We start from the raw sequence: 569174 nt of genomic DNA on the forward strand, positions 1-569174 counted from the left end.
CACGTGTACGCACAAGGATTTGTTCTGTTATTTGAAGTGTTCTAAATGAGCGTTAGTAATGACTACATATTTTTGTATGTTACGATACTCAATGTGTCAGATTATGCGTTTTTGACTTCTAAATTCTTGTCGTGACGTGGACAAGAAACATGCCAGACTACACGTTGCTTCCTGACCAATCGCCATGTGTGTGATGTCATAGAGAAGGTGGATCTAGTGACTGACTACCGATGCGGCGTGTTAGCTTAATGCTAATTCTAACACTCACCGGGTTGCGTCATTCGCGTCACAGGCCATGTGTAGGTTGTCGTCCACTATTTGGCACAAACATTTTCTTTTACAGCCTTTCGTCGCTCTCAGAAATGTGAAAGCAATGCCAAAAGTGCCATCCTCAAAACCAGTTCAAACACAATAAATGCTTTTATACATACCAAAATGACAGACCTTTCATTAGCCAGCTGTACATATGCATATCTGTGTTGTTATTCAAAAGAAACCTTGCAACTCAAACTATGACGTGACTTTTCTTATGGTACATTTACACAGGAACAATGTACTAAAAACTAAATTTTTCCTTTGTGTTTTTGAAAAGTTGAGCACAGGCGACAATGTTGTTAAAATGATCCCCCTTCATACGGACCCAGGAAAATGACAAAAAAAAATGTATTATGCATTCCAGGCCAGTAGTTGGCAATGTCACTTTGTAAAGAAACACGTGCCTGTAGACTGAACAAGTAATATGTATGCGCATACCGTCACCGTTTTCACAAATTCATGTTTTTGTAGTTTACACTGAGACAATAATGGTATTGTTTTCAGAAACTTGCACTTTGAAACCTGTTTTCAAAAGTTTGCGTTTTCAGGCCCCCAAAATCTTAATCCGTAATCTCCACGATTGGTCATCTTTTGTCTGGGACAGCCCAAAACTGGTACAATGTGTACCAGGCATAAATCAACAAAAAATCATGTTCACAACCATTTTACTTCTGTAATTTGACGCATTTCCAAGTTAAACTTGATTGTATCGCTATTGAATTGATTGTACTCTAAAAAAGTCAGGTCAGGTGGTTTGAGTCAGGTGGTTTGAGAAGAGAGATTGTGACATAAGTCAAAAATCAAAGTCATTTCAGAGGCGGAGCACATTATTCAATTGCTTTCTTTTTGGAATGACGAGCACAGATAAATCACTCACAATAATGTGCATTCATAAAGTAAATAGGGTCATTTTTTGATTTCCCATTGAGTGTAAGCAGTGTCTGAATTTAATTAAAACTAAAGAGTCTGTTTTGTATTCAAGAAATGAATATATTTAGTATATGTGCATATTACATCATAACCAATATTTGGCTAGTACGTTCAAAGCACACAGTGGATTTTGCAGGGAGAGCGCAGCCTTGTCTGAGTTAATTAAAGACTTTTCTGTTGTTTATAGGATAGCAAAAAGCTTGGTCGCTTCTTAAGTGGTCAAAAAGAGATAAACAGTGTCATGATTAAAAACATGCGTTCCTGGTCTGCCTTTACCAGCAGAAAGAGCACTTTTTTTAATCGCACTTAATGGACGATTTAAATCCCTGAATCAATACATCACTGATTCGGCAAGCAAAGTGGACCAGATAAAAGCTTTTGGACATAAAGTGCATGTGAGTGGAAACATACTCGATTTATTCCTAGCAGCTTTAGTGCTTGATTTTGTGCAGTCATATTAGACTTTGCTTGCTCAGGTCGACTGGCTGAATTGCATGGACTGATAAGGCATAGCTTAAATAATGACTTCCTTCCTCAAGAGTTTGCTTGTGTTCTGTCCAGCGGCTCAATTGGTTTGTTTGGTTCTGCAGCAAGAGCTTTCTTTTTAACTGTGGGAACAAAACAGGGTTACGCTTTATTTCAATGGTCCACTTTAGACATTCTTCTAACTATAAGTAACTTTGTAACTACATATCAACTAACTCTCATTAGAGTATTAGTAGACTGTATAGACTGTTAGAAGGGTTAGGTTTTAGGGTTTGGATTTGTAGAATAAGTTTACATGTAGTTGCAAAGTATCTTAGAGTTAGTAGAATGTCTAAAGAGGACCATCAAAATAACCCTAAACTGTTCAAATTAGTGTAAGATTTGTCTTTTACTTAATTCTGAAGGCATGAAATAACACTAAACTGTTTTTTTTTTTTGTTTTTTTTTAGATAAACATTAAAGATTAATTTAATGAGTGAGTCATCAGCTTGATTTACACTTTGAGGGTGATTCCTGTGTTTCGTCAAAAATAATCTGTTCACAAGCTATTTGTTTGAATTGGACTACACTATTTGCTCTGTATGTTAATAGTAATGAACAAGTAATTCTGCTTAATTTTTTCTTCTTTTAAATCTTGATTCCTATATCTTTACATACTGCCTTAATTGTTTGAGGGTTTAAATTTGTGAATAAAATGTGTGGTCATGACTGAATTTGAAAGCCTTTTAGTAATAGGCAAGCATGCAATGTATCTACAAAACGAGCATGTGATGGGTTTCAGTGTTTGTGTGGATTGAAATAGAAGTGCCAGCAGATAACGGTTTGGAGAGGGTGATTTCTTTGGAGCAAAGCCCAAATTTTATGAGTCTGTTTACAACCTCTATGTCAAGACCAAATTTCCTGGTTGTGTCTAAGCTTACCCATCCATCTGAAGCAAACCAGCCTCGTAAAATACGTCACAAACAAGTCATAGACCATGTAATATGTCCTGCTTTTAGATAAATTTACACCTGTTTAAAGAGAAGGAAAAAATTGGATTTTGTGGCTTTTAGTTCATGTCTTTTAGCTTTGAGTCCGCTCACAAGGGTTTTGTTTATCTACTACTGTTGGCACTTTTAAGGAATTATACCATATTAGTGGAGAGGTGGGATAAAACATACCATAATGAAGGATAACTACATTAGTGCCACGATAGCCAAGGTCGAGATCAAGGTCAAGCACCTCTTTCAACCCATTACTGAGTCCAATTTGTCTCTGTCCTTTTTCCATTGACCACTGATATCATTAGTGCTGAGCTCAGGCGGTCAGATGAGTCTTCTTAACTGAGAGGAATGACATTGGGATAATTGAGAGAAATCACAACGGCCCATATTTGTTCATGTGATTATCTAAAAATACCAAGACAATCTTCTGTTTTAGGGTGTTATTCCAGTTTTTAGCATTGTCATTTAGCTATGTTTCCATCCACCTATTTTTATGCACATTTTGGTATATCGCATTAAAAAAAAACTGGATGGAAATGCCAAGATGCGAATAAACATGCGCATAAACTACGATGGAAACATATTTACTCAATAAATCCATCGATGCGCAACAAAAACACAACATGTGACACTGCCTCAACAGAGGATGTGATTGGAGAACTGGACTAACCAGCAGACCAATTTCATTGCACATCATCTCAAATGTTGGTTTGATTATTCTGAAATGCCTGAAATAAAAATTATTTGGTTTAATTCTCTTCCATAAGTGTCTCACATGATTGCATTCCCAAACACCAGCATCCGAACGCAAGAGAACATGACAGAGTTTATTGCGTTTCGTCTGCATGCTCTGAGAAGCAAGTCATTAATAATGTAGGAAAAACTTCCATTTGTATTAAAGATATTTTGCTCCAATTTCACAGGAAGTGCACACCCTAATATAACTGTGTTTTCGAGGATCGGTACACACATGACGAAGCATTTCAAACACAAGACTTCCGCATGTGATCTTAAAGATAAGCCATAAGCAATCCATATTCATATAACCCATCATAACCCACTTTCCAATGTGAGCAGTCATGGAAACCAACAGTGCACAAACAGTAAAAGCTGTAAAAAGGTTTGTGTATTAGCTTGATTCTGGGTCAGTGGATCATCTCTTTCTGATGGACGTGCTCAAGTTATCTTCACTGGCAACGTGGCTAAGTGTAATTACTTGGACTGTGTATTAAATTAATCCTATAGCACTAAGAACATCTAAGAGCATGTTCATTTGATCCATCAGCAAAGGAGGGCCCAGTAGGGGGAAACAAATCCCTGTTTCCATAGTTATTGTGGCTGTTTTCCTTTACACCTATAAGCAATTCAGCAGCATGATGATAAGAGACATATGTAGAACCTCACATCTATTTTATTCTTACATTATTTAGCAAGAACACATTAAATTGATCAAAATTGACATTTATGTTACAAAAAAAATATTTCAAATAAATGCTGTTCTTTTGTACTTTCTATTAAATCAAAGAAACCGTAAAAAAGTATCATGGTTTAAATAAATATATATTTTTGTTATAAAAAAAATAAATGTTTAGCACCAAATCAGCATGTTAGAATGATTTCTGAAGGATCATGTGACACTGAAGACTGGAGAATGATGCTGAAAATTCAGCTTTGATCACAGGAATAAATTACATTTAAAAAAATATCAAAACAAAAAACTGTTATATTAAATTGCAATATTAAATTGCAGTTTTACCATATTGATTTAAATGCAGCCTTATAAAGAGTGAGCATATAAAGAGACTTCCTTCAAGATCATTAAAATCCTCCTGACCACACACTTTTGAACGTGATGTACAGTCTATTAATATGTATGGTGGTCATCATTAGCAAAGTATTTCAAACAAAAAAACTCATTTTGTGGATAAAATAACATTAGAGGATAATGCACAAAAACTGGTATTAAAAAAAAGAGTCATTAAGACATTTACTTCATTTTTTTTATTATTATTTTTTTACTGTTTATTTAAAATCTGCAAAGTCATCTGTTACAGATGTTTCCGCACCGTCACTGAATTTCTTGCATCCACAATGGTCTTCTTTTATTGACTATTTGACCTCTTACAATTTTATATTATTATCATTTTAAAAAGCAGTTACTTTGCAATGTTTTTTGTCTTTTTTTCATAGAATGGGTAACTATGGACAACAGTATTTGTTTTTCCCCACTAAACCACACACCCATTTTATGATATGTTCCCGACTGTATCTATACTGTGTTTATAGGCCAATATTGTGAGTGTGTGTGTGAGAGAGAGAGAGAGAGAGAGAGAAACATACCTGTTTATGCTGTTTTCAAAGCAATAAAGGTGTGCTGTAGATGAAACTTCACATTCCACAACTTGAAAGGAATCTTTTGGTCTGCTCCCTAAAAAGATTGCAGTGGAGATATGCTGCTTTTTCAGTGTTATTGTTCTGTGTAGTCTGCAGTATATATATATATATATATATTGCTAAGAACCAACCTGCATTTTTTACATAAATCTGAAGTTATAACACAATTAGATGGAGGTGTACCACAGAAAATGTACAGTACCTTTTGTTTTTTAATGGTTTCATTCTTTTGCACCTTCCATGGCCTTTTATGTCCCCGATAAAAGGCGTCTTGGGAGGCAAAGAGCAAAGTCCTGTGAACTAAACTACTGCACACACTGATGGAAGAATATAGAAAGGTGATATATATTGTATTACTGAAGGATTAGTCATACGAGATATTAATTTGCTGTAATTATTCTATTATATTCTAAAAGAACAGGTTATGTAACTTGCTCATATTTCAGAGGGCCCTGGAATCATTATCTGACCACAATACCTAATATGAGCTTTGCCCTTCACCGTCAAACGTCAGGTGGTTATTGTTGGCTCTTTGGAGTCAGTATGTTGGTCCTGCAGGCAATTTCTTTGCACCACGCGAGAAAATGAAGCTTGGAAAATCCTTTCATTTCTACTTGTGACATGTTTGGGAAGGCTAGGCTGGCAGGATTGAAGTTGTTGTCATTGATCTTTGTGTACATTCTTTTGCCAGACTTTTCCAAGAGATGGTAATTCTACAACAGTGGAGAATGACAGGCCTCGTCATGTTTTGTTTTGTGTTAGGGTCTTGAGCAGACAGAGCTTGCATTTTTCCATCCCGTTCACTGGAATCCTACATCACCTTGGAATGGGGCTGTTATGTATTTGGGCATCTGCCTTGATAGACTTGGGCTTCTTTCCTCTCAAGTGTTCCAACACATGGACATGATGTCCCATAATGCACTGCTCCAATACTCTTCACTCTTCCCCTTAATTTGGAATCGGGATAATCCGATAATGTGCCCTGAGAGAACAATAGGACTTAAAAACAGTCTATCCCTTGGGTAGACTGGCTACAAGAGAGGCATTGTGCTTCAATGCCAAACTTAGGTAGCGCTAAGCTGATGTTTGAGTAACGTTTTACGTCGCTCTCATGACTTCCTGTCTGAGATGTTTTCTTGAACAATAAAAGCAATAAAACCATTTAAAATTATTTCCACCATGCTTTTAATGTGCTTTTAGAACAATATTGCACAACAATCTTATAATTATGTATAATTGTTATGAAATTGTGTATAAGGACAAGATATTGAACTAAATTATAGTTTGCTTTAAAATAAATATATATATATAAAACAAAATATAAAATTAAACTGGTCAACTGAGCCATCCAGCATTAATATATTTCCTAATCCTAAAATATTCCCAGTCGTCAAAGGCAGTCCTGCTTTACCTTATCCTTCAAGTTTACGAACATTTATTTTAACCCTACAACAAAACAATACAATGCATAATTCAAAATATGGGTAAAAATCAATATGGAAAATTCCTTCATGTTAACACAGCATATTGTGCACAATTTTACTGGCTTTTCTTAGAGGATTCTTTAAAATAAATAAAGAATATATCACACACACGCACACCTCATGTAACTAATCAAGGGCTTCATTAGTTGCACCAGGTGTGCTTGAGCTAGAACACAAGAAATATCTGAACTGGCTAGGTTTGTTGAGTGTCACGTTTGACTGCATGTTAGAAATATGGCTAAGTCAAAAGAATGGTCCAAAAAGTTAAGAGAAGATATCATTGCCCTTCACAAACAAGGAACAGGATACAAAAAGATAGTGAAGGCACTAAATGTTCCTAGAGATAGGCTACTTTTGGAAGCACAGTTCGCAAGTTTAAAGTTAAAGGAACAGCGGTTACACTACCTGGACGGGACAGAAAAAGGAAGCTATCAACGGAATATTCGAAAATATAATATAACGAAAATATTCAGACAGTTGATGGACCCCATTGACTTCCATAGAGTATTTTTTTTTTTCCTACTATGGAATTCAATGGGGTCCATCAACTGTTTGGTTACCAACATTCTTCAAAATATCTTCTTTTGTGTTCAGCAGAAGAAAGAAATTCATGCAGTTTTTAAACAACTTGAGGGTGAGTAAATGATGACAGAATTTTCATTTTTAAGCATGGTGGTGATGCTCTGGGGCTGCTTTGTATCCTCTGGCACTGGAAACCTGCAGCGTGTGGAAGGCAAGATGGAAATCCTATGAGAAAACAGCATGCCGTCAGTGAGGAAGCTGAAGTTTGGGAGTCATTGGACCTTCCAACAGGACCATGATCCCAAGCATTCCTCAAATTCCACAAAGGCTTGGTTGCAGAAGAAGTCCTGGAAGATTACACAGTGGCCATCACAGTCACCATAGAAAATCTCAGGTGGGATTTGAAGAAGGCAGTTTCAGCACGCAAACCCAAGAATATTACTGAAGTGGAGTGGATATTACCATTGCTCATAAGGAATGGGCTTAGATTCGTCATAAACACTACCAGAAGCTGGTGTCTGGTTATACATCTCGTTTGCAACAGGTCATAACAGCAAAAGGGTGTTGTACTAAAGTACCAAAGATGCTTGCCATGAAGGGGTTGAACAATTTTGACACTGCAGAAGTCATTAAAAGTAGCATTTTCAGTTGAACATGAAAACACTTGAAACATTTGTTGTGCCGAGCTATTTGAATATATATATATATTTTTTTTTTTATTTGTTCATTGCAAACAGCTGTAAGTCTGTAAATTTTACCAATAAACCTGATTAGCAATGGGGGTTGAATCATTTCGATTACAACTATATATATATATATACTATATATACTTTAAGCATAATTCTTGTAAGACTTGTACACAGACCTCATCGTCTTACACAAATCCAACACACTTCAGCTTTCTTCTTAGCTGTAATCTAAGAAGGAACAAGGAAAGCGGGAAATGGTTCGGAGATACCCGGCCGATGCCCATCGTCAGAACTCCTGGGGGCCAAAGGACCACAAAAAGGCCTCTGTGGAAGAGAGATCCGGGGTCTGGCCAGTGCTGCTTTCATGTCTGGCTTTCCTAGGTCACTTAAATCTGCAGGTGCTGAGAGCGACCGCTCTGACTGCCCAACATTCCCAGGGTGCCATTTGATACAGATGTGAATTAAAACATCCTGTAACTGATGACTGAATTACACTGAACTCATTTCACAGCTTAGCAGTCAACATATATTTTATATTCCCATTGGATTCATGTAATATCAGTGACCACTGTTCTGACTATGAAAATAAACAATAAAAGAAATACGTTTCCCATTGTGCAAACATACTGTACTACATACTTAACCCTATTAACACTTATCGTATCGTATCACTGTATCGTATTTGATATGTGAATTAAGGTCTTTAAATTATAAACATGATCAAAACTGGTTGTATGCAGTCTGCTACATGACTGTCATCTGACTGAAAGTTCATACTTTTTAAGTTAAAAAGGCCTTTATAATTATAATTTTATAATGTATAATTTTAAAAATGTCCACCTTCTAGTTGTGGTACATGTCTCTTTTTGCTGTGAAATCCTTGACGATTGTTATAAAATAAGAGTAAGAATAACTTTTATATTGTTAGTAATATTTCAAGATGAACACTTACTGGATTTAAGCAGTTTAGGTTTACTAGAGTATCCATATATAATTATTAGAAAACCATGTTGAAATGTGAGTAACAAATATGATCCATCAGGCTTTTGAGGAACTTTTATTTGTTTATTTAATGAGCTCTCAATCATCATTGTATTGCATTGCATTATACTGTATGCCCCCCACAATTAAAACTACAGAGCTTTGACCATAAGGCTAAGCATTTAAATATCTTAATAAGACATTATTTGGAGATATAGAGTCAAAGCTAATACTTATATGCATTTTAAGTATGTAGTCTGTTATAAAGTTTGCATTCCCATAAATGAGCCATAAAAGCCTGATGTATAAAAACAAACAACAGTTTGGCCACATAATTTGATTCAAACCGTACCATTTTGGATGAATGGATGGATGGATGGATGGATGGATGGATGGATGGATGCGAAACTTGTTTGACGTATCACCAAATGCAGTGAGTCACAAGGAAAACAGACTGAGAGAAGCCATTTACAAAATGTTACAAAATTATCAAAAGCTGTGTGAACAGTTTTATAGTTTATGGGCAAACACACTCAATCACATAATCTCAGTTTAATTTGTTTCTAAGATATCTGGAGGAGGAAGTACTTCACATCTTGGGGAAAATCCCAGCATGTTTCCTCATCAGTTAATGTTATTTTATAAGAAACTATATATATATCTTCGATGAAAATTATTGGACTGAACGACTATCCTAGTATTCAGACTCTGAATGAGCAATGCACAATAAATGAGGATAAAAGGATTTTAAGTGACCCATCTAATGTACTCAACCCCGCTTATGAACTCTTATCATCTGGAAGAAGGTACAGAACTCTCCGTTATAAACAGAACAGGTTTAAAAACTCTTTTGTACCGGTATTAATTAGACTGTTGAACATGAATTAGTGAAGTCTATTTCTATGTGTATGAATATTTTATGTAATTTTTTAATGTATGAGGTTTTGGCAAAATGCCGGCTGTGGAGTCAATTACAAATTTCCCTATCACGGACAATAAAGTAAATTTCATATACATACATACATATTTGCATATGTGCAATATTGTTTTACTGCAGGACCGCCCCCTTAGGTCTTCACTTTTTTCCCTGAGGAGACGGAAGAAAAATGCTTTTAGGCAGTATCAGAGAAAAACAGATTCAGGCATTGGCCAGTCAAAGGTCAAGCTCAAGTTACGAGTGGACATTAAAACACAATTGCGTTTGGTGTTAAGAAAGCTGACATTTAAAGTCCAGGGGATTTTCAGCAATAACCATCATCCCTTTAATCCCAATGCAAAAGCCAGGGGCGGCAATGATGTGAGGAATTTGACTTAAAGCCGACATTTGGCAGCCCGTTCAAAGAGTCGGTTATAGCGAGGGCCTCATGCTCTATGGATATACAACTGTCCTTTCAAGAAGACATCGGGAATGTGCTTAAGCCGCAAAGCAAATGCTATTCAGACGGAGACAATGTGGCTTCTGTGGTCTCTTCTTTTAATTAACACTGGATAATAATTGGGTTAAGTCAAAGGTGTTTTTAGTGTAAACTGTCATTCAGGATTCTGCGTTATAATGGACAAATCCAGTTTTCAGGATATTGTGGATCGCTTTCCCTTCACAAAACAAATGTCAGCTCTAAATTAGATTTATAAGGAGAGTCATAACTATAAGAGTGCAATACAAATTCTAAAGACTGTATATCCATCAATACCACAAAGTACCTCCATAAAAACCGCCTCTAAATCTCTGAATGACGTGAACCTTGCTAGATTATATGGGAAGCTCTCATTATTTATATTGTCACCATTTGTATTATATTGTGTTAAAATGTCGAGTCACTTGTAAGAGTCAGTGGTTCTTTCTGAAAGTCACTTTAAATTTAAATATGGTCAAAGGCTGCCCTCTGTTGGTCAAAGAGTAAAATATGCTACCAATATACTATTGTTTATTGTTATATAAGTGAAGTTCCTAAATGTAATTTCGGGAGGAGTGAACCCATTTGATCTTTCCAATAACTTCCGGATAATTTAAGCAGCCGTGGTAGAAAAGTACCACAACAACAGAAAGTACGACCACAGGTACAACAACTCCAGAAAGTACCACAACAGATACAGGAAATAAACATGTGATTGATTGTTGTCCTCACAAATCAATTACTTAAGCAATGTTAAAATCAGATACTCTAAGACTTTTACTGAAGTGGTATTGGAATTGGTGACTTGTAACTTGTACATGAGTCGTTTTCGCTGTAAGGTATCTGTACTATTTACTCAAGCATGGTTTTCAGGGACTCTTTTCACCTCTGTACAATATTCACATTGGTTCTTGTTTTACACTTGTGTCGTAGGTCAACCAGTGCATATACAGAGCATTTGTACACTGCATACAGTAAACATGCTGCGTTCTGTAGACAGTAAGGATGGTTATCAAAGATTCTTTTGTGAATATATGCTACCTTCACGCAATCAGAATGATCATAAATACCAGTATCCTAGTTAAAAATTGGACATGAATGCCCTCTCAAGTTGTACTGACCACTGGGAAACAGAGATCATTTTGATTCCCGAGATGGATGGGTCATAAACTTCAACCAGCGATCAGTTAAACTTTAACTGATCGCTGCTGTCACTGTGACTGCTATTCTGTATTAGTTTTCTCCACAACAGCTACATCACCATGTCTTGTTGTTAAAGTAGTGCATATTATTTACATATATGAATAATCATTTGAAGTAGGCGTTGTGTGTTTTATACACAGTGAAATAGTCTGTATTTGACTGAAAATCCATCAGCAAGCTGGTCAATGTTTATATGGTTGTCAATGACTGGGCCGCTAAATATCATTTTGGCTTTAATAAGATCTTCCAAATAAATAGGCAAGAATAAACCAATAGTCACTGTGAGTCGCTTCATCTTACCCACAATTCTCTGACTGACAGCGGCAAAGCAAACCATCAGTCACAGCGGTGTGTTGTTGTTTTAAGTTTGACACTAGAGGGTGCTGTGACTTTTTTTTTCTTTTCCAACAAAATTGATTTGTGTGGAATACTATGTAGTTTGGGATATTTGCTGGATTTAGGAAAGTCTCTTTAAGTTTAACGCTTCCCAGACAGCAACATAGTGTCGGCCCAGATCCGGCCCACATCTGGTGCGTGTGGAAATTTCACAGTTAAATACAAAGAAACAGCAAGTAACGCATTGAATTACACATTAAATTTTGAAGTAGAAAGACTGAAATAGCATTTTCTAGTTAAATGTACTCCAACAATATTTGTTTTATTTATAATTATTTTAGATTTATTTATTTTTTTATATATTTTTTTATTTTTTTGCAGTGTACTTCAATTCTCTAATTATTTGATCATTTTGTTCTTATAGGATGAGGGAAGAGTTTGAACCAGAAAAAGAAATAAAACAAGCATTTGTGACAACATGCCAGAGTCGTGGCTACAAGGTGTTGTAAGAAAGTTACAGAAACAAGAATTTACTTTCTAGTTGGTTATTATTGTCAGACAGACTGGACAATATTGCAGTAGGAAATTCCACAGCTAATATACACACGTTCTTTCATAGAGAGTTACAGGTGGCTGGAGACAGCACCACACTTCAGTGCATTTAGATTTATAAACCTGAGTGTGTGACACTGATGAATGCAACTGTGCACTTTACAAATTCTCTGGGCCTCGTCTACTCAAAACAATATACATCATAGACTACAAGAATACAGGCTACAACAGACTGCAGGTGTCAGTAAAAACACGTTTGTGATGTGTAAAATCACTGCTGTGAACTACAGGGCACAAGGATCATGAAGCCCATGTGCAAAAATCGATCCGATCCGACCTAAACATAACCCTCACAGTGCAAAACACTAGATTTGTGATTCGACAGATTTACATGGGTTTCCCATATTAGTGAGGACATTATTGAATAGCGAGGACATATTGGACCTCATAAGTAACAAACACAGTGGTATTCCTATCATTATGTGACATAGATGTAATGATTGTTATACTGTAAAAACTGTGTATTCTGTCCCCTACCCCTAAACCTACCCATCACAGAAAACTTTCTACATTTTTACAATTTTAATAAAACTTAAATTGCTTTGTTTTTACAGCAGTTTTACAAATAAGGACGTCCCCAAAGGGAGGTTTTTGAAGATTTTTTCAGGGTTTGCTTACATCTGGGTACAAACTTGTCCCCAAAACATGGTTAAGTAAGTACACACACACGCGCGCACACACACACGTGACGTTATGATTTTTCTACTGTACAAACTGAATCTATCCCCTAACCACCACAGAAACTTTCTGCATTTTTACAGTTTCATAAAAAGATAAAAAGGACTACAGACACATCCAGAGGAAAGAAAAATCAAATCTCTTAAACATCTCAAATGTTTCTCCTAGACAAAAATGAGGTTACTTTAACATTAAATGGAGACTTTTGCTTGAGTCTCCTGCTTTTCACACTTGTCTCCTGGGACAAAAACTTGAACACTCTCACAACGGTCTCCTTTAAAGGTTCAGAAGAGATCTCATCAACATCACACTCTGTGCTCAGATTTTTCTCCTTAGCTTCCCTAGTGAAAAAAATAGTATACTTAAGCACAATTTATTCGTATGTATAACTAAATGTATTTTTGGCATATATAAATTATACTTAAATACTTAAAATCTGTTAAATTCGAACAATTCATTTTGTACTAAATGCATTTTAGTTGTCCAAAAGCTGTGCTGAAGTTCAACTGAAGTTGTATTTAATATACTTGTTTGTGCTAAAGTGGAACTATTCCAAATATACTTAAGTACACTTTAAATAGCTACTCTTGTATTTAAGTTTTGAAATGTCGAAATTTACTCAGCAAAAACTTCAAATGTATTTTGGTGACATTACAATTGCAATTCAATTACACTGTAAGAGTGTTGAACATACATTAATATTATACTGATAACAACAGAGGTTATACTATCCTTTACTTTAAGTGAATTTAAAACACATTCCAATGGAATTCCAAGTAAACTTGAAGTGTACTATGGCATCATTGCGTGCTTCAAATACAATAAAGTAATCTTTAAAAAAAGAATGGCAGAGCTTAAGAATTTGCCATTACTGACACCACCAGTATACCAGTAACTCACTTATCTAGACAACATCAGTGAAACAATGGAAACAGATATATGCACATTGAATGTATAGGAAACCCAACGGACTGTATTATAACCTGGGTCTCTGCCAAATGCACTCGTCTTATCAGTTGTGCCACCATGCAGACATGCATCACGCAAAACTGCGGTTACTTTGTGCTCTTTCCATTCTTTTACAATTACTGCTATAAGCGAACAGATTTTTCTGTGAAAATAAACGCGAAACTGTATAGAACATGAAAGTGCGTTAAACAAGCTGTTGAAGAAATAAAGCCAGCATACACAACATTAAATATAATCTGCAGAAGGTTTTTCCCTTTTACCTGACATGATCTTCAATAACGCTGCAGGAAGGAATTGCATTAACCAGCATAACATTAGTTTTATTCTTGTGCACTAAAACACAGACAGTTCTGTTGTTTGGTGGAAGAATGTGAGCTGAACTGTGAACAGAACTGCTTGAGTTTCAGTGTGTGTGGATGGAATAAAACCATCCGTAACATTTCTCTGCCGATTGTGTCTGCGCGCTTCAACTCTCCATGTTCTGCAGAACTGCTTCTAATGTAAAATGCAATGAAATGATTGGGGATTTGACTGTCTCTCATTACGCTGCGGATTTAAATGTGACGCATGAATTTCAATTATTTTCATACATTTTACGTTGTTACTTTTCATGCGGTTAACATTTCTGAACTTATTTGACATTTTAACTTTTTGTGTAATTTTTTATGGTCAGGATAATTGTTAAAATGTGTTTAATAATTCATGATATTTTGACAGCCACATTTCAAAGTGCAACGGGCCATTAAAGTACCATTAATGGGAAAAGTGTACCGAAGGTGCACTGGAGTATATTAGGAATTCACTGAAGTAATACAACTTCTGATCTTTCTCCATTCTTTCTCTGTTCTTTCACCATTTCAAACTGACTACATGTTGTTTTCTTTTTTAGTCATAATTACATATCTTTACTTTTGTAACTACTTTCTATATGTAGGCTATGCAAAGCTGCTTTGCAAACCACTCAGTGAAAAGTGCTATAGAAATACATTTGAATTGAAATAAACAATACCTGATATTCAAAGTGAGGTTAAATTTTTGAAAAGGTAAAGGTCATAATTATAAAGCTTACTTCATGATTATGAATTATTATTTTTTTGTAACTCAAAACACATTTCCTGTAAACTTTTATGTATACTACTCAACAAGTAACTCAAATACAGTTCTGTTGTACATTTAATCATAACAGGTCAACAGAGGATTAAACAAAAATAAATTACTTAAATATTTAACAAATTAAATCGTTTTATTTGCAAATTGCTCATTGTTATATTTGCACTGCAAAAGTTGTGTTTAGAAATTCTGCCCTTACAGCACCTGTTAGCAGAAACAAACTAGATGTTTCAGTTCGTGCCTCACATTGTGTTTGGTTCCCTAGTGAAAAAAACTGTACCAAAATATATTTAAAATACATTTATGTTATACTAAGTATACTACAAGTTCATTAACATATTTACTGACATTGAGATGATTAAACATTGTTTGGAGTATTTCTTTATTGAACAATGCATTTTTCTTAATATTGAGCCTAAAATTCCGTGCCTCCAAGTCTCAGTCGGCCGCGTTTAAGCAGTTCATGCCCAGGAGGGTTAGGGAATCCTCCGTTCCCTCCCCTTAATATTGAGCCTAAAATGTTTAATATCACTATTGCTAAGGATAAGATCTCTGCCTGATATTAATCTTAGTCTTTAAACGCAATATATTTAAAGTGTACCTGCGTTAGTTACACTTTAGCACAATCAAATATACTTAAGTATATCTTTAGTTAGACACCAGCACTATTTCTGGATAACTAAAGTACATACAAATTTAGTTGTTCCAAATTAGCAGACTTTACCCAGTATACCAAAAGTACAATTGCAGGGTATTTATATTAAGTACATAAATATTAAAATGTATTTGCAGTATATTAAGCATAAAAGTATTTCAAATACATTTTAGTATATTTATTTTTCACTAGGGGTTGTTGAGATCTCCTGAATATTTAGAGAAAAATGTGAGACTATCTCTAGCTAAGGAGAAACATCTGAGCAGTGTGTGTGATGTTGTTGTGTAAACAACAATAATAATAAAAGAACAGCATCCTCTGCAAGACAATAAAGAGATCTCATATGGTTCTCAAAGCAGTTTCTCATTTTGGACACCTTTTTCTCAGAGCTTTCTCGTGTCTCAGTTGTGCCTTCTTTTATTTCTCCTTAGGAATTTTAGGAGAAACATCTGAGACACTGTTGATAATAAGATGAGAGATATTTGAGAATCACAACTAAATCTCATGAGCTTAATTGCTTTTTTAATTATATATTTTGGTGAGCAAACGTTTTAACCGATAAATTTATGTTGGCCTGCTCTTTATTTCTCTCGTAATATAATATTCCAGTCAGCCCTAAAGATTACGCTGTATTTGAATGCTGTCCCATCTTGGTTAAAATACTTCATAAAAATATGAACATGTCTTCAGCTCTCTCTACATTCACTGGATTTTGCTTATTCTATAGTCAGATCTGTTTCTCTTTACCCCATTTAGAACAATAATCAATGTGTTTGGGGTTTGTTTAAAAGCGATATCATCTCCAGCACTACTAATATATTGTATTATATTATTATTACTATTGTTTTAGAATGACTGTGGTGGTCTGATGTAGAATTTAATGTAAAAACTAACATAGATGAGTCACATATTTTGGTTCTGTCTTGGATTTGGACCTGTTATCATTACTTCTTGGTCTTCCGTGTAAATTAATCTCCAATAAACATGCTAGATGATTTTTTTTACTTGTTAGGAAAAATATTTTGATGTCTTGTATTAGGGATAAATCACCCTCTCTAAATCTAAACTGGCATAAACTTTTAAGATTATTCCTTTGGAGCTCCTGATTCACTATTTATATTTATTTTAAATCACATTTGGACCCCATTTCTTATTGTTGATATATGTATTTATTTTGTGTTGTCATACTTGATGCTGTTATTATTTTCCCCCTTTACTGTGTGTTGGGCTATGTTTGATTGTTATTATGTTTAATATATTTATATACCGGATATGGGGACAAAACGTTCCCAGAACAAAAAGTTCCAAATTGTCTAACTGAAACTATAGTGAGTTTGTGCAATCAAAATGGCTGTTTTCAGTATCTCAGTATCTATCTACAGTTTCATTTTTTTTCTTGGGAGGTGCATGTCTTGGTTGACACACCGCACTGTAGCACATTTTGCAGATTTCTACTCATTTCCAGTGAAACTTCACTGAAGCAGCCCACATAAATACCTTTCATTTTGAAGTGAGAAAACTAACATGTCAAAGAAAAAAATCTGGAAAAACAAGAAAACCTATGGATTAACTTCATAACTTATCATCTATCTTTAACTTTATATATTGTTTATCTATATATTATCTATATTTTAACTTTTTCAGATTTTATTTATTTTGGTATTACTAATGATAAACTGTCAAAATGCTTAGTCCTAACCACAAAAGAATCATCCAAAATCTCAAAAAAGCTGGGGGGGGGGTTTCTTCAAATAATTAAAAACGTCTCTGGTTACTTGCGTAACCTATGTTCTCTGAATAGGGAACGAGACGCTGCGGATAGCGCAGTGGGATATTCTCTGAATGTGCCGATTGTCTGAAGCCCTATAGAATCACGCCAATTCATTGGCTGATGGCGCTCGCGCAATCTGGCTCCGCCCCGATGCTCTTACGTCGCATCATCATGAATGCGCGCGCGCCATCTTCTCCTCAGATTTCTCTGCCGAAAAGAAAAACTGTCAGCAGCGCCAGGAGCTTGGCAGTTGACGCAGCGTCTCGTTCCCTATTCAGAGAACATAGGTTACGCAAGTAACCAGAGTCGTTCTCTTTCATAGGTTCACTCAACGCTGCGGATAGCGCAGTGGGAACGGAATACCAAACTCGCCAAGCAATGAGCGCTGCCATGACTGGAACCAATAAAACAATAACCATGAAAGGTTCAAACAGAAAGAACCTGGGAACCCGGAGTCATGTCAAGATCCAAATTGTAGAATCTTACAAAAGTGTGCGGAGAGGACCAGCCTGCCGCAACACAAATGTCCTTCAAAAGTGCTCCTCTAAAAAGAGCTTGAGAGGATGCCACACTTCTGGTGGAATGTGCTCTAATGCTAAGAGGTGACGGCAAACCACGCACCTCGTAAGCCATTGAGATAGCTTCCGTGACCCAGTGAGAAATCCTCTGCTTTGATGCAGCAAGCCCGCGGCGGCCAGCACCAAAGCAAACCAGAAGCTGGTTAGATTTTCTCCAACCGCCTGTGCGGTCTACATATAACTTCAAAGAACGCACTGGGCAGAGCAAGTTAAGCTTCCTATCTTCCTCAGAAGAAAAAGGAGGAGGGTGGAAAGCGTTAAGGTTAACAACCTGAGAGCGGAAAGCTGTGTAGAGAACCTTGGGAACATACCCTGGCCTCGGCCTCAAGGAAACCTTGACCAGGCCGGGAGCGAAGTCCAAGCATGACTCACTAATAGAGAGAGCTTGTAAGTCCCCTATACGCTTTAAAGAAGATAAAGCCAACAAAAGAGAAACCTTAAGAGTCAGAATCCGTTCCGGAGCTGACTCCAAGGGCTTGAAGGGGGCCTCCGTCAAACCCTCTAGGACGACAGATAGGTCCCACGAGGGAACTCTAGGGGAGCGAACCGGTTTCAGGCGCCTAACCCCACGCATGAAGGCCGAAACTAACCTCAGTTTACCCAGGGGAATCTCGTCCGATTCTCTATGTGCCGCAATAGCTGCAACGTAAACTCTGAGAGTGGTGGCAGCCGCTCCAGAGGTAAACTTCTCCTGCAGGAATTCCAGCACTGAGCCAACAGGACAGTTAACTGGGTTCCTATTATGTGCTAAGCACCATGTCTCGAAAACCTTCCATTTGGAGGAATATAGCCTCCTTGTAGAAGGGGCTCTAGCACTTGCAATGGTCTCCTGAACGTCAGTTGGGAGATCAAAACCTAATGCCGACGGCATCTGATCGGCCAAACGTACAGTTTCCACATGTCTGGGCGAGGATGCCATATCCTGCCCTGAAGTTGGGAAAGCAGGTCCTCTCTGACTGGAATCCTCCAGGGGAAGGATTCCAGCCGAGGAATTAGCTCCGAAAACCATGGCTGAGACGGCAAGAACGGGCTGCCAGAAGGAGGCGGACTCCGCTCTCCCTCACTCTGGCCAGAACTGCCTGGATCAGTTTGATGGGCGGGAAGGCATAGAGTTTCTGCATTGGCCAAGAGTGGGCAAATGCATCTATCCCCAACAGAGCTGGAGGACTCAGGGAAAACCAAAGCGGGCATTCGGACAACTCCTGTGAAGCAAAGAGGTCTACTTCCGCTTTTCCGAACACCTCCCAAATCAGGGCCACTGTCTGGCGGTTCAACATCCATTCCCCCGATCTGAGTTTCTGTCTCGACAGGAAATCTGCTGCGAGGTTCAAAATCCCTGGAACATGAACTGCTCTCAGAGATAGGAACCTGTTCTGAGACCACAGGAGAAGGTGACGCGCCTGCCTGTCCAGGGTGTGCGACCGAGAACCCCCCTGTCGGTTTACATGGGACACTACTGCCATGTTGTCCGTTCTGACAATGACATGGTGCCCTTCTAGAAAAGGGAGAAAGTGATGTAAAGCCAGGAAGATAGCTCTCAGCTCCAAGCGGTTTATGTGCCAAGAGAGGATCTCGCCAGTCCAGACCCCACACGCTGGTCTGCCCTCGAAAACCGCTCCCCAGCCGGTCAGAGAGGCATCCGTCGTAATCATCTGGCGACGGAATACCGCACCCATGCTGACCCCTTTCCGAAGAAAGGCGAAGGGCTGGCCCCGTGGGCCGAACCCCTGAGAGCTTCATCCACCACAGGAAAGGTCTCATGTAGAGCAGACCCAGGGGTAGCACAGGGGAGGCTACGGCCATAAGGCCCAGTAGCCTGCGGCAAGTGCCCACAGAAACACGATGGCCTAGCGTGAAGCAGGCCAAACATGTCGTCAAACTGGAAATCCGTGCAGGAGCCAAGCGGGCCTGCATAAGAATGGAATCCATGTGCACCCCCAAGAAAACTGTGCGCTGAGCTGGAGTAAGAACACTCTTCTCCGAGTTCAACCTCAAACCGAGAGACTGAATATGACGCAGGACAATGTCCCTGTGGCGGGTAACTAACTCCTTGGACTGGGCTAGAATGAGCCAATCGTCCAGGTAATTGAGAATACGGATGCCCTGGAGCCGCAATGGGGCCAGAGCTGCATCCAAACATTTCGTGAACGTTCTCGGTGCCAGAGCGAGGGGGGGTGTTGCGGCAGAACTGAAGTGTGTAGCCGAACCGAACTGTGCGAAGAATCCAAGGCGATACCCCCGGTAAGCGCTCCCATTCTTGAAAGAAATGTGAAAGAGGAAGAGGGGTGTTGCAATGTAGACGACATACCTGAGTGAGGGTGTCGTGTTGATGACCGTGGGGCTGAGTGGTTGGCCGTGTAGGAGAGCACCTGGCGTCCTGACACGTGATGGGAGGCATCAATGCTGGGGTCGGGGTGACCGGACCTGTCTGCTCCAGAGGAAAACGAAAAGTGTCTCTGAGGATGCGACCGGTAGTTATAAAGTGTGTCTGGGGTGAGGGGAGAGAGCAAAAGGCGTCTCCTTCCTCCCGTGCCGGACTGAGCAGAGACGGTAAAATAGGGCCTGCACTTCGAAACACTCGGGGTGGCGAAGGTGACAGGGTAAGGGAAGGAGAGCTGGCCTGTCAAGCCGCCATGTAGGATTTCCTGATAAGAGAGGAAGAAGTCCTACATGCTTTAGAGGGAAGGAGGGGACGTGACTTCCAAGACGGCGCAGACGACGGAGCAAGATGGCTGGCCAAAGTATCCTCAACCGCTGGGATGGCGGAATAGCCCTGTTCCACAGAACCTACTAGGTTGGTGAAATCAGCAGCTGCCGCATTAGTGAGACGTGCAGAGAAAGGCTGCTTCCAGGATCTGGAAATCTCGTGATGCAGATCGCTGAAAAATGGCAGCTTTCTCCGTTGTGGCCTAGAATTAGGGCCACTGAGTAATCTCTCGTCGAGTTTCGACAACTGTGACTCGCGGGGCTCGTCAGGCCAGTCGTTGGCGAGCTTCTCCGTAGCGCGCGAAAGCACGTCCATGAGCTCTGTGTAGGCCGCAGTAGGCCGTGCTTCCTGGCCGGTAGGCGGGATAACGTTGTCGGCAAAAGCAGGCCCGAAATCCTCGGAGTCGGGCTCTACATCCGAACCCCAGGTCGCGGATCCTCGAGAGGCCTCGGGAGCGCGACGGGGGGAGACGAATGATTCCCTCTCAAAAACCGCGAGCCGTGAGCGGAGGGTTTTGAGAAGTAAGAGCTTCGGGACGGAGCCAGATTGCGCGAGCGCCATCAGCCAATGAATTGGCGTGATTCTATAGGGCTTCAGATAATCGACACATTTCAATTATGTTAGTCCAGTAGGCAACACACAATTGCAAAGTATCTTTTTCATCCACAGGCCAGGTCATGTTTGTAAACAAGAAGTGGTTCTCTAACAGTTTACCTGGATAAATAAAGGTTAAAACAACAAGAAAACTACACAAAATGTTTCATCGATATAAATGTTTAAAGTCTGTGACGTATTTCCAAGTGAAACGGAATATTGAATAGAGGGCGGGGTTTTACTTTTGCACTCCTCCTCTCCATCTCTCGCTCATAGCAGAGTAACGGTTTGAGGAGAGTGGTTAAGCGTTTTCAACCCAAGCCGTCAAACTGACGTCATCAGAGAAGGAATGCCATTCCAGAACGTAAGTAGCTTTTCAGAGTTTGATTAAAGATTACCACGAAAAACAATTTTTTCCTCTGTATTAACTTGCACGGATTAATTGTTCAATATGCGCCAACAAAGTAAATAGGGTCAATTTTGATTTCATGACGACTTTAACTACATACAATAATGCTAATTACTATAAAACTTTTCATTTGCATCACTTGTGGTTCAGTTTAATACATTTGTCAATTTTTTATCCATCAAACAAGTTGTGCAGTTGTGCGTTTCTAATGTAATTGAAACTGTAATTATAATTCTGAGGAAATTCTAAATGGAATGTAGTCAAATCCATCTTAATGCAGTAAGTAAATGGATAGACCCAACACTTCGTGGTCACAAAATCATGGTCACTATTCAACTGTTGTGGTATAGTGTAGTTAGTCTGACGCACTGTGAAGTTTAAAACAATAACCCGAAGCAGAGTTTTAAATTGAATAAATATTGTTTCAGCCCGAAGAACTGTGGTTAAGTAAGCTTTTTTTCGTAACAAAACAACAACAAAAAAACAGTGTGTAGTGTGGTTTAGTGCGAGTTACTGTGACAGTTACTATAAGAAACCTTGAGACCCATCATGGGATTTATAACGGCACAGACTCGAACAAGTGACTGCTTCTTCTAGAAGGACTTATGGTTCAAATGAAAAAAGAATGGACAATGGCAAAAAGAGACAAGGGGAGATCAAACCATTTCAGAGACTACAGACAGCAGACTTTCCACCTAGATGGAAAACAAGTGGGCAAAGGACACTCACACACCAAGAAGTGCACACAGACACAGACTCACTGCACATGACACGAGACACAGACAAATATATACACACTTGAATGCAGAAAATATGTACTGATTGCACATATGTGGATAAAAGATGCACACACTGAGAAAATGAAAAACACATGCACATTATATTGTATTATATTGATTGTAGATTTTTTTGAGTTATCAAAACTAAACAATATGCTAATATCATTGATGCAAAGGAAAGCCACATTGTGAAAGCCCAACAAGGCCTTGAAGAAAAAGACAAGATTATGCCAAAACAAATGCTTGATGGAGATTTAGATATTGCCTATTCTGGTTTAAGTTGGGATATACACTTTAAAACAGCTGTATGTGTATTCTGTATCTTCCTAATAATTTGCCAAATGCATTATCTATGTTTAAATGTCAAATTGCAGATACCTCCATGATCTCTTGAATGTCTCTCTTCCAAACTCAAGAAATATTTCATATACTTTCAAATTTTAAGAAAGACTCTATGATAATTCTGCCTGATTGGATGGAGCTGTAACCAGTGTGCAGGAGGTGTCGACCCAATGACGGGTAAGATTTCCGAGTGGCCAGAAGAGGACAGCCTAAGGCTTCACCGCCACTGGTCACCTGCCCAATAGGGAAGGGAGGTGTAATCTGTGAAAAGGGAGTGAATGCGATGCTTCTTTTGGGCCAAGAGCATCAAAGGGGGGACTGTAAGAAATTGTAGTCTGCCTCAACTCAGATTCCACTCCAAACTATATTTTATAATAAGCTCATTCCCAAAATGGCATAATTATCCCAGAGAAGAAGAAAGTCAGTAATATTTTTTTATGTACCATTAGGGTTGATTATTTCCTGAGCAAATGGTCATTAATTGTAGGATTGAATGGGTGTGGGACACAGAGAACCTTCTCAGAAAATGGGAGTGTCTCAACTTCATTAACATATAGACCACAGCTGTTACAACAGAAGCAACTTCATTTACATTACGAGTGGTAAACTGTAACATGATGAAAGGTTTGAGATTTGGATGTACTGAGTTCATTTTGAAATAAAATTCACTTTTAATTTCTGATTATCTTATGCTTGCAAAGTCATTGACTGTTTCCTCTCAAATGATTTACAAATGATTATTGTTTAATATGCTCATGTGTATATAAATAGCTTTGGGGATAGGGTTAAGGGATATATATATAGATATATATAACAAGGTAGAGACTACAGTATGAATTAATTAACAAACAGTTTGCACATGATTTGTAAGTACTTTATTACTGTATACTTATTATTATTATTAAAGTGCTACCCTCTATTCCATAAACAATGATTGTTATACTGTACAAACTGTATATTCTATCCCCTACCCCTAAACCTAACCATCACAGGAAGCCTTCTGCATAGAAAACTGCAAAATCACAGAAAACCTCAGTTAGTATGATTTATAAGATGTTTTTCCTCATCGGGACAAAAAATACAAACAAACAAAAAATAAACGTGTACTTAGCTATCTAAATGTACATTGCATAGAATTCGGTTGTCTTTATATACAGATAGTTATATATTTTATAACTTACTCTTAACCCACATCCCAGACAGCAACATAGTGTCGGCCCAGATCCGGCTCACATCTGGTACACTGGGATCCCACACGGCCCAGATGAGGGCCGGATCTGGGCCGACACTATGTTGCTGTCTGGGAAGCCATCACAGAAAACTTTCTGCATTTTTACAATTCTAAAAAAAACTTTAATTACTTTCTTCTTCTGTTTTTACTGGTTTTTACAAACAAGGACGTCCCCAAAAGAAAGTTTTTGGAGATTTTGTCAGGTTTTGCTCAATTCTGGGTACAAATTTGTCCCCAATATATGGTTAAGTAGGTACACACACACAGTAACATAACTGAAAATGAACTAGTTCCTTTTTTTGTGAAATTAGTGCCAAGCGTGAAAAAAGGCAACACTTTATACATATTTACAAATCATTTGCAAACTATTAGTTTAAAGTCAATTAATAGTTTATAAACTTTAGTTAATACATTAATAGACTAATAGTGAGTTTTTCCATTCATTGCCAATGCAATTAAAGTGTTATTATTTAATTATCTCATATGTAAAGTGTTAGGAAATGCTTTGTTAACAACTTATTGACTGTAAAAAGTTCTCAATGAAAATTGGGAAATGTCATTAATTAAGTGCTTTAAACCTAACAATTATTGGACAATAATTGCATCAGTATTGAGAGTTCATTACAATGTTTACGAATACATTAAGCCTATCCCAAAGTTAGACATAATAACCACTTAAAAAAATAAATAAAATAATAATAATAATAATTTAAAAAAATATATATATATATAATATATATATATATATATATATATATATATTGCAAACAAATACTTTGTAGACCACATTGGTAAAATACATCAGTTAGGATTAGGGGATAGAATATACAGTTTGTGTACAGTATAAAAAATTATTTCTATATGTGTGGCATAACATAAAGTTACATGTGTGTGTTGCTCAAGTGATCTTTGTCTTGCCTGCATGTTCGCACACCTCTGACTCCCACATTTGCATTCCATTTCCACATAATCTGTTGAGAAATCAACAAAGAAAGATAAGAATTAAGAACAAAGAAACACTAACATGGAATTACGTTTCTGAAGAAAATGTATAGGTTTTCAAATGAGTGATTCTTTCATCACTGCATGTGACACTGGTATTTTTTATTTTTTTTGGAACATGCATGTTGCTGTTACTGATTTTGTTAAAGATTAAAAGACAGGACTTGTCTTGTCTTTTAATCTACAGAAAATAAGTATATGAGACACAGATGTTTCAAAAGAAAATCTACTGGAGTAGAGCAAAAAAAAAAAAAGTATATTTATTGTCACTGAATCAAAGCCATTTAGTTCTCTCCTTATTTATGTTGATGCATTTTGTAAGATTTGTTTTTCTTTTGCAGTTTTTTTTTTCACCTTGGTAGTAATTCTTTTGTTACATTAAAACAACTCTACAGAAAATGAAAACACTAGTTTCAAATGTTTAAAGATATTACCATTTGACTGAGTACTATAGACAAAATCAAGTGTTAATTTGGTTATTTTGAAAATATTATATCTGGACTTCCTTTAAATTAATTGTTTGATTTTCATATTATAAAGAGCAGCTGAATAAAAGGTCAAATTTATGTTTTTAATTCACTTTGCACTTTTTGCACTATGCAAACCAGAAAAAAAAAAAGTTTTGATAGACTTCTGTAGTCTGTGCTGAATTCAGTGTGCTGAATGGCAGGCCAGCCTCCTTCTTGCTCTTTTTGGAATTGAATCTATAAACACAAACTACACCAAACAGGTGTTTTATCTGGATTAATAAGTATATTTTATATAAAATTAAAAAATTGTATTTTCTGTATTTTCATTTCAGTCCATTTACCATTTACTTTAACAAAAAATACTGTGCCAAAAAATTGACTTTAGACCAGGTTTTTGTTGGTCAATGGCCCAGTCAGTTCCTCAAAATAGCATCGCACCACCAATGCGCCTGAACACACCTTGTTTTCAGCCCAGCATACCCATGGGCGAACAAATGCACTTGTTATTTAAACAACGTGGCGCAGGACGTGAAAATGATAACTGCGTCGGGCTGAAACTAGCACAAAAACCACATGTCTGGGGCCGTATTGCGCCGGGTGTGTGATAGGGCCCATCGTCTCCAGCACTAATATATTGGATTATTCTATTACTGGTTTTTAGAACGACTGTGATTGTCTGATGTGGAATTAAATGTGGAAATAAATATTTAATTAAATATTTATAAATATTTAATTAAAAAAGTCATTTATTTTAACTCATTTAAAAAATATTACTATTGCAATTACTTTCTTCTAAACAGATTTCATTGTGAAATTGATATATTTTGTACAGTTTGTGGTTTACATGTTGAAACTTATTTAGTTTTTGGTCTGATTAAGGATTACATCATGCCCAGCTTTCAACTGTTGAAAAATGGAAATGCTTTATTTGTTCTTTCGTCTTATAAGGAATATTATTTAATTAATCTGCTACTTTTATTACCTAAATGTAGGATACACAAAAGGAAAGTATGGGGGAAATAAGTTCAGCTGTAAACATTAGATTCTATTGAGTTATGTGGTTAATTAGTTAAAGCATAAAAAAAAAACATTATCTAACTTTACATAAAAGCTTATCAAACAATAATTATTCAATCATTGTAACTGTAATTAACAAAATAATTATTGTTCAGTAATTAACAAAAAAAATATTAAATACAATGAATTATTAAGTTACAATGATTGAAGAACTCACTAATATGATTATTTGTAAGTATACTTGTTTAATGTGTTACCCTCTATTCCATAGACAAAATGACTGTTATACTGTACAAACTGTATTTTTATGCCCTACCCCTAAACCCTGTGTGTTCTGTAAATAACTCCTGTAATTGTGTAAATATTGTAAATGTTGTGTTATCGCTTTGCTGACTTGATATATGATATGTGTAACACACCTTTGTGGTACCCCTTATGTATTTACATTCTTGCTCATCTATCATGACTGCTTACAGTGGTAGAGACATTTTTTTTTTTTTTTTTTTTAATTTCTAGGCTATGCTTTAAGCACTGCATGCCTTCTCTTAGCCACTTAATATATTTTTAATGTATTTTTTGCATTACAAATGTTAATATAAATATATTTCTAATGTATTTTTGTATTGCAAATGTTGGTATATATTTTTTTATCTGTTTTCTTGATGTAATTGCATTTTTCACTTGATTGGTCATGTGATTAATCATGGATGTATGTGATCATGTGATCATGCATGGCTGTATTTAAGGAGGTGTGTCTCCCCACTTGTTCTTTTATGTCTGATGAAGGGCTTGGGCCCGAAACGTTACACGTGGTGAGCAATCATTAAAATTGCTAAGGAGCATTCTCTGGTGTGCGGACTCATTGTTTACCTTTACCCCTAAACTTACCCATCACATGAAACCTTCTGCATTTTCAAAAAATGAAAAAAATAAAATAAAATATATTTGATTTATAAGCTGTTTTCCTAATGGGGACCAAAAGAAAAGTCCCCACAAGGTTAAAAATGCCTTGTATTATTATCCCAGCAGGGACATTTGGTCCTCACAATGTAGGGATTAGCAGGCACGCACACACATAGGCTACACACACACATTTACAATCTTGGATGCATTATATTTTGACATAATCTGTCAAGTGCATAATAAATCACCAAAGAAACAAGATAAGATTTTGACGAAAAAACTGACTGAAACAAGCGATTCATTCGTCATGAATTTGTGTGGGACAAGAGTTTATCTTAGTTTCATCTGACACTTTCATGTGACACCATTCATGTCTTGATCTTTTCCGTTTCATGAGAAAGTCACTGTCAAAACGTACCTTTAATGTCAGTGAACTGAATATGATACAGTCTTAATTCTGACTGGAAATCTCACAAACACAATTTATTTTCTAGTATTTTTGACTGAAAAGGGAGATTTGAGGTCGGTCTGTAATGAACTAATTTTCTAGGGTAAAGTTGTGTTGTTTTAATGAGAGGCTTAACAGTTAGCTTGAACGTTTTTGGGACATATGAATTAATAATATTAAGGAGTGAATTTATGACTTTTGGAAGCATCTTTTTCAGTAGCTTAGTCAGTAGTCTATAGGCTCTAACAAACATGTTGATTTTGATGATTTAACAAACTTTGACAATTCTTCCTCACCTATAGAAAAGAATAAAAACAATGAAGAATACTGTAGATGGTTGCATTGTTATCATTTTCTCTGATATTATAAATTTTGCAAGTAAAAAAAAAAATCATAAAGGCTTATTTAAGACATTACCAAATTTTTGCATATTTTGAAAATATTTCATCTGGACAGGATTTTTTCTTTAAAGTAACTGAGTTATAAAAAAAATCCCAAAGTGTAAAATAACTATAAAACTTGTGATTTTGTGGAATCAAATTGTGGCTGTTTGTATTTCCCCTTTCTGACAAAACTTTACTGAAGCAACTCGCGCAAATGACATTCAATAAATAATAATAATTCAAATAAAAAAATAAATAAATAAAAAACCTGTGGATGAGCTTCATATTTCCAATTTGATTACTTGTATGTAACTGTTACTTTAACAAGTGTCCCACCTCAAAAGTTTAAAACCAGATCAATTTAATTCCAATTCAAAACTCGGTTTCAGATGATTCACAAAGTCACCAACTGCCATCAATTAAAGTGAATATGAAAAGTATTGCAAAATATGAAGTACACACTCCCACCGGCACAAACTCTCCGCCCATGAGTCTCAAATGAAAGGGATAAACTGCCTATATAAAGACAGAGGCTGTCTGACTAAAACCACCAGAGATCAACAGGACAGGCACACAGGAACACCTGATACTCAACACAGGTATGATGGCATATGATCCAATCATCTACATACATAATCTAAATCACTAAACACTTAAAGCAACTGTATTTGATTATGTAGATAATTGGGTAAAATAGAAGCATTTTTGCGCAGTATTTTTAACATCATGACGCGTGATTGACATTCAGCACTTCATCAATAGAAAGCAACATTTAGTTTAAAACCTGAACTCCTGTTATATTGTCCTAAACTTTATAACATATCACCTACTTGTGTTCTTTTCTGTGTTTCTTAAAACGCATCATATGAGCCATTAAAAAATGCATGTTAGCCAATTAAAAGCATTAGAACAATGTTAATTTAGTTTTAAATTGTTAGTATTATTATTATTATTGATTCCAATAGACTTTGCTTTGAAAAGACTCAAGAAATGTCTGGAAAAAAATGGATTCTCCTTGTCGCCGGCTCAAAGGACTGGGCAAATTACAAACACCAGGTTTGTGTTTATTTTTTCAGCATTTTTAAGACATATTGCATATAAATTCCCCAAGGTGTGATGTGCCTCAGTTTATAAATGATGACAGTAACTGAAATCATCTTTATCATTTGCGTTTCAGGCCAATGTGTGCCTTCATTATCAGATACTTAAGAATCATCCTAATGAGCCGATTCCTGATGAGCAGATTGTGGTGATGATGTATGATGACATCGCTCGCAATCCAATGTGAGTAATTTTGTCAAAGCTTTTGAGTAGTGTTTCATAGTTGATCTCAATCTTCTGTGCTAAACAAACTGCTAATTAGTAGTGCGGGAACAACATTTCTGGGGTTTGTTAAAAGCAAAACAGGGTTGTCACAGAGGGACGACTGGAAGACAATGATTTTCTGCATTCGCCACAATAGCAAAAGGGGGAAAAGATAAAAAAATGCATGATACCATAGTATCTGCATGACTTTCCAAAAGAGGAAGAAAATAGAGAGATTGATTACGGAAGACAAGATTGAAAGATGTCAAATCAACTGTCATTTCCTCAGACGTGCATTACAAACACCCTCATAACAGCATTTATAGCAAACTCTGCAAGATTTAATAATTCTAGAAACACGTCATCACAGAAAACTGTGGATAAGATTGTCGGAGCTGATTGTATTTAACACTTTCCTTCTTCACTGCCTGCAGAAACCCATGTAATGGAGAAATTGTCAGTGTAGTTGATGATTCAAACGTGTACTCAGGAGTTCTGAAAGACTACACTGGAGAGGTAATATTTGTTTTGTTTTGACATGGTAACACGTTTAGTTTTATTTTGATGTTTTTATCCCATATCAGTGCACAATTATAATTTTCAACAATAATGATTAATTATGACAATTATGATCTTAAAGGATGTGACCCCAGAGAACTTCCTGGCTGCTCTTAGAGGGGATACGAGCACAGGCAAAAAAGTCATAGAAAGGTTTGTTTGTCTGTAAAGAAGAAACTTTCAATGATATCAATATGTCATGTTCTTAATCATTAATATTATTAATACCTTCACTTCTGTGCAGTTAATTAAGGGCCAATCACTGAATGTGAGGAAGCAGCACAGGTGCTTAGAGATGTAGCTTTGAATCTGAAATCACATAGGCCTACTTCCACATCTCTCTCTCTCTATTCATTATACGACCTTAAATGGTAAATGGACTGCATTTATATAGCGCTTTCACAGACCTATGGCCACCAAAGCGCTTTACATAGCCTCACATTCACCTATTCACTCACTCATTCATACACCGATGGCAGTGTCAGCCATGCAAGGCGCCATCCAGCTCGTCGGGAGCAGCTGGGGTTAGGTGTCTTGCTCATGGACACCTCGACACTTGGTCAGGTGGAACCGGGGATTGAACCACCAACCTTCCGGTTTGTAGACAACCTACAAGCTGTAAAGCCACTGCCGCCATAAGTCATACTAACTTAAGTCATAGGGCTGGAGCCTTTCCCAGTTTCCTAGGCCAGAGTCAGGGAAAAGCACCCTGGACAGATGGCCAGTACTAAAGAGGCAATTATCACCAGGGATGCTCTGTACAATGAAATAACTGTAACAGATCTGCCGCTTCAGTGATTGGCCCTGTAATTGCTGCTTGCAGCTAATGTGAATTTGCACTAAAATGAAGTACCATTATTATTTTCATTTAATGCAGTGGACCCAATGACAACATATACGTCTACATGTGTGGTGTGGAACAAGAACAGTTCCCATTTCAGTTTCCTGAGACAACAGTAAGTATAAAAAGATTCAAGAGATTATCAGAATGGACATGATCTAGGCTATACGGTATATTTATAATGATGAGCCAAGATTTTATGATATAAAAATGCCAATTCTCTACCTCTAGAAAAACAATAAATGTTAAGGAATCTTTTATCTTAACATGAAAAAATATAATAATAATACTAATCTGTATAGTTAAAAGCAAAAACTATCGCATTTAAGTGTATCTATAGGATACACAATTGACAAAACGTACAACAATTGTATTACATTTTTTCAATGTATTATTATTTTTTATTTATTTGCTTTTAATGGTTGTTTATAAGTGATCATCTCAAAAATGACTTTATTTACGCAGAAGGAATGGTAGTTTCAGGGAATAAAACGATTAATTCAAGATTTTGCATGTAAATACACGGATAAGGACATAGGAACTGTTGTGTTTAATCTGAAAACCTGCTGACTTCTAGACCATTAATTCAGTATGTTTTATGACAGCTTCAACCAGAATATCTCATTGAAACGCTCCAGTACATGTATGATAACAGCAAATTTTCAAAGGTATGTATTCAGTAATGTTCACATGATTTGTATGTATTATAAACATAATTTTATTATAGTATATATATATATATATATATATATATACATACAATGCAGTTCAAATGTTTTTGATTGGTAAGATGTTTAATGTTTTTTAACACCAAGGGTGCATTTATTTGATTAATAAATTATAAAATTGATTAAAATAAAATAAAAACAGTAATATCGTGAAATATTATTACAATTAAAAAAAAACTGTTTTCTATGTGAATATATAGTAACGTGTAATTTATTCCTGTGAAATCAAAATTTATTCTATTCATCAAAGAATCCTAAAAAAAAAAAAATACACAACTGTTTTCAATATTGATAATAATAATGAATGTTTTCTGAGCATCAAATCCACATATTAGAATGATTTCTGAAGGATCATGTGACACTGAAGACTGGAACAATGATGCTGATAATTCAGCTTTGATCACAGGAATAAATTACATCTTAAAATATATTAAAATAGAAAACAGTTATTTTACATTATCATATCAATTTATTCAAACGTTACAATATCTTACCCTACCCTACTCACAAGTTAGTGCAAGCTTTTAAAAGGGGCAACAACAACCTGTAGTGATATAAAACTGCTTAAGTAAAGGAATGAGTCGGCTGTATTTTTAAATATCTCACTATTTCCTCATGTATATGTGCTGCAGATGGTGATATTCATGGACAGCAGTTACTCTGGAAGGATGTTCGAAGGACTTCCCACGAATATAAACGGTAAGATGCTATATGAAAACCACAACTAATGGTCCTGCCTTATTTGTAACCAGAGTCACACTAGTTTTTATTTGAAAGTTGAGTGTATAACCATAATCCATTTTCTGTCACCCAGTTTTTGCATTGACTTCATGTCACAAATATGTCGAAACCACTCCCACTGATTACAATGTACCAAGGAACGTCTTCCTCTCTAATAAATTCTCATGTACTTGGTTGAAAATGGTCCTTAACACGGTATGTGTTTTCTGTCACTTTAAACTGCAAATTGCATTATGCAAGTTAGCATTCTGGTCTCATTACAGCCACAAAGTAAACATGACAAATGTGTGTATTTGTTTTTATATTCAAAGGTTGACTTTACTAAAACAACATTCCATGACCTGATAGAGAAAGCACAACCTACATACCGGCTTAAACCAAATTGTGACCCTGCAAATCCTGATGAAACCCCCCCCTGCCCCTGCGCTTTTGGAGACAGGGTATTACAAATTCTAAAACTTTATACAATAAGAACTTAAGTTATTATTTTCATTATTTGAATATAACAGGATATGAACATGTAACATACTGTATATATTCACAAGATCCATGAATGTTGTACTTTTTTCTAAATTGTTTTTGTTCATTTTTTTTCTGTAGGAAATCACTAACTGTTGCCTCAGTGAATTTCTGCAACAATGAACTCCCTACAAGCTGTTCAAGCCATGTTCAAGAAAACATCCTGCTGAGGCTCAAGCAAATGACCAGAGTAATTCAGAGTATTCTGATGACCTTTTGTACTAGTTTCTTGTTTCAGACTTATAGCTTTATGATTAAGATTAAATTGATTGCAAAGTAGCATACACTATCATTTAAAGGTTTCTGGTTTGGGGTTTATTTTTTTTCTTCATCTTGTGTTCTTCTTTTTTTCTTATATTCTTATGTTCACCAAGGCTGCGTTTGTTTGATCAAAATTAGAGCCTAAAAAGTAATATTGTGAAATATTGTACCAAAAAAATAAAAAAAAATAAAACTGGGAATAAGGTTAAAAATCCAGTGATTGTGTGTGTTATTTTATGTATGTGAATGGTTTTGACAGCTTCTTTAATTCTACATTGTGTTACGGTGCAAACGGCTGAAAGAATGGTTCGTCAAAAGGATGAAGACTTCACCTTCTAATTTGCTTATTTAAGCTTCACTCCTTACAAACAGATGCAGAAAAAATAATGCATGAAAATCACACAAAGTGCACAAATGTAAATATAATTTATTGGCCTGTACAAATTTCAGACCTGAACTTCACTGAACACATTTGGGATGGTTATATGCATGGATTTGAAATGTGTGGTGTTTAAAAGCTCACTTTTGCACAAGTGACTTTAAATATGCTATTTATTGATACATAATGTCTTGCCAACAGTGATTGTGTTGCTGAAATTACCTGTTCACCATTAGAACAAATATATAACCTGATTGCAGCAGAATTCATCATTGTAGTAAACCTGCTTGGTAGCTCATACATTGCGCTGCATTTACACCATGTCGTAATTGCGGTAATTTCGAGATGATGACATGTAACATTCTACTCTAAAATCTTCAAGTCCTCGAATTGGGAATTATGTATTTCTGTGGCAACACTATTAATGCCTAATGGCGCTTTTCCACTGCATGGTACAGCTCGGTATGGCTCAGTTTTGGGGGGGTTTCCATTTGTGTACAGTACCTAGTGCCTGGTACCACCCGGTTGAGGTTAAAGTGAGCCGCACTGACATTCAGATGTGACGTAAACACTGCAGATTAGGGGTAGGCGATACTGCAAAATTCAGTAAATATTCAGCAAATAGAGGGCCAGTATCGATACCGATACCAATACTTTTTAATTTTAAAAGCATGCACTTGAACTTGCATGCACTTTCCTGTGCTAGAGCAGTGTGTCATGATTTATGAATGCATCATTAATATGCTAAATCTGAATACGTTTTCATGACCACTAAATATTTTGTGATTTGTGCTCTCAACTCGCCATTAGTCAGTAACTTTTACCAAACTACCTTAATTATAGTAAATGCACTATTGTACACTAGCCTACTGTTCAAAAGTTTGGGGTCTGTAAGATTTTTAATTCTCTAATTAATAATAATATTATTACAATTTAACATAGGCTATCTGTTTTCTATGTCATAGTAAACTGTAATTTATTCCTGTGATCAAAGCTGAATTTTCAGCATCATTACTCCAGTCTTCATGATCCTTCATGATGAGAATTCATTTTAATATGCTGATTTGGTGCTTAAGAAACATTACTTATTATTATCAATGTTGAAAACAGTTTATATTTTTGTGGAAACCATGATACATTTTACGCAGAATTATTTGATGAACAAAGTTGAAAGAACAGCATTTATATGAAATAGATTTTTTTAACACTGTAAAATCCTGTCACTTTTGATCAATTTAATGCATCGATCCTTGTTGAATAAAAATATTAATATCATTTAAAAAATCTTACTGACATCAACATTTTGACCGTTATGTACACTTTTAGTTTGTTTATTGCAAAATAACTCCCAATTGTTTCTCTGTCATCTAAGCAAGGCTTCGTTTCCCAAACGCACTGTGGGTCTGTGAGCTCAGCGAAGCACCAACATCGAACGCTCTCTGTGATTGACTGGTTTCGACGTGTATCCAGATGAATAGGAGAAACAGTTATATCCTACACAATTATTCGCTAACATTCGCTTATTTTTCCACTTAGAAGTTTATTTTACACACTGAATTGCATGCTAAATTAATCAAAAATACTGGTAAAAAACACACACACATTTGGATCGATATTTTTATGTGAGGGTCGATCCTTTTCAATACCACGTCAGTATCGAAAGTATCAATATTTCAGTATCGATCCGCCTATGGCAAGCCATTTTAGCTTAAATTGTACCCAGCGTTACTTGTCGTAATTTCATTTTTACTAGTAAGAATTCAATTAGAGAGCTCTACAATTCAATTCTTACTAGTAGCAATTACAGTTAGAGAGCTCTCTTATTCAATTATTGCTACTAAGAATGCAATTGCAGAGATATTTAATTCAATTCTTACTAGTAAGAATTACAATTAGAGAGCTCTATAATTCAGTTGTTACTAGTAAGAATGTAATTGAGGAGCTCTTTAATTCAATTACAGAGCTCTGCAATTATACATACCTTTAATTTGTTTTTTTACTAGTAAAAATTCAATTAGAGAGCTCTGTAATTGTAATTGCTACTAGTAATAATTGAATTAGAGAGCTCTCTAATTGTAATTCTTACTAGTAACAATTCAATTGTCGAGCTCCCTAATTAAAAATGAATGGAAGTCAATGGAGACATACAGTATGACTAGTAAAAATTCATTTGTAGAGCTCTCTAATTGGAATTGTTACTAGTAAGAATTGAATTGTAGAGCTCTCTAATTGAATTCTTACTAGTAAAAATGCAATTACGACGAGTAACGCTGGGTACAATTTAAGCTAAAACGGCTTGCCATATCCGCCCACCCTATACTGCAGATCACCGCAGAGAGAAGAGTCACTACCAGCGATATTGGATTTGCGTCATTTGTATTTGGCGCAACTACAACGATCAGTCTATAATCCCACCCACTTTGAAGCGGTAGGCTACTACTAAACTGCAGTGGAAAAGAAAACCCAGAGCCGTTAAATATGAATATGTTTTTCAACGGCTATGAGCAAACCAAACTAAAACAAAGCAAGCAGAGCCTTACCATACAGTGGAAACGTGACTTAAATTAATCTGCGGGTGTTACAGCGGTCATGTGGTAGGCTACAAGAGCTCTTGGAAAATGTTCAGCTTACTAAATGTAATTTCAAGCTCTATGGACATGACATCTTGTAATTACTGTAATTAGCCTATAACATGGCGTGAAATAATTGCATTTTTGATACAGAACACTCGCGTAAGAGTCGTGTAAAACATGAGTCATAATAAAATTATCTCATATTTGCTTTTGGTAACACTATCGATTACATTTACGGTATAGTTATTGCAAACGTGATAGAGCATAACCTTTTTAGCGCCACTCAGCGAATATTTAATTTCCAAATGGTATGATGTACAACAACCAAGATAATACACCATTGCCTGATTCACGTTCACCTCCTTAAGTTCAAGGCAAGGCAAGGCAAGTTTATTTATATAGCACATTTCATACACTGTGGCATTCAAAGTGCTTTTCACAGAAAGCAATTAAAAAGCAAGGAAAATTAAAACAGTTATAAAAGGAATTAAAAGAGATAAATGATACAATTATAAAATGAAATGAAAGAGTAAAAAAGATGATACATAAATAAATGTCTCATATGGCGAAACACCAGCGTATCATATTTTTCACAACTCCCAGTTTTACTCTGAGATTTCACTGTGTCTGTGGTGTTCTCTTGGCACACCTAAGAAATCTATTGGATTTTTCACTAAAATCGGACAGGAGGAGCTGTAGGACTGACTTACGGGGTAACCTCAGGTTCACTGCCCCATCAGTCCGCACCCCAAAGATTTGTTCAGAAGCTCCAGGAATGGAATCGATCCAGTCCGCACCCCACAGAACCTTGAGTGTATTTACTCGTCAAACTCACTACTCCAACACAGACCCACGTCATCAGTATGGTTTCATCTCTCTTACCCAATTCTCAGTGCCATTTGACTTCAGTTTAGAATCAAAAGGAGGATGCAAAAATAAAATACAGTATAATCAGTCGTACGTGAGTGCCACTGTATCATTCAGTAAATACACCTGTAGCTAAGCAGATGTGTTTTGAGTCTGGACTTGAATGTGACTAATAGGAGCACATCTGACCTCTTCTGGAAGCTGGTTCCAGCTGCGGCTGGCATAGTAGCTAAAAGGACTTAACTTGCTTTAAGTGAACCCTTGGTATTTCTAGCTGATATGATCCTAATGATCTGAGTGATCTTTTGGGTTTATATTCAGTAAGCATATCTGCAATGTATTGAGGTGATCAGTAGTATAGTCTGCTATTATACTATTGCTGCAAAATTATCAAAAATGTTGAAATAATAAAGTCACCATTTTGCGTGTTGTCAGCCTACACTTCACATAGGTCTAAGCTTGGGCTTCATTTAACAAACTATGATAGTTTCATCAAATGGTAAACGGTGTATCAATATAGACTAAATACAAGTGACTTGAATACTATACCATTAATGCTATTTTTGGTGCTGGTTTTGTGTTGTGCTCTGTAGTCAATTAACATCCATTAGTTCAGCGACGCAGATTCAGATCGCTTCATAAATGTAAATAATTTGTCTGGCCATGTAATTTTGTCCATGTAATTAAAAAAATTCAATTAGACCGCCTCTAAATCTCTGATTGATGTGAACCTTGCTATTTGGGAAGCTCTGTATATTGACACCATTTTTATTATATTGTTTTAAAATGTCGTCTCACGAGTCAGTGATTCTTTCTGAAAGTCACTTTAAATTTAATTATGGTCAAAGGCTGCCCTCTGTTGGTCAAAGAGTAAAATATGGTACCAATATACTATTATCGTTATAAATAGTGAAGTTCCTAAACGTAATTTCGGGTGGAGTGAACCCATCTGATCTTTCAATTAAAGGTAGGGTAGGTAGGAATTTTATAAAAAACTTTTTTCCAAATTTGTTTAAACTTTCTATATATATCAATACATAATTAAAATGTAAGTACTCTGAAAAAAAAGAGTATAAAAATCGAGTGACTCTAGACCGTTTAATCTGCATTAAACACAGCTCATTATTTCCATTCGGGACGAAACAAAGGATTGGCTTAGGCGACTGTCAATCTCTCTCGCAACCATGGCAACCACCCTTTTGCTAAGGATCTGTCCACGTGCGCGGCTGCGCGCACCCGTTTGATTTGAGGAATTCAAGAGGAACGGAATGCAAAACTCGACGCAGGTCCTCATGTCCAAGAAGTGCTCCTTGCCCTGCACTTCGACCACCCCGTCCTCGGCCTCTACTTCCTCGGATCCTAGTTGCACGGCCGCTTGCACGACCTCCTCTGCTTCGCCCTCGACCCCGGACCTGTCCTCGAGCTGACGATGCGGTACTTGTCTCCGGAGTGTAATGTTAGTCCTCATCAGAGTCAACAATGCTTTCATCATGGAAACTCTTACATGCAGAACACCATATATGTTATGAATCTTACACGAAATTCACCTTCGTCACAGTGTAACTGATGGTAATGGAAAAACGTGTATCAATGCAACCTGTTTTAGCTTTGCCTTATAGATATAACTAGCTCGTTAGCGAATAAAAAAAAAAATATTTTAAACTTTACCAATATCAATATGCTAGTTTGATAGTGAGTACTAAAATACATATTATTTGTTTATATTCATAATGATAAAGTTAGATTTTTTTTATTACATGTGATTCTGACATGATGTCACTACATGCACTGTGCTCCTTCCTCTCTGCTCGTCTCAGGTAAATAATGCTTCTTCCAGCTCAGCGGTCGGAGTCGCGCGTTCATGTGTTTTGGGGGCGTGGCTTTGGAAGGAGCCCAGAATGGAGGGGGTGGAGTGAATGGAAATAATGAGCTGTCTTTAAAACAGTCGTGAGAGGTCTACAGACACTCGATTTTTATACTTTCTTTTACTTACATTTTAATTATGTATTGATATATAAATAAAGTTTAAACAAATTTGGAAAAGAAGTTTTTTAGACAATTCCTACCTACCCTACCTTTAACTGCCGGAGAATAAGCAGCCGTGGTAGAAAAGTACCACAACAACAGAAAGTACGACCTGCAGGTACAACAACTCCAGAAAAACAGGAAATAAGCATGTGATTGACTGTCCTCACAAATCAATTACTTAAGTAATGTTAAAATCAGATACTCTAAGGCTACTCAAGTGATATTGGAATTTGTGACTTGTAACTTGTAAAGGAGTCGTTTTCACTGTAAGGTATCTGTACTTTTTACTTAAGTATGGTTTTCAGGGACTCTTTTCACCTCTGTACAATATTCACATTGGTTCTAGTTTTACACTTGTGTCATAGGTCAACCACTGCATATAGCCTACAGAGCATTTGTACGCTGCACAGTAAACATGCTGTGTTCTGTAGAATGGTTATCAAAGATTCTTTTGTGAATATGCTACCTTCAGGTTAGGGCTGGACGATAAACGATAATCATTTTTCTCGATAAAACGATATCAAGAGGTCGATAAATGTTCGTTAATGTTTATGCGCCAAAAGCGGAAACTCATTTGAACCGCGCGCCACACGGACCGTTTATCCGCTCGGCTCAAAGTCCAAACGGCAGCGCAGCGCGAGCGAGCGCGAGCTATGAGCAATAGGGTCTGGCTGCAGACTTACGGGGCTAGTGGAGCTCCACTAGAGCAGATGCGTTTACTCTGATCGGTCTCGGTCACGAAATCCAGTGAGAAGCGCTTGAATTCAGCGAGGAACACAAATGTCTCAGTGATTTAAACCAGTTTAATGGCAGATGAAACAGCGCTGACAAACAGGAGAAACACTGTGCGCAACGATACAGTCAGAAGGCTTTTCCGTCTACAAATTCCCATCATTTAACTTACCGTGGATTTACTGTAACGTTAGCCTAATGAAATGTGGGATATACATATTGAATTGTATTATATTATTAATGTAGACAATGTATTAAAGGACTAATGGAATATAATTACAGTATTTAACAATGTATTTAGGCTACTGTTTTTCATACAAATACCATAGAAACCATAAAGTTACATTTTGCCATGATAGTGAGGAGCTACAGGCTATGCCTGGTTTCATCTGTGGTTGTCATGATCTAAATGCATGATACTGGATGACCAACGGTAAAATTTAATAAAACTCAAACAGTCAGAAAGAATATTACATTTTACCAAAAAAAAAAGAGCACATGAAGAAACTAAGAAATTGTCCAATAAATATATTTATTTTGTTAAGGAAAAATGACAAATGTTTGAATGTTCTACCTCAGATTTGTGAAATGTTCACCTGTTTGGCAAGTGTTTGTCATGATATGTTCTGACAATAAAGAGTAGTTAAAAACCACAGTTTACGGTCTGGTTTCTACAACTTTCACTATAAAGCCATCACCACTGCAGCAAAAATCTGCCTTTAAACTTGAAAGAAACAAAGATTTGACTTTTATCGTGATAATTATCGATATTGACTGATATACAAAAAATTATCGTGATATTTTTTTTTGGCCATATCGCCCAGCCCTACTTCAGGTGCAATCAGAATGATCATAAATAAATGTATCCTAGTTAAAAGTTGGAGATGAATGCCCTCTCAAGTTGTATTGACCACTGGGAAACAAGATATCATTTTGATTCCTGAGATGGATGGGTCATAAACTTACTGTGTGTTGTTGTTTTAAGTTTGACACTAGAGGGTGCTGTGACTATTTTTTTTATTTTCCAACAAAATTGATTTGTGTGGAATACTATGTAGTTTGGGATATTTGCTGTATTTAGGACAGTCTCATAACATTAGCTGCCACTTTATAGTCAGTATTTCAGTAAATTCTCAACCTTTATTAGAAAAGTAAAGATTCAGAAAATAACTGTGACTCATTTTTCAATCCATCAGTTGAGAATCATTATGAGAACGAATTTCAATTCATTTCAGAGTTTCTACAAAAAAACATTGTGTAGTGGTGTCATCTGTACACATTCTGTTTTGTGGGTCAGATCTGGGCCAACACTATGTTGCTGTCTTGGTTGTTTTTGTTGTTGTTGTTGTTTTTTTGTTTAAGAAATCTTTTATTTTTTACTCAGTATACACTGGGGAAAAAAACTTGGTGTAAATAATTTTGTCTTAGAATTTGCTGTTAAATTTCACAATTAATTACAAAGAAACAGCAAGTAATGCATTGAATTACACATTACATTTTGAAGCAAGACTGAAATAGCATTTTTTAGTCAAATGTACTCCAACAATATTTGTTTTTATTTATTTATTTATTTAATTTATTTTTTGCAGTGTACATCAATTCTCTAATTATTTGATCATTTTGTTATTATAGGATGAGGGAAGAGTTTGAACCAGAAAAAGAAATAAAACAAGCATTTGTGACAACATGCCACCGTCGTGGCTACAAGGTGTTGTAAGAAAGTTACTGAAACAAGAATTTACTTTCTAGTTGGTTATTATTGTCAGACAGACTGGACAATATTGCTGTAGGAATTTACACAGCTAATATACACACATTCTCCCATAGAGAGTCACAGGTGGCTGGAGACAGCTGTCACAGTCACCAACTCTGTGTAACCTGTCAGCACTACACTTCCCAGCATCCCTCCTGGTCCCACCTGCACTCAGTCAGCCATCACCACACCTGCTGCAGATCATCACCAATCACCTGAGTACTGACTCGCTGCACCTGCACTCCCTCAGCACAGCCTTTATATTCCCCGTTCTCCCTTCACTCGGGGTCTGGTCTTGTCGATGTTATTATGACAACAAACAGACTCCTTACCCAAACACTCACCTGAGATCGTCATCGTATCCATCAAGATCCAGTACCCCTGTCTTTGCTCGTCTTCATGACCTGCACGGAAACCCACTTCAGTCACCATTCAGCTAAGTCACCATCTGCATCTTTCTGTCACCATCCACTCTCCATTGCCTGGTTCCCGCTACTGCTTCACCACTCTGCATCAATACTGTTTTACACTTACCACCTGTCCGTCCCATTCTGTGTGTGACAAGAGCAGCACACCTCAGTGCATTTAGATTTATAAACCTGAGTGTGTGACACTGAATGCAACTGCATTGCTCTACTTTACAAAGTCTCTGGGCCTCTTCTACTCAAAACCATATACATCATAGACTACAAGAATACAGGCTACAACAGACTGCAGGTGTCAGTAAAACCACGTTTGTGATGTGTAAAATCTCTGCTTTGAACTAGGCACAAGGATCATTAAGCCCACGTGTAAAAATAAAAAAAAATAGCAGCAATAAAGAAAACATCTCGGTTGCGTATGGAAGTGGATGCATGCACTAGTTGCTTTTCGCTGAGGAGCCAAGAGTAACTCTGAGTCAGCGGTGGTCCAGCTATAGAGGCTTAGAGACTACATCTCCGTTCACTCCTTCAGGGAACGAGGGTTGCATACGCAAACGAGACGTTCCTTTTCAGTCGTTCACGTTCGATGTAGTCGATGTCGACTGAATGGGATCTACTATGGAAAGCACCACTAGAGCTGCCACCTTCCAGTGCCTGGACGAAAGCCTCCTGACACCCCGCAATTTTAAGGCGGAGAAGGACAAGGCTTAGGCCAGGGATGTCAACTGCTGTTCCACAGGACCACTGGGAAGCATACCCTATAAAGGAAGGAAGGGACGCTGCGGAAACCACATCCTGCCCGAAGGGAGGTAACGTGGAGAATACACATATGGACTGGGCGGATGGCCGGGTGGTACAACATATGGAATGTCACTGGGATGACTCGACCCTAAACAGAGCAACCGACAGTGACACGGGCTTGCTGCATGGAGCCGTACCGTGGAAGAATGCACATATGGGATCGCTGTAGGGATCAGAACATATGGACCCAGCCTAACACAGGTTCCACCAGTGCATACGAGTGATAGGCCTGGCTTCGGACATTCCGGCATGTCCGTTGCTGAAGGGTATGGAGGAACTCGACTGGGTTCGGCTAATAAGGGGAACTCTACTGGAGCAAGAATTGCGCACGTATGCAGTCCTTAGGAGGGGAATGCCGCAGCAAGCTGACACTTCAAACCGTGCTTACAGTGAAACTGGCTTCATGTGAAGGGAGCCCACGGAAAGCAGTGGTTCGACACATAGGCTAGTTCTCTAGTGAACATGTATAGGTGTCACCCAGCTTAATTATTTAACTTTAGTTATTAAACTTTATTTAATATCTGTTCAGCGAGGCACTCTGTGTCAACATCTAGGAGGGAGCAATACTCTCACTTAGGAGGAGCTCACTGCCCAGGTGGGCATGTTTTCACCAAGATGAAGGCAACCACATGTAGTGGGCCAACCTCTGCTTGGAAACAGCCTTCTCTTCTGCTGGTTTCCATAACAAGAGCTGGTCTAAGGTCTAGGCTTTGCTTTCTGTATCACATATAACTGCACTGGAGCGGACGGACAGAGAAAAGCCAGGGCTGGGTCTGCCTCCTCTAGGGCAGTGCTTGCAGGCTCACCACCTGGTCCCAGCTTAAGGGAGAGGTAGGAACCTTGGGCACATATCCAGGCCGGGGTCTCAGGAGTCATGAGAGTTAGCCGGCCAGAATTCCAGGCACGATTTGTTGACCGAAAATGCGGGCAAGTCCCTACCCACTAGATAGAGACCAAACAAGCAGGAGAACTGTTTCTTTAAAAACAGAATTTTTAACTCATTGCCTGTAGGGCTCAAGGGAGTGCAGTCTCTGCAGTGCAGTAGTATCAGAGATAAGTCCCAAGAGGGTAAAGAGGTTCCCACGGATTTGTATCTACTGCATCATGATGTGCGTCAATAAAGAGGCCACAACATTTTGAGGTGGAGGAGACAGCCCTCACTCCAACCGTTAGCAGGAGGGAAGCACTGAAGTGATCGAACACCTTCGGGATCTCCTCACAAACAGCTGGCCAGCTGGGGACGGGGTCTCCACTCTGTCTGGACCAGAGGCTGTCATGAGGCTTGTCAGTGGCACGATTGAGCAGGTCAGCAGTAATAAGTGGAATGAAGCGACCTTAGAAGCTTCTGACTCCAAGAGGAGGTGGCGGGCGAGTTGCAACTTGCGAGGGTAGCGTAGCTCGACGGTCGCAATGTTGTCTTTTCAGACCAGTACATGCTCGCTGAGCAGCGGTGTCTCGAAGCGAGGAAACTGTAAGCAACTCGAGGCAATAGATGCCAATGCAGTTGGAAGGTGCCCAGACCTCTGTTACTGCATGCCCTTTATACGTGGCCCCTCAGCCGGTATTAGTGGACACTCGTTCTAGGAGCCATTGGCCCGGAGAAATGAAAGGTCTGTTTACGGGCTGAGGGTTTGGCGATAGGCCAGGTGTTTATCACACAGAGCGTGTCGCTCTGCCACGGCCACCTCAGGACTCGGTCATGAAGCAAGTGCTGAAGCGGTCTTAATATGGAGGAAGCCGTGTGGCTTCATCTGCCATATGCCCCAGGAAAGTTTCAGTGGGACCCTTTCTCACTTCTTGAATAGCACTGAGCTGACACATCTCTATCTGAGAGATGCGCTGGACATATTCTTTGAATATGTGGGTACCGCTGGGAGCAAACGGCGGAACAGACACACACACATATATAACAAAAAACTTCAACCGGCCCTGAATGGATCGGTGACCATCTCCTAGACCAATCCTCCATCCTTGGGCGGTCCGCTCGGGTCAGCGTTTCCACTGTCGCTTGCCACCTGGCTTGGCAGCGCCTGAAGCGGACGGAGTGCCCCTTCTGCGGCCAGCGCCTCGCTGAGACCTGGGTTGAGGCTGCTGAGGTGGTCCAGCAGGAGTGGAGGCGGCTGCAGACGGGAGCCCTAGGCGATGAGCAGGCGGAGGATCTGCGGCCGACGACCAGGTGGAGGCAGCAGCAGGCCGCCGGGGCAGGATGTGCCGGATGGCCTCCGTATGCTTCTGGGCGGCAGAGAACTGCTTGGCAAAGTTCTCTACCGCATCACCGGATAACGAGTCCAGGAATCGAACCTTGTCTGCTTTTCTCATATCAGCCGGGTTGAGCCAGAGATGGCGCTCCTGGACCACAAAGGTGGACATCGCCAGACTGATCACGCAAGTTGCAACCTTCGTACCCCGGAGGGCAAGGTTGGTTGCAGTGCGAAGCTCACCCATTAGCTCACAGTCTGGACTACCCTCGTGCATGTTCATGAGTGCTTGGGCCTGATGGACCTGAACCAGCGCCATGGCATGCAGTAAGGAAGCGGCTTGCCCACAGGCTTTGTAAGCCTTTCCATCAGAACGAACGAAAACTTACAGGCCTTAGAGGGGAGACGAGGATCCCCCTGCCATGAGGTAGCGGTCGCTGGACACAGCTGCATCGCAACGGACTGCTCCACTGGAGGGATCACCTCGTAACCCTTTGCCAGGGTAGGGTTAGTGAGGGGGGAGGAGCTACTCAGGCGGTTTCTGGTAGAGAAAGGTGCCGGTCCATGCCTTCGTCAACTCCTCATGCACTTCAGGAAAGAATGGCACCGGAGCGGCGGGCTGAGAACCAGACCCGGGACACAGTGGTTCGTTCGACTCGAGCCCTACTGCCTCGCCGGCCTTTTTCAGCATAGCTGCCATCTCTGGATCCGGCTCGGCTATGCTGGTCTCCCAGAGGGAGGCAGTGCAGCCGAGTCGTCGTCTCCAGAGCCCAGCTCACTCTCCGATGCTGCGACAGACATCCTGTCCTCTGAAGGGGCCCTGAAACAAACAGCTGGTCGGTCCACCACGGAGGGACCAGCTCGCTCATCGGGGGGCTCCACCGGCTGCGGCGTGAAAGAGGAAGGAGGGATCCACAGGGCTTTGCCGGGCGGATTACCCCTCACCGTAATCTTCAGGTCACCCAGCCCAGATGGCACTCCAGGCTTCTTCTGGGAAGGTAGCCCAGAAGGAACGCTAGAGCGGGGCCTGGGGATGTGGACTGCACCTTCGCGAACGAAGGCGAGTCTCGACCTCAACCCCGAGATGGTCATGTTCCCGCAATGAGAGCTTGTGTCATCCAAAAAAGCTGCTTCAGCGTGCTGTAAGCCCAGATACATGGATGGAATGGCATCTTGAGAAAGACGCAAACGCACCCGTGTTGCTCTTTCAGAAAATGGAACCTGTCACCAGTGTCGGAGAACACAGGGAATGACCGCGACAACACTTATTTCAGCGAACTGAAAAAAGTGAAGCACTCACTTTTCCGCCCTCAACCAACCGTCAACACAAAAAAAGAGAAATTTGTTTGCTGTTAAAACAGCAGTTGAGAGCTCAAAGCTCGCGACCACCGCTGCACTGCGTTGTAAAAATCAACAGCAACTGGGAGAGTCTTTTCAGAAGAACACCGACACACTCGCTCGTTGTATACAACAATACTCTTCAGAGACATCAATGACGAACGGCTCCGAAGCAAAAAGAAACTAGTGCGTGCATCCCCTTCCATATTTATACCTGCGCTGCGGGGGCGGAGTGTATGATGCGAATCACGCACCCCAATTCCATTGGCTCGTTCAATAGTACTCGAAGAAGACAGGCTCCCTAGCGTGATCCCATTCAGTCGAATACGTCAAACGTGAATGACTGAAAGGGAACCAAGATTCAAACATTTAATGTCTTAATTTTGTTAATTTTGTTTTAAGGTTAATTTGTTTTAGCTTTCAAGCCTACGGGAGGAATTAAAGGTGGAGATATGCGACTGAACATAAACACATACAAACATTTGTTTCACTACCTTAATGAGGACATCCCATACTATTCCCAGATTAATGAAATTTTCTATCATCTAACCTGATCCCCTACCCCTAAACATAACCCTCAGAGAAACTTGTGCAAAACACTAGATTTGTGATTCAACAGATTTATATGGGTTTCCCATATTAGTGAGGACATTATTGAATAGCGAGAACATATTGGACATCATAAGTAACCTACACGCACACAGTGGTATTCCTATCATTATGTGACATTCCATAGATGTAATGATTTGTAATACTGTACAAACTGTTTATTCCATCTCTTTACACTAACCCTACCCATCACAGAAAACTTGCATTCTTACAATTTTAATAAAACTTCAATTGCTTTGTTTTAAAAGGAGGTTTTGGGAAATTTTGTCAAGTTTTGCTTACTTCTGGGTACAAATTTGTCCCCAAAACATGGTTAAGTAGGTACACACACACACACACACACACACGTGCATGCACACATATGTTGGGCTTCCATGTTTTGTGGGGACATTCCATAGACATAATGATTTTTATACTGTACAAACTGAATCCCCTAACCACCCCAGAAACTGCATTTTTACATTTTTTTAAAAGATCCTTGTGTGATTTAAGCTGTTTTCCTCATAGGGATCAAACAAATGTCCCCACAAGATCAAAAAATTACTGGTATTGCCACTGAGGGTATTTGGTCCCCATAATGTAGGGAAAACCAGGACTATACACACACCCAGAGGAAAGAAAAAATTAATCTCTTAAACATCTCAAATGTTTCTCCAAGACAAAAATTAGGTTACTTTAACATCAAATTGAGACTTTTGCTTGCATCTCCTGCTTTTCACACAAATTCACCTACGCTTTTCATAAATAATACTTAAAGTCTGTTAAATTGGAACAACTAATTTTGTACTAAATGCATTTTAGTTGTCCAAAAGCAGTTCTGAAGTTCAACTAAAGTTGTATTTAATATACTTGTTTGTGCTAAAGTGGAACTATTCCAAGTATACTTAAGTACACTTTAAATAACTACTCTTGTATTTAAGTTTTGAAATGCAGAATTTACTCAGCATAAACTTCAAATGTATTTTGGTGACATTACAATTGCAATTCAATTACACTGTAAGAGTGTTGAACATACATTAATATTATACTGATAACAACTGAGGTTATACACTGTAAAAATAAAAGGTGCCTGGAGGAACCTTTTGGGGTTCTTCAATTTGCCACACCAGCAGAACCGTCTGTAGATCCTCTAGGCACCCTTTAAAAGGGGGTGGTTCTCTGAGGAACCACGCAGGTTTCCTGAGGAACTCTTATATTAGACACTGTGTGGAACCGTTTTGGGTGCCTCCAGGAACCACATTTTTTATTTTATTTTATTATTAATTTCATGTTGTTACTATGGTTATCATTAACGTCTATTATAATAAACAAACTGAACCGAATACAAAATAAGAATTATTACATATTTTAGATCCATTTTAATACATACACTTCCATGCACTTGGGAAAAAAGCTAGTAATAGATTAATATCATTGAATATCAATGAATGCACTAGTATGGTTCAAATCATACTTATCTGACCGTTATAAGTTTGTAGCAGTAAATGAAGAGATGTCATATTGATCACAAGTTTAGTATGGAGTACCACAAGGCTCAGGACTAGGACCATTGCTGTTCACCCTGTACATGCTACCCTTGGGAGATATCATTAAGCATGGAATTAGTTTTCACTGTTATGCTGATGATACTCCATTGATGTTTCTACGTGCCCCAACGAAATGCACCAATTCACAAAATTAACAGAATGCATAGCTGATATAAAAATCAGAATATAAACATATAAAATATAAAAATTTCTTACTAATTAATTCTGAAAAAAAAACTGTTTTTCTAATTATTGGGCAAAAAACCTCTGCACGTATTAACCCAGAATACTGTCAAACAATTGATGGCTGCTCTGTCAAGTCTTCGTCGTCGGTTATGAACCTGGGTGTGCTCTTTGATACCAACCTTTCATTTGAAAGCCACATTTCTAGTATCTGTTAAAAAGTCTTCAAAATATATCTAAATTACGACATAATATGAACTAACTGTTCCGCATTTTTCATTGAAAGCATATTATTGCTTTCAATGAAAAATGCGGAACAGTTAGTTCATACGTTCATGACCTCAAGGCTAGATTATTGTAATGCTTGATGGTTGCACTGCACACTTAGGGTGCTTTCACACCTGCCTCATTTAGTTCGGTTGAATCGCACTAGAGTTCGTTTTCCCCATTGGTGCGGTTCGTTTTGGCAGGTGTGAATGCGGCAATCGCACTCGGGTGCGCACCAAAAGCGGACCAAACAAGCGTACCGAGACCTCCTGGAAGAGGTGGTCTCGGTACGCTTTGAAACGAACTCTGGAGCGGTTCGTTTGTGGTGAGAACGTGATCCGACCTCGAACAGAACCAACTGCCAAAGAACTGTGCATTTTGGACTAAACCAGTTGCCGTAGTCAGCTGCGCTGTGCATTATGGGATGAGGAGAAATGTTTGTTACTTTAAGCATGGCAGGAGGATTTTTTCATTTTAGAGGAGGAGGCGTGTTCCGGCGCAAACTTCCCTGGTGCTATTTTGTAGGTTTAGAAAACAATTCCGCCACTTGCGCATGCATATGTTATTCATATATGCTATTTTAGGGGCGCATGCTTGGCCATAATCAATGTAGCGTGTGCACAACGCGCATGCACTTTGCTTATCTCATCTACACACAGACGCAGTTCTCATTTTTAGAAAATCATACATTATTACAAGGAAAAATATTTACACACGAGGGAAATCATTGTTGTGTCCATGAAGATGTGAAAAAATAGGCATAAATCTAGCTTACACATTTACCCAAATTATCATACGCCCGTTTAACCGAAGCTAATTTGGGTGTGTTTCTCCATCCCCATACAATGTCACTTCTCTGTGTTTTACGGCCCTGACGAGAACGTCGAGCTCCTCGGCTGTGAACTGCTCCTGGCGTGCGCCTGGCAAATTGCCCTCTCTTCCCGTTTTTCCAGTCTTACAGCTTCATATTTTTCTTGGGAGGTGCATGTGTTGGTTGACTCACTGTACTGTGGCAAATTTTATGGATTTCTAATCATTTCTAATGAAACTTCACTGATGCAGCCCACATAAATACCTTTCATTTTGAAATGAGAAAACTAACATCAAAGAAAACGTGATGGTTCTTGAATGTCTCTCTTCCAAACCCAAGAAATATTTCATATAGTTTCAAATTTTAAGAGACTCTATGATAATTCTGCCTAATTGGATGGAGCTGTAACCAGTGTGCAGGAGGTGTCGACCCAATGACGGGTAAGATTCCCGAGTGGTCAGAAGAGGACAGCCTAAGGCTTCACCGCCACTGGTCACCTGCCCAATAGGGAAGGGAGGTGTAATCTGTGAAAAGGGAGTGAATTCGATGCTTCTTTTGGGCCAAGAGCATCAAGGGGGGGCTGTAAGAAATTGTAGTCTGCCTCGACTCAGATTCCACTCCAATTTTTACAATAAGCTCACGCCCAAAATGGCATAATTATCCTAGAGAAGAAAAAAGTCAATTATACTTTTTTATGTACCATTTGGGTTGATCACATCTGTGATCAAACCCATAAATGACATATTACTTAACAATTAATTAATAGTCATGTGCCTCAACAAGTAAAGTCATAACATAATGATACATTTGCAAATCATTAGTTAATGGTTAATTAAAGCAGATAACTGGAAGTTGAAATACTTTGACCAACTGTGGTAATTAACGCATTAATTTACACTTTTAGTTAATAAAATAAGTTATTAAGGAATTAATATTATGACACATTTAATTAATAACAATTCATATATTACTTAATCTATTAATCATTTAGAATCTTTACTAGTTACTGATGCAGTAATCATTAATTAATGGTTTAGTTCTTCATGAGTCATACATTAACACATGATTATCTGTGCATTAGTTAAGCATGAATTAATGAAGATTATTAGTGCACCCGTATTGTAAAGTGTTACCTCACATCCTGAGCAAATGGTCATGTGGGAAATTGTGTAACTGAAACTGGTGAGTTTGTGCAATCAAAACGGCTGTTTTCAGTATCTCATTATCTATCTACAGTTTAATTTTTTTCTTGGGAGGTACATATGTTGGTTGACTCACTGTACTGTACTTATGGATTTCTAATCATTTCTAATGAAACTTCACTGAAGCAGCCCAGTACACACAATTGCAAAGTATCTTTTTCATTACACAAAATGAGTGTTTCATCGATATAAGTGTTTAACTATATACAATAATGCTTATTACTATCAAACTTTTTATTTGCATCTCTTGTGGTTCAGTTTAATACATTTGTCAATTTTTAATCAAGCTAATCTTAATGATTAATTAATTAATAATTTGGAACATCTATACATTTCCACAGATATAGATTCGATAGAACTGCTTTGCAATTTCTGAAACTGAAAAAAGAATTCTTAAAGTCATTTGAGAATTTATCACTAAAAACTCTAGTTTTACTATAATTTACACAAGTGATTAACTTTTTAACCCTCTGGGGCCTAAGGTGTTTTTGGGGTCCTTGAGATGTTTTGACATGCCCTGACATTTGTGCTTTATTCGGTTGCTTATAAACATATTAATGGCTAAGGTTTCATTACACTATTTAGCACAAACAAGGCTACCATAATATGTGAGCAATGTGTATGTACATGTTTGTATTTTTGAGAGAATAATGTTTATGCATGGTTATTGAAAAAACAAAAACAAAAATTATGTTCCTGAAATAAGGCCACAAAACACATATTAAAAATGTGTCCACAAGACTTTTGACTAATGGATGTTGTCGCCTAGACTTTTTGCCTTAAAATGATCTGAAAATCATCCTGCCAAATCATTCACATAAAACAATACATTGATTTAAATTTTGTAAGACACTTTTTGTTTCGAAAGGCAATATGTGGGGGCGTGAATGATCATGAATAATGCTGTGATTCACACCTGAGAAGACAATGACCTGCATAATGAGGCTTTCATTCAGGTGTGTATATTCTATAGAATTGGTTCAAAGTTAGAGTTGGAAACATCTTGAAAAAAATGTCTTTTCCACAAATTTTGTGTGCATGCAAATTTTATAATATCCAAGGTATTTTTTCATTAATACTTTTTCTCCAAAAGGTTTAAATATGGAGTTTGACTTGAAAATCTTTTTGTGAATATCTTTTTTTCTTTTCTCTTTCTTTCAATATCATGTTGGTTCATGATCATGTATAAAGTGGTTATCTGTGTGTGATTAAGTCGTTACTGCATGGAATGATTGAGTAATTAGTTCATTAATGAGGTCAGGTGTGATGGTTCACACTAGCCGCGTTTCCATTACCCTTCAAATTGCGCAAATTGAAATTGCGAATTGAAAATACGCCCAATGGAAACACGTAAACTCCCATTTATCGCAAAAAAGTTTTTACGCTCGCATGAGGTGGTTTTTCAGGCAATTCGAAAAAGGAATAGAATGCAATGGAAACAGTTTTCGCGCATTTACAGTCACCTGACTTAGAAGGTGCGGTGTGTTTGGACAGAATACGAGACAGAGTTCTTTATTAAATTCATAAAAGACAAAAGAATGACAGAAATACTGGATTCTAAACCTCAAAGAAATGTCACAATCAAGACCTCGGAGCAGAAAAGAGACCCAGAAACACCTCATATGTGCCGCTCATTTCGCAATAGTTTTTTATCAATATTTAGAAAAAATCGCAAAAGTTTTGCGCAAATCTGTAATGGAAACACTCCTACTGATATAAATTGTATCTGTCTATGATTGTTGTTTGCCTGACGAAGACCCTTTGGGTCGAAAAGTTGCTTTTTTTAATAAATCTTTGGGAGCAGAAGTAGCAGTGTGCCGCTTTTTGTTTATTTTGAGTTTGATGATTTATTTTGATCGAGCACCTGCCAAAAAGTGTCTGAATGTGCACACTATCTCTTTATTATAATAAAATCCAAGGTAAACATTGTGCAGTTAATTCTCAAACTGTAGTTGTAAAACTACAAACTGTAAAACTTTTCAGAAAGTTTTGGAATATGTATCCTCTCCCCAAATTTGTCACTAATAAAACACACACACACACAAAAAAAAAACATTTAATGAAAAGGCTTATATTGACCGATTTAGATTTTGTTTTGTTTAGATTTACCTTGTAAATATATTTTTTGCTATTTTATTAAAAATATTACAATTACAACAACAATTACAATTTTAACAATATTTCAAGTGTAATCTTTCTTTGTAAAAAGTATACATTTTATCATACGTATTTCAAAGTTAAGGATTCATTAGTTTGAATATTGGAACAAACAATATAATAACAGCTAAGTTGATAATTCAATATACCTACTTTATTTTTGACAAAACATCCCATACTATATATTTAACATGAGCAGAAATTGGCGAACAAAAGCTTATTTGAAGTGGCAGTAGTATTTTTTACAGTAAAAACTTTATAATCTATCCAAAATTAATCAACGAAATCTTGTCTAAACATTCATATTTCGTCTATAACATATAGTTTTTATGATATATTAGCATATAAATGTTAATTTGCAGTTTAATACGCTGCTTATAGAAAGACATTTTATTTCAACATATTTCAGACGATTTTTACTCATCTCAGTATAGCTATATAGTTTGGTAAAAGCTAAACTAGTAGATGTGTTCATGTAAAAATAACATGTTTACTAATGTAAGTGCAAGTGTGAATGAACGGCACAGATGTGCATTTTTTTCCGGTTACTAACATAGATGAGTCACATAGTTGGTTCTGTCTTGGATTTGGACCTGCTATCGTTACTTCTTAGCCTGGCAAGCCAGACCTACATCAAGATGTTAGGTCTGGCAACTCACCATAGACACGGCTCAATCCGAGGGTTGGGATAAATGGCTGTCTTTCAAATTCCCTCTGCACACAATAGGACAGCGCTTCAACCAACCAGAGCGTTTTCCCAACAGCGGAGCTAACATTAGTTGATAGATTCAACTTTTGCCATATCTGGCTGGCAAAACTACGAACACATCTTCCTTTTTTAAGAATGACTTCAGTGCCGTTCTTTGTTCTTTTCTCAAAGAAAAGCTTATTAACTCCAAGTCCTCCAGAGTAGTGGCCAAAGCTGATTCGAAAGACCGCTGTTCGTCATCAGCCAGTCTTTGTTTTCAAGTAGCAGGGAATTCACACAGAACCGTCACAACTCTGTCGTCATTATGTTAAGCCCACCCCGCCTACTCTATACACTATATGATTGGCCTGACCAGAGTTTGGTTTTTCCAGCACGAAAGTCAACGGAGAGTTGCTAGACTACCCTGGAAGCAAAATAAATTTTGCTGCCGCTAGGGTGCATCTAGATTTCTAGGCTAGTTACTTCTAGGTCTTCCGTGTAAATTAATCTCCAATAAACATGCTAGATGATTTTTTTACTTGTTAGGAAAAATATTTTGATGTCTTGTATTAGGGATAAATCACCCTCTCTAAAAGGCTGGCATACATTTTTAAGATTATTCCTTTGGAGCTCCTGATTCATACCTTATTTATTTTAAATCACATTTGGACCCTATTTCTTATTGTTGATATATGTATTTATTTTGTGTTGTCATACTTGATGCTGTTATTGATGCTGTCAGTAACCAGACAGTTTCTGGTCTCATTGACTTCCATAGTAGGAAAAAAATATACTATGGAAGTCAATGAGACCAGAAACTGTCTGGTTACTGATATTCTTCTAAATATCTTCCTTTCTGTTCAGCAGAAGAAAGAAATTCATAAAGGATTGAAACAACATGAGGGTGAGTATATGATGACAGAATTTTCATTTTAAAGTGGAGTATCCCTTTAAAATAGCATCTGAACGCACCACTGAAAACGCGCCACTGACTTAGACTTAGACTAGGTTTTTCCTGGTCTGTGGCAGAATTATTTTCTGGAACTGCAAAATAGCACCAGGGAACGTTTACGCCAGAACACGCCGCCTCTTTTCGCTGAACCGCCCCCGGGAGCGCAACTTCATTCCCTAATTTACCGACGTGCATCTGTGGAGGGAAAAGTCCGCTGTGCATCGGGTGCAAAATAGGAATGATACATGCGTCGGTGTACAAAGTCAATTGCGCTGGGTGCAAGATAGGGCCCCATAAGTCTGAGTGGACATCCATGAGATGCGGAGTCCCTCAAGGCTCAATTCTTGCGCCACTCCTGTTCAACCTGTATATGCTCCCACTGAGCCAAATAATAAGAAAGAACCAAAATAGCTTACCACAGCTATGCAGACGACACACAGCTCTACTTAGCCCTATCGCCTAACGACTACAGCCCCATTGACTCCCTGTGCCAATGCATTGATGAAGTCAACAGTTGGATGTGACAAAATTTTCTTCAGTTAAACAAAGACAAAACTGAAGTCATTGCGTTTGGAAACAAACATGACATTCTCAAGGTGAATGAATACCTTGACTCTCGGCGTCAAACAACTAAAAATCAAGTCAGCAATCTTGGTGTGACACTAGAGTCAGACCTTAGTTTCAGTAGTCATGTCAAAGCAATAACTACATCAGCATACTATCATCTGAAAAATATTGCAAGAATTAAAGGTGCTGTAAGCGATCTCGGTTGGCGTAACCTCTTGTTGATGTTTGAATTATTATCAAACAAAACGGAGGCTAGCTAGACCCTCCCTCCTCCTCATCCGCGCACTAACCCACCGAACCCCACCCCCACATCATTCTTGTCGGTTATTGGCTGGAACAGTTTGTTATGTTTCGTGCTGTGGGTCGCTCTGTTTGTTGCTCAGTTTGTTTTTGCTGTAGTTTGTGGAGCCTGTGGTGTCTGCAGATACCGTGTTTTTTTACAGTGTGTTCAGGGGACAGGCAGCTAGCGGATAGTGAGGAGATGTTTGCGGTATGTGAAAAAAAATGTTTTGCCCTAAAAAACGCGTGAGATCGCTTACAGCACCTTTAAATACTTTGTTTCCAGTCAAGACTTAAGAGAAACTTGTAGGGTGGATTTGCTTTGGGTGCACTTACCTAACGCTAAAAGATGTTTCATGCCTCTAACAAGTTCTTTCGATCTTCTTTCTGATCTGAATGGTGTGTGGAAAACACTTGAGTTTTGCCAGACTTGTCCCAGCATCTTGAACGCAACTGAATGCTTTTTCAAGTGTCTCCATACTTTAAAAAAACGCAGAAAACTACTTTTAAACAAAATATTTACGTACATATTTACAGTGGGTCTATTCGCACGGGATTAGTATTACCTGAGGTAATTTTTCCGGACCTTTTCCCTGAAAGTAAAAGTCGCCGTAATCTTTACTGATTGTCCACAATGATTACTGAGATGGCACATTCGGACGGGACTAAAATCACAGAGAAGTTCTGGTAATTATTATTTTACCCCACCTCTCCATGTTACCTGTCCGAATAGGGTTATACTTGCATTTGGATCTACAACTCTCATTGTGACACTTACATTGCATTTAAAGTACACATTTACATTCTTATCAGTTCTTGCTTTCCCTGGGAAACAAATCCATGACCTTGGCATTGCAAGTGCCAACACTCTACTGTTTGAGCTACAGGAAAGCTGTGACAGTTACTATTCAAAGCCCTGAGACCCACCATGGGATTGATGTAACTGATGGAGTGGCACAGACTCGAACAACACCAGTGACTGCTTCTTCTAGAAGGACTAATGGTTCAAATGAAAAAAAGAACAGACAATGGCAAAAAGAAACAAGGGGAGATCAAACCATTTCAGAGACTACAGACAGCAGTCTTTCCACCAAGACAGAAAACAAGTGGGTAAAGGACACTCACACACCAAGAAGTGCACACAGACACAGACTCACTGCACATGACACGAGACAGAGACAAATAAATACACACTTTAATGCAGAAAATATGTACTGATTGCACACACTGAGAAAATGGACACAATAAAAAACACTGCGTTGCATTGGGTGGAGAGAGTATTTCACTGTTGTTTTAATTAATATTTTGTAAAATGTATACATATTTGCATAATTACCATTACATTTAACTATATTTTGTTTGTTTTCTAACATATTGTTTTGAATATATTGTTGAATGCTTTGAATGATGATGATATTTTAATGTTTGTTAACAATAGACTAATCTCTGATTGAAACACCATGGTTGCATCATCTTGAATATATCTTATATTCATGCATTAGGCCTGTGCAGGACCAGTAATATTTGCAAAATGCCCCTTAAACTTATAATGGTGGCACACTCTGGCCTACATTATCTGTTGCAAATCAGCTGTTCCAAGAGATAGTTTACAAAATAAACTGCTGGCACAGACTACTTGCAAGGTAAGAGAATAGTTATCCAATTTCCATCTGTGGATGGACTGAGGAATAGTTATATAATTTATAAATATATATTAGTATTTAGAAATATTTAATAATTATAGTTGTCTCTTCCTATTGATTGTAAAACCTGCACCTCTTCTGTGGCAAATGTTAATACCATAATGATCCCTTACTTCATGAAGTCAAGCAGCAGAAGTTAACAGCAGAATATATATATCATAATGCTGTCAATATGAATTACAAACAAATACTTAGTAGATCACATTAATAAAATACATCAGTTAGGATTAGGGGATAGAATATACAGTTTGTACAGTGTAAAAAAAAACATTATTTCTATATGTGTGGCATGCATATAGCATACAGTTACGTGTGTTGCTCAAGTGATCTTTGTCTTGCCTGCATGTTCGCACACCTCTGACTCCCACATTGCATTCCATTTCCACATAATCTGTTGAACAAAGAAAAAGAACAAAAAATATGTTGAAATTACATTTCAGAAGAAAATGTGATATCTGAAGAAAGTAATTAATTCGTCACTGCTGCATGTGACACTGGTATTTTCTTTTGAAACATGTTGTTGCCATTACTGATTTTTTTCTTCATTACTGAAGATTAAACGACAGGAATTGTCTTGTCTAATCTTTTAATCTTTAGAAAATCAGTATATGAAACAGATGTTTCAAAAGAAAATACTGGAGTACAGCAAAAAAAAAAGTTTTTCATTTTGTAAGATTTGTTTTTCTTTTGCAAAAAGAAAAGTTTTTTTTCACCCTGGTAGTAATTATTTTGTTACATTAAAAAAACTGATATTATCATTTTTAGACAAAATCTTTTGGTTATTTTGAAAATATTCTATCTGGACTTCTTTTAAATGAATTGCTTGATTTTTATATTATAAAGAGCAGTTGAATAAAGGTAAAATTTATTAAAATTAATGAAAATAGAAGCAAATGAAATGTATTTTTTCCTCTCTCTGAAAAACAGACGCTTCTTTCTTGGAATTTAATCGATTACATTTTTTATTTTTTATTATTATGTGTTTTTTGTCTTATTGTTTTTATACTCCTTTTTTGTTGTTAGAATTAAATACCTGTAATATTTTGTCATGCATGCCAATTATCAGACTCTCTTGGAGCTCCACCTGTGACAGAGTTGTATTTCATTAATCATATTCATATTTCATTAACTATTTATAAATATTTAATTCATAAATATTTAATTAAAAAAACAAATTTTGTTTAAACTCATTTAAAAATATTACTATTGCAATTACTATCTTCTAAACAGATTTCATTGTGAAATTGATATATTTTGTACATTTTGTGGTTTACATGTTGAAACGTATTTTGTTTTTGGTCTGATTTCGCGCAAATGACATTTAATAAATAATAATAATAATTCAATCATTTAAAAAAAAAGAGAAAACCTGTGGAAGAGCTTCATATTTCCAATTTGATTACTTGTATGTAACTGTTACTGTAACAAGTGTCCCACCTCAAAAGTTTAAAACCAAATCAATTTAATTCCAATTCAAAACTTGGTTTCAGATGATTCACAAAGTCACCAACTGCCATCAATTAAAGTGAATAAGAAAAGTATTGCAAAATATGAAATACACACTCCCACCGGCACAAACTCTCCGCCCATGAGTCTCAAATGAAAGGGATAAACTGCCTATATAAAGACAGAGGCTATCTGACTAAAACCACCAGAGATCAACAGGACAGGCACACAGGAACACCTGATACTCAACACAGGTATGATGGCATATGATCCAATCATCTACATACATAATCTAAATCACTAAACACTTAAAGCAACTGTATTTAATTATGTAGATAATTGGGTAAAATAGAAACATTTTTGAGCAGTATTTTTAACATCATGACGAGTGATTGACATTCAGCACTTCATCAATAGAAAGCAACATTTAGTTTAAAACCTGAACTCCTGTTATATTGTCCTAAACTTTATAACATATCATTACTTGTGTTCTTTTCTGTGTTTCTTAAAACGCATAATAAATGTATGAGCCATTAAAAAATTTTAGCCAATTAAAAGCATTAGAACAATGTTCATTTAGTTTTAAATTGCTATTACAATTATTATTTTAGATTCCAATAGACTTTGTTTGGAAAAGGCTTTTGAAATGTCTGGAAAAAAATGGATTCTCCTTGTCGCCGGCTCAAAGGACTGGGCAAATTACAGACACCAGGTTTGTGTTTATTTTGTTTGTTTTTTTGTTTGTTTTTTTAAGACACATTGCTCATAAATTCCCCAAGGTGTGATGTGCCTCAGTTTATAAATGATGACAGTAACTGAAATCATCTTTATCATTTGCGTTTCAGGCCAATGTGTGCGGTTTATATCAGATCATTAAGAAACATGGAATTCCTGATGAGCAGATTGTGGTGATGATGTATGATGACATCGCTAAAAATTCAAAGTGAGTAATTTGCCAAAGCTTTTGAGTATCATGTGTTTAGTTGATCTCAATCACCTGTGCTAAACTTACTGCTAATTAGTAGAGCGGGAACAGTGTAACCGAGCCGCATTTCTGGGGTTTTCAAAAGCAAAACAGGGTTGTCACAGAGGGACGACTGGAATACATTACATTATTTTCTGAATTCGCCACAATAGCAAAAGGGGAAAAAGATCAAAAATGCATGATTAACATACTGACTTTCCAAAAGAGGAAGAAAATAGAGAGATTGATTACGGAAGACAAGATTGAAAGATGTCAAATCGACCGTCATTTCCTCAGACGTTCATTACAAACACCCTCATAACAGCATTTATAGCAAACTCTGCAAGATTTAATAATTCTAGAAACACGTCATCACAGAAAACTGTGGATAAGATTGTTGGAGCTGATTGTATTTAACACTTTCCTTCTTCACTGCCTGCAGAAACCCATGTAGCGACCCTAATGGAGAAATTGTCAGTGTAGTTGATGATTCAAACGTGTACTTAAATGTTCCAAAGGACTACAATGGAGAGGTAATATTTGTTTTGTTTTGACATGGTAACACGTTTAGTTTTATTTAGTATTTAGTTAGTTTTTATTCTATATCTGTGCACAATTATAACTTTCAACAATAATGATTAATTATGACAATTATGATCTTATAGGATGTGACCCCAGAGAACTTCCTGGCTGCTCTTCGAGGGGATAAGATTTACACAAACAAAAAAGTAATAGAAAGGTTTGTTTGTCAGTAAATAAGAAATCTTTCAACCTTTCAATGATATCAATGTCATGTAATGTTTTATTATTAATATATCATCACTTTTGAGCAGTTAATTAAGGGCCAATCACTGAATGTGAGGAAGCAGCACAGGTGCTTAGAGATGTAGCTTTGAATCTGAAATCACATACTTCCCGATATATATATGTATGTGTGTGTGTGTGTGTGTGTGTGTGTGTGTGTGTGTGTGTGTGTGTGTGTGTGTGTGTGTGTGTGTGTGTGTTCCTTATACGACCTTAAGTCATAGGGCTGGAGCCTTTCCCAGTTTCCTAGGCCAGAGTCAGGGGAATGCACCCTGGACAGATGGCCAGTACTAAAGAGGCAAAAAGCAGTATGTGACAAAAGAAGTATGTCCAAATTTCACAGAACTCATAAAGGAGTTGGCAAAAAGTACTCAGATTACCTATTTCTTCCGGCGAGATTCTAGCTTCGTCCGGAATTGCATACTTGAATAGGTACTTATTTTGAATAAGTAATTATTTCACGACCACTAAAAAAGTCATTCATACTATATAGAACCTACTTTTTTAGCAGTTGAAAAGTATTCATTTATTCAAAAGTACCTACCTAAGTAGGAGAGTATGCGATTTCGGACGCAGCCAATATTTTCGTCGAAATACACATTTTTCTATGAATTAGGTGACCGCACCACCTACTGGTCAAAAAGCAATTGTTTCACGTTATAAATATTTCTACATGTGGATTTTGGAAACAACTTTGCCTACAATTATCACCAGGGATGCTCTGTACAATGAAATAACTGTAACAGATCTGCCGCTTCAGTGATTGGCCCTGTAATTGCTGCTTGCTGCTAATGTGAATTTGCAGCTAAAATGAAGTATACATTATTATTTTCATTTAATGCAGTGGACCCAATGACAACATATACGTCTACATGTCCGGTCTGGGAAAAGAAGACGAAACATTTCAAGAAGGCCCGTTTCAGTTTCTTGAGAAAACAGTAAGTATAAAAAGATTCAAGAGATTATCAGAATAGACATGATATATGGTACATTTATAATGATGAGCCAAAATATTATGATATAAAAATGCCAATTCTCTACTCTCAAGAGTGTGAAGCTCACAGCTCTCAAATAATTCACTTTTAAACCAAGCAGTTTTCTGTCTACAAACTTGAATATGAGCAAAATCTATGGGGAACATTTTCACCCTCATGCAAAACTCCCAATCGCACGGATTCCTAATGGAAAGACATTCTGCCAACCCAAAAATTTGCAGTAAAACAATAAATGGGCAGGAAAAAAGATATTAATAATACTAATCTATAGCAGAAACCGAAAATTTGCATCACTCATTTATAAGTGTAACTATGGATATACGTACGATATACAAAACATACAAAAATTTTGTTTTATTTTTTACATTTATTATTATTTATTTATTTGCTTTTAATGGTTACAAGCGATCATCTTAAAAATGACTATTTACCCAGTGGGAATTTACCATGTAACTACAGGGAATAAAACTAACAATTCAAGATTTTGCATGACTATTAATTCAGTATGTTTTATGACAGCTTTCTCCTGATGCCCTCAATGAAACGCTCCAGAGCATGCATGCTGAAAACAAATTTTCAAAGGTATGTATTCAGTAATGTTCACATGATTTTTACGTATTATAGTATTATCCTTCAGAAATCATTCTAATATGATTTAATGCTCAAGAAACATTTTGCATCATCAATGTTGAAAATAGTTTTTTACATTTTTATTTCAGGATTCTTTGATAAATAGAAAATTTAAAAGAACAGCATTTCTCTGAAATAGAAAGCTTTTGTAACATTAAACACTACCGGAGGAATAAAAGAAAGGAATAAAAGAAAGCAATACTTTTATTCATTAAGGATGAATTAAATTGATCAAAAGTTACAGTAAAGACATTTATAATGTTACAAAAAATTCTATTTAAGATAAATGCTGTTATTTTGAACTTTCTATTCATTAAAGAAACCTAAAAAGAAATAAAAAAATTGTACACAACGGTTTTCAACATTGATAATGATGAAAAATGAATGTTTTTTGTGCATCATTCTATTTCTAGCAGGTCCATCTTACCCTACAGTCACATTAGTAGGCCTACTCCTTTCACAACTGATACTGCAAGCTTTTGAAAGGGGCAACAACAACTGTAGTGATATAAAACTGCTTAAGTAAAGAGAATGAGTGGGCTGTAAATATCTTACTATTTCCTCATGTATATGTGCTGCAGATGGTGATATTCATGGAGTGTAGTTACTCTGCAAGGATGTTCAAAGATCTTCCCGATGATATAAACGGTAAGATGCTATATGAAAACCACAACTAATGGTCCTGCCTTATTCACACTGGTTTTTATTTCAAAAGTTGTTTGTCCATAATCTACAGTATTTTCCCCCAAAAATGTGAACTGATCTGTTCTGAATCTGTCACCCAGTCTGGGCGTTGGCTTCATGTCATAAAGATGTCCCACTCTGTCCCTCTGATTTCAATGATAAGATGGACATCTTCCTCTCTGATAAATTCTCAAGTGCTTGGTTGAAGGACCTTAGCAAGGTAAGTGTTTTCTGCCAGTTAACTTTAAACTGCAAATTGTATTTGTAGGTTAACATTCTGATCTCATTACAGCCACAAAGTAAACATGACAAATGTGTGTATTTGTCTTTATATATTCACAGGCTGACTTTACTACAACAACATTCAAACACATAACAGAGACTAGACAATCTAAATATCTTGAAGAAAATCCTGTTGGACCCTGCCCCTGCCCCTGCCAGTTTGGGAACACGGTATTAACAATTCCAAAACTTTAACCAATAAGAACTTAAGTTATAATTTTCATTATTTAAATATAACAGGATATGATCACATATATATTCACAATATCCATGAATGTTGTATTTTTTTCTAAATTGGTTTCTGTTCATTTTTCTTTCTTTCTGTAGGATTACATTAACTGTTGCCTCAGTGAATTTCTGCAACAATGAACTCCCTACAAGCTGTTCAAGCCTTGTTCAAGAAAACATCCTGCTGAGGCTCAAGCAAATGACCAGAGTAATTCAGAGTATTCTGATGACCTTTTGTACTAGTTTCTTGTTTCAGACTTATAGCTTTATGATTAAGATTAAATTGATTGCAAAGTAGCATACACTATCATTTAAAGGTTTCTGGTTTGGGGTTTATTTATTTATTCATATTATGTTCTTCTTTCTTATATTCTTATGTTCACCAAGGCTGCATTTGTTTGATCAAAAATAGCGCCTAAAAAGTAATATTGTGAAATATTGTACCAAAAAAAAAACAATAAAATTGGGAATAAGGTTAAAAATCCAGTGATTGTGTGTGTTATTTTATGTATGTGAATGGTTTTGACAGCTTCTTTAATTCTACATTGTGTTACGGTGCAAACGGCTGAAAGAATGGTTCGTCAAAAGGATGAAGACTTCACCTTCTAATTTGCTTATTTAAGTTTCACTCCTTACAAACAGATGCAGAAAAATCAGGCATGAAAATCACACAAAGTGCACATGTAGATATAATTTATTGGACTGGCCTGTACAAATTTCAAACCTGAACTTCACTGAACACATTTGGGATGGTTATATGCATGGATTTGAAATGTGTGGTGTTTAAAAGCTCACTTTTGCACGAGTGACTTTAAATATGCTGTTCATTGATAAATAATGTCTTACTGACTTGTGTTGCTGAAATTACCTGTTCACCATTAGAACAAATATAAAACCTGATTACATCAGAATTCATCATCATCATCATCTGTGTCTTTTACACCTGTTATAAACTACAAAGCAACACTGATTTTGTCATAAATATATCAAAACAGATATAAACTGTATGACATACATTAATTATCTCAAATATTATCCTTTAGAAGAGATACAGTAGTCAAAAGTTTGATTGAATTTGTTTCTCATAATCCTCAAGACCTTTTGGCCTTAAGGCTTATGCTTAAATCCTTGAAATTCGTTAGACAAATGTAATTTAAGAGCAGAGGCAGATGCAATCATATCCAGACAGGCGAATTAGAAGAAGTTTAAATATAGGCTAAGAAAGCTTTGATTTTACTTTTCTAAAATGTGGGGAAAATAGCAATAATACTGTATGTCTGTATTGTAAGTTGCCTTAATCAAAAATGTTCATTAACTGGAAAGTTGAGTGATAATATTTCAAAATGATCATTTTGACAGACAATAAGTATTGCATTTACCTGCTTTAGAAACATTCCAGTAAACACTGCTATGAGAAGAGAAAAGAGGGGGGCAATTACATTTTAAAGCATCCATGTGAAAACAAACCTGGAAAGGAGACGTGATGATTTGGGTAGAAAATTATTATTGCATTGCAGTGATTATTTATGGGATATATATCGTAAATTAAATCGGAAGAGCAGAGCACAAATGTGCAGTAGGTTATTTCTACTGTTACACAATGAAAAAAATTATTCGTTGAATTTAATAAAAAATTTATCGTAAGTGGTTGCACACAATTGATTTTAGCTACATTTAAACAAATGCATTAAGTTGAACTTAATTTTAGTTCAACTTCATGAATTTGTTTAAATGTAGCTAAAATCAATTGTGTGCAACCACTTACGATAAATTTTTTTATTAAATTCAACAAATCATTTAGAATACAAAGGAAAAAGGGAAAAGAATCAGGAGGAAAAGAACTGAAACGAGCTCTTGCCATAGATATTTTGTCACATTAAATACCAAGTGTTAACGTTATTTTCCTGACATCTGAAAATAGAACATGAGGGAAATTTTACAGCTCATTGAGTTAAACTGACTGATAAGGATTATTCATAGCACAACCTTATGATTTGAAATGTTTTGTTTGTTTGTTTATCAGTCTTTTTGAGCGGAACTTCCCCAAGCCGGAAGTGCCTCCCATAATCTCGTTGGGAAAAAGGTGGACAGTTAAACCAGTTTTGTGGTTTTGAACCACAGCTCTAGATGGTGCTGAACTCAATCTATCCACCAGATGATGCTGTACACTCATCAAAATCAGTTCCTTCAATCAAAAACTGCCTTTGAGTAAATGTGTATTGAAGATGTTTCAGATGCTTTGGGTATAAAGTCTATTAAATAACCAACCACTGTTAGAAACTAAATACACATATTTTCACTAATGAGATCAATGCACTTTAAAGTAAAAATCTCTAGCATAAAAAGGTTTGAAGATAATATCATCGCTTGCATCACAGATGTGATATTAAAATCAGAAAATGGGGGTTAATTCTGTAACTTGTATGACCTCCAGTCAACAACCATCTACACACGCAATACACATCCACATACAATACAAGGAAGTGCAACCCACTACAAACAGACATACAGTGTAGTATCTTGTAAACAAATAATTGAAGCATACTGTGTGCACACTGCAAACATGTGATTTAAAGACAACGGTATAGGATATATTGTTTCTACACTCGTGGATATTTTGTATGATGGGTTTTTTATAGTAATTACTTAGTTTTGTGTTTGTCAAACGGGTTTATCCTACTGCAAAAAGCCATGGTAAAGTCATTTGGCTGTCGTGAAGTGCTTGGCCTTTACCCTACAAGCTCTTAATGCTTGTCACTGAGGCATTTGGCATGTATAAAATTTTTGGGTAAACATTTTTCTCATTTTATAGCTCCTGGGCGTATATTTACTACAGAGGTCCACTAAAAAAAGCTACTGTGAAGAAAAATAGGCTTTATGAGATGAGATCATCAACCTTTGTGCTCCTCGCGTTTCTGAGGCCAAACACACACGGTAACTCTGTGTTGTTCAACATGACAGGTGACATCTTGATCGTTTCACACTTTCTAGGTTATTTGTACTAGATAGAAGCCATTTTTATAATGAAATATAAATATTACTTTATATTTTATATCATTTTATATTGACTGGTGTTACTCTAGCATTCAGCTATTAAAAACTCCTAACTCTAAATATTAAACTTTGAATGCAGCAACATATATGAATGATACCTCAATTTGTGCAGCTTAGTGAGAAGAGATGTGCTATTACTGTTTTAAATTATCTTACATTTTTGTGAGAACTGTAATTTTGCACATTTTGCTTGCATGGAGGATGGAATATAGAGCCAGAATGTACAGACTTGGAAATGTCTCTTTTAACTTAGACCGCAACTAAAACATGTTTCATAAATTTGAAAAAATCTATTTCCACCATATCATCCATCTAAATCAACAAATTCTGAGATATATATTTGTCTTCAGGTGAATTCTTACAGTTTAATTTGGCATTATAAGGTCATGAAGCTGAAAGGTGCTTCTCTGATAATTTAATGCTGATATTTCAACAAATATCCACTTTTCACTATTTTGCTATGCAATATAATATTTTTTATCTTTAAAATTGTTTAAAAATGATTTTCTTTAATACATGTCAACTATTTCTAACTACTTTCAAATAAATACTGTTTTTGTGAAATTTCTATTTATCAAAGAATCATTAAAAAAATGTGTCAGTTTCCACAAAAATATGAAAGTAAGCATGAAATGGAAGTTGCAATAGTGTTTTCATCCCTATTGTTACGTGTATCCAAGTGAAATGGCTTCTCAAACAGGAATAAAAAGGTAGGACGGGACTTGATTTTGTCCATCAGGAATCGACTGGATGGTTGTGGTTTGCAATTGGTCGATCTCGTGTGAGTGACAGGTTGTCCCGCCCTCGTGCCAGTAAACACATCATCTGAATTCGGAAAGGTATGGAAAATTAATAACGCATTCTACCTTAAAGTAAAATGATTATGCTTGCTATGGTAGTCGGTTACATTACAGTACATCAGATTTCACTTCTCACGTGAAGCCAGTAAGTAGAGATGACTGTCGGTGTGCAGTCTTTGGTGTGCAACAGATCCTGATTGTCATTGACAAATATCTTATCTTGTAAAGTGTGTGGTCAGTACCACCACTCCCTACACAAAGTATGCGTGATCGTGAGCTGGAAAGGGAAAGTAAAAAGCGAGCGTGCATTCAAAAGTGATTTTAATACCCACGCATATTGATATCTTCTCCCTGATACCCGCAAATTATATACAATATAATTACCCAACTGTATAACTGCAAGAGTACGCTATTCAATTTTTGTTATTCACTATTCAAAAACTCATGTTTTTTTTTCCATCACCATGTCCCTTTAGGGGCTCCATAGAATGCATCATTTAATTTTTTAATCATAGTATTCTAAATTGTGAGTATAATATAAGTTTGCCACAGACGAGCACCATTTGATTTAAAAATATCTATTAACAAATAACCTTTCAAAAGAATAGTTTCACTTCCTAACCATCATGTCGTTCCAAACTATATTCTTTTGTGTTTCACAGCAGACAGAAATGAAAACAATATTTAAATTTTTGGGTGAACTATCCCTTTAAGAGCTTTACACGTTCTCACATGGCCAAAAATATACTTCCAACAATCATGCAAGTTTGGAAACCGTTTGTTATGTGGCCATAACTCTTTCTGTCCAGGTGTCTGGACAACTCTGGCATCAGATGAGCGATATCTTCCATCCATAACTGTTTCACTTTTGACCACTCAGGAAAACAGCCACAGAATGTCCAAGTGTCCATTTCCTGTCCCTCATCCCACAATGCGTATTTAATTACGTAACACAGGCCTTTCTTTTTATGTGTTTTTCCTAGGTCTGTATGTGTTTGTGTGTTTCTGCTCTTGTGACGCTGCGTATCTCAGGGATGAGGCCATCCGAGGGGAACCTTTGGAAAATGACACAGAGGCTGATAGATGTGTTTGCTGTGGCACCAGGCAAAGCAAGCCTGACTGCCGCCCGCCTGCTTTTTCTCAGCAAACTGAATGTTGTTCTCATGCATTACTGCTGTTAGAGTACAGTAGAGACCTTGTAGACTATGTACATTAAGTAAAGAATATTTGGATGTATCTAAAGTATCTCAAGCATTTAAAATGTTGTCATCTTTTTCTCAGCCTAATGTTGTTTTGTTAAATTTAATCTGAAAGGTTTGAAGTCACTTAAAGCAATTGCCATTTTGCATGTCACAGAACAAGTAAACAATAATCTAATTTTTCATAACATACAGCATCAGAAGACTTGAAATATAGTGCACGGCTACTTTTGTCCCTTTTGGAAGTATACACTACAGTTCAAACATTTGAGGTCGGTAAGATTTTTTTTTTTTTTTTAAGAAATTATTACTTTTATTCAGAAAGGATGCATTAAATTAATCAAATGTGACAGTAAAGACATTTATAATGTTGCAAAAGAGTTCAATTTAAAATAAACTTGTTCTTTTCATCAGAGAATCCTGGGGAAAAAATGTATTTGTACTAAAATATACAGTTTCCACAAAAATCAGTTTTCAACATTGATAATAATAATAATTATTATAGTTTATAATAAAAGTTTATAAGTATAGTTAATAATTGAAGACTTCAGATGCAAAAGCCTCTAAGTGCCATCTGAAATTTTCTTCTAAAATTAGCATTTTTATCAAGCTTGTATATTTAGGTTCAGTAATTTCACTTTAATGACAATTAATAGGTCATTTTCATTGCCATTAAAGTGAAATAACTGAACATAAACATACAAGCTTGATAAAAATAATCATTCTAGAAGAAAATATCAGATGGCACTTAGAGGCTTTTGCATCTGAAGTCTTCAATTAGTTTCTTGAGCAGCAAATCATCATATTAGAATTATTTCTGCAGGATCATGTGACACTGAAGACTGGGGTAATTATGCTGAAAATTCAGCTTTGATCACAGGAATAAATTACATTTATTCCTTTATTTTAAAGTGTAATAATATTTCACAATATTAGTGTTTTTACTGTATTTTTGATCAAACAAATACAGCCTTAGTGAGCATAAGAGACATCTTTCTAAAACTTTTGAACAGTAGTGTAAATCACCATCTACTTTCATTGTAAATTATAAAAGACCAGCTCATACATTTTTTCTAACATCTCATTTTGTGTTTCACAGAAGAAAAAAGAAATTACAGGGTTGGAATGAATAAGGATGAGTAAATGACAAATATTTCCTTTTTGTGTGAACTAATCCATTAATTTAATTTTATAAACACTTAAATGTTAGAGTATATTCTACTGCATAGTAGAAGTACAAATGTTGTGCAACACTCTTTTTAGTTTATAGTTCCACAAACTACCCCTTCAATGTAATTAAACTATTTTTATGATAGAAATATACAATTAGATATCAGCATTGCATGTTTCCATGCCTCCCACATCCATCTCATAAATCGAGTGTAAACTGTTGCTTCCTGAGTTGAAATACCTCTCTTGTGATGCTTCATGGCCGAAGTCAGAATGAGGTCACTGTCTCTTTAAGAAGCATCCTGCTGACTGCTGTGAACACAACTCAGATCTCCGTCCGCAAATGCTGGTGAGAGGAGAGGAACACAGAAGAGTTCACATGTGAGAGAACCTCACAGGATCACTGATTCACACATGGCTGGAACATCTTATGCGAGTCTAATGTATGAAGATTAACATTATTTGTAAGGTGAGTATTTGACAGACATGTTTCTTTTAGTTGCACTGCCTCATTTCAAGTGCACTGGGAAACAAAAGTCTGATTTCTCTACTTGTATTGTTTTGTTTTGTTTTTTCAAAAGAAAATTTAGCATTAAAAATGACTAGGGATGCACGATATATCGGTCACCATATCGGTACCGGCTGATATATGTTCTTTTTTAATGTTATCGTTGTCAGCCGATAAGAAAATGTGGCTGATATATTAAAGTTGATAAATAATAAATGATTTCCCTCAGCTAAGACACTACAGATGCGCACTGTTCGCCATGATGGTTTTGAATTGCTTGAAATATGATTGGGATCACTTCAAAAAAGAAAATACTGTGAAGTGCAACATGTGCAGCGCAAGTCTGTCATAAGCTACATAAAATTATAATGAGAACATTATAATTGTGTGCTTGGGACATGGCTTTTAATGGTGAAACGTTTGTTTTTTGTAACCAGGTTCTCAAAAATTACATAAAAATTTGGAATTATATGTATAGGGCAATATTGGCTTTTTAAATATAAAGTGAATCATTATCTTCAAGGGAAAAGTAAAATTAAAGACCAAATTCAACAGAAAGCAACACTGAACTTCAGTGCATTTACACCTTGAATGAGAAGGAAAGTTTGCTTGGTGCAAGTGATGGACATTTGATAGCGGTCATGCCATCATTGTTTAATACAAATGGAAACATGAACCTATATGAATATTTAAACATTAGCCGAATGCAATTGTGCAGCACTGGCTTTTATGACCTACAAAAAGGTTAACATGTTCTCTCTAATACTTTGGGGTCATGCAGCTTTGGTTGTGGTTTTTATCTGTCTTTACTGCGTCAACTCCAGCATTAGAAGTAGAGTCATTTTGAGTGATAACTGTGCATCATGAGAAAGACACATCCGATTTACTAGATGTTTTGACAAATACTAAAAAAGATACTGAATTCAAACTGATCAGATGTTAAAGGCATGAAAATTCTTTATTGACCCATATATAGTTCCTAACCCATATGCTGTTTTTTAGCAGAATCTTTCAGCAATGTCACAGCTTCACTGGCGGGAAAGATCTATCAGTGACTAATACATGTATGCACATATACACACACTCATACATTGGAAGAGTTGTGGGAAAATGTATTTTTGTGTTCTACAGCAGTGTTGTTATTGTTAACTACTGTAAAACATTTACGTTAATTGGAACAAATTAAACGTTAACATAAGTAATAAAGAACATTAAAACCCTACACTGTATTAAAATTACTAAAGCTAAAACAAAAATTACTAAAAACTAAATTGAAATATAGTGATGGGGACGAGACCGCCTATGCCGAGTCCGAGTCAAGACCGAGTCTTTGAAGGGTCGAGACCGAGTCCGTTGGTTTTCAAATACAGTCGAGTCCGAGTCAAGACCGAGTCTTTGAGGAAGCAAGTCCGAGTCGAGACCGAGTCTTTAGGAGTCGAGACCAAGACCATAAAAACATGTCAGTTTTCATATTCATGATTTAATATCACCCAGTTAATAACCAACAGTTAGGCCTACAGACTAAGCTAGATTGGGAATTGTTTAGAGGAGCAGTCTTAACGTCTTAATATGGACTATGCTTTTACTATCATTAAAAAAATCCCTACCACATGCATCATCTTCTGCCTATTTTTCTAAACTGCTTCAACAGTGATGCTCTGTCATCAACATGTTAAGCCCACCCTGACTTTTTTAATCATAGTTAGGACATGCAGAGCAAATTAAAATTTTCTAGTGGTATGTATTCTAGTGGACTAGTGATGGGGACGAGACCGCCTACGGCGAGTCCGAGTCAAGACCGAGTCTTTGAAGGGTCGAGTCCGAGTCAAGACCGAGTCTTTGAAGGAACAAGTCCGAGACGAGTCCGAGAAAGCAGAAATCGGTCTCGAGACCGAGACTCGAGTACTACATCACTATTGAAATATAAAAATAAATGTAAAAAATGACAAAAACAACACAATTACTAAAACTTTAAAATGAAAATATAAAAATAAAGACTAATTCAGACTATTGATTTAAAAATGGTACAGGAATGACTTTAAAAAAAAAACACTGTTCCACAGAAATAAATAAAAATTTGAAATGAAATGGAGGCGAGTTAATCATGAGAGTTTTCATTTTTTGTGTGACCTATTCCTTTAATTCATTTCAGGAGGGTCAGATGTTAACTCTCATTCTGTCTTGTATAAAAGGGAAGTAAAACAAAGATGAATGGTTACGTCTCCAAGCAATTGAACAGATATAATAGGCAAGACCTGTTTACTATATTTTGCTTATGTTTTCAGGACTCTCACAGTGGATGGAGAAGGTTTAGTCTGGTTTAGTCCAGTGGGGAACAGCTCTCCATCATGAGTCCAGACGACTCGAAAGAGAAACTGATCTTCTATCTGACAGTTCCACTCTCCTCAATCATCATCTTCTCCAACCTCTTCATTATCATAGGCATCACCTGCAACCGGCAGCTGCACAACACCCCAAACTACTTCTTCTTGAGTCTTCTGGTGGCCGACTTGTGCACGGGCATCACCCTGCCTTTCATTCCCCGCATGGCATTCGACCGGCATCTGGACTTCAAGCACTGTTTGGTGATGTACATCTTCCCCAACTTTCTGTTCTTGTCGTTCCTCTTCAATCTGGTGATGGTGCATTACGAGCGATACCTGTGTATCGTCAGCCCGCTCCACCACAGCCAGTTCTGGGTTCACCGCTGCTTCCCATTGGCCTTATTAACAGTTTGGCTCCCGCCGTTGCTATACGCATCCCTCCCTGCTTTTGGCTGGAATAATTGGGTGGAACCCAATGCCAACAAGAGCTCCAACCCAAACGAGACGTTACTGAGATCAAACACAGTTGGTAACACTTCCAAAGAGGATGAGGTTTGCTCCTACAAACAGGTTTTTCCCAAGGCCTTCATTTACCTGGAAGTGTGCGGACTGGTTCTGCCGGCCATGCTGTCCATCGCGGGCATGATGGGACGGGTGTTGTGGATCGCACACAAGCAGCTGCAGAACATCTGCAAGCTCCACCGGGCCGTGGACCGTCTTCAGCAGCAGCATCCGACGGACCACGAGCAGCAGCTTAACCTGCGTTACGCCAAATGCGTGGCCGCCGTGTCCCTCACGTTCTTGGTCTGCTGGGTGCCGTATATAATCTACCAACTCATGTCCGTGACGGCTCTGCAGAGCGGCTTGAGCTTGTCAAGCTCCTCTCTGTACATCATCATGTCCTGTACGGGAATCGGGAGCATGGCCGTCATCCCGCTGATACTGGGACTGGCCAACAAGCAGTACACTGAGCCCATCCGCATGGTGATGCGTAAACTGAGAAACCGCTGGAGAGGAGGACAGAACAACAGAGATATTGCGCTTTGACGAGTGGACAGTGAGTCATAGGATGTTTCAATTGAATGTGTAAATGAATGTTCTGTCATGCATTAAATGCTTTATATAAACTACTGTTTAAAAGTTTGGGGTCGGTAAGATCTCTTATGCCTGGTTCAGATTACACAATTTTAGCCCGATTTTGGCACGATCCATTTGACGTAGGGTGTCGTGGGGATTCGTAAACGACAACGGGCGTCGGGACGCAAGATTTGATCATTTCATCTCGTATAGTGTGTCATAGTGGGCGACAACCGATGCTTCACGACATCACCATAAAAAGACTAGCATGTTTTTGTTTTGTTTTTGGTCCTCCACGACGGGTTGCGCCAAGAGTGAGTGTGTGTGTGCGCGAGTGAGCGAGCGTGCGTGCGTGCGTGTGTGTGAGATGGCACGCGATGACTGGTCGGAAAGCAGCGTGTAGTCTGACATGTTTCTTGTCCACGACAAGGAGTCAAAATCACGTAATCTGACACAGTGACTATCGTAATAGACAAAAAAAATCGTGTAATCTGAACCAGGCATTATGCTCATAAAGGCATATTATAACTTTTTAACTGTATTGTAAAAGAACAAAACACTCTATTAGTTAGTAATCACATCTATTTATCCCAGGCTCAACAATAAGTTTGTCATGTTGACCTGGGAGTTTTGTGTTGACACTGAAAATCTTACATTTCATCTTGTACATTTATTTTTATGCCTTGTAAATGTAAATGTTCAGTTTTCTGTGATGTGTTCTACGTTGTTGTTAAAAACTGTGCTGATTTGTCACCAAGATAACAAAAGATACTTGTCATACTGATGGAAACATCAGTAAAAATATGTTGAAAACTACAAACCAGTTAATAATGTTTTAAGCTGTAAAAATGTGTTTATGAGTTTACGGAATGATATTATAGCTGTATATTTAAGCACAATCTTAATTTTGTAAAAAAAAATAAAAAATAAAAAACATGGAGGGATTTTTAAAAGAAAAAAAACATTAAAGGGTTAATTTCCCCAAAATGAAAATGCTGTCATTACTCACCCTCATGTTGTTCCAAACCCATAAGACTTTCGTTCATCTTCAGAACACAAATGAAGGTATTTTTAATGAAAACTGAGAGTTTTCTGTCCCTCCATTGACAGCTACGCAACTACCACTTTCAAACCCCAGAAAGGTATTAAAGACATCATGAAAGTAATCCATGTGACTCCAGTGGTTTAACCTCAATTTTAAGAAGCGAAGCCAGTGCTTTGTTTGAGCAAAAAAACATAATTTACCACTTAACTTACAAAATATTATTCTCCAACACACATTCATGAGAGCAGAGCACCATAATGCATGCATTTTGTGTTGACGTGAGAGTAGACATTGTTGTGTGTTGTCTATCTATCTATCTATCCATCTATCTCTATCATTACAAATTGAGGACATTGAGGACAGTCAGCTAAAACATATTTGTTTGCCATACATTCATAATCTAAACATTTCCCACTGAGATAAAGCATTTACTATTAAGACATACATTTGACGTCATAAAGTGAATAAATGAACAAATATGAGAACTTTAAATTGACTAATGGTTTAAGATGTGATCATAGATGTGGTCAGCTATTTTTGTGACTGAGATAAGAGTGTTTTTCAGAGGCCCTTTACTCATACACTCATTCCCAGAAACTGTCCTTCCGCTGCCAAATGCACTAACATTGAATTCATCACGGTGGGAAATTGTTAAATGATACACTGAGTCTAGAGAAACTCTTTTGAATATTGTGTGTTTGCATACTGTCTGTATGACCCACAAGACAAAAGGCTAAAAATCACAAAGTAACCGTAAACAAGAGATATAAAGACAAATCGAGCTGTCCTGATGGTTTGTGTTGCAGGGTAAAATGTGAAATATGTCCAGTCCCTAGAGAACATTTCAGTAACTTCACAACAAACACTGGCCAAGACTCTCTAACGTTGATCATTACTCACATGTACATTTATATAAAGAAGAAAATATTTGCTTAATGCTTTTAAGTCTGACTCTTTGTTGCCCATAGTTTTGAAGAAGCTAAGGAAGGTCAATTGCGTACAGAGTAAAAAACCACAAACACACCCTCTTCCCTCCACCCACACACACACACACACACATTTATCACTTGCACTTTCGATACCCAACACTTTCTTCCTTTTTTACTACTCATAGAGCGATCAGCTTTCAGAAGACAAATCATTACTATTGCTCATACTTACATTTAGGGACTGGAACCCCTGATCTTAACTATTACATTTCAGTATATATATAGGCCTGATTTCACAGACAGGGCTTAGATTAAGCCAGGATTAGGCCGTCTAAGTAGCTTTTAAATACGTGCCTTAGAAAAAAACACATTACTGGCGTGCATCTTGAGACAAAACAATGGCAGTGACATATTTTAAGATATAAATAAGTCTTTGATGTCCCCAGAATGTGAATGTGAAGTTTTAGCTCAAAATACCACAGATATTTTTATATAGCATCTTAAAGGGATAGTTCACTTTAAAATGAAAATTCTGTCATCATATACTCACCCTCAAGTTGTTTCAAACCTGTATGAATTTATTTCTTCTGCTGAACACAAAGGAAGATATTTTGAAGAATGTCAGTAACCAAACAGTTAACTGGTCCCATTGACTTCCATAGTAGGAAAAAAAATACTATGGAAGTCAATGGGACCAGTTAACTGTTTGGTTACTGACATTCTTCAAAATATCTCCCTTTGCTTTGAACTTTGAGCGTTGTAACTTTGCATTTGTTGTTTATGCTCAAACTGCAACATTACACACTAACTAAAGTAAAAAAAAAAGTGAAATCATAATCAACCACCCCTTTATTAACATAATGGTTTATAAACCAAGTACAATGTGAAACCCAATATGATTACATTTTTATGAAAGAACGAAATATCGCAGTGTCCAGACTCAAATTTAAAATAAATCAAAATAATAATACAAACCATTCAAATAAATACATAAAAATTGAGTATACAGTCTATTAAAGCTTTGACCTTTCAGTCTCTGAGGTTTTAATGAGCCTCTTCTTGGCTAAGAATAAGGGACGACAGTCACTCCTATTGTGCGTGGATGTTTGCATAAGCTATGGTATGTTTATGAATATGAACGGCACATGTGATATGATATTGTAGAAGAGCATTTTATTAACACCACCCCAGTGTTTTTAATCCAGTGTCTGATGGACATTCTGATTTATTAAATGCCTTATGGTGCAAACGTCAGAATGCATGAGCTTGAAACTATTTCGTCATGTATGTTTTTCATTTTTCATTTAAAAGCATTTTAAAGAGCTATAATTAACAGTATTGGACCTTGCCAGCGCTTATTTCAAAGTTATTTAAATATATTGTGACAGACCTGAATGTTTTTTTTGCAATGGTATTATAAAGAATTTATCTATATTTATTATATTTATCTCCTCATTTCCCCTTTACACTCATGGTCTTTGGGATCACACACTTACAGAGCGATTGTAAACATTTTTTTTTTACATATTTTAATACAAAAGATACTTTTATGTACAAAACTATACATTTATGCTGTGATTTGGGGGATATGTGATCCTTTTTTTACCTATTTACCACAAAATTGCTCAACTACACCAGCAGCTTGCATTTAATATTTGCTTGATTAATTATTTCTGGAAAAATGGTCTGGGAAAATGGTTTCTAGGTCTTACAGGCAGAATTCTGCCATCTGCTGGTGGGTGTGTGTGTGTGTGTGTGTGTGTGTGTGTGTGTGTGTGTGTGTGTGTGTGTGTGTGTGTGTGTGTGTGTGTGTGTGTGTGTGTGTGTGTGTGTGTGTTCATGTTTTTCTATCCCGATGGGGACTTCAACCTGAATGCACACAGACTCATGGGGACTCGTGTCACAGTGGGGACCTAAATAGAGGTCCCCATGGGTAAACAAGCTTATAAATCATACAGAATGAGTTTTTTTGGAAATGTAAAAATGCAGAAAGTTTTCTGTGATGGGTAGGTTTAGGGGTAGGGTTAGTGTAAGGAGATAGAATATACAGTTTGTACAGTATAAAAACCATTAAGTCTATGGAGAGTCCCCACAAAGATAGTGAACCAGACATGTGTGGCGTGTGTGTGTGTGTGTGTGTGTGTGTGAGTGTGAGTGTGAGTGTGAGGTCTCACCCCTTCATATCTACATTTGTGGCTTATTTTGTTTGCTAAACTCTACAAATGCTGCCTGTGGCAGTCACACCTCATGTGTGTGTGAACATATTTGTTTCACATTGCATTTGTGCTCTAATACCAGGCCTTTCGTTTCTGTTTGAAAGGTTTCAGAATTATGCTGCATTTACAGATTTTATTAAAACAATGAACTAAAAAAAAAATCGTAATTTTTCGCCTTTCCCATTCCTTTTCAATGTGGGCCCCGGACCCCAGAAGACCACGAGTGTGATTGTTTTTTTTTTGGTTTTTTTACATACCTTCAGAACAATCAAATGAAGCCCGGTTTTTTGAGTGTTTTTAGATAGATAATGTAACAAAAGTCACAAAATCCCATGCCACTGAGATGAAGAGAACTATTTTTATTTTATTTTTTAATGAGGGAAACATCAAATGGAGTCCGCCAATATTATATATATATATATATATATATATATATATATATATATATATATATATATATATATACAACAATATATATTTGTTGTAAATATAATTTTTTTTTATTATTATATTTGTATTTAAAATGACTTAAATTGTTTTGCATTGCAAACCATTCCCAATGTGACATATTAAAGGATTAGTTCACTTTAAAAAAAAAAATTTGCTGATAATTTACTCACCCCGATGTCATCCAAGATATCCATGTCTTTCTTTCTTCAGTCGAAAAGAAATTAAGGTTTTTGAGGAAAACATTCCAGGATTTTTCTCCACAGAATGGACTTCAATGGCAACCAACTATTCCAATGTTCAAAGAAGATTCAAATGTCAGTATCAATGCAGCTTCAAAGTCTCTAGACAATCCCAGTCGAGAAATAAGGGTCTTATCTAGCGAAACGATCAGTAATTTTCAAAAAAAAAAAATATATATATTATATAACCACAAATGCCCGTCTTGTACCATCTCTGAGATGCACCACGTATTACGTCATCATGTGGAAAGAACGTTTTTTTAAAAATTAAAAATAATAATAATCAATTAAAACAAAGATGTCGGACGATTTTGAAGTTGGAGGAGAAAATGAGATGGAATTTTTCGCCCTTCCCTACCTTTTTGAATCGGAGAACACAGACAAATAACTTAGATAGATGACGTGACATGTGACCTTTCCAACGTGATGACGCAATGCGTCGCACATCTCAGAGATGGTACACGACAAGCATTTGTGGTTAAAAACAATTTTTTTTTTTTTTTTTAAAGAAAATTACAGATTGTTTCGCTAGATAAGACCCTTATTTCTCGGCTGGGATCGTGTAGAGACTTTGAAGCTGCATTGAGACTGACATTTGAACCTTCAAACCGTTGGTTGCCATTGAAGTCCATTATATGGTGAAAAATCCTGGAATGTTTTCCTCAAAAACCTTAATTTCTTTTCGACTGAAGAAAGAAAGACATGGACATCTTGGATGACATCGGGGGTGAGTAAATTATCAGCATAACATTTTTTGAAAGTGAACTAATCCTTTAAGCATAAGAAATGTTTTAAAAATATTGTAATATGAATATTTAAAAAAGCATAAATAAAAGGCAGTGCAAAAAATATAACAAAACAAAAATCATAATACTGATGAATAAATATTTTACTGTTTAAAATTTGCTCTTTTTTCCCCATTACAGTAATGCATCATGGTAATAAAAATTGGCGAGATTTTCTTATGGCGGTGATGACCAGAAAACTTAAAGTGTTTCATAAGATTCCCCCATTTAACGGTTTCCTCTCATCTGTTGAGAACTGTATATTATATTCACTTGTATCATAAAATCCATCTGCATGATGGAAATGCATCCCCCAAAAAAGCAGGTGCATCCTATCTAGCCAGCTTAATTCAGGCCATTTATTGTGCTATGACCCTTCATCTGAAAACCACATCCAATAAGATCCAATATTGTAAAGGTGCTTTCATCAATGACAGCAGAAGGGTAGCCACAAACCAGAATTTAAGATTAGATTATTTTACTCATCAGTGAAGGATGAGTGTATTGTGACTCAAAAGGTAACTAGATCCAAATCAGATACACTTGACCAAAAGCAATACTCATCTTTTTTTATTCCTGTTTGTTCTGCTCTCCATCATCTTTATTGCAAGCGGCAGCAACCTCATTCTGGGCCGCCAGTTTCAGGATGTCATCTGTCTCTGTGCTTCTCTGGGTCTCCATGTTCAGAACATTCCGGCTTGGGATTGAAGCTCAGCAGATCTTCTGCTTAAAGAAAGAAATAGTTCACTCATTTGCTCACACTTATTGTCAGATCTTTTAAAGAACATTAAAAATTATTGATTTTTTGCTCAGCCTGTCATTATACACATTATAGTACATGAGGAATCAACAGGTGGAAAAGTTGTAAGATGTGATTTATCTCCCTGAGAAACATTACATGTCGACTGGCCTGAGCATCTGGGATCCTTTGAGTCGGAATGATTTACGCTAGACTAATACAGATGTATACAACCAAATGCCTACAGCTGTTAGATCTACACCTCTGAGATAAGCTGAGCACAAACAGACAGTGATCTGTATTAAAACAGACTCTTTCCTAAATGATAATCATGCATTTTCCTAGAAACTGAGCCTGTATTTTGAGGAGAGCATGCATTAGTATCTCTCTGTGTACACAGACATGATAGATGCATTTCTGTTTGATTCAAACAGTAGCTTATGGGAGTTTAGAAGTCTGATCCATTCCTGAATGTCCTGTTTAAGTCATTTATGTTCTTATCAGAAGTCCATAACCTTTCATAATTCAGTTCAGCAGTGGATCCTGATGTTCATGGGTCGCTCCATGTTGTTTGTCAGTTCATAACAGACTAATCTTTGTCGCTCTTTGTGAGACTAAAGCTCTACAATGTTTAGTCTCCAGTCTCCAGTGCTTTGTTTACTCCTGATTTTTCCGCACCTGTGACAAACGATTTGTGACCTATGGCATTTATGGCATGCAAACAATGGGTTATCACACACTCAGTAGTCATATTACATACCATGAAACTACTTCTCTTTCCATAAAATATATTTAGTTATACTTACAAATTAAATTATAATCATGGGAAGCTATAGAACTGTGTCAGAAAGCTGTGAAGAACTGTGAAACTGTGTGAGATTGCAACTGATAGGGATCTCTGAGGTCAGATAACACTAAAGCATTGCACAAAATATGTTTTTCTGCTGACATAAATAAGTTACTGGAAAGACAAAAAGAACACTGTTTAATCGCATGAAATGATCAAAGTTGTTACCAGAAATATACATGCATATCATAAAAGAAAGATGAGAAATTTGCCATTCCAGAGGCAAATATATGATTTTTGAGAGAAAACTTCTATTAATATTCCAGACTTTTAATAAATGAGCACTGCTAAAAAAAAATCCCAGGTCTTACATTATCAATCAGTCATTTAAAAATAAGTAGGCCTACTGCACTGAAAAAACGATAAAAAAATAATAATAATTTCACCGAATCGGTTCAAAAAACTATTCAGTGATTATTTTACGTCACGTCGTAATTAAGAAATCAAAATTGTTGCAGCCATGATTTAACTCATAAAACAAAGTAATTTATTTTAATTTTCATTTACAATAAACAGTAGCCTACTAACATTCATTTACATCACTCGGCTGAAAAGGCTGAGTATTTTAATAAAAGCTCTCCGCATGCGTGTTGACATTTTATTTGAGAAACATTTTGTTATTCAACTATTAAAAAGTACTATCAAAACTTACTTTTCAACAGTTCTCTGTATAATGAGTAGATTTGACTCGAGAACCGCTTTTACCGATTCAGTAAGCTACGATTCACGCATCGTTCAGACCGCTTTAGAGAACCAGTTCAAACAATGTATTGTATGAATGTAACGTTACCGTATTCCTGTATGATCCCTGAACAGAACTACAATCCAATCCTTCATGAATATCATTCCTGAAGAACGTTTCTTGTGTATAACAGAAATCAAGCGTTCTCTGCTGCCCTCATGTGGCCATATGTGGAACCCGCACACTTCAAGAGATAAAATAAAGAATTGGGAACATAATTCTAAAGATTAGGCTATTAGAAATATAAAATGCACTTTTAATTATTTGAAAGCACAAAAGAATGTGGGCTACATAAATATACATTCAAACACGAGTTAGACATATAATTAAGGTATTTGAACTGAATGGTTGAAGGATGAGAGGATTTTTCATAAATGGCAAATTGGGGGCAAGTTGTAAATTTTAAAAATTCATCAAATTTATTAAAAATATTAGTTGGCCGGAACAATAGTTATTATTATTGTTTTTTGTTTCATCATTTTTTCTACACTCTAAAAAAATATTTTCAACTTTTTTATACACAATATCACAACTTTTTTCTTTTGTCAAATCAACTTAGAAAATTAAGGTGGTTCAGATAACATAATATTTTGAGCTTCTGTTGATTAAACCAATCTCATTCTTTGTATTAACTTAATTTACATTTTTAGTTTCAATGAACTGAATTTTAAGGCAACCAGGTTACTTTTTTAAGTAAAGCCAACAATAATTTGCAGTGTATACTTGCATTAAGCTGCTTCATAGTAAGTTCTTAATGTGACAACTTACCCCATAAGCTACTGGGCCTTGTTTTCACAAAAGGTCAGTGTGTGTTCAATTAACTCTTAATTTTTTTTCCTGGGCTATAACGGTGTAGGCCTACATATTTCAGGTTTTTGTAGACAATCATGTAATACACAAAAAATTGTCAAAAACAATTAATGTGTTTATAGTTACATTTTATATTTTTGCTATGTAGCCTAATAACTTTTTCTGTTTCATAATTGTTTTACTGATTATATTTTGATGAAAAGCCTTTAGGCTGTTTGGTGTGACAACTTACCCCATAAGCTATTGCTAATTGGGCATGTTGTCACAAAAGGTAAAGCAAAATCTAATTCTTAGAATGAAATATTACTTTTACTTATAAATATTTTTATGATTTTGAATTTCCACCTCAAAGTGATAGTTCACCCAAAAATGTAGTCACAGAATTCTTTTTTCTTTACTACAACAGTAAATAAGTTTTTAGCTGAAACCCGGGTCCTTGGTGATTCATATAGGCATGTCAAAGGCTCCCTCACTTTGAGTGAGTAAAAAAAAAAAAAAAAAAAAAACATAGGCTATGCAGGCAAAACAAAATGAATACCCGTGACTCCTGATGATACACTGCCTTATTATTAAGCGAAACGATCGGTCTGTGCAAGACACTGACCACTATTTACAACATTATTACCTGTAATCAACAGAGAGGGCAAACGGTCCTTAGCGCGTTCACAGCACTCTGGAGCGCGAGCGAGCTTCCTGACGCATGCGCGTGTGCAAACTCACCTGCTGTGACCAGCTGCGTTTGTTTACATGTTTGTATTGTTCATCAAAGTGGAACTTACATGTGAATGGATGGATTTGCTCCTGGCTAAAAAAAAAAAAAAAAAAAAAAAATCAAGTTTACGTTCACTTGCGTGATCTCAATCGGGAAGATTGACTTTTTACAGATTCCCAAAGAGCTCCTGAGCATACGTCATAATGCGACAGGAAGCTCGCGCAGCTTTCTGAAGATCGGGACGGGAGGAGGAGCTTGTTCCAAAAGGTAGGCTAAACAGATGAACTCGCGTAGACATTCCTCCTCCTAACCTTCTACATTCATCTTTCTATGTATTTTTCCATTTCATTTCATGCACAGCATGCCAAGCCTTTACCTATATTTTTCCATATGATTCTATGATCAAGCGAACTCACAAGTGAACTATTCTTTATATGCAATAGCAGATTAACTTGCTTGCAGGTTACTCATGCATTTGCGAGATTACTTACATACAAATTGTAGCCCGTTACTGATTTCAAATTACATGACGAAATTGTAATTTGTAATTGCAAATGCAATTACATTACAAATGTTATAATCTGACATTTTTGATCACTTTTAGACTAGGGTCAAACTGGGGTTCGTGAAGAAACTGCAGGGGATTCATAAGTTGATAAATCTAATAAGTAATCAAAAAAAAGTTTAAAATATTTTTTTTAAGTAAAAACAAATCCAAATAAAATACAAAAAGATGTGACCAATTTCCCCTTCCAATTTTTTATTTTTTTTTACTTATATACGGTAATGTATGAAGTCAATAGGCTTTTTAGAAGATAGAAAAGATCAATAGTGCCCAGGAGTAAAACAAAAAGACATGAACTTTCTTTTATTCCACATGCTCTTAAATTGTTTTGTAAATAACGTACAGGTTTTATTGTATGAAGCCTGTATTTCAGGTTTTTCTGTGTATCTGTTTTACTCCACCTGTTTGTTTTCTTTCTTCTTCTTTTTTTTTTATTTGTTTTAAATTAGGTACAAAGTTGTCTTGAGTATGTGTTATGTGTGATACATTTCAGGATTTTGTTCTTCAATATCCTGCCTTCTCAAACTCTAAATAAAACTAACTAACTAAGTTACTAAATTTAACTAAATTAAATTAATTAACTAAGAAAATCAATATGAACAATTTACTGCCATTGTGTTAATAACATGTCATGTAATCATGTAATCTATAAAAAAAAAAGTGAATGTAGTCTGAGCAGTATAAAATGTAATATAATTACAATATACTCCATTTTTCCATCTGTTCATGTAATACATAATCAGTTACTACCCAGCACTGTGCAAAAAAAATTCTCTACTAGTTTGTTTGCTTATCGTCTTTAGGATTTTGCAAACAAATGAGAGAGGTGCAGCAGTAGACAGACCAATCACTGTAGAGAGCTGAGTCTATATATAGCTGCTCCCAAACCCCCCTCACACTACTACCCGCTGCAGGTAAAACAACGGACCGTGTCTCGCTAACACATTCAAAGGCACCTCTAATCCGCACCATGTCGTTCAAGGGCCCTTCCAGGAGTTTCTCCAGCTCAAGCCTGTCTGGCATGGGCTCAAGGGGCAGTTTGTTTGGGGCTTTTTCCCCATCTGCTATAGGGAATCTGGCAAACACACTGCGTCCGCATGTGCAGATCAACAGCAACAGTTTGCCCCCTCTAGATGATAAAGAGACCATGAAGGGTCTGAATGACCGTCTGGGGGATTACCTGTCGAAAGTGCGACTGCTGGAGGAGTCCAACAGTAAGCTGGAGGAGCAAATCAAAGAGGCTCTGATGAGAAAAGGAGCGGAGACCGGCAGAGACTGGAGCCCATATGAGAAGATCATTGCTGATCTGAGAAACCAGGTGAGCAAATAAAAGGGTTTGTTAGGCATCCATGCATGCTTTTTCATCGTAATGTACACAGACGATGTTTGGACACACCCGACTATTTTCCTCATTTTAGAATGATAGTAAAGTCATCAAAAATATGAAATGGCACAGTGGAAGTATGGAGTGACCAAACAAATGTTCATATATTTGAGCTTCTGCAAAAGCTCTCCACCCTTTAGATTCCAGCTCTGCTCACTTTCTCAACTCATCCATTAAAAATCACATTTGAAATTAAAATGTCATTTCAAGCATATGTCTAAACATTTGGATGGTTTAAGCTTGTAAGAACAACTTGCTAACACTATATGCTGCAACGAACTTTAAACTTTTAATGAGAATGTATGCATTCTTAGTTAGTAATCCTTATTTAACTAAGTAAAGAGTCACATTTTTCATTAGTGACCTCGCCAAAAGCAGCAAAAGATAACTTGTCAATTGGAAGAAGTATTAATAAGAAAATTTAAAAGAAAATTGGATGCATTAAAAAGGGCCACAAAAACAAATACTACATGAACTGCTTTCACGGAAGAGATACATTAAACATAAAAATATTACAAAAATAAAATGCATATACTTATTACTACAGGAGCTTTTTTTATATACATGTATATATTTTTATGAGATGTAACGATTTAAAAGAAGAAAATACTGAGCTACTATATATAAAAGTGTATTTGTTTTATATTTAATTATTTAATTAGTTTATTTTATTATAGTTTATTTTCCTCAGCATAAAGTCTAATGACAATTGTAGATTTTTAGGGGGATTTTTTTCTGTATTGAGATAGTCAATGCGAGACAATGATATCATTGTGTTTGTAGATCCAGGAAATGAATTTGGACAATGCCAGACTGTTTCTACAGATAGACAATGCAAGACTGGCTGCTGACGATTTCAAAGTCAAGTGAGATATTTATTTATTCTCTTATAATAGAACAATTTAAGAAATGTATTAAGTTTTAACTATTAAAAAAATAAAAGCTGTCAGTATCCTGTAAGTGTGACATACGCCCTGTAGTCTCTCATGTAAATGAACCGTCCCGTCCGGGCAGGTTTGAGTCAGAGCAGGGCATGCGGCAGGGGGTGGAGCAGGATCTTGCTCGTCTCCGCAAGATGCTGGACGACACTTACATGGGCCGCATGCAGCTGGAGAGCCAGATCGAGTCTATGAGAGAAGAGCTGGCGTTCCTAAAGAAGAGTCATGAGGAGGTATACGCCTTAAACACACTAATCAACACTGATTAAACACCTACAGATGTACTACTCATGGTTGTTTGATCTGTGATTAATGAGACTCCAACAGCCTTCTAGTCAGCAATAAGTAGTAGTTAACAGATATTTAACATTAATGTTCAATAAACTTAAAATATATTATTTTATATGTATAATCAATTAAATTGTAGACCTATCATCATTAGGATGTTATTCATAATGATTCATTATATAATGAGTCCTGTAGGCCTACTTTTGTCTGATTTCTGACTTCAAAGGTTGATTCAGAAACTTATTTATTTATTTGATTTAAAGGGGTTGTATGTAGAATTCAGAAACCCTTGTTATTAGCGACACCGGTGGCCATTAAGTGAACTGCAGCCAGCAGCTTAATTGCTTGTGCGTGCACATGTAACGCACGAGAGACTGAACGTGATTCAATGCACTGATATACTCACTGTGAATTTCGTTTTCGTTTTTTGCTTAGAAGTAAGAACTTGGAAATACCTTTGCAGCTATATACTGTTAACAAACATCCCGACGCCGTCCACGCTGCTGAGAGAGACGATAAATAGATGAATATGTTAATGTAGTGTTGCGCGCTTACCTCAATAAAATAAACACGGAGCAAAAATGACAGCAGTGAGAAATCAGCAGTTAAGAAAGCATCTGATCATAGCGATGTGAATATGTTTGACTTTATACAACAAACTCTGCAATTCATCCGTATAATGCCAACAGATGAGGTAATAAAAATGACACGTTGATAGTTTGATTATTAAGTATATTTTTGAGACTAGATATCTGGATATGTGAGACTATTTTAATTAGTTAGAATTAATCCCTTTTCTTTGCATGACACATTGACATTACAGGACAGAATAGCTCTTTCGGCATTTCCCTGATCATAAGCATTTGTTTCATGTGCAAATCGGTGAAGGCCTCGTTTTTTTTTTTTTACAAGCTGTTCACACTTAAGCAATAAAAAAAGTGATTAATACATGGAAATTCCTCTTGGCTATAAAAAAGTGATTAATACATGGAAATTCCTCATATAGCCCCTTTAACTTAATATTTAAGCCTATTTATGTATTTAGAAATGCCTATGGGGAAATATATATATATATTCCCAAACTAAGACATGCTAAAAAAAAGTTGGCAGTCACGATAAAATCAATAGGTGTGTTCGTCTTAAAGCGGCGCTGCGCAGACCAATAGGTGTATGACATTAAAGTACCACAAGAGATCGAAAGCTTACAGAGCCGTCTGCTCTCTAATCGTTCTCGCCACTTTGATGCCGTACACCGATCGGTCTGCACAGCGCTGTTTCAAGTCGCACACACCTATTATTTAAGCTTACTGTCAACAGATCTTCCCACCTGGTTTTCAGTGCTTTAGGGCAATCGTTAAACAAACTCATTTATCTAGTAGCCACACTTTTTCCAGATCCTGTTATTATAAACCGTATAACTAAAGTCATTTATCATTTTATTTCACAGGATGTTGCCAACCTGAAGGGCCAGATCAGCGACTGTCAAGTCAATGTGCAAATGGAGAATAAAAACAGTCCAGACCTCAATGACACCATTAGTAACATCCGCAAGCAGTACGAACGAGCTGTGCAGAAGAGCCGCGAGGAAACTGAAGCCTGGTATCAAAACAAAGTCAGTTGTATTGTGCATTCTTCTGTTGTCTCACTCTGTTTTTCCAAATTGTTGGCACTTTCTATCAATACACTATGCTTTGGTGTCCCATTACAAGGCACTTTTTATGATGTGGGTACTATTAGATCTATTAGCTAAACTGTTATTTTTAAATTAAAATGATCCTAGCATGAATATCAGATTATTTTCAACACATAAAATGTCTGTATCTCCCATTAATTTGCAGATTTTGGCCTGTTTGCAATCTCATTCATCTCTAAGAAAACATTTGCTCTCAGTCAAACTAGCACTTGGGATCATATTACCCTTTCTGACCTACTTTTATTTAACATGTTTTAATCCATCCAATGATTTATTTATTATCTAAGGATTTATGATTTTAATTGTTTATCTAATTATTTATTTATGCTACAAAATAAACTAAGGGTAGTATACTATGAATAAGGGTGCTAATTTATATTTAGAAATTCAGCAAAAATGGAAAATCTCATATAAAATATATTTAAAACAGTTCTACCTTCAAAGAAATGAAGCTTAAGCACATCCTTGTTGTGACCCTATGGGAAAGTGCCTATTATTTAGGCGAGCTTTGTGCATAATTATAAGGCGGACCTATATTATCATGTGTCCTGAATATCTTGTTCCTCTCTATCCAGTTTGACAACATCACAGCTGAGGTGACTCAGAACACAGAAGCCCTGCAGACAGCAAAGACTGAGCTGAATGAGCTGCGCAGGCAGAGACAATCTCTAGAAATTGACCTGCAGGCTCTGCACAATATGGTACAGTACACAAATTACACTAATTATCTGCTTGACAAATCATTCTGCTTTCTACACAGTCAGCGCTCTCACCTGGCAGACATGTGCATCCTTCAAACAATTATGAAATGTCCCATGCTTGTCTTCATGCATGCATGTCATCTGAACTTACACATTATCTTTGTGCACCCATGTGTTTTCTAAACCATGAGAAAATAGAAGCTCACAAACAAAGTGGTTTGTCGAGATTTTTTGGACCTAAAGCAGTCATGCACAAAAAAATGTTCACAGAACTCTGATGCACATACTTTTTATTAATATTATTTCCCACATTTTAGAATAATAGCAAAGATGTCTATAAATAACACAAATGGAAACATAAAGGATTAATTTAAAGCCATTTAAAAGGTTATTATAAAAAAAAAGGTTATAAGGGAAAATAATTTCCGTCAAGTGTGTCCAAACTTTTCTTCTTTTGCTTGCATATTTGATCGCTTGAAATGTTATTGCAAAAAAAAATATTCCGATGCCTGTCTCTGTGCATGCATGTCATCTGATTTTACACATTATTCCTGTGCACCCAACTGTTTTTTAAACCATGGGAAAACCTTGGTTTGCCAAGATTTGTTTTTGTTTTTGAACTTGGCTGAAACACAATCCTTCACAAAAATGATTGCATAACTTAGTAAAAACTTTGACGCACACACTTATTCTTTATAATTGCTTTATTATTATTTCCCACGTTCATTTTTAACTCAATGCATTGCAGATATGATATTCCATTTCATGTAAATAGATAAATACTGTTTAATTTTCCATATTTTAGAATAATAGTAATCTATAAAAAAAGTAATAATAAAAACAATACAGTTAATAAAAATATAACTTATTAAAAATATATATTTTTATTTTTGTCCATAAAACTAATTGCAAGCATTTAAGCAGAGGCCTTTATTTCAAAAGGTTATTAAGATCATGTGTCCAAACTTTTCTTACTCTGCTTGGTGCGTTGCAGATTCGTTCTCTCGAAGATTCGCTGCATGAAACTGAAGCACGTTACGGTCAGGAGGTCAATGGCCACAACTCTCAAATCCTGCAGCTGGAGAGTGAGCTGGGACAGGTGCGTGCACAGGTGGAGCGGCACACGGCCGAGTACGAGGCGCTGCTCAACATTAAGTCCAAACTCGAGGCAGAGATCGCCAGCTATCATCGTCTTTTGGAGGGTGTTGTTGACGACAATAAGGGGGACAAAGACAGGTAAGATGGAAAGTTTGTGAACAATGAGATTCAAAAAATATTCCAGCTCAATGCTAGACTCATCCATTATACTTAATCGCCACAAGTCCCTAATGAGCTGAATCATTTGTTTTTCTTTTTTAAAACTACAAAAGCTGTCACTGGGTTTATACCCTTTCAAATGGTACCTTTGTACCTTGTTTATCCCTAAAGGGTGCATATTAGTACCTAAAGTGTGCATTTTTGCACCTAAATGGTACATATTAGTACCTTTCGAAAAAATACACTTCCCATTTGTACCATTTTTTTTTTTTTTTTTTTGAGAGTGTGAAGCTTGAAGCCCTTATAAAGAATCAATACTACAATCTTAAAAATAAAGGTTCTTAATTGGCATTTATGGTTCCATGTGGAACCTTTAACATTCATAGAATCTTTACATTGCACAAATGGTTCTTTATAGTGGAATTAAAAAGTTCTCCACACACAAAGAGGAATAAAAGCATTCTTTGTGGAACTCAAAATGATTTTTCAATGAAAAAAAAACAACCTTTTGGAACCTTTATTTTTAAGAATGTACCAGTTAGGAAAGCATGGGCAATATTTCAAATATTCGCGATATTTTCAAGATGATTTTACTAGCGATATAAAAGTATTGTTATAATTTGATAAAATTACATAGACATTTAGTGCATGTTCATGTTGACTTTAAACATTGTAATAATGGCATTAGAGTTGGTTGGTTCGATTCATTTTCGTGCATCAGTCCGTTTTAACAATCTTTCTATTAAAAAGAAATTATTAAAGGAATAGTTGACCCAAAAATGAAAATTGTCTCATAATTTACTCACCCTCAAGCCATCCTAGATTTATATGACTTTCTTCTTTCAGCTAAACACAGAGTTATATTAAATAACTATATAATAACTATAAATCCTGGCTCTTCCCAGCTTTGTAATGGCATTGAATAGAGCCTAAGTTTTTGAAGCTCCAAAATCGCATCATATTTGTAAGAAAAATATCCATATTTAAAACTTTATTAACTATAATCACTGGCTTCCAGCAACGGCCATACTCGCGTTCATGAGAATCGAGTTCCGGCGGAAGGATGACCTCTGACCTGATGCATGACGTAGGCATTTTTTCTCTTTTCTTTCATTTTTCTTTGAAACTTCTCGTTTTAGACTTCTAATTCTTGACCGGCATTATCTTTTGCTCTATCCTTTAATACTTTTATACTATTTAATATAACTCCGATTGTGTCCGACTGAAAGAAGAAAGGCATATACACTATAGGATGGCTTGAGAGGGGGAGTCAATTATGGGATAATTTTCATTTTTGGGTGAACTATTCTTTAAAAGGTATGTGTATATATATATATTAGATTAATCGATTAATCGCATCCAAAATAAAAGTTTGTGTTTACATAATATATGTGTGTGTACTGTGTATAATTATTTTGTATATATAAATACACACACATGCATGTATATATTTAAGAAATATTTGCATACATATACTGTATGTATTTATATATAATTTATATTATATATAAATATAATTTTTTTATATATAAATTACACATTTTTCTTAAATATATACAAGCATGTGTGTGTATTTATATATACAAATTTAATTATACACAGTACACACACATATATTATGTAAACACAAACTTTTATTTTGGATGCGATTAATCGCGATTAATCTTTTGACAGCCCTAATATATATATAGGATTTTGAAAAGCATTTGGTCACAAATTGCAATGTGCACATCACACAATATTGCTGTGTCCATACAGCATTTTCCCTGGTGAGCTGCCCATGCAAATCTAGCATATCTTTCCATGGTGAAGTCACGCTAACAAACACAAGGCACAGACTCTTTCCCTACAGACTGAAACATGTCCCAGCAAGCATTTGTCTTTTAAAACAGACATCACTTAAACACCATAGACAATGAGGGGGTCACATCCCCCCCCGGTATGCAGAAAAATGGTCGCCCAATGTGGGTTTTTCAGTGAACGATCCTTAACATCGATCCACCCCAGTCTTGAATAATTAGTTGCATCTTTTCCCCACAAGTACCTACATTTGTGCCACTCTCTCATGTTTTCTCTTCCCTCCCACAGAGAGGAATTTTCTTTAGAGCAGGCGTTGTATGCAGGTGAGTACGTGACGTGTAGATTTTAGGCATCGTCGTTAAGTTTGAGTTAACAAACGCTTGCCTAACCCACCCACATCAAGCTTGTCTTCATACTAATCATTACTCACTGCTCTACGGTCTCACACAGACGAGTAAACAGTGCTGCCCGAGCCCTCGCTTGCCAAATATACATGCATCAGTCACACTGTTTTTGTTTCTCACTGCTATCCTCATGCAAATATGTTTGAAGATAATCATCTTTACAATTTGTTAAAGAATCAAATGGGTCATTCTATAAAACAAGTACCATTTGTGTCCTTCATATATTTATATATGCCTTTTTTAGCCACCCGTTTTGAGCTCTAGTACCACCGAATCGATTAATCGCATCTTACATAAAAGTTAAAAGTTGGTGTGTAAAGCTAAAATGTTTATATAATATATGTCTGTATATACACATATATTATATAAACACTTTTATGTTAGATGCGATTAATCGTGATATAATATATATATATATACTGTTCAAAAGTTTGATCACCAAGATGTTTTTGAAAGAAGTCTCTTATGCTCACCAAGGCTTTTATTTGCTCAAAAATACAGTACAAACATATACATTAACAAAATATATGTTTTTGTGATGAACTTTTTTTCTCAGGATTCTTAAAAAAAAAAAAAAACATTGTTCAAAAGAACAGCATTTATTTGAAATTGTATTAATTTCTTGATGACCACAAACGTTTGAACAGAAATGTATAAAGAAATTAGTATTTAGGTCATAAAATTGTGAAAAAGTAGATATTTGTAGAAGTATCAGCATTAAAATCTCAAAGCACATTTTAGCTTTATGAACTTATAAGTTGCAATTTTGTGGTTGCAATTTTGCAATGCAATGTATTTTCTTTTAAACATTATTTTTCTGATATATATATTTTTTAATTTACAAAAACTCACTTGCAAAATTACCTTATCAAACTGCAATAGGCACGTGATTCATAGAATGACCCAAATAATATTGACTAGCCAATTACAAAAGTTGCTTTCTCGACTAATATATGCAGCACCAGGGCTTGACATTAACTTTTTTGCTCACCAGCCACTGTGGCTAGTGGTTTTCCAAAGTTACTAGCCACAATTTTGACATCGATACCATGGGGAAAAACCACCATATAGATATTTTTAATATCATCTCATAATTTGTTAGCAGGTACATTTGGCTGCTGTCACTTTAAGACCTGACACACGGACCCATTATACTGTTACACATGGTTTTCTTTCTCAACTGTTTACCTAATTTAAAACATAACCAGAGAATATCTAATAAGGTACGGTAACACCAACAATATTTATCATTCGGAGCAAATTAATCGAGTGAGTAAAGTGTGTGTATAACTCGTTGTCGGAGAGATGAGAGAGTGAGAAAGCGGAGCTGGAATCCTGTATCTGTTCTGCAGAAAATGAGTATTGGAAGGGTTTTTGTATTTTTGACAACAGTGCATTGCACTTAGTTTATTATTTCAGATGCCTTTTTAAAAGATTACAATTTGGCGGGTTGGTGGGTGTTAATGTCAAGCCCTGTGCAGCAGTTAAACATTAATGATTTGTTTGCTTCTAATGTTTTTAGAGAAAAATAACTACTTTTTTTTTTTTTTGCAAGCTACATAAATGTAATGAATTACTAAAGACTGACTCTAACCTCCAGCCTACGTTCTGTCTCCAGCTCCTCCTCTTCCGTCTTGCGTAGGTCTTAAGAAAGCCATCATCATCACCCAAGAAATAGTGGACGAAGAGGTGGTCTCTCAGAGTGAACTTGAGCAGAATCATACTAACCACAACAGCCAGGACGTGTTTGGGGAGGAAGAGGAGTTAGCAGAACTACAGGAGTTAGTGGAGGAAGAACTGCAGAAGTCAGTAGATGAAGAGGTGTTGGTGGAGGAAGAGAAGAAACCTGATGAACATGAGGAGGAAGATTCTCTAAATGTGGTGGAGGAGAACGAGTGACTTTCTGCTGCTGCGTCCTACATTTCTCTTCCTAATCTAACAGCCTGAGGGGTTCTTCATCTCTCTTTATTTCCTTCTTCCTGCTCAGTTTATTATTGTGAAGACCATGACTCTCTTATCATTCTACTGTGCCACATTAAAACAAGTATGGGCCTCATTTTCTGGTCAGTGTTGTTATTTTATAATGTACAGTACATTTAGGTTCGAAAGTTAGGGTTTGTGTGTGTGTGTGTATATATATATATGAGAAATTAATACTTCAGCAAGGCAGCTTAAATTGATCAGAAGTGACAGTGAAAACATTTATAATTTTATAAAAGATTTCAGTAACACTTGAAGCCTGTATAATGCAATATTTTCAATGCATTAATTATGCCTTGTAATGCACCTTATTATTAATTATATGGTCTCATGTATAATTGTAACCACAGTTACAATACTTGCCTATTTATTGCATGGAAATGCATTAAAACACACGACAAACAATCAATTTCAGATGTAACAAGCAATCTGAAAATATTATAATGCATTTTAACTTTGGTTACAATTATTTATGAAAAGATATGAATTATAACATACATAATGAATACCTTATAATGCATTTATTTTGATCTCCTGGAAAAATAAATCACTGTTTTCAACATTGATGATAAAAAGAAATGTCTCTTGAGCATTAAATCAGCATATTAGAATGATTTCTGAAGGATCATGTGACACTGAAGACTGGAATAATGATGCTGAAAAACATCACAGGAATAAATTTCATTTCAAAATATATTCAAATAGAAAACAGTTGTTTTGAATTGTAATAATATTTAACAATATTACTGATTTTACTGTATTTTTGAGCATAGAGACTCTAAAGCATAAAAAACCCAAACTTTTAAATGATTTCACCCCAAAGAACAGACAAAGAATCTCTTGTATAGAAGACTGGTTTATTCATGACCATTTCATGATGTCCAATATTGATGCATTTGGCGAAACGAAGTAAAGAGGAAAAGGAAAATACTGCAATGACTATGTCAATAAAACACTGTCAGTCAACAGCGCTACACAGTGAAACATAAGAGTGTATCAAAAAATCTGTTTATCCAACATACAAATAACATTTATCCTATAAATGCAAAGCGAGGAATTTATTTGTCTCCCTGTTGCAAATTCCACGTGGAGGATCGACATCACTGGCCAGAGGTGTATAATGGAGTCCACGGATGCTGGTCTCGTGATTGCACATCATGTCCTTAACGAGAGAAGGTCTTGCCCCTGAACAGATCATGTGTGGGTTAGATTCATGTTCCCAGGTCAAAACGGGAATAAATGTGATATCACTCTAGCCTGAGGCAAATCATAATTTTATACTCAATGGGTCTGATTTACTAAACAAGTCAAATTTGCGCAAGTGTGCAATCCCATAAAAGCACCGATGGGAGTGGAAAGTTCTGCGTGTGATCTACTGACAAAATAAACAACAAATTAAATAACACAGAAGCAGCCGGATCATTTCCATAATGACCAATGCAATCTACCAAGAGCAGCGCAAATTAGCGTCTGGTTTAAGACACTTTTTTGGGGTGGTAAATAATGGCACAAATACGTGCGTGATTCATTTAAATACTCTCCTCCCATAAATGTTGCATCTGAAAGGGAAACTCCTACAAATGCATATGCAATAAGGTCAGCTGCAAAAATAACCCTTTCCACGGCTTTTCAGCGCTAATTTAATCTTTAGTAAATCCCGACAGTGGTTTTTTAACTCCTAACCTTGCGCTGGTGCAAGATGCTAGTAAATCTGGCCCAATATTGGAAACATTTACTACAGACACATAATACAAAAGAAATGTAGAAGTGCATACACATTTTAAACAAAATAGGCATCCTAATATAAAAATTACACTTTATTTCGAGACATTCTACTAACTACAAGTAACTTTGCAACCACGTCAACTACCAGTCAAAAGAGTATTAGTAAACTGATTGCTTAATATCTGCTAACACTTTATTTTGATGCTTCCCAAAAGACATTCTACTGACCATAAGTAACTTTGTAGAAACTAATGCTCTAATGAGAGTTGGTTGACATGTAGTTGCAAAGTTAAAAGAATTTGTAACATTTGGCCAAGTTTCAGTTTAAACAAGCTCAAACAAACACCAGTGTGTTTAAAAAGTACACACTAATCTGCTCTGATTAGATCAACCTCTAAGAGTCAGCAAATGGTGCAACACCTCTGTGTAATTAATAAAGACGAAGAGTCAGAGCCAGTTAAACACACACTATCACAAATTAATCTTTTGCAAGTATGTGCCTCTGGTATTGGATAAAACCCAGAGATAAGCACCAACATCAGCACAAATGGAAAAAAGCCCATGAGAAAGATATTTATTTGATGTGCGGTTTTTCATGTGAAGTGTGAGAAATTGTGAAAACAGCACTTACGAAATAGTTTTCATCTCTTTCTTCTCAGCGTCTGGGCGAGCTCGGTTGAGTACCTTGAGGAACTCTGAGGTCTTGGCCCTCATACGAGTGTGGATGTAGGCCTAACACAGGAGAAAACACACCGATTATTCATTAACTTCATGGCATTTTTCTTCACACTGGCAAAAGCCCCCAGCATATTTGTTTCATCTGACCAAACAAAGGGCTGAATGGTTGAATGGCAAGTATGCAAACTAAGAAGCCCATTACAAAGCTTTTTACAAACTCAAGGGCGTTGCTCAAACCCTCATAAACACAAAGGCCGTGTTTACACCTTGTATTAAGATGCGTTTCGGTCGATCGGATCACAAGTGGACGACTCTAAATACAGGTGTAAATGGGGTCTAAAACATTTAGAGCTTGTCCACTTTCAACCACTTCCAGAGGTAGTCGAAAACGCTTTCGACCGGATTACTTTCGTAGTGTAAAAAAGACAAAAAAGACAGTCTACTCTCCGCCTACTGGCCTAATGCGTGAACATTATGGGAAGAGCGCTAGCCAGACGGGATTTAAACTTTGTCGGCTGGAGACCCAAGTTTGGTTTGAAGATGAAAAATGTACCAAGCACAATGTTCTCTCACCATTCCTGATTTCTAACACACACTCACAGTGTTCGGCTGGTCTTGCGGCTGTCAGAGCAGAAACGAAAACTGATGCTCTCCGTATGTTTTTTTGCTCATATGTAAATTGGGCAAGATTATTCCGTCCATTAGATCGAAAGATCTGAAAAAACCCATATATTTACCCACCCATCAACCCTCCCCTCAAAGAAATCAGGACAAAGTGGACAAAAGAGACGGATTAAAACACCAGGTGCAAACAGGAATGTGTCTCTCTTGTCTACTTGTGATCCGATCAACCAAAACGCATCTCAATACTAGGTGTAAACAGGGCCAATAAGTCGCTGTTGGGTCGACTGAGGCGTTTCTGAGGAGGGTCTCACCTTGGAGCACTTTATGTGGTAGTGCAGATAGTCCCGGAAGGTGTGGATGAGGTTGATGGTGTTGTCTCTGGTACTTGCGTTGGTGTGTCGGGGGAACAGCACTGGTTGAAAATCATTTCAAATAATTTTAGGATTTATATTTAAAATAGAATATGACATTTAGTGTAAATGTGATATTTGGGTAACAAATACATACTATGAATAAAAATACTGCAAAAAAAAGTTACACTTTATTTTAAGGTGAGTAAGTACTGAGTAATATTAATTAACTACATGTACTTACTATAGAGTTACGGTTAGGGTTAGTTACTTGTAATTATGCATAATTCACTGTTATTACTATAGTAAGTACATGTAGTAACGTGTAACTACATCAACTTAAAATAAAGTGTTACCAATATAAAATACATATTTATTATTTAAAAAAATATACAAGTATTTTATTTATGTATTACTGCAAAAAAAAAAAAAAAAATGATCAAAATCCTTAAAACAAGATACATTTACTTAAGCAACATTTTCATAGGTTGTGTCTTTATCACGAGAGTATTTTTGCCTTACCGCACTGACAGATTCTTTCACTTCTTCTTAACTTGTTTATACTTAAAATAAATAAAAAAATCTGCCAGATCAGTAAGACAAAATACACTCACATTAGACACTGTGAAAACAAGTCTGAAAATCTTTAGTGTTGCTTAAGTAAATTGATCCTGTTTAAAGAATTGTTAGACATTTCAACTGGAAAAAGGGGAGAAAACCCAATTAAATACTTAAGAGGTCATTTAAAATCAATGAAACTTGAAAACAGATGTGTAATCCTAAAGGTATAACGTCAATCTGAGTAACTAAAAGTAATTTTCCCAGAATACAATAATCTGTAATATGAGGTTTGCATAGGTTAACACTAAAAGTACAGTAGTTTCAGTTACTGCTGCAAGCTACCAGAGTAAAATGGACAAACAAGAAACTAAATAAATAAGCACTTAGTAAACATTGCATGTCTCCAAATACTTCCTTGGCTGCATGAAAAACTGAAGTAGAGTAGCGCTGGTAAACGTTGTTGGCTTTGATAAAAGGGTGGGGTGTTTTTTTTAATCATTAAGAGGTTTGTGTAACCGCCATGAAGAGAAGCTGGGCGTTTGCTCTCTTGAACCAAATGCAAATACACAGTGCACCTGCCGCAGGTAAGCAGAAGCGATTTGTTCTGGCCACGTATTAACATGCAAGTCATCACCAAGTAAACCTGACAAGAGTCTATATTTAACTTTGTTCCAACTAGCAGATGTGGTTGATAACAGTGTTTAACCAGGGTCCAAAATGAACACTGTCTTAGCGCCATTTGTGAGTAAAAATAACCATTCTCGACACTAAATTCATGTTTGTGTGTACGTGACCTCGTGGTACAAACCAAAAGTGATGTAGCCGATGTTGTCTCCCACAGTGGCGTCAGTGTCCTTCAGCTCGAGAGGAGGCTCTCTGTGACTGAACAGCACCTGAGGAGCCGTGTGACTGGCCCTCCTGCCCTCCTTAAACTCCTGAACACAGAGAAGTCACACACAAACAGTCATCGGTCTGTCAAAACACCACTGTAACAAACACAGCAGCCGTCCTGGTGGGGGTTTCCACATCATTATTGTGGTGATTTTGTGAAAACAGTCAAATTACATTAGAAGTGCCTTTCATTTGTAAAGTATTTAATTCATGGATTATCCCAAACATAGACATTATTACATTGTCATTCATTGTATAAAAGTGGCCAAAAGCGATGTCCGGAGGGGATATTTGTTTTTTTATGACTCTACAAGTTCGATTAAATCAAATTATGAGGAAAATACTTTATATTTTGGGATTATTTAAAATATGAGGGAAGAACAAAACACTAAACTTGGTTATGGTACTTATCTGAAAATTATTTGGCAAAAAAGACAAACTACATCTACAGGTTTTATTTTACTATGCAAAAAAAGCATAGAAAAACAAAAAGCACACAGAAAAAAAAAAGCATACATAATACATAACAACAACCAATTATTAATATTTTGTTGGTTATCTCTTGTTTTTGCATGCGTTAATAATTTCTTTGTATGACAGCCTGGCCAGAAATTATGTCTACACAATTTCATTGCGTTATCACAAATATAACAATTGACTTCAAGCACAACTATGCAATACGACGATTACAAAATCTTTAATAATATTTGAATCAAGGGTGAAGATGTCAATTTCCCTAAGGCCAGACATCACTTTTGCCCACTATTGTACTTTCCAGCAAAAATAAATTACATCATACGATATATACAAAATGGAAAACAATTATTTTAAATTGTAATGATATTTTTAAAAATTAGTTTTTACTGTATTTTTGATCCAACAAATGCAGGCTTACTATGCATAAGAGAATTCTTTAAAAAAAAAAAGTTTAAAAAAATCTGACTCCCAAATATGAAAGTGTATACACTGAAGAAAATCATTTTCTTGGTACTTAACTCTTATGCTAGGTACACACCAAAAGATAATCGGGCTGATTTTGGGCCGATTTCCGCCCTTCCGACAATCCTAGCTATGTCCCGATTATCTTGATGGTTCAACATATTATCTTATCAGATTTTCCCTTGGTGTGAGGTGTGTTAAGAGTGTCCGAACCTGCTCGGAAGAACGTCGGAGCCGCCCCGATCGCGAATCGTAAATATTCAACATGTTTAATATTTACGATCAGAAATCCTGATGTGTGGGGGGAACTCCGAGGACAAACGCGCGCACGTTCTGGAGATTATCACGTGAAACAAAACAATATCCAATCAGAAAGCGAGATGATGGAAGACACGGTCATTCTCACACACACACACACACTTGCAGGAAGCTGGGTTCAGTGAGGTTCTATAGAGGCATTAAATAACTTTTTCTAAAGAGACAATAAATCCAATAAAGAATAAATAAAGACAATAAAGAATGAATATATTTCTGTATAAAAGATTATATATAATGGTGGGTACAATGGTTTTTTTCACTTGAATTTTCTGTGAAAATCATTCCAAACACTATCATCGCAATTTCTTCCGCCATGCTTATTCTGAAGTCTTGCGAGATTTCCTGTGTTCACAGTCGAGACTCTGGTTGAAAATCTGTTTGTGTGTGGTGTGCTGTCTTTGTCACATCATGGCACACACACTATAGGAGCAAAACGCTTAAATCTAGGATTTTTTGTCCTCATGTTTGTGGTCTATCACATTTTGAAAATCTTATAAGATGTAAAAAATCTTTTGGTGTGTACCCAGCATTACTTTCCAGTTAAAATATCCAAAAACCCTTAAAACAAGATAACCCACGCTGCATAAAATATTAAAACTTCACTTGTTTTTAACTGCTGGTTCACTAAGACAAAACACTTGTTTTAAAGACACAGTCTATGAAAACAAGTCTGAATCTTATGCAGTGTTGCTTCTAAATTGATCTTGATCCTTTTTAGACATCAGCAAATATAATACATTTTTATAGGTGTATTATGTAGCCCCAAAACATATTTGGGCACTTCTGGACACTTAAAAAGCTCACTGCATTACATGTAAACTTCATTTTGTGAAATGTTTTGATTGAAATGAGTGCTTTTTATATAAAGCAAATATTTTTGATTGTGGCTTATTTGTCAAAATTCTTTTTGGGATGACTGTACATATGTTACAGTGCTATACAATGACTTAAAATGTTGAGTCATGAGTTTTGAAGTCAGAATAAATGATAGCATTTCATTCTGTAAATAAATACAGGAATGACAGCGTTGGTTGATGACGTCCTTTAGTGGTTTAAATAGGAAACCGTGACACAAAATGACTGGATTGCAAAACACCCAGAGGACATGCGTTTCAACACTGTAAGCATACAAAAATGATTGAATGGCGAGTCAAAACAGAAATGGTCGAGATTGAACCTGAGAACCAACTATTCCAAAGAAATGAGACAAAATGAGCGAACCTGCATGAACACTTTCCCGATGATGACATCGTCGTCATCCTTGAACACTGTGCTGAACACAACAGTTACTCGGTCTTTCTTAGCCTCAATATACCTGGAAAACACAAACACAGGTGAGATGTGAGCTGGATTATGAACTGTGTGCTAGGGGTGTCATATATACATATACCTATATGTTTATCTGAAGTAATTAATATGGTGAAAAGATCTACAGAAACTGTAAAATTCTAGCCCCTTATGGCCTAAAAATTGCAAAATGATAATATGTCTTGTCAATTAAATGCAAAATAATAAAATTTTATTCAATTAATCAGACAAATAAAGACTCGATTTGTTGTTGTCAATCATTTGTCAGTTGCAGGACTAATGAAGAAAGATCAAGTATCTTACATAGACTCGTCATCCCTGTAATGGACAACAGCCCTCTTCTCTCCCTCACGACCCTCCTCCTGGAAATTAAAGTACTTCTCGAAGACAGAAGCAAAGCAGTTCCTCTTGAGAATGCCCGCCTGGTGGATCACCTCCTCTTTGTTAGGCGGAAGTGCCTCCAGGTCAAAGAGCAGTGAAATATTGTACCCTTCGGAGAGGAACAGCAACAAACAGTCAAACCAAAATCTCTACTGTAATTCTTACAGTAATAAATTCTTAACGTTTAGCTTACCATCTTCTGGTGCCACGAGGAAATTGCCATAAACGCGCTTCAGCAACTGAAACAAAACAAATACAAAAAAAAAAAAAGTATTCAAAAATTAAAATCTCAAGTCAATGTCTAATTTAAAAAAGGACAAAAACACTGAATTATTCTATAAGAATAATAACAACTGCAACAAAGTTTTTTTTAAAGTGAACATCATGATTTTAGATTAAATTTTGTATGAATGTACAAGTGAAAGTGTATATCTTAGGCCCTACAACTGCTGGTTACTATTTTCCACTTTTTGGCTAAACCCTCTGGTGCGGCCTGGTCATTTTTGACCGAAAAATGTTACGTTTTTTTTTTTTTTTACTTCATCAGAATGGTACGAAACTTGGTAAAGGTTTTAGTACATGCTGTGTAAACTAAAAAAACATGGACATGATTCAAAAAAGGTTAAATGGTCACACTTGTATTGTTGTATTGTATTATTTTGTGGGAAGATGAATTTCATCTAGTGGAAATGTTTGGTACTGCACCAATACAAATTCTTTCTGAAAGCTATTTTTTTGAGATATCAACCATAAATTTGGAACACAGCTTGTTTAGATTTATGGATTTGATTTTCCAACAGTTTTAGAGTAAAATGTATTTTGGAATATTTCATATAAAAATTTAAAATGTTATTTTTGTGCATTTTTCATAACAATAAATGTAACATGTTATAATTTTTTTCAAGTTCCCTTTTTTACACTTTTTTTCACTTCAGCAATAATCTGCCAAGTGTCATCTTTAAATTAAAAAGAGACCAAACTTAAGTCTGTGCTCCAAAGCATTACAGAAATATGAAATAATTAATTTTAAGGTCCATGCTCAAAAAGTGAATAAATTGGATTATAACTACTGCATAAATATAATGTAGTACCATACAATTCCCTAAAAATACAAAATATTAACTAAAAAACATAATCGAACTAAAACATAGTACAATAATTTAATTGAAATAATTGTTTATTTTATTTTAAATCTGTCATTGAACAGCACTGACATGCATGTGTAACAATTATAAAGGTATGAATAAAATGCATTTTTAAATAAAGTATAGAATGTCACATTTCAGGGCACATCAATATCCAAAAAACTATTTCATGTCAACTAACCACGTATGAAATGACAGGCACTGGCTTGTTTCATTCCTGGCATTTTTAACATGCTTTGAGTTCCCTGTATTTTATCTTTTGTCATCTGTTTTAGCCTGAATGTCAGTATATAGACAAGATATTTTCAACAAATAAAACAGTTGTCAGGGGGAAAAAAACTCATTTGAATTCATTTTGGTCTCAGAGATTGTATCTGTGTGGATGGCAAGAGCAGACAGGAAGCTGAGGACCATTCGACTGGTTCCTCTATTTTGCATTGGTAATTCGTTTGATTTACATTGGCAGTCCTGAATGGAGCTGGAACATACTTTGAATATTTATTTGCATTGGCAGGGAAAAGGCTACCCATCAACCTCAACTCCAAGAACCCTAAAGATTCATGATAACCCTTCCCTAAAAACAATTCATTCATTTTTTTCTCAATGCACTGATTCAAAATCCTGCCGATGCAACTGCAATGATCTTGAAAGATGCCAGCAAATAATGAATCAATTCAAAATTTGAAACAGCAAATAAACAGAACACTGGCTTAAAAGGACAAGGAACCAATGTTTCTTTTTTACAACATGTGACTTCCTCCATCCAAAGTGAGTCATAGACACTTCCTGTTTCTTAGTGAAACCACAAGTCATTTAAAACCTTACATGGTGCTTAAGTGTGATCACCCTGGACTGAGCCATGTAAAAATCACAGGACAAGAACCATATGAAAGAATGACACAAAAGGCAACTTGTCGGCAACTTCACATTGCATAATTGTCCATAGGAAACCTGAACTGTACTTTTGTAACAGACAAGAATTACAATATATAATCTATGAAAGTTGCAATCTTGCAACCTACTAGTCCATTTGCTCAGTAAGCTAAGATGATGATGTTATTGTGAAAAACTGCATTGAACATAATGTTGTAAAACTCACAAAAATAATAAACCAGGTCATATTTCACTCAAACTCAAAAGGAACAAGTAATTAAAATACAAAAGTTTGAGGACAGTAAGATTTTTAAAAAATAAATTTATACTTTTATTCAGCTGGGGCGCATTAATTAAATTGGCCAAAAGTGACAATAAAGACATTTAGAATGTTACAAAAGATTTAAATTTCAAATGAATTCTGATCTTTTGAACTTTCCATTCATCAAAGAATCCTGAAAAAAGTATCATGGTTTGCACAAAAGTATTAAGAAGCAAAACTGTTTAGTAAGAAATGTTGCTTGAGCAGCAAATCATCACATTAGAATGATTTCTGAAGGATCATGTGACACTGAAGCCTGGAGCAATGATGCTGAAAATTCAGCTTTGATCACAGGAATAAATTACATTTTAAAATATATTCAAATAGAAAACAGTTCTATTAAATTGTAATAAAATTTCTGAATATTTCTGTTTTAACTGTATTTTTGATTTTGAAAAAAAAAAAAAAAAAAAAAAAAAAAGCATAACGTCCCCAAATGGTAGTGTCATTTTTTGCATAAAAAGATAAAGCCAATTTTTAGGATCACTGAAATTCCAATTGAAATTCTTGACATGTTTGGTGATTTGCTCGTACCTCGTCGGCGCCGTGCTCCTGAAGCTCCTTGTAGAACTTGAGAGAGATGCTGACCATTAGTTTAGTTTTGTCTCCATTGGGGTTGGAGATGTGGTAAAGCACACCATCGAAGTCTGTAGCAAAAATATAATCAGGTCCCATTCCATTCCAATCATTCATTTTGCTTTTATCAGTGTACATATTTTATCAGTTAAATACATGCATAGTAATAACTAGGGGTGTAACAATATATCGTGTCACAATATATTGCAATACAAAAATGCAACAATATGTATCGTGGATAGTGACAATATATATTGTGTATAGTTCACCCAAAATGTGAAACAATTAAAGTTTTCAGAGTTTTAATGTCACACTACATTAAACTACCATATATAATTTATAATAATGCAATGGGGGAATATTTGTGAGTCCTGATAATGCCAAATGTCACCAGTAAAAAGTGGCCTATCATTATTTTAAATATATCTAGACAGTGACAGAGTGCAAGCATGTTCGTCTAAAATAATTTTGTATTTTCAGCTTCAGAATTATGAATATTTGTATTCTGGTGTCTCTATTGTCCTGTGCATTGGGTTTTCAGCACCAAGTACAAGCCTATTCATTTTTACACCCACAATGTAATATAAAATTTAGCATTTTAATCAACAGTACATTTTTTGTTAACCTTTTATCATATGTCTTGGAGTATCGCAATAATATCGTATTGTGAGTTCTGTATCGTGATATGTATCTAATCTTAACATGAGGGTATCGTTGCACCCCTAGTAATAACACAGTTTGGATAATAGAAACACTATTAACAACAGAAAGACTTCCACTGCTGAGGTCATTCATATTTCAACCTTACCTGCAAATGTAACTTCTACTGCTTCAGGCTTGTTCCTGAAAGAAAGAAAAAAAACATTTTGAGAGTCTCTTATCTGGAAATGAATGACAATCTATAGGCCGTGTAGGCACTAAGATAGGAAAATCAAGGTACTGTCACTTTAAATTCGGGACAACAATCTTGACGCTATTATCAAGATATTCAGCCTCATTAAGGCTGAGCAGGAACATGAATGATTTAATATTTAAAAGAACAGTTCATCCAATTGATAGTTTTTTCCACATGAAATGCAAAGAAACAAAAATAAAAATAATAGACAGTCATCCATTATTATGCAAATAGTACATTAACAAATAAATACATGGACATTAAATATTCACTGTTGAAATAATTGTATTAGTTTGTACAATGCTAATATAAGTTATTTATACGGTGTGGTCATGAACAGCGGTCATTATCAAGAAATATTATTATACCTGAATGTTGTGATTGACCAATCAGAATTAAAGGTACAGTTCACCCAAAAATAAAAAATTCTGTCATCACTCACTCGCCCTTCAAGTTGTTCCAAACCTGTATGAATTTCGTTCTTCTGTTGAACAAAAAAGAAGCTATTGTGAAAAATATGGATAACCAAACACCCGATGGACCCCACTGACTTCCATAATATGGGAAAAAAATACTATGTAAGTGAATGGGGTCCATCAAATGTTTAGTTTCCAACATTCTTCAAAATATCTTCTTTTGTGTTCAGCAGGTTAGGAACAACTTGAAAGTGAATAAATGATGACAGAATTATCATTTTTGGGTGAACTGTACCTTAAAGTACCCCAGTAATAATGTAAACAATGACAGAATTGTTATGTTTTGGTGAACTATTCCTTTAAAATCAATAACGTGCCATTTCATTTGCTTTTATTACAAGTAAAATCACCTTTTTTTTCCTTTTTCTTTTTTTTATAAACACAAAGCGGAAGCAAATCATAACTACGTTATATTTATATCCTTTGATGATGAGTCACAGCAGGCGCGTGGCCGTTCCAACACGAGCGCAAGCACGCGCAAAGTCACACATATTGGAGAAGAATGAAACGAAGGGGAGAGAAGTTCCCGAGGAACTGCAATCCTGCATGGACGGGTCTGATAGTTGCTTGTTCTTGCAGCGACATGTATTCGACTGATTTACATGGACGCTATGAACAGGAAGTGTCTCCAGTCTTCACTGGGACTAAACATTTATTGAAATCTGTATGAATATGTATGAAATGGTCAGAATCACTCACGATATTTGTTTTAGCAATCACTTGACACACTGATCCACTCTCACTCACACATAAATAATTGTTTTCTATGTGACCTGAACAGCTGGACACACCCCATACAGGATACTTCATTACTCGACCATGGACAATCAACAGATTACTTCATAGAACAGAATCAATCGAACACGAATGCATGCGTTATGTTATTTTATCCGTGCAAAAGAAAATATGTCTCTTGTCAACGCATGCATGCATCAGATGCGCGATGTTTGATGTGAGTTCTGACTCAGACAGGAAGATCTTCCTCTTACCCGTTGCTCGCGCTGTCGAATTTGAGGGTGAGAGTCTCCTCTATGATCCGATTGTTGATTTCCAACAAAATCATGATGATTTAAATGACTGTTTAATGGCTATGTGGAATTAAAAATATAAGAGTAAATATTGCTGTTCTACAATCCTACTACAATCGTTTTGGTTTTCCTGCTCCTAGACCTCTGGCCGCTTCCGCATTGACTCGAAAGACCCGCGAGCTGCCCGCGTCACTGCCTGTTCGTTTGTGCTAATCATATCCTGAATTTAAATAAGAAGAATTTCTACTATTTATTCGTTCTTTCTAAAATACTTCAGATATTTCATTTTATATTATAACATTTACATTTATTAGTTTATTGAAATCACGCTGTTTGGGGCCATTCTCTGATATTTCCAAGTTTTGAGTGTGAAAGGCCTGTTGATACAAATAGCCTAGGCTGTACCGTATACTGTCCAGTTACAAAAAAAAAATACTGAAGAATTATGTATTTTGCCTCAATATGTGTCTAAAATTCGATCTTTTATACCTCATGATGAAAATTTAGGACAGTGTTGTGATTATCTAGTAGGCTAAGGTCGTTATGTTATTGTAAGGCTAAATTTGTCTTGCCTGAAATTTGAGTGAGTTTGATGTTTAGATAATGTTTTGTGTCATTCACTCTTAAAAATAAAGGTTCTTTATTGCTATCGGTGGTTCATGAAGGAACTTTAACAACTTTAGAATCTTTCCACTGCACAAAAGCTTCTCTAAAGTGGAAAAGGTTCTTCGGATTATAAGACTGTTCTTCACAATAAGAAAAAAAGGTTATTTTAAGATCTGTTTACTGAAAGGTTCTCTGCAGAACCAAAATGGTTATTCTATGGCATCGTATACAAACCTCCTTTTGGAACCTTTATTTATGGGTGATTCTTAGACTATGGGCACTTTTATGTAGGCTACTTTGGTCATATTTTTAAAAATACATACAATTTTGGACAAAATCCTATTTCTTTTTCAAACTAACAATAAAACCTCCTTAAAAACTTTTTACTACCTTTCTATTATGATTTTTTCATACTTTTCAACCTCCTTATAGGTGTCAAAATCACTGTTTTCTCCTTGTCGCACACCCAGACTTTTTAACTTCAACAATGAAAATACAGTTTAAAAGTATGACTTATCTGGTAACTATTAATATACCTAAATTAAGCGCTAGTAAAATAATTAAAATACATTATAGTATTTAATGTGAGACCACCATCAATATTACTTTTTATACAAAATATAGCTGTCGCACAGAATTGGTGTCATTTCCACCACAACACTGTAATGTCCCTTTAAAAAGTTTGTGTGAAAGATTGTTTAGGTGGTTTCTATGGAAATGTTCAGAGACATCAGAGCACATGTTGGACATGGAGGCAATTTTAAATTTTCATCAAGAACAAAATAAGAAAAATCAAGGTAAATATTGCTTGATCAGTTAATATATTTATTCTACGTCATTTCCAAACATGCTGTACCTTCAAGGGTGTTTTTAAAAAGTAAAAAAAATTAAGTTAAATAAGAGTATTTTGCATGCATGAAATGCTGAGTATTAATTCAAAGCTGATCAGTGAAGCTATCTTCCATTTTTTCACAAAAAACTACAGAAATGTAATTTCCACCACACTGCCCTCTGTGGTGGAAATGACAGCATGTGGTGGAAATGACATTTATGATTACAAAGTAAAATTGATATAGATTGCAAGAGTAGATTGACTTTGTGAATTGAGTTTACTGAGTGTGATGAGTTTAAGAGTTTTTAAAATAAATATTTCTCTAAATATTACTGTTTCTCTACATTCACGTTAATTCATTGTCATTTCCACCACCACCCTGTCATTTCCATCACCACACACATTTTTTAAAAACATTTAAAAAGTTCTCATCACACATTAAAAATGTATCCACAATTTACAAGATTATGCTCTACTTAATATAAAAATTCAAGTTATTTATTTTCTAATAAGCTCTTGCCCAAACCAATATTAAATTTCAGAGTGTGACAGGTGTACAGTTCACCATTTGGTCCTTAGGGCAGTTAATTTATCTCATTGACAAATGTATAATTATTGTACATTGTGGAAAAACTGATAAAACTAGTTACAAAAATGATCTTAGACAATTCTTGAGTGGCATAAGTTATTCTGTTTTTAAATAACAGCTGTATATAGAGATGTGGTGGAAATGACATTTGTTCATTGCAGGTCGGAAAAAATGTAAAATATTAACAATTTCTCTTGTAATCTAAGTTTATCCTCTTACAGACCTTAAAACTAGACAAATTATTTAATCTTATGAGACTGTGTTATGTGACTTTTGAACAAGTTTTTTTTATTCAACTTCACAAGCCTAAAAGTGCCCCTAGTTGAAGAAACGCCCTTATATGAGTGTTACAGAAGATAACTAGATTCTTCAAAGTTCCCTTTCTGTGTTGTTTGGAAAAATGCCAGCATGTGGGTTTGGAATAACATGAGGGTGAGTAAACAATGACAAAATAGTTGGGTGAACTATTAGATAATAAGAATTATTAAGAATTAATATCTTGTTCTATCTATTCCCATTAAAATCCTATTCATTTGAATTAACATTCATGGGTGACACTGCAGAGATCTTTATTTTTTATTGGAAAGTAGCATAAATATGTATCAGCTTCTGAGGATTTTTGATGAAACTGATTATAGTCTTGAGTTCTCAGGCAAGAATTTTCACCACTTTCTTTTTGTTGCCATTTACACACACTGTAATCTGAGAAGGACACTCTTTTCCATTCCATGTTTTTACTTTCTGGAATGAAGTGGGGGTGGGATGTCTCCCTATTTACAGGTTATCACAGTTTACAAAGAAACTTGATCTTTCAACATAAAATAAATTGGACTTGGATGAAATAGATGAAAAATGTTTGAGTTCAAATGTTGAAATCTCTGACGTTTGATTGCACACAATATTTTGATTGCTGAGATATTAAAAATACCTAATTTGAGATTTTTACCCCTATATGGGTTATCTTGTGCTTACCATATTTTAAATGCTGAACTTATATAACATTCCGATGTAATACAACCACTTTACATCTCATCTTGCATTCCTTGCCTTATCCTTCACAGAGAGACATGTTTCTTCCTGTCCTGAACACAGCAGAAAGGGGTCTTTGTCAAAAAGGGCCGGACCAGATTCACGCTGTTTTAAATTTCACAAAGTCACCTAATTTAAGCTCATCTCATTGTACTTGATCACTTTGCTGACCTTAAGGTAAATCTAAACAGAATTCTAGCACTTAATTTAAAATAACTTTGCATTAAGTCATTTGCAATTATTACATTCATATATATTCATGTTTGGGGGAATATGAGTAAATATGCCTATATACGCATATACCATTCTCAGCCTAGCCCAGCCCCCAAATGTTTGGATTTAAATAGGCAAATGCTTAAGAGTCTATAATTGGTGTCACATGCATGTGCTAGAAGGAAGACAAAGACAGAAAAATATAGTTCCAAACCTGGTTTAATAACAGGTAGGCTAATCCAAGAGTAGGCAGACAGGCATTAGCACAACACAACTTAACATAGCCTACCGGTGACCAGGAAACTTGAGTACTAAATGCAAACGAGGTAACGTAATGACAATACACATCTGATACACATGAACTCATAATGACGGTAACCAAGGAGACAGATTAGTGCCGGGAATCTAACCAAAGAAACACGTGTGACTAACCAATACAAACAGAAGGTCCATGAAAACTCAATTGAAAATCATTATTGCCGTGATTATTATGTATCATGTTATATGTTTGGCAACAGTTATTCTAACCCTAATTGATGGAGTGTGTAGCTTTTTATTTCTTAAACAACCATGTAGGAAGACACATCATGTCCATATTCCAGGATAACAATATCAAGATTCATCAGGCTCAAATTGTGAAAGAATGGTTGGGAGGGAGCATGAAGAATCATTTTCACACATGAATCGGCACCTTTGAGTCCAGACCTTAAATTCATTGAAAGTCTTTGGGATGTGCTGGAGGAGGCTTTACAAAGTGCTGGACTCTTACATTGTCAATACAAGATCTGTGTTTTTAATGATTTTAAATATACCTCACTCCCATCCGGGTCACGGCACCAGTGTAACCCCTCTGGATCTACTCGCACTTCTCTGAGGTTCAAACCAGCGTCACCGGCATGGGATGTGGGCAGACTAACAAGGGCGCTAAAGACCACAGTTTCTAATAAAATAGTGCGCCTCCTGAGGCCAGAGGAGTGGGGTTTACTCGCACTTACTAGCTAGCCTCTCTTACACCTCAAAATATAAAAAACACATATTTTATCATTTACACCTGAAAGGATTGCTCTGCATGTTTGTTTACACACCACATCAATATTCATAAATGAAGGTCCAAAGATGTATAAAAAAATAAAATAAAATAAAAACTCAAATACCTCCAGTTTATGGTTACTTTTTCTGCATTTAAAAATAGCTAATGAAATTAAATTGGTCGCTTCTCATGTGAGAAACACTTGTTTACAGCGTCTATACCTAGTGGGATGGAGTTGCTCAATTTCCTTGATAAATGTTGGTAAGTGATGATCTGTGGCCTCACATCTCTATGTGACGCATCTTTCCTCCAATGTTGAACAATCACTTCCATGTTACGTATTTTAGGTTTTTCTAAATCATGTTTATGGCGTTCTTTGATCAGATAAATCCTTGTCACTGTATCAAATAACATTCTAGTGATTCATTTAAAATTCAAAAATGTTATACTCTTGTCTTTTTACAGTCACACAATATGTAACAAATAATGAAATTATTTATTAGTTTAAATGTGTTTGATTTCCTAGTTAGATTTAGTCTTAAAATTAAAATCATTTATTTTCATCAGTTTTTTTATTATTATTATTATTTTTGCAATGCACATGAATCACAGAATATATTTAAATGTAACAATTTTAAGACTGTCATGTATATGTAGAAAGAAACCCATTAATGTTCCTATTAATATTCACAACCAAAATTATGATTTAAAACTGGGTTTAAGAATTCTTATTAAATGGCCTCATGACTTTGTATCATAAATATTATGATTTTAGTCCACATGATTCTTAGTTTCACTTTTGGTGTTTTGATCATGTTTATGTCTGATTGAACACGAGTGAGGATCTTGTGACCATTCGAATGTCTCAAATTCCCCCAGCATACATCTCTTATCTTCTGCTTTCTTGTTGCTACATAAAAGCAACATCACCAAACATCCTAATCTTCTGCATCCCATTCAGATATTGGAGTCATTAATGTGCGATCTGCTTGTCTCCTGTGAAAGGGGGAAAGATTATTCCAGATATGTCATGAGTACCGTGAATACGTTTTTGAGCAGAATTGGAGCATCTTAGTTGAGATGGTGCACTTTAGGTAACTTTTAGGACTTAGGCAAACAGGATATATCAACATCCCTTCAAAGAGTATAAAGGAACCTTCAGCACACAAGTCTAGCGTTGTATCCCGTGGATTCTCACGTACAGCACTTGACCAAAAGTTATGATGACTGGTAAGTCCCATATCTTAATTTTATCATTCATTTAGAAGTCAATCATTTGGAAATCTTATTATCAAACGCTTATTTAAAAACAGATTGTAAGTTAAAATGTATATGAATGTATAGGCCTATGGGACCATTTCAGCTTTCCCTAAAAATGTTTAATCATCTTTTGCCATCATTTAAATAGTCCTGCTGTGTGAAAAATAAATTGTACTAGCATATTTCCATGTAAACCTTCAATTAAAATGAGCTAATATACAGACACAAGAAATAATAATAATAAAAATCTTTTATAGTGAATTTCATTAATAAAAAGTGATGAAGAAAAAAATGTATGTATTAATTTTTTTTTTTTAAATGTAAGTTGTTGTTTTTTTGTATTTGATACAAACAGAGTTAAGCTACTAAACTGTATTTCTTGCCGGATTTTTTTATTTATTTATTTTGAAATTATTAATAATACATTGCTTCTCTATTTGTTCTTCTCTACAGATCTGAACACCTCTTATCATATGGAGACTATCGAGGACTTCAGTGAATTCTACAATGAAGAGTTCAACTATACAGAATACCAGAACGACACTGAATTTGTTGTGGATGAGAAAACGCTGCTCTGCTCCTCCATCAATATGGCGGATGCCATCAACATTTCATTCTGTGTCTTCTACGTGCTCATCTTTCTGATGGCTATTCCCGGGAATCTGATCGTAGGCTGGGTCATCGGCTCTAATAGACGCTCGCTTTCTGCTTCAGATGTTTACCTATTCAATCTGATGCTGGCCGACACGTTACTGGCTCTCGTTCTGCCCTTTTCGGCGGTTTCCGTGATCGAAGGTTGGGTGTTTGGTGATGTTTTATGCAAGTTGGTTAACCTGGTGAAGGAAGTGAACTTCTACACCAGCATCTTGTTTTTGGTGTGCATCAGTGTGGACCGTTACTTGGTCATCGTACGGGCTATGGAGTCCAGGAAGGCTCAGAGGAGACTGTGCAGCGGGGTTGCCTGTATATTGGTGTGGGTTTTGGGTTTTGCGCTGTCCTTGCCATCATTCTACAATGAGGCATTTTACAACAAACATTCCGAGAAGATTATTTGTGCAGAACGCTTCGAGACGGACCACGCCGACGAGTGGCGACTGGCCACACGTATCATGAGGCATCTGCTGGGCTTCCTTCTCCCTCTGGTGGTCATGTTGATCTGCTACAGCGTGACAGTGGCGCGGCTCTTGCGTACACGTGGTTTCCAGAAGCACAAGGCCATGAAGGTGATCGTAGCCGTGGTCGTGGTTTTTCTTCTGTGCTGGACCCCCTTCCATGTTTCCATGATGGTTGACACCCTCATGAGGGCCAAAGTGGTTCACTTCAGCTGTTTCGCACGGACGTCGATGGACATCGCCGTGTTCGCAACTCAAAACTTCGGGCTTCTGCATTGCTGCATGAACCCAGTGCTGTACGCCTTTGTGGGAGAGAAGTTCAGAAGAAGGCTTCTGCAGTTGCTCCATAGAAATGGACTTTTGGACCGGATCTCTGTCTCTAGATCTAGTAGATCTTCCTCCTCTCTGACCTCAGAAGTCACTTCCAGCTTCTTGTGAGCTACTGCCAGGCCATGGACATCAATGTATGTGAATTGCAAGACACTTAGTGCACCTTTCCATGTTTTCTTGAAATACAACAACACTGTGTTGTAGAGCAGGGGTGTCCTGTTATGTTCCTGAAGGGCTACTTTCCGTCAAAGTGTAGCTTTAGCTCTAATTCAAAACATCTGAACCAGATAATCAGGACTACTTCAAGTCTTCAGGACTACTAGAAACTTCCAGGTAGTTGTGTTGGAACTAAACTCTGCAGGAAAGTGGCCCTCCAGGAGCAGGATTGGAGACCCCTCTTCTAGAGACTAATTGCCATGTTGCGTTGGCTCCATCTATTGGTCAGAAAGAGCAAAATCCATGATCGGGTGAGAATAGAAGTGGTGACATATTTTTGTAGACAAAAACCCAATAGGATTTTTGTCCTTTGGGCTGTTGGATGATTACAGAAAATAAGCTTTGTGGCCAACAACATTTATGATTCATACACCCTTTGTTCATCATGATAATCTTCACAAATTAACTCAACTTTTATGAATTCTGAAACACAAATACAATCAGCAGAAGTGAAAAGCTAAAGTTAGGCTATAAATGAACTACACTATGGTCACATGACTTAAACGCCACCACCATTAAGCTTCCGACAACTCTTTAAGGTTACGCTTAAGGAGACTAGATCGCTTTATATGATGAACAGATTTAATTTAGACTTTTATTCACATATAAACATTGATCAGCGAACAGAAACAGAAACTTAACCAAACCTGCTTGATGCAAGAATGAAGCTCATTGGTTCTTGCTGAAGCTCAAACGTGATGCGTAACACGAGAATGAACCTCATTGGTTCTTGCACGTCAAGCGAACATGCTTGATCTTCCATCTACCACAACTGATGTGTGTGTTGATGAATGTTTATATGTGAATAAAAGCCTAAATTCAATCTGAACATTGAAGAAAGTCTTACGGGTTGATGAATGAAAGATGAACGAAAGTTTTACGGGTTTGGAACAACATGAGTGTGAATAATTAATGACAAAAATGTTCATTTTCGGGTGAATTTTTTTCATTAAAGGTGACCCTTTAATGTCCCCGACAATTGCTACAGTCCCATTTAGCCACTTGTTAGTAAAAGCTAAAAAAGCTTTAAAAAAATCCCAAGTTGACTTTTACTGATGTATTTTGTGTCAAAGATTGAAACGTGAAAACATCTTGAGCTTGTGTTCACCACAGACCTTATTTCAGGCTTTTAACTAAAAACCCATTAAAAAAAACCTATTTGACTTTGGGACGATGGGACCGGAAGTGCTAAACTGGCTGGACGATGATAACGCAAGTGAAGAAACCCATTGACTTACATTGAAGGATGGACCCGAGCCACCTGAGAAAGCATAATATCATAAAGACTTAATGGTGATGAATTCTTTTGACTTGACTTGCCAGTGAACAAACACGTTATTGCATAATGCTAGGCCATGGGTTTGGAGAAAGGTTGATGTTGGTGAAACTGCTTACAACACACCATGCAAAAGCTTTTCATAGTCAAGCTTTGCTCAAGGCAGCTGGTTTGTACAGTATGTGGCCAGTAAGCAAGATGCTTTTTATTTATGAGATTATAGTCTAAAATGCACTTGATCAAAATGCATTATACTTCTTTTCATAATGCATAATGTACTTTTTTCCTCCATTCATTTTACAGTATTCTTCATTTCATTCAGGGCATTCTGGAGGGGTATTACAGTATATTATATTATTGTACTCATGAAGTGTTTATGGTGCGATGGTTTATCAGCCTTAAATTAATGCAGTAATAACAAAACCTCTTCAGGACTTAAAATGGATGTACTGTTTGTTTGTTTTTATGCTCATTTTGTAAGTTTAAAAAATAAAAATGCTATGAATACTCTCATGTCCCTTTAATATACCGTCAGCCTGAGCATGTTGCACAATAAACTCAAATAAACTCAGAAAGGGCAATTAGTACACACTTAATTAGGGGTTTATTTTGAGATAATGTCTCAAAAGTGGCTGTTGAGGCCACTTCTGTGTTTTGTGTCATGTGACATTTTAAATGTTCAAACATGTGACTTTATTTTTAGTTACTTTTATGGTTTTGTTGGTTACAGTTTCATTTTTATTTAATCTGCTCATTTTTACATTTTTCAGTTTTTAAAAGCTGAAGTCAAAATAACTAAAATAATTATAATTAAAATAATTGCATTTCAGGATTTCAAAAACTTTAAGAGCTGAATGTTCTTCAGGGCTCCCAATATTTTTAACCTTAAAATTAACTCTTCCAATTATTCATAATTTACAATGGGTTTTTTTAAAGAGCTTGGCATATAGTGCAATGTATATTTATTATAAAAAAAACTGATGGCTTTTTAATTTTTAATTAATTTACATGACTTTTCCAGGTCTAAATCACACTTCCACATACAGTATATCCAGGTTTTCCAAGACTGTGTGAACCGTTTCTTCATAGGAAACAAACAGATGTTGATGGGGTGAATTAAAATAAGAAACATGGTCTTTTGTCTTTTTTAAAAATCATTTTAAATCATCTTGAGGCCCATTTGGAAGTTTGCTGAGGCTCTGGTTGAAAATCACTTTACTATATAAACTTGAAATCATTTTCAGAATCAACAAGCCTTTCGCCCGCTGTGAGACGTCTTCTCATAAAAAGAAAAACATTCAACCATGTGAAAATGCTGACTATGGAAACGTGCCTCCATTCTGGTTAATTTATTTTAAGTTAAATTAATTTGGTTATTAAATGTTATTTTATTTTATCATAGTTTTATCATTGTTTCAATAACCCTGCTCCGATTAGAAAGCGTCACTAGAGCGTCAATTTTAGTAGTGAATGGCCATAATCACTGTAGCAACTGCTATGATTTGTTACATCCCAAAGAAATAATTTCACTTCTCTAAAAGGGTACAACCAAATTCCCTTAAAGGCAAGTCATTTCGCTCGACGGCAATCATTCAGTCGTGCAAGTACAGCTCCTATCTCTCTGACTGGGGAAACATCAAATTCACGAAAGCTATCCACCAAGCTTACGATTAAATGTAATATTTGAAATCACCACTGAAATCAGACAAAAGAAGTATGTCTGAATTCACAGTAGGCAACTCATCGAAGGCAAAAAGTACCCGGATGACCTACTTCTTCCAGCAAGATTCTGAAGTGTGCATACGAAGGACAATTTACTATCCCACGAGACCACGGGAGAGGATTTATGAATGGCAGTGAAGCGACACAACTGATGGTAGGTCACGTGATAATGACAACATGGCGAATATACGTCCAGATTACATCTATCTATAAATTACAGAAACATCTGTCTGTCTGTGTGTGTGTGTGTCTGTTAACCACATATCTCTCGAACCGTTAGTCCGATGGATTTCAAATTCGACAGGTGTCTTGCCACGGGCACGAGTAAGTGCAGTGCCAAGTTTGACGTTGTTTGGATGAGAAATGCTAAAGATATCGTTAAATATATCATTTTTAAAAGGTTGTGGTTTAAAAATAAACATTCTGACATTAGAGGGTTGTATCGGTCAAAGAAGCCCCAAGAAGGTTGTGGTTTAAAAATAAACATTCTGACATAAACACTCTGTCAGCTACACTGTTTACTTCTGAATATTATAGTTTGGTTCCAGAACGTGATAAATCCATTTTGATTAATTTGAGTAAAAATGTGTTTTCTTTACCAAGAAAGTGGCAAGAGGAAAACCACTATTTTCTGTTTCAAACTTTCACATAGCATCTTTAGGTTATAATATCATAAAAAATTCAAATCCAGATTTGGATTTTCAAAGATCTATTATAAAAACTGATTATTTTTCCCCAAAAATGCAATAAATTCATGACACTTTTTTTTTCAAAATGCTATCATATTGAAACTGTTGAAATCAGCCATAAGAAATATCTCCTGAACTTTTTTGACGACGATCAGCTCACAAAAACTGATTTTGCACGGGCACTTTGCACTGCTCCCTGAATCGACGCGCTTATTCATTTGTGGATGTTAACTGAATCTGTAAGTCAGCTATGCTGTTAACTTCTGAATATTATATTTCATTCTGGTGCGCTTAAAGTTATCGCTACTGTGTAATAGTAGCCTATGCTATTCACCAACTAAACATATCCTATTCAATGCGTTCACAGTCTCTTTCACGGGCATCATTTGTAGTTGCCTATTCACAAGCTGTTTCCTCAAGCATAGCGTTTTCACTGTTTTCACAGTTCACTGTGTGCTTTCTACCATGCACAAATAAAAATGTCACTGAACTTTTGCTGTGTAATTATAACAATGAGCACTCAAACACACCAAACCAACAATTACTAAAAACACACTCAAAAACTGATTTTGCACGGGCATTTTGCACTAGCACTTAGAAGGTTGTGGTATACATAAACACTCTGTCAGCTACACTGTTTACTTCTGAATATTATAGTTTATTCACAGCCATCATTTGTAGTAACCTAGCCTGCTCCCTGAATTCAATGCGATCACAGTCTCTTTCACGGGCACCAAACCAACAATTACTAAAAACTCACACAAAAACTGTACTTTTTTAGTGGTCGCAAAGTAATTACTTATTCAAAATAAGTACCTACTCAGTAATTAATTACCATCTTTCAATGTTGAAATATGGTTGAAAATAAGTCGGTCCGCCTTGGACTGGTTTACAACGTGATTTCAACTAAGTAATTTAATCACAGTTAAATTGGCCATAACTTTTAATTTGTTGCTGCCAACTGGGGTGGCAGCAGGGGTGGCAAGGCTTTCTTTTAGGGTGGCATTTGCCACCCTATGCCACCCCGGTAGATCCGGTCCTGCTGGGTACTCAAGAGAGTATGTGATTTCGGACGCAGCCAGTGACAGAAATCAAGCTTCTAAGGGCAGCTGCATTGCTGCGTCTCAATTCGCCTACTTATTCTACACCCTAAAAATATGTACTCTTTTTGTGAAGAAAAAGTAGGCCTACATACTATTGAGTGTGTAGCAGAAGAGACAAGCTTTGGGACATACTATCACGTCATACAACTGTCTTTAACAGTTGCTCTCTGTCGCATCCTGTCACTGTAAACTAGCCTGTCAATCATCTTGTCTGGGATAAAATCCTCCACATTTCATTTCATTTCCTACCGTATCAGAGAGAAATGCATAAGCATGTTCCACATGTCCGCGGGTCTTTCGCGTGGAGACTCTCCTCATATTAATGCATAATGATGCATTTAAAAGTTAATGGCCAAAGAGATCTTTATAAAAGTCCACATTGTTATTGCAGATGAAATATAACACGGATAACATTAAATAAATATTCTTTTTTTAGCAGGTTAAACTTTGATTAGTCACTCAAACCTTTATCTGAACCTCTCACCGTCAGTCGTGCAAATCCACCATGTTTTGCATGACCGCAATGGGTTGTGCGCAATATTAGCCTTTATTAGTTTATCCGTGCAATATTAGTGCACGGATCCACACTTCGAAAATACATCGGAAATAGTAGACCATCCGGGGACTTCTGGCATACTCTTTTAACATACTATGCTTTGGGACACACTTATTTTAATCTCACGTATTGTTTAGGATGGATAGTATGGACACAAGGTGTGACTTTCCCAATTGGCGATTGGCTTTTTTCTGAAGAAGGCGGGACTTATTCAGCCATATTGCATGTCTTCACCTTCCTAAAATAATTGCCTAAGTCATTTTTTGACAAAAAAAAAATTTCCTGGCCTTGCTGGCCACCTCTGGTAAAATCGCCCACATCCTCAGTTGAACAGATCATGCAATTCTACCCCTGTGGTATAATGGCCAATGAGTGTGATTTAGGCCGTTTTATTTTTCCTAAGTCAAAAGACGAAAGACAAATGGTTAAATACATTTTAAACAAAGCAATCCTGCTACTTTTTAGCCTAATATGCTTATGAAATGTTAAAAATAGTGTAACTTTGTCTGTATAAACTATATATTTTATATTTTTATCAAATTTCCTAGTGTCCCACATTAGGAAATGTGGTTTCCAAATCCGGGACAGCATGATCAGCCTAATGTGGGACAGTACTGGGACAGTCAAAATGTGTGGTGGGGCATGGTTTATGGGATAAACATGGTTATTTACATGGTTTTAGTCTTGTAATGCAACATTATAATACTGTTAATGCGGATTTTTAACAGTTAACAGCACGTTTATGAATTAAAGCTTGTTCAAGCTGTGTTTGTTGTTAAGTAAACTGAACTAGATAATATTGTATTATCGGTCTGATGATGTTCAGTTATCCATGTTTCATCCATCCATAACCAAGAGAATTACAAACTGAGATTAAAGAGATAATCTAAAATAAAATAAGATTTTACTATTTTACTATGTATCAATCAAGGTTATAATCGTTAACGAAAACGAACGAAAAAACGAAAACTAGGTGCAAAAAAACATTGTCGTTAACTGAAATAAAAATAAAAACGAGGCATTACAAAAAAACGATAACTAAATAAAACTGTAATGTGTGTTTGGCAAAACTAACTAAAATAAAATAAAATTATAGAGTAAATGTCCTTAGTTTTCGTCTTTGTCAAGGTCTTTCATTTTTTAATGCTATTTAAAACACGCAGCGTATTCCCTGCTCACCCTCCGTCTCTCTGTCACTCATGCGTCTCTCACATGCGCGCGCGCGCGCGCACACACACACACACACACACAGCACCTCCCCTCCGTGCACTTCGCGTCTCCATGAGAACGAGTGTTCGTTCGACGTTGCAAGTACGCGAAAGGTTGGTATCTCCATCTCGTGAACACCTTTACACAATCACACATTAAAAAGTGGTATAAAAATATTTTAAATTCTGAATATAATTTTGTCAGTGTGTTATTGTCGACCCGAGAAGCGATTGCGCCTTCTTTAGAAAGTTAACTAGTCGCAAGTTTGAGGTAAAATGCACTTTTTGGTTGTGGTTGTCGATGTCAAAACACTATACTTTTACACTGAATGTTTGCTGCTTCAATCCAGATGAGTAGGCTATTGACTATATAGGATAAATTAAGTAAGTTATAGGGTGTGAAAATTGTACAGCTGTGGTATTTGTATAGGGTGTGAATTCTGTATAGAAGATGTGTAGATTTCTGGTACGGCGTGTTGATTTTGTAAGAGGTAACGTTACTAAAGGAATTTCAATGGGGTGTGAATTTTTTCCTAAAATTGTATGACATTTTTGTTGAGTTAGTATTACACAATACTTTTTCTGACCTTTTTGAATCTTGCCCCTGACAAATAACCCAAATTACAAAAAAAGACTAAAACTAACACTAAAACTAATAAAAACTAAACTAAAACTAAGCATTTTCAAAAAATAAAAACTAAACTAAACTAGCAAACCCACTTTAAAAACTAATTAAAACTAAACTGAATTTGAAAACAAAAAGTCAAAACGAAATAAAAATAAAAACTAATGAAAAATGCAAAACTATAATAACCCTGGTATCAATGTGATTTTTGGTCTTTTATCATAGATTTTTCACTGTCCCACATTAGGAAGCTGCAGATTATCTCAGATGACTTGCAATAAGAGCACTAATATGTCTATAATTTCTGAATTTTCTCTTTTGATTTGATTAGGACACATCCTGGGGGTTTTAAAATGGTATTGTGTGTGGATTTAATGTTTTGGTTACACATCGCAATATGTCACAGAAGTCTGAAGTGCAAAAAATGTCCCGTGAAAATTCACCCTACTCTTGTATGCAAAAAATTATATTTTGTTCTAAATAAAAGTCATAAAAATAAGTCTTTGGTACAACCAAGCGGCAACCTCCCCGTCTCTCTCTTGAAACCAACACGGAAGTGAGTTAAACTGCAATTCATTAACTGGCCGCTTGGCCTGGCTGCAGAAGTGAGTCAAATCTGTATCTCCCTCATGTTAAAATTACCAACTTTACAGCAGAAAAAAACATGTTTACAGCCTGGTTCTCTCTGTGGCTTTGGTCTATACAGCTAATTTTGCCCTTCATAACAACTGCGAGGGGGGTGAATTTTTTTATAACTCATCCGTTTAGTTGATTAATATTTAAATTTAAGGGTGTGGCCACTTGAGTGACAGGTGGATTCCCGCTGATGACAATGCTAGCCGTTTGTCTGCTGTTACTAGCCGTCACTTCACCTCAGCAAATGTTAGCTGCTGAACTTGCCTTCTCTGCAGTGTTTGTGCTTTTTTTCGGGATTATTTCATACAATTTAATACTTGGGTACAAAGCCCACGTCTTTGGATTCAGTCGTTGTCGTCGAGTATCGTTTGAGAGAACAACCAGCGCTGTATTTCAGTTGTTTTCCTCTGTGAACAGGCACTAATGGATGTCTGACAATTTCGTTGCTTTTTGGGGTTTTCAAATTTAAAACGTCAATAAAGGCTCGTTCGTTCAGCTCTCACGGAACAGATATAGATTATAATATGCTTATGTACCGTCAGATGAAATCATGCAGGCGTCGGCGCTTTCTCCGTTCATGCAATAAATGCACATCCATGAATGAGCGCGGATTTTCTAGCGCATTTAACGTTACTTGCACTTCAAAGGCAATATATCTATGGTTTAACGGTTTAACCCATTTGAGAGGCGGCCGAAATCAGAATTTAAAATGGACTGAATAAGGCTATGTTCACACTTAGCGTCTTTTTTGACAAGAAAAAGTTGACAACGGCGTTTTTTTAGCAAAAAAAAAAATGCTGGCAGCGTTCGGTTACAAATAGCAGCCGAGCGCGTCTTTTGTTGCTATAACAACAGCTGCAACAGTAGCCTAGTGCTGTGTGATGCAAAAAATGTCGAGAAAGAGAAAGTTGGCTCTTGCGTTGGCTTTTGAAGTTACCGGGGAGGAGAATGTCGGTTCACAAAGACGTTTGTGGGTGCACGACATTATACGGGGAAGGAAACATACAAGTACATTCATTTTTTTCTTGTTGTTCTTGTTGTTATGGAAACGACAGGTCTCGCTACTCGCTTGTCATTGGTCAGCTGTCAAAAAGGCGCTTGACGTAGGGCGTTCTTTTCAGAAAAGTTGAACTTTTTTCAACTTAAAAAGACGCTCTGAGCTGCAGAAAAAGACGCCGGCGGTGGCGTCTAAAAAAGCGCTCAGGACTTTTTTGAAAAAACGGTTTACTCCATAGGGTTATAATGTAGAACAGACGCTGGCAGTTTGAAAAAAGACGCTAAGTGTGAACATAGCCTAAGCTCTCTACGAACTTGAGCGATGCCGCGCTGACGGACCATGAAAGAGTGACTGACATGTATGCACATAAATCACTGTCACACACAAACACTCTCGAAGTAATACACAGTCTCACTTGTAGCCATGTATTTTAACTATTATAATATTTCGAAGGGCAAAAACAGGAACTTTTAATTGGCTTTACATCATCAGCTAACTCGATCACGTCGAGCTAGGTGATTTCAGATAGCCAGGCTCATATCTATGGCCAGGGCCAGGCTCCTCAGCTCCACTCACGCACTGTTTGCCTATTTTCTGTTATCCGGGAGTGACGCAAGGCCAAGATGGCGACGGACGGCTCCGCCCACTTTAGGCTTCAAAAATGCTCTCCAGAAACCTACGGGTGACGTCACGGACACTACGTCCATATTTTTTTTACAGTCTATGGGTACAACACAGGGGTTTGTATCTTTTCAAAGCTACATTTATGGTTAGTTCCTACCCTGAAGCGAACCTAAAGTGCAGTTTGTACACAGGTCTGAACCACTGATTTTGAACCAATGAGATTTCGCTGTGGGCAGAGCTGGCATTGAGTCGCGGTCACTAGCTTTATGGACACATGCACTAGCGTATAATGTGTATTGTGGTTTTTACATCACATAAAATCAAGTCAGAGTCAACATGACCTACTGTGTATGATTAATTGCTACCTGAGCAGGTTTTAAGCTGGTTTTAGTTGTCTCTCTTGTGAAACTGGTACTGATAATATCTGCTCTAATTTTTTTTTTTTTTTTTTTTTTTTTTTTTTTGATTATTCATGCAGGAAGGAAAGGGACGTGGTAGTAATAATCAGTTGTTATCAAACCTGTCATTCTCAGAAAACTGTGAGAAATCAGTCAGTAAGTATCGGAGAATATCCACTGAATGATCCCTAAACCCAAGATTGTCAGCCCTGAAAATCTCAGTAAAATCACAGGAGATAAACCGGTAAGAGAATACAAAATATTAAGTGTTTGTTCAGCTTTTGGATGTGTCAGTATGACTTACTGTGAAATATTTCCTTTGAATTGTCAAAGTATACTTTCAGATTTATGCATTTAAGTATACAATAACAGTCAAAAGTTTAGACATCTACTCCTTATTATAAGAATAATTAGTCAAGTCAAAATTGATTTATATTGCACTTTATACAATACAGATTGTTTCAAAGCAGTTTAAGAAACAAGAAAATAACAGTTAATGTTGTGAAGATCTTCGATAATGAAATTTCGCAATTTCAGCTGTAAAGCAGCTCAATAGACCTTATTCAGAGCAAGACTGTGAGTGATAAATAAAAAAAATAAAATAAAAACCTGTATAAAGCTCCTATAGATCACTTATAATAATTCAATGCTCATGTTGTCTAGAGTTTTTGGCTACAGAAATTTCTTGGAAAGACATTTTTGCAATGTTTTGTAAGCAGAACGATCCAAAAACGCATGTACAACCCATTGAAGAGATGTATGTCTATCCCACACAGCCTCGCTTTCATTCCCATTCAAAATAAAAGATAGCGCTGCTGTGAAAAAGGTCTATAGTAGCAGTAATCCATTAGTTATGAAGCAAACTCAATTCAACTATAAAGCAGCTCTTCAGAACATAATAGTGTCATTACTCAGCTCAAGTCAGTATAGTGTTGATTCGGGTTTCAAGCTTAATTCGGCTAGTGCATATGAGAACTGTTTAGTTTGAACCATTAAAAATTAATAAACAACATACAGTGATTCACACATACTGTACAGTATATCTTTTAATATCAGTATAACATTTGATTGGTAGTGAGTCATATTTTGCACATTTCTCAATCTGAAAATGCTGGTCCTGATGAACTTTTCGTCCCCTGCAGTTGACAGCCAAACTCCTTAAACATGGAAGTCCCAAACATGGAAGTTACTACTTTTGATGACATATACAACGTATTCATGGCTCCCTGCCCGGACAACTTTCAGCATCTGAACAGCACGCCTTTGGTCCTAGTCTACATCATCGTCTTCTGCCTGAGCTTGCTGGGCAACACCGTGGTGATATTCGTGGTGTTTTGCATGGAGAACCGCAGGACGTCTACTGACGTTTACCTGATGCACCTGGCCATAGCCGACCTGCTCTTTTCTTTGACCCTCCCGTTCTGGGCCGCGTTCCTTCAAGCCGGCGAATGGATGTTTGGCACCATTATGTGCAAACTGCTATCAGGCATACAGGAAGCCACATTTTACTGCTGCGTCTTCCTCCTGGCATGCATTAGTATTGATCGCTACCTGGCCATTGTGAAAGCAACCCAATTCATCAACCAAAAACGCCATCTGGTTGGCATAGTGTGTGCGTTGGTGTGGCTGTGCGCCATTCTCTTGTCCATTCCCATTATGTTCAATCGCGATGTCATCGCGCCCTATGGGGTGTACATATGTTATGACAATGTGACGGCGGAAAGCATGGAAAACTGGAGGATGAGCCTACGGATTCTCCACCACACTTTGGGATTCTTCCTCCCGCTTGCCGTGATGCTGTTCTGCTACGGTTTCACCATTTGCACGCTCTGCCGCTCGCGCAACAGCCAAAAGCAGAAGGCCATGCGGGTCATCTTGAGCGTCGTTCTGGCTTTTATCTTCTGCTGGTTGCCCAACAACATCACAGAGCTCTTAGACAACCTGATGCGAGCCGGCAGAATCACGGAAACGTGCAAGCTGAGGGACGACTTAGACGTGGCCTTATATGTCACGCAGGCCATAGCTTTCGCCCACTGTGCGATAAACCCCATCTTGTACGCCTTCATTGGGAAGAAATTCCGCAACCAGCTCCTGACTTCTCTCTTTAAGAAAGGCCTGTTGGGGAGAAGCGTGTTGTCGAAATATCGAGTGGGATCTGTTCACAGCTCTGGGAGCACAAGGCACACGTCAGTCACACTGTAGCCAACCGCTGTTCTCTACTGAGGGTGCAAAAGCCTTTTGCTTGTGTTAAAGAAATAGTTTAGACAAAAATGTACATTTGGTCATTATTTACTTATCCTTGTTGTAAAGATACAGATTTTGCAACATCAAAGGAGTGAGTAAAAAAAAAAGAAAAGTACACTGTACACTGCTCTTTTGCTTCCATGTAAACTAAATTCCTTTTTTTTTTTCTTCTTCTTCTTCTTTTTTTTTAAAGTATAGCAGTTTCATTTCCAAGGTATAGACTTACACCTTGTTTGTGAATCCTGTGATAATGATCATAAAAAAAAATGTTTTTGGCTTGAGGTGACATGCCACGCTTGTGCTTTTAACTCTGTGGGTTCATATCAAAAATGATCTGTGAAAAACACTTTGCAGAGGTTTCAGATTGACACATGACATTTTTTCATCTGTATTTTTACCGGTGTTGTATACAATTTTGGGTCAGTTTTACGATTTTTTTTTTAATGTTTTTGACAAAAGCCTCTTATATGCTCACCAAGGCTGCATTTATTTGATCAAAAATACAGTTAAAACAGTAAACTGTAAATATTTGAAGTTCAAAAGAATTTCATTTATTTGAAACATACATATTTTGTTACATTATAAATGCCTTAACTGTCATGTTAAGTCAGTGTGTCCATGCTGAATAAAAGTAATAATTTCTTTAAAAAAAATATATTACTGACCAAACATTTGAATATAGTGTGTTCTTTTTTTGTTGTTGCTTGTTTCTTCCTACTCTAATAATGTAAAAAGCAAATAACTGTGCTGACTCTGCTTCACAGCTGTAAATGAAGTTGTTTCAGTAAAAATAAAGTTCTTACACTTCTACATTAAACTCTGTTGAGAAATCAGTCTGCTCTGAGTCATGCAATGACATGATTTCACTAATGTCTCCACTTCCTCTCGACAACAAAACAGAGAGAAGTGAAGCAACCTGTTTTCCTCCTTCACAGGTCATATCCCTTCAAATATTACAACATCACGCACACACAAACTGACATACAAAAGTTATACTACTTTCTGTATGCCACTAAAATACAATTATTAGATTTTATTATTTTAATGACTATGTTGACTAAGTGTTAACCATGATAAAATGACACATGTGACACGTCATCCTTATGTGGTTTGCATAAATAAAGTCTTGAGAAATGGAAACAGGAAAAAACACTTTCAAAACACAATCCAATTCTGTTCTCTTCTGTCTGTGTGCATAAACAAACCCTTCTCTAATTCTTAATGCTGTATCACATATAATCTTTATCCTCATTACACCTGTTGTCAGTGTGTGTGAATTAAGACAAGAAAGATCATTTGTTTAAAACATTGATAGTTATTCCGCAATAATAATAATAATAATAGTAAAATATAAAATAACTTTAATCAAAAACTATATAACATATGGCATGAAGTATGTTGATAACACATAAAAAAAATAAAAATAGCCTACAGGATGTGGTACAGGATGTGGCTTCACACTTCTTTTCTTTCCATTGTAATCCAGCGTATAAAAATAAACTGAAAGAGGGTTGTATGGTAAACATAAGACACAAGAACAACTGCAGTAGATATAAATGTCTATTTTTTCGTTTTTTTAACCCTATGATAGTGATAGTCATAGGCCTGTCGCGATAGTCAATAAATCAATTAATCGCACGATAAAAAAAATGAGCTCGATCATTTTTCCGGCCGCGATAATTCCATTTGCATGCTTGTTTGTTTTCCTCGTCTCTCTCTCTCTCTCTACCAAAGAGACTGGATGACCACTCTCGGTTCCTTTTAGCGTATAGGAGGAGTGAACCCTCTTGTCAGTTGCATGGTCTTTGTGTGGGAAAGCGCCGGCGGGACTGCTTGCGGCGACTGCCGGGAAAGAGAAGACGCTAGTTGTGAATTGGAGGGAAAAAAAGAAAAAGATGGAATTGGTTTCAAAGCCAAACCCGACAGCGAGCTCGATCTCATGAAAATGTGTATCTATACCACGAATGTTATTTCTCGTGCCATTTATACGCCAAAAATAGTTTTTGCGTGCATATGATACGCACTTTATGGCGTGTAATACACACGCACTCCTCACCCCTAATCCTAACCAAGTATTTTCAGTGCGTAGCATACACGCAATAAAGTGCGTCTCCGTCTTCCCGACAGTAAATTACACAATCACTCGAGCGTTTGTTTAGTCGACAAAATAACAGGAGGACAGTGCAAAATGCTGTGGTATCCTGTTGAGGCTTTTTTTTTATTTGTTTACAAAGGTCCTAACCGGCAGTTTTGCCTGTTATGGAATGTATCACTATTTATGTCTGAGCCTAATGTTTAATATTTTTTGAAGTGCAATTTTGTTTACATCCATTTTATTTATTGTTTTTGGTATTTATTCAAGTGAATTTTTTTGTTAACAGACACTGAGAGTCCATTGCTTTTATTGTTTTTGGTTGTTTTGTTAATTTTTTGTGGATATTTAAAATGTTTTTCCTTTTTTAATGTTTAATATTCTTTAGAAATAAAAGTTTACAGATCTTTGAAAAGGTGTACATGCATTATTATGCCATTATCATTATATTAGATGAAAATGGTCTCGAACGACAATATTATCGTTTATCGCAATAATTTCTTGGACAATTTATCGTCCAGCAAAATTTGTTATCGTGACAGGCCTAGTCATGATAGTCATAATGATCAAATAGAATAAGTGAATAAAAAAATCAAATATAACAAATACACAATATAGACACAGATATGTTATATACAAATGTATAATTAATTATTTAATTTAATGCATTTAACCGTTCATGAGATAGATTGCCTGAGGAAAAAAACTTTTCTTGTGCCTGGCTGTTCTGGTGTTCAGTGCACTGTAGCGTCGACTGGACGGCAACAGTTCAAAGATGAAGCGGCCTGGATGAGGGATCAGGAGTGATTTTGCCAGCCCTTTTGTTCACTCTGGATGAGTGTGGTTCTTGGAGAGTGGGAAGGGCTGTAGTCTTCTCAGGTTTGATCTGGTAGCCGAGTTGAACCAGATAGTTACAGAAGTGCAGAGGACATACTGAATGACTGCAGAACTGCAGAAGCAGCTCCTGTGGCAGGGCTAACCTCCTCAGCTGGCGAAGGAAATACGACCTCTGCTGGGCCTTTTCAAAATGGAGCCTATTTATGTGAGTGTCCCACTTCCGGTCCTGAGAGATGGTAATGCCCATAGATATCATATAAAGGCTAGATGTCTTAAGGCGGAGTCACTTCCGGCATCACCGGCGGCCATCTTAACACAGTGAAGCTGTGAATTAAGGTGAGTGATCAGCACGCACACAAATCCTCTTATCTCGCTGAAATCTTGACGGATTTACAAATGGTTTGGTTTCTTACAAACGTTATTAACGTGGCTATAATTCCGAATGCTTGAACATGTATGTTATAATTATTCATATGTATGCAGTGTCATAGCTATATCTCTGACGTTTATAACAAACCAAACCGTTTGAAAATCGGTAGAAAATTGAGCAAGTTATGGTTATTTAAAAGTACATGCGCACCATGTTACGAGTGAGCGAGAGCACACTGTGGTAAGATGGCCGCCGTGTGCGGACTGCGACCTCCAATGGCCAGCAGAGCGCACGAGACATCTAGCCTTTATATGATATCTATGGTAATGCCAAGCATAGATATCATATAATAAAGGCTAGATGTCTCGTCCGCGCTGCTGGCCAATGGAGGTCGACGTCCGTACACGGCGGCCATCTTACCACAGGGAGCTCGCTCACTCGTAACATGGTGCATGGACTTTTAAATAACCATAACTTACTCAATTTTCTACCAATTTTCAAACGGTTTGGTTTGTTATAAACGTCAGAGATGTAGTTATGACACTGCATACATATGAATAATTATAACAATGGATTTCAGCGAGATAAGAGGATTTGTGTGCGTGCTGATCACTCACCTTAATTCACAGCTTCCCTGTGGCAAGATGGCCGCCGGTGATGCGTGAAGTGACTCCGCCTTAAGACATCTAGCCTTATATGGATATCTATGATGCCAAGAACCTGAATGACTCCACTGCTTCACCAGTGCTGTCCATTATGGTGTTTCTCCTAAAGTCCACACTCATCTCCACTGTTTTGAGAGTGTTCAGCTCCAGGTTGTTGTGACTGCACCAGACAGCCAGGTCTTTTACCTCTTGTCTATAGGCAGACTCGTCAGCGTAGCAGCCTTTCCTATCATTTGTTCCCTGGCAAAGTTGCTTTTGAGGGGGCAAAGTGAAGTTTCATAACTTTATATATTTTTAGGCTATAGCCTTCTAGAGCGATGTATTTGCCTGAATTGTTTGCTTTATTTCTTATTATATCTTCTTTTTACTTTTATAATCACTATAATTATTGATCATTAAAACTGACATTTAACAAAAAGAGACAGGGTTGTGTTCTATGTCATGTTTAATTTTATTACAGTGAAGACAATCAGAGTACATATGCACATATTGCCTGAACCACATATTAATATGTTTAATATTTTTTAAATCATGTAACACATACTGCAATGAATTATAAACAATAGAGAGTGTCATTCTTTTTTAGTAACGACATTTTAACTGTGTCAAGTTGAGACTGACAAAACACAAACAAGTGAAATAATATACTTGTAGCCTACTAGAAAAATCTGGGCTGCTAACACAAAGGTCATAGATGTGAATCATAAACTGAAGACATCCATCACTGTGCTCTTGAGCATAATCATAATCAGAGATTGCCAATGGAAATGTCACTACTGCTTGTGTCATTCAGAATATGACTATTCAATTCTATTCACATTTATTTGTATACCGCTTTTCAAAATACACATCGTTTCAAAGCAGCTTTACAGAAACTAGTTCAAGTAATGAAATGTGTTTGTTGTTTTCCATTTCCTAAAAATGCTTTTTGGGAAAGAAAAGGTATGACATACTGTAAAGAATCCACAGCTAAATGAGCAGGTAAAATTTGTATTATTTCCCAAATATATTTCCCCAAGTACTCTTGTTATTAGGTGCATTTGGAGATTAGCTGAGATAGATGATTTCATTGTATTTTTAGACAAACAGGAAAGCAGGAAACTAATGCAAGAATTCTAAGACCTTATCCTCATTACTGTAGCTTGTTTTTTGTTTTTCTCATGAATATTCTGCAGCAGAAATACTTGATAACCATATATATGATTAGGATTATGAATGCCACAGCAGAAAGCAGGAACAGTGTGACATTAACAGAGTGGTAAGAGTACCAGGGCATTTTATGAGACTCTGTCTGCAAGTGAGCGGCACCTTTGTGCCTCATAACAAACTCAATCCAGAAGATGGCGTTGTCCAGAGGCTTCACTGGGACGTCCTTGTGAAGCCTTGAGAGCCTCTGCATGTTCTCCCGATAAGAGGGCTCATAAAGAACCTCTTTAACAGTTTTAAGAAAGGAGTCTTTATCCACTGTGGTAAAGTCTACATTCTTGGCTACACCCTTTACTCTCGTTTTTACAAGATTACTAGGCTGGTCAAAAATCAGCCCAAGTCCAATGATTGGCACGCCATGGTAAATGGCTTCTTGAACTCCATTGGTTCCTCCATGTGACACAAAGGCTCTGATCTTAGGATGACCCAGAAGATCATTCTGAGGCATCCAGTCCATCAATAAGGTATTGTTCCCTAGTGCAGATGGTCTCCTTCCTTTGTACCTCCAGATGATCTTCTGTGGAAGTTCTGCAAAAGCTTCAGCAATTGCCTCAGCTACATCATCAGGAAGCTGACCAATGAGAGTGCCCAGAGACATGATGATGACACCATGCTCACCAGAGCTCTGCACAAAGTCCTCCAGGTCTCGTGGAAGAGGCTTTGATGGCTTGCAATGAAAACCACCAATGTAGATAATGTTTGGCATAGTGGGACGTGGGAATTCAAAAATAAAATCAGCTCTATGGAGCCACAGATCAGCACCCTGAAGTAAAGAAAAGTAGGATGTTCCTGGGCCAATGAACCGTTCACAAAGTGCATTATAAGTTGGAGTAATCAGGATAGCTAGGAGTATTTCTGGAACAATGTACATCGCAACATTCTCCACTCTTTCCAAGAAACTCATGCGGTCTGATAACTCCACCATTGAAGCAGGAACATAAGAAAGCGGTGAAGGAGCCATTACAAAATGAGCCTCACTGTAATCTGTCCAACGGACATTGTAGACAATGGGCAGTTTAAGATAATGACCCAATATAACACCTCTAAACATGGCTGGATCTGTTAGAATCATATCATATTTGGCATCTTTTAAGGACTGCATTAGCTGCTGGTCTTCAAACATGTTGATTATCATCTTGCTTTCTTCTTCAACCATCCATAAAAAACTTTTCCACATAATTATCTCCAGCTTCAGACGAGCCCAAATCGAATCCTCCCTCATAATTCCCAGTAGTCTGGATGTAAATGTCTCGAGGAGTTCTTCACTAAATCCTCCTTCACTCTTGAGATTGATCGATGTGTAGTGAGGTGAGAATTCTTTGATGTGCCAGCTGTCTTCTATCCGAATGACTGTAACATTATGACCTTTGGCATGAAGTGCTTCAACCAAGATGTTCATGTTGACCCAGTGACTGCCACCCACAGGACTGACAAGAACCTTCCCGCTCTGAACAACTGGATCAGTCGTCAGAAGGAGGGTTAGCATGATTGGACCAAGCACCTGAGAAAACTGTCCAGTACCTGCATCGCAAAGGATGGAAAGAAAAGATCAAAATGAAATGTAAATAATTATGGTTAAGATACAGTATATCATTTTTTTTCTTACTTAAAAAAAGAAACTATACCCATTGAAACTGAATCTATAGAGGAAATACTGTATGTAGAGGCAAATTTCAGCATATAAAACTATGAAATTAATTGCATTAACATTATTGACAGCTCTAATTTATACAGGACCCATATGTAGTTCAATAAGGAAATTTAAATATTACACAGCAATATAAACATGAATCACAATAAGAGAGACTGCATCTTTTCAAGAGAAAACAAATTCTCACCCATCATTGTGTATAGCTAATGGAAAATCTGTGTAATAGTGCAAATATCATCCAACTGCAAGCACAGCCTGTCAACATCTGTATACAAGTGAAGGTTCATATAACAAGCTTTAAAAGGCATGGGACATTTATCCTCAAAGTTCTAGTTAATCAGTAACTAACCAATGGGGGGCTGGTTGGGTCGGCAACCCATGAGCAAAAGTGAAAGAGATGTAATCAGATTCAGATAAAGTACCTCATATCTGCATATACAGATCTACATTTTGAGGTAATCATTTGTCATAACACAGCTTGTTTTATTCAGTTAGTAGTTCTAAAAATACCAGCTCTGATAAATCATTAGCGCGACCACTGCGCATGACAGTTAATGACTGACAGCTTTCAGTTTGTTTTCCGCTGTAGGCTACACTTACCCTACTATAGATGCCTATACCTACTACCCTAACTATAGTCAATGCTATACATTTTGGAGATTTTCAACTAAGTATATTGAGTCCTTATTAAACATTCCACTCACATCAAAATGACTGTGATGCATGTGGAAACTCTGTTCATGCGTAACCTGGTCACTTCACGTGTTTCACTGTGATCAGATAGCTATCCAATCGTGATCGAAAATAGTACTGAAAGAGAGGGCATTTTTCCTATTCCAGATGGAACTGGACAAAATGCATCTGGTTGTTGCAAATGTAAATTTTACTCAATTAAAGGGTTAGTTCACCCAAAAATGAAAATTCTGTCAGTAATTACTCACCCTCATGTTGTTCCAACCGCGTAAGACCTTCGTTCATCTTCGGAACACAAATTAAGATATTTTTGATTAAATCTCAGAGCTGTCTCACTCCTCCATAGGCTTCTAAGGGAATGAAACTTGCTGGCCCAGAAAAGTTATTAAAGAGATTGTTAAAATAGTCCAAGTGACTACAGTGGCTCAATCTTAAGTTTATCAAGCGACGAGAATACTTTTTGTGCGCAAAAACCCCAAAAAATAACGACTTTATTCCACTATTCATTTCCTTCTCTCTGGGCCTCGAGTTTTTTCACATAGTGTTTTAGCGCAGCGCGTCTGTGTTACACGTCACCGTGACGTGCAACACAGACGCGCTGCGCTATTACACTACTGTAGTCACTTGGACTATTTTAACAATCTCTTTAATAACTTTTCTGGGCCAGCAAGTTACACAAGGTTCCCCAGTGTAAATGTATAGGCTAGCTGTCCGATCAGTAAAAATGCACGAATGACCAGGTTTAAATAGGCCCATTGGAAAGAAACAAGCTAAAAGATTTTGACAAAAGTAAAACAGAGTTTATGAAAAATTGCTCCTATTTAAGGTTCTGCACCATTTCTATGTTAGCCATTATATTTAAAATATTGTAGTGTATTTGTACATGGGGTTGGGGGGTGCTGTGGCACAGTTAGGGTTAGCGTAATATATAGTCTATTATATATATACATATATATATATATATATATATATATATATATAAGATAAAAAATAATATATATATATATATATATATATATATGTATCCCAGTTGATTAAGACGTTCTTAAAGACAGCTTGTATTGTTATTTCGCTGGGAATAAGAAAACTACCGTCTACTCTACAGTCTACCGGTCCTGTCACTCTTCATTATCAGTGCGCACCACAATCGACCGAATGATTACGTGGTCAAAATTCCTGTCTTTTTACACCATTGTAAATAGAAATAAAAAATTTACACGAGTCACGACGCATTTGCATTATGCACCTGACCTGCCGGCTGATGATGTATTTATTACATCAATAAAACATGAATACACACTGCACATGAATGTATAGCCTACATTTTAGCTTTATTTAATATTATCTTTATTATCAAATATTTAAAAAGACTGCATTCTTGTCAATTTATAAATGTTTACTTTTTGATTTATGAATTATAACAGACTGATTATTTTGCTGTTACTTTCTAAAAATTGGTTTTATTATTATTTAACAATTTCTTTTTATTAGTTGTAATTTTTATATAAATTTAACTTTTAAAATAAAGGTTTTACAACAACATCACCTTCTTCTGTTATATGTGGGCCTCCATGCTCATCTATTGTACAGTATATGATATTGGTGGAGGGTGGTGGGGGCCTACATCAATATTTTTTCAGGGGGCCCCGAATCCTCTAGCTATGGCCCTGCCAAGGTGCACCCACTTAACGATTTCCAGCCTTGCCACTGTTATAGACGCTGCAATGTTTAAGAAATAGCCTATGCTTATGGTAGAATTTCAGGAAGTAGCCTACTTCTGTAAAAGTGTCCATGCAGGATTTCGAAAATATGCTGTGCAGACACCTGGCAGGCAAGATAAGACACTTGCAAGAAAATGAATAGGAAAAGCTGGCTAAAGTTAGCCACTGCTAAGGGCTATAATACGATTTTTCATGAATTGATACATTTTTTATTGTCAATGTATGAAGCCTGTAGACTGATTTTTAAGTTTTTACCGGGAAAACCAAGGCGTGCTCCCAAGAGCCTGTCTTCCTAATCTATGACACATGAAACAAATGCTTACTATCATAAGTTTAATTGTATTGCCTCATCTGTCAGCATGATGGTGAACTGCAGAGCTTGTGCAAATATACATCGGTATGATCAGATGCTTTCTTAACTGCCGCTTTCTCACCACTGTCATTTTTGTTCTGGTTTTATTTTATTGAGAGGAAAGCGTGCAACACTACATTTATTCATCGTCGCTCTCAGGGCGTTTGGATGTTTGTTAACAGCAGGCCTATATCACTGCAAAGGTATGTGGTAGATTTTTCTCTGTTTCTCACCTGACCTAAGTCTACCTGGGTCTCGTCTACAATCGACGTCCCCGAACATCTACAGTCGAAGTTAGTTTCCTATCTCTAGCGCGTCTACACATCGACGGCGGCCGAGTCTAATCCTATACCCTAGCACATCTACAGTCGAAGTTAGTTTCCTATCTCTAGCACGTCTACAGTCGATGGCGGCTGGGTGCTTGCTAATCCTATACCAGAGCCCATCTACGGAGAGCCTGGCCACTCCCTATTAAGTCCTATTGTACCGAATTTTGGTTGTAGTTCCACCAGAGTTCCACTGGGGGCGATCGCCCATGAGTGCAAAATGAATGGGAGTCTAGGCGGGCTAGGCGGCTAAATGTGTCTCTTTCACCCGATTGCCGTTGAGAAATCTCAGATTTGATTGTAGGATTTGCAAGTTCAACATGGGTTATAGGTCGAAAGTTGAACGAACGAGTACTTATGTTCTTTCGATTTCTTACAGGTTGAGTTGTTGTTGCCCATAACACGCTAGTATTCTGCTAATGAATGCTGATTGGTCAGTGAAGGACTGATTACGACCAGAGATACCGCTTGATGGCATCGTTTTAAAAGATTTTTTAAAGCAAATAAGTGACTCTAAAAAAATCTAACACCCAGCAATGTGTAATTTCTTTGCATCTCCTTTCGAATACAACATTCAAATTACTAGACAAAAAATGATATCCTGAGAAAAGTGGATTTTAGCGCCATAGACCTCCATTCATTCTGCACTCGTCCTGTGAGCGCCCTCATATGGAACCAGAGTGGAACTGCAACCAGTTCAGAAGCCGGAAGTTTACTGAGAGTGAAACTTCTCCCCTTATTAGACATTCTCTGCCTATACTCTAACCTGTTCCCCTAATTAACTTGCTGCGCAGCATTAATAACTGACAGACTTCAGCAAATGTCCTTTAAATGCTTTAATCACGGCCGGGAGAGTTCTCACAGCAGTTCTCCAGAGAATCTCACCCAAAAAGAAGAATACATCAGGTTTTATAAAATAAAGACAGACACATCAAAATAAGATCAGTGTGACTAACGTGTCACCTTGTATCAATATGATTGGTTCAATTGGTAAAGCAAGCCCCCCCCCCCTTCACCCTCTGTTACTGACATAAGCAAAAATATCTCGAATCATCAAAAACATTGTGAAGAGTTAAGAGTTCAGTTGATTACTCAATATATCATGACATAAAAGAACAGAACGTTTTAGTACATTATCTCCAAAGTAAAGAACAGAACGTTTTAGTACATTATCTCCAAAGTAAAGAACAGAACGTTTTAGTACATTATCTCCAAAGTAAAGAACAGAACGTTTTAGTACATTATCTCCAAAGAAGGGGAAGTCGGGATTGTTGCACAATGCCAATCTAAATTTTCTCAATATGCAGTAGGCCTATAACATTACAATATAAGACAATCAGTCTATAACCTATAGGCTACATGACAACACACACACGCACACACTTAACAATTTTTGATAATCCGATTTGATCAGCAATGTAGTGGAGCCTGGAGAAGTGTCCCAGCAAAGGATGAACGCTCTGTGTTATAAACAGTGACATGTAAGACTAGTCTTGCATATTAGTTCACCCCAGAATGGGCCAGTAGTATTTGCACATGATCACTTAACTTTTGCTGCTTGACTTCACAGAGAAAGGATCATTATGAAATTAATATTAGCCACAGAAGAGGTGCAGTTTTTACAATTAAAACTGGGTTTTATAGAGGTCCCAAAAATGATCTTGCTAGGGGGGTTGGGGGGCATTTTATATTCACACAAACCAACCAAAAACCACAAAGCATTGCAGAACTGATTGCTAATGCATACTGATATAGATTATGCTGTTCCAAGTTCAGAAACTGAAACATCTCACTTAGAACTGGACAGAACTACAAAAATGGCCAGCTCGCAATATACTGCACTACAGAGGAATAAGGAGCCAATTCAGGCATAGCTAGAAGCTCTTTTGTTGACAATTGAAAACAATTGCCAAATTAAAATATTTCACGTTAAACATAAATTTGGAGAAGAAACACCTAAAAAAATGTTTTTATATTTTTTCTTGTACATTTTTTTTTTTTTTTTTTTTTTTCATGTTAGTTGTAAGTGTGCATAAAGCACTGGGGAAATGGCAAGTGAAATGATTTAAAAATAAATAAATTGCCTATGTTCCGTTAATAATGATCATGATGTGATATAAAAACTAGAGGTGTAAAGTCCAGGTTCAGAAGTAAAAGTCCTCCTCAGTATTTTGTTCCTATCACCTGGATTTGCAAATTAGCACAGTTTTTCAGCCAGGAGATAGAACTAATTAGTGAAATCAGCTGGCTGAGTTCATGGGTGGAATAAACATATGACAGGACTTTTACTTTCTGACCTGACTTTACACCTCTGGTAATTTGACTTATGATGACTGTGCCGCATGGTGGTAATCATCCAGCGGATGGCGCTAATATGCTAGGCCGGCAAGATAATCTTGCAGAAGAAGAAGAGAAAAACACATGTAAGTGCACTACATGTTTTCATATCAATGCGATCCACTGTATGAACTATCCACTTGAGGAAAAGCACCCTATATCAGAAGGAGACATCACAAGATCCCTGTTACATATCAGTCACGACATCATGATCATTAGGCGCTTCAGTTAAGAGAGTCAGTGAGTCAACGCTCCTCATCCGATTAACATTAGCATGACATATACCAACAGGCTGATATGAGCTGGATTAACTGATCATCTGATGTAAGTTATGAAGCTTAAAGAGCTGGAGAGCTGCCTTCAGCAGGTGGATGGATTTGAGGAGCCCAAAATCCTCCTGGAGCAGTACCCCACCAGTCCTCATATAGCGGGTGAGGATTATGTATTTTTGTTATATAGACTCAATAATGACACTTTTATTTAATGTGTATGCGTACTTGTGAACGTATGGATGTGGTCAACTAGTATCAGGTGAATAAACACACACACACACACACACACATATATGTATGTATGTGTGTGTGTGTGTGTGTGTGTGTGTTTATTCACCTGACACTAGCAGACTATATATATATATATATATATATATATATATATATATATATATATATATATATATATATATATATATATATATATGCTATATTCGCATCTGTATTCCATATCTGAATACACTTTTGTCTTAATTAGTGCTGGGAAAAAATTAATCGCGATTAATCGCATCCAAAATAAAAGTTTGTGTTTGCATAATATATATGTGTGTACTGTGTATAATTATTTTGTATATATAAATACACACATATGCATGTATATATTCAGACTTCACAAAATAACACAATTCTGACTTAATTTTTGCAATTCCGATTTCATATCTCACAATTTTGAGTTAAAGGCCCACTGAAGTGCCTTGCTTGGAAAGCGCAGCTTTGTATGATGCATTGAAGTAATTTCCACTGAAACAGGAAGCTAAGGCAGGACATATTTGAATGGCTCCTCCCCTTTTTCAAATTTTGAAATTTTGTTATTGTTTTGGAACACATTATAGCTTATTCATAACCTTAAGGCTAAAATATTCATACTAAGAGCTAAAAAAACATAAATTTTGATTTCAGGGGGCCTTTAACATCTCGCAATTCTGACTTTTTTCTAAGAATTACAGATTTATAACTCGCAAATCCAACTTTCTTAGAACTGCGAGTTCATAACACATATCTGACGTTACTTTCTCACAATTTAAAATTTATATCTCGCAATTTCGAGGTAAAGTCTCGCAATTCTTGCAGTTCATAATACAATTCACACAATTATAACACTCAATTCTGGTCTAATTCTGACAGAATTGTGTGTTAAAAGCTCAATTCTGCGAGATAAAAAGTCGCACTTACCTTTAATTTTTTTTTCTGTGACGGAAACAGGCTTCCATAAGAAGCCTTGACGTTTTAATCACGTTACTTGTCCGGTCGGGCAAGTAAAATTCTCTTTCACCTGTCCCAGACAATCGTTAATGTTGAGCCCTGCATTCAGTTGTCCTATGTGCTTTTGTCTGTAGGCTGCATGTTGTACACCATTCACAACACATTTGATGACATACAGAATAAACTAGTTGCAGACCTGGGCTGTGGATGTGGAGTTCTGTCTATAGGAGCTGCAGTTCTTGATGCTGGGTAAGACCAACTCCATCCTTCTCTCCATGGCCTAAAATTACTCGAGTTTTAAAAATTATGTGAATCAACATAACCGTGATCTTTCCTTACAAGACTGTGTGTTGGATTTGACATCGATGATGACGCCTTGGATATATTCAAAGGAAATGTTGAGGAATTTGAATTGTCAAACATTGATGTAGTCCAGTGTGACGTGTGCTCTATCGGATCCTCTTACGGCAAGAAGTTTGACACTGTCATCATGAACCCGCCATTTGGCACCAAGCACAACCAGGGTAAGAGTCAGCTTATCCTCTGCATGCAATGCTTCACTTCACATTAACTTATACATCCATGTCTTCAACCTTAGGTATTGACATGCAGTTCCTGCAGACGGCGATTTCTATGGCAAGTACGGCAGTGTATTCCCTTCACAAGACCTCAACACGAGATGTAAGTTACCGCATTGTGTCATAATTTAGCAGCTTCAACTCTATACATGAGAACACATAACTTACAATTGAATTGCAATTTTGTGCAGCACATTCAGAAGAAAGCAAATGACTGGAAAGTGAAAATGGAAGTCATTGCAGGTATAATTTACTACACCTATAAACATACTACATACTACTGGTTCAGAAAGACTTTATTTGAAAGAAATTATTACTTATATTCATCAAGGATGCATTAAATTAATCAAAAGTGACAGTAAAGACTTACATTTTTACAAAAGTTGTTTTATTTCGAATAAATAAAAACTTTTGAACTTTCAAAATTTATAATAAAAATACATGTTTCTTGAGCAACAAATCAGCATATTAGAATGATTTCTGAATGATCATGTGACACTGAAGACTGGAGTAATAATGCTGAATATTCAGCTTTACATCACAGTAATACATTTTAAAATATATTCATATATAAAAGTTATTTTAAATTGTTATATTATTTCACAATATTACTGTTTTTACTGTATTTTTGATCAAGTAACTGCAGCCTTGGTGAGCAAGAGATTTTTTTTTCAAAAACATTTAAAATGTTTCCTAACATTTCATTTTATTAATATTTAATTCTTAACTTTTGAAGGGTATTATAGGTTTTCTTATTTTGTTTTCGAACTTTATAGTTTGTCATAATGATGTTTTATTTATCTTGAACTGTTGTCTTCCTCACAGAGCTCAGATATGACCTGCCGGCATCTTATAAGTTCCACAAAAAGAAGTCGGTAAGTCCATGTTTTGAGTTGAGAAGTTTCATTTTCACATTTTACGCTGCCACAAAAAAATAATAATTATTGCACTGGCAACATGTGCATCAGACTTTACCATGATAAACTGCTAATATAATATTTCTGTTTTTATCTGATTATTGTAGGTTGATATTCAAGTGGACTTTATTCGATTCACTCCAACATAAAGGCGTTGGGGAAAAGGAGTTTGTGTTGCTTTGCAACATTTTAGTAGCGTTTTTCACTGTTGTACAAAATAAATTTTATACATTTACATATTGTATCATTTTTGGGTGGGTACCGCAGAGATTTACAAACACACTATTATTGGAACTTTATTTCAATTTGTGCTTTTCACATTTTTGGCAGCATACACAGTTGAACATCATCATCATCATCATCATAACTAAAAACAATAAATTACACATCACACGCATTTTTTAGCAAAATCCTGGGTTCACAATTGTATTACAAATTCAAAATCATGTAAATGAATACTGATTAAGGAATAAATACATTTAAATCATGTTTGAAATACCAGTAGTTTTGTTTTTAGTTGCAAAATATTATAAAGTCACTGTGCAAAAAGTGAAGTGCTGTAATCTATTGTCAGTATACATTTAGAAACAGCCCTTTATCTTCCAGCACAGACAACAGACAAACTGTTTCTCACACATTATCAGTGACTTCACATGTTAAACAAATATGATATCATATTGACACCATTCACAAGTTTAAAAAAAATTATACAGTGGGGTTCAAAAGTCTGAGATTTTCAGGGTAACAATTCAAGTGATAAATCGAAACCGAAAATGTACACGAGTTTCAGTTCATTCTTAATTGTTTTTTTCCCTTTCGGAGCTGACATGAACAAAACCTGATGATCATGATCTCCAGTATGATTTGAGATTATCCAAAGAGCCTTTTGTGCATCTGACCGTCTGTACAAAAAGTCAGATGATCAATGTAACAAATTTGCAGGGTTCCTTCCTATGCAGAATGGAAAAGTATGGAATTTGATTTTAGTCATTTCCATGTCTGGATAAGTATGGAAAAATATTTTATTTCATACTATCGCCCCTATTTTGTTGTCTAAAATATAAATATAATTTTCTAAAAATAGATTTGTCATACAAGCAGAGCAGGCATTCGGATCAGGAAGAGAGCGGAGCCAAAGGTTTAGTGAATATGATGTGAGAGTGGATTTGCAATGCACAAGGATTTAAAGGTGCCTTATGTAAAAATAAATAAATTCATACTCCACATTCCATACCAGATGGGGGCAGTATACCTCCAGAAAGTGAGTTGGTCTACTCTAGAGTATGAATATCTTCAAGCTACTCCCCTTCACCTTTACCAGTGAATATGTTCATATTCGTTTTGTTCATATTACATTTTTATTGTTAGTTTGAATTACATTAATTTGACAGACAGCATTCGCTGATGTTGACCAAGCTAGCGCCAACGTAACCAGAGCTTCCAACTCTCACGCATTAACCGTGAGACACACGCAAACACTTTTCACACGCTCTCACCCCACACATCAATTTTCTCACGCACAGAAAAATCGCGAAGCAAAGAGGACACGGAGACCGACAGACTAGACAGAGCAGGTTAGTTATGATATAAAAAAATCTCAGCTCTCAGATTCTGTCAATTAAATACCGTTTTGGCGCTTGTAAATGTTACACGACAGATCCCTAGCGCATGTGAACCGATCATCTCTACTAGCTAATAGTAAAAAAATCACGAACACTGAAAGATACAGTAACGTTAGGCTACAACTTACCAAAATGTATTCCTCATACATAATATCGACCAATCAGTGTTTTTTATCATCGTGAAGAGGTCAATAACACAGCTGGAGAACAATTATGTCAGATTTACCTCAGGAAAGCCATTTAATATACATAATATAGGTCACGTAGTTGGCAAGAAAAAAAGAGCAATAGAGATTGTGCTATGTGTACTATATTACAATACTGTATTTATGAACGTTATATACGTTTATCGAACAGCCTTCGATACATTTCTATGTTATAACTTCCCGAAAATCTACACAAACATATAAAACAAACTTCTAACGAAATACTAACAGCATCTTACTTACCAATCCAAACGAAATGTTGCAAGTTCGAAGTCAAACCTCATTTTTTTTCATGTCCATTAGTTGTCTCCAGCGATGGAAAGCAGTGCCAATGTTTACTCTGGTTCTGTTCCTTTTTTATCATATTTTATTTGAATGTAGTAGTGGGCAGTAGGCTACTTTCCACACGATTGACATCAGGTTCAAGTACGCCCACAAGCCGTGCGAGTTATTCGTGTATTGCATGTTTGGCTGGTGGTTATGTTGCCGGCATACCGCCTCCCATGGCCGAAACTGGTATTACGACACCTGTCGGGCCGTGGCTATTAATGCTAATGCTAATTGAGGTTGATATCTCTGCAGCACTATAACTTGACATTTTTTTAATGACATCATCGCCCTTATTTCTTCTCATTCTTTTGATGCATGTAGCTCATTTTTTGGATATTTTTACCTCAATTTTTACATAAGGCACCTTTAAGGCCCGTTCACTCCAAGAACGATAATGATATACAGTTGTGATTAAAATTATTCAACCCCCATTGCAAATCAGGTTTATTGGCAAAATGTATAGACTTACAGCTGTTTGCAATGAACAAATCAAACAAAAGTAATTGAAATGGCTCAACACAACAAATGTTTCAAGTGGTTTCCCCAAATTCAACTGAAAATGCAACTTTTAATGACTTCTGCAGTCTCAAGATTATTCAAGCCCCTGAAGAGAATCCCTCACAACAGCACAAATCTGCAAAACTGATGTTATCTCAAGCACACTTGATGCAACAAATCAAGGGGCTCATTAGTTGAACCAGGTGTGCTTGAGCTATAACACATGAAATATATGAACTGGCTAGGTTTGTTGAGTGTCACGTTTGACCAAAATAATGGTCCAAAAAGTTAAGAGAAGATGTCATTGCCCTTCACAAACAAGGAACAGGATACAAACAGATAGCCCTAAATGTTCCTAGAGACACCGTTGGAAGCACAGTTCACAAGTTTAAAGTTAACAGAACAGTGGTTACACTACCTGGACGGGGCAGAAAAGGAAGCTATCAACGGCTGAAACCAGATTTCTGAGAAGGCAGGTTCAGAAAAACCCTCGAGTGACTGCAAAAGACCTGCAGCAAGACTTGGTGGCAACAGGCACTGAGGTTTTCAGTAATGCGAGTACTAAACGCAGATGGTTTCCATGCCAGAACTCCAAGACGTACACCACTACTGACCCAAAAGCACAAGAAAGAACTTCTTACACATCACAAGGCGCGTTTCCATTACAGATTTGCACAAAACGTTTGCGATTTTTTTTCCAAACATACCACGTCATCCAAGTCAGGTGACTGTAAATGCGCAAAAACTTGTTTCCATTGCAGTTTTGCAAAATATTTATTTTTTGAATTGCCTGAAAAACCACCTCATGCGAGCGTAAAATTTGTTTTGCGATAAATGGGAGTTTTTGCGAAATTGACGCGTCTCCATTGAGCGTATTTTCAATTCACAATTTCAATTTGCGCAATTAGAAGGGTAATGGAAACACGGCTACTATCACTTGACTTGAACCCCATAGAAAATCTCTGGTGGGATTTGAAGAAGGCATGGGCTTAGATTCCTCAAAAACGCTGACAGAAGCTGGTGTCTGGTTATACATCTCGTTTGCAGCGGGTCATAACAGCAAAAGGGTGTACTAATTTGATTTGTGACCTAGAAATTCAGTACTGCTTATTCGTTTTACGACATTGCTTGAACTATTTATTTTCAGGTTCATATAAATACATGGTGGTCTCAGACTTTTAGACCCCACTGAATGTGATTGTGTAGTGATTTCACATGCTGAACACACAAACGCAACCGTGTGAGCGTGCGGCCGATGGGAGGTTCCCCACGATCTCCCAGCAGTCTATCTCAGGGTCGTACCTCTCTATACTCTGCAGATACGTCCCCTTAGAGTATGAATACCCTCCTGCTACATAGATGCACCCGTTTATAACGGCCGATCCACACTCCATCCTTCTCTCCTTCATCGCACACATCTGTCTCCATTCATCTTGTTCGGGGTCGTAGCAATCTGTGATGGTGGTCTGACCGCCGACCAGATAAAGCTTATTGTTCAAGGAGACCGAGCAAAGACCGTACTCTGAAAGCAAAGAGTTTTGATGAGTTTTTCAAATGATAAGGGATGGTGAAGAAGGTTAAATATAGGCAGGTACATCATTATGACAGAAACCAGATGGACTCATTTCTGTTAGGATGCTGGTGGAGAATACATTTTGGCTCATCTGATACGAAACGTAGGTGGCTCACCAGGATGTGGACATATCGTTGTGATGGTCCACTCGTTGATATCTGGCCAGTAAGTCTGAATCTTCTCGTAAGTGCAGGTTCCTCTGTACCCATAATGCCCTCCAGTTACATAGATTCTTTCATTCACCACGCAAGAGGTTGCATTTCCCACACCTTTAAAGTAAAAAAAAAACGATGAACTTCCATCAACAGGCATTTTAAGTCTTTGGTACTTGAAAGTTTTTCTGTGTAAGACAATACATTTTGCAACATAATTTTTTTTAAACTGTCTTTTTTTTTTTTTTTTTTTTTTTAGTTTTTATTGACATTCTGTAACAATTGTTGCATGTACATCCGTCTTAAATATTAATCACAAAGTGTCAACATGAATGTCCGTTTTCCAGAAATAAAGAACATAAAAAAAAACAAAATAAAAACAAAAACATGAACACTTAGGGAGTGAAGTATGGTTACTCCTACATATACAGGATATTATCATCTCAGGTTAAGCAAATCAAAGTCCGGCCTGTGTGATGTTATATAGTCTATCCATTTCTTCCAACGTAAAACAAACAAGTCCTTCTTGTAGTTCAAGTCTGCAGTTAATTTTTCCATCCTGCATATATCCATTGTGATGTCCATCCACATGGTCAATGTTGGACTCTCCTGTGAAAGCCATTTTTTTTGTGAGTGCCTTTTTGCCTGCAACTAACAAAATACTAAACAAATGTTTGTCTCTCTTTGTCCATCCATCTGGCATGAGTCCAAAAAAAAAGACTTTGCTTTGCAAGGGCAGGTGGCTCCCAAAATTTTCTTGTATTGCTTTATGTATTTCCTTCCAATAAGTTTTAATAACCTGACAGCCCCAAAAAACATGATAATGATTTGCATTCATATTTCCACAATTTCGCCAACAGGCTGGGGAGTTACCTCTATAGTGTGATTTTTGATAAGGTGTAATAAAATATCTTATCAGGCTCTTCCAGCCAAACTCCTTCCAACTCTGTGAGCTGCTACATTTCCATTGATATTCCCAGATTATTTCCCATTCATCCTCTGACAGATCTATTCCTCCTTCCCTTTCCCACTTTGTTTTGATGTATAGGGTTGAATGTGCTTTCTTGTTTATAAGCCCTTTATATAGACCTGAAATAATACCCCTATCTTTGTTTGCATCATAAGCCCTTTTGAACATATCTAACAGCCGATTACTTGATTCAGATACATACTTTAACTTGTCGCTGATAAAGTGTCTCAGCTGCAGGTATCGATAGAAGTCCTGTGCCTCTAGAGCATATTTCTCTTTAATTTGTTCAAAACTAAGGAGTGTGTTATCCTTTATTATCTTACATAAAGCTGTTACTCCTTTATTTGTCCATTCCTTAAACTGTCTTTTAATAGCTAAAGTTGTAGTGAAAAGCGACACTACTATGGAAGTAAAATAATGCCAAATGTTTTTGAAACAAAAAAGCCTGTTGAATTGCACTACTTGAAAAAAATAGGCATTGCATGCTTGCATGTTTTCTCAACGAGCTCCCACTACAGCTGTGGGTGGGCCGTATATTTCACAACACTGTAGTAAAAAAATCTCACTTGCGGCACCCTCCTCCCCCTTTCTACCACTGCTCATGTCTATTTGTTATTATGGGAGCCGGCCAACTTTATCGTGTGGAGCTATGTCTACCGAGGTGGGTAATACATCATACACAGCTAAATAAACTTATCATTGCATCTAAACCAACAACATGTTTATTAGATCCAATACCAACTAAACTACTGAAAGAAGTGTTACCTGTAGTGGAAGAGCCTCTTCTCAATATTATTAACTCGTCTTTATCTTTAGGTCATGTTCCAAGAATATTCAAGTTGGCAGTTGTAAAACCTCTTATTAAGAAACCACAATTAGATCATAATAATCTAGAAAATTACAGACCCATTTCAAATCTACCATTTATGTCTAAAATACTAGAAAAAGTTGTGTCCGCTCAATTGTGCTCTTTCTTGCAAGAAAATAATATCCATGAAAAATTTCAGTCAGGATTCAGACCGCATCATAGCACAGAAACTGCGCTCGTTAAAATTACAAATGATTTACTTCTAGCTTCTGACCAAGGCTGTATCTCAATACTAGTTTTACTCGATCTTAGTGCTGCGTTTGACACTATAGATCACACAATACTCTTAGATAGACAACAAAACTACACTGGTGTTCATGGACAGGCATTAAGCTGGTTTAGATCGTACTTATCAGACCGCTACCATTTTGTCTGTTTAAATGGGGAAAAATCAAAGATAACGTCAGTAAACTATGGAGTGCCGCAAGGATCTGTGTTAGGCCGAGTGTGTTTAAACAGGAGTGTGTTAAAGATATAAAATACTGGATGACGTGTAATTTTCTGCTATTAAATTCAGATAAAACGGAGGTATTACTTATTGGTCAAAAAAACTGCCCACAAAACCTCTTACAATACAACTTTACTTTAGAAGGATGTCCTGTTACTTTATCCACTACAGTAAAAGACCTGGGTGTTATATTAGACCGCAACTTGTCTTTTGAAAATCATATTTCATATGTTACAAGAACAGCCTTTTTCCACCTTAGAAACATTGCTAAGCTACGTAATATGCTATCAGTTTCTGATGCAGAAAAGTTAGTTCATGCATTCATGACCTCAAGACTAGATTACTGTAATGCTTTATTAGCCGGTTGTCCTGCATCCTCAATAAACAAGCTACAGTTAGTCCAAAATGCAGCTGCTAGAGTTCTTACTAGGTCAAGGAAATATGATCATATAACACCAATTCTATCATCTCTACATTGGTTACCTATAAAGTTCTGTATCAATTACAAAGTATTACTAATGACCTATAAAGCACTAAATGGTTTAGCTCCTGGGTATTTAACGGAACTTCTATCGCCCTACAATCCATCGCGCTCTTTAAGATCACTAAATTTGAGGCTTCTGGTCATTCCTAGGATATCTAAGTCCACTAAAGGAGGGAGGGCATTTTCATATTTAGCTCCTAAACTGTGGAATGGCCTTCCTGATATTGTCCGAGGCTCAGACTCGCTGTCCCAGTTTAAAACTAGATTAAAGACGCATTTCTTTAGCCAAGCATTCACATAATACTTACCTTTTATACTACAGTTGAATCAGATTGAATGCATTATTGTTATGAACAGCAGCTACGCTAATTATTTCCCATCTGCTTTTCTGTTGTTAGGTAAATACAGATTGTCTGCTCCAGTTTGTATCCAGCCTCCCATGGAAACTACAGATGCCCCAACACCCGTGCAGAGACGACTCGACGCCTGTGAAGAGACGACTCGACGCTGGCGATATGTTTATGCCCTAAATTAATGCATGATTAATTAACTAACTGTATTTTTCTATGTACATTTCTGAAATGTACATTCTGTAAAGCTGCTTTGAAACAATATGTATTGTGAAAAGCGCTATACAAATAAATTTGAATTGAATTGAATTGAATACACAGTATCGTATGGCATGTGTGTTTATGTCGAATTGCCGTAAAGCAGTTTGTGTTTCTCGCTCGTTCTCGCTTCTCACGAGACTTCCTATTTCCAACTTACCGGGACGTTAGTCCCCATGTTGCAAGGTTGGTTTTCCGCCAGGGAACGCTGGGGGGTGCGGGTAAAGTCACCATTCTCACCAGAACAGGTTATTTAACCATCCAAATGATTTCTAAACAGATTTATTAAGTTGAAATAGTTGTCAAGTTCCCCTTTAATGCATTGTATTTTTAGGGCTTGCATTTTTATGGGCTGAAATTCAACATGGTTGAATATTTAAGCTGTGAATATTTCAATTAAAAACATTTCAAACACATTTTCATTATTAAAAATTCAATAATCCATATTCACCTTTCATATTTCACTTCCAAAATATTCAAATTGTTTAAAAATACAACCTATAATATTTAACAGGCATTTTTCGGTCCATTTTATTTCGCTTTGCAAATTCGCTTCCACAAATTCAGTGGTTTAGATTCGACAGTAAATTCAACATTGACATCCAGGAACTGCAGGAAAAGCAGTAGCATACTCCGAGCATACTCTCCATCTGCTGTTAGTCGACCTCACCATCAGGAGGTGCAAAAGCGCGTGTTGTAGACGAAGACCAGAGCAACAGTTAGAGCAAGCCATTCATTCATAAAACTCATTTACAGCAATGTAAGTGTATTTGTGATTATTATGATGGCGGTTTTATGGTTACTTTTCCTGTAGCCTACATGCATCTTTCTCTACCATGAACGAGATTATAATGTTATTCCCCGATGCGGATGTACAGATCCAGTGTTACATTTTTTTTTTTTTATACTTTCATTTTTATTGGAGTTTTATGTCAACAACAACAACAAAAAAAGAAAAAGAAAAAAAGAAAAAAAAGTAACATACATTGAACAAAACCAAAAGAGGCAAAGGAGGAGGTACCTAGTACAATTGAAACAAAAATAAGTCTAGTTGTAATCATCGGAATCACTGATCAATAAACCTTACATTTACAATACTTCTACCATCTTTTGCACAAGTTTACCAGAAACCCAATCAGTAGAATCTCACAAAATTAACACACAGTATACAGTTGTATTGGGAAGAACAGTTATGCAGTTTCTAGGGCCAGAAAATGGGTCCATTTTCTCAATTTTTCCTTAAATGATGATTCTCTTAACCTTATAGTGTAGGTTAGTTTTTCCATTATAAAAATGCTTTGAATTAAACTTGTCCATTGCTGTAGATCTGGGATGTTCGATTTGAGCCAAAATCTAGTAATAGAACCCTTTCGGGCCGCAGATAATAAAATCTTGGATAAATACAGGTCCTCCTTCCGCACACTTTCTGTGATGTTTCCGAGAAACATAACTTTACATTCCTTTGGGATATTGTACCCCAGCACCTTCTGTAAAGTATTGTTAACGATAGTCCAAAATGGTTGAATTTTAGGACATGTCCAGAAGATGTGGGTGTGATTTGCGTCCCTACTTCCACAGTCCCTCCAACAGTCTTGAGGTATCCCAAGTTGTTTACTCTAAGGAGTGATGAAAAACCTCATAAAACACTTCCAATTAAATTCTCTCCACTGTTGGGAGTTGGTGGAGGTCTGGAGTAGACAACATGTTTGATACCATTCCTCCTCCTTTAATTCACACTCCCATTTTGCTTTTACATAGAGTGTAGTGTTTTTCAAGTTCTCCATCAGACTCCGATAGAGTTTAGACACAATCTTATTAGTCTTTTGTTGATAAGCGCCACACATTATTTCAATAAGAGGGTTTACCACGTCAGAAGAAAACCCCTTAATTTTTTTGCAGTAGTAATCTCTCAGCTGTAAGTATCTGAATAGATCCTGGTTATTTAGATCAAAACTATCCTTTAGCTCCTGAAAACTCTTCATCTTGTTTTTGATAGCTATGCAGAAAGCTGTCAGGCCCTTACTCATCCAATCTTTAAAAGTACTGTCATAAATAGCCGGCTTAAATCTGTTATCCAGTGCGATCCATCTCAGTATGTTTTGATCATTTTTAAGTTTCAATTGCTTAATCAGAGAGAACCATATCCCAAGGGAAAATGTAACTATAGGATTCAGACCCTTCCTTAGAGTGTCATCTAGGCCTTCCTCTCCCAACAGGGTTTGAACATTATAATCTGGTACATAAGTCTCAATATCTTTCCATCGTGCAATATAAGAGTTATCACACCAAAGGCACAAAGGTCGTAGTTGTGCAGCTTGAAAGTACAGTTTTAAGTTTGGCAAAGCCATTCCTCCTTTCTCTTTTGGCAGATGCAAAGTAGAGAGACGTATTCTGGGGCGTTTTCCTCCCCATATAAACCTTGACACCATTTTGTCCCATTGTGCAAATTGTTGAAGTGGTATTTCCACTGGTAGCGACTGGAACAGATACAGGAGCCATGGCAGAATATTCATTTTTATTACATTTATTCTGCTACTAAAATCTAGCGGGTAGGTCGACCACCTCTCCAAATCTTTTTTTGTGTTATCATTTATTGGATTATAGTTTGCTTTATATAGCAGCTCAGGTTTTTTGTTATGATTACACCTAAATATTTCAGTGTTTTTGTTTTCCAATTTACATTTAATTTATTTTAAATTTCTTCTCCTGGAGAGTAATTAAAGTGAATAATTTGAGTTTTTGTGATATTTAGTTTATAACCAGAGCAAACATGAAACTGTTCAATTACCTCCAAAAGTTTAGGGAGAGAGGTGTCCAAGTCCTGCAAGTATAGCATAACGTCGTCAGCAAATAGTCCTATTTTGTGCTCCATTTGTCCCATAGTGATACCCTTTAATCCCTCCTCTTGTCTAATAGCCTGTGCCAGTGGTTCAATATACAGAGCAAAGAGGATGGGGCTTAAACAACAGCCTTTCCTCGTCCCTCTGCTCAAATAGAAACAATCTATTAGAGACCCATTCACTTTGATTCTGGCGGTAGGCTGTTGGTAAATTGCCCTAATAATTTTTATTGAATCTTGATTAAATCCAAATCTTTCCAGCGTCTGGTACAGGAATTCCCACCCCACCCTATCGAATGCCTTTTCCGCATCCAGGCTTATAAGAGCTGCACTTGATTTATCTCTGTTGATTTTTCCGAGTATGTGTAAAGTTCTTCTAATATTATCCCGTGTTTGTCTACCTGGAATGAACCCACTCTGGTCCTCATCAATCAATTCTATAACAAATGATTCCAGTCTTTTAGCAATAATTGAAGTATACAATTTATAGTCCACGTTCAGAATGGAAATGGGTCTGTAATTAACACAATCATCTCTATCTTTCCCCTCCTTGGGAATCAAAGACACAATGGCCTCTTTCCAAGATGGTGGTATGCGACCTTCCTTTATCGTCCAGTTGAAAGATCTTAATATAATTGGGTTCAGTTTGTCACGAAATTTTCTGTACCACTCCGCAGGAAACCCATCACCACCCGGAGTTTTATTAGTCTTCATTTTTCCTCAGTGTCCTCAAACACTCGTTTTTTGGGGTCGACAGCTTATGAAAACTTATTTCTGGGTTTCTTAGCTTGTTTGCTGTACACCTTGTCACATAGCAGCTTTTAGGCATTATTCTGTCTTTTGTTAGAAGCAAGAAATGACAAGGAGGCAGCCTCTCGCAATGCAAAGTCAATGGAGACGGTTGGTTTGTTTTCCCCCTTGGTGGGCGTGGTCTTCAGATTATGCGCTCTGTCTCTATGGAACACTGCAGCGGCGTCTTGATGTGAGTGATCATATATATTCTAATCACCAGTTATGGCTAAAGTTAATCCTCTGGGGTCGACAAACGCGTCGGTGCATTTTGCTGGATTTTTTCACATAGCGGCAAAATATGAATATGCCTATAGAGAGCGCGCGCTATTGACATCAACTCGATAAAACTAATCAAATGCATGTACTTTACGTCGTCTTGCGACCCTGTGAGCAAACTCTCCATTTTAGAATCTGACAGCAGGTCTCAGGTGCACGCCCCCCCGCTCAGCCCCGCCCCCGGTTCGTCCCCTCTATCTCCGCTGGGGTCTGCCCACTTTTCTATCATTTTTCAAATACTGTCAGTGGGTGGAGTCAGGCTCTGACCAGGGGTTTAGTTACCCTTTAAGGGTAGTGTTTAAAATTTTTCCAATTGCTTTTTTATTTCTGATTTGACTAGTTGTGTCCAGATTATAATTCAGTATTACATTGAGATCCCCACCACAAATACAAATTCCCTCAGATTCTAGAGAGATCACATCAAATAAGTATTTAAAAAAAGATCTATCACTATTTGGAGGTGCATATACAAACTTTTCAGCTTTGCCCTTCACTATAACATAGCGCCCCTCTTTGTCTTTTATTTCTTTATATATGTCAAATTTCAAAGACTTCGAGATGAGGATGGCTACACCTCTTTTGTGACTATGAACACAAGAGCTGTGGCAGATTTCCTTGTATCCAAATTTTTTTAGTTTCTCATGCTCCTGTGGTGACAAATGGGTTTCCTGCAGAAAGATAACGTGCTTATTTTCTTTCTTTTTTTTTGTCATTGCCCTTGCTCTTTTGATTGCATTCCCAAGACCGTTTACATTCAGTGACATTATTTCAAGTTTTTGTATCAACAGATAATAATAATAAAATAAAATGTAGCTCTTCCTCCTCCCAATGCCTCCAAAGCAAAAAGCAACAAAAATGAACTAATGAACACACAAAAGTATTTAACCTGAACACACTGACTTCCAAAATGAGGTACTGGAAATACACTCTGGGTTATAATCCCAAGTTCCCAACATCAAATGAGGGGGAAAAGCCTCGCACGAAGCGAGGGCTCCCTCCCAGAACTAGTGATAACGCAAAATGAGTTTCACTCATTCCAGCTCAAACTTGTCATCCTCAAAGTAGGGTAAATATATTCATCAAGCCTACAATAGAATCAACTTTGTCAACTACAACCGTAGGTCTAATCAGCACATGTTTTATGTGTGGGTTGTTGGCCCCAAAATAAACAAGCGAAAAAAGTACCTGTAGGGCATGCTGTAATTAAGTTAGGACGGGGTACGTTGAAACTCCTGTAGTCGATCGCGTACGCGTTTGATAGCTCCCTTATCTCTGTGGCGAGGGACGAGTTGCCATGGTGATGCGCTCTCCAGCTGATCCAGCAGGACAGCCGTGTCGAGTCCTCCGCGATCCTGGGGTTCTTCCACCTCGATTCCCTGATTTCTCATCTCACGTGCAGCCTCCACCGGGGTGTGGTACAACCGTGGGCCCGTGTCCCAATGGATTCGAAGGTTGGTAAAAGGTGATTGAAATCGGATGCCTTTGGCCTTTAGTGCGCTCTTTATATGTTTATAAGCTTGGCGCTGTTGCACCACAGCCGCGGTATAGTCATGGTCAAAAGCTACGGGCTTGTCTCGTATGAGCATCTTCTTCTGCCACGCGTTTTTCAGTACAGTCTCCTTGGTCTTAAATTCAAGAAAGTTCACGATAATGGATTGTGGGGGGGCATCTGCGGTGGGTTTGGGGCCAAGGGAGCGATGAGCTCGTTGTATTTGCAGGGTCTGTACCCTCGCTGATCAACTTTTCATTTCGAAGTAGGTTTTCAACGAAGGTTATTGTGGAGCTGCCCTCTTCTCCTTTGCGGACCCCGTAAATTCTCAGATTATTCCTTCTCCCCCTTGATTCCAGATTGTTAATCTTGTCCATCATCTTCTTTTGCTCCTTTAGTGATTGTCTGAGCACGTCATTAGCTGCCGCTGACCAAGTCTCAAGCCCTCCTATGCGACTCTGGGCTTCTTCGCGTTTTTCACTCTGTAGCTTTGTCACTGTTAGTTGTTGGTTGATGTCTTGTTTAAGAGTATTCATCTCTTGTTTCATGTCCGCTTTGAATGCATCCAGATCTGATTTCAGCTCCGCCCGTAGGCCACTTATCTGCTTGCTAATACTTAGCATAGTTTCGTGTAGGGTCTGCGTTGTTGTCTCGCCGTCGCCATCTTCTTCATCGGTGTTCGCATGTGCTTCGTCTTGTTCGAGATTTTGCTGTTCTTTATCTCCTTGTATTCTCCTAGGCCCTCTCCTGCCTCCCCCTGGCATATTTTCAGACAAAATAGTCTATTTCAGAAGCAGTCAACTTGAATTTCAGGGGAAAATACAACCCAACTTTGAGGAGCTCAAAGACTAATCTGCCATTTTGGTCAGCCGTCCGCCGGAAGTCCCAATGTTAAATTTTTGAGGTTGACATATATTTCTCTTGGTTGTTTAGTTGCCTTAACTTTATATTGTGGCGATGTGCTGCATGCAGGCTATTAGGGTTTCCCTCAATACTTAAGGATTCCCCTGCTGGACATATACAACGCTTAACGTAGCTTAATGGACTAATTACAGTGATATAAAAGATCAAACTCGCAGGCAAGCAGATGGACTCAGAATAACACGCAAAGCTTAATGCTGAGCGTTTCCCAGTGATAGACTGGCATAAAATTGGCTTGACGTTGGACATTCGCACATTTAGGGACCGTCTCTAAAGTGTATACGACTTTGGTATACACGTTTCTAACTTCAATAGCATTTAAATAGAACGACTTACAGTCATAAAACCAACTGTAAAGTGTTAATTTAGTGTCAGGCATAATGCACACCCTTTGGATTTTGGATATTTATTCAAATAAATTAAAGTTTGCTATTGAAGTTAGAAACGTGTATGCCAATGTTGTATGCAACTTTGGAGACGGTCCCTAAATGTGCGAATGTCCAATGTCAAGCCAATTTTACATTTATTAGGCTACATTTAATCATTTAGCAGACGCTTTTATCCAAAGCGATTTACAGTTAAACTAACAATAGGAGGACAACAATAAGCAAGTGCTATGACTCTTCCCAGTTTAAGCTAATGCAATACACGTAGGCATAGCCTACTATACTATACTATACTATACTATACTATACTATATATATATAGAGAGAGAGAGAGAGAGAGAGAATAGAATAGAAGAGAAAGTGTTAGTATTAATTGATCAAGTGTTGATTTTGTGCCAGTATATCACGAAACGCTCAGCATGAAACTTTGCGCGTTAAGTTCATATTCTGAGTCCATCTGCTTGCCTGTAGCCTACAGCCTACATCTCCAATAAGGTGCGAGTTTGGTCTTTTATATTACTGTATTAGTCCATAAAGCTACGTTAAGTGTTTTTGTCCCGAGACAGAAGGGGAATCCTTGAGTATGAGGTATTGAGGGAAACCGATTATAATCCTGTTCATGGTAGAGAAAGCTGATGACATGTAGGCTACACAGGGAAAGTAACAATGAAGTTATTGAATGAAACATAAACACAGCTTTTGTGTCTTTATCATCTTTTATATACTGACACAGATAATCATTTTCATTTTATGAATGAATGGCTTGCTCGTCTGTTGCTGGTCTTCGTCAACAACACGCGCTTATGCACCTCCTGCTGGTGAGATTGACTAACAGCAGATGGAGAGTATGCTCGGCAATCTACTGCTTTTCCTGCAGTTCCTGGATGTCAATGTTGAATTTACTGTCGAATTTGAACCACTGAATTTGTGGAAGCGAATTTGCAATGGAAATAAAATGGACCGAAAAATGCCTGTTGAATATTATAGGTTGTATTTTTAAACAGTTTGAATATTTTGGAAGTGAAATATGAAAGGTGAATATGGATTATTGAATTTTTAATAATGAAAATGTGTTTGAAATGTTTTTAATTGAAATATTCACAGCTTAAATATTCAACCATGTTGAATTTCAGCCCATAAAAATGCAAGCCCTAAAAATACAATGCATTAAAATGCAAGCATGGTTAATGCAATGCCTATTTTTTTCAAGTAGTGCAATTCAGCAGGCTTTTTTATTTCAAAAACATTTGGCATTATTTTACTTCTATAATAGTAAATAAGTCTCTTTTGCTGCTCACCAAAGCTGCATTTATTTGATTAAAAATATTGTGAAATATGATTACGATTTAAAGTAACTGATGTCTATTTGAATATCTTTTAAAATGCTATTAGATCTGGTAGATTTGGCAAATGGCTATTTATTGAAGTTTTTTTGTTTGTTTTTTTAAATCCCAACAAAAAATTAGGGAAAAAATACTTCCAGAACTAAGGCCGCTTAAAAAAACCCTCCTTTTTTAGTAAAAGGTTGTGTGTAAATAAACTGAAGATACGTCCCAATTTACTTATGCACTATTCTGTGCCGTTTTGTAGTATGAAAGTAGTGTTTTTACACTGAAAATTTCAAAAAGTAAAAGTGAACTTCAAATACTCAGATCATGCAATTAATTGTGGGATGTTGGACACTTCATGACAAAATAACCTTATAAAATTCATACACTACTACACAGTTGAGTACATAGTATTGGTATATGGTGAGTCATTTGGGACACAACTTGAATTTCTCATACCTTGTATCATATCCGCCACAGGGAACCATGTCTTCTTCAAGGGGTCATAGAATTCAGTGTCTTGTGTAGGAGCTCCTGCCGTATATCCGCCTATGACATATATGCACCCCCGTAAAGCCACGGAGCAGTGGTAATATCTGGCTGTGATCATCGGACATCCTTCTGTCCATTCATCCGAGTCTGTGTTATAAATCCACACGGTGTCTAAAGCATCTACAGTCTCTGTCCTGTATCCTCCGGTCACGTAGATATCAGGGCCTTGAAGTACCACACTATAACTCTCTCTTGCATAGTCAGGCATGTCTTTGCCCTGAACCCACGTGTTGGAAACAGGGTCCCACATGTGGACTTCACACAACGGATGCCAGTAATATCCACCAATAACATACAAGCTGCATGTTAGTTTTTTGCAGCAGTTTGAGAAACCTTTGCTTTGCTTCAAGGAGGTGAGAATTAGGGATCGCAATTTGCTTTCAAAGCTTTGTTTGTGTAGATCCAAAGCAGTTTTGAGATATACATCATTCACGTCGAGATGGATGCAGTTGAGAAGCTCTTTCAGGTGGTCTATTCGAGGAGCCGCGTCATGGGCGACCCATTTCACCACAGCGTCCAATAACGTCGCCTCTTTCCACACATTAAGGTTTTCAGTTGCTAAAATCACTTCGAGCTTTTGGAAATCCACCTCTAGGAACTCCTCCTGAAGTGTGAGTTCCTCAAAGCGGCTCAGTATGATCCTCAAGGCCGCGCGCTCCAGTGAAGAGCATACGTGAAGCTCGGCGAACGAGTGCATCCCGAGACAGTTGTCGACATCCAGCAGACGAATCAAGAAGTTCTCGCAGGCTTTCTTGAGCGAGCTGAGCTGCAACAGGTCTGCGGCCTCCAGAAGACTTTGAACGTTGCTCTGGGTTATGCTGATCTTTGAAGTGTAGACGTAAGTTACCAAAGCACCCAGAATCTCCCCGTCTATGCAAGGTAGGTTGATGGTGTCATTCAGACGTTCTCTCATGTCTAAGGTGAACATTACCTTGAAATAGGAGCTGCGGGCTGATAGGACAGCCTTGTGGCAGTGGAAGAGCTGTCCAGATGAAGACTGCAGGGTGATGTCCGTGAACAAACCACTGCTGTGGAACTCGTGAAGAGCTTCCAGCACTTCTGATGAATGTGAAGCGTCGCAGAACTCATACGAGTAGCCGCTTTGCACTTTTCCTGACATTGCAACTGGAAAGAGATGATTTTCAACACTGTAAACCCTAATGCTCAAAATAATGAATTGGTTTGAGTAGGGTCAACTTAAATTAAACAAATTAGTTATTAGTATTTAGAACTTTCTTTTTCTTTGGAGTTCACAAAGCTGACACATTTTAAGTCATCTGAATTGTTTAATTGTTTTGAGTTTTATGAACTTGTTTATTTTAAGGTAGACAAACTTGAATTTAACTAAAACTGGGCTGTGATTTCTATTTCCCAGCATGCTTTGCCATGACACTCAAAAGGGAGAGTTAAGTTTTATATAATGTTTTTTGTGTGTGTGTGTGTGTGCAAGATTTAAGCTAAGAAATAATGAATTGGCATAAAATGTATGTAAATATGTAAAAAGTAAAATTTCAACAGATAAATAGCTAATTTAAAAAGCAAATTTAATATTTTAGATGCTGGGGCTAGTTGTCACATTTATTCCAGTGAATATTTTTCATTATTATTTCTGAAGGTCATTTACTGTATATGAACATTAAAGTCTTTAATATTAAAACATGGTTGTTTATTGTCACACATGTTGACCTAGTCTTAGTTTGTAACACCTTGCATTAAACATTATAGGCAAAATGCAAACAGTAAAACAATTACAAAAAAACAATCATGAAAAAGCTATATGTAAATTGTAACATATAAAATCTTATATTGTTTTGGCCAGGAAATAGTAATTAGTCAATTGTATAAAATTACAACATCTAAAACACACGTGACAATAAATTTGTCTGACATTTATCTCTTTTCTGTTTCAGCTTTTGTTTAAACTTCTTTCATTATATAGTTGACTCTTGTCTGAATGTATATAGTCTGTTTTTTACTGGGTTCACTTGTTTACTTAACAGATATAACAAAAATATTTTTAGAAATTTTAGTTATGAGCACAAGATATGGCCCAATGACGTGACGTGCAATGTCCAAACCCCTTTATGAAGTCAAAATAAGGAAATGTTTAATAAAAAGCACATTTATTGAATCTATTGATCCCTGTTTATCAAATGATATGAACATATATTGAGGGTATTACAAAGTGTAAGAATTATTAGACATTATAGTCACATTATGTCATACCGGATAACTGTCCGGACCTTAGAGTGACATACAAAAAAGCCAAACAAACTGTAAAAAATCTAATAAACCCTAACATCTCTGCCACAGGCATTATTGTATGAGTCTTGACAACAATATATTTAAATATTACAAAGAATATGACATTCAGTTGATTGTTATGCTTTGGAGCATTCTGTCCCAAAACTGGCTGTCAGCCAATGTCATCCGGGATAACAAGCAAACTGGAGCAATTTTATTGTGAATTTTATTTTGACACGATGTGAGACAGCATGTTACACAATCAGGAAGACCCTGAAGGACCCCCAAACAATGGTGAAAGGTAAGTATGTCTTTCATAAAATGTGTTTAAATTACCCTTTTTCCTCACTAGCACACTATGTAGTAAAATCCTGTGTCATATGGGATAACGCTAAAATAACATAATGTGGATTTAATGTAAATATGTTTATTTAGCTTGAATTTACATATTTGGAAGTTGAAGGTAAAGGTTGCAGATTTCTATAGGTAGCCAAAAATACTGCCTGATTAAGATTTAAACTGAGTTTTGTCATACCGGATAACAATTTTGTCATATAGGATAACAGTTATTAACATTGTTTAGTTGAATATTAGCAAAATATATAATTCATAATAATATTCAATTACAATTACATTTAATTATTGTCCAACCTGTCATATTGGGGAATCCGCCCCTTTAAGAACAGGCCATCCACTCTAATAAATAATAAAAGTTCAGTGAAATGAGTGAAGGTCGCCTACTTTAACCCTTTACATTATTTATGAATATTGATGTAGAGTGACTATGATCATCAATAAAATGGTTCAAGGTACTTTTCAGTACTAAATTAAACCAAATTTTGAAAAGTTGTGCTGTTTTGATATTCATAAACATGAAAAAATTGTTTAAATGTATTTGTATACTTGCCAAATCTGGGAAGAAACCACACTGAGTTTGTCTGTAACAGTTTACACACTGAAAACCACATCTGTATTTCTTTACAGTGGAGCCTAATTAATTTCCGTGGAAAAACATTGCATAACATAAACATTAATTATTTAAGAACAAAAAACAGTGTCTCAGCTGGAGAAAATAATCCATTATGTATTGGCTTCAATATATCGACCAAATTTTCTTATAGGCCGAAAACGATAACATTAAAAATGAACATATATCAGCCGATACCGATATGGTGACCGATATATTGTGTGTGTGTGTTTGTTTTGTTTGTTTTTGTTTTTATATATATTTTATTTTAGTTTTAGTTGTTTTAGTACATAACTAAATGAGAAATTAGAAAACAACTAACGTTCGCTGAAATAAAGGGTTAATTGTTTTATTTCAGTTAATTCATTTAAGTAGCATGTTTGTTATTAAGTTTTAGTTAAATATAATAACCCCGTGAACCTTTGAATTAAGTTTTTGCAAGCAACCTATTACAAAAACACTGCGAATGAAAACAAGCCTTCATGCAATTTATAACTCGTTACCTCACAACCTAGATGAAGCTTGTGACAACTAGCCCCTATGTAAAAACAAGCTTACCTGGCCCGTAACTGACTGACACAGCTCGTCCTTTCTTCGCTGGAGAAGTTTTATCCCCAACAGTGCAACTTGTGCTCGGACAGATCAGACATGTGGCCCCTGTATTTAGTCTCAGCCACTAGAGAATGTCGAGCTCCTATTTTGGTATCTGTGTGTGTAATAGCTGGAGACTCGCTGCTGTCACCCGCCACTAGTGATTCAACACAGCCGTCCTTCAGCCATGTGACAACACCAGTATGCTCACACGCATCCCATCTTTACAAAGACATGTTCAAAGTGCCACCATTTGATCGATTCTTCAATCAACTGAGACATAATACTAGCTTTCACGTTTCAGTTATCATGGCAGTGCTGAGTGTATAATCCTAATAAGGATTAAAGCCGTTGCGTAATAACGCTTGAGGGAAACTATAGTACCAAGGGCAGCCGAACACCAAGAATTAATCCATTCCGAGCGATGCTTCACCGCTTTCTTAACTCGTTTAAAAAACCTTTGTTTATATAGCTTAGTGACGGTGAGTTATTGGTGTGTAGCTACCATTAAGTCCATAGGGTACATTAAAAGGACAGAAATAACTCACAGTTACCATGGAAACAGTGTTGAGGGTCAAGTCAATGAAGCGAGCGCCTTTTCCTGCCTGATAGAGGCGATTTATATAAGTAAAGTTCTCAGAGGTTTTAAATATCCTTTCATGTTATTATTAAGTGCTAATAATTGAAGAATTGAATGCATTCTGCAATCTCAAGATATATTCAATTCACATGTATAATTGAAATGTGAATTGAATCTCAAGATATAAACACATTAAAGGGATAGTTCACCCACAAATTAAAATTCGGTCAACGTTTACTCACCCTCAAGTTGATCTAAACCTGTATGAGTTTCTTTGTTCTGTTGAACACAAAAGAAGATATTTTGAAGAATGTTGGTAGGCTAATAGTTTCTGGTCCCCATTGACTTCCATAGTAAAAAAAAAAACTACTATGGAAGTCAATGGAGGGACCAGAAACTGTTTGAATATCTTCTTTTGTGTTTTGCAGAAGAAAGAAACTCATACAGGTTTAGAAAAACGTGAGTGTGAGTAAATGACAATGTTTGGTTCCTGAAACGTTCTTTGAACATTAGTTTATGTCATTAGGTGATACAATAATAAATCCGTTTAATAATGCGCTGTTTAAATTACTATCAGTGCAAAACCTCTCAGCAACATTCTGGGAACATTAGCAAATGAGGACCATTTAATATAATGTTAGGGGACATTGAGTTTGACATTGCAACCCTAGTGGTCAAGATGGTGAAACTAAAAAGTGTTCGAAAGTGGATTTAAGATTAGCATTAAGTATACATCATCTATATCTTCCTGTAAAGAGAAGCACACTGAAAAAGGGCTGTGTGATTTTACTCAAAAAGTAATTTGGGAATGAAAAGGAGCTAAAGTAATTTATTACAAATTGATCTCAACTTGAGACTTTTATGTTCATCCCCTGATTACCAAAATAAAACATGTGATCAATATATTTAAAAAGACTTTCTGATAAAACATTATAGTGTAAAATTATATATATATATATATATATATATATATATATATATATATATATATAAGAGAGAGAGAGAGAGACTTAAAACAAAGTGCTATTTGTTAATGCATATTTGTTAATAAGATGTTAGAAACAGAGGTGGGGACAGTCCCAAAAACTCCATCCTGATGATGAAAGAAACAGGAAAAAAATGGAAAAATAAGTGCAGTGTTTAGTAAATATCTATTTTAGTAGTACAAACTGGCGTCAGTTATTTAACGTAATTTTTACACTTTAGAGACAAAAATGGCAACCCTTTAATATGAAAAGAGACACAATCCATTGCAAAGCACTGATGGTTATTGTTTTAATCGAACATTCACATATCTGCAATGGAAATAAGGTTTAGTGAACTAATAACAACAACAAAAGTAAAAATCTGACTTTTTCCACACTGTTGTTTTAGGAAATATAATGTTGTGATCAATGTGAGTAACAGCAAGTAATGAAACTCAGTCAGGCTAGAGCTTTAGACGCTGGAATGTTAAGTGGTTCAGTGACAGATATTTAAACAGTGAGCTGTGCAGCCTCTTTCACTAAGGACTTCAAGGCACCAATGTCCCCCAGCAGTGAAGAAATCCCCATGCAGTACCACTGGTCACCAGTGCTGGCAGTAGAGGCACTGAAGGACTCCAGCTCCACACCTGCAGCAGCCAAAACCCCTGAGGAAGATAGGAAAGCGTCAATAAACTAAAGGTCCCGATACACTCACGGCTAAGTTCTCTTACGGGTAAAAAGAAGTCATAAATACGTAAGCAGCTATATACTGTTAGCGAACATTCAACACCCACACTGCTGAGAGCGATGGTTAGATGAATATGTAATTATTCAGTAAATGATGAATAATGAAATGCTTTCCTCTCAGTAAAAAAAAAAAAGTTTTTATTTACTATAAATGTATGTATGTATGTATGTATGTATGTATGTATATATATATATATGTATGTGTGTGTGTGTGTGTGTGTATGTATATTTGTTTGTTTGTTTGTTTGTTTGTTTGTTTGTATGTATGTATGTATATATATATATATGTGTGTGTGTGTGTGTGTGTGTGTGTGTATGTATGTTTGTTTGTTTGTTTGTTTGTTTGTATGTATGCATGTATGTATGTATATATATGTGTGTGTGTGTGTGTGTGTGTGTGTGTGTGTGTGTGTGTGTGTGTGTGTGTGTGTGTGTGTGTGTGTGTGTGTGTCTGTCTGTGTGTAATATAAATAAATATATATATATATATATATATATATATATAAAAACATAATATATATTTATTCCAGGATATTGTTGTTTTTGGAAATAGGCTCATTTTACATCTCCGGGTCTGGCAGTACCACTTTTAGCATAGCTTAGCATATATCATTGAATCAGACAAGACCATTAGCATCTCTCTCAAAAAAATGACCAAAGAGTTTCGATATTTTTCCTATTTAAAACTTGACTCTTCTGTAGTTACATCGTGTACTAAGACCGACAGAAAATGTAAAGTTGCGATTTTCTAGGCTGATATGGCTAGGAACTATACTATCATTCCTGCGTAATGATCAAGAAACTTTGCTGCCGTACGATGAATGAAGCAGGCGTAATTATATGACACAGCGCCTGAAAATAGGTCTAATAGGTTAGACAAACTTAGTTCCGGTCACGTTGGAAGTTACCGAGCTGGGGACTATTTTCAGGCGCTGCATCATATCATTACGCCTGCTGCACTCATGGTACGGCAGCAAAGTTTCTTGATTATTACGCAGGAATGAGAGTATAGTTCCTAGCCATATCAGCCTAGAAAATCGCAACTTTACATTTTCCGTCGGTCTTAGTACACGATGGAACTACAGAAGAGTCAAGTTTTAAATAGGAAAAATATCGAAACTCTTTGGTCATTTTTTTGAGAGAGATGCTAATGGTCTTGTCCGATTCAATGATCTATGCTAAGCTATGCTAAAAGTGGTACTGCCAGACCCGGAGTTCGGCTGAATGGATTCGAAAACGGTAAAACTCAACTGTTTAACTCTGGGGGAGTTGTAAAATGAGCCTATTTCCAAAAAAAGTGGAGTATCCCTTTAAAAGCTACACTGTATGTGCAGAACGTGAATCAGCCTTTACCGGTTATGGAGAGCAGGAGCTCATTGGAGGAGGCGGCCTTGAAGAACAGCAGGTGTCCGCTGAGAGGAACAGGCTGTCGAAACACACTTCCATTCAGCTCCAACAGCACAGGAACCCCAGCCTGCACCGAGCCAACCGCCTTACAGCTACTGCCGTTCACAGAGACCTCCACAACACACGCCTCGCGGTCATTCGAGTCCTTATGATCCGTCTTCATCTGGGGGTTTGTGACACAGGGACAGATTTAACGTAACGTGTGTTTTGACCTAAAATACATAGTTCAAAACCATGGTTTTGTAAAGTTGTCTTACGGTAATCCCCGTCTCTGCAGCAAGAGGCAGTGCATTCACCAAGTTGGGGCCTTTCTGAGGACCTTCAGTGAGCAAACCAACTACAGCTGCTGAGCTCAAAAACCCAGTGGACTTCTTCAAGGACTCCCCTGAACAGCAAATAAACAAACAAACAAATATTTTGTATATTTTTACATTTTATACGTAACTATACTGTATGTAAAATGGATACAAATCTATGATATTGCCACAAGATGGCATCCTTGCACTGTTGATGATAAAAATGTAATGCCACTAGATAAAAATGTAAATTGTCATCATTTCATTTGTAAGTAATTTATCTAATTGTAATACAGCAGAAAGGTAATCATTATAACATGCAAAAAAACCTGTTTCATCAAGACAATGTTATCATGTTAGTTTTTTTTTTTTAAAGCGAAAGCCAGATTCTTTGGTTATTTTCATGGCGAATACCATACATTATTTAAATTTAACCCTGTGATGCATGACTTTTTACATCACAAATGCATATATCTAAAAATTCAAACACTGATATTTTAGTATTATTTATATACTTTTATTGTTTTATTATTATTATTATTATGAATTAGCTTGTTATATTTTCGTTTAAGTTTTAGTTCTTTTGTGTTATTTTCATTAGTTTTTAAGAAATATTTCTACTTAGATTTCAAATTAAGCTTATTCTATTTCACTTGGTTAAGGCAACATTTCTAAATTAAATTTTATTGTATCTAATATTTATATTTTATGTAATTATGTAATTTCATCTTTGGTTTAATTAACAACAACTATTTGGAATGTTTTTTATTTTAGTTAACAATAACACTGATCTTCATGTTTTTTTTTGGGGGGGGGGGGGGGGGGGGGGTAACTTCAAAGCAAGAACATGATTTTGTATCTAATAATATGGAATTAATCATTCCAAATTATCAATCCAGAGAGAAAGTTACATATCTGTAGTGGTCACACAGGGTTAAGATATTAAGACCTTAAAAACTACTGTAAATGTGATTAATTTGCTAAAAATAAAATAAAATAAAAACACAATAAAACATTTTTCTCAGAAGAGTAGAAATATCTACTCTAAAAGTCCATAAAATATATCTGACAGACAGCAAACTCTCACATGTATATATGGGAGGGTTTTCTCCTGACAGTAAATATGTGTGTGTAAATCCAATCCTGCATCATGTGTAAATGAAATGGTTATTAAAAGAATTTAACAGTATTTATTGCCATTTGTTTAAGAACTCATTCAGTTAGTGAGTGAGTTAATAACAAAAGTTGACAACGTATTGGGCTGAATTATTCCTTAATAATTGACCTACCAAGTGATGTGACATGGACCTGACTGTAGGGTTTCTTAGAAGTGCTGCAGGCCTTCAACACTCGGCCCATGGACTCTCCCAGCCGAATCCACTGATGAGAGTCAGGAGAGAAACTACTGACCAACACCTGAGCATTGACCTGAGGAGAATAAAACAAGACATTAAAGTCTAGATGTAACAGATGTAGTGCAGATCTGTTCTACTGTATTGTGATATACATCCAAGTGAAATAAATTATCGAAACACAAAAGAATGAAGGGCGGGGATTATTTCTGTCTGTCGGTTGTTGATTGGATGGAGGCAGATCTGAATGTGAGCTTGCAGAAGACTGCAAGAAAGGGGCGGAGTTTAAGCAGACTAAATGATTGGAGAATTCCGGCACACGTCACCAAAGAGAAATCTACTATTTTTACTGGAAGATTTTGTTATGTCAAGTTATGAAATTGATTAAAAATTACAAGCTTAATAAAAAAATAATAAAAAATAATAAAAAAGCATATGCATGGATGAATTGTTTACAATGAGATCAATAACATGCACTTACTTTGCTGGCTTTAAACAAATTAATCTATGCAAATATCCTAAAGAGTTGAGGTTATGTGTGTAATTTCTTAAAAAATAAAAGATACTTTCATTTAATTTGCGAATTTATAACATCAATTTCTTAATTGGAAAAGGGGTTTTAAAACTCATTCATTAAGAGGAATATGCTAATGAATCTTTCAGTCCATTTTACGAATCGTTTCATCGGATTCACTAAAAATAACAATTCACACACAAACTGAACATCACTTTTGTCCTGCAAGCAAGTTTTACAATACACAAGAGTGTAATCATTTGAAAGTGGGAATTTAATAAATTGTGTACCAACTTTTTTCTTTCAATATCTAGCAAGGATTTCATTTTCAAAATTCCTGATATTTCCAGGTTTTCCATGGTGGAATTACTTGTTTTGTCCTACAAAATAAATTACTTGGTTGCATTATTTACAGCTACTTTTTCATTCATAATTGTTCAGATTGAACATTTTTATTTTAACTGAACTATTTGACATAAAAGGACAATTTGCTATGATTTTATATGGTTAGAAAAAAAAAAGCCCTCATAAATATACAAAATGTCCCTGAAAAATCAGGGGTGAAAAGAATCAGTTCCAGAGGGCAAATATTGCCCCATCCATCATAAAGTTAACTTCTGACACTGGTAAACTGAGCGTAACTCACAGCTCCCACTAATGCTTTTCCAGTAACCATGTCCACAATCTGCAGGGCGATATCCTTCCCACACCGAGCCTGTGCTTCTTTAGTGCTGGCTCCCAGATGAGGACAGCTGATTACATTGGGGTGGTTCACCAGCGCTCGGTTCTTTGGAGGCTCCTGAACCCCCAAAAAATAACAGCAACATTATTAGTAATATTTTAAATATTTTTGAAAGTAATGTTATTTATTTATATTCATGCAGCTAAAAGCTAAAACAGTTCTCAGTCGATAGGGTGATAGACAAGCTCTGACCTCCACAAACACATCCAGTCCCGCTCCTCCACACTGCCCCGACTCCACAGCCCGGAGGAGGGCGGCTTCATCGATAATGCCACCACGAGCACAGTTCACCACCTTTACACCCTTCTTACACTTAGCAAATGAGGCGTCATTGAGGAGACCTGTGTAGGACATCAAAGGTTTGATTTTACACTGGGACAATTCTGGATGTGATCGATTGAAGTGATCGAATGGATGTTATTGATTGTATGTGATTGATTCTATGGATTAATTGATGATTGTATGTGATTGATTCTATGGATTAATTGATGGATGTATCTGATCGATTGGGTGGATGGATGGATGTGATCGGGTGGATGGATGGATGTGATCGATTGGATGGATGGATGGATGGATGTGATCGATTGGATGGATGGATGTGATCGATTGGATGGATGGATGGATGGATGGATGGATGTGATCGATTGGATGGATGGATGTGATCGATTGGATGGATGGATGTGATCGATTGGATGGATGGATGTGATCGATTGGATGGATGGATGTGATCGATTGGATGGATGGATGTGATCGATTGGATGGATGTGATCGATTGGATGGATGGATGTGATCGATTGGATGGATGGATGTGATCGATTGGATGGATGGATGTGATCGATTGGATGGATGTGATCAATTGGATGGATGGATGGATGTGACTGATTGATTGGATGGATGTGATTGATTGGATGGATGGATGTGATCAATTGGATGGATGGATGGATGTGATTGGATGGATGGATGGATGGATTGGATGGATGTGATCAATTGGATGGATGGATGGATGTGATTGATTGATTGGATGGATGTGATTGATTGGATGGATGGATGGATGGATGGATGGATCAATTGGATGGATGGATGAATGGATGGATGTGATTGGATGGATGGATGGATCGACAGATGTTTTTTATTGAACTTAGGATTTTATCTATACATCTATAGAACATAATTTCAAATATTCAACAATAAAAATTTGATTAGATTAGATTCGATGCAGGTTTTAGATTATATTATATTAGACGCAGGTATCTCAGGACTTTAGTCTGGGCATCCAAGCAACGGCAATATGAGATGAGATGTATTGAAATATTTCCCAGAATAAATCCCAATTTTATTTTTTAACCAAATTGTGCAGCCTGAGCAAACTGGCAAAGACGACACATGTCCTGTTTTGGTTGTGTGTACCTGTGGTGGAGGGCATGAGAGGAGTGTGGACAGTGATATAATCACACTGTGGCCACAGTTGCTCCAGAGACATCTGCTCCACACCCCAGCCCGCAGAAACCTCCGGAGGCGTGATGGGGTCGTACCCAATGGTCTATTAGGGATACAAAAAGTTCAATCTTTGTAAAACAATCAAATTATTTGATAGAAATCACTATCATGCCTGCATTTAAGTCAAGTCCATTTTTTAGGTCACAAAGATCTTACCTTCATACCAAAGGACTGCATTCTCGCCGCCACCTCTTTGCCGATTCTTCCAAGCCCTACAATTCCAAGAACTTTTCCATACAGCTCTGCACCCATGAACTGCAAAATCATTAGCAAAACTCTCAGCCATTCGACCAAAACAATGTGAAGCAACACATTCAGTGATCACATTTGATTAGTGATGACTGAGTTAACACAGACAGGAAAGCATGGCTATGGAACGGCGTACTGGCAAACTATTTCTGCAGGATGTACTTTGTACACTGATGAGCTAAAACAGTATGACCAGTCACAGGTTAAGCGAATATCGTTTATCTCCGAACAAGGACACATAGGGTAGATAGTAAGCAAACAATCAGTTCTCGTAATCAATGTGTTGGAGAAATGGGCAGGAATAAAGATCTGAGTGACTTTGACAACTGTTATGGCAAGGCGACTGGGTTGCTCTCGATCAGCAGTGGTGAGAATTAACTAACACTAGGAGCGTTTCCATTACAGATTTGCGCAAAACTTTTGCATTTTTTCCTAAATGTCGACAAAAAACTATTGCGAAATGACGGCGTTTCCATTGACTGATGTTATGCGACTAAAACGTCATTTTTTCCTCTCGCGATAAGTCCTTCCAAAAATCATGGCGACAGATGTTGGTAGGTTGACGTATATCCCAGCCACCGCACTGGCCATTATTATTAATTGAAGGAGACGTATGTGCGTTATCCAAGCATTAATGTTAAGGAAAGACCCTTATACTTGGAGTGTCTGGTGTTTCTGGGTGTTTCTCCCTCATTTCTGCTTCAAGGTCTTGATTGTGGCATTTCTTTGAGGTTTAGAATCCAGTATTCCTGTAAATCTTCTGTCTTTTATGAATTTAATAAAGAACTCCGTCTCGTATTCTGTCCAAACACACCGCATCATCTACGTCAGGTGACCTGTAAATGTGCAAAAACTGTTTCCATTGCAGTTTTGTGAAATATTTCTTTTTCGAATTGCCTGAAAAAACACCTCATGCGAGCGCAAAAACTTTTTTGCGATAAATGGCAGTTTTTGCGAAATTGACGTGTTTCCATTGGGCGCATTTTCAATTCGCAATTTCAATTTGCGCAATTTGAAGGGTAATGGAAACGCGGCTACTGACATTGAGGAGGAACAATCCGGCGACAGGGTGTTGGGCGCCCAAAGCTTATGGATGCATGAAGGCTATCTCGTCTGGTCCGAGCCAACAGGAGGTCTACTGTGGCACAAGACATACAATTTTAAATGATGTTTATAGGAGGAATGTGTCACAACACACAGGCTAAGTAGCCACAGACCAATCAGAGAGCCTATGATGACCCTTGTCCACTGCCGAAAGCGAGTGTCAGAACTGGACCTTGGAGCAGTGGAAGAAGGACGGCCTGGACGGCCATGTGCATGTGTGCTGTTCACCTGGGGAAGTGATGGCACCAGGATGCACTGTGGGATGAATACAAGCCGGTGGAAGGAGTGTGATGCTCTGGGTAATGTTCTGCTGGGAAACCCTGGGTCCAGCCATTCATTTGGATGCAAATTTTAAACGTGCCACCAACTTAAACATTGTTGCAGACCATGTACACCCTTTCATGACCATGGTGTTCCCTGGTGGACGTGGTCTCTTTCAGCAGGATAATGCATCCTGCCACACTCCACATTTTGTTCAAGAATGGTTTGAGGAACATGATGAAGATTTCAAGGTGTTGCCCTGGCCTCCACAATCCCCAGATCTCAAACCAACTGAGCATGTGTGGGATGTGCTGGAACAACAAAGTTCGATCCACGGCGGTTCCACTTCACAACCTACAGGACTTGAAGGATCTGCTGCTAATGTCTTGGTGCCAGACACCACAGGACACCTTCGGGGGTCTCATAGTGTTTTGGCTCATCAGTGTATACTTTGTACAGTATTTGTAAACTTTCAGTATGCATAGAATACATTGATGATTTGCCAAATTTTTTGTTGCATGCAATACTCTATCCCATAATGCAATGCCCTGTGCAACAGAGGACAAAAAGTGTGCATACCTTTTTACGATCCCATTTTCCATCCTTCATTGACATGACAGCCTGGGGAATATGTCTAAGAAATGCATAAAATAATAATAAATATATTATTAGAAATAACTTAAATAATGATTGTGAAAGCTCAATTTAACACACTTAAAGGGATAATATCATGTTTTAAAAAATTATCTCTGAGGTCCACTTATTCTATAGTCCAAAGCAGCCAAAATTTAGTTTATAAATGTATTGTTTGACCATTTTCTTCCCTATTTCAGACCCACCATCAGACATCAGTGACTTAGGAGTTCTGAATGTTACAATAATTTCTTAACACAATTACTCTCAAAACATGATATGAACCCTTTAAAAAAACGAACAGAAGTTCTTTATTAAAGAATCATTTTTCAAGTTTACCTTGACAAGCTCATCAAAAGAGCACAGGTGAGCTCAGCAGCACTGATTGTGTTTCCACTCGGAGTGCTAAAAATATACAAATAAAAAAATAACATCTTTCTGATATCACCTTCTTCACTAATAAAATAAATTAATTAAAAAACAGCATTAAAAAAAAACTTTTAGGAAATTAATTCTTAGCCATTCTTTTTAGCACCTGCTAAAATGCGTGTTTGACGAGAAAAATAATATATTATACAGAGTTAAAATAACACGAGAGTCAATAAATTATGATGATTTTATTTTTGGTGCAAACTATTCCTTTAACAACAGAATAAAGAAAAGTGCGCAACTAGAGCAACCTGCTTTAGCACTGAGAACACAGAGAATAGAGGTCAGAGCAAGACTCAACATGCTTCATTACTTCATGACAATGATTCCTCTCTTGGTCGCTGCATCCACATCCACGTTGTCAACTCCTGTTCCGGCCCGGCCAATGATCTTCAAGTTACTGCCAGCATTGATGACATCAGCAGTAACTTTGGTTGCTGATCGGACAACTAAACCATCATAATTCTTGGGGGAAAAGATTATAAGACATGTAAAAACAAAATTGACATGTAAAACAAGGTATTATTAAGTTTATCCCAAACCTTTATAAGAAGGACATGCAAGTCAACATGCAATTTGTACTACTTTTTACTTGCCCGTATTCCTGACAATAAATACACACACACATACACACACACACACACACATATACATATATATATATATATATATATATTTTTTTTATTTTTTTTTTTTATTATTATATTATATTTTATTGACATCATAACAAAGCAGTTTTTTCTACTTTTTTTTTTTTTTTTAACTGAATCTGTGTAAAATATGCAATGACAGAATCATTGGTGATAATGAAAATGGTAAACTGCGAATGCTAATACCTTATAAATTAAAACACAACCAATAAAACACATGCAGAGAGCAAAACACACTTTCATTAAGCACACTGCACTGAGAAGGGATCATGATTGATTGTTTGATGTCTAATACAATCATTAGCTGTGAATCTAATGTGTAATGGTGCAGATACAGGCTGCTGTTGCATCAGATTCTCGTAGAGGAGGAGGAGGAGGGGTGACAGTCGCACACAAACTTCAGCACATCCAACAGCCACGCATTCGCATGCTTATATTTTACATCACATTTGTACTGTTGCTGCATTGGAAGACGCCATTAGCTTGGCGGCGATTCAAATCAAGCCACTTGATATTCCGGTGAAGTTGCTGCACAACTTCAGAATCACTTACCTGAATCTCTGCAATCAAATCTTCCTTAGTCATCTGTTGCTTCTCCGTCACTTCGATGCCATTCTCTTGCAGAATAGTTTTGCAGCATGGATCAACACTTTCACTGATTAAAACGCGTTTGACTAATACCGGAGCCATTGCTGTTGATTCACTGACTCGACTCGACTCGACTCAAATGACTGATCGCGTGCGAACTGCGAACTGATGTTCTGAATAAAGATCTCCTCCTCATATAAACTCCGCCCTTCACGCGCCTCGCTGCATGGGCAACAGAAGCGCCACACATTTCGCAATAGTTTTGTTTATCGACATTTAATGGCAACGCAGGTATTATTGACCCACAAATCTGCAGAAACTAACAATAAGTCAATAAATAACAGAAAAAGAAAAAAAGAAAGAAAGTTGACTTGATAAAACAAGTATTGTACAATTATTTTTTGTATTACTATTTCCTTTTATTTATTATTTTCTGTATTTATTTTTTACAGTTTTTTCATGTATTTATTTCCTTATTAATTTATACATTAATTTATTTTCCCACATATATTTATTATATCAATTTTTGTATTTATTTATTTATACATTTATTTATTTTTCCCACATGTACTTATTAATTTATTTCCACGTTTATTTATTTTCCTATTATTACATTTATTTATTCTCACATACATTTATTTGTTTATCTATTGTTTAAACATGTATTTATTCATATATTTCATATTTTAGAATATGTCTTTTCCTATTGTTACATTTATTCTCACAAACATTTATTCATTTTTCCACACATTTATTTATTTATTTATGTCCACTTTTATTTATTTCCTATTATACATTTATTTACGTTTTTATTCTTAATTTCTGCAGTTTTGGATCTCCATACTTTAATGGGTGTTTCAATGATCAATGTGTTTCAATATATCAATGATCTATTCATTTGAGCTTAAAGTGAATATAGGATGAAAAGAAGGCCACAGGTCAGTTGGACTAATTCTTCACACAAGCTCAAGCATCTGACTAATTAGGTGACCACATGACAGACATTTATTCTGCTGCCATTTTCTCTTGTCTTGACTTATCTGTTAGTAACAATCTAGTAAAGTTAGTAAAATCATAATAAAGTTTATGCTTTTTTTGTTTTATTGAGATTTCATCAAAATGTGTTAAAAGATTATTATTATTATTTATTTTTAAACACTGGATGACAGTAATGTGTTTCAGAATTGTTTCACTGTAATGGCAAGTTTCAGTTGTGACAATTTACCCCATATAGTGTGACAACATGGTACATATGTTCAGTAACATTAATCAACACTAATTTGAAAGAAAAAAAGAAAAAAAATGTATTTACTGGAATTGGCTAAATCAGTTTGAATTGCTGGCTCTTTAAGCATTCGCATGACCTCACCTACTTCACAGGCAGGATTATGGAGTTAATATTGTGCCATAATTAAACAAACAAATCCAGCATTTTGCAAACAAACTCGATCTGCTTTGGAAAACTCGACTCGCAAACAAACAGAAAGCAATGTCCAAGTACAAATGTCAATTTGAGCGAAAATGCAGTGGAGTAACACATATGCATTGTTTTGCAAATAGAAATAAATGAGCCTAGAACATATTTCACAAATAAATACAAACCATCCTACAAATTGCATGTAACCTTTGAAAAAACACCAAATCTTGTACATACAAATACATATCTGTCTGTTATGATTGTGAGACACTTGGCTTTCTATGAGATCTCTCAGCTCGATTTTCTCACAAATGTGTCCAGGCAGATTTTCTCACAAATGCAGTTGAGCAACTTCCTCTTCTAAAACAGTAGATGGCGCTAAGATAGGGGATTAATTTAGCGCTAGTCTCCTGGGAGAAGCACTGATTTGACTCAACTGTTGCTCACAAAGTTGCTCAACTGCATTTGTGAGAAAATCTGCCTGGACACATTTGTGAGAAAATTGAGCCGAGAGATCTCATAAAAAGCCAAGGTTACATGCAATTTGTGGGATGGGTTGTATTTATTTGCAAAATATTATCTAGGCTAATTTATTTATATTTGTAAAACACAATACATATTTGTAACTCCACTGCATTTTCGCTCAAATTTACCTTTGTACTTGCACATTGCTTTCTGTTTGTTTGCAAGTCGAGTTATCCTTTGCAAAGCAGATCGAGTTTGTTTGCAAAATGCTGGTTTTGTTTGTTTAATTATGGCCAAAGAGTATAGAAGTTCTATACTCTTTGTTATGGCACAATATTAACTCCATACAGGGTTGCTGGGTAACGGTGTAACAAAAGTGGTTGCCAAGCAATAGCCTACAGTGTAGAGTCCGAGCATGTTACCAACGTTAGCCAAGTTCGTCGACGTGTGAAGGAATAAAAATATAAAAGCATCTCAACATCTAGATCAACGAATGTGAGGAGTTAAAATGTCAACAGCCTTAGTAAGAACAGGTGCCGTTCAGTACGGTCGGAGGAAAGGCTCGAGTAAACAAGGTGAGAATTAAAAATACTACGCAACAAAATATCTGAAAATAATGTATAATAATTAGAGCTTTTATAATAACTTGGAAATGTGTTGTCGAATGCATACAGTTGTGAGTTCGGAGATGGGGAAAACCGAAGCAGACCTTCGTCAAGTGGTAGTTTTGTCCAAATCTGAATGGCAGCGCGTGCAGGACAGTGTGAACGGTGTGAATCATCACGACAGAAGTGTCATTGCAGCAGCTGAACAGCGGGAGGCGCTGCACATGCGCTCTAAAGAGCTCGTCAAACACTGGTCCAACACCATAGCTGTGAGCAATGAGCATCGCACTGGAATCACTGCATTTGTAGCTCTCTTATTTATGGAGCCCAACACATGACATGCAGGGAAAAAAATAGTAGGCTAATCGAGGGAACGAATTAGTAAATCGTGCACACGATTTTTTTTTTCTTGCATTAGACTTACTGAACAATAATACTTGCTTGAAAAACCCAAATTTACCCTAAAACTAAATATGCGTAAACAACATCATGCTTTTTATTGACCTAAACAATTTTAAGGAGCAAAATAGGCCTTTTTATAAGTCTTTATTAAGAAATAAGTATAAAAAGCTGTTATTTGGTTGGATTTTTTAGCTCGTATGTACAATGTATTATAATATTTTGTTTGTACTCCTGTTTATTTTGTATGCCGTTTGTGTTTAGAATGTTTGCAGGTTACACTTTACAATATTAGTTAATGCATTAAGTAAAACTAATTTGAAATTCATTTGTTACAGTATATCTTAAATCCTTGTTAATGTTAATTATTAAAATACAGCTGTGTATTGTTAGTTCATGTTAGCTCAGGCCTATTAAATATTAACAGACTGACAACTTTTGATTTAAAAAATGTATTAATAAAATTAACATAAACTAAGATCAATAAATGTTTTAGAATTATTTTTCATTGTTAGTTCCTGTTAACCGTTGAACTTAACTAATGGTGAACTTACTATACAGTTGTCACATGTAGTACCACACACACAAGTCAGAGATAAACAAAGAGTACTTTAATCACCAATGGGAACATGCAGGAGAAACAGAATAACCATTACACTTAATACAAACAATACTGGACGGAACTAACTCAAGCGGAGGGCTTAAATACACAGAGCAAACAAAAGAGCTAATTAATTGTACAACAGGTGAAAGGAAAGATTAATCAAACACACTGGGAAACTAAGTCAAATGACAAGGCACACAGGAAAACGGGAACAAAACTAAAACACAAACTAAACCCAAAAAAAACATACACAACGCAAAAACTCTTACCGTTATTTATTCTTTTGAGCATGTGCAGATACTTTTATTTATTTATTTTATTTATATAGGCTTATTTATACTTCTCTCTGTCTAATTTTCTTTTTGTTTCTGTGCCCCTATTATAATATTAAGTTTGCTACAATTTGGTATAATGTTAAATTCTAACTTGAAAGTCATCTTGATGTGATATTTTAGTTTTTCTTCATTAAAAAAATAAATATACAATACCTGGGTCTCTGAAGGTTAATATGAGACTTGATGTATACAGTAACAAAGTACAACAAACAAATCTGAATTTGTCCTTACAGGGACAACGACAAAAAAAGCTAGAGGCGAAGAAAATCCGAGAGGCGATCGAAGAAGAGGAGAAGAAACTACATGACATAGAAGAAGCGAAATACCAGGCCCAGATACGAAAGGAGGCCATTGAGAAAGCAAAAACCCAGCAGTACTACCAGAACGACCGAGTGAAAGGCTTCCATGTTTGTGTCTTACGTTATTAAATCACAAATCTTTTTCTGTGGTAAAATGTTAGTAGAAACTATCCTCTTGTTTTTATAGAGCGCTCTGATGCTGGCGGAGGTTCTGAAGGAAAGGGAGGCTCAGATCGAGCTAAAACGCATGAAGCAGAATTACAGCAAAGACGTTGACAGAGATATCTTGGCCAAAATGGCTTGCAGAGAAGACCAGGCTGTCCAGCAGGAGCAGCAGAAAGCACTGCAGAGGAAACAAGACCAACTGGCCATTTCTGAGAGCTTGAAACTACAGTAAGGAGAAAATAAAGTCAATGCATTTGGCAAAAACACAGATAACAAAAATATGCTCTATAAACTAAAAAATGTACTACTTGTATTAAAATAGTAAACTACTAGTATACTTATAAGTTCACTTGTAGTACAGATGCATTACAAATGAGAAACCTAGTTGTGTACTTAAAGTTTACTACTCTTACACTTATAGTACACTTAAACGTATACTTTTATATACTAAAAGTGGGCCAATTTAGTCCCAAGCAGTATTGAAAAAGTACACTTACAAGTTTACTACAAGTACACATTGATATTAGTATACTTACTACATAAAGTATACTTGAACATTACTTAAGTATACTTCATAAAATGAACTTGAAGTACACTTCTTTTTCATAAGGGTATTTCAGGAATAAAAAAATGAAACACAAATGTGTTGTTCATCTAAAGTCATTTTTGATTATTAGTAATTGGAACATCAAAGGTAAACAGCAAAGGCATTGCTTAATAAAGTGAGATTAAATGCATAAAGTATTTGTATTATTTAACATATTGCCATATTCTAAATTTTCTGTTTTTATTTATTTTGAGGAATGCTGAATATGTTTTTGTGCAAGTGAAATGCAATAACCATCATGTTTACACACAAACGCCTCTGCACTTACTCCCGATTTCTCTCAATGGGGACAAGAGAGCTATCAGTCCATAAATGGGAAAACGTGTGTTACTTATTTGAAAGAGTAACTCGGATATTTTGTTGTAAATTTAAAAGTAATGTATATGTAAAGTAACTCGTTACTTGAAAAAAGTAATCTTATTAAGTAATGCAATACCCCGAACACTGCTTTTGAATGTTCTCTGAACGTGCTGAAATAATTAGTAACATTCAAAAAAAGTTAGACGATTGTCCAACTAAAACATTTCATAAAAAAAAACACACTCCACGAATGATGTAAAATAATGTTTTTGTGTTAATGTTTTGAGAACATGATTAAAGACCAGATAACTGTGAACGAACGTAACTTTGAGAGAACCTTATCGAGAACATTCCCTGTTAGCTGGGAATTACCTTAAAGGACAAAGTATCTGATGTTTCCCGCTTTATTAGGTTTAAGGATCATGAAATGAAGAAAGAGCAGGAGAGGCAGGAGATCAAAAGGGAGGCTGAAGAAATTGAGCGACTCAGAGATCTTCATCTGTGGGAACAGTCCGTGAAAGAGCGCAAGAATCAGGAAGAGAAGAGAAGCACAATGAATGCTTTTCGTGTAAGGCGGTTGTTGGACATCATTCACACTGTAAAAGCAGATTGAATCAGATGCTGTTTTGAAATCCCTTCTTCTGTCTTCCATCAGGACCAATTGACCAAAAGAGAGCTGATGAAAGCAGCAGAGGCTCGGAGGGAGGAGGAAGAGGAGGAGAAAAGAAAGCAGCTCGCCAGCCATAAAGAAAAAGTGACGAGAATGAGGAAAGAAAAGCAGGAGGAAATATTTAGGTATTGTACATAAGACAATGGAAATGCGTCCTGTGGTGGATATTAATGACAGGATTCTCATTAGTGTCAGAAATTCACTTCTTTATTTTGCTCCCTGCAACTGATTTTCAGGAGCATTTTTTTTTTACATTTATGAGGGCTAACACGTATAAAACACACAGCATGCTGATTATTTATGTTAAACACTTCTAACCCTTACTAAACTTGATATATTAAATGCTAGATAACAGATAAAACAACTTTGGGCGCATTTTATTACTTTAAAACTGTGAATCATGGACTTTCAGTGTTATTTTAGTATTATTTATAGTATATAGTATTTAGTAATATTTTTGAATTACCTTTTATTTTTATATTTTCAGTGCAAGTTTTAGGAATTGTGATATGTGCTTTTGTCATTTTTTTATTCGTTTTTTATATATATATATTGCTTTTGAGCTTTATTTTATAATAATTAATATAATAATAATTTTAGTACTTCAACTTACAAATTGAAATGTTATTTCAGTTAGTTGCCAAGGCAACATTTCTAAGTTTAAGGTTAAGTTTCTCATCTAATGTCGCATATAATATTAATTATGATAATTTTTTTTAGCTTCATCACTGTAAACCCTAACACTCAAAATAATTAATTGTTTTGAGTTGGGCCAACTCAAATTATACAAATTAGTTCCATCAAATGAACATAAGATACTTCAAATTAAAATTAAATTAAACATTTAAAACTAAGTATCACAAAACTGACACGTTTTAAGTAAGTTGAATTGTTTCATTGTTTTGAGTTCTATGAACTTGTTTCTTTTAATTTAGACAAACTTAAATTTAATTGAAACTGGGCTGGGATTTCAATTTCCCAGCAAGCTTTGCCATGACACTCAAAAGGGAGAGTAAATGCTAAAATGAAGTGTCATATAATGTTATGACATATAATGCCAGATTAATGTTAAGTGGGAGATTTAGTAGTGTTTAATTTTTTGTAATGATAGTTTAGAAGAGTTTCTGTTGTTGGGTTTTTTAGGGGGTTACCATCATGGCTGGTGACGACGAGTGGAGCATGAGCTTGGTTTGAGAACAGTGTATGTTAAATGTTTCAAGTTGCTGTACTCATTCAGCAAGTGCTATGATATGCTGACGCTAACAAAGCATTGTGTCACCAATTAGCAAGGTAGCACTTATTGAATCAGCTGATTAAAGCTAGCCAAGTTTCCACTACTAAAAATATTTAAGTTGAGATTACATGATAATTTTAAGTTGTGTATGAATTAGCTTACTCAAATATTTCAAGTTAAGAGCAATTAAAATGTATGATTACAAAACAAAAATCTGCTAGTGTATTTAATCAACTAGAAACTGCTCTTTCTAAGTGTTTGTTTCAAATTCAAACTTGCTTGCAAACCAGATCCAATCTTTAATTTGTCTGTGAAAGGTCTTTTGGGAACATTTATACAAATCGTGAGCTTAAAATTATACGGTTCTATCTCCACTTTTGGTCGAAATTGAGTTTTTGACATATTCTGATCCATTAGGTGTTTATTAATGCCTGTGTGGTGTTATTTTTGTAAAAAAAAATATTTTGTTAGTAGTTATTAATAAAATAAAAAGGTTCCATCTCACAAAACATAAACCGAGTTGGGATTATAAGGTTCTATCTCCAGTAGATTCAATATCCAATCAAAACCCTGAATGAACACGGACGGACCAATCAAAACCCACCTCTTAGCTCTGTAGCCTGGACACAGAGCTAAGGGCTGGACATTAGCCTGGACATTTGAAGCCGGCGATGGTGCCCAAAAGATCGTAAATGTACAGACGCGTAGGGTGATGGTCTTGTTGAGCTATAATAGTAGATTATACTACATAACAGTTTTGCCAGCTGGGATGTAAAAACTTTGATGCTCAATATCTCAGAACTACCCTAAACGGAGATAGAACCATATATTTTTCAGCTCACGAAATGTAAATAAATTACATCAAAACAAAAGATTGTTACCTGACATACCATTTGACATCCACATTCTTACAACTTGTTCATTCATGAATCACATCTAACTGGGAAGGTTATTGAAATCATGGAAATTCAGTGTGTGGGTGAAGTGTGGGAAGCCTGGAGAGAAAGTATAATTCTTTGCACTGCTTGCTTTGTCTCAGAACTGGGCTTGTATTTGTCTTTCTTTTTGCTTCAGAGAGCTTCAAAGACACAGAGAAACTATTATACAGAAGTTAGCCGTGCAGAAGCAGGAAGAAATCAGCAATGAGGAAGAGATCATCGCAAAAGCAGTCGCTGAACGCGAGGCCAGACAGGCCCGAGAGCAGCGTGAGAAAGAAGAAAAACATGCAGCCATGTTGAAATCTATCACTGCACACAGAGAATCCATGGTAAATTACCTATTCCTCATGTTTTTATACATGTAAAAAAAACTGATTTCAATTGTATGCTTTGTCTAGTAATGGATGCATGATTATTTAAATTTTTTAATAAACTAAAAGCAAGTATATCCACAAGAGGCCATGTATTACAGTGATATTTTACCACAGTGATGCTGGGTTTATGAGCATCACACTGCTTATATATACAATTTGAAATGCATTTATTGAAATAAACATTTTTCTCAACACTATATCAGAGGCAAGAGCTGGAACGAAAGGCAGAGGAAGAAAAACAGAAAGCTCTGGAGATGCTGAATGCAAAGAAGGAAGCAGATAAAATCTTCATGGAAAAGCAGGAACTTCAAGCTCGAAAAGCTAAAGAAGAAGGAAAAGCACTCCAAGACATCTACATACAAGAAATGGTGGGTATAGCTCTTAATATGTTTTATTTTATGCACTGAACTCATAATTTCTCTCTAATGCAACATTGGTTTTGTAAAGGCTGAAAAACGTGCAAAGCATCACCGTACGAAAAAAGAACAGAAGGACTTTGTGGCAAAGAACACCGCTCTCATTGTTGAGGAGGAAAACCAGTTCCAGAAATACGCCAAACAAGTCGTCGAAACAGCCGAGAAGGCGGGGAGAAACATCTACCCGCTCCTGAAGGCTGGCAGAGAGGGCATCGGAGGGGGCCTGGGGCCCATGTTCGGTGGAATTAGACCAAGCTATCTAGTCCATGATGAGTCGGGTGTTCAGATGCCCACTTATGTGAACGGCACCACTCAAAACATAAAAGAGCTGAATGAGACCGATGACATTCAGAAGTCCAGGAAAAGACTAGGATTTACCTGGTAATCTAGTTGTTATAACGACTCTGTCTGGCTATTGCCAATTAAGATTTTATGCAAAAGAAATGTTAATTGCTGCATTTTTATTACAATATCAAATTAGATGTTTTATAAGTATGTTTAGAAATATTCTGATGTGTGGATTCCTCAAAGAAAAACTGCTTGTTTATGAACAAGTAAGTAGTAATATTATAAATAAGTCCTGAAAGTAGTATTCAGAGAAACTTGAGAAATAAAACTAAACTGAAAGCAGTCGAATTAAAGTACGACTTTGCCTTGGGATGCGAAAAAATTGAATGTATTATAATATATATCTTTTTTTCCTTTTTTCTTTATTCTTTATTCTCATCTCATTATACAAGACGAACACATGCAATAACTAAGATAGGTGTTATATCCATATATATAATAAACAAGATAACTATAATGTCAATCTGCAAAACAAAAACCATGGTTTCTGGATAAAATCCGTTATCACAATAAATGTAAGGGATTTTAAGGAATAAACAAATCCCCTTTTAAATCCGATATGGGATTAAATTTTAGTACGATTTTTCGTTTGTCTGAGTTGCAAGGTATCAGGTCTGATGATAAAAGGCAACGCATGGGCGACTGGATTTTGCAAATGTTGTTGTGGAAATGGCAGGTATGGGAAAGTTACAAAGCTGACCAAATGCGGACGTCATCATCGGAACGTTTTTTTTTTTTTTTTTAAATATAACTTTTATTCAAAGATAGGACATACAGCAGGAAAACAACATCTTCTGTACATCAAAAGTCTATAGACAAGTCACAAATAAGCCAGGGAGGACAAAGGGGTTATCAAAAACAAAGTATAACGTAAACAAAGACAAAAAAAAATAATAATAATAAAAAATATATATATATATCTTGTAAAGCTTACAGAGGTCATATGATTTAACAGCTTTTTTGTTTGTACACTCAGATATTGAGAGAACATGGTGCTTAATGTTAGCAGCAAGCTCCAGAAAGCTTGGTTCTTTTTTAAGTATTTTGACTTGTGCAAATAAAATTTGGTTAAAATAATAATCAAATTTACCACATAATACTCTAACCCTAAATTTTTATCATGCTGAGTGAAACCAAACAATACATTTTCCCACCGCAAAGCAAATTGGGGGTAAATATGGACAACAATAAATTGAGACACTTTACTGGAAAGTTTCTTGGTATGTGGGCAAGACCAAAATAAATGCACCAGCTCTTCACAAAAAGTACAGCTGATATCCAAGTCTTTTTTCATTTTTTTTCCAGGTAATAGTTAGTTGGGTAAAACCTGTGAAGTATTTTGAATGAGATCTCTTTGACTTTGTGGTTAAAAAAAACTTTTTCCCAACAAATCTCTCCAACACATGAGGACCAATGAGATACAGCAGCGGGTGTACTCCTTATATCCTGTTGAACATCATCGGAACGTCATAAAGCGGACCAAAATTTGCGGACGTCATCGGAACGTCCGCCCGGGAACGTCACAAAGCGGACCTAATAGGGACCCTATAATGAGGGACCCTAATGAGAAAATGTCTCGCAATTATGACTTAACATCTTGTAATAATGCGAAAATGTCTAGTAGCCAATGAGAAACTTTCCCATAATAATGACTTACCTACAAACAGGGGATCTCCTGGACGTTTCTACCGTCCCCTGTTTGTAGGGAAGTCAGTATTACGGGAAAGTTTCTCATTATTACTAGATGTTGAGTCATAATTACGAGAAAGTTTCTCATTATTACTAGATGTAAAGTCATAATTACGAGAACATTTCTCATTATTAGCTATGAGATGTTAAGTTGGGGGTTTTTCGTAATAATGAGAAACCTTCTCATAATGACTTAGTAACCTACAGTATGTCATAGGCTATGAGAAACTTTCTCGTAATTATGACATAACCTCTCGAAATGAGAAACTAAGTTTCTCATTATTACGAGAAAGTTTCTCATTATTATGACATAATTCATTGTTATGAGAAACTTTCTCATTGTTATTACTTACAGAATTATACTTTTTACTCAACTGTGGCGGAAACGGGCTTCCATACTTTTTCGTCCATCAACTTTTTGGTTACCGACATTCTTCAAAATATCTTCCTTTGTGTTCAGTAGAAGAAAGAAGTTTATACAGGTTTGAAACAACTTGAGGATGAGTAAATGATGACAGAATTTTTATTTTTAAGTGAACTATTCCTTTAAATATCAGGACATCAGGAGAATTATTTTTATCATGACAATGATTTACTTGTGTAATTACACATTTATCAATTTTTCTTTTTTATTCAAAGTTTCATTAATATTTTAATTAATGATACATGTGTATATCCCACCTCCAAAATCATTATGGTTTCACTCTTGTCCAATAAAGATAATTATTCTATCGCATGGTGAGACTTTTATTTTGACAGACACCGTGACTTTTAGCTGTGCGCTTCATTAAATAGGAAGCCAGTACAGTAGGTGGCGGCATGCACCTAAACGTTGTTTGCAGTCCGCCATTAAATAAGAAAAGAAGAAGAAGAAGAAGAACAGGAAGCCAGTAGCAGCATTGACCATGATACCACCCACATTTGGCCCTTTTCTGTTCAGTTGGTTGATAAAACATTGTTCTTACATGCACGATAAGCATCTGTATAACAAACACAAGCAGTAGCGCACATCTGTGGGACTGTAACACAAATCTGACGACATCAGTCCTTCAAACACGTGGTCTGCTGTGGCTCAGGACACTCATGTTGTGTGTTACATGATGTGTGTTATTTCTTTACAGTCTATGGTTATGGCATGGCAGCTTGGAGAAGGTACTGTGAATCTCTCTTATTCGGCTTTATTTTGTAAGAACTAACTCATAAAACATAAGTATATGTTTGTTAGTTGACATTCTAGGAGTCATTAGATAAGTAGTGCTATGGCAAAAAAGAAGAAAGAATGATATAATGATGATGACGTTTTATATATATATATATATATATATATATATATATATACAGTACCAGTCAAAAGTTTGGAAACAGTACTATTTTTAATGTTTTTGAAAGAAGTCTCTTATGCTCATCAAGCCTGCAGTTAAAAAAACAAAAAACTAAAAACAGTTTATTATGAAATATTATTACAATTTAAAATAATGGTTCTCTTTTTTAATATACTTTAAAATGTAATTTATTTTTGTGATGCAAAGCTGAATTTTCATCAGCAAGTACTCCAGTCTTTGGTGTCTTATGATCCTTCAGAAATCATTCTAATATGCTGATTTGATACTCAGTTATTATCAATGATGGAAACAGTTGTGCTGTTTAATATATTTTTTTGGAATACTTTTTTCAGGATTCATTGATGAGTAAAACGTTAACAGCATTTATTCATAAAAACAGCATTTATTCAAAATAAAAACATTTCTAACAATATAAATCGTTACCATCACCTTTTATCAATTTAACGCATCCTTGTTGAATTAAAGTACTAATTTCTTTAAAAAAAAATAGTTATTGTTCCCAAACTTTTGAACGGTAGTGTATATTGTTACAAAATATTTCTATTCTAAATAAATACAGTTCTTTTTAACTTTTTATTCATCAAATAATCCTGAAAAAAGTATCTCAGGTTATAAAAAAAATATTAAGCAGCACAACTGTTTCCAACATTGATCATAAATCATCATATTAGAATGATTTCTGAAGGATCATAAGACACCAAAGACTGGAGTACTTGCTGATGAAAATTCAGCTTTGCATCACAAAAATAAATTGCATTTTAAAGTATATTAAAAAAGAGAACCATTATTTTAAATTGTAATAATATTTCATAATAAACTGTTTTTAGTTTTTTGTTTTTTTAACTGCAGGCTTGATGAGCATAAGAGACATCTTTCAAAAACTTTAAAAATAGTACTGTTTCCAAACTTTTGACTGGTACTGTATATATATACAGTACAGGTAAAAATTTTGGAATTGGAAACATTACTATTTTTAATGTTTTTGAAATAAGTCTCTTCTGCTCACTAAAGCTACATTTATTTGATTACAAAAAAGTAAAAGTATGATTACAATTTAAAATAATGGTTTTCTATTTTTATATACTTTAAAATAAAATATATTTCTGTGATGCAAAGCTGAATTTTCAGCATCCAGTCTTCAATGTCACACGATCCTTCATTCTAATATGCTGATTTGATATTCAGTTATTATCAACGTTGGAAACAGTTGTGCTGCTTAATATTTTTTTGGAGCCTGTGATACTTTTTTCAGGATTCATTGATGAATAAGAAGTTAAAAAGAACAGCATTTATTTAAAAAAAAGAAGTAATCTTTTCTAACAATATAAATCTTTGGATCAATTTAAAACATCCTTGCTGAATAAAAGTATTAATTTCTTTTTAACAACAACAACAAAACAAAAAAAAGACTTTTAAACAGTAGTGTATATTGTTACAAAATTTCTATTTTAAACAAATGCTGTTCTTTTTTGTTTTGTTTGTTTTTTTTATTTTTTATTTATCAATGAATCCTGAAAAAAAGTATCACAGGTTATAAAAAAAAAGCAGCACACCTGTTTCCAACATTGATAATAAATCATCATATTAGAATGATTTCTGAAGGATCATGTGACACTGAAGACTGGAGAATACAGAAATAAATTATATTTTAAAGTATATTCAAATAGAAAGCCATTATTTTTAAATTGTAATAATATTTCACTATATAATTATAGGTAATATATCATAAAAGACTTCTTTCAAAAACATTAAAAATAGTAATGTTTTCAAACTTTTGACCGGCACTGTATATACAATTGACATGTATTTCAGAATGTCTTGTGTTTGATATTTCTCTCCTTTGCTTTAATAACAGCAGTGCTCTAGCTGACATGGACAACAGTTGATGATCTGATTCTTCGGTACATCTGAACTCTCTAATATGTGGAGTGACTCCTGACGGCGGCCGTCCTGTGCCATGTTTCGGCTCCGGTCGCTTCGGGTCTGTTCCCGAAGGCTGTTTCACAGTGGGGTCGTCAGCCGTGACCAGCTTCTAGACCAGCTTCGGGCTTGCTCTGCTGAGGACCAGGTGTTCGATGTGGTGGGCCGGAACAAAGCCAAGCTGTCCGTGAAGCATGTGAGCTGCGCTATTGGACTGCTGTGGCAGTTTCAACGGGACCGGCCACAGATGCTCAGGACATTTGAGTTCATCCATTATCACCCGCAGTTCCTGACGCTTCGAGTTCTGGCTGAAAACAAGATCAGCCTCTTGGATGACAGTTCAGTGGTGAAAATGCTTTATGATGTGCTCAGGTACAGCGTGAAAATGTGCAAAATCTTTGCACCTTGATAGTATTATATGGTCAGAAGTTTGGAATAATTAAGATTTTTTTTAAATGTTTTTGAAAGAAGTCTCTTTTGCTCACCAAGGCTGCATTATATTATTAAAAATACAGTTAAAATAATAATATTGAAATGTAAAATGTAATTTATTCCTGTGATCAAAGCATCATTACTCCAGTCTTCAGTGTCACATGATCCTTCAGAAATCATTCTAATATTCTGATTTGCTGCTCAAGAAACATTATTATTATTATTATTATTATTATTATCAATGTTGAAAACAGTTGTGCTGCTTAATATTTCTGTGGAAACTGTGATTAATTACCATTCAAATGTTTAGGGTAAGTCAGATTTAACAAAAAAAGAGAAGAAATTAATACTTTTATTCAACAAGAATGGATTAAATTTTATGAAAAGTGACAGTTAAGACATTTATAATGTTACAAAAGATTTATATTTCAAATAAATGCTGAAGGATCCTTAAAAAAATTACGTTATTACGGTTTCCACACAAATATTAAGCAGCAAAAACATAATAATTTGAAACATTAATACTGTGATGCATTGCATTGGCAGAAAAAGTTATTTTAACGTAGCAGACAAATGTTGATTAGAATAAATTCTGATTACATTTTTTATTTATTTTTTCCAGTGTTTTTGTATGCAATGTATTTTATGCTTAAAGTGTTGTGTCATTAATTTTGCAACATGCTAGCACCAAACTCAATTATGAATCAAAAAGTTTTCTAAGCATCCGGTTGCTTATGAGGTCTATTTCAGTTCTATTTTCATCTATGTAGGTTCTGGAACAGAGCTATTGTCAAAACTACAATGTAAATATGGTGTCCTAATTAATTATTTGTGGGAATATAGCCATATTTTGATTGCATTGGTCTTGTTTTGCAGGCTTAAAGTAGAACATCACGACTCTCTTGTGCAGCACTTGATGACAGAGGCTTGGACCCGACTGGAGAGGTACATGAAACATCTCATAAATGCAACCACTTCAGTGAGAGTTTGGTGATTTCCAATGGCATGATTGGAAGTGCTTTGGTTCTGGAAGTATTTTTCCCATTCATTCTTTTTCCATAGGGATTTAAAAAAGTATTTGTTAAATAAGCCATGGACCAAAACATCCAGCTAGGAGGTGAACCACATTATTTCAAACTTTGATTTCAGGCAAAAAAGTATTTGAAAATTGGACAGAAAGACAAAGATACAAGACTGTCATTGCAAATTACATAATTAAAATAAATAAATAAATAGTTAAAATAAATAAATGATTGAAACATATTTCAATAAATAAAACAACTGATTTAGAGTTGATTGTAATATATATATATTATAATTACATGACTAACATGTAAACGTTGTTGACTATATGTAAACATCTTTTATGCAAAATATCTTATTCAGTACATTACTAAATAAATAACATGCATTTTGTATGATCTTCTTATTTTCTTATAATAATTAACATTTTGCAGACCCTGCAAAATACACACACACACACACTGACTGGATGGGCGCTAAATAGTTATTTTGGTATGATTTGCTGTTTCAATCCTCTGATTGGTGGAGTAATGTAGTTTTATACAAGGAATGTATAAAAATGATTAATTAAAAAATAAGTTGGAAAAAATGTAGCATAGCTTATACCATCGATTAACAGCCTTGTAGCTCACAGTAAAGATAGCTCACAAAAAAGATTTACAAGCTATTGTTAGAAATCAACTGTTGTACTCTAATGCAGATGTGATGTGGATATTGTAAGTACTGCAGCAACAAAGTTTTAAAAAGTTAAATTTTATGCAAATGAGCAGCAACATTCTATGGCCTGTTGCACAGTCCATGAATCGCCCCATAAAAATTTGCTCTCTGTGCATTACAGATTCCAGATGAAAACACTTTCAAAGTTTGCGGTTTGCCTGAGTGATCAGTACCTGCAGCACAGCCCTCTGATGGGTCAGATTACTCAAATAGTGAGTCAGAGACTGGACTCCATTCAAGACGCCAGGTGTGTTTTTAACCATCAAACGCCTTAAAGGTGTAGTGCACCTGAAAATAAGTGTATTTACACATGTCCTCCTTACAGAGTGCTCACACCCTTGATGATCAGTATCTTTGCCCTGGTGTCGCCACAACTGCGGGATGCGCTGCTTACAAAAGCGGACACCCTTCTAGACAAAATGGACCCGTTTCAATTCAACAACCCCAGAAGGGTGGTGCAGTTCCTCCGAAACGTCAAATATATCCACCTACCTCTCCTGGAGAAATGCAACCAGCTTCTCATGCAGAACGTGGCCCATCTGGATGCAGAGCACATCAGCATCACTCTGGGACTGTATCAGTCATTGCAGTACAATAACTCTGATTTCAGAGTGGCTGCGAGACAGAGACTCATGGAGTTGGTGGACACAAGCACTGATCCTGCCACTTTCACCAAACTCTTCGCTTCTCTTGGACCAATGGCAGGACAAGGTGTCAGAGAGGGGTGAGCATCCCTTATTCTTTTAATTACGTACTATTGTTTTATATCAGTGCTATTTTAGTGTCATTTATATACTATGGAAGCGTGTTCCTGCCATGGAATAAAAAATAAAGAAGGTAATTGCGACTTTTTATCTCACAGTTCTGTGCAAATGCTAGTTTACAGTATTTCTGAATTTATTTCTCATATGTTCATATGTTGTTCAGACCAGTTCTTCTGACTTTTGACCTCAACTCTGTATAATAGAGTGCAACAGGGACTGTATTTTTCCATAGGGATTTGAATCAAAGTGTTTTAAGCCATGAAACACCAGACCAACCAGTTCTGAGATTAATTTCCGCTGTATGTTTTGATTGGTTTGATTGGTCTTGCAGGTTAGAGAGTACTGCGCTGCTATTGGCTGATGAGCTGAATCCCCAGCAGGCTTTAGGAATGTTGGAGTCAATGGAGGAGATGCAATGCAGGAACCTTCAGTTGATAAACAAGTAAGACGAGTTATCTGCATTTAGGGGTGTGACGGTTAGTATATAACCGTGAGACCGACGGTTATAGTTGAACACCGTCATTAGAACTCTATAACCGTGTTATTAAAATATTTTTTACAAACATTTTTTATCATAGAGAATGTTTAAATACTAATTAAAAACAGTTGTTAACAGTCTGTGTTATTAATGGTCTACGTCGTTTCCAACTGTATTTGATTCTTTGCCAAGTAGGCTACCCACTTGACCGACCGCCAATCATTTGAGATAGAAATAAAAGCTATATGATATAGTGATGTGCCATCATTATGAGATTTATTAAACAAATGAAAAACATTTGCAATAATAAACATTAGCAATGAACATTTGCAATCGGGAGACATGGTTTTTACCACTTAATGAAGTTTTGTTTTGTAAATCGTCAGACATGATTTTTACCACTTCATTAAGTTTTGCTTTGTAGAAAGCCTTTCTTTAAAGCGAATTTCGTTTTGTACGAATTGTATCTTAATTTTAATAAATGTTTCATCAACCAATTGCATGTATTTAATAAATAAAAAGGAGACAATATAATAACCGTGACATCGAGGCTCCGATGCGCCGCGTTCACTTGCATTGCATTGTGAAGTTGAACTAGAGCGCATCTCATCATAAATGAATGAAACTCAGCGTAGGCCTATGCCTCATATATTAGCATTAAATATCTTTGCTGCATCCTTTCTAGAACAGACAAGGGCTTTCTTGCGGCTCGCATCAGCAGAGCATTGCATCGTCCATAGACCGCAAAACAATCAGCGGGTGCGGCTTTGAAATCTGGTCAAAAAACGTTGGTGCGGATGATGAGTTTTGTGATACGGTTGCGGATGAACTAATACCCCATCCGCGTATCTCTATCGATAACAACATTGAACATTACACAAATATTAATTTTATTCAAACTAAGTTGTCCTATAACAGACGAACGTCGCCCCTTTCTGACGTCAACCCGATTTTCATTTTCAACCACAATACAACGTCTGTCCAACGTTGGAGATTAATGTCAATTCTGACATCAACCTGATTTTCATTTTCAGCGTTGGGTTTGGTCTTCTAAATGTGAATTTTGTCATTGTTTTGGAGCACACTAGTTTATAGATAACAGTAAGGCTAACATATTCACACTAAAAGCCAAAAAAACTTTAAATAGGGCACTATTTGAGGGAACAGCCATTTGGGCGTCCGAAACCATTGTGGATGTTATTGAGTGCACTTATTCAATCTCACATTCAATCCCACTACTGGAACTGTGTTCTAGAAATAAATTTGATATTGATATGAGGGTATTGATCAGAGGCATAAGGTACTGCAAGTATTACATACAGCAATGCAACAATAATAAAACAATGCATTGACATTTACTTTTTACTTTTGATACTTAAGTACTTTTAAAAACAAGTACTTCTGTATTTACTTAAGTAAAAATCGGTCTTTACAACTTTTACTTGTAATGGAGTAATATTTGATCAGTAGTATCTGTACTTTCACTCAAGTAAGGAAGTTGTGTACTTTGTCCACCTCTGAATTTCCGGACTTCTTTTCATCAAATGTTGTTCTTGAAGTCACAAGTAAAATCAAGTATCTTGTGCATATCTTCACAGAGGACATGTCTGATGATGAAGACATATTTAGACCATGTATAACTTTGTATGCCCAGGCTAATACTCTCACACGGAAGTTTGGACACTGTACAGACAATGTTAAGATGACTCTGTTTAAGACATATTGTACATCTCTGTACACGGCCCATCTTTGGACTAACTTTAAAAAAGCCAGTCTGCAAAGGCTGCAAGTGGCCTACAATGATGCTTGTCGTCCGCTTTTAAAGCAACCAAGATGGACTAGTGCGAGTGAAATGTTTGTCACACTCTACAAGCAACTTTGCGAAAGTTAATGTATAGCTCTATCTGTAGGTTAAATAAATCTGAGAATGAAATAATTGTCACTAACAAATATTAGATTTAGTGCAGTCCGCTACCAGTCCAAGCTGTGGAGGCACTGGTACAGCTGTCTTTTTAAAATGCCTATTTAATTGTTGTTTCTTTTTATTTGGTGTGTATGTGTCTTGTATCTATATTGGCCCACGAGTCCGGGAATAAAGTTGAATTGAATTGAAGACCTTCCCATGTCTTTTCTGATAGGATGGCAGCAGTACTCTTCAAGAATCTGGAGACGTATCGTCCTGTGGAAATCGCTCGAATTACTCAAAATCTCATCCTGCTCCACTGCCAGAATCCCGAGATCTTCTCCAGACTGAAAGCCAAACTGCTGCAGTGAGTGTTTCCAAACACCAGAGAGATCAATAAGTGACTGTCTCAGAGGCTTATAATTAAAGGGATAGTTCACATTGAATGTAAAATTCTCACATTATTTACTCCTCATTTCGTTTTGAACCTGTATGCCAGGGATAGGCAACTCCGGTCCTGGAGGGCCACTGTCCTGCAGAGTTTAGCTCCAACCCTAATTAAACACACCTGAACAAGGCAATCAATGTTTTCAGGATTACTAGATAGATACAGGCAGGTGAGTTTTTATCAGGGCTGAAGCTAAACTCTGCAGGACAGTGGCCCTCCAGGACCGGAGTTGCCTATCCCTGCTGTATGCTGTTATTTACACTGCGTTAAGATTTTTTAAAATGTTTTTCAAAGAAGCCTCTTATGCATACCAAAATAATCTCATCAAAAATAAAAAAACAGTAAAAAGGGTAATATTGTGAAATATTATTACAATTAATCTATCTTGTAAAATGTAATTTATTCCTGTGATGCAAAACTGAAATTTCATTATCATTACTCCAGTCTTCAGTGTCACATGATCCTTCAGAAATCTTTCTAATATGATGATTTGATGCTATTTATTTTTATGTTGAAAACAGTTGTGCTGCTTAATATTTCTTTGGAAACCGTGATTTTTTGATGAACAGAAAGTTCAAAAGAACAGCATTTATCTTTTGTAATATTATAAATGCCTCCTTGCTAAATAAAACTTCTTAAAAGAAAATGGAGTGATTGACTCTATGGAGTCTTTATACTATTATTAAGGTAACACTTTTAACATTTGTTAACTAAATTATTTAACATGAACTAACAATGAAGAATCATTCTACAAAATTTAATAATACTATTTTCAACATTTAATAATAATGTTTTTAATCAAATGTTGTATCTATTACCATTAGTTGAACAATTGTATTTCATTAGCTAATATTAAAAAACTTTTTACTATTAACTAATATTGCTCATTGTTACCAATGCATTATTTAATATTAATATAAAGGGTTAACACAATTAAATTGTATTATTTAACACATTTATGTTTTTAACCAATATTGTTTTTCTGTCTTTGATTGTCACTCCTAGTTTCCAGCAGGGCAGTGTGTACCCGTACGAGGTGACCATGCTAACAAGGGTTCTGTCCATGCTTCCTTCTCGGCATCTCGACAAGGGCGTCCTTTCCCGTGTGGAAGCCGTGCTCCCGCAGTGCAACCTAAACAACCTCAACACTTACGCCATAGTCGTCGCCAAGTGGATCCGCAACGACCCCTCGTACCTGCACAACACCCCCAGCAAGTACGTCCGCCTGCTGCAGACCCTGAACCGCTGCGCGCGCGAGCGGCTGCACAAGCTGGAGCATGTGGATGTGGTGCTGGAGGAAGTGAAGTACTTGTCAGGGGAGTGGTTTGATGAGATGCTGCTGGAGGAGTCTATGGTCACCTTGCAGAGACTGCTTCACCAGATATCCTGGACTAATGTGCATGAGGTGGCCGTTTATCTGACCAGGACTAACTACTTCTGTGCCGCGCTGCTGGACCGTATCGCTAGTGTGACGATTGAAAATATAGACAAGGTGGGAGTCATTTGAAGTGTTGTTTGAATGCATTTTCACTTGAATTTTATGCTCTCTTGTTGAAAAAAAGTATTGATTTCAATTTTTTTTTTTTACCCAAAACTATTAAATGGTAGTGTATCACGGTTTCCACTAACATTTTAAGCTCCACAACTGTTCAACATTGATAATAATAAGATATGTTTCTTGAATAGCAAATCATCATATTAGAATGATTTCTGAAGGATCATGTGACACTGAAGGCTGGAGTAATGATGCTGAAAATTCAGCTTTGATCACAGGAATAAATTACATTTTAAATTATTTTAAAACAGAAAACAGATATTTTAAATTGTAGTAATATTTCACAATATTTCTGTTTTTACTGTCTTTTGATCAAGTAAATGCAGCTTTGGTGAACTTAAGAGACATTTTTGAAAAACATAAAGAAATCGTTATTCCAAACTTTTGACCACCAAAATATAAAAGTTTTCAACTTAAAAATTTAAGTTGATTTATTATTAAGGTTATATGAGGTTAACTTATGGTTAATAATTATAGTTTTTTTTTTTTATAATTTTGTTTTAGTATTGTTTATGTATTATTAGTACCATATTAATATTTTGTAGTTTTCTGAAAAGTTTTAAGGTTTAAGTTTTTCATCTATTGTTTATATTTTATTTTATTTCAGCTTTATTTCAATTAACTAAAAGGATTTTTAACAGTTTTAGTTAACAGTAACAACGGTTGTCACCAAATGTAAGTATTATTCAAATTTCTGGTGCTGAAAATTTATTTTGTAATTCATCTGCAATGAGCTCTGAGGTTGTTAAGCCATTAAATGTTTCTATTGAAGCCATTGTTTACCACACAGAATATAGCGAAAAATATTATTTCAATATTTTCATTAGTCATTTGATGAGATACATACACTGCTGTACAAAAGTTTGGGGTCGGTATGATTTTTTCAAAGTGTTTTTGAAAGAAGTTCCTTATGTTCACCATGGCTGCATTTATTTGATCAAAAACACAGTAAAAATGCTAATATTGTGAAATATTTTTACAATTTAAATTTTAATATTTTTTTAAAATGTAATTTATTCAGCATCATTCCTCCAGTCTTCAGTGTTACATGATCCTTCAGAAATCAAATGCTGATTTGTTGCTCAAGAAACATTTTCTCTTGTTATTAATATGCAAAATACATCAGAACCATCTGTTATAAAACAAGTGTATGTCTGTCTCTTCCAAACAGATTCATTACTCTGCAACATACGCCACTTTGCTGCCTTTTGCTGTGCTAAATTATGACCCACCGATGGCGGAGGAGTTTTTTGATGCCTGCATTCGACATTTCACTCCATATATTAGTAAGATCCACTGTGCATCTATAAATGAGTGGTTTCTAAACTTTAAGACGCAAATTGGAACCTGTTCCTGCTGATTTGAAACAGGTTCCTTTGACCCTCACCTGCTGGTTCTCTTGGCGTACGCACTGGCTATGGCTGATTATTTCCCTGAGGAAGTGGTCAGAGAGATCTTCAACGTGGACTTTCTTGCAAAGTTGGATGCCCATCTGGAAAGTATGTTTATTTTATAGATTATATAATGTAAACAATTATATGATTAATGTATCTTGAAGGTCTGAAAGAGACATCTGCATATTTGGCCATGAATGAACAAAACAGTTTCGGGAGTGAGTCCAGTGTTCTGTACACAGTATGGGTGTATTTTTTAAAATATAACGGTACAATAAAATGATGGTTCGGTACATAAGTCGGTTTTGAAGTCATGGTTCGATATATTTTCAGTACAGCGGTGGGAAAACTATGGAAGCTTGTTTCCACCACAAAATAAAACATTTAAAAAGATAATTGCGACTTTTTATCTCACAATTGCGAGTTTACATCTCGCTAAAAGCCAAAAAACTTTCATTTTGATTTCATGGGAACCCTAATGATAAAAAAAATATTTAAAAAATAAAAACATGGTTTGTATGGAAGCTTGTTTCCGCCACTGAATAATAAATAAATAATAATAATTGCGACTTTTTATCTCACAATTCGGACCTTTTTTTCTCACAATTGCGATATATCAAGTCAGAATTGTGAATTTTTTTCTCATAATTGCGAGATATAAAGTCAGAATTGCGTGAAATAAAGTCGCAATTGCGTGTTATAAAGTCAGAATTGCGTGAAATAAAGTCGCAATTGTGTGTTATAAAGTCAGAATTCTGACTTTTTTTCCGCAATTGTGACTTTGTCACATAATTGCGAGTTTATATCTCTCAATTCTGACATCTTTTCTCAGAATTGTGAGATATAAAGTCCAATTCTAAGGAAAAAAAAGACCGACTTTTTTTTCCTTTTTTTTATACCTCAGAATAGTTTATATCTCACAATTCTGACTTTATAACACGCAAAAATCTCCCAATTTCGACTTTATTTCTCAGAATTGCGTCTCACAATTCTGACTTCATATCTCGCAATTCTGAGAAAAAAATTCACAATTCTGACTTGATATATCGCAATTGTGAGAAAAAAGGTCAGAATTGTGAGATAAAAAGTCGCAATTATTATTATTTATTTATTATTCAGTGGCGGAAACAAGCTTCCATACAAACCATGTTTTTATTTTTTAAATATTTTTTTTATCATTAGGGTTCCCATGAAATCAAAATGAAAGTTTTTTGGCTTTTAGTATGAATATGTTAGTTTTACTGTTATCTATAAGCTAGTGCGCTCCAAAACAATGACAAAATTCACATTTAGGAGACTTTCAAAACGAACAGTCTCTCACTTCTGCAATGATTTGGATGACATCATCACTCTGCACTTCAGCTTCTCATCAGATTTTCTGTCCAATCAAAAGCTCTCTAGAATCTAAAGCGTCCCACCACCGTACATTATAAATAGACGCTGAAGTTGCGGTTAAAATTGGGTCACTTGTTCACACATTTACTATTGTCTACATGATGAATGACACATAGTGCACTATATAGGGGATAGGGAACGATTCAGACAGTGTAAATATGCTTTCCATTGGGGCGAATGAAGTCTGGTTTCACGTTAGTGTCATGTGAACCTCTTCAGCGCACACACAGTCTGCTCCGGTCCAGAGACACGACAGCACAGAGCGGATCGTATGTGTGAGTCAGCACGGACCAGAAAACGTCTCATTTGAATTCTGCACAGAAGGCTGTATTTTAAAGCATTATGGCGGAAATGAGTAGAAAACAATTAGAGATTAGGAGGGAACTGCTGCTTTCCCGAGCTCAACGGCTCTGTCTGAGCTGTGATATGAACAGCCTGTGTTCAAAACATCAAAGATTATTGATATAAACGATATTGACCCATCCTACGTTCCGCACACAGAGAAGTTACTCGAGTGCAGTTGTTAAAACAACACTGTGTTCCCTTGGTACACATACGTACCTAACCGAAAGACCTGTACTGAAAACTATTGGTTGGAATATGTTTACCGTCTGCCTAGTACACACACAGAGCGATAGCTTAGGGGACTCCCGTATTTAAATGTGGTTGTCACTCATGAAACTTTACAAGCGTGTGTGTGTTTTCCCCACTGCTGACAGCTTTGCCGGATGCTCTGAACATGCGCATACGTCTGCGTCTCATGGAGCTGAATCGGGCCGTGTGTCTGGAGTGTCCTGAGTTCCAGGTGCCCTGGTTTCATGAGCGCTACTGTACACGGCTGCAGAAGAGAGGTGAGCACACCGGAGATCCATCTGGACAACGGGAACGGACTAGAATTGGATTGTAGAAATATTAGAATTGGAGAGCAGTTCTTGTCTGAAAGCATTTGTGCTTTGTACACATTAATATTAATAATGGCTGTTCCATGTAGCTAATATAATTATTTCAATCATTTTTAGCCATTTGATAAGATTTGTACACTACTGTTCAAAAGTTTGGGGTCAGTAAGATTTAAAAAATAAATATATTTTTAAAATAAATCTCTTATGCTCACCAAGGATGCATTTATTTGATCAAAAATACAGGAAAAACAGTAATATTGTGAAATATTATTACAATTGAAAATTTTCTATTTTATTATATTTTAAAATATAATTTATTCCTGTGATCAAAGCTGAATTTTCAGCATAATTACTCCAGTCTTCACTGTCACATGATCCTTCAGAAATCATTCTAATATGATGATTTGCTGCTCAAGAAACATTTCTGATTATTACTAACGTTAAAAACTGCTTCATATTTTTGTGTAAACCATGGTGCAATTTAATGCTTCCTTGCTGGAAACAAATATTAATTTCTTTTTTAAAAAATGTACTGGTCCCAAACAGTGTGTATATCAATATTTATGTATTTTGAAATAACCTCAAAGAAAGCCTAATTGTAGTCAAATAGATTGAAATGTATAATGTAAGAACTAACTTTTTTTAATTAAAAAGTCTGGTTGGTTGAAATAATTGAAGAATGTTTTTCTGACTGCAGCCAACAGCTCCATTAGTCCAATTCAGCAGCAGATCCATAAGATGCTCGGAGACGTCCTGGGTGGGATCAACTGTGCTAAAGTCGGAGTGCTGACTCCATACTTCTATACTGTCGGTGAGTTTTAAACTAGCGTTACAAGTAAAATAGTCCACATTATTTATTCCTAACATTGTTGATATATATATGTGTGTGTATATATATCAATATCTGCTCATTACATACTCGTGTGGCAGAGCAGCTGCTGCAAATGATTGCACGCCATTGTGCATTGGCTCGTTTAGTTTCTCTCTAGCGAGATTCCTATACAGTCGGATCACTCCGACCTGGCGTCTCCGTTCCCTCCTTCAGGGAATGAGGGTTACCATACGTAACCAAGACGTTGCCTTTCACGTCATCTTATGCTTGAATAATTAAAATGGCAACACTGGCATTTTCAAATACTCACCAACGTTGTTGGTTTTTACTCGCATTTGCCGCTTGGCGAGTATTAATTTTAGGCACTATAACAATTAAAAAATTGTTACAGATTTTGTAAGCATATTGAGTAGTTGTGCTTGGGGTCAGTTGTTTGATTTGTAATAATAATGCAATGAAATAAGTTAATATTTGGCTAGGCTGTCATACACAGTAATTATGAACACATGCAAAAACAAGAGAGAACCAACAGAATATTAATAACTGATTATGTTGTAGTCAATGTATGCTTTTTCCTGTGAGCTTTTTTTTTTTTTTTTGGCTAAAAATAAAACCTGTAGCTGTAGTTAGTTAGCCTTTTCTACCAAATTGCACCTTAACCAAGTTTAGTATTTTGTTCTTTCTCATATTTAAAATATTTTAAAAATATAAAATATTTTCCCCATCCTTTGATGATTTAATTTAACTTTAGTTGAAACAAATCCGGGCATCGCTTCTGGCTTTTATAAATATAAAGGTCTACGGTCCAACATCTTTTTTAACTGAAAACATTTTTTATTTAAATTTTTTATTTTATATTTCATTCGTCTGTTTTAACTAAAAATGTATTGTTTAATTATATATATATATATATATATATATATATATATATATATTTTTTTTTTTTTTGTTATCTATATGTGTGTGTATGTGTATATATATATATATATATATATATATATATATATATATATACTGTGTGTGTGTTATCCATTTTATTTCCATGCTTAAGCATTATCTTGTCAGTATGATTTGTCTAGTTGTGATCCCCCGATCCATTGTAATATTTCATTAACTAAAAACATTTGCAGACATACAGTAGTACAGGATGACAGTCCTAGATACAGCATTGCTGTCTCCGTAGGCTCATGAAAACTATAATGTTTTTGTCATCAGATTTTGAACTTGTCCTGGATCGTCATCTTCAGCCAGTACCGTACAGCGAGCCGAGTCGGCTGCAGATCAGCGAGAACGGAAACGTTCACTGGCAGTCTGTGTCAGCAGACATAGAGAGGACGGAGCTGCCGCCAGGAGCTCGCCGGTATGTCACGCTTCAATGTGCAAAACTACACGTAATATTCAGACAGAATATGTGACCCTGGACCACAAAACCTGGGTCATGGGTCAATTTGAAATTGAGATGTATACATCATCTGAAAGCTGAATAAATAAGCTTTCCATTGATGTGTGGTTGTGTGTTCACGATTGTGCTGCATTCACTCACAAAATTAAATGTTTTATATCTTTACAGTAAGAAATTTACAAAATATCTTCATGGAACATGATCTTTACTTAATATCCTAATGATCTTTGACATAAAACAAAAATCGATAATTTTGACCAATACAATGTATTGTTGGCTATTGCCTGGTTTTATGGTCCAGGGTCACATATAATTCTCCCTGCTCCTTCATCTGTCTAGCATTGCCTTGGATTTCTTGGACTCCAAATCCTTCTGCAAAAATTCCCGGCACATGAAAGGGACGGCCGTGATGAAGAAAAGACATCTGGAGATTTTAGGATATCAAGTATTACAGGTCAGTAGAAAGATATAATATTTGACACACATACTATACTATTTGCATGACAAAAGTGTGTTTTTGCTGATAATATGCATTTCTACAGATTCCCCACTTTGAATGGAACTCAATGGAGCTTTCCACAGAAGAGGCATGGAAAGAATATCTGAGGAAGAAAATATTTACAGAGTTGCCCTGAGACATTAACTAAACTGGACGTTAAAGCATATAGTGCAATCAGCAGGAGACACTATGAAAGGATTGTACATCAGGTGATCCTTCATTTGAGCTGCAAGATAGCACTGCAAATGTATATGAATTGCTAATTTTTTTATAAATGACTCCATGTCACTATTTTCATTAACAAAGGAGAAATGCTTACCTGTTTGCCTTTAAATGTGTATTTATTGTGCATTTTATATAAAAGAGATGTATATGGAAAAAAAATAAAGTAAATTTAATTTTGACATCCGATGTTTTCCTCAACTTCACCACATTTACAACAGAACCCAACATTAATATAAATCATAGGTCATTTTTATGTTGAAGGTCACATTTGCTTCCATTTTAGCTCCGTTACAAAGAGTGATGGATGATTTGTAATGTCAGCCTAGTAAAAGGAAAATTTTGTTACATTTTGATTACAACATATAAAGACTGGGAATGTGCATTAACTCTTTCCCTGCCATTGACAATTTTCCGGCAATCCATGTTTTCACTGTATGTGAGTAGGGGTTTATGCTACTTCAAAATATAGTTACAGTTTGTATTGGATACAATCAATGACAGTGATTATGTTTTTAAAGTTTAGGCATCTTTGCTGAATTTAGTCTCATAGAAACACAAGAGGCGCCGGCAGCAAATCGCATCTCCTGTATCATTCCAGCCCACTGTTTCTTGTCCTCCTCATACCTGTCAAAATAAGAGCGGTTTTAGATTTAGTCCCAGTTAAAAGTTTAAATACACTTGTTTAAATCATAATTTTTGTGATTTTAAACATTTTACAGTACCGTTTAAAAGTTTGGGGGTCATTTATTATGCTCACCAAGGCTATTTTCTATTTGAATATCTTTTAAAATCTAATTTATATCTGTGATGCAAAGCTGAATTTTCAGCATCATTACTCCAGTCTTCAGTGTCACATGATCCTTCAGAAATCATGCTAATATGATGATTTGCCGCTCAAGAAACATATCTGATTATTGTCAATGTCGTGCTGCTTAATTTTGTGGAAAACAGGATACAATTATTTTGAATAGAACTTTCAAAAGAACACTATTTATTCGAATTAGAAATCTTTTGTAGCATTATAAATATCTTTACTGTCACTTTTGATCAATTCAATGTGTACTTGAATAAAATATAAAAACACATTCTTGCTGAACCCAAACTTTTTAACAGTATGAAGGCTTAAAGGAATAGTTCACTCAAAAGTGAAAATTATCCCAACTAGCTGTATATGACTTTATTCTTTCAGACGAACACAATCAGAGTTATTATTATAATAAATAATATCCTGTATCTTCCCAGCTTTGTAATGACATTGAATAGCACACGAGTTTTTGAAGCTCCAAAAAGAGCATCCATCCATCCTAAAAGAAATCTATAGTGGGTTAATAAATGCGAAGAGAAGCAATGGGTTTAATTCAACTATAATCGCCAGCTTCTGGCAATGGCCGTGCGCATTATTTGGGTGAACTGTTCCTTTAAGACGAATATAATTGAGATGTGTGTCAAGCAGAACACTTACTGCCAGACGTCTGTGATTTCTGACGGGATGCACTGTTTGTCGTCGTTCTCCTTCACAGTGAAGCCGCCCACCACGTACAGCACTCCGGCAGAACTGACCACATTCACAGAGCTCCTCTCCTGAGCAAACTCAGGGAACGCCTCCCATCTATTGGGGAAAACAACATGGTTCTGATAGATTTGTAGAGGATAACATCTGCTATATCCCATAAGATAAATGCCACAATAGCTCAAACCTTTTAAATAATTTAACTACTCATTTTTGTCATTGTTATTCACTTCGTTATTCATTGTTAACACATAAAAAAATGTTTCAAATAAAACATGTTTTCTTGGAAATATTGTTTTAATTGGTGATAATTTTATAGGTTTAACCTCTAATCCCAGCAAACAGAACGTTCCCCTAATGTTAGTATTTGGTCCCCGTTTGGTTTCCCGTTTTTTTTTTTTTTTTTTTGAGAACCAAATAATAACGTTCTAGGAATGTTCTTTTTAGTTTTGGGTTTTTTTTCGGTTTTTTTTTGCGCAACCATAAAATAATGTTCCCAGAACATCACAGGAGGGTTATTTTTAAATAACCTAAAAATAACTTATACAGAACGTCCCCTAATGGTTATTTTTAGGTTATTATTTAATACCCGTAAAATAAGGTTACAGTGAGGTAATGATATCGGAGTAAAGAGATTAAGAGAATACCTGAGAACGTTACAATAACATTAGGAGAACATTAAAGTAACGTAAAAATTAACATTCTACAAACCAGAAACTAACGTTCTATTTCTGTTAAGAAAACTTTCCTGTCTAGCCCAAAAACAAACCTTAAAAAAAATAACGTTCTGGGAACCAAAAGCTAACATTCAGGGAACGTTCTCGAACCCAAAAATTGTTGGCTGCGATTTTATTTTTCAATCCTGTCAATCTATGTAATATCACTTTAACAAAAGCCAGTTCCTTTCTGACATCATCCTCCAGGAAGTGACATTATTTTGGAGGGAAAACAATGGCTCAAATCAGAAAGTGTTATCAATAGATTTGCAGAATTCTGTAAGGTTTTGATGTGTTAAATGTTATGACTGTATAATGTCAGTATTTCAAAATATAGATGAAAAAAATTTGCAAGCTAACTTTTAATCCTTCACTGAGCACTGGCTAACTTTAGCTTTAATTTAGAGCATCTTTAAGCCTTTTTAAAAATGTGTTTCAGGATTAAATATCAATAAAAACAACTATTAATACGTACTTGTTTGTTGAAAAGTCATACGCTTCACAAGAGGCTAAAAGGCCATCTTCATTGACTCCTCCAACCACAATGATCTTTCCTTTGTGGACGGCTACTCCAAACATGGACCTGGGTGTCTTCATGGCTGCCAGCTCTTTCCATTCGGACTTCTTGTGGTTGTACGCAAACATCTTGTTGATGGTTTTACTATTCCAGAGATGAAAACAAGCAATGACACTTTATCTCAGGCTTTTATTTTGTATTTAAGCTCATCTTAACTCAAATTTGACTTACTTTTCATCCGTCTTTCCTCCTATGCAGTACACCAGTCCGTTCTGTGAGATCACACTGTGACCGTGAATTCTTAAGGGCAGTTTTTTGGTCTCCAGCCACTTCATCTTACTGCCGAGAGCAGCAAAACATAATTAGTTTTTTGGTTTATGCATGAAGCAGATAATGTAGAAGAGACTTACTCAACATCATAACACAGCACTGAGTCCAGAGACTCGCTGGTCTGCAGGTCTTTACCAGCAACTGCAAACAAGAAGTTTTCGAACTCGCCCATGGCGAACAGACACCTGGGTGATGGCATCGGTGGCAGCGCAATCCAGTTTGGAGAATGAGTGTCCAGCTGAAGAAAATGGATGATTTAAAATGACTTACAAATGTAAATAACTTTCATTCCATTCTCCCTGGTGATACATAACGCCTTTCCACTTAATTCCAATTCCTAGAAATATAAAGTCATGCAATTGAATGAATAGTTCATCGTGTCATCATTTACTGACCCTCATGTCATTCCAAGCCACTATAGAACACAAAAATGGGATTTTCACACTAGAAAATGCTAATCCAGAGTCATTCTGAACTAAAACTAAAACCATAAAACATTTTTGTTACTTGAAATAAAATAAACAATAACTGAAATCAAATAAAATATTAAGGCAACATTTCTCATTTTCATTTTAGTTTAACTTGATGTACTGAAATAACTAATACTAAACTATAGACATAAAAAAAAAACACAAAACAAAATTACTAAAACTTTAGCTAAAATGAAAATGGAATATATGATATATTATAATATATCTAATGTTTCATAGATTTTGCGCACTGTACATTTGTAAATCCTGGGATAAAATTCTTGTTTATGCGGCCGGAAAATATATATTGGATAAATAACATTCTTATTGGACTTCCTCTGATGAATATTTAATATGGTTGCATGGATATTATATAATGTTTTATATATAATGAGGCGAGCCTGTGCACATTCTGTGAGTTTGTAAGTACCCGGGGTTAAAAGCAATTCTAACTCCCTTTCAAAGGGTTTTTTTGTTTTGTTTTGTTGACAGCCCATCTAGATTCTTCTTGATTGTGTGTAAAAAAAAAAAAAAAAAAGTTTTACTAGATTTCCTGCAAGATACCTTCATTATTGTTACAACTAGAACGAGACAGTTTTGAAACGACTATTATAGTATAAATGACTGTCTTAACCTGATAGAAATAGCTCTGCAGTGGTGAATCCTCGTCTTCCTCATCCACAAACAGCCCTCCCACAACGTAGAGCAGGTTCTTCTTAGACGTAATGCTAATGTGGTTTCGCGGGATCTGCTCTGCTATCGCCGCTAGGAAGCATTCGTTTTCATTAGCATCATAGGCCACGGCTGCCGTGTCATTTATCATCAGTATGAGATCCCTGGCGAACATCCCCAACCGTTTGCTGTCATTCAGATACCCGGGCAATTTATTTCCCCCCTCTTCTCCTTCGCCTTTCGCGCCCTCCTTAATTTGTGGGAGTTTTCCAGCAAAAGCCTCATTGACGATCTTCAGCTTCTTGAGGAGCTCAGGGTCGGCCTTGATGATGTCATCCTTTTCCACTTTCTCCTTGAAGTATCTCTCCGGTAGAAGTCGGAAGCGGATGTGCTCGAAGGCATCTCCCAAAGCTACTGCCCGGGTCTCCTTGTTCTTCCGGACCCATTTCATCAAGAGCTCGTACACGACCTCTTCTTTTTCCACGTTCAGAGAATCGCACCCGATGATGGCGAACAGCTCAGGAGCGGTGAACTCAAGAAAGTCCTCATCCTTGGACAAAGTCTCAAAACGCTCCGCTATGAAGTCCCTAGCGGACACAGCGAGCCTTGGGCAGTCCAAAACCAGTCCCATTCTGAAGATGGCCAAGCAGTTTCCCAAAGACAGCTTGTTTTGTAGATAGTTGACGCAAATGGTGAAAACGGATGGGATCTGAAACCTGTTGGCGACTGCGAAGATGTCTTGAATGTTATCATCTGTGATTTCGATGTCTGCAGAGTAGAGATAGTGCACAATCATTTCCATAATGGCGGGATCCACGTTCTCCAGCACTACTTCCTTGCTGGAGTCTTTCTTCTCAACCCCGTCCTCAGTAAAGTACAGCTCTCGGAAGTACGGGCTGCACGCTGCCATTATGAGTCTGTGGCAGGGAAGACTCCGATCTCCAACCTTTAGAAAACAATCCACAAACTTGTTCTCCTTCAGAAGTTCCTTTAAACCATCCTGGAGAAGAGTGCTCTGAAAGAGCCTCAGGTCCTCCTTGATTCTCATTGGTTCCATCTCAAAGGTAGCAGGTCTCGAAGAGGATGCGGTACTTCCTCTCGTCTTGCCGTCTCAAGTGTAAGAGGCTGAAATAACACGGCACCAACACAAACCCCCTGCAATTTAAGTCCACCCCTCTAAATATAGACCCCTCATGCAGTCAGAAAGAATTCAGGCTGACTAAACGGGAGTCGTCATTAGGCAGCTGTCAAAGACTAAAAAAGACAACTGTGAACCTTGGACACACTCAGAGGTCAGGGGTGTTTTGTAAAGGGAAAATGAATGTGTGTTTGGGAGTGACATCCAACAGATGTCTAAGAGTTTTAAATAATCATATAGGTGTGTGTCATTACTTTTGTTTTGCATGTGCCGTCATTTGTACGACTCTCAAAAATGAGTTTATAGTTCTGTGACTCATTCATGTTGTACTTTATCCACGTCTGGATTAAATTGAAAAGTACAGCCAAAAATGAAAATTCTGTCATTATTCATGCTGTCTATATGGAGTAGTATTATAAAATGTATGATTTTTTTTGTTCTTTTTGGTGCTTGAAAGACTATAAAGGGTCATCGAAGTAGGAAATAAGTTTCATTTTTACATTTTTGTTTCACAGGAAAAATAACAGCACATAACAGATCAACATGAAGGTGAGTAAATCATGATTTTTGTAAAAAACTAAAACAAAACGTGTTAACATTTTGTTGCCTAAAAAGTCAGCAAACAACAGCTGCTGTGAAGCTAGTAGTAGTTGAAGTAGTTGAGCTCCTTTAACACATTTTGAACCCGACTTTGTCAAACCCGAGCTAAAAACAGAATGTGATGGTTTGATCAAGCCACTGCTATCAAAACCACTTAAACAGGTTTTGGAAAACGGTTTAAACACAAAAAAACTATTTCCGGTCACATTCTCTCATACTTTTATTACAACACAACAGCAAACTTAGCATGTAAAGTTCTTACCATTTCTAATATACAAATATACATACTGTATATAATTTTCTATGCATACATTCATATATTATACAAAAGTAACTTATTTTTTTTCTTAACTTACACTTGGTTGAAATATGATTTGTAAACATATGTAATTATCAGATAGCAAATAAATGCTCTGAAAATAAATGCAAATTTTGCTAATTACAAAATTCTTGATGTTGGATGTAAACAATGTATCAAACTATGCAATGCCAAAATAAATAACTGTACAGAGTGCTTGAGCATTTTAACCCATGACTTCCCAGAGTCCCTGTAGTGTGAATCCATCCTTCAGTTTCTCTATAGCCAGACCCAGCTCTTCAGAAAACACCGGCTCACGATCATGTTGCTTAAGGAGAGGAAAGAAATACGTCATTTAAAAGGATAGATAGACATACAGATGGATAGATAGATGGACAGACAATAGATTTACCTTATTTCCATCTGCAAAATAAGCCTTGAGATGAAAAAGAGATAAAAATCAGTGATTATATATGTAATAAAATCTTAGATAATAGAACATTTCCAATGTCAGAATCATCAGACCTCTGTGTAAACATTGTTGATACCTGGCAACAAAAGTCTGTGTTGGTGGGACATTGTGAGTCGTGGCTTAAGCCGTCAGCTATTTTTAGCATGTGAGACACACACACACACACACACTATGTGGTGAAAGCAGAGCGTCATTATCTCTGAGAGTAGCATATGAGGTAAAACTCACGGTAAAAGCATCAGTGTGCTCATCCGGCTCAATCTCCACGTCATCAGGCGGCTGCTCTACGGTCAGCTCTTCCAGAGGCTGAGGCTGAGAAGAAAACTCATTTATTTGTAAATTATTTATGGGCCATTTGCCTTTGATTTACAGAAAAGTGGAGGCATAGGTAACAGAGATGCACCTCGGCTAATGGTGTTTTAGATACAACGCAAAATGGACAGCACCCGTTAAAAGTATAGACTACCAATACAGTTTCAAAACAACTGTTTTCAATATTTTCACTACACATGAACACAAATATTTGTTACTACCTTTTCTTCCATCTCATATTCCACTCCAAAAATGGGGTTTGCAGAGTACACTTTGTGTAAGGAGTTGATTTCCTTCACTGCATCTTGTAACTTGTCCATTGGATCGATCTTGAAACCCAGCACATATCCTCCTGTCTGAGAGATGAAAGAAAAAGAAAAAAGAAGAAAAAAATAAAATAATAATAATCACAAAATGTTGCCTTCAATTCACACCAGGAAATTAAATCCACATGAACAACAGTTCCAATGTTTGGGGATAGTAAGTGTTTTTGGAAAGAAGTTTCTAGTGCTCACCAAGGATGCATTTTATTTATTACAGTAAAAACAAGCAATATTGTGAAATATTACAATTTAAAAGTTTTTTTATTATAATATATTTTAAAATATTATTTATTCCTGTGATGCAAAGCTGAATCTTCAGCATCATTACTCCAGTCTTCAGTATCACATGATCCTTCAGAAATCATTCTAATATGCTGATTTTCTGCTCTTTTCTTATTATTATCAATGTTGAAAACAGTTGTGCTGCTTAATATTTTTATGGAAAACATGATACATATTTTTCAGGATTATTTGATGAATAGAAAGTTCAAAAGAACAGCATTTATATGAAATAGAAATCTTGTAACATTATAAATATCACTCATCAGTGTAATGCATCCTTGCTAAATAAATGCATTATTTTTTTAATGCAAAATTTTAAACAATAGTGCACAAATACCTTCTTTTATTCTTTACCAAATCAAATAATAATAATGATTTTAAGAATAATTATGCATTAAATAAAATGTTGGTGTCATTATAGGTGTTTTTTCTGGAGATCTGGATCCTGGTCCACACTTACCTGTTGAGAGCTCTCAATCACAAGAGCTAGTCCAAACTTAGAGTCTCTAATCCTTATGGAGCGCTTCAAACAAAGGGATGAGAAAAGAAAGCATGTTTTTTTTATAAATACAACTCATCACTGAGGGCTCATTCTTTGACTTTTTTGAAGCAGAAGAAACACTCACAATTTGCAGATAGGGAATGCTGACATTGAAGCTCTCGTTCATGTTGGCATGCCACACTATCCTCACGTTAGTAATGAAAAACGTTCCAAGATTACCCTGAAACACAAGGCGATGCTTAGTTGCTCTCCTCTCGTGTGAATTACACATCCTTCCCTCGCGAGTCAAAATGACCCGACGCATTAAAATTACACTTCTTCTTCAAAAAAAATAATAATAATTTGGTCCAGAATTCTTATATCATTTCATTCTTATAATATTTTTTCTTTTCTTTTTTAATGCAATTTTTTTGGGAGATTTTTTTGTTATTTATTATTTTATTTACCTCTAAATTACTAAATTTTAACAATAATGAAATTCTAACAATAAAAATAAGCACATTCTACACATTCTTTCACTTAAATACAAAATAACTGCAAATAAAATAAAACATTCAGTTAAAAAAATCATGCATTGGGTGTCTCTGCTGGCCTTTTGAGGAAAGAAAATATTATATAACATGGTATTTCATGACTATTGTTACTAGATGGCCTTAAAGCTCTACATGGAGCAAATGAGCATTTGATCTTTTTTTTGAAAATTGAAAAGAAAAAAAAACATGCCCCATTATATGCTCCCATTTATTTTTAAGGCAATTTCTCGGAGTGTGTTTGTCTGTACATGTGTGTGTGTGTATGCGAGTGTTCTGCATTGGGGATGTTTTATGGTTTCATCCCTTCATCTGTGCGTGTGTGTGTGTGTGTTCTGGGTTGAGCCAGATTTTAAATAAAAAAACATTTTCCCCATTTCCCATTCATTCCTATGGGGGGTCAAACTGACCCATGAGGAAAGGATTTATTACTATTTTTATTACATCCACAAAATCACCTTGAATCCAGTAATTTTTTGTGCATATTCCAATTTCAAGTGTGACAAAACTGACCTCTCCAATGAACACTCAACTTTTAAGAAAAATGAGGAAAGTATAACGGTTAAGGTCACAACAACAGGCTTTAAATTCCTACTAAAACAATAAATAATAATATTGTAAATAATCCACTGTAAATACCTGATCACTAGACAGGTTCCAGACTCCGTTAATCTTGTCATAGACCTGCTCTTGTGGCAGAAGCCTCAGCTGCTTATTCTGAATAAGAGCTCCTCTAAGCTTCAGATCCCGATACATTTTGGAAGTCTCATAAGCTCTGCAAGAAAAAGAAATAATTAGTCTGATAACTATTCTATATACCTTATTGTATCTAATACTTTACATGTCCTAGTAATATTATTTGGGTCAACTAAACAAATAAAAGTAAATTAATAAATGTATTCTATTGACATTCCAATAATTTCAACACGATCATTTTTGTTCCATTTTTTTATTTTAGCTATTTGTCCAATGCTTTATCTTGTGCAAAACTGCATTTCCTTTTATTGACACTTTCCTATAATAATATTTCTTCTATTATTATAAAACGGTGACCATATATATATATATTTGGGCTGTCAAACGATTAATCGTGATTAATCGCATCCAAAATAAAAGTTTGTGTTTACATAATTTATGTCTGTGTACGGAGTATAATTATTTTCTATATATAAATACACACACATGCATATATATATTTAAGAAAATGTGTTATTTATATATAAAATATTTATATATAATATAAATTATATATAATATAAATATATATACACAGTATATACATGCAAATATTTCTTAAATATATACATGCATGTGTGTGTATTTATATGTAGAAAATAATTATACACCGTACACACACATTTATTATGTAAAAACAAACTTTTATTTTGGATGCGATTAATCGCGATTAATCGTTTGACAGCCCTAATATATATATTTATTTATTTTTAAAGTTACTTATTTAGTACATTTATACTAAATCCAATCATTTATCTTTTGTGGTATCTTTTGTGTGCTGTGCTAAATAAATATAGCTTGTCGCACTTTAATCTTACAATACATACTCATGACAACATCTTATTAATTTTTTTAAATGACTAAAACATATTTTGTTCTAACTCCTGTACAAAATACTTTTGAACTGTTTACATAAAAAATCTGGTATTTAATATTATGCAATTCACAGAATAAATTTCCTTGAGTGTTTTTAAAATTAAAATACAGATCTCGCTATGCTGTAGATTTAAAGATTAGTCCATTAATTAACAAAAACAAAGCCAATATGCCAACTCAAAAAAAGAAAAAAAAAGAAAGATGTATGTATATGTATAACACAAGTACCTGTGAACAGCAATGACAGATGTAAACAGTCTCGGACTTCCTGGAACCACGTTCGTGAATATGAACTCAAATCTAGTGTTATTAGATTTGGTTAATATGTAAAGCGCTTCGGTCTGACCTCTCAGTTTCTGGAAAAAAAGGGGGAATTTGACATCATCTATATGGACTATTAAAAAGTGCTTCTGATGTGAAGGAACATGAAGGAAGACGACGACTCACTGAATTTGCTGTCCTCGTGGTGATATTAATAATACAGTTGTATCCCACAGCTGTTAATAAACACAAAAGACAGAATGTGTCAGATAATGATTGACGGTCCTGCCATCAACTGATAGTAAACATCCCTCTGATGCACAAATGATTAAATCCCAAATTTATTTTTTACTTAAAAACAAGAAAACAATCATTCAAAATGATGTTTTTGAGAGGGCTACATCTGTCCCGTTCAATAAAAGATGGATTTTAGATCTTTTCATTGTAATAATTAGCCATAATTATATTCTGTTCAATAGAGGGCGACAAAGGCTCAACAGAGATTATTATTTAATATTACTCAATATACTTACATAAGTTGACTCTTGGCAGTGCCAATGAATGCCAGATTATCCTCAAATTGGTCACCAGGAGTCTTCCTATATGAAGACAAAACAAGACGTGACATTACAATAACCAAAACAATATACAATATAAACAAGACATTTAATGATATTTTTACATGACAGTAATCTAATAAAAAAACAACAAAGGTAACCGCAAGTTATTAGGATGAAATGGCCACATTTAATCACCTCTATCGCCATTATTTCCCTTTGTGTCCTCGATGGAATCCAGGCAGTCGATGAGCGCTTCACCCGGCCTGGTTTTCATCTGCCTTAAAAGAAACATAAAATCACTTGCTGTCGTCTGAGAGGAAAATAAAACACTAACCTAACCTAAGTTTAGTCCCAGACTAAACTGCATGTTTGAGCTGTTTTAACTGAAAGCAACTTACACTGACATATCTTAAAATCTGCCATTGTTTTGTCACAAGATTCACACCAGTAAATGGGACGTTCATAAAAGCTACTTAAATGTCCTAATTAAACTAAGGCCTAATCCTTGCTTAATCTAAACCCTGTCTGTGAAACCAGGCCTAATTGGGTTATTTTACAGTAAGTACAGATAGAGATACACTATCATGATTTTATAAAGACTGATCATTGAAAAGTGGATGCTTGTATAAAGTATAAAATATTTTTTTTCTAAGAAGCGCCTCTGCACCATATTTTGCACATGTAATGAAAATAAAGTGTAAAACAGTATCAAATTAAAATGTAAAAAAGTGTGACAATCCTGAAGGCATGATTACATGCCATATATGTATTATATATTTTTATATGCATTTTTATATGTTATAATCGTACATAATAGTATTATTTTAGTATTTATACTATAATAATTGTTATTAATATTTTGAATTAGCCTTTTTTTATTAGTTATTTTTTAGTTACTTTGTTTGTTTGTGTGCTTTTGCCATTTTTTTGTTTTGTTTTTAATATTACTATTTAGGATTAATTTATTTTAGTTATTTATTTCCAGATTCCCGAATTATTTCTGTATTTCCCATTTTAGTGTTTCAACTTGAATTTATTTCAGTTAGTTGCCAAGACACAATTTCTAATTTTCGTTTAGTTTGTTTTTCATCTAATAATCATAAACATTATTTAAATTATGTTTTTAATAGTTTTAGTGAACATTTACAATAACAACCCTGGTGATAGTTTAACTATAAACACCTTATTGATCTGAATGTTTAAAAAAAAATTAAAGACACTTTATCACTTTTAAATTCACTGACTGACTCAAATGCATGAATGATTAATGTAAACAAACATGAACGTCTCATGAATGCATCATAATTATGGAAACACTTGTACGGTTAATTTACATCCATCCTGCTAGTTCACTGTTAATGTATCTGATTTAATCGGATTTAATCAATTCATGTCATTAGCTTCACAGCTAACGTTAGTAGATTAGCGCGAGGACTTACTGCGGAGTGATGTCAAATCTCACGTCTCTGTCCTCCCAGAGTGCGTCTAACACTGACGCCATGATCAGTCAGCGTGTTTACAAGCGAATTAAACCAAAGTAAATATGTTTTTCCTCTGATAAGAACCGAAACCCTCTCACTCGCTCTGTAAGAGGATTTAGCACAGAGCAGAGCGTCTTCACGTCACCACGGTAACATCAGTGAGTACGGCGGGCCGCGAGGGACAAACTTCGAAGATCTCAAAGTCAGTTTTAAAGGGCTTCGGAGTCCAAACGAACTCACTCAAATATGAGAACACATCACAAAACCATTCCTTTATTACTATATATGAATACTTTTATATGCTTATACATATTATAGTATATACTAGCTATATTAAGCTGTCAGGATTCATATGTTTAAATCAGCTATCTACATTAGGCTAGAGATTATTATATGATCGATAATAAATTAAATTATAGTTACTTGTGAATTATTTTGGTTACAGATGTTCAGTAACAAGCACAAAGTTAGACATCATTATTAAACAAACATTTTATTCAAGAATTCCACAAAAGAATACCTTAAAATATATAATTTGCATAAAACAGTCAAAATGTCCACATATTTCAGACAACAATTAGAACAGAGTTGGTTCATAAAAAAAAAAAATGACAAAAATTATTTTGAATACAAAATTCAGGATTGCAAAACTAATTTGTCTGAATAACACTATAAAGCCACTGTGACACATGAAAAATAATATATACAAAATGTTTTCGGTTTTGAAAATCGTAATTGCATTTACATTATTACAACTTAGTGACTTGACTGCTTGATATTCTTTTACTCCCTACAAAATGACAATATCCCTTTAAAACCCTCAAGACATCATTTATGATGTTTCTGCAACCTGCTAAATCTGCTAAAAACCTGCCTGTGTCTTTACTCAAGTCACACATTGTATATCATTTTTAAATAAAACAAAACATATATACACAATCAATTCCCAGTGAAGGTTGTAAATAATATTTCTGCATGTCACAACTGTCACATGTAGAGCAGTGCACAGATTCTCAGTGGATACCAAGACAAATAAGAAATGTTGTGCTTATAAATGAATATGGAAGCTTCACACTAACACCCGTGTTTCACTTTAGGCACATGTAAGACTTTTGTTCATCTTCAGAACACAAATTAAGAGCTTTTTGATTAAATCAAAATCAGTTTCTGCCCTTCCATTGACAGCTACACAACTACCACTTTGACGCTTCAGAAAGTTCACAGAGAGATCGTAAAACTAATCCATATAAGTTGACCGGTTTAGTCAAAATTTTCTGAAGAGACACGATCACTTTATATGATGAACAGATTTAATTTAGGCTTTAGCGAACATAAACAGAAGCTCAAGCGTACATGCAAACGTCATTGGTTCTTGCTGAAGCTCAAACGTGATGCGTAACACGAGAATGAACCTCATTGGTTCCTGCAAGTCAACTGAACATGCTTGAGCTTCCGTTTACAACTGAAGTGTGAGTTGATGAATGTTTATAAATGAATAAATTAAATCTGTTCATCATAAAGCGATCGAGTCTCGTCAGATATATGGACTTAATGCTCAATTCATATGGATTAGTTTTACGATCTCTTTATGAACTTTTTGAAGCGTGTTGGTTGATGGCTGTCAATGGAGGGACAGAAAGCTCTCAGATTTCATCAGAAATATCTTCATTTGTGTTTTGAAGATGAACGAAAGTCTTACGGGTCTGGAACGACATAAGGGAGAGTAATTAAAGACAGAATTTTAATTAGTTGGTTGAAATAACCCGGAATAATAAACGAAATTTTCCGGCAATCCATGCTTTCACTGTTATACGGTAGGGGGCGCTATTGCGCATGTTTTGAAAGAGTACAGAATCTCGGGATCCAAAAACAAACGAAGAAGAAGCAGAAACAGTCGAGCCACATCAAACATTGATCATCAAACATTCAACAGCACATAAATCAAAACTGCCTAATGTTACTGAATGAAATGTCGACCCAGGAAGAGGTACAGGACTGTGATGCTTTGGGAGTGTCGATGGACTCGATCTATGTTTTGAATATCGTTATGAATCCGATCCAGAAGTAGTCTTTAACAAAAATGCGATTTTCTCAGCTTTTACTTCAAATTTTTTATTTATTTTTTGGTGAAACTTACTCATTATTCAAGTGTTGATAAAAAAGAATGGATAAAGCTAGAATAAAATGTTTTTTTTTTTTGTTTGTTTGTTTGTTTTCAAAGCAGAGGCTCATTCTTTTAATATAACGTTATTGTAGGTTCAGATATTCTTACGACAAAATATTCTAGAGGTCATGAAAGTTTTTTTGAAAAATGATCAAAGATGCTGGTGTTGGCTAGCAACTTTTTACAAATAAAAATCACTGGTTTTTATGATGAAGTGGGCATCTGTCATTGAGGTACATCATCATCACCATCATCATCATCACCAGCATAAAGTTCATCTATTGAGGTTGAGTGTAGGATGACCGATGTAGATCTCCATCCAGTTTAGCCAGCTATAAAAACAAAAGCAGAAAAAGTCAGTAAAAGATGCCAGAAAGATGTAAAGCTTTGCACATTTTAAAGGAAAGGTTTTCGACAGTATTTGTTATAATGTTCTCAAGTATTGCGTCTGTAATGCATAGTCATAGTAATGCAAAAAAGTTTATCTAGACAACTTTCTTTTAGACAGCTTTATTGTTCAAATCCTTTTGTTTTTACTAAATAATTCACAGTGCTTTAGCAAAAAAAAATTACACATTTCTGCTTTTAAACCTTCCGAAACAGAATCAGTTCAGTTCCATATATGAGTTCATGTAACTGTGGTTTAGGTATAATTTATTTTGTATAAAAATTATATTAAATTTACATTAAAAACATAATTGGCATTATGCCACAAATTATGTTATTTTAGTATGTTTTTACATAATATTATAATATTTATAAATATTTTGAATTTCAGTTTTCATTTTTGATTAAGTTTTAGTAATTTTGTTATGTGATTGTGTAATTCTTTTATTAGTTTTTATTTTTAAAATATACAGTATAAAACTTACTTTTTCAGTTTTAGTAAAATTAGTATTTCAAACTTATTTCAGTTAGTTGCTAAAGCAACAGCTCTAATTTTTAAGTTCACATTTTTTCATCTAACAATCATATTTGATATTATTTCAGCTTTATTTCAATTACAGACAATAATTTCAATTTAGTTTTAGTTAACAATAGCAACACTGGCCGGAATGAGAAGTTTTTAAGGCTTAATTTCAATAAATGTAACAATAATAATTGTAATAATTGCAATAATAATCACAACGCTGCTTTTGACTGAGCTTAACTTGCATTAAACCTAGAACATTCCCTAAAGATTTCTTTTAACTAGGAGAATTCAGACTTATGTCTTTCGTTTATTATTATATTGGTGCATGTGCATGAAAATAGTTAAATATCTAAAAATAGAAAACCTTGATTATTTTATCTAGATTTTTTGCTGTATTTGAATTCTTGCATTACATTTTATGTTTTTTATTTATATTTTTCAATATAAATGGTAATAATAAAAACATTTAATATAATTTTTATTCATTATTATTTGACAATATTTATTGACGCCAATATTTGTGTTTTATAACAGCAGCAGAATTCCTGTCTGCAGGAGTGAATAATACCTGTGCTGGCGAGGACACACGTCTTCTTGCATTCCTCTTCTGTCTGGAAACGGTTGTCGTTGCCCTGACAGCCTCCATACCAGAACTGAGCACACGCGTTTGCCTGTTTGTCGTAGTACCAGCGAATGATGTAGTCTCTACAGGAACCCTGACTGATACTGAGCAGACACCGAGGATCCAGGGGAGCTGATTCTGACAAACCGCAGAAGAAGAGAAAGTAAGATCAGTTCACTATTATGCTTTTTTACACTTTCAACTGTCTTTAGCGTGTAATGTTGCTGTTTGAGCATGAAAAAGCTCTCAAAGTCACTCCAGCGTGAGTTATTCTCTATATCAGTGTCAGTTTCTGAACTCCCTGAAACTCCTCCATTGTAGTCTTGAGTTTTCTCCCGGGTACGAACATCACAATATTCCTCATTTAAATAATTCATCCTACAAATAGAAGGCATATGCAAAAAAGGGGCGAGGCTTGGTTGAGTTAGTTAGTAGTGTGTTGAAACTCATGGTTAAGGGGGCGTGACATTTGCTAAACACGCTCAAAGCGGTTGACCAATCACAGCACACCGGTTCATCCAACCAATCAGAGCACATTGTGCTTTTTAGAGGGAGGGGCTTCATAGAGAAAGGAACTAAACCAGAGTGTTACTGACAGACTGGACGAGAGGTGCTGCAATAATATAAAATGTGTGAAAAATAAGACCCCAAAAACAAATCAAGACTTTATAGAAGGGCATAATGGGAGTAAATGACCAAATTTTCCATTTAGCTGGAGAATGTTGGTGTGTAGTGCATTGTGTTTCCTTAGTACCTTTTATCACTACAGGACGAGGCTTTGCGTTCACATTCACCGAGGTAGAATGTGTCGACACTGATGAAGATACTGATACCGATGATGACGAAGAGGTTCCTTGCTGTACAGGTTGGACGGTCTTACTGACAACAGCAATGGTGCCTCCACTTTGAGTTCGTGTCTTTGTGTCATGATCCTCATAGTCATTCTCCCTCTGCACAGCACAACACAACACACACTCAGACAGCGCCCTGCTTCAAATCACTTTGCATGTGTTTACAGTATAAATGAAATTCACAGTAAGTTAGTTTATGTGAGTTGACCTGTGGTTTGAGAGGGCCGGGGTTGATGGGAAGAGGTATGCTGTGTCCTCTGCCTCTGGTGTGACCCGTCACCGGCGATCTGTCCAGTGACTCCTGAAATCTGTTCCCATAAACAATGTTCCCGTTTGAATAAAGGTCTTTTTGGCCATTGTTGTAGACATAGCCGTTGTTTCCGTTCAAGCCGTTGGTAATCTTGTTGAAGAAGAGGGCCCCGTTCTCATCCTCACAGAACTGGCTAACCAGCTTAGACTCCAGAGCTGCGTAAAGACACGAACACAGAGCAAGATGCGGTTCGTTTGAGCTTGAAACTGTTGAAATGACGACCTTTAGTTTTGCATTTAGGACTCTTCATGATGACTTGCTGATACAAAATGAAGCAACATCATGAATATTGCGATCTTAAACGCGTATCATTAAACTAAACATGAGTTAAGACTTGTTTATGGATGTTTAAATAGTGTCTCTGATTTAAAAATCTGGAGAAATTGGTAAGATTCATTCACTTTAGGGAATCAGTTCAAAATTTCCATTTCAATGAATCGATTCAGAGCTTTACAACTGTTTGCACTACTCAAAAGCCACTCAGAACTCAGAACGCCACTTATGTTTTTCATTTATTCATTTTTATATGTAGGTGTATAGTATTACTCTATTGCTGAATTGGTGCATGTGCATAAAAATAGTTAAATATATAAAATTAGAAAACATGCTTTGATTATTTTAACTAGATTTTTGCTGTATTTTAATTCTTGCATTACACATTTTCAGTATAATTGGTGACAATGGCTGTTATAAAAACATATATTTAATAAAATTTTATCATTTATTATTTTGTTTTATAAAATATAATTGACAATATTCAACATCGTCAATGTTTTATAAAAAAAAATCTTTAATATTATATTTAATACAATTTTATATTTTAAAATGTAATTTCTATTATATTTTCAGCCTATTGTCAATATTTATGTTTTATAACAATCATTGTATAAAAATGTTTATTTCATATTTCATTATCGCATTATAATTCAACCGATTGACAAGATTCAGTATTGCCATCATTTGTTTTATAACAAGAAATATATAAAAATTATATTTTATATTATATTTAATACAATTTTATTATTTGTTATTTTATATTTTAAATAATTATCATATTTTTCAGCCTATTGACTAGGCCTATTATATATGCAAAATGTATGTTTTATAACAATCATTCATTGTATACAAAATATATTTATTTGTTTTATTATTACATTTAATACAATTTATTGTTTATTATTTTATATTATTAAATATATATATTTTAGTTAACACCCAGGCCAATATGCATGCAGTTAAAAATACATAATCATTTCTCTGTGCATATAGGCTACTTATCTTTTATAACAATCATTGTATACAAAATATATGTATTTGTGTTATTACATTTAATACAATTTATTGTTTATTATTATATATTATAAAATAGGATTTTTTAGTTATATAACCCAAGCCAATATGTAGTTAAAAATACATTTCTCTGTGCATATAGGCTATATTTCTTCCATGCTCACCTGGCAGCGTGTTATAGTCATCAATGAGGAACATGTGTTCACTGTCAGGGTCAGAGGCAATGAGGTTGAGCTCCCTCAGGAACTCTGCTTGTGTGGGGTCAGAGGTGTTCACGATACCCAGCGCATACATCTCAATATTCGCCACTTGAGCCTCACGTACTGCAATATCCAGCTTAACGGATTCCCTTTTATCCGTTTGTCCATCCGTAATGACGATGGCTACTTTCCTGACACCGTTCCTGGCGCTGTAAAAGGCCTCCTGTGTGGCTTTGCGGATGGCAGTGCCAGTATAGGTGCCCTCTCCCATGTAAGGCATGTTCCTGATCGCCTTCTTGACGTCCTGCTTTGTCATATACCTGGCCAGGTTAAACTCCAGATGGACTTCCAAACTGTAAATAATGAGACCAATTCTCGTGGCATTACGGCCCACTGTGACACGGTCCACCAAGGCTGTGACAAAGTCCTTGATGATCTCAAAGTTTTCCGGGCCCACGCTCTCAGAGCTGTCAATCACAAACACCAGCTCCATGGGCCTTTCCTTGCACTTGATACCACATCCTAGAAATATACAGTCATATCATGACGCACCTGTTATTTCATTATCAAATCATTTGATTTGCCATTTTTAAAACCTAAGACTCACCACAAATCTCCTTGATCAGCTTGATTATGTCTTCTCTCTGAAAAATCATTAAAAAGTTTGACTGAGTTTGCTAATATTTACAATGCATATGGTTGCATTGTCTTCCAAACATTAACTCAAGCTTTGTCTTCCCTCTAAAAAAACATTGAAAATGACTGAATTTACTAATATTTAGAGTGCATATGGTTGCAGTTTTTCTAATACTGTATTACCTATTTAACAAGCTTGATTATGTCTTCTCTGAAGAATCATTATTAAAAATGATTAACTTTTCTAATATTTACAATGCATATTGTTGCATAGTTTTCCCTAAAATTAACTTGTTAATCAGCTGGATTATGCCTTCTCTATGAAAAAATAATTAAAAAATTACTGGATCTGCTAATATTTACAATGCATATGGTTGCATAGTTTTCCAAATATTAACTCAAGCTTGATTATGTCTTCCCTCTAAAAAACGTAATTTACTTATATATTATAATATTATAGTTACTTATATTTACAATGCATATGTTGCATAGTTCCAGTTAATCGGCTGGATTGTCTTTCCTCTGAAAAGCATTGAAAATGATTGAATTTGCTAATAATTACAAAGCAAATTGTTGCAGTTTTCCTCAAATTAACACTTTAATAAGCATGATTATGCCTTCTCTCTGAAAAATCATTAAAAATGACTGAATTTGCTAATATTTACAATGCATATGGTATCATTGCATTCCTAAATTTAACATCTACTAAAATTAATCTACAATTGAAAAGATGTGAATGTATTTGATCTTACCGTGAGTCCTTGTTCGCCCTTTAATCCTGGTCTTCCCTAATGGAGGAGATTTAAACACTCATTAAACACACTAATGTACAGTGTGATTTAGTGTTTACACTGTCTGCTCTTTGCACAAACGATGGTTTATAGTGACTAAATGAACTCACAGCTAGTCCTGGAGTCCCTGGATCACCAAAGTCACCTTTGGTTCCTTTAAAGCCCCTTTCCCCAGGAAAACCACGATCACCCTGCAGGACAGAGAGACATACAGATGAATGGGGTCATATCATTGATATCAGTGATTTTAAAATCATTGAATTTTTATACCTGAGGTACACTTAAAATAGACTATTTTTCATCAAAAAATCTTTCTGTCCCTTTTTTCATTTAGACCTGAACTAAGCCGGTTGCTTTTATACGGCTGTGCCTTTAAAGCCCTATTCGCACGGGATAAGTATTACCTGGTGACCTCTATTCATTTGTAATAATTGCGGAGGTTGTCTGTGATCTTAATCCTGTGCGAATCGGTCATGTCTGTGATTTGCAAAGTAAAAATTCCCCTGCAAATGACCTACCATATTTCGCCGAACACTGAGGTCACGTGATAATATTAGTCCTGTGCGAATCGGCATCTCTATGATTTGACAGAGTCGTTTAGAATTTTTTCAAGGTTTTTGTTTCCTGTGCGCTTTTTTATCCATCTTTCGCAAAGAATTGAGTTTGAGTGTTTTGATAGTATTTTGGGTGCTGGGTCATATCGCTATACACCATACAACTATACAATTTGCAGAAAGAGAAAGCTGAAAACCATGATTAGATGGAGATGAATGACATGTATAGCAGCATGCGGTAAGGAACATTCTTCTGTTTATGATATATCATACAGCTAGACCTATAATAACGACAAGACATTTCCAAGCAATCTATTGACATCATATCCGGGAGATAAGTCAGTAAATTCGAGTAAAGTCACAGGCTTCGCTTATCCCGTGCGAATGCGCCACACGAAATTCAGATGTGGGTGGGTAATTTCTAAATCACACGAGGTCCCCAGATAATACTAATCCCGTGCGAATAGTGTGTTCACACTTGGCATGCTTGGTTGGATTAAAACGAACACTAGTGCGATTGCTCTGTTAGTGCGATTGTTCATTTGAATAAGTGTGAACGCTGCCATCTGAACCCTGGTGCGCACCAAACAAGCGGACCGAGACCCCTGAAAAGATGGGTCTCGCTCCGCTTCCAAACGAACTCTGGTACAGTTCAACTGAAATATGAACGCAACATGAGGCAAAGACCAAAAACAGGACATGATGTCACAAGATGTGACCCTAAAAAGGGCAGAATGCTGTTTCTTCCTCTTCACAGTCGTGATGTTGCCCATCACAGGCATCAGAACCGCGTCTCCTCACAGCAGATCTTTGTTTGTGTGTGTGACGGAGGGATTCCTGATGCTGTTTTGACTCCTTTACACATTTTATAAGCTCTTCACGAGTCCTCAGCTGGTCAAAATACCATCATATGTCGGCTACACACATGCAACGAGCGCATTTATCCCAGAACACAGCATAGTTTTGGATGTTCGGTAAGTTCTGTCGCGAGATATATGTAATAAAAGCCGACCAATCAGGTTATGAACACATCCCTATGCCTTTAGTTCCGGTGTTAAAATGCCAATGTGAACGCTAAGTGGACCAGGACTAAATGAAACCAAGTGAACTGAACTACAAGTGTGAACACACACTAATGTAACATCTTTATAACTCCCCCGTCTTCTTTAGTTAGTCTCACCTTGGAGCCTGGAAGTCCTTCTCCTGATGGGCCCCTCGGCCCTGTCACTCCAGGACCCCCATGATCACCCTGATGGATTCAACAAACTATTGAATTTTTTAAACCAGGTTATCATGACTTGGACACAATGCTATTACATTCCAGTAGAGGTGGGCAATATTGCATATTCATGATTTTGCTGCTGATTTAAAATGACATCATGACAATTATATCTTTTTTTTATTTAGTTTAAAAAGTGTCTTGATTTTTATTTAAAGTACACTACCAGTCAAAATTAGGGATGATTGAGATTTGTTATGTTTTTGTCTCTTATGCTCATCAAGGCTGTATTTATGTGATCAAAATACCGTACAACAGTAATATTGTGGAATATTATTGTATATTTATAAGAATAAATATATACATATTTATTCCTGAGATGGTTAAGCTGAATTTTCAGCATCATTACTCCAGTCTTCAGTGTCATTATTATTTTTAATAATGGTTCTTATTATTAGCAATGTTGAAAATGCTGCTTCTATCCTCTGATAAATTGAATGGTTTCAACATTGATTTCTGAAGATCATGTGACACTGAAGACTGGAGTAATGATGCTGAAAATTCAGCTTTGATCACAGGAATAAATTACTTTTTTTTTTTTTTAAAAAAAAGAAATCAGTTATTTTAAATTGCAGTAATATTTCACAATTTTACTGTATTTTTTTAACAAATAAATGCAGCCTTGCTGAGTATAAAAACTTCTAAAACATTAGAAAATCTTGATTATTACAAACTTTTGACTGGTAATGTATATTTTGAATTGTTAGGTTGAAAACGACTGCTGAAAAATATCAATGTATAATTATTTTAGCTGTATTAAATTAACCTACTTTGGGTCCCTGAATACCTTCCCCTGGGGGTCCTTGTGGCCCTGGAGGACCTGGTCTTCCCATGTTGCCCTGAAACAGCAATAAAGCAGGATCAATAAGGGCAGAACAGACAGCTTGTCTTCCTCAATCTCCACAGCAACACAGACAGACTCCCAATGCATGCTTGTTCAGGCCGTGCAGCATCACAGTTTCATTACTGTAGTCAGAGAGATTTATGGGAATGAATATCAATCTTACCGGCTGTCCCTGCAGTCCTTCACCAGGTGGTCCTGGCAAACCAGGCAAACCCCTGAACCCAACATCTCCCTGAAGAGAAAGTCAAGTTTCACCAAAACCACCTTTTAAATTCATTCCTACTATGCAGCACATTTTCATGTTCCCATCTTAATATATTGAACTCAATATTTCTGTATTAATTGCCACACAATCATGAGTTTGCTTTCTTTTATCACAATAACACAATCAAGTCAAGTGTGAATTTTAAATAATTTAACTACTTTTTATAAGTCAGACATGGCAAAAAAAAAAATCCCATTAACATCTACTCTACTCAAACCAATGATAAACTAGCAAAATGTAAATATTGGCCATTTTTTTTGTATTATTGCAAGTGCTTCCTAATTTTTGTCCTTCCTTTAATATGAATATTTTTTAAACAATTTTTTTTTTTAGGAATATTGATTTAATTTATAATCGTTTTTTACTGGGCGTTTTCTGTCTTTAGTATCACATTACATCCTGATAGTCTTTTGTCAAATCCATAACTAGCAAATGCCACTTCTTTCATGACATCATCCTCCAGGAAGTGACATCATTAAGTGAAATCAACAAAACCAAATGTCAGTAATTATTATCAATGGGTTTGATGTGATGTGTTGGGCTATAAACTCTAAAACATCCCATCATGCTCGATACATTTATAGAAATGTCAGTTTTGATAATATCAGCATTTCAAAGGATGGTTAAAAAAATACCAAAATTAATCCCTCACTGACAAATTACTAACTTTAGCTTCTTCTTTCCATTCTTGTCATTGTGTAATTAATAAAGTTTAAGTGTCCGAACACACTTGAAGTCAGAAATGACCCTCATACGTCATCATTAACACATGTTGTGCCAGGTTCAAGTGGTAACTTCACCTTTGGTCCAGGAACACCGATGCCCTCGGGGCCGGGCTCACCTGATGGGCCTGGAAAACCAGGCAGACCCTGTGGAAGGTAAACACACATGCTCATATACCTAGCAACAAACCTTTGTAAGGGAACTATGAAAAAAATGACTTATGAAATATGTCTTTTGAGTGATGTATAAGCATTAGATCACAAGATCTCGCGATATTAGAACGTGGCGATATTTCTCGTCGAGGTGAAATCTGTCACGCGATATCAGTAATGAAGTAGTTGAGTTTGTGGCAAAACCTTTTACAGTGCTTGCTTGTTTGACCAATATTAAACAAGGATTTGATCATGCTGTGAAGTGTAACAACAACAATCACCAGGTCATTGCAGGCAATTGTTATGCTACGTAATGTACAGAAGTTGATTATTGTCTAGGATATTACATTACAGTATGTATTTTAACAGTGTTCAATAAAACCATATACTTGCTTTTGATACTTTATTTGAACCAATTATTATTGCCTCATTGTTATTATATATGTATTTTAAATATATTTTAAGGCTATTGTTTACTATTTTTATTGCCACAAAAATATAATCCGATTACTCAATCCAAATAATCGACAGAATACTTGATTGCCAAAATAATCGTTAGTGACAGCCCTAGATAAGTTAAAACATTTCAATAAAACATTTCAAAATGCACCTGCTTTGTTTTGTATTTTGTGACTTTCAGTCACATATTTTGTCATTGAAGATTACTTAAAAATAGTGTTAAAATATTGTCTTCTCGTGAACTCAATATCGTGTTTAGTCTCGTCTCGTGAGCTGTGTGTATCGTCACACCCCTAATGAGCATGCAGTGATGCTTTAAATAAGCATGTAAACATTGCTTACCACTGGACCAGGGAATCCTTCACCTTTAGGCCCAAGTGGTCCGGGAGGGCCTGGGTTACCTCGATCACCCTAAATGTGATAAGGAGGATATATATATAAATTAATATGTATTTATCTATAAGAAGACTCTTATGTTCACCAAGGCTGCATTTATTTGATCAAAAATACAGTAAAAATACAGTAATGTGAAATATTATTACAATTTAAATTGATTAAAACTGAGCAGCAAATCAGTCTATTAGAATGATTTCTGAAGGATCATGCTGAAAATTCAGCTTTGCATCACAGGAATAAATTACATTTTAAAATATTTTCAAAAAAGGTGTATATTTCACAATATTACTGTTTTTACTGTATTTTTGGTCAAATAAATGCATTATTCCAAACTTTTCTCATTCCTTTTGCTCATTTTCTTCACTGTTCTACAGATTAAAAAGTCGCACCTTTGGACCAGGCAAGCCGTAACCAGTCTCTCCAATCGGTCCGGGAGGACCCGTGGGACCCACATCACCCTGAAGGCACAAGGAGATGAGGTCATTACTTAACTCTCTTTTATTGCTAAGTTGGCAATGATGAATGTGAAATAGAAACGTTCTGATTCATTGTGCTGGCAGTGGGCCTGTAAGGAGGGGCTCAGTTGTAGTAGCTTGTTACCTTTGATCCTGCAATAGATCGTCCAGGAAATCCCGGCATGCCCAGTCTTCCTGGTGTGCCTGGCTCTCCCTGAAAAGCAGTATAATGTTTCTATGATGTAACTGCATTACCTCTAAAACTGTGAAAAACCACAAGTATTGTATTGCACATTGTATTTGTAAGCTTGGAGCTAAAAAAAATCATGCAGTTTTCCTCACATATCATATTCATATTTAGTTCCTTTAGTTATTCCCTATAGAGCACAACAATAAGGTTTTGGAAATAGAAGCCTCCCTACACTATTGAATTTGCAAAAAAAAAACTAAAAAAAAACTTTTACATATTTTACAATAAACGTATACTTCCGTTCAAAAGAAACTACTTCCAGAACCAAAGTTGCACTCTATTTTTTTTTGGTTTTTTTTGTTGTTGTTGATTTTCTCACCTTTGCTCCTGAGGGGCCACTTATGCCAGGAGAACCTGGCAACCCTCGAATGCCACGTTGGCCCTGATCTCCCTATTAAGATTACAACATAGAACATCAATCAACTCATACTGTAGGTTATAATGACATATGATACTTTTTTGACATCCACCAGATGACAATCACAAGACACTCATATAGAAAGAAACTCTGACACATATTGAATATTAAAAACATTAATAAATAAAGTACCTTCTCTCCTTGAGTGCCAATTCCAGGAGCCCCTTCAGGTCCCCTCAAACCTGATGCCCCAGGCTCACCCTGATTCAAGTGAAACACAATGGAAGGAATATAGATCCAGATTTACTAAACAGGGCAAATTAGCATGAGAGAGCAATTCCCAAAAAGCGTTGATGGGAGTGGAAAGTTCTGCACGTGATCTACTGACAAATTAAAGAACGCAGACTCAGCCGGATCATTCCCATAATGACCATCGCAATCTACCAAGAGCTGAGCAAATTAGCATCTGGTTTAAAGTCCCCCTGTTGTTAATAATTGTATCCCTTTTAACTCATCTTTGATCAAAATGACACATTTAAAGTTTTTTTCCTGTGAAAAAATGTTCCTCATGCTTTAAAAATAGCTTGAATGTAACCCTACACCCTTGCTTCATTTAGTATACACGGATCTATGAATATGCTAATTAGCCCCGCCTCCACTCGCTCACACCAGCTCAGAGATTCCCTCGGTGAACTTACTGAGATAAACACAATGGTATCGCTCTTTACAACATTTGACACTTAACGTAATTAATATGATTAGCCGTTTGCTTGACTATGTTATCAAACAGCTGTGGTGTTTGCTAATGTTAAAATATACCGGATAACCTGGCTTCTCTTGAGACTCCACTGCTTTAGAGCGGTCATAGTTAATGATAGTTAAACTCGCCCGTACTTCTTTTTTTCACTGCAGTTTTAAGAGAAAATCCTCAGCAATGGTGTTGACTTATGAACTTGCACATGGTGTGTCTTAAAGCATATTAAAAACACCACATAGACATATAAACAACATTAAAAACTTGATTTTCACCACAGGGGCTGTAAATAATGTTTTTGGGCTGTAAATAATGGTGCAAACACCAGTAAATTGACGAGCGCAAACCTTAGTAAATCACCTTGCGTGATTCATTTAAATACTCTCCTCCCATAAATGTTGCATCTGAAAGGGAAACTCCTACAAATGCATATGCAATAAGGAATATGCAAAAAATAACCCTGTCCACGCCTTTTCAGTGCTAATTTTGTCTTTAGTAAATCCTGATAGTCGTTTTTTACACCAAAAGAGGGTTTGTGCTGGTGCAAGATGTTAGTAAATCTGGCCCATAATGTCTTCCCCATTAGGTTTTGTAATGCATTTAATATCCGGTTCACTAATTTGTTAAAATTTTCTCCGAGACAAATCTAATATCCAAGAGAATATTAGATGTTAGATGACCTCAGAGCAGTCCAGACATCAGAAAGTTGAGTTACCTTTTGTCCTGGAGCACCGTCCTCCCCGGGAAGTCCAGGTACCCCGCCCAGGCCAGATGAACCAGGCTCACCCTGAAGAAATAATATCAGTACTTAGTAAGGATGTGCCAGAAACCAAATACTATGTTCAAAAAGGAAATGATGCACTCTACGGGGCCCCTAAAGGGACATGAGATATGAGATGGCAAGAAAACATATATTTCAATGCTTTCGCATTCTCACAATTATATAGTTGGGTATAGTATATATAGTATATATTGTATATAATTTGCGGACATCATGGAGCTGCTATCAATATGCAGGTTTTTTAATCGCTTTTGAATGGACGCTCGCTTTTCACTTTCGCTTTCCAATTCAAGATCACGAGTACTCTGTGTAAGGAGCGACACTGACCACACACTTTACAAGATAAGATATTTGTCAGTGACGTTCAGGATCTGTTGCACACCAAATCCTCCGAGCGTCATCTCTCCTTACTGTCTTCACATGATAAGTGAAATCTGATGTAATGTTACCGACAAGCATTTCATTTTCTGTGCCTTTCTGAATTCTGAATTAGGCTTCGGGCTCATCCCTTGTATCACCTAAATTCTTCATCATGGTCTTAAATTAGCTTCCATCCTGAATGGCCCATTTCTTTGTTGAGCTTATTAAGAATACAAACCTTTGGTCCGGATTCGCCCTGCCCTCTCTCTCCCGGCGCCCCCATCTCTCCTGGTAAACCTTGTTCTCCCTAGAAAAATGGAAAATATAGTCAAAAGATTAAGCCAAGAACAAATTTAACACTTCCTTTTACATTTTGCCATGAATTACGTTATTCTCTTCAATCTTTAGCAGTACCAACCTTGGGACCAGGGAAGCCCTCTCCTGGTGTTCCTCTTCCTCCCGGAGGCCCTCTCGGACCCTCAACACCCTGATATTGAGAAATATTACATTAGAAAACCTAACATTTAAGATCGCTAATAATAATTGTGCTAGAAATAATAATTTCCTTTATTTTGGGGGTGGATATATATATATATGATTAAATATACAGTAGTGGCCAAAAGTGATGCCTGGAGGGGATCAGTGTTTTTAATGACTCTACAAATCAAAATATGAGGAAAATATTATTGGCAAAAAAAGGTTAACCACAGCTACAGGTTTTATTTTACTATGCCCAAAAACAAAACAAAAACAAAAAAATGCATAGAAAAACAAATACTTTTTTCCTCACAGGAAAAAGCATACCTTGACTACCTCATAATCGGTTATTAATATTTAGTTGGTTCTCTCTTGTTTGATGTCCGCACAATTTGGCATGATTCACTGATTCATTTTCACAAATCAAACAATTGACTCCAAAAAAATTTGTAATAATATTTGAATAAAGGTTGAAGATGTACATTTTCCTAGGCTGGACATCACTTTTGGGCACTACTATTATTATTTAATGCATTATGCATTCCTTGATTAACTGAAATTAGTGTTAATTAGTGAATTAGTGAAATTAACTGTGTACTTTCAAATACATCAAAATGGCACACTGAGTTTAGGCTTGTATGTTTAACCTTTTAAATAACAAAATAATAGACCAGGAGCGCCCAATCCTGCTCCAAGAGAATAGACTATAAACTGTCTGTTATGACAAGGTGCAGTTTAACTGATAAGGACAACATTATATGTTATAGAATAATTAATGTCAATTCATGTACATTTTCTTATTTCATTGAACCATCAAGGAAGGACGCATTGTATCACCTTTTCACCCTGAATGCCAAGGCCTGTGAGTCCAATTGGTCCTGGCAAACCTGGAGGCCCCAGCTCACCCTGAGGACACAGAGAGGATGGACGGCACTATATAAAACAGCTCTAAAATAGATATACAAATCCTGAAAATGAACTTATGAGAATAATAACCTGTATATTCTGAGCATTGACTGGTGTTTCATGATACTCAGTAGGTGAGCGGGACTCATTTTTTCCCACAGTAATTTGAGCTGTACCCTCCTATCTGCCCTTTCTCGCCCTCTATCACGGTCCAATCAGTCCCCAGCATTTAAGTGGGAATGTATGGCCACTTTACAAACTTCATTAAGCCTTTTGTGTGAGACAGATGGTGTGGTTGTGTGAAGCCCATTCATGGGCTGATATATTTACAGCCCACCTTATCGCCTTTGATTCCCGGGCCCGGCTGTCCTCTTGGTCCCTTCGGCCCCTCCAGGCCCCGGTCCCCCTGTCAAACAAAAGAGCAGTGTCAGACCAGTGTCTCTGAAATGCCAACCTCCCATTCAGATGCATTTACTGCACTGCTCGTATTGCTTCTTTGTCAATAGAAAAGGTTCATTCTAGGATTTACGACTGATAATGATACAGTACAATCCCTAAATGAGGGAAATTGTTGTTCTTTCAAAGTGGCTCAATTTGTCTGATGGTTGGTTGAACTAATAAGGATTAAATTAGAGCTGATCCAGGATTTGTTGACCTTGGTTTTATTTTAATATAATAAACACTGCTCAACAATAATCAAAATAAAACCTTCACCACTGATGAATTCCAGTATTATTTTGGTATTATTGATGTAATATTGTAGTATTTGTTATTATTTTAAATTAGCTTTTATTTTTAATATTTTGAGTATTTTAATAATTTAATTTAAGTTTGATTAATTTTGTTATTGGCTTTTATCATTTTTATTAGTTTTTAAAAAATATTTCTATTTAGCTTTTTTTATTAATTGTTTTTAAATATTTTTTTAATTTTAACTTCTTATTTAAACGTATTTATTTCAGTTAGTTGGGCCAACATTTAACATTTTTGTTAAAGTTTTTTAAGTTTAAGTTTTTTCTTATAACATTTATAATTTATTTGATTTCAGCTATATTTAAATTTCAGCTTAATTGACATTTCAGCTACAGTGAGGAAAATAAGTATTTGAACACCCTGCTATTTTGCAAGTTCTCCCACTTGGAAATCATGGAGGGGTCTGAAATTGTCATCGTAGGTGCATGTCCACTGTGAGAGACATAATCTAAAAAAAAAAATCCAGAAATCACAATATATGATTTTTTAACTATTTATTTGTATGATACAGCTGCAAATAAGTATTTGAACACCTGTCTATCAGCTAGAATTCTGACCCTCAAAGACCTGTTAGTCTGCCTTTAAAATGTCCACCTCCACTCCATTTATTATCCTAAATTAGATGCACCTGTTTGAGGTCGTTAGCTGCATAAAGACACCTGTCCACCCCATACAATCAGTAAGAATCCAACTACTAACATGGCCAAGACCAAAGAGCTGTCCAAAGACACTACAGACAAAATTGTACACCTCCACAAGGCTGGAAAGGGCTACGGGGAAATTGCCAAGCAGCTTGGTGAAAAAAGGTCCACTGTTGGAGCAATCATTAGAAAATGGAAGAAGCTAAACATGACTGTCAATCTCCCTCGGACTGGGGCTCCATGCAAGATCTCACCTCGTGGGGTCTCAATGATCCTAAGAAAGGTGAGAAATCAGCCCAGAACTACACGGGAGGAGCTGGTCAATGACCTGAAAAGAGCTGGGACCACCGTTTCCAAGGTTAATGTTGGTAATACATTCATTCAGACGTCATGGTTTGAAATCATGCATGGCACGGACAGCCCAGAAACCTGACTGATCTAGAGAAGATCTGTGTGGAGGAGTGGGCCAAAATCCCTCCTGCAGTGTGTGCAAACCTGGTGAAAAACTACAGGAAACGTTTGACCTCTGTAATTGCAAACAAAGGCTACTGTACCAAATATTAACATTGATTTTCTCAAGTGTTCAAATACTTATTTGCAGCTGTATCATACAAATAAATAGTTAAAAAATCATATATTGTGATTTCTGGATTTTTTTTTTTTAGATTATGTCTCTCACAGTGGACATGCACCTACGATGACAATTTCAGACCCCTCCATGATTTCCAAGTGGGAGAACTTGCAAAATAGCAGGGTGTTCAAATACTTATTTTCCTCACTGTATATTTAAATCGTTGCTCATGGCTGTGAGGTAAACTAAAGCCTATTGGCTATTTAAAGAAATTGACAAGCCATTTAATATGTCCCGCCCCAACTTCCTGTTTTAGTAGGAAATACATTTCGTGACGAGATGTTTTAAAGGCCCACTGAAGTTGCTTGAAACGCGCAACATTATTTAATGTGTTGAACTAATTTCCACTGAAACAGGAAGAAAGGGAATCACGCGTTTCCCGGCGTTTATATCACAGCTCGGCCAGAGCCGCTGTGCTCAGTAAAGCAGCGGAAACCGAAGTTTCCACCAAATCTCCAATGTTTCTCCTCCATTCCTCCATATCACTTTAAAATATAGCATTCTGTGCAGAACTGGAGCAGACTGTGTGTTCCTTCGCCCCAATGGAAAGCGAAACGTTGTCGTGGTCCGAATCATTCCCTATCCCCTATATAGTGCACTATGTGTCATTCACCATGTAGAAAATAAATGTGTGAACAAGTGACCGATTTCAGCCGCAGCTTCAGCGTCTATTTATAATGTACGGCGGCAGCACACTTTAGATTCTAGAGAGCTTTTGATTGGACAGAAAATCTGATGAGAAGCTGAAGTGCAGAGCGATGAGGCCATCAAAATCATTGATCCATATTGGTGGAAGTGAGAGACTGTACGTTTTTGAATGCTTATTTCTTCTAAATGCAAATTGTGTCATTGTTTTGGAGCACACTAGCTTATAGATAACAGCAAGGCTAACATATTCATACTAAAAGGCAAAAAACTTCCATTTTGATTTCATGGGGACTTTAATAATGAACTTGTGAAGCAAAAATGGTCTTAGATCTGGTAAGTTCCACTCATTCCTATGAATCAGTTCAAAACTGAATTTGTTTGCATCATCTTGATATATTGCATACTTAATATCATCATAAAGTAATGATATAATTTAGTTTAGCTACTGTATGCAGGTTTTCAAAGCGATGAGGTTCAGAAATATAGAAGGTCTCTGACGTGAATCAAGTTTCTCTGCTATATTTTTCATTTATGGTTACATTTTATGCAGTTCTGGCTTTGATGTAGATCTCGTTAGATGCTAACATTAGATAGATTACAAAGAGGCTTAATAGAGTTCAAGGAAATGGATCCAATAAATTCTGTCTCGTGTCCTCCGGCTGGTAATGCTCAGCTAATTTATCTGTGAACATACATTTAATTAATAGCTTTGGGTTTTGAGATGAGGATTTACCAGGGGACTCTGAGCCTCTAATGAGGTATATTTAAAAAAAAAAATGACAGTCTTGAATTTGTTTACTTAGATCTTCTCAGATTGCCTTTGGCTGCTACAAATCTCCAGCTAGATTAAAGAGCAGAGAGTGACATTAGTGAGAACATGTCTGTTTTTGGGCTAACCTTACCTTTGGACCTGGAAAACCCTCTCCTTGTGGTCCTTTCTCACCTTGAACCCCCTGTGGCCCTTGAGGCCCCTGATTTGATGAAGAAATGTGAAGAAAAATGTCATATAGCACCACAATGCAAGAACATAATCTAATCACAATTATAATAAGCCTAAATAATGAATTGATTCTTGTCTTTATAGTGGTTTTTGCATGCTGAGTTGCAGGCCTAAACAGAGTGTGCTGCATTTTCTGTGCTGATTTTGTGGGGAAAATCTGTTAAATGATTTTAAATAAATGTGTTAAATGGAGCTACATTCTTATTCAATTTGCCAGAATATTTAATAATTTAGCATGTAAGGGACAGGGGCATGTGTAGATCTTTGTGCATGATGTGCATTTAGATTGTGTACAAACCTCTGGGTGTGAATTCAGTGTGGGCTGATTAATAAACTGAATATTTCTGACCTTCTGCTTGTATACTTACAGGCAGACCTGGCTCGCCGATGCCTGGTGGACCCGGAGGACCTGATCTCCCCTGAAATCCCATATCTCCCTGCAGACGGATCAAAGCGAACAATTCAGGAGAAAGAGTAAGAAATATAAAATATGACTGCATATATGAGAATCACCACAACCATTACTATCTATGTCAAGTTTAAAAATATGAATATGAATGGTCAGAAAATCTTTTTTTTATGGAACAGTTTAAGGAAACTTTAGACAAAACCTTATAAATAAATCTTATAATATATGATAAACTAGCTTTTATGGCTCAAATAATATGATATAGTGAGAATATGGAGCTATTTGTGTTAAATCGTCTGTAACCATGGGTAATATGTTGATACTGAATTGATGGTTATTGGAAACCAAATCCACCAAATCCCAAATTCTTCTTCTTTTTTGTTGTTGTTGAAAAAACTGTTTTATTCAGAGGCCCAAACTGAGAAGAAATATGCAATTTGGTGCAATTGCTGTTTTGGCCAAAAATTAAGATGACATTCTGATAGCAGACTAGTTACATAAAATGCATATAAATGTCAGTTGTGACTCTATATCACCCAATAATAGGATAATATTTAAATTTTTAGTTTTATGATCAAAGCTCTGTAGCTTTAATTTTGAGGGGCAAAACATATAATGCAGTGCAAAACAATTATGATTCAAAGGCCTTATGGATCATTTGATACTCACATTTTAACATGATTTAAAAAAATATTTCTAACAATATAAAAGCTATTCTTACGTTTACTTTTTAAAAATAAGACATGAAGGTGGACATTTTTACAATTATACTGAAAGATCTTTTACTTGCTACTAAACTATTAATCAGACGACAAAATGCATGTAGTAGATTGTGTGCAACAGGCTTTTCAGTAACGTTTTGATCATTATAATTTTAATATGATAATATGATACAGAAGGCTTTATAGGGTTAAATTAAAGTCCCAGTTTAGGTGGCTCATTAACCATGGAAATGAAAGGAAAAGGAAAACAAACAAAAAACATCCAGCCTGAGATTGTTTGCTGGTCTAAACTGGTATTATGGTGGTTTACCAGGGGTGCGTTTCCCAAAGCCAAATATGGTCTCCAGTTCTGTCATTACCAACACAATTCAACAGAACTTGCAACCATAGTTGGCTAATGATGCTTTTAGGAAAAGTGAACTGAAAAGCAATCCAAACTTTTCAAGGCTGAGAGACCAGTAAATCAGCTTAGGCGTTTGTTTTTACAGCTTTAAAGTCTGATTGTTTGTGGTGATTTTGGAGAATTTAGGTATTTAAATATAAAAGATATATGCGGCTGACCTTTGTTCCAGGAAGTCCAATTCCAATGTCGCCCTGTATTCCAGGTGGGCCAGCAGGGCCACGCTCACCCTGTGATTAATTACAAACAAAAACAACAAATATCTAAGTCATTATATATGAATATCACATTCATTATTTCGTATGGAAGAAATTTTTCATTGTGTGAAATCTATATGCAAGACATAGGAGTTTCTTAGGAGAACCTTTACCAGGTATTGAGTATGTAGTTATATAAATTCAAGTTCAAATTTAAATTCAGGTTGTCATCAGAGAAACATTGAAGGAATGTCCTGTGTTCAGTATAACTTAAGCTGTATGGACAGTATCCGTGTCATGCTGTTGATTATCACTGAAAATAATTTAAACTCGTCCCTCAGTTTTTACAAACATAACTTAAAATGGTGCTGACAGAAATCCACTTACAATGGATCCACTTCCAGTGAAAGCACATGACTGTCAACAAGATGAATTTATTTTCTGTGGAAATCGACAGCAAGCCACAGATTCTGTCAATAGAGCTTAAGTTAAATTGAACCAAGAACATTCCTTTTACATAACCTACAGCCAGAACATGAAAATGATGATAGTCAAACTCATACTAATACTACCACAAAAAAGTATTTATATATATATATATATATATATATATGAAGACTTCAGATGCAAAAGCCTCTAAGTGCCATCTGAAATTTTCTTCTAAAATGATCATTTTTATCAAGCTTGTATATTTATGTTCAGTAATTTCACTTTGATGACAATTAATTGGTCATTTTCATTGCCATTAAAGTGAAATAACTGAACTTAAATATACAAGCTTGATAAAAATTATCATTCTAGAAGAAAATTTCAGATGGCACTTAGAGGCTTTTGCATCTGAAGTCTTCATATATATATATATGTGTGTGTGTGACCCTGGACCACAAAATCAGTCACATTTATGTTCACGATTGTGCTGCATTTACTCACAAAAATAAATGTTTTATATATGTACTGTAGGAAATTTACAAAATATCTTCATAAAACATGATCTTTACTTAATATCCTAATGATTTTTGGCATAAAAGAAAAATCGATAATTTTGACCCATACAATGTATTGTTGGCTATTGCCACAAATATACCCGTGCGACTTAAGACTGGTTTTGTGATCCAGGGTCACATATATATATATATATATATATATATATATATATATATATATATGTACATGTCACCTATATCACCTCAAACCTCAAAAATAAAAACCTAATAATTATTATAAAGAGGGATTACCAGTAATGTTAGATTCTTTACTATTCCTGTCCATATTTAAGGTATTGTTAAACCTGTTTGAGCATTATCGGCTTATTTTAAGCATAATTTTCAAATAGAACCATATAGTTGCTGTCAAAAAAGTAAAATCCAATCTAAACAAATAGCCAGTTAAATGATCCGCTCATGACATTTACAGTTTTCTCTTCACTGTGCTGCATTTCTATATGCTGGAAATGCTCTTTGTTCACGTCATCTGCGTGTCTGTGCATGAAGAGAACACATTTATACTTTGCACAGCATTTTTCCATCATGCACATTTCTACTGTTATTATCGACCTTGACAATAATCGCAGACCACCCTGAATCCTGACAAGCACTTTCTGGCAAGTTACAATCTAATTGGTTGACGTTTAACCTTGGTAGTAAGGGTTTATTATTAATATTATTATTATTATTATTATTAGTCTTTTATTGTGGTATCATCTATTCTATTTTAAGATGAATCTGCCTCTAAAAACAAAACAAGGTGTGGTTCATATCAGTCAGACAGTATTTGACACTAGTTTTGTATAAAGAAGCATCCCTGACATCTGCAGAGCTGTGTAAAACTCTGAATGCTTCCTGCAGTTAAATTAAACTAGGGGAAAACTACTGGAAGAGCAGCAGGTTTCACTACAGGCATCTATTAAAGGAAATCCAAAACGTGTCAAAACACGTTCATCTTCGACCCTATTTTTGAGCACAAGCGCAAGACACATACTCAAACCAAAATGGTTGCAGTACATGAACCCTTTGCACTGCAGATGAAACCATTGTCTCTTGAAAGAAGACACTTGGGAGATTATTGTCCAAACGTCAGAAATAAAGGATTAGTTCACCTAACAATGAAATTATATAATTTATTCACACTCATGTTGTTCTAAATCAGTATATTGTTATTTTTTTATTGGAATCAATGACAAAGGAATCAATGACACGCATGCGCGCACACACACACACACACTACTTGTATATGTGGTTTACGGTAATGGTTTTGCTACTGTAAAAACTGTATATTCTATCCCCCTACACTATAACCCAACTCCTAAACCTACCCATCACAGAAAACTTTCTGTATTTTTTTTTAAGCCATTTGGTTCATGAGGACACAGGAAATGTCCTCATAAACCATGTTTACATTGTAATACCCATGTCATTATACACATTTGTGTCCTCAAAAACCATATATACAAGAACACTCACTCACTCACTCACTCACTCACTCACACACACCTTTAAAGGGTCACGATGCCAAGACTCCTGAAACCGTGCAAATAGCTTTCTGTATGTAAACAGATCAAAATGTATTGAAAAGTAAATTATGAAAGAAATTCATTTTTGGGTGAACTGTTCCTTTAAAATCATGATGAGAAATTAAGAAAATTTCAAATGCATTGTAAAGGGATGCACACATTTTTTACATAAAGATACACAACACTGGCCTAGAAACGCAAAGAGTGAAAGCCTTATATGAGACTCTTTTATCTCTATTCTGCACCCGTTCCCCTCAGAATGCATCATTTAGTCGAAAATGGACACGAATGATAATTCCTACTAAAGATGTGAAGTAAACAACTGAGAATGCATCAATATTTCTCATTCACTGTGGCATATGGATTTTACCTAATGGATGTAGCAAACAAACAAGCCTCCAACGTGTGTGTTTTCTCATGCACACTAACATGGGAAACAGTGAGACTTTTCCAGGTGTGCTTGGTAAACGTGATGAGCTGAATTTTTTAGGATAATGGTTTGTGATTATAAGGCACAGACCTTCTTGCCCTGTGGGCCCTCTGGTCCGATGTCACCCTGTGGTCCTGGTAAACCCTGCAGGGGAAACATGAAACAGTGGCATGAACATTTGCGTGTTGTCTCTAGGGATGTGTAGCATTATCTGTAGACACCTAAGCATTATGCTGCTTTACAGTGCAGTAAAATGCAAGTTTTGATATTTTAATCATATGTTGGGTGAAATTCAAGATGTGTTTGAACATTTACCTTCTCTGAAATAAGGTTTGAAATAAAGGAATGGTACAAACTTCGGTCTCAGGTGATCAGTGCTAAATACAGGTGTAAACAGGCTTCCAAACCTTCTGTTATTGATCACTCAAACCACATTTGCATATTTAGTCAGCAGCGAAGGACCGCCTCACCTGTCAATCAACCATAGTGCTACCTCAGCTAACTAAAGTGCTAACGTTCCCATTAAGTTCCGAAAACATTATTTCGGAATGTTCTCAGAACGTTCAAATGTCAATTTTTTTTAAATGTTTTTTTGGTTATGGAAACGTTAAAGTTCCATTAGTTCATCCAAAAATGAAAATTCTGTCAGTAATTACTCACCCTCGTTCCAAACTCGTAAGACTCTCGTTCATCTTCAGAACACAAATGAAGATTTTTTTATGAAATCTGAGAGATTTCTGTCCCTCCATTGACAGCTACGCAACTGACACTTTGATGCTTCAAAAAGTTCATAAAGAGATCGTAAAACTAATCCATATGAATTGAGCGATTTAGCCCAAATTTTCTGAAGAGACTCGATCGCTTTATATGATGAACAGATTTAATTTAGGCTTTTATTCACATATAAACATTGATCAGCGAACATAAACAGAAGCTCAACCGAACCTGCTTGACGCTGGAGAATGAACCATCTGGTTCTCGCTCGTCAAGCGAATATGTAGAGCGCATCACAGAAACCACAGGCCCTTAAATATGCTTGAGCTTCCGTTTACCACAACTGATGTGTGAGTTGATGAATGTTTATGTGAATAAAAGCCTAAATTAAATCTTTTCATCATATAAAGTGATTGAGTCTCTTCAGAAAATTTGGACTAAACCGCTCAACTCATATGAATTATTTTTACGATCTCTTTATGAACTTTTTGAAGCGTCAAAGTCAATGGAGCGACAGAAATCTCTCTGATTTCATCAAAAATATCTTCATTTGTGTTTCGAAGATGAATGAAAGTCTTACGGGTTTGGAACGACATGAGGTTGAGTAATTAATGATAGAATTTCCATTTTAGGGGAACATTCCATTTGATCATTCTACAACCCATTATGGGAACGTTACTTTTGAATGTTCTCTTATCATTCTGAAACGAGCAGCAACATTTAAAACATGTTAGATAATGTTTCAGATAAAGCGTTCCATGAATGATGTACAGGATAAATGTTTTTGTGCTGACGTTTTGAGAACAATATAACATTGAACGAAAGTTCTATTAATGTTACTGAAACAACGTTTGCTCGTAACTTTGAGAGAACCTTGCCAGAACGTTCTGAGAAAAATCCCTGTTAGCTGAGACAACGTTTTTAAAGTAAAAGGCCTTAAACTTTGAAATGGCTGTAAAACAACTGTAAACTGTACATTTTTGACATACATATACATGTAAATATACAGACATGTTTGACATTTTTTGTTTGAGATAAGTTTTATATAATCGCATACCTGCAGACCTCTGGACCCTTGTGTGCCAACTGGACCTTCAGGACCCTATCAGATGGTACAATATAAACTAATTAAGCATTTGAAACATACTGTATTATTGTGTTCGTCACATATTCAAGGAGCGTGCAGAATGCTGTGACGTCTGAAGGTTTATGTACCCGGTCTCCTTTGAGTCCTGGGGTTCCACATTCTCCTCTTTCACCCTGTACACAGTCAAGAGATGATCAGAGTCATGACAGTCTCACATGATTGTGCGCTTTAACAGAAATGAATTATGATTTGGTGCAGGGCTCTCCTTCAGTACCTGCTCTCCTTTGTAGCCTGGTTTCCCCTGTGTGCAAAACAGGAAGATATTAATATATGTATTTTTTAGAAATACCCTAATTATTCGCATCTTGCACATTGGTTGGTGATGTTATATATTGTCTGGATATATTAAGTCATTTAAAATAATTATAAAAATGCAATTCATACATAGAATGGCTTGACTACACTTTTCAGTTTCTGAAATTTCAAATGTATTGTAATGATTTTTTTAGGCTTAAAGTAAAAATGTCTAGGTGGTGTAAAAGTCTGGAGAATGTAATCAAACAATCTTGATAAAAAAGTAGTTTGAAATAATATTTTATTAATGTAACAGTGAAGCAGTGTTGTTTTAAATATATATATATATATATAGTACATATATATATATATATATATATATATATATATATATATATATATATATATATAAAAAAAACTGTCTACCAAATAAAAGTCAGCGTGATGCAATCAGAAATAAAGGAAACCATTTAGCTGTCACATGACAAGAAAACAAAAAACAGGAAATGACATCACAGTGGACCCCTAAGTGTAACCCTCATGGTCAATAAGTGCTTTTCAAAATATTGACTATTTTTACCTTCTTTTTTTTCCATGATAATTAGTTCACCTTTTTAAAATAATAATTCAAATGGAATAATTAAAAATATGTATTTGTATAAAATATTTGAACCTTTTTAAACGCTTTTTCTTTGAATAATTAGGATATAGTGTATTCAATAATAATGTTTGATAATTTAAAATTTGGTAACTTTTTTTTTGATGATCACACCACCAGACAGAAGTTTAGATCATATATATATTTTTTAACGTATTTGTTTAATTTTACCCAAATACTGTAGGTTTTCAATCAGGTTGCACAATACTTTTGAGTATTGAGTCGTGATTTTGCGGATAGTTTGTCCCAGCATCAGCCACTCACCTCTGTACCCTCACGACCAGGAAGTCCACTCAAACCAGCATCGCCCTAACAACGGCACAAAAGAGTTTTTTAGAAAGAGTTACTGAATAAAGCCTGTCATTCTTGATTCCTGTACTGCTGAATCTGAGAAAATGTGTATATGAAATCTTAATAGAAATATTAAGAGACAAATACACAACTATATAAATGGCCATCAGCTTCCTCATCACATTTCCCATGTACATCAACATAAACAGGCATAAGCGAGAGAGAATGATAGAAATGCTGACCTTATGACCTTTAGCCCCAGGGGTTCCGTCCTCTCCTGGGCGACCCTTCTTTCCCTGCCGGGGAAACGGGAGAAAGTGAGCAGCTGTTTTAGTTCTATTCGAGTGAAAAAGTGAATGACCTCATATATCTGATGCTTAGTGGAGCGGCCTTAAAAAATGTTTTTATATGTCACTATGTTTTTATCCGCGTTTTGGAATATTGCATAAAAAAAACTGGATTTAAACTCCAAGATGCACATAAATTCTAAAAAATGTGCATAAAAATGTTATGCGCTCAGTTGAGGTGGATACATATTTTTATCTAATAAGAAAGCAGACGCATAAACTACAATGGAAACACATTTACTTAATAAATCCCTTAGCATTTTAAATGTTGGTTTGATCATTCTGAAAGGCCTGAGCCAAAGCCTGAAATCAAAATAATTTGGTTTAATTCCCTTACAGAAGAGTCTCACATGATTGCATTCCCAAACACAAACATTCGAACGCAAGAGAACATGACAGAGTTTATTGCGTTTATGATGTAGGAAAAAAGAGCCACATTGGCTTCTCCTTCCATTTTTATTACAGATATTTTGCGCCAATTTTCCAGGAATGGAATGAAACAATGCTTTATTCACAAATGCTTGATATTCCAATTTTTCGCATAAGTTAAATTCGCAGTTTTGGATGGAAAAATAGCTATTGTTATTTTATTATTTATATAATATTATGGTATTTATTAATATTTTGAATATTTAGCTTTTATTTTTATATTTTAAGTTTTCATTTTAAGTTTTAATTACTTTTTTTATGTGCTTTTGTCATTCTTTTTGTTTTGTTTAAATTTTGTCATTCTTTGAATGTTTTTCTTTTTTGTATCTTTGTTTAGCTTTAATTTATTTTTTATTTCAGTTTAAGTTAAAAAAATATTTTTTAAGTTCAAGTTTTTCATCTAATATTTATATATCTTATTTCAGCTTTATTTCAATTAAATATTCAATTAAATCAAATATTTGTATAGTTTTAGTTGACAATAACAACACTTGTTTATGTTTAGTATCAAGTATCTGTTTATAATTGTTGCCAAAAGTTGACCAAAATCTCCTATTAGCAATTTATGGCAGTGTTATTTCAATTAAAAAACAGGGTATAAAATATCATGTCTAGTGAATTGCTTTCTGAACCATTTATGAATTGTTCAATTGAAACGATTCATTAAATTGAATTGAACTTCTCAGTCTGGAGTTTGAGTTTATTGAGTTTGACTCGGCACCTGGTCAGCACCTGATCGACTGCTTCGGTCACAGCAAAATGGCAGGCCAGAGAATGTTAAACTAATGAGAGCAATTACCGAGGCCTGTCATTTATATCCATGAGAATGTGTGGAATCCCTGAGAGGTAAAAGCACCTGGATAATGATGGTTAGGCGCCTGCCGCTGAATAACTGACTCTAACGTGATCCGCCCTTCTACACACTACAGTTTAAGCCGTGTTAAAAGAGCAATAAAAAGATCTATCTGAACTTGTTCAGTGCATCTATTTTATTTTGAACAGAATCAATTGAACTGTATCAAACTCAGTAACTTTGACTAGAGATGCATCTATTGCAAATTTCTTGTCAGTAATAGAACAAGAACAAATAAACAAATTGCAAAAAACAGCACATATAATTGCAATATATAAAGAGAGATATGAAATAAACACGGCTTTAAGTTTTTCAGGTGGGTCTAACAGAAGGTCAGTATACAGGAAAGAAAAAATACTACAGAAATGATGTAAAACAACACTGTATAGTCTTCATTGTAAAAATTAAATACATATTAATGCTTACAACGTTACAAAAGTTATTCAGTCAAGAGCAGAGAGTGATTTTCTTTGTCTTTTGTTCTTTGATTAACATGAAAAACGGCAGCAGGAATATTAGGCTGCTGTCACTTTAAGAGTTTAAGCACACAACACAAGTTACACAACATGCGTTATCTTTTTCAACTATTTACGTTCCAAAACTGAGTGTTTTTAACTGAATACTCACCAAGACAGGCATTCTGACATAATTTTGTGTGTATTTAATCGTTTAAGCGCAGTAAGCCACTCATTTTGGTACACAAGCTGTTTGAGAGGCAGCTTTTTGTGCGCACCAATTGTAAACCTTCGGGAATTAGTAAATTATGCGCAATACAAGCACTATTTAACTATTGTCACTTCGCCGTCGGAGAGCAGAGAGTGAGAACGCGCAGCTGATGTTATTGCCTGTGCCGCTGGGAACAAAACAGACCGGCTTTGGAATTGGAAAGACGTGAGACTGACCGGCCGGTCACCGGTCCGGGCCGAGCATGTGAAAAATCGGCTGATTCTCGACCAGAAAATTAATAAAAAAGGAAAAAAAGTCGGCACACCATGGCTCCAAAATGTGAAAATGTAATAATAGACTCACACACAGGTGGTAACGTTTCAAGCGTGTAAGCTCTTCGTCAGACACTACGCCTACGCGCTTGAAGCGTTACCACCACACACAGTGAGTCTATTATTAAATTTTCACATTTTGGAGCCATGGTGTGCCGACTTTTTTTCCTTTTTTATTAATTTTCTGGTCGAGCACCCAATTTGAGCAACACATTGCTTTGGATGTGTGTGCTTTTGATCTGATTTTATCAAAAAATCCCAAAATGCTAAATAACGGCAGTTATAAGGACAAAAAATATAAATGTCACTATGACTATATTCACCCATCATTGGCAGGTGTGGCAAAATGTTAATTTTGGACCCTTAAGTGTTTGAAAGTCAAGGTTTTCAGTCATAACATGTAATTACATTCTCTTCACTTTCAACAGGCTAAACATGAAAAACACTTTTTTCGGAATCTTATTTCGTGTTTTCCCTAAGGTAGTGCTGAAGGGTCCTGACAAAGATAATTATCCTGACTTTTACAAAGCAAAGTAGTTATCCGAGATGTCAGAACCGTGCCTATCTCTTCCCACTGTTGACAATCCTCAAAGGAATCCGCACCTCTTAGGAATCGAAAAAAAAGAGGAGAAAAATGTGCCCGTGGGCTTTCCTGGAAATATGGTCCCATGTTGAAGGAAGATTAGAGTGAAAATACTTACCGCTGGGCCAGAGGGTCCTCTCTCGCCTTTCTCACAAGCACACTTCTGGGACAGAGGACACTAAATATAGAGAAAAGAGTGTAAATGGAAAAGCAGGTTTTATTTGTTTGTGTTTCAGTAAGGCAGTGATGCTTTACATTAAATATTATCTATATTAAATATTATCTACTTACCCCATCATTTGCCAGCTGAGCCTATGTAGAGGGAACAACAAGAAAATTTTATTCTGTACAAACTTAAACTGGTATATAAAAGCTGCAGTCATAATTGGTGCTATATGGCAAGGATTCATTTTGTGAGGTTTGGGTTAACATTATGAACATCAGGCCATACGTTCATAAATCTCCCCAGAGATTAAAGGAAACACTATCATTTAACATGTTGAGTCCTGCTTTACACTGGAATTATATCAATGTGTTTCTGCTCAAATGAGAAAAATGAAACCTGCCATAAATGCTTATCAGTATAACAGCAGGAATGACAACAAAGATTTATGGATTGTATAAACCCAGGCCCAGATGTATAGAAAAGCCACAACGGGACGTGTTGTTTACTCTAATTATAGTAAATGAAGTGTAGAAAGGCTAATTGTTAGGTGTCAGGGATCCTAAAACATTAGCAGAATGTAATTATTTTCTCTTCTGTATGTTCAAATACTTGTCAAATACAGGCCAGATGTGGTTAGCTGGTCTTATCTGGTTTAAACTGGTTTAACAGGTCTCCCCGCCTGACCAGCTGACAAGTCCCCCTCTTAAACCAGCCAACCAGACCGACCTGTGGAAACCAGGTGACCAGCTAAGACCAGCAAACCCAGTAAAGCTGGTTTAAGTTTAGCAGGATGATAGTCACAGTATTTCACAAGCACATATTACTGACGCTAAAGACGTCAATCATTGATGTAAAATAAAAAACTTAAAATTCCCAATTAAGCATGATAACGAAAATCGTGACATTAACAGTTCACTCTATGTCAGCGTTTAATGCATTTGTGTGCCATTCAGCCGTTTTCAGTGATGAAATATTATAATAATAATAATAAAAGTGATTAAGCAATATTAAAGCAACAGAAACATTTGGGCAAATTCAAATTCCTACAGTAATTAAATTAGAAGTTTGATTCGAATGAACACAAACGACTGAACGAATTTACAAGAAAATGACTCTTATAAACTGATTCTTTTTAGTGAATCAAAAACACAGCACAACAAATAACTCTTTTAGTCACAAACTCAATCATTCAATATGAAGTTACAATCACTTTCTGTGATTTAATATAATAGTAATAAGGCCTATATTAAATATGGCTGTGTGAAAAATGTATGATATTTAATATTTTTGTAATATACCAATGGAAAGTGAAACTAAAATATGCACAAATTATTCTGAATCAAATCAAAATCAGAATCAAAACGAGAGCTTGTGAATTGAAATCGAATCAAATCAGGAAATCTGAATGGTTACCCAACCATGTAAAAAGATCTCTATGTAGAAATCCCAGTAGGAGAAGTGTTTGTAGTTTTTTTATTTTACTTTTTACCCTTGAACAAGCCCAGAAAGAATCTGCAGACTTTTTACATAGAACTGTAACCATGTAGACATTTACTGTAGAATGGATTTAAAAATGCCAAAAAAGTATTCAACAAAGCTCAAAGTACTCTTACTGGTAGCTGAAAGCACAATCAAATCAGCCAAAATAATGACTTAATGAATAGTTGCAGGAATGAATTTGACCAGATTTGAGGGAGTTCTGTGTGACACACTGTATGAGGACAGAACGAGTGCTTGTGGGACACCATACTTACAATCTGAATAATGACTTTTTCCATGACGTTCGTGTCCTGCAGATTATACAGGAATTTGGAGGCTGGCGTACTCGCCAGCAGTCTCAGGTTTGCTGTGTTGGCAGGCTCATTGGCAGTATGAGTGATGCCAATTGTGAAGGCCTTCACGCCCTGGTTCTTTGCATCAGCCATAGCAGAAAATATATCAGGGTTTCTGGGATGAAAGAAGCCATCGGTCAGCAGCAGGGCAATCTTGATGCTTTGTGGGCTCGATTCTTCCACAAATATCTTGGTCATGTTGGTGATGGCGTAGGTGGTGTAAGTGCCGTGGCCGATGTAGGCCATCGGTGCGATTCTGCTCTTGAAGTTCTCCGAGCCTCTCCACTGTTTGAAGGTCTGCTCGATTATGACGTGGCTGCTGTACTGAAGCAGGGCCGCTCTCCAGCTGAGTTTGCGGCCTGTATCCAAGCGGATGCTCTGGAGGCCTTCTATAATGTCCATGGTGAACTTCTTCTCTTGCTGGTGGTTGTCCTTGGCCGTCTCAGAGCTGTCCAGCAGAAAGCCCAGCTCCAGACTGCAGTCCTCATCCAGGATAGCTGACGTCACAGCGAGAGATAAAGTGTTAAGGGAAGATTAGATAATCTATTATACAGTTGGGTAAATTCTGAATTTAAGAATCAGTTTCCTTTTATTTTGATTGAAATGAGTTAAAATAGTTGAAATCCAACACTCACAGAACAAAGGGAATTCATTAGTCCACCATATATGTTTTGTGACAAAACATAAATAAATATATCAATCATTTTTGACTAATTATGCCTATTTATTTCCTGATATGTAGAATATCATATCTACACTCACCTAAAGGATTATTAGGAACACCATACTAATACTGTGTTTGACCCCCTTTCGCCTTCAGAACTGCCTTAATTCTACGTGGCATTGATTCAACAAGGTGCTGAAAGCATTCTTTAGAAATGTTGGCCCATATTGATAGGATAGCATCTTGCAGTTGATGGAGATTTGTGGGATGCACATCCAGGGCACGAAGTTCCCGTTCCACCACATCCCAAAGATGCTCTATTGGGTTGAGATCTGGTGACTGTGGGGGCCATTTTAGTACAGTGAACTCATTGTCATGTTCAAGAAACCAATTTGAAATCATTCAAGCTTTGTGACATGGTGCATTATCCTGCTGGAAGTAGCCATCAGAGGATGGGTACATGGTGGTCATAAAGGGATGGACATGGTCAGAAACAATGCTCAGGTAGGCCGTGGCATTTAAACGATGCCCAATTGGCACTAAGGGGCCTAAAGTGTGCCAAGAAAACATCCCCCACACCATTACACCACCACCACCAGCCTGCACAGTGGTAACAAGGCATGATGGATCCATGTTCTCATTCTGTTTACGCCAAATTCTGACTCTACCATCTGAATGTCTCAACAGAAATCGAGACTCATCAGACCAGGCAACATTTTTCCAGTCTTCAACTGTCCAATTTTGGTGAGCTTGTGCAAATTGTAGCCTCTTTTTCCTATTTGTAGTGGAGATGAGTGGTACCCAGTGGGGTCTTCTGCTGTTGTAGCCCATCCGCCTCAAGGTTGTGCGTGTTGTGGCTTCACAAATGCTTTGCTGCATACCTCGGTTGTAACGAGTGGTTATTTCAGTCAAAGTTGCTCTTCTATCAGCTTGAATCAGTCGGCCCATTCTCCTCTGACCTCTAGCATCAACAAGGCATTTTCGCCCACAGTACTGCCGCATAATGGATGTTTTTCCCTTTTCACACCATTCTTTGTAAACCCTAGAAATGTTTGTGCGTGAAAATCCCAGTAACTGAGCAGATTGTGAAATACTCAGACCGGCCCGTCTGGCACCAACAACCATGCCACGCTCAAAATTGCTTAAATCACCTTTCTTTCCCATTCTGACATTCAGTTTGGAGTTCAGGAGATTGACCACACCCCTAAATGCATTGAAGCAACTGCCATGTGATTGGTTGATTAGATAATTGCATTAATGAGAAATTGAACAGGTGTTCCTAATAATCCTTTAGGTGAGTGTATGTAGTTCTGATGTGTAGTTTAATATCATCATCAATTAACACAGCTATTGGCCAAACAAATTTGATCCATATAGCAAAACAAAACATCCAACAAATTTTTTCAGATAACTTCATAAAATACACACACAGACACAAAGTATCTATATTTGTGTGTGCGTGTGTATTTTATAAAGTTATCTTTCAAAAAGTTACATCTCAAACAGTGGAGAGGCTCAGAGAACAAGAAAAAAATCTTTATGCATTATGCATATTATCTTATGCACATCATAAGGTATTTACAGAAATATATATATATATATATATATATATATATATATATATATATATATATATATATATATACACATACAAACATATATTTCTGGAAATATCTGATGTTGTGCATATGATAATATGCATAATGCATAAAGATTTTTGTATATGTATTAAAAAGTACTGGCACCAAAAAAGGTTTTTTTTTAAAAGTGGAATTTAAAAGGCAAATTCAATTCTGAATAGTGCTCAACCCTGCAATCTATCTGGCTTTTTGCACAGAGGATGAAATTCATCTACACTTTTTTGATGTTACATAACTATTTCAGAACTAACTCTTGTCACTAAATTGTTAGATATTGTCAATATTGTTTTAAAAAAACACCAATAATCCTTTAAGTCTTCTAATAATCCTATTTGGACTCACTAAGCAATGCAGTCTGTCATCTGATCTTACTTTCAGCACAGCAGCTCATCAGTCTTCATGTCACCGGTGACAAGACATGCCTACCAGTTCTTGTGCGGATATGAATGATAAATCATGTATATGTTAGGAAACTGTGAAGGATAATGCCTGAGGCCTCTGAAATCACTACGACCAGACATCCTCCAAGAAAGATGGTCTTTAGATGTGCTGCTGTAGTATGTCTAGTATGTCTTAACATGACATTGCATGTTTTAAAGCGTAAAACCAGCTTTATGTGTCTTAGACTGCATGAGACGGTGACCCATGAGTTCATAACGCATATACATAGTAAGAAGTCTTAATGAGTGAGTCATTGAATCATTCATTCAAATCAATTCGTTCTGAAATGTTGATTCTTTCAGGATTGAAACGCAACTATTTTCATTGAAGGAGCAAAAACAGACAATATGTGTCTTAAATGTAAGTTACATACTTAATATTAACATCTTGTTATTTAACATTCATTCTCAGAAAAAAAGGTACGAAAGCTGTCACTGGGGCTGTACCTTTTCAAAAGATACACTTTTGTTCCTTTTAGGTACTAATTTGTCCCTTTTAGGTACTAATTTGTCCCTTTTAGGTACTAATATGTACCATTAAGGTACCAATATGCACCCTTTAGGTACAAAAATGTACCTTTTAAAAAGGTACAGCCCCAGTGACAGCTTTCGTACCTTTTTTTCTGAGAGTGTTCCTACCCATACACAAAAGAAATATATGTAAATATATTTTAAAGTGTCAAAAATATATGTGGCATATATTCCAAATACATTGACGTTGTCCACTTATATTTATCATTTTGAAATATATTCTGAAATATAACAAAAATATATGATGTTAAGTGTGAAATATATTTACATTTATAACATGTAATGTAAAATATATGACAAAATATATGGTCATAAAATGTTTAGCTTGCTAAAGAAGGGTCGAAAATGTATTTTGATCATAGTAATTCCTCTACCTTTTCACCAATACACAACAGTAGGCTACCATATTTCACTACTGTATTATGACACACAGCTATAATAAATACTGTACTTACATTTAAATGACTGCAATGTAAAATGACAGATAGTTGCTTTCCTAGGACTATTAGGCCATATTAGGTGGCACGTACCTAACACTAAGTGCAATTATTAGATTTATTGTTGTTTTATTGACATCTTTCCTGAAGTCATTTAAATATTGAAAATATGCACAATATTTATGATGCAAGTATAACAGTGACACTCCAACAGTGAAGTACACTTAAACAATAGATAGAACTCAGTGTCTAACACTGCATACACACACTATTAAATAACTGTATTCAATTCTGTAAAAATAGGGGGAAAAAACTCTGCATTCTGTGTGTTATTTCCTACATAAAATTGTCATTTTAGGCCAATAAAGTCAGCAAAGGGGCTTTGACTTTTTAAATTTCAAAATATATTTACATATATTTAACTAAAATATATTTATTGGGCCAATTTCAAATATTTGCATATATTCCAAAAATATATTCTGAAAATATATTTCAAATACATTTCTTTTGTGTATGGGTAAACCCTAGGTTAACGTCCTTAATTACATATTTACGGTGTCACACGCTGTATGCTTACATAAAGGCCCTAACATTGCGCATCCTCATATTATATTGTATAAGTTTATCCTTCTTTATCTATAAATGTAAGTCTGTCTTCATTGTCACGTTTTCTGTCACCATTTTACATTTTCTCCTCAAACGCTGAACGCACAATGTTTCCGTGAGTGTCCAAAGCACGAACATTTGAGGCGCGTGATTGGCTGTTGGTTGCTTAGCACCTAACCATAACATTCTAACACCACATCATTTTACACTGTACAACCCATACACAAAATAAATATATTTGAAATATATTTTCAGGATATATTTTGGAATATATGCAAATATTTGAAATTGGCCCAATAAATATATTTCATACTTATATTTCATATATTTTTGTTATATTTCAGAATATATTTCAATGTATTTGGAATATATGCCACATATATTTTTGACACTTTTGGGGACCCATACAGAAAAAAATACATTGAAATATATTCTGAAATATAACAAAAATATATGAAATATAAGTATGAAATATATTTATTGGGCCAATTTCAAATATTTGCATATATTCCAAAATATATCCTGAAAATATATTTCAAATATATTTATTTTGTGTATGGGAAGTTTATGGTTTTTCACACTTGAAATAGTTGTTACACTTTATTATGATGGTCCTTTTTACACATTATGTTGACTATACATTGCACATGTTAACTCTAATTAGAGTGTTAGTAGAATATTAGTAGATTGGAAGGGTTAGAATAAGTTGACTTAAGTTACTTATAGACAGTAGAAAGTCTGTCTTAGATACTAAGCAGACAGTCTACTAATACTCTAATGAAAGTGACTTGACATAGGTGCAACGTTACTTACAGTATAGTTAACAGAATGTTTAAAGGAGACCATCAAAAAAAGTGTTACCAAAATATTTAACCCTGGATCATTTTAATATCCAGGTAAACGCAATCCTGGGTTATCTTGCTTCACTTTTCACTCTGCTCATAATTTACCCGAAGTTAAAGGAACACGCTGACTTTTTGGGACTTTAGCTTATTCGCCGTATCTCCCAGAGTTAGATAAGTCCATACATACCCTTCTCATCTCCGTGCGTGCCGTAACTCTGTCTGACGCACCCACCGCTAACCTAACTTAGCATATAGACTGGAGGTAAACGGCTCCAGCTAGCATACTGCTCCCAATAAGTGACAAAATAACGCCAACATTTTCCTATTTACATGTTGTGATTTGTATAGTCACAGGGTGTACAAATAACAAGGTCACATGAGACACAGCCATCTTCTAACCGTATACATACTGGGAACTATATTCTCAGAAGGCGAAGCACTGCTACATGGGCAGCGTTATTTTGTCACTTATTGGGAGCAGTATGCTAGCTGGAGCCGTTTACCTCCAGTCTTTGTGCTAAGCTAGGCTAGCAGTGGGTGCGTCAGACAGAGTTACGGCACGCACGGAGATGAGAAGGGTATGTATGGACTTATCTAACTCTGGGGGGTACGGTGAATAAGCTAAAGTCCCAAAAAGTCGGCGTGTTCCTTTAAACATTAATCCTGGGTATACTGGGTAAGGTGATGTTTGACACCGTACATTCCTAAACCTTGGGTTAACGTACTTATTTTCATATTTCATATTTTCCCGGGGTTAAAAGTGGGGTTTAGAACTATGATATTACAGAGTAAAGTGCAGTGTGAAAAGCCCTTAAGTGACATACTGTATTTTTCCGAGTGAATTAGGATTAATAAATGTAGAGCAGAACTTGATTTCATCATGAAAGTTGTACGAAGGGTTAAAAAAAGACGAGTTTTTAAAACCAAAAACTACAATAGACAATATATGAATTACTTTTATCCTCCAAAAATAGCTGTAGATGAGAGTCAGTGTATTCAGTAATGCTTTCTTCTATCATGTCATGCATGCTAAAAAGCAAAAATGAATTAAAAAAACTGCTCATGGATCTGGTCAGACAGAAAAACAATGCATTGCATACTGTCACACAACACAGTAACATAGACGCCTCACATTGACCATCATGTTTCTGCAGTTTGCCCGCCGTCTGTCCTCCGGTCTTGACTCTTGTTGGCCCGGTTCTTTCCTCATAGAAGTCCTGAGCCCAGACGCTCAGCAAACCGAAACACAACAGGGACCAGCTCAACGTGTGAGCCATGACTGCCACTCCTGCAATAATAATAATAATATATAATTATAAGCTTGTCAAAAACATAGAAATAAGAATATTATAGTTAGCATGAAGAGAATACAGCATTAAATGTTACTGCATTATGATATTATTTTGAGGACAGTTTCCACTTTCCATCTGAATTTCTTATTACCACAATGTACAATAGTGTGCATATCAACTCCTGACAAACACATACATTATTATTTGAATGATCACTTAGTGAATTATTTAACCATGTTTTACTGTTTCTGGAAGGCTTTTGGCTTTCAAACACATGAAAATGTACAAATTCACATCATTTCATATTTACATGCAATGCAGAGATTACCCTACTTGTTTGTCAGTTGAACCTCTTTGACCTGATATATTTTCTTGAAGTAACCCTGTAGATTTTAAGTCCTTAAGTAAGGCCAATAATAAAATGATGTCAGTAATAATAAAATTAAGTTCACAGTTCTCTGATGTCGGTAAATGGTCATATGGCATGCAGGAAAACAAATACATATTTAAAATGCATTTTTCTTTTTTTATTATTATTTTTAAATGCTATTTTAAATTTGAATGATTTAATTATTAGCTTTTCATTAAACTCAGGAACTCGTAATTTATTTAATATAATTTTTTTTGCAATATGTCTTTTTATGTGTACAAAATATGTGTATTCTGTGTGGTATGCGCATATAATGCGTGTTGAATGTTACTCCTGGTTCAGTCTGTGAAAACAAATTTCCTCTATGGAGGACAATAAAGAATGAATCTGAATCTGAACCCAGTGCCATCATGAACCCCAGTCTGGGAAACTCTGATGTAATGTAATATTTAATGCACTTCATGTTGTTGATAACAAAGAATGGAATATATTTTCTTTCTCTTTGTATTTCTATATCAATATGGAACAAGATTATTCTATTCAAATCAATGTTATGAACAAGTTAGGTCAAAAGTAATCAAAAAGTAGTCCGATTATATTACCTTAAATGTAATGGATTACATAACTACAATTTTTGTCATGTAATTTGGAATCAGTAACCAACTACAATTTATAAGTAATCTACCTAATCACTGACTACATAGTACAATATTTATAGATCAACAGATCATAGAAGTCTTTCTTGCACTGCCTGATTTTACAGTGATTTTTTTTTTTTTTTTACTTAATACATTATAAAACCCTTTATGCAAATTACAAAAAAGGTCTAATTTTCTTTATGCAAAATACCTTTTCTTATTTTCTCTGTAAATATTTAACTTATTAATATATATCTTCTCAAACATAAATCAATATGCAAACAATTTCCAAGGGCAAATGAAATTTGAAATAATGATATTATCTTTTATACGAACCTGCTTGACATGCACTGTTCAATATTACCTTCCAGAGAGACTTTAATAATGCAAAGCTCAAAGACGGCAATAAAAGAAACATTCATATTTTTATTAGATGTTGAAAAGTTACCCACAATTTATAATCATTTAATGAATATATGGCAGGGACTCACCTTTGGCAGCAAAGCCTCTTGCCACAAGCACAGCCCAGGTGTGCAGCTCAGCGTTCCTCAGGTGACGCGCGTGTGTGTGTGTGTGTGTGTGAAGAAGACTCTGGAGTGAAGAGCAGTTCTGCTTGAGTGAACAGAAGTCGAAGGGTTCCTCGGGCTGCGTCTGGGACTGTCACTCCCACTTTGAAGGGGAGGAGAGCCCACCGAACTCTTTAGTAGAATTGCACCTAGACTGCACTTTTAATACACTTTTTGTGAGCTTTGAAGTGTACTACAATAAGTCGATGATGCATCTCATGCTTTCCAATTATTATTATTTTATATTATATCCACATATATTCAGATCATTAAAGGCCAAATTGATCCAAGAATTCTATCGTTATTACTCATCCAAACCCATATGCTGTTTTTTTCCCTATGGAACACAAAAGGAGAATTGCAGAACACTGATCTGCAAACAAAAAGCTATAGAACACTTGGAACAAGTACAAATCATATGGATTATTTTTATGATTTTATGGTGCTTTTTTTGACCGGGGCAAAAGATAACATCATACGAATTTTAAAAGACATGAATATGTACAAATACTTGCACAACTATTCCCTTAAAGGGATAGTTCACTTCATAATGAAAATTCTGTCATCAGTTACTCACCATCAAGTTGTTTCAAACCGGCATGAGTTTCTTTGTTCTGTTCAACACAAAGGAAGATATTTTGAAGAATGTCGGTAACCAGACAGTTGATGGACCCCGTTGACTTCCATAGTAGGAAAAAAAAAAAAATAATACTATGGAAGTTAATGGCTACCATCAACTGTCTGGTTACCGACATTCTTCAAAATATCTTCCGAAACTCATGCCGGTTTGAAACAACTTGATGGTGAGTAACTGATGACAGAATTTTCATTTTTGGCTGAACTATCCCTTTAAATGGTCTGAAAACTATTCGTGACTTAGTACGGCACTCCTGTATGGGGTTTTATGCTACATGACAGACTTAAGATATATGAGATGAGGCAAACAAAAGGGGAATATGGGTGGAGTTAGTTTTACAAGTTTTTAGTCATTCTTCAGGCATTCCACGGGATGCTCCGGTGGCTGTCATGGTGATCAGAGGGCCTGACCTCGGATAGTCTTTTCTTTACGAGCTTTGTTTATGACTAACACCCTGATGACCGTCCTGGTTGTCATGATGTTGCACTAGACTAATATACGACGACAACGGGAAGCGAGATTGTCCCCAATGTTCTGAAACAATCTGGTATATATTTTACCGTTTAAAAATTTGGGGTCGATAAGGCTGCATTTGTTTGATAATAATACTGTGAAATATTATTATAATTTAAAATAACTAATTTCTATATGAAAATGTTAAATTGTAATTTATATCTGTGATGCAAATCTGAATTTTCAGCATCATTACTCCAGTCTTCAGTGTCACATGATCCTTCAGAAATCATTCTAATATGATGATTTGCTGCTCAAGAAACATTTCTGATTATTATCAATGTTGAAAACAGTCCATATTTTTGTAGAAAAACCGTCATGCATTTTTATTTCAGGATTATTTAGATGAATAGAAAGAACAGCATTCATTTAAAATATAAATGTTTTGTCACTTTTGATCAATTTAATGTGTCCTCGCTGGATGAAAGTATTAATTTCTATAGCTTGCACTTTATTTTACAGTATGCACACTTTTAATGTACTTACAGTGTACTTACCCACAAAAGCACTGGTAATGTAAGGTAACTGGGTTATAACAGCCCTGAACTTACTCCCAAACCTAACCTTAACCCATGTAATCACCTTACATTACCAGTACTTTTGTGGGTAAGTACACTGTAAGTACATGTACTGTAAAATAAAGTGCAACCAATTTCTTTCAAAAGAAAAACATCATACTGACACCAAACAATAAGTATGTTCTACTTATTAGGATTGTCTAGGATTGTCTTCACAGTATATCTGGGCCATTTTATCACTTTTGGTGGACTTTTCACCCTCAAGTCCCAGTTCATTTCTGACCCGGGTGTGAGCGTATATGTGACCTGCGACCCAAGTGCAAGTATGATACAAGTGTTTGCATGTCCAGAGCAGACTGTGGAAGAAGCCGAGGCTCTGCCGTTTCGGTTTCTAACTCCGCAGGCTATGAACACTCAGAGCACGACTGACACTGGAATGCTTTGTCTCAGAAACCACACACTTAACCCTCTCAATAAGGATTATGATACAAAAATGTGAGTGTATGGAAGTGAAATCACAACTGAAATCTCTTCTGCAAAGAGATTAAACTAAGAGAAGTTTATTTCTTCTCAAAAGTTCCCCTTTAGAATTTTTTTTTTTTTTTTTTGATGGAAATATCAGTTAAATCATGCCATATTCATTAATTTTAGCCAGTGAAAATAACATATTAGTTGATGAAAACATGAATAAATAAAATATTAATTCGCTTTACATATTACATTCATCACCATTTAACACAAACTGAAGCAACATTATAATGAATATAGCCTACACTATTGTAATACATTGTTGTGTATCTTCATTTTGATTATTTGAAATAATCATATTCATCCCAGATTTTGCAAATTCTGGCTTGATCTAATAAAATACATGTTTGAGCTGTTTTAACTGAAAGTAACTTGCACTGAGATATCTTAAAATATGAATATTTTATTAAGAAATATTAATATCCTAATTTAACTAAGGCCGAATTCTGGCTTAATCTAACCCTGTCTGTGAAACCAGGCCAAAATGTTTTATTTAAAGCATAATTACTGTCACAAGTTGTATTTTTCGTCACACTTATTGTTGTCAAACCTTCATTGACGAATATTTTCGCCTGTTATTTTACTGACGAAATAAACACTGAATCTAACATGAGATTTTCAGAGATCTTAAAGGGTTAGTTCACCCAAAAATGAAAATTCTGTCAGTAATTACTCACCCTCATGTTGTTCCAACCGCGTAAGACTTTCGTTCATCTTCAGAACACAAATTAAGATATTTTTGATGAAATCTGAGAGCTGGCTCACTCCTTCATAGGCTGCTAGGTAATTTCATCTGCCGGTCCAGAAAAGTTAGTAAAGACATTGTTAAAATAGTCCAAGTGACTACAGTGGATCAACCTGAAGTTTATCAAGCGACGAGAATACTTTTTGTGTGCAAAAAAACTAATAAAAATAACGACTTTATTCAACTATTAATTTTCTTCTGTGTGGGGGTCTGAGTGAGTTCACGAGAGCAACACGACGCATGCGTGAGAACTGAGAAGATGACGCTCACGATCATTTGAAAGGTAAGCCATTCATTTTGCTGCATTGGTAAGGCACTTTTACGTTTTCTACGTTTTTACGATTCGGACATCCAGGAAATGCACACTTTAGAACCATTTTAAACACGACATCGAGACCCATCTGCGTCATCTTCTCAGTTCTCGCGCATGCGTCGTGTTGCTCTCGTGAACTTACGTCAGAGGTACCCTGGTTATCCAGAGTTCTCGCGAGAGCACAAGTTGAATTTGCTCAGCGAGTTACTCTGGTGTCGAGAAATGATGCTCATTAAATATGCTCCTCGATCTGAGCTACACCAATCACATCAGGTTATCTGATATAGGCGGGCCAGAGGCGAGATGACGACAGCGCTGCGACATCGAAGTCATTAGTAAACATTGCAAGATGGCTATGGATGAACACCAGTTGTTTGAAACGGCTTTGGCCGCTACAATGAACGAGTTAGACTTGGCTTTTTATCTAAAACAGGAATAGAAGACGGCGCTCGAATCGTTCCTTTGCAAGAAGGGCGTTTTTGCTGTTTTGCCGGCAGTAACTTTTCTGGGCCAGCAGAATGAAATTACCTAGCAGCCTATGAAGGAGTGAGACAGCTCTCAGATTTCATCAAAAATATATTAATTTGTGTTCCGAAGATGAACGTAAGTCTTACGGGGTTGGAACAACATGAGGGTGAGTAATTACTGACAGAATTTTCATTTTTGGGTGAACTAACCCTTTAACCTGCACTGTAAAAAAAAAGTTGCTGGCTTAAATTTTTTACGTACAATCAACTTGGATGTTTAAGTCATTTCAACTTAAATTACATTAACCTGACTTAAAATTTTGTTGAATCTTGCGTAACTCATAAAAAAAGTTGAAAATTGCTTAACTTATTTTGATGAGTTCAAGCAATGTAAAAACATATGTTGTCATAACTTATTGATCATATAATTTTTTTCAGTGTGTGTTCAGATTTGCAAAGACACAAATATCTCCATTGGAAAGTCCATATAAACTCAAATACTTCTCACCAAGTTCTTTCAAGACCAAATGATCTGATACTGTACTACAGTAAAAGCTATACTCTGTTGTCAGCTTTTGACTCATTTCTATTTGTATCTCTTCGAGGAATATTACCCGAGATGAAATTCAAACTTGCAACATCTGAACAATAAAATCTGTTTCTTTAAAACGTTTCACAAAATGATTCTACTGTGCATGAGCAAACATTTGAAGAGGTTTCTCAAATAAATATGATTCTCTACAACTAAAAGTATCAAGACAATCCTAATGGTGCAGCTCAGCCACAAAATTTGCATTTCTCTCTGAAGAATGACAGAATCATGTAAAGGCATGCAGCGGCGCTCAGCAACGGCATTGCTCTTTCCATTGTTAGAAATTCCAGCTGTAGACGGAATGAACTGACTGACGTTTGGTCAGGTGAGAGAGGTGAAAGTGCTGCGGCTGGGGGCGTGGCTTCAGGTGTGGGGGCGGAGCCAGAAGACAGTTGTGGTGGGAGTTTTCCAGGGATGCAAGTTCAGGCAGTCATTTAGGAGGTGGTGGTCCGGCGTCATCATGTGTGCAATTCAAGCTCCATTATAGGTCTGTCACATGATTATGCTCGCCTTAAGTATGACTTTGTTGGTTTATTCTTTTTTTTCCCTCTGTCCTGGAATGATTATTTGTACGTTCCTTGTTTTACCCAATTTGTGTATTTTTGCTGCATCCATAGTCAGAATTACTGTAATTATGAGTTTCCGACTAGTAAAAACCATCACATCTTTGTCAAGCTCATAATTACAAGTTGGAAATTTGGAAATAGTGGTGGCTTCAACAGTTAAAGGTAGTTATTATGTGGGAACAAGGACGATTGAGTGGAGAGTTGTACTTTAAAATAAGATTTCATTTGTTAACTACATTAGTTAACGTGAACTAACAATGATAAATAGCTAAAGCACTTATTAATCTTTGTTAATGTTAATTTCAGCATTTTACTAATATGCTACAATATTGAAATCAAAGGTAGTTTCTGTAAAATTATTTAATGGACCTAAGATAACATGAACTAACAAAGAACAGTTGTATACTAACGTTACTAACGTTACGTATACTAACTAACGTTAACAAAAATGAATAAAAACTGTAACAAATGTATTGCTCATTATAAAAAAAGTTAGCAAAAAGTTAGTAAGTTTAAGATTTACGCATTTCAATTAAACTCCATCAAACTGAATTGAATAATCCTTATTTGAATTAAAGAATTGAACAATATTTAATCAGTTATTCAGTTAAAATGTGTAAGGATTATTCAATTCAAATTAATGGAATTTTACTATTCTAATGCGTAAATCTTAAAAAAAGGCTTACATTTTTTTTTTGTGTGTGTAAATGCATTAACTAATGTTAACTAATTTGTAAAATGTTACTGAGATCACTATGACCTCTGCAGATCTAAAATTGATGAAGTTAATTAAAAAACAGCTGGAACGAGTGGCAATATAAAGAGTTTGCACAATATATGTTTGCACAATATAGAGAGACTTTTTTCACATTTGTAAAATAATTTCCCACTATTTAGACGTTACCCAAAAACAAGCAATATGACAAAATAAAGGGCCTTGCTACACCATAATCAGTCCTTTTATCTGTTTTGGGAATACTTTGGCATCAGACGGCTTAAACCAGTCTGGTTTGCTGGTCTCACAGCCTGACAAAGCCTGGAAAGTGCTCAAAACTTCTCTAAAACCAGCCACCACACCAACAAAGACCCAAGATGTGTTAAGATGTGTGTTTTTTTTTTTTTCAGCAGGGATGTTCTTAATTGGAGAGGTAGCTTACAAAAGAGGATCACAAACAATCACAAAAAGTTGTGCTTTCATATAGTTTTTATACATACTTGAAATGCTTTACATATCATCTAAAATAAATGATCTTAACAGTCAAGTCCTCTCTACATCAGTATTTTTGGAAAGAATTACAACCAGTAAAAAACAAGAGGTCACAGAAACAGGGTCATTCACACCATTCCAGTGATTCCCATTTAAGGCAATTCCAATATTCACAGCACTTCTGAGGAAAAAGATTGTCATGGCATTGGGGTTATGAACCGCTGACCAGGTCAGATGCAAAGGGTGGGTACACTGGGTCAGTTATGGCACGGACACAAACTTGCCTCAACTTGACTGTGATGTATGAAATGGTGATACGGACTACGGCAACATGCAGTTACGAGAACACGAAGGAATCCAGCATTTTGACCGCAACCTCACAGTCATTAAAACTCACTCAGATGATATAAGGACATACCACTTGCATACCTAACCTTAGAGGTTAAAGATCTGAGCTCGTCTCTGGGTTCACACCCCATAGAAGGACTGTCGTTTTGAGAGAAAAAAAGGCTCTGCTTCATGACTAAATATACTCAATTTAGGATTAAAATATAATTCATTGCTAAATGCAATGCAAGATGCAGTTAAAATGTCTTTTACTAGTTAACTTAACATGCTATCAGGGATGAACATCTACAAATCATCCAGATGTTCTAAAACACATATACAGATGCAGACCAGATGACCATATACAATTATGGTAACTACCTTTTATCTGCTTACATATTAGTTCAGGAATGACGCTAAAATTACCACACTAAAAATTACAAAGAGCACGTCAAAATGACAAACTTTAGCAAAATACTGTCATTCTGTGCTGACAAACTTTGTAAATGCAAAAGATATGTTGTTTCATGGAGGAATACAGGGTGAACCAAAGCATGACTTCAAGTGCTGGTAGAAACTGGAAGATGAACATTACACTTCTAAGTGCAATATGGCTTGAGAGCTTTAACTACACAGTTGAATGGTTTTATCTACTCAGGAATGAGGCTACATATAGAACAGTTCAATTTATTGCATATACAGATGAGCATCAGATGAGCTGGCATGATGATTAAAATGGCATGATGATTTAATTTTTCTAGTTTTTCCAAATGCTTGAAATTGCGCAGATTTCTTCTGAAGAAACACAAAAGAATATATTTTGAAGACGATGGAATCCAAACAACATTGGAGTCCATGATTTTTACTGTATAGATTTTTTTTTCCTTCCAAAATACATATTTTGGTAAACTTTATTTTGATGGTCCACTTTAGAAATTCTAGAAGTAACACTATAAGTAACTTGGCAACTACATGTCAACTAACTCGCTTATTAAGTGTGCTTGCTGAAAGCAGAACACTTATTGTTCTTCATAAGTTTTCTTATTATTATTATTATTATTATTCCCGGGAGATAAAATTTGGCCAGCTCCTGCGCCTAGGCCCTTTGAGACAGAGACACCGTTCCAACTTTAAAACGTACGGTCAGTACCGGTGTAAGTTGCTCGCGAAGATGACATCACGAGTCCATGTCGTTTGTCCGCCATAGTGGACTGAACAGAAAGCGAAATTTTCACAGGTCACAAATTTGGTCCGAACTTCACGAAACTGGACATACATGATCCTTGGACCAAGCCTCACAAAACTTACTAGAAGGATTTTTGATTTTCGGAAGCGTTTGCCCGTCACAGCCAAACGAATTCGGCGGCGAGGTCGCCAAAACAGGAAGTAGTTCATATCTCAGGAACGCTGTCACGTATCGAAACCAAACTTTGTACATTAACTCGAGACTCCAATGTGAGGATGTACAAGATAAAAAAAATAAAAAAAACATTCCAAAATTTTACATCATTTGGCAACCCCCCCCAAGCTATTTGGCCAGCTCCTGCGCCTAGGCCCGTTGAGACAGAGACACCGTTCCAACTTTAAAACGTCCGGTCAGTACCGGTGTAAGTTGCTCGCGAAGATGACATCACAAGTCCATGTTGTTCGTCCGCCATATTGGATTGAACAGAAAGCGAAACTGAATTTTCACAGGTCACAAATTTGGTCCGAACTTCACGAAACTGGATGTACATGATCCTTGGACCAAGCCTCACAAAAGTTACTAGAAGGATTTTTGATTTTCAGAAGCGTTTGCCCGTCACAGCCAAACGAAATCAGCGGCGTAGTCGCCAAACAGGAAGTCGTCCATATCTCAGGAACTCTGTCACGTATCGAAACCAAACTTTGTACATGAACTCGGGACTCCAATGTGAGGATGCACAAGATTTGATTTTGTTTTTTTTTTTTTATTTCAGGCTAATTGACAAACCCATTTACCTATGTCTATGCAAGAGTTTCACCTCACACTTTTAATGTTAATGCATTTAGACAGTAGGTGGCACTGTTGTATTACATTTCACAGAGCTGCCAAGTCAGTGTATAGACTGCATTCATTTTTACTAGGTTTGTCTTAATAAATGCAGGGCCTGAATTTCGTTTTTTAAACTGGGAGGGAATTCCCCGCTTACATGGGTCACGGGGGGATCTAAAGATTATGAGGGGGGGAGAATAACTTTTGATGCATCGGTCTAATTTAATCATTTGTATGCATGAATTGTCCATTTCCAGTTCTCAAAACAGTTAATAACAAAACAAAAACAAAAACTTTATACAAAATACGTCATCATGATCATGCTCTTCTTCGCTAACCGAACAAACAATTAATTGTCTGTGGCTGTGTTTGTGTGCGCGGCAAATATGCTGCGCATAACAATAGAAAACAAGGAGAAACGTGCAGTCACATGCTCAAACAATCAACAACGTCGCTCTAGAGGTGCGTTGTGGACTGCGAAGTGGACTTCACAGGGTTTTCCGCCATCTTAAGTGAGAGTCCAATCCAAAGGGAGCGAACATGTTCAGTTCGAAGGGCACTGCGCACGGCATAGGGAATAAGGGAACATCGATACATCACTTCACAGGAAGTGGAGAGCGATGATCACCCAACTGTCATTTCGCGCACCACGTCATCACCAGTCAGAACGGTCATAACTAACGATGGAGGAGTTTACGTATGTGTGTAAGTATTCATACATTTTGCCATTGTTATACAAATGACAGTATTTGTAACGGTTATTGTTGTGATGATACTATTTTTGATGATTATAATTTACCTCAGTGAATGCAGGCAGCTTAGCTAGTTTGTGAAGTGATTTTATTTTAGGTAGTTGTAAAAAAGTGCAATATAATTGTAAATATATAATTCGTTGCTGCCGCGCTCTATCACTCGCACACCATAAAGAGCAAATTGTTTTTTAATGTTTCAATTTCGTGATTAAAATGACATCGGATCATTTCTTCACAAACAGCTCATTATGACTCAATGTTAGAATGCTGAACCTACACTCGATAGTGTGAATAAGATCAGCGCAACGCAGACCACTGCATTGACAGCGTGAAACATGATCTGTCTACGGCCAGGGCTCAGCGGAAGACAGAAAATGCCGGTCCAGCGCTGATTGAGGAATTAAATTCGAAAATAAAAGACAGTTTGACATCTTTTTTCTCGCATCTGTGAATTTATTTTTTAATCATTTGCTCTGAGATGAAGCGAATATATTTGTGCGGGAATTTCTCGCACTATAAAAGCTAACCATGCGGGAATGGTTTAAATTATGCGCAATCCCCAAATTCCCGCACCGAAATTCAAGCTCTGAAATGGCAGCGGGAGCGGAATGTGTTTACTCTAGCATATGGCGCATATGTCATATAAAGTTAGGCAAGGCCAAACAGCGTTATCCATGTTGTTGCGATTGCATCGCTAGAATAAGCTAATAGTGAAACTGATATCGTTTTTCATTTAATTACAATATGAGGACTGACAGTAGGCTAAAAAATCAGCGTTTCTCTGTAGGTGATGACAACCATCTTGACAGCAGCAATCAAAGCATCGCTAATTACGGTAGACCTTAATTTGAGATAGTAAATTTGTTCCTAATCAAAGGGAACACTCAACCACAGAACAGCTGGGTGAGTTTTGTATTGGCTTATTGGATACAGTAAATGAAGACTGTCAACTTCTTTTCAATAGGCTAGCTATTTCATCACCCAAAACACTCCCACTCTCTGCTGTATATTCATAACCAATTATTTCAAAACCAACAACCAAGCTACATAAACAATGCCATTGGCACTAGTCTACATTGCAGACATGTCTCTTAATGCACATAACTTTTCACCTTTTTGCCCAATCTTGAAAAAGTACTATTGTTGAAATTCTCAGATCAAGCAAACTTCAACGCACCCTTAACCACTACCTGCTAATGTTAGTGAACCGCACCCGAGCAAGCACACTTTGCAGTTCCTCCGGAAATGCATTTTTCTAGTTATTTGCTAACGCTTTATTCAGATGCTCCCCAACAGACATTATACTGACTGTAAGTAACTTTGCAACTACATGTCAACTTCTCTACTAACCCAAACCCTGAACCTAACAGTCTACTAATGCTCTAATGAGAGTTAGTTGACATGTAATTGCAAAGTTAGTTATAATTAGTTGAATGTCTAAAGTGGACCATCTAAATAAAGTGTAACCATATTTTTTTGTGTTATAACAACATCAGGGAGAGTAGTAAATAATGAAATCTTGTTTTTTGGGCCGAACTTTTTCTTTAATTTTGAACATTCTAACTCTATCTGAGAAGAATTATACGATGTAATCATCTTGGTCGGAGAGAGCTAAAAAAAAAAAAAAAAAAAAAGGTTTAAAATTCCATTCAAAACATTCCAAATTTGTTTAAAATTCCTAAATTTAAAGGCAATATTTGATTGGAATTCAAAGCTTACAATGATCACTGATTTCTCCAATAATCATGTTCAGGCGATTCTCTAATAATCACGACAGCCCTGCCATCAAGAACCTATGCGATTAAATCACAGTTTAAGCTTAAAAATGCTATTTTTTTATTTCATAGAATCACAGTTCAGCCAAAACAAGTTATTTGCAAACTATCAACAAATCCTCACAGAAGGACATTACACTACCCTCTACTAATGGAAGACGTTCTCTTAAGAAAAATCTCACTTCATCCTTGTCTTCTGGTTCATTACATACAACCAATCCAAGTGTGATGATCCAGCTCAGCTGTCAGTGAATGAGTTTTGCTTTATAATGACTGACTTTTATGGTAGAAATGCACTGGAAATGGGATGGATGGCTCAGATGACCATGTGGCGAAGTTTGCAGTTTAAATCCTTCTCCTTTTCAAGCATTTCACTGCTGTGCTTTTTAAATGCCTCAAACGCCTAAAAGTGTGAGATGTAAAATCATTGAGATGCCATTTAGACCAAAATGTCCAATGTACATACAGGCTTTTTTTTAACAGACCTTTTTCAACTCATTGCAGGTGTCCTCTGCCCTCTCTAAGGCATCCTGTAGTTCCTTCACCCTTAACTCGCTCTTCACGGCTGATGCTTCCTTTTCAAACCTGATGAAAAAACATGACAAAGACAAACTGAGCCAATAATGCATCATTTTATTTTCAATTTCCAGTCGGCTCATGTTATTCTGAAAATATTCGTGCATTCGAATGCTCAGGTAAGAAGACCGTCTGTGCAGTCTTGACTTCTTTGCTCGCTTTCATCACTTTAAATTTTATTCTCGTGCACTGACTCGTTCTCTAAGCTGAACAGCCAATCAAAATTCTCTCTCTCACCAACACAGATTCAACATGCTGAATCAGCCCAAAAAACCCAGACAGCGTCTGACTAGAGCCAGAGGTGAGGAACACACAGAAAAAACTAAGTCGACCGACATTAGAGTGTCCTGGCCTTAAAAGTCCACTGTTTAAGAATAAAAATCTTATAGACAAATTAAAAGTGTGTTTTGAGATTCATACCTGTTCTCTGCATCTAGTCTGCTTTTCTCAGCTTCAAGCCTTTTTCTCTCCAGCTCCTCAATTTCAGCTTGCTTGTCCTGTAACACGTTGCAGAGAAATCATTACGTCTCAATCTGAAAACATACAGTGAAGTAACTAATGATTCATGTCAAATCTTACCCGAATAACTTCTCCCCGCTGTAAAGAGAGATCAATTAGCTCATCCTTTTCCTTCATGAGTTTCTCCAGTCTTTCCTGAGTGTCTGTCTCTCTCATTGATTCTTTTTCCTTTGTTTGTCTTAGTTTGAGATCCAACTCTGTCAGAAAGAAATGTGTGAGGTGTTTAACAGTGTGCCAGTAAGAACTAGTTAAGAGACAATTGTTCAAGCTCAGGTTTTGGCCACATCTAAATTAGTGCTTCTCAACTGATTTTGTTTCAGGACATTTTACATTTAACAACTGGTGGCGACCCAACACAGTTTCAAAACTGATTAGCCTACGAAAGGGAACAAAAATGTTTTTAAAATCAAATGCTGAAATGAAATTATTGTTTTATTAGATCAATTTAAGGCAGGCATCGTTTTTTTTTTACTGGTCAATTTTGAGATTTTTTGTTTATTTGTCTTCAATAACATGTCTTCTTTCAGACTTGTGGTGAAAAAAAGTCAGAAATACACATTTAGGTCTTTATTTTACTACACTTTGTCTGTTTGCGTTTGTAGATTTCTCATAAATTCAACAAAAGTTGGCGTTCTTAATCAACACGCTGCTCCGCGATCGCTGTCTGCACCCTGTCATCACATGCACCGTTAGAAAGCTCTCTCTCTCCTGTACAATGCTGTCGGATCCAAATATGGTCATTTCCTTTTTATCAGCAACCAATCGTGAAAGTAAAAGGGCTGAATGCGCAATCTCATTGGCTGATATAAATCTTTAAAGCCCGTTTTCTCAAAATGGCTTTTCTCTCACACTCCAAGTCCGAAATCTCCACTTCAGTAGCACCTATATACACCAAACTTTCCAGTCTTGTACCTAGTTATATTATGAAGACATTTACAGAGGAATTTGTAAATATATTATTTATATAACATTTTATTCCAAAAAACATGGCGAAAGTAAATTTTTTAAGGCTATTGACAGTATATCCTGATTTAAAGGATAACAAAAGTAGATATCCATAAATCCCTCTGCAATTTTTTTCCCATCTAATATGTGAACACAATGAAAAAATATTTTTTAATCTGGCTTTATCCAATACTCAGATTTTTTTTTTATATATATGCAAATTCGTGCATATTTAATTAGATATTGCCTAATTTGCATATTTAAACATTAAATTTCAGAAAACTTGTAATACATTTTTTTCTCATCTTAATGTAGGTAATCAACTGGGAAAGTTTCATAGTGATATCTGCTAGATAAATATTTTACCCTATTCAATTCAGTTCAATTCAATTCAATTAAATTACCCTATTCACCTGTAGTGTCTCGCCTTAAACCAAACACTCATGTTTTCTCTTTAATAAGAAGTTGATATGCCTAATTGTTTTCTTACACTAACTATGCATAATTTCGTTAGTTGCATTTTAATATTTGATCTTGTTGTAATTTTTCCCACTAGCCTATCAGAAAAGACCTGCAGTCTGTTTTTGGGCTGTGATCCATCAGTTGAGAACCACCATTTTAAATGTCATTTGACTTGTTTTGCTCTGCAAAAACTACAATTATGATTCTTATGACTAGAATAGTTCGTTTTGGTAAATCCCTGAATGCGTACCTGCACACATCTCCACAGCGTTCTTCAGCTGTTTCTGTGTGTCGCTTAGTTCGTTCTTCAAAGACGCCTCTTTGATCTGATGGAGGTTGATCAGTTCTTTCAGTTTAATCTGGAAACCCGTCGTTTTCTCCCTGTTGGGATGATAAAGATTACTGACTAATGTACTTGTTTACTTATTTCACTGAATGATATAAAGTAAACAATGATAGTCCACTTTTTCAGCGGCCATAGTTCTGGACGTATATTTCCCATTCATTTCTCCATATGCATTTAAAAAAAGGAATCAATAAATTGTACTAAGAAGCATGAGTATAAGCAAATTTTTAAACAAGACAAAGGTGGATCTCTCTTTAGGATTATGAATATCTATGTTAGTGACGTTTTTATGAATATCTATGTTAGTGTAATTTGACCAGTTATTTAGCAATAATTTTTTTTAAAGAGGTCCTATTATGCTTTTTCACATTTTTCAACTTTCTTTAGTGTGCATTGTTGCTGTTTGAGCATGAACATTTTTTCAAAGTCACTATATCAGTAGTGCGCACTGTTTTTAAACTCTCTGAAACGCCTCCATTGTAGTCTTGAGCTTTCTTCCGGGAACGAACACGTTACAATATTCCTCATTTAAATAATTAATATGCAAAAAAAGGGGCGAGGCTTGGTTGAGTTAGTTAGTAGTTTGTTGAAACTCATGGTTATGGTAAGGGTCGTGACATTTCTCAAACACGCTCGAAGCGCTTGACCAGTCACAACACACTGATTCAGCTGACCAATCAGAGCACATTGTGCTGTTCAGAAGGAGGGGCTTCATAGAGACAGGAACTAAACAGAGTGTTACTGACAGACTGGGAAGAGAGGATCTGCGATAATGTAAAATGTGTGAAAATGTTATTTTGAACATTCAAGCATGAAAACCTAGACCTCAAAATTAAAATCAAGACTTTGTGAAAGAGCACAATATGGCCTTTCTATAGTGAAGTTATCATTAAAAATCTATTTGTGTTTGTTTCTCTATGGATAAAATGACCAATGAGGTTTTTACTTTCAAAACAGATTTGTGAACAATTTCTTACTGATACTCCGTCTCTAGTATCTTATGTTGCTCTGCCAAGTCCTTGAGCTCTTGGGTCAGTTTGAGGATTGTCCCCTCTTTTTCTTGCACTTGCTCGCTGAAAAGCGTTTCATTTTCCTTTCTGACTCTCTCATTCTCTTTCTTCAGCTCGTCATTCTGACTTTTGTACTCGTTCATGAAGTTGATGAGCTCTCTGTGGTTGGAGGCCAGGTGCATGAATCTCTGCTCCAGCAGTGCAGATTTCTTCCTCTCGTTCTCCAGCTCCACCTGCACATTGGCTCTCAGGTTCTCCAGCTCTGTGTTGATCTTCTCCAGCGCCTGACAGCGCAGGAGCATCTCGTCCGCTCTCTGTTTCAGGATGCAGATGAGAGTAGACTGCTCGTCGATTCTTGAACGCAGCACTTCTGCCTCTGTCCTCTCTTCCTGGGAGAGACTTCGGAGTTTTTCCAGGGCTTGGTGCACATCGTCCATATCCTTATAGGAAAGATTAAAGGGTTAGTTCACCCATATATTAAGCTCTGGTATTAGGAAGGTGACTGAAGTATTTTCCATGTATGTGTTTCCAGGTACAAAGGGAAAATGGGGTGCTTCTCAATACTCAAATTGATGCTTCCTCGTTTCCTCACTCCTCCTTTCTTTCCTTGCAGCCTTCCCTCGCATCCTAGGAGGGGATGGAGTTGAGACACGAGGACAGGAAGCGAGGAAAGGAAACGAGGATGCACAAATTAGAAATGAGAAGCACCCATTGTGGATTCACCTTTCTGCCACTCCAGCAGTAAATCATATCTGTGTGTCAGTGAATCATATCTGTGAGTCAGTGAATCATATCTGTGTGTCAGTGAATCATATCTGTGAGTCAGTGAATCATATCTGTGTGTCAGTGAATCATATCTGTGAGTCAGTGAATCATATCTGTGAGTCAGTGAATCATATCTGTGAGTCAGTGAATAATATCTGTGTCAGTGAATCATGAGTCAGTGAATCATATCTGTGAGTCAGTGAATCATATCTGTGAGTCAGTGAATCATATCTGTGTGTTAGTGAATCAGTCAGGAGGGAGGGTCACACACAACTGTTCACATCTCTTTGCTATAGTTTTGTTTATTAATTTGTTTATTAGTGTTGCTATTGACACAGTTGTGTGCTAATTTAATAACTATGGGTATTATTCTGTGGTTTGTCTTTGTTTAGGTTTCATTACTGAATGTTGTTTTGTTTTGTAAATGTTATTTTTTTTATTTAGCCTAGTAATTGTTCAGCAGGGGACCTGTTATTTTATAAGATATTTTTGTCTACCCTTATTTTGTATTATTTTTATTTTTAATAGGGAAAATAAAATTCCCTCCTTTCTTGTGACCTGTAGAGATGGGAGAAACGGATCAGTTTGAAGCGCTGGTGACGCCTGCTGGTCAGAACGGTGTAAATGCATCGAAAACTCGGTCCTAACATTTTATAAACCAATTGCAAATGTTTTATTGAAAGTGTAATCTATTAAATGCAATCAACAAATAATCTAATACCATTAAATATGAAGTTTCGGTATAATATGTGTTATTTTATTAAATGGTTGTTATTAAATTGTTCTTGTTTTTTTTATGGAGAGCTTCAGGCCAATAACAGACTATTAACTAAAATTCTTCCTTTTTATTATACAAAATGTGTCTACAAAATCGGCTAATCGCTCCTAGCGGCGAGCCATTGAAATGCCTTGTTTACTGAAATCACGTGACTCGGGCAGTTTGATACGAGCTCCGAATCACTGTTTCAAAACAAAAGATTCACAAAGGTTTCGAAGCTTCAAAAAGCACTAGTGACCTGAGTTTATATCACCTGGTTTTATTGAACACAATAAAACCACACTGGAATAACGTTACACAAGGCAAGCAAGAGTCAAATAGCTAGGCTATGATGGCAGATTTCAAATGGCATGTTGTTGGGGCAAGTTGTCACGTGTTTTAAATATTTCAATATTATTTTACAGTATAATATTTATTAGCCAAAACAATAGTTTAGTATTTTTGTAAGTTACACTATACATTTCTTAGGCTATGCATTATGCAATTTATTTTTGCGACGCCACTAAGGCATTTTATCACAAAAGGTCAATGTTTGTTATATGAACTGGTTTTTTTTTTTTCGCCTCGAGTAATATCTCTGGAAATCTTCCAAGTCTTCAATGTGTGTGTCCCCGAAACTGAATCGAGGGGAAAAATATAAACCCATGAAAAATATGCACTGGGGTAAAAATGTGACAACTAGCCCCGATATGTTTTCCCTACTGGAGACTAACGTTACTGGTTTTAAAAGCTCACAAACTGCAAGTTGAGTATGACCTCTCAGATATTATGAAACAAAAACTTAAATTCAAGTCATTATCATAATTATTATTAATAATAATAATAATAAAAAAAATGACGTAAAATCTAAATGACAAAATACGACATCGTTCCGCAATAAAATGCACCACCAGTTGCTTTGTTATTGCTTGAGAGAATTATGTTTCAAACTACGATTTTATCACAAATACAAAATCAAAACAGTCGCTAATCGATCATAAACATAAACAGAGATAATGCGTGTCAGTTGCTGAAATGGGCGTAAACAGTTTTGTATGAACGTCACGCGCTCTCAAACGTACCTGTTTAGTGTCTATGATCATCGTTTTAAGGTCTATTTGGATTTTCCGAGGAGATGTCATGTTGAGTCTTTCAAGGTTGTGTGTTGCAGAAGAAGAAGAAGAAAAAAATCTGGTTTCTTCACAAAGGCGTCTCAACCGCAATGAGCCGCAGCAATCCGACGGTTGGTGGCTATACAAAGTTTCGCCGGTTGCCCCTAGCAACAGTCGAATTCTGTCGCGATTATTTCGCGTGCTTTTCCTCTTTTAAATTTGAGAATGTAATTCAGTATTTTAAAATTCGACTTGCATGTATGACACGCACTGTTGATCCAGAAATGTCTATTTTGTGTTTTTCCCCTCAGGTTAAGCAAAAAAATAAAAATAAATGTAGGTGTAGTGCTCGAGTATTAGCACTAGATGTCGCGATGACTCTTCTTTAAACTGTATGAAGATACTGGTTCGATTGGTGCGGTTAGAATTGTTGGTAACACTTTATTTTAGTGTCCTTGTTATGTTACATGTACTTACCATAGTAATAACAGTAAATTATGCATAATTACATGCAACTAACCCACAACCAAAACCATAATCCTACCCTAACCCCATAGTAAGTATGTTGTTAATTAATATTTCTCAGTAATTAAATATAGGCTATAATTACAAGGACACCTTAAAATAAAGTGTAACGAAATTTTTGTTTTACACTTTTGGTTTAGGTTAATAAGAAGGGCAAATAACAAATAATTATTTTTAAAGAATGATTTTAATTAGCTTTATGTTATGCCCTTTAGGTCTAGCCATAGACTGTAAAAAAGCTTAAACTGGTTTGGTGGATCTGGTTGGTCTCCCTGGCTGTTCTTTTGGTTGGTTTTTATAGTGGTTTTGAGCACCATTAATGGTCACACTGAGAGGCCAGCTAAGATCTTCATCTTAGGCTGGTTTACAATGTTTTTTTTTTCTTTTTTTTTCTTTTTTTCTCAGCGTGAGCTCGTTAATTTTAAAGTGAGAATCACATTAAAAGTTTTGCACATAAAAGACTCACTTTCATACACCAAATCTGCAACTACTTTAGTTTTGGCGCAATAGAATCACTTATTAGCCAAGCATGAGATCTTTGACTTGACTGAGTGACTCCCTATAGAAACCTGCTGACCTTAAGTAACACATTTAAAACAGTGTTCTGCATTATTTTAGTCTTGGCTACAAAGCTGAAGTGACCTACTCAGCCTATTGAAAACATGAACTTGTGCTCAGTCTTGGGGTTATGCAATTTTTATAATTAATAATAATTCATCCTGTTGCAGTAATACATATTAGAAGCACGGATTAAAACAAAGTTAACTTGTTCTAATTATTAAAGCTAAATTGAATTGTTTAAAGAAGTGGTAGACCACTTCTTCTTCTTTTTAATGTCCGTTGCCAATGTTGGTTGATGCCTGTTATCCCTTCTGGAGAATCCAGGTTAAGATGGTAGCTGTCTTTTGTAACATAGTTAGTTTTCTAACTGGTTTAAGCAAGTCATTAACTGTTGCAAGCTGGTCATTAGGTGGCTGATCACCAGCTTAATTACTCACCCTCATGTCGTTGCAAACCTGTAAGACATTCATCTTCAGAACACAAATGGTGGTATTTTTAATGAGATTTATGTCCCTTCATTGACAGCTAGACAGCTATGCAACTACCACTTTCAAGACCCAGAAAGACATCATTAAAGTAATCCTTGTGACTCCAGTGGTTTAACTTCAGTTTTATGAAGCGACGCGAGTGCTTTGTTTGGGGTACACTTATATAATAAAAATTATTATTATTATTATTATTATTATTACCACTTATATACAAAATATTAATCTCCAACACGCGTTCACGCAACACGCATGCGTCGCTGTGCTCTCGTGAACACGTGCGCATGCGTGTTGTGTTAATGCGCGAGTTTGATATTATTTATTTAACTAATTGTTACACACGTTACATGTTTTTACTATAGTAATAACTATAAATTAGCCATAATTACATGCAACTAACCCTAAACCAAACTCTAATCCTACCCTAACCCATTGTAAGTACCGGTAGCCTACATGTAGTTAATTAATATTTCTCAGTACTTAAATGTAGGCTATAATTACACTGTAACAGGTTGTACCGCCTGACATAAAAACAGTAAAAAAAACATTGTTCGTGACTCAAAAATATGCATTGCATCAGTTTTGAAAAGATTAGAAAGAAACACCTTTATGAAGCTTTATTTGTCAATGAACCCACATATTTCTCATACTGTGTTTCGCAATCCACACATTATGTAGGCTCGTCAATGAGCTCAACAGGTTGCTGGGAGCCAGTGAAGGATTTGATCCTGTGGGTCGAGCTGAGGGGGAGCGAGCGTCATGTGCACGCCCTTTTTCATCAGCCCGGGACAAGTGAGTAAGAGCCACTTCACTGCATCTCAGTCCCAAGAGCTCCATCTGTCCGGCTTCATGAGGGGCTGGACACACCAGCCGGGACCGTGCGTCACGATGCACCTACAACTACTCCTCATTATAACTTTATGTGCTCTTCATTGCAATTGCCAAGGTACGTTGCTACTTTTATTAACTTGTCTCGTATCATATTTGTTTTAGATATGATTTAGTGCGTATCCTTTCTAACAATAGACACAACGGGCAAGTTACTCCGAATAATTTCACAAGTGTTCGTTCTGTTTTAATTGTCCTACAAGTGGGGAAATGTGCAATTAGATTCTCACTGTATGTTAGAAAATAAACAATCGCTTTTATTTATTCCTGGGAATAACGGTGTTATCTAACTGCATTATTTATGCATACTAGAATGAACGGCTTTTCGCTCAAAGCAAAGTCAGAATCGTGAAAACAAACACTATACGTGACAGAACAAGTGTATATTCTTTTTTTCTTTTTTTTTAAAATAGTTCCAAATGGAATTGTCGCACAAAGCCTCCCTCAGACAGATTTGAGGTTCTCTTAGAACTTTTGCATGGGCTTTGGCGTTGCTAGGTAACAGAGACGAGCATGTGACTTGAAGACAATCTCTAGCAGACCCCAAGCTGCTGGTACAAAGCAAATTCACACACATTTCAGCGCTCGGGCCTGTTTCTTAAAGACTTAAACAGTCTACTGTGGAGGGGACGTGGAGTTTGAGCCGTGCATTTTGCTGCATTGCAGTTGGTTAATCAGTTGACAGCCCAACAGGTTCCTCTGGTGCAAATGTGTGGTTGCATGGCTAGAGCTTCTCGGAGTGTAATCTGCTTTCTTTTTGCCCAACCCTTCGTATGTAAGCTTCTTATGTGAATCAAGCAACTAATTACTCTGCAGCTGCCGCTCAAGATGACCATTGCTTGCTTCGACACTCTGTAGTGAAAATTAGCTTAGGATGACTTCATCGAGTCTAAATCACTGTAGATTGTCTGTGTTCATTTGCCAATTTCGTTAATAGGGAGAATTAGGATGTTTGCATTCAAAAAAGTAGAGCTGCATTAAAACCAGATGATTGAGTTCAATTTATTGTGACCTCGAGGTGTCAAAATCGCATTTTCTCACACAGTCTTTTGGGAATTCATACTGCTATGAATCAGGCTTAAATTTGTGGCCGTAGCCTTGATTGATCTCCTCAGAAATGCGAGCCAGGAATGAGTTCCTGTAATCCAGCTTTATTCAGCATGTGTTTCGGAGGAAATGACCAAAAGGGTCTCGATGGAGGGGGACAGGTTACTTTCTCTAATCCGCTGAGCTTCACTTCCTGTTGGTTCCTTGGGCTCTCAGTTTCAGACCCAGGGGTCAAAGGTCTTAAAAATGTAGTTACTTATTGCCTTGTTTAACATGATGCATTTTATTTTAAACTTGGACTTTTAAAAAAAAAAAAGCCTTGAGTTGGCACAATTTAAACGGTTTTGACACCTCATGGTCATCATGGTGTTTATTAGCCAACTTGTGAAACCGTTCTGTATAAATTATTATTTACAGCCGCGTGTTACTCATTGCCTGCAAATGTGATGATGCTGGCGATTCATAACTTGTTTTTTCAAAAGCTACTATCATTAGTCACGTATTAGCCATCTTTGGATTGCAATGATTAATAGGACAAGTTCTCTCAGTGTCACATTCACCAGTGTCATGCCAAAGATCAGCAAAAGATCAGCGAACAATGATATCTCATTCAATAGGCTGAATCAGATGTGGACCAGTGAGGGGCCTCATGAATGATCTGTAACAGGATTTCAAGAGAGGAAATCAGTTTGATGCTGGACAGAGAGGACCTTATCTGAACCTGACTGTCAGCAAGCTTTAAAGTGCATCACTTTTGTATTGGACTTCTTTTATAAACCGCAACAGTAGTTTCCAGAACTAAAAAATCCCATTCACAGCTTCAAAAGAGAAATCTTTAAATGTCTTTAAATACTTTTAAACTACTCCTATATTTAATTATTTTGCAATAAACCACATATTTTATATCGTTGCAGAATGTAAACTATATTATCACCTGGCAATTTTTTAAAAGTTGTATATATAGTAGGCCTACAACTTTATCTGCACACATACAGTGTACTCGCATAAAGTAATATTAACTATACAGTAAATATTGGCCGTGTGATTGTTTATATCGTCGCAAAATGTTAACTAAATTATCACACAGGTCTATATTTACAGTTGGATATATAAATATATATCCTACTTTATCTGCACACATACGGTATACTCACATAAAGCAATATATACTATAGCAAATCTTGACTTAGTGATTGTTTATATCGTCGCAAAATGTAACTATATAATCGCAAAGCTGTATATATATGTATGTATCCAAATTTATTTGCATACATACACTCATGTAAACTGGTAGATACTATTGCAAATCCTGGCTGCTTGATTGTTTATATCGTTGCAGAATGTCAACTATATTATCACACAGGTCACATTGTATTTTATCCGCACTAATTAGTCAGTAATACTCATTACCGCTAGATACTATAGCAAATTTCGGCTGCGTGATAGTTTATACTGTTGCAAAATGTAAACTATATTATCGTTGAGCTCATCCGCTAAATGTGACTAAGATATTTTCTGAAAACAGCTTTAAAACAATTGTTAAAAAAGTGCTGTGCAAATAAATTTGACTTGACTCGACTATTATGTGTTTTATACCATAATTTATAACTTAATTTGCAATTCTGCATGAGATTAGTAGATTTTCAAATATTTTTTGCTTTACATTATATGTACTTTTTGTAATTCATCTCAGAGCTGGTTGGTTTGGTTCAAGGGTTATAACTTTTTATTGAAGAATGTTTTGAAATCCTTATGAAGCAAATGAATGGAAAACGTATCGATCGAAGGCTGCTTAAAAAGTGGGCTGTAACTGTTGCAACTCTGAAAACATAAGTCACATAAGCTGGTTCTTCTTGTTTAAACCCAGAAAGCAGCAATATTGCGTTTAAACGACGTCTAATAGCCGTCCAAACACAGTGATGGCGTCTAGGCTAAAACAAGGCAAAATTTGGGCAGTCAGTGAAAATTTAATAGACGTCTAAACCATAGCCCAAGAATAGACACGCATAGAACATGACAAAGAAATAAAACCAGACACCTTGTAATCACTGTTGACTTTGCTTAAATGATGGAATATCATACATCTCGCAAGTTATTTTCCCAAAAACAACATGTAACCAAATTCAAGGTTATTTTGGCTAGAAGTGGGCTACTCATTGCCGGACTGTCTAGTTAACCTAGACTGTGAAATGACGGCTATTGCTTGATGGGATGTAACTTAAAACATACTTAAAGTTTACAGCTAATGTTGTTCAAATGTGTCTTCTAAGTAGCACGGCTTTCAAATTGTCTTTGTTGATTGTTCTAGAAAGAATGGCACGTCCTCTTGATGCATGTTTGGTGATCATTTCTGCGTGTATTGGTTATTATAGGAATGTGTGAACAAGCTAAACAAACAGTGATGACGTCTGCATTTTGAACAGTGAGAAAATACCGCAATCCCATTTTTCCTGTTATGCACGTGCTCCTTAAACCTCACACATGTGTCTGGGCCTTTCCGGTGTAAGTCCTTGAGCAACAGGGCTGCTGTATTAGAAACAGGAACAGAAGTTAACACAGTTGGCACTAATGAAGACTTCTAATCCTCTCAGAGTAAACAGCACCCTCAGTGGCCGTATTAGTCACTGCCGCAGTGCCATCAGAAAGACGAGACGCCTGTGTGTTGGCGTTGGCGTTTGACTGCATGAGACTGAGTGCATTGCAAATCATTGTATCTTAAAAGAGATACCCAGAAGTTCACCCAGAAATGATGAGCCTGTGATCATTTACTCATCCTCATGTCGTTCCAAACTTGTATGGTTTTCTTTCTTCTGTGAACAGTGCAAAAGAGGATGTTTTTTGCTCATGCAATGAAATTCAAACTGGGTGTGCTGCAGGGCTGTAAATGCATTGGTGGTGCTCATTAAATACATAAGAGGTGAAAATCAGATGAAACAACAACATTTCCAAGGCACTCACGTGGTTAGGCATAAAAAGCCTAAACTGGGCTAAATCATTAAAAGTGTTGATCAATGTGTTTCGGCTTGACACATCCTTTTTCAGGATGAACATCCATTGTTCCCACAAGCATTCTTTAAACTATTAACAATCATTGGATCATCAAAACAGCTGGTTAACCAGTGGCTATAACCAGCCAACTTCTACAAAAACATTGTAGTAACTTCCAATGCTTCAAAAAAATAATAAAAAATAATAATAATAATGTTGTTTTGGACCCCACTGTCTTTCAAAACAGCTCATGTTGTGTTCCAACAAAGTAAATGGTGATATATCCCCCCCCCACCCCCAATGGAATAGTTAACCCAAAAATCAAAAGTTAAAAATAAGCTAAAAAATAATTATTCGTTAACATTAGTTAATGCATTAAGAATTGCGAGCTAAATGCAGTGGTATTTTAGTATCATCGAGATACTATTATAGCTGTTCATATTTTAAATACGATTTAAATTTTAGTTAACGTTTTAGTAATTTTGTTGAGTGTCAATTTTTTTTTTGTATTTAATTTTTTAATATGTCGGTATTGTTTTTAGTTTTAGTTTATTTAGTTTTAGTTATTTCAGTACTTCATCTTCTTCAACTAAATGATAAAGGTTGCCTGGGCAACAACCTAAAATAAAATATATATATTTTTTTCTTTTTTTTTTTTCACTGCATGTTTTATTTTATTTCAAGTATGCTTTATGCTTTTAGTTTTAGTTAACTATAACATTAATAACCCTGCTAAATATACTTTTACAGCATTTATTAATCTAGTTTAATGTTAATTTTTTGTGTAAATGTTAATTTGCTAATGCATTTTAAACATCTATTAACGAACAATGAAAAGTATTTTTATAGATTCAAGAAATTAGCTGAATAAATTCTGTAAAAATGCATGCTATTTTTCTTTTACACTACGACATGTTTGCCTGTAGATTTTGGAACTAACACATTTGTTGGAATTGCCAGTCGCTGATTATTTCAAAATGTGCAATTAATTTGGATGATATTTCGGTCTCACATACAGCTAATTCATTGTAAAGTTTCTAACGGGAGTCAGCGGTGCTGATCTGACTGGTTTAATAGGCTCTCCGACTCAATGTTTGCCTCCTTTCCACTTGCGGCCAATGCCAAGCCGCCTTCGCGAACCAGTAGGTCCTTTCTCTACGATTGCGAGCCAAAGTCAGTTGTAAAGCAATTGACTGCGTTCAGCGTCGTCCATTTCCATATGAAACGGGCTGCGGCACTCTGCTCCACGGTATGGCCGGCCAGCCTTGGCACCGGACTTTGCCAGCCATTCCTGCGCAGGCATTCACTCCAGCCGCCCCCCAAAACAAGGCGGCATTGATGAAAGAAGCGGCACCTCTCCCATGGCCCCCGCGGGACTGGAAAGAGATGTTTTGGGGGGCTAGTGGCTGGCAAGTGCCTTTAGTTTTTTTAAAGGAAAGAGGGATGGCAGAATGGAGGAGGATGGGCTCCGGGGGCCTCTTTTCGGCTTTCTTTCTCGCAGGAAGCTCTACTGTATTCCCCCATTCTGCTATCCGTCTCCATCGGCCCTTTTGGCGTGCTGACACTTTCAGTTATGGGGCTGCAGTCCCGCCAGCCAGGCCATTGTGCCATTGTGGTCTCACAGTGGGGTCTAAGCCTTTGGGAGGCTTCATTCTAATGAAAATTCCTCCACCGCACTCTCTTTGTGGCCTGACGTTGGCGCGTCCTTGTTTTTCTCCTCAGATAGTTTTGGGGATTCTTGCCTGCTGAGGGTTTAAGTTGGCTAATTAGAAAAGACATGCCCAGAGAGGAGACGGGGATGGAGGGGGGCAAAAAAGGAAACAGAAAACGGAACAAAACAGGGTAAGCAAAGACATTAATGAAGGAAGGAAAAACAAGCTCAGACCCATCAACAGGAGGACGGCATTTGCATAATACAAGCCGCTCTCCTCACAATGGCCAGCCGGGGACAATCGCATAACTGTTGTCATTCGTGCAATCTTAGTTAAGACGTCCAAATAAAACCCTTTTAAAGACACCCCAGGAAATTACGGGGCTAAATGCTTGGTTTTGTTGAGTGCAGGAATAGGATAGGCCTGCCGCTGTTCACTTTACCTGTCGGTTTTCCCAGTTGCTGATAATGTCAGGAAACGCAGGCTTTATTTACGATGCTGTCGGCGGATAGGTTTCGGCTCTTGGCAAACGTTGTTAAAAGCTGTTTGGCTAATGTATAGCTGATTCATAATGTTAAAATGAGAGAAAACAATTAATCTGAGAGAGAAAATCATTAACATACTATTGTAGTTTTTAGTATTTTGGATTAGATTTTATTTTTATATTTTGTTTTAATATTATTTTTAGTTAAAGTTTTGTTTATTCATTCTGTTTTTTTATATAGTTTTTATAAATTTTTCTTTTCGTTTAATTCACCCAAAAATGAAACATGAAAATTCATTTTCATTAATTATTCACCCTCATGTCATTCCAAACCCGTAAGACTTTCGTTCATCTTCGAAACACAAATGAAGATCTTTTTGATCTTTTTTGAAGATCTTTCTGTCCCTCCATTGACAGCTACGCAACTGACACTCTGACGCTTCAAAAAGTTCATAGAGAGATCGTAAAACGCATCCATATGAATCGAGCGGTTTAGTCAAAAATTTCTGAAGTGACACGATCGCTTTATATGATGAACAGATTTCATTTAGTATTATCCACATATTAACATTGATCAGCGAACATAAACAGAATCTGAAACCGACCATGCTTGACGCATGAGAACAAACCTCAAACGTGCTGCGTAACACGAGAACAAACCTCATTGGTTCTTGCTGAAGCTCAAACGTGCTGCGTAACACGAGAATGAACCTCATTGGTTCTTGCACGTCAAGTAAACATGCTTTAGCTTCCATTCACCACAACTGATGTGTGAGTTGATGAAAGTTTATATGTGAATAAAAGCCTAAATTGAATCTGTTCACTTTCTGAAGCGTCAAAGTGGTAGTTGCGTAGCTGTCAATGGAGGAACAGAAATCTCTCAGATTTCATCAAAAAGATCTTCATTTGTGTTTTGAAGATGAACGACATGAGGGTGAGTAATTAATGACAGAATAAATTTTTTTGGGGGTGAACTATCCCTTTCACTAAGAGAAAATTAGAACTGAAATAATTTTTTTATATATATTTTAGATTATTTCAGCTAACGTTTATTTCAAGTAATTATTTTTTTAATGGTTTTTAGTTTTAGTTAACCATAATAACCCTTGTGAAAATTATTTTTGAACCTTGACGTGATGCATCTTTTCCCCTCGTATCCTGGCAGCGTGTGCGGAAACGGCCGATGGCTGATGTTTAAAATTCTATTGCGAGCGGGTGTCAGTAAGAGCGTCTTACCTCCCAGATCCTGTATATGCCAATTGTCTACCTGTGCGTTACAGACGCTGCTGAAACCTCCGGGATCATGTCCTGCCAACAAAGGGTTCCTTTGAGCGAGTAGAGCAGCAATTTTATCATTAGTAAACTGAGCAGGAAAAAGGCTCGTTTCCCAATTGGCTGCCGAAGGAGTTAAAAAGGAAGCCCATTTGGCTGGCATGCTTTAAAAGCGTTTGCTGTGGTGTTTGGTCTAGACCTCTCGCTATGAGGCCCTCGCTGAGCTTTTAGCGCCGCGGCTCAAGCGCAGAACCCCGTGGCCTTCTGGCAGAGGACGAAATCCATTATTAAAGAGTACATCACAGGGAACGAGGCTGATAAACTTCTGACTCATACATAATAAATGCTCTGCTAATACAACATTTGTTTTGCAATGGCACAGAACCAACAGGCTGTCTACTATGATATTATGTTTTTGGTCTAAATTAATATTTAAGAGGAATTTATTGAGAGCAATATTTTACCTGCATACAGAAGCACCAGAGTTTGTCACACAGCACATTAAAGCAATAGTTCTCCCAAACATGAAAATGTATTCAATGCAAACCCTTTTGGACATTTATTTATTTATTTATTTATTAATTGTAGAAAAGACAAGGAGAATTTTGAATATTTGTCTTTTTCAGATCCTGACAGTCATTGTTACTGTGAACTGGTTTTGTATGGCATTTCTGGATGAACTATTCCTTTAAACACTTCCAACCTGCCACGTCTCACAACAAGAGGGAGTTGTTCCTCCATCCATTTAGAGATTACTTTGTTGCACTGTAAGACACATTTTTTTGTCAGTCGGATGTCTAAACATATTACTTCAGATTTTTAGCAAGGTTACTGGCCGGCTAAATGTCGACGATGACCTCATGATGTAGTTTAGCCCAGTTCTCAGTTTCCTATTGGCAGGCTGAGTGTTTGACCGAGTCACATGAGTTTCCTAAAAGGCATCAGGTCAGATAAGATTCTTGTTTCAACCGATCCAAACAGCCAGGCTTCTTGAAAAATGAAAATGAAAAACCTTTTTGTTCATGATAATTTATTGAGGTTGGAGTAATTTTCACAGTTCAAAATGCTTTCTTTACTCATCTGAAGCAGCTTTTTGTTTGTCGGATCATTATCATTGTTTAGGACTGTGAGTCAGTGCAGTGTGATGGAATAAGAGGATCAGCGTTAGGCTCTTGCAAATTGATTTTACAGTCAGAATATAGAATTGCATGATATAAACTCACAATTATGACTTTTTTTCTCAGAATTGCGTAATATATAGTCACAATTATGACCTTTTCTCTCAGAAATTGTGAGAAAGTCAGAATTGTGAGATAAAATTTTTACATTTTTTTTATTCCTGGGTGGAAACAAGCTTCCATACCTTGGATATTAATAATCAAAAAGAAAAAATACTTGCACTGCATTTCTTTTTATTAATTGCTTTCATTTTATTGAGAAGTATACGTTCTCTGACCTGTGAGAAATATAATAAATAAGTATAATATAATTATTTAAAGTGTGTGTAAAACAGTTTATGCTTTCTTTTGTGATTATTTGATGTTAAAATATATGTACACAAAACTTGCTGCCACAATACTAGGGTGTCATGGATGTCTACAAGGGTTTTGCTATGCAACTGGTAGAATGTTCAGGGTGGTTGCTAGGGTGTTGGTATGCAATTGGTTAAATGTTTTGTGTTGTTGCCAGGTTTTTGCTATACAACTGGTAGTGTGTTTTTGGTGGTTGCTTTGGCCTTACAACAGAATTAGTAGAATGTTTTGGGTGGGTTGCTGAAATGTTGTTATGCAATTATTAGAATGTTCTGGGTGGTTGCTAGAGTGTTGCTATGCAGTTGGTATGTTTTTGGTGGTTGCTTGGGGCGCTGCCATGTAGTTGGTAGAATGTTTGGGCGGCTGCTAGGGTGTTGCTATGTAAGTTATTATAGGATGGTCTGGGTGGTTGGTAGAGTGTTGCTTTGCAGTTGGTAAATTATTGATTTATTAATGAATGATTACCAGGGTTTTGCTATATGCAGAATGTTCTGGGCGGATGCTAAAATGTTGCTATGAACTGGTACTGTGGAATGTTCTGGGTTGTTGCTAAGGTGTTGCTATGTGGTTGCTTAGTGTCACAAGTCAAAAGAGTCCTCAAATCTAATATCTGTGATATTTTGGTATCTAGATTTCAGTGTGAATTTAGGTCAGCCAGGTGAAAATTGTAAGTTTAGTTTAACAACACAATCCCATGGAAATTTGTAACTATTTTATATTTCAGTGAACATTGGTGGCTCATTTGTACAATCTACTTACAGATATGTTTAGGGTAGAACCTTCATGCTTACTTTTTTCTAAAAATCTAATTTTTACATTTTCCTATGATTCACAGCATACGGATTCGTATGAAATCGCCATTTCATAAAATACTTACACTTTCCTATGAGATTGGGTTGGTTTAGCACCATCTTAAAAAGTTGGTTTCAGTGATCATTCCGGTGTAGCACAAACAGTGCAGGATAAATTATACTAGGAAGTTTATTAAAGTTCCTAAGTATGACTAAACCTGCCCTCAGAGGGCATGCAAAATAAGATATGTTGGATTTTTTTACCCTTTTAATTGCTTGACAAAAACATTATGCATGAAAACTGAAATTATTGGTAGACCTTTTCATTGGTTGAACTGGAACAATCAAATAATTATGGGGCATTTCATTTTAAGTTCTAGGAACTTCGGAATTTGACTCCTGCAGCTTCTTTTTGGGAATATCACATACGTTTGACCAGCAGACTGTGTGTGTATGTGTGTGTTTAGGTAACTGGTGATAAGACATACTCACTCACCCACTCTCCAGCACTTCACCACGTCATTCCACCTTGCATCTCCCTTTGCTTTTTGGAATTTGGGTGTAAGGGCTACGGTACCACCCGGTACCGATATTTATCCTAATTACATTTCTGACAAGGAACAGCATGCACCATTCATCAGTGTCAGCGAGAGACAATCAGAATCCCACATTCCGCTCGTCCGAGCGACGGCCCTGACGGAGAGCTCCTCGCCTGAACTATGCTGATGGTGTCGATATGTCCTGGAGCCTGTCGGGGAAGGTAGAGGGGTGGTACCTTATCTCCTCAGATGTCACTCACAGGGAGAGATCAAAAGGAAGGGTTGAGATGAAGGAGAGTTAGTGCCTGCTCGTCGACTGGCACGCTTGGCTCCGCTAGCTGTCAATTCGGTTGTCTAAATGCTTCATCAATGGCATGACACAACCCCATGCACACTTGACTAGTGAAGTGCACTCACTGCTTTTCAGAAGTAATCACAGAGGGGTAATGGGTGATGCATTGATTTAGCTGATTTCACAGGAGTATCTAAACATCCTTTAAACAAGATATACGCAAGAAACGAAATTGTGATATTTGTTTACAGAGAATGTATCTTGAATTAAGATTATGTTTTGAGCTATTTTTGGTCACTAAATTATTGTCTATTTAAGACAAAACCAAAGGCAACAGTTTGCAAATGGGGTAATACAAATTATGAGCTCTATTATCTTATACAATTTTGCTTAAATGTAATTTTATTTTATTATAAGGATGTTTAGATTCTAGAAAACAAGTCAAAATGAAGAATTTAGTTTTAGAATAAGTTTTTTTTGCAGTATTGTGTAACTTTTGGCTAAGAAGAAACACTTTAATTTCTCAAACTCAAATTAAATGGTAATTTTGCATCATTGCATCTCATTTTTAATTACGTCTTTGTACATTCTGTGAATGCCAGGGAATATAATTTTCTTTTAGACTAAATTTAAATGTTTAATCTTGATAAATAAACTTGGGAAATAATAATAATAAGCGTCTCTGATTTACTTTGCGTACTAGGGTCTCATTTTGTTACACATAAATATTTAAACTTATGCAAACCAGATTTTATTAAAATGTACAAAATAAACAGTATAGCAGATTTGAAAATAAATAAAGTATAGTTCAGAAATGTAAATGCAGAGTACAATATATAAAGAATACAGTCACTTCAAAAAAGATGACGAGGTTTTCTATGATCATTGTTATAAAGAAAACAATATACATTTTTAGATAGTCGACGGATTCTCGTTCAAGGCGTTCTCATGGATCCTCAACATTGATCATGCATGTATCATGCAATCTTGCATTGTACGAGTGCATCTAGACTGGTCAGAGGTCTTTGGATCGGTTTATGTACAGAAGGGCATTGTCCATGTAGGGGGAGATCTTTGAACCTTATCTTGTGTTGTAACTCCTGCAATGTTTACATTATTTCTTATTACATTACATTATCTGGACTTCACAGACCCATCATGGTCAGGTTTTATGATCTGTGGGAGTAGATCTTCCAAGTCTATGTGCAAGAACCTTGGTTGCTATCAGTTGGTCGGCATTGAGTAAACCCACGGGCCTGATTGATGAATGTGGGTTTTTCTCCCCTTTTTAAAAGCTAATGGATGCAAAAGGTTCAGGCATCTGTCATTTAGACCTGGCACAATGATAGGGCAAAGCTCAGGTAAGAATGTTACATATAATTAATGTGGGAAATTATGCCTATCAGCTAGCGTCCCCTTTTTTTTATATATATATATATATATATTAACAACTTTTAATTTATATATGTGTTTATATATATATTTATGTGTATATTTATTCATTTAGAACAGATCGTCACAATATCTTGTCATTTTCTGTGTAGGTTCAGGTTGTGAGGTTGGGTCTTTCCACTGTGGGACGGGCCGTTGTATTCCAGTAAGCCAGAGGTGCGATGGGACAACCGACTGCTCGGATAGCTCAGATGAAATTGGCTGCCGTAAGTAACTCTTCCAGACAATCACAAGGTCACACTGAACGCTGATAAAGAGTGACAAGTGTGAAATAGAGCCGTTTAGTTTGTAATCCATAAACCCGGAACAGAATTAGCATTAGCCATGTGTTCCCTCAGGAATTTAAAATGGGATTTTAGAATAGTTTTTGTTGACTCATTTTTTCACATACATTTATTGATATAAATTATGTACAGTCATAAAACATGAATTTTAGAGCCTTTTTTGGGCTTTAAAAACATGTTTCTCACAAGTTAAATAAGAGTACGTCGTCAAGCATGTAAAATCACACACAGGAAGTGGGTAGTAGCGTTAGCGCTCTTTTCAAACATTCATTCTAGCCCATGTATTCAAGAATTGAAAGTAATAAATAAAATAAATTCTGCTGTAAAACTTGCTACCTATGGAACCACCACAAATCTACTCAGATGACTGTCACAGATCCAGTCCAGAAGAAAACATTAAACATTAAGAAGTTAAAAGGTCAAATTAGGGTCTTTGCAATGTGGGACACAATACCCAATGCAGTATACTCTGCTGCATACTGCACATTTTGGCAAATTTAGTAGGTATTCTGTACATACTGAAAGGTCACATACAAGTATAATAGTATACTAGTAGTTGCGTTTATTTGTGGTGCATTGTGGGATTACGTTTCAGACACCACTACAAATGGCTGTCCCCTCGAATAGTGCCCTATTTAAGGGTAAAGGGGGGGATTTCAGACACAGCCTAGGTCAACTAACAATGACAAGGAACACATGCAAACAGAACCAAACCAAAACAGAATATACAGATTATACACGTTACAGCTGTATGACCTGTATATATAGCCTATGGTACGGGAGTAAAGTGTACAGCAATTACAACATGATAAAAAACAAATGAATGGCTTTCTTTTGCATGTAAATTAAGTATAATAATCAGACTGAATCGATTAATTTGCAGAAGTTATTACTAAACACCTGTGCATGAAGTCATTAACGACTGATGTGTGACGGATGTTAGTACGCTATAAGAAAAGATTTTTCGAAGTAGTGAATAAAACAATGATTACTGGATTACTTCTTACGTTTCAGTCTTTCTGCTTTAATTCAATGTGCTGCTCGCCATTTATTTGTAAATAATTGAGAAGTTTACAAGCAAATTCTTGAGTGAACATTTTTTTCCATACGCAATTTTTTTTCAGTGTATGCTTTTGGGAAACAATTGTGACTAGCTAGTTAATTTCTCCAGTAGTGATGCATCGTACGATATAGTTAAGCAGCGCATTATGTTGTTGTATAGTAAATTCAGCCCAGATCTGATCTGATCTGATCTGATAGTATGCAAAGTGTACATACTATATACTTCAGAAATGGTATAGATAGCATGCTATTCCGAACAACTCTGGCCCAATGAATAAGGAAAACGTTCAATTAATATGATCAGTAAAGTCAGTTTCTTGGCATGCTTATTTCTCTGTTCATGTCTGTTCTTGCATTCCTCTATTTATGAAATCTGTCAAGGAATTCTGAGCTATTTGAAAGGAGCTCTCTTAGCCCAGGCCAGCTCAAATCTCCTCTAGCTTGGTTAACAATGCCGTCTCATTACGCTCTTCCAGCCCAGCCCACCTGCGAGAGCGCTCAGTTCCAGTGCCTGAGTGACGGCGAGTGCATTCCTCAGCACTGGGTTTGCGATGATGAGGAGGATTGCGAGGATGGCTCCGATGAAAGGCAGCACTGCCGTGAGTACTCCTTATCTCTCTCCCTCACTTTCTGCTTCCATTTCAATTACGACTGTCTGTCAGAGCTGAGAGCTCCATTGACTCCCAGTAATGCACAGGGATGTAATTTCCGTCATGTCGGAGAAACACGATATCTCAGATGTGCAGGCAACAGTATGAGAAACAAAAGGCAAAGCGTGCATGTGTCGTAGGGAGAGCATCCCACTTTAGTGAAGACGAGGACCACCCAGCGCACTCATATTATAATCATGTCTCTTTGATCTTTGCTGGCAGCTGGCAGGACGTGCTCCGGTTCACAGTTCACCTGTACGAACGGGGCCTGCATCCCGGGAGGATACAGGTGCGACCGAGTGCCTGACTGCCTAGATGGAGCAGATGAGAGAAACTGCTGTAAGTATTCTGCTGGCGTGTGTGTGATGGGATTAGAGCTAAATAGCTAAATATATCTTACAGTCGTGCTGTACCATTCAACAGTGTTTTCCAGAAAGTCTCTTACGCTCACCAAGCTCATTACTTCAGTCTTCAGTGTCACATGATCCTTCAGAATGCTGATTTGCTGCTTAAGAAACATTCTTATTATCAATGTTGAAAACAACTGATCATATTTTTGTGGAAACCGTGATGCATTTCTTTCTTGTTTCTTTAATGAATGGAAAGTTCTAAATAGCAGCATTTATTTGAAATGGAAATCTTTTGTAACAATGTAAAAGTTTACTGTCAGTTTTGATGAATTGAATGCATCCTTGCTATCCCCAAACCTTTTTTGTCAGACATTTTGAACCAAACACCATCGTAGCCAATTAGATTCAAAATGGTTAAAGCAAGTATTAAAAGACAGTAAAAACCTAGTTTTTCATGCAATTAACAAATATAAGATTCTTATTTAATAATTTTCATGTATATGCTGCTTAATAACAATGTATACCACTCAGTATGCAAAGTTGCATTGCATTTAATGAATTTGCTTTCATAATTCACTAATTTTTTGCAAGTCCCAAAATAGGGAGGAAGCAAAACTACTCAAATGACACTTAAATATCAAAATAAGTGCATAAACATCTCAAAATTCATGATATTGCTTAATTTTATAGTGTGAATATAACTTTATAGTGTGAATATATGACATATTGTTTGAGGGAGGAAACACACACACTCACACACACACATACACAAGGTATGTGTGTTTCCTCCTCCCTCAAAGGCTCCTTTGGCATTTTAATCAATTTGTAAGATTAAGAGTCTCGCTGATGGACAGAAATGGCCACAATATGCTTCTTGTTTGTCAGAGTTGATTGCAGATTCCTTTGTGGATTAGTGCAAGTGTCAGTTCAGTTTCTGTGCCATCATTGAGCTCTTATCGCATACTGCTTTACTGTAACAGACTTACTACACACATAACGGTTTATGTTTGGTTCCGCATTAGCTTTATGCTGATTCTTTGCTCGTACTGTACATTAAGAGCAGTCACTGTATGGCGTACCTCAGTGGATGCTGGATTGTATTACACAGTGATTATATTTAATTGAATGACTGAGTGATGGACAGAGTCTCTATTTCTCAGTCTACCCAGAGTGCTCGGAGCTGAGGTGTGCTAACGGTGCGTGCTATAACAGGAGCCAGCGCTGTGACCAGGTGCTCAACTGCCGAGACGGATCAGACGAGGCCAATTGCAGTGAGTATCTTTCCCTGGCAGGACACGTATATAGACACAGTCATCTACTGGATGGCCTGGAAAATGTTCACGCTACATTTACCACTGCACGATTTTGCAGCTATAATATTTGGTTATGTGAGAAATAAATTTAAATGAGAAAAATGCAAATATATATATATATAATATTTAATATATGTGACCCTGGACCACAAAACCAGTCACATGGGTCCATTTTCTGAAATTGAGATGTATACATCATCTGAAAGCTGAATAAATAAGCTTCCCATTGATGTATGGTTTGTTAGGATAGGACAATATTTGGCCGATATACAACTATTTGAAAATCTGGAATCTGAGGGTGCAAAAAAATCGAAACACTGAGAAAATCGCTTTTAAAGTTGTTCATTTACATTTACTCACTGCATTCACTCACAAAAATAAACGTTTTATACATTTATGGTAGGAAATTTACAAAATACCTTCATGGAACATGATCTTTACTTAATATCCTAATGATCTTTGGCGTAAAAGAAAAATCGATAATTTTGACCCATACAATGTATTGTTGGCTATTGCCACAAATATACCTGTGCGACTTGTGACTGGTTTTGTGATCCAGGGTCACATATATAATATTTACATTTTTCTCATTTTGTTCTGTGCACTGTTATTTTTAGTATTATGGTTTTTATTCAAACATTTTATACACGCTTATTTTTATATTTTCAGTTTACATTTCAATTTCATTTTAATAATTTTTAGCATAACATTTAACATTTAGCATAATAAAAAATATGAATAACAGTGACTTGTGCACAACTTCTCAATTTTTATGAAGCCATTTGACAGTTTTTTTTTAAACGAACAAAGCAAATTTAAGTTATTGTTCACTGATTGTCCCATTCGCGGTCTTGTTTTTATTGTCGTGATTCACCGCGACATTCGAAAACCAATTACATCTGCCATCAGTGATATCAAACCTGGTGCAATTTGTTCAAATGCGGCATTTGTGAATTGAAAACAGGGACAAATTATATTTGACAGGCTTAAATTTAGAACTGACCGTACACAGATCTATTGTATGGCTTCATATGTATACATAATATACTTCATATGAATCATAATATACTGCACATATTGGGTGAATACAACATGAGACAAAAATGTACTTTCGTGTAGTTATTTTCCACTGTATTAAACTATATTTAACTGCATGAAATTGTGTCATGGATGTGTCTTGGTTGTGTTCAGCCCGGCGGTGCAGCAGCGGTCAGTTTCAGTGCAGCAACGGAGAGTGTGTTCCTCGCGGATACGTCTGCGACCATGACGATGATTGTGGAGATAGAAGTGATGAACAGAACTGCAGTACGTAGATTTAATTTTGCACGTTTTTCCACATCTAAATCATAAAGAATGTAAAAAGGTAACATAAAGTAGTAGCTTAGAAAAGCCTGTGTATATGCTATCTACAGCCTACCCAACCTGCAGAGGAACATACTTCACCTGTCCCAGCGGCCGCTGCATTCATCAGGTCTGGCTGTGTGATGGAGAGGACGACTGCGAGGACAATGCGGATGAGAAAGGCTGCGGTAAACCTTTGAAATGTTGCTCTGCATGCTAATTATTGCAAAAACCAGGCTTCATTTTCATTTTTTTCTTAATATGAATATGGGCTAAAATTGTGTTTTATGTGATGTGTTTAGACAATGTACAGCGTGAATGCTATCCAGGGGAATGGCCGTGTCCTTCTTCTAGTGTTTGCATCCCTCTTGACCACCTCTGTGACGGGACGGTACACTGTCCTGACGGAGAAGATGAAACCAACACCACTGCTGGACGCAACTGCAGTGAGTTACCACTAAACCCACTGGAACACTAGCTGACTTTTGACAGAGTTATTTTAGTATTATCTATATACTAGCCTATTATCGTATGTATTCATATTTTTTATTTTTATGTTTCTTGCGATTCATTTATTTTTTTATGTGCTTTTGTACCTTTTGTGCTTTTTGTTATATAGCTGTAGATTTTATTTCATTTTTTAGTCACTTAAAACCTATTTTATTTCAGTTCTTATTTTCAGTTATTTCAGATCTAATATTTATATTCTATTTATTTTATTTTATTTGGTGTAGAAACAACACAAATAATTAACAAAACAATCAAAAAGACATGAATAATTACAAAGTAAGAGCAAGTAACAACACATTGAATTAACTGTGAAATTTTTAAGTGAAAAGACTGAAATAGTATTTTTTATAAAACATACTCCAATAACCTTTGTTTTATCTACTATATTAACTTTTTTCATTACCTTTATTATTATTTATTAACTTCTTAAAACATTTTTTTTTACAGTTGTAACAATAACAACACATTTATCTTTTTTTTAAATTCATGTGCCCTCATCTTTAATTATATCTCTATGAAATCTCTTCTCTTTTACTGGCGTGAGGGCGGGACAACCTGTCACTCACATGAGATCGACCAATAGCAAACCACACCCATCCAATCAAATGCCAATGGACAAAATCAAGTTCCGCCCTACATTTTTTTCTGCCGTTTCACTCGGATATAAGTCACATTATGGAAGATAAGACGATCGCAACTTCGTTTTTCATGCTGTCTTTAAAGTTGACCTAACATTTCGAGTGACGTAGCTGTGTTTTGTGTCAGGTATATGGCGCTGTGCATCCCTGAGCTGTGAATATCATTGTCACGCCTCTCCTGACGGAGGAACCTGCGCCTGTCCTCCAGGATATGTGGTCAGCAGAAACGACAGCCGCTCGTGCATCGGTAAAACGTTTGATTGGTGATGAAAATGGTTATTCACACACTCAATCAAACTTGACATGACTTCAACTCTATCCCTGTATTTTGTGCACATGCAGATTATGATGACTGTAGTCTATGGGGTATGTGTGACCAGCTGTGCGAGGATCGGATCGGAAGCCATCGCTGCAGCTGTCGAGAGGGATACCTTCTGGAGCAGCACAGATACTGCAGAGCAAATCCCTCATGTAGGTTCATTCAGGCCTCTAACATCCCTGTGTGTAGAAGCTGTCTGGTGGAGTACTGTTATTGATTCACTGACATTCTGTTTAATTCAAGTTTATTTGCTTCAAAGCCGCTTCACAAAAATGCATGTTCTGTTATCAGTCTGAGATGACTGCCAAGTAAAGTCACCTTTATTTATATAGCACTTTTTACAATATAGTTTCAAACATTCACAGTAATACACAGGAACATAATGATCAATGATGCAAACTATGAGACAAAATCACATTCTGCTGTAAAGCAGCTCTGAAAAAGACAATAGTGACATTCAGCTCAGTTCAGTTCAGCTCAATAACTGTGAAAGTTCATCACAGTGTGTCATAGATATAAGATAATACAAGTTATGTAGCAGATTAAGAAGACACAATGAACATGTTAGGCAATGATTACAGCTTGTGTTCATAATGATTACAATATAAAGTTGACGTCCTTTGAAATCTTCGCAAAAAATGATTTTTTTGTTTTACATTTTTTCCCACATAATAAATCATATTAAATTAAGTAATATAAATATATTTTACAGAGTTTTACAAGTATTGTTCTTTTTATACATTTATTTGTTTTTATATTTTTGCTGTTATGTCTGCATTGTATTTTCCTGCATGCTTTCACTTATGTATCATGGCTTTCAGACTAATATTCCTAGTGTTAACTGTTATCTTATATGTCCATTAATCAGGCTTTTAGCAGCCCATCTCTCTTCAAGCGCTCCAGTTTGCATTGAATGCCATCATGTTATTAAGCTCCTGAAATGTCTGCCTCCCAACCATTTGTTTGGCAGGTCTGGGAAAATGAATAACAAGCGCTGGCACCAAACAGCCAATCCTCAACTCTCTCACATTAGTTATGTCTTATCAAATGTACATTATATTATGTGAGCTGTCTGAATATTGTCAAACTGTATCCTTCATTCTGAAGGCATATTACTAAATGAATCCACTTTGTTTGGTTATCTTTAGCTGGGATGCCCTCTCTGATATTCTCCAATGGGAGAGACTTGCTGATTGCTGATGTCCACGGACACAGCGCTCAAACCCTGGTTGAGTCCCAGAACAGAGGAGTTGCTGTTGGTGTGGACTTCCACTACCAGCTGAACAGGGTCTTTTGGACAGACACAATCCAAAATAAGGTAAAATGGACTTCAGACTAAGAACAACAATCCTTGCAGGTTGCATATAGTTCCTAAAAATGAGCAGGGCTGGGCAATTATATACCACTGTTCAAAAGTTTGGGAAGAGTTTTTCTTTTATTCAACAGGGATGTATTCAATTGATCAAAAGTGTAAAGACATTTATTTATTTATGTTACAAAATTTGAAAAAAATGCTGTTTTTGAACTTTGTGTTTTTCAAAGAATCCTGAAAAATGTTTGGTATCTACAGAAATATTAAGCAGTTTTCAACATTGATAAAAATAAGAAATGTTTCCTAAGCAGCAAAACAGCACATTAGAATGATTTCTGAGGGATCATGTGACACTGAAGACTAGAGTAATGATGCTGAAAATTCAGCTTTGCATCACAGGAATAAATTACATTTTAAAAGTTATTCAAATAGAAAAGTTATTTTAAATTACAATAATATTTCACATTCACATTTTTACTATTTTAAATTAGTGCAGATTAAAATCTTTTTTTTTTTTTAAATGCAGCCTTGATGAGGATAAGAGACTTATTTTAAAAACATTTAAAAAACGCATCGATCCCAATCGTTTGACCTGGTGTGTAATCTCAATATTTTTCAGTCTTTTGACAAGGTTGATATTTTTGTAAATAACTCTTTTCAATCTAACATTTCCATCAAACAGCCATTGTAGCCTAGTAGTTGTTTAATGCAAGTTGAATACGGTTAAAATCTATTAAACAAATTAAGGTGCTATATTTACAATATTGCTTAACTTGATTATATTTTTATGGTGTTAGCAAAATAATTGGATATATTGTGAATGTTTGAGATTTATATCAGCCAGTTCTAATTGCTTTACTGCTCATTGTACCATTTTTCAAAGCTCAGTGTGTGGCATTAATGTTTCCCACTTACATTCATTTAATGCTCTGGCACCTGCCACGGCTTCTCAGCTTTCCTGAATTTAATAAGTGGCATTTCACAGATTACTGAAGTTCTAACCTTGTCAGGCCGAGAGATATCGATGTTACATTTGTTGTTGATAACAAAGCTCTGCATTATACCAGCTCTTCCTCCTTGGACATGTACTAACGTCCCTGACCCTCAACACACACTCACACATACAATCATTGTGCCAGTCAGACTGCTCTGATCTCACCTCATACACCCCAGCAACAACGTTTGGCTAAAGGCCCAAACAGAGTGTGCCAGCATCTTCCAAGCCTCCCTAAACTCTTCCTGAAGCAATCAGGACCAGGCAATATTATGTTAACCCCCAGAGACCCACTTAGAAATTAAAACAGATTTAAAGTCTATAATATCTGTTTTCACTAAAAATAGGTTACAACTTCATATACCTCTCAAATGCATAATTGCAACAAGTTAATGATTGTGTAATGTTAATTTACTGTAGTAGTTATGTTATATGAATATATACACACACTACCATCTAAAAGTTTGGGTCTGTAAGATTTTATTGAATGTCTCTTGAATGCTCATCTGTTTGATAAAAAAAAAAATACAGTAAAAATAGTAATATTGTGAATTATCATAAAAATTAAAATCAACTGTTTTCTATTTTAGTATGATAATATTTTAAAATGTAATTTATTCCTGTGATCAAAGCTGAATTTTCAGCATCATTACTCCAGTCTTCAGTGTCACATGATCCTTCAGAAATCATTCTAATATGATGATTTGCTGCTCAAGAAACATGTATTATTATTATCAACGTTAAAAACAGTTGTGCTGCTAGAAATGTATTGTTTTTTTCCCCCAGGATATATTTATATATATATTTAATGCATCCTTGCTGAATAAAAGTATTATTATAATTTTTTTTTAAATCATGCTAAACTCAAACTTTTGAATAGTATAGTATATGTAGTATATGTATACTTGAATCTGATTGGTTGACAAACATTCTGCAATTATTTTCAGGGAAACGCACAGCTAAAGTAGTTTCAACAGCAAAAGAGCCAAAACCCACAACGACACTGAACAAGCAATAGATTATAGTAAACAATAGGATAAAACGACAAATTATTTCTGTGTTTTTTGCCACAAAATTAAATTTGATTATGTATGGAAAGCACATACTTACTTTCTCCCACTCTCCCTTTCAAACACGCACACATACAGTTCAGACACACACACTCGCACAGAAATGTGTTGTCAGCACTGCCCTGATGATTTTATCAACAAAATAGTTTAGCAACTTAAAAGCTACATCACATTTCTCACTAGCGAGGTAATAACGGCGCTGTTCTTGAATCAGATAAACTTACAGTTTCGCTATTAGTAGAGACGCTGCTGCCGAACACTGTTGAGACACGCACAGACTCAGGTAATTCACACACGCTTAATCTCTCTCTCTCTCTCTAATAACTGCGTTAATAACTGTTATAAATGGCTTGGTTCTTCGTTACTAGCTCTAAAATGACGTTTTGGCGTGGGATGAGATGCGTAAGAAATTAGTCCTAAGGAAAAAACCTGACAAATGTCTTGAAATACAACATCTGAACAATGCCTTGAAATGTGGTAACCGTAGTATAAGCGGAATAATTGACTCTCGTCAGTTTAATGATTGGAAAATAGTGCACAACGGCCAAAAAGTTATATTCTAAAAACTAATATTCTTTCCTTAATTCCCAACATAGAACTGAGAGTGCCTTGAAAACCCATTGTTTTCCGTTTTGTTTTGCTAATGTTTAAACAAAATTCTCCCCAACACAAAAAAAAATGAGGAAAAAAAGAACTATCAGTGCTTTGGTGTGGAGGCTATGAAGGAAGTTGGCTCTCCGTCAGCGGAAAAGGGAATTCTTCAACTGATGCCTGTAGATACTGCTAATACGTTAATAATGGGCGAGCAGTCTGGCTCCCAAAGGGCTGCAGTCACGGTAACTGGCTCACATCGGTGCTAGACTCTACATTTTTCTAATCTCCAGAAAGTGTCTGATATGCAGGAGAATGCGTGCATATTTCTGCGTAATTTTATGCAACCCGAGAGGATCTGGAGTGACCGTGCAGTATTCGTGTTCCCCATGTTCAGTCCCTTTTTTACGCATTTTTTGGCCAGCTCAAAGAGCTTTGTTTCAAACTCTTGGCTACTTCGTGATTTGGAGATTAGCCATGGAGCAAAAAAAGTGGGTACATACAAGGAGACGGGTTTCTGCGATTAGTACCCCAACATAACACAATGCCGGTAGAGACTCTTTGCAGGGGGTCTGGATAGAGCCACACCACCAAACCACCTTCACAGCTTGAGTTTCTGTTAAACGGGTCAGCTAAGAATCATAGTCTTTTAGACGTTTGGCTCTGGTTTCCAAAGGGCGAAGCCTGCAAAGAGCAATGGTGCCTTAGCTTGTGTTATGATGCCAAGGGATCCAGCCTGAGAAACTGGTGCCATCTTTTAATCAGTAGGGCAGTGGTTTCAGAGTACCACCTCTGGGGCAGCGGAGAAAGGCAACCTCTCAGATGTTAGATGATACAAGCCAGACAATAATCTTATTACCCATGATTATTTAAGAAGAGAATATAATGTCAAGTTTTGATTGTTTTGGTAGGATTCTAAACCTTAGATCAGGTTGGATTTATATAGGTTGATTTCGTGAAGCATACTAGGAAATAAAGCCTAGCCATGCTGTTTACCAGTCAAACTTATGAGGTTGGTTGTCTATTGTGATCTTTAAAGTGAAGCTGGTTGAACCCGTGTTGTTTTAGTATTATTTATATGCTATTAGTAAGGAATAATCTAAAGCTAGCTGTGCATTTAACAATTATAATGCACGACGTAAAGGCAAAGAACCACCAGATGCGAAGCCAAGGTGCATTCAAATCGTTTAATGCACAGCTAGCCGTGGATTAATCCGCATATACCAGCATTGACAACTTACAGCTGTTATTGATGTTTGCAGTGCAATATTTGACTGGAAGGGTAAAAATTACGGTTATTTTCGTCAGTTACACCTCGTTAGATTCTGTCCGCTTTGAATCAGACAAAGATAAAGAGATGAAGTAGTGCGTAATATTACATTTACTTTAATGAATGAATTATAACATTCATTTTAATTAATTATTGAGAGAGAGAGAGAGAGAGAGAGAGATGAAAGGTGTGTGTGTGTGTGTGTGTGTGTGTGTGTGTGTGTGTGTGTGTGTGTGTGTGTGTGTGAATTAACTGCGTCTGTGTGCAGTGTCTCTCTCAAAGAATCTGTGAGTTGAATTACTTCAAAACCAGCGATGATGAAACCCCCTTGTTGATGAGAAATATAATGTAGTGATGCTACTTTTATTAATAAAGTTACAGGGCAGCGTTGATAACAAGTTTCTGTGGGTGTGCAGCGTGATCTCCGCATGTGTGCGTGTGCGAGTGACATATGTCTGTGTGTGCTTCAATAAAAACAGCACATATAGCATTTGGCACGGTGATTAAACGGTTTATTTGCACACCTTCCAGCCAATCAGAATTGAGTATTCAGACAAACCATGGTATAACACTTTTTAGAAATATTTTAAATTAGCTTTTATTTTTATATTTTTCATTTATCATTTTAATTTTTGTTTAATTTTGAGTAAAATATTTTTATTTATTTAATATTGCTATTTAGGTGTAAATTATGCTATTTCAGCTTTAGCTTTCGTTCAGTTTATTCACTAATTGTAAGGTTTTTTACAATTTTTTTGTTTAGTTTAAGTTTTTCATCTCATATTTTATTTTATTAACAAAAATGCTATTAATCGTTTTTAGATTTAATATATAAATAGATTTATTTATTTAGCAATTTTGGTTCATTTATATTAATTATTTAATGTATCATATTTATTATTTGTAATATTTTATTTATAATATTATATATTTGTCACGTACTGCTCAGAGACACGAAGTAGGAGATCCAAATGCAGCTTTATTTTGTGGGGCAATCCAGAGGCGTAATCCAACATACAGGCTAGGGTCATACACAGGAAAGCAGTCCAAAACAAAGAAACAAACAAACAAACAAAACAGGCAGGGACCAGAGGCAAGGGAGTAATCCAGGGACCAGAGGCAAGAGAGTAATCCAGGAAACAGGGCAAGATATCCAAAAACAAGAAACAAGACAACCAGGGAAACGCTCAGAAATGCAGTGTAACACTTAACAAGACTTCGCGGTGAGTGAATGAATGAACATGGTATAAATAGACAGACTAACAGGATGAGACACAGGTGAATGCAATCAGTGAATGAGGTACAGGTGAATGTGATCAGTGATAATGAGTCCGGGCAGTGAGTTATGGGAAATGTAGTTTGTGAGTGATAGTCTTATGTGGAGTGCCCTCTGGTGGCTCTCAAGGGCACTCCAGCTGGTGACCGTTACATAGCCCCCCCTCTAAGGAGCGGATTCCAGACGCTCTTAACATTGTCCAGGAGGGAGGTGGAGCGGAGGCGGACCCGGGGGCGGGATGGAGGGCCAGGCCCGTGGAGCGGCAGAGGACCTGGAGACTGCGGCAGGATGGGAGGCCAGGGCGGATCAGGCTGTGCAGGCGACCAGGGCGGATCAGGCTGTGCAGGCGACCAGGGCGGATCAGGCTGTGCAGGCGACCAGGGCGGATCAGGCTGTGCAGGCGACCAGGGCGGATCAGGCTGTGCAGGCGACCAGGGCGGATCAGGCTGTGCAGGCGACCAGGGCGGATCAGGCTGTGCAGGCGACCGGGGCGGAGCAGGCTGAGCAGACGGCCGGGGCGGAGACGACCCTTCAGGCGGATCCAACGGTTCAGGAACATGAACGGGCTCAAGAACAGGAACAGGAACGGGCTCAGGGGATGCGGTGGCCATCTTGTCCGAAGACACAGGCGTGGAGTCGGCCATCTTGTCCGAAGACACAGGCGTGGAGTCGGCCATCTTGTCCGAAGACACAGGCGTGGAGTTGGCCATCTTGTCCGAGGACACAGGCGTGGAGTCGGCCATCTTGTCCGAGGACACAGGCGTGGAGTCGGCCATCTTGTCCGAGGACACAGGCGTGGAGTCGGCCATCTTGTCCGAGGACACAGGCGTGGAGTTGGCCATCTTGTCCGAGGACACAGGCGTGGAGTCGGCCATTTTGTCTGAAGACACAGGTGTGGAGTCGGCCATCTTGTCCGAAGACACAGGCGCAGAAAGAGGAAGAGGAACAGATTCAAGCTCAGTATCCGGATCAGTTTCAGGCTCAGGAACAGATTCAGTCTCGGCGGGACGAGACACTTGACGGGCGGACGTGACGTGAAGCTCAGTCTCTGGATCGGCAGAAGTGACGTGAAGCTCAATCTCTGGATCGGCAGAAGTGACGTGAAGCTCAGTCTCTGGATCGGCAGAAGTGACGTGAACAGTCTCTGGATCAGCAGAAGTGACGTGAAGCTCACTCTCTGGATCGGCAGAAGCGACGTGAACAGTCTCTGGATCAGCAGAAGCGACGTGAACAGTCTCTGGATCAGCAGAAGCGCACTCTGAGCTTGACGGGACCAGCGGCGGCGAGGGCTTTGAGCTGGGTAGGACCAGCGGCGAAGAGGACTCTGAGCTGGTTAGGACCAGCGAAGAAGAAGGCTTTGAGCTGGACAGAACCAGCGGCGAAGAGGGCTCTGAGCTGGACGGGACCAGCGGCGAAGAGGGCTCTGAGCTGGGCGGGACCAGCGGCGAAGAGGTCTCTGAGCTGGGCGGGACCAGCAGTGAAGGCTCTGTGCTGGACGGAACCAGCGGTGAAGAGGGCTCTGTGCTGGACGGGACCAGCGGTGAAGAGGACTCTGTGCTGGACGGGACCAGCAGTGAAGGCTCTGTGCTGGACGGAACCAGCGGTGAAGAGGGCTCTGTGCTGGACGGGACCAGCGGTGAAGAGGGCTCTGTGCTGGACGGGACCAGCGGTGAAGAGGGCTCTGTGCTGGACGGGACCAGCAGTTTAGAGGGCTCTGTGCTGGACGGGACCAGCGGTGAAGAGGGCTCTGTGCTGAACGGGACCAGCAGTGAAGAGGGCTCTAGCTTGGCGGGCATGTCGCTTGCTGTCTTGGCTTCGGCAGATCTGGCGTGAAGTGCGGGCTCGGCTGGACTGGCGTGAAGTGCAGGCTCGGCTGGACGGGGGTGCCACGGAAGGAAGCTCTCCAGACATCTGGAGAGTGCCTCTCTCCAATCCAGACCAGAGAGATCGGGGAGCTCCCTCGGGTCGACCTCCTTAGCCCCCAGCCGGTAACATAACTTAATAGCCTCGTCACCCAGAGAGCAAGAGGCAGCGAGAGGAAAAAAACCCCAGGTGTACTGGAACAGATCGAGGCTATCCAGGGCTAAGGCCGCGATCTGTCCAGCGAACTCCCGGCTCATGCTGGGAAGATCAGGTGAGATCCGTACTGCTGTATTACAGGAGGTCATAGCTGCTGGATCTGAAGTGTGGCGAAGTCTTCTGTCACGTACTGCTCAGAGACACGAAGTAGGAGATCCAAATGCAGCTTTATTTTGTGGGGCAATCCAGAGGCGTAATCCAACATACAGGCTAGGGTCATACACAGGAAAGCAGTCCAAAACAAAGAAACAAACAAACAAACAAAACAGGCAGGGACCAGAGGCAAGGGAGTAATCCAGGGACCAGAGGCAAGAGAGTAATCCAGGAAACAGGGCAAGATATCCAAAAACAAGAAACAAGACAACCAGGGAAACGCTCAGAAATGCAGTGTAACACTTAACAAGACTTCGCGGTGAGTGAATGAATGAACATGGTATAAATAGACAGACTAACAGGATGAGACACAGGTGAATGCAATCAGTGAATGAGGTACAGGTGAATGTGATCAGTGATAATGAGTCCGGGCAGTGAGTTATGGGAAATGTAGTTTGTGAGTGATAGTCTTATGTGGAGTGCCCTCTGGTGGCTCTCAAGGGCACTCCAGCTGGTGACCGTTACAATATTAATATATATATAAAATATATTTATTTAGTCATTTAGTTAGTAATTTCATCAACTTGCAAAGGCATATTGCATTTCATTTCAACTTTATTTCAGTGTAATAAACTTAAGAAGTTTAACTTCTTTAACTTAAGAACCCTACAACAAATGCTGGTCTTTTCAGCAATGTTAAAACCTCAACAATAGCTTCCCTAACCAGTTGTTTTCTCCAAATAGGTGTTTTCCGTGGATATGGATGGGTCGCATTTGCAGGTGGTGCTGAACGTATCCGTGGACTATCCTGAAAACCTCGCCGTGGACTGGGTGAATAATAAACTGTATGTGGTGGAGGGCAGCGTCAACAGAATCGACATGGTGGACTTAGACGGGAGCAATCGGGTCACGTTGATCGCCGAACACCTGGGCAACCCAAGAGGGCTCGCGCTTGACCCGACTGTGGGGTGAGTTCCCAGAGGAGAAGTTAGACGGTTCCCATTGACTTTAATCTTACCCTAGCTTCCTCCACATAATCCGCGCCCATTGTTTGTGAAATCATAAAGCTGATCTCGGATCTGCAGCATCAGATACTGAGAATGGGAATGTTGTACACTGTCTGTAAGGATTAGTCAGAAGTAATTAAGCAAAGATGAGCTTCATGGAAACCAGATAGGGCCGTATGGCCAGGTGGCCCCCTGCTAAATTGAGAAGTGACAATTAATCCGTAAAGTTGAATCGCTATGGATCGTGTTTGAAAATAAAGTTCTTTGGGTATTTATTTCAAAATCTAGTTCTTATCCCCAAGGGTTTATCCGTAACCCAATACTGTCCAAACTGAGCGCTAACAGTATATTAGAGTAAATACCTTTGAAATTCAAGTTGCTCTTCAAGCCTTTCAGTGCAACATTAGATTGATAAATCATGGTTTAATATAAGATTATTTCCTCTTTTTATTGTAGACAGTAAATGTGATTATAAAAGAATGTCACAATGAGTTTATTGTGTTTGAGTTTAGGTACCTCTTCTTCTCTGACTGGGATACTTTGAATGGGGAGCCAGGTCTGGAAAGGGCCTACATGGATGGCACCAATCGATATGGGATCATTAGGACCAAACTTGGCTGGCCTGCTGGGATTACTTTGGACCTTGAGGCCAAGAGAGTGTATTGGGTGGACAGCCGTTACGATTATATTGAAACCACAACCTACGATGGCTTGCACAGGTATCTTCTACAAGTTGCAGAGATGTTTCATTTGGGAATGCATGCTGATTTTCCAATGTTGTTTCCACTTTTCAGAAGTGTATTAGGCTCTTATTTGAATTCTCCGATAGGAAAACGGTGGTTCATGGTGGTTCTGTGATTCCTCATCCATTTGGCATTGCTTTGTTCGAGCATTCGGTCTACTACACTGACTGGACCAAGATGGCAGTTATGAAGGCTAATAAATACAGCGACAACAGTCCTCAAGAGCTCTACAAGACCTCTCAGAGACCACATGGTCTGACTGTGGTCCATGCATACAAACAGCCCTTTGGTAAGCAGCATAGAAAGTGCATGTGCCACTCAGTATGATTCAAATTAAACTGCTTAGATGTCGCCAACAGAATTTTAGTGCTGTTTTTGTTTCTATAAGTATGATTTCAGTGCAGTTTTGGTTTTACTGTGGTTTTGGTTCTATGAGTATTTTCCCACTCATATTCTCTAAGTTTTAAGCAATGAAGCACAGGTTAATAGGTCATTGATGCAAACTGATGATATTCACACAGTGTTAACTACTTGGCACAAGCTGATTGGTTCATATCGCATCTGCAGCCAATGAGCTTGCTGCTCACAACATTTAAATGGCTGGTTAGCATTCACAATAGCAGTTTGCAGCAGTTCCTCTGAAATCCTCCACCTTCCCCAGCTCCACCTGTATAGATCTGCTATGGGTAATTTATTATATAATTTATAAATCTCCTATTTGTGCAGCAGCAGTATGTCTTGCATACTCACAGCAGCATATCAGTGTATGTTTTGGCAGTAGCAAGTTCCTGTCCTTGCTCTTCAGCAGCAGCAGTGTAGCAGATCTAGGCTAATCCGCCAAGACCAAATACATTAACATTATCATATCCATTACCATGCTGAAATTATTCAGAGAGTTTTGATAGAACTAGAATTAAACTGAAAACTGAAAATACCGATTGTCATTAGAACTGACTAATGTTAAGGCCGTGTGTCCACCAAAGTGTTTTTTCACAGGGCTGGTGTATTTTTTCAATTGTTTTCAATGGGAGCGCCGCATTTTTAAAACGCCATGAGCGTAACGAGGCGCTGAGCGTTTTTTTCACGCTGACGCGCTGAGCGCCCAGCGTTTTTTACTGGTCGCTGAGAGTTGAAGAATGTTCAACTTTGGGTAAAACGCAGCACTCATCACTGTCACTTTTTACCCAGCTGTCCAATCACAGTGGAGGAGGGGCGGGACTAATACCACACAGACCATCCGCCACATGCTGCTTGTACAACATCAACAGATGACAACAACAAGCATAATAACGGAACAAAATAATTTAAAACAAGAGCCAGAGAAAATACGTTACATTGTATCGACATTTTATATTTTGTATCGACAATCAACACAGAAACAAAATATGTGTGAAATGAGATACTAGTAACACTTTCGCAGATATTCCGTATTATAACAAGCAAAGCGTCTCAACTGAAAAAAATGCTGCCAAAACACTCTCAAGAGCCCATAGCTAGGCGTTTTCAGCTGGCTAAAAACGCTTTGGTGGACACACAGCCTAAGTATAAAATAGACTATATTTGTATACGTTTATATATTTGTATAAGTTTAAACTTTTTAAATTCAGTTTAAGTTTAAATTCAAATATGCAAATTGATACATGCACACACACACACACACACACATAAATATATATTATACATATTTGAATATTTTTCAATAGACTATCAGAGATTTCCATTACATAAATTGGTGCTCACTACTGAGCCGTTCCTGTTTCCATGGACCTTGTTTATATCTCTGGTTATGCATTCACAATTGATCAGCGTTAAATACAGGTGTAAGTGTGGTCCAAAAAGTTTTGTTTTGATCAATAAAACCACACATAAAGATAATCAGAAATGCAATGTGATCTCATCTTATTTGTAGTGTAAACATTATGTTAATCCGTCCTGTTGCATCCTGGATGGCTGAATGACTTGCTATTCTTTTTGTGGTTTTATTCTGGTGACATGTATGTTTGTTTGCTCGGCTAGTAAGTAACCCCTGTGGCACTGATCGAGGAGGCTGTGAGCACATCTGTGTTCTGAGTCACAGAACTGATAATGGCGGTCTGGGATATCGCTGCCGCTGCCGAATGGGCTACGATCTGCACGCTGACGGCAAGAGATGCGTCGGTAAGACAGATCTTAGTCACACCTTGTGTTTGTTTCTTTGATTAGCATTTGCATCTTATGTTTTTATATAAGACATCTGAGATACAAGAACTTGATGTTTAAAGAAAACACATAATGAAAAGGATATTTTTGGGGATATTTAATTTAATTTTATCAATCAATAAATTCCACTAGAAACAAACCTTGTTGTATTATTTTAATTTAATACTGTGAAGCTGCTTTGATACAATATGTATTGTGAAAAGCGCTATACAAATATACTTGATTGGATTGATTGATTGATTGAAAAATATGTCTCTTGCAGCTGTGAGGCAGTTTCTGCTGTTCTCCAGTCAGCTGGCGGTCAGAGGAATCCCATTCAACCTGTCCACACAAGAAGATGTCATTCTACCTGTGACAGGAACTCCATCTTATTTTGTTGGAGTGGACTTCAGTGCTGCAGACAATTCAATTTTCTTCTCTGATACAGTGAAGGACATCATCTACAAACAGAAAGTTGATGGAACTGGTGAGAATGGCTAGTTTTTAACAGTAAAGCTGCTGTATGTGTGTGTGTGTGTGTGTGTGTGTGTATTATAGATACATATTTAGTTATATTAAATATTAAATATATTATATGTATAAATATCATATATAAATGTATATGATTATACACACACACACACACACACACACATATATATATATATATATATATATATATATATATATATATATATATATATATATTATTGCTTATATTCACTGAAATGTTCTTCAGTTCGAATTATCTTATCATTTTTATTTTGAAAATCTTATTCATTTTGCTGGTGAACAAAAGTACAACATCTTTGATGAAATGTCCTTGACCTGTAGGCAGATAAAGTGAGAAACTGATACTCACTGAATACTCCATTCAGCCCTCGGGATGTTTGCTGTGTGCCAATAACACATTTCGCTGCATGTGATCTCGGCTATCAGCTACCTTCAAAGGCCAACTACATGAGATAATGTGTTCGCTGGTGTTGGACTACATTTCTAAAATAAATCCAGGACACTAATACAGTCCTCCTCCTGACTCAACCCAAAAAATATAGACAGTTCATGTTATTCATCACCTGTAAGACACAAGTTGGGAGGCAAGCAGCTTAGTACCAAAGTGCAGCCAGTGTGACCCAGTAGAGCTGATGATTAGGGTTTCAGAAGGGGCAACACATGGGAGCCTGGGGCATTTTGGGGCGGGGAAACAAAGTTTGCTAAATGAAGTGCTGCTTTAAGACCCCACTCAATAAATTTTTTTTGTAGCATTTATGTTTGTTAGCATCAAGTTCATCTCCACTACCATTCAAAAGTTTGGGATCTGTAAGATGTTTTCAAAATAAGTCTCTTATTCTCACCAAGGCTGCATTTATTTGATCAAAAATACAGTAAAAACGGTAACGGTTTAAAATATTTTAAAATGTAATTTATTCCTGTGATGCCATCATTACTCCAGTCTTCAGTGTCACATGATCCTTCAGAAATCATTCAAATATGCTGATTTGATGCTCAAGAAACAATTCGTATTATTATCATCAATATTGAAAACAGTTGTGCAGCTTAATTCTTCTTTGGAAACTGTGATACTTTTTTTTCTGGATTCTTTGATGAACAAAGTTCAAAAGAACAGCATTTATTTGAAATATAAATCTTTTATAACATTTTTTTGATCACTATTGATCAATTTAATGCATCCTTGCTAAATAAAAGTATTAATATCTTTTAAATAAAACTTACTGACCCCAAACTTTTGAACAGTAGTGTATATGCTAGTGTACTTAAAAATGTTCACAGAATTGGCTTTCGGAAGTGTAAATTACAACTTATTACCAATATCAATTGGCTTTCATCTTCATTTTTTATCTGACATGCCCCCAACTTGGAAAGTTCCCCAACTTAAATACTGCCAGTTTCAGTAGTATGTATAGTTCAAATCTCTACTGCCAATGCAGGCTCCACATTTTTCCACATTGTTTCTTGCTTTCATAGCTCTTAAGTGTACATGCAAAACAGCAGTGGATAGCACTTTCATTTTTGTGTTTCTTTGCTTTAAACTGCACAGGCAGGGAGGCACTAGCAGCCAATCGGGTGGATGGTGTGGAAGATCTTGCTTATGACTGGATATCAAAGAACCTATACTGGACCGATCCACGGTACAGGAGTATATCTGTCATGAAGGTCTCAGATAAGTCCAGACGAGCCATTGTACGCAACCTCAACAACCCCAGATCCATAGTGGTCCACCCGGTGGCTGGGTGAGTCATTTATCAGCTAGTCTTGATATTGCTATTTTATATACATCAAAAAAGAAAAGTAGTTAATACTGTGGCTCTGTTACAAAACTTAGTGAGCTTACGTTGCTGTCTACTGGCTAAATAGGCTGCTATCTTCTAGAAAGTGAAATCGAACCTAATAAGTGACCAATTTGGAGTGCAGTGACCTTACTGACCCTTATGTTGTTCCAAACCTGTATGAGTTTCTTTCTTCTGTTAAACACAAAAGAAGATATTTTAAAGGACTTTTTGGGACTTTAGCTTATTCACCGTATCCCCCAGAGTTAGATAAGTCCATACATACCCTTCTCATCTCCGTGCGTGCCGTAACTCTGTCTGACGCACCCACCGCTAGCCTAGCTTAGCACAAAGACTGGAGGTAAACGGCTCCAGCTAGCATACTGCTCCCAATAAGTGACAAAATAACATTTTCCTATTTACATGTTGTGATTTGTATAGTCGTATACATATTGGCAACTATATTCTCAGAAGGCGAAGCACTGCTACTTCTGCGGAGTGATTTACTCCAACTCTGAGCGAACTCTCTGCTCCTCACCACGGGGCTTCTCAGGCGCTGCGAGCAAATCACTCCGCCCAAGTAGCAGTGCTTTGCCTTCTGAGAATATAGTTCCCAGTATGTATACGGTTAGAAGATGGCTGTGTCTCATGTGACCTTGTTATTCGTACATGCTGTGACTATACAAATCACAACATATAAATAGGAAAATGTTAGCGTTATTTTGTCACTTATTGGGAGCATTATGCTAGCTGGAGCCGTTTATCTCCAGTCTTTGTGCTAAGCTAGGCTAGCGGTGGGTGCGTCAGACAGAGTTACGGCACGCACGGAGATGAGAAGGGTATGTATGGACTTATCTAACTCTGGGGGATACGGTGAATAAGCTAAAGTCCCAAAAAGTCGGCGTGTTCCTTTAAAGAATGTTGGTAACCAGACAGTTTGACTTCATTGACTTCCATAGTAGGAAAAAAAAGATTATATTATATTATATGTTATACCAACATTCTTCAAAATATCTTCTTTTGTGCTTAACAGAAGAAAGAAACTCATACAGGTTTGTAACAACATGAGGGTGAGTAAAGGATGACACAAGTTTAATTTTTGGGTGAACTATCCCTTTAATAGAAAAAAAGGGTTATGATTGTGGGTTCAAAATCACAGGCATGTTTAAATCTCAACAGACACAATTCAGCGAGCAGCGTGAGCCATAAACACAGCTTGGGGGAGCAAAGCTTTCACCTCGCTTCTCTGTTTCTCTAAGACCATGAAAATAAAATCGTGCCACTTGTGTCCAGTCACACCTTTCATAATGCAGGAGGTGCCCAGCCATTCATAGATTGCTCCAGCTTTGAACCTGGCACAGATAAAAGAGCTCTTTATGTCGAGCTAGTGGGACATTTCCAATGGCTTCAAAGTCATGAGGCCTCTGGGCCCAGGAGACTAGATTAGTGCTGCATGAAGGCTGGTATTGTAGTGCACACTAAGAACTTGGCTTAACGGGGGAAAGCCCCGCAGAGCACTGTCTATACCTAACAGTTTATAAATAAAACCCAGCGGATGGTTTCGAAAGTGTCCCCACCTATTAATTTGGCGAGGGCACAGGGTGAAGATTTGGGGTGATTTTGGCATTATGTCTTCACGCTCATGCTGTCCCAAACATGTATGACTTTTTGGCAATATCTTTTCAGTTTAATGAATGAGGACTGGAGCTGTCAAACTCCAAAATGAGAAAAAAGCACCACAAAAGGTATATTATAAGAGTGGTCCACATGTGTGAGGAACAGACTGAAATGTAAGACCGAAACTTTGAGAGGGCATATCAAACAATTTCTGATTGTTAAAATTGTCTTTTGTATGTCTTTAAAAGACAAATATATATTCTGCCATTCAAAAGTTTGAGGATTGTATGATTTCTTTAAATAAATGAATACTTATACTCACATTAAATTGCTAAAAAATCAAACGCAGCGTTAGTTCTGGCAGGTCACGTTAGTCAAGCTCGCATCAGCTGACTGACACGTCTACCTACAGTATAGGAATATGACGCCTATCACTGTATTCATGTATAAGCTCCTTCAGTATTATCAGCAGATATCGTGTTTCTCAGGAGTGAATTACCCTCCTCCAGCTCCTCTCGTCAGTCAGGATTTGGCATTCTGTTTCCCCTTGAATCAGAATAAATTCTCGAATTATGTAGTACTTTAAAATCTTGAATTAACGATATCTGCTTACATTCATGTTGGTTCTGTTCTGTTTCCCCTAAGGGAGGGTTATTTCTGCTCTTATTCATGCTAGGCTGCATGGATGCACTGGGAGTTCTCGCCCAGAACAGAACTATACCGCCAATCGTAACTGTATGCTAATTGTCAATCGTATTTGACGATAGTGGTCCTGACAGAAATGTCAATAAAGGCATTTATAATATACTTATCATATTACTGATCATATTATAATATATATATATATATATATATATATATATATATATATATATATATATATATATATATATATATATATATTTTGGAACTTTTTGGAAGTTTTGGAACTTTTAAGGTTATTTTGCATCCTTTTTGAAGCTTGAAAGATTTATTCCTCATTCATTATAATTGCATGTAAAACAGCCTGTGTTCCTATGAGGAAAGAAAGTAAAGAGGGTGAGGAAATGATGACAGAATATTTATTCTTGCGTGAGCTATTTCTATTAAAGTCATGTATGTGTCTTTACTTTGGCAGTTATATTTTCTGGACCGACTGGTACCGTCCTGCGAAGATCATGCGGGCCTGGGGTGATGGGTCACATGCTCAGTCGATTGTAAACACCACTCTCGGCTGGCCCAATGGCCTGGCCATTGACTGGAGGTGAGTTGTATTTCCCAGAATGAAACCACAACAATACAGCATTCGTTTGTGCTCATAATACCACAAACAATAATCCATCTCTGTTTCATTCATAAATCTGTCTCTCTTTTTTTTAAAATTTTGATGGCTTCCTAAAGTCGTGACTCATCGTTATTTGTTTTGTTGCACATTCAATGCACACTCACTCCTAATCTCCTTAAAACTATGAACGGACATAATCCTGTTTCTCAGCATTGGCCTAAACCCCTCTGCTCTTGATCATGTCTCTGCCTCTCAGTGCCATGCGACTGTATTGGGTGGACGCCTTCTTTGATAAGATCGAGCACAGCAATTTCGATGGACAAAACAGGCTGTCTTTGGAACGCATCACCCAGATCTCCCACCCATTTGGACTTACTGTTTTTGGAGGTGGGTTTATAAATATGCATGCCTGTCTGTCTGCCTTTCTTTCTATCTATCTATCTATCTATCTATCTATCTATCTATCTATCTATCTATCTATCATTATATCTATCTATCTATCTATCTATCTATCTATCTATCTATCTATCTATCTATCTATCTATCTATCTATCTATCTATCTATCTGTCTATCTATCTGTCTGTCTGTCTGTCTGTCTGTCTGTCTGTCTGTCTGTCTGTCCTGAGATGCAGCTGACTTCTATAAAGCAGTCTAAATTAAACCCACCGACTGATGTAATGTTAATTTTGCCATTCATCGATGTCTGTCATCCTCACATTAGTCACACTGGCCTGTTCTTTGATGATGGATAGTCATTTCTGGTATCTGTGAAATGAAGGTCATTATGCCGCTTACTTAAACTTGTGTAGTTCGTCTGTTCGGTGCTGAAAGATAAAAGGGCAGAAGTCAGAGTTCATGGACTGGTATTTCACAGAGATAGCTTGCTTGATTACATTAATGAAGTTTTCTGGTCCAGGTTACGTGTACTTCACCGACTGGCGGCTGGGTGGAATCGTGAGGGTCCGTAAAACAGACGGAGGGGAGATGATGATCATTCGCAGAGGGATCAGCCACATCATGCACGTCAAATCTTTCAACGCTGATACGCAGATTGGTGAGAGTCACTTTCATTTGTTTATTGATGAATTTACTTTACTCAAATTTTGCATTGGCTGTAATGTCTCCACAAAGTGGTTTGTAAAGCCCATTTATCCACATACAACCAATGAAACAAATTGCCATGAAGCAATAAATTAAATTAACTTGTGTGTTTAATCAATAATGTGCATTGCTTTTTACCCACAACAGGATCTAACTTCTGCAGCAGGCAAACTAACCCAAATGGAGACTGCAGTCATTTCTGTTTCCCAGCACCGTACTCCCAACGAGTGTGTGGCTGCCCGTATGGAATGAAGCTGGAAGCGAATCAGCAGACGTGTGTAGACGATCCATCCAATGAGCCGCCGACGCTCCAGTGTGGCTCAAACTCCTTCTCATGCACTAACGGGAAGTGCGTCCCTCAGAACTACCAATGTGACGGCGTCGATGACTGTCACGACAACAGTGATGAGGCCAACTGTGGCGCTAATAGTAATGTTTAATATTTACATTCTATGCAAATGTTTATGCACTGAAAGCTGTGGGATATAGATTTAAAAATTATGACAAATGACAATTTTGCTGGCACAATATAATTATGCAACATCCTGAATTACATTTATGCTGTTGGCAGACATTTTTTTCCAGAGCAAATTACAGCAACAAAAAGCTCTTGCGGAATGAATCAGTCAATGCCAAATCCCACCTTCGGACCTCAAGCCCTAAATCAACCAGTATATATTAGATAAATGGCACGCAGAATGGGAAGAATGTCAAGATCACAAATTATTTGAAATAAATCCAGACATGATCAAGTTGGTGTCGTATAGGCCATACTATACTGATTCATGGCCATGTATTGAGGGGGCAAAGATGTTTTTAATGTCATGAGACAATTATTTTTATTTATGGCAATCTTTGAAGTACTTATTTAGTAAGATGGACCCAGAAAAACTTTAAAGTCTTTTTCACTTGTAATGAAAATAACCCCCCCCCCACACTCTGCTGGCTCACAGATAACACATGCTCGCCCACTGCCTTCACCTGTGCCAATCAGCGCTGTGTGCCCAGAAGCTGGCACTGCGACGGACACAATGACTGTTTTGACGGCAGTGACGAGAGGGACTGTCCCACCCAGACCCCTGGCACTTGCCAGTCGGACCAGTTCAGCTGTGCCAACCATCGCTGCATCCCCCGCACATGGCTCTGTGACACCGACAACGACTGCGGAGACGGGTCGGATGAGACCGACTGTGGTGAGGCCTTGGCAACTGTTAATTGATTATATATAGGGGCTATTAATTCATTATGAATTTTCAAATATATTTTTTAAAACGGATAGCTTTGACTCTAAATTCTGATTTGACGAGGTCCATTTTAAAGCCGTTTTTTTTACAAAAACAGAGGTTGCAAACAGGATGCAGGAGTACAACGTTTTATAAGCCTTATAGTTAAACGAACACATAGATCTGTACTAATCATAGATTTGTACTAATTTTCTTCCAGAACTGTAATTCAATAAATTCACCTTCTTCTAATTCCACGTCCACTTCCTGTGGGTGTGGCCTATTCTAATTCCAACTCATTAATTGAAAGGAAGCCGATTCTTAAGCGATGTTATGCGGAAGTTTGAATACTTAAGGTTTGGGGTTTTGGGAACTTCCTAGCCTTAAGTATGAGCCACAGAATAGAGAAGCATGCCTTAGTGATCACGATTAAAAATGGCCGATTAAACAGGATTAGAGGGGTAGATCTGTGTATCGACGGTTTTTTATGTATATTTACAAATGTATTTAAAATGTTGGAGATCTCAAAATGAACTCATACTGTATATTTCTCATCAAATAATGTTAAAACCAAATGATCTGAACTATGTGCTGTTCATATTAATTTCATAGCACTATATTCTTACTGTATGTGAAAAATTTGTCACTTTTTATTTCTCTTACCTCTAGTTTCACGTACAAGGCTTAAGTCTAGTCTCAGGCTAAAATGCGTGTTTGAGCTGTTTTAACGTAAAGCAACTTACACTGACATTTCTTAAAATCTGCCATTGTTTTGTCTCAAGATTCACACCAGTAACATTTTTTCTAAGGCACATTTATAAAGGCTACATAAATGTCCTAATTGAACTAAGGCCTAATCCTGGCTTAATCTAAGTCCTATCTGTGAAACTGGGCCTAAAGGTATTTTTTAAGAGAAACATCTGAGACAAAGTTGATTTTGAATGAAACATAAATTAGAACCCTGTTAAGTCTCTTGAGCTTTGAAAGGGCTTCTTCTGAGCAATGAACTTTTCTTGTGGTGTTGCTTTCTCCAGATTCTCTTGGCACATGCCACCCTGGTCAGTTCCAGTGTCCGGACCACCGCTGCATTGACCCCAATTACGTGTGTGATGGAGACCGAGATTGTGCAGACGGGGCGGACGAACAGGGATGTGGTAAGAGTTCATTATATGAAGTTAACCTGCAATATTGTTTAGCTAAGAATTGCAGAACATAAATCTTTTATTGCATTTCTAAAATGGTAATGGCATTTTATTTCTTTACAAATTAAATGTATTTCAACATAAACCAGACATGGCCGTGCAAACATATGAATTCTCTATGCACACAAATGTAACTTTCACGGTATAAACAGTTTAATAAAATCTCTAATGGAAGTCCAAATCAGATCAAGCTGATTTTTATTTTTTGACTAAATCTTTTTGATCATCAGTGTACAACTGCTCAGCCTATGAGTTCAAGTGTGTAAACGGGCATCAGTGTGTCAACTCATACTACCGATGTGATGGGGTGTTTGACTGTAACGATCGCTCGGATGAATCTGGCTGTCGTAAGTATAAACAAATTAATTTTAAGTTTGTCTTTTAGTTCTGATAATCTTCAACATGTCTTTCAATTATGATAATTGTGTAGGACATTGCATTACATATGCAGTATATAAATGGGTGAATCTTACAAAAACATTTCCAGTCACTGTGCACCCCCAAAACAAAAGTAAATATATACATATATAAATAAAGAAGAACATTCATATTTTTGCATTTTGTTTTTGAGTTTTTTTGTTGTTGTTGTAATTCCCATTATTCTCAATGGTGATTCGTATTAAATTTGCATTATTATAATATATTTTTAACCGTATAGCATACCGGTAAGTATTGTAATACAATAATTTTTTTATTTAAAGTAGCTATTTTTATTTAAATTAAAGGCAGTACAACAAATACTGCCATGATGTAGGAATATATTATTTTAAAATCGATCATTATTACATTTATTTAAACTACTGGACTGAGAATTGTCACGGGTGGTTGCAGGAATGCAGACGAAGACGAGAATATATTACCAACATGAAGGTTTAATGGTAATAATATAAATGAAAGCTGAACACGCATCAACACACACCAAACACAACGTAGATCGGACAAATACTGATGATTAACTGAACACAGGTGATACAGATGAACTGATAATGACAATGAAGATGACATGTGACGTGATGACAGGCAGACAAGTCCAATGAAAACAAACTAAACAAAACACAACTGTGACAAGAATGAGATGCATTTTGCAAATATGCTGATTAAAAATTAGGTTGATATGTGCTTAATTATCATGGAAATAAGTTCACAATACAATATTTCTAAAGATCCTACAAAAGATTTGGTAACACTTTATTTTGATGGTCCACTTTAGACATTCTACTAACTATAACCTAACAGTCTACAAATACTCTAATTTGAGTTATCTGATATGTAGCTGCAAATTTATGAGAGTAAGTTGACATGTAGTTGCAAAGTTACTATTAGTTAGTCAAAAATCGAAATACAGTATAACCTGATTTTCTTTCAGAAAAATTACATTTTATACTTTTTTCTTTTAAATTTGGGTTGAAATACAACCATGTTCTTAATTCATTGTATTGAGCATTTCTTTTAAACCTCAGGAAACGCTAACATTTGTCTTGGATTGACATGCATGCATTAACTTAGCATGACCTTTGACCCCTCCAGCCACTAGGCCACCCGGCATGTGTCACCACGAGAGTGAGTTTCAGTGCCAGTCAGACGGCAGTTGTGTTCCCTCGAGCTGGGAGTGTGACGGGCACCCGGACTGTGAAGATGGCTCAGACGAACACCACGTTTGCCCGCCGAGGACGTGCCCCACCTCACAGTTCCGCTGCGATAATGGGAACTGTGTTTTCCACGGCTGGATATGTGACGGAGATAATGACTGTCGGGATGGCAGCGATGAGCGAGACTGTCCCACGCCACCGTTCCGCTGTCCCAGCTGGCAGTGGCAGTGCCCAGGACACAGTGTGTGTGTTAACCTCAGCAGGGTGTGCGACAACACTCCAGACTGTCCCAACGGGGCGGACGAATCCCCTCTCTGCAGTAAGTCATGCCAGATGTTTTACTGAGATTTGCAAGACATATACACTACCGTTCAAAAGTTTTGGGTCTTTTTGTTTTTGAAGGACGTGTCTTATTCTCAACAAGACTGCATTTATTTGATCAAAAATTCAGTAGAAACTCACAATATTTCACAATATTGTGAAATATATTTTACACAATATCATATATAAATGACATTGTGTAAAATGTAATTTATTTCAGTGATGACAAAGCTGAATCTTCAGCTTCATTACTCCAGTCTTCAGTCACATGATCCTTCAGAAATCATTCTAATATGATGATTTGCTTCTCAAGAAACATTTATTGTTATTATCAGTTGAAAATAGTTGCACTGCTTCATATTTTTGTGGAAATCATGTTACAGAAAGTTCTAAAAACAGCATTTATTTAAAATCTTTTGTAACAATATAAATGTCTTTCCAGTCACTTTTTATTAAAAAAAAATTGGTCCCAGTTTATATTAAGTGGCTTTAAGTACTATGTTAATAATTTGACACAATGTACTTATCGTGTTCATGTTGTATTGTAAAACACTTTTGCTGCTATTGAGATGTGATACGGGTAAGGTTAGGGACAGGTGTGGTGGTATGGATAGGTATAAGGGTGCGTTAAGGTGTAAGGAAGGGTCAACTGTGTAATTACAAATGTAATTACATAAATTAATTACAGCTGTAATTAAATGCTGGTATTTTTAAAATATAAGTACAATGTAAAAACATGTATGTACACAATAAGTCCATTGTGTCAAATTATTAACATAGTACTTAAAGCCACTTAATATAAAGTGGGACCAAAAAATGTCTTCTTTCAAAAAAAATTATTCTTACTGACCTCAAACTTTTGAACGGTAGTGCATAAACTGTAAGAATATTGACCTCCCTAATGAACATCTTGGCTTTGTTCTAAAACTTAATGAGCTGCCTATAGGCAGACATTCTTACATTAAATATCATGTTCACCAAGTTGCTGCCTATGTAAAGTTTTCTAAATCGATCTCAATCTAGTTTTCATTCTTGTAGGATGCTGCCTATGTAGACAGTGGATAGCAGAATATCTCATTTAAAATGAATTAATTAAATACATTTTTTGATGTACAGTGCAATGCATAAGTGAATACACCCATGCTAAAGTTGACTAAAAAGAGGAATAAAAAATCATATTTTGGAAATTGAACTTAATGCCTTAATTTAAAAAATTAGGAAAAATCCAACCTTTAAGGACACCAATTTTCTTTGTGAATGAATAATGTATCGTAAATAAATAAATGTTCTTCCTTAAAATACATGGTGCATAAGTGAGTACACCCCTATGTTAAATTCCCATAGAGGCAGGCAGATTTTTATTTTTAAGTATTTTTTATTATTTTTTTTTAGGATACTATGCATCCTGATAAAGTTCCCTTGGCCTTTGGAATTAAAATAGCCCCACATCATCACATAGCCTTCACCATACCTAGAGATTGGCATGATTTTATTTCAGTTAGCCTAAAAGCTAGTTTGATTTGCATTGAGAGATGATCTTATGGAAAGTACCCCATGCCAATCTCTAGGTATGGTGAAGGCTATGTGATGATGTGGGGCTATTTTAATTCCAAAGGCCAAGGGAACTTTATCAGGATGCATAGTATCCTAATTTTTTTTTTAAAAAAATACTTAAAAATAAAAATCTGCCTGCCTCTATGGGAATTTAACATAGGGGTGTACTCACTTATGCACCATGTATTTTAAGGAAGAACATTTATTTATTTACGATACATTATTCATTCACAAAGAAAATTGGTGTCCTTAAAGGTTGGATTTTTCCTAATTTTTTAAATTAAGGCATTAAGTTCAATTTCCAAAATATGATTTTTTATTCCTCTTTTTAGTCAACTTTAGCATGGGTGTATTCACTTATGCATTGCACTGTATATGGAATGGAATAGTTGTTTGGATAAATACTATTGAGGGTTGAAACAACTTCCCAAAATGTTTAGCCATTATTTGTACGTCAACAGGACCTAAACAGCCCTTATTCTGCGGATCAATCCCACAAGTCTCTATTCTGCTTTGTCTCATTTAAACAGTGCAAATGACTTATGGTTGAAACATGGTTGAAAATCTACACGTTCATTTGATACAGGTTCCTGTGTTAAGTTTAAACCCACAGATGTTGTTGATTACCACAGAAAATAATTGTTATAAAAGTTTACACCATCACAGTTCCAATGGGGCAATGCATTACATCTGAATAAAGATTAAAATGCACATTTCATGATGTTTGTTACTGTTAACTGGATCTAAAATCGTTTTCGTTAATTGAGATAAAGCTGGGGGAAAAATTAGATGAACTTAAAAAACTTGCACTTAAAAACTAAAGAAAGAACATTAGAAATGTTCCCTTGGCAATTAACTGATATAAAATAAGCTTAAGTTAAAGTACTAAAATAAAAATAAAATTGAAATTAAAATAAATTATAAAAATATAAAAAAACAAAAAAATAATGAAAATTAACAAAAGGACATAACAAAATGTTATGTCACTATATTGATATTGAATGATACCTTAAACTTGCCCCTTAATCTTTAATTGTGAGTTCTATAAACAAGATTTTTATAAACCATGGGATGAATCGAAATCATTTTCTGTGCTAATCAAAAGCATGCCACAGATGCTGTCGTTTCGTGTATTGAATCCAGAACATTAATTTACATTGAAATCTTTCATTTTTCTCTTTATATTGAAACTATTAAAAGGCAATTCATGTGGTCAGTCAGTTGATTCCAATAGTTCATGGAGTATTTCAGAATGTTGTCTGTGTTATGAATCCCATTTGCCATCAAATCATGCATGTGTTTAGCTAATCTGGAAATTAACATTGAAATGATCTGTGATTTTCCTTCCATGTTGCCTTCCCTTCTCACAGATGAGCCCTTACCAGGTAGGCTGAATCCCTAATCACCCACAATCCTCTGCATGAAGCACTAATCCATCCCAGTATCTGCCTGGCTGTACTCACTAACCATCCAATTACCATCAGAGTGTCCGAATATGACAAGATTGTGTGTGTTTAGCATTATAGACATGTAGTTTGTAGTACTATTTACATGTGTTAGTCCATAGAAATGGTACACAACCACCGATGTATCTCACCCAATACCAGTTCCAGAAACAAGGACAACGGATTTAAACTAAACATTAGGGCTGGGGAATATATTGAATATTCACAATATATCTGCAATGGTCATCATGAACATTAACTCTTTGCCGACCTGCATTAAAAAAAAAAGAAAAAAGTTGCCAGTCAACGGCAGTATTTTTGATTATTTTCATAAATTTTCATGCATTCCTTTTTTTATCAAGACTTGAAAGTAGGTAATTTTCAACAAAAAGCTGAGAAAATTGCGTTTTTATACCTCTTTGTGGGTTTGACATTTCATTCGGTATATACACAAAAATAAATAATGTTGTTTTTCCTTCGTTGTTTATTTCCTGAAAAACTCATTTTTACTTTTGAGTTTTACTGCATTATCGTTGAGATACTCTTATAGTTTTATGTTACTTGTTTGAATTAGTTCTTATTTTTATATTTTCCATTTTTATTTTAATTATTTGTTAAAGCCTTAGATATTTAGTTTGTTTTTATGTTTTAGTTTTATGTTTTTGTCTTTTTTTGTTGAAAATATGTAATTTAATATATTTTTTTTACGTTTTTTTTTTTTAAATGTCTCAGTTTTAGTTTTAGTTATTTTAGTACATCAAGTTGAACTAAATGAAAATGAGAATTGTTTTCTCGGCAACTAGCTAAAGTATTATTTTTTTCAGAATTGTATTTATCTCAGTTAACATTTAATCATTTTATTTCAAGTAAAAAAAATGTTGTATAGTTTTTAGTTTTAGTTAACTAAAAAACAAAATTAATGATCAAAAATGGTTGTTTAATCACAAAAATGGTTTATCTGAATGAAAAAAGAACACATTTTCATGCAGTTTTAGAATAAATATATAAATATAGAGATTTTGTTTCATTTATATTGCCCAGCCCTAGTAAGCCTCCCCTTTAATGGTTGTCCTTACCATGTTCCCACAATACCTTGTGTCTTCATGCATATGATATGCTTCACATTGGTATTCATGTTGACTTTTCTGCTCGGTCGTAGATCAGGAGAGCTGCTCGGATAACAACGCGGGCTGCACTCACGGCTGCATCCAGGGCCCGTTCGGAGCCCAGTGCACCTGTCCCATGGGCTACCAGCTGAGCAACGACTCCAAGACGTGTGAGGACATGGATGAATGCCATCCTCTGGGCGTCTGCAGTCAGCACTGTTTCAACGAGAGAGGCTCCTTCCGATGTCATTGTCAGGACGGATACACTCTGGAGGCGGACGGACGCACCTGCAAGGCCTCAGGTTTGTGCGTCTCCTCTGAGCTTTGTGATCTCTGAGCGAGTGGAGCCATGCTCGGTCTCTGAGGGCCAACTGGACCAGCTCAGCTGGGTCTACTGCAGCTTCTCGGATTACCACAGATAAGACAAATAACATATATGTCAGTCACAAACTTTCTTACGGGGGTAATTAGGAGGTAATCACCAAACAAAGGGTTGTTTATGAGCTCTGCCGCTGACAAGAGCCCATTCCCTTGAGATAACCCGTTGAAAAATGCTGTCATCCGATATACCTCGTCTTCTTCCTGAATGTTGCTTTTCAACGGGAAAAAAGCTTTTTTATCCTACTATTTGGCCTTGTTAGATATGTCTTGCATAGTTTTATAACTGAGAGCTGATACATGAAGAAAGTTTGGATTCATTTCTGATCCTGCGAGGTTATTTGATATATTTTGAGATAATTGTGATCATTGTGGACTTCATATTTGGACGGCAATATGTGATTAAAGTATAAAACACAAAATGCTTACATGCCAGGCAGAAGTTGGACACAGAAAAGTTGGAATTATGTTTGTGATGATGGCGAAACAAGACAAGACGGATTATGCTTGAATGATTGGAATTTGAGTTTTATTTACTGAATGTGTTTTTGAATGAATTTCATTTCAAAATTAAAATTACATTTATTTTTTAATATTGTTTTTCTAAATGGATGAATATGACTGGATAGTGAAGAAAAACACTTTAGTTTAGTTTAACATTTTAGTCACTCCATAATTCTAATAATCATAACAACCTTAATAATTCATTTTGTTTTGTATACAAATTCAGTAAAAAACTAAAATGTAATCAATTTTTATATATTTTTTAATGGATGAACTGAAATCAATAGTGAAGTAAAGCATCATATAGTGAGGTCACTACATAATATTCATAATTTCATTTGTGCTATTCCATAGTTTTGATCACTTTACAACAATTCTAAAATGTGTTCAAAAATAGTTCAAAAGAGAAGTGTTTGTCTGTAAAAAAAATTATATATATATATATATATAGAGAGAGAGAGAGAGAGAGAGAGAGAGATATTTAATTTATAATATTTAAATTAAAATAAATGTTGTTCTAATCTATTTTTACTAACTTAAGCATCATTTAATCAGCATATTATAATGATTATTAAAGGATCATGTGACACTGAAGACTAGAGTAATGGTGCAGAAAATTCAGGAAAAAATACAAAAATTTAAATATATTAAGAAAGAAAACATTTTAAAAAAATATATATTTTAAATTGTAATAATATTTCACATTATTCTATTCTGTTCTGCATTCCTTTCTCGATCTGGCAGGATCTCGAGAGGCCTTGCTCTTAGTGGCGAGTCGGAATCAGATTATATCAGACGACATCCTCGCACAGCCAAACGCTATTCGGTCTCTTGTGCGAGACGGCCGTAACATCGTGGCGGTGGATTTCGACTCAGTCACAGATCGTATTTACTGGTCTGACACCACCCAGGACAGAATATGGAGCGCTCACAAAAATGGAAGCGACCGCACCGTGGTGAGTGACACAAACGCTGCTCCGGCACCCTTACAGTAATCATAAACCATCATCCCCATAAATATAATTTCTCTTCCCTGCCAGATCTTTGATAGTGGAGTGACCGTCACCGAGAGTCTCGCCGTAGACTGGGTTGGCAGAAACCTGTATTGGACAGACTACGTTTTGGAGACCGTAGAGGTGTCCAAACTAGACGGATCCCACAGAACAGTGTTGATTAGTGAAAACGTGACCAATCCAAGAGGTCTGGTCGTGGACCCTAGAAATAAGTAAGACCAATGACTCACTGCATTTAACAAGTGCACTGAGGAAAAAAAGGGTGTAGAAACAATTTTGACTCAGGAAATTGCTGTATAGTATATTAAATTAATTTTAAATGACCATTGGTTGCAAACGAAATCCCAGTATGCCCTTTTCTAAATGTATTTCAGCACGCACCTCATGTTTTGGACTGACTGGGGCAGAAATCCTCGCATTGAGAGAGCCAGCATGGATGGGAAGTTAAGGACTACGATCATCAGCAACAAACTTTATTGGCCCAATGGCTTAACAATTGACTACCCCAACAATCTGCTTTACTTTGCCGATGCTTACCTAGACTTCATTGACTACTGTGATTACGATGGAAAGAACCGAAAACAAGTGTTGGCCAGTGATTTGGTGAGACTTTTTGTTTTATGTGCACATTTATGTTTATGATTCTGTAGCTTTGCATGAACAATACTGTACACTTCCTTAGTATTTTTGTCTTGTTTTCCAGGATAAATATCTTTTCTTTTTTTTAAATGTTCTGAAAAATATATAAAAAATAAAGTGAGTTTTTTGCTGAAAACAAGAAAAAATATCTGCCAATGGGGTAAGAAAATTAAAAATGCAGTAATTCAAAGGGAAAAAACTAGTTTATTTTTCTTACCTCACTCATCTTATGTCATTTAGCATTTAAAGTAAATGTATATTTATTTAAGAATGTTTATATATTTGTACTGGAAAACAAGACAATAATTTAAAGTAAGAAAAAAAAAAATTTCAGTACAAGCAAATATGGTGCTATTTCAAAAATGTAATATTTGGCCAGGAACTCAGCAATGATTTAAATTCGGGATTTAATGTATAAATATTAGGCCATAAAATGTAGTAGCAAGTATGTGAACGCAGATGCACAGTTTAATTGAATGCATATGATGCATTTAAATTTTATGGAAAGACCTATGAATGTCTAATCGGTCAACATTAGAGTGCATTGAAATCTTCTCAACTTTTGGTCACATGATTGAGCATCACTTTTGCAAACCCTACCATTTTCCCTCAATGTCCTTACTATGCACCATCCCCATTTAAACGTACTCGCTGCATTTGCTAATGCAATATAAACTCTAGTTCGTAATGCAGTGCATTGGCATCTATGTTTACGCACTTGCATAATGTATCTTGCACAATTATGAATGCTTGTTTTGTTTTTTCTTCATATTTACCATGTGAATAAATAAAACACCTCTTGTTTCTCAATGAAAAGGTACTTCAACATCCCCACGCAATTACCATTTTTGAGGATTTTGTCTATTGGACCGACAGATACGTCAACCGCGTGATCCGGGCCAACAAGTGGCACGGACAGAACCAGACGGTGATGCTGTATAATCTGCCCCAGCCCATGGGCCTGGTGGCACTTCACCCTGCCAGACAGCCTGCAGGTACATAAACTGCCTGCTATCTGGAGAGCAAAGTGTTATTGTTAGGAGTAAATGCAGAAAGCATTTCTGGAAGTCACTCAGATAAGAAAAAAGAGGTTGAATAATAAGAGCTTTTTGTCACGCTGGCTGAAAAGGAAAGTAATTTCTTTGGTAACACTTATTTTACAGTGTCATTGTTACACGTTACATTTACTGTAGTAATAACTATAAATTATGCCATAACAAAATATTACATGGAATTAAACCTAAACCAAACCCTCATCCTATACCTAACCCTATAGTAAATATATGTAGTTAATTACTATTACTCAGTACTTAAATGGATAATTACACTGGAATACTGACACCTTAAAATAAAGTGTAACCATTTACAGTATTTTTTGAGAAAGAAGTGTGCTTAACTGTATTCAATGTGAACTTAAAAGTATTCAAAAATGTTTTTCTATGTCACAAAGTTTTAGAGGTGAACATATTTTTTCATCAGAATAACATGCACCAATGAACCGTTCAGAGGAAAACCAGAAGCGTGTTAAGAAAAGAAATAATAATATTGATTTGATGTTTAATGTTAAAGTTTCGGTGTGTTCTTCCTGCAGGTTTTAACCCCTGTGACCCCCGTTCGAGCCCCTGCACTCACATCTGCCTGCTGTCAGCGATTGGTCCCAGGTTCTACTCCTGTGCCTGTCCATCCGGCTGGACTCTCGCTGCTGACCAGTTCACGTGCGCTAGAGGTACGAGAGACATCGGCCGATGTGGGGTTTTCAGTGGCTGATGCAGATATCTTGAGAACAGAGTTACTTATGGCTAATAATAATAAAGTATGGTCAATGTTTGGTCAGTATGGTCAGGTTTTTTGAATGGGCTTCTAGTTAAAAGCCTGAGATAAGGTCTGTGGTGAACACAAACTCAAGATATTTTTATGTTTTATTCTACAACATAAAATGCACCAGTAATTTTTTTAAAGCTTTTAAGTGTCTTGGAAAGGGCGATTGATATAACAAGTGGCTAATATACTCACACAAACTATTCTAACTCAAGCTTTCCAACTCTTTAAAAAAAGTTGTTGGAAGTTTAGTGATGGTGACGTTGACGTCGTGCGACCGTGGTTTAGTTCATTTACATCTTAACTTTAGCTTTTTACTGCTTGCGATTGTATTTAGGCTTTAAAATCCATAAACGTTGTATTCATTAGTCCACTTTTACAGCCTCGTTGTGTTTATACTCATGCAAACTGTTCTAACTCAAGCTTTCCAACTCGTAGATTTTAAAAAAAAGATTAAAAGAGTTGTCGGGAAACTTATTGGTGGTGATGTTGAAGTCATACAACCCTGGTGTAGTTCGCTTATATCCTAACTTTAGCTTTTTACTTCTTGCGATTGTATTTAGGCTTCAAAATGTATTCATGAAGATTATCTTCATGAACAAAATGTGTAAGAATCATAGCGTCAGATTTACTAACAGCTTGCACCAGTGAAACCCTCTTGTTGCGCATAAAAACTCCTGTAAGGATTTACTAAAGATAAAAAATTAGCAATGAAAAAGCATGGACACAGTTATTTGTGCATATGCATTGCATTTGTAGTGATTTTCCTTTCCGATGCAAAATTTATGGACTAAGAGTATTTAAAAAATCATGCAATGTGGTTTACTAAGGTTTTCAATAGTCATGATCATTTGCCCTATTTGGTAAATATGGCCCATAAACTATTGTTGGTCTCAGAGCTTATTTTCTTCAATAATCCAAAAGCCAATGGAAAAATACCATTGGGTTTTTTCCGATGGAACCGGGGTGATGCGAACTTGCGAGTTGGCCTACAAAAATACATCATTACTCCAGCACTCTATAAGAAATGACCTCTGATTTTTAAAGTAGTAAAGCTGTACCATCTAAATGAACTTAATAAATACGCCATGGACAAAGATAAATGAGTTTAACAGTTTATTCCTGCTTGTGGCTGTTTTTAAAGAATAATGCATGTGTCTATGTCTTTAATGCTGGCCTCTGTCCATTTAATATGCTTTGCAGTGAATGAATGAAGCAGTCTTCTGTTAAAGTTGGATATAGATTTCAGGGGAATGAAAACTTGTCAACAGAAACCCATTTTCGATTTACTAAGTAAGCTTCTTTGTGGAGGCAAACATTTACTATTATAAAAGACCTTAGCTCAGCTAACGGTAACGGATGAAAGCGCGCAAGAGTCCTTTAGTCTTAAGAAGCCCTTAACATTCTCTTTGGGACAGACTCTCGACCTCGCTCATGTTTCAGCCTTTGTTAGCGCTGTCAAATGCATTCTTCCATGAGAGTTTAACAATTAATCCAGACAAACGGTGATTGAATGGCCTGTTTTTCCACAATCAACTGTGCTGATATGGCGTAGTTTACTCTGCGAGGACTTTTTCACCAGTACCTCATATCTGCAAGACTAAATGCAACGAGATGATACCTAGTTCTGGGAATCTGTGCTATCCCTTGTGAAAAAAGTGTGCTTAAGTGTATTGAATGCGCACTGGCAGTGTACTTTAAATCTAAAAAGTATATATTACTGAAATAAAATGCCACTTAAGTGTATTTAAAGAGCGTTGACTTTGATGACTGTTTCTTCTCACGCTGAAGTGCATTTTTAAAAAAGTTTAACCTTTTGAGTACATTTTTAATATTTTTGTCAAGTTTTGTCTTGAGAAGTGCACTTATTTTGATGCTAAAGCACATGTAAAGTACTTAATTATAAATGTAACTCTAGTATGTTATTCAATATTAGGTTTAAAGTTAATACATTTTACAATTGTGTAATTACAAATATATTTAAATACATAAAATACACGTTTTAATAGCAATGACATTAAATTATATTTTAGTTTACCATAAATGCTTGTTAGTACATATTTCAAAGACAATAAAATATATAAAAATATGTATTTTTATCTTACTTAAGTGGATCAAAAAAGTGCTCTTATCTTAATTGCATTTAATAAAAAAAAATAAAAAATCCACATCACATGCATTTAAATGTCAGAAAATATTACATTTAGTTTGCACTTTATTCTTTTATTATTTACGTAATGATACTTTTTTTAAAAAGTATGTAAAGTATAGTGTACTTTTTTACTAAAGTGTACTTTTTTTCACAAGGGATGGTAAGCATCTGTAAGCTTGCTTACAAGAACATTATTTCGCAAAACGTAATTGGTTGAAAATCAAATGTGTTACTGACGAAAAGCCCATTATTATGATTTTTTTATGGATGGCGTTTGAATTATGTATAATGTACTGATGATTTTGCAGTTGAGGATCCATTCCTGGTGGTGGTGAGAGACAGCATCATTTACGGCATCCCGCTCAACCCGAATGACAAGAGCAATGACGCCATGGTGCCGGTCGCCGGGCTGCTGAATGGATATGATGTGGACTTTGATGATGCTGAGCAGATGATCTATTGGGTGGAACATCCGGTAAAGCATATAAACATTTCCTACCTTATCTCACATGATTAATCCAAGATGCATCCTTAATTTGAACTAGTTAACAGGTTTTAAATTCTGAAATTAGGTTTTTGTCTTATTTATCTGCACAGGGGGAGATTCATCGGGTAAAGTCAGATGGTACCAACAGAACTGAGTTCGCACCAGCGGCCATCTTGGGTTCTCCGGTCGGACTGGCTCTGGACTGGATGTCGCAGAATCTGTACTACTCTAACCCTTCATCACAATCTATTGAGGTTGGCAAGCCTCATTTCACTGCATCATAGCTTGTTCTTATCAGGGCTTATTTCTACCTACTGAAGAATAGTTTGACCACACAGTTTTATCATTGTTAAAAACTAGTTTAAGTCTTGTAACCTGTAGATCTATGTGCTACAAACAGTGTTTTTATCGTTAACTAAAACTAAAAATATACTCAAAATAACTGTTATTAATTTAAATAAAATATAAATATTAGATTTATTTCAGTTAGTTGCCATCATTGCTAACACTAAAACTGAAATAAAAATAAATACAAAATAAATAGAAAAACAACAAAAAATAATAATAAAGACAAAAGCACCTAACAAAACTGCTAAAGCTTAAACTAAAATAAATATAAAAGCTAATTCAAAAAATATTAATACATTCTACAATTGTATTTAAATAAATCAAAATAATAATAAATACAATAATAGTATATAAATAATACTAAAATAACACTGGCTGCAGGAAGAGCCAAGTTAAAAATGTTGTTTTCAATAATGATCTTAGTTTTCGATACAGATATATAGAATATAATACCTGTATTTGATGAGGTATTACTGTAAACAGTGTCAGTTTGCCTCTAGTAAATGTAAACAGGCGGAACAAAATTATATATAATTATATATATGAATTATATATTTCTAAATATTTACTTAAATACTTGATACTGCTATTATGCAGGTGAAAAACTTCATTTGTATTGTTTTTCTATGTTGTATTGCTTGCAATTTGTTTTAAATTATTACTTGAACAGGCTGAGGAAATATATTAAATTTACCATTTATTTATTTTTTATTTATTTGTTTATTTATTTATTTGTTAATACTTACATTTTTTAACATTTAAAATATTAAATTTTTTAATAAAAGGGTGTGTTAAACAGCATATTCGCTTTGCTGTTGTAATTGGTATGGATAACTGAGAAATTTCACTGGTACTGTTATTGTGACAAAGCCAATCTGATTTGTTTCAGGTTCTGAGGCTAAAAGGAGAAAATCAGTACAGAAAAACTCTCATCACCAACAACGGCTCACCTACTGGCGCAGGAGCTCCCGTTGGCATTGCGGTGGACCCGGCACGTGGGTAAGCCCAGATAAGCAGAACCGTGGCATTAATCCTGATCCCCAAATTCAACAAGCTTGAGCTGATTTAATGTCATCTGCCAGGTCTGAACTGACTGAGCACAATAAACAACAGTCAACATACACAGAGTCATGATCAGTCCTAAATATATTCAGAAACAAAAAGACGCTGTATTTTCTGTCAGTATTTTCTCTCAGTATTTTCTATACTGCAGGTGTTTCTGTTTAGTGATGTTTCATATCTGTTTTAGAAAGATGTACTGGACAGATCAGGGGACAGAGAGCGGTATCCCGGCCAAGGTGGCGTCGGCAGATATGGACGGCTCCAACCCCGCCATCCTCTTCACCCATAATCTAGAACATGTGGAGTTCATAACGATAGACATCAGAGAGAACAAGCTCTACTGGGCCGTCACAGGAACTGGCGTGGTATGCCCTCTTTCCACATGTTTGGTTCATGCAATCAGAAATATTAATGTAGTTGCATGCTTTAGATTTTAGCTAGTTGGATGTACAGTATATATCAAATACACTACCATTCAAAAGCTTGCTCATCAAGGCTGTATTAATTTGATCAAAAAATACAGTAAAAACATTAATATTGTGAAATATTATTACAATTTAATATAACTATTTTCTATTCGAATATATTTTAATATATAATTCATTCCTGTGATAGCAAAGCTGAATTTTCAGCATCATTATTCAGTGTCACATGATCCTTCAGAAATCATTCTAACATGATGATTTGCTGCTCAAGAAACATTTATTATTATTATCAATGTTGAAAACAGTTGTGCTGATTTTTTTGTGTGGAAACTACTACATTTTCTCAGGATTCTTTGATGAATAGAAAGTTCTAAACAACAGCATTTATTTGAATAAGAATTCTTTTGTAACCTTATAAATGTCACTTTTGATCAATGTAATTAAGTATTATCTTATACTATATTATTATACGGTGTGTGCATATATATGTACACACACACACACACACATACATAAAGGTTGATGCAAGTATACTGTATATGTATGGATTTGCATCAACCTTTATAAAAACCAATGTTGGTCGTGTATATATATATATATATATATATATATTTAACAGAATAACTCAAATTCTACAACTGTTTCATCAATGTTTCAGATCGAGCGTGGTGACCCTGATGGATCAAACCGCATAACTATGGTGAATGGATTATCCCATCCATGGGGTGTGGCCGTACACGACTCCTACCTTTATTTCACAGATCGAGACTTTGAGGTGATTGAGCGTGTCGACAAAGCCACAGGACTCAACCGGGTCGTAATGCGGGATAACGTGGCTGGTCTTAGAGTACTCAAAGTACACTATAGAGACTGTGAGTATTAAAAAATAGTATGTAAAAAAATATGAACATATTGTTCCAAAACCTAGTGATCTGCCTTGCTACACCTACGTAGGCGACTGCCTTATAAACCACTGAATTTGGATGAAAAACAATGTGTAACTCTCTTCATAGACAGTAACTCCACACATCATACAAATAGCTCTTCCTACACAAAGTGCACTGAAGATGCACTATTGATTTCAATGGAGTTTGATGTTTGCATGTTGGTACGCTAATAACATGACACATTTTTGTATTTGCATCAGTAGATTTCAATTACAATACATATCTTCAAAGGCCGTTTTCTAAAAATGAGTAGTAGCACATACATACAGCAAAGCTTTTAGTTTCATTCCTATCTATATTCCAAAGGTTTTTACAGAGGGGTTTGTCAATTTTTATAGTTCCTTTATTTAATTTACTTAAATATGGTGAAAATGTATTCGATAAAAAGAGATATCCAAAGTCCTCTGTAAAAACCTTTGTAAAAAGGTTTAAAAAAGTATTTTTAACCCGGCTTTAACCAATATTCAGCTTTCTGTAATGCAAATTTGTGCATAATTAATTAGATAATGTGTAATTTGCAGAGTTAAACATAACATTTCAGAAAACTTGTAATTCCAGATATTTGTCCTAATGTACTGTGATTGATAAACTGGGGAAAGAATGGTGATGTCAATTAGCTGAATGTTTTAAAAATGAGATTGGACCTCCGAATGCTGCCTATGTAGGCTTTTATCTCTGATTCATTCCACGGTTGGTTTGACTTGTGGTGGTCTTTTCTGGAAGTCATCGTAACCTTGATGCCCGTGTTGCAATTACCAGAGAGGGATGAATGACTTTCAATGAGATATCAGTTTACCAATTAGTTCCCCTCCGCCTCAGGGGGACACTCAGCTTTATACGGAGAAGAATCAGTGTCCCTTTGTTCGGCGCTCAGTGCACATGTTCATTCTCTGGGGCTGTGAACGCTATCTATTGTATAAGTCCTTCCAGTAAGAGGTGGAAGTGATAATATATCAGTATCACTACATACTGAGATGCACCAGAAATGTGTATACATTACCAGAATAGACAGATATGAGTCAGTATCATGTATTCTTATGATTACCTCTTTGCAGTTTTTTTTAAGTATTAAATATCTCCCTCTCATTCTCTTTATCTGGTCTAAGTTGTTTGTCTTTCTGCCTGTCTCCCTATAGCTTCAGCAGGCTCGTCTAACGGTTGCAGTAATAACGTGGGGACATGCCAGCAGTTGTGTCTACCACGTCCCAGTGGCCTGTTCAGCTGCGCCTGTGCGACTGGGTTCAAACTCAACGCTGATAACAGAACCTGTTCTCCATACCAATCCTACGTTGTGATCTCTATGCTCACTGCTATCAAGGGCTTCAGTCTGGAGGGCGCGGATCACTCGGAGTCCATGGTGCCTGTGGCAGGCAGAGGTGAGGATCAGCAGGGCTGGGCGGTACAGATACAAAATACTATTATTTAAAATATTATAATATATTTAATTAATATCATATAATAATGGTTTACAATATATTTAGTAAATATTTAATATAATAAAAAAAATATATATATATTTTAAATATTTAATTAAATTTTTACTGTTTTATATAAATATAAAATCACTTTTATATAAGTGTTTCCAATTTTTTATATATATATATATATATTCTTATTAGTTAATATTAATAATATAAATCATAATATTTTATATTTATATATAATATTTATGATTCAAATTCATATTATTAATATTAATTAATACGATTATTTGTGTTCATTAATTACAATACAGTAAAAATATAGTTTTAAAAATTATAAATGCACTAGAACGGATAATATTTAAAGTTTTTCATTTATATGAGCGAATATAACATAACTATTATATTTATATAAAAAGTATTTCCAAATTCTTTTTATTATTTAATAAAAAATTAGGATTAGCCAGGATTAGATTCAAAATGTTCAAAAAGTATAATTCATGAATTAAAGTACAGAAAAAAATCTAGTTTTAAAAAGTATAAATGCATTTGGTCTGCATTGTTTTTCTCTAAATGAACAGGGAGAAATAATATTTTGAGTTTAAGTTCCATTTATGTGAATGAATGTAACATAACTACATTTTTATTCACTAAAATATTTTAATATATATAAAATGGCACACAAAGACTTTTGAGTGACAGCCCAAACGTTTGTTGAATCAGTGTTGAATCAATTCATTGAAGTGGACCGTTCGAACTGACTGAAAGTATTGAAGCTTTACGGCCAATAAAAAGCACATTTATTCACATGTTTCTTTATTGTATATTGCTAGCATACTTTTACAAATATATTGTGAATATAGTGTGTAATAAGAAATGCATGGTACAATGGGGGAAAAAAAGCATCATTGCACTATAACTTTTTGTGCATGTGTGTGTCTGTGTCCTGTAGGCCGCAATGCTCTTCACGTAGACGTGCACATGCCTTCCGGTTTCATTTACTGGTGTGACTTCAGCAGCACCGTGGCGTCTCAGAACGGAGTCCGCAGGATCAAACCGGACGGCTCTGGGTTTCGCAGCATCGTCACCTCTGGAATCGGACGTAATGGAATACGGGGCATTGCTGTAGACTGGGCCGCAGGTGAGGGGTTGTGTGCTTGTATGTTAAAAACAGATTTGGTGAATTTGGCCACATCCCAAAACCAGTAGGAATCAAAGGAATGTGAACTCTAATGCCAAGTACCTCAGATACACTGAATTCATGGAGCGTTTTGTGAAGTCACTGCTTTCATGTGGTTTATACTTTTCTGGAATGTTCTAGAGCAGCTTTAGAGGTCAGAATGGTGACGGCTTACTGTAGGGACATGTTCATTAACTCACGTTAGTATAAGCACAGACAGGTGGCTTTGGAGAAGATTAAAGGTTAACATATGACAGATAAGAGGCTCAGTTAGTTTAGACCTCGGTGACCCAAACAAACTTTTGACCCCAATATGTGGATAAACAAGTTTGGCACACTACAAATCAAAAGTTTGTGGTCGGTAACGGTAAGATTTTGAAATAATTATGCTCACCAAGACTGCATTTATTTGATGAAAAATACAGAATTTTCTTTTAATATTGTGCAATATTATTTTAGTTTAAAACAATTTTTCAATTTGAATATTATTTAAAATGTAATTTATTCATGCGATGTATAGCTACATTTTCAGCATCATTACTCCAGTCTTCAGTGTCACATGATCCTTCAGAAATCATTCTAATATGCTGATTTGCTGCTCAAGAAATTTTTGTGGAAACCATAAGAATTTTTTTTTCTGGATTCTTTGATGAATAGAATAGAACTGAACATTTTAGAGTGGCCTTTTATTGTGGCCAGCCTAAGGCACACCTGTGCAATAATCACACTGTCTAATCAGCATCTTGATATTCCACACCTGTGAGGTTGGAGGCATTATCTCGGCAAAGGAGAAGTGCTCACTAACACAGATTTAGACAGATTTGTGAACAATATTTGAGAGAAATAGGCCTTTTGTGTACATAGAAAAAGTCTTAGATCTTTGAGTTCTGCTCATGAGGGGCAAATGGGGGCAAAAACAAAAGTGTTGCGTTTATAATTTTGTTCAGCGTAGAAATGAAGTATTCCTTAGTGTTTATATAAGGCATTTACTCAAGTTTAGTTTTACTTTATATAATTAACTTTTTACTTAATCGTGACTACATTTTTTTTGTTGCAAATGTTGTGCTACTACTCTTTCTTTTATTTGTTTTTCCACAGGAAACCTCTATTTCACCAATGCCTTCTTGACCGAGACGTACATTGAAGTCATCCGACTCAATAACACGTTCCGTCGTGTTCTTCTCAAAACCCAAGTAGACATGCCACGTCATATTGTGGTGGACCCCATGAACAGATACCTCTTCTGGGCCGACTACGGACAGACCCCCAAAATCGAGCGGGCTTTTCTAGACGGTTCCAACCGGACAGTGCTGGTTTCTTCAGGCATCATCACCCCCAGGGGTTTGGCTCTGGACCACCGGGACGGATACATCTATTGGGTGGACGATTCCCTGGACATGATCGCACGAGTCCGGCCCGAGGGGGGCGAGACGGAGGTGGTACGGTACGGAAGTCGTTATCCGACTCCATATGGCGTCACAGTGTTTGAGGGGAATGTAATCTGGGTGGACAGAAACCTGAAGAAAGTCTTCCAAGCCAGCAAACAGCCAGGCGCGACCGACCAGCCGCTCGTGATCAGAGACAACATCAACATGCTGCGGGACGTCACCATCTTTGACCAGAGAATGCAGCCAAGCTCAGCCCACGAGCTCAATAACAACCCCTGCTTGGTGTCTAACGGCGGCTGCGCTCACTTCTGCTTCGCCATCGTGGGAACTCAGACGAGGAAGTGTTCGTGTGCCTTTGGGAATCTGGCTCCGGATGACAGCAGTTGTGTGGTGTCCCGGGATGATTACCTTATTTACACGACAGAAAGCACTGTGCGATCTCTGCGGCTGGATCCAGAGGATCACTCGCTGCCGTTTCCCGTGGTTAACGTTCCCCGGACTTCGGTAGCCCTTGATTTTGACCGGTTGGATGGCAGGATCTATTTCACCCAGAGCTCGGGAGCGGGCCAGAGCAAGATCAGCTTCATCACTTTGGCTTCACCTTCCTCTCCTGCTACAGAGGTGGCCTCAGGTGAGCTGCTTATTCAAACCCCGAATGCACTCTGACACTGCAGGTTTAGCTAGAAAAGGAAAGTTAATTGCAGCAACATTTGAATGTTGGCTTGACAAAGTATCTTGCATGACATTTACATTTTACAATGGCTAGTTTACAGTAAGGAAATTATTTGGATCTTATTTACCATATTAGCCAACTTGTTCTTTTATTATGAAATATAAAAAAGAAAGAAAGCATGGGAGAAGTTATTTGTTTCACAGGCAGCATTTTTTTGCAATTTTCATTTAGAATTTTAATTGGAGCAGATCAAATGTTCAGTTCTGGAGTAATCTGGGATCATGCATTTCTATTGTCTGACAGTCATCGAGAATTTGTGCACAAAAAGCAAAATATGCAAAAGCAGCTAGAGAAGCATGATAAGCCCTCAGAGTATTAATATATTTGTTTTAAAATAATAATAATTATATAATATAAAATAATATATTTATATTTAAAATGAATAATAATATTATAATAAATGTATTACTATAAATAATATATTTAAATTTAAATTAAATTTTTAAATCGAGATTGCGATCTTTTAACGATTAATCTTGCAGCTCTAGTGTTTATATATCTTTGTTTTTCTGAATGATTTCTTCTCTGTGGAGATCTGGGAGCTCCTGATGGCATCGCGTATGACTGGATCAATAAGAGGATCTATTACAGTGATTACATTAACCAGACCATCAGCTCCATGGCAGTGGATGGATCTCAGAGGACGGTTGTAGCACAGGTGCCTAGACCCAGAGCAATCATGCTCGATCCATGCAGAGGGTGAGTCTCTGATTCAGTAGGTCTGTGATTTAGATGTTTAATGAGCCATTTAATTTAAATGCGTTTCTATTTCTGTATGTGGTCAGATATATGTACTGGACCGACTGGGGAACCAATGCAAAGATAGAGCGTGCAACTCTGGGGGGAAACTTCAGGACAGAGATTGTCAACACTAGTCTGGTTTGGCCAAATGGTCTGACACTGGACTATGAAGATCAGAGGCTGTACTGGGCAGATGCCAGTTTGTAAGATCTATATAATATTATTTTTCATATCAAGACATTATTGGTATTATTAACTATAAACACTTAATCTGCACTGTTTACTCGTGTTTTCTCTCCGTGCAGGCAGAAGATTGAGAGGTGCTCACTCACCGGGACTAACCGTGAGGTCATCGTAAGCACTGCCATCTACCCATTTGCAATGACAGTGTACGGTCAGCATATCTACTGGACGGACTGGAACACACGCAGCATCTACCGTGCAAACAAGCATGACGGGTCCGACCAGAGGGTGATGCTACAGAACCTTCCATCACGGCCCATGGACATCCATGTGCTATCCAACGGCAAACAGCAGCAGTGCAGCAGTCCCTGCGAACAATTCAACGGTGGTTGCAGCCATATTTGCACCCCAGGTAGGTTCATATTTTAAAACAAGTTTTAAAGCCAGTCAAAAATAAAAGCTATGTTCCAAAAACTTGTGAGCTGCATTTTTGGTGACTCATTGAGAACATTACATAGGCAGCAACTCAATGCAAGTTGATTTAACTTTTTAAATATTTATTGGTATTAAATTATATACAATTTATATATATATATATATATATATTTTTTTTTTACTTCATCCACATTATTGGGTTGATTTTATTACAAATGATCTTGCTGCACTGCATTATGGGATTGTAAAGGATAAATGTGATGCTGCCTTAGAATTGTATTATTTTTGCATCAGGAGTGCACATTATGATGCCTACATAGGCAGCTCACTATGCTTTGGAACAGAGCCTACATCCTTTTTTTTTAATTAAATGTTAAACACATTTTAAACCATCAGTGTATTTCGTATAGTTATAATGTTTGGACCCATCTTTAAAATGAAATATTTTTAATACACATAAATTATGACCCTGGACCACAAAACCAGTCACATGGGTAAATTTTTTTGAAATTGAGATGTATACATCACACGAAAGCTGAATAAATAAGCTTTCCATTGATGTATGGTTTGTTATGATAGGACAATATTTGGCCAAGATACAATTATTTAATAATCTGGAATTTGAAGATGCAAAACCATTGAGAAAAATGCCTTTAAAGTTGTCCATTTATGTTCACGATTTTGCTGCATTCACTCACAAAAATAAATGCTTTATATATTAACGGTAGGAAATATCTTCATGGAACATGATCTTTACTTAATATCCTAATGATCTTTGGCATAAAAGAAAAATCGATAATTTTGACCCATACAATGTATTGTTGGCTATTGCCACAAATATACCCGTGCGACTTGTGACTGGTTTTGTGATCCAGGGTCACAATTGTGAAAGTACTTTAATTTCAAATACAACACTATGTCCTCCAGGTCCTCAGGGAGCAGAGTGTCAGTGTCCCTCCGAGGGCCGCTGGTATCTAGCCGACAACAAACACTGCATCCCTGACAATGGGACACGCTGCCAGTCGGGCCAGTTCACATGCATGAACGGCCGCTGCATCCGCGCCCAGTGGAAATGTGACAACGATGATGACTGTGGGGACGGCAGTGATGAACTCGAGAGAGTCTGCGGTGAGATGTGTTGCTGCTTACATGTTGTCAGCTTATACAGAGGACTTCAAATCTTTTCAGAATCGAGGGCAATTTTATGTAAATACAGTTTATTGATTCAGAAGATGTGCTAGTGCCTTCATACATGGTGTGTATGAGACAGCAATAATCTGCACCCTTTAGAGTGCTCACTTCAAGAGGAATTCACCCAAACTGACAATTAATGATGCACTTTCAAGGGTGAACTAAACTTAAAATTGATATTTGTGCACAACTTAGCATTATGTTGACAATCAAATCTCTAAGTTTAAGTCTTTCCGTCGCTGTCCGACCATCTCTGTTTGCCGGTGAATGGATTTTCCTCTCCTGCACTGGTGCGCAATCTTTCACTAACATATTTCTTCTTGCTTTTTTCTTACTTGCACAATCTGCTCAAATCTCTTGCTCCAGGATCCAAGAGTCATTTCGTTTTTGGTGTGTATTCTTGCTTACCTCTATTCACGTGTAGATAAAATCTTTGTTCCAAATTCTTGTGTTCTGCCTACATAGTTAACATTATTATGCTACCCTTTAAGATAACCTATTTTGGCCAAATTCGAAGGCAGTACTGCATGCATGTTTTGCAGAGACAATAATGCCATAATGCATTGCAACAAGCTACATGCAAAAATCTATGCAATTTATGTCAATTATACATATAATTATAATTTATTCAGAACTTAAAAACAGATAAAAATCTAATCAGAAAAAAATGTATTTCATGAAAATCCTATGGGTTATGTCAAGTGCCAGCTACCTTCTTAGAACTTTAGCTACAGTAACGTTCTGGCAAGCTTCTCTTAAAATTATGAACAAATGTTCTTCCAGTAACATTAATAGAATGTTTGTTTAAAGTTATATGTTCTCTAACAATGTTCTCAAAAAATTAGTACAAAAACCTGTTTTATATATCGTTCATGGAATTTTTGGATGTTCGTAACAACTAGTTTCAGAATGTTCATTCAAAAGTAACATTCCCGTTATTATTTTTTTTGAAGAATGATTAAATGGAATGTTTCCTTAACATTCGTATAACCAAGAATAAAAAATAAAAAAAACATTCAGAAATAACATTTTCATAACTTAATGGAAACATTAGCGAAACATTCTTAGAATAATTTTTTTGTTAGCTGGGTTTATGCTTATTAGTTCACTGAATTGTTAGCTTAGAATGCTAACACAAAATTTTATTAAAATCATTTGTGAGTCAGCAGACAACAAGGCAACTTACTAGGATTTGGAACAGTAGTCTTAGACTCTAAAGTTTAATAACCATCCATAAACATACTAACCTCTTCTACAATGCACCGCTCTCTCTTTCGCATGCAGTCCCACAAGCAGCAGCATTCATTTCACTCTCAGGTAAACTAAAGTAGAGAGGTAGAGGAGGTAGGCGGCGAGTTCCACTAGTTTCTGGTAATCCATTCAGCATTTTCTGCATAGTAACATGATTTTTTTTTAATTATCTGTGCATGGCAGCATTTCACACCTGCGAGCCCACCGTGTTCACATGTGGAAATGGCCGTTGTGTGCCGTATCACTACCGCTGCGATCACTATAATGACTGCGGTGATAACAGCGACGAGACAGGCTGCATGTTCCGCCCCTGCGACCCCAACACTGAGTTCACCTGCACTAATGGTCGCTGCATTGCACGGGAATATGTCTGCAATGGAATAAACAATTGTTACGACAACGGGACGTCAGATGAACAGAACTGCGGTAAGTTCATGTGCAATGTTACAAAAGGTTTCTTCTCAACTATAAACAGCCTACAGTTTACAAGCATTTATCCAATCCAAAAACACAGCTGAGAGGACATGCCAGCCAGAGCACACCAAATGCCAGACCACCAACATCTGCATCCCACGCTCGTACCTGTGTGATGGAGATAATGACTGTGGAGACAACAGTGACGAGAGCCCGACACATTGTGGTGAGATTCCCTGTCACACCCTCTCCCTCTCTCCTGTGGGAACAGGGATAGTTCACCCAAAAATTGTAATTTTGTTCAAAATTCATAATTTACTCACCCTCAAGGTGTTTCTTTCTTCTGTTGAACACAAACGAAGATATTTTGAAAAATGTGTCTAGCTGAACAGATGCTGGTACTCATTGACTTCCAGAGTATGAAAAAAAAAATACCAACTTACAACTTGAGGGTGAATAAATAAGAAAATAAGTTTGGTGAACTATCTCTTTAAGCTGCCCTGATATTTGTTAATATGCTAATGTGACTTATTATAAAACGGATAGTTCAGGTCCTTGATTCTGATTGGTTGTGTGTTCGAAGCCATTGTAAATTACTCAACAAACACACACCTGTGACCGCATTACATTAGTATTACTGCGCAACTGCCGTTTGTGATTCTTTGTTGCTGCATGTGTTGATTGGCAACCTCTTTGGAACTACATTGCTTGGCGGAGGAATAAATATGTTAAAACGTTATATTTTTTGTTGCTGGTGTTTATTTTATTAATAAAATAAATAGTAAAATTAAAATGTTAAAATATTTTCATGGAGTAACCTTTTTTTAAAAGCAATAAGCCCCTTGAAGCCGTGTTTCTCCGCTCCGTGTCGTGCCTAACAACGCCCCTTAGCTGTTCTAAATTCACTGTAAATCACGGCTTCACTGGGCTTATTGCTTTAATGTTTTATGGTTTACACTGCACAGCTAATGTTATGTAAAATTGAGGAATTTATTATTATTATTATTATAGAATTGAATGCAAAAAATATTGACATAATTGTCAAAATGACAAAAAAAGTAATAGTTCTATTTTAGTTTGATGCTGCTTTACAATGTAGATGTTACAAAAATGTAGTTGTAGTAATAAATAAGTAAACAATCAATCAATTAATCAACCACTGGAAGAATGACAAAATTAATAATAATTTTAGTTGTTTATTTCTGCTATAGTGTGGAATTAGATGAGTAACTGTTTAACAGCTCAAAATGCATTAGAGAATAATTTCCTTTTACTTTTTGAGACAAAGTTGTTGCTCAACTTGACCTTTCTGGAATTTCAGTTAATTAGTGACCCTTTCTGGGCTTTCTGGTTTGATGCTAGTTTGGACCCTGTTTTACATAATGTTTATGACCCATGTTTGCCATTTGAGGCTGACTGATTGATTTAACCCTCATCTGTATACTTGACTTTAGTGTTGCTCTTCACTCCTCAGCCACATCTACATGTTCCCAGAACGAGTTTCGCTGTTCGAGCGGACGCTGTATTCCCGGGCACTGGTACTGTGATGGTGGCACAGACTGTAATGATGGTTCTGATGAGCCCACTACCTGCAGTAAGTACTACACATAACTATATACACTTTAATGGCAGATTCATTCAAGTAGATGATTTTAAAAAACAATATACATAGGCATTCATCCAGCATATGTGGAATAAAAGTTAATTTTGGACCCTGTTTGAACCACTTTACTGGGGAGGATCTATGAAAACACTGTGATGTGAGGATAAAGCTGTGTTTTTTAAGGGAAACCGTTGGCCATGTTTTTGGGTGGTGAATTAATGATGGGTATCCTGCCTCATTGTTTGCCATGGTGATGGGGGGAATTGAAGCTGGAGGGAAATGATGTTGCCCCCCACCCCTCATGTTACGCTCCACTGGTGATGCATGCAGTCGGAAAGTGGAAAGATGAAGCTGATGTTGTGTTCAAGAAACTGGTTCAGTTGGCAGAAACAGAACTAAAATGTAGTAATTCAGACCAGCATGTCTGTGACAAAATGCCCTCACAAAAGACTGAAGGTGTGTGTGTCTCTGAGAGCTTCTTATCCAGCAGTTCTATTCATTAGTAGTGTATATGTTTTATTTTGCATTTTCATGTTCCAAAAATATGAATATATCTTAAAATATTAGATATCATACACTACTGTTGAAAAGTTTGGGGTTCGGTAAGAATTGTGTGTGTGTGTGTGTGTGTGCGTGCGTGCGTGCGTTTGAAAGATGCTCAAGGCTGCATTTATTTAATCAAAATAATAAAAATATATTTTATTTTATAATATTTTAAATAATATTAAATATGAATTTATTAAATATTAAATAAAATATGAAATACATTTTCAGCATCATTACTCCAGTCTTCAATGTCAGATAAAGCAAGAAACATTTCTTATAATTTTCAATGTTGAACATTTTTCAGTTGTGTTTTCAGATAATTTTCATTTATCACAGTTAAGTGAATATAGGGTTGAATTTTAAATCATTTCACTACTTTGATGTGGATGTTGTTATTTGTTTTTATTAAGAAATATTAAGATGTTTTTTCTTTTCAAACTGAAGCGTTTCAAAAAGCGATCTTTATAGGTTTATAATGTATAGGTTTTTGTTACAATCAAGGGTATATCTTAAAGTCTGATAGACTATGGAAATAGAAATACAAGTATTATAAACTAAAACGTGCTACATTACAGAAATAACCAATTACATCAAATAACTAGAAGCTACAGTAATATGAAAAAGGTTTGCTTTTCTGAATGACACTTCAGTGGTATCTGAAGTGCCTTCTTTAACCGTCTGGTGTATTTGGGTGTGTGTCTATTGGCGCTTTTCCACTGCATGGTACGGTACGGCTCGGTTCGGTTCGGTACGGCTCACTTATGGCGCAGTATAAACTTCAAAAAAAGAAATGGCTGAATCGTGGTCAGTGGACGAGGTGCAGACGTTCCTCTCGTTGGTTGCCGAGGAGTGGATGGGGAAACACGGAATGAAAAATTCGCATTTAATATGATGATATCATGGCAGTAGAGACGGCAACTATAACAATCAGTCCCACCCACTTTGAAGCGGTACTAACTGCAGTGGAAAAGCAACCGAGCTAAAGCGAACCGAACTGTACCGAGTCGAGTCGTACCACGCAGTGGAAAAGCGAAGCGAGCCGAACCGTTCCGCGCCGAGTCGAACCGTACCGAGTCGAACCATGCAGTGGAAAAGCGCCATATGATGCCAATGGTCAGTCCAGCCCTCCATTGTGTGTCACATTCCTCCAAAGTGACGTTCAGCAGAAAAGCCCTCACACAGACACCGGCACTTCCTTTGACATTCTCTGCCCCCTCCTCTCACACACACTGCCCCATCCTCTCGCTTTTGTCCCGTTAATCACAGCACCCCTCTGTGTCTTTTGTTCAAGCGGGACACTAGAGCGAGGAATGCTTATTCTCTCCCAGAATTCCTCTGCCTGTGGAATCCAAGCACTCAGCCACGTTTCTGGCTGTTCAGGATGGGATTTAATGGTTAAATGGATTACGTAGGCCGCATGTTCCTTAGTTCCCTATGATATCAGAGTGAGACATGGCCCTCGGGCAGCTCGCTCTTCTGCTGCTTCTTGATCCGTGGCTCACTGCGGTGTGTTTGATCCCTACAGCCCCCATGGTGAGGACCTGCAACTCTGAGCAGTTCCGCTGTGATGACGGAAGGTGCATCGCTTCATCCTGGATCTGCGATGGAGACAACGACTGCGGGGATATGAGCGATGAGGACGAGAGACACAACTGTGGTCAGTATTACTCGGGCCTTTTACTCAGTATTACGCTGCTGTCACATTAAGGCAGAATGCATGGATCCAATGCACTGATACACATCCGATAACTGTTTACGTTCTCTTAAAGGGGTGGTATAATGCCCTTTTCACAAGATGTAAAATAAATCTCTGATGTCCCCAGAGTGTGTATGTGAAGTTTTAGCTCAAAATACCCCACAGATATTTTTATATAGCATGTTAAAGTTGTCACTTTTTGAGGGTGAGCAAAAACCGTTTTTGTGTGTGTCCCTTTAAATGCAAATGAGCTGCTGCTCCCGGCACAGAGGGCGGAGCTTCTAGAGCTCCTGTCCTTTTACCTCACACACACATGCACTGAAAATTTCTAAAACTTTTAGCCTTTTATGTTCAAACTGAAGTCAGACAATGATGGAGAGACTCAAGATGAAGTGACAACATGTAGAAGCAACATTTCTGAATGCTTAGTTGATGAATTTATGTCGCTTATGTGTAGTTATCTTCTAGTCATTGATTAGCATATTCTGTCTTGATAATCTATAAATCATGTTCCGGGGGCGGGGTTTATGTAAATTATAGGGTTGGTGATGTCACTAACCCGGGAGGAATGTCGTGTAGTCTCTTCCAGCCGTTTGTTGTAGTCCTTAAAAAGCGATTTTTTAAAAGCAAATATCTCCCTTTTCTTTGAACTTTGAGCTTCGTAACTTTGCAGATGTTGTTTATGCTCAAACAGCAACATTACACACTAACTAGAGTTAAAAAAGTGAAATCATAATCAACCACCCCTTTAAGACATAACCGACTGGATTTACGTGAATACTCACTAAAACTGACATTTTGACGTAATTTTGTGTATTTGTCCGTTCAAGCGTGAAAAGATGTGCGTTGATGTCTGAGAGGCAGCTTTCTGTGTGATTTGATTTTGCCCTGCAGCTCAGGCTGGAAACCTGTACATTTATCTCTGCTGCTTCCTTTACAAATTTGCAGGAGCCAATCACAAACTGGTTATCCACCTGGTACGCTATTGGCGGGTTTAATCCAATCCAATTCCAGAGCCGTTACGGCTCTGTCCAATTCCTTTTAACCTCTCGACGATGCTCAATGGCTTCTTTTTAGCAAACAAATCGCTTTAGTGGGTGTAAATACCACAAACTTTAATTGTTTTTTGTGCATAACCTGTATAAATCGCTGGATTCCATTGCTGCTTCTGCAAACCGCTGATCAACACGTTTGGTTACACATTGATGGTCTGATTGGTTGAAGGACTTTCCAATTGCTTACAGAGTCATTTGAACTATGCCCGTTGATCACGCCACTTGTGCAGTAGAAAACACATAGCAGACTCCCCAGACTAATGTTCAATCTTAAAAGATTGAGCTTGGTCTGGTGATAGCCAGACTAGAGACATGCAGCAAGTGTATGCCAATTTATGTCCCACTGGGTAGATTAGCACGTTACAATTCAAATGTGCGTATCATCTACGATGCAGGACATCAATTCTGACTGGATCTCTTCCCAAATCATCCCTCCCTAACATTTCCGTCTCATTTTTATTAGTTGACAAAAATGTCAATAGATGTTCGTCATAGTTTTTTTCATTCAAAACTGTTTTTTATTTAGTTAGGTTAGGGTTAGGGTTAGGGGAAGTTTTTCGTCAACGAAATGAACACTGGCTGGTGGTTGGGTGGAGGCTCTATAGCTCATGGCTGAGGTCTGAAGCCTCTGTGTAAGGAGTCTGCATTCCTAATTTCTCCTGCCTCACTCACTGCTTTGTGAGTGTCTTAGCTGGCTGCTCTCGCTGCATGGATCAGCTCTTAAACTCTCTCTGTTCTCTCCACTTCTCAAGACGTTGCTCTGTCATAGCTGATGAGCTCTCAATTAAAGTATCAAAAAAGTCTCAGCTAGACACAAATTAGATAATTGTTGACATACAGTAAGATTAAAGAGCTGTAAATTGAATGTGGATGGCATTGTTAAAGCAACACTAAAGAACTTGTTTTACCTTAAAATAATGTTTCCAAAATTGTATCAGTGGTTCATCAAGTCGTAACAGGGTGAACGGCACATCTGGATTCGCTTTGCAGCCGTATATCTGCTATAACCACACTATGCAAGTTTGCCAGATTGGGTAGCGTTTCTGTAGTTCGAATGAGACATAAGAAACTACAAATTTGACTTGCTTTACGGCAAGCGTTACAATAGTCATTATTTGGTTTTACTTCGTTTCTGATGTCGCAATACATCATACTTTCATAAAATCATGCAACATACTCTACCTTGTCTGTGGACATCGTTCATTCTAAATCCGGTGCTGGATAAACAGCGAGCGTGCGTGTGACGGTAGGCTACGGTAGGCGAAATTATTTACGACAGCAGTAATGGACAATTCCTCTTACAACCTGTAGGGGGACGGAAGAGGAAAAGTTCTTTAGTGTTGCTTTAATAGATCGATAATATAGAAGAATTTGATGAGAAATGTTTGAGTTCATATTGAGATTTGACTTGTTGTTTCCACTAATCTTGTGAAGTATGACACTCTGTTCACTGCCACACTATTTGTTTGCAGACGTTAATTTGAAAATGTTATTTTTTTTTTAATTCTTGTTTTGTCCCGCAGCTAATCGCACCTGCTCTCCTCAAGAGTTCACCTGTATGAATAACAGGCCTCCTCAGAGGAAGTGTATCCCGAGGGACTGGGTGTGTGACGGAGACGCTGACTGTTCGGACGCATACGATGAGCACCAGAACTGCACTCGTAGGTCCTGCTCCACCAACGAGTTTACCTGCAACAACGGCCTCTGCATCCGCATCTCCTACAGGTTAGAATTGCATTTAAAGAAAAAAAGGCTACTTACAGATGTAATGTTAGAGATGCAAAGAATGAACATCCTCATAGGCAATTTATGTGTAGACAAGCCGCTTTGAGAAGCTCAACATTTAAGTTTCTGATAACTAATATGCAGAATTGATTTTTAAATATTTTTTTATTTTTTTTAAACCATAAAAACTGCATGCCAACTGCATATCATCAATAATAATAATAAATATATAAAATGCATTGCATTATAACTGTTATTAATTGTATTTATTATATATATATATATATATATATATATATATATATATATATATATATAATTTTCTATAATAATACATATGGAAAATTAATTGTATTATTTAATTTCTTTTTAACCATTTGATCCTCTTTTTTATATTTTTTATAATTTACAGTGTTTATACAAGGCAAGTTTTTATTGTAACCAAAAACAATGTTTACATCAAGTAAGCATAGGTTCCAGTTGGTTCCAATAATAAACAGCAGTCTCTCCCATAAATCCCTGCTGTGCGTTTGGTGTCTACCAGGTGTGACCGGCGTAATGATTGTGGAGACAGCAGTGATGAACAGGGCTGCACATATTCGACATGTCCACAGCACCAGTTCACCTGTCAGAACGGGCGCTGCGTCTCGCAGGATTTCGTCTGTGACGGGGACAACGACTGCGGGGATGAATCTGATGAGCTGGATCACATGTGCAGGACTCCGGCGCCCACCTGCCCACCCGGAGACTTCCGCTGTGACAACGGGAACTGTGTGCCTCTCAGCGAGGTGTGTGACAGGAGTGATGACTGCAACGACAACAGTGACGAGAAAGGCTGTGGTAAGCACTGCGTCATGTGATCAGATTTCTTTGCTGTACTGTATTCTGTATTTTGTGAAACATTTACTTTTACTTCACTACATTCCAAAGCATTATATTGTATTTTTCTCTCCACTACATTTCATAAAAACATATCGCTCCTCATTATTTCGAATAGTGATGTCAAATTCGTGAATGAACTGATTCTTTTTAGTAAACTTGTTAAGTCGGTTTGCGAATCGCACTGAATGATTCATTCGTGACTGATCTGATTGCAGCTGTTCTTGAGTCAACAACTCACTGGTACGAAGATACAGTTTTTGCTGCTCAGTATTTTTTTGGAAACCATGTTACATTTTTTTGACTAGTAGAAAGTTCGAAAGAACAGTATTTATTTGTAGTATGTCTTTACTGTCACTTTTCATCAGTTTATTGCATCCTTGCTGTATAAAAGCATTATTTTTCTTTTAAATCTTACATACCCCAAACTTTTGATTACTAGTGTATCACAGTTTCCACAAAAATATCAAGCAGCAAAAACTGTTTTCAACATTGATAATAAAAATAAATGTTTCTTGAACAGCAAATTAGCATATTAGAATAAAATATATTCAAATAGAAACATAAATTTTTGATCAAATAAATGCAGCTTATGTGAGTATAATAAACTTCCAAAAACATTTTAAAAAATCATGGTTATTATAACTTTTGACTAGAAGTTTATATTGACTGGCAGCCTTACAAAAATGCGTAATTAGTCTGAATTAGAAACACATCAATATTCATGATGATTACGCCGCATACAGCCTTTGTGACACAAACATCTTACAAATTTTTAATCACTATATTGTTTTATGTGAATGAATGGGCAGGATGATTTTCACATCGTTTCCAGTTCTCAGAAGTCTTGTGAGCAAATGTTCAGTATGGGTTTTATGGCCTTATTTCAGTGACTTTTTTTCACAAACCACACATAAATGTCATTTTCTCAAAACTACAAACTTTTACATACGTGCTGCTCACATATTATTGAAGCAGATTTTGTGAATACAGTGTAATCAGACATCTAGGAAATTGGAAACACACATCTAGGGCCCTAAAAAAAAGATAAGAGTTAAGATGCACTTTTCAGATTGTCTGTTTTTCTTTGTTTCAGGCATTAATGAGTGCACAGACCCGTCCATGCACCACTGCGACCACAACTGCACCGACACACCCACCAGCTTCATCTGCACCTGTCGTCCCGGGTTCCGTCTCATGTCTGATAAAACAACGTGCGACGATGTGGACGAGTGCTCGGTCACTCCCAGCGTGTGCAGTCAGGTGTGTGAGAACACCATGGGCTCGTACGTGTGTAAGTGCGCGCCGGGCTTCCTCCGTGAACCCGACGGCCGCAGCTGCAGGCAGAACAGCAACATCACCCCGTATCTAATCTTTAGCAATCGCTACTATCTGCGCAATCTTTCCACGGATGGCGAGGCCTATTCCCTCATCCTGCAAGGCCTCAGCAGCGTGGTCGCTCTGGACTTCGATCGAGTCGACAAACGCTTGTACTGGATTGACGTGAGCCGGAGGGTGCTGGAGCGGATGTTCTTTAACGGGACGGGCCGAGAGGTGGTGGTGAACGGGCTTCTGCACGGAGAAGGCCTGGCGGTCGACTGGGTCGGGAGGAAGCTGTACTGGGTCGACAGCTTTCTCGACTGCATGAAAGTGTCGGAGCTTGATGGGCGGTTTGTGAGGAAGCTGGCAGAACACTGTGTGGATGTTAATAACACGTACTGCTTTGAGAATCCCAGAGCCATTGTAGTGCATCCCAAGTTTGGGTGAGTGTACCAATGATAGAAGTCATTTTCAGACCTATGGAAAAATAAAAAATGTTTAGTAGTGACATATAAATACAGGAGTGAGTTGCCTAATCTGTAGTTGCCGATTGGTGAGTGTATTCTGATAGGATTGTGAAAACACAAACAGTGAACTACAACCAACTTTAAAAAAGTACATACAACCAAAATAAATTTGGCTTAAACATTTTTAAAATGGAGGAGCAATCATACTTTTTTGCTGACGTCAAACGCCTCACATTCCAGTCAAATTCTGTAGAATTTTGGTGCAAATAAATGTATTACCTGGCATGTATATTATTATTATTATTATTATTATTAATTACATTTATAATATTTAATTTTTTTATAAAATAATATTTTTAATATTTTTTAAAATATTTTGTTATGGATATTATATATATATAAAATTGTCATTATTCATTGTTCTTGGGTTATGGCCAATATTCTAAGTCTATAGTATTGAAAATACTATAAGATAAGAAACTTGAACCACACTAAAAAGTAAAAAAATTATAATTATTAATTGAATTTAGATGTATGTTACCTTTACATTGTTGGAATCTGTTTTAGCTTCTATTTTTTAAATCAAATGTCATCTTCGCGCAGATACGTGTACTGGACCGATTGGGGAGACAAAGCCTTCATTGGACGTGTTGGGATGGATGGAAATAACAAGTCAGCCATCATCACTACTAAGATCGAGTGGCCCAACGGTCTCACTATTGACTACACCAATGACAAGCTGTACTGGTCTGATGCTCACCTAAACTACATCGAGTAAGCCTTTCTCACGTTTATATCAAATCCTGCCCACACTGAGCAAAATGTTTAGTCAGTTCAACTTAGAAAATGTACTTCATGTGATAACATCTAATATAACTGGTTTTGTTGAAATGAAATAAATGATTTAAGATTACTGATTATAACTGAATTCAACCAACCTGAAAAACTGATTTTGTTGAAATGAAATAAAGGATTTAGGATTATTGATTATATACTTGCTGTTTCTTTCTCATTTAATTCTTTCTCATTTTTCTAACAATGAGTGCTTTGGTACTTGTAGCTTGAATTTCTTTGATAAGTTTAGAAAGCAAAATACCACCTTAAAAATGAATGTACAGGTCGGAGAACATGGTTAATATTGCAGGTTTGTTTGCATTATTTTTTGCTATTGTTAAAATGGTTGCGTCTCCTCAGATTCTCTGATCTGGACGGGCATCACAGGCACACTGTGTACGACGGTATCTTGCCGCATCCTTTCGCCATCACGGTGTTCGAGGAAACCGTGTACTGGACAGACTGGAACACTCGCACGGTGGAGAAGGGCAACAAATACACCGGCTCTGGACGAGAGGCGCTCGTCAACACCACCCACAGACCGTTCGACATTCACGTGTGCCATCCCTACCGCCAGCCCATAGGTGAGCCCGGGACAGCGTAACCCGAGCGGGATGCAGTCGCAGGCGTCAGATCCATATCTCCTCCTTTAAACGTCCGCTGAGGCACTTAAGGGTCTCTGCCAATATTTACACAGTCCGACACAATGCCGCCAGTCTCTGCTCGCCTGTCTTTTCTCAGAGACAGGAAAGACTAAACTCTTTATCATTGCTTTAATGGCCAGGACAGGTAGTTTAAACTCTTTATCTGTGGGCTTCTTTAGAAAGAGGAGCTACAGCTACATGATGTGGAGCCACATCCTGGGTCTTTGTAAGAGGATACAGTCTAGCTCAGTGACTCTCCAGATTTTACTTTGTGTCATGACCCAATTCAATACCACATTTGTTTATCGTGCAAAAGTAAATAAAGATGACCTGGAATTTTTTTAATGTATGAACTCTATTCAATATTTGAAATTAAAATAATAGTAACATTCCTGTGATTTATATGCTTAGTTAATTATTTGCATTATTTTAGCATTTTTTAAATCGGTAATTCTTCTCATGTTTTTATTTTTTGATTCTAAGCACATTTTGCGTATGATTGCCCCCTATTAAATTAACATTTATTTTATTTGTAAATATTTAATGCATTTCAAACATTGAATGTTTAGTTAAAAATCAAACTGAAATGTTTCTAATGTTTTAAATTAAAAATAAATATTAATATAAATATTAGTCTATTATTCGTACAAAAGTAAAAAAAAAATCTGAAATAGGGTCATTTTTAATATTTTAATTTTAATATTTTGCTGTTTTAATTGCAAACACTGAATACATTTCAAACATTAAATAAATATCAGTGTTTGATTGATTTTTAAGGACATTTTTTGTCATGCATGAATAATCAGGAATATTATAAATATATATTTATTTTATTTGCAAACATTGAAAGCATTTTAAACATTGAATATTTCCTTAAAAATCAAACACTGAAATGTATTCAGTGCTTAAAAATCAACTAAACATTATGTATTTAGTTAATTACTATTTGCATTAAATATTTGTTATTTTTCTTATTATGTTTTATTTTTTATTCTAAGAACTTTTTTATCTTTTTTTATTTACTTTTTTGTTTGTACGAATAATAGCAAACACTCGTTAGAAAAAAGATATATTTATTTTAATTGCAAACATTGAATAATAATTGCAACCCATTTTTGCTCTTGACCCATTAGCACAGAACCCCTGATATAACTCTCACTATATCTTTCCCCTGTAGTGACGAATCCTTGCGCGGTGAATAATGGAGGCTGTTCTCACCTGTGTCTTCTGCGAGCGGGGGGTCAAGGTTATACCTGCGAGTGCCCTGACCACTTCCTTACCGTGCAGATAGGGGGCGTTGCACGCTGTCTGCCCATGTGTTCCAGCACGCAGTACAGATGTGCAGACAACGAACGGTGAGTTTATCCTTTATCTGCTTTTTACTTCTGCTTTCATTTCAGGCTCTGTTCTAAAACCTAATAAGCTGTGTTGCCGTATACTGTCTATGTAGGCAGCTGCCTACTAAGGGAGCATCCAAAGTAAAATATTTTGTTTTGTCAAGCTGTATCCCTATTTGGTGGAAGTGTGATGGTCAGCGGGACTGTAGAGATGGCTCGGATGAACCCTCCACGTGTCCCGTCCGGCACTGCAGACTGGGCCAGTTCCAGTGTAATGACGGAAACTGCACCAGCCCGCACTTCCTGTGTAACTCTAATCAGGACTGTCCCGATGGCTCGGATGAGGACACCGTGCTGTGTGGTATGGAACAAACCAATCTCATGTCAAAAAGCCCCTTTCACACACACAGTCTTCACTGGGAAATTACCATTAAGAGATCATGTGTGAACAGGACCTTTTCAAAAAATACCAGTACACCGGTTCTGGCAATTTACCAGTATGAGAAGTTGTAACATTACCAGTAAATTACTGGTATGATGCTGTGTGTGAACAAAAAATGAAGATTACATGTATGAAGTCTGAAGGTGCTGACATAAGAAGTCTGCTTTGGACCAAACAAAAAACTTCTTATTGAGATGAATGAAGTGATTACTCTGCGCTGTTTACAGTAAGCTCAGATGATTTTTAATAGCTTTTCTATGTAAATGTGCACTAGATGGACATCTTTGACCGTTGCGCCGCATCTCGCAGCTTTATCAGCGTGTCGCGCTCGAGACCCTGTCTTCTTTTCCATTCATCAGCACTGCGTTGCAGTTGGGTACCATTATGCTCATGTTAAGAGCAAAAACACATTCTGTATGATCATCCCCTCACGCCTGCCACTCAGACATAAAAAGATGTTGTCAAATTGAACAGATAGTGAAACTAAAGCATTTCCGATGACTTGCATCACAGAATTTACCGGTATTTTGGTGCTGATGTGTGAATGGTCTCTTACCGGTAAAAAGCCATAACACCATTGCTTGTGTGTACAGTATTTTTGTGTATTTACAGGTAAAGTCATTCTGGTAATTTAACAGTAATTTACTGGGATTACTGTGTGAAAGTGGCTAATGTTTACAGCCGATGATAAGGCCTAGTGGCTAAAAATCAGGTTGTAGGTTTGAACCGCATGATTAAATGTACACTGCATTCAAAACGACACTGCTACTCTGATACTTGCTTTTGATTGGACTGTTGCTAAAGCATCTTCCTCTGTTTCTGTACCGTCAGCCACGCATCAGTGTGAGTCGCATCAGTGGCAGTGTGCCAATAAACGCTGCATCTCTGAGGCCTGGCAGTGTGACGGGGAGAACGACTGCGGTGACGGCTCCGACGAGGATCCCACACACTGCTCCAGCAGGACCTGCAGACCCGGACAGTTCAAGTGCAGGAACGGACGCTGCATCCCACAGAGCTGGAAATGTGACGTGGATGACGACTGTGGAGACAACTCCGACGAGCCCATCGACGAATGCAGTGAGTTGCTGACACGCTACAGCATTCATTGGTTTAATAGAAGCTTTATTTAACCAGGAAAGAAGACTCACTGAGATTAAAATCTCTTTTACAGGAGTGTCCAAGATAGGCAGCCGAGTTTGCATATACAGTTATACATCAAAGTTACGACATACAAAAAAAACCATATAAACATAAAACATGCAACCGGGTAAAAACATCTACACACCACTTAAAGGTGCTCTAAGCGATGTTGGGTGAAGTCACTCCTTGTTGACGTTCAAAGAATTGTCAAACAAAACGGAGGCTAGCTCGTCCCTCCCTCCTCCTCATCCCGTCCCCTCCCCCTCCCTTCCGTGCTTCCTGAAACAGTCATGAACCATTTAGAAAAAACAAACCTGTCCAGCAAAAACAGAGCCACCTGAATGTCGGATTAGAAGCCCTTCTGCCGGCGGAGTTCCCGCCACCTTTTGAACGTTTTTCCGATGTAAATTCGAGACTTTGCGCGTTCCTTCTTTGTTATTTGTTCATCGGAACGTCGTCTCTTTGGTCGTGTGTCGGCCATATCAAAATTCTCAAGAATATACATTTTTAACGCTAGTCGTTGTCGTTGTCTAGGACATCTCTCCTCTAGCTAACTTCCCTCTTCATGCTTCTCTCTCCTCCACTCCCCACACCCCCCTTCATGTGCACGAACACTAACCCCCCAACCCCCACCACCAAATCATTCTTGTCGGTGATTGGCTGGAACACTGTTTGTTATGTTTCGTGGTCCAGGCTGGGCCAGTTTGTTTTTGTTGCCATTTGTGGAGCCTGGGCTGTCTACAGAGACCGCGTTTTTTTTACAGTGTGTTCGGGGGACAGGCAGCTAGCGGATAGTGAGGAGATGTTTGTTGTATGTGACAATAAATGTTTTGGCCTAAAAAACGCGTGACATCGCTTAGAGCACCTTTAAATTAGGAAAGGAAGAAAAAGGAGAAATTGTGCTGCAGTACGAAGTGAACTTAAATCTCTTGCAGTAATTTTCATTGTTCTAAATGTTTTGTGTGATGTTGTTTGCAGTGGGTTCAGCGTACAGATGTGACAATCACACAGAGTTTGACTGCAGGACGAACTATCGCTGCATTCCTCTGTGGGCCGTGTGCAATGGACACAACGACTGCAGGGACAACAGCGACGAACAGGACTGCGGTGAGACATCAGACAAACACACAAATCAAAACTCGACTTTTTTATTCACAAACACCAGTGCTTACAACTGATGAACAATTAATGAAATAGTTAAAGGAACACTCCACCGTTTTTTGAAATAGGGCTTATTCATCTTCTTTCCTACATTTAGATAGGTGGGCAAATGCATTTTTGTCTCAGTGCATGCATTGTTTTAGTTTGACAGGGTCGGCGCTAGCTTAGCTTAGCATAATGAATGGAATCCTTTGTTGCCAGCTAGCATGTCCTGAGTAAAAGTAATATAAAAAATAAATAAAAACCCACCTAATTACTTCTTGTGGCCTGCGTATTCACAATGAGTACAAATAGCGATGCAGATTAACACTAGGCGATTTCCTATGCAGATATTGACTTGGGACTATATTAGGGGGAAGCACAGGCGAAGCACTGCTACTTGGGCGCAGAGATATCACGCCCAAGTAGCAGTGCTTCGCCTGTGCTTCCCCCTAATATAGTCCTTAATATATAAGTCAATATCTGCCTAGGAAATCGCCTAGTGTTAATCTGCATCGCTATTTGTACTCATTGTGAATACGCAGGCCACAAGAAGTAATTAGGTGGGGTTTTTTTTATTTTTTATATTACTTTTACTCAGGACATGCTAGCTGGCAACAAAGGATTCCATTCATTATGCCAAGCTAAGCTAGCGCCGACCCTGTCAAACTAAAACAATGCATGCACCGAGACAAAAATGCATTTGCCCACCTATCTAAATGTAGGAAAGAAGATGAATAAGCCCTATTTCAAAAAACGGTGGAGTGTTCCTTTAAGTAATTGTAATAGAAGTAATATTAAAATACGTAGAAAATAAAATTATACAATTTATTTTCATGAGTGAAAAAAAAACTTTTTATTCACAAACAGCAGTGCTTACAACAGAAATTTTTTATATATTTCTTAATTAAAATAATTATTTTTTTTTTCTCCGCATTTTTTTCTTCTGCTTCCTAATCTAGTTTCCTAGCAAGTCTGAGCTGCAAAAAAATCCAGTTTTTGGCATATTGCAGTCTAGACAGCAAAAACATATTAAATCTTTATTTGAATTTTTTTTATAAAAAAAAAAAAAAATTGTCTTTTTAAAGCATTAAATACATGTAACACTCACTTTTCACAGTCGAATCAACCAATGGAATCAAGTCCCGTCCTACTTTTTTCCCCCTTGTTCGATAAGCTGCTTTACTCAGAAGCTTCAAAAATGCCACAATATAGCAGTAAATTCGACTGCAATTTCTCTTTTATGCTGACATAAAAAAATTGTTTTTACAAAAATAACACTAAAATTAAGACCAAGCACTTTATATATAATGTATCATGTAAAATTACTTTGCATTGTCTCCATTATCAGTGATGTTATATAATGCTGGGGTAGTGTGTGTTTGTTTGAGTTATTCATCCCCTCACACTCCAGCGTATTAGTGAGTGTTAGTTCAGTCTCTCTGTGATGGACGGGCCCTCTGTGACCCCTCCTCCTGTCTGGGGCCACAACTCTGATTTATGTGTGTGTGTTAGGTATGTCTGTGTCAGGCACCAATGTGTGTGTGTGTGCAGTTGTTATTATGTTTGTATTGTTTTATTAAGGATCAGTAGGTATATAATATACAGTAAAAAAATATATTAATTACCTCAGTTTGTGGAAAAGCAACTGGTGATGAGCTTTGATTCATCATGTGGCTTTCTCATTACCACCTGTGGTTTATAACATTAACATTATATCAGTTAAAGAAATATATTTTTTACTGTACATTGTTGCAGATGTGGTGCAACATTTTAGGTTTTATGTATTTAAAACCTAAAATGTTGCACCACATCTGCAGTTTTGTTGTTTTTTTAACATAAATTTTGCAGATTTTTTGTCAGTGATCTGGCTGATGTTCACATAAGCACATACACACACACACACACATGTAGCCCTGGTTCTCCTGGGTCTTATCAGTTCCTCCTCGCTCCATTAGTGCCATCCTGCACAGAGAGGAGAGAGAGGAGAGATCGCCCTAATCTGACTGTAAGAATGTGCCGCCCGGGTCAGATGTTCCTACAACTCCTCTACCTTCCTCTCCTCTCAGCCATGTGCATATTTTCGGCCCCATTTCCTCCTCTTCTCTCATTTTCTCTCATTTTCTAAGTAGCAGTAATCATCATGTCTTCATTAAAGCACAAACCGTTAGGTGTTAAAAAAGGTCTTTTTTATCAGACGTGTCTGCTGACTGAGGTCCGTGTGACTGAGTCTCTCCACTTCCACTCTGTTTAACTTCAACTTGTGTGTTAAAGTTTGTGTGAGCCTGTGTTGTCTGTTGTGTTTGCAGAGGAGTTGACCTGTGAGCCGGCGGGTGATTTCCGCTGTGATAACCACCAGTGTATTCCCCTGCGCTGGCGCTGCGACGGAGACAATGACTGCGGCGACGGATCGGATGAACACAACTGCAGTGAGTAGCAGCTCTGACCTCTCGTGTTCGGTCAGATCAATATAAAAACAGTAGGGATGGTTTGATTGGTAACAAAAGGGATAGTTTACCCAAAATCATTATTTACTCACCCTTGTGTGGTTCATTGGAATACAAAAGTTGATTTTATTTTATAATTTTTAGAAATCCCAAAGTGCGCATCCAAAGACTTACACAGTTAAACACACAAAATAATGTCAAAACGCCGGTCTTGTGAGTCACATAAACAGAGTCAGTTATGTTTTAAGTGAACGTAAACAGTTGAGAAAGAAAACGCACGTGTAACAGTGTAATGGATCCGTACGTCAGGTCTTAAAGTGACAGCAGCCTAATATACCTGCTATAATATTAAAAATATATCTATATGGCAGTTTTTCCCCATGGTATCGATGTCAATATTGTGGCCAGTGAAAATGTTGAGTGGCTAGGAACTTCGGAAAACTTCTAACCACAGTGGCTGGTGAGCAAAAAAGGTTAATGTCAAGCCCTGCTTACCAGAGAAACAGTAACAGTAAAGACACGGAAGAAAAGATTTGATGGGAACAAATTGGAAAGACAGAAAGCGTGGAGGAGACGGCGTGATGGCAGACAAGGTGCTGTGAGGTGTGAAAGGTTGACAAATGGTCTACGCTAAACCTTTGAGCGGCGTGCTGGAAGGAGCGTTGATTTTTTCAGCACTTTCTCCTCCCTGCAGAAGAGCTGCGGGGGTGGTGAACGCGGGTCATTCCCCTGATGAATTCAGCTATGAACTCACCTCCGAAAAATGGTCCTCTTGCTGAAGGGCAAGCCGTAGCTCACCAGATGTAATCCTGAGACAGTGAAGCACAGCCTAATCATCGCCCTCATCTGTGTCAAAGGCTTGTTGTGCTTTACTTAAACGCTTCAGGTCGTGTTTCTGCTGCGTTTTGGCCTTATAAGCACTTTGTGAAACATTGCTGTTCACTAGACATACTATATTACTGCGTTATGCCGGAACTATTCTTTTTTGAAGTGCCAGATCTTGGGCCATTGCGCCACTTCCCAAGCTAACAACTTTCTTAAGCGTTTTACTAACGTTATGAAAACTTCTGAATGTTCTAAATGTCCAGATTAAGTCTCCCTGTAGTCAATAATTGTATCCCTTAAAACTCTTTGATCACCAAAATGACATTTAAACGTTTTTTCCTTGAATAAAAAATTCTTGAATGTCACTTTACACACTTGCCTCATTAAGTATACATGGTTCAATGAATATACAAATTAGCCCCGCCTCCACTCCCTCACTCCAGCTCAGAGAGCCACTCGTTGACGATCACACATTGTTGTGATTGGTTACACGGTAGTTTGTGTGGTAGTTTGTGTCAGCAATGGTGTCGATTTATGAATTTGCACATGGTTTGTCTTAAAGCAGATTAAAAACACCACATAGACAAATGAACAACATTAAAAGCTTAATTTTCACCAGATGGGGACTTTTAAAAACTTTTTTCTCGGTTATATGAATGTTAAAGGAAAATTCAATGTCTTCATATTGAAAAACATTATAGGAACATTACTTTTGAATGTTCTCTGAACATTCTGACAAAATTAGTAGCATTTCAATGCACAAAATTGCTGTATTGTTTGTTCAACAATAATTTTACCACAGTTAAGAGGGTTTTAGGCATTCTTCATGCTTAAGAACGCCCCTTACTTGTGGTAAATCACTGTGACCAACAGGCCTTATTGCTTTATTGGCCTGTCTGGCTTTTATGTATGTTCATGTGTGTCAGATTGACACGCTTCTTATGCGTCCACAGGCCCTCGTCCGTGCACTGAGAGCGAGTACCGCTGCGACAACCTGCACTGCATTCCTGACCGCTGGGTGTGTGACCATGACAACGACTGCGAGGACAACTCTGACGAGAGAGACTGTGGTGAGTGAAAGAAAAGAAGAGACAGCAGAAAGGAAAGGCCGTCAAAAGACAGATGGAGAGAGAAAGAGTGTGGCCGTGGCACTAGCCGACATGTTCGACATCATAATACTGTCTTTTTATCACAGATTGATCCTCAGTGGGAGATATCTCAATGCATTTGTGCGCCTGGATACCTTGTGAATGACTTACAGGAAGTGTGCATAATTCATTCTCCATGGAGGATTGAGATAGATTGGCTTTATTCTTTGTGGATGAATGTATTTCAGAGCTACGGACCTGTCACCCGGGTTACTTCCAGTGCGGTAGCGGCCACTGCATCTCTGAGCGCTTCAAATGTGACGGCAACGCTGACTGTCTCGACTTCACCGATGAAAGCTCCTGTCGTGAGTGTGCCGCGTTTTTTATCTGTTTTAATTCTGGAAATGTACCTGAGAACAAGACAGCTGTTGATTATATTGTAGCGCCCTCTAGAGACCAAAAGGGTTGTGCATCTGTAATTGTTCCCACTGGTATGGAAACTAGGGAATATCTTGGCCTTGGAAACTCATTGAAATTTTACATTTTGATTAAAGATTACAAAAACAAACTTACACAGATGAATCTTTCATAATAAGATCAGGAACCTGTTGAGCAGCATCCCTGTATCTTAAACATTAAGCCATGCCACTAGCAATGCCAAAGTCTTGGGTTTGAGTCCAACTGAAGTCAAGTCACCTTTATTTATATAGTGCTAAGTACAATACAGATTGTTTCAAAGCAGCTTCACAGTAATAAACAGGAAAATAATGATCAATGATGCAATCTTCATCAAATATAAGACACATTCACATTCTGCTGTGAAGAGCTCTAAAAAGTCAATAGTGTAATTATTCAGCTCAAGTCTGTTCAGTGTTGGTTCAGTTCAATAATTATGAATTGAGTTTAATTCAGCTCTAAGTATTTAATTCAGCTCTAAGTAGCACTACAGAAGACAAAAGTGTCGTTATTTAGCTCGAGTCAAGTTTTGTTGTCATCTGATATTATCAGTGCAGTCAATTTAATAATACTATTGAATATTAAGTGTCTTTTCTTTTAAACCCCAACTGAGAAAGCCTGAGACGACTGTGGCAAGGAACCCAAATCAAAAGATGATTGTTTGAATGCAATGTTAGACGCTTTCATATGCCAAATGCTATGTATTATGGAAATTTATGTTGAGTTGTTTGTGTGTGTGTGTGTGTCCACATTTCAGCCGCACGCTACCCGAACAGCACCTACTGTCCACCCTTCCTGTTTGAGTGTAAGAACCACGTGTGTGTGCAGCAGCACTGGATATGTGACGGAGATAATGACTGTGGGGATAATTCAGATGAGGAACTACATCTCTGCTGTGAGAAACCTATCTATCTATCTATCTATCTATCTATCTATCTATCTATCTATCTATCTATCCAATCGATCACATTCATCCATCCATCCATTCCATCCATCAATCCATTCAATCACATTCATCCGTCCATCCATTCGATCACATCCATCCATCCATCCATCCATTCGATCACATCCATCCATCCATCCATTCATCCATCCATCCATCCATTCAATCACATCCATCCATCCATCCATCCAATCAATCACATCCATCATTTCATCCAATCGATCACATCCATCTATCCCTATATAAACCTTGACATTTTTAAAGTGCATAAAGCCTATCCAACTGGTATATTTCTAGTACAATTTGCAAGTATATCAGCTATATAACCCAGTAAAAGGCAACTTTTGGCATTTTATCTGTAGAACAGTTTTAACATGCACAAACTTCACGTGTCTTGTCTCCTCAGTGGACATCTCATGCGATCCTCCGTTCCGTTTCCGTTGCGATAACACCCGCTGCATCTACAGTCACGAGCTCTGCAACTCTATAGATGACTGCGGTGATGGAACCGACGAGAGGGCGGAGCATTGTGAGTGATGGCCAATCAACAGATTTTCACATCATACAGACCAGCATTTATTATGCTGACTATAAGTAATATGTACCCGTTTATACCTTTTTAATTCCCCAAATTCTATTGAAACTGTGGTGTGTTAAAACACCCTGCTTTGTGTCGATTGCTCAGGTGTGACTCCCACACACGGACCCTGCTCTGCAGATGAGTATAAATGTGGAAACGGTCACTGCATCCCTGAGCAGTACGCCTGCGACGACTATGACGACTGCGAAGACCAGACCGATGAGCTTGGCTGCTGTGAGTTTTCTTCATTTACTCACCCTTATGTTGTTTATTATCTTCTTTCTTGCATGAACAAAATTGGATGACGATTTTATACTAACAAGCTCAAAAAAGGACAAAAAAATCTTGTTTTTGTAACATTTCTTCATCTCTCTTTGTCAGACGACGGCCATGGGCGCTCATGCAGTGAGAATCTGTGCGAGCATAACTGCACAGATTTGTCATCCAGAGGCTTCATTTGCTCTTGCAGACCTGGATATAAACCTAACCCGGAGGACAAGAACACCTGCGATGGTTTGTGATGTCATCTTAATACTTTCTTTATTAGAAGACCTCAATATTTACAATAAAACAGGCTTATATAGAGGCATTCCGGAAGCCGGCCAGGACAACGGGAACTCCTGCAGGGGTTTCAGCGAATGATCTGTTTCAAAACTCAAATCACAAATCTGTTTTTTTTATATTCTGTCCTTTTCATGGAATCTTTTCTGTCTGGATGGGAGCAACATAAGAAGCACATGCCGTCCATGCACAATGCTTAGACACAACGTTATAAGTTAAAAGTTTTAGTACTGAATGCATTCAGTGACTTTTACTTTCAAATTAAATTAAATCTTTTCTCATTTTTTTCACACAACCAGTACCAAAACTCTGTGTAGCTACAGGCCAATTTACACGTTTACACACTTTTTTCAAAACTGTTAAACTTCAGTTCAAAACCTCTAAAAAACATTTTTAATTTTATTAATTATTAATAAACAATTTATTTATCTGTAATTTGATGCTTTTCTACACTGATACTATACTGAAATATATTCCAAAGCTAAAACAATTAGATGTTGCTGAACACTTAAACAGGTGTTACAATTTTATTTCTAGGATCCATATCTCAATACTTCGCTCGCTTTTTCAATTTCACGACCATCTAGACAAAAGGTAGAAAAAAGAATTTTCTACTGTGACGTAAACATGGACCACATAACATGCATTGCAGTGAATTCGAAACAGTAGAGAAGTGTCTTGTTTTGTAAAGAAATTTTACAAAAGAAAACATTGTATGCTACCATTGTTTTATAGTAACATATAGTAAAGTGTGTTTGCTGGGTGACAACCTTTGCTAGTGTTATGGAAGAATGAGTTGATTCGAGACATATATGAAGTGTTTTGGTAGTTTTATTATGAATGTGAAATTAACTGCTGAAAGTTGGTTAGAAGAACTGTGTGAAGGCTCTTGAGAAATGTGTCCTAGCAATTGTTAAAAAAACACTGAATGTGTAATGTGAAGTGTTTTGTCCCCATCTGCAGATGTGAACGAGTGTGAGATTTACGGGATGTGCCCTCAGCAGTGCAGGAACACTAAGGGCACTTACGAGTGTTTCTGCGCTGAAGGCTTTCGATCAGTGGGAGAGCAGCCGGGAGTCGAATGCGCCGCTGAGGGTGAGGCCTGCAGTTTTATTATTTCTCTCTGGGATTATTTATCCTCCTTTTTTACCTTCTATGGCCTCTTATACCGTTCTTCTGCCAGGGGCTCTTTCTATGGATATCTGCATCTTTCACCTTTGTCATTTGTAGCATTCTATGCATTTGTTTCCAAAACCTAGTGAGCTAGTAACATAGGTGTGTTCTTGAAAGGCTGAGATCTCATGACATGATATTAAAATGTGACAATATTTCTCGTTGAGGTGAAAAGCCGTCTCGTGATATCAGCATGACGGAGTTGAGTTTGTGGCAAAACTTTTTACAGTGCTTGCATTATATTGTCCAAATGTAGGAAATTTTGGCAATTCTATAACGCACTACAGTACGCTTATTGGAAAAAATATAGAAATGTTGATTACAAATATAAATATATCAATATAAATATAATTATTCAGTACTGAAAAGTATTTATAACATTTTTGAGAATGACTGAAAATGACTTTTATCCAGTATTCGTTGGTTTTAAACATATTTTTATGTTTTTTTAGATTATCGAGGTGTTAGCTTGGCAACCTGCTATTTCCAAACTCTATTAAATTGATGCACATTTGTGAGTTGCTGCTTATGTAGAGTGTTTCAAATCGTTGAAAATCATCAAAGCGTCAATCATTTCAGGTAGGCTGCTGCCTTAAGGTGCAGTGCAGTCACGTTAGCAAAGATTTTAGCTACATTTTGCAGGAAAAATGGTCAGTTGTCTATTGTCGATCCACCATATTCTTAATGTGAGAGCGGGTGTGGCCATTTGTAACTTGAATTTGACTTCCAGTGTCATTCGTTTCCAGTTATTTTAGCTGTACAAAAAAAAATACGTTATACTGCTTGATATTGCAAACTGGTATTTGCTTTTTTGTGACGTCCTAATTCAGTGTCCCTTTCTCACTCTCCTGTTGTTTCTTTCATTTTCTGTTTCTTTTTTCCTCAGGAAATCCTCCCGTGTTGTTATTGCCTGATAATGTGCGCATCCGTCGCTTTAATCTCTCGTCTGCACAGTACTCTGATTATGTGGATAATGCAGAGCACATTCAGGCACTGGACTACCTGTGGGACCCAGAAGGCCTCGGTCTCAGTAAGGCACTATTCACGGGATATCCCACCGAATATCACATATATGTTTTGATGCAGATGCAGCACAAGGAAGCATCATTTACAGCACAATAAAACAGGAATACAATTATTTCTCTATAGAGGAATACACTTTTTTCTGATTTTCAAATTCCATTTTGCTTCTACTTAAAGATTGTAACATTGCGAATCATCTTGATGCTTATTAGTTTGTGACTTGAAATCTTTATTGAAGAATGTTTTGAAATTCCTACCTTACCATCCTAAGTTCCTGAAAACATGATCACTGTATTATCTTCTTGGTTCTATAATCAGATTTATGAATACAAACTGAAGCATGATGATTTTCAGGTATAGTGTACTGGACAGTGTTGGGACGAGGCTCTGAGTTCGGCTCGATCAAGAGGGCGTATATGACCACGTTTGATGACAATGGAAATAATCCTGTAAAAGAGGTGGACCTGGACCTCAGATACATCTCCAGTCCTGATGGCATCGCTGTGGACTGGATTGGAGGGTTTGTGCACTGCTTTTCTAAACTTTACTTTACTTGAGGTCTGATGCAAACAGTTCCAGAAAAATAAATATCTATCTGCAATGCGTTTTGTCTTTTTCATTATATATAGCCATATTTACTGGACGGATGCTGGGACTAATAGAATCGAAGTGGCTAAACTGGATGGACGTTACAGAAAGTGGTTAATTTACACTGATCTTGATCAGCCGGCTGCTATTGTGGTCAACCCTGGTCTAGGGTAAGAACATGAATATATAACTGCTCACCTGGGATTGAAAAATTCAGTGGGCAGGCTTAAGAGATGCATGGTCATGAAAATCCTGCACTGCGAAAAATGATTTTCTTACTTTGTATTTTTGTCCTTTTTCCAGTACAACCATCTCAACATTCTTAAATCAAGATACATTTACTTGAGACGCAAAATGACATGAGATGAAAAGTCTTGTTTCTGAAAAACTTATCAAAATGAATTGATTAATGCTTAAAATAAGAACAAATATCTGCCAATGGGATAAGAAAAATAAAAGCTTAATTCAAAGGGAAAAAATACTTATTTTTTTCTTTTTATCTTATGTTATGGTTGCATCTCATGTAAATGTCTTAAATCTTGATTTAAGAATTTTTCAGATATTTATATGGGAAAACAAGACAAAAATACTGATGAAAAACATATTTTTGCAGTGTGGAAATATCTGGCAATTTTAAAATTGTGATTTTCAGGTCTGGGGAAGCCATGGTAATTAAATAAACAAAAACATATTTTAAGTTATATTGAAGAAATGTTTTTGGCTAGATATTGCTCTTTTGCTGAGCTTATGTAGAGATTTGTATGTGAATCGTTCTTTTTGTACCGATTCTTTTCTATGAATAGTCAAATCAGTTCTCAATTTGGAGTATTTCGTTAGTGAACTGGTCTGAAACCGTGTGGAGGAAACATTGAAAATGTATTGATCATCACTCTTAAAAATAAAGGTTCTTTATTGGCATTAATTGGTTCCAGGAACAACTTTTAATGGCCAATTCACAGACCAACGCGGACAGTCACCAGATTACAGTACCTCACTTCTCAGACATGTTTAATCACTGAAAACTAGCTCCAACAGACACACTGATCTGATAAATTATCTGTTGCCGTCTGTCGGTTTGAATTGGCTTTAACATCCATGAAACCTTTCCGTTTCACAAAAGGTTATTTATAGTGGAAAAAGGTTCTTCAGATTTTTTAAATGTTCACGCTAAGAACTTTTTTAAAAAAAATATTTGTTCACTGAAAGGTTCTGGTTCTTCTATGGCATCGCTGCAAAAACTCCCTTTTGGACCTTTATTTTTAAGAGTGTAAGCTGTGAGAGCCCTGATTCTTCCGAACTCATGCTGTGCTGTTGTTGTCATTAATGAGCATCATTTTGTGCATGTATATATTATTATAGGAAGATGTTCTGGACCGACTGGGGCAGAAAGCCCAAGATTGAGGTGGCGTGGATGGATGGGCAGCACAGAGAGGTGCTGTTAGATGAAGATCTGGGCTGGCCTACTGGTTTAGCTTTGGACTACCTGAATGAAAACCGGATCTACTGGTGTGACTCAAAAGAGAACATCATCGAGTCCATGAAAGTGGATGGAACAGACCGGCAAATTATCATATCAGGAGGTGAGACACTGGAGCATAAGACCGGGAACATCTCAAACTTTTGAATGGCCGTCGTTCACACGTTTGTTTTCATTGCAGACATCGGGCATCCTTACAGTCTGGATGTGTTCGAGGGCCATGTGTACTGGACGACTAAAGAAAAGGGAGAAGTGTGGAAAAAAGATAAGTTTGGGAAAGGAGACAAGGTGAAGGTGTTGACCATAAACCCCTGGCTGACTCAAGTACGCATCTACCAACAGCACCGACACAACCACTCAGGTGAGACAACAGAAATGCTATGCTTATAAAAGGCTATAATTCACATATTTCAACAATATGACCAAAATCCACATTAGATCACAAATAGTTATTGCAAACACTCATTGGTGGTTTAATGTGAGTTTTGAGGAAAAGCATAGAAAAAAGCTAAAAATAGAAAAAGATTAGGTCTCATTTCCAGCAGGTGTGAAAGGTTTGTCGAGTGAGAACAATAGAAACATGAATGAGGCAATTTGACACACCAGACATAGACAATAGACCGCAAGGGAGCTTACAGGGGGCAATATTTTTTTTATTAGCCTTCTCTAAAAACACACATCTTCAGAATTGAAATGAAGCATGACCACACTTGTGGCTTCTGCTTCATTGTATTTCTAAGTTTCTACACTACAGCCACATCATTTTTTTTTATACATTTAAAATATATATTGTTAATATTTTTATTTTATGTTTGAGATTATATATCTCCATATTAATAACAGTCAGAGTAATTCTGAGTCTTGAACTATAAACTCTCAAGTGTTGGCTTTCTAATTATGTTGGTTATGTGTCTATTCAGAACAACTTATGAGCAGCAACCTTTTTATTTTGGGTATGTCATTAATGCCTCCCTTGCAAAAATCGGGGATGCAGAGAAAGGGCAGCCCTTAAATTTAAATACAATACCACATTGTGCTGAAGGAGTGTTCCTAGCTAATAAAATGTTATCTTATATCCTAGTATGAACAGTAAACTGTATATCACAATATAGTTGTTTTTGCTGGAAATTTGAAACATCAACAATTAATGTGTTAAAGCCTATATTTGCATAATTCATTGAATGAAATACTTAACAAATGAAAGGTACTCATTTATCTTATTATTTTCTCCTTTTTATGAATTTTGATGGAATAAAGGATAGATCTGACATTATTTATTGCCTAATTTAAAAGCAAAAAAGGCTTAAACCTAATACTATAAAATTGATAGTTACGAACCTTAAATATAGGCTATAAATAATCACATCTTAGGTGAATTATTCAAAATACTGGTGGGTAAATTTTCTGTGACGGAATAAATCTTTCTCTTGCAGTGCTCAACCCCTGTCAGGATGCTTGCAGTCACCTGTGTTTGCTGCGGCCGGGTGGATACACCTGTGCCTGTCCGCAGGGAACCACGCTCCTCACCTTCAACAAGAATGAATGTGATGCCGGTAAGAGATGCAGATGCACAGATGCCCACTGCTGTTTGTTTGTGAGATCATCAGATCACGTCCCGTCAATCCTTTTCATAGCGTACATGCATGTGCTGCATCGAATACTGCATGATTTCGTTATTGCCATGTGATGTTTTGAGAAGGTGTGTGTGTTTGACTTGTTGTGATGTGATTACATTGTGGTTGTGTTGCATTATCATGTCATGCCTGGCCTTCGCACCTGCAGCCATTGAGGCAGAGGTGTCCATGCCGCTTGCATGCAGATGCATGAACGGAGGAACATGCTTCACTGATGAGGGAGGCCTGCCCAAGTGCAAGTGAGTGTGACCGCTAGTCAAGAAGTATCTTATGCTCATCAAGGCTGCATTTATTTGATCCAAAATTAATATTATTTTCAATAGATATACTGTAATATTTTAATATTGATATATTTTATTTATATAATTTATTAACAGTATATGTGAGCCTGGACCACAAAACCAGTCACAAGTCGCACGGGTATATTTGTGGCAATAGCCAACAATACATTGTATGGGTCAAAATTATCGATTTTTCTTTTATGCCAAAAATCATTAGGATATTAAGATCATGTTCCATGAAGATATTTTGTAAATTTCCTACTGTAAATATATAAAACATTTATTTTTGTGAGTGAATGCAGCACAATCATGAAAATAAATGGACAACTTTAAAGGTGATTTTCTCAATGTTTCGATTTTTTTGCACCTTCAGATTCCAGATTTTCAATAGTTGTATCTCGGCCACATATCCTACCAAACCATACATCAATGGAAAGCTTATTTATTCAGCTGTCATTTTTATTTAATTTTTAATTAAAAATTACCCATGTGACTGGTTTTGTGATCCAGGGTCACATATAAACATTTCTGCTTTTTCAGTGCCTTTTATCTATTTTTTTCTATATATATTTTTTTTTTCATTAATAAATATAATTTATCATACTCAAAACCTCTATATTTTGTGATGAATAACTGTTGCAATATTTAATATGAAAATATATAATTTAATTATTTAAATATTTGTAAAATTATTAAATATAAATTTTAAAAAATGTAAGAAAAAGACAATTTATTAAACTAAGCTGTTAAAACGACTCTGAACTGTTGCAACATTTGAATGCATTAACGCATGGCTGTGGTCATGAAATTCTAAACTGTTTCTGACATTTTGTTTGGAAAAAAACTATTAACATTACAAATAATCGTCAATGACAAGGTAAAAATTAAAATTATAAAAATGCTTTGGCCCCTTTAAGGACATGGAATAGGAAAATAATTATTTTAATTCCTTTTTTAGAATGAAACTGGTGAAATGCAGTAAGTCTCACAGTAGCAAGAGAAGTCATTTTTCCAAAGCGATTTGAAATGAACTGTGGAGTGTCTCTAACAGGTCCGTGTTTTTTCTCCTCAGGTGTCCATACGGTTACTCAGGGAGTTACTGTGAGATGGGGAAGTCTAGAGGTGCTCCTGCTGGGACAGGTAAACAAACTCTTACTTGTTAATTAGTGAAGTATAAGTGTTGAGTAGGCACCTTTACTCACAGTTTTTAACATGTGATGCTGTTATTTATCAACTCTGATTTCTCTAACAAACTCATTCAGCAGCTTTACTCATTCCCAGCGAAGGATCATGTTCATGTCAAATGAAGTGTAATGAGACTGCACTAATATATCTTACATATTGTGTGTGTTTGTAGCTGTGACCGTCCTGTTAGCAGTGGTTATTATTCTGATTACTGGAGCTCTGGTTGTGGGACTTTTCCTCAACTACAGGCGCACCGGCTCTCTCATCCCGTCAATGCCTAAACTACCGAGGTACAACACAAACACTCAACTACATACAGTAGAAACGTATTTAAACACTTGAGCCACACTTAAAAACACATGAGTTCTCTTTAACCAACCGGTCTCAATGTGCTTTTAGTGGATGTATGAACAGTACATCTATTGTGAATTATTTTGGGGATTTTTTTGCCGTTTTATTTATTTTTTATTTTTTGAGTTGAAAACTCACCAAGGCTGCCTTTATTTGATCAAAAATACAGTAAAGTAGTAATATTTTGAAATATTACAATTTAAAATAAGTGTTTTCTATTTTAATAAAAAGAAAATACATTTACATTTATGCATTTGGCAGACATTGCATTTTTTTCAGGATTCTTCGATGAATAGAAAGTATTTATTTAAAATAGAAATCTTTTGTAACATTATATATCTTTATTGTCACTTTTCTTGAATTTAATACATTCTAGCTGAATAAAAGCAATAATATATTTTTCCAATGGTATACATGTTGATAGTGATTTTTTAATATCAAACCGATAACTTTACTAATAGCTTGTCACTGTTATACAACAAAATTGTTAAAGATTTGTTGGTTGCCGCAAATTTAAATTAATCTACTGTAGAGTTATGTCATTGAATATTCATGATATAATATTTGCAATGACTTTGCTGGTGTTATAAAATTGTTATCAAATGAAATCAAATTCGCACTGCTTTTAATGTGCTTTTTATTTGGCTATGAAGTGTCCATGTCATTAGACTTTAAGTTAAGATCTTTCTGAGTCTCTGATTTAAACTTGAGCAGTGAAAACACTGTGCAAGTTGGTTTAATTTCCTGTGAAATCATTAAAAAAATAGTTCACTTTAAAATGAAAATTCTCATTTTTAAGTGAACTATTCCTTTAATATGGATCGATTCAAAACTTTTACTGTTAATTTACTTTATCGCTCAAAAAGTTTCAGAAGTCCCCTTGTGAAATCTTTCATGTAAAATGTTTAGTAAAATTATATGTCAGTAAATATTATATGTATTGTTATATTGATGCATATAAATGAAAATGTTTCAATATTCTTCCATGTGTTGTTAGTGTTTATTTATAATTATCATTCCATTTATTTAGATATCATGTACCAATTATTTCTCCACTGTTTCTCTTAGTCTGAGCAGCCTGGTGAAGTCCGGGGACACAGGAAATGGAGTGTCGTTTCATTCGGGTGACAATGTCACGATGGACCTGGAGCCTCAGACTCTGGGGGTGTCGTTCATCGACAGGGCCATGCAGCTGGTAAATCTGGCCTTTTTAACAGTAACTTGTGTCTCCTGAATTGTTAAATGCACTCAGCACATTTTTCCTGACTAATCTATGAGGCATAAAATCCCTATTCGACCTTTTGACTTTGACCCTAGTGTTAATATTACATAATTTCCAGGATTTCTAAGTGCACTAGTTTCTCATGGGATTTGGCTGTATCATTAATCACACTAAAAAAACAACAACTCTTGGCTAATAAAGATCCTGTTAAAAGTAGTGGTCGACTGATATATCTAGTTCAGTCATGAAACTCTAAAGGGCGCAGGCTGATAGGTCTGCTAGCAATCACATCATTACCGCATGGCACAAGCTGATTGGCCTCTGCTGATCCTGCAGCCAATGAGATTGCTTGCTCAAGATTTAAATAGTCTGGTTCAGTGTTTGCTGTAAACTAGTCCTGTAACCCCTAGTGAACCTCTGAACCCCTCCACCTCCCCCAGCTCCACCTGCCTAGATCTGCTTCGGGATTTATGTATGTTTATTAATGCAGTAGCAGCGTGTCTTACATGCTCACAACAGCGTGTCTGTGTATCTATTAGCAGTAGCAAGCACATACTTGCTCTATAGCAGCAGCAGATCTAGTCCGCCAAGACCAAACTCATTATCATTGCCATATTCAATAACATTCAAAACACTATTCCGAGAGCTGTCATGATTAAAATAAGCTTTTCAAACGAGATGATGTTAATTACATGAACGTTTACACTTCTGTTTAAAGGTTGGGGTCAGTAATATGTTTTAAAAAAATTAATTAATACTTTTATTCAGAAAGGATGCATTAAATGTATCAAAATTCACAGTTAAGATTTTCTATGGTGGATTTAATTCACCTGACTGGTACTGGTCTCTGGCCAGCTGTGGGTCATAGCATTGGAAAAATAACAACTACTAAAGATATTAAAGGAAGACATTTTCTTTGTGTCTGATCTGGAATCTGTTTTTTATTATTAGGATGAGAATTTTGCAGACTCTGGGAGGCAGCCAATCACATTTGAGAATCCTCTGTACTCAACTGCAGCCGGCCCATCCAGCGACCCTGCAGTAATACATGCTACACAGGTATATTTACTACCCGAACGCCTTTCATAACCTTCTGGACACTTCTGCAGTATAAATCGAACATTTTAATCCTGAGCAGGGTCTTTAGTTTTGTGTTTCTGTGCTTCAGGTCACTGTGAACGTCAGTGGTGACCAGGTGGAGAATAACTTCTCAAACCCCGCGTACCACACTCGTCAACATGCAGTGGAAGTGAAGAGCGTACCTGCAGAGGAACTGACCACTCAGGTTAGGACATCTGAACGTTTGTCTTCAGTTTAGCCATTTTTTCCACTACACATGCTAGCAGTGAATAGCTACATGGCTAATAGCGATTAGCTAAGTGTTAAAACATGCTAAAAATCCTAACTAATTATTAAAACATGATAAAAACAAGTCAAAATGTGTTAGCATCATGATAACAACATGCTTAATTAATGCTCAATGCCCAATAAATGATTTTAGCATATCCCAGCTACCTAATCATGCTAAGAACATGTTAACACATGCTAGCAACATCTAGTGAAGCATTAAAACATGCTAGCATCATATTAACTGTTAGCATTAAGCTAACAACATGTCATGTTAGCATCATGCTAGTAACAAGCCTAATGTGTTAGCATCATGTTAAAACAACACCCATACCCCTCTTAGAATATCATAGAGAAGTGGGTGAGCTTTTTGGACTCAAGCCAGTGTAGTTGCGCATGGCAAGCACCACTTATATTTTCTTCAGAAAATGTACATGTCTAGTTTCCTGTTGATTTTCCATCACGTAACCATGTTTTATTTTTATTTGATTACTCAGGAGTCCAAATGGAGTTTCTTTAAAAGAAAACTGAAGCCAAGCACAACGTTTGAAAACCCTACTTATTCAGAGGTGAGCAGCAAGACAAAGGAAACTTCAAATATAATATATATGATTGTTTTTATAGCAGAACATTGAATGTACATTGGCCACATTTCTATATGCACATTCAAATTGAGATTTGTGACATTGGAATATTGGAATTTAGTCATATTCTGACTATGTAAACATTTATTTATAATTTCACTTCACGTCCAATAGTAATACAATAGTAATATTGAGTAAAACAAGAAACAACTAGCCAAGCGATCAAGGAAACACACATAATACATTTGCATTTTGTCATTAAGCAGACATTTTAGCGACTTACAATTAAAGAAAATCACAAGCAATTAGTCAAAGAGATAGGAGCTGCTCTTGCATGACTGAAATAGCTGCCCGAGAGGCGTTTCAAAGATGACTTGCCAAGAGACTTTGGTTTTAAGCAGAATATGGGTGTTAATCTGAGAATGCTGTCACTGATACTACTGTTAAAGTTGACATGGTCTTTGCTCTTCCACATGTCAGATGCAGGACGAGCCGACATCTGGAGTTGTAGACACCAGCTCTTCATCACAGCCGTCTCCTTTCGTTCCTCCTCCCAAACCCCAGAAGCGAGAGAAACTCAGCGCCTATTCACCAACAGAGGACACCTTCAGAGACACGGCCAACCTGGTTAAAGAGGACAGTGAAATATGACCAACACACACGGGAAAAAATACAAAGAAACACTCCCTTTGCACAGAATCTATTTTTATATGCAGCCTGCATACAACAGAAATCAATTTAAGATTATTTTTGACAAAAAAAAAAAAAACTATAGATGAGAATAGATGAAATGTTTGTATAGCCTACAGAAAAGACACTTTGCCTTCTGATACTTTGTATGCCAATTCATGTTGTATGATTCTTTTTTTTTATTATTATTGTGATGTCATATTTGTATATCTTTGCACTGATGCTGCTGAAGGAGAATGTTATGAATATTTTGTACATTTGTAAATTGAAAAGATTTTGTTTGATAATATCCTCTGGTCAGACATTATTTTGAAATAGATTATTACTTATTCCTGGAGATTCACACACACACATATGCCAATGTTACTGAGTAAAGTGCTTCGAGAGCCATCTGAGACTTTGCCGTTTGATATGATTATTTTTAAGCGGTTTTCGCCACTGGAGAGAAAACACCACGCATATGCATCACTTATGTAGATATACCTCATTTGTGGAGCGGCCAGATTCAAGAGAAAGAGCAAAACACCACAGTTTGTCTGAGATATCAGATCTGCCGAGTGCAATTAAAGGAATAGTTCACCCGAAAACAAAAAAATAAATAATCTGTCATTATTTACTCATCTTTAAGATGTTCTCTTTGTTAGGCTCCAAAAACAACCATAAAACTAGTCCATATTACTTGTGCTTTGTGAGGGGGACTGCCACTGAATATATGATAAAGAGCCGTGTGAAGTTTCCTTATAAAATTATTTTCCATAATATAACAGAATATGGGTTTCCAAAGACATCAGGGTGAGTAAATAATGGCAGAAATGATACTTTTAATACTGTGTGATTCAGAGAAAGGGACTCTCATTAAAGAAAGTCTGAAAATATCATAATGCAGTGACATATTCTGCTGTAAACACATCATAATAGAAGCAGAAGATACAACTTCTGTTTTATATATTTAAATAATACTTGAAATTGCCCAGTTTATATGCATGGGTTAGGATTTTGTCTCTGTGATTTGTTCGACCTGTGCTGGAGATCTCTGATGTCCCATCAGCGCTTCAAGGGCTTTTCATATTTACTTTCCCATCTGACAAGTCCATGGGCAGGAAAGTCAATTTTAAGTGATTTTGTATATCAATGACATTAAAAAAAGAATATCATGAATGTATTCATCTTAATAAAGCCCATTTCTGATGAGAAAAAGAACTGGAAACAAATTAATGCTGCTGTGAAAAAAAATCAAATAAATTTGTTTTGTTTGTTTTTAAGAAATGTGCAGATTCTTTATGTACAACATGCACAACATATTCACACACACATATACAATATATATATATACACATACTGTAGCTATATGAGTTACATATGGCTACACTTGTTCATTGCTGATACATTTTTTTCTTCTCTTTAACTAATAGGCTAAACGATATGGGTTGAGCAAATTAGTGAAGAAACTTAATAAATCTTCAAAAAATGTGTTCACTAATAGGGTTGAAGGAATGAGTGTGAGGAATGATTATGGGAGAGTGTTTTTGTGTAAAATTGGAAGAAAGATATATATTTTTTGTGAGGTCAGTTGGTCTGAGCTGAATGAGAGGGTTGAGATCTATGAAAAAAAAAAAAAAAAAGCCTGCTCTTAAACACTTTTACATTTTAGAGACTCCTTAATTTCAATTAGTCCTTTCATGCACGTTCTACCCATCCATGCTCCACCAATATGCTCACCTCTTCTATATGATTTTTGTTTAGAAAAAATTAAATACAAGTTATAATAAGATTTCAAAGGCGTGGTTGATTTCACTTGTTTAACTTTAGTTAGTGTGTAATGTTGCTGTTTGAGCATAAACAACATCTGCAAAGTTAAAACGCTCAAAGTTCAAAGCAAAGGGAGATATTTGCTTTTACAAAAATTGCTTTTTAAGGACTACAACTAACGGCTGGTTGGGACTACACGACATTCCTCCCGGGTTAGTGACATCACTAACCCTAAAATTTACATAAACCCCGCCCCCGGGAACGCGATTTATAGATTGTCATGACAGAATATTCTAATCAATGATTAGAAGATAGTTAACTCCACATCAGCTAAATAAATTTAAACATAAACAAAAAAGTTTTTGAAATTTTCAGGACACAAGCTCTTGAAGCTCCGCCCCCTGTGCCGGGAGCAGCAGCTCATTTGCATTTAAAGGGACAGACACAAAACAGTGCATTTTTGCTCACCCTCAAAAAGTGACAATTTTAATATGCTATATAAAAATATCTGTGGGGTATTTTGAGCTAAAACTTCACATTCACTCTCTGGGGACATCAGAGACTTATTTTACATCTTGTGAAAAGAGCATTATACCACCCCTTTAAGTTCAGGATTAAAAAGCAACTACAGTAGATATTTTCTTCTAAATTGTGATATGCATCAGAGTGTAACCAATTATTGAAAAAAGAAATATATGACAGGGACTTGATTCTTTCGGCTGTTGATAGTTTATTTGCACTCAAAAGTGGAGGTAGATGAACATGAGCTTTGGCGAAGTCTGCTGTTGTGTGTCTTATTTATGGAATATGCCACATTGTATAAAATACATCTTTATTTGATTGCATTTGTTGCATACAGCAATCACAGTTTCAAAGACAAAAATACCCCTTTGAATATTTCCCAAAGAAGATGCTTGTCTTGATCTGTTGAGTGCAGTGGCCTCTTCAGGAATTCTCTGGAACGATGTTCTTCAGGGAAGGCGTTAGAAAGGTCATTAAGACGTCTGCTACACAACTAGGCAGGTATGAGAGGGGAATCCAGAGAAACTTGGCATCCCAGCCTGCAGCGTAGCGTGTTCGGGGATAACGTGCTGAAAGAGCGTGCTGCATGCATGACGTCACTTTGGAAAGGTCACTACTGGCCAGAATCCTCATGGAAAAAGCCTGCAACTTTATATCTGGAGGACAAGATTGAGAGAAATGCACATCACATGAGAATCTTCCCCAAAACGTTTCCATCTATTGAAGATGGCTGATTAACTCATTACATCATGAAAAGTATCAGTGACAAAATTGGTTTAATATAATTAAACATTGGATGTTTTACCCAATGTGTGAACTGTATTATTAGAGTATAGAGGTGTTTACTTACCAACATGCTAATGCTAAATGACATTTAAAGGTGCCATGTGTCAGAATTGAGGTAAAAATATCCAAAAAATGAGCTACACGCATCAAAAGAATGAGAAGAAATAAGGGCAATGATGTCATTAAAAAAATGACAAGTTATAGTGCTGCAGAGATATCAACCTGAATTAGCATTAGCATTACTAGCCACGGCCCGACAGGTGTCGTAATACCAGTTTCGGCCATGGGAGGTATGCGGGCAACATAACCACCAGCCAAACATGCAATACACGAATAACTCGCACGGCTTGTGGGCGTACTTGAACCTGATGTCAATCGTGTGGAAAGTAGCCTACTGCCCACTACTACATTCAAATAAAATCTGATTAAAAAAAAGGAACAGAACCAGAGTAAACATTGGCACTGCTTTTCATCGCTGGAGACAACTAATGGACATGAAAGAAATGAGGTTCGACTCTGAACTTGCAACATTTCTTTTGGATTGGTAAGTAAGATGCTGTTAGTATTTCGTTAGAAGTTTGTTTTATATGTTTGTGTAGTTTTTTCGGGAAGTTATAACATAGAAATGTATTGAAGGCTGTTCGATAAACGTATATATAACGTACATAAATATAGTATTGTAATAGTACACATATATAGCACAATCTCTATAGCTCTTTTTTTCTTGACAACTAACTTACGTGACCTATATTATGTTTATTAAATGGCTTTCCTGAGGTAAATCTGACATAATTGTTCTCCAACTGTGTTATTGACCTCTTCACGCTGATAAAAAAAACACTGATTGGTCGATATTATGTATGAGGAATAAATTTTGGTAAGTCGTAGCCTAGCCTACTGTATCTTTCAACAGTGTTCGTGTTTTTTTACTATTAGTAGAGATGATCGGTTCACGTGCGCTAGGGATCTGTCGTGTAACATTTACAAGCGCCAAAACGGTATTGTTTGAATTGCGTAATAAAATTGACAGAATCTGAGAGCTGAGATTTTTTTTTTATATCATAACTAACCTGGGGTGCATTTCCCGAAAGCATCGTTAGCCAACTATGGTCGCAAGTTCCCTCGTTACCAATAGAGTTCAATGGACATTGCGATGAACTTGCGACCATAGTTGGCCAACGATGCTTTCGGGAAACGCACCCCTGCTCTGTCTGTCTAGTCTGTCGGTCTCCGTGTCCTCTTTGCTTCGCGATTTTTCTGTGCGTGAGAAAATGGATGTGTGGCGTGAGAGCGTGTGAAAAGTGTCAATTGCGTGAGTCTCACGGTGAATGCGAGAGAGTTGGAAGCTCTGGTTACGTTGGCGCTAGCTTGGTCAACATCAGCGAATGCTGTCTGTCAAATTAATGTAATTCAAACTAACAATAAAAATGTAATATGAACAAAACGAATATGAACATATTCACTGGTAAAGGTGAAGGGGAGTAGCTTGAAGATGTCATATTCATACTCTAGAGTAGACCAACTCACTTTCTGGAGGTATACTGCCCCCATCTGGTATGGAATGTGCAGTATGAATGTATTTTTTTTTGACACAAGGCACCTTTAATAAGTTGTGAGTCACGTGTTTTGTTGGATGAGCATTGAGCACAGTTTGTGTGAACTATTCCTTTAACTATGCATCATGCTATACATGTCCAAAATAGAAAGTACTACTGTATATTGAATGAAATCTGCATTGAAATCCCATCTGAAGCACTCACAGTCCTGCAGGTACGAGTCTCCGTAGGCTCTCCTGACCTCTGCTGGCAGGTTATTCCACCGTTTCTTCAGATCATCTTCAATGAGGCTCAAATCTGTCACTTGTGTTTTAAAGAAGCCTGGTTCGATGATACTTACCTTCACTCCAAAGTGCATCATGTCCCTCCTGAAAACAGTGAGAGAGGGAGGAAAAAAGATTTTAGATGCAAATCTCAATGAAGTTAAAATAAGGGTATGGGTTAAAAGTTTCAATGAAAAATCAAAGTATTTCAAGGTTAACTTCAGAAAGACTTTCTTATGGTGATTGATGTGAGTCTCACAAGAACAAATCACCACAATTGTTGTGGCCAATTAGAAATTCATTTTGTTGGCTGTTTTTAATAAGTGATTGATTTTATTGGCTTGTTAGAAAACATAATATAATATTTTTTATTTTTGTAATGCATACATATGTATTTATTTATATTGAAATATTTTTTAAATAAACACATAAATATGCTTATTTATATTTTAAAAATAAAAAAATACATTTACGCCATGACTTGCAACATCTGTACTTTTGTGGCCACTTAGAAATAGATTTTGTGGATTTTTTTAAAAATAAAATCAGAGGAATTTATTGTCTTGTTAGCAATATAATATATATTTTTTGTAATATATTTTATTTATTTTCAAATTTGTAACTTTTAATATTTTAGCTAATTATTATTTTAACATTTTTAATAAATGCATAAAATGTATTTATATTTGAATAAATAAATAAATGTAAAATATGACATTTGTACGAAATCTGTACTTTTGAAGATCTAACAGTTGCTTTGCTTGTTGTTATATATTTATAATACATACAAACTGTATATACATGCATGTTTATTTATATTAAAATATTTTTAAATACATACAATATACTTATTTATTTGTATTTGAAAATAAATAAATGTATTTAGGCCATGACCTGCAACATCAGTATACCTTTTTGTGGCCAGTTAGACTTAAAAAAAAAATGAAATCAGATGTACTTCTTGTCTTGGTAGTGTGGTAGATTTTTCCCTAACTATCTGGGGCGTCTCCAAATCGACACCCAATTGATCTTATTACCTGAGGCGTCTCCAAATCGACACCAATACCTTTATCTGGGGCGTCTACAAAGCGACACCCAATACCTTTATACTCTAGCTCTTGCGTCTTCAGTCGACAACTGGCCGAGTTTCTTACTCTAACAAACTTGCTTCCCTAAACTAGCTTCCTGCGCAGGAATAATCGACAAACAGACTTAAGCAAATGTCCTTTAAATGCTTTAATCACGGCCAGGAGATCCTGCGAGCAGTTCTCAGGGAATCTCTCCCAAGAAGCAAGGCCGGAGGATCTCAGACAAATTCCATTGAGAATCCCACCAGAAAACACGGATACAACAGTTTTATAGATTTGAGAAAACAAATAAGACTAACATGTCATCTTCAATATGATTGGTTCAATTGGTTCAAAAGGCCCAACCTTTTCCCTCTGTCACTGGCACAAGCAAACTCTGATTTTGTGATTACTTATCACAAGGTTTTGTCTAGTTTCACTTCCCCTAATTTTTATTTACACACACACACACACACACACACAATCAAAGTCACAAGATTTCCCCAAAGAGTTTGGAAACATTTAAAAGCATATGAATGTCGTTCCTGAAAGAAAAACAAATGTTAGTTGATTAATTAAAGTTGATTCATTAAAATCCATCACAGTAGCAATATGATATTTTTTATATTTTTGTAGCTTAATACATTTCTTAATGTTTCACATTTTTAACTTTTAAAATTGTAACTAATTTGAACTATTATTTTAACATTTGACCTGCAAAATCTGTACTTGTGAAGCTCTAACAGTTGTAATAGGCAAATTAGAAATGGATTTTGTTGGCTGTTTTTAATAAAAGCCAGGGAATTTTATTGGCTTGTAGCCACGTTTTTATATATATTTTATTTACTACATTTATTATATTGAAATATAAAGAGTTTTATGAGTACATATTTATAAATAAATAAATTTAACGATGACTTGTGAAATCTGTACTTTTGAATCTCTTAATTGTAAGGACCAAAAAGTATGATAAAGAACAAGTGCAATACATGAATACAAGGTCTTGTTTGCATGTCTCAAAGTTTAGAAGCCTAGACACACCTCAAGCTATCAGAGAACGCCTCCACACCGAATTTAGAGAGACAATATCCTCCCCCGATGAGAGAGAGTCTGCCCAGTATGCTGGCCACGTTCACCACCCGACCCCGGGCCTTCTTCAGCAGAGGAAGAAACTTCAGCGTCACCTCAATGACGCCGATGAGGTTCACATCCAGAACCTTCTTAAAGTCATCCAGCTGCATCCAATCTGTGGGACCGACTGGGACCGAGATGCCAGCGTTGTTGACTAAACCCCACAGACCTGACACAAGAAAGAAACGTTTTTTGTTTTTTGTTTTTAAATCTAGTGTTGCATAGATGTATAGATTTTATTTTTCAATCTAATCTCAATCTGACATAGGCCTACTTTGTATTACACTCTTGTGCAAGGCAGGGATATATGTCTTTTTAACGTGTAAAAGTTCAATAAGATTAAGCAACAAAAAAGTAGTGCACATGCAAACCACACAAATTAGGGTCAAAGGTCAGTAAAGTGTGCAAATGTCAGGTGCATTACGTGAATGTATGTCATTCTATAGGCTAATAAATGATGCAGTTTTGGTATGAGAATGGCATTTCGCTGCAGATGCTCCTCCAGGTCAACTAAAAGCTCTTGTCCAAGAGATTTACGAGTTGGTCTGAGGGCTGTGTGGTCGTCAGAGAGCCTGTATCTCGGCTTTATCTCTAGATAGCTGTGCTTGCCTCGAGCTGGCACACTATCTATCCCCCGTCTCACCTCTCTCCCCGGTCTCCGTGCGCACGCGCTCCACCGCGCGCTTGATGCTCGCGCTGTCGGTAACATCGAGCAGAAGCGTGATCAGTCTGGGGGAGGCCATCGCGCGCAGCCTGGAGGCACCAGGTTCGGTGAGACACGCGGCGATTACACGAAACCCCCGCTGGTCGAGCTGCCGCGCCACGAGGTTTCCGAAGCCGCTATCGCAGCCCGTCACCAGGACGTGTTTCTCGTGGATGCCGGTGATGCGACCGGAGTCTCTGAAGAACCACCAGACCGCGGCGAAGAGCGCGACAGCGGCCAGTGAAAGCCAGCAGAAGAACACCTGCGGGGGAGATGATGGAGCAACCTGTGCTGAATACACACTCACCTGTCCAACTGTTTATGAGTGCTTACTATGATGCTTTTCAAAATAACTTTTGTACTGATTTTAATTTTGACAGGCAACATTTTTACCAATTAGATATGATTACACTTAATAGTGTACAAAAATACTGCACTGAGAAATACTGAATCTAGCCAATATTTTCAAAGCAAAACATAACTAGAAAAAAAAATCTAGCCTACTAGAGACATGTCCATGACTTAAAGGGATAGTTCACCCAAAATGAAATTTTTTTCATAATTTAGGCTACTCACCCCCATGTTGTTCAAAACCTGTATGAGTTTCTTTCTTCTGTTGAACATGAAGATTTGTTAAAGAATGTTGGTAACCAGATGTTTTTTTACCATGGAAGTCAATGGGTGTTGTTAACTGTTTGATTACCAACATTCTTTAACATATCTTCTTTTGTGTTCAACAGAAGAAAATATTTCAGGTTTGGAACAACTTGAAAGTGAGTGAGTGATTAAAATTTGTTCATTTTCGGGTGAACTATCCCTTTAAGAATGAATTGACACTGAATTTGACACACTCTTTAGCCTACTATATAGAAACTAAACACCTATGATCTAAACTGTTTAAAATGCTAAATAAAAACATGTAATTATAGACAAATCATTCAAAAAGCCAATAGGCGGCATCCCAACTATGTTTTTTTCTGCCAATCATTTGTTGCAAAAATCATTTATAGCCTTGAACACTGAAATATTCATTAACAAATCATGCACACATTAATCCCTGCTATATGAAATAAAGACAAGTTGCTTGATTATGCTCAGAATAGACTGACGTACCATGACTAGTGCAGTCGTCAATATTTCTTCAGCAATATTTCTTCAAACTAGTAGATCTTTTGTTTCGGCACTCCCGTCCTGATCCCACTGAGCTAAAGAGCTCAAGGACAGCAAGCTGACTGCAGGGTCAAGGGTCTCTCTTGAACACCTAACTCTATAAACGTCACCAAAGTTGTGCAACAAACTCTGGCCTCGTTTAGCTTCTAAACCTTCAAACTTTGATTTTTGTGGCCATGCTGTACCTGTGGTCAGTGTTGGGGGTCATGCATTACAAGTAATTCGAGTTACGTAATCAATTACTTTAGTTTCCAAGTAAGTAAAGTAACGCAAGTTGCCTCGTTTTCCCATTTATTGACTGACAGCTCTCCTGTCCCCATGTGGAGAGAAATCAGGAGTAAAGGTGCAGAAGCATTTGTGTGTGAACATGATGCTTATTGTAGTTCTAGAGTAAATGTGAACATGTATTCCTCAAAATGAATAAAAACAGTGAAAATGCAAACTCACAATACAAACCTGCAAGAATGAAATGTTAAATTACACAAATATACTTTATGTATTTAATCTCAATTTATTAACCAATGTCTTTGCTGCTGACCTTCGATGGCCTTCAGTTCTGTGCTTACATAATCATGTCAGTGGTTTCATATTCACTCAAGAAAGTTTTATTTGGGAGATAATGAGAGGATATTTGCAGTACACTGGGAAAAAATATAAGACTTTTAAAATGCTGTAAAATTATAAGAAGAAATATTTCGTTGCGATCTATCAAATCCTTAATGAAAAATCAAAACTAGAAGACAAATGTTAGATGTGTCACAGTGATGTTAGAGATTTTAAAATTGTATTTAAATTAATTTAAAATCTTTTATTTGAATTCAATATTGTAAAAATGTACATTAAGTATGAATTATTTTATATATATATATATATATATATTAGTTGTCTGATATTATATGTATCAGTATGCTGCATGAGCGTAGCGCTGCTGTTTCTGCTTACAGAACTGAAACTTTAGGTTTAACAGCAGTTTTTAAGACGAAAGCATCCGAGATGAAGGTCGGCATGTAGGAGAGAGGCAGCCAGAAGAACTTGGCATCCCAGCCTGGAGAATATCTGGTCCGAGGATGGACAGCGGCCACAGCATGCTCCATACAGCTCACCACCTTCATCAGATCTGGATCCAGTATCTTCTCAATCTTCTCCTTAATCACCACCTTCACTACAAACACAATTACTAGTTATAACTTTCTGACCTTTATTGCTTTTTGAAACTGGTTATTGGATTTGAACTCACCTTTGTCTAGGAAATCACTGCCGTATTCATCCTTCACCTCCTCAGGCAACCTTTTCCATAATCTATGCATATGACTCTCGAAGATACTGGAGTCAGTCACGCTTGTTTTGAAGAATCCAGGTTCAATGCATAAAACCTTCACTCCAAACGGTGCCATGTTCCTCCTGCAGAACAAAGAAAAACACATTAACACCCGGTTTAACAGACAAGGCTTAAGCTAGTCCGAGACTAAAATGCAACTGAAAGTAACTTGCACTTTCATGGCACTTGACATATCCTAAAATATGTCATTGTTTTGTCTCAAGATGCACACCACCAGTAATGTTTTTTTTTTTTCTAAGGCATGTTTATAAAAGCTAATTAAATGCTCTAATTGAACTAATTAGCATGATAACTAATTGCAGAATGTTTTGTTATATGTTTGGACCTTGCATTCATAACATATATGTTGATTGATCAAAGTGTGCCACAGGCCACACCCACATATGTGACCCTGGATCACAAATCCAGTCTTAGTTAAGTCGCACGGGTATATTTGTGGCAATAGCCAACAATACATTGTATGGGTCAAAATTATCGATTTTTCTTTTATGCCAAAAATCATTAGGATATTAAGTAAAGATCATGTTCCATGAAGATATTTTGTAAATTTCCTGCCGTAAATATACGAAACATATATTTTTATGAGTGAATGCAGCACAATCGGAAACATAAATGAACAACTTTAAAGGAGATTTTCTCAATGTTTCAATTTTTTTGCACCCTCAGATTCCAGATTTTCAAATAGTCGTATCTCGGCCAAATATTGTCCTATCCTAACAAACCATACATCAATGGAAAGATTATTTATTCAGCTTCCATGTGATTGTGTGACTGGTTTTGTGGTCCAGGGTCACATATTACATTGGTTTGTATCTGAGAAATGCTTTGAATCTGAATTCTTCTGATCAGTTTATGTCTCCAGAAGAATCATTCAGTGGTTACGGGACATACTAACCTCAGACTGTCATTAAACGCTTCTACTCCATACTTAGTAATGCAGTACGCCCCTCCCAGGGTACTAATCCGGCCAAACACACTGGCCACATTGACCACTCTACCCTTGGCTTTCTTAATGAGCGGTAACACACTCAGAGTTATGGCAACAACCCCGATCAGATTGACATCGATCATTTTTTTGAAGTCCTCAATATCCAGCCAGTCATTGGGAGCAGTTGGGAAAGAGATACCAGCGTTGTTGACCACGGCCCACAGACCTGCAAACACACACACACACACACACACACACACACAAAACAAAAAAATACAGCCGTTTTCCTTCATTACAAGAGATTGCTTAATATAAAGCTTTGGTGACAAGAAGAGTCATGTGAAAATCATGTGAAGAAACTACTTGAACAACAACTTCATTAAGAACACTATGAGAAAACACAGCGTAAGTAGGATAATATTAGAAATATCATAACAACAAGTTATGCAACTAATTAAATTAAAAAGCATTTATTTTGACTACTTAATCCTGATATTTAAAATTATTTTCCATCAACTGAAAAATTAGGGATATTTAAGTTTTAGTTTATACCGGTATATGACTCTCAAAGATGTATATATATATTTACAACCCCTATATATATATTTGTCCATTTGATTTTATAAAGTTCACAAAAAAATGAAATCAATAAAAAATTGTTTTGGATATCATGTAAAATTCTCATTATTTGATTTTATAAAGTTCAATCAAAATAATAACATAAATAAAAAAATGGGATATTTAGGTTTATATATATGTAAAATTTCTTTGAATTTTTCTTTTTTCCATTAAATCTTACATTCAAATTGAATCTGAATTGCACATAGCTCCGATAATAACATCTAATTATTGTGTTCAGAACTAATAGAAGGCAAAGTGTCAGAACAGCACCATCTGTTTCGGTGACTTACCCTTCTGTCCCACCAGGGTTTTAATGGTGTCAGTGGCTTTTTTAATGCTGTCATTATCAGTGACATCCAAATGCAGCGCTGTGAGTTTGTCGGAGCAGGCCTTCTTCAGCTCAACCTCTCCATTCTCTGTGAGGCAGCCAGCGATGACACGGAAACCCTTTGTGTCCAAGTGTCTGGCCAAGAGATTCCCGAAACCCGTGTCACAGCCTGTGATATACACAAACTTCTCAGATTTGTTGGGAACTCTTCCCAGTTCTCTGAACCACCGATAGACATAGAGGAAGACTATGAGACCAAAAATGTACAGGAACATGTCTGCAAAAGAAAATTCATTTTTCATTAGAAAAGAGGAATCACATTCATGCAACACCACCAAAATCAATAACACAGACGAGAGAGCACGCATTTGGTCAAAGCTCCACTAATAAAGTACATGACCTAGTGAACCATTAACTGGCTTATGATTGTAGCCGTAGGGCACTGCAAAACTTGTAGAAGTAAAAGCAAAAGAAAATCAAGATAAATGGCAGTATATTATAAATAAAGGAATAATAATTCTACGTTTTTCTGTTTCTTTAACTTTCCATATTAGAGAATTGTGCAGATTCGTGAACGAATCGTTCTTTTGATTCGGATTTAGTCAAAGAATCAGTTGAACCGGTTCATACAAGCCGGTTTGAAGGATTCGTTCACGAGTGATTCTGTATGAAGTCAACAATTCATTGAAGCGTTTATTTCAAGCAAGAAGTGAGTTCGATGTAAGTTCAATAAAAAATAAAATTAAAAAAAGTAGGCATACTGCAATGTAACTAGTAGGCCTACTACAATATTAAAAGTTTTATCAATGCATATACGAAATAGAGTCATTTAATTATAACTTGAAAAAAATGTTTATTGGAGAGATGCACATGTACATTAGTGTTGTTTATTGTAAATACAAATGATTTAGATTCGAAATGACTTGTTTTTATGAGCGTGATCGTGGCTGCAACAACTGAACAGTTGAACTGTAGGACACATGAAATTACAAATGCAATAAAAAAAACGTATATCTGCTTAGATGTTCTTTTATTTATCACATTAGGTTGATAGGTTTATTGAAACTGTTTTGAACACAACACATCGGATATCGGGACCACGTGCGTACTGACGTATAAGAACCGCTCGGTTTGTTTTGAACCTGTTCTGTCGAAATGAACTGTTTAAAAGAACCGATTCCCACAAACGAGTTAGACTTCACTGGTAGGCGTGTAAATAAATGAACAATACTGTATTGTCGTTGCATAGGCTACTTGGAAAGAACAAAAGAAAGAAACTAAGCTAACGTTGTTGCAACATCGACATGTCATTATAAGAAAACGCGTGATTAATAGGCTACTCGAAAAATGCCCTGACAGAAATCTTTTGCAAACATCACTAAAAACTGGAATTTTCTCACTTCTTGCAAAACAGTCTACAAACCGCCCGTATAAACTACTCACCGTTTTTTAGAAGTCAGCTTTATCAGATAGGCTAACTGTTTCTAGTAGGCTATTGTCAGTTGTCTGTCTCAGTAGTGTGGGAATTCTTTTTAGTGTGGGGTGTTTGTTCTTCCTTGCCGCTTTGTATCTGACACCAGTTAACTAAAGTAATAGATTATGTAACACATGAAACACACGTGTTTCTTTATTAACTCTTGCACTGAACTCTCGCGTTCTGCTCAAGTTCAACAGTTGAACCAATCAACTCCTGCAGGGGGCGCTGAATGATCAGCAGAGTTTCCTCTTCAGGCGCACTGGAGTCCCACAATCTCCCTGGAAAGTTCGGCAGCTGGTAGAAAATGTAAATTGCAGTGAAAAGATCAGGTAAAACTCTAGAGATTTATGCCTCTCATTTCTCTCTAACATTGTTCTAACAGCTGCAAAGCAGCTTGAAACGATGGTGATGTTGTGGGTAATTGTTTAGATGTTTTTTCTTCTTCTAAACATACAATAATAATAAAGCAAGCCACTTGAGCCAGATTTGCAAAAGGGCTTTAGCATGACAGGTCGAAATGATTATTATAAGGGTGACATTAAAGGGACTGTGTGTAGGAACTTCTCCCATCTAGTGGTGAAATTGTATTTTGCATTCAAAAGAATAATGCTCTCCAGCGCCTCACTTTTTCAAATGCGCGTTGCATCTACGGTAGCCGTTTTATACCAAAAAGCTATGACAGGATGTCTTATAATAGCACTTCGAGTTTTTCTTCGGGTGAACAGGTTTGTTATTTAAAACTAACTGAAACTTGAAACAACGAAAAAAAGAATGCTACAGTATGAATTACTGACTGTGAAAAACATTAACTATGGTAATTAGTAGTAATGCTTTCTTTACTCGTTATATTTTTTGAAGTACGTGCATTGTTAGATATCATCATCATCAGAGCCTTCTCTAACGTTACTGTACTCAATAGCTGCTATTCATTAAAGAGCCTGTTTAACTTTTAACTATAAATGTTCTACTGTCTATATAATAAAGTACACAACCAAGCAATGAAAAAAAAGCTTGTAATTAAGACTGTAACACTGACTTACCTGTCGAGAAGAAAGCAGGCAACTTCAGCGTCTCTTTTGAAAGCTTTCTCCTGCATTAGCTATCCCGACATTAACCCTTGTTTTTGTAATCTCCGGTCACGTTTCCTTTTACGGTCTATTTTGGACTTTTTCGACGACGAGGACTCCTTATCCTGTGACTCAGCATATGTATGAATGAACGGTGTATAAATAACTTGCCGTGGCAGTGACAAGCACCTCTCACTGCTCTGCTCCAACGCTTCTGCTGGCTTCAGTCACGTGACGCTGGTTCTGAACGAAAACGCGTTGTGGAAACACGTTGGCCTAGTACTTTTTGTCCCTCTCTGCTATTATAGTTTTTCAAGATGGCGGAACTACATGGAAGCCTCCGTGGACCTACCCGTCCCATGTATATAAAGATAATAAATTCTTCGTTTACGAGGATTAGTCTGATCATTGGCATAGGTATTTGTACACCATTGAGGGCATATTTATTAATAAAAATATTGATTTTAGATAATAAAATACCTAAAAAGCTACACATAGTCCCTTTAACACCCGCCAAATGCGGGTTGATTTCAGCAGTCACTCCTACTAGCAAATTTGGCGGGTAGAATTTTATAATATATATAGTCTTTTAAAAGGCACCTGAAATTATAGCCTAAACTAAGTGTAATGTAGTAGCCTATTGTCAAAAATATAGATTTTTCGATACATATTGATACTGAAATATCTGAAACGCTTTCAATACTCATTTTCCACAGAATAACAACGATACCAGCTGCACTTTCTCGCATTCTCATGATCTCTCCGACAGCGAGTTACACACAAACCCGCCTCTCCTCACTCACTCATTTCATTTGTTCTGGATTAATATTGTTGGTGTTACAGAGCTTAAATTTCGGTGTGGGATTTTGTATATTGTGCATAATTTTACTCATTCCCACAGATTTTGTGCTCCCAACCAATGCACACACAAGTCGCCTCTCTGTACTAAATTGTGTTATTTTTCGCTGCTTATTGCACTTAAACAGTCAAATACACACAAAATAATGTCAAAATTATGGTCTTGGCGAGTATTCATGTAAACACAGTCAGTTATGAGTTATGTTTTAAGTGAATGTAAACAGTTGAGAAAGAAAACACGTGTGACAGTGTAATGGATCCGTGCGTCAGATCTTAAAGTGACAGCAGCCTAATATACCTGCTGACAAATTATGAGATAATGTTAAAAAATATCTATATTGCAGTTTTCCCCATGGTATCGATGTTAAAATTGTGACCAGTGAAAATGCTGAGTGGCTAGTAACTTCGAAAAACTTCTAGCCACAGTGGCTGGTGAGCAAAAAAGTTAATGTCAAGCCCTGCTTATTATTATTAATGTGTAATGCATATAAATGCATCTTTTGCAGCTGAATGAACATCACCTGTAGAGTGACAACACACTCTCCTCTCACCACACCAAGAGGATTGTTCCTTTATTTAAAACTGCAACAAACAAAAAAGAATCAGACCCAGAGATTTATAAATCAGAAAATACAATCTAGGTCTATAGGGGAAAGAAAAAAAAGTAACACGTTAAAATAAGATTAATTTAAATAAAATTTAAATAAAATAATTTCTTTTGTTAATAGTTAACTACATAAGTTAACATTCATTTACAATATAAATAATTTACAATAATTTACAATTTAAATAATTTACAATATATTTTTAAAATCAAATGTTGTATCTGTTAACATTAGTTAACTCACTGAACTGACATGAACAAACAATGAATGAATGTATTTGTATTAGCGAACATCAACAAAGATTAGTAAATGCTTGTAAAAACAGATTGCTCATTGTGTTACAGATCTGCACTACATCTCCCATCATCCTCCTTGGCTCCCACCTGCATGTCATTCCCTATCACTCACACCTGCACCTCATCATCACCCTCATTACCTACAATACTTATAAACACACACTTCACCCCAACTCATGGTCAGGTCTCAATTACACATAGTGGACTATTCTCCCTGTCTCCAGCGATCGATCTTTCTCAAGTGTCTTCCATTCCTCTGTGTCTCCCTCAAGATCATCATTTGGACTCAAACCTCCCTTCTCATTTCATCACTGCCCCATTATTGTCAATAAACTCACTGTTCACCTTCATCTTCCTCTCCAGTGTCTGCATTACGTAACACATTGTAGTTCATGTTAGTTAATGCATTCATTAATGTTAATGAATGAGACCTTATTGTAAAGTGTTACAGAAAAAAAAAATATATATTTGGAGCTGTTCCAGTATTTTAGTATTATTTATAATTTATTAATATTTTTAATTAGCTTTGTGTGCGTTTGAATAATTATGTTGAATGCGTTTATCATTTTACATTTTTATAGTTTGAATTTAGTCGCTTTTTTTTCTGTTTTAGTTCTTTAACTTAGACTTTTTCAGTTAGTTACCAAGTCAACAACTAATTTGTTTAATTTAAGTTTCCATCTAATATTTATATTGTATTTTATTTTAACTTCATTTTGATGATATTTAATAGTTTTAGTTGATAACAACCCAGGTCCTGAGATCAGTTTCTAAAGAAGTAGTTTCCTGTGTTTAGGATCTTGTAAACAGAACATTCCCAAACACAGGAAACATCCTCAGACTTCTTTGAAACTGTGTTTGTACAGTGCGCAGGAATCACTTGTGCTATTGTTAATGCTGCAGTTAAAAAAGCTCTAGAGCTGCTGGACACTTCCTATTTGAGGCACATTCAAATTACTCTTTTGGCAGATGCTGTTATTCAGACAAAGTAAATTAAGCGGTTGATCCTGAAGAGACGACAAGAGAAGTGCTGCTTAAAAAGTAGTTTCAAGATTGCTCAGAAAAGTAGGACATTGGCTACATTCATACAGGACTGACAACCCAAAAACATGCTGACAGCGGATCAAGTTCTGTGTATGAACAGGTAAATCTCTCGTCAATCTCTTTCTGGAAGTATAATAAACATCAAGACTAAGAATTTAACCCTTTTCAGGCCAAGGACCCATTAAGACCACATAAAGAGACGGAGTTGATACATAAAACTGGGTCTTGCATTTAAAACCTGGCTTATTCACACACTGTTAATCTTACTTCATACATTTTAATGCAGGGACAGGGTTGAGCGCCATTCAGGATTGAATTGAGAATGCATATCTTAATGACAAGGATTGATACCTGATGTTCAAATGACAATGGAGAGTGGGAGAGTTGCAAGATGCAACTTTATGGCAGAATATTGCAAACAACGACACCAGCTTGTATCACTTTAGCTGTAAAACTGATTAATAAGTAATAAGTGATTTATCACAGGTCAAAAAATACCTTGTAGTTATTCACCGCCCGGTCACTGACCTGATTTTACACACTTTCCCACAAGATGATACATGTAATTTTAACAGCATTTAATTTATTTAGCTAATTGATTTAATGATTTGAGTCCGTAACATCAGATTCCTAAAGACACATAGACCAGTAGCTGTTTCCAAATATATGAAGCCTGTTTTATGGGTTTTCAACCCATTTGTAACGCTTTATTTAGCTTGCAAATGCATGCCATATTTGTTTGCTTGATATGATTTTATGCTGTTTTTGCTTGTTAGTTAGCATGTTGTGTGATTCATTGGCCACCAGATGTCAAATCAAATCAAAATTTTATTTTATCATCCTTATGATATATTTTCAGATATTTTATTTTCAGAAGTTTTGTAAATGTACAGTTTCGATAAGGATTGACGTACACCATACATTTTATTATAGCATCATAAATTTGCCCTAAAGGCTCCTAAAATGGAATAGAAATAGTAGCCTAATACTGTATACAATGTTGTGTGTAACTCAGTACTAAGTTATTTAATTACTGTAAAGGATTGATTTAAATTTTTCTGTAATTTAATTAAAGTTACTTTTAATGTAAATTCATTACATACTGTACAGACTCAGAACAATTCGGTAACACTTTACAATAAGGTTCATTAGTTAACTACATTAGTTAACATTAACTAATAATGAACTGCACTTATACAGCATTTGTTCAACTTTGTTAATGTTAATTTCAACATTTACTACTTCATTAAAATTTTGTTAACATTAGGTAATGCACTGTGAACTAACATGAACAAACAATGAACAGCTTTATTTGTATTAACTAACATTAACAAACATTAACAAAAACAGTAGTAAATGTATTGCTCATTGTTAGTTCATGTTAGTTAATACATTAACTAATGTTTAATAAAGGAACCTTATTGTAAAGTGTTACCAACAATTCTATATAAAACAATAGTGGACTTAACATAAAAATGTACGTCTGATGATACATTTTAATGTAACCGTCTCCCTTTAAATACTTTGGTCAGTTCAAGAATAATTTATGTATTGTACTATTTATTTGTAATTAAGATCAGTTTCATGTCTATCCTTTGGTATTGTTCAACCAGTTGAGGTTGATTTAGGAAGTAATTAGTAATGCAATACTTTTAGAGAGAGTTATTTGTACAGTAATCTAATTACTAGAAGATGTAATTAGTAGCTAGTACTTGCCTAACACTTTGTGTGTGTGTGTATGTGTGTGTGTGTGTGTGTATTATCATGCTAATTTCTAAATCCATGAGGAATACATGATAAATACACAGGGACTAACAAGTTAATTAATTAATAGAACACCAGGTGAACGGAATACATAATCAGACACTCTGGGTCAAATGACGGACACAGGGAAAACAGAACCACAACACAGCATACATGTTTCAACTGGATTCAGATAGTGGGGATAATTATGAGATTTGTAATCAGTTATTGATAATTTATATGTTTTTTAAACGACATGCCACCGAAAGGGTTGAATGACCGCTAGGTTATTAAACTATCACCATTTATGATCGTACATGATGCATTTATTAATCCAGTCTGAATGTAATTGTAGATAAGGGGGAACATTATTCAAAACAACTACTGATTATTATTATTATTATGACACTGGAACCAAATGGTACATTATATAACTTTTTTTTTTTTCTATCATCACACTTGTCAGTATGTTGTTTTGTTTAGTTGTCTTTTCTTTCCTATGTGTTTGTTTCTTGCGCTTCAGTTCAGTTTAGCCTTGATTGTTTCCTAGTTAGTCTCCTTAGTTACTGATTATGTTCAGCTGTCGATCATTGTGTTTATGTAACATAAACGTGCATGTCATTGCGTGCGTGTGGTAAACGTGTTTATTCTCCAGTGTAATTCTGTTAGTGGATTAAAGACTATTTGAGTGAATTCCTGACTACTTCATGTTGGATTCAACCATACGACTGTGACCGAATAACTGACCCTCAAAATGAGTAAAATTGAATGGGCCTGTTACCTGTAGAATAGAGGAATAGGTGATGGAGGAATAGATGATGGAGTTTATGGATCTCCATAACGCTCTTAAACTTTTTTGGAGTCGGAATAGATGACATTCTTGGACAGATGCTGCTGATGAGGGAGGAAGACCGTCCCTTTGCCGAGTTTGTGGACTGTGCCTTATGGGTTTGCAGATCCTTCATCTCCGTGGGAGTCATGGAGGACGATGCCATCAACTCAGACTCCCCGGGACATTCAACACCTTTGGCAGCCATCTCCCTGTTCGCTCCAGACAGGGCTTGTCATCCCAGACTGGAGAGTCCTGGACAACGAGAGAAAACCTGCCACGGACCACGAGTGTGAGCACCCTCTAACCACAGAGTCATAGCCAGCCAAAGGGTTTGTCCCAGAACCATTGCCAGTTGTCACATCCACCCCTAGGCCGGAGAATATCGCCAGGTCTATCACAGAGACAGTGCTGTTTGAACGATCCACCCCGGGGCCAGATGGAGATGACTGGCTCATTGATTTTATAGCGGAGCCAATTCCCACCCTCTTCCCCACCCTTGAACTCTCCTCTTCGGTCAAGCCAGCTATGATTCTGGATGATTCGCCTGTCCCGCTGGTGCCTCGCAGCTCCTGGCACCACCCTCACCGCTGACTCCTGCAAGTTCTTTGGCTTCACTTCGGGCTGCTTCACCTCCGGAATGGCTCTGTGAATCAGATCCCTTGGCTAAACCCCTATATCTCCACCTCGACCTGTCAGTCCTTCGGCTTCGCCTTGGCTCTGCGCTCCCTCAGATCCACAGTGGTCCACCATCACTCAGGATCCACCGGGCTCCCTCGTCCCTCCAGCTACACCTTTGTCTCTCGTCATCTTGGCTTGCAAACTTCTGGACCTCCGGCTGTGCCTCAGTCTTCCTCCCCTTCGGCTCCACCGGGTTCCTCCTCCCCTTCGGTTCCACATTGGTCCTCGCTCCCTCTGGTGTTGCCCAGTTCTGCCAGGCCCCCGCCTCCACCATGATCACCTGAGTTGACAATGTCGCCTTGGCCCTCCAGGCCTATGATGTTGCCCTGGGCCATTGTCCTTTGGAGATTTGCTTGGGTCTCCACCTCGTCCTGCTCCAGCCCATGCTCCATCCAGGAAGACCATCAGGGTCTACCTTGGCTCCTCCCTCCACCAGTTCTGCTGTTGTATTCCCCTCTGCTGTTGTAACCCCTCACTCAGGTCCTAATCTCCCCGCTTTGTGTGGGCCTCGAACTCAGGTCTCTGGCATAGGAGTCAGGCACTCTAATAAGGAGGCTAAAGACTGCAGCCTTTAGCGTCAGTCGCTAGAGCGCCTCTTGAGATCAGGGAAGTGAGGTTTTACTCGCAAGCTCTCCCCCCTAAACCTCAGTCCCATCCGGGTCCACAGCACCAATGTAACCCCTTACCCAGGTCCTACTCACCCCGCTCTGTGCGGGCCTCAAACCCGGGTCTCCGGCGTGGCCGTCAGTCGTCAGTCGCTAGAGCCCCTCTTGAGATCAGAGAAGTGAGGTTTTACCCGCACAGCGACTACTAGCTGGCCTCCGTTACACTGGCTCCTCCTGTGTTCTGTCCTTCTCCAGCCTCTCCTCGTCCTCCTCCCAAACCCCCTCCCTTCACCGATGGACACGTGCTTACGGCGTGAGGAGTACCACCCAATATTGCAAGCCCAACCTTATATGCTTGTCTTAATAAACCAACAACCCAACGGTCATTCAACCCAATTTATTACTGTTGTCTGTGATATGACGTTAATAATCAGCAGTAAATCTCAATGTGATTTGATCAGTGATTAATAAATGTGACCAATATCAGGAAAAAAATCATATTGGCAACTCATTAACACTCCCCCTCCCCCCTCCCCAACACATCACCATCGCTCAAATCTCTGTTTGGAGAACAGACTGTGCACACCTTGACCTTGCCGGGCTGAGATCAGGTAATGTCTTATCAGTCTAATAGATAGTGTTGGAGGTGTGACTGACTGCACTGATAGAAGAGCCCCTCTGACATGAGAGAATCGCCACTGAGACCAGATCAGCACAACAGGTATGAACCAGTCCTTCTCGCTTTCTCCATTACAAAAAAAGGACTATAACAGTTTAAATTATTTGTGTAACTGCTGGGCATTTGAAATGTCGTGTATTCGGAAATAGAAAATAACACAAATTAGATATTTTTGATGTTTCAGAAGTTGGCAGTGAGATTGACTTCTGCTTTAGTCGCCTGCATTTCACATTTGTTTTTTTTTCCGAGACAAAGATGTCAATAGAGTTTCAGGAGAGATCCCAGCAGTGTCTTATACAGTTTGAAATCTCAAATATGAGATTTTTTTAATATGAACTGTTTGAATTTTTATCAAATTCTTGCAAAACAAAACGATATGAGCTGCTGTTGACATTACGCTGCTTTGTAATCTAACCATTCTTAGAAAAAAGGTTCAGTGGTGTTCTATATAGAACCTTTTCTTCTAAATCAGGATTTCAACAGTTGTCTCATTTTTGTATTTCTATTATTTATTTATTTTTCCATGGTGCATTAATGTTTTTAATTTTCCTGTACTAATTCATCAGACATAATCAGTTCAGGTCTCTTAATAATCAGTAACTAGCTCTGTTATATAATCAATATGAAGTGTCAGGTTAATAATAGCATGTAGAAGTTCTCACACAAAAGTAATGAAAAGAAAAAAAAAGAGTTCAGCATTACCACCTCTTCAGTTCTCCTCTAAAATGTATTACAGATAAGATAATGTTGTGTTTTGTCATAAGGAGAAGTTATTTGATGGCGTTGCGAGGTTGAAAATACCTAAAGTTATTACTCTGTAAAATTACATTTCAGATACAGCCAAACTGAAGAATGAAGAAAAATAAAAGTAAAAACACAACATCAAACAATGCTGATAAAGGTAAGAACTGTAGTGCACTGCATGCATGTCTAATTTTAATTGCTCAGTATCTGCAATTACATGTACATAACAATTAAGAAAAAACAAATTAGTTTGATGTTTTACTCAGTGCAACTAATTTTCTATCACACACTTTTCTTACAAAACAGATGCTGATCTCAAGTGAGTATTTTGTTATTTTTTTACCTAAATTGATCCATATGTAGCATCTGGACTGGATCTGGATCAGACACACACAAATTAATTATTTTTAATGAATAATCCAGCAAACTCACTCTCCCAACAAAGATCTATGAAACTTCCCCCAAAACTAACATCCCAAATGAAGCCAGTGTCTTGTTACAGGACACATAAAGACTGATAATACTTTTTACGACCCCAGAATGAATTTGCAGAGAGTTGTGAATCTCACTTAATTCTTGCTGAGAAGGAGAAATTAACCCTTTTAATCCTATAGATTCTATTATATTCTATATATAACCACTTCAGAAATGTATAAACATGTATCTAATTTTCCCATCTCATGATTTTCCTTTTACGTGGTTTGGCCTATGTACTCTTTTAAACTCTTTTGGGTTAAGTGTTTAGTCAATGAAATCTTGTTCATGTCACACGTAAAGTTGTCCCATGTCTCAAGCTCATATACTGGAGTCCCTAATCATAGATTTTGACTACTTGCTCTTAGCAGTACTGTAAAGTAAGACATACCCCAGAAATGTACATTTCTTAGAATTAATAAACAATAAACACTGAGTGTTCATGGGACAAACAGGTTAATTGATTGTAATATGAATTTACAACATTAAGTTAATTCTATTAACTAATCCAAATATTCATATATTATATTCTTATAACAAGTTATTATTGATAATTAATATTTCTTTAGAGCTAATTTGCTACACATATTATTGATGCATGATATAACAAGAATACACCATTTATAAAAAACATTTCTTAATATTTTATTTATTTGATTAGTGCTTTAGATATGTGTTGTTGTTAAGTGGGTTGATAATATAAAGTGGTTCTCGATGAAAAGGGGAAGAGAAAAACTAAAATTAGAAAACTAAATAACAATCAGAATAACAGTGTGACTGAAAATACTATTTATTGTGCATTATTTACATAATTATTTGTACAGATACATGGTATTTATTAATTAATTAATCAATTGATTAATTTGAATTATACATTTAATTACTGTGTGCATTTGTATTAATGCCCTCATAAAGGTTGTGCATGAAAATAAATTTTCAGGTACAAACAAGTATCTGAATTCTTTCTGTGTTTGAAGGAAGGGCAGCGATGAAACAAAAGAGAAAGCTCTGACCGTTGGATTCTTCCAGCTGGTGAGTGTCTCGATATGATTCTGCGGTTCAGATTGATCTAATTCTTGATTTTTCTCACACATCACTGTTTGTGACCTCTGCCCAGTTCCGCTTTGCCACATGGAAGGAAGGCGTGATGATGGCGGTGGGAAGCGTGTGCTCTCTGGTCCACGGCGCCGCGTCCCCTCTCATGCTGCTGGTGTATGGCATGATGACCAACACCTTTGTGGAGTATGAGCTCGAGGTTCAAGAACTGACCGACCCCAACAAAGCCTGCATTAATAACACCATTACCTGGCTGAACGGGTCTGTGGTCGAGCGGCCGGACAACACCACCACACACTGTGGGTGAGTGAGGATGTTCAGGACACCGTTTAAGGCATACACATGATTCTGTCCTCACGACAACCTTTCTACTAGAACCTACTAGAGGGAAATGTATTGTTCTGTGCAAGAGCCAAGGATGTAGTCCACTCTGGACATTCTACTAACTATAAGTAACTTTGCTATTACATGTCAACTAGCTCTCATTAGAGTATTAGTTGGCTGTTAAAGGTATAGGGTTTAATTTTGGAGAGGCTATACACAGTATATACTGTATATACATACATACAATACATACAGGATGGTACAAACATTGTAAAATGTGTCACTTTGCATATGCATTTGTTGAATGTAACAGATGTAATACATAATCAAATGATACATTATACATAATTGCATTATACAGTAATACAGTATATTGTAAATGCTCTCTCTCTACAGTGTGGATATTGAGGCTGAGATGACCAAGTTTGCATTTTACTATGTTGGAATTGGAGCTGGAGTCCTTATCCTGAGTTATTTTCAGGTACATGAAAACCTTTTTACTGTACGTGGCCATCTAGATGAATGCACTTCAAGGAACTGACCCAATATTAATGTCTATCTAATATAAGAGATGCAATCATGGTCCTAATACACATCCATTCATCTCAGTAGTGTTGCAGGAGAACCTCAAGAAGAAAGTTTGTGAATTGACAGTATTCATGGGTATGCACTCTGGTTTCAGATCGCTCTCTGGGTTTCTGCCGCCGCCAGACAGATCCAACGCATCCGAAAAATGTACTTCAGGAAGATAATGCGCATGGAGATTGGCTGGTTCGACTGCAACTCCGTCGGGGAGCTGAACACGAGAATATCTGAGTAATATTCAAGTCTTTCTGTGCTATCTTACACTATTGTTAGCCATGTTCATGAATCTGTTAAATATCAAAACCTCAAAACGTGCATCTTGAAGAGTGATCAGAGGTTTCTGTGGACGATAAACCCATTTTTAAAACAATTTAGGAAGTTGTTTCATTTAGCATGTTTGTTACTTCTTTTTTCATGTAGTGACATTAACAAAATCAACAACGCTATAGCAGACCAGGTGTCCATCTTCATCGAGAGGATCTCAACATTCATATTTGGTTTCATGGTGGGATTCATTGGCGGATGGAAGCTGACGCTGGTGGTGATAGCAGTGAGTCCTCTCATAGGACTGGCTGCAGGACTCATGGCAATGGTTGGTATCACCACAGATCGTTTAATACGAAGGAGATGAACCACTTGTAGAATTCAGTGTACAGTACCTTGAATGCAATGTAAGTCGCTTTGGATAAATGCGTCTGCCAAATGTATGCTACCGGTCAAAAAATTGGTGCTTTTGAGAAAAGTCTCTAATGCTCACAAAGGCTGCATTGACTTAATACAGTATTGTTATATTGTGAAATGTTATACAATTTTAAATAACTGTTGTAATCTATTTAAAACTGTTATTTATTCATGTGATGCAAAGCTACTCATTACTCCAGTCTTCAGTGTCACATGATAAAAAAATATGAATCATCTATTATTATTATCAATGTTGAAAACAGCTGTGCTGCTTAATTTGTTTGTGGAAAACATATTTTTTTCTCAGGATTCCTTGATAAATAGAAAGTTAAAAAGAACAGCATTTATTTGAAATCTTTTGTAACATAAATGTCTTTACTATGACTTTTGCTCAATTGAATGCATCCTTGCTGGATAAAAGTATTCATTTAGTTCAGTTTCAGTTTCCCCCAAAAAATTAAGCAGCAAAAACTGTTTTAACAATGATAATAATAAGAAATGTTTCTTGAGCAGCAAATCAGCATATTTGGGGAGTATAAGCATTAAAACACCTTAATTATTCCAAACTTTTGACTGGTATTGTAAATGTCGAAAAACAAATGGGAGAAATCTCATGGCAATCGTCATTTAAAAGAGGTATTTTGTGTTTTTGTCAGCCATATAGTTTTGATCCTCCCATCAAATTTTTTTCTAATCTGAGAGTGTTGTAAAATAATCTAAATGTGTTTTATCGATGTGAAGGCTGTGGCGAGGCTGACGGGTCGTGAATTGAAGGCCTATGCTAAAGCCGGAGCGGTGGCCGATGAAGTCCTTTCCTCCATCAGAACGGTGGCTGCCTTTGGAGGAGAGCACAAAGAGGCAGAGAGGTACAGCACGCCCTCTCTCTGTCAGTGTAACCCTCTTCACTTCTGGATACTCAAAGTGAAAGAGGATATTCAATCAGAAAACACTGAAAACATTGCACTTTCATCTATCTGAAATTATGTGTATTATGCTTGAAATGAAGGGGTTGAAATAGTAAAAGGGATGGTGATTCTGTCATCAATTTCTCACCCTCATGTCGTTCCAAACCCATAAGACTTTCGTTCATCTTCAGAACACAAATGAACATCTTTTTAATGAAATCTGAGAGATTTCTGTCCCTCCATTGACAGCTACACAACTATCACTTCAACGCTTCAAAAAGTTCATAAAACGAATCCATGAATTGAGTGGTTTAGTCCAAATTTTATGAAGAGAATCGATCGCTTTATATGTTGAACAGATTTAATTTAGGCTTTTATTCACATATAAACATTGATCAGCGAACATAAACAGAAGCTCAACCGAACCTGCTTGACACACAAGAATGAACCTCATTGGCTCTTGCTGAAGCTCAAACGTGCTTCGTAACACAAGAATGAACCTAATTGGATCTTGTGGAAGCTCAAATGTGCTGCGTAACACGAGAATATTTTTACATATGCATCTGCTTACATATGATATCGCTTTTTTTTTTTTTTTTACTTGTGTTTTGATCCGGAGATTCAGTACTCTTTCAGAAGATGTGTAAAAGAAACTGAAAACACGGAAAGTCGGAAAATTCCACCAAGGAACATGAACTAATAATGTGTTAATGTTAATAACTAACGAGACTTTAGTATAAAGTGTTACCAGTTAATTTCTTTCAACTTGAGCTATACTATTAAATGCTTTTTCTTGTTTTCTTTTTTTTTGCACATCAATCTAAGATTAATTATTTAGTCAATTTGTATACAATTGATTATGAATGATAAAGTCTTGACACTTTTCTGGGTGTTTTTTTCATTTAAAAAAATGGCCTCTGTAAAGTGAATTTTATTTTCCACAGGTATGACAAGAACCTCATTGAGGCCCAGGTGTGGGGTATCAAGAAGGGAGCGATCATCGGTGTGTTTCAGGGCTACCTCTGGTGCATCATATTCCTGTGTTACGCTCTGGCTTTTTGGTACGGCTCAAAACTGGTCATTGAAACCAAGGAGCTCACACCCGGAGGCCTCGTTCAGGTATGACATACAACTGTGAACACAAAAGGAGAAATTCTGAAGAAGGTCTTTACCTCAGACAAGGCTATTATATGACTTCAGAAGAGTTGGAATATAGTGCACAAGTCATATGGACTACTATTTTTGTCTTATGTGGAGCTTGACAAACGAGGTCATTGTGAACTGTCTTATCGAAAGTAAGTCTTTTGTGTTACATGGAAAATATAAAAGTTTTGGAATGACATGGGTGTTACGTTTGGCAAGGCAGACAAAGATGATGGAGAAGCAGGGAGAGGTGGATCTTAATATCAGCCGATTAAACTATTAATAAACAAAACAATGAAGATAATCCATAAGATATGATAAACGTTAACAGCTTTGGTTTACACTCAAAGACAATACAGGCCAATGAACTGAACAAAACTCAGGGCTTTAATATGCACAAGATAATTCGCAACTCAACTAGAAACAGGTGATGAACATAATTGGTAACCATAGAAACAAATAATGAGGGGAAAAAAGGAAACAGGAACAGAACACATAAGGTAATACAAACTTGACAACATTGTCAAAATGATCCCCGTTCACACGGATCCGCGAAAACGACTAGAAACGCTGTATTCTGCTGTCAGGCCAGTAGATGGCGATGTCACTTTGTAAAGAAACACTACACACCTATAGACTGAACATGTTATGTGCATGACGTCACTGTTTTCCCAAATTTGTGTTTTTGTAGTTTAGACAGGGACAACATTGGTATCGTTTTCAAAAGTTTGCTTTTTCAGGCCCCCAAAATGCAGCTGTCGTGTAAATGAACGTCCTAAAACGTTTTAAGTTGAAAACGGTGTTATGTAAACGGCCCCTAAAAGTCTGTAAAACAGAATGAAAACCTTACAATGGGTTAAATAAATTATGGAAATTTTTATTTTGTTTCTTTATTTCATTTTTGAAATTATGATATTTTATAGTATATTATATTTATTTTTTTGGTTACACTTTATTTTAAGGTGTCTGTGTTACTTTGTAATTATGCATTTAAGTACTATATAATAAGAATTAACAACATGTACTTACTATAGAGTTAGGGTTAGGGGTTGGTTTATGGTTAGTTATTCACAAATATGCATAATTTACTGCTATTACTACAGTAACTACATTTAACGTGTAATAAGGACAATGTAAAATAAAGTGTTGCCTTATTTTTATTTTATTTTATTTTATTTTTTCTGACCAGTCATTTTATAGATCATTGATTATTGTTCTGACATTTTTCCAGTTTATTTAGGCAGGGTAAGTTTATTAATATGGTAATTCAAAATACTTTACATAAAAGTGATTTAAAATAATCATAAATAAAGGTAAAAATAATAAAATAAAAATGTATTAAAAAGAAAGAAAAAGAAAAGAATGATACAGAATGTTTTTATTCTCCACAGGTCTTCTTTGGTGTTCTTATGGGTGCCATGAATCTGGGCCAGGCCTCTCCTTGTCTTGAGGCGTTTGCCTCTGGTCGGGCTGCAGCCAAGATTATATTTGACACTATTGACAGGGTGAGAATAACACACACTCACAGTTCTTCTGACAAAAATCAATGAATTTAATTCTTTCAGCTTCAGGGAAAGATTAATCACTGTCACATCCTGTTCCCATACAGGAACCAGAAATCGATTGCTTCTCAGAAGAAGGTCATACGTTAGACAAAGTTAAAGGTGACATTGAATTCCATAGCGTTCACTTCAACTATCCCTCCCGTCCTGAAGTAAAAGTGGGTTATGTTTTTAGCATTTATTCTACTATAATATTTACATTAAACAGTTACATTTTATCCAGTATTGACTGACCTTGTCTTGTGTTCAGATATTATATGATTTGAATGTTGTGGCCAAATCTGGCGAGACCACTGCATTTGTTGGACCCAGTGGATCAGGAAAGAGCACAACGATCCAACTCATCCAGAGGTTCTACGATCCAAAAGAAGGAATGGTACAGTAGTTCAAATCAGTGTTATTTTGGTATTATTTTTATATTATTATACTAATTATTATTATTATTATTATTATTATTATTATTAGCTTAATCGGTTATTAATCGGTTATTATTATCGGTTTTCATTTTAATTTTAGTTTGAGTTTTAGTCAGTTTTTTTTTTTTTGTCAGTATTATTATTATTATTATTTGTATTTCAGTTTTTGTAATTTTTCATGTAATTTTTTTTTCAGCTTTATTTCAATTACTGTCATTTGTTAATAGTTTTAGTTTTACTTAACAATAAAAACACTAGTTCAGACCCCTTAAAGAATTTTGCAGCTCATCAATTATTTCCAATGAATAAATAAAATGAATAATGCAAAAAAATATTGTTAGTTGATAAAAGATAGTATAAATGCCAGTTTAATGCAGTAAATCTAAAATCTAGTGTTGAAAATGTGGTTTTGTATCAGCATTTATTGTTGTCATTTTTAGGTCACCCTGGATGGTCATGACATCAGAAGTCTGAATATCCAGTGGTTGCGCTCCCTTATTGGAATAGTGGAACAAGAGCCTGTTCTGTTTGCCACTACGATCACTGAGAACATCCGATATGGCCGACGTGGAGTCACCATGGAAGAGATTATAGAAGCCGCCAAACAGGCCAATGCTTACAACTTCATCATGGATCTTCCACAGGTGCCAATTACTGTACAAGATCAGAACATGCATTACCTTACTGATAAAATACACAAAGTAACAGAGGAAGTGCATGATGACAATAAAGAGTTTTATCCCTTTTTAAAAATAAAATTCTCAATTAAAATATATTTTTATATATTCGCTTTGCATAATCAAACTAAATAAGTTTTGACACTGTCGTTTTGTGCAGAAATTTGACACACTGGTCGGCGAGGGTGGTGGACAAATGAGTGGAGGGCAGAAACAGAGAATCGCCATTGCTCGAGCACTGGTCAGGAATCCCAGAATCCTCCTGTTAGACATGGCCACATCAGCGCTGGATAATGAGAGTGAGGCTACCGTACAGGAGGCCTTGGACAAGGTGAGTTTTATAACATCCTTAAACTGAGACCAAATTTAACAACTTCTACAGTTTTCAAGCTACATCCACCAAACTCATCCTGCCCTGACTTGCTAACGTATATCTCTTCTAACTGAGTGGATTAATGGATTTCCTGTAGCTGACAATCATAAGCAAAAGTCTAACCACTATTTAGAACACATTAAGAAGCCCTAGCAACTCCCTAGCAACGACCCAGCAAATCACTTAGAACTCCTTAAGTGCCCAGCAACACCCTAGCACCACTTAGAACACCTTAAACACCAAGCAACACCCTAGCAACCACTGAGAACACCTTAACAAACGCACAGCAACACCCTAGCAACCACTTAGAACACTGTAAGCACCCAGCAACCAATTAGAACACCTCAAGAACCCAGCAACCATTTAGAACAACTTAAGCACTGAGCAACACCCTAGCAACGACCCAGAACAACATAGCAACCACACCTATATATATTTCCATGTTTTTGCACACACTCATTCAATAATTTTTTTTAGGCTCGTCAGGGAAGAACGACTATCAGCATCTCACACCGTCTGTCCACAATCCGCAACTCCGATGTGATCGTGGGCTTTGAGCATGGACGCGCTGTAGAGAGAGGCACGCACAGCCAGTTACTGGACAGAAAGGGAGTGTACTTCACCCTAGTCACACTCCAGAGTCAAGGAAAGGATACAAACTCTGATAAACCAGAGAGTGAGTACAGGGAGTTTTGGGAGTCTTATCCAGGAATTCAGATCACTTGCATACTCAAAAGCAATTGATTACCAAAAGATGCAATCATTCACGTCATTGCAAACCTGCATGTTGGTATTTTTCTGTGAAACACGAAAGGAGACATTTTGCAACATTTAATCAATGAATTTCATGCATCATATCCTTCAGTGTATTTTTATGTTTATTTTGGGATAACGCTTAAAAAAAATGCTTATGAATAAAAAACAAAAAAATAAAAAAAACTTATGAATTTAAGAAGACATGGACATGTGCATAAACTATGATGGAAGCACATTTACAGAATAAATTCCTCTGTGCAACAAAGCACTGTGATTTTGCCTCAACAGATCATGTTATTGGATAACTGGACTAACCAGCAGACCAATCTCATTGCACAGCATCTCAAATGTCCTGTGCTAAACTTTCCCTGTCATCAATGTAATTTGATATTATGACCTACCAGAAGTGTCTCACATGCTCAAGTTCCCAAACATCAGGCCTCCGAATGCAAGATACATGACAGCGTTTGTTATTGTGTTTTGTCTATTAGGTAGGGGGGAAATAAATCACAGGCTTCCCCGGTTGCAGCAACTTTAATTGTTATTATTGATACTTTGTGCCAGATTCCCAGTAAGGGATGATTTTGTTCTTTTGAAAATGTTTGTGATATTCTATTTAAGTTCACAACTTTGTATGTACAGTATATTATTACAGTACATTATTCTAAGGAAATGCAATAGGTAATATAGCATATTGGTGTGTTGTCCTTTTTGGGAATTGTAAAGGAAAATATCTGCATGAAGATACTAGGTTTTGAGGGTGAATGACAGTATTTCAGTTTTTGAATGATCTGTTTCTTTAAACACTAACACAATATTGAATCACACAGCTGCTGAGATCACCAGTCCAGAGGAGGATGGACTTGAGAGAGTAAGAAGCTTCAGCAGAGGAAGCTATCAGAGCAGCTTAAGGTACGTGAATGCCTCATGTTTAATATTATCTTGAGGAGTGTCCAAAATGTTCTCTTTTAATTAAAATTGCCTTTCCTATAGGCGTTCTTTGAGACAGCGATCTCATTCTCAGATGTCAAACAAAATTCCGGATGTCATTTCTGGAAAGTTAGAATTCCACTCAGACCTTTTCGAAATGGAGGAAACTCAAGCAAACAACAAGGTCTGGAACTGAATATAGTTGAATATAGTATCGCCCATGTAATAACACCCCGTCTTTCTATATTTATAAAGTTCTCTATCTTGTCATGCAGAAAGGCAAAGGTGATGCTGAAGAGGTCATTGAACCGGCTCCTGTGGCACGAATCCTGAAGTATAACCGTCCTGAGTGGCCGTATATGCTGATGGGATCTTTAGGTGCTGCCATCAATGGATCGGTCAACCCCATCTACGCTCTTTTATTCAGTGAAATCCTTGGGGTGAGTGCTGAAAATTCAGTTTTGCATTACAGGAATACATTACAATGTATTCAAATAGAAAACTATTGTTTTAAATGTTAATTTTTTTACGATATTACTGTATTGCTGTTCAAATAAATGCAGCCTTGGTGAGCAAAAGAGACTTTAAAAAACATTTTAAAAAATCGTTCCGATCCCAAACTTTTGAATGGTCGAGTACATTTGAAAAAAGGATCCAAGCTATTTCTAGAAACCTGGTGATGAGCTCTTTTGATTCGACCTGGTAAGCAATTACTTGGGAACCACTGAGAACGACATCCTAGGTCTAATGACATCTAAAGCCTAACATCCTAGCAAACAACACTAACGTTTTTACAAGAGTTTTCCACAAGCAAAGACAACTCACTTTACCTACAGAACATTTTCTGCAAAAAATCGAGCATAAATTGTACAGATTTTAAATTTGACTTGTATTTATCAATGATAAAATATTTTCTCTTACGCAAGATTAATAAAAAGAGAAAAACATAAGCAATGTTGATTCCACCGAAAACACTGCTTCCTAAAATGCTTAGTTTTTCTCGATTGTTTACACACATTTTCTGAAAGCATGCCTCATATTCTCAGAACTCTACACACAAATCAAAAAACACACACACAATGGGCAAAACCCCTCAATTCTCCTGCAAAATGAAACTTTACATTCAAAACAATGTTATTTCTTCTCAAAATGGTATTTTGTTTTCAAATGACACACACAAACCATCATATGAATAGACATTTATAAGAACCAGTTGAACACTGATGTGCTCAATGTAAAACACTATGATGAATGGAAAACACTTCTTCTCCATTCATCATAATGACTTAGGCCTTTTTTTTGTTCAGTGTTACACTTACAGTTTTTCTCGATTGTTTACACACATTTTCTGGTACTTGAGACACAATGACCACAACATGTAACTCATTCACCAACCCCCTGAACCAATTCCTCTAAACTACAAGCACAATTCCTGCTTTACACTCAAATTGCAGTACTAAAACACACTTTTTTCAAAACACTACACACAATTCTCTGCTTTTGGCACAATTTTCATGCAGAAAATTTCTTGTTTTCACAAGGAACACACTGCCATTCAAATATGCGCACTGACTCATCACATGGGCAAACACCCGTCACACAGTTTTACAATTAGCAATCAGAGCTTTAGCATAAAAGGGCAACAGGTCAGCTCTTCAATGGAGCAATGGATGCCAACACTGGATTTTTTTTTTTTTTTTACTGTAACTGTATACAGTCAATTCTTCTGTTGCTTTGTATATAGACCACTGTATGTACAACTTTGTGTTGGTTGGGATGTACACTGTGTACATTGTTTTTGTGGGGAAAATAAAATATATTTGTTACCGTGTTTTTGTGTGTTCTGAGTATAAAAACAATATTCTCAAATATTTTACAACACACTTATGTATGTACTGTCTGTAGAAAGTGTAACACTGAACCAAAAAAAGGCCCAAGTCATTATGATGAATGGAGAAGAAGTGTTTTCCATTCATCATAGTGTTTTACATTGAGCACATCAGTGTTCAACTGGTTCTTATAAATGTCTATTCATATGATGGTTTGTGTGTGTCATTTGAAAACAAAATACCATTTTGAGAAGAAATAACATTGTTTTGAATGTAAAGTTTCATTTTGCAGGAGCATTGAGGGGTTTTGCCCATTGTGTGTGTGTTTTTGGATTTGTGTGTAGAGTTCTGAGAATATGAGGCATGCTTTCAGAAAATGTGTGTAAACAATCGAGAAAAACTGTACTACAGATAGTACATACATAAGTGTGTTGTAAAATATTTGAGAATATTGTTTTTATACTCAGAATACAAGTACAAATAGAGTACAAATACAGGGTAACAAATATATTTTATTTTTCCCACAAAAACAATTTACACAGTGTACATCCCAACCAACACAAAGTTGTACATACAGTGGTCTACATACAAAACAACAGAAGAATTGACTGTATACAGTTACAGTAAAAAATAAAATAAAAAAAATCCAATGTTGGCATCCATTGCTCCATTGAAGAGCTGACCTGTTGCCCTTTTATGCTAAAGCTCTGATTGCTAATTGTAAAACTGTGTGACAGGTGTTTGCCCATGTGATGAGTCAGTGTGCATATTTGAATGTCAGTGTGTTCCTTGTGAAAACAAGAGATTTTCTGCATGAAAATTGTGCCAAAAGCAGAGAATTGTGTGTAGTGTTTTGAAAAAAGTGTGTTTTAGAACTGCAATTTTAGTGTAAAGCAGGAATTGTACTTGTAGTTTAGCAGGATTGGTTCAGGGGGTTGGTGAATGAGTTACATGTTGTGGGCATTGTGTCTCAAGTACCAGCATTTGTGTGTAAACAATTGAGAAAAACTGTAACATTCTTTTGACTAAGAACTGACTTTTCGAACATTGCTTTTTTACGTTTTCATATTTCTTTAGTGTGTAATGTTGCTGTTTGAGCTTGAAAAAGGCCTGCAAAGTTGCAAAGCACAAAGTCACTCGAAAAGTAATTCTCTATATCAGTAGTGTGCACTGTTTCTGAACTCCCTGAAACGCCTCCTTTGTAGTCTTGAGTTTTCTTCTTGGTCATAGATGTCAATATTCCTCGTATAAATAATTAATAAATAGAAGTGTATTTTTGGAATTACGTTTAAAGATGCTAGTGGTGCAGATATTACACATCCTTAAATCTTTAAGAAGTATAATCTTTTATTAAACACAGGAATGTTTAACAGTATCATTGATGCTTTTTCAGACGTTCTCCATTCAAGACCTGGATGAACAGAGGAGGCAGATAAATGGGATTTGTCTTTTGTTTGTCATCATAGGAGTCCTGAGCTTCTTTTCACAGTTCTTACAGGTATTTCCACATTTCTTTAGTGAAGTTTGCATATCTACGTTTTATCCTTTCCCATGAGTAATCTGTATCGTGATAATACAGCAGATCGCTGATACTGTGATATGTTATTGCAGGGCTACTCATTTGCTAAATCAGGAGAGCTGTTGACCCGTCGGCTGAGGAAGGTCGGCTTTCAGGCAATGTTAAAGCAAGAGGTTGGCTGGTTCGACAACCCTTTTAACAGTCCTGGTGCTCTGACTACCAGACTAGCCACTGATGCATCCATGGTGCAGGGGGTGAGTGCCAAAAGTTACCCAAAAATACAACATTTTTTTGCTAAACTGGTATGCTGTAAAGCTGGTAAAAGCCACTGATCTATATAAATGACTGGATTGCTCATTGCGTTCTAAACTGCTGTCAGACAGTGAAGCCACTGGAAGTGTGCATCATGGACTTGCAGCCAAAACACTGAACTAAAATCACTCGATTTGCAGCGTATCAGTTGCACATGAATAGTTAAGATATATATATATTGTATGTACATTAATTGATACTTCGAACGTTATGTGCAATTTGTTGTCTCTTTTCGGGCAGGATAAGCGATATATATAAATCGTCTACTGCACACTGCCGACTCTATGCACGCATTCATGCAGGAAATATTAAGCATGAACATATATCTGGGATTATTAGCAAAAATTAATTAGAATACACATTAAATATGACAATACATACAATCCCCGATTATGAAATTGCACTATACTATGTTTAAAAGGTTTACCATGCATTATCTTGCTTGGAGCGACAGTATAAATGCTTGGAAATAAAGCTTCATGTCTTTAAATCCAAACGCAGTCAGCGTCATTTCTCTGAATAAGTTGTGAGGCCTGTATATTATTTCCTGATGTCTTTTTTTTTTGTTGACCAACATCCACTTCAGACTCGTGGAGATCTTGGGAAACTTTAAAAAGCCACAGGTCAGCTAAAATGCCTTACAAAGCATGAATCTGTATTCATAATTCATTGCAATATAAATATGATTTGTAATATGAATGCTTCAGTCCTTCAGCTGATCTGATATTTGCTACTGTAACAAAGATGAATGTAACTTTTAATAAGCAGGGGAAATTCCCAACTTTAAACCAATAATCATTCAAATGTATAGGACGTTTGCATAGTAAGAATGTAGGGAATGTTTTCTCATTAATTCCTATTAAATCAATAGAATGTGAAGGAATACTTGGGAATGCAAATATGGCGGCACAATGGCTTCACTTTTTATGACTTCATGAGCAATACAGTCATTTATATAAGACATTTTTCATGCTCCTTTTCAACATCAACATTACATACTAAAGAAATTAGAAAATTAAAAAAAGGCATAATATGACGCTTTAAAATGCAAAACAGGTTTTTCTTAAAGGTGTATCTGTGAACTTTGTATGATACACAAAAACAAACATTTCTAGTAGACCTTAGGGGGATAAATTACATGATAAATCTGTATGATATGCACTTTTAAGATTTATATCATTTATATGGTTAATTGTGTGTTTGGTTGTTTAATCAATGTTCTCCTCACCAAAGGCTACAGGCTCACAGATGGGCATGATTGTGAACTCACTGACCAACATCGGCGCTTCCTTCATTATTGCGTATTACTTCAGCTGGAAACTGAGTCTAGTGGTCACCTGCTTCCTCCCTCTCATTGGGCTCTCCGGAGTTTTTCAGTCTAAAATGTTGACAGGATTTGCTAATGAGGACAAAAATGCATTGGAGGCTGCTGGACAGGTAAAAGTCATGTTAAATAAGGTCTGATGTACTCATGCATGTATATTTGCTGCCTCAGTGAGAGCATGAATGTCGCATTTGAATATGCAACCAGTGTAGTCAGATTATAAATGAATTACTGGTTCTTTTTAATGAATCCTTGCAACAATCAGCCTCAAAGTCATAAGTTATTAGTTTGAAACAATCTCATGACTCAGTAAATCAGTCAGAGTTGTTCTTGGCTTACTTCTACAAGTCATTCACAGAGGTGGACAAAGTACACAACTTCCTTACTTGAGTGAAAGTACAGATACTACTGGTCAAATATTACTCCGTTACAAGTAAAAGTTGTAAAGACCGATTTTTACTTAAGTAAAAGTACAGAAGTACTCGTTTTTAAAAGTACTTAAGTATCAAAAGTAAAAAGTAAATGTCAATGCATTGTTTTATTATTGTTGCATTATTGTATGTAATACTTACAGTACCTTATGCCTCTGAATCTATGCATGCCTATCTATGACTCATATCAATATCAAATGTATTTCTCGAACACAGTTCCAGTAGTGGGATTGAATGTGAGATTGAATAAGTGCACTCAATAACATCCACAATAGTTTCGGACACCCAAAGGGCTGTTCCCTCAAATAGTGCCCTATTTAAAGTTTTTTGGCTTTTAGTGTGAATATGTTAGCCTTACTGTTAAATATAAACTAGTGTGCACCAAAACAATGACAAAATTTGCATTTAGAAGACCAAACCCAACGTTGAAAATGAAAATCGGGTTGATGTTAGAATCCAAGATTGACATTAATCTCCAACGTTGGACAGACATTGCATTGTGGTTGAAAACTAAAATCGGGTTGACGTCAGAAACCAACATCAGTCGGGTTCTGACGTCAATCTGACTTTCATTTCCAACCAAAATGCAACCCCTGCAACCAAAGTCATCCCCTGACTGACATTACTACTTTTTGCTCAAGGACCGTGACAGAATTGTAGTGGAGTAAAAAGTACAATATTTGTCTTTCAAATGTAGTGAAGTTAAAGTAAAAAGTTTCCAGAAAAAATAATACTCAAGTAAAGTACAGATACTCAAAAAGTGTACTTAAAGGGGTGGTTCAGGATTTTGGACATCGGACCTCATTTCCAAGTTAGCCTGGGTGTTATTTATCAGTGGAGACAGTTTTCAACATTTTTCATCCAGTCCTTCCAGTTGCATAGTTCGCCGGTGCTAGGCTGTCGCGAGTCAACGGTATCTGCTAGCCTGCCATTAAAAACAGTTTTACCCACTCCACAGTACACCGAAAGCAAATAGATTATAACGCCAGACTATCGATGTAAATGTCTGTTGAGAGAATAATGTTAGAAATCAAACTACTCTTGCATCTCAATGATCGCATTACATTTACAGGAACTAGTTTCTCAGCATCGGCAGAATTTTACTTTGCTCCGGTTAGTAGTACTGCGCCGAAAAGTAAACAGAACAGAAGCGCACTACAGTCGGGACGTCTAGCTAGCTAGTAGTAGCCTCTCTCGGTTGCCTAGGTAACTTAATATCACTCCACCGCTGCTGTAGACTATGCTAATAAATACAGGGAACAAAGTATAACTATTGCAATGCGATGCAAGAGTAGTTTGATTTCTAACATTATTCTCTCAACAGGTCCAAAATCCTGAACCACCCCTTTAAGTACAGTACTCAAGTAAATGTACTTTGTTACTGTCCACCTCTGGTCATTCATTTCATCGTATTCAATTCAAAATAAAGCAAGAAATCTTACTGTGTTATGTGTGTTAGTATGCATATAAATTGTACTCTGCGTTTATACAGGTGTCCGGTGAAGCTTTGAGCAACATCAGGACCATCGCCGGCTTGGCCAAAGAGAAACACTTTGTGTCTCAATATGAAGAGCAACTAGAAACGCCATATAAAGGGGCCAAGAAAAAAGCTCATGTTTACGGGATCTGTTTCGCATTCTCCCAGTGTGTCATTTTCATGGCCTTCGCTGCCTCTTTTAGATACGGCGGCTATCTGGTCAGTAATGAGGGGCTTCCATACATGATGGTGTTCAGGTTAGTGCTTAGTGCTGTCATTCATCTGTAACTTTTATGCATTGCACTGTAGGATGGTGCTTTAAAGCAGATATGGAATTGGAAATGATTGCATTTGTGGTGTAATACTAAAAAATAATAATGATTCTTATGCCTGGTATTTTTTTTTTATATAAACAAAGATTGTGGTTAAAGTAACATGCATATGGACTGTACATTACTGCACATATAAAAATTAACATCAGTGAGGATTATTCACGGAAGGGAATTACTTAGTAGATCAAGTCTTTGGTGGCATTAAAAGATGCTGTGTGTGTGTTTGTTCCTCAGAGTCATTTCAGCTCTCGTGACCAGCGCGACTGCCCTCGGCAGAGCTTCATCTTTTACGCCAGACTACGCCAAGGCTAAGATTGCTGCTGCCCAAATTTTCAAACTGTTGGATAGGGTTCCCAAAATTAACATCAGCAAAACAGAAGGACAAAGTTGGGTAAGAGTATGTGTTGTCCCCCATCTGCTAGCTTCTACCGTTTTCCTTACTTCCACCATTTGCCTTCTAAAGACATCAAAACCCAACTTTTCAAGGTTTGGCTAGTTAGCATGGTCTATGTATCCCCTGCTAGTAGAACTACACCATTCAGTGGGCAAATACCATTTTTCTCCATTGGCAGCCATTCACAATTAGCCAATATTTCAAATCACACTGACTAGTTGTCTGATTGAAATGTGGGTTGATCCACTAACTCCTTTTACTGTTTGCATGGTCTACTTCTAGTCAAGTATGATTTTAATTTTTAAATTTAAATTAAATTTTACCTTAAGTTTCCCCCATTACTAAGGGTGACCCGATCAGGATTACTGATCGTCGATCACAGGGAGCAGTATTTGCCGATACCGATCACCGGTATCGTTCTATTTGTAGCCTTCTTTTTATCAAGTAGAATTATTTATAGGAATGCTCTAATCAAGATTTTTACAGACATTCGGTTTTTTTGGGTTTTTTTTGAGGGGGAGGGCTAATTTTTGTTGACATTTTTCACCAAAAATATAATTATCTCCCCTCAAGGTTTGATCATGCAGTGCATTTTTGTTTTTACAATTGGACAATTTTGTTGTGCAATAGCTTACACACAACACAGGCCTGATTTTTAAACGTTGAATTGAATTCACAAAAAAAAAGTAAACAGTGAGTAAAAAATAAGAACAAATAAACAATTTACAAGCAACAGCACAAATAAATAAAATACTAGAATAAAGAGACAAATGAAATAAACAGTGCTTTGGGTTTTTTTCAGGTAGGTCTAACAGTAGTATTGAGGTAAGAAATATTAAAGAAATTGAATAAGGAATCAAATGTAAAATAATACTGTATAGTTTTCGCTGAATAAATTAAATACAGATTAACCTTACAATTAAAGTTACAAAAGTTATTCATTCAAGAGCAGTGAGTGTCATTAATGTTAATCAAACAACAAAAGGCAAAGAAAATCAGAGACTGCAGCAGGATTATTAGAATAAATGCACAAATCCAATATACTGTTACACACAGACTTACACTTATTTCAGTGATATCTGTCATTTTATGAATTTTATTCCCCAAAATAATTGCTTACAGACAGAGTCAAAATTTGGAGTTTGTGGAGTGTGGTTTTTAGTGCATGTCTATTCTCTTTGAGATCATCTACATGCTAGTGTAAAAGTTGCCAGTATTTGCTTTTAGCAGATATACTTTAAAATGTTCAGTCTTTATAGGAAAGGACAACAACAATAATATTGATGACTCCTCTTATTTCGCCTTATAAAATGTATTGTCGTCTTCCATCCTGTTACAGGATGACTTTAAGGGCAGAGTGGAATTCAAAGGGTGCAGGTTCACGTATCCCAGCAGGCCAGACACCCAGGTTTTGAGGGGGCTGGAGGTGTCAGTACATCCAGGACAGACTCTCGCTTTTGTGGGCAGCAGCGGCTGCGGCAAGAGCACCAGCGTTCAACTGCTGCAGCGATTCTATGACCCGGATGGAGGACAAGTGGTATGAAACCACATTTACTGCTTATTTAATGTATTTCCTCTGAAATGGCTTAAAGGGGTGGTTGATTATGATTTCACTTTTTTAACTTTAGTTATTGTTATGTTGCTGTTTGATCATAAACAACATCTGCAAAGTTACAATGCTCAAAGTTCAAAGCAAAGGGAGATATTTGCTTTTAAAGAAATTCATTTTTAAGGACAACAACAAACGGCTGGTAGAGACTACACAACATTCCTCCCGGGTTAATGACATCACCAAACCCTAGAATTTACATAAACCCCGCCCCCTGGACACGAATCAAGACAGAATAGGCTAATCAATGACTAGAAGATAACTACTCATAAGCTAAATAAATTCATCAACTAACTATTCAGAAACGTCCTGTTGCATTCTTCTTGAGTCTCTCCATCATTGTCTGAATCCGGTTTGAACATAAAAGGCTAAAAGTTTTTGAAGTTTTCAGTGCATGTCTGTGTGAGTGCAAGCTGTTGTAGCTCCGCCCCCTGTGCTGGGAGCAGCAGCTCATTTGCATTTAAAGGAACAGACACAAAATGGTGCGTTTTTGCTCACCCTCAAACATTTAAAATTTTAACATGCTATATAAAAACATCTGTGGGGTATTTTGAGCTAAAACTTCACACACACACTCTGGGGACATCAAAGATTCAGAAGTAAGCAGTAAAACACAAGACATCTATTTTAAAATAATCATGGCATTAACTAAAGGAACTGCTGCTACTATTAAAAAAAAATCTCTTAACAATTTCATACTCATAATGCGAGGAAGCATTGTAAAATCCTTGATTGTGACGCAATCAATTTCTAATTAGGAAGCGATTTCCTTTCCTGACAAAATGTAAAAATGTTTCCCAAATCAAACCATGACTTTCTCTCATTGCCCTAGCTGATCGATGGACGTCCATCTGAGAGCATCAGCGTTCCCTTCCTGAGGTCTCAGATTGGGATTGTATCCCAGGAGCCAGTGCTGTTCGACTGCAGTATCGCAGAGAATATCCAGTATGGTGATAATTCTCGCACCGTGAGCATGCAGGAGATTATAGAGGCTGCGAAGAAGGCTTATCTGCACGATTTTGTGATGACACTTCCTGATGTAAGTTATGCATTATCATGACTGACAATTTAAATTTACACATATCAAGTTTAATTTGGCTCAACGTCGACATGAAATGTTCTTCGTCCATTTTATTGTCTGTAATCTAATGCATTTACAAGTAAAACAGAGTATGCAACAAGAAAAAAATATAAGGTCAGTTAGCCATACTTTACTAACCAGTGGTCATGCACTATTGATACAAATAGGAAATTGATGTGGGCAATTACATTTTTATGAATGATTATGAAATTTGGAATAACAAGCAAGCACTGATGAATTCTGCACATAATAAGACCAAGAACATGCATTAAGGGTTATGTTTTAACCCTATAAAGCATTATATTTTCTTAGGCCTCTAAATACCAACATGATCTAAACTTTGCTGAAAAGCCTGTTGGACACAATCTACTACATGTCGTCTGATTGATAGTTCATACTTTTAAATAAATAAAAGGCATTTTAGTAAAAACATTCTTGGTCGTGATTCAATCTTTAATAATCGTTGCTGTTTAAATAATCTTAATGATGAACTTTTATATTGTTAGTAATATTTCAATTTAACATTCACTGAAGCATCTTAGGATTACTTAGGATTTTTTTTTTTGTTGATAAATCGTGCTAAAATGTGAGTATCACATGATCATCAGGCTTTTGAGGAAAGTTTATTTGTTCATCTCTCAATCATCTTTGTATTGCATTGCATTATATATTTTGCCACCACAATAAAAACTACAGAGCTTTCATCTGATAAAACTAAGCATTTAAATATCATCTAAGATATGTTTTAATCGGGTGAAAGAGGGACATTTATATGCATTTTATGTACAGTAAGTAGTCTGTTATACTGTCATAAAAATCTCATTGATTTATATTACAAGCTATCAGATTTCATCTGACTTTTTGTCCATATAAATATCAGTAACTGCACCAATTTGCATATTTTTGCTCAGTTTGGGCCCCTAATAAAACGGAGGTGCTTTTTCCTCCTCAAGTATGAGCTCCATATTCTCACCATATCACTATATGAGCCATAAAAGCCTAATGTATCAAATTTAAAATTTGACACAAAACACATTGATTTTTCTGCCAATGATTTCACATGTCTGAACTGTAGAAATTATTGCTTAACCCTATTGTGTTTTTCAGAAATATGAAACTCAGGTCGGTGCTCAAGGCTCTCAGCTGTCCCGCGGACAGAAACAGCGTATAGCGATCGCTCGAGCCATCGTCAGAAACCCTAAAATTCTGCTGCTGGATGAAGCCACCTCTGCACTCGATACTGAGAGCGAGAAGGTAAAACGATATCAATGTGTGAATGCAAACTGTGTCTATTTTTACACACTTTCACTATATTGTCAGTATTTTTGAATACTGTTTAATGCACAAAACGCATTGGGTTTTGAATCTTCAGACTGTTCAGGCAGCGCTGGATGAAGCTCGGCTGGGACGCACCTGTATCGTCATAGCCCACAGGCTTTCCACCATTCAGACCGCTGACATCATTGCTGTGATGTCACAGGGTGTGGTCATTGAGAAAGGGACCCACGAGGAGCTCATGGCCAAGAAAGCAGCTTACTACAAACTTGTCACCACAGGGGCCCCTCTTAGCTAAAAATATATAGTGTTTGGACAAGACTTATAGTCCTGCCTCAAACTCACGCTATTACTTGAGCCAGTGTTGGCTTGTCTGACCCAGTCGGGCCGCTCAAACAGATTGCAATTGTTGAGGTGTTTATTGATATGTATTTATTGAGAAGTGTGTTTTTATTATGTCATGACAATATCCTTGAACTTCACTTTGTTTAAATTATACTTATTTCATGTTTCATTTTATTTTATTTGACAGGGACAATGGACAGTAAAAAAAACTGTCCCAGAATTTAATTTAAAAATTTCATTTCATCTGCAGTCCCTGGGCAGAAAGTATCAAATCACATTACATACAATATAATAACCCACAAGAGAAAAATATACAACACATTGTCTATCATTTAACAATAAATGCAGCAATATTACTACCAAAAAATCTCAATATACATCCTATAAAATCACATAATATTACAAAATCAATCCCCCATAATTATAAAACCTTGACAAAACAGGAGTATTTAATGATTACAGACCTGACTCCTTTTTAACCACATTTTCAAATGCAGCTTGAACTGTGTCAATGTATGACATTGTCTAATAACAATTGGTAAGTTATTCCAGTTTTTAACAGCTCTTACAGAAAAAATTGATATGTGCGGTTAGTCAACATGGATGAGTCAACCTCTGTATTAAAAAAAACTGAATGAAAATGCATTGTATTATAATGTTTGACATGCAAACAATTGATTTGTGCAAAAAAGGTTGTAAAGTTTCTACTTATTCTAGACATTACTACATCAGTTATGTACTAAGTAGCTGAAGATATGGTGTCCTTGAACTATAGTGGCAATTGAAGTGGACTGATAACATGTTCTTAATGACTGATATGTTAATGCTCAGTCATTGTTGCATCATGTGTGATCTGTTTGTAATTTTTTTGGTGTCTGTCTATCTGTCACTCTGCAGATGCTTTGTCTTTGTATGTATGATTTTGTAGGTATTGTATTAAAAAGACCTTTATGAAACTGAATGTGAGTCTATGTGAATGAAACATTCAGATCTATTCATTTAGGCTTCTTTGAGTAGTATTTAGACAGTTCAGGTAACTTCAATGAGGAGCAAATACCTTTAAGTAAATTGTGCTCATTTAGTTTAGCAACAATAGCATGGCATTATTTATTTATTGCTTGTTTAATGTCTAGACAATAGAAATTGTATGGTCACAAAGCTGTCATAAAGATTTTTAATGATGATAAAAGTATTTTGTAAACTTAAATACTACTCTCAAACTACCTAAAATGACTTTAAAGTGGCCCAAATACTGGTTTAAGAAGTTTTTGCTTCATCTGGGTAACTGAGTAAAACACTAGGAGGCTAAAATGTAGATAATACATTTTAGATGAGAGTTTAGTATAGTGTAAAGAACAGATGACAACAAACAGCTTAATATTGAATATTGTGTACATGTTTTAATATATTGCATCAAGACTTGCTCTAAAGAATAGAAAACACTCTGAAATCCCTCTATGGTGATTGATTATATTCAAATTAAAATAAGTCATACTTATTACATTTCTAGCATTTATCTACATGTAGGAAGATAAGACTGCTAAAATATAGGCTACAATACTGCATTCATATTACGATAAATAATTGATTATTATTTTATCTCTACTCGAACCACATTTGTGGTCAGCAAATCCTCTGTCCACCAGAGGGAGGTGTTCATACACTACTTTTTATTATACATGTTCATCAACAGAACAAAGAATTAGTTACACAATTAATATGCCCATTTGTGATCACAAATGCAATTATAAGCCAGTCAGACATTAAAATTATACTTCCTACTCAAAACGTGTATTGTTTTCCTGTTCCTGATGAGAAACGTAATATGTGCTAAATGTATGCTACTTCAGACTAGGAATGAATGTCCCACATGAAAGAAAGAGCACACCTAGTGCAGTAGAGCTCAAACTACACTAGATGGCGCAGCATTACTGTACACCAGGGGTCTCCAACACGTCGCTCGCGAGCTACCAGTAGCTCGTGGCCTGATTGGAGGTAGCTCGCCAAGGGCCGTTCACATATCGCGTCTTTTGTGTGCTCAAGTTCGTTATTTCAAATAACTGAAGCAACGCGCTCATTTTTTCCTGGCGCAGCGAGTCAACATGAAGGATGGGGGTGCACCCAAACACTACGGGTGTTTTTTCTTCTCCATAAATAAATCTTGAAGCAGAGCTACAGCAAGCGTTTTTCGGTGGTGGAAATCCATTTGCTATTAAAACTTCTTTGTCGTTGTGGAGAGCGCAGTGCTTGGTTGCATAGCAACGACAGACGCCACGGGAAAATCGGACCGAATTTTACTATTAATAATAAAAGACAAGCTAATGTGCATTGTAAATGTCAGTAATTTATCTTTTTTGACTCATTCTTTTTATAAAAACGATTTAAAGGCTGAAATATGCAAGGTTTTTCTTTTTATAAAAACTTTTTTGTCAAAACTTTATTTGAACTTGTACATGTTAGTAGATAACATGTTTCAAGACACTTCTTTAAAATCTGGCCAACGTTTTTAATGTTATTATTTTAATGTTTATGTAAACAAAAAGTGCATATTGATGCTAAGTTTATTTGTTATTTGCTGGTTTTCGACATAAAACTTGGTGAATTGATTTTATTGTGTAGTATTAGTACTTTTTGAACAGGATTCTGTGATAACCGTGATCATTTTGGTCACTAATCATGAAATGAAATTTTCATGCCATTTCATCTCTAGTTATCATGCACTATAAAATCAACTATTTATGTGTTTTTACAGTATAATATGCAAAGTACAATTTTCTATAATTTTTTAAAATCTCTGATTCTGTTCTTTTCTCTGACATTTAAGGGTGACATATAAAGGCCTACAAAAACTATTTTAGGTCTAAAACAGTTTGGATAGTTGTTAATATAAGAGTTATGAGACATTATTTAAGAGATTTAAGTATTGTATTACATGAGTAGCTCTCGACCACTTTCATTTTTAAAAAGTAGCTCTCAAATGAAAAAAGGTTGGAGACCCCTGCTACACTGAATCAAAGGGACTTTGACTGAATGAAGGGGAAATAAACGACCGCAGATAAGATATATAATAATAAAAACCTATCATTTTAAGGGAAAATAAAATGCATAGGCCTACTTCAGAGTTTGTTATGTATACTAGTATTAGCACGGAACAAAAAACAAAGGTAATTTCATGCCGCTATTTTGTAGTAATGATGACGTAGCGTTTATGTGACGCCAGTTCCGGTGTAACTGCTGACGGTCCAGGCGCCGATTTTTGAAAACAAGAAAAACACATTTGCGTTTATTTTCATTATATAAAACGGGTAAGTGATTTAAATGTACTGTGCTACTATTAAAAGAACATTTAATCAATATCATCTAAGTTTCAGCGCATAGAAATGAAGGAAAAATAGGAAAATTGAATCGCACTGACGTTTTATATCTAACAATAACGTCTTCATATTGTGTGCTAATTTGATATTATATAGAATTATTATATAACTGTTAGTATTATATTGTTGTAGAACAGAGTAGACAGACAGGGTGTCGTATGGAATAAACATGTCCTGAATGTGAGCAGACTGCGGTAGTAACGTTACTAGTAAGTTGACCGTCATTGTGTTTGTGTTGTTTGGATGATTTCGCAGCTCAGCATGGCATCCATCAGAGACTATAATGTAGTGGAGCAGTTCAACAGCAGACTGGGGGAGATCAGGACCAAACTTCTGGATCAGGCCATGGCAGAGGTGCTCAATGACAGGGCTGCGGAGCTCTGCCAGGATCACAGGCAGTACATGAAGTCTGTCTTGGGTGAGAGATCCACAGGATTGTTTTGTGGTTGCCATCATGGTTTGAGTTTGGATGTGCATTTAAAGTGGATGGATGTTAATTATCTAGCAGTGTGATCCATCTACATTAAAAGTAGGCTGGGTTGTATGGCGAAAAAAATTACATTGTGATGCATTTATTTTTGTGTGGCTGGTTTCACAGACAAGGCTTAAGCTAGTCTTAGACTAAACTGCATGTTTGAGCTGTTTTAACTTAAAGCAACTTGCACTGACATATCTTAAAATATGTCACTGGCTGCCATTGTTTTGTCTCAAGATGCACACCAGTAATGTTTTTTTTTTCCAAGGCATGTTTATAAAAGCTACATAAAAGTCCTAACTGAACTTAATCTAAGCCCTGTCTGTGAAACCAGGCCGTAATGTCTGTATTTACGGATATTTTTATGGACAATTCTGTGAAAACTGATTCACAGAATTTAAAAATGAATAGACAAATTAAAAGTAAACTCATGATATTCACAATTCAACATTTGGAATAAAAAGCACTGATGAAATCTGAACAAGACCAAGAACATGCATTAGAGGGTCAATTTAGTTGGTTTTAACCCTATATTATATCATATTTTATACATGAAGGCTTCTAAATTACCAACATGATCTAAACTTTGCTGAAAAACCTGTTGCACACAATCTACTACATGCCTCTGTCGTCTGATTGATAGTTTATGTTTTTTAGCAACTAAAAGGCCTTTTAGTATAATTGTAAAAACATCTACCTTCAGGTTGTGTCTTTTTGCTGTGAAATCATTAATGATTTTTATTTTTATATAGTAAACATAAGAACAACTTTTATGTTGTTGAAACATTTTAATATTTCACATACAGTTAGTGAACAACTTAGGTTTATTTGATTATACATACATCATTTTTAGAAAAAATATTGTCTTAAAATGTGTGCAACAAACACGATACAACAGACTTGTCCATCGCTCAGTTATCATTGCATTTTTTTTTTTTTTGCTACACAGATACTTGCTTTAAGAAATGCAAGGAGGATGAAACCATGTTTGACATGATACATGCTTACAAACAAGGTAAGATGTTGACTGGCACAACAGTTTGACACTTTAATATACAGTACATGCCATCTGCAATAAGCAGTTGAATGACCACTATTATGTTTCTCTATTGTTACTTTTTTTTTTTTTTTTTTTAGATTTGAAGGAGAAAACATCTTTACTGAAAGAAAAGAGTGCTGAACAGCTTGAGGTTGTGTCGGAGATTGAAGACAAGGAGCATCACAAAGCACTCTTATTTCAGAGAATTGAGAAGCTCAAGAAGGATCAAGCCAGAAACAGGGAATGTGTGTAGGCCTGTCTTTCCTCTCATGCACTGTCATAGTCTTTATGTTGAGGTGTAAAGCTCGGGACACACCAAGCTGACGTCAAAGAACTGTGCTGTCGCCTCGCGTCGGCTGCGTCTCGGCCAAAAAGCTTTGCTTGAACACCAGAAGGACAAAAGGCGACGGTCAACTTGCACATGCGTTGTGCATCTGCGTACAAGGAAATATGTTTTTGTCATTCAAAAAGGGAAACAAAAACTAGGACCGCAGATACACAAATCAATCACGCCGATCACTTTTTTCATTCTAGTCGGCTCATGTTATTATGAAAATATTTATGCATTCAAATGCTCAGGTAAGATACATAAAATTATAACTGCCTTCTGTCTGTACCGTCTTGACTTCTTTGCCCGCTTTCATCACTTTTACTTTTATTCCTGTGCTCTCACTCGTTCTCTAAGCTGAACAGCCAATCAGCGTTCACTCTTTCACAGACGGCCCGATGCCGATTCAACCCAACGCTTATAAACGGCCTGACGTTGCCTACTGGCTGACTGTTGGCTTGGTGTGTCCTGGCCTTAATGGTTTACACTTAAAATAAAGGAGGTGGAGAGATAGTTATCCGTTACAGATGAGTGATTCATGAACACTTTCTGAAACATTCCACCAAATAATCTTTTGTGAATCATTTACTAAGAATATAATATATAAGAATATAACTTGTTTATAAATGTCTTCATTTCCTGCACGTGACTGTTAGGTGACAGTCACAAAAGACTAAGGTTTATTATTGCTGATGTCCTTAATGCTTGTTTTATACATTTTTATAGTGATTCAGTCACAAAACAAAGCCAACAAGGACAGACTTAAGAAGCTGAACAAGTGTAAAGACGTCTTTCAGAAACACCTCAGTCTTGAGATCAGAAAAATCCAAGGTAAAGTCTTTGTGCGAAACTATAGCGTATGATTGAAGTATGAAGTTGGTGTTTTTTCTTTCATTATGTGTTAAATACATCATACAAATAGAGTGAGGTTCAAAAGCCTGATTCAAACCTGGAAATTAACAAAGTTTTAGGATTTTATCACTATTTCTAGATCACTAATCAAAATTTACCATTTTTAATTGAGCTTTTTCACTCCAATTTTTGTTGTTGATTTTAGAATTTGTGAGAAAAATTAAAAGCATTTTTAATAATTGTCTCATACTTGGAGATGCAAGTTTTGATGGTGTATCACCAACATCTGTTGATTTGCAGGTGAGAAGCTGCAGTTCGTCTTCAGGAACATCAGTCGTAAAGATCCAGACATGGTCCATACGTTCCTCCTCCAGCTTGATGCAGAGGGCGTTTACCACAGTAAGTATTCGTCTTCTGATCTGATTTTTATCCTTGATATTTTTTTTGGCTTAAATTAAACCTGATTTTCCTCCTGCATGTGATTAGGCCCCAGCATTGGTTTATACTGATAATATTATTATTGCATAAATAAAATGTATACTTTAAGTTTTTGAAAGAAGTCTCTCATGCTCACCAAGGCTGCATTTATTAGATGAAAACACATTGAAAACTGTATATATTGTGAAATATTATTACAATTTAAAATAACTTTTTTTCAATTTGAATATATATTAATGTAATTTGTTGCTGAATTGCAGCATCATTGCTCCAGTCTTCAGTGTCACATGATCCTTCAGAAATCATTCTAATATGATGATTTGCTGCTCAAGAAACATTTCTGATTATCAATGTTGAAAACAGTTGTGCTGCTTAACATTTTTGTGGAAACCGATTTTAAATATAAATCTTTTTTAACATTGTAAATGTCTTTACTGTCAATTTTGATCCATTTTAAGCGTGCTTGCTGAGTAAAAGATTATTAGTCCTATCTTTTTTAAACGTTAGTGTATAATGACTGACAAAACCAAGCACTGAATACCGTGATTATATTCCCCTCCCCCCTTCAGTCATCTCTTGTGACCCTCCACTGGAGAAAATGGCACATCTAGAACACAGACTGCAGGAGACCAACAACTTTTCAGCCTTCCTCGCTAATGTCCGGAGAGAGTTTGTGGCGCTTCACAGTGGTGCAAAGATGGCCTGACTGATGAACCGAAGCTAACTGTTCATTTCAGATCCATCTGAAGCAGTCGGAGACCATATTTGTAGATATCATTACTAAGCATATTGAGCTTTTATTTACCTTTCAATCTTTTGTACATTCATTTATTGATTTGTAATTTTAGCAATAAACATAAAAAAAGTGATTTGAAATGTCTTCATTTAGTTTTATACTACAGTGACAAGAAGTTCTAAACCATTTGCATTTAGTGGTTTATTACTGTGCAAATAAAATCTATGTATTTTTTCACAATACAATAAATTTTGATTAAATGTTTTATAACCGCACACTTATAATTCATTGATAGGCTTGGTCATGAAAAACCTGAAAACATGACCTTTTATAATAAATAAAAAGTCTTTCCAAAATGTATAGGAATTTTTGAAGCAAATAAACTGCTCTAAAATATTTAATCAGCTAGATATTGCTCTTGTGCACCGTAACACTACACACAAGCTGTAGTAATGTATGATTTATGAGTCAGTGAATCTGTTGAAATGATTCATTTTAATGATTTTCAAAAGTCCTTTTTCCTGTAATCACATGGAAAGGTCATGGGAAAGTTATTAGTTTAAAGTGTGTTTAACTCTACAGCATGAATGAATCATAATTCAGTGGCACTGAGGTCAGTGACCTTTTTCTTTCACATGCTCTTTTGAAGCTAAGCCTCAGATGACTTCATCGCAGTAAAAACAGGCAGCTCTTCGACGTATGTGGAAGGGAAATGTCCTCTCTGTCCGTTCAGCTCACCGAACCACCAGCCCGTGTCGTCCTTCTGAAAGATGTCCAGTACGTCTCCTGCCAGATTGAAGAGGGAGAGTCAACAGAAACCATGTGCTGAGGGATGATGTATTAAGATGAACTACCATATTACCTTCAGTAATGTTTAACTCGTCCTCTCTTTCTGACGTAAAGCTGTATAAAGCCTTGCATCTGCCGACTGAGCAGAGTTCTGCACCTGTTTAATAAATCAGTTTGTGTGTTAAGAAAATCCTTGAATGGAAGGGAAGATAAACACACGTGGCTCGCTGTTCACCTTTATCCTCTTCAGATTCAGTCACGCATCCATTAACCGGACCACTCTGTTGATCATCGACTTTGGTCGTCTCATTCGAGGGCTCGTTGCTTGTCCTATCAGGGCTTTGGTTGGTCAGCGCACGCTTATTGATCCGCATGGACTGCCGGGATCTGAACGGAGTCTTTTTGATCCTCATAGGTCGGGAAAGTTGCACTACGCTGTGCTCGTAGTCCTGGAGCAAAACCCGAGACAGAATTTAAAAAACTCATGAAACATATGGGTGATTTTTAGCTAAATCTTGTTTCTAAAAATTGTGATACTGTCTTTCTGCACCCTGCAGCCTTGGGGAAACATATATATTACAGTTAACAAGGTGTAGGCTGTTTGAAAGCAACAGCATAAACAAAATATGATGCTAAACTAGTGTTGGCCTATTTTCTCAGTTAACCCACTTGTGTTTAAGCTTTGCTTTCCATGTCCTGGATACATCAAGACTTGCATGTTTAATGGAGGTATTTCGTGAATCAGAATCAGCCAAGGATGATTTAAGAGTTTAAATCTATCTATATCTATCTATCTATCTATCTATCTATCTATCTATCTATCTATCTATCTATCTATATATATATATATATATATATATATATATATATATATATAACAAAATAACCATATTTGGGGGTTTTTATGCATCCCCCTGCAGTACCTACACAGACTATGCACTTAAAATGCATGCTAATAATAGTTTTACTAAAATTCAGTGGTATTTTATTATCATTGAGATCTTATTATAATTTAATATTTTTAATTTCAGGTCAAGTTTTAGTCATTTTGTAGTGTTTTGTCATTTTTACTTATAGTTTTTTATCTATATAGTTTTAATTTTTCCGTTTTAGTTATTTTAGTACATCAAGTTAAACTAAATGAAAATGGGAAAAGTTTTCTTGGCAACTAACTAAAACTATATATATATATATATATATATATATATATATATATATATATATTAAGGTACACTATGTAACTTATTTGAGTCAATACATTATCAATCCTTCTTCCTAAATGTGTTTTTGTCTTACCCAGATTCACAATGGTAAGTCTATTGTAAGTGTTTTTATTTTAGACCTGACGGGATGGGTTTCTCGGGAAATTGTGTACTTGCGTCACTCGCCAGTGCTTGTCTCATCATGTCCATAAATAGAGAAAAGTTGCTCCAGTCATGACAAATCTCCTTAGTTATTAAGTTATTACATTATAGTTGTAGCGATGTGCTGGAATTTATTTTCAAGGGAGTATCGTGTCTATTAATGGGTAAAGCTACAGTGATGTCTTTAGCTAGTCAGCTTGAGATCCTTTCCATCTAAACTGGTTGTTTTATAAGCAGTGGAATAATCTCTATCTCTTTTTTTAAGTTATGAGAAAAAAAACATGTTCAATGCAGAGTTAAAACACAACCAAAACAATGTTCTTCCGCAAAATGCATGCAATTTTGTTTTTTAACCGCTAGAGGGACAAAAGTTACATAGTGCATCATTAACGTCAATTTTATTTCAACAAATGAAATAAAGCTTCTAGAACTGAACAGGTGCTTTTCAGGATAGGATGTGTAAAACTCACCCTTTCTTTCCATTTAGTGATGCTGTCACTGAATCGATGTCTTGATTTGGGTTTTCCCTCTAACTCCGCCAGACTGTGAGTCAGTTTGCAGTGCGTCGCCTCTAAAAGGTCCAGTTTGAGGATGGCCTACCGAGAGATCAGTCAGTATTTATTTTTTGTTAAAACCTTTTTGTTAAATACCAATTTTTTAATACAATATTTGAACACAGTGGGGTCAAAAAGTCTACATGAAAATTTCATTAACCTGGTTTTTGAAAAAAATTGAAGTAAAGCAAATGCTTAAAATTTAGAGCATTGGAATGAAATGTGACATCTCACCTCGTCCAGTAACTGTTCTGTTTCCTCCAGGGTTTTTTTATTTGAGAAGTTTGGTTGTTCTGTGTATACTTTCACCATTTTCTCTAAACCTGAAAACCAGATTTGTGTCAGCGTTGAGCTAGATGTCATATAATGTGAACAATATTACAGGACAGAACCACCTAATAAGATCTCTGAGGAATAAACCAGTTCTATTTAAAGGGGTCATTTCACACTTTTTTAAATTTCATTTCCCAGATGTCCTCTTCTAAAGTAGTAACTTCAGCAAAAACCAATGAGGTTCGTTCTCGTGTTACGCAGGTTCGGTTGAGCTTCTGCTTATGTTCGCTGTTTAATGTGATTAAAGCCTAAATTAAATCTGTTCACCATATAAAGCGATCGAGTCTCTTCAGAAAATTTGGACTAAAACCGCTAAATTCATATGGATTAGTTTTACGATCTCTTTATGAACTTTTTGAAGCGTCAGAGTTTCGTAGCTGTCAATGGAGGGACAGAAAGCTCTCAGATTTCATTAAAAATATCTTAATTTGTGTTCTGAAGATGAACGAAAGTCTTAAGGGTTTTGAACAACATGAGGGTGAGTAATTAATGACAGGATTTTTATTTTTTGGTGAACTAATCATTACTAACCATACATCAAGCTCTTAACTGAAACCTTTAATAAAAAATCATTAAAGGAGTGGTATAATGCCCTTTTCACAAGATATAAAATAAGTCTCTGATGTCCACAGAGTGTGAATATGAAGTTTTAGCTCAAAATACCCCACAGATATTTTTATATAGCATGTTAAAGTTGTCACTTTTTGAGGGTGAGCAAAAACGCACCGTTTTTGTGTGTGTCCCTTTAAATGCAAATGAGCTTCTGCTCCTGGCACAGGGGGCGGAGCTTCAACAGCTTGCACTCACACAGACATGCACTGAAATTTTCAAACACTTTTTATGTTCAAACCGAAGTCAGAAAGATGGAGAGACTCAAGAAGAAGTGACAACATGTAGAAGCAACAGGACATTTCTGAATGGTTAGTTGATGAATTTATGTCGCTTATGTGTAGTTATCTTCTAGTCATTGATTAGCATATTCTGTCATGATAATCTATAAATCGTGTTCAGGGGGCGGGGTTTATGTAAATTTTAGGGTTGGTGATGTCACTAACCCGGGAGGAATGTAGTGTAGTCTCTACCAGCCGTTTGTTGTAGTCCTTATAAAACAATTTCTTTAAAAGCAAATATCTCCCTTTGCTTTGAACTTTGAGCGTCGTAGCTTTGCAGATGTTGTGTATGCTCAAACAGCAACATTACACACTAACTAGAGTTAGAAAAGTGAAATCATAATCAACCACCCCTTTAAAAAACCTAAAATAAGATTTAATAAATGTTTTAATGTCCCTATACAAACAATGGTCTTGATATGAGGAGTCAATCAGGCCACGCTCCGGTACAGTGCACATTAGCAGCGATCCTAATGGAGCGCTATTAAATATGAAGCAAAAGACAGACACATCTCAGATTATCTCAAAAGATAATAACAGACGTATCGTCCTCTTGTAATCTGCTACTTCGGTGGCTTAAGAGAAGATTCACTCACGTTATAAATGCAAAATAATATGAATTTTAATATAAATTCTTGCACTTTGTTTGCCCTAGCTTAGTGGTGATGAAAAAAAGAAAAGGTTTTTCTTTTCAATCTAAAAATAATACGTTAACAGACGTCTCTTTGATCGTTGCGCCTTGTCTGCTTCTTCAGTTTCTCATGCCATGTTTTAAAACGCCACGTCTAGTTAAAAGTTCAACTCGACACCATGCGCTCTTTTCCATTCTGTTCACGTGTTTAAAAGCACAAACGCATTGGTTCACTCACTGCAGTTTTAAAGCCTTCATTAACTCTTCTGGTCAGCGGGTGGGAATGTCAGCCAGCAGGTTTCATGATTCAAAAGAGCTGATAAGGTGATAATAAAGATGTTCAGCGAAATTGAAAACGTGCTTAATAACTGTTCACTTTTATGAGTTTATAGTTTTAAGGTAAAATGGAAAAATAAATAAATGAAATGCAGGATATTGAAGGTCACTTTTAAATTATTTTAGCACCCCCTCTGAGTTGTTAAGCCTCCCTTAGCCAAGAAAAAAATCCCAGCCTACAAGATCCAAACCTTCTCTGTCGCTTTTAGTTTTTGTGATGTAGTCGTCTAGACGCTGAAGCTTAGTCCTGATGCCATCTCTCCTTCTGTCTTTTCCCATCACTGTTTTTCCTTCTTCCTCCTGCACACACACACACACACACACACACACACACACACACACACACAAAACAACCCATTTCATTTATATTCCTTCCACATGAGTTTGTGCTGTAAACTCAAAGACTTACAAAGTAGTCAGCCATGAGAAATTCAGCTTTGTTCTCATCCGCTGTAGCGCCAACATCCTCGACCAGTGATTGAATGTCTTTCTCCACATCAACCCTCTGTACGGCCTGCTCGATCTGTTTGTGACTCTGCCGAAAAAGACCTAAAAGTCAGTTTAACCACTTCAAGAAAAATCTAAACAAGGACATAATTATATATGTAACTGTGTGTGTGTGTGTGTGTGTGTGTGTGTGTATGTGTAAAGTTACATTTATGAAATATATACATTAAATGGTAACACTTTACGTTAAGGTCCCATTATTTAACATTAGTTAATGTATTAACATTAATTAACATAATAAATGCTTTAGACGTCATTTTCATTGTTAGTTCATGTTAACTAATGTTAACGAATGAAAACTTATTGTAAAGTGTTATAATGCACATATATGTAAATATAAATGGTATCTATTGAATTAACTTTTAACTGATATAACACCATCGAACAGAAACAGGCTAATTTCCCAGAATACTTTAATTTACTCTATTTAAAGGAGCTGTATGTAAGAATAGGAGGAGGGGATACACCGCTCTACAGTAATTTGAAAGTGATTGCAGTACCAGTTTTGGCCACAATATTACATATGGCTCCTTTAATATGTAGACAAAGACTTTAATTTTTTTTTTTTTTTTTTTTTTACAAAATATTAAAGTATATAATATAAATACATAAATATAAAGTATATAATTTTGTATTACTGAATGGCAATAGTAAATTAAATGTTTTGTTTAAGTATTGAACAGTACTGAATCCAGTTCCAATTCATAATTGCGTGGTTTGTGGTCATTTCAATTCAAATTCACACTCATGAATTCAAAGGCAGTGCTCACGTGAATGACGGTCTGTGCGTATACAGTCATGAAGAGGCTGTACTTGTTTAAGGTGTCGGATAGAGTCTCTATTCTCTGCTTCTCAAGCTCCTGGACGATCTGAAATGCAGCACTGAATCAGTCAAAATGCAATGGCTTCCGAGACAATACATAAATATAAGGATGTGTAAAACAGCCTGAACCTGGTAGCAGGTTTTCAATGTGTTCTCCAGCTTCAGACGGATGTGGTGACCCTCCATGTTGGTGTTGAAATATTCCTCATCAACTCTGGCCTGAAGCTCTGCTGATTTAGTCAATCTGTTAAACATCTGGACAAAAACGAACACATTATATCACAAAAATAGCTGTGTTAACCTATTTTTTTCCCTGTCAGTGAGCAATCACAAATACCTTCTGCTTTTCTTTCTCTGTGCTGATTTGCTTATTTTTCTCCACGAAGCTGAAGAGAGCTTCATGTTCTCTAGTCAACCCAATCAGCTTCTTCTTCAGCTGTAGACACAGACATTTCTGTTCAAAACGTATTCTCCTCATGGCAAAATTCATTTTTTAATATTGGGTTCATTTGATTTGATTCCTCAGAATTAGAAAAACACCCTTCTATAAGTATTTTCTTACCTTAATTTGCTCACTCCAGTTTGTAAGAACAAGCTTTCCTGATTTTTCAACGGCATTGTCAAGCTGTGTTCAAACAAGACTTAATGTAAATATGCTTCTGTAAATCCTAATGTGAATATATGCATATGTTGCATAAACATGAAATGATATACCGGTCTTTTTCTTTTGCCGTGTTCGTCTAGGATTTGACGGATTTTCTGAATAGCATCTTGGTTGAGAGCATTTCCCAGTATGCTGAAAGAATAAGCCCAAGATAAATACACAACAGCAACTCACATGAATAATAAAAAGAGCGTATCATCCAGCGTAGCATCATACCGGTGAGCATCTGCTGAGGCGTACATTTCATCTGATATGAAGGACCACGCACAATATGTGGAGCTTTGAAAAAGAAAAACTGTCAATGAGCATCAAATATTAACCTGCACTGCTGATGCAAGATACATTACACTGCAAAAAAGTCTAAACTCTTGACATGAACAGCAACCATTCATAAGTTATAGGGGCGGTTTCCCGGACAGGGTTTAAATTAAGAGTAGGCCTTAATCTAATATAGATGATCTTGAATAGGAATAGGTAAATAGAATAGGTAATTGTGGCTTGAAAAATGTCTTTCTGAAACACAGACTAAGTACAGATTACTAACACATGGACTAGTGTCAAAAAAAAAAAAAAAAAAAAAAATTAATTTAAACCCAACTGTGCTAATCTGAATTAGCATGAATGAACCAAGAAAATCTTAAAATTGCATGGTACTGAGAAGCAAATCCAAGGGAACACACACACACACATATGTATATATATATATATATATATATATATATATATATACACTGGTAGGTTTAATTTAAGCCTAAATTTAGTCCTGGAGTAGCTCTAGTCTCCCTCCAGGAAATCAGTTTATTAAACTATGAGTCTAGGGATATTTAAAACCATGACAAGGAAAGTAGATTTCTGTTAATCTGGTTTAAAGGGCTATTTTAGGCCAGGACTAGGCTTAATCTCTGTCTGGGAAACTGCCCTTATAAATCTTGTTTTTTATCCATTTTTTATAAGAAAAAAATATTTTATCTACTTAGCTTTCATCCTTTAATATTTATTGCTAAAATTATTACATTTATGTATTTATTTTACTGTATATTTATAAATGAAAACATATGATTTATTTTAGATTTTTCTTATTTTACTTAGCTTACATGTTTTAATATATTTATAAAAATCACACAAATCAAGGTTTTAAAGAGTACATTTAATTTGCGACATTAGTAATGCAAACTGCCCTGTTTTGTACCCTATCCATGTGAAGTGATTCCTAAATCACACAGTAACTCAGGGTTTGATGGAGACGTGCTCACTCACTTGTCGCTCATCTCTTTCGAGACTTTAAGGAGTTTCCCTGCGATTTTCTGAAGTCCTTTTGAGTAGTTGATCTCCAGTTCAGATCTAAATTCAAAGAAAGCCGTGTCAGTTGTATTGGTCCAGCTGAGGGTCTTTGAGATTCTGCCCTGAACTTTATTTAAGCACATTTTCAGGAGAACTATTATATTCTTTTCCATCTCATGAAAATGGAAAGTCGAGTATCTTTAGTGTAATCTACTAGTCTTAGAGGTCAAGCACTTCAATAAACTTGCTAGAAAAGAGCAGAGTTCATATATTACCTTTGCTGAAACACGGCCAAGAGCTCTTTGCAGAAATACTCGCCATTCTTAGAGATTCTCTTCAGGTCCTGATACAGCAGATTATACTGAAACAAATCATACAGTTTAATGAAGCAGTAAATCACGAGATGATCTATATCTATCTATCTATCTATCTATCTATCTATCTATCTATCTATCTATCTATCTATCTATCTATCTATCTATCTATCTATCTTCTCTATCTATCTATCTCTTACAATTTTGTTTTTAAGTGTTTTTTTAAAAATTTTTTATTTTTTAGTCATTTTAGTACTTACACAGACTTATTTTATTTCAGTTAGTTGGCAACATTTTTACTTTTCATTGAAAATTTATATTTAATTTGAGCATTATTTTAATTACCAAAAACTGTCTAACACTAATGTTCAAAAGAACCGCAATGCCCTAGCAACTGCCCAATAACTGCTTAGCAACATCCTGGCAAATCACTTTGAACCAAAATACCCTAGTAACCAGACAGACCTCCCTAGCAACCACTAACATCTCTGAAACTGCCTCTCACAGCTAAAAATCAATCGGTCTTTCTTGTCTCTCTGTCTACACTTTTAAACTTAGAGGATTTTAAAAACTTTTTCAAGTTATAATTCAAAGCTTAAAAAGTTCAAGCTTTCAGGTTAAAGCCTTGACAAACATTACTCTTCTAGTTAATAATAAGCAAGTCTTCGGAATGTAAAAGTGAACAGAAGTGTGTTTTATACGGAGACGTCCATAATCAACATTGACCACCTCATCTTTACTCTGTTATTTTCTACAGCAGATATCAAGTTAGTAGTTGAACACATTAGTAAGAGTTAACAGAATGAAACAGGTCTGGACTCACAGTACAGCTGCTCACCGGGTCCTTCATCTTCACACTGGTGGAACTATAACTCTGCTGTTCAAACTTTGACCTCTCTCCGCTCCTGAAGAATGCATGCGGAAATCACCTGTGTGTCTGTGCACAAGATTACTGCATCATTAACCCACCATAAAACCAAAGGAGTGGCGTAATGCATGACGACCAGTCCTTGCTATAGAAATCTCTGTGTTTCACTTTGCATGAAGTTTTGGCTTGATGTTCGTCTTGTTGCCTACAGGAAGCATTATATTTTGACCAGTCAAAAGTCTGGAAATATTTTAGAATAATAGTTTAAAACTATGAAATAACACAAATGGAAAATAACTAGGTTACAATAAAGGTTTCAAAAGGGGATTTTCACAGCGATGCTGTAGAAGAAACATTTGTGGTTCCCTATAACCTCTGTGAACAATTCTTAAAAGAACCATTTTGTTTTATAGAACAGTTACATAATCTAAATAACTTTTTTCCACTATAAAGAACCTTTTGTGCCAATAAAGAACCTGATTATTAAGTGCAAGAATTCTACAAAAAATTCAATAAAATTATATATATTTCTATATTTTGAGCTTCAACTTTGTCTATTCCAGCTCTGGACACTCAGCAAATTAGTCTATTGTTATGCTCAACATTTTTGTACAGAAATTAATTTATGCTACAATTTAAATGTATTAATAAAGTTTTTAAAAGAATACTGGACTCTGATTAGTCAAATAATGGTGGTGATTGTGGTGATTTTTGTGTGTGTGTAATTACTGTATGCTGAACTGCAAACAGTTAAATTGCAATGAATTCACTGGAATCACTATGTATGTATGTATGTATGTATGTATATATAGGCTATATATTATATTGTGTATTTATTTTTCTTATTATTTTTTTGTGTAAATGTAAACTTTCCTGTTGTAACGTTAGCGAGAGTGATAGAGACAGACCATATTGTTATGTGTGTTATATTGTATATTTATTTTTCTTGTTATTATTTGTTTTGTGTAATATTGGGTTACACTTTATTTTAAGGTGTCCATATGTAAAAGTTCTAGGTTAAATTCACTGTTAGTGCTTCTTCACTACACTAGGGGGCGGTGTCCTCAGTTGTTGATGGCAGAGAAGAAGTGAAGTTAAGGCAGAGGTAACTAAAACATGGATGTGAGTTGTAGTATTCATCCTTGGTTTGGCTTTTTGATGGGATTTTTTTCTTTTCTTTGCCATTAATTTAAGCCTTCTGTTCTAATTGAGCACATGCTGAATAAGTGTTGAGACAAGCTTCTCTATTGGACTGTTTCATGCTAAGTTTGACTGCGTAATGCGCGTGGGAACTACCAATGGATTATATTGACTGAGTTTACCATCTTTGGAACTGTTTAAACCTGTCGAACTTTACAACAATGAAGGCTTATGACAAACAGCGTTGGAAGTTCAGGTTTTTCTATCACGCAAACCATTGACTGATTTGAATGAATTGATTTGTATATATGGAGTGTCCTGTTGTGGAGGGTGAATACATTTGTTGTTACTTGTTTGCTACTTAAATATAACCACTGCAAACGCTCAACGGATGGTACCCTACCTCTTTATAGTGGTTTCGTTCTATCTTTTTTTAAATTTAAGATGGTATGTTACACTTAATGGCGCCCAAACAGGGACATTCTGGATGTGAGTAGTGTGTATATGTGTGTTATTTATGTATCAGCAAAGTGGCATAAGTAGTTTGGTGTTTACTCTCCTGAAAATTATGCTACCTCATAATATTTCCAAATGGATGATCCTGCCGAGGACGGGAGTGAGTCTCAAAAAGAACCTAATTATAGTGCAGAAGAATTTATGGTGTGTCGAGAGCCCATACAAGATCTGATTCAATCATTTAGTAGTCTTTATTTAGAACCTGAGCAGGACGATAAGGCTAATGAGGTTGAAGATAGTACTCAATTACCACCTCCCCTGCCTCCTCTTGAAGAGGAGGATGAAAGTCTTTTCTCTATGGTTTTGGCCAGTAGAGTTAAATATTTGGAAAATACAATGAGTAAGGTAAAGGAAAAACTGAATATCCATTTTGATAAGTTTGAAACCCAGTTTCTGGATAGTTTAGATACCTATCAGAACAAAATCAGTTCTTTAGAAGTCCAAGTCAAAGACTGTGAAAGATCCTTGAGACAACGAGAGGAAGTGATAATTTTAGAATCTAAGAAAGAGTGTTTGAGTGAAACAGGTCTTAAAGGAGAGCATTCAGGATCTGGGACGTGCAGTTATGGACTGTCTCAAGTGGAGAGATGCTACCTCCACACCTGCAAGGCATTCAACTCCACTGCCAGATACTTATTCTCGATCCATTCAGTTTAAAACTCCCATAAATCTTGAGTTTCCTAAATTCAGTAGTCTGGATGGAGAAGATCCTATTGCATATTTAGAGAAATGCGAAGAGTATCTCGCTATCCAACCTTTGAGTAATGCTGAGATATTGTCTATGTTGTCATCTGTGCTTACCCATACGGCTAAGGACTGGTGGATAGCAGAGAAAGCATGTATTAAGACCTGGACACAATTTAAGACAGTTTTACTTCAGTCATTTCTACCTGAAGATCATGAGGTGGAGGAGGAGAGAAGGATCAGAGAAGGAAAACAGGGAGTGGATGAGAACATTCAATCTTTTGTTTATCAATATAGAGCTTTGTGCTTGAGATTAACCATGATGGAACGTGAGTTTCTTCAAGCTTTATTGAGGAATTGCAATCGCGCATTGCTAGTATCTTGAGAGGGACTTTATCCACAATAGAGGAGCTAGTTTGTGTGGGCACACTGGTGGAATGGGACCTGAATGAGGAGAGATTTTTCTGGAGGTAGAGGCAAGCTGAACAAGCAACTTTGCATGGAGGAGGAAGATCGAGGGAGGTCAAACAGCCATAACATTGCTGTGTATATAAGTCTTCCATGTCTACTCTGATGCTGCCTTCAGATATTTCATAACCAACATTTGGAGGCAATTATTGATACAGGTAGTATTTATTCTTTTATCCAAGAGTCTCTGTGAAACCAGATCAAGCATGAAGGGGAGATTTTACAGTCTAGTAAGGGTCAAACATTTTCTATGCACATATTCAAAATGCACTTGGTAAAGTTTCTCTGCAGTGTGTAGTGCATGGCCAAGCCTTTCCTTTATTTTATTCGTCCTCCCTTATTTTACTAACCCTCCTGACTTGAAGCTTGCTGTTACATCACCCTCAAGTACTAGATTGCATGTAGCATTTCCAACTAGACAGCAGACCAATATTAGTCAAGCTATGATAAAGGAGTTGTTGAATACAGCTGAGGCTTCAAGAAGTCAAAAAAGAAATTTGGAACACTTGTTGTTCGATTGGTATTTCCATCATTACTCATCAATACAAAAGACAAAGTAACGGCGAGGAAGAGGGTACCCATTCATAAGCAAAAGTTTGTTTATGATGAAATAGCTAAAATACTGGAGAAAGGAATTATCAGACCTTCTACTTCATGGGCTGCTCAGATAGTACTTGTAACGAAGAAGGACTTTTCAACGAATGATGAATTCTATTCTGCAAGACTTCATTGGCAAGTTTTGCTTAGTCTATATCGATGATATTGTGGTCTATTCCTCCAATGTCAAGGAACATTATGGGCATCTTTGTCGATTGCTTACTGAACTGGAGACTGCAGGTCTGACGCTGAATTTGAAGAAGTGTAATCTTCTGCAAAAATCGTTGACTTTTCTTGGGCATGTTGTATTGGAAGAAGTGAGGACAGAACCTGGTTGAAGCCATAAACTTCCCTGTTCCTAAGTTGGTGAAAGAAGTCCAACGCTTTCTAGGACTAACAGGATGGTACCATTGCTTTATCCCACATTTCTCTGAGCAAGCAGCACCTATTATTTTCTTTCTTTTTTTATTGACAAGACATAGCTGCTTATACAAAGTAAGAGACCAATGACATGCACCTCTTCATGCGCTTAAGAAAAAAGGCGCTAGATGGGAATGGATGGCCAAATGTCAGCAAGCCTTTGAAACTCTTAAAGAAGCTCTTCAGTCTGCCTCCATACTGCGACCTCCTGAATTCAGTTGTGACTTTTGAGTCCATACAGATGCTTGTAATATCGGACTTGGAGCTGTGCTTACTCAAGAGCAAGGTGAGAATGTAGTTGCATCTGCTTCAAGACTTTTGCAAAGGACTGAAAAGCATTATTCTGCAGCAGAGAAAGAGAGCTTGGCAGCCTTGTGGGCAGTGAAGAAATGGTGTGAGTACCTAGAGGGGTGTCGTTTTGAGGTGTGACGAAAAAGTATCGAAAAAGGCCGATGTAATCTGGTCCCAGATACGTTGTAAAGAGGAGTGGAAGAAGAAAGTCAAGGAACTATAGGTACACTTACACTATGAGCTGGGATTGGGAAGATATCGTCCGAGAACAAAAGGAGGATGCTACTCTCCAGCCACTGTGGGATGAGGCAAAGGATGGTGATACAAAATTTTCTAGCCGAGTACGTTATGTTAACCAAAATGGCTACCTTTTCAGAAGTACTATGGACAAGAACAGAAGCCAGAATTTACAAGTTGGTTTGCCAACCAAGTTTCATGAAAAGTGTTTGCAACATGTACACGCCAACCCGCTAAGTGGTCATCATGGGTGTATGCAGACATTGAGGAGGCAACTGGAAGTAACATACTGGACTGAGATTCATAAATATGTCTGGAGGATGTGTAAGGAATGCCAAGTATGTCAACAGTATAAAACTCACATTACCAAGCTTGCAGGTCGAGAGACAGTCTATACCAGTGGTTGGGTTGAACCAGGATACATGCTGGGGATCGACTTGATGGGGCCATTCCCCAAAAGCACCTTGTTTGAATGAGTACCTATTGGTGGTAGTTGACTACTTTAGTAAAGAGGGTAGAACTGTTTCCAATGAGATCTGTAAAGACCCCTTTAATAGCCAACATCTTGATCAAAGACATCTTCACTAGTCCTTAAAATGATGATTGCCTCCTCATGTCCATGACAGTCACAAACAATGGGACCAATGGATTGCTGAGTGTCAATATAAGTTTCAATTTCCACCTGGCAAAAAAGTACGGGCCATACTTCGGCTGAGATTGCCTTAGGCAGAAAATTGAAAGTTCCATTGGAACGACTGGTGTACAAGCCTCCAAACCCTGACCAGTCGGCATACACTTTGCTATAGTGGCAAAAAGCAATGCTAGAAAGAGTTAAGGAGAATGTGAGTAAAGCGCAAGAATGACAAGCCCGATATTATGATCTACATAGGAGATCAGTACAGTATGAAGCAGAAGATTTAGTTTGGATACTCACCCGTTGTCTCGTGCAGGTAACGCTCTCCAATAATACGGGAAGGTTTCTGCGTTACTGTCTTTCCTTTTACGCAACACAATAAGATTAAATGAAATGAATTTTCTCATATGTATTACCTCATTTTTTCATCTGACTCCATAAATGAAAAAGGTTTTAATGATATCTGAGCATCATTAAAAGTTAGCGTATGTTTGATTATTCTTTTTAACTCTTTAAGTATATTTTACCCGTTCCAGATTAGGAAACTATGATGCTCAGAGGTCCTCACGTCTTCTGTTTAACGCGGGTCTCACCACGTACACAAGCTCATCAGTTTTGATCACCAAACAGAGGTAATTGCTATATACCTTAGATCGGTCACATTCACGTTTACACAATCAAAGATACTTTGGTATAGCCCCCATGGAACTGCATACACTTGAATTTAACTTAAACGTTTACTTCAGTAGAGGTATGGCCACTATTACAGATATAAGCTGACCAACATTACTTCTCTTATAATAGCTTTGGATTGGCCATGCCGTGGTTTCCCACATACACTTATCTAAAGTAACATTAAATTAAAACAGAGGTAAGACAGATCGGTCAAGCAGCATTTGCTGTTCTAAACGGTAATTAACTTCTTGCAAACCAAGTACACTTGAATTGATGCCAAATATTAGTCGTCACTAATCTGACGCAAAACTTGCAGGAACATACGAATCCGTTTAATCTACAGTCGGAATAAAATCAAATGTAACAATTTATTATGTCAGGTAAATGTATCATGCCAATTTCATAATCAGTTCAAAGATAAATACAAAACATCAAATGCTCTGCGAACCTGACATCCTCAGCATCACAGGCTAATTTGAGCAACAAAACGTCACAAGCCTTCTTCAGCATCTCCCTAAACACTCAGACCAAGGCAGAAACCTCTTTTCAAATGTAAACATGAGTTCACAGTGGGAATTTGCATTAATCACCGTCCCAGACTTACTGCGGACAGAGGTTGATTTACATGGGGGCACACCCACAGCAGTTAACAAGATATCTCTAAACTCTCCACACCTTATTACCTTTTTGGTTTACTTCTGTGGGAATGAGACCTTTGTACCAGTCGCACTGAGACATTTCAAATGATACCAAACATGTATAATACTTTATGATAATTGTTCATATTAAATCATATAGATTTTTGGGTGAATTCAGGTAGGGATGGGTGAAGGGAATGATGTGTAAATTGGGAGGTGATCAACTCAAGTGTGATTGTGTCTCGAATGGTAATGGTAATATACTGTAGCAAAAGAGTTCAAATGTTAATTTCCTCAGTTAGTTTTCTCAGAGAGTAGCCCTCTCTTCCAGTTCTTCCAGTTTCTCCAGTCTTACAGTTTTTGTAGGATTGAAAATAATCCAAGATATTTGAAATGAACAAAGACATTTGCTTTACAGTTTTCCATCCCCTCTTTCCACAATGACCATTTGGAGTTGAGGGGCTGATAGTGATCAAGGTCTGTAGGCCAAGGTGTGTGTACTTCGGGGTCTATGAATTGTCACACCTTTAGTACAATGGGGGAAGTTATCTGATTGGTCAGTTTGAATGTCTCACATTTGGGTTAAAGTCACAAGGTCAGGGAAAGTTCAGGCCTCTTTTATTCTCTAGGTCCCTTTCTTGGGGCTCTCTCTCTTTACCTCCTCTTTTCTTTCTCTCTCTCTCTCTCTCTCTCTCTCAGGTAACATTTTACATATATGCTGGGTACAATTAATGGTATAAGTTATCATCATCTCATACATCTATTTTGTAACTATTTTAAGTGTAACCATAACCAAATTTTGTCATTAAACCTTTTCATTTACAAATAATGTGCTAACTAGTTTTGATTTGGTATTGACTTTGAATTGTTACCTATTGCAATACAATATTGTCACTCTCTATAGCAACGCTCTCCCACATATTAAGCTATTGTAACTGCGCTTATTTCCGTAGTTGGTATAAGTAGCAGTGGGTGGTAATAGACAAGAAATGTACAGTTTTCTACCATCTTGCTGATAATGTTTCTTTAGTCATTCGGCAGACTTGCAGACTTGCAGCCTGAACCCTTGTAGGAAATCCACCCTTACAATTTTATCCAAAAGTGTTGGTGGCCAAATGGCAAGGTCCCGCTGAAATAGTGGCACAGGCTAACAGAGTGAATTATAAGGTAAAATTGCTCGATGAACCTTGTAACCTCATATCATGTTGAACAAATTGAAACTTTTTTGGAGCTGTCCAGCCTTCTAAAGGGTTGGGAGAGTAAAAGTTCCAGATTGAATTCACAGTTACTAGTGCTTTTCCACTACACTAGGGGGCGGCGTCCTCAGTTGTGAGGGTGAGGATGCCGATAGCAGAGAAGTGAAGTTAAGGTATTGGTAACTAAAACAAGGATGTGAGTTCTAGCTCATTGTCCTTGGTTTGGCTTTTTGATGGGAAATAGTTTTTCTTTGCCATTCATTTAAGCCTTATGTTCTAATTAAGCACATGCTGAATAAGCTTCTCTTTTGGACTGTTTTATGCTAAGTTCGATTGCGTAATGCGCATGGGAACTACCAATGGATTATATCGGCTGAGTTTGTTGTCTTTGGAACTGTTCAAACCTGTGGAACTTTACAACAATGAAGGCTTATGACAAACAGCATTGAAAACTCAGGTTTTTCTATCACGCAAACCATTAACTGATTTGAATGAACTGATTTGTATATATGGAGTGTGCTGTTGTAGAGGGTGAATACATTTGTTGTTACTTGTGCACTTAAATATAACCACTGCAAAAGCTCAACGGATGGTACCCTACCTCTATTGTGGTTTTATTCTATCTTTTGAAATTTAAGATGGTATGTTCCACTTAACGGCGCCCGAACAGGGACATTCTGGATAATGTTGAGTGAAAGTAGTGTGTGTATATGTGTTTTATTTATGATTGAAATTTAAGATGGTATGTTATACGTGATACAGAGTACTGAGTAATATTAATTAACTACATGTACTTACTATAGGGTTAGGAATAGGGTTTGGTTTGGGGTTAGTTGCGTGCAATTGTGCATAGTTTATAGTAATTACTACAGTAACTAAACGTAATGTTTAACCAGGATACTGTAAAATAGTGTAATCCAATATAGTATGTAAACAAAATCATGCAAATGAAGTACTATAGAATTACAGTTGTGGCAGATCATCACTCTGAATGTCTGACTGTTCTAGTCTCCACCCACTCCTCATGCACCAATCAGAACGCTCGAGCCCTCACTGATCACAGCGGCTGTGGTATAGGAGGTTTAAAGCTGCTGTGCTGCATCATTTGTAGGTTTGACTCTAAGGGGCCATTTACAACACACCATTTTCAACTAAAAACGGAAAACTGTTTATGCGTTTTAGCTGTTCATTTACACTACAACGGTGTTATGGGGGCCTGAAAACGCAGACATTTGAAAACGGTATTCAAAGTGCAAGTTTTTGAAATCGATAGCGTCTACGTGTAAACCACAAAAACGTGAATGTGTGAAAGTGGAGACGTCATGTGCTTGCATATTACGTGTTCAGTCTATACTCACACAGTATTTCTTTACAAAGTAGGGTCGGTGTGAACAAGGATAATTTTGACATTGTCGTCTGTATGCGAGAAACGCAACAGTTTCTACTTCGCGTTTATAGTACAACGGTCAAATCTCTCTCAAAAATCTCGTTTTTCCTCTATGTGGTTATGGTAATATATTTTTTCCTACAGCTGATCTCTTCTGTGTCTGTTGTTTTTAGTTATATTAAGTTTTATTTATTAGTTTGGGTGTTTGGAGCTCTTTAGAGGGTGTTGTATCCCACAACAGTTTTTATGAGTTATCCTTTTTTCACTTCATTTTCTACTTGTTTCATTTTCTCCTGCAACCTGCAAAAGTATAACTCAATCCAAAAATGCTTCGAAATAAAATGACAAATTATCCCTTGCAACTAATCATGAATTATTAGGTGTAATATTAGAGATACAGACACATAAAAGCAGCCAGAAGGGGTTTGGTCTGTTGTGTTTATTTAAAATACATGGCAACATAATTCATTAGTACCGCTGATAATCAGTTTTCCAGCGAAGGCAGAGAATACAGTTGTCTTTTTCTTTTTTTTTAATTCTTCGCCTTTTTGACATCAAATGTAAACCACATAACACAGCAACCTGTCTGCAGTGCAAATAAGATGACGGCTAATTAGCTGTAGCGCTTCTCCAGCTTTAAACAGACAGCAGCAGCGACCTTCCCAACACTGAAAGAAACGGCATTAAAACACTCATATCAAATGCTTTAAATAAAGCTCGGCTGAATGATGATCAAATGCATGTGGAAAACGGGAAGAATATTTTTCTAAACTAAAAAAACAGACAACATAAAAAACAATGTTGGTGTGATAGTTTGATATATTTCATAATCTCATATGTACCTTGTTTCTGAAGTCTTACTGTGCACAGTAATAAAACCAAACCTTATTTATGATGGGCCTGATGACTATTTATATGGAAATATGACTGGGATTTAATGAGAAAAGAATATCAAATATTTCCTCCTAAAACTTTCCTTAAATTAAGCGGAATCCAATATGGTTTTAGAAAGACAGGAAAGATTCTGCGATAAAATACTTACAATAAGTGTCACTGTCCATTTTTCTTTTTAGCACATGAAACACTGATAAAGGGCTTCCATCAATGCATCAAAAGTTTGGGGTCAGTAAGATTTATTATTATTATTATTATTATTTTATTTTTTTAAAGAAATTAATACTTGAATTTACAGAGGATGCATTAAATTGATCAAAAGTGAAAAGTGACTTTCGCTTTCAAATAAATGCTGTCAGTCCTGAAATAAAAGTATCACGGTTTCAATAACAATATGAAGCAACTGTTTTCAACATTACTAAAAAGAAATGTTTGTTAAGCATCAAATCAGGATATTAGAATGATTTCTGAAGGATCACGTGATACTGAAGACTGGAGTAATGATGCTGAAAATTCAGCTTTGCATCAAAGGAATAAATTAAAATTGAAAATATATTAAAACAAAAAAGTTATTTTAAATAGTGAAAAAAAAGAAAAGAAAAAAAAAGACAATATTACAGTTTTTACTGTATTTTTGATCAAATAAATGCAGCACCTCAAAAACAGAAAAAAATCTTGCCAAACCCAAACTACCCCACTAATTGATAGTAATTCATTTGAACCAATTATACATTTGAGCAAATTGACTGACTTTGGTAATTCTGCCCATTTAAAACAGTTACCCCTTTTCTACGAAAATGATGCTGGAACTCGTGTCAAGACCGGTGCTCAGCTGGGGATCTGTGAATCTCTCGACTTGAGAGCCGAATAATGCCGTAAATGATTGTTACTGCATAACCTTTCCACAAGTACATCGCTGTGCTTAAAGGTGCAGGACGGAATATTGACAGCTAGCGGTTGAAATGGGTACTGCAGTCCAAATTCAAAATACTGGAGAGAAGTGTTTGCCCCGCTTCCTCCTCCTCAGACTCACACGCTCGATGGTGTTTTAAGCCCCCAATGGCTCCTTAGAGGCAGCTAACCCTACCCTCAACCTTAAACCTACCCATCCCCTCGCTGCCTGGAAGGCGCCGTTGAGGGCTTAAAACACCAAACACCGACTCACACTCGCACTGGTTGCCAGATTGAGGGCACTTCGACAATGGAAGGCAACAAGCCTTACTCTGTATATTTATCTGTGTTTTAATGAGCGTTTTAATATGCCTCTTTTTAGATGGATGCCGATGCTTTTTATGTTTTATAGAATCTGCAATCTCTGACCCAGTTTGTTTGCTGGCTTTCATGGCTGCAATACGCTGTTTTCGGGCAACTGGAAACCCGGGGTGTCGAAATGTTATTGGGTTAACTGACATTTGACTGTCTTAATGAGTGAGTCATTGAATTATTCATTGAACCAATCCGTTTAAAAAAACGATTCCTTCAGTAACGAAACACCACCACGTGTTGCACAGAGATGCAAAACAGTGCTGTGGCTTTGTTTGGAACTATATTCGTTTGAGAGAGCCAAAACAGGCAATTTTGTGTCTAAAATGTAAGTCACTTAATACTAACTTCTTGTTTATTGAACTGTTGTATAAAATCAATATCACATTTGTAATCATGCTGATATTTGGAGAAAATAAATGGCACTTTTCATGTGATATTGATGTATTTCAAATGAGAGACATGTACTCTAATGTCAGATCGCATTTCGTTAGAACAACAATTACGATATAATTGTAGACGATATATATATCGCACAACCCTCGGTATTACATTTGGTTTGAAACTTAAAAATGTATGTTCTATATAATATGAATGTGTGTAGAATAAATAAAATTCAGACTTACTATAGCCGCCATGTTATTGTCATGTGACCTACAGCGTTGTGTCGCTTCACTACCATTGACAAATCCTCTCCCGTGGCCTCATGGGATAGTAAAGATCAATTGTATGCACACTCGCCGGAAGTAGTAAGGTCATAGAATACTATGTATTCAGACATATTACTCTGTTGATGTATTGTTTTTCAGGCGTAGCAATTTTTTTTCGGTTTGAATTGAAATCTCTTGCGGAATGCAATAATGAATTGGCTGAATGTGCTTGACATTCATTTACTGTACTTGCATAGAGCTCGTTTCAGGCCTACGAGGCTGATTCGGTGGAAATGTGCTGAATGGTTCCAGACTGGGCACCGGCTCCAACACCGTCATCTTGTCGTGGAAAGGGGGAATGTATGTTGAGAAAGAAGAGAAGAAAAAAAAAAACAGCAGCACGGAAAATGCAAATTTATTAAAGATACAAAAAATAAATAAATACAAAAAGACACTAATCCAAGAAAACGGTGCCAGAATACATGACCGCAGCAGCATGCTCACGTGATTATGAAAGAAAGAATGAACGGCGCTTTCATTCGCCTGCTTGAAACAAAAGAGTGAGCTGCACTGAATCTAAAAGGTGCTTCGATAACCAATGGCGCAGGATCAACGACCACAAAAACAAAAGCAAACGAACGGAACATAAAACATCTGGGGGAAATTGTGGAAAGCGACCAACCGAAACAGAACTGCATTCACATTATTGAGTAGTTCCAGTACGGGACCGGATCGGTAATGTTCATACATGGTTTGACACAACGGAGAGTGATGCAGGTACCATCTGCAGTTGGGACCCAGTGAAACGTCCTCCACGCGGGGCGGATGGTTAGTGTTCGTCTGGACACGGGGACGGGGACAGGTAGCCGTTGGTGCCGTGAGCCCCGTTGGTCCCGTTAGTGTGGTGTTTCTGAGAGGGAGGAAGAACCTCGTCTTCATCAGAGCTGGATTCAATGTCACTGCGGTCATCCTTTGACACCTGGGAAGATTATAGAGATGCTTAAGATTACAATACACGCTATTCTTATGACAGAGTTCAAATAATAAACAAATAATTTAACTAATTGCAATGAGTCATAATTTTTGTTGTGATAGAAAATGGTAACCACCTACATTTAACAGCTATCTAAGAATAATTCCTGCCAACATGCACTACAAATGTGTGGGGTTGGTACGTTTTTTTAATGTACTTTAAATAAATCTATTATGAAAGAAGGGTCACATGATCCTTCAGAAATATACAGATTTTTTTGTGTGTGTGTGGAAACAATGGTGCATTTTTTTCACAGTTCCTTGATGAATAGAAGGTTCAAAAGAACAGCATTTATTTAAAAACAGAAATCTTTTGTAATATTTTAAATGTATTTACTGTCATTTTTGATCAATTTAATTCATCCTTGCTGAATACATGTTAAACAACCTTACTGACCCCAAACCTTTGAATGGCAGTGTATCTGAAAAATCAGAGCTTAATGCATCCATGCACAAAACAGAACACTTTTACAATGAACTACTTACATGTAAAGGATTCCATTTTCCCGCCTTTGATGTCAGCGTGTGAAGTAGAGAAGAAAGAAAAAGCAAATTTATATATAAAATGTATAAACCAAGTTTGATAGTAGATGTAACAATCTGATTTTGAAAACAACATGAAACGCAGCTCACAAGATGACCTTCAATGAGAAAAAAAGAAGGGAGGGACTTAATTTTATCAACCGCCAATTATCTGACGATTGTAACTTTATGGAAATCATCTTCCTGTTTTTGATCATCATGGGTGCCTTATTTAAAAGCTGAGGTAATTTATGTTACATCTTATACATCCACAGATAAACCACAATACTGTCCCAATAGTGTGTTAATTCTCCTTGTTTAATCAGTCAAAATGTCTATCTATGTTTTATTCAGCTACAGCGATTGCTGGATGTCTTTGTCAATATTACGGATTTCCTAGTCTCGCGTAGCCAGACCTTCAGACTGACGGCTGAAGGTCTGGAATTCATAGCAGCTTTCTTTGGCCAAGGCCCGCCCATAAGGCCGTTTGACCGACATGTCAAACAACCAATTACAGTTCGTTTCGTTCAGCGTCACGTTTCGGGGCGTGGAAATGTCCCCACAACAACAGACCGGCGTGCAACAAGTCAGTCAGCATAGAAAATCAAAGGAGAAGAAAACAAGATAGATAGGAGGGGACACACAACTAGTAAAATTGGATCTGCTGGGAATCCTTCTAAATGCTGACAAAGGGTCGGCCAGGCTTGGAAAATAATACTCTTCCCAAATCCCGTCGGCAAACAGGCTAAAATATCTCTTTTTGTCTCCACTAAGTGCCTCAAACAAAACTCCTGGACATCTCTTAAAGAGTCTATGCCGTGAACCTCGCATACTTTTGAGAATCCTACGTTTAGCTGATCTTGATAAATGCTCATTGTCACTCATGTAAACACAACAGTTTTTCTTCCGCAATCACACGTCTGCGCTTTGTTTCCCGGCGGACCGAAAATAAACGCAACACTCGCGCCCCCCGGAAATCCGATAAAATTCAACCAATCAGATGACGACTTCGACATTCCTGAAGTGTTTCCAGTTAAGTGTACCATATGCATCAGACGTTTAGCCAACGTTCCGTGGGCGTGACGTCTGAGGCTGAGACTACGGATTTCCTGGAATGTCATAAATTATATTAATCCTATGAGTCTAACTTGTGGTCTTCCTGTACGAGGGCGCCCTCCGGTGTCGAGTATGAATTAAATTACATGTGAGAGTTTAGCACTCCATAATGCTCACATTGTCCTGTTGTGGGTAAAAAAAGAAAAAAAATACTGCTCTCTAAAGATATTTGAAGTAAACATATGATAATCCCAAAGTTTTTTTATCCAAATGTGCACTGTCTGCTTGTGTTTTATGACAGATGGCAACCAGTGTTAAGGTGCAATACTGACACCTACTGTACGTTGGGATGTCAGACAAAAACTGGCGCTGGTTATCGCGGTAAAATTATGGTTATCGCCTATAACGGTATATTGCAACACCCCTAATTGACCATTCGCAAAGACCCGCCCCCTTTAGTTACTGTTGCTATGTCCGACAAGCCACGCCGCTCTCCCGCCACACCATGTTCTCACACGCAGTGAAAAATACATTGCGGAGCAGAGAGGACACTGACAACGCGATGACAGACCAGGTTACTTTTGATATGAAACAAAGTCTCACCTTTCAAATTTGGTCATTTTTAAAAGAAATTTAAACAATTAATACCGTTTTGTGGCTCTTTAATGTGTGGTGGCAGATCGCTTGTAGAGCCTCAGTTAAAGCTGCTCGTGAACCGATCATCTCTTCCTTCTTGTTAATTTATAGAATCAAATAAACATGAATGAACATAAGAAGGAATGATGTTTTAACCGCGGAAAGACGTCAGTACACTCCGTTTTTCAAGTTCAAATACCTTATCGTCAATATCGGTATATCGCGACACCCCAAATACAAATAAACTTGAATTTGATTGTCAATAGCTTTGCTAATTTAATGGCTAAACATATTCAAGCCCTTGCAATACGGGTGATGGAGGAGATGGTGTGGTTTTCTGAAGTCTCACCTTTCCTCTGGAAATGGCCCTGTAGGCGGTGCGCACTATGAGATATGACCAGAAGGTGTGCAGGGCCTGCAGCAGGACGAGCAGTGTGTTAAACACCCACCACGATGGATACGGCCCAACGATCTCCCAGCTCTCAAATACAGTAGTGTTTAAAATCCTGCAAAACACACATTTTATTACAACATCTTAGGACATTCCATTAGTTCAAGTATATTCAACAAACATGGCTTCAAAACCCAAATGTGAGATCAGTGGGAAAATATTTGGTACACAGATAGAGGACAGTCTCAACATTAACCATGGCAATTTTCAAGTCTCTAACTCAATCTCTCTAGACTAGAGCCACCAAATGTCCAAAGTTGCACTCATGTTTATGCTAATAACTTTTGAACCTTAATGGCTCAAAACAAAGTTATTTTTTCCTCTGATTCCTCGGCTCAAGACAATTCGACATTGATCCACCATGAGAATTTTTCCACCATTTAGAATTTTCTGACAAACATACTTGTGCAAACTCATCCTAGATAGTTTGTCTGATTTCCACTAAAATTGGCACAGATCATCTTTAGACCGTGCTGGCAAAAAGTTAAAGATTTTCGAAAAACCAAATCGTTCTTGAGTAACGCGTAAACTATTTTGAAGACGAGCATGCCAAAATGGACATGAGTCTGTATCTCTGCGAAGACTTGGCGTAATAAGGCCAAACTTGGTACATGTCATCACAAGCATGACCTGAGGCTACTAGCAGCGTTTTGGCACAGTGCCTCCTACTGGTCAAGAAATAAGAAAAAAAAATTTTTTTTTAATAACTTCTGAACAGTTTGCCCAAAAATCATAGAACGGATCTCTTTTGATTAAGTGCAGCATACGAGTCGAATGATATCCAATTCTCCGGTGTCAACCATTTTGGATGTCGGCCATTTTGAATTATGTCGTAAAATGCCGTATTTTACAAACGCATACGCTTATTTTTACGAAACTCGACATGTGTCATTGGCACCATGCCTTGAAGGTACTCATAAAGTTTCGAGACAGCACCATTTTGTAGTCAAAAATTACTATGAATTTTCCAAAAATCCTAATAGCTTTTAATTAATTCTGTCTATTTTAATTAATCTAGAGTGGGACTATGCCGGCAAAGAGTTTCTGATAGACAAAACCGTTTTTAAATAAAGCATTAACGAAATGAATGGCATGATGGCAAGCTGATTCTGAGGCTGTAACTGCAATGCTTTTTGGCATATTGAACCAAACTTTGTGACCACACCACATCGATTTGGTAACAGCGCCACCTCTTGGTCAAAAGTGAAAAGCAATTAAATTATATCACTAGTCGGTGAATGTATTTATGATTTTCAGCCTTTTTGACTAACATCCTTGTGTGTTATAGTGTTGTTATAGTTGATTAAAACTGAAACCAAATGTTTTTGTTAATTGAAATAAAGCCAAATAAAATGTAAATATTAGATGGTAAACTTAAACAGAAATTAGAAATGTTGCTTTGGCAACTAACTAAAATTAAATAAGTTTAAGCAGAAGTACAAAAATGTCTAAAAATAAAACAGAATAGCTTAATAGAAATATAAAAAAACAAACTAGAAACAGAAAATATAAAAATAAAATTATAAAAATTGTAATAAATTACAATTAATAAAAATGAGAAAAGCACACAAAAAAAATTAAATGAAAACTTAAACTAAAATGAAAAAATAAAAGCTAATTAAAAATATTAATAAATGACTATTAATATTAATAAATACAAAATAGTAATAAATACTACACTAGCATTTCTGAACCTTCTGGCATTCAAAAGGTAATGTAGATCTGGAAATAAACTGTTCTAGGACGTTATTGTTTTAGGACAAATTTAAATGATTAATGTTAATCAACGAAGCAATATTTCAGATTCTGCAGGACACTAGATCAAATGTAAATCAAATGAGTGATACTGATCATGCAAACTCTTTTATAAAAGGTCAGCTTTCATTGCTGCATTGTAGCACAAGATGCACGACTCTTAATCTCTAAAATAAGACTGAATCAAAATTGACATGAACAGCATATCAGTGAATACAGGGACTATGCCAGCAGCTCTGTGAAGGCCATTTCATAATCATTACTAAATGACAGTGAGGACTCTGAGGACCAGAGGCTTGGGCTGCTGCCGTCACATCCATCATCAACTCAACGGTTCCTCACGTGGAGCAGAATCTAATCGCACGCTTTGATTAGACCGTTTCTCTAATTCCATTAGAGTCACACAATCAAGTACTCAAAAGCCACAGTAGACACTTAGATGAAGTGAGTGAATAAAACAACTTTCCAGCACTAAATGATTAATGAAGAAAAAGCACAGATGACTCATTCTGAAGAAAAGAATCATGTCAAAAGAATAATGGATCTGAAAAAGTCACAGTAGTGAAACTTGTGAGACACCGATACACCTGGTATTAACATCAGCTAATTTCAGGCACAAACATGGTTCAAAACTTTATGTGATCGTATCAAACCACATTCAGAGGTGCTGAGTTGAGGTAGAAAATTTGGATATGCATCCATTGGATATGGATAATTTTATCACACTATTCTCATGCCAACATGCACATTTACGTCTTGTTTTAACCTTTTTGTGTGTGTGTGTGTGTATTTTATTGTTTTTATTACTTTTCCAATATTTCTTTTTTATGAAATCAATGTTATTATTTTATATACTATTATGTTTTTTATATTTTTTTTAACTAGATTTTTTTAAATTTCAGATTTCATTTTAATTTTAGTTTAAGTTTTAGTAATGTTGTTGTGCTTTTGTCATTTGTATTAGTTTTTTAATATTTCTATTTAGCGTTAACTTATTTTTATTTCAGTTTTAGTAATTTTAGTACTTCAACTTATTTCAGTCATTTCTAATTTTCTTTTTTTTCTTTTTTTTTTTATCCAATATTTACATTTTATTTGACTTCAGCATTATTTTAAAGAAGAAAATAATTTGAATAGTTTTAGTTTTAGTTAACAATTACAACACTGGTTAAAATTATTTCATGTGGAAATCAGCACTGCCACACATTTTTATCCATTTTTAACCAAAATCTGAAAAGTTGTCTAAAAAAACATGTTTAAATGTTAAAGCACAATGCTATTTCCTTTTGCGATAAAATGCTAATTATAGGTGTAAAAAACTAAGATCCCATCTGTTTTCTCTCATTCTGGACTCTTCCACATCTCAACACTACTGCTGTAGCCATAGTAACTATTACTTGGCAACAACACTGACTGAAGGTGTCAAAACCTGAAATAAAAACGCTGGAAAAGATGATAAAATAGAACATTTCAGATATACAGATGAGAACGAGAGGTTCTGACACATAATCAACGCACATCATATGTTACTGACAGGAGTGTCTTACCATACAGGATACACTCCCAGCCTGGAACTGATGAACACCAGGGCAAACATGATGAACAGGACGTTGCAGAGTCTCTGGCACTTGGAGTAGTTGGCCATTTTAGCAGCCTGCAAACACAAACTTGCTGCATGATTTATAATCAACATGACAGACATCTAATGCATGCAAATAGCACATCTTGCATCACCAATCTTGAATCCTGAATGTACAGTAAGACTAGATTCAGACTGCAGGTTAATGTGCCCAAATCCGATAAATTTGCTCATATGTGACTCAGATCTGTTTTTGTCATGACAGTGTGAACGGCACAAATCACATAGAATCGGATCTTTTCGATTCTGATTTGTGCCATTATGTGGTACTACACCCGATATAGTTCAGATGTTTTTCAATGCAACCTTCTGTCTGAACTGTCATATCGGAATTCATGCGACTTTTACGTCATTCTAGAGGAACATTCGTCACAACTCTGAGCTCATGGGATTTACAAAGCCGACGTTATCAAGACAGATTCGAAAGGTAGTCAGTGAAGGACAGTGATGTGTCAGAACTCATAAGTGTTACAGAGACAGCTCTACAAGCAAAACATGAGGGCTCATTTCATAAATATTTAAAAACTCTGCTCTCTTTTTTCGCATCCTCGTCTTCGTTTTTAATATTGTCTGCGCATAAATTTGCCGCCATATTATGCCAGAACGCCCACCAAACACCAGCTTACTGATGGAGAGGAGACAGTGATGAAGCCAATCAGTATATAGGGATGATTAGGAGGCTATGATGGACAGAGGCCACTGGGCAAATTTGGCCAGGATGCCGGAGTTACACCCCTACTCTTTTTCCAAAGGACATCGTGGGATTTTTAATGAAAACAGAGAGTTAGGACCTCGGATTAACGTCTCATCTGAAGGATGAGTATGGTCCAGTTCAGGACCATGATCTGTTCACACTGGAATCTAATATTGGCCACATTTAAAACAACAATGTGAATAGCTACACAAAAAAAATGGATCTGAGTGTAAGACTGGAAAAACTGGAAGAGAGGGCAACTCTCTGAGAGAACAAAGGAAATTAACATTTGAACTCACTCTTGTGCACCATTCGAGATGCAAGTCTCACCTCAGAATCATCCTAATCTACATCTCTTTCCCTCTTCCCCCATTCCTTCTCTCTCATGCTGAGATCACCAAAATTCACCCAAGAATCTATATGGTTTAATGTGAATAATTATCATACAGTATTACACAAATGTCATCCTGCTCCCAAAAGGTGTAAACTCTGAATGCAAATTCCCATTATCAGCAAATGTTTCCATGTGAAAGAAGTTTCCGTCTATATAAAGAAATGCAACAAGAGGCTCAGGGAGATTTGTAACTCAAATTAGCCGTGATGCCGAGTGTATGCAAAACACTTCACATAATGTATTTTATAATGTCAGGTTTGCATCTTCTCTTTTTATTCCAGAGCATTTGATGTTTTGTATTTATTATCTTTGAACTGATTATGAAATTGGCATTTATACATTTACCTGACATAATAAATTGTTACATTTGATTTTATTCCAACTGACTCTGAAATTGTTTTCCCAAGTAGATTAAACGGATTCGTATGTTATCACAAGTTTTGCGTCAGATTAGTGACTACTAATATTTGGCACTAATTCAATTTCAATGAATTTCTGTTTAGGGCAGCAAAAGTGCTGCTTGACTAACCTAAATCTGGGTGTGTCTTACCTCTATTTTAATTTAATGTTACTTTAGATAAGTGTACGTGGGAAACCACGGCATGGCCAATCCCAAGCTATTATAAGACAAGTAAAGTTGGTTGACATATCTGTAGTAGTGGCCATACCTCTACTGAAGTAAACGTTACTTTAATTTCAAGTGTATGCAATCACGGTGGCTATACCAAAGTATCTTTGATTGTGTAAGCGTGAATGCGACTGATCTCAGGTATATAGCAATTACCTGTTTAGTGACCGAAGCTGGTGAGATTGTGATCGTGAGACCCACGTTAAACAAGGCGTGAGGACCTCTGAGCGACATAGCTTCCTAATATGAACGGGTAAAATATAAGTTAAGAGTTAAATAGAACAATCAAATGTATTGCGAAACTATTATATAATTGACCAATAACCAATTGGCAATCTAACTTAAATTCGAGGTCGTGATAAAATGGAGTCGGATATAAAATGGAGTCAGATAAAAGCTTAAATGGAATTAAATTACTTTGCCACGCGGGAAGACAGTAACACACAGAGACCTTCACCCGTTCTGGCGGAAACCCCCATTTGGACCGATAAACGGGCTTACAATGAGCACTAAATCGGAATTGAGCACTAAGGCTTGCGGTGTGAACGTAGCCTAAGTGGTCCAGTTTGACATGCCGTATATACCAAGAGTTCTGTGGATTTATGATAGGGTTTGGTGAAGAAGAAAAAAACTAATCGAAATGTAATATATTATTTCACAAAAATCCTGACCTTGGCCGTTGGTCTTGTGTGCACAGCTATGTACATTTCATGTCACGTAACGTGTATTTATTCATCTTGATTTCTCACAACTTGTGTGCTTTTCAGGGCGAGTCGGAGTGAACTGTGCCACTAATAGAGTCTCTTGAACACAGACACACACAGAAGACCAACGGCCAAGCTCAGGATCTTCATTAAATAATGCATTCAATTTCGGTTTGTTTTTCACCGAAACCTATCCTAAACCCCAGAACACTTGGAATATACGACACGTTTCGCATCGGACCATTCTGTGATACTTTTGGATCTTTTTGAGCTTGATGTTGGTCACTGTTCACTGCCATTATATGGATGAGCGTGAGCAGGACATAAAAAAAAAAAAACAACAACATAATTTTGTGGTCCAAAAAAAGACAGAATTAGAACATTAGAACAACAGCAGAGTGAGTAAATTATGACTTAATTTTCATTCTAAGGTGACCTATCCCTTAGAAAATAGCACATGACTCATACTGACTACATTTATAGTACTTTATGGTTATTTATTTGTACTATTTGTGATTTTCCCAGAAGAAAAAATGTCAAGCAAGTCTGGAACAACATGAGCGTGTAAACAGTGAATTTTATTTATTTATTTTTTTGAGCGGACTATGCTTTTAAAAAGATCTCTCCCTATCATGTAGACCTGCCAAAAAACTTTCCAACAATAACATTTGAATCTGTAACTTTAAAATTAAAACTTTATTTACCAAGGAATTCCTGTTGCTGTAGGTGATGCCATAGATACTAATAACAATGGCCATATAATTGTGTCTTTGTTCTGTGGTTTTAATGGATGTAATAGGAAATCACCTCCAGCAGAACGTCAGCAGCGTCGTGCAGGCACATGACAAGCGTTCCCACCCGAGCCATGTTATTCACATATGAGAAGGTGATCAGAGAGATGGTGGCCACATGATGCAGGAACATCAGTAGAAAGTCCTGCAGGAAGTCACATAGAACGTGTAAATGTTTATGCACTGTAAACCTAGAAGGCAAACTTTGGGTCATTCCTAATATGTAGTACATTTTCCTGTCCTCATCATACATGTCTAAATACACTTCATAAAACATTAAACTCACAATTTGTTGGAAGTTGATGGAAGTCAAATTAGTTACTTTTTTAATCATAATATCACAATTAAGTGAACATTAAAGTGAAGAACTTTTAATTTAATTACTTAAATTTATTAACAAATATTCCAGCTGTTTCTTCATTAGTTTAATTGATTTGTTTAAAAAAAAAAAAAAAAAAAAAAATCATATTCATTTCATGTTGGCCTCCTCATGAAAGTGCTTACTGCCGATTGCTGAACTCTGACTGAGCAATGGTTGACTATCAATAGCTCTTCATTTTCAATGTGTTAAGTCATTTGATTAATTTTCTGGCCATTGTGTAGATCAAGTTAGTATTAAAATTGTTAATTTGTCTAAGCTTGCCCACAGATATTTCTGAAAGTTTGTCATACCCTTTTATGTAAACACTGTTTTTAAATTAAAATTCAAAAAATTAAATACAGATTAATGTGTAAGACTGGAAAAACTGGAAGAGAGGGCAACTCTCTGAGAGAACAGGAAATTAACATTTGAACTCTTGTGCACCATTCGAGACACAAGTCTCACCTCAGAATCATCCTAATCTACATCTCTTTCCCTCTTCCCCATTCCTTCTCTTTCATGCTGAGATCACCAAAATTCACCCAAGAATCTATATGGTTTAATGTGAATAATTATCATACAGTATTACACGTTTAGTATCATTTGAAATGTCTCAGTGCGACTGGTACAAAGGTCTCATTCCCAAAGAAGTAAACCAAAGGGTAATAAGGTGTGGAGAGTTTAGAGATAACTGGCACACAGAGGAGGGTGTGTCTTCCAGGCAAACGGCATCCTGCTCCCAAAAGGTGTAAATTCTGAATGCAAATTCCCATTATCAGCAAATGTTTCCATGTGAAAGAAGTTTCCGTCTATATAAAGAAATGCAACAAGAGGCTCAGGGCGATTTGTAACTCATATTAGCCGTGATGCCGAGTGTATGCAAAACACTTCGCATCATGTATTTTCTAATGTCAGGTTTGCATCTTCTCTCTTTATTCCAGAGCATCTGATGTTTTGTATTTATTATCTTTGAACTGATTATGAAATTGGCATGATACATTTACCTGACATAATAAATTGTAAACATTTGATTTTATTCCGACTGACTCTGAAATTGTTTTCCCAAGTAGATTAAACGGATTCGTATGTTACCACAAGTTTTGCGTCAGATTAGTGACAACTAATATTTGGCACTAATTCAAGTGTACGTGTTTTGCAAAGACAAAAGTGAATTTCCGTTTAGGGCAGCAAAAGTGCTGCTTGACTAACCTAAATCTGGATGTGTCTTATCTCTGTTTTAATTTAATGTTACTTTAGATAAGTGTATGTGGGAAACCACGGCATGGCCAATCCAAAGCTATTATAAGACAAGTAAAGTTGGTTGACTTATATCTATAGTAGTGGCCATACCTCTACTGAAGAAAACGTTACTTTAATTTCAAGTGTATGCAATCACGGTGGCTATACCAAAGTATCTTTGATTGTGTAAGCGTGAATGCGACTGATCTCATGTATATAGCAATTACCTCTGTTCAGTGACCGAAGCTGGCGAGATTGTGATCGTGAGACCCACGTTAAACAAGGCGTGAGGACCTCTGAGCAACATAGCTTCCTAATATGAACGGGTAAAATATAAGTTAAGAGTTAAATAGAACAATCAAATGTAGGCCTATTGCTAAGCTATTATATAATTGACCAATACCCAATTGGCAATCTAACTTAAATTCAAGGTCGTGATAAAATGAAGTCAGATATAAAATGGAGTCAGATAAAAGCTTAAATGGAATTAAATTACTTTGCCACGGCAAAGACAGTAACACAAAGAGACCTTCACCCGTGCTGGCGGAAACCCCCATTTGGACTGATAAACGGGCTTACAATTAAAGTTACAAAACTTAAGCACACAAGAGCGAGCGAGAGTGATTTTTCTCTTTGTATTTTGTTCTTTGATTAACAGGACAGACGGCAGCAGGTTTATTAGGATTAGATCCAATACTGTTACACAACGTGTTTTCACTCAACTATTTACATTGCAAAACTGACTGTATTTATATTAATACTAGGCAAGACGGGCATTTTGACATAATTTATTATGTATTTGTGTGTTTGTGTAGTGAGAGCGCCACTTATATAGGTCAGTGGTGTGAGCGCAAAACCTGCGGGAATGAGTAAAATTATGTGCAATACAAGCACTATTCCTCCTCAAAACCCTCGAAAACAAGATGGTTCATCTCAGGGGTTAATCCTAATAAATACAATTCTCTATTCAACCGAAGCAAATGTGTAAGTGAGTGAGGGGAGGCAGGTTTGTGTCAATTCGGAGAGAAGAGAGAGCTAGAACACGCAGCTGGTATCGGTGTATCGTTACTACAGAAAAGGAGTATTGGAACCTTTTCAGATATTTAGGCTAAGTATCGATACATATCGAAATACTGATATTTTTAACAACACTAATTGACAGCCTACGCAACTACCATTTTCAAGCCCCAGAAAGGTAGTAAAGACATCATTAAAGTAATCCATGTGACTCCAGTGGATTAACCTCAATTTTATGAAGCAACGCGAGTGCTTTGTTAAAACATAAAAACATAATTTACCACTTTATTTATAAAATATTAATCTCCAACGCACGTTCACGAAAGCGCCATGCTGCATGAGTTTTGTGTTGACGCGAGAGCAGACGTTGTTGTGTGAACGTGCATTGGGAAATTAATATTTTGTATTAATCTTGTCCTGTGAAAACTTGCGTCAATATGGATACGGTACTTTAAAACCTGTTAGCGGGCTAAATTTGTGATATCAACTTATATAGAACACAGCTTGGCTAGACATATGGCTTTGATTTTCTAGTACAGTACATTTGCTTTACAGTAAACTTCAACTTCTAAAACTTGTTTTTCAGTTTTGTTTTTTGAAGCGCTTTCTGTATTCTGTATTTTTGTTTTCTAAAGCATTCATGAATTACAAACATTTAAGTTTAGATCTATGCTCAAACAGGGGGGTGAGAGTCCAAAATGTACTGCAGAACAGGAATGACTAATTCAAGACTTTATTCACAACTTGTTCAACAAGAAATCTTGAAATTAAGCAGCTTCATATTGAAACTCATATTGGCTGCATTGTCCTCACACTCTATTCTCTCGGAGGAAATACTGTTGAAGAAAGCTGTTAAGAGGCCAGGTGTTGCATGCTCCCCTGCAGCATCATGGGATTGAACTGACTCGGCCGAGCAGGTTGATGAAGATGAAGATGAGGAGGAAGTGCAGTGGGGCGAAAAACAGAATGGAAGCATGCCAAACGAAGAGAAGGAGCACACTGGTGCAGGCGGGAATGGGGCAGAGGACGTCCTCAATGTGGGCTGAATTTTGGGCATGGAAAAAACTGAAAGGAAAGAGCAAAAGAAACAAAAACAAGATTTGCATTTTCTGAAGGAAAGAGCAAGGTATGCAAGGCAGCAAAAGGATCGAATTTGAGTTTTAGGTTGTACGTACAGTAGGTTTTTTACTGTCACAATATGTCTGCTTTATAGTCAGCTGCAGATTAAATAAATATGTCTGGTTCACTATATTTGTGGGGACTCTGCATAGACGTAATGGTTTTATACTGTACAAATTGTATATTCTCTCCCCTTACACTAACCCGACCCCTAAACAGACCCATTACAGAAAACTTTCTGCATTTTTACATTTTCAAAAAAACTCATTCTGTATGATTTTATAAGCTTGTTTCCTCATGGGGACCTCAATTTAGGTCCACGCGGAGCCACGAGTCCCTATGAGTCACTGTGCATTGTGCATGTCAAGTCCCCACTGGGATAGAAACACACACACACACAAACACACACAGTGTGTGTTAAGCAGTCCAAACTAAATGAATTGCAGAAGTTTAAAATGAAGGGTTAGCTGTTTCCACCAAACCCTAAGCAGTATGTGCTGCCTTGCAAACACTGTAAAAACAGAAAAACATGCAAACAATGAGCAGAGAAATGAGCGAGTGAGTGCATGAGTTTGACACTGAGGGTTTGTAAAGGAAAGAAGAGAAAGAAACTGTGGTTTCAAGAAGTCTTTGAGAGAAACCGTCCACCTGTTCAAACACACAGGCTGAGCATCTCCTGCGTTACACCACAAACCCAATATGGCAGCTGCGGGAGAGCTCTTTCACATCATCAACACGCGATGATTACAGAGCCTGTGGATCTCAATGAAGCTCTGAGACTGCTAAAGGCAGACTGGATTTTAGTTGTTTACATTTGCATTCATTTACATGACATTTGTTTAAGACTTGCGTTGTGTCCCAACCAGGTGTCAAGTCATTTGCCTATCCACAATGAAAGCACATATGATGTGTGGCATGGCGCAATAACAGCCAAACAGAAGATGTTTATATAAATGTTAATATAGAATTATGTGAGGATTTTGGACCAATGATTTCATGGTGGACGGGGCAACAAGAAACAAAGACCATACGACAGACAGAATGTCTAATTGAAGCTATTAGAAAAAAACAGAAAAAACGCAGATTTACATGGAAGCTTTTACTGTTCGTTGCTTTATTATAAAATCATCCTACATGCAAATGTACAATAATTTCCCAGAATTTTCCTATGAGTGATTTATAAAAGGTCCATGTGCAGAAAAAAGGTTCCTGACTTTAGGGTTGGAGCTTTTATTTAGTTAGTTGGTTAGTTAGTGTTCAAAAGATTGTTTAAAAAAGATTTTTTTCAAAAGAAGTCTCTTCTGCTCACCAAGGCTGCATTTATTTTATCTATTTATTTGATATCCGAAATACAGTAAAACATTGTGAAATATTATTAAAATTTCAAATATTTTTTATTTTATTTTTAAATATTCTAAAATGTAATTTATTCCTGTGTTGCATCATGCAAAAGCATCATTACTCCAGTCTTCAGTCACATGATCCTTCAGAAATCATTCTAATATGTTGATTTGCTGCTCAAGATTAATATCAATCTTGAAAACAGTTGTGCTGCTTAAAATATGTGGTTCTTTGATGAATAGAAAGTAAAAAGAACAGAATTTATTTGAAAAAAAAAAAATATATATTATTTTTAATATTATGTCTTTACTGACACAATTTAATGGCGTTTTTTTTATCTTACTGACACCAAACTTTTGAATGGTAGTGTATTTATTAAGAGTGCTTAATATGCCTGAGTAGTAGAGAGAGATTTTTTTTTTAGCAATATTCACAATTATTTACTTATCCTTAAATGCCAAAGCTGAAAATAAATTTGCAACAATTTAGATTGCAAAACAATATTTGAAGCAGAACTGCAATTGATCAGATAAATTATTTATCAGGCACCCACCGACTTGCTATTTTAACATGTAACAACACATTCACAAAGAAACTTAACTCAATTTGGTGTATGAATGAGGATCATGCATACTGAGCATAAATATATTTATTTTTTCATATTTAAACCCTAGGATGAATATTAGAACACAGAATTAATATTAAACACTGCAAGCTTAATCTGAAATGAAGTGGCAGCAGTTATTAGTGGTCATGCTTGAATGTTGAAAAGGAAGTTTTGCCTGTGAGCAGCAGAGGAAACCAGACCCACACGTCTCTGCTAATAAACCCAGCACAAGCCTTCTCATGAGAAACTCAAACCACTGAAGCAGACACGTCTAACCAAAACCACACGTACCTTTCTTCTGATGTCCGTGAACTGCGAGAAGAGCAGCGACAGATAGAAGGACAGCTCCAGTATGTAGTAGTAGTGCAAATCCACGGTTAACGGCTACAAAAGTCATACACAACATCGTCAATGCAACACAAGACCACATTTGCAGTGGCCCTAATGAGGATTTTAACACATCACAGCAGAGATTCCCAAACCTTTTTTATCCGGTGAAAAATATTTCAATTTTAACAACACATAAGCATATTGGTTAATGGTCACATGACATGCAGGTAAATAAAATATTTAATCTTAAAAAAAAAATACATTTACATTTCATTTAATAAAAAAATAATATATTTTTCTTTTAAAATAATGTCATATGTCAATGTGATTCATGTTTGTGAATCCTAGTTTGGCATTAAAAATGAAAGAATGGCATTATTTGAATATATTTGACTACAATGTTAAAGGGTTAATTCACCCAAAAATGATAATTCTGTCATTAATTACTCACCCTCATGCCGTTTCAAACCCGTAAGACACAAATGAAGGTATTTTTAATGAAATCTGAGAGATTTCTGTCCCTCCATTGACAGCTACGCAACTACAACTTTCAAGCTCCAGAAAGGTAGTAAAGACATCATGAAAGTAAACCATGTGACTCCAGTGGACTTGCTGGCCCAGAAAAGTTATTAAAGAGATCGTTAATATAGTCCAAGTGACTACAGTGGCTCAATCTTAAGTATATCAAGCGACGAAAATACTTTTTGTGCGCAAAAACAAACAAAAATAACGACTTTATTCCACTATTCATTTCCTTCTCTCTGGGCCTCTAGTTGGTTCACGTAGTGTTTTTGTGCTGCGCGTCTGTGTTACACGTCACCACGTAGGCTCACAATTGGCCGACGCTGGTCATGTGTGTGATGCGTGTTGACGTGCAACACAGCGCAAAAACACTACGAGGCCCAGAGAGAAGGAAATGAATAGTGGAATAAAGTCGTTATTTTTAGTTGTTTTTGCGCACAAAAAGTATTCTCGTCGCTTGATATACTTAAGATTAAGCCACTGTAGTCACTTGGACTATATTAACGATCTCTTTAATAACTTTTCTGGGCCAGCAAGTTTCGGTCACCTAGCAGCCTATGGAGAAGTGATCCAGCACTCAGATTTCATCAAAAATATCTTAATTTATGTTCCGAAGATGAACGAAGGTCTTACGGGGTTGGAACAACATGAGGGTGAGTAATTACTGACAGAATTTTCATTTTTGGGTGAACTAACCCTTTAATACCAGGTGTAAACAGGACCTAAGATTCAGAGAAGGTGGAATATGGTCATAAAAAACCAAACTATGAAAAAAAGTAAAAAAATAAAAAAATAAAACTTAGCTGGTGGATCTCAAGAGAAATAAATATGATAGTGTGACCAAACCCTTTAATAATTAAGATTGATATAACAAACAGTATAAGTGTACCTGATAGGGGTAATTGTACCAGCACTCTCGGGTGTTCCACAGCCACGGGGTCTTTAAAATCAAACACAGAGAGACAAATGATCTCCAGAGCTTTTTACGAAAGACACAAGATAATTTCTTTTGAAAGAGCTTTTGAATTCTGCTGTTTACATCAAAGCTTAGAAAAGACTGAAAATACAATCATTATCCTCAATGCTACATAATTGAAATGCTTTGAATTCACTTTTTCCCTCCTCGATAAACCACATCATTATGTAGGAAAGTTAAAAGCCTGCTATGGTGAAACCGATGATTTCCTGTGAGATCTGCTGTTGTGTTTTGAGAATGCTGACAATATGATCCAATCTAATCCAACTCTTGGCTAATTAGCTACTGTATATCACAGCATCTTTCTCAAAGGCCACATACAAGAATAAGAAAACCAAAGGGTGCGGCTCCAAACTAGCATCACTCTGGAGGCATCACTTAAAGGTGCTAACATCATTGTATGCTCTTTATACTAGTTAAACTATCAATACTCAACAGTGAACTCTCACCAGGGCAAGTAGAATCAAGTGCTTTAGGCCTGGTTTCACAAACAGGGCTTAGATTAAGCCAGGATTAGGCCTTAGTTCAATTAGGACATTTAAGTAGCTTTTATAAATGTGCCTTAGAAAAAAAAAAAACATTACTGATGTGAATCTTGAGACAAAACAATGGCAGATTTTAAGAAATGTCAGTGCAAGTTGCTTTCAGTTAAAGGATTAGTTCACTTTCAAATAAAAATTTCCTGATAATTTACTCACCCCCATGTCATCCAAGATGTCCATGTCTTTCTTTCTACAGTCGAATGAAATTAAGGTTTTTGAGGAAAACATTCCAGGATTTCATTGGACTTCAAATGCAACCAATGGTTTGAAGGTTCAAATGTCAGTCTCAATGCAGCTTAAAAGTCTCTACTATATTATATTATATTCTATTATAAGAAATAAGGGTCTTATCTAGCGAAACAATCAGTCATTTTCTAAAAAATAAATAAAAATTACATAATTTTTAACCACAAATGCCCGTCTTGTACCATCTCTGAGATGCACCACGCATTACGACGGAAAGGTCACGTGTGACATCGTTAAACATCCAGGATATGCACACGTAAGGACCATTTCAAACAATAAACTGACACAAATACTTATAAATAATGTGTCATTCAACATACAATAACTTTGAACGGTCCTCCTACTCCAAACTTGTAAACTTCCGACTAAGTCACGCGTGACCTTTCCAACGTGATGACGTAATGCATCTCAGAGATGGTACAAGACGGGCATTTGTGGTTAAAAAGTATATAATTTTTATTTTTTTACGAAAATTACCAATCGTTTCGCTAGATAAGACCCTTATTTCTCGGCTGGGATCATGTCTAGCCTTTGAAGCTGCATTGAGACTGACATTTGAACCTTTGAACCGTTGGTTGCCATTGAAGTCCATTACATGGAGAAAAATCCTGGAATGTTTTCCTCAAAAACCTTAATTTCTTTTCGACTGTAGAAAGAAAGACATGGACATCTTGGATGACATGGGGGTGAGTAAATTATCAGGAAATTTTTATTTGAAAGTGAACTACTCCTTTAAGACAGCTCAAACATGCATTTTAGTCTGGGACTAGACTTAAGCCTTTAGCCTTGTCTGTGAAACCAGAGGTATATGTTTTTATTCTGTGTAAAATCTATTCAGCACTAACACTATTTTGTTGTGATTCAGCTAGTTTGTTTGGTTCAAGGTTTCAAAATCCTCACTGAGAACTTATTTGTGATGGACAGCCAGTGTTGCTTCTCCATCCCTCAAAACCGTGATATTCAGATCATGCATATTATAACAGTTTTACTGTTTCATTTCCTGTGGTTAGAGCAATGGGTCAAACCTCTAGGGATGTGCACACCCTGGATGGTGGGAAATGCTCATTTGAACTAATTTAGCAAATATCAGTTGTGCAAATGGAAATATTTGTTTTCTCTTGCCTGTAGGTTTTATTTATTGATTTTTTTCAAACTCTTTGACTTAACTATCATTGAGGGAACTTGCTGAAATGCACAGAGAGACAAGAGTTAGTTTTACAGAAAATGGTATGTTCCAGTTAACTAAAGGCGGGAAAATTGTGCATTTAAGAGAGTTCAGAAGTGAGGGGGAACAGAGATTGTTTTAGAGCTTAATGCAAAGGTTGTTAATGCTGTTTGAGCATGAGAAACTTCGGTCACCAACAGTAAGTGAGAAAAGTTGGTGCTAGTGTTAGTACCTCAACAGTGCTAGTTTTTAGACTGTTTTTGTAACCTTTGTTGTTATTTTTGCTCTTATCCCCTGTTGTATAGACCATTTGTACTTCCTTGCCCTTAAAGTATTAAACTTCTTTTGGAACGACCTTTAAACGGATGCCTGGTGTGATTCTCCTTGTGACCGTTCGGGTCTTTATCACATTATTTCAATATGCAGAAAATAAATAATGGAAAACACTTCCAGAACCACAGCTGGCGAAAAGGTCGATGGTCATGGTTATGTCCACTTTTGCATAATTGTAAAATGGAAGGGGAGTTACAAATACACTCTGCTTGGTTGCTCCATTTCTCCAGAACCTGCTCTTCTTAATTAAGATAAAAGAAACAGGTGAATCTGTTCTTCAATATCTGCTCAACAGTTCTTCACCCAGGATGAGCAGTGGTCTGTATTGGGTTTATGTCAGCCCAGTTGCCTGGTACTATTAATAACACCAGCAGGAGAAACCCGTCCCATCTGCAGTAAATGAACTCATTCAGTAGAAGGCTTTGCCATGCAAGTTCAAGCTGTTCACCTTTAGCCTAGTTTCTACAAAGACACACAGCATTACCTATAACTGTATCTATGTATTTATAAAAAATATATATTATAGATGTGTTAAAATAATCAAAACAAAGTCATGCAAATAATGCTTTATCCATTCCCGATTTAAAGGAACAGTTAGTTTAAAATGCCTTTATTTGTTTACTTTCCAAATCTATCTATCTATCTATCTATCTATCTATCTATCTATCTATCTATCTATCTATCTATCTATCTATCTATCTATCTATCTATCTATCTATCTATCTATCTATCTATTTTATAAATCATAATCATAAGACATCATCCATCCATCCATCCATCGTTTTTTATATATATATATATATATATATATATATATATATATATAATTTAATATTATATATAGCCTATTTATATACATTACATGTATAATATATTTTATATATATATATATATATATATATATATATATATATATATATATATATAAGCTTGCTAATTTGTTAGTCTTTTTGCGGCATAAACTTTACAGATTAATGCATTAAAATCATATCCCAATGCATTTTGCAGCACTGATGCTAAGCTTTAACTCCATTTGCAATGTATTGTGCAGCTCTAGTTTGGAACAACATGAGGGTGAGTAAATAATAGCAGTATCTTTATTTCTGTGTGAACTTTCCTTTAATTGCTTCATTGAAGAGTCAAAGAAGGGGCCAGCTCTGCCAAACATGTTTGCTTGGAGGGAAATAATCTGCATTATGGATAGACTGATGAATTATGAATAGATTTATGAGAGGAAGGGCAGAGAGAGAAAGAGAGTTTATGGATGCTGTCTCTCGTCGCACAGTACGACGCAACAAATAAAATCAAAATCAAGTCAAAGCTGACATCTCTCTAACTTCATCTTGTCTGCATGCTCGCTCCACAAAACCCCAAGAGATGATAAAAAGCAGTATGAAGAATAACTCTGCATGTGTGCGGCATTTTGTAGTCGTGATACCATGACTACAAAATAAGTAAATAAAAAACTGTGACACTCCATCTATTTGATAATGCTGTTAAAAAAGACACCGCTTCTCTGCTCGACAACATTCTGTCAACAACTCTGAGTGTTTTATGGAAACAATAAGACTGAGGGCAAAAGAAAATAGAGGATGTATCAACATGTCATTCATAAAAGATTTACTGCTTCACACTGACCATCAATTTTTCAGTCAAAACAGATTGTTTACCTTCTTCAGGAACCGCACGCCATAAGTAAATATGTACAGGTAAAACGTGAATCTCCACCTGTGAAGAAAACAAACAGAACGCTACATTCAGAAACATGCTGTTAATATTTTATTTTGCATTATCACTGCATCAAAAGGTAATTTTAAAGCAGAAGCGTCATCCATCCAGAGAAGGGGGGAGGTGAACACAGCGATCAGGTTAACCCCACTCCACGGGCTGAAGTACTTCAAAAATAATTAGGAATTCAGTGTGCAAGATGTCCTATTTCTTACATCCTTCTGTTACCGTGACAACATTTCACAGCACATCATCCACAACAAAGGCAATGCTGGAGACAGAACGCTGACCTGGGCTGATATAACATCATATTTCAGCCGTTCCCTCCACAATTACCCCCAGGTGCAAATAGAGGCAGCGTTTGATAAAACTTTTATTCTGCAAGGACGCATTAAATTGATCAAAAGTGACATTAAAGATATTAATAAGGTTAGAAAAGATCTGTATTTCAAACAAATGCTGTTATTTTGAACTTTCTTTTTATCAGAATATCCTTGGGGAAAAAATGCATCACGATTTCCACAAAAATATTAAAGGGCACCTAATATGCAAAATTCACCTTTACATGGTGTTTGAACATAAATGTGTGTTTGCAGTGTGTGTATAGCCTAGAAATCTAGACGCACCCTAGCGGCAGCAAAATGTATTTCGCAGCCAGGGGGGTCTAGCAACTCTCAATAGACCTTCTAGCTGCAAAAACCTAAATTGGGTCAGGCCAATCACGTCGTGTATAGAGTAGGCGGGGGCGGGCTTAACATATGACGACAGAGTTGCGACGGTTACCTGGCTGCCACTTGAAAACAAAGAATGACGGCTGCTGATGGAGAACAACGGTCTTTTTCGAATCGGCTTGGCCGCGACTCTGGAGGACTTGGAGTTAAGTTTTTCTTTGAGAAAAGAGCAAAGAACGGCACTTAAGTCATTCTTAAAAAAAGGAAGATGTGTTCGTCGTTTTGCCGGCCAGATATGGCAAAAGTTGAATCTATCAACTAGCTCCGCTGTTGGGAAAACGCTCTGGTTGGTTGAAGCGCTGTCCTATTGCGTGCAGAGGGAATTTGAAAGACAGCCGTTTATCCCGCCCCTCGGATTAAACCGCGTCTATGGTGAGTTTCCAGACCTAACATCTTGATGTAGGTCTGGCTTGCCAGGCTAGTGTGTGTACACAACCACCCTATAATGGTAGAAATCAACCCGCTCTTTTTTATGTTCCCCATGAATCATAAACAGTGTCTCAAAATGAGTTGTTTGCGTTTCCTACACATTATGACATCACAATGTAACAAGCCCCGCCCCCGACTGGTGCCCTATTAGCAAAGTCTGTACACAATCTGCCATGTTTATCTCCTCACTATAACAGCTAGTGGAAAAACATGAATGTCTCAGCTACGTGATAAACAATCAGAATGTTCTGTTGTTGGCTGTATCAATGAACACAGAACGCGTTTTCAGTTCCACCGCGCTACTTTTCCATTGCTTTTCTATGTAAACGCGCTAGATGGACTTGTTTGACCGTTGAGCTCGCATCTCACATCTTTACAGCACGAAAAGGTGTTCCAAAATGTAAATGACAGCAGCTCATTTACATTTAAAGATACATACATGAAAACAGCGTGTTTTTTGCATCCACCCAAAAAGGGGCATTTTGGGCATGGTCTAATAAATGATGTGTGGGGTATTTTGAGCTGAAACTCAGATTCGTGGACATCAATGATTTATATTAGATCTTGTAAAAGGGACATAATAGGTCACCTTTAAGCACAACTGTTTTCAACGTTGATAATTATAAGAAATGTTTCTTGAGCAATTACTCAGCATATTAGAATGATTTCTGAAGGATCATGTGACACTGAAGACTGGAGTAATGATGCTGAAAATTCAGCTTTACTATCAAAATAATTAAATTACATTTTAAAAAATACATTCAAATAGAAAACAGTTATTTGAAATTGTAATCCTATTTCATAAAATTACCGTTTACTGTGTTTTCAGTCAAATAAATGCAACCTTGATGAACACATACAAGCATCCAGCATTAAGCAAACAGAATTAAACAGAAACAGAATTTATACTTCATATGCCATAATTTGATTAATATCAATATTCCTATAATGAATGAAACAGAAACAGAATTAATACCTCAAATGCCATCATTTGATTAATATCAATATTCCTATAATTAAAGATCATGCTTCATGCAAATGTCCCTTGACTGGCCCTTTGCAGATCTATCGGAAAACATAAATAATTCACAATATCACAATATCATATCATGTTAATACGCTAATTTCGCAGTCCAATTCATCTTCTTAAAACTACTACAAACCCTCAAAAGTTTAAGGTCAGTTTGATTTCTCATGATATGACCCCTTTAATAAGCTTTAATCTTTGATTTGAAGGACATTTTTATATACTTTGACTAGATGTTAAAAAAAGTAAAATCTGAGTCCTGAAGCAAAACCAGTTAAGAAGCACTGCTCTAAAACACAGTCGCCCTGTTTTCTCAGCATGTAATCTGTATGAGTCACCGTAAACCAGTTGTTCCACCACAACCACACACATTCGGTCCTCTCACCACGCTTTCCAATGCTGATTCATGTAACCTTTTCCCAATCCTTTTGGAGTATTTTTCCAGCCATCGACTTCTGTAAGTCTGAATACTCTAGAGGAGTGTTTGTCAAATGTTTCAGGCCAAGTACCACCTTCGATTGAAAACTACTGGCTTAAGTGGCCTTTGCAGATCTATGGAAGAGCCTTAAAAAACACACATGCACAACAAAAATAACATTTAAAGTTTTGCAATCCTATTCAAACGTACTAATACCTCATAATAAATATATTTATGAATTCTCAAGGAATAAGAGCTGTGCGTGTAAACCTCACTCCCCTCACTAGCGACTGATGCTAGAGGCTGCTGTCTTTAGGTTCGAATCCCGCTCGGAGCTGGTCAAGCAGGACTGGTTACACGTGGTGCCATGACCCGGATGGGAGTGAGGTTTAGGTGGGTGAGTGTAACGGACGTATCTGTGCGTGTAAACCTCACTCCCCTGGCCTCAAGAGGAGCACTAGCAACTGATGCTAGCGGCTACGTCCTTGTTAGCGCGTCCGCTTCCCAGGCCGGAGACCCCAGTTCGAATCCTGCTCGGAGCGGGTCGAGTAGGACCGGTTACACATGAACTGATAAAATGTGTACCTTGCATGCAATGTTAGCTGCTTTGGATAAAAGCGTCTGCCAAATGAATAAATGTAAAATCTTTTTCATTCAAATTCTGCACTGCTGATGTAAAAATGTAATGTATATATTAAAATTGAGAAACAGATATTAGAAAAAATAAAATAATTAAATGTATATTTGTAGCTTAATACTGTAAAGTGTTGTGCTGCGTACCACCTGATTGAGAACCACTGCTGTTGAGAAATATGACGAGGCCATTAAAACTAGCGATTATGGTAGTGGGATATGCCAATGAGCAGCATGGAAAAAATAAACGACAATAGAGTGTTGCAGGGATGATGTATTTTTGTAGGCCAAAACCCGGAGCATTTTAGCACTTCCAGTTCCATTGTCCCAAATTCAATGGCTTTTTTAAATGGGTTTTTGGTTAAAGGCCTGAAATAATGTCTGTGGTGAACACAAGCTCAAGATATTTTCATGTTGACATATAATACATCAGTAAAAACCCCTCGTGCTTGTTCTTAAAGCTGAAAAAGGTGAAAAAGGTGGTTGCTAACAAGTGGCAAAATGGGATTATAGAGGTTCTCAGGGACAGTAAAAGTCGCTCAGGGTATTATTGCGCACTCTCGCAAACTACTCTAACTTTCAATGAATTTTTTTTTGTCAAAAGCTTAATGATGGTGACATTGAACTCATCCGTGGAAGGGTTGTAACGGTACATGTATTTGTCCCGAACTGTTGCAGTACAGACGTCACTGTTCGGTGGATATAGTCAGACGGTGAATACAGTCAGTCACAGGCGATCCACACTACAATCCAGAAGAGGGGGTGTGCGGTAATGCAATGCTGTTTGCTAACCTCCACAACAGGAAAAAGTAGAGATGATCTATGCAACAACCCAAAACAAGAGTTCAGATGTCACACAAGAGCTTGCTAGTAGCCTATATGCTGAGTTTCGATTCATTTTTTGTACGATGCGGTCCACTAACTTTACGGGAAGGAAACTGGGACGCCAGAAAGCCATCTGTCACAAATCTGTCACTTTTATTGTGAGTGTACAGTTTCGATTGATGTCTTATTCTTATCTGTATGACCATAAATGAATGAGTATTTTAAGTTGCTTCCACTGTTATAATGAGGGGTAGTGGGCAGACGACATCATCCAAATGTGCCAATCAACAGAGCTAGGCAGTAAAAGACTACAGGAGTGCAAAACCTAATCTCTGCACAAGTTTTATTAACCGTGACCCCAAAACTGAGGTACGACCTGAACCGTGACTTCTTTGTACCGTTACACCCCGATCCGTGGTGTAGTTCATTGATAGTCTACGTTTAGCATTTCACTTCTGGCGATTGTACTTACAGTAGTCTTCAAAATTCATAAAAGTTGTGAAGATTATCTTCATCAACAAAATATGTAGGAATCATAAACTTTTGTTGCTCACAGAGATTATTTTGAGCAATAATTCAACAGCCAATGAAAAAATTATATTTTTTTTTTGGCTATGCTAACTTCCAGGTTGGCCTACAAAAATAAAGCATCACTGCAGCGCTAAACTAAAGAGTCAGTGAGTGCAGGGGAATACCAGGTGAGTTAAGCTAGCTTGTCCCTGTGGTTATAGATCTCTCTGCCTGTGGTCATTTTCCAAGCGCAGACACCTGTGCCAGCCGATACCTCAGAGATCAAAGCCAAAGAAATGAGTAACAGGGTCTCATAGCCAAACAAACACCTACCACAGTCTGAGGCCGAATGACTGCGGTCGCACAGCCCTCTGAGGATTACCATGTGATATACAGCATTAATTACTGCTTTGATATTCACACAGACAGAACTCCCTGTCACTCTGCATGAGAAATGAAAACAACATCAATTGCGGTTCCTTCCTTTAAGGCTGAGCTTCACTACAGACGGACACGGAGACCACCCACAGTAACATTTGCTGACTGTCTGACGCATAGTGCACACAAAACTGGAAACTGCCCGAGAAAAATTGCAAGCAAACATTAGATTGCACTTCCATGAGTCAGGATGCACTGGCTATTTTTTGAACATGAAAGACTGATACAAACTGGTTGACATTATGAGCGCTTGTGACGGGAGAACTAATCAAATCTGTGAAAGATAATTAGGCACTTACTAACAAACAATCTGTATATTCTGCTTTGGTTTTTGAGTCTGTCAAATAATCTGTACACTCCTGGGCAAAAATATAAATAATTAAAAATGGGCCAAGCCAAAATTGGCTAAATATTTAGTGGTCTTTTAATCACAAATCACTGGTCAGGGAAATCAGCAAGAATTGCACAAATACTGTAGATAACTTGTCATGGAAAAGTGTATGTATTTACATGTTACTATATGTAATTACTATAGTACAGTAAATTATGCATAATTACAAGTAACTAACCCTAAACCAAACCCAAACCCTTACCGTAACACTATAGTAAGTACAGGTAGTTAATTCATATTACTCAGTACTTTGAGTAAGTACAATGTAATTACGTCACCTTAAAATAAAGTGCTACCGAAAGAGCCTGAAATGCAGTTCTTTAAATGTTTAAGCCGTGTGGGTAAACTTGCAGACAGAAAAGAGTCCCACACAATGTTAATGGCTTCAAACAGTTCATGAGTACTTGAAAAATGTCTCCCAGTTAGTTGGAGTTTAATGTGACACCCTTGTGATATTCACTATAGGGTTCAAAACTGGACAAACATGAGCCTGATGGATTTGTTCTCAAGTCACTTCTAGGTTGGCTTTGCAATTTGGGCATGAGCATTGTCTTGTTGAACTATAACATCTGATCATTGCTCTTTAGATAACACCTTTTCATTTGTGGAAAGCAAGCCATGCTGCAATATTCTCCTGTACTCCAAAGCATTATATTACTTTACACAGTGAAGTAGCTCATCAAAACCAGCAGCTAAAAAGGCTCCCACACAATGACACAGTCTCTTCATCGCTCTGGAGCATCATCATGCAACTCGTGTTTCATTGTGATTCATCACTTACACACAACTTCCCATATCCTGCCAAAAACTTCATTCTGTCTTTGATGTTTTTCTAGGACAGCAATGGCTTTTTAAGTAGTGCATATGATTAAAGTTTTGCTAATTTCCAGACCAATAATTTGTGGTTAACATAAATGAAAGCTAAGTGTTTAGCCATTTTGGGCTCGGCCCATTTTTTATTTTTGCCCAGGAGTGTAATTTGAATAGGCTGGACGTATTAGTTGGACATAGTAAGAGTAAAAAGTCTATGCAAAACAAGACTGAAATGACAAAACGAGATAACCTACAAAAATGTCAAAGTATGAATAATTTAAAATGGATTTTTTTTTTTTAAATCGAAACTCAGAAGTAATGTGCTGTGAAATGTAAAAATGTAAAACCAAATGCTATTTATAATCATTTGGAAAGTAGGCTGGTGAAGATATATTTACAATGACTTTGCAATAAAAATAAATAAATCAATAAATGGGCAGACAAGGGGAGTGTTTAGGAAAAAAGCTAGAAAATTACATTAAAAAAAAGATATATATTTTTTCATTTGGTGATGCTAGACTAGAGGCACCAGAATTACACATTTCAGGATTCTGTGAATCCTATCCATTTTAAGTGAATTAGTAAGTCTGAATCATTGAAATGTTAAAATGTTTAAACAAAAATTAATATACATAATACAATAGGTAAATAGTGCTATAAATATTTAAATCTATTGACACTTATGATTATTTATTGGTACATTTAATGAAAAAATATAATTAATTCTTGTTCATTTATTTATTCAAGTTTTGATTATTTTTTAACAATGTTTTTTACTGTATTTTTCTTCTTGCACTAAACATTTGGAATCTACTTATTGTTTTAAATGATGCTTCAAAAGGCTGAAATAATGTCAAGATTATACAAGCCATCACTCAGTCCTAATTGGAAGAAGGAAATGCATTTGACAATGTGTTCCTCAGGTCATTATTTGAGAAGCTTTGGACGTCTTCCTTTCAGCAGTTTTACTGGAAAACACCAGACAGCAAATCAGAGCCTTTGGGCTTGAGCTGAAGACTGACCTTGAAAGACCTTCCAGAAGGAGCAGATCCACCTGAGTCTCCTCACAGAGAGGGATGCTCTGCTTTCAGACGCTGTAGTTGATCAGTGATGTTGTCTGACAGGCTCTGAGGCCATTAGGACTGCGCTGGACCATGGAGCACAGAAACACCAGCTCTTGTTAACCCACTTCTCAGTAACTTTAAACTGCATAACCCATTAAACCTTTTCACGGCTGGCTTCTTCATAATCAACGGCTGAGAGAAAGAAAGATTTTGTTTGGCTAACGAAGCACAGAGAGGCCTTTTTTAAGCAAAGTGGAAAATAATCAATTCAAGTGTATTGAAATGAAAGGGCAGTTTTTGCTGTTTGGCATTATTTAACACACCAAAATGTTTAGCCTTATTCTCGATCAATAGTAAAAACAAACAGGAGTAATTTACCTAATTAGAGGTCAACGCAGTTGCCTGGCAACAGGTTAGTTAAACATGGGATCGAAAAAGAGAGAGAAATAAGCATTTGCGTGAAGTTCATACGGTATAAAATTACTATAGCTGGTTCCAAAACCCACTAACTAGACAGCAAATCAATGATCACCCACTTTTTCAGCAGCCTTGGATAAGTATTTTCCCCATTGATAGTTTAGATAGTTCAGGTCCTGGATGCTGAATGTTCAATACAGACACACTAGAATACACCAGACACAGCAAAATACACTGTTTTGTAACACTCCTCAATCCAAACCTAAAGTGCATTGTGGATTTAAAGCACAACAGCTTCAGAGTTCTCTGAGAAAGATTGCATTGTGAGAAATTTTTATATACTGTACGTTCACAAATTCTCATGTTTTTGATGGGATTGGAAGTGCACCATAATCGTGGTGATCTCTGGCATTATGCAATAACCACGTCAAAATCTTTTGTGAAGCATCTGGTTGTTTTTATACAACTCTTGACAAAATACTGAACTGAAAATGCATTAAAACTGACCACACAATCTGTGCAAACGTTCAAGTCATACAGTGTTTCTATGGAGACTAAAAATATTCCTTATTCTCTGTGGGTGTGAAATAATCCACTCTTTCCACTGAGCTTTCTATGAGCTGTGATTCTTTCCTCGCAAAGTGAGAAAGATGATTAAAAAAAACGCTGTCGATGTTACACGACTAACAAGAGAAATCTCAAGACTTCCTTATGCCAAAAAAACACACATAAAAACCCCCAAATACAATTAATTAAAAATCCAAGCCAAAAAATACTCCACTGACAGAATGAAGTTATGTTCAGACTAGAATACTACCATACTATTTACTATTTGTGCAGTATATAGTATGTAAACTGTGCATAGTAAAAAAAAGTCTTCTGTATGCCCAAAACACACACATCCAACTAGATTTGCAAAAATACAGTATGAAGTATACAACACAGCAGATGGTCTGAGATAAAATGCAATGACCTTGACCTTTTCGTGTGATGCACGAACCAGAAGATCAGGCACAATCAGCAAGACTTTTTATTTCTTAGATGATAACTGGATGCCACTTACAGAATTAATTATGTACATAAGGTCACATGACAAACGTAATGCTCTCGCATACTTCTATTGCATTCTGTTCCTTCAGTTTATACCAGGACTGTAGAATTAATCGAAAATAAAACAAAACTTGTGATATGGTTTAGATCGATTATCAAATCATTAAGGCTGTGAAATAATAAATGTATGAACTCATGACCTCTTGTTTTCAGTGTCTCAGATGCTGACCTCTTTAACGTGCATTTGGGAACACAATGCATGCCAACCATCTTTCAAAACTTGTAATGAGAAGCGCTTATAAACCGGTTGTTGTCAATAAAAGAGACGCTTTAAAGAGGTAATTCACAGCTGACAAAATGGGCTTTAAATAAAACTGGGCTGCCTATGAGGCTTGATCAGTCAAATACTGCATTGCTTGAGTAGGAAATACTTCTTAGCAAACTTTGAGTTACAATGGCGTCGACTTGCATTGTTCCCGGGTGCAAGAATTCAAAGACTAAACGTTTAACGGGGAGTTAAAGCTGCACGATTCTGGATAAATTGAGAATCACAGTTGTTTTAACTTCTTCTTCCCTAAAAGCAGTACTTTTTCAAGCACCACAAAACACGATCTCCAATAGTGCCTTTAGCAAGAATCAGAGTAGCTCTATAATTCTCATCATTTCATAGCTCTCATTAGGCTAGTTCTCAAAAGTGAGCGTGTTCTGTGATCTTTGAAGACTTTGGGTTAATTGCCTCTGAAAGAAATGACACAGTGTCGTGCTTTAGCACTGATTAGATGGTCACTATTACTTCTGGGGCTTTTCAGACTCGACTGTAGATCAGAGAGAGACCAACAGAACATTAGTGTCATTGAATCCTACAGCTGAGGTTACAAACGGTGAACAAGGAGACGGCGTTCACACATGCAGTGCTACAAAGCCATCGTAAGACGTTAAGTTGCTGATTTACGCCGACATGAGCAACAGCGAGCGCTGCCGATGAGAGTTGACTTTATGCAAATGAGCAGTGACATGATGCAGCATGTTAGTTACGTTTCTGGGAAAATATTCATTTAAAATCACGTCTGAGTTATGGGAAAATGTGGAATGGAAGAAGAAATACTGTTATTGCAGAGAGATAAAGCAGTAAAGGACAAGAAAATGAGATTCTGTGGACAGGACGAGCAAAGACAGGTGACAAGATGGTACAGAGAGAGAGACAGGAATAGACTGTGGCCTACTTGCCCTCATGCCGCCTAACTAGCCGACTCTGGGACACAACAACACTCACAGGTGAGACCTGTCTAATTCAGACACACTTCGCCACAGGGACCAACACCAAGCAAATGAGTTCAGCAGGAACTTCACACAGACAAAAGAAAAGTGGAACAAATGTGGAACAAACAACTCAGGTTAGCGTGACCATGTTCACATTATCGTTCAAAAGTTTTTGAAAGGATTTAATACTTTTATTCAGCATTGAATTGAACTAAACTGACACTGAAGACTGGAGTAATGATGCTGAAAATTTTGCTCTGCATTACAGGAATAAATAACATTTTGAAATATATTTTATATTCTAATAATATTTCACAATATTATTGTTTTAACTGTACTTTTGATTTTAAAAAAACGCAGCCTTGATGAGCAAAAGTCTTACAGAATTGCCCTTAATGCATGTAGCTGGCCTTATTGTGAACGATTCATCATAGCACATTACTCCAAAGAAAAAAATGTCCCATATATATATATATATGGGTTATATATATATATAATATATATATATATTGTATTTAATATGGAAACAGTACTTTAAAACCATTTAGCGGACAAAATGGTTAAAATATGGAACACAATTTGGCTAGACACATGACTTTGATTTTCTACTGTAGAGTCCAAATTATTTTTCAAAATATATATTTTATATAAAACAAAATTTACTTCAGTACATTTGCTTTACAGTACACTTTTACACTTTCATGTTTTGAAACTGCTTTCACTTCTGCAATAATTTTGAGTGTCTTCTCTAAAAAGAGAAGCAAACAGAGACAAAAAGGCGATTCTCACATGCTTTCGCAGAAGCGCGCCAGTGTGCTGGGTTTCTCTTGGTTGCGTCGTTGTCTGAACCAGCGTTGGATGGTCCTCACGTCCCAGTCCAACTGCTTGGACAAACCCTCTAACCTCTTCTCATCGGGGTGCTGAAACACACAGCACACACAAGCATGTCACTGCAGAGATCTGACACTGTTCGAGGACAAACAAACCGCCTGGATTTGGATTTAACAGCTTGAAAAATTCACTCAATGCACATTTAAAACAGTTGTCTTTAAAAAGCCATCTGCACATATGAGCCAGTGAGACTCACACATAATCACACTGTGATGTACTGCTGTGATACTATAAGGACTCGAGTAGTGGGGAATCAGTTGTGAATGAACAAATCTTTCAAGTGGACAAGTCATTCTTCTTCACTTCCATGCCCTAATTCCTAAGGCACATTTCATTGATTTTTTTTTAGCTTACTGAACGCATATGCCAATTTGAACTTGTCTGGGGTGCGTTTCCCGAAAGCATCGTTAGTCAACTATGGTGGCAAGTTCCTTCGTTATCAGCATAGTTCAACGAGTCTGTGTTTCACGAAACAGCTCTCGACTTCACGAAACAGCTCTCGACTGGTTAGAAGAATAGTTTCTAGATAGCATGACATTTGGACTTAATAAATCCTTATCTTGAGCAAAATAAGCAACATGACATTCAGTACAACCTGTGTCTTTAATTTAGAATACATACAAATGTCATTTACGTCTTTTAGTTTGTCAAGAGATTTAAAGCACCGTTTTTGAAGACTGCGCATGTGCGAACGTGCTCTACTAAGTAACCAAGTAGGTTTATCCTGATGTACTCGTTACATCATGAGAAGAATGGCATCTACGCTAATTTTAGTGTTTTTGTTTATCCCGAGGTTTTCCCGCAGCCTGCCGGATCCAGATCTGATGAAGGACCTGCGCCTGGACCCGATGTCATAGCGGGGTGCTAAAGTGCCAACTAGTTCCTCCTTATAGAGGATCCTTTACCACTCTACAGATAAAGCGTTGTTGGGAAAATCTACCCCGAAGTGATAAAATTCTGTATCAAATATGTTAAGGCCAGACAAGTAGTTTTTTAAGGCTTGGTTTGTAGGGAATTACAAACCTGCGCACATATATTCAAACGCGCATACAAATAAACTGAACTCGTAATACGCATGTGCACGCCATCAGCGTTCTCACAGGTTGCGCGTTTAAAGTCTGTGTAGAGTTTCCTGTTGAAACGGTGTCGTGTTAGCGGCCCCTAAGTTAATAACTAATGATCGTTGCGACGGAAGTGAATCAATCAAATTAACTTTAGCTGGAAAATAACTGCTATAAAGCCAAAACAATCTGTTACTTTAAACTATCCTTGTATCTCTGTAAAGCCGCTTTGGAACAATCTACATTGTTAAAAGCGCTATATAAATGAAGATGACTTGACTTGACTTAACGAACGAGCCTATGATTGAATCTGGAAATAAAGCGAAATAACTGAGAAAAATGAGAAATAGTCCTCAGATGCCATGTCTGTAATTTATAGTAAAACATCTAGTGTTAATTCGATCTCAAACAGATTCATTAAAAGAAGTTATTACTTCACCACGTGCCTGACGTCATAAATCAACGTGGTTGAATGACCACTTTGCGACAATACGGTTTCGGGAAACAGTCGTGACTAGCTAGTTGATTTCTTCAACGATGTACCGTACTATGGTAGTTAAGCAGCGAGTGACGTCGTTGTTCGGGAAACGCTCCCCTGAACGAGACTGAGAATGGCACTGAACAAAATGCAAACAAAAGTATGTCACTGATTGAGGATCTGCTGACCATCATTGACCACCATATGTGGTTCAGTCGGATTAGCATGTGAAGTTATTCTGTAAAACAAGGAGAGTTAAGAAAATAAGAGTTTGGCACGAAAACAGGTTTGACAAAAAAAGCATAATCCACAATTTATGAATTTGTAAAAATGGCTGAAGATCATACACAATTAAAATGATGACAATTGCGAGTAGGGCTGCTAGATTATGAAAAGTCATAATCACGGTTATTTTTGGTCTGTATTGAAATCTCAATTATTTAACATGAAAATTGGTGGGCGATATGATCAAAGTCTTATTTCACGATACAAGTAATTTGAAATATCAGTTAAATTTCACAATTATCGATACTTCAGTAAAAACTAATACTAGGTTAACTGATGTAAGAAAAAGATAAATCAATTACGATTAATCGCACAGCCCTAATGCGAGTAAGCACAAAAAAGTTCAATAATTATCCCTCTTTAAGGGCATTACTGAATCTCATCATTTATTTATTTAGGCTTTTTAGTCTCTAGCTTGATAAAATGAGCTTGATAATAAAATGATGGGGAAAAATCTGCTTTGTTGTCATTTGTGGAGACAAATACTTATAGTAATAGTACATCTTAAGACTTTGTACACATGAAATACAATAATGACATCTTTTATAATGAATAATACAACTTATGATTTTAATAATGTATTAGTAAATGTTGAAGTTAACATTAACTGAGATAAATGCTGTGCTAGTTTTAATCCGCTCTCTTTCTCATAAAAAACCCTTCAATCAAAATTTTATGTCCATTTATTTATTTATTTGGTAAGTAGTCATGCAAAAAGCGGCATAATATACAGCTATTATTGCAAAACAAACCACTTCAGGATGACACAAGACACCTGAGCTTTGGCCAAAAAAAAATCTTTTTCTAAAGAAAATGACTTTTTTCTTAATAACCATCTGCTACTTTTATAACCAAAAATATTTCATAATAGCCCTAGAACTGATGTCTACCAGTAATGGGTTTAATGCAAACTCAATCAAATTTCAATTAGAATGAGGTATCCGCTAACATGCTACATGAGTTTCGCCCTGAGGGGACACACACACACACACACACACACTCTCTCTCTCTCTCTCTCTCTCTCTCTCTCTCTGTCTCTCTCTCTTCATTTCAGGCAGGAATTGTCTCTTTATTTTTAAAGTGTGCCTGGATCTTGTGTGTTTGAGAATCTGAACATTTGTCAAGGAAACTTAGTTCTGTGGTGTCTAAAAATAGTCCCGGTGCGTCAGTGCACATGAGCTCTGATAAAGCCACACACGTCAAAGAGCCACGCTATCACTCTGCATTTATAGCTTTGAGATTACGATTACCTGTACAGTCAATCCATACTGCCGTCACCATCGACACGGTTCTCTTTTTTTCAAAGACAAAAGCTCAAAAAGTTGAAACGTTATTCCTCTTTTACATGGCAACTGCTGCTCTGCTTTAATTCAAAAGTTCATGCTGTGGATTAAACTCTGTCGTCCACATTCTCAAATGAACTTCAGTAAGAACACTTGCGTTTGATTCAAGATAAATTAACTTAATTTATATTACATACTGATTCAGCTCATAGGGGAGGAGAGTTCACAGTGAATTAGTTGTAGAAATGTCCTGTTCACTTAATGTGATTCTCTGTAATCAATTTTCAGCAACTGTGACAAGTGCTTGATTTGATTCTGATTCACAGTCTCTGCAGTTTTTAATCACATTTCTGCATAATTTAACAATTATTTAAAGATAAATGACTGATAAAAAAAAAAAAAATCCTTTCAATGTCATGATTCATTCCAGCCCCAGTAAGAATATTATACATTACATAATTACTAAACTAAATTACACAATTGTTTTTACATTTTACTGATAATCATTTTTTACTTTTATTTATTTATTAAAAAAACTGTTTATTGGCCTTTGGTGCCTTTTTAGGGATGTCAAAAAAACTGATAAAAGTCTGTACAACTAAATGGATGGATGGATGGATGGAAGGAAGGGATGGATGGATGGATGGATGGATGGAAGGAAGGAAGGAAGGAAGGAAGGAAGGAAGGGATGGATGGATGGATGGATGGATGGATGGATGGATGGATGGAAGGACTGAATGGATGGAAGGAAGGGATGGATGGATGGATGGATGGATGGAAGGAAGGAAGGAAGGAAGGAAGGAAGGAAGGATGGAAGGAAGGACTGAATGGATGGAATGGATGGATGGATGGATGGATGATGGAAGGAAGTAAGGAAGGAAGGGATGGATGGATGGAAGGAAGGAAGGAAGGAAGGAAGGAAGGAAGGAATGGATGGATGGATGGATGGAAGGAATGGATGGATGGATGGAAGGACTGGATGGATGGAAGGAAGGAAGGGATGGATGGATGGATGGATGGATGGAAGGAAGGAAGGAAGGAAGGAAGGAAGGAAGGGATGGATGGATGGATGGATGGAAGGAAGGAAGGAAGGAAGGAAGGAATGGATGGATGGATGGAAGGAAGGAAGGAATGGATGGATGGATGGAAGGATTGAATGGATGGATGGATGGATGGATGGATGGATGGATGGATGGATGGATGGAAGGAAGGAAGGAAGGAAGGGATGGATGGATGGAAGGACTGAATGGATGGAAGGGATGGATGGATGGAAGGAAGGAAGGAAGGAAGGAAGGAAGGAATGGATGGATGGAAGGATTGAATGGATGGAAGGGATGGATGGATGGAAGGAAGGAAGGAAGGAAGGAAGGAAGGAAGGGATGGATGGAATGACTGAATGGATGGAAGGAATGAATAGATGGTTGGATGGATGGATGGATGAAGAGTCAACTCAGAATCAAAATGAGCTTTTATTGTAAAGTGTGCTCACACAGCAGAAGCTTCTAGTGCACAGAAATACAAAAAAATATATACAATATAAATACTCAAAGCACTGATAAAAACATGCAAAAAAAAGCCCTTCTTGGTCAAAACACACAAGAAAATGACAACAGACATTTCATTTTTGGATAAACTGTCCCTTTAAGTGAACTTTAGCAGGCAGGGAGAGTGTCAAGATATCAGATCATTAAGCTTCGCAAATGCAGCCTAAAAGACCTGTCGCTCTCTATTATCCTGTTAATATTAATGAAATGACAATATTGACAAGATGAAACGCTCGCTTCTCTGGCTGGTTTAACTTTGGTAGGTTTAATAAGCCCTTTCAATCTAAAACACACAAACAATTTTTTTTATACTGACCTGCTTCAGTCAAACTCTGACAGCATCCAATATCCAGTACTAATGTCACATCTGTTTAGTCTCTGTTAATGTTTTCATGTCTTTTATTTTGGATTTGGTCATGCCATGCCATGCCATGTGAATCCATGTTCCCCTCATGTGATCTAGTCATGTGATCTCTGTTTCCCGCTTGTTCTTGTGTCAAGTTTTCATTAGCCAGCCCTCTCATATCGTTCTCACGGTATTGATGGCATACATCACGTGGCATCTACGCCATCTTAAGTCGGACATGCATTCTGTGCAGCGTCAAACACACCAATCCTTTCATTTTCTGATTATCTTGTTATTAGTTCTGTCTCTTCATTGGTTCATGTTCATCGCTTTTATCTTGTTTAGTAGTTCCGTTTTATCATTGGTTGTTTACGTCATGTGATAGCCCATTGATTTACTAACAGCTCGCGCCAGCACAAACCCTCATTTGCCGTTAAAAACCGACTGTCAGGATTTACTAAAGACATGCAGTTAAAAATGTAGCGCTAAAAAGGTGTGGACTAGGTGTGAACAGCCCTAGGTGTTTTTTTCTTTTTCTAAATCATTGCTTGGATAATCGTCTTGATCGAACACCTTCACTCGCATTATATGGGCTCATATAGAGATCCAAAAAATCTTTGTTTGTGTTTTTATCTGAAGAAAGTCATATCCATCTGGGATGGCACGATGAATGATGAGAGAATTTTCATTTTGGGGTGAACTATCCCTTTAAATACAAATATCTGTTCAGTAGCACATTATTTATTGCTGTCATATTGAAACTAACTTACAATAACCCTATGTTATCAAACTGCAGTCACAGCCATTTATAAAAGCACTAAACCGCTCAAAAAGCAGTGTGTTATAGTGTTTCTTCTTCTTCTTAACCTCCCAGAGCAATAAATCCTCTTTAACCATGGTAAGAAACATGGTCTTTACCTTGGTGATGGCAGTAAAGACCTTTTCCAGAATGGCGTTGTGCTGAGCCTTCTGCGGTCCATTGGCCTGGATTTTCAGACCTAGTGCGCATGGTCTTGCAATAAACCTACAACAACCAATAACAAAGAAGACTTTATTAGATTTATATCTTGTGATATCAATGCTTGCTGACTTAATTCTGAAGGTCTGACAGGCTGCATTAAAAATCCATTTTGGAAGGGAACCTCAGAGGTAAAACGCCTGCAACCACAGCGGGCGGCTAAAGAAATCCTCCTGTTCGCAATCACTGTGGAAGTCTTGCCAAATCTGCAGAGACAGCGAGGGAAACCACACGGGCCAGGTGTAAACACTTTGCCTGACTAGCTTCTTTTGCGAAGGTCTGATAAACATGATCAGAGCAAATGCATTAAAGTTGGTGTTTTTATGCTAATGAGATTATATCTTGTTGATCTGATAATGAGAATGTCATAAAGGAAAAACAACCAGAAGAGACATTTCATGGGTCATTGCTACTGTGCAGAACATTTTCATATCCTCATCTTAAAGGTGCTGTGTATAACTTTTTCACTCTACTTAAAGCATAAAAATACCATATGTTTGCACATATTGAGGAAACATGCGAAGTTCACATACTCGTTTCTCTGAAAAACACTTCTACAGCCAGTTATTTTCCTTTGAAATGTGTGTTTCCAGGCTGGAATGTTTGTTATTGTTTTGGTCTGTGATACTGCACGTTGCCAATTTGCCAAATTTCATTGTCCATTGCACTCGCTTCTGTTGCGTGTGCTCAAACTGTCCAATCTGAGGAGCAGGAGGCGGGAGAAACGACGATCTCAGATATTTTGAATTTGACTGCAGTACCTATTTTGACCACTAGTTCATTCTTACATACTGCACCTTTAAAATCTCTTATTTGACAAAATATTAAACTCACTATTTTTAAGACGGAAGTCATGCATTGTCAATGAAGTGATCATAAATCACTTAACTTTCTTTAAGCACATGTTGATAATTTGTCCAACGTCTGAAATTACAAACTGGCAATTTCTTACATGTTCCTGCCAGTAATGCTTATTTCTGGTCATCAATTCATTGAATTTAACTTTAAAACCCTTTTAAAAAACCTTTAACTAACAAAGGCAGTGTGTTAAGGACATCTTCCTGCGATGGGTTTGATGAATTCTGTTTGATATTGGCTGGTTTGTGTCTTTCTAAAACATTTCTGTTTGATTAAATTACACAAATCATTATGATAATTATATTAACGTTGATTTCAAAGATGAAGTTCACATTGACGTCCTCATGTATTCTAACTCAATCCAGCAATGGCTGACTTTAGCTTGTTATTTACATTGTGTTAATTTTCTAGTCGATATGTTAATAATCAAGTAATAATTAATAAAGTTGAACTGAGCAGAGCATATTTTTGAAAGTCTGGCATACAGTTTTATAGAAATACATCCTTAACACAAGTTAAGGAGTTCAAATGGCAATTCAGAACAGGAATAACTAAAAATGTACACTACAGTTCAAAAGTTTCGGGTTGTTTTTTTAAAGAGATTAATACTTTTATTCTGCAAGTATGCATTAAAGTGATTAATTACATTAAAGACATTTATAATATTACAAAAGTTCTTCTGAATTTTCTATTCAATGAACAATATTAAGCAGCACAACTGTTTTCAACATTGATAATAATATAATGTTTCTTGAGCATCAAATTATTATATTAGCATGATTTCTGAAGGATCATGTGACACTGAAGACTGGAGTAATGATGCTGAAAATTCAGCTTTGATCACAGGAATAAATTATGTTTAAAAATATATTCAAATTCAAAGGAGTTATTTTAAATTGTAATAATATTTCACAATATTACTGTTTTTACTGTATTTTTGATCAAAGAAATGCAGCCTTGATGAGCAAAAGAGACTTCTTTCAAAAGGTCAAATCAAGTAAAGTCACCTTTATTTATATAGCACTTTATACAATACAGATTTACAGGGATAAATGAATAATGATTCAATCATGCAAACAGAATTAAATTCTGCTGTAAAGCGGCTATAAAAGGAGAATAGTGTCATTGTTCAGCTGAGGTCAGTTCAGTGTAGATTCAGCTCAATAACTGACAATCATCAAATATGAAATGAGTTCAATTCAGCTAAAAACTAAAACTTGGATGACAAACCTTAAGCTCATTGTAATTCTTTGGGATGTGCTGGAGGAGACTTTACAGAGTGCTGGACTCTTGCATTGTCAATACAAGATCTTGACCAAAACATGATGCACCTCTTGATGTAAATAAATGTTGTGATGTTATTTCCATTAAGATGTTCATCAATTTTTGTTCAAGATCTTGTATTGACAATGCAAGAGTCCAGCACTCTGTAAAGTCTCCTCCAGCACATCCCAAACACTTTCAATGAACTTCAACTTAAGCTCTGGACTCAGAGGAGCCGATTCATGTGTGAAAATGATTCTTCATGCTCCTCACAACTATTCTTTCACAATTTGAGCCTGATGAATCTCGACATTGTCATCCAGGAATATGGCCATGATGTGTTTTCCTACATGCTTGTTTAACAAATGAAAAGCTACACACTCCATCAACTAGAGTTAGAAGAACTGTTGCCAAACATATAACATGATAGAAACATAATAATCACTGCAATAATGATCCAATAATTGACTCTTAAGCATTTGCCTATTTAAATCCAAACAGCAACTTTTTTTTGGCCGTGCAGTGTATATGTAAGGGATAATGTAGAGCGAGGCGGTTGCTATAGCGAATACAACCCCGCTTGAATCAGCCTGAAGGGGTTGTATTCGCTATAACAACCGCCTCGCTCTACATTATCCCGCTTATTACATGGCTACCTACCAAATAAATCAATAATTTGACACAAAATATTTATTTAAAAAGGAGTTTATTGATTTTAAAACGATTGTATTGCTTCCGCTAAAGAAAATAGTCTATTCCGTCTCTACGGTTAGAATCCTGCGTCCATAGCAACGATCTGTTTTTCATGGCAACGGTGTGTTATACTTAGCAGCCGGTCTGTTATCAAGAAATAACACACCGCATTCTACATTAGAATTCAACCAAGCATGTAATAAATATGTATATACGCAAATACTTATGAACTGGTCCTCTAATGCTGGACATGGGAAGTGAGATGTCACTAGACAGCAGACAGTTTTAATGAGCTTTTGCCACTTAATGAATGAGCTCATCCAATTAAGAGACCTCACACAATGACAATGCAATTCAGTGCAGAAAACGCTCCAGAAATGATTCTTATATAAAGCTGAAGAGCCATGATAAGGTTATGAAGTCCGTGCTCAGACTGATTTGCCGCTTGCACACTGTTTGCTTTTGTGGGGCTGAAATGCCATAAATGAGCTGTTCCTCATCGTAAAACTTTACAGCGATTGTACAATGCAGGATTGAAGAGCACGTCTGCACTTCAGATAATGTGTCCTCTTTCCACAGAGGAAGAGAAGAGATGCCACAGTGAAGACCACAGCAGCTTTCATCAACTTTTGGTTGGACACGGATTGCTTTTTATTATTTTGAAAATGTTTTCTAACATGCAAAGTCAGATCCAAAAGTTTCAACTACCTCCTGAACGCATGGGTTAAACTTAGTAATAAAAAAGATTCCTAGAAGATCCATCATCCTCCCTAGACGCAATCCCAGAGGAGACAGTATATTTCACCTTCTAACAATGAAGATCAAAATTCAGCTGTAAAGAACCCTGTCAGATGAAGGTGAAGAGCAGATGGTCTGAGGCATACATAAACACAAAACCTGACACTGCGCCGTCCCGCTTGGAATATGTCAAAACTGCTGCTTTTGTGACATCGAAAGCCAACACACTTTCAGATGTCAAAGCTCATAATTAATAATTAATCATATTAACCAACTGGAAAGCATGATATACGGCTGATATCAAGTGCACAGTGAATAATCTAAATTATATAATTATGATACAGGGGAGGCCGGGGCTAGTTGTCACAGGGGCTGTATGTTAGTGACTAGTCAAAAGCCCAAATGCACAAAATCTTGTTTTTATAGCAGTGGTTTTGAATTATGGGCAAATAAATAAATAATAATATATATATATATATATATGAAAAGATTTTGTATTATGGAATTATTTCGAAGACTACGAACATTTTCAAACTGATTATTAGCTCTATCTATTAAATTGTTACCACAACACAGTCATGACAGAATAAATGTCTGACCATATTTTCTATGTCACATGCAATAATTGTTTTTGAAATATAGTTTTCTGGTGATGCAGCTAACAGCACCTGCATAAACAATTATGTAAAACTATGTAAATTATATTCATTTCTTTTCTGTTTGTGTGAGTTGATGTATCATGGTTGTGACAAAAAGATGAGCATGATTACCTATTAATATATAATTACTTATATGCTACCATTCAAATTGGGGTAAGATTTGTAAAGAAATTAATACTCAGCAAGGGTGCATTAAATTGACCAAAAGTGACAGTAAAGACATTTATAATGTTTTTTAAAATAAGGTTTCCAAAGAAATATTAAGCAGCACAACTGTTTTCAATATTGATAATAAGATATTAGAAAATATTAGATAAACAGCATATTAGAATGATTTCTGAAGGATCATGTGACACTGAAGACTGGAGTAATGATGCTGAAAATTCAGCTTTGATCACAGGAATAAACAGCATTTAAAATAATATTTAAAAAGAACAGTGTTATGTTAAATTGTAATAATATTTCACAATATTACGGTTTTACTGTATTTTTGATCAAATAACATGAAATTATTTAAAAAAAATTAAAAACATTGTTATGAATTGCAAAATGTAGGTCATGAGACTCTTATAAATGTAGGCCATGACGTTTCTTTTAATGTTTGTAAATATTCTAAATAAGATGACCTAAAATTCTGATTAGAACATGCCTTTGACGGGTTTCTATAAACCTGAATTATGTTACATAATACACTTCCGTGAAATGACGCATAATAGGAAACATATTAATGAAACAAAATTCTGTGCTTCATACAGTAATAGTTTCACTGTTTTTTGTGCTGAAAAGGACGGGTTCCCTTTGTGACAACTTACCCCATACAGTAGTGTGACAAGATGCCCCAGTGATGGGAGTCAATGGGAAATTCAAAAACTTTACATTTGCTATAAAAGCATCCCGTTTAGAAAACGCAAAACTATACGGCACATCTAAGACTGGTCTACAAAACAAAGACAGGCACTGACTGACCTACTTTCATCGGTATCATTATTCCAGAAGAAGGGCCATATTGAGTTCCTGTCATTGTCCTAATTCATACAAGGATTCAGTGACAATGTGAAGGAGCACAAACCAGTCCCATCATGATCATCAGCTGAGGATGAAGCCCTGAGCGCAACATCATCTTCAGCAGTGATGATGATGCTGGTGCTGATGGTGAGGATGAAGATGTGACACTGGACGTACCTCTCAAAGACCAGCCGGATCATGAACATGCAGAATGCTAAAGGACACGCAAGATACAGATCCTCGGCTTGTGGAAAGGTTGACTCGTCAGTATTTTTCAAGTCAGCCCAGGTTACGTTGTGCGGAAGCCAGAACCTCTCGTTCCAGAACCACACCAGAATCCCTGCCATTTCCAGCGGATCTGATGCTTTGACGCCCGTGCTGATGTGCAGTCAATGGCCGATGCGGCTTTGCGACGCTCTTTCACGGCTGATCTTTGCAGGTCCAGTGTGTGGTGATGATGATGATGATGTTGGTGATGATGGACCGCCCGTTTGTGTTGTGAGTCTCCGCTCTCTCCAATGTAGGGAAGTAGAATGCGATCGACACGCTCCGCCTCCGCGATGCTGATTGGCCCGTGAGCTTGTCAATCATAAACGCGTCGCTTAAAGGAACAGTTCAGGAAGAAATTAAATTAATATTCTTCTGTGTTTATTCTGAAAGACTGTTTATGTGTCTCTGATCCGGTCTGTATTTGATTATGGTAGTGTGGTATATGGTCCCTCCTCAAAAAACCTTGTTAGAAAAACTCATTAAAATACAAGCTCAATGAGACAGTGTTTTATAAGTCTTGTTATAGGAGAGATGCCATTAGAAATGACAAATAATGATTAATTACTGGGCTAAGGGGCATAAAGAAGAACATCCTACAAATATGGTTTTACAGACGTGCTGGCAACAAAATAAAAGTTGTAAAAGAAGCTTTGTGTGAGTAGTAAAATATATGCAGAAGAAATGCAAGTAAATAGTAAGATGAGCCCAACAGTTGTAATTTCCGGAATATGAGCCATGGGTTTATGTAATACCTCAAGCAGATCTGTATCTATTGGAGGTTAAAAAAGCAGAATGAGAAGTGGACTTTCCATTAGCATTTTCAGTATATGTTCCCCTTATTCAAATATTTACATACGGCTCAAAAGATCCAGAGCGTCAGACAACTGGGGCGGCTTTTTAATTCCAGACTGGAAATCAGAGGATCAATGGAATAAAGCCAGCATCAAATCATGTGGGAGAGATCTTGAGATCTTTTAAATCTATAGCCATCAAGATGCTATCTTTAGTATATTACAAATACATTCAGGAATTGTTCAAAAATATATATAAGTCAGTTTTAAATAAATTCCAGCACACATATGAGTAAAGGGAAATGAGGATATGGATAAATTAGCAAAACAAGCTTTACAGAGAGAAACAATAGAGATACGAGTTTCATCAAGCAAGTCAGAAATTAAGGTTTTAATATGGAATAAAGCAATAGAAGAATGGAAAAGAAAGTGGAACAATAGGAAAAAGGGTATATTCTTTACAGCTTAATTAATAAAGTAAATCAAAAGATAAGATATAAATCAATGAAAGAAGAGGTTGTTTATAATAGAATAATGTTAGGGCATTATAATTTAAATAGCATACAAAACATCCAAATGGGTTATGACGTGAACAATGTCATGTTGAAGAAACAATACCTCAGGAGATTTTTGAATGTATGAACAAGAAAGGAACAATATGATAGAAAAATGGAATTAATTCATACATTTTAAGGTTTTAATAAAATGGTCAAGTGAAATAGTAAAGCATTCTTTGATTTTATTAGGGAGACAGGGTTGATATATAGAATATAAAAACTCAGTTTCATATATATATATATATATTAATAGTTTCAGTTAACCATAATAACCCTGCTCTGAAATAAACTTTATTAATTTTTGTATTGTTTTCTAAATGTTTTATGGCTCCCTGTATTTTAACAAGAAAGCAATCAATATGTAAAGCAATCTGTACATTTCTATATTTGTGATTTTATTGTTTAATAATGTGTTTTGTTAAAATGTATTTGTATTGTGTTATTTTTATTGATTTTATGTAATAAATCATGTTTTTGTATTAGTCTGGCTCTTTGCAATACACAGTAAATTCCCTTATAGTTCTAAATCAAAATAAAAGCATAAATCGGACTAAAGCGGGTCACGTGTCATGGGCCCTTTAGCTGCCAAAGCTTATGAAATAGCGCCACCTGCTGGGCGATGGCCAATGTGTCCCCGCGGCCACTGCCATGCTGGGCTTTATAATTTTACATTGTACAGGTTGTTTTACAGACGTGAATACAAATAGTGATTATATCGTAAACGATAGGCTTATATTAAGTCTTGCTAAATTCTTTATACATAAAGCCAAATTTATCAAGACCCAAACACTTCTCAAAATCTTTTTAACTGAAATGGAGTTAAATGTTATAGTTCAAATGTTATAGTTTATATATAGTATAGTATAGTATATATATATATATTTCAAAGATTTACAAATATAGCCAGGGGTTAGGGGTAAATCAATCAATCAATAAAGAAGAGTTTCACTCTTAGTATAGTTTTTATGTATTTTTTAACTGCCTTTAAACAAACAAACAAACAAAGACTAATTTTCCCCATGTTAAATTGAGTCAAAAGCAGTTTAGTAGTAATTAAATTATAGACTATTTCTTATAATAATAAGACATGTAGGCCTACTAAGTGAAAATGCCGAATAAAACATTTAAAATTGGGCACGATATGAACAGAAATCTGAAATAAAAAAGCCGAAGTAGGACAACTGCGAAATAAATGAAACTACCAAACGTGACTAGATGATGCAACGAAACAGGTCACCAAACAAAGCCACCATATCACCGAACCGAATCTATATTCATCAGCTAATATGACAATGACGATAATTGTTGTTAATGTTTTTGTTTTGTTTTTTGTTTTCGTTTCTTTTTTTCTTTTTTTTTCATTTCTTCGCATTTAATAATAATAAATAATAAAATCAAAAACAGCTAATTAATATCCACAAGCCACGCTGTAGTGATATCAGCGCGCTGAGATGAATATTCATGAGCTCAGCCTTCGCTGTAGTAGGATTGGAGATGTGTGTGTGTGTGTGTGTGTGTGTGTGTGTGTCTCCGGATGTGTTCTCGCAGGCGGTAGTGAATGTGAATGATCCAGCAGCAGCAGCAGCAGCAGAGAGAGAGAGAGAGTGTGTGTGAGTGAGTGTGTGAGAGCGACTCTCTCAGCATCATCATGGCGGAGCAGAGCGACTCCCCGGCGGCCGTCCAAACCCCGCAGCCCTCGCTCAGCACCAGCTGGCCCATCGTGAAGGAGGCGTACGAGCTCCAGGAGGTCATCGGTGGGTAGTTACAGATGGATTTGAGCCCGTCAGTGGCTGCAGTTTGTTGGTTTGGGCCTACCGGCTTTTTCCCCATATGCACTGGCCGATGACAGTAATGCAATGCGGATATGACAAGTGAAGCTTTCGATCATATGTTTTGAAGCCGTTGGGTGTCATGTCATGCTTAGGACAGCGCGCACGTTATGAGTGATGATGCATCATTGAGACGTCAGGCTACTGTGATGTTTACAGGAAAGGTGCTGGTGTGATGACACATGTGTGTAGGGAAGGTTATTTTTGCCCAAAAAAGTGCAACCAAGTTTTTGTGATTTAAGTTGATGCATAGCACAGGCTGGCGGATATCAAACAAAACACTAACAACTTATGTTTATAAATGATTTTTTATAAATATTAAGTGTGATATTGAATGTTCTGAGTGTGTACTGTAGGTGTGGATGTTCTCAGCACTGTCTGTGAGATTTAAAGGTGTCACTTGATTTGCTGCATGCGATGCGATGCGTTTGCGCTGTGCTCGTGACGCCCTCTGCTGCTCGTGCACTGCATTTCTACTCAATCTGCTGCTTCACAAAGTTTTACACAAAGTTTGCATACGTGTTTTATATTTTGCATCATATTTGATACATCAGGCTTTTATGGATCATATAGTATGATATAGTGAGAATATGGAGCTCATTGATACTCAAGGAGCAAAAAACAAACTAAGCAAAATGTGCAATTTGGTGCAGATGCTGATATTTACAAGGCTAAAAAGATATAATTATTGCAATGTAAGTCAATGATATCTTATACAGTATACAGTACAGTATAGCAGACTACTTGCATAAAATACATATAAATGTCACTCAATATCTCGTAATAATATGTCTTCGTAAGATGATATTTAAATACTTAGTTTTATGATAAAAGCTCTGTAGTTTTTATTGTGGGGGCAAAACATAATGCAATACAGTGATGAACAAAAGCATGTTGAATCCTATTTGAAACTCACATTTTAACACAAGTTTTCAAAAATAAAATAAAAAATGTATACCGGTAATCAAGTAAAGTTGCCTCACAGCAAAATAATATAAGCAAACTATTATGTGGTTACTGTTTTTCATAGTTTTTTTGTATGAATGATTAACATCAAGTTGCTAGTTTAAAATTTCCATGAATTACCATTTCTTTTATGATTTCTTTTTTCTCTTTTTGGAAAAAACATTTTGCTTTCACTAGTTAATTTTAAATGCTTAATATGAGGTCATAAAATTATACAGAGACTTTTTAAAATGATTTTTTTTAGATGAAATATTACACACATATTACAGAAATATTACAGTTGTTAATCTCTAAATCAATTACAATTTAAATACAAATTCCAGTTTTTATTTTCAATCATTAGCATGATGTTGTTAATATGATGTTGCATATATATATATATATATATATATATATATATATATATATATATATATATATATATATTGCACTGTTGTTGTGTAATGCATTACTAAATACTTACTGTATTACTGAATTACTGTAATTTAATTATTTTTCACTTGGAAAAAGTAAAGTAAGGGATACTGTATAGACTACAGAACAATTCTATATCAAATAATAGTGGAGTTAACATCAGAATTTAATGTCTAATGTTATTATAACCTTCTCCCTTTAAATACTTTGGTCAGTTCAAGAATACTTTATGCAATTTTATATTATTCATTTGAAAGAATTAAAAGAGCAGTTTCATGTCTATCCTCGTTCAACTGGTTGAGGTTGATGGGATTTAGAAAGTAATTAGTAATAAGTAATGCAGTAATTTTTAGTAGCTAGTAATTAATTACTTTTAAGAGTAACTTGCCCAGCAATCGGCCTATTAAATAGTTCCTCTGCTGTTCTTCTGCTAATCGGTGTGTGATGTGTTCAGGACCCCCTCCTTATCTCTCAGCCACAGTTGGCACAGTACCACACTCTTGCAGCACTGCGTGTGTGTTTGTGTGTGTTTACAGTCACAAACACAATGTGCTATATCTAATGTGAATCAGCAACTGGCTATAAATGTTTTATGCATTTATTGTTGAGTAAATGTGTAAATTGATCAACCAAACTGCCTCTGTCAAATTAAGTCTAATACATTTTGAGTAGATAGATTGATTGTTGTCAGATTTATTTTATTTTTTATTAAAAAAAAGAAGAAAAAAAAGAAAAGTTTCACGGTTTCAACAAAAATATGAATCAGCACAACTTTGATGATAATCAGAAATGTTTCTTGAGCAGAAAATCAGCACATTAGAATGATTTCTGAAGGATCATGTGACTAAAAACTGGAGTAATGATGCTGAAAATTCAGCTTTGATCACAGGAATAAATTACGTTTGAAAATATATTACAATAGAAAAGAGTCATTTTAAATTGTAATAATATTTCACAGCACTATTGTTTTTACTGCATTTCTGATCAAGCAAATACAAAAAATGTATATATATAAAAAAGAAAAACATTAAAAAATCTTATTGACAGCAAACTTTCTGAATGGTATTATTTAGATTTTTATTAAGTTATGTATTTTGTGTTATCATATTATTTTGATATTATTTTGTCCCTGTGCTATTTTTGTGTGTATGTGTGTGGGTGTGTATTTATTAGTGGTCAACCAATATTGTTTTGTTTTTTTTATATTCGGAGAGAATGGCCCATATAATGCTGAAATACAGTTGCAGGAAAAAGTATGTGAACCCATTGAGTTTCTGCCAAGTCCCTTTAAGACAAGTCATTTTGCTCAGCGGCCATCTTTGTTTGAAACGGCTCTCGGGAGTCGGGCAGATATTTCAGTCATGCAAGTAGGCCTACAGCTCTTTTCTCTTTGAACGGGGAAACATCAAATTCTCCAAAGCTGTTAAAGCTTACGAATAAATGTCATATTTGAAATCACCAAAGAAATCTGACAACAACTGTCTCATTAATTTTGTTTCTAAATCCTCAGAAACAAAAAGAAATACTTTTCAGGCTAATGCGCATGTGCAGTCATAATTTCTATAGCAACTCAAGCTTCTAACGGCAGCTTCAGTGACACGATGAATGTCCCAATTCCCGATTGGCCCTTTTACTTAAAAGGCGGGACTTATTCTGCCATATTGTGCGGTACACTTTCTCCCATTCATAGTAATATGAGTGCACCATCTTTGTATAAAGTCTGGTTTCAGTCAATGACTTCCCAGTGCCCACACAGTGTTTTGTATGAAGGTACCTTCTAAGAAAAGTGGATTCAGACACTATGAGGCAGAGCCGGCACAATTCTGGATACATTGAGAATCACGATTTTTTTGTTTCAAATAGAGATCGCGGATTCACTCACGATTCTGAACCGACAAACTAAACAAAATATCTTGAAAATGTTAATTGCTGTTGTCTATTTAAAAATATTGAATTGATTTTAAAGAGTTTTACAAAAAAAAAAAAAAAAAAAAAATCTGTTTCAATGAATGATTCACTTTTTTCATTTCTGGATGAATCATGGTTTTGAACGAATCTCTTGAATGAATGATTCAATCCTTATTTGAAGCGCCAAGATACTTTAAAAAGTTGATTTGCTCTATTTCTATGGTAGACATCACTGTTTATATAAGTTTAGAAACTTTTATTCTAGTACTTTAGTGATAATTTGAGTATTTGTCTCAGAAATAACGATACTGTGTGGTTGAAAAGACCGTTTGTGAAGCTGTTTCATATCTATACATATACGAATGATTTCTCTGGGTCAGCGTGAGCATTGAATGTTCTGGTGTGATTTTGTCAAAGCTTCAATAGACACAGGCGAATCGTTGTCATTTGGGAATGAGATTGCATCTGTGTTTGAATATATTATAATCATGCAGCTCTACTATGAGGTCATGTCTAATGATCTAGAACAAATTTGAGTGAGCTTAGCTTAGCCATAACCAAGCAAATATCTAGTACCTACAATGCATATTTCGCAGTAGTAATTGAATCATAAGTTGACAAGTATTAAACAAATTGACATTTGACTGCATGCACAGCATTGTGGGATATCAGTGTAGGACCAAGAGAGATCTCAAAACACCTCAGAATAAAATGTTTTGACTTGCAAGATGAAAAGGGTTATGCCATGACACATGGTGAAACTGTCTATAAATGGAGAAAGTTCAGCAGCGCTGTGGGTGTTCTGCAAAGATGACTGATAGAGGAAGCCACCGCTGTCCCAAAAAAACATCGCCACACGTCCGAAGTGGGCAAGAAGTCTCCTGGACAGCTTGCTGACATTGATGGGAAAATGAATTCCCAAGTTGATCAGATTCAGGACATTTTTCAGGAGACTGAAGGCCATCTGTCCGCCAGCTGAAACGGGACCCAAACCACACGAGTAGGCTAAATCATCCAATAAAAATATGCCACCTTGAGTGACCCGGTCTGAGTCCTGACCTCAGCCTGAATATTGCAGAACTGAAACCGTTTTGTTTGCTGCTTTAGAAAAGGTTAAAAAAGGACAGCCAATTGGATTCACATACTTTTCCCACTCACACTATGCATATTTGCTTATGCTGACTGTTTGTCTGTTGCTGATGAGTTGATTGAGGATTGAGCATTACATGGTAAATACAAGGTTCAAATACAATGATTGAAATAATATGCACGCGCATTTCTAGTATAGCATGCAATTTGTCTCCTTTACAGTAAAGCTACTTATCAAAGCGTCACGCGCATCTGATATCAATCCTATAAGCACATCATATGATCAGCTGCACCTGCTGTGCACAAGCTTTTATTTTCCAGAGGGCTTGTTTACTGTCTGCCTTTCATCTAGAATAATGTCTTTGACACGGCGTGTGCTTTGTTCATTAGAGACGTGTATACTGTGTTTTGTAGGTAGCGGAGCCACAGCAGTCGTCCAGGCCGCTCTTTGTAACCCACGACAGGAGCGTGTGGCCATCAAGAGAATCAACCTGGAGAAATGCCAGACCAGCATGGATGAGCTGTTGGTGAGGAACAACATAAAAACAGCTGTGTCTACTCATGCAGGTTTTGCCATACACATGCATATGCATGTTAACACACACACACACACACACTCACGTTTTATGGAGATTTTCCATAGACATAATGGTTTTTATACTTTACAAACTGTATAATCTATCCCACTACACTAACCCTACCCCTAAACCTACACATCACAGAAAACTTTCTGCAATTTTACATTTTCAATAAACATTATTCTGTATGATTAATATGCTTGTTTCCTCATGGGGATCAAAAAAATGTCCTCCCAAGCCAAGGTACATCTATCTTTATGAGGACATTCATTGACACAATGCAATCTCTAGCTGCTTACCCTAACCTTACCCATCACAACTAAGTGCCTAACCCGAACCCTGACCCTAAACCGACCCTTAACCTCATTATAACCTTATCCCTAAAACCAAGTCTTGACCCTCAAACAGGCCTTTAAAGGCTCTCAGAAAGTGAGGACCGGCCAAAATGTCCTCACTTTACTCTCTTTGTCCTCACTCCAATGGTCTAAAACTCAAACTGGTCCTCACAGACATAGTTGTACAAGTACACACACACACACACACACACGCATGCACACACTTTGAATTGCAATATGTTTGTTTGAGCAGCCTGACTGGACCGGGCAGAGCAATATTGGATCGACCTATGACATCAGTTTGGGGCCTGTCATTTGCTTTGCTTCCAGAAGTATTTTTTTCCCATTCATTTTCATCTTTCATCATAGGCATTCCAAAAATAATCTTAAATAAAGAGCCAAACTAACCCAGATAAATCACAACTTTATAACCTTTCATTTAAAGCAGCAAATGAGAATAAAAAAAGTATGGTGAATGATGTATTCAAGTCAGAAATTATGCGCACAATATGTATAAATTGCTCTGTATTTGAAGATAACTGTCAAATAAGAAATTGACTGAAAGAAATGCAAAAAAGTATTGAAAGAAATTAATATTTTTATTCAGAAAGGATGCAAATTGATCAAAAGTAACAGTTAAGATATAACGTTATAAAATATTTTGACTTCAAATACATGCTGTTTTTTGAACTTTCCATAAATTCAACAAAAATTATATTGCTCTTTTTATATCGCAAAATCTGCTTCAGAAACATTAATTTGAAATCATCCTGACTTATTGCTTCTTTAGAGGTATCAGATTATATTGTTTTAAAATACTTGAATACTACAGTTACCTTTTCATTGATTACATAATTACATGTTATTAAATTATTCATAATTCATTGATTCTCCCTACTACTTCTTTTCTATCTTTAAAATTTTCCTTTCTAAAAAATATATCCGTTCAGAAGGTCTTCCAGGTTTGTTGAATTGCACATACAGTATTTGATCACTGGATTTACAGAAATAATTTCACTTTTCACTGAAATTTCACTTTTCACTTTTCATTTCAACATTGCATATCTAATCAACTCCTGACAAACACATTCATTATTATTTGAATGATCACTCAGTGAGTCATTTAACCATGTTTTACTGTCTCTGGAAGGCTTTTGTCTTTCAAACACATACAAATTTACAAATTTACATGCAATGCAGGGATTCCCCAACTTTCTTGTCAGCTGAACCTCTTTGACCTGATACATGTATTTACTTGAAGTAAGTTAATAAGTTAGGTCAATGATAAAATTAAATCAATAATAATAAATAATAAAATTAAATTCATGGTGCTCTGATGTCTGTTAATGGTCACATGACATGCAGGTAATCAGATAAAATATTTTTTGAAGTTTTTTTAGCAGGTGTTTTATTTTATTTTAAAATGATTTATTGTAATTTAAAATTTTAATGATTTAATTAATAGCTTTTCATTAAACTCAGGAACTCCTGCAGTTCCATCATGAACCCCAGTCTGGGAAACTCTGATGTAATGTAATATTAATGCACTTCATGTTGTTTATAACAAAGAATGGAATATATTTTCAATGTATACAATGTAATACATGGATACAATGGAATATATATATCATATATATGAGTTAGGTCAAAAGTAATCTAAAAGTAATTAAAAAAGTAGTCAGATTATAGTACCATAAATATGTAATGTATAATATATAAAATATGTTTGGAATCAGTGACTGACTACAATAAATAATCTACCCAGCACTGAGAGTTATATATATATATTTTCACAAAAACAAATTTCCCTATAGAGAACATGTATGATTTTAAACTTCAACAAACACTTCACATTTAATCATTTTGAGTGAATAAATGAGTTGTTAATGTGCATGTGCATTAAATGTAAAATGTAAGTGTTTCAAAAGTCAATTAAATCATTAATCACAATTATTTGTAGGATTATTGATCATTAGCCAACACTTATAGTTGTGACTGCCCTAGTTTCTCATGAATGTGTTTCATATCTGTCAAAGACACACGTTACATGCTTTTCTCACAGCGCGCTTTCCCTACTGTTATCATGTGCACACACACAAACACACACACACACACACACGCACACACACACACACACTCACACCCAGCAGGCCTTTCTCTCCGACACTCATGACTGAGTTGTTTTCCATTGATCTTTGTTTTGGTGCAGAGAGACTGGAAACTGATGGTTTGATTAATGACTATTCTGCCGCGAAAACAAGTTTATTCCCGGAGATGAGAATCTGCTTTAAACATCTCTCAGATTTACTCTCAAATTGGCTGACACAGAAATATGGGTTTGTGTATATTTATGCTGAACCCAGGCATACATACGTAATGACCTTTTTCAATTTTCTTCAGATTTGGATCTTGCAGGTTTTTTGTTAAAGCCTTATATTATTATAACATGTGAAATTACTTCATCAATTGTATGTTGTTGACCTGCAAGAAAAATGGCATTTCTGCTTTGAAATAAACTGAAAAACAGCTTTAGTACTGAAGCATTGATTAGCACTTCACATGTCGAGGATAAGAGTTTATATTTGTCTGATATTTTCAGAAGTAAAGATTGCTTATTAAATCAGGATCAGGTAGTCCGAGCTGGTGCGAGTGAGTGGAGGCGGAGACTAATTTGCATATTAATGTATCCACATATACTAAATGAAGTAATGGTGTAGTTACATTCAAGCTATGTTAAGGCATGAAACAATTATTTTAACAGGAAAAAAAAGTTTAAATATTATATTTGGATTATCAAAGATGACTTTTGGATAAAGTTATTGACTGCAGGGGGACTTTAAATGTAGTTTTAAAAATACATTAAAAATCAAATGTTTTTTGTTTTTTTTTAAATGCTAATCATTACCATACATCAGTATAACAATACGTGATAACAGATCAGAAACATTTATATGCATATTATTCAAACATTTTAATACATTTAGAGAACTGAATGATGGCTCAAATAAATCGTTTAATCAAATTGAATAAATGTTTTTATGCAATGGATAGTAAGATCTGATTCATGTACATTTGCATTAATTCATTTAGCAGACACTTTTATCCAAAGTGAGGAGCAAAAGCAATTTTTTTAAAGAGCCAACAAAATACATGACATTACAGTAATGAGAATTGATTTTTTTTTCTAATAGGGTAATGAAAATTGGAGGATAAATGTGTATAATTGGTATTTACATGTTTTAGAAGTCAAACAATTCATAGTCATAAACACGGGCTTAATTTCCTTTTTTGATTTTGGGGTGAAATATGATCTGAACACAGATAGATTTGGTGAAATTTATTCTATTGGTGAATGGTGTCTTTTATAAATCATTTCAAGAACTTCTCTCTGTTTCTACCTTTGCAATCACGTTGATGTGCATGCATTATAAAGCACATAGACATAATTAAAGACGTGCATTATAAAGCTAGACACCTCCATCTGTCTCCACAGAAAGAGATCCAAGCCATGAGCCAGTGTAACCATCCAAACGTGGTCACATACTACACTTCATTCGTTGTGAAAGATGAACTTTGGCTTGTCATGAAACTCCTGAGTGGAGGTGAGAGGAATAAGTCTTATTGTATTCATTTTTAACACTATATGTATTGTTTTATCATTTAAAACAAACTGCTTATGGAATGTTTTGCATGAAAACTGTGGTTGTGTTTTTTAAATGTCATTTTGATTTGATAATGTTGTCCAATGCTCAGCTTGTGTGTCCAAAACCTATTTGTGGCAACTGTATTTGTTATATGCATGTATATTTTGTAGATTTGCATGTGTTTTGTGTGATTACAATGCTTTTTATTCATCCAGGATCAGTGTTAGACATCATAAAGCACACGTTCATCAAAGGAGAGCATAAAAACGGTGTCCTAGATGAATCCACAATAGCAACCATTCTGAAGGAAGTACTGGAGGGATTAGATTATCTCCACAAAAATGGGCAGATTCACAGGTAAGGAAAAATCTATTATTGTCACTATTGTACTATGTAACTCCCTTCCAATCACAGGCCATTTGCTTCAGTCTTACTTGAAAGTTTTCCTGGTTAGTGGCATCAAAGTGGTAAGAAAAAAATACTCAAAAGACTTTTTTTAAAACACCTACTAAGTAAATACCAAGTAAATTAGACATCCATATTTCACTTTGGCCCTGTTTACTCCTGTATTTGGGTTAGTTCACCCAAAAATGAAAATGATCCCATAATTTACTCACCCTCAAGCCATTCTAGGTGTATATGACAATCAGAGTTATATTAAAAAATATCCTGGCTCTTCCAGGCTTTATAATGAGAATGAATTGAGCCTGAGATTTTGAAGCCCAAAAAAGTGCACCCACCCATCATAAAAAAAATCCATACGGCTCCAGTTGGTTAATAACGCCTTCTGAAGCAAAGCGATGTGTTTTTGTAAGAAAGATATCCATAATTAGAACTTTATAAACTAAAATGACTGGCTTCTGGCTACAGCTGTACGCGAGTCTAGTTTAGGCGGAAGAGTGACCTCTGACCCGACGCATGACGTACTCACGAACGAAAGCGCAGAGGATAGAGCAAAACAAAACCCCAGTCACGAATTAGTCTAATAAGTCTAAAACGAGAATTTTTAAAGAGAAATGTCGGAGGAGCTTGAGTTTGTTATTTGTTTGAACCTAACAAATAAGCTTACGCTACGCCTAAGTCCTAAATCGTACCCCGGAACTTGACTATTTTGTGAAAAGCTACTGATTACGGTTTATAAAGTTTTAAATATGGATCATTTTCTTACAAAAACGTATGGCTTCTCTTCAGAAGGCCGTTATTAACACCCTCTATGGATTACTTTTATGATGGATGGATGCACTTTTTTGGTCTTCAAAATCTCAGGCTCTATTCACTCTCATTATAAAGCTTGGAAGAGCCAGGATATTTACTGTAACTCTGATTGTGTTTGGCTGAAAGAAGAAAGTCATATACACCTAGGATGGCTTGAGGGTGGGTAAATGATGGGATAGTTTTCATTTTGGGGTGAACTAACCCTTTAAGATGCGTTTTGGTCTATCGGATCACAAGTAGACGAGGGAGACACATTCCCGTTTACACCTGGTGTTTTAATCCGTCTCTTTTGTCCACTTTCAACCCCTTCTGTCCTGATTTCTTCGAGGGAAGGGTCTATGGGCGGGTAAATGTATGGGCTTTTTCAGATCTTTCGATCTAATGCTCGTGCAATTTACATATGAACGCGACCGGAGACAAGGAAAAACATATGGAGAGCATCAGCTTTAGTTTCTGCTCTGACAGCCGAAAGATTACGAACGCTGTGATTGTGTGTTAGAAATCAGGAATGGTGAGAGAACATTGTGCTTGGTACATTTTTCGTCTTTAAACCAAACTTGGGTCTACAGCCTACAAAGTTTAAATCGAACATGGACAAGCTCAAAGCTTTTTAGACCCCATTTACACCTGTATTTAGTGTCGTCCACTTGTGATCCGATCGACCAAAATGCATCTTAATACCAGGTGTAAACACGGCCTTAATCATACTTGAAGTTTAGTTAGTGGCATCAGTGTTTTGAAAGATACTCAAAAGAGGGTTTTTTTAAAACACCTACTAGGTAAATTTATTAGACATCCATTAGACAAATTAGACAAACTAGCTAATTTACCAAGTAAATTAGACATCCATCAACATAACTGCATGTTTCACTTTGTTTTCTGAGTTATATTTGGAAGGACATAAATTTGGATTTAATTCTAATGAAGTTTACACAAATTCTCTGCAGTATTGATTTCAGATTTACCCGGGCCTAAATGACAAAATTATTTATGGCTTGTCATTTCACATGCATTTCAGATGGTCTCTTCCTGTTTGAGTTTACAACTCTTGGTCTAAATAGGATGCAAATTGGCCAGACTTTATGCTGACAGTCAAACGTCTGGTTTTGTGAAACTAGAGTAAAATATGCTTTAATTACATTCCTCTGCATGTTAAGTGCTGAAAAATACTAATGTGGTCTTTTCCCTCCAGGCCATCACTGCTGTAATAATGGTCTGAAAAATTCATAAACATGCGGATTCATTCTTCAGCCACTGGCATTATTGTTGATGTTTAAGATTATAATAAACCGTGACATGTGTGTGCTTTGTCTTGGTTTGACCTCAGGGACGTGAAGGCTGGTAATATTCTACTGGGAGAAGATGGATCGGTGCAGATCGCAGGTTTGAAACTTTACTGAAACTTTACCGTAGATTTTCTGAAATGTTTTGTTCTTTTTGTATTAAAGTTAGTTAATACTTAGTAAGTTAACTAGCAACCAGATTAGGACAAAAATGTTAAAACATGTTAGCAACATGCTAATTCATGTTAATAACAACATGTTAAAACATGTTAGCAACATAATCATGTTAAACATGTTAAAATATGCTGGCAACATGTTAAAACATTAGCAATATGTTAACATGTTAGCAATGTGCTGTCATATTCATGCTAGCAAAGTGTTAAAACAAGTTAGAGACATTTTTATCAATTTGGTAAGACATGCTAGTAACATGCTAATTCATGTTGACATGTTAAAATGCTTGCAACATGTTAATAAATGCTAGCAATGTATAGCGTTAAAACATGAAATCGAAATAATACTAGACAAATGCCACAACATGATAAAAACATGATAAAACTTGTTAGCAACATGACAAAACATGCTTAAAGCTTATAAAATGTATAGAAGTCCTTGTCAACATAAAAGTTTGTCCCAATGAACTTCACTCTCTAGTTTTAAGAGTTGATAGATAGATGATAGATAATCTCTAGAGTTTAAGAGATAGATAGATAGATAGATAGATAGATAGATAGATAGATAGATAGATAGATAGATAGATAGATAGATGTTTTAAAAACTTAACATTATACATGGACCTCAGGGGAAAACATGAAATTATATATATATAAAAGATATATGACTCAGAATATATTATACATTTCTTTGTTGCTCTTAACTGATTTTGACCAATGCATTCTTAGGGCCCTATTTTAACGATCTAAGCGCATGATCTAAAGCGCAGGGCGCAAGTTCACTTAGGGCGTATCCGAATCCACTTTTGCTAGTTTAACGATGGGAAAAATGGTCGGCGCGCGCGGCGCATGGTCTAAAAGGGTTGTCTCTATTCTCTTAATGAGTAATGGGTGTGTTTTGGGATTTACGTGTGTTAAACCAATCAGAGCCTCATCTCCCATTCCCTTTAAATGCCAGTTGCGCTCACGGCATGGCAGATTCGCTATTTACATGACGGAATTTGATAGTGGAAAGACTGAACGCGTCCCCAGAGCGCAAACGGATCTACTCGTGCTCAAGGTAAAAGTGCGCAAGCAGAACATCTACGGGACAAGCCGGATTCACCATATCTTTTTGTACAAAATATTAATCTTTTACATTGTAATCCTTTTATTTGAAATATATGGCATGTTTGTGTGCTGCTGTGCATCCCTGTGTGTTTAATAAGCAGAGAGTACTCGTGTTGTGCACATTACTAACGCGCTCTTTAAATAACAAAAAAAATAATAATATTGCGCCATTTGACTTTAGACCAGGGTTCAGTCGGTCAATGGCTCAGTCTATTTCAGTTCATCATAATAGCAACGTGCCAACACTGCGCCTGAACACACCTCGTTTTCAGACCAGCAGCCCATGGGCGCACAAATGGGCGCACAAATGGGCGCAAATGCACTTGCTATTTAAACACCGTGGCACAGGACGTGAAAATGATAACTGCGTCGGGCTGAAACTAGCAAAAACACTTGCGTCGCGCTTGGCGCTGCATTGCGCCGGGTGTAACATAGGGCCCTTAATATTCAGTCGCATAATTATTTCAGCCCTTTAAAAGCTTATTTATAGCCATGAGTTAATTAAGCTTTCTTTAGCTGTAAAAATCCTGTTTTAATTAATATTGGTTGTCACTCTAAAAAGCAACATTTATGGGCCTTAAGAGAGATTAAACCATGGTAATTAACTTTAATTATGCTAACTATAAAAGCAATAAAAAGCAGTGATTTAATCAGTCAGTCAAGCCGCTGTCAAGAAAGTTAATTATGTTTTGATTATTAAATGATAATATATTTTCAACTTTTGTTCTCTTTTACATTTTGTTTTGTGAATTTGCAAGTTCGAGCGACATGAAGGAGAGCAGACAAACAGGCCTGAGATACATTGATCGTATTGTGGAGAAGTGTTAAATTCCTGAAATGGGGCTTTTTCCGTCCCTGGAGGGAAACTGGCTGATCTAGTTCTGGAATATTGATTGGTTTTATGTAACAGGGGTTTCCACCAGTGACCTTGGCTTGCCTTTGTTGAGATTGTAGGTCACATCAGAGCTTTTTCTATTGAAATGTTTGACAGACAAATTTATAAAACGTTTTCACACACACACACACACACACACACACACACACACACACACACACACACACACACACACACACACACACACACACACACACACACACACACACACACACACACACACACGGGTAATTCCAGGTTAAATGTATACCCTCCTCCCCAAAAAAATAATTAGCATAAAAATTAAGCAATAATTTAGAAATAATTTACTTTATTTCTAAACATTTTCTTAAAGTATCACATTTTCATTATTTTCAATGATGATTCTAATTAGGTTCTCTCTTTTTTTTTTACTGTTACATTTTTTAAATGCTGTCATCCAATTACCTTAAAGCATGATTGAATGAAACAGTGAAACCTTTCAAGACCTAAAACATGCATCTTCACGCTTTCATAAAAAGTTTAACCTATAATCTTGATCATGCTATGCATCAACTACCAATGAATACTTTTGAAATAATATGTCATTATTTTTCAGCAATAAACAGTTATCGAAATAAAAATAAAAAAAATCACAGAAAATATGAAATGTGTTAATTGTCCTAAATTACTGTAGGACTCATTTGCTTTAGACAAAAAAAGTGTAAGTAACCTGGAAAATGTTTTCATGAGGATTCACTCACAAATACATAAATCTTTTTTGATTTTTGAATTGTAATAAAAATATTTCACAAGGCAAACCACATTAATTGCCCTAAAAATAGACTTTATTTTTGTTATGCAAAATATTATTTTTGCAGTAAAATATTGACACTGACATGTTTTTTGTTTTTGTTTGTTTTTTATGAGATTCACCTTTGATGTGTGAAAATGTTTTTTTTTTTTTTTTACATTTATCTGTCAAACATTTCAATAGAAAAAGATCTGATGTGAACTACAATCTCAAAAAAAAAAAAAAAATGTTTTCTGATTGTTGAAAGAAAATGTAAATATGGCCGTGAAGGATAGACACACTGTCTCTATTTAGATTCATGTTTTCAGTGTTTGACTGAACTAACACATTTATCAGACTGTATGTCTATCTTTCATGTGCATGCATGTCAAATTGAATATCCATTTAAACATTTACCTTCAGCTCTTCAACCCATGTTTCAATAGATGTTATTTGTGCATGATCCTTTGATGAGGTTGTTACTCACTTGAAACGGTTGACTCTGTAGATTTCGGTGTGAGTGCTTTTCTGGCCACCGGTGGAGACGTCACTAGACACAAAGTGAGGAAGACGTTTGTGGGGACCCCGTGCTGGATGGCCCCGGAGGTGATGGAGCAGGTCAGTTTGCTCAGAGAACCAACATTAAAGTGTACATACTGTAGTAAGATAGTCTATTTGGGCCTCATTAAAGCAGCATTAAATGTATCCTTATAAGACATGATTAGGTCAATCCCAGTATGCATTGCCATTGACAAGCTCAATAGCATAATCCATCAAAGATAGTGGACAAAGCAAGAAATGTTGATTATTCCATACTGAAATCTATCAATATCAAACACTACCGTTTTTACACATTTTTTAAAGAACATTCTTATGTTCACCTATGCTGCATTTATGAAGTAAAACAGTACTATTATTAAATAATAATAAATAATAATTTGAATTTGAATATATGTGACCCTGGACCACAAAACCAGTCACATGGGTCAAAATTGAGATTTATACATCATCTGAAAGCTGAAAATAAATAAGCTTTCCATTGATGTATGGTTTGTTAGGATAGGACAATATTTGGCCGAGATACGACTATTTGAAAATCTAGAATCTGAGGGTGCAAACAAATCAAAACATTGAGAAAATCTCCTTTAAAGTTGTCCATTTATGTTCACGATTGTGCTGCACTCACTCACAAAAATAAATGTTTTATATATTTACGGCAGGGAATTTACAAAATATCTTCATGGAACATGATCTTTACTTAATATCCTAATGATTTTTGGCATAAAAGAAAAATCGATAATTTTGACCCATACAATGTATTGTTGGCTTTTGCCACAAATATACCCGTGCAACATATGACTGGTTTTGTGATCCAGGGTCACATATTTAAAAATGTAATTTATTCCTGTGATCAAAGCTGAATTTTCAGCATCATTACTCCAGTCTTCAGTGTCACATGATCATTCAGAAATTATTCTAATATGCTGAGTTCCTGCTCAAGAAACATTTCTGATTATTATCAATGTTGAAAATCCTTTTTCAGGATTCTTTGATGAATAGAAAGTTCATTAGAACAGCATTTATTTGAAATAGAAATCTTTGATACATTATAAATGTCTTTACTGTCACTTTTGATCAATTTAATGCATCCTTGCTGAATAAAAGTTTCTTAATAATCTAATTAATTAAAATTAAAATCTACTATTTTACCTAATATTTATGTGTGTTATTTATTTTTATGCTTACCGGTATTAGACTATCATGCCGTTAGAACAGCGATATGATAACTGAATCAACTGAAGCATAGTTGATGAAGAAGAAAGATGCTCACTTGGTTTTGTAACAAAGCAAAATGTTTCTTTCATCTTCTGTAAAATGACGGATCTTTGAACCATGAAAGTGTTCACAGCTAGCCTATTTCTAAGAGCTTTTCCGTTACTGAATTATTAATAACCATTAAACTATTATAGCACAGATCATGGAGATTAAGGTTAAAGTTAAAGTCGGCATAAAATTAAAATTTAAATAGTCTTTTCTTCTCTAATTTGACATATATCCAAGTGAAACGGCTTCTTGAACAACATCAATTGTAGGGCGGGACTTGATTTTGTCCATGGGGAATTGATTGGATGGTTGTGGTTTGCTATTGATGGATCTCATGTGAGTGACAGGTTGGTTGTCCCGCCCTTGTCATCAATGAGCAAGAGGGAGGGGAAGTTATTTTGATTAAAGATTACAAGGGCAAATGAAAAAAAAACAACAATGATGTGCACGGATCAATAATTTATAATAAATACTGCAGTGTTCCATAAAAAAAAAAAAAAAAAAGTCAATTTTGATTTCATGGTGACTTGAATCATTTAATTTCTGCTGTGGGAAAATAACAGCTGTTTATGGCTGATGTGGATCATAGTTTGCCATTTCATCAAGTGATGTCAGTTTTCATGTCATGTGACTGCAGGTACGGGGTTACGACTTCAAAGCTGACATTTGGAGTTTCGGAATAACTGCCATTGAACTTGCAACAGGCTCTGCGCCGTATCATCGGTATCCCCCTATGAAGGTAAACTGACAACTGCCCATTCATGTGATGATTCATGCTGTGTGTTTTGGTGAAAACCCTGTTTTTTTCAACACTTTCACAAGATAAATCAAGTGTTGGTGGTTTATTTTAATTGTCTGTACTGTCAATTTTAAAGAGGACCTATTATGCTATTTGTTTTTTGGCTCTACTAGAATAGGTTTTTATGCTTGAATGTTCAAAAAACACATTATTTTCCCCATATCTGACATTATTGCAGCTCGTCTCCACCCAGTCTGTCAGTAACACTCTGTTTAGTTCCTGTCTCCATGAAGTCCCTCCTTGTGAAAAGCACAATGTGCTCTGATTGGTCAGTTGGATCAGTGAGTTGTGATTGGTAAACCGTTTCGAGCGTGTTTGAGAAGTTTCACACCCTTACCATAACTGCAAGTTTTAACACACTACTAACTCAACTCAACCAGGCCATTGCTTATGCTGTGGGCGGGAATTATTTAAATGAGGAATATTGTGACGTGTTCGTAAGTGTCTGGAAGAAAACTCAAGACTACAGTGGAGGCGTTTCAGGGAGTTCAGAAACTGTGACATTGATATAGAGAATAACTCCCTTTGGAGGAATTTTGTGCTTTGTAACTTTGCAAAGCTTTTTCATTAGCCTGGATGCCAGCCGAACTTAGCCCCGCCCACAACATTTTAGGTCGGGAAGTTCGGTCTGGACTTGATCCGTTGTGGAGCAACTATGCTCGAACCAGAGCTGTTCAGACCAATCAAATTGTCAGGGCGGGCTTTATATGATGATGGACAGATGCTCAACAGTAACTGTTACAAACCCTTTTAGTCTAGAGAGAATAAGGCGTGCAACATTAAAATACTGAACGTGTACTGGAAAACATCTCACACACAAACCAATCTAGTTTAAGTAAAGTGATAATTTATTACAATGAGAAACGAGATGAAAAGGACACCTCAAAATAATTGTTTACATAAATGTACAATACAAACCAAAGAAAAAGTTCACAAAAGAAAGAGGTAAAGAGAAAAGAACTAGACCGTGCCAAATCAAAGAAAGAAGTAAAACCAAAACCAATCTTACTAGATAAACAAAACAATGTGTAGTCTGACTAAATTAACATTCAGAGACAAAAACAAAAGATCTTCAGCGTCAAAGACGTCCTAAATAAACTACATCTAATCGTCGTGTAATCATCCACGTCACCAAAGAGCGCTTGGGTTGAATTCGTTTACAACAAAGATGGCTGCCGCTGGAGAATTGAGATGTGTAGATTCGCGTCTGTTATAGAAGATATCGACAGCGCATTCATTTTAAAAGAGGAACAGAGAACTGCGATCAAGGCATTTGTCGATCGGAAAGATGAATGAAGAACATACGTCACTTACTCCGTCGCTCTGATTGGTTGGTCTATCCAATTGAGTGAAGAGGCATTTTCCTTCCTGGTTCGGTTGAAACACCCCATAATCACAGCCCAATGGAGCAGTTTCAGACTCATATTCTGACTAGAATCTGAGTATGACGACGTCAGGCTATTTTATCATGCCCAAGCAGGAACATTTCACACTTAAGAAAGATGAAAGTGTAAAAAAGCATAATAGGTCCTCTTTAACTAAATGAATGCAAAGCCTGTACAGTTGATCTAATATCTAATGTGGTTTTGCAGGCTCAGAGGGTGAAAGTATAGTTCACCAAAAATGAAAATTGTCATAATATATATAAATATATATATATATATATATATATATATATATATATATATATATATATATATATATATATATATATATATATATATATATATATATATATATATATATATATATATATATATATATTCCTTGATATTGTTCAGGCTTTCATTAAAATTCACAAGATGTTTTGCAGAGAGTTCATAAGTTAGCATTTCAAAAGTATTCCTCTACCTAGTAGTAGCAGACTTTCCAGACTTTCTCTCAACCCTACAAATATTCCAAAAGTATTATTTATTTTTTATCTGATGTTTGCAGGTTTTAATGCTCACGCTGCAGAACGATCCCCCGACCCTGGAGACTGGGGTTGAGGACAAAGAGATGCTTAAGAAGTATGGGAAATCTTTTAGAAAACTTATATCCTTGTGCCTTCAGAAGGACCCTGCAAAGAGGTAATTGGAATCCGCCAATTCATCATCATTTGTTCATAAAAATAAGTAATTCTGTGTCCAAGGATCATAACGGATGCTGAAGGTTTCAGAAGTTTCAACAAAGCCCTTTAATACTCAAGGCAAACATATTGATTTGAATTGTGCTGTGTGCATTATTGAATAGAAGTTTTCTCTAAAGATAAATTGCAGTCAATAAAATAAATTCCACACAGACAAAGTAGGTCTGATCACGCTCAAACAGCTACAGATGAGCTAATGTGATCTTGAGAACATAAATTACTGCTGGTCTGTTCACTGTCTATATCAGCGGTCTCATCCGGTCAATATATAGACCAATTTCGAGCCGACGTCACAGTTACAGTACGTCACGGCGTTAGCTGGTGGCAAAACAAAGGGAAAACCAATACAAACCAGCACAGATTCGGCTACATAATAAGGAGCTTAAATTATTATTATTGTTATTAAATGTCATCTTGTTGTGTTGTTGGGTGCAAGAATCGACAGAGTACAGGCTCCAATTTGACATTTTATCGCATAATGTTTTCTAAATGATTGTGATTATTTGTGAATCATCTATGATTGTATACATTGTTTTGATTGATTGTGACTAGACTTTTTGAAGAACCTGGTAAGAAAGGGTAATCAAATACATAGTTAAAAAATGAATATGCTGTATCTGGAATTTTTATTTTCTAGAAAATATTCACATCATTAAAATTGCACCGTAATGTCACTCTTTACATTGTCGTCTTCTGTCTTGCCTTGGCGCTAGCTAGCTAGGCAGAACTGCGGATCGTAGGCTACCACACAAGTCTTGTACATGACCTTTTAGTACAGTTATAGGCATCTAAAGATTTATATACCCTCAGTTTCTCTTTACGCTCAGTTTCTCTATCAGGTAGGTGTAGAAGTCAGGCCACTCAACCGGAGGTAGCGTTAACGTTAATCCTGTCAGATCGTCCATCCATTGACTGAGCGTGTACGAGTCAGCCAATCTGGGATGTGCGTTAAAATTAACTTTTGCAAATAACAATTGCGGTCCTGGACAGTGAGTGACCTTGCACATTAAGACCTTGCAATTTTCTCCAGTCATTAAAGGCAGGGTAGGTAGGATTTAAAAAAAAAAAAAAAACATTCCAAATTTGTTTAAACTGTCTTTATATACCAATACATAATTAAAATATAAGTACTCTGAAAAAGAGAGTATAAAAATCGAGTGTCTGTAGACGTCTCACGACTGTTGTAAACACAGCTAATTATTTCCATTCACTCCACCCCCTCCCTTCTGAGCTCCTTCCAAAGCCACGCCCCCAAAACACATGAACGCGCGACGCCAAATGCTCAGGCTCAGGAAGACGCATTTATTTACCTGAGACGAGTGCAGAGGAAGGAGCGCAGTGCCTGCAGTGACATCATGTCAGAATCACATGTAATAAAATACCTAACTTTATCACTATAAATATAAACAAATAAGATGGCTTTTAGTACTCACTATCAAGCTAGCATATCGATACTGGTAAAGTTTAAAATATATTTTGTTTGATTCGGTAACGAGCTATATTTAGGCTATAGGTAACGAGCTATATTTATAAGGCAAAGCTAAAAACAGGTTGCATTGATGCACGTTTTTCCATTACCATCAGTTAAACTGTGATGAAGGTGAATTTCGTGTAAGAGTCATAACATATACGGTGTTTTGCATGTAAGAGTTTACATGATGAAAACATTGTTGACTCTGATGAGGACTAACGTTACACTCCGGTGACAAGTACCATATCGTCGGTTCGAGGACAGGTCCGGGGTCGAGGGCGAAGCAGAGGAGGTCGTTCAAGAGTGCGGGCAACCAGGGTCCGAGGAAGTAGTTTTTGCCTTGTTTGCCTTCGCTGACTGCATATGCAGGTGCTTTGAATTTTGAATTCTCTTTTTCTCTGCCATAATTTTACTCTTCGTAGGTTCCGCGCCTCTCTTGCACTCCTCAAATCAAACGGGTGCGCGCGCATATAGGCAGATCTTGTAGCAACAGTGGTGGTAGCCTTGGTTGCGAGAGTGAGTGACAGTCGCCCAAACCAATCAATTGTTTCGTCCCGGATGGAAATAATGAGCTGTGTTTATTGCAGATTAAAAGGTCTACAGTCACTCGATTTTTAAACTCTCTGTTTCAGAGCACTTACATTTTAATTATGTATTGGTATATAAAGACAGTTTAAACAAATTTGAAAAAAAGTTTTTTATAAAAATCCTACCTACCCTACCTTTAATGTCTGATGTCGGGTTACACAAAGCAAATCATCTACAAAATTATTTAGTTTTCTTATTTAATAACCAACAATTTAATTGTGATAATAATTTTGGCATAAGGCTTATTAGCGTTAGGCTATAGCCTGAAAGGTCTGATTTACACACTGTTACAACAGTAATTATTATTATTTTTTTCACAATGACATTTGAGTTAATGATTTTAATGTTGTTGTTTTTTGGTGGCAGACTAAAGACTAATGACAGACTGTTGACCTTTGAATAAAAATATGTTTGGTTCAGGTTTGAAATGTATTATCTTATCTACCCGCCCCACACAGCCAATCTCATCTGCTCATCTAGCGATAGTCATTTTATATCATGATAACATGATATTCATTCCATTACACATACACACACTTACATTGTATGTATATACACATACATGCACGTTAAATATAATATCAATAATATCACATAATGTAACACTTGAGTGACGATTATTTAAATGTGACTGGAAGCCATTATAAAATAATCTCTGACAATATCCCAAAACTGGGCCTCAGGAAAAGTGAAAATGTCACCAGGTCAAATAAAAATCTGATAGCCAAGATAGCCAGAACCAAAACATTCTTAGTGTTGAGTCCTGAAATATGGACCTGTCTGAAAATGTCAGCATCAACCGCTTTAACTCGGCTCTTCTCATCTCCACAGGCCCACTGCAGCCGAGCTTTTGAAATGTAAATTTTTCCAAAAGGCTAAGGTACGGCCGTATACTCTCTCTCCATACTTCAAATGCTTTAACCAGTGCTTCACAGCGGTCTGTTACTAATATATGTTGTGTTTCCCCACGCCTCTGTGTTGTTGTAGAATCGAGAGTACTTGAATGAAAAGCTGCTTACTAAAGGACCAAATATAAGCCAAAGAGCCAAAAAGGTAACGCAGTCTCATTCATTCCCACACATTTGAGTGTATTTCCCCCACAGGCCAGATGGGTCTCTCTTCTCTCATGTTTAGCAGAGTGCTTTCTGTATTGATTAAACAGTGTGTGGCTGCTTTTGATTGAGGGATCGGAAACGTAATGTTTCTCACTGCAGGACATCTGCCCTCAACACTCACTCGTCCACTCAGATTCCAGAAACACTTTAACCTATTAGCCGGATCATGAATGAACTCAACGTGACCTCTTTCCCTGCTAGTGGTTTACTCTCTGCTAGATGATGTGTTTGCTCTATCTATCTGTCTGTCTGTATGTCTGTCTCTATCTATCTATCTATATATCTGTCTGTCTGTCTGTCTGTCTCTATCTATCTCTCTGTCTATCTGTCTGTCTGTCTAGATGATGTGTTTGCTCTATCTATCTATCTATCTATCTATCTATCTATCTATCTATCTATCTATCTATCTATCTATCTATCTATCTATCTATCTATCTATCTATCTATCTATCTATCTATCTATCTATCTATCTATCTATCTATCTATCTATCTGTCTGTCTGTCTGTCTGTCTGTCTGTCTCAATCTCTCTGTCTATCTGTCTGTCTAGATGATGTGTTTGGTCTGTCTGTCTATCTATCTGTCTGTCTGTCTGTCTGTCTGTCTGTCTCTATCTATCTATCTATCTATCTGTCTATCTGTCTGTCTATCTATCTGTCTATCTGTCTGTCTGTCTGTCTGTCTGTCTGTCTGTCTGTCTGTCTCTATCTATCTCTCTGTCTGTCTAGATGATGTGTTTGGTCTGTCTGTCTATCTATCTGTCTGTCTGTCTGTCTGTCTGTCTGTCTGTCTGTCTGTTTGTCTGTCTGTCACTTTATCGCTCTGTCTGTCTGTCTGTCTCTTGTTTGCTTTTTTGTTCTGTCTGTCTTTCGTACTATCTATCACTCATTCTGCCTGTCTGTCTATTGTTCGTTCGTATTGTACTGGTAGAACCAGGTTATTACAGACCTATTTTAGATCAAAAGACTACAGCTGTGTTTGAAATCTCCCCCTATACCCTCATTCACTATTCCCTGCATGACTCCACTGATATAGTCCACTTGAAGTCATTCGGCACGACCCTCACAGTGCATTATGGGTATTCTCTAGTCGTTGAGTGTACATCTGTTGTACAATTTTTTACTGTCGATAATTTTGACTAATCGTTTCAGCCCTATTATGTGGATTCCTGTGAATTTCAATTTGTTTAATTCTACTTCTTTACATTCAAAGTTGCCTTGCAGTTCTGCATCATGTTTGTTACCCCAATTCAAATAAAATAAAAAATCAGGAATTCATTTGAAATTAAAAAAAAAAACCTTAAACTAAACTTGAGCATTAACACGCCATGTTTGTGGTAAGATAATAATTGAGATGCATGTTTGGAAGCAGTTTTTTTTATGTTGACATTTTTTTTAAATTTCAACATAATATTATATTTAATTTAATATTATTATTAAATATTTTTTTAAAATATGTTTATGCTTAATAAACATGCAGTAATAGACCCTCCCCTCAAAATCTGAATGCGTGTGTGGAGTGGTTCTTTACTAAGCATGTGGTGTAAAACTCTCTCACGCTCAATCAAAGCGTTGTTTCAGTTCATGCTTTTAGCACACACCTAGGGCCAAATTTACTAAACAGGGCAAATTAGCGTGAGAGCGCAATTCCAAAAAAGCTTAGATGGGAGTGTAAAGTTCTGTGCATGATCTACTGACGACACGCGAATTAAAGAACACAGATGCAGTCAGGTCATTTCCATAATGACCAACGCAATCTACCAGTTAGCGACGTGCTTTTTTTGTGTGGTAAAGTAAATTGACTAGCGCAAACCTTAGTAAATCACCTTGCATGATTCATTTAAATACTCTCCTTTTATAAATTTTGTGTCTGAAAAGAAAACTCCTACAAATACATAATGCTATAAGGTCAGCTGCAAAAATAACACTGTCCACGCCTTTTCAACGCTGATTTCTCACTGTTTGTCTTTAGTAAATCCTGTAGTTTTTTAACGCCAAAAGAGGGTTTAGTAAGCTGTTAGTAAATCTGGCCCCTAATGTCTCTGAGCTCTGATGAGCAATGAAGAAAGATGAGCTTTAATGCAGGGAACAGGGTGCTGTGTTAACTGCCATCTGCATGCCAGACCGTCTGTTTGTCGGGACTGAGAGGGACGGCTATCAGCACCCCACACCTATAGCCCAGTAAATGAATGAGAGAAAGGGCGGGTAAAGAGCTCTGCTCATCCATCCATTTAGGAGGATGTGCAGAATGTCCCGGTGGAGATGGAAGTGGAGGTTGTGACACTGATGGGCTGAAATGATGGAATGGATGTGGGTGTTTTCAAATGTGGGATGCTGATGTTGTATCGAGGGACGGCTGACAACAGACAGAATGAGAGAAATACGCTGGGCATGTGTAGAATATTCACAAGGATTTTGCTGGCTATGTATAAACATTGTGAATATTAATGTATGTGCTTTTGATTTGCACAGTCTGCAGTCATTCCTCCTCTTGCAAGTCACAAGGAGTTTTAATAGCATTTCTGATTTAAACTTATTAGTTTATAATTAAATAATTGAATTTAAACAAATGAATCGATTCTAAACTCAGTGATTCAATGATTTGTTTGAGTAATTAATTACTCAATTTTCATGGAAGTTTCTTTCAAATCTTTTCGTAAAAATATGTGCGCTTTTAATTAATTAATTAATTTATGTGCACTAAGTATTGCAACACTGGTGCATATAAATGATAAATGAAAATCATTAAATAGGGTTATTTGGTAACACTTTATTTTACAGTGTCCTTGTTACATATGTTACATGTACTTACCATAGTAATAACAGTAAATACATGCAACTAACCCTCAACTAAACCCTAATCCTAACCTAACCCTATAGTAAGTACATGTAGTTGCTTAATATTACTCAGTACTTAAATATATAATTACACTGCAACAATGACACCTTAAAATAAAGTGTAACCGGTGATTTATTATTGTATTTTAATTGAGCGTTAAACGCTTTGAATCTAGTTGGTTACAATGACTGTTTGGTTAAAATGATTGTTCTTTTGATTAAAAATACTCCTTTTAAGCCAATATATAGCAAATGCATAAATATGGAGATATATGTACAGTATATGACTGAAAAATACTATGTGTTAAATATATAATATTTTAGCCATAGCAAACAACATAGAACTGAGAGAAACTCTTTGCAATCTGCCTTGTGGTATATTTGTAATAGTGTTTTTTTTAGGTGGAATGACTTGCGTGCATCAAAAAAGGTGTTTTGTACTGATAAAGGGATTTATTCCAGTAGATGACCGAATGAGTGCACTTAAAAGCCACCCGGCAGATTACTGTGCAGTCACACAGACATGTTTAGTCTGACTTGTAAAGAATAATCACTACAGCAGATCCATTTAGAATTGATTTTGTTGATGTGTGATGGTGTTTTAGTTGTCTGAAGTGCTCTGGGAAAACTAGTCGTGCTTTCAGTAATAGACTCTTCTCAATGAATTACAGTATTAATGGGTGGGAGGGAGAAACCGACGTAGGGTCTGTTGTCTGGGTGGAACGGAGCCCATGCATACTTGTTAGATTTGACAAGAGTTGCAGTCAACCGAGGAGTCGTATTCAGGAAAGGGAACCTCTGGGAAATGTAGTTTTAATTGGAGATCTGAAACATTATTTGTAGTGCCTCAATTGTGTAATTGGAGTTGTTAGTGGGATTGTACAGTAGTGAAGCTCATCAACTGAAACTGTGACAACAAACAGCTTTAAGGGACATTCACACACACACACACACACACACACACACACACACACACACACTAACAGTGATTGAATCGCTGGAGGTCAGCGGGTCTCTATGTTGTTGGGTTCTGCTAGTCGATGGCAGTGTCCAGCTTTATCAGGTGATGGTTCATTAGGCGCGTGTTCATTACAGATTTGCGCAAAACTTGTGCGATTTTTTTTCTTCTAAATGTTGACAAAAAACTATTGCGAAATGACAGAAGTTTCCATTAACCGATGTTATGTGGCTAAAACGTCATTTTTTCCTCTCGTGATAAGTCATTCCGAAAATCATGGCAACAGATGTTGGTAGGTTTACGTATATCCCAGCCACCGCACTGGCCATTATTATTAATTGAAGGAGACGTATGTGCGTTATCCAAGCATTAATGTCAAGGAAAGACCCTTATACTTGGAGTGTCTGGTGTTTCTGGGTGTTTCTCCCTCATTTCTGCTTCAAGGTCTTGATTGTGGCATTTCTTTGAGGTTTAGAATCCAGTATTCCTGTAAATCTTTTGTCTTTTATGAATTTAATAAAGAACTCGGTCTCATATTCTGTCCAAACATACCGCGACATCTACGTCAGGTGACCTGTAAATGCACAAAAACTGTTTCCATTGCAGTTGTGCAAAATATTTCTTTTTCAAATTGCCTGAAAAAACACCTCATGCGAGCGTAAAAACTTTTTTGCGATAAATGGGAGTTTTTGTGAAATTCACGTGTTTCCATTTGCCGTATTTTCAATTCGCAATTTCAATTTGCGCAATTTGAATGGTAATGGGAACGCGGCTCTGTCCTCCCCTCAGTTGTCCATCTCAGATGACGCTCTCTGCCACTGCACCGCAAAATAACCTTGTTTTAATCAGTGTTTTTTGTCTTGGTTTCCTATAAACCTATTTAAGCATCCTTTAAACACAATACATTTTTTGGAGAAGCAAAGATGTTTAGACGTTTTTACAGAGAATATATCATCACTGACAGGCATTGATCTCCAAATGTTTTTTTTTTTTTTTTCATGAATCATTACTATTGGTCCTTTACGTCTATTTGTGGGTGTTTAAAAGAGCTTGTGACTAAACCTTATAACTCCTTCGGATCTTCAGACTGTCGGTAAAACCTCATAACTCGACCCGCCTCTATCGTGAATGAAGTGCCGCACACATTTTCGAGCGTCTCTGCTTGTTTGCAATGCAAGGTTAAATAAAGAACTGTTTTTGTTTGAATAAGTAGAGCATTTTCTTTACTCTACAAACACTATATATATTTAGGCCAGTGTTTTATGTATTTGAGAAGCGGAGAAGAGTGTCTTAGTCTAGTATTTGTCGTTGAGTCACAGACAACACTGTCTTTAATAGCCTGTGTGTAGCACTCCACCTTTAATAACATGAGATTTTGGCCAAATGACAAAAAACAAACAAACTGAGTGCTCACATAGCTTCATTAAACTTTTTAACCTGTAAGCTGATGAAAACCTTAGTGCACTTTGTATTTCTTGTATGAAATTTGCTGGTCAAAAACCTCCTAACTCCATTTTAACTTGATTTTGGTAAAATGTTAATAATATAAGACACATGCAAGTGTCTGACCTTATTAAAGCCACAATTTCAACATTGACAACACACACAATGTTTAAAAATTGTGTTTTTTTCCATTTTCTGAAAAGTTTGGCAACTTTTTTTTTTTTTTTGTTGGCATGACTTGCCTATTGTGATGTATATCTGTGTGAAGCGGCTTCTTGAACAAGAAAAAATGTAGGACGGTATTTGATTTTGTCCATGGGGAATTGATTGGATGGTTATGGTTTGCTATTGGTGGATCTCATGTGATTGACAGGTTGGTTGTCCCGCCCTCACCCCAGTAAACACGTCATCAGAGAAGAGATGTCGCTGTAAGTGGAGAGGAAGTTATTTTGATTAAAAGTCCTGTTCTTCGTGATCCCATGTTTCAAACTTTAGTTAGTGTGTAATGTTGTTGTTAGAGTATAAATAATATCTGTAAAATTATAAAGCTCAAAGTTCAATGCCAAGCGAGATATTTTATTTAACAGAAGTCGCCTACATCGAACGGCCCGTTTGGACTACATCCCTCTACTTCCTTCTTTAATGACGTCACTAGAACCGTTTTTTGACTAACCTCCGCCCACAGAAATGCTCCCTCAACTCTACCCAAATTCGTTTATGTACTTGCGCACTTCTTATAACTTACTGTGTTTACTCAGCTCTTACGGTGATTTTCTGAAGTAAAACTGACGCTTCATCTTTTGTGTGATGTACAATAAACTTTATTAAACTCATCAGTATATGTCTGATCATCATTCGGACCTGGTCCGAAACAGCAGACTTGTAGGCTATTAATAATGGATACATACAAGCAGATGACAAATACTTTATAATAACCGTAATTAAACTACTAAACTATACCTGTTTCATCTCTATACAGCACTCTGACTCTGTAGGCATTATTGTCCGACTCGAAATGAACACCGTTACTGAGAGTTTCTGATATTATCATCATTCCGTGAGATGAAATTGTCCTGAGAGACTGAGCGCGAGCTCGTGAAGCTCCGCCCCCTGGGTCGTCCAGCAGCAGCTTATTTGCATTTAAAGGGCACACACTAAAACAGCGCGTTTTTCTGAGCCCCAAAAAATGACAATTTAAACATGCTGTAAAAAATGATCTGTTGGGTATTTTGAGCTGAAACTTCACATACACACTCTGGGGACATCAGAGACTTATTTTACATCTTGTGAAAAGGGGCATAATACAGGACCTTTAAAGATTATACTAGGACACATGAATTAAAAAAAAAAAGATGTGTACATGTAAATCATTTATAATAAATACTGCAGTGTTCCATAAAAAAATTAGGAATGGTCAACTTTTATTTTATGGTGACTTTAAATATAACTAACAAAATGGAGTTAATGCTTTAAAATCTTTGAAAACAAGTTTGAATATATTATACTTAAAATAAAGAAAGATTAAATGAATGATACATTCTGTTTTAATGATGTTTAGATCATTTGTCCAAAAGTCTCAAAAGTTTGAGATCAGTAAGATTTTTTTAAGTATTTGAAAGAAATACATGCTCAATAAGGCTGCATTTACTGGGTTGAAAATACAATAAAAACAGTAATATCGTGAATTATTATTATTATTATTACAATTTATATTTTTAAAAATGTAATTTATTCCTGTGTTCAAAGCTGAATTTTCAGCATCATTACTCCAGTCTTCAGTGTCACATGATCCAGAAATCATTCGAATATGATGATATGCTGCTCAAGAAACATTATTATCAATGTGAAAAACAGTTGTGCTGCTTAATATTTTTGTGAAAACCATGAATTTTATATGAAATAATAGAAAGTTAGTGTTTTCCAGGTTTTGGACACAGCCATGTTGTGAAACCAGAGTGTAGGGTACTAAATATGTGAATTATGAAATTGAATCCCGGTCCTCATGAATATTCTGATGAAAGATGTGTCCGTGTCAGCAGTGTGTGAGTGTCCTTTCTGTCACCTGGTGTCTGATGTGTTTGTGTCTGATGTGTCGATCCTGCCTCACTCTCACATTATGTATCCAGTCAGCATAGCCGGAGCCCGCGGAGAAAGATGCTGTCATGTAAGGACTCTCTGACCTGAACAGATCCTGACAAACACCATTTCTCTTCCTTACCTCACTGTCTGTATTCCTTTCTCTCTCTCTCTCTCTCTCTCTCTCTCTCTCTCTACATGGCTGTCTGCCTCACTCTGTCTTTGTCATTCTCTTTCTTTCTCCTCACCGTGAGGACTTGAATATTAGCAGCTGCGCTTCTGTTCAGGACACTATGGAGAGAATCAGTATTTGACCTTGGAATTTCAAAGCGTTCAATGACGTCCACTTGAGCGATACAGATTTGAGCAGCGTTGCGAAAATCACGATGATTTATTTGGCCTTTGAGTTTTCTGAAGACTGTGTCAACTTAAGGTCAAATATTTTTTGACAAACAATCATTTTTTAAACACAAATATTTTACTCTTTTTGACCTTGAAAAAGAAACACGATGACCTTGGTAGGTCATGTGATAAGGGCAACAAGGTGAATGTAGTACATCCAGATTACATTCATACGTCACACACTCATACTATATAGAACATACTTTTTTAGCGGTCGTGAAGTAATTGCTTATTCAAAATAAGTACCTACTCAAGAGAGTATGTGATTTTGGACGTGGCCCGTGATGTTTCCTGTTTCCTGTTTCACATGACAACAAAATTAATGTTTTTTTTTTAATACGCTTTGACTGATTTGACAGCCAATTTTTTTTTTCAAGTATTATTAATATTTTAAAATGTATAATAATTATAAAAAGATAAATGTATAGTAAACATTTTTTTTTGCTTGTAAATTGTTAATAGTAAAAATGATGCTTTAAATTTTTCAATGTTTTATTGTATTTTTCCTATAATTTCAGCATTTTAATCTTTTTAATCTCATTTGAATCTTTTTCTTCATGTTGTAAACATCAAATAAGAGATTCTATTAATTTTCCTTATGGATTTTAAATTTTACATATTATATATTATACATATTATATTATATATATATATATCAATCATCCTGTATCCTGTCATTTATCCTATTTAATTATCCTTCAATCTGTCGCCTCATAAAATTAGATTTTCCTGAAGCAAATCTGTCATTGAAGAAAGTCAAGATCATGTTATTGTGACCAGAGATAAGGTCTTATCTTCTGTCTTCACTTACACCTGTAATAAGATTACATTTTAAATCTGTATAATTCTTCAGTCTAGCAAGTGAAGTTGAGTGGTTATAGTGTAGTCTGTGTCCAGTAGGGGGCGCAACAGCTCGCTGGTTTGACTTGCAGCGTCTCTGCAGTGGACGCATGTGTTGACTCATGGTGGAGAACATTATTTTGAGTTATTTTCAGCTGAAATTTTAATAATCTCTTGTCATTGATTGCTGAGTTATACCTGGTGCTGAATTAAAGATGTAAATCAAAATATATTGCTATAAAACAATCTTTATTTCTTCAATCTTCATTTCAGTCAAAATAAGCAAAGCTTTAGTGGCTCGACTGACGTTTACTGTACTGCCAAAGCATATAAAGTAAGTATACAGTAGTGCAGAAGACAAGGTGAAGTAAATCAAGATAGAACAGTGTACAGTGTGAATGAATGTCTGCATCACAACACTCGATTGCATTTTTCTAAGAGAGCAATTTACCACTGGGTATTTGAGCTTACATAACGTCTGTAAATGACAGCGAGTGTGTGTTGAAGAGCTCTGTGCCGCTGACCCACTCGTGTTGTTCATAAACACACAGCCCGCAGGTGTAGTTTGTCATCATCATGCGCTCATGTTTATTTGTTGCTCTGTTTATCTGTGTGTTATTTTGAAGGATCCAGAGCCGAGGAAGCAGAACACAGAGCAGGATTCTGGGAGACGGGTACATGTTATCTCACTCGCTGAACGCTTACTTACTGCTTCTCGCTTCTAGATGTAGCCTACTTGTGTGTGTGTGTGTGTGTGTGTGCCGTATTTCACCTCTTGTCTTGAAGTGGAAGCTGAGTAAATCTCCTGGAAGACACTGTGTCTTTGTGTCAGGACAGGGCGGTCGGGATGTATATGTATCGAGTTGAGGACGTGTCGACTGGATTTCTCGATCAGGCCAATATGATTTTGTCAATAACTTCAGAAAGTGCATTGACTGCATATTGTCTGATATCACAGTCTAGTGCATCATATTTCACAGACGTCCAGAGGATTTAAGGTCGATAGAGTTATCGCTGGTAATGGGATTAAAGGGATGGAACTAGCTATAACTCTTCTAGTCTTGTGTGGTTCCAGACTTTGATCCTCCTTAGACCAGAAGAGATCGTCTGACAGACATGAAAAGTGTTCAGGTACAGTTTGTTTGATTTGATGTGATATTTAGGGGAAGGTAGAAACAATAATAGGGGTGAGTGATATACAGGTTAAAACAATACTGCTATACTGGTGACAATTTGTTTTACTTCTTTGAGAATGTTTTTTTTTTTTTTCTTACTTACTTACTTAATATCTATATCATAGTATATACTTAACTATATACATATTCTAGAATATATATATATATATATATATATATATATATATATATATATATATATATATATATATATATATATATATATATATATTCTTTAAGAACATATAAGTGCTGTCAAATCGATTTATCGCATCTAACATGAATGTTTATAAAGTGTTTATAATATATATATATATATGTGTGTGTGTGTGTGTGTGTGTTTTGCCTTTTTTTGTCCAAGCATAAATATAATATATGATTTGACAGCACTAGTAGATTCTTAAATATATATAAGAATATACATATATTAATTATTCAGTATTATTTATATTCACAATATAACCTGTCTGCTGTCAAATCGATTATTCACGATAATGCATCTAACATAAAAGTTTGTTTATATATATATATGTGTGTGTGTGTGTGTGTGTGTGTGTGTGCATATGTATATATGTGTGTACACACACACACACACACACACACACATATATATATATATGTATATATATACAGTATGTATATATATATTCTGTTATATGTACTTGATATACATATACACACAAGTATAATATTTTTTATTAAGTAGAAGTATAATTATTTCTAAGAATTTATTTTTAATCATTCATTAAGGATAATAAATACAAATCAAATTTGCCATTACTTTGCAAAATGTCAAAGGAACCATTATTATTTTCAATATATATATATGCTATATTATATGTATATTATATATACCTTCCCTTCACAATAACAGAATAGTTCTTCCTCAAAAGTGTTCATTTTATCAACCTGGTACCTTGTAAATATGACTTGGTTTCCTGGTAGATGATATTAAAACCTGTGTACACTTATCCTCAGAAATTGTGTAAAGCCAGCCGATCAGATTAGGGCTTGCCAGACTGAGAAAGGCTTGTGTAAATGACAGGGATCTTGTTGAGCAAAACGGCATCTTTTCAGGAGCTGAGCTGATCGCCTGGTTTGCCGAATATCGATGGATGTTGAGATGTAGGCCAGATTAAAGCTTTAGCATGTTTTGAAGGATGTGTCTTGCATAAGAGAACAGATAGTGGGATATTTCAGTGCTGGTTACAGACACTGAGCAGGCCTCAAAGAATCACTTCACTGACCCAGAGAAATAAGCCCTGTAAGTTCAGCACAGACTGTATCTGACAGACTCGAGCCCTGCTGAGATCGACGCGTGACGCTGTAGAGCACAACCGTAGGCTTCTGAAAGTACAAATGCCATTCATTTACTCCATAGAAAAATTGATTTTTAACAATCTTTTGTAAACATATTATGTTGGACCTACAGCTCTGAAGTTCTTAAACATTGATATGCTTCTGTAGGAACAAGTCAGTGTGATTATAGCTAAATATAACATTATTGTTTAAAAAGTATAGTTTGAAATATAAAATAGTTTAGAAAGTGGGGATTAAATTCATAGTTCGTTCACTTATTAAATGTGTATATGTGTCTGTATTTATATAGATAGATAGATAGATAGATAGATAGATATGTTTAATATAATAATTAAAATTAATTTCTGATTTTCATATGTTTCGCTTCAAATTAAAGGTTGTAATGTGCTTCATCTCAGAGCTGGTTGGTTTGGTTCAAGATCTCTTTATTAATATTTTGAAATGCTTATGGAGAAAACGAATGAGATAAATACTTTCAGCAGCACGTCTGCTGGAAAAGTGTGCGGTAACTGCTGCGCACTATTGTGAGTTTGACGGCGTGTCCCGTTCACACCCGCAGGTCAGAAGGGTCCCGGGGTCGAGCGGTCACCTGCACAAGACCGAGGATGGAGACTGGGAATGGAGTGATGACGAAATGGACGAGAGAAGTGAAGAGGGGAAGGCTGCTGTCAATCACGGAAGGGTGAGTGGATGCCAAATGATCTTTCTTAAAATTAACATATATATATATATGAAGACTTCAGATGCAAAAGCCTCTAAGTGCCATCTGAAATTTTCCTCTAGAATGATAATTTTTATCAAGCTCGTATATTTAAGATCAGTAAATTCACTTAAATGACAATTAATAGGCAATTTTCATTGCCATCTGGCACTTAGAGGCTTTTGCATCTGAACTCTTCATATATATATATATATAAATATATATATATATGTAACGGTACATAGAAATCACAGTTCGGTACGTACCTCGGTTCTGGGGTCACGGTTCGATACGAGTTTGGTACATTTACATGTCCGCCATGTCCACCAATATATGTACTGTTACACCCTATATGTTTATATGTTTATATGTTTATATATATATATATATATATATATATATATATATAAGATATATTTCAATGAACAAGTTTATCTGAAAAATTCTGATAAATTCAATTTTTTTGAAAAATTCAGGCAAAAATTGTCAAATTTACTGAATAATCCAATAGCAGCAGTTATCAAGATGATGAATAATGCTTAAATTAAGTGTGTTTCTCAACCAAATCTATTATCTGTCCTCAGAAGATGTTTTATTCAGTTAAAAAAATTCAAAATTCAACCATTTTCATGAGTGGTCTTAGACATTTGGACCTCACTGTATAAATAAAGCCTCTATTATGTATTTGTTATTAACCCACATATGAGATTTGAACGAATGCACTTCCTCTGATGTAGAGCCAAGCGTTTCACCTCAAGCTCCCTTAATATTTGATCATAAACGCCCTGCCTGTACCATACGGGTGACGCACACCATTTGATCAAAGCCCAAGGCCTTTTTCACTCATAAATGTGGAATATATAATGCTAAAATGTCTTCGCCAGGAAGGAACAATCAGAGCCCCTGAAGCGAAGCGTCCGCAAATCAGCGGCTGCTAATGAAGCTGGAGACGTTGTTCTCGTGTTTATTGTTTATTATGGAATGCAAATGAGCAAGTGCTGATTGCACTCCCACACAAATAGCTACATCTGTCTGTCGTACTTTGTGCGAGAGCGAGAACCTAATTGAATCCTGTCTCGTTATTGCTTTTGCAGTCACGCAGGGTCAAAGAGGAAAACCAGCATGTAAGTTACAGTTATTCTTTCTTTATCTTTTGAAATGGATGTTTTTTTAATTAGTTGTGTGGGGTAATACATCGCTGCTTTGAGTGTGAAATCAGAACTGACCCTGTTTATTTACTGGATATATTGTGAATGATTCATCAGCACAAGACAATAAATGTTTGTCTTTAAAATCTTTCATCAAAACTCACTCCGCCTCTGAAACGACTTTCTTTTTTGGTAGTAGGCTGTTTGTTTATGTAGACAAATAGGGATTTAGTCGTTGTTTAGGTTGTTGTATGTAATCCAGCCTTTCTAAAATCCTGCCAATGCACTATTATTTTCATAAGCACAATGAACCCGGCAGATAAAGACGTACGTCTTGGGCGATATTTATAGGCCAGAATATCGTATGGAGTTTGGGAAGAGCTCTTTAAATTTGAGCTAGTAAGCAAACATCTTGTAACCACTCAGGGGTGTGTTTCCCGAAAGCATTGCTAGCCAACTATGATCGCAAGTTCCATCGTTATTAGCATTGTTAAATGAGTTGGTGTTTCCTGAAACCATAGTTCCTATGAACATGAATGTGATTTACTAAGGTTTGCGCTCGTCAGTTTACTGGTATTTGTGCAATTTAACGACAGCAGCTTTTTGTTTGGGTGGGTTTCTCCATCCCCAATGTCATTTCTCTGTGTTTTACGGCCCTGACGAGAACGTCGGTCTCCTCGGCTGTGAACCGCTCCTGGCGCGCGCCTGGCGAATCCTCCGTTATACTAGCAATCCGCCATGGAACAAGCGCGCCTGCTCTTAAAGGGAATGTGAGATGACGCTCTGATTGGTTTATTTCACGTTACGCCCAAACCACACCTATGAATAATGAAGCTACTTCAGACCAACCCATTTTAGATTTGCGTCGGCCGCAAGAGTCATTTATCCCGCCGGTATAATAGCAACAGCGCCCGAGATCCGCCCTCAAAGTTACTTGCGTTTCGCGTTTGATACTTGCGTTTCAGATCGTTAAAATAGGGCCCATTGAGTGTAAATGATTATATGAATTAAATAATGCTGCCTTATTGGGACAATAAAGCCCTCCCTAACCCTACCTGATAAACACTTTATTATTAAACTGCAGTTAGGCAATTTAATTCCACTTATCACATATTTTCTTAATTTTTATTGAAAATAAATGCCTTTCCAATCTGATATGTGATGGGAAAAGGGAGAGGAACGAGTTCGGGTTCGCAAACTCAGGTCGATCGCGTCAAAAGTCGCCACTGCTGTGTCGTCAGAAGATCATGCGCAGAACTTTCCACTCCCATCGGCACTTTTTTGGTTTTGCGCTCTCACGCTAATTTGCCCTGTTTAGTAAATCTGGCCCTAAATCTTTTATTTCGAATGTTTACAAATGTCTTTTGGTTTGTCTAGAGATTTAAAGTGCCGTTTTTAAAGAGTGCAGTAATGTCCGTAATTTATAGCAAAAAAATCTAGCAATAATTCAACCTCAAACCGATCCATTAAAAGAAGTTATTACTCGACCATCTGCGTGATGTCATTAATCAGGTTTGTGACTAGGGCTGGGCAAAAAAATCCAGTTCATTTCTTAATTTCTTTTTATTAATTAACCATTTGTAAACTTATGTTCACCGTTCTTTTTTATAAATATAGGATTTGTATTAAATCTATATTCATTGAGTCAAATCGGGAATCGAAATCGAATTTAGAATCGAAATCAAATCGAAATCGAATCGAATTTAGAGCTCGCGAATCGAAATCGAATCGAATTGGAACATCTGAATCGATACCCAGCCCTATTTGTGACAGTATGGTTTCGGGAAAGAGTCATGACTAGCTAGTTGATTTCTTCAACGATGCATCGTACTGCGGTAGTGAAGCAGTGAGTTACGTCAAACACACCCCTGAACGGCCTCAAACATCATTGCGGCGAGTTTTGCATGTGAAATTATCTTGTATTATCTTCAGAAAACATTAATGTTACAAAAGTTTTTTTAATTTCAAATAAATGCAGTTCTTTTGAATTTGTTTTGTTCAAAGTATCCTGAAAAACGGTTTCCGTTTCTTAAAATATTAAGCAGTGCAACTATTTTAACATTTAATAAAATATGGTAACACTTTACAATAAGGTTCATTAGTTAACTACATTAGTTAAAGGTATTGTAGGTAGGATTTTTATAAAAAACTTCTTTTCCAAATTTGTTTAAACTTTATTTATATATCAAAACATAATTAAAATGTAAGTACTCTGAAAAAGAGAGTATAAAAATCGAGTGTCTGTAGACCTCTCACGACTGTTTTAAAGACAGCTCATTATTTCCATTCACTCCACCCCCTCCCTTCTGGGCTCCTTCCAAAGCCACGCCCCCAAAACACATGAACGCTTGACGCCGACCGCTGAGCTGAAGACGCATTATTTACCTGAGACGAGTGCAGAGGAAGGAGCACAGTGCATGTAGTGACATCATGTCAGAATCACATGTAATAAAAAAAATCTAACTTTATCATTATGAAGATAAACAAATAAGATGTATTTTAGTACTCACTATCAAGCTAGCATATTGATATTGGTAAAGTTTAAAATATATATTTTTTGATTCGCTAACGAGCTAGTTATCTATAAGGCAAAGCTAAAAACAGGTTGCATGATACACGTTTTTCCATTACCATCAGTTACACTGTGATGAAGATGAATTTCGTGTAAGATTCATAACATATATGGTGTTCTGCATGTAAGAGTTTCCATGATGAAAGCATTGTTGACTCTGATGAGGACTAACGTTACACTCCAGAGACAAGTACCGCATCGTCAGCTCGAGGACAGGTCCGGGGTCGAGGGCGAAGCAGAGGAGGTCGTGCAAGAGGCCGTGCAACTAGGGTCCGAGGATATTGACACGCGTTTTATTCAAATACTTTTTGTTCATTACCTTTTCTAGTACTGTCTTCCTTTTTTGCCTTGTTTGCCTTCGCTAACTGCATATGCCGGTAATGTGAATTTTTGATTGCTCTTTCTCTGCCATTGTTTTGCTATTCCTAGGTTCCGTGCCTCTTGAATTCCTCAAATCAAACGGGTGCGCGCGCATATGGGCAGATCCTGTGTGGCAAAAGGGTGGTTGCCATGGTTGCGAGAGAGTGACAGTCGCCTAAGCCAATCCTTTGTTTCGTCCCGAATGGAAATAATGAGCTGTGTTTAATGCAGATTAAACGGTCTAGAGTCACTCGATTTTTATACTCTTTTTATCAGAGTACTTACATTTTAATTATGCATTGATATATATAAAAAGTTTAAACAAATTTGGAAAAAAGTTTTTTATAACAATCCTACCTACACTACCTTTAACATTAACTAATAATGAACTGCACTTATACAGCATTTGTTCATCTTTGTTAATGTTAATTTCAACATTTACTAATACTTTATTAAAATCTTGTTAACATTAGGTAATGCACTGTGAACTAACATGAACAAACAATGAACAGCTTTATTTTCATTAACTAACATTAACAAAGATTAACAAAAACAGTAGTAAATGTATTGCTCATTGTTAGTTCATGTTAGTTAATACATTTACTAATGTTTAATAAAGGAACCTTATTGTAAAGTGTTACCTAAAATATTTGTCAGAAAATTTAGCATTCCCATCAAATGAATAAATACAATTTTTGAATATATTAAAATAGCAAAGTTATTTTAAATTGTGATAATATTTCAAAATTTTACTGTATTTTGATCAAATAAAAGCAGCCATGGTAAGCATAAGATACATCAAAAAAACAAATAAAAAAACTCTCAATTTGCCCTACGGCTAAAATCCTAGATAACAGTAAAGGCTGTAAATGTGAGCTCACAGATACATCAGGCTTGACTGACTATGTTTGCCTGTGAATAGATTTAATTAACGACTAAAGTATCGTTTGATCATTTAATTAAGAGTATCGAGGGATTGCGCTATTTGCCTAATAAACTACATATTAAATAATTAACAAGCGTGGCCCATTGGACCGTATTGGACAAATAGCAATTAAGCAGCACAAACACAGAACTTATTTCCTAATGTCTGTGTGTGCGTAGCGATCTTCCACTCATATTTTCTCCCACTGGATCACCAAATGTCATGACTTTTAGTTCAGGCTTTGAGGCTGTAGAAAACCCATTTCCCCAGCCGCTGAAAGAACTGTCCTTGAAGGGAATGAAAAGAAACAGTGAGGGGCGGAGAGATGTCTTTCTGTGCCTTCCTTCACTTCTAAGCACTCCATTTTGCTTCTGCAGGGAGAAGTGAATGCTAACAGTCTCCCGCTAGAGGACCTGTCCATTCAGCATCCCCAGGTGAGGGCTGACAGTGTTTCTGTGATGTGTGTTGATTCGGTGGCCCTGATGCTGGTCTCTGGGCTGGCTGGACACGACCTTGGGGGCCGACTGGCCTTGAGGGAGCCTATTAAACGTAATATCTCAAATAAAAAGAGTGAGAGAGGAGGCCTGCTGCAGCAACATGCGCAGAGTTTCTATCCCAAAACCTAGTCAGCTGCCTGCAGAGCGAACGTTTCAAGGCTTCATAGCTGCACTGCGGACACAAAGACTTTCTGAAAAGGGAGCTTTTGAAAAGTCTCCAGCCATGTTGCATGCGTCCTTTGTGAAGAAAGCAATCCTATGATGCATTCAGTGTTATTTATATACTATTATAGTTTTTATCAGTATTTTAAATCAGCTTTTATTTTATATTTTTTGTTTTTGTTTTAATTTTAGCTTGGTTTTTAGTCATTTTGTTTGTGCTTTTATCATTTTTTTTTTATTTATTTTTTTTTTTTTATAGTTTTAGTTTTTATTTCCTGTTAGTAATTTTAGTGCTTCAACTTTTAAGTTTTAGTTTTAGTTAATAATAACCCTGATGCATTGTGATAATTAATGAAGTGAGAGAAATGTTGATTTGCATCAGCATTCTGTAAGCATCAATAAAGATTATTCAGTTTAATCAAAATATTAAAAACATTTTTATGGCTAATAAAAGTTAATTAATTAAGTTAATTGAATTAAGTTAATTGAATTAATTAAATTTATACTATTTTGTCTAAGTAAATGAAAAATAAAACACTAAAAACTAAAAATCAATCATTTTAAATGCTACAAGTGAATTTAGGCATCTCAACATTGTAATGTACAGAATGAAAAATGGAAATTTGTAGTGAATTTTTATACTTGTATAGTATGTATTGATATTTTGAAATAGCTTTTATTTAAAATAAAAATCATTTTCAGTTTTCATTTTAATTTCAGTTAAATTTTTCAGTAATTTGCTTTTGTCATTTTTATCATTTTTTTTAAATATTTTTATTTAGCTTTATTTTTTTTAGTTTTAGTTTGTCATTTATAGCGCTCCAACTTACATTTATTTTATTTTTTATTTATTTAATTTGTATCATTTTAATTTAATTTTCATCTAGTATTTCATCTATTTTATTTCTGCGTTATCAATTAACAAAAACATTTGTTTTAATCATTTGAGTTATTGTTTAGCTTTACAGTCAGTAACAACAGACTTTTAGTGAGCATTAGATTACTTCAGAGGTAATCTAAATGTAAAAATTGAGGCATGCTCAATAAAATATGAAATATTGGCCAGTATAAATATTCATCATCATTCATCAACTGTAATATTAAAACAAATTAAAAGATTTCTAAAAATGGCTAATAGCAGTTATGGTAATATGTTGTGGATTCCTATTAAAAAGCTGTTTTGGTGGTTTGACACTGTTACTCAACTAATATGGGTTGACTAGAGTAATTTTATTGCTTCACATCTCCAATATAACCCTGATATCCTCAAGACCTGTGTGTAATCACCAGTGTGTGTGTAGTGTAAAGATCTTTTAACCTCAACAATCAGAACACTAGCATTAGCAAGTAACTTACCATAATGTTTTGTTTTTTGTCCAGGTTCAACCGTTGGATAAACCCTGGAGTGGTCAGGGAGCAGTCAACATGGTCCTGAGGTTAAGGTGAGCGAGCTCGTTGCCGTTTCTCTCGTTTCTTTATCACCCTTCATACATATTTTATCTGCAAAGAGCGTCTGTTTAAAGTTACCTAACAGTAGAGTGTGTATGTGCCGCTGGAAGAAGTGTGTGTCTCTTTTTAAACGATCTCTTTCACTCCATCGCTCGCCTCATGTTGAAGTGCATGGTGTTAATGCATTTCTTTCCTGGGTAAGCGTGGGAAGACGGCCTTTAACCCTGACCTCATGTTTGCATTCCCCTGCCTGAATTTGTGTTTGAAACCATGCAAAAGATAGACCACAATCTGTTCACAGATCACGTCTATGGCCAGGAAAGCCGAAGTGAGTGTTTTTTTGTTTTTTTTACGTAGTGTTTAATTAAAAACTGAAAGTATTTAAAGTCTGCATAAAACAGAAAACATTTTTCCTGAATAAAGCAGCTTATCGAACAAGGAAATCGCAGGCCAGGACTTGATATTGTCCACCAGTTGCTGACTGGATTGTGAAAAGTGAATGTTATTGGCTTAACTGCAGTGCGGCCTTACATACGTCAGCAGAGAGAAGTATAACAAGAACAAGATAAGATATTTTGATCATCCATCCATCCAATGGTGCAACACTTTTTACTCTGTTTAAATCCAGAAGAATCAGCACAGAAATTGTGAAAAACGTCCACAGAATGTGTGTGTGGTTCACAGGCATGCTCAGAACCAATCATTACATTGAAATCTTTCTGTCTTTCATCCAATTATCCTCAACAGCCTCAGTCTGCATTGACAGAGAATGAACCGTGTGAAGAGCTTTTTCAATTTTCAGCATTGAAACTTATAAACAACATTGATTCAGTGCCAAAAACGGGCGCCTAATCAAGCCTCACGGAAAGCTGAGTTTGAGCCGTCATCACAGAGAGAGAGAGAGAGAGAGGTAAACAGATGCAGGAGAACAGAGATGAATGGCTCGCATCCATTTGCACAGTCAGGTCAGCAGCGAGAGCAGGTGTTCGGCTCATCAGAACGGATCAGGATAATGGCCAGGAAAGCGAGGGATAGACTTGTTTGCTAAATTATTTAAAATGACTTTAATTAACTCTGCAAATAGTTCTTGATGTAAATACACGCGAGTGAATCGATGAAGGCTGATCGTTGAAGCGGCCTCTTATGATTACTTTTCCAAAGCGGATCTTGACCCAAGTTGATCTGAAAATTTGGCTCGATTGTGAAACGGATTTCGGTAAGGTCTTTGTTTGGCTGTGTGAAAAGGTTGGATAACGCTTGAATAAATCTACAGACCCGGTGCGGTGGAAGTGTTTGCGTTAGATACAATCTAAATCCACGGATTAATGAGAAGTATGAAAGCGCCGAATTACTGCGGTCCAAACTATGGCTGGCCGATCACAATGCTGGCTTGTTTAGCACGGAAAGTTATTACGTTGGTTTCCTGATATTCTGATAGATTCCTTTGTTGAAATTGGAAATCTCCCGATCTCATCATGAGGTATACAGAGGCATGAGTCTATAAATCTGGGGTTTATTGGGATTCAGCCGGCGGACAGAAAAATGTCGGTGTTTGATAAGATAATAAGTGTTGTGTGGAGTGACTCGGAGAGAAGGGTGAGAGTGAGCGAGGAATTCTCAAGAGAGAGGATGGATTTCTAGATATTGCTCTGAATTTAGATCCTCTTCAGTTCGCCAGTGTGAGAGATGAAACCTGCGTGAGCAAAAACTCTAAAATCTCTGACTCTGAACTGTGATTGGATGAGCAGCGCTCACCTGTGATGCACAATCTGTGCTAAAGGGATAATCCCCCCCCCCCCCCCAAAAAAAAAAATTCTGTCATCATTTAGGCTGCTCACCCTCAAGTTGTTCCAAACCTGAATGAGTTTCTTCTGTTGAACACAAAATAAGATATTTAGAAAAATGTTGGTAACCAGACATATGTGGAACTACTTGTTGTATTGACTTAATTTAAATGATAAAAGAAGAATGTAAAGAATGTAAAAATGAGTACTGCTACAAATAAGCAAAACTGTAAATTTACCACAGTTAAGAGGGATAGTTCAACCAAAAAAATCATTATTTATTCACTCTCATGTCATTCTAAACCATTCCAATGTTCCAGACTTTCTTTTCTTTGTGGAACACACAGACACACACACACACACACACACAAATATGTTTTTATTTTTTTATTTTTCTGTCCATACAATGAAAGCCAATGGACTCTTTCAGAAAATCTTCTTTTGTGTTTCACAGTTGAAACATGACACAAAATCTCTCTCGTTTCACAAAACACAAAGTCACACAGGTTTGGAATGGCATGAATTTTAATTTTGGGGTTGAACTATCCCTTTAAGAGAGTTCTGCTTTAACTGTAACCTCACTGCGGTGAACGGCCTCTTGTGGCATATTGCTTTATTATAGTGGCACATATTTATCTTTGTAGGTTTTGTTATTAAAAACACATACACGCATGCAAACACAAAATAGAGATTAGAATGGACAATATTGTGTTTTTGATTTACTTTTGAATTCATGTCCATATATTATTCATATAAATAAGCCCCACAGACTATTTTCCCCCACATTCTCATTTGAGATAATGCTATAGTTTGTTTGAGAAAGTTTCTCTGCACAGAAGCTGTTCTCGCTCTCGTGTGTAATAGGGTCTGGGTTGATGTGATAACAGCATCTACTTGCTCCTCCCAACACTTCATTATAGAGTGCAAAACACACACACACACACACACACACACACGCACACAAAACAATTCCATATGTTCCCTAGACCCCCTATCCAATGCACAAAGCCCTTGCTCTCTAGAAACAGGCCAAGTTGAGAGAGAGCTCAGCGAGGTGTAATTATTCTAACCTTGACATGTTAATGAATGCTTTAGTCCAGCATTACTCTCTGTTCCTGCTGCTTGACTCTCAGCCCAGACTCATAGTTTTACACAATCCTGGATTTAATGATCCTGAGTTTCTTGAACTGAAGAAATGTTGAAGTAAACTTTAGTTTTTGCATCAAATCCCAGAAGTTAGTGGTCATTTAGGTTTTGTATATCAGACTATAGAAAATAGTTGACTATCTATCTATCTATCTATCTATCTATCTATCTATCTATCTATCTATCTATCTATCTATCTATCTGAAATATTTCTCATCCATCCATCCATCCATCCATCCATCCATCCATCCATCCATCCATCCATCCATCCATCCATCCATCCATCCATCCATCCATCCATCCATCCATCCATCCATCCATCCATCCATCCATCCATCCATCGTCTTGACAAATGTTTCTTTTCTGGTTTTAATTAGGTATTTGAATTTCTCAAATTCATTTACATTTTTTGCTTTCATATTCGAATTGCGATTCTGCTTTCTGTTTGCTAGCTCAGTTCAAATCCAGTAACTGAATTAAAATTCACAAGGCATTCTAAATTCAGTTCTGAATGGTGCATCACCCTGTTCAAACCAGTATTGGTGAAATTGCATGCATTTTTATGCTGATAGTGCTACCACAGCAAAAGCTAGTTTGTTATTCAACACATAGTCTTTTATGTAAAGTTAAATGTTATTATATGTTAACAAATTAAATCACTGCTGTGTACAGTAGCCATCAAGTAGTTCTCAATTGAGTAAACATTGCTTCAGGTTTTTAAACTAATTAATCAAATGAGTATTGAAGAACCAAGAAATAAATGAGCAGTAAAGTGGTTTTCTCTTTTCCTTGTCGATTGTTGATGAATTAATATTAAAAATGAAATAAACAGCAGCAGATCTGTTAGGGTTCATTTACACTGCAGAGTCTAATGCTGAGATTAAATTCATCATTTATTTAAAGGAACAGTCCACCCAGAAATCCTATCATTATTTACTCGCCCTCGTGACTTTCTTTCTTCTGTGGAACACAAAAGAAGATATTTTGAACAATGTTGGTGATCAAACCGTTTTGGTTCCCAACGGCTTCCATTGTACGGTCAAAAAATAATGGAAGTAAATGTGAAACGACTATCCCTTTAAATAACCATTTACATTAATATCTCACTAAGACAAGAGGTTTGAGAATGCACGCAAGCATCTGTATTTTCCGGGAAGCATGAGTGTTCAAATACACGTAACCGTCACTTCATACTTCTGATACCGTAGCAATATGATTACATTTCTTTTTGGTGTTTTAGTACCATCTACAACTTCCCTATTGAGTGCTGCAATTCCTCCCATGCATTTTTCTATAAGCGGACTGTCTTCTCCTTTAACCCTTGTATGGTGTTCGGGTCTGTTGGACCCGTTTTCATTTTTTATCAAAAGAAAAATGATACAATTAATTATTTTTTCAAACTGAGACTCATTGGCCTTGGCTCATTTTCTGTGAAGAACATATATCAGAACACATTTTCAAAGAAAACACACTGTACACCCCCCCTACACATTTATATTACACACAGGAGGTTCGGGTCCACTGGACCCGGGGCTAATAAAAGTGTGGAAATTGTAGGTCCTGTGTAACTTTACTCTGTCCTCCTCCTGTCAGGGCTTGCTGTTAGTGTGTGTATGTTCTTTTATATGGTTTATGAGGACACAAATGTGTATAATGACATGGGAATTACAACGTAAACATGGTTTATGACGATATCTGTGTCCTCATACTAAAACATACTAAATGGTGTTTTTTGAAATTCAAAAAATGCCAAAAGTTTTCTGTGATTGGTAGGTTTAGGGGTAGGGTTAGTGTAGGGGGATAGATTATACAGTTTGTACATTAGAAAAATCATTATGCCTATGGAGAGTGACCGTACACCACATATCCAAGTGAGTTTGTGTGCATGTGTGTGTGTGGGGGGGTGTGTGGGTGGGTGGGTGTGGGTGTGTGTGTTTTGTGTGTGTCTGGGTGTGTGTTGTGGGTGTGTGCATGTGTGTGCATGAGTGTGTGTGTGCGTGCGTGTGTGAGAGAGATTGTGTGTAAGTGTGAAAGAGTGCAAGAGTGAGTTTTGTGTTTCTACTCCTGCCATTCCCACACGAGGTTGCAATTCTTAAATGTGATCTGACAAAGGTAAAGAGAAAATATTAACCATATATGTTGTTTATATTGCTTGTAATTGGGATGAAGTAAACATCTGTTGAGTATTTTATCATAACATTTTTGATTGTGTTGAATTAAAAACCCAAAAATGCAGCGGGTCCACCAGACCCACGAACACTGGCTGAGTAACAAAAATATGAACACCACACAAGGGTTAACACCTCAGGTTGAGCTCAGACTTACTGAAGATAATGTCCACTCACTCCCAGTGGATGCGTTTTTGGTTTTATTTTCCTGTTTGAATAATTGTAAGCGATTGACACTCTCTTTGTAAGCGGTAGTGGATCTAAGATAATGGCACCGGGGGACCGCTGAACCTCATGCGTGTAGTCTTCACACACATTTAATCAACTAGTGGTGTTGTTATCCGGCCTGCTGGCTGTGAAGGCATTGCTACTGTCGCTCTGGCTCAGCTCACGCTCAATGGTTTTAGCTGAGTCCTGTCAGCTCCCATTACCCAACAATGAGGAGTTTGGCCGATCATCTCTGACAGCTTTTGTGGCGGAATATGATACGGATTTGTCCTTGCCTCACGTCTTCGCCGGAGTCTTACTCAAAGCTCTTTACGCGCTGCCAGTGTGTAAAGAAGCTCCGGAAGCGTGAGGCTGCGTTTGATTTGAGGCCTCTTATGGAGGGTGACTTACATTTAACTGCGTTTCACAGTTGTGAATTCAGCGGGTTAGATTGTGTTTTTTCTGACAGACAGTCTAGTCCAGCACTTTTAAAGCGCTTTCAGGACTCGCATCAGGGCTTCAATGTAAATAGCATCACAAAGATACAAAGTTGCCTAAAGATATGTATATTAGGGGTTGGACGACTTTTAAGTCGACATTTATGTGATGGTTGCTGATGATGCCATCAATGAACAAATAAGCCTGAACCTCGAACAGAGACTCGAACGCGGATTGTCTTGTGCACAGCTATGGCATCTGACACAGCGTTACCCGTAGGGCTATTGCTCCTATAACAGCTTATTTGTATCAGTTCTTTTGTCTTTGGGTCGTCGTATTTCTCACAGATTCTGCTCGTTTTTAATCAGATTCAGATAAATAATGCATTAGTGAGTGAATTATCTCTACCTGGCAGCGTCTCTCTACTAAAAGTGCAGCTGTGGGTTTTAGTTACTAAGAAATATATGCTAGAACATTTCAGTTTCTAAGCTATTTTATTGATAAATCACAGAACAGTCTTAACAATACATTTATGCGCTACTGAATGTTTCTGTGTGCACGCGATCTGCATGCGTGCTTACTGTCTATATGTGTTAGTTTATAACGCAATTAACTTACGTGTACAATAAGCTGTTTAAAACGTTCACCTGGGGCCGTATTCACAAAGAATTTTAAGGCTAAAAGTAGCTCCTAACTGGCGAATTTAGGAGCAACTCCTAAAAATAATGGGCGTGTCACTCGTAACTTTAGGACTCCTAATTTTTTTGACTAAGAGTAATTCACGAAGCATTTTAACCCTAAAAGTAGCACCTAAGCCTGGGACAGCTTAAAAGAAGTCGAGAGGACTCCTAACTCACTAAGACCTATTCACAATCCGCTTTTTGTGGCATTTCACGTTGCGATGTTTTGAAATGCGTATGCGGCGGCTACAGGAGCTTCCAATCGCGAGGGAACAATTTTGCATTGTAGGCATAACTAGGGATGCAATAACGCCACCAACAACAACCGAAACTAGGCTACTCATTGCATGTAAACTAATTGTAACGTTTCATTGTGAATCAAATTAAAATGTTCTTCTCTTTGTAAACGTAGGCAGAGGCATATAGTGACAGATTCATTCAATAATGTTGCAAAGATATTGCATCAATCCATATGTTTCATTAGGCTACTAGGCTATTTGTTTTGCCTTACTCTTTATTCATTTAGGCTATTTATTCAGTTATTCATCATCTTCCGTCCTTGTACTACTTGTGTAGCGCACGCATTCTCAGACCTGTCACCTGTCACTCATCATCGTAGGGGAGGTGTTTGGAATCATTCCCGCGTTACAATCATCAGCCAATCAAGGTGGTCACTTCAGTCAAGCTCGTGCATGAGTAATGACGTCATCCATAGCAACGAAGACTCACTCTTAGTTTAGGAGTTGTCATTTTTCTTTACTAAGAGTAGGTCTGAAAGGCGTTGTGAATAACTTTTAAGAGAAAACTCCTAGCTAAAATCTTTTAGTGCGATTTAGGAGTACTCCTAGTGGTAAGATAAAATGCTTTGTGAATACGGCCCCTGATCAATTTTGAGCATCCAGATGGTATAATCAAGCATATCTTGTGGAGCGCTCTCAGAGTATGCATTTCGTTGTCATTTTAACTGTTGGAAACGGAGAGTAAAAGTGGACTTCAAAGATTTCTTATCCTGTTGCGCCCTCTATAGGCCATGATCAACGACTAGTAGATGTCATGCTTAAAGCATCATGGCAGAACATTTAAGTCGACTAGTCTGTGCAACCTAATATGGGTGTGTAAGATTAATGTTTTTGAAAGAAGTCTCTTCTTCTCACCAAGGCTGCATATAGTTTTCCTCAACTACAACACTCCGCTCTTTCATCCCTTCAATGCCTAAACTACCCAAGCAAAACACAAACACGCCACTCAACTACATACAGTAGAGCCCAAACATATTTGAACAGTTACAAACCACTCAAGGTGCTTTTAGAGGGTGTATGAACAGTAAATATATTGTGCATCTATCTATTTTGGGGATTTTTTTGCTTCAAAAGTGCTTTCTTTTCTTTAAAATAAATGCCACTTGGTTTGATATTCTTCTAATGCATCTTTAAGCAGGCTTGAAATATTATTAGTTTCAAATGACTGTTTGAATAAATAGTCAAATGTAATTTATTCCTGTGATCAAAGCTGAATTTTCAGCATCATTACTCCAGTCTTCAGTGTCACATGATCCTTCAGAAATCATTCTAATATGATGATTTTCTGTTCAAGAAACATTTCTGATTATTATCAATGTTGAAAACAGTTGTGCTGCTTAATATTTTTGTGGAAACCGTGATACGTTTTTTTCTCAGGATTCTTTGGTGAATAGAATGTAAAAAAACAGCATTTATTTGAAATAGAAAAAAATGGAGAGATGCTGTGAAGGTGGATTTGGTTTTAAAGCGCACAATTTATCAGGAAAAGTTTTACAATTTGGCATGATTTGCATATTACACACTGAGTTTTTCCACACACTTGGATGTGTCTGTTTTAAAACGATCCGTTATTGTAATTTAGGTTCATCTTTAGCAAACTCAGCTTGAAACCTTTTGATTTGTGAGTCTTAACATCCCAACCAGAGACTACCATCCCATTTATCAGACCAGACAAAACTGGACAGAGTGTAACCTCATTACAGATGGACTTTGAATTAAATGAACTCCCTCAATTAAAGTCATACTCTAATTAGTTAGCAGCTCTCTAAAGTGCACAGAGAGGGAAAAACGTAAATGGTTCTTTAGATTTTTGTTCTTGTTGTTGAGTGTAAACTAATGTTGCTAAACTTATTTGTTCTTAAAGGTGCACTAACTCTTTTTTATATACGAGGAGTACTTTTGAATAATATGTTTTAAATATTGTGCTCAAGACTCAAGTCAAATTCTTCTCGCTTTACCACACTAATTCCCCTATTATCGGACACTCTCGCTTGTAGAATAGATTCATAATATAGTTATTAGTCAAGCCGGTTGTGGGCTGTTGGATTTCTCTGTTGGCTTGGGCTGTTGTCAAATCTCTTGACCAGGTCCAGGTCATGTTTCACTGAAAAAACAAAAGAAAAAATAAGAAATTATGTTTTGTATTAAAAAAATGTTGACTATGGCACCATTACAATATTTTACATAATTTATATATATATATATTTTTAATTGCACACAAAAAATATATAAATTTTATAGTTTTTTTGTAATGTAAGAATTTGAATAAAATGTAAATATGCATAAAAAAAAATGCTATTAGGTGTAAATGCTTAAATGTGTACAATACTGCTTTGTTTTGATTTTGTTGAAATTTTCATTGATTTATTGGGTCACACTTTAGATTAGTGTCCAATACTCACTAACTATTATCTATGACTATGCCTCAATAAACTCCTAATTACTGCTTATTAATAGTTAGTAGGTAGTTAAGTTTAGGTATTGGGTGATTAAGGGATGTACAGTAGAATATGGTCATGCAGAATACGGCATTAATATGTGCTTTATAAGTACTAATAAACAGCCATTATCCTTGTAATATGCATGCTAATAAACAACTAGTTAAAATTGAGAATTATACCCTAAACTGAAGAGTTACCTATTATTGTAATGGCGTTTGTTATGAAAATGTGCCTAATTATCATTTAAATAATGTCATAATGCAAAGTATACAAAAATGCATTCATTTTCTTTAAGCAAAATATCATTTCTTAATCTTTTTTTCGGTATGATTTTGGGGCTGAAATAAAACCCAGGCGTGTTCTTGCCGGTTTTTCTTGAAATTCCCCCTGTTTGTTTGGCTGTTTAGGTCTTTTGCAGTCAAGTGGTTATGTAGCGGATGTCTCCTGAGGGAAATGAGGGATATCAGATCACATAGATGAGAACCAGAGGCCCCCGTGAGCAGAGAAGTGAGAAAACAGCGGCAGGGATCTGATTTCCTCCGGCCAAAGGGTGAAAATATCACCTGGAGCCAGCAGGAGACACGTGTCAAGTACGAGGGCTCTCTGTGGCTCCAGATCGATTGGCTGGATAACGACGACAGGCCGAACAGGACGGCTATAACACAGCGTCTCGAAGGCTGGCAGGCCACTGTACACGCAGAGCATCCGTGTGTTTTTGGGAGTGTATTTTCGCTGCTTTTAAGTGTGAGAGATTGACCTCCGAAAACTGTCAAAACATAACAACAGTGAGAAAATTGTCTCTGAGATGTCAGGTCTCAGCCGCTGGCGATGGCTGTGTCAAAATATCCAGCCGGTCAGGCAGAAGAACAAACACCCGCATTTCAGGCTAAAGACGCTGCAGGCGGTGGTGGCAGAAATTATGCTTTTTATTAAGAGGCAATGTTTGTCCCCTAAAATTTTTTTACAAACTTTTTTGCAAGATCATGAAGCATATCTCATTGCATCTTGTTTTCTTTTTTGAAACTTGAACTCAAATTGTACGAAAACCAAAAGATAAAATGATTTATAACATATTAATAATAACTATTACAACTGCTTCACATTGATACACTAACAACTTATTATATTATATTATATTATATTATATTATATTATATTATATTATATTATATTATATTATATTATATTATATTAATTATATTATATTATATTATATTATATTATATTATTTTTAAAATTCATTTATAGTATTTCTCTTCAAATTATGATACACTAACAACTAATATATTATATAATATTATTATTTTTTAAATGTATTTATTATATTTTTCTTCAAAATTTGATACAGTAACAAGTAATATTCTATTAATTCTATTCTATTCTATTATTTTTATTTTCTATTTACTATTTTATTTATATTTATAGTATTTTTCTTCAAATTATGACTTGTATACATTTTTCTTATATTTATTTAGATTTCACCTCTGCATTCTGATTGGATGAGGCAAGTTTCAACGATATAGTTACCTGATATGCAATATAATATTTTATCCTTTCCTACATTTTCAAAGTAATAGTAGATTTATCGCAAATATGATGAATTGTTATTTATTTATTTTAATAGTCATATGGATTGCAATAAGCCAACTTCATCAACAATTAAATAATTATTTAAAATACTATTTTATTATTTTTAATAATTATTTACTGTTTTAATTGTTTTATCTTTTTATCTGATTGATCAATTTATCATGCAAACAATAAGGTATTTGTCTTTTTAGTTGAGCATGATGAGTGTCGTCTTTTGTTGTTGTTTTGAAGTCTGTCCATCATTTTTTTTTTTTGTTTGGCAACATTATACTCAATGATACTAATTTGATTTGTGTGTATTTAGCAAAAATATCTAGAACATTTTTGTCACTTTTAGTAGCATTTCCCCCCACAACCCCTGGTTATTTTCTGATGCTAGTTAGAAAGCAATTGAATGATAATATCAAAGCCCTATATGGAAATTACAAAAGTTTTAGATGGCATAGGAGGAAAATATATATATATATATATATATATATATGAAAGCATTATAATCACTAAAATCTGGTTTTATTCCGTCTGCCTGCTAAGATTACTTCACACCCCTACAGACTACTTTTTATTAGCTCCATAACGGATTTATCGCTGCCAGCATGATGGTTTTGCTTTTTAAAATCCTTTTTAGTCTTCAAGGTCCACCGTGCCATTGACAACCCACTATGCATCATAATGTGGGATCGGCTATATAAACCTCTTAAAATTGTTGTTCGTATATTCGCCTAGAGTAAGATCAGTTAAGTGACCTACTTGAGAGACGGAGGGGTGGAGAGCAACACCAGTGATGATTGCTGTCATTATAATCTAGTACTAGAGAAAATTAGGCTAATGCAAGTGTCAATCTGCTAAATAAGTCCACTGGGCTCAATAGCACAGCTGGAGCTCTGGAACAGCGGTTAAAGCAGGCGCTGAAGGAGCTCGCACACACAGCTTGGTAATATGGAGACTTCACCTTTCATAAAATCAACTTGTATATGTACAGTAAATGCATTATCAGGCCTTTTGATCAGACGAAACCCTGTCCTAAACAGATGTGACATTGAACATGGTGTAGTAGATGTTTGGATAACCAGGTGCTATATATATATATATATAGTGTGCTGGGCAAGGATTAATCGCGGTTAATATAAAAGCATCCAAAATAAAAGTTTGTGTTTACATAATATATGTGTGTGTACTGTGTATAATAATTTTGTATATTTAAATACACACACATGCATGTATATTTAAAGCTGCAGTCCGTAGTTTTTCCTCTTTGTCGCCATCTCTGTTCTAAATCTGCAATTGCAGTTATTCGCGTAATTATCAACTTTCCGTGGGTTGTGCCTCGGCACGGCACAGCGCGGATGAATCCGATGTTTTGAGGAGAATGTGTGGCTGTCAGTCGCCGTGCCGGTGTGGATACTGTCATTCACAATCACAGATTCTACTTTTTGGAAGTATGACCAATATAAGAATTTTCACCGGAAAATGTAATCTGAACAAGTAGGTAACATCCACTTTTGTTCTGACTAACTAAGGGAAAAAAAGCATTCTAAATCGCAGGTAAATTGCGCTGATTAAATCTAACGATCGCTTATCATATCACGTCAAACCGTGCAAATTATACTTTGTTCCCAAATTGTTAATGTTAACAACATCAGCATTGCATGACTACATTTAATGCCCTTCCGATATTATCCTTGTTTTCGCATGGGCGAAACATATGTCTCATTATCTCTCTGCAGTCACTCTTTTTCTGTAGCCAGTCTGAAGTCTTTTGCATTTTACAGCGGTTGAATCTCCAGTTGTCACTGGTGATTGTCGTTTGAACCTTTCTGGATCCGCCATCAAATTGATGTTTAATTATATCAAGTGCTGTGAGAAAAGGCTATAAATCTCCATCTCCAGCATCCTCACACTCATCGCCTACTAGCCGAGACTCTTCTTTATGTGTACAGATGTGGCGTAATGACGCAAAGACATGCTCGAATTTCCCGTGGAAATCCACCAGTACCACTGGAATTAAAAACATTATTACAAGCTTACCGTTTTGAGTCGAGCTAAGGCAAGCAGAGAGTTCTGAACACTGTCTGGTTATGTACTTGCTCAAAAATTTATTTACGACAATTTTTAACCCAAAAAAGTTACGGAATTCAGCTGTAAGAACATTTTTATTTATATATCAAATATTAATATCTATATATAATATAAATTATGTATAAATATATATATACAGTATATACATGCAAATATTTCTTAAATATATACATTCATATGTGTGTATTTATATATACAAATAATTATACACAGTACACACACATATATTATGTAAACCCACAAAACTTTTATTTTGGATGCGATTAATCTTGATTAATAATATATATAATCATATGTATGTATGTATATGTATGTATGTGTGCGTGTGTGTGTGTAAAATGGCTAGAAATACTTTAGCCGTGCATTTCCCTGTAAATAATTGCACACCTTAGAACATTTGTAAATCAATCAGAGTCAAGCATTCAACAGCCCTGTAATTACTAATAAGAACTATTTTTCTCTTTCTTTGTCTGGCATCTTAGATGGATTTTTTCACTGGGCTTGTCACAGTGATTTATATGATTGCCTTCTTTGTGAACGATAAATATGATACCCAAAAAGAAGCAGCATAATTAATCTGCATACTTTTCAAATAACCTAAAAAACAGTGCTGTTAAAATGAGCTTATTGACGTGGAACTAGACCTGGACATGTTCTTGACGTGACATTTTTAATGTGATTCACCCAGAGTGTCCATCAACCTCCTGTCAGTGGTGTGCACTGGAAGTGTTGGACACACACACACACACACACACACACACACACACACACACACACACACACTCACACTCACACTCTCCCTCTGTGATGCATGACGTGGACACGTCCCATAGTTGTGGTGACTTCAGTGTTCTCTCCCACTTAAATGACTGGAAGCGAGTGAACGGAGGCGGTGCATATTGTTTGTGTCCTTTGCCTTTCCCCTGCAAATGTAACTTTTATGAGGTTGTCAGCCCTTGTTGCTGGAGCAGAACAGACTGTTTGATGTTAGAGACAACAAAGTAAAGGTCTGGCTCAGATCTCACCAAATACACAAGGGTGATTTATCATAAACATCAGTGAGAAGAACCAGAGCGTAGCCTCGCTCTCTAGGTGTGTTTACTGAGCATGGCAGAGCCTTAGGATGATGAAGATTCGCTTCATAAAACAATAGAAACCATCAGCTGGAGCATACCAACTCTTATAACTCACTTTTTATAAAGTTCCCACCCACATTTTTTAGGAGATTATCATTGTTTTAAGATTTTCATTAGCCTTTACCGTCTCATCTTGTAATACGATAACAGCATGCCAAGTATAATCCTTTAAAATAAAGAAGCAAAATATTTTATATTGTATATACAGTATGTATGTATATATATATATATATATATATATATATATATATATACATATATACAGGTGCTGGCCATAAAATTAGAATATCATCAAAAAGTTGATTTATTTCAAGAATTCAACTTAACAGGTGAAACTAATATATTATATAGGCTCATTACATGCAAAGTGAGATATTTCAAGCCTTTATTTGTTATAATTTTGATGATTATGGCTTACAGCTTATGAAACCCACGAAATCAAAATCCCAGAAAATTAGAATATTACATGAAATCACACAGTAATTACACAGTGATACCATGGTCACTGAACCAGGTTTTGGTTCTTTTGGCAGTGTGGGCAGGTGCAAATCCTGCTGGAAAATGAAGGAAGCATGAAGTGCTCTGAAAATGTCCTGGTGGACGGCTGCGTTTACTCTGGATTTAATAAAGCACAGTAGACCAAAGTCCTCTTTTCTGATGAGAGCAAATTTTTCATCTCATTTGGAAACCAAGGTCCCAGAGTCTGGAGGAAGAATGGAGAGGCACACAATCCAAGATGCTTGAAGTCCAGTGTGAAGTTTCCACAGTCTGTGTTGGTTTGGGGAGCCATGTCATCGGCTGGTGTTGGTCCACTGTGCTGTCCACTCAACGCAGCCGTCTACCAGGACATTTCCAGAGCACTTCATGCTTCCTTCAGCAGACAAGCTTTATGGAGATGGTGACTTCATTTTCCAGCAGGATTTGCACCTGCCCACACTGCCAAAAGAACCAAAACCTGGTTAAATGACCATGGTATCACTGTGTAATTACTGTGTGATTTCATGTAATATTCTAATTTTCTGGGATTTTGATTTCGTGGGTTTCATAAGCTGTAAGCTATAATAATCAAAATTATAACAAATAAAGGCTTGAAATATCTCACTTTGCATGTAATTAGTCTATATCATATATTAGTTTCACCTGTTAAGTTGAATTCTTGAAATAAATCAACTTTTTGATGATATTCTAATTTTATGACCAGCACCTGTATATATATATATATATATATATAATCAAAGAAAAATGCATTTAAAATAACGAAAAACATTTAAAATGACAAGAAACTAAATTGCCAAATGTGTTAATTTAACATGCATTTAACAAATAATTTACTAATTTTCTATTTTATTGTTTTCTTTAACTACATTGTAAAATGTTACCAAAATTTAACAGTTTTAAATGTCTATTAATTTGTCCATTTAAATTTTCATTGTCCATTTTAATGTTTGAATTATTAAATTGATAACTTCCATAGCACTATCACCCTTTTCCATACAACAGCTTATAGTAACACATCAATCTCCAAAAGGGATTAAAAAAACATAAATGATGAGTATGAAATGCTGTTGAACCGCAGATCAGTGAATCCTTCCTTCATAAAACCAACACAACTGAACACAGCCCTCCTCCTAAAAGCTCACCTGAGCGCTAGTTAAAACCTTCTCCTGTAATAAAGCCTAACTGGTTTAGAAAAACATGGCGATATTGGCACTGATTGCATGCTTGTGAAATTTTCTTTCGAAATTATTATCTGGAGAGCTCTGAGGACAGGACCCAGCTGAGGCTCGTGTTTGTGTGTGTCAGGCTTGGCAAACACACTCAGTAAAACAGCACAGATGGCCCACGATCGCACTTGGCTTTCTTACAGACTGACAGACAGATAGACAGGTGGACTCCCATCTCTCACCACAGATCTCTCTCTCTCTCTCTCTCTCTCTCTCTCCCTCAGGAACTCAAGGAAGGAGCTGAATGACATACGGTTTGAATTCACTCCAGGGCAAGGTCAGTGCACCTCATCATGCATCAGTCAGTCTTATCGTTACGCTGTCTTCAAGTCCTCCTGGGACGTTCCCACTTATGAGGCCGGAAACATCATTACGTCGTGATTTAGGTTGGAATGAAATGGACACAATTTCTTTTTCACTTCCCGACAGAGACTTTTAACTTTTAGCACTAGTGCATCAAAACGAAGAGCAAAGGATGAGTTAAAAATTATTTTTAATCAGTCATTCCAGTTTTGAAGGATATATTAAAATAGCTTTAAGTTCTTTAGAGAAAGTGCAGAGTACAAATTCCCTGATTTTAATACATGTGATTATATTATTAATTTAATAAGTTTAAAAAGTCAGTTGTGAAATTCTGGCCAATTTATTCTTTCAACACTCAGGGGAAAGTAATTAAAATCTTATTTCAATTAATTTGGTATTTATATATTATACACACACACACACACACACACACACACATATATATGTGTGTGTGTATTATAACAAAACATCACTGTCCCCAATGCTGCTGTCATAACCATTACACCAAGTATTTTAGAAAAATGAGAAGTAAAGGGCACATCTTTGTGAGTTTTCCAGAGTCAGTCATTCATTAATTTAAAGAATGTATTTATTATTTGGTGTCATTACTAAACCAGGTAATACTGGAGAACATTAATTAAGAAACTATCAATTTTACTGTATTTTTGTAAAATGAATCGACTGCTAGCTAACTTGTTTACATTATCCCAAAAGTAAAATATATGTCATTTCCATTACACATAATTACCACAACACCATTTTAACATAGAAGAAACCTTGAAGAATCACCCATGAACTTAATGTGCAGTCACTGTGCACACTGAAAGCACGACGATGATTAATAGCAATTTAATGCCACCATGCCGACACGCCTCCAGCATTATACGCCTGAGCTCAAAGAAAATCCAGTTTCCTACTGGTAATTATGACATTGTGCTGGTGTTCATGTGCGTCTTAAAATGATCGTTCCAGAGTGACTTGAAGGCAGCGTTAGCAATATAAAAAAGAGATCTCACAGGGTTCCTTCTGTTCTCAGCGTGACTCTGCATAGATCTGGGTGGGTGGTATGAACAAAATGGTCCAACTACATGTCAAATAACTCTCATTAGAGTATTAGTAGACTCTGCTTAATATCTGATAACACTTTATTCTGATGCTCCCCAACAGACTTTATAATGACTAGAAGTAAGTTTGCAACTACATGTCAACTTATTCTACTAACCCTAAACCTACCATTCTACTTAAGTCTACTAAAACTCTAATGATAATTATTCGACATGTAATTGCAGAGTTAATTATGGTTAGTAGAATGTCTGAAGTAACATTTTGTTGTTGTTGCTGAAATTGCAATGAAAACAATGTTCATATATTTAAAAAGAAAACAAAAAAAAACATTCTCTTGTTATTTGGATCTTGATGGACACAAATTAATAGATTAGATTATTTATAACAAATAAAAATTCATAACTAATAAAGAAGTCATACTATTTAACACAAGTTAAAAATAAAATGTTAATCATAAAACTCTAAATTCTGATTGGATGAGCCACATTATAACTTCAACGCGGCAAATTGTGAAGTTATTAACCATAAACAACTAACTAATCTCTGCTTTGTGTCTACCATTGATTGATACATACCTGGGCTTTTTTTAAATTTATTTTTTTAAATTATGAATTCATTTTAATTTTTGAATATCCCATTAGAATTATAGTTAAAGTTTTAGAGATTGTTTTGTGTTTTGTCATTTTTATTGGTTGTTTTTTTAATAGTTTGTATTAACTTTCATTTCAGTCTTAGTTATTTTAGGTAAGCTAAATTAAAAAAAAATGTTTTTACTTTGCCAACTAGCTGAAATAGCTATATTTTTAGCTGAGGTTTTTAATATTTGATTTCAGTTGTTTTTATTTCAAGACACGTTTTTATTTTTATTTTATTTTTTGAGTTAACTCTAGTAGCCCTGCATCAGCCTTAGATCTGACTGGTTCAGTGCATTTGAGTCCATTGCGACTTGTTTGTTAATGTTTGTGTGTGTGGGTTTGCCAGAACATACTTTTAACTTTGTGTTCTGACAGTTTTCTTGCTGTAATATCATGCTGTGCATCTGTGCGTGTGTGTTCTTTCTCAGACACTGCTGATGGAGTTTCTCAGGAGCTCTTTTCTGCTGGTCTGGTCAATGGTCATGATGTTGTAGTGGGTAAGTTGTAGGGCTGTTAATCTTCCTCTATAATACTATTCGAATTCCATTCCTTATTTTATTTAATATTTGATTATTAAATGCTCAAATTCATCCTATTATTTATATTTACGACATTACACAGTCTTATGGATCGCCAATGCGTGATGTTGATCGGTCTCATATCTTCACAGATAAACCGTGTCAGTTTGTCTGTTATCGCCTTTTGGCGGACAACTGGTAAGCCCCGTGATGAGGAGAGAGGCAGAAAAGAAGTAATTCTTGCCTGTTTTAGCGGCGGTTCCTCGGACATATCGCCTAGCTTGTCAGGGTGTAACGTTGTCAGGTGTTCCCTCAGGTTGAGGAGTGATATTTCATTCTGATTTTGCATATTCTGCAGATTGCCACTTCTTTATTTGTAATTTTTCCATTTAGGGTTTGAAATCCAAACACCTTCCACACATCGCTTCTCATGCCATGTCCACACTAATACGTTTTCGTTTGAAAACGTATATTTTTCTCTCCGTTTTGGCCTTCCGTCCACACTGAGGCGGCGTTTTTATTAATGAAAACAACGTTTTTTTTGAAAACGCACTCCATTTGAAAACGCCGTTTTCGCGCTGAAGTGTGGACTGTGAATCAAATTGTCAGGAGTGGTGATCGCCGTTTCCGTGGAGACATTGCTCTCCGCGATTTTTGACAGTATTGTTATGATGATACAGCGTGGATAACGTGCACAATTGTGTTACGATTCAAAAACTTTATTGTTCATCAGACGAAACAAAAGCATTTCATTTTCACATGCGTGTAAGCCAAGGCAGCGACATTTTTTTTAAATATACATAAAAAAGCAATATTCGAATAGGAACTTCAGCATTCGAATAGTATTGATTTTTTTAATATTCGAATTATATTCGAATTTCGGAATTCGTTCCAACAGTCCTAGTAAGTTGAGCCACTTTTTTCTCGTCTGCCCTTTTTAATGGCGATCTCTTTAAAGCAGGATGGATTATGATTGGCTGTTAATGTTTTTATTGTTCATCAGCTGAAAAAAAAAAAAAAATCTATCTGAAAGTGATTCCAAATATATCTTTTCTCTATGCCATTATTGTTATATAAGTAAACGTGAATAGGTGCCATGTAGTAATTACCATAATTTCAACTTGTAAAAAGCATTCATGTCCTCATAGAGCTCGTAATTACTGAAAAGTGTTGTGATAGAAATGCATAATTCCCAGTCTGAGGTCGTGAACATAGAGCATCACGTGTTGTAATCTCGGTACGGTAATTACGACATGGCGTGAACGCAGAAAAATTTCTCGCTCCATGGAGAATGAGTGAACATTGTTCATTTATATACAGTGAGGAAAATAAGTATTTGAACACCCTGCTATTTTGCAAGTTCTCCCACTTAGAAATCATGGAGGGGTCTGAAATTGTCATCGTAGGTGCATGTCCACTGTGAGAGACATAATCAAAAAAAAAAATCCAGAAATCACAATGTATGATTTTTTAACTATTTATTTGTATGATACAGCTGCAAATAAGTATTTGAACACCTGAGAAAATCAATGTTAATATTTGGTACAGTAGCCTTTGTTTGCAATTACAGAGGTCAAACGTTTCCTGTAGTTTTTCACCAGGTTTGCACACACTGCAGGAGGGATTTTGGCCCACTCCTCCACACAGATCTTCTCTAGATCAGTCAGGTTTCTGGGCTGTCGCTGAGAAACACGGAGTTTGAGCTCCCTCCAAAGATTCTCTATTGGGTTTAGGTCTGGAGACTGGCTAGGCCACGCCAGAACCTTGATATGCTTCTTACAGAGCCACTCCTTGGTTATCCTGGCTGTGTGCTTCGGGTCATTGTCATGTTGGAAGACCCAGCCTCGACCCATCTTCAATGCTCTAACTGAGGGAAGGAGGTTGTTCCCCAAAATCTCGCAATACATGGCCCCGGTCATCCTCTCCTTAATACAGTGCAGTCGCCCTGTCCCATGTGCAGAAAAACACCCCCAAAGCATGATGCTACCACCCCATGCTTCACAGTAGGGATGGTGTTCTTGGGATGGTACTCATCATTCTTCTTCCTCCAAACACGTTTAGTGGAATTATGACCAAAAAGTTCTATTTTGGTCTCATCTGACCACATGACTTTCTCCCATGACTCCTCTGGATCATCCAAATGGTCATTGGCAAACTTAAGACGGGCCTTGACATGTGCTGGTTTAAGCAGGGGAACCTTCCGTGCCATGCATGATTTCAAACCATGACGTCTTAGTGTATTACCAACAGTAACCTTGGAAACGATGGTCCCAGCTCTTTTCAGGTTATTGACCAGCTCCTCCCGTGTAGTTCTGGGCTGATTTCTCACCTTTCTTAGGATCATTGAGACCCCACGAGGTGAGATCTTGCATGGAGCCCCAGTCCGAGGGAGATTGACAGTCATGTTTAGCTTCTTCCATTTTCTAATGATTGCTCCAACAGTGGACCTTTTTTCACTAAGCTGCTTGGCAATTTCCCCGTAGCCCTTTCCAGCCTTGTGGAGGTTTACAATTTTGTCTCTAGTGTCTTTGGACAGCTCTTTGGTCTTGGCCATGTTAGTAGTTGGATTCTTACTGATTGTATGGGGTGGACAGGTGTCTTTATGCAGCTAACGACCTCAAACAGGTGCATCTAATTTAGGATAATAAATGGAGTGGAGGTGGACATTTTAAAGGCAGACTAACAGGTCTTTGAGGGTCAGAATTCTAGCTGATAGACAGGTGTTCAAATACTTATTTGCAGCTGTATCATACAAATAAATAGTTAAAAAATCATACATTGTGATTTCTGGATTTTTTTTTTAGATTATGTCTCTCACAGTGGACATGCACCTACGATGACAATTTCAGACCCCTCCATGATTTCCAAGTGGGAGAACTTGCAAAATAGCAGGGTGTTCAAATACTTATTTTCCTCACTGTATATTACTGATATTGTTACAATACAAAGCAGGCTGAAAAATGTAAATAACTTCTGATCATTGCATCAGAGCAGCTCATGATGTTTCTGGACTTTAAATGGGGCTGATAACAGCTCTCCTGCAAAGGAGAAAATTGCAAAAGGAAACAATCTCAGGGGTCATTAGTCCACTAAACATGCAGAGCAATATGCTAGGTATAAGGGTAAGATGAGTCGCTCAACTCTGTCCATGCATCAGTAATGCTATAACCGCACCAATTAATGTATATAGCTAATATTCACGGTTACACACAATTTGGCTAGAGGGTAATCTGAGATCGAGACCCCGGCTTCAAGCCTTTTTAGAGCAAATACATGAATACTGAGGTACTGAATATCAAGATATCATTTGTTTAAACATATTGCTCACTGTCAGTATTTTTTTCTACACGTTTTCCCAGTGGCTGCTAACCTTCAGAAGATTGTAGAAGACCCAGTTACCTATAAAGTGTTGACCTTTAAGCTGGTGAGTATTCACATGCTAAATGTCACTGAGAATGTTGCAGGATTCCAATGGGGGAATATCAGGGCTGGAAAAGTCATGGAAATTAATTGTAAAATATTCATAAACATTTTTTAGTTACACTCAGATATTTAATGAATTGGCTTGAAATTGTTCTTTGTAGGTGGAGTCTTTATGAAAGGATTTTTTTATGAACGATTGGACTTTGTAGAGAATGCAGTCTGTTTTTATACGATGCAGTTTATTTACTTTCTGCAAATTCATTGTGCATTGAATATATAACAGCATACATCCCTCAGGTCCCACACAGCCATTCATTCATTATTTGCTGAAATCACGTCTTTGACAGCGTGTAATGAATTTTCATTACATAATTCCTTATTGAACACATGACAAATCTGAGCGAATATTAGGAGAGTGTTTAATGATGCCTTTTAATGCGCTAAAAAAAATGACAGAACTGGGATATTCTGGCAGATACATGAATACACAAATTAAAATGTCACTGTTAAATGCATATAGATGAAGAAGGGAGCGCATTAGACCCCGGCCCCAGCGGCAGGATCCTGTGGCAGTTTCTGCTCATATTTCCCCAGGACTTTTATATTTCAGTCTCTGTGGAGGATTAGAGACAGATAGTGGTGATAGATGGCACTTTAATCCACTTTTAAGTGGACACCGTTATATTGGATACGACGTCATTCACATGAATCTTCTGGTGAGATTGAATCCCAATAGATACGTTTCATGTAATGTGAGGTCCTCCATGGTGGTATTAAAGATATAGTTCATCCAAAGATAGAAGTTTTGTCAATGTTTACTTGACCTTATGTCGTTCCAAACCCTTTTTTTTTTCTATGGAACACATATGAAGAAAATGTAATGTACATTACAATATTATTATTTTACAAATAAACATCATAATAATGCTGAAACAGTATTATGATGTTTACGTATGATGTTTTAAAAAAAAGAAGAAAAAAAAAGATTTTGAAATTGTAAAATTACGAAATAAAGTTGTATTGTTTTGAAAATAATCTCCAAATAGGCCTTTTATGAGAATAGTCATGACATTTCAATAATAAAGCTGTGACATTACAAGATTAATAAACCTATATTTTGAATTAATGTCAAAATAAATAGTCAAAATTACGATATTAAAGTGTATGATTAATTTTTTACTTTATTCTTGTAAATATGACTTTATACGTATATATACACTCACCTAAAGGATTATTAGGAACACCTGTTCAATTTCTCAGTAATGCAATTATCTAATCAACCAATCACATGGCAGTTGCTTCAATGCATTTAGGGGTGTGGTCCTGGTCAAGACAATCTCCTGAACTCCAAACTGAATGTCAGAATGGGAAAGAAAGGTGATTTAAGCAATTTTGAGCGTGGCATGGTTGTTGGTGCCAGACGGGCCGGTCTGAGTATTTCACAATCTGCTCAGTTACTGGGATTTTCACGCACAACCATTTCTAGGGTTTACAAAGAATGGTGTGAAAAGGGAAAAACATCCAGTATGCGGCAGTCCTGTGGGCGAAAATGCCTTGTTGATGCTAGAGGTCAGAGGAGAATGGGCCGACTGATTCAAGCTGATAGAAGAGCAACTTTGACTGAAATAACCACTCGTTACAACCGAGGTATGCAGCAAAGCATTTGTGAAGCCACAACAAGCACAACCTTGAGGCGGATGGGCTACAACAGCAGAAGACCCCACCGGGTACCACTCATCTCCACTACAAATAGGAAAAAGAGGCTACAATTTGCACAAGCTCACCAAAATTGGACAGTTGAAGACTGGAAAAATGTTGCCTGGTCTGATGATTCTCGATTTCTGTTGAGACATTCAGATGGTAGAGTCAGAATTTGGCGTAAACAGAATGAGAACATGGATCCATCATGCCTTGTTACCACTGTGCAGGCTGGTGGTGGTGGTGTAATGGTGTGGGGGATGTTTTCTTGGCACACTTTAGGCCCCTTAGTGCCAATTGGGCATCGTTTAAATGCCACGGCCTACCTGAGCATTGTTTCTGACCATGTCCATCCCTTTATGACCACCATGTACCCATCCTCTGATGGCTACTTCCAGCAGGATAATGCACCATGTCACAAAGCTCGAATCATTTCAAATTGGTTTCTTGAACATGACAATGAGTTCACTGAACTAAAATGGCCCCCACAGTCACCAGATCTCAACCCAATAGAGCATCTTTGGGATGTGGTGGAACGGGAGCTTCGTGCCCTGGATGTGCATCCCACAAATCTCCATCAACTGCAAGATGCTATCCTATCAATATGGGCCAACATTTCTAAAGAATGCTTTCAGCACCTTGTTGAATCAATGCCACGTAGAATTAAGGCAGTTCTGAAGGCGAAAGGGGGTCAAACACAGTATTAGTATGGTGTTCCTAATAATCCTTTAGGTGAGTGTGTGTATATATATATATATATATATATATATATATATATATATATATATATATATATATATATATATATATATATATATATATATATATATATATATATATTTTTTTTTTTTTTATAATCATGAACATTGCAATGAAACAACTTAATAAATACATATTTTAAAAATACTTTTTATTTTAAAACTTGGCATTATTTTATGGCATTATTTTTTTATTTAGCATGATATCGCCAACTCTAGTGGCTTCCAGGCTCCAAAAAGGGCAGACATGTAATTTGTCTTTATTTTTGTTTCAGTTTTGGAAGGTTCCTTATTTCAATTGAATGCCAGTGCAAACAAGATTTGTAAGCTAGCTGTTGTTATATGGAAAAGAGCAGGTTTGGAACAACATGATGGTGAGAAAATCTCAGATGAACCAGAGGAAACGCTAACACTAAGAGCAGGTCCCGGTGGACTGGCCAATGCGGCGGGACGCCTGTGTTTAATCACTCCTTTAGATGGAGCCGAGAGTTGGCGGTAAACAACATCTGCGCGTTAGCAGCCTTTTGCTGAGAGCTATCTCTACAGCATCTGCTAGCTCTTACCCTTAACTTCACCCTCCAACCCTCCACAAAACCCCCACAATGCATTTCTCACTCGCACCTGGTGTGTTTAGAAAATCACATTAGGACGTGTGGAGTTTTATTGTTTAATTTGAGCTTGAGCGTCCCATGAGAGAACTCCACATCACATGATTAGAAAACTACTCCACATTAAAGCTGAGAAATCTGCGGATTGTAGACGGCACGGCGCACGTGTGTGTGTGTGTGAGGGGGGAATATCTCAGGCAGCCTGGTCGTTCGATCTCATTTATTAATGTCACCCCTGACTACACTGTGTGGAACTCAGACAATTATTCTGCTTGGATATTGAACCGTGAAGAAGAATTATGTTGTGCTCTGTGGCTTGTGCATGTACATGAGCTGCAATAGAGAACGCTGAAAATACATAGATTTTAATGTGGATAAATAATGCAACACAAGGGTGTGCAAAAGTGACACTGCATCATGTAACCAAAAGTTGCAAAACTGACCAATCAGCATTTAGGACCGGAACTATCCGTTTCATAATGAGTGTTTTTTTTGTTTTTTTTATCTACAAAACGATGTATATGTATTTTAGGGCTGTCAAGCGATTTACAATTTTATTAATTACATGATGTGGCGATTGATTAAGATAATTAATCACAAATCAAATTTGGCTGAGAAATTGCCCCCAGAAAGATAATGTAAAATCATTAGTGTTAAATGAGAAAAGCATTAAATAGACATCACAAAAAGTAGCTATAGAAAAGGCAGCTTATTTTTCTTATCTTTTTTGATTCAACATAGAATTTATTGCACATAAACTTTTATATATTAAAATATTTCTACACGTGTTAAGTTGTTTTGAACAATTATGATGTTGAAAAATGGCAACTGGTGAAATTCAGCCATGTAATTCAAAATGAAATGTTTCAGTTTCAGTGAATCAGAACAAACCTACACCTCAAATACCAAAGACACTCGTCTTAATTAATCATCTTTATTTATATTAAATTATTATGTGTTTGTGAGGTAGTATTGTATTTTATTACATTATATTAGTATTAGTTTTATATTACTTTCAGTAAAGTGAGTACACAACAAATGATCTGAAACAGACAAAGCAATAGTGACATGTTGTAAAAACACTCACACTTGTGTGTTGTGACACTGTCTGATACAATAAAGTCACTGCATCTTCTTATATTTTCTCTGAAAAACATGCTTCAAACTGTGGTTGTGTTCGAAATCACCCCCTATTCACTATTCCCTACATTAGTCCACTAATATAGCTCACTTGAAGGAGTACATGAAATCGAGTGAGTGAATTCAGACACTGAGTGCGCTGGAAAGGCTGTCATGGAATCTAGCATGTATAATTAAACAATTAAATAATCAACTAAAAATTAATTTATGCCTGTATGATATTACACTGTAGCCACATTGGACCAGTCGTTTGGAAAATGTATGGATGGATGATTCAGATGCGAGCGCAAAGTTCTGGTCAGACACGGGAATTCATTTGATGCTCAACTCTCACAGTGCATTATGGGTATTCTCTAGCCGTTGAGCGTACACCGGTTGTACACTCGTTATTGTGGTGCATTGTGGGATTGAATGAGTGCACTCGATATCGTCCACTATGGTTTCAGACACCACTATAAATGGCTGTTCCCTCAAATAGTGCCCTATTTAAGGGTATAGGGGGCGATTTCAGACACAGCCTGTGTCTTGTTTAAAATCGAATCTGCAGTAAAATGAAGTGAACAAACAGTGTTTTACTGACACGATCTGGAACTTCGTTAAAAATAAAGTTCATCCACGCTTTCCTAATGTTAGGACAATGCAAAGACTTTATCCACAACTTAGCACTTCAAAATGTCTTGTAATTCTCTATCGTTTTTGTTGCTAGAGTAATCCTGTGTACTTGCGTCTCTCTCGTATTTACTCCTACATGACGTGCAGATCAGTGGGCGGGGCTAAAGAGGCAGTGATGTAGAAGTAGGCGTTCATCATCTTCTGCATCTACCGCACTATCATGTGACAAAATCCGAAACGAGACGTTTTCCGAGATTGGTTTTTAATAATAGCTGTACAATGACCTCTAATATGTCAAAAGATAAGGGAAAATGTAATTTCTGACCCCTTTAAGCTTATTAATATTTCCACACATCACCTTTAATAATATATCAGCATCTACATTATGTGTCCATCAGAGGGTTTTATGCATGTGTAAGCACCCACACACACACACACACACACACACACACACACACACACACACACACACAGAGTGATATAAGAAGCACTTCCTTCACTGAGTAATTCATGATGCTTCACCCAGGAGAAATGTTATGATGAGTTACGTCAGAGAGGAGTTTTATGGGCAGACCTTTCTACGGGTCATAGTGCCTCTTATTTAGCAGACACTCACTAACACACACACACCTCTCTAAGATCAGTCGTCTGACCCTGAGCTCCTCCAGAGAATACGGACAGCAGAGAGCGAGCGATCGATGTCCTCCACACACTCGGGCTGTGTGTTACCTGTGATAAGATGCTCTGCTCTCTCCTCCTTTCATCCCTTTAAGTCAAATTGTATGCAATTAGTAACCATTAGAGAGGGGAATTATTCAGATTCAGTGCAATTTAAACACTATTTTTGTTGCATAATGTTGATTACCAAGTATGGGTTGGTTATTTATTCATTTCAGCAAGTAAATGTGGTCCAGTGCTCTAAAGGGTTTAAAAGCACAAATGAGAAGCTGCTATTGCTGTTAAAGCTCCTGCATTTCTTAATTTGCGGTAAAGTTGTCTAAACACAGTGCTTTCTGAGGCGAGACTGCTGATGTACCGTAAGTCCTGTTGAGTTTGCACCATGTAAACACTCTTTTTCTGTTCTCCTTCCTCATATTGTGCTAAAGTTTCCCTGGTTTACTAGCGTTGCGGAATTTGCGGTTGACTTTGTGAAAGCTAGTGAGATGCATTGCTGTCTACTTCCCTACATAGTCTTCCAAGGTGGCATCGTAACTTAAACAGAAGCTCATATATGACTGATTTGATAGTTATCCATCAGCATGTTGATAACGAATACTGTATTAGGCATAAAACTGCTTAGCACACAATTGCATACAATTCCCTTTTATCTTTTTTTTTTATTTATTACATTTTAATTTTAATTACATTTTAAATTTAAATACGATTTTTTAATGCTATGCATGAATATTAACACATTTAACTAAGTTATATTAATATAAATAGTATTATAATAAATAAAAAAATGGACAGCAGAGAGCTAGTCTCCTGCCAGTGAGTATAATTTTTTATAAAGTCTGTAAGTACTTTATTACATTTATTATTTTATTCTAATCTAATAGTCAAATATATTACTACCTGTTTATATATATATATATATATATATATATATATATATATATAATGTGATGTAATATAATTTTATATATATATATATATATATATATATATATATATATATACATAATGTAGAATGCCACCAGTAATATATAATATTGACTATAAGTAAAAATAATAATAAAAAATTATAATAATTTCGGAATTCTACATTGTGCCACATTATATTATTATATATTTCTTAATATTTTTTTTTTTTTTACTAGTAGTTACATTATTACCTGTGACACTCTACATTACGCCACATATTTATTGTATTATTTTAGATTTTGTATTATTTTATTAGTCAAATTATTGGCTGTGGTTGCCTTCATTATGCCACATTATATTTATTATATTATAATATTTAATACATTTTTTTAAACAGTCAAATTATTTCCTGTGGTAGTCTACATTGTGCCACATTATATTTATCATATTATTTTTGTATTATTATTTTATTTTATATTATTTACCAATAGTCAAATTATTGTCTGTGGAAATCCACATTATGCCACCAATGCTGACAAAAGTGTTGAACCCAGAACATTCCTTTAAATAATGCTTCAGAAATCACAAAGGCGGTGATTTGTTTCAGCTGCATTAACACTGCATTCGTATCTGTGTGTGTGTGTGTGTGTGTGTGTGTCTCCAGGCGTCTGGTTGTGACAGCACAGAGATCCCAGATGAGGTGAAGTTGATTGGCTTTGCCCAGCTGAGCATCACCTGATAGCATCTCATCTCACAGCAGAGGGACGAGACTGAACACTGCAGGAGACGACGGGACGGGGTTCACTACGACACCGCTGCAACTCACACTTCCTGTTCCTGTTCCTGTTCCTGTTCCTCCCCATTCTCCTCGCCCTCAGAATCTTTGCACTCGTTCAATCAAACGCAGCGCTCTTATTCAAACACACGTCCTCTTTCCCTGAAGCTGTATTTCCAATGTCTCTCACCAAAACATTCCAGCACCCATTTCCCAGAATTCAAAGCAGGAGCCCATCATCTCAGGAGGCAATGGCTAGTAAAACAAAAAAGAAAGTTTTTATTTTATATTTACAATTATTATGATTGTTTTTGTGTTTTACCTCTGCTTTCAGCAGAGCTCTTACCGTATTATTATTAATAATAATTTTTTTTTTTTTTAATTATTTTGTTATTTCACGTCCTCTTGTTTTTATGTGGAAGAGTAGCTTATCTGATGCGTAGATTGTAGACCACAAAACTGAAGTGGAGACGTCTCCCTCTGAATGTAAAAAGCACATTTCCATTCTGACTCTTTATTTTAGCACATTTTAACTGTATTGTATATAGAGATCTTCTGATGTCCAATGAAAAATAAGGGAATATTTCATTTCTTCATTTGTTTTTTTCCAGAGGACTGAACCGAATGCTGCCATGTGCAAACGTGCTGCTTTATTTTTTCGGGACAGTGTTGATGCTTCAATGCTAGAGGTGCCTTGTTTTTTTGTTTCTTTGAATCCGTGCCTAAGAGATGTAGGTAACATGCTTGAAGCTGTTCTACTGACACTGAACGTGAAGGACGCTGATTCTTCCATAGTATTTTCACTGGTCGATGGCTCGCATTGAAGTTAACAGCTGATGCACTTTGATTTCACCTTCGGCGCTTCGACTCGACGTAACTATCCAGATTTAACCTGTTAAAGCTTTGTCATGTGACAAACAAGGTCATCGCTACCACTACACACACTTAATCCTGATGTGTTGTATTTACAAAAAGACCGTCGATGGTCATGCGTCATTTTTACAGCACTAGAATGTGTTTTGTTTTTGAACCCAGAATGCATCTGTCTATCAGCAAACGTGAAGTATTTTGTAAAGGAAACCAAATGTCTACTACTGAATGACAGAAAAGCCATCTGTGTGTCCAAAACCAGTATAGTAGCTTGAATTATTAAATTATTTTGTTCTCAGCCCAAATGTAAATAATGTGAAGTAAATAGGCTACTTTATTATTATTATTATGATTTGTGTTTTCTATATACCATGCGTGTACTCACCCTAACTATTCAGCCCATGTTCCCTTTCTGTAATCAGCGAAGAATATAAACTTTCTGCGAAGGTACAACAAATAAAAAAAGAATTGCTACTATTAAACCGGAGCATGGCTGTGTTTTGGAAGAAAAAGGATCCTAACCGTATAATGTGATTATGATTTTATCTTTTGCCTGCCTCTGTGTGTGTGTTTTTATACTGTAATTGCCATAATTTACCGCCGGCAAACCCCCAGAAAGAGATTTCATTACAGTTTTTAAGTATCTAATCGTCTCCTCATGAAATGGTAGAAAACCATCAGATTTATGTTGAGCATTTATGCGAGTACTTGAACTAGCTAGGGCTGGGTAATTTATCAAATATCTGAAAGAGAAATGGGTAATGATGGGACGATTTTAGTACGTTTTTCGTCTTTTATATTGGTCCGCACTATACATATAATAATATTTATTATATTATTACTTTATCTTATTTTTTTTAGTAATAGTACAATTATTGCTTGTGGTAAATTAAAATAAAATTGTATTATATTTGTTATTTATTTTTCACAAATAGTTAAATTTTTTGCCTCTCATAATCTACATTATATTATTTATTTAAAAAAAATCAGATATATCATTTAACTGGATTTTAATTGAATTTTTCTTTGCAATAGCTTAAAAATAGTCATTTTAAGCAACTAGAGTAAATGCATCAGATATTTTTTCATGATCTTTTTAGTCTTGGTAATACATTGAAATACAATTCTTGGAATACATGCAAAGAGCCAAAGTATTTAAAACAATTGAGAAAATGGAGTGAGATTATTTTCTTACCTTCCATCATGCTGTAGAAGGAGTCCAATGATGTCACTTCCTGGGTACACAACTTAACACAAGAAATGACAGTGAAGTGTGTGTGTGTGTGTATATACAAACTATAATTGTGACTATACATATATAAATATCAGTTATGTCAGTGATGTGTGATTTTAATTGTTGGATCATACCTCAAAGGTCAAAGGTGCCATTTCAAAGTAATGGGACACCAAAGTGTTCCATTATTCAAGGTAAGTGCCATTTTTGACACGATATTCACTCAGGGATGCCCATTGCTTTTAATCCCACCCTGACAACAGCCTTCCTGGAAAGCATCCCATAATAGACCCAGTCCTGATTGAAAATCGGTTGTTTTAAAGCACTTGCTCCATTATGCCACACACAACAACGCCAAAGACTTTATTTGTCATGGGTGTTGACGGAGTTTGGCAAGACCACCGGCTGGCACATCTCGAGCTGCCTGACCAGTCTGCCAAGAGGCACTAGTGTGGGCATTTGGCAGGACAGGTGACTGGCGGAATCCTCCGAGGATAAAAGTGGGTTGGACACTGCTGGAAATCCACAACACATTTATACAATCAAACACGTTCATCTAAAGGCAAGACGTCAAATTCAAAGGTTAAACAAATTTGACTGAAATGTTAGAAACTCTTAATTTCCAAGCAAGCAAAAGTTTTACAACTTGCTACACAGGCTGCAAAAAATTCTCACATTTTCTGAAAAATTTGAACTAGAAATGGCATATTAGTTTTTATTGAACATCAGTGTCTGTTGTAATATTGCTGCTGCCATTAAATAAAATGTACAATGGTTAAAGGGGTTTTAAGTTGGGGGTTTATGAGATTTTTAATTTCTTTAGTTTTTTTTAAAATCAATTTTGTATTTGATAAATACAGTCAATAAACGAAATAACTGATTTCTATTGTAATATATTTTTAAATGTAATTTATTCCTGTGATCAAAGCTGAATTTTCAGCATCATTACTCCAGTCTTCAGTGTCACATGATCCTTCAGGAATCATTCTAATATGATGATTTGCTGCTCAATAAACATTTATTATTATCAATGTTGATAACAATTGTGCTACTTAACATTGTTTAGTGGAAACCGTGATGCATTTTTTCCTTTAGGATTCTTTGATGAATAGAAAGTTCAAAAGAACATTTATTTGAAATTAAAATCTTTTGTAACATGTCTTAATCATTTTTGATCATTTGTCCTTACTAGAATAAAATGATTAATTTATTTTCCTATTTGACTAATCTTTGAATATAAATAAGCAAAACGTATACAAAAAGATCAATGTACATTGTTATATATTTTTTATGTAAAAAATACACAGTATAATACAATAGTACCCATGGGGATTATGTTCATTTTTGTTTTCACAGTTAAATGCCACATCCCCTCAATAAATCCAAAAAATAATAAAACGCATGTGAATCACATTTTGGCCTCAATTAAAATAAAATTCCAGAGAAGGAAAAATAATCCAACCCACCCAAAGTGCTTCATTATATCCCACATTAACACTGCGTTCCATAAGCAACGTTTCTACAGGGTTGACCATGTACAGTAGATACTCACTAGATGATACCAAGCGTTAATGACTTTAGATATACAGATTTACAGTAGAACTACAAACATGAGTCAGCTGTTCAGAAGCAATGGTGTTTTCAACTTCTAGGAGTAAGAAAATAATTTGTATACCTCTTATAAATAACTAACTATACATCGCCGTTATCTTTTCCAAGAAAAGACATTTTTGAACGTGTAAACAAACAGTATGCAGGCGATTTCACATACAGTAAACAAAGCAACGTTTGCATGGAACTTTCGTTTGTACAGCCAGAGTTATGTGCAAAGAAAAGTGAACACTCAAGGACATTCTTCATCCGACACATTTAATGTGCATCCCAACTAAAAGAAACTCCAGCATGTTGAACCTTTACAGACTGGCTCAGTTATAATATTAACAGGAATAGCACATTTCCCCAAACGATTCTCATCCCACTGCTAAACAAAGTGATCCACGGGTTGTTGAAAATCCCCAGGATGATGTTACCGTTTTTTTTTTTTAAAGAAAGAACTACAATATGAGCTTGGCGCGTCCCAAGGCTCCAAGTTGCATCTTTTGCATCATGGGTATTAAAAAGGGCACAAACACACAAGTCCTCAGGCATCTTCGACTAACACTTGAGATGCTTCTTGCTGGTCATGTCGTTCCAGATCCGATGCATCTCCTCAGGGGAGATCTGGTGTACGGTGATAACTCGACGGTATCTGCAGAGACTGTAGGCCATTTTCCAGTGATTGAAGCCACTGTTCTGATACGGGTGAATGCCCAGCTTCCTCAAACACACCCCGACGTAAACGTCCTCCAGATGCAAGAGTCTGGTGTGCAGGGAAGTCTTGTAGATGAGCTCCGCTACGTCCGCCGAGAACACGTACCCCGTGCCCGAGCAAAACGGTGGGTACTTGCTTTCGGGATAAAGGTCTCTGGGCATGTACCATTTGCTGCGCATGTCCCGTATGGGTCCGCCGTTGATGACGTACCCGGTGAAGTACCTCCGTCGAGGTTTCGTCGCTGGCTTCAAGAGCTTATAAACCAAGTTGTCCATGTTCACGAAGATATCGCTGTCCGTTTTCATCACGTACTTGGCTTGGTTGCAGTAAGTTGCCACCCAGCGCATTCCCATCAGCGTTTTGAGAGTGAGGTTGTGGTACGAGTCGATGAAGTCTTCGACGACGATGTCGTGAAAGATCTCGCTTTCCTGCTCCACCATTTGGTTGAGCACCGCATCCGTACTGCGTCCGAGAAGAAACAGCGTAATGATACGAAGGTCGCTGAACGTGCTCTCGTCACCCCACGTCTCCCGGATGGCCTGACGGGCGTCGAACTCCTTGTGCGTGGTCGTGATGAGGATGACGAGGAAGGGCACGTTGGTTTCGCATTTCTTGGGCTCGTTGATGATGAAATCGAAGGTGTGCGGGTTCAGCGGACGCGTCCTGATGTTGCCGAAGGGGGTGGTGGCGTTGCTCTTGAGCGCTTTCGCCGTTTTACGCGCCGGCACGGACAGTTGGCTCGCGTAGGATGACGTGGGTCTGGATATACTTAGATACCACAGAGCGCTGGCCCAACAAACGACCGTCAACACGTAGAGGCATGACACTTTTGAAGGCATTATGATGCATTTACGTGCACTTGGAGC

The 569174-nt window shown here is 36.5% G+C and overlaps 27 protein-coding genes across 31 annotated transcripts; 14 read left to right on the forward strand and 13 right to left on the reverse strand.

The window, feature by feature from the left end:
• Positions 1-28860: 28860 nt before the first annotated feature.
• LOC311088857 (legumain-like) lies at positions 28861-63881 on the forward strand. The gene is made up of 11 exons (XM_084123229.1): positions 28861-28974; positions 29341-29431; positions 29553-29659; positions 30115-30196; positions 30321-30391; positions 61422-61515; positions 62092-62154; positions 62784-62850; positions 62988-63106; positions 63229-63339; positions 63496-63881. The coding sequence occupies exons 1-11, from the start codon at positions 28874-28876 to the stop codon at positions 63535-63537; spliced, it is 948 nt and encodes a 315-aa protein (XP_083979355.1). The 5' UTR covers positions 28861-28873; the 3' UTR covers positions 63538-63881.
• On the forward strand, positions 30981-33534 carry LOC311088860 (legumain-like). The gene is made up of 6 exons (XM_084123232.1): positions 30981-31194; positions 31685-31747; positions 32440-32506; positions 32622-32743; positions 32860-32988; positions 33149-33534. Exons 1-6 carry the CDS (start codon positions 31144-31146, stop codon positions 33188-33190), a joined length of 474 nt encoding a protein of 157 aa, XP_083979358.1. The 5' UTR covers positions 30981-31143; the 3' UTR covers positions 33191-33534.
• On the forward strand, positions 59029-60528 carry LOC311088661 (legumain-like; the record flags this gene model as incomplete). The annotated part of the gene is made up of 5 exons (XM_084122905.1): positions 59029-59063; positions 59421-59521; positions 59655-59752; positions 60216-60306; positions 60439-60528. Exons 2-5 carry the CDS (start codon positions 59456-59458, stop codon positions 60526-60528), a joined length of 345 nt encoding a protein of 114 aa, XP_083979031.1. The 5' UTR covers positions 59029-59063; positions 59421-59455.
• A 6050-nt stretch (positions 63882-69931) lies between the features above and the next one.
• Positions 69932-74829, forward strand: gpbar1 (G protein-coupled bile acid receptor 1). Its single transcript, XM_084123225.1, has 2 exons — positions 69932-70088; positions 72413-74829. Exon 2 carries the CDS (start codon positions 72476-72478, stop codon positions 73496-73498), a length of 1023 nt encoding a protein of 340 aa, XP_083979351.1. The 5' UTR covers positions 69932-70088; positions 72413-72475; the 3' UTR covers positions 73499-74829.
• Positions 74830-84508: 9679 nt separating this feature from the next.
• Positions 84509-94128, forward strand: LOC311088840 (keratin, type I cytoskeletal 18). 2 transcript variants are annotated; one of them, XM_084123186.1, is made up of 8 exons: positions 84509-84925; positions 85775-85857; positions 86006-86162; positions 87665-87829; positions 88486-88611; positions 89606-89847; positions 91957-91991; positions 93691-94128. In XM_084123186.1, exons 1-8 carry the CDS (start codon positions 84578-84580, stop codon positions 93969-93971), a joined length of 1437 nt encoding a protein of 478 aa, XP_083979312.1. In that variant the 5' UTR covers positions 84509-84577; the 3' UTR covers positions 93972-94128. The 2 variants fall into 2 exon arrangements, with proteins under 2 accessions (XP_083979312.1, XP_083979313.1); XM_084123187.1 differs by lacking the exon at positions 91957-91991 and having other exon boundaries at positions 84511-84925.
• A 764-nt stretch (positions 94129-94892) lies between these two features.
• arpc2 (actin related protein 2/3 complex, subunit 2) lies at positions 94893-107333 on the reverse strand. Its single transcript, XM_084123189.1, has 10 exons — positions 107104-107333; positions 105552-105586; positions 104702-104814; positions 102021-102066; positions 101750-101936; positions 101360-101453; positions 98799-98925; positions 97391-97491; positions 96409-96509; positions 94893-95237 (listed from the first exon to the last, which is right to left on the reverse strand). Exons 1-10 carry the CDS (start codon positions 107175-107177, stop codon positions 95216-95218), a joined length of 900 nt encoding a protein of 299 aa, XP_083979315.1. The 5' UTR covers positions 107178-107333; the 3' UTR covers positions 94893-95215.
• A 5006-nt stretch (positions 107334-112339) lies between these two features.
• cxcr1 (chemokine (C-X-C motif) receptor 1) lies at positions 112340-116142 on the forward strand. Its single transcript, XM_084121585.1, has 2 exons — positions 112340-112671; positions 113155-116142. The coding sequence occupies exons 1-2, from the start codon at positions 112662-112664 to the stop codon at positions 114249-114251; spliced, it is 1107 nt and encodes a 368-aa protein (XP_083977711.1). The 5' UTR covers positions 112340-112661; the 3' UTR covers positions 114252-116142.
• Positions 116143-117207: 1065 nt separating this feature from the next.
• cxcr2 (chemokine (C-X-C motif) receptor 2) lies at positions 117208-127254 on the forward strand. Its single transcript, XM_084123226.1, has 3 exons — positions 117208-117511; positions 124274-124437; positions 125336-127254. Exon 3 carries the CDS (start codon positions 125358-125360, stop codon positions 126393-126395), a length of 1038 nt encoding a protein of 345 aa, XP_083979352.1. The 5' UTR covers positions 117208-117511; positions 124274-124437; positions 125336-125357; the 3' UTR covers positions 126396-127254.
• A 3576-nt stretch (positions 127255-130830) lies between these two features.
• On the reverse strand, positions 130831-133534 carry LOC311088233 (UDP-glucuronosyltransferase 2A3-like). Its single transcript, XM_084122087.1, has 2 exons — positions 133446-133534; positions 130831-133128 (listed from the first exon to the last, which is right to left on the reverse strand). The coding sequence occupies exons 1-2, from the start codon at positions 133450-133452 to the stop codon at positions 131534-131536; spliced, it is 1602 nt and encodes a 533-aa protein (XP_083978213.1). The 5' UTR covers positions 133453-133534; the 3' UTR covers positions 130831-131533.
• Positions 133535-138692: 5158 nt separating this feature from the next.
• On the forward strand, positions 138693-142146 carry mettl5 (methyltransferase 5, N6-adenosine). Its single transcript, XM_084123231.1, has 8 exons — positions 138693-138773; positions 138979-139118; positions 140297-140411; positions 140505-140686; positions 140761-140843; positions 140932-140983; positions 141566-141615; positions 141765-142146. Exons 2-8 carry the CDS (start codon positions 139019-139021, stop codon positions 141804-141806), a joined length of 624 nt encoding a protein of 207 aa, XP_083979357.1. The 5' UTR covers positions 138693-138773; positions 138979-139018; the 3' UTR covers positions 141807-142146.
• A 3110-nt stretch (positions 142147-145256) lies between these two features.
• Positions 145257-162161, reverse strand: klhl23 (kelch-like family member 23). Its single transcript, XM_084123223.1, has 4 exons — positions 161769-162161; positions 157907-159124; positions 146003-146155; positions 145257-145835 (listed from the first exon to the last, which is right to left on the reverse strand). The coding sequence occupies exons 2-4, from the start codon at positions 159117-159119 to the stop codon at positions 145525-145527; spliced, it is 1677 nt and encodes a 558-aa protein (XP_083979349.1). The 5' UTR covers positions 159120-159124; positions 161769-162161; the 3' UTR covers positions 145257-145524.
• A 1481-nt stretch (positions 162162-163642) lies between these two features.
• phgdh (phosphoglycerate dehydrogenase) lies at positions 163643-174544 on the reverse strand. The gene is made up of 12 exons (XM_084122858.1): positions 173780-174544; positions 172891-173042; positions 172488-172553; positions 172095-172149; positions 170058-170156; positions 169812-169944; positions 168597-168745; positions 168309-168461; positions 167086-167224; positions 165758-165885; positions 165447-165663; positions 163643-164011 (listed from the first exon to the last, which is right to left on the reverse strand). Exons 1-12 carry the CDS (start codon positions 173915-173917, stop codon positions 163857-163859), a joined length of 1584 nt encoding a protein of 527 aa, XP_083978984.1. The 5' UTR covers positions 173918-174544; the 3' UTR covers positions 163643-163856.
• A 1552-nt stretch (positions 174545-176096) lies between these two features.
• cfap210 (cilia and flagella associated protein 210) lies at positions 176097-183863 on the forward strand. The gene is made up of 9 exons (XM_084122098.1): positions 176097-176272; positions 176372-176571; positions 177874-178047; positions 178127-178332; positions 179423-179579; positions 179667-179806; positions 181990-182182; positions 182431-182595; positions 182675-183863. The coding sequence occupies exons 1-9, from the start codon at positions 176206-176208 to the stop codon at positions 183026-183028; spliced, it is 1656 nt and encodes a 551-aa protein (XP_083978224.1). The 5' UTR covers positions 176097-176205; the 3' UTR covers positions 183029-183863.
• Positions 183864-185525: 1662 nt separating this feature from the next.
• Positions 185526-202091, forward strand: fastkd1 (FAST kinase domains 1). Of its 2 annotated transcripts, none has more exons than XM_084121271.1 (15): positions 185526-185832; positions 187879-188315; positions 189252-189320; positions 190237-190362; positions 190441-190839; positions 191211-191321; positions 193496-193627; positions 194714-195200; positions 196435-196549; positions 196634-196762; positions 198772-198903; positions 199652-199765; positions 201002-201146; positions 201528-201642; positions 201731-202091. In XM_084121271.1, the coding sequence occupies exons 2-15, from the start codon at positions 187981-187983 to the stop codon at positions 201821-201823; spliced, it is 2502 nt and encodes an 833-aa protein (XP_083977397.1). In that variant the 5' UTR covers positions 185526-185832; positions 187879-187980; the 3' UTR covers positions 201824-202091. The 2 variants fall into 2 exon arrangements, with proteins under 2 accessions (XP_083977397.1, XP_083977398.1); XM_084121272.1 differs by having other exon boundaries at positions 185536-185832; positions 187882-188315.
• klhl41a (kelch-like family member 41a) lies at positions 202010-207275 on the reverse strand. Its single transcript, XM_084121273.1, has 6 exons — positions 206090-207275; positions 205066-205223; positions 204887-204994; positions 204614-204799; positions 203375-203521; positions 202010-202536 (listed from the first exon to the last, which is right to left on the reverse strand). Exons 1-6 carry the CDS (start codon positions 207182-207184, stop codon positions 202425-202427), a joined length of 1806 nt encoding a protein of 601 aa, XP_083977399.1. The 5' UTR covers positions 207185-207275; the 3' UTR covers positions 202010-202424.
• Positions 207276-208068: 793 nt separating this feature from the next.
• Positions 208069-214671, reverse strand: bbs5 (Bardet-Biedl syndrome 5). Its single transcript, XM_084122529.1, has 12 exons — positions 214456-214671; positions 213212-213294; positions 212990-213055; positions 212643-212692; positions 212424-212551; positions 211224-211359; positions 210179-210274; positions 210013-210075; positions 209169-209303; positions 208864-208947; positions 208576-208599; positions 208069-208491 (listed from the first exon to the last, which is right to left on the reverse strand). The coding sequence occupies exons 1-12, from the start codon at positions 214515-214517 to the stop codon at positions 208390-208392; spliced, it is 1029 nt and encodes a 342-aa protein (XP_083978655.1). The 5' UTR covers positions 214518-214671; the 3' UTR covers positions 208069-208389.
• A 1951-nt stretch (positions 214672-216622) lies between these two features.
• col28a2a (collagen, type XXVIII, alpha 2a) lies at positions 216623-255958 on the reverse strand. Its single transcript, XM_084122527.1, has 36 exons — positions 255834-255958; positions 254175-254330; positions 247802-248376; positions 246173-246193; positions 246000-246059; positions 242914-242967; positions 242645-242689; positions 241703-241729; positions 241557-241601; positions 241399-241443; positions 239718-239771; positions 236653-236721; positions 235329-235397; positions 234863-234931; positions 231625-231693; positions 231219-231287; positions 230323-230391; positions 230143-230211; positions 229479-229550; positions 228202-228270; positions 227971-228042; positions 227547-227615; positions 227336-227404; positions 226893-226961; positions 226017-226085; positions 225115-225183; positions 224878-224946; positions 224009-224077; positions 222385-222465; positions 222236-222271; positions 221455-221491; positions 220812-221369; positions 219256-219512; positions 218951-219146; positions 218143-218334; positions 216623-216993 (listed from the first exon to the last, which is right to left on the reverse strand). Exons 2-36 carry the CDS (start codon positions 254317-254319, stop codon positions 216986-216988), a joined length of 3615 nt encoding a protein of 1204 aa, XP_083978653.1. The 5' UTR covers positions 254320-254330; positions 255834-255958; the 3' UTR covers positions 216623-216985.
• An 11119-nt stretch (positions 255959-267077) lies between these two features.
• Positions 267078-273452, reverse strand: LOC311088441 (coiled-coil domain-containing protein 89). The gene is made up of 7 exons (XM_084122528.1): positions 273325-273452; positions 270688-271160; positions 269615-269745; positions 268018-268154; positions 267859-267935; positions 267348-267447; positions 267078-267265 (listed from the first exon to the last, which is right to left on the reverse strand). Exons 1-7 carry the CDS (start codon positions 273382-273384, stop codon positions 267179-267181), a joined length of 1065 nt encoding a protein of 354 aa, XP_083978654.1. The 5' UTR covers positions 273385-273452; the 3' UTR covers positions 267078-267178.
• A 2288-nt stretch (positions 273453-275740) lies between these two features.
• On the forward strand, positions 275741-374912 carry lrp2a (low density lipoprotein receptor-related protein 2a). Its single transcript, XM_084123233.1, has 81 exons — positions 275741-275871; positions 287955-288068; positions 289685-289807; positions 290081-290197; positions 291369-291479; positions 292713-292826; positions 292934-293050; positions 293165-293308; positions 294138-294257; positions 294353-294481; positions 295478-295647; positions 303759-303982; positions 304534-304740; positions 304851-305053; positions 306781-306921; positions 307226-307429; positions 309002-309194; positions 311965-312090; positions 312368-312498; positions 313029-313166; positions 313361-313642; positions 314167-314406; positions 315471-315590; positions 315869-315985; positions 317166-317546; positions 320473-320487; positions 321707-321955; positions 323280-323491; positions 323576-323760; positions 323923-324151; positions 325005-325182; positions 325779-325913; positions 328466-328632; positions 328755-328898; positions 329882-329991; positions 330242-330419; positions 331138-331351; positions 332563-332802; positions 333800-333988; positions 335126-336046; positions 336682-336847; positions 336934-337092; positions 337195-337484; positions 338435-338635; positions 339065-339088; positions 339983-340015; positions 340133-340375; positions 340464-340589; positions 341838-341957; positions 344038-344169; positions 346787-346988; positions 347533-347828; positions 348964-349630; positions 350258-350428; positions 350849-351072; positions 352310-352487; positions 352634-352830; positions 353743-353988; positions 355030-355158; positions 357501-357620; positions 359417-359533; positions 359800-359916; positions 360765-360902; positions 361357-361479; positions 361636-361764; positions 361912-362043; positions 363055-363186; positions 364151-364294; positions 364642-364807; positions 364917-365045; positions 366235-366455; positions 366534-366713; positions 367786-367905; positions 368135-368225; positions 369340-369407; positions 369625-369742; positions 370872-370998; positions 371977-372084; positions 372194-372310; positions 372870-372941; positions 373437-374912. Exons 1-81 carry the CDS (start codon positions 275775-275777, stop codon positions 373605-373607), a joined length of 14073 nt encoding a protein of 4690 aa, XP_083979359.1. The 5' UTR covers positions 275741-275774; the 3' UTR covers positions 373608-374912.
• Positions 374913-376210: 1298 nt separating this feature from the next.
• Positions 376211-382709, reverse strand: rdh1 (retinol dehydrogenase 1). Its single transcript, XM_084123227.1, has 5 exons — positions 382537-382709; positions 381364-381685; positions 380631-380889; positions 378464-378627; positions 376211-376573 (listed from the first exon to the last, which is right to left on the reverse strand). Exons 1-5 carry the CDS (start codon positions 382537-382539, stop codon positions 376341-376343), a joined length of 981 nt encoding a protein of 326 aa, XP_083979353.1. The 5' UTR covers positions 382540-382709; the 3' UTR covers positions 376211-376340.
• A 164-nt stretch (positions 382710-382873) lies between these two features.
• dhrs9 (dehydrogenase/reductase (SDR family) member 9) lies at positions 382874-387411 on the reverse strand. The gene is made up of 5 exons (XM_084123228.1): positions 387253-387411; positions 385772-386086; positions 384828-385086; positions 383831-383994; positions 382874-383755 (listed from the first exon to the last, which is right to left on the reverse strand). The coding sequence occupies exons 2-5, from the start codon at positions 386082-386084 to the stop codon at positions 383532-383534; spliced, it is 960 nt and encodes a 319-aa protein (XP_083979354.1). The 5' UTR covers positions 386085-386086; positions 387253-387411; the 3' UTR covers positions 382874-383531.
• A 9134-nt stretch (positions 387412-396545) lies between these two features.
• abcb11a (ATP-binding cassette, sub-family B (MDR/TAP), member 11a) lies at positions 396546-419206 on the forward strand (the record flags this gene model as incomplete). Its single annotated transcript, XM_084121344.1, has 27 exons — positions 396546-396594; positions 396744-396756; positions 397889-397943; positions 398029-398270; positions 398688-398772; positions 398974-399107; positions 399297-399468; positions 400299-400423; positions 401407-401581; positions 402997-403110; positions 403215-403325; positions 403418-403543; positions 404024-404227; positions 404421-404591; positions 405111-405309; positions 406220-406301; positions 406383-406503; positions 406595-406759; positions 409542-409646; positions 409760-409921; positions 411213-411416; positions 413227-413468; positions 413778-413934; positions 415277-415474; positions 416379-416585; positions 417735-417881; positions 418000-419206. 27 exons carry the CDS (start codon positions 396546-396548, stop codon positions 418198-418200), a joined length of 3966 nt encoding a protein of 1321 aa, XP_083977470.1. The 3' UTR covers positions 418201-419206.
• Positions 419207-421434: 2228 nt separating this feature from the next.
• spc25 (SPC25 component of NDC80 kinetochore complex) lies at positions 421435-425622 on the forward strand. The gene is made up of 7 exons (XM_084121276.1): positions 421435-421552; positions 421877-422039; positions 423046-423111; positions 423234-423380; positions 424190-424294; positions 424616-424714; positions 425323-425622. Exons 2-7 carry the CDS (start codon positions 421883-421885, stop codon positions 425457-425459), a joined length of 711 nt encoding a protein of 236 aa, XP_083977402.1. The 5' UTR covers positions 421435-421552; positions 421877-421882; the 3' UTR covers positions 425460-425622.
• nostrin (nitric oxide synthase trafficking) lies at positions 425521-434862 on the reverse strand. Of its 2 annotated transcripts, none has more exons than XM_084121275.1 (16): positions 434814-434862; positions 433937-434022; positions 433638-433721; positions 432597-432659; positions 432431-432512; positions 432279-432341; positions 432054-432152; positions 431846-431971; positions 431664-431762; positions 430796-430921; positions 430578-430686; positions 428431-428519; positions 428113-428238; positions 426514-426727; positions 426352-426435; positions 425521-426275 (listed from the first exon to the last, which is right to left on the reverse strand). In XM_084121275.1, exons 1-16 carry the CDS (start codon positions 434823-434825, stop codon positions 426139-426141), a joined length of 1599 nt encoding a protein of 532 aa, XP_083977401.1. In that variant the 5' UTR covers positions 434826-434862; the 3' UTR covers positions 425521-426138. The 2 variants fall into 2 exon arrangements, with proteins under 2 accessions (XP_083977401.1, XP_083977400.1); XM_084121274.1 differs by having other exon boundaries at positions 434799-434859.
• Positions 434863-446932: 12070 nt separating this feature from the next.
• cers6 (ceramide synthase 6) lies at positions 446933-491006 on the reverse strand. Its single transcript, XM_084121827.1, has 11 exons — positions 490667-491006; positions 485174-485279; positions 479157-479287; positions 468304-468361; positions 464261-464311; positions 462811-462903; positions 456852-456980; positions 453533-453639; positions 450129-450285; positions 448052-448075; positions 446933-447512 (listed from the first exon to the last, which is right to left on the reverse strand). Exons 1-11 carry the CDS (start codon positions 490834-490836, stop codon positions 447363-447365), a joined length of 1176 nt encoding a protein of 391 aa, XP_083977953.1. The 5' UTR covers positions 490837-491006; the 3' UTR covers positions 446933-447362.
• A 2585-nt stretch (positions 491007-493591) lies between these two features.
• stk39 (serine threonine kinase 39) lies at positions 493592-565245 on the forward strand. Of its 2 annotated transcripts, XM_084121359.1 has the most exons (19): positions 493630-493861; positions 498728-498840; positions 502720-502828; positions 503086-503227; positions 505413-505468; positions 508806-508915; positions 510759-510860; positions 512856-512989; positions 515939-515987; positions 516095-516160; positions 525404-525451; positions 527832-527954; positions 529067-529096; positions 533355-533411; positions 535017-535078; positions 550999-551051; positions 553206-553274; positions 556655-556719; positions 563783-565245. In XM_084121359.1, exons 1-19 carry the CDS (start codon positions 493756-493758, stop codon positions 563855-563857), a joined length of 1569 nt encoding a protein of 522 aa, XP_083977485.1. In that variant the 5' UTR covers positions 493630-493755; the 3' UTR covers positions 563858-565245. The 2 variants fall into 2 exon arrangements, with proteins under 2 accessions (XP_083977486.1, XP_083977485.1); XM_084121360.1 differs by lacking the exon at positions 525404-525451 and having other exon boundaries at positions 493592-493861.
• Positions 565246-567261: 2016 nt separating this feature from the next.
• On the reverse strand, positions 567262-569168 carry b3galt1b (UDP-Gal:betaGlcNAc beta 1,3-galactosyltransferase, polypeptide 1b). Its single transcript, XM_084121586.1, has one exon. It carries the CDS (start codon positions 569145-569147, stop codon positions 568152-568154), a length of 996 nt encoding a protein of 331 aa, XP_083977712.1. The 5' UTR covers positions 569148-569168; the 3' UTR covers positions 567262-568151.
• Between the last annotated feature and the right edge of the window lie 6 nt (positions 569169-569174).

The sequence above is a fragment of the Abramis brama genome (assembly GCF_963993115.1).
Source record: "Abramis brama genome assembly, chromosome: 8".
NCBI classification, from domain to species: Eukaryota; Metazoa; Chordata; class Actinopteri; order Cypriniformes; family Leuciscidae; genus Abramis; species Abramis brama.

Bases quoted from the DNA above. Each gene is read 5' to 3' on its own strand.
- col28a2a (XM_084122527.1), bottom strand. From the start codon at position 254,319: ATGGCTCACACGTTGAGCTGGTCCCTGTTGTGTTTCGGTTTGCTGAGC. The intron at 241,730-242,644 runs GTGAGTGGCTGA...TTTTGCACACAG, and splicing joins CTGGTCGTGAGGGTACAGAG to GGGAAACCAGGCTACAAAGG. The intron at 230,212-230,322 runs GTTGGTACTGCT...CCATTTTTCTAG, and splicing joins AGGGCTTCCCTGGTCCCAAG to GGAGAACAAGGTTTACCAGG.
- nostrin (XM_084121274.1), bottom strand. From the start codon at position 434,825: ATGAAGGACCCGGTGAGCAGCTGTACT. The intron at 432,660-433,637 runs GTGAGTGAGCAC...TCTTTTTCAAAG, and splicing joins TCGAAAGAGATGAGCGACAA to CTCCACATATTGTGCGTGGT. The intron at 428,520-430,577 runs GTTTGGATCTTG...TCTGGTTTTCAG, and splicing joins AACTAAAAGCGACAGAGAAG to GTTTAGAGAAAATGGTGAAA.
- dhrs9 (XM_084123228.1), bottom strand. From the start codon at position 386,084: ATGTTCCTGTACATTTTTGGTCTCATAGTCTTCCTCTATGTCTATCGG. The intron at 385,087-385,771 runs GTAAGTCACCGA...GTGTGTTTGCAG, and splicing joins AACCCTGGTGGGACAGAAGG to GTCTGTGGGCCGTGGTCAAC. The intron at 383,995-384,827 runs GTTAGTATGTCC...TTTGTTCTGCAG, and splicing joins GCGTTTAATGACAGTCTGAG to GAGGAACATGGCACCGTTTG.
- klhl41a (XM_084121273.1), bottom strand. From the start codon at position 207,184: ATGGAACCAATGAGAATCAAGGAGGACCTGAGGCTCTTTCAGAGCACT. The intron at 204,800-204,886 runs GTAAGTCAAATT...TCTCTGGAATAG, and splicing joins GGAGGAAAGACGGATGAAAA to TAAAACCATCAACAAGATGT. The intron at 202,537-203,374 runs GTAAGTGTTCTG...TTATTTTGACAG, and splicing joins GAAATCACAGACGTCTGGCA to GTATGAGGAGGACAAGAAAC.
- rdh1 (XM_084123227.1), bottom strand. The intron at 378,628-380,630 runs GTGTGTCTAGGC...CACTGTTTTCAG, and splicing joins GCGTTCTCTGATAGCTTGAG to GAGGGACATGATGCACTTTG. The intron at 376,574-378,463 runs GTGAGTGCTTCA...CTTGTCCTCCAG, and splicing joins AGACTCGTACCTGCAGGACT to ATATAAAGTTGCAGGCTTTT.
- gpbar1 (XM_084123225.1), top strand. From the start codon at position 72,476: ATGAGTCCAGACGACTCGAAAGAGAAACTGATCTTCTATCTGACAGTT.
- spc25 (XM_084121276.1), top strand. From the start codon at position 421,883: ATGGCATCCATCAGAGACTATAATGTAGTGGAGCAGTTCAACAGCAGA. The intron at 424,295-424,615 runs GTAAAGTCTTTG...GTTGATTTGCAG, and splicing joins TGAGATCAGAAAAATCCAAG to GTGAGAAGCTGCAGTTCGTC. The intron at 424,715-425,322 runs GTAAGTATTCGT...TCCCCCCTTCAG, and splicing joins TGCAGAGGGCGTTTACCACA to TCATCTCTTGTGACCCTCCA.
- cfap210 (XM_084122098.1), top strand. From the start codon at position 176,206: ATGTCAACAGCCTTAGTAAGAACAGGTGCCGTTCAGTACGGTCGGAGG. The intron at 176,572-177,873 runs GTGAGCAATGAG...TTGTCCTTACAG, and splicing joins ACTGGTCCAACACCATAGCT to GGACAACGACAAAAAAAGCT. The intron at 182,183-182,430 runs GTAAATTACCTA...ACACTATATCAG, and splicing joins CTGCACACAGAGAATCCATG to AGGCAAGAGCTGGAACGAAA.
- lrp2a (XM_084123233.1), top strand. From the start codon at position 275,775: ATGAGGGGCTGGACACACCAGCCGGGACCGTGCGTCACGATGCACCTA. The intron at 289,808-290,080 runs GTGAGTACTCCT...CTTTGCTGGCAG, and splicing joins CGATGAAAGGCAGCACTGCC to CTGGCAGGACGTGCTCCGGT. The intron at 362,044-363,054 runs GTTTGTGATGTC...CCCCATCTGCAG, and splicing joins GGACAAGAACACCTGCGATG to ATGTGAACGAGTGTGAGATT.
- LOC311088857 (XM_084123229.1), top strand. From the start codon at position 28,874: ATGAAAGGGATAAACTGCCTATATAAAGACAGAGGCTGTCTGACTAAA. The intron at 29,660-30,114 runs GTGAGTAATTTT...CACTGCCTGCAG, and splicing joins GACATCGCTCGCAATCCAAT to AAACCCATGTAATGGAGAAA. The intron at 63,340-63,495 runs GTATTAACAATT...TTCTTTCTGTAG, and splicing joins CCTGCCAGTTTGGGAACACG to GATTACATTAACTGTTGCCT.
- fastkd1 (XM_084121271.1), top strand. From the start codon at position 187,981: ATGTTTCGGCTCCGGTCGCTTCGGGTCTGTTCCCGAAGGCTGTTTCAC. The intron at 196,550-196,633 runs GTAAGATCCACT...GATTTGAAACAG, and splicing joins ACATTTCACTCCATATATTA to GTTCCTTTGACCCTCACCTG. The intron at 201,643-201,730 runs GTCAGTAGAAAG...GCATTTCTACAG, and splicing joins TAGGATATCAAGTATTACAG to ATTCCCCACTTTGAATGGAA.
- mettl5 (XM_084123231.1), top strand. From the start codon at position 139,019: ATGAAGCTTAAAGAGCTGGAGAGCTGCCTTCAGCAGGTGGATGGATTT. The intron at 140,844-140,931 runs GTAAGTTACCGC...AATTTTGTGCAG, and splicing joins ACAAGACCTCAACACGAGAT to CACATTCAGAAGAAAGCAAA. The intron at 141,616-141,764 runs GTAAGTCCATGT...TGATTATTGTAG, and splicing joins AGTTCCACAAAAAGAAGTCG to GTTGATATTCAAGTGGACTT.
- arpc2 (XM_084123189.1), bottom strand. From the start codon at position 107,177: ATGATTTTGTTGGAAATCAACAATCGGATCATAGAGGAGACTCTCACC. The intron at 105,587-107,103 runs GTAAGAGGAAGA...TCTTTCTTTCAG, and splicing joins TTCGACAGCGCGAGCAACGG to GAACAAGCCTGAAGCAGTAG. The intron at 101,454-101,749 runs GTAAGATACTTG...TGTGTTTTCCAG, and splicing joins TACAGGGATGACGAGTCTAT to GTATATTGAGGCTAAGAAAG.
- LOC311088441 (XM_084122528.1), bottom strand. From the start codon at position 273,384: ATGACATCTCCTCGGAAAATCCAAATAGACCTTAAAACGATGATCATA. The intron at 271,161-273,324 runs GTACGTTTGAGA...CTTTCCTATAAG, and splicing joins TGATCATAGACACTAAACAG to GATATGGACGATGTGCACCA. The intron at 267,448-267,858 runs GTATGAATCTCA...TTTTTTCATCAG, and splicing joins AGACTAGATGCAGAGAACAG to GTTTGAAAAGGAAGCATCAG.
- cers6 (XM_084121827.1), bottom strand. From the start codon at position 490,836: ATGGCAGGGATTCTGGTGTGGTTCTGGAACGAGAGGTTCTGGCTTCCG. The intron at 468,362-479,156 runs GTGAGAATCGCC...TTTTCTTCACAG, and splicing joins GCGCGCTTCTGCGAAAGCAT to GTGGAGATTCACGTTTTACC. The intron at 448,076-450,128 runs GTGAGACTTCAG...CTGACATCAAAG, and splicing joins GGGCCATTTCCAGAGGAAAG to GCGGGAAAATGGAATCCTTT.
- stk39 (XM_084121359.1), top strand. From the start codon at position 493,756: ATGGCGGAGCAGAGCGACTCCCCGGCGGCCGTCCAAACCCCGCAGCCC. The intron at 505,469-508,805 runs GTTTGAAACTTT...TTGACTCTGTAG, and splicing joins TGGATCGGTGCAGATCGCAG to ATTTCGGTGTGAGTGCTTTT. The intron at 516,161-525,403 runs GTAACGCAGTCT...GTTATTTTGAAG, and splicing joins TAAGCCAAAGAGCCAAAAAG to GATCCAGAGCCGAGGAAGCA.
- LOC311088840 (XM_084123186.1), top strand. From the start codon at position 84,578: ATGTCGTTCAAGGGCCCTTCCAGGAGTTTCTCCAGCTCAAGCCTGTCT. The intron at 85,858-86,005 runs GTGAGATATTTA...CCGTCCGGGCAG, and splicing joins GCTGACGATTTCAAAGTCAA to GTTTGAGTCAGAGCAGGGCA. The intron at 88,612-89,605 runs GTACAGTACACA...GGTGCGTTGCAG, and splicing joins TGCAGGCTCTGCACAATATG to ATTCGTTCTCTCGAAGATTC.
- klhl23 (XM_084123223.1), bottom strand. From the start codon at position 159,119: ATGTCAGGAAAAGTGCAAAGCGGCTACTCGTATGAGTTCTGCGACGCT. The intron at 146,156-157,906 runs GTATGAGAAATT...TTTACTTTAAAG, and splicing joins TGTGGCGGATATGATACAAG to GTGTGGGAAATGCAACCTCT. The intron at 145,836-146,002 runs GTGAGCCACCTA...CTTTGCTTTCAG, and splicing joins AACGATATGTCCACATCCTG to AGTACGGTCTTTGCTCGGTC.
- LOC311088860 (XM_084123232.1), top strand. From the start codon at position 31,144: ATGTGTGGTGTGGAACAAGAACAGTTCCCATTTCAGTTTCCTGAGACA. The intron at 31,748-32,439 runs GTATGTATTCAG...TATGTGCTGCAG, and splicing joins ATAACAGCAAATTTTCAAAG to ATGGTGATATTCATGGACAG. The intron at 32,507-32,621 runs GTAAGATGCTAT...TCTGTCACCCAG, and splicing joins ACTTCCCACGAATATAAACG to TTTTTGCATTGACTTCATGT.
- b3galt1b (XM_084121586.1), bottom strand. From the start codon at position 569,147: ATGCCTTCAAAAGTGTCATGCCTCTACGTGTTGACGGTCGTTTGTTGG.
- phgdh (XM_084122858.1), bottom strand. From the start codon at position 173,917: ATGGCTCCGGTATTAGTCAAACGCGTTTTAATCAGTGAAAGTGTTGAT. The intron at 172,150-172,487 runs GTAAACTTGAAA...TGCATTTCTTAG, and splicing joins CTTTTGATGAGCTTGTCAAG to ACATATTCCCCAGGCTGTCA. The intron at 170,157-172,094 runs GTATGCACACTT...ATGATTTTGCAG, and splicing joins GAAAATGGGATCGTAAAAAG to TTCATGGGTGCAGAGCTGTA.
- cxcr2 (XM_084123226.1), top strand. From the start codon at position 125,358: ATGGAAGTCCCAAACATGGAAGTTACTACTTTTGATGACATATACAAC.
- bbs5 (XM_084122529.1), bottom strand. From the start codon at position 214,517: ATGGCGTCAGTGTTAGACGCACTCTGGGAGGACAGAGACGTGAGATTT. The intron at 208,948-209,168 runs GTAGTAACAAAT...TTTTCTTCTCAG, and splicing joins AATATGAGATGGAAGAAAAG to CCTCAGCCTCTGGAAGAGCT. The intron at 208,492-208,575 runs GTAAATCTATTG...CCTCTCCTTAAG, and splicing joins ATTTTGCAGATGGAAATAAG to CAACATGATCGTGAGCCGGT.